The 476,865-nt window shown below is 40.8% G+C and overlaps 2 protein-coding genes across 7 annotated transcripts; one reads left to right on the top strand and one right to left on the bottom strand.

The window, feature by feature from the left end:
* The first annotated feature begins 9,787 nt into the window (after positions 1-9,787).
* On the top strand, positions 9,788-46,156 carry TM2D1 (TM2 domain containing 1). Its single transcript, XM_065409568.1, has 7 exons — positions 9,788-9,945; positions 12,249-12,322; positions 15,415-15,523; positions 20,031-20,122; positions 29,608-29,681; positions 36,207-36,346; positions 44,949-46,156. Exons 1-6 carry the CDS (start codon positions 9,788-9,790, stop codon positions 36,315-36,317), a joined length of 618 nt encoding a protein of 205 aa, XP_065265640.1. The 3' UTR covers positions 36,318-36,346; positions 44,949-46,156.
* A 59,395-nt stretch (positions 46,157-105,551) lies between these two features.
* On the bottom strand, positions 105,552-418,799 carry NFIA (nuclear factor I A). 6 transcript variants are annotated; one of them, XM_065409193.1, is made up of 11 exons: positions 417,141-418,799; positions 405,246-405,777; positions 242,779-242,844; positions 210,144-210,218; positions 198,300-198,417; positions 195,358-195,485; positions 161,580-161,708; positions 147,078-147,256; positions 144,409-144,574; positions 134,393-134,484; positions 105,552-108,037 (listed from the first exon to the last, which is right to left on the bottom strand). In XM_065409193.1, the coding sequence occupies exons 1-11, from the start codon at positions 417,141-417,143 to the stop codon at positions 108,020-108,022; spliced, it is 1,506 nt and encodes a 501-aa protein (XP_065265265.1). In that variant the 5' UTR covers positions 417,144-418,799; the 3' UTR covers positions 105,552-108,019. The 6 variants fall into 6 exon arrangements, with proteins under 6 accessions (XP_065265265.1, XP_065265264.1, XP_065265268.1 ...); XM_065409192.1 differs by lacking the exon at positions 417,141-418,799 and adding an exon at positions 412,085-412,387; XM_065409196.1 differs by lacking the exon at positions 417,141-418,799 and adding an exon at positions 412,085-412,387 and having other exon boundaries at positions 405,390-405,777.
* Between the last annotated feature and the right edge of the window lie 58,066 nt (positions 418,800-476,865).

Here is a 476,865-nt window from a genome sequence, read left to right as displayed (position 1 = left end):
AATAAATATTAGCATTTGCAATATGTTTTGTGAGACAATCAAGTCCTTATGTGCATATCATCACCTTGCATTTATATAGGGCCTGGCATGCTGAGGGCCACCAAAGCAGTTTACCAACTTAAACAGATACATAGTATACGCCTGACTTTCCAAAACCCTATTATCCAAACCTCTGCAGTATCTGAATCCCCAGGGGGGACAAGGAAGGGATATGGCTAATGCAGAGGTTCGGATAATAGAGCAGAAACTCCTGGATGCGGGGGAGGCCACCCTGCTACTGAATGGCTCCTGTGAGAGCACAGAGAGCCCTGTGCAGCCCCGCTGTCACAAGAGCGCGTGAGCAAGGCTGTGACATAAGGTTGCCAACTTTCTAATGGCATAAAATCAAACACCCTTGCGCCGCCCCTTCCCCAAGGCCCCGCTCCTGCCCCACCCCTTCTGAGGCCCCACCCACCTCTCACTCCAGCCCCCTCCCTCTGTCGCTCGCTCTTCCCCCACCCTCACTCACTGGGCTAGGGCAGGGGGTTGGGGAGGAGGGGGCTCCAGCTGGGGGTGGAGGCTCCAGGGTGGGGCCAGAAATGAGGGTGCAGGAGGGGGTGAGAGCTCCGGCTGTGGGTGCAGGCTCTGGGGTGGGGCTGGGGATGAGGGGTGTGGGGTGCAGGAGAGGGCTCAGGGCTAGGGCAGAGGGGTGGGATGCGGGAGGGGGTGTGGGCTCCAGGAGGGAGTTTGGGTGCAGGAGGGGGCTATGGGATGGGCCAGGGGTTGGGATGCAGGAAGGGGTGCGGGCTCCAGGAGGGAGTTTGGGTGCAGGAGGGGGCTATGGGATGGGCCGGGGGTTGGGATGCAGGAAGGGGTGCGGGCTCCAGGAGGGAGTTAGGGTACAGGAGGGGGCTCAGGACTCAGGCAGAGGGTTGGGGTGTGGAAAGGCATGAGGGGTCTGGGAGGGAGTTCCGAGCTGGGGCAGGGAGTTCGGGCTCCAGGTGGTGGCGCTTACCTCAGGCGGCTCCAGACCAGCATGTCCAGTCCCTAGGTGGAGGCATGGCCAGGCAGCTCTGCACAGTGCATGCTGCCCATGCCCCCCACAGCTCCTATTGGTCATGGTTTCCCAGCCAATGGGAGCTGCGGAGCCAGCGCTGGGGGCGGGGACAGTGCATGGAGCTTCCCTGATTGCCCCTCTGCCTAGGAGCTGCTGGGACATGCCAGCCGCTCCTGGGAGCTGCGTGGACCCAGGGCAGGCAGCAAGCCTGCCTTAGCCCTGCTGCGCCACCACCCGGACTTTTAAAGGCCCGGTCAGCTGTGCTGACCGGAGCTGCCAGGATTTCTTTTCGACCAGGTGTTCCAGTCAAAAACTGGATGCCTGGCAATCCTACCGTGAAAGCAGAGCTGCAGAGAACTTCCTGCGCTGCCACTGGGCCAGTGACAGCTGATCCTGCAGGTGCAAGGAAGGCTGCAGTTCTGGTGGGGCGGGGCAGAGCAGAGTCCTGGCCAGGGGCCTCTGCCTCCCCCTACACCTTGCGCCTGCAATAATCAGAGGGCAGGAGCAGTAGCACAGGGCGCCCTTTGCAGCCCAGCTGTCAATCCTACAATCTGATCATGTGGGTGGAACCTTATACCTGTGCCGAGTCCCTCTTGATTATCCAAACTCCCTATTATTCAAATAAAACCTGGATCTCCCATGTTATCTGGATAATCATGAGTATACCGTGTGAGCAATAAACAAGATAAATTCATTAACAACCAGCCCCGCTGAGGAGAGGTTTGTGATGATTTTGGTCAGCCTGGACCGTTAAGGTTTCTGGTGGAATCCATACAGAACTTAGTGGTTTGCATGGCTTCTACCTATAACCAAGCAAAATGTGATGTTTTTAAGACAACGTACAGATTTGGTGGTGGAGGGTGTCACTATAAACCAAAACTCATAGCAAAATTTAGGGACTGCAAATCCATGTGACCCATAACCCAAGAAAGGTTTATGAAAATCCCTCTGGACTGAAATCTCTGAGCACTGCACAGCTTTATTCAGGATACTTTTACTTTTTATGTGAAATACTGCACATCCAAAGGCACAATTGCCGTCTAATTCCACACTGGGCTTTGGTCCTGCATCAACTCAGAAGAAAATACAACAGATTGAAGCTCTAACACCACTTTCTCCTATATTCCAGGCCTGACCTTGCTTAGCTTGATAAACCTCATAAGATACTTTCAAACAGGGCAATTTTACCTGCCCCACACCCAAACACAATTCATAGGAGCTGCAAAACAATCCCATTGTGGAAGTAACTTGAAAACACCTTAAAGACAGCTCAAACACAGGAGCTGTCACATCACAAAATAAATCCAATCTGGCAGGAAACCTGAAGACTCACTAAGGAAGCAGCACATATTCAAGAGAAACCTCATCTAGAGGCTTGTGTTGATATGGTCTTGAAGGTGAATCATGTTTCTGTTGCAGTGGGTAGAAGGACAGTAGTTATGACATGGGGTAAGGATTCAAAAGAGAAGGATTAAAGCAGAAAAAATGGGAGCGTCCTTTTGGCTCCACCAAATATGCAGAAGAGCCCAGGAGAAAAAGAATCAAATGAAAATTTCCACTTACAGCCTTAAACTGTTGACTGGAGTTGCTAAGAGCTATTGCAGAGGCAGCTACACGCCAGTGGCAGTTGAAGCGATCCTCGTGTACAATCTGTCTGTCCCAGTCCTGTTTCCGTCCCATCCCATTCTCCTCACCTCGCTAGTTCTAGTCTCACCTCCTCAGGCTTTTCATCCCTGGCTCCTCACCTATTCTAAGTGCTAGTCATTTTGCCCAACCATTCTCAGTTCTCTCTCTATCCCCTGACTCCTTTTCTCTGGTCTCCTCCTCTTTGCTTCCACCCCAGTTTCCACTGCAACTCCCATGCTCTCTAGCTTCCAATCCTAGACTCTCCTATCAGGCTTCTTGTCCCATTTTACACTGCCCTTCCAACCCATCCAGAGCTGGATTAGCCATCACTGAGCCCTAGGAAACCACAGGGTTGCACCTCTGTTCATGTTGTCCCATGCCGCCCAGGATGATGGTGCAGCCAGGCCAAATCTGAGTGAATGCCATTGCGACCTGATGCACAGGGTCTCAGCACCACTCAGGTTTGGGCCCTCATTTCCCAACAAATTTGGGCCGTAGGCACATGAGTAGTTTGCCTATGCGTTAATCGGGCCCTGGTCTTATCCCCTGCAATCCAGCTCTTGTCTCCTCTGCATTCTAATCAGGAAACTTTTCTTCACATTGCCTGGGCCCAGCAGGTTGCCACTGAGAGCACAGGAGAGGCAGGTTCCCTGCTTTTGGTTCCAGGGCCAGTATGATTTTTCAAAGGTTTATAACTTGACCAAATTTGGGCAGATTTTCATGGGGACAGCAAAAGACACATCCCTGATACATCTGTTTATACACAAACAGTGTAGTTCATGGGTTCTCAAACCTTTCCATGTTTTAAGTTCTCATGAGTACCTCCCCTCTGATTTGCAATTGAGCAACATCTTTGTGGCAACTACAGCAATTACTCATGTAATATTAGGAAAGTATTCAGCATTTTTCAGTGCAATTTAGCAGCTGGAAACAAGGAAGGACAGTATCATGTGACCAGCCAGCTATCTGCAAACCACCAGCAAACATTTCACAGAAGAATGCAAGGAGCCCATGGCATGTGCAATGCACTCAGGTCTGCAGGGTGTGACACTCTAATTTAAATTGGAGTAACATCCAAAGTGTGTTAGGTACTGTCCAAACACAGATGCAGGCCAGGACTACACTTTAAAAAAAAAAGGGGGGAAAAAGCTCACCAGTATAGCGATATGGGCAAATCCTAGTGTGGACACAACTTATATAGGCAAAAAAGTGCTTTTGACAGTATAGCTTATACCAGTTTGGCAAGTGAAATAAGCTACATCAGAAAAAGCACTTTTATGCCTGTATGACTGTAGCTACACTAGGGCCTTTGCCAGTATATAAGTGTCACACACACACACACACACACACACACACAAAGTCACACCCCTAAACAACATTACTATACTAGAAAAAGTTAAGACCTGGCAAAGATAGTGCTCTGTCCGAAAGTGCATAGAATTTTCTGAACAACACTGGAATCCTGCAGAAGGAAAGAAGCTATTTTATACAGCCCTGTGACAGGATAATGTTACCTTACACAGTCCAGGAGCCAACACACCTAATCAGCAAAGAATTATGGCTTTAAAAAACAAGACTTTCATCAGGTTATTGTTTAAGACAAAAAGCATACAATAAACAAAAATATGGACAGTTCCTCCCACAAATGTACGGCTGTATCTTCACAGCCGAAGAGATGTGTGTTTTCCACCAAGACATCTATCTCAATGTAAAGTCCTAGTGGAGTAAAGGCACAGGTAGCTGTTACTTTGACTAGCTACAGTGAGTTAAAAATTACGGTGTCTTGTTTCCACTAGGACTTTACATTGAGCTAGATGTCTTGGTGGAAAAAAACATCTCTCATTTGCATTGGAGATGAAGTCTATGTCTAAAGACACATGGGCCCTGGTTTTCAGAAGTGCTGAGCACCAACTCCAGCCGAATCCATGGGAGCTAGTGGCGCTCAGCACCTCTGAAAAATTATGTGAAAAGAGAATACACGAAAAACTGGAAAGGTGCAGATAATGGTTTTACTTTCTCCTCCCAATCCCCCCACAATAATCAAACTAATTTTCCTCAGATGTAAAAATAAAGAGCCCTTTACATCCTGGCAGCTACATCTACTCACATGCAGCAGGGGCGGAGATTGGGGGGAAAATGATGAAGTTTTGCCCCCCCAAACCAGAGTTGATGTGTGTGTGTGGGGGGGTCACACAGGGTCACGTGCCCCTATATCTCTGCCTTCCATTTAGCACAGAGGTTTTCAAATGAGGGGAGGGGGTGTGTGGAGGAACACTCATGGGGGCTAGGGTGACCAGACAGCAAATGTGAAAAATCGGGACGGGGGTGGGGGGGTAATAGGAGCCTATATAAGCAAAAGACCCAAAAATCGGGACTGTCCCTATAAAATCGGAACATCTGGTCACCCTAATGGGGGCAAGCGGTGTCTCCAGGCAGCTCAGGACAGCCCCTTGGAGGCTGGGCTTGGAGAGGGTGGCCAGGTGTCTGGTTTTTGACCAAAAAGGTGGTCGAAAAGGGAACCTGACAGTGTCCAATCAAATCTACTGACTGAACACCCAAAGTCTGTTTTTTAAATATTATAAAGTTGGCAACCCTATCTCCGAGCCCTGCCATACGGGGCTGGCCTGAGCTGCCTGGCGTCACCACTCCCCACCAAACATTCCTCCATGCCCCATCCCCAGTTTGAAAACCTCTGAGATAAATGGAAGGCAGAAATCTGGGGGTGGCACATGACCCTGTGTGCCACCCATGTGTCATTTCTGCCCCCCCAAACTAAGCCTATGACAGAACCCTCTGATCATTTCCAGAGTGACAGAAGGTGATCAGCTCCCCATTTCTAAACCAAGCAGGTCTTGGACAGAGTAGGGAGTTAAAACCAGAACCAGCTGGCCAAACCCCTTTGGAAAGAGTGGGGCTGCTGTTGAAAAGGGCCTTGAATCTGATTGGGAGTATTTTAAACGCTATGTTGATTGTGGCACTATTAAAAAGTGCCTAGACCGATAGCTCAGCCCCTGGCTCATCAGGGCTTTGCAGAGCCAAAGCCAGTCCTGCCCGAACTTCAGTAGATTTGGGGTGCTTTCGGGTGGGGATCGGTGAAACTCAAACTTTCAGGAAGTTCCTGACCTGCCCAGTCCCAGCCACTGTTCATTCCCCCCTCCCACCGTCGGGAGTGTTAACCAGCGAAGGGGCAGGAAACGGACGGGGGGACATTGTCTGTGGGGAAGCCAAGCTGCCCCCGAGTGTAATACCTGGTCCGCAGAGGCGGGTTGTAAAAGGCCTGGCTGCTCCCGGGTCGCCGTCTGCTCTGCGCTCTCACCTGGGCGGAAGCGAGCGGCTGGATTTTGACCGCACCTCACCGTCACCTGCAACACAGGAAATCAGCCGGGCGGGCGCCGCGTACGCACATACCACAGCGCCGCGGGCGAGCTCCGTGCGGGTCTCAGCGCAGGACAGGGGGACTCGAGGAGAGAGGACTCGGGAGGGGGAAAGGAAGGTAGGGAGAGAAATAGGGAACGCGGGGAGGAACAAGGGGTGGGAGAAGGGAGTGGAGGGAGACAAGAGGGAAAGAAGGACAAGAAAGGCACAAATTATTCCCAAGCAAAGGGGATGATGGGGGATGGAGAAGCTGGGGGGGGGGGAGAGTCAAAGAAATGGGTCCTTTCATTTCCAGCATGTAAACATGGTCTTGAACTCATACCAGGGCTGGCACTACAGCTGAGCGTCCTTTAACTAGGATCTCTCAATACCTGAATACCATATTGGCCCCTGATCCTGCTAACACTTACACACAGGCTTAGCTTTACTACCATGCCTAGCTCCATTGATTACAATGCCACTGCTCGCCATAGCAAAAGTACAAAAGTCAACTCTGGTAATATTTGTTGGTTTCCTTAAAGCCCCAGTGCCTGGATTCAGGTGGTTAGAGAAGAATCTCAGCTTTCATTAAAAAAAAAAAAAAAAAGACAAAAAAAAAAGTAAGTTTCTAGTCCTCGTGGCTGTGGAGGAACGCACCCTTAATAAAATGAACCCAAAGATTTTTTTAAATCTCATGAGTTTTAAAGCCAATCGCGTGATTTCTGGATGTTTGGAGTTGGCAATACCCTGAGCGCATGCAGGACTGGGGCCTTGGATGGAAGCTTTGTATTGTCCTTGAAAACATGATATTTCAGTCTGTCCATGGACAGTCACTCATAGTTGCCATTTGGAATTCAGGGGTTCACTGACTGTAATAGGGTGACCAGATGTCCTGATTTTATAGGGACAGTCCCGATTTTGGGGGCTTTTTCTTATATAGGCACTTTTTACCCCCTACCCCGTCCCGATTTTTTACACTTGCTATCTGGTCACTCTAGATTGTAATAAAAAGGAAAGAGAAAGAGGACACAAAGCCAAGTAAAAAATTCAAAAGACTTTAGGCTGGTGACATGTTTGACAAATAACTTTCTGAGATACCTGTAAACATAGTCCATAAAAATCTGGATGGAAAGAAAATGTAGTTTTAGAAGAGGCTGTTGGAAATGGTCAATCAGATCTTCATAGTGCAACAAATCAGTGGCTAGCTAGGATTTTATGTCTGTCGTTACCTGAAAACTGCAGTTGCCTGGAACTTCACAACAGCAACATAGAACTCGCCTTGTCCTGCTTTAAAGGCACTAGCTCCTACCACTTCAACTAAAGAGGAACGGCCATTAGCCATCAGCAGCATAGGGACTTGGACACACAGTTGAGTCATTCTGATTCTAAACAGAGAGAACAGTGGCACACAAACATACTATATTATTATTATTGTTTGTATTATCTTAATGCCTAGGACTCCCAGTTGTACTGTGTTCCAAAATAAAATAAATCCAAAATCAACTATTTACATTATTTGTGGTTCAAAAATTGATCCCTAGTTCTTTTACATTCATGAAAATTCTCTCGTTAGCAAAGAGGCAAAGACAGGCAGAAACAAGCAAGTATTACCATTCATCTTGGATGGTAAATAATCTCAAAGGGTAAAAATTTGACCCACCAATATAAAACCAATCTGTTTTCAGAGGTGCTGACGGGTAACTGAAGCCTTGACTTGTTTTCTTCAACACTATAATTGATAAACTCTAGATGTATGTGAAATAAACTAAAAAAGAGGACAAGGTAGGTAATATGATGTTTTTATTTGAACAACTACTTTGTAATAATTCTTTGCATTTCTATAGCACCTTTATCCAATTCAGCAGCTGAAAACTGATGCTGCACCAATATGACATAGTTTGAAACAGCAAGACTCTTTGTACAGTAGTGAAGTAGATCGACACTAGGGATTTGGACAGGTGCAGGTACATTGGTGCAAGAATCCCCAGTGTATAGATAAGCTCTGTATTTATTAAAATTTGTGAAGTACTCTGTGATCCTTGGATAGAAAAATGATGGCTAGAGATGACACTGTTGGGATTTGGAATTTGTGGTTTCAGGGAGCCTGATGTCATTTCCACACTACAGTTTTTCTAATGTTAAGAAACTGTTTTTAACACAGGTTTAAATGAGTTTGGTTAAGCACATGTCATTTTGCCATTGGACATAACTGCATTGTAAACCACATTTGGAGTCTGGGTTATTTGTTTAATCTGTATTTGCAGATGTTGATTTTAAATTGTATGGTGTGAAAAACTAGTCTGGACAGGGCCTAGGTATTTACTGATGTTAATGTGTTTGTCATTTATAGTGATCAATAAGAATCATTAGTTTTTTCTTTGACATTTTGAAAAGTAGAACAAATTTGTATACCTTTTTGTATAATACTTGGCTGTAGGAAAAAAATGTTGTACCTTGTGGGTGTGTCAGTTAGAACCAATTATAACCTGCCTGACCTGCCATAGCAGTAAAATGTCTAGCTGCATTTTATTTGTCCTGGTAAAATGGCCATACTGGGTCAAACCAAATGTCCATCTAGTCCAGTATCCTGTCTTCTGACAGTGGCCAATGCCATGTACTCCAGAGGGAATGAACAGAACAGGTAATCATCAAGTGATCCATCCCCTGTCACCCATTCCCAGCTTCTGGCAAAAAGAGGCTAGGGACACCATCCCTGCCCATCCTGGCTAATAGCCATTGATGGACCTATCTTCCATGAACTTATCTAGTTCTTTTTTGAACCCTGTTATAGTCTTGGACATTTTGCTTAAAATTAACCCCCAGTGTCCAGGAACTTCTCTCCCACCAATGAGCAATGTTTGGGTTGGAGGAAAATATGAGGCAGATACACTTTTTGCTCCTCTCCATCCACAATCCCGCCAAAAATTAGAGACTTTTTAAAAAAATGACATTCTAAAAACAAACCTCTACAACAATAATAAATCACATTGGTGGGTTTGTTTTTTGTTTATTTTTTTGGCCTGCCCTCCGGTTGGTTGGTTTTCTTAACTTTCAGGGACTGGCTGCCTCTTCCCCTCTGTATGTGTTTTCCCCCACCCCCACATATTTGTGTCTGAAATGCACATTAAAAGGATGGAGAGAAAAACTCCCTGTTTGTAAGTGAGGGGAACTTCATGTTCTTTCTGCTAGTCCCTGGCCTGTTGTCAGAAGTGGATTCAAACCCACCTCCAGACTGCATCTGGAACACAGCACCTTAGCCAGCCTGACAGCTCATCCCTGTGGGAAGGAGGATGGAATTAATCTCCCTCCTGTTCTCAGCCCCCTTCCTTCTCATTCTGCCTACCTTTGTCCCCAGCCCCTTCTCCCTCTCCAGCCTCTCCTCTCCCTTGTTATTCTTCCTCCAGCCTTCACTCCTCAGCTCACTCGCCTGCCCACCCTTCCATGTTCCCACAATGCAAAGCGCTTCGGACACCGGCAGCCGAGCTTCCTAACCATAGAGAGGAGGGAACGTCTTGAGTGAGGGCAACCCAGCTTCCTATACTTTAATACAATGGGGACGCGGTAGCCATCTTGACTAGGGGCAGCCTGACTTCCACCGGTAGAGGAAGCAGAGGAGGCTCGGCAAAGGGCACGGCTTGCCTTCAGCGCGATTGACACTACATGGCAGCCATCTTTGATGTGGGCAAAGTACCCAGCTGCACACTGAGCCGCCCTTCCCCGCGAGGCCGCCTAGGGCTGAGGCCGCGGCGGCGGCGGCCCGGCTTGGTTTCCATGATGATGGCTGCCTGGCCGAGGCGACGGCTACTGCTGCTGAGGAGGCGTCAAGCGGCAGCCCGCTTGCTGGGCGTCCTGTGGCTGGCGTGTGTCGCCGCGGAGGGCGTTGCCGGCGGGGAGCCCCCACTCAAGTGCGACGAGCTGAGGCTGGGGCAATATCCTGAGTCTGGCTGGGGTTGCGGTGGGGGGCTCGGTTACCATGGTGACGCCTGGTCTGTGTGTGTCTCTCTCTGTGGCTGCTCTCGCCTGTGTCCCAGGGCCAGCCCCTGGTGCTCCTGTCAAAGGGAGTGTGGCGAGGCTTGTTACTACCTCCCCCCCATCCCATGGGATGCGCCCCCCCCCCGGCTCTTCAGGCCACTCTGAGGTAACCGCAGCTGAGATCAGCCTCTGTGAGGGGTGCAAGATCTTTGCTTGGGATGGTTTGGGGGTCTCTTCTTCCAGCCCCCATTAGTAGTGAAATTTCAGAGGCTCTGGATAGTGACAGTAGCTGAGGAGAGTGACTGAGCTGGTTAATAGGGGAAATGAGAGATTCTTTCCTGGGGTTTGTGGTTGGGGGGTTTTTTGGGGGGGGGGGAGAGAGGGGTCTCCCTTTTGTTTTGTTAGTGTTCAAATCACCCAGAGGTGATGGTTCTGCAGGACATAATTCATTTGGGAGGAAAGAGATCAGCCTGTAGTTTTGAATCTGCAGACTGCGGTAGGTAGAAATATGGGGGTGACATATTCCTGTTGGGAAGTTATTGACTGTTTAAAGGGGGGTCACATCTGGCTCCCACCTTCTCCCTCCAATAAGTTAATTGTTGATAGTTTTTGACAATTGCTGACATTAATGGAGATCAAAAGTGGAAGGTAAGCAAGGAAAAGTTGACTTCCCATCCTGCTTTATTTGGCCCTTGGAGTTCAGTCTTCGGTAACATAAGTAGGAAGTTTTACAATTCAGTCCCTGTTCAGGATTAGTCTGGTGCAGATGTGTGACAGTTTATGATTTTCAAATGATTACTTTTCATTCTGTTGGGTGGTGTTGGTAGGTGGAACCTCTTTTTAACCAAATACTTGACAGCGAATCAGTCATCAGTTGATAGACTACTGGTGTGCATTGACACTCATCCTAAAACGCAAGGAAATAAAAGCTGGTTTTGAGGTGCTTGATTTCCCTCTTTTAATAGAGAAGGTTTTTTTACTCTTCTTATAAGAGTTAGCCACTTATATTTTCTTCAGGTGTTATTGGTAACGGCATTCAAACGTGCAGCCTAGGGAAGTGTGTTTCTGTATTACAGTAACTCCTCACTTAAAGTCGTCCCGCTTAACGTTGTTTCATTGTTATGTTGCTGATCAATTAGGGAACATGCTCGTTTAAAGTTGTGCAATGCTCCCTTCTAACATCATTTGGCAGCTGCCTGCTTTGTCCACTGCTTGCAAGAAGAGCAGCCCGTTGCAGCTAGCTGGTGGGTGCTTGTAACCAGGGTCGACCGGCAGCCCCCCTATCAGCTCCCCACTCCCCTAAGTTCCCTGTGCTGTAGCCGCCCAGCAGGCTATCAATTGCAGGCTATCAATTGCTGGCAGTTCAGCCCTCTGCCTTGGAGCTGCTCCCAGAGACTCCTGCTTGCTGTGCAGGGGAGGGGGGGCTAATGTCAGGGTGTCCCCCTCCCCCCTGCTCCTGCACCCCACTTACCCCTTCTCCATATAGAGCAGGGAGGGGACACGGAGGGAGAGAGAGACATAGAGAGCTTGGGGCAGCTGCTGTCTCAACTTCCTGATCCACTTAAAAAGACAATGCACTTAAGAGTGGGTCAGTTTACTTAAAGGGGCAGTGTGCATCTCTCTCTCCTACACACAAGGTGTGTGTCTGTCTCTGTCTGCTATGCTGTCTCCCCTCCCTCGTGTTTGTGCTGCCTTGTGTGAGAGGCTACGTTAACAACGTGTTAACCCTTGAGGGCTCAGCTGAGTGCTAGTTCATCATTTAGTAGCAAGGCATTCCCTGAGAAATATCTCTCCCTCTTCCACCCTCTAACTTCACCACCTCAACCAAGCTTCACAATTATCATAGTTGTGAACAGTATTAAATTGTTTGTTTAAAACGTATACTGTGTGTATATCTATATAATATATAGTTTTTTGTCTGGTGAAAAAAATTTCCCTGGAACCTAACCCCCCCCAATTTACATTAATTCTTATGGGGAAATTGGATTTGCTTAACATCGTTTTGCTTAAAGTCGCATTTTTCAGGAACATAACTACAACGTTAAGCGAGGAGTTACTGTATAGCAAAGCAACAGCTCTGCTATAGTTAAGATTGAGAGTAGCTTACTGTTTATTTTCAGTGCTGTATGAGACTAGGGGAAGGAAAACTGACTGAACTGAGAGCTCTCAAATCCTAGGTGGGTGAAGAGGGTGTAGTACATTGAGTTACAGAACAGTTAAGAGTTTGGTACAAAAAATGGTTTTCCTTAATTATTTGAACATATATTTGTGAAGATCCCAAAATAGACAATAGCACACAAGAACCACTGAATTGTACAAATCACACAGCAAACGGTAAGGCTTTCAGAAGTCTAATATACATTCTGATCAAAGGAATTTATCAAGGAACATGTTCAACTCGTGCCCTTATAGATCTGCAACTTGGTTATTTTGAAATGTAATGCAATATTATTACTGAATTCATTTTGTATGCAGTTCCATTGAAAGTATAGAGAACCTGTATGGGTTTATTTTGTTTTCAGTAGAGCGTTAAATAAAATGCTTAAAACACTGGCAGAAATCAGCAGAGCCAAGTCCAGTAGTTTGTTTAGTGTTTGGGTTGGTTTGGTTTTTTTTGGGGTGTGGGAGTTGGTTGGTTTCTGTAGATCTCTTTGACTTGGGATGTATACTCTCTAGGTTTCTACCTTTCATAAAAATTAAAACAAATGATCCCTCCCCCTTAGATTTAGTATATATTTACTAAAAGAACAAACTTCAAAACAGAACCTCTTTGAAGACCTTCATGTTCTTCAGATATGACTTCTTAAGAGAGCACTCGACTACAGGAGACTTTTGGTGTTATTAAGCTATCTTTTTCTGGAGGTGACATATATGTGTGTTTTGGAGTTAAATTACCTGGTAGTCACCTGAGTGTCACCAGTAAAAATACTTAAATTAGTGTCTCATTTCACTTAGAATAGTGTTCATCTTGTAAGATGTTCTCAGACTGAGTGAAGTAGTGAATTATGTCAGTTATAGACCTGGGCAAATAATGCAAAAAATGTTCTGGGAGCACTCAAATTTAAAACTGAACACACTTTCTATGTTTGTACCCCTCTGGCATTCACTTTCCAGAAATATCTGAATGATAATTTTACTAACTCAGATGGCTACAAAAAGCTAATTTCAAGCTTACACTGTGGAGCATTCACAGATATAGTATTAAATATTGGGGGGGGGGGGAGGATTTCTCATTACAGCAGAGGAACAATTCTTGATCTGAGCCCTGGTATACAGGAAACAAACTGGAAATAAAAAATTCTGCAAACCTGATTATCTTCTCTGCTCTGAGAGGGTCCATGCTCCAAGTGCTCCTTCAAGCCCTGCTCCTGATTATAAGAGTGAACAGAAACAATACTATATGGCTTGAGACCCATCACAACTAACAAGTTATTGAATAATTTACAGCTAATTCAGAGTAAATTTGAACAACAAAGAAACTCCAGGAAGTTGTTGTAAGCTCAGACATTCGGTTAACAGATTAATTTTTTGTATTAATTTTAAATTAATTCACCAAGTAAATTGTTCTTTGTGAATTATTTGCTCAGCTCTAGGCAGTTTTAAGAAAATCCCAGACTATTTATGTGCTCCCTTTTTATTCTAAATGGACCCTGCAACATCTGTTGTCTCTTCCTCCAGAGTGGCATCTCAATAAAAAGTTAAATCCATAAGTGACCATATAATCTAATCACATTGGGGTTGCCAGAAGCTCCAGACCCTATTCTGAAATACCATTTTAGCCCCCACCAATCCTGTGAACACAGATGTTTAACTTCAAGTACATGAGTAATCCCACTGAGTTGCAGGATTGGAGCCTTAGTGATGTCAACATTTTGGATGATAATCTGTGGCTTTTACCATTTGAATAAATTACTGCCTGTTCTTTAAGTAGATCAGAAAACCACCTTCAACCTCTTTGTTTCTTAAACAAAAATACAACTTTGTATCTACCTACCAACCTACGGGACTTATATGGCCCCCATCACTATAGTATCTGAGTGCCTCCCAATCTTTAATGTATTTATCTTCATAACACCCATGTGAGATAGAGTTGTACTGTTATCTCCATTTTACAGATAAGAAATGGAGGCATTGAGAGACTTAAGTGACTTGCCCAAGGTCACACAGGATATTTGTGGCAGGGTAGGAATTGAACCTTGGTTTCCCACAGAGCAATGCCCATTACACATTCATGCAGAACCAGAATGGGTCTAACATAGCATTCAAAAGTCCACCTTTGCCTCAGAATCCACCTACCAGACTTGCCTAATAACGGAGTTTTTAGTCCCAGTCCAATTTCTAGTGGCAATCTCAGAAAAAAGACTACACTATCTTCTTGTCCCGGGGGCTATTGGAACAATAGTGAAGTTTGGAAATTAGTGGAGAAATGTAGGCGATGGCCTGTAGGTTTGTCAGGCTGACATAATTTACAAGTACTGAAAGTCAGAATTAAAATAAAGGAAAAAGACCTGAAATGTTGTCCTGCTTAACACCTGATTTCAGCATTAGAAAATGGCAAGTTGTGAACTCAGGTGGGGTTCTGCAAACTTTAGGAAACATCACTTTTTCTAATTCTTAACCTTAGCAGTTATCACTTAAAATAAGAAAAACAGTATTTCTCTCTAGTTTGATGAGGAGAAACTGGCCAAATAAAATGCACTCAAGCAATTAGAATGCTTTACCATAGAGAGAGAAAACATTTAAGTTGACTGTGCTGGTTTCTGCCATTCCCACAGTAAAATGAAAACTTTAAGGATCTAGAAATTGTAACATTTAGGTGAGTCATCTGATTTGTGTGTTTAATTTCCCCCCCAGGATAAATGTTAAGCAATGCAAGACAGGTTATAGTATCTGTTCAAAAGACCCAGTCATCAGTCACACCAGCAGTGTATTGTATTGGGTATCTGCACTTCCATACGCACCGAGTTCCTAATCTGCTAGGGGGTGCTCCGCCCAGGCCCCGCCCCCACTCCACCCCTTCCCCCAAGACCCCACCCTGTTTCTTCCCACCCCTGCTCCACCCCTTCCCCACCCAGTTCCGCCCCCTTCCCTGAGCACTCTGTGCCCTCGCTCCCCTCCTCTGTGCCTCTGACACCGCGAAACAGCTTATCTGCAGCAGGAAATAGGGAGGGAGAGGGAGGCGCTGATCTGCAGGGCCCGCTGGTGGGCAGGAGGCGCTGGGGGGGGAGGGGTAGGTTCTGGTAGGGGGGCTGCTTTTTCCCGTCGTGCTCCAGCACCGGCGCACCCATGGAGTTGGCGCCTATGTGCACTTCAGTGGACAGGTAGAACTTATCATTTCTTTCACTCTGCGTTTTTGGAATCTCAATGTGTACCGTGGTGCATGGCCTGTTATAGCTCAATTTAAATAATCTACATTGTGTCCTCAGTTCCATGTCGTCCAGCACCAAATATTACTTGTAAGGATCACAGTGGCAATGAAAACAACTTTACTGGAAAGGAAGTTGGATTTTACAAACCTATTGCATGTCGTAATGTGTAAGTCAATTATTGTGCTTTGTTATAAGTTTGCCTCAGTTTTTATGTTACTAATTTTAAATGGTGTAGCATGTGTTGGCAAGAGGGAGGAGGGAAAAGGGAAAGACAGATGAATCTACTTTGTTTCAGTATATTAGATGAGAGAAATTAGTTATTAGAAACATTGCATCGCAAATGTTAAGTTAACTAGCATGGAACTTGAGAGATGTTCTAACAAAGCTGTTATTTTGCTTAAGGCCAAATGTATAATTATTTAAGTAAATCTACCTCTGTGCTAGATTTTTTTTTTCTTTGATATTGCTTCTGAGGGTATCTACACTGCAGTCGCAGGTGTGATTTGCAGATCTGGTAGGCATACCCATGCTAGATTTAAATGATCTAACACTGTAAATAGCAGTGAAGACACAGCAGCATGGGCTTCAGCACAAGCTAGTAATGTAAGTGCGTACCGGAGGGTACCAAGCAGGCTTGTACAGCCCACTCTAAAGTACATGGGACTGTGTCTTTACTGCTGTTTTTAGCATCCCAAATAGATTATAGCTAGTGCAGGCATGCCTACCTGTGATGCAAATCACACCTTTGATTGCAGTGTAGACATAGCGTAAGCCTTTGATTCTGTTAATAGCTACTCTGCTGAACAATTGTCCTGAAACAGAAATGCTTCTTGTCATGGAAAATGTGAACTTTAGGAGGACTGAAACCTTGTTCCAGCAGTCCTAAATACCCATTTTACAGGAACCAATTCTCACCTCTTCTCTTGAGTGACTTGATGTCTACAAACACACATTTTTCATTCTAAAGGGCCTGATAGTCAGATCCGTGAAGATGACTCAACTGACTTAGTTCTACATACAGATTGTGAACCGTGCAGAGTGTTGTCTGGATTCTTTCTAAGCACTGCAATTATTATTTTTACTCTTCAATATTGAACACTAAAGATGACAGTACACTTATCAATGTTCTTTGTTTCTCCTCTTTACTGCAATCCTGGAGGACTTTTCTTTATAAAGTTGGTCTTTTTTGTTGTCCAGCTGCAGAATCTTAGGAAATCGTAGCTCCAGCAATCCTAGCTGAACTTTGCCTACATCACTAGCGGGAAAGCCAGTTCCCGCTAACTTGATATTCTTATTATTCATCAGTTTGCTTATCTCAGCCACCTTCTTGTGAAATGTTAGTGTAGTGTAGCTCAGTCCAGTTCCACCACTAATTTCTCTATACTTATTTTGCTGGACAGTCTAAACTCAACACACCGAAGGCCAACATATTATTTTAGCAAGCCACAGTAAACTGCTAGCTTAGTTAATTGTGACCACCACTTTCTATCAGAATTATTGCTCTCTGCCACATCTGTGATGGAAGCCGGAGAACAAGATGAAATCTAGCCTAATGCAGTAGAATTTTCTCCCCTCCTCCCTAATTGGAATATAAAGCAATTCCTAGGGTGGTTTTCCCCTTGTTAGATTTTTCTGAATTAATATTATTTCCAGTATTGTGCTTGTTAAATTTTTATTGGGTTCACAACTGAGAACTAAAAATTCAAGAAATGAAATTGGAACAGTCCTTCTGTGCTACCTCTCAGTTAGGCACTAAAAGCAGTTTTCTTCCCATGATTACTTAAAAGAATTTCCCTGGCTTCACCATTCCCATGACTATTTATACAGGAAAGCAGCTTTTAGCTGAGTTGTTTAAAACTCTTATAAATTTCAGCTGTGGCTACAGGCAGAGTTTTGCATGCACTCTTGAAAAATGTCACAAAGCATGTAGTGTGCTGTCATTTCTAGGAAGGGTAAATTCCTTAATATTCCCAACTTTCATAGGTGTAACAAGTTGTCAAGTCTATATACAGGTAGTTATAATGAATATCTGCATAGTTAAAACCATTACCAGTCTGTTATTAGGCCATTTTTATCCCTTAAGTCATGGTAACATTATTCTACACAGGTATTCGATATTACAACAGTAAACCTAACCATCACTCCAGGGGCTTTTCTGAGCTTTTTCAGTGCCTCATTTGAGTTTTGTTGGAGAACTTGACTGTCCTCTACTAGAAAGAAGTGAACGGAATTTAAAACAAGAAAATTGTATTCAGAAATAACTTTTTAAAGTGATGGAATTCTCATATTGATATTTATATAACATCTGTCACTTTCAAATTGTGCAAACATCAGTGAGTTCTCTGAAGCAGTTAAGTATTGTTTTACCTTAAAGATGGGATGGTGGAGAACCAGAGGTTGTGCCTTGCTCAAGTCCACAATTTAGGACTTGTCTACACGGTGTTTTAGTCTGCACAAGAGTGATGTAAATTTTAGTCCACACTAGCATGTTGTCCACTAACTGGCCCATGTGACCTTGCTGGAATGCACTAAAAGTTCAATAGGGTCTATTAATCTAGTCCCATTTCAAACAGTACTACATGAATATGCACTAGGGAATGTTTAGTGCATGCCAGCAGGGTTCACACAGGCCAGTTAGTGTATGATATGCTAGAATGGGCTAAAATTTTACACCCCTCTGGTACAGACTAAAGCACCCTGTAGACAAATCTTAAGTAGCAGATCAATTATTAGAACTCAGAGCTAGAGTCTCAACAGTATGTCAGTCCACTAGATAAAGCTATCTCTCTGTGTTGCTGTTGAATAAAGTTGATACAGCTGCTTGGTGTGTGTATGTAAACAGGCATACTTTGAACAAGTGACTTCCATAGTATCTCAAAGAAAAGCTTGTGAACTCTGCATTAGAGTGCTCCACCAAGAAAGATTGGGAGTCTTTCCTTGATTGCTCCCATATGAAAGGGTTGTTTCCAAATCCAGGAGTGCTCTAAATTGGCATGGCATGTTCTTTTCTGCATAATGTATGTAGGCCCTGCACATGCTTAACTTTAGGCACTATGAGTTCTGTTAGAGTCAATGGAATTACTTGGGAAATGGGAAACATGGGCGTAAGTCTTTGGAGAACTGATAAAAGGCACTAGAAGATCAAACCAAATGGTGTGATCTTTAAGAACAGCACTTGCTCATTATGGACGGAAGAGGATAACAGAAGGGAAGTTTTTTGAATGTGAAATAGGAGGGGGATGTGGAAGGAGTAAAGATCTCAGTAGTGGGGTCATTAAAGCCAGATAATAAGCAAAAATGTAAATATTTATTAAAGGCGTTTGCATCCCTTCTTGGCCACTGCCTTTGAGAAAATGAATATTTTTATTCAAGTATGTGTCGAAGACTTTATTTTGGCCACTTTCACTAATTGCTGATACTTAGCCATGCAAGTGTCAGAATAGTGAATTGTTGCATATTTTAAGGTTCTAATGACACTTGGTTCTGTTGCCCCTTTCCAAGGCTGGTTCTTCCCTAACGTGGCAATGGATGGCTCTGGGATTGTTAAGAGGAATAGCATCTCTAGGTTCACTGATTAGCACTAAGCTCACTTCAAAAGTGACTGAAAGCTACCAGTGGGCATGTCCACATCACTACAACAGTTGATACTAGGTAGCACTCTTTTTGGCAATCTCAGAAGAGAGTCCAGGGAGCCTTTCACTTCTGCTTGTGCCATATCTGTGTGAATAACTAAAGGGCTTCCTCCATCTTTAGGGCTGTAATTTTGACATCTTTTGCTAGCAGTACATTTTTGTACAGCGAACTTTTGTTCATTTGTGATAAATTAATCTAAAAATAAATGTATCCTTATCTTAAATACTTCTCCTTTCTTATCTGACCCTTTCCTCATCCGAGGCTGCTCCCACAACTTTCACCAATGGGCCAGTGCTGACTTCTTCCCCAAATCAGATCGATGAATGCCTACCTTAGCTGATACCTCATCTGGCCCAGGACACTTCCTGTCAGGGCCGGCTCCAGGCACCAGCGCAGAAAGCAGGTGCTTGGGGCGGCCCATGGAAGGGGGTGGCACATCCGGGTCTGCGGCGGGTCCCTCAGTCCCTTGGAGGGAAGGACCGGCCGCCGAAGAACGAAGCGGCGTGGTAGAGCAGCCGCCAAAGTGCCGCCGATCGCGGCCTTTTTTTTTTTTTCTTCGCCGCTTGGGGCGGCAAAAAAGCTGGAGCCGGCCCTGCTTCCTGTTTCACTGCTTGGCCCTGGAACTGACCCTACCAGGCGCATTTGGTGCAACTCTGGGGCTGTTCAATCAATTGTGCCCCAGAATGCACAAGTGGATAGGAAAATACTCTAGAAACTTAGGATTGTGTCAACAGCTGGCTCATGTCTTGTTTGCACGAGAATGATCATCCACCTGAAGAAAAAGGATGGAAATTCTGCTGGAGCCAAAGTACACTCTTGAGGTCCATGTTACAGTGGATGTCTACACAGATACTAGTTTTTTAATGTTGAATTATTGAAGACTAAGTTAAAATTGTGTAAGCTAAACAACACAAGTCTTCTCTTTCATAAAAGGAAACTTAATAGGCAATTGACTGTCATTTCTAATTTAATTATTCAGACTATACACAACTTAATATCTTGTTTCAACCACAGTCATCTTTACTTGTGTCTTTTGGCAGAAATGGTTACTCATACAAAGTGGCAGTGGCTCTGTCTTTATTTCTTGGATGGTTGGGAGCAGATAGATTTTATCTTGGGTATCCTGCCTTAGGTGAGTTTTTTTTTTCTTGTTTTGATTTTAAATAATAAAACGTTAATTCTATATGACTGCAGTTTACACGCATACTTATGTCTTAACTACTGACCTCTGATTCTCAGTGTTTTCAAATCCACTAACTAGTGTACTCATCTCACTTTAAAAGCAAAGCCTTTTGCAATGAACCATGTCCATGTTTTAGCTGTTTAGAATGACTCTGTGGCCAAATCCCGACCTGATTTAAGTGGACATAACTCCTCTTGAACTTAGTAGTGACAAAGGGGAGAGTGCTGTAGTTCAGGGGATAGGGCATGTGATTGACAGTCAGCAAGCCTATGTTCTGTTCTCAGCTTTGCTGCCCGTCTATTGTATGAATTTGCGCTAATCACTTAACCTTTCTGAGCCTTATTCCCTCTGTTGTGGAATTGTTTGAGATCTGTTGGTGAGAAAATATATGTTATGGTTAAGCATTAATTATGGGAATTGAGCTTGTTTGCCCCAGGACTGACTTTGGACAATGCTGTTGAGAGAGTCAATGTGGCCTCCGCTCTTTTGTCCTTCATGATGGGGATCCCTGGGTAACAGTCCAAGTGCCTGTAACTAAAAAGGTGATCAGAGTAGTGTAATGATTTTAAGTTGTTTCAGCAAGTAATATTCTCATTACAAAAATGTATACTGAGAAAATTCAGCTGTCAAAACCCAAGAAATATCAGTTATAATAAGAAATGTTCTTCAGTTCTGTGCAGTCACTTAAAAAAAGCAGCTCTGAAAAGTCGCAGTAAACTTTCCAATAATAACCTTAACTGATGCCTTATTTACTTTCACACAGTACAGGTTAACAATTTATATAACTTATAGCACGGTGTAGGAAATCAGTTGTATAAAGGCTATGAATCAGTTATTGGTATTCTAAGTATTACATATTTTATATAGTAGAAGATATACTGTAGGAAGATGTGTGTGACAGAAATGGAGCTGCTCTGTAATTTATGAATATTGTTTATGCTGACCTGGTTGTTGGGATGTTTTCTGTGTGAATATATTGGTTGAGCTCAGTAGGGAGCTAGAAGGAAAACCAGCAGAAAAGAAAAGAATTGTTCAAGATAAGCCACTTTCTCTCAACGCTCAAGGGCTGTTAAGAGACAGTGCTGGATAGGAAAAGGCCTGGGAACCAGAAGATCAAAAGACAGAGTTTAAAAGGAAGACTTTCATGAGGAGGGCAGTAGCTATTGGGGAGCCATTGGGGAGAACAGACTGACACACAGGACCTGCTAAGGAGTTGGAAAAATTTAGGCCATCAGGGGATATTAAGCCTTTGGGTAAGGTAGATGTGTTTGTAGGCTATTTTAAAATGCTTTATTCCTACTATTAAAATAAACAAATATTTTAATTTTAAGTAGGCTTTTTGGTCACTGAATACCACTGGCCACAGAGTCCTGAAAGGAAGAACCGCAGGTGCCAAACCCATTTGGACCTGCTGGGAAAGCATTGTTGATACACAGTTTGGGCCTTGGGCTACAGCACCCTAAGTGTCCAAGAACTGCAGAACTCCACCCTAGGAGACATATAGGCATGGGACCTGTTACCTGTAGGAGTGCACTCAGAGACCAGAAAAGGCAAAAGTGCTGCTAGCCCTGTAACCATAATAATGTCTTATCTAAATACCCATTTTAAATTCAAAACAGAGCTTAGTGTCTGAATAATATAATTAATGTTCTGCAATTAGAATGTGTGTGAAATAGAACTTGATATATATTCTTGTAGTTCAATGTAAGTCTTACTATACATTAGCGATGTGTGTGCTGAAATGAGTTAAATGTCTTTGTGGAACTTGCACAATATAATGCTATATAAGCTATGTCTTGAGGGTCAAAGTTAAGATGGAATATCTGGTGTGAATTTCCCCATGTCTACGTTTAAGAGAATGTATGAATTTCTACAACGTCTTAGCTGATCATTTCCTTAAATCTTACTGAATATGTTGTATTAACCGTTCTGGATATGTAACATTTTAAATTAATAACTGTAGTGATCTTCAATTTCAGGTAATATTTTTCTATTTCAAAATACATTGTCATAATTCTTTTTATTTCTATGAAAATTACTAATATGTAAACTAATGTCTATTTGATTGTTGTGCTTTCCACTAAGATATTTAAATTCCCAACCAAAAAAGTTGCCACCTTTTAGATGAAATTAGTTAAGATACTGATTTTAGAAAATCTATTGTAAGAGTTTCACTCTTGCAGTCATTTCAGGTTATTTTTAAATTGCTTGTTTCTAACTTTTTTGAAGATACTCAAGGTATTTACAGATTGCTTTCCACTGGTTTTGAAAACGAAGTACTAGAAATAACCTATAGATTTCTGGACATGTATCTAAACATGTATAGATAAGTGTGTCATATCTAAATCTGCATGACCAGATCCTAATATATGTACAAAAACAAGTAAACATGAACAGAATATGGGACCTGATCCTGCAGACACTTACCACTCAGAATAGTGCTTACTATTGTTAATTCTGTTTGAAGCTATTGGCTTTAATAGGACTTCCCACAGTGATAAAAATTACCTCAGATAGTGTTTGCCAGATTTATCCACAGGATGAAGAAAATGATGATGGCTTTTTAAGGTACACATAAATCCTATTCTGCTAGAATTACCTTCACTATATTGTAAGAAACTCTCTGTCTAAGCTTCATTAGTTTCTCAGTATGTTACAAACAGTTGCCTTTTTTGTATAGCTCTAGATTGCATGATGTAATGGACTGCTGAAGCTAAGTACACTACGTAGTACTGCTTCAACTGGGATCTTTGAGTTTCTGTCTGCTAAATATGAAGTGATGTTTTTCTAATAATGCTCTCTGTTCTGATGGATAATTCTGTGTTAACCTCTGTGGCCTTTTTTTCTGACATGCAATAATTAGCACATTTTTATTTTGCACATTTATATTTGCATAAAAACATTAGATCTTCTAAGATCCTTTTTTTTTTTTTTTTAGAGGCAATTGATAACTCTAGATGCCCACTTTCTGTAAAACAAATGTTTCAAAATACAAATATTTTCTTATTTTATCAGTTGGACTTAGAATAAGGATGTGCACTACTTTTAATGCAGATGTCTGAAACCTTGGCTTTGAATTCTTATATGTATTACACTTAAATTACCAATCGGATCTGAAATATAGTACACAGATATTAGCCACAATTAAAATATTTGCAAGATAAGCTCTTATAAAGCTTGGAAGCTGTTCCCTCTGAAAGGATGGAGAGGAATGAAGCAAATAGAATACTGGTAACTAATCACACAACTGCTTGTAGAGAATTCTTGTGCTTTGTCAAACAAGATACCTCTTAAATATTAAATTCCTGCAAATTACGTTTAGGAGCTGACCTGCAAAGCAGCAGGTTACCTTAAAAATTAGTTGTTGTTTTTCTTCTTTTACCACAATATATATTGTTGTTGAATTCATATTTTGAAAAAACTGTCATTCATAGACTATCCTTATATGAAGCTGTATAGTGCTTACTACTTTGTAAATGTGTTTATTTGGCACATTGCCTTTAAAGACAAGATACATGCATTTGCTTTGCATGGTTCTTTAAAAGCTGGAGCACACATCGATTTTCCTCACTGACCTTTCTACATACAACAGATACCATTTTTTAACAAGATGGTATAAATCCTGACAATACAAAGGCAGACTATAAACCAGTTTTTCTTGCTTCAAGAAACTGGCAAAATAGGATGTCACAAAATAATAGTCTCCTGTTGTTAGATAAATAGTATGGCAAAGGCTTTCACTCTAAGGTATTTCCTCTTTAATTGAGTGAATTTAATTCTCATGAAGATGGAGAAATAAAGCATTGGCTTTAGCCGGGCATTGTGAAAGCTTCCCCATGCAGCTCTGCTGATGCACCTTTCTTCTGAGCTGTAAGCCCCCTGCTATTTCCATCTTTGTTAGTCTGTTCTCAAGGGGGTCCATGGTGCCATATAGTACCAATTCATGTTTTGTGTTTGTGAGACCACCAAACTCAGTCTCACTTGGGATTTAGATTAGGATTTGAACTTTACTTGTAAACCTCCATATTTCCATTTGGCCATACAAACAAACAAGGCTTCAAGCTAAAATTGCATAAGCCTTCATTCAGAAACTTTATTCTCCCTCTCCCCAAATATGAGAATACTGTAATTCAGTTTTAGATGAGTATCAAAAAATCCAGACCTCTAACTTAACATTTTAGGTCTAAAATAAAGTTTATTTTTTGGCAGTGAATAGCATTGACTACATCATTGTGAAGAGTTAGTACAGAGTACACAACACCCGTACTGTCCAGACTTCTAAACATCTTGCAATCCTGCAACAATCCTCCATTTTTAATGAGCTATCAAAGGTTCTTTGCTCTTACCTCTACAGGGGGGGAAAAATTTCTAATTAACATGTGTTTAATTGCAGTGTAGAGGCTTCGGCTGGAGCCAGGGCTCTGAGGTCCTGCAAGCCTGAGTCATCTGGCGCAGGCCGGCCGTGGGTTTTTAATTGCAGTGTAGACATACCCATTGAAGCCAAAAAGTTGTATGGATAGCAGAAACATCTAACGTTTTGTAAGGAAAGCAGGGTGGATTTGATTTAAATCAGATTGATTTAAATCATGATTTAAAAAGACTTGATTTAATCATGGATTTCTACATAAAAGTGCATTCTTGTTGGTTGTTATAACCTTAATATATATTCTTCAGAACTCAGAGATAGATGTAGGTTTCATTTTTAGAAGGTACACACTATACATTTTTAAAGTGATTTATTTCAAAAACTTTTCAGATTAGTTTTACAGCTATATCAGAAAATGAATGATTGTTTGGTCATTTCTTTTACCAAAGGTAATTGAAGCAGATATTTTGAAGTCATTGGGAGATGAACTATCTCCAATTCAACAGGTTAATCATTAATATTTAGAGGATTTTCTTGCCATGCTGTATTAGGAGGACAACATCACCAGACAGACATTTAAATTGTTTTATTTAACTAAACCAACAATGTTATATATTCTGGATTTTTTTCTTCAACAGCAAACATATAATATTTTAACAAAACAAGCATATGAATTTTTGAATTTAGTTAAACATTCAAGTTTTTTAAAATCAGGTTTGTTTTTGTTAAAATTGTTTTTAACTAAAATAGTTAAATGAAATATTTAAAAAACAAAACAAAAATTAAATCGACTATGTCAGCCAGGTCAACATGAGAAACTTAAAACATTGGCTTCTGCAGCTAACTCCATCGTCTTCACCTTCATTTTCCTGTTTGTTCATAATCTGGAAAAGAAAAACAAGCTTTCCTGCTTTTACAGGTTCCAAACAATTTCTCAGTTTGGAACAAATTAGTCCAAAGGAAGAAAATATTCTTTCTACATGGCAGAAGCTACTGCTGTTAAAAGTGAGATTGTCACTTCAACAGTCTCTGAATCCAAGTGCTTATGTAACTTCCACCAGTTCACCGATGTGACTTCCTTTAAAACAACATCAGCAAACATATATTTCTTGAATGGTTCTTATTCCCAAACTGGGTCTCTTTTACAGCCTGCTGCCATTATAGGTTTTCCCTTCTAGTAAGAGAATGGTATGGAAGATCTCAAATCAATGAAGGCTACACTCAGAAAGACCTCAAAACTTCTGGAATATGCTGCTCAAACAGTTTCACTTTTGTTTCTGCTGCCTGTCCCTCCCTTCTCACATTTATCTCCAGACTTCTTTTCCTTGTCCAGATCTATTCCGCCCCCAACAATCTTCTATTCATTGAACTTTTTGAAACCTTTCACTTTTAGAGAGGTAAGGGATTGACTCTGTGTACACAAATTTGCAGAGGGACAATACGGTTGAGATCTGTTATTTCTCACCTCTATATATTATTTATTTATTTGAAAACATTTTTGCAGTTAACAAGCATGTTTTCTCTGGAGACACAAATCCACAGTTTGAGAACTGCAAAACTAAGCATCTCTGATGTCATCTTCTAGACTGAGCACTGAGTCCCATTGGGTAGATAGAAAGATTAACCTAAATAATCTATACAGAAGCCCCTGGAACCCCATAAAATTGGGTCCCTAATCCATGAACTATTGGAACTCATTTACAAAACTTTTCTTAAACATTACATGAATATATTGTTTCATACTATAGAATTTATAATCCCTATTCCATGATGAGATATCTTTGAGCTATAATGTATCTTTATCTTTTTTTCCTCAAAAAGCATTTTATAAAAAAAAATCTGATTTAAATTTAAAAAATCCGATATTTTTTTTCAAATAATTGATTTTTATCCACCCTGAAGGAAAGTAAACCTTTATGCTTCAGGACTTTAGCCAATCTCTAACCGATTGTGTTAGGAAGAGACTTTCTCTGTAGGGCATCTTGCACCTTTTTCTGAAGCCGTTGGTGTTAGCCACTGTTAGGCTACTGGACTATTCTGATCATGTATGGCAATTCCAGTGTTCTTCAGGTGCTTTGCTTACAAGATGTTCTGAAACTCATAGAGCACTTCCCCCCTCCCCCCCCATATGCTCTTATTTCTTGCAATATGTGGATTAAAAAAATTAATTTATAGCTACAAATAAGTAACACTATTCACTTGTAAAGGAAAGTGTAGTCCTGTTTCAGTCTTAGATTTCTTTTTAGTCTCCAGATAAAATACTTTCTCCTCTTCTACACATTAGTATAATCCATATTAAATCTACACTTGCAATTTGAGAGGTGGGACAACAGGCCCAGCCAGAAACTGCTGCTCAGGCCCCAGTGAGGTTTGCACTTCCGAGCCCTGGTTTACAAGTCCAATGCTCTAACCCCTGAGCTATGGAACCAGGTCCCAGGTGCCCTCAGCACGGGCTGAAGGTTGATTCTAGTCGATGCGTGGCTGGCATTGCATATCTTCCAAGAGCCTTGAGCATCTTACATTATCCAGAAGGGCAATAATCCCCAAAATTTCTCAGGTTCACGAAAATTCAATTACCCTTGTGCTTTATGGTAGTCATTTTTAAAAAATGTAATTCAGGATTTTTAGCTCCAAAGACATCCACCCTAATTTTTCTGATATTTTTTCCTCACTTAGGATGGATTTAACTATAAGATCCCAGGCTTTTTTACTTCAATAATCAAAGGCTCAAACCCTTAAAGCATCAAGACCTATAGCCACGATAGTTGTTCCTGTAGAAAGTCTGAAGTTTGATTAGTGAATGGGTTGTTGCAAAATTCTAATCCTTTACCAAGTGTCATTGTTGATATTCAGAATATGGTTGGGGGATGGGCAGTGGGGTTGCAGCATTTTTTATATAAAATCAATACAGTGGCTTGCTTGTCAACAGTCAGTTTATTTGGGATCATCCATTCCCTGACAGAAGCAGAACTAAAGAGTAAATAGTGCTGAAATATTTTTCAGAAATGTGGTGAAAATTACAAACACTCTTGCAGACATATACTTCCCTCTGCTGTGTTTAGAGGGAGCATTGGTTCATCCAAACTACTGAATACAGATGAAAAAGTTCATTTGTTACATGGAAGACGGGTTTGGACTTCCTCCCCTTAAATTTAAAAAACCCACAATTTTTGTGATATAATGGCCTGTTTTTTCCCCCTCTACTCTTACAATTATTTGGTCACTTCCACTGTTCATTTATTTTTTCTTCCTCCTTTCTGTCTTTGCTTCCTTTCCTGCTTTTCCTCCCCATACTCCCCAAAGCAAAAATTGGGCTCAATAAGTGTTTCTACAACCAATAATGGAGAATGAAAGTGACTAGAATGATAAAATCTTGCAGCTAATTCCATACATAAAGTGCTTACACACTTGGAGCTACTGTCTCTGCTTCTGACACCAGTACAGATGGTGGGGTGAAAGTGGCTTGTTGGGTCCCTAAAATGCCAACTTCCAGTGTGGTTCAGAATATGTATTGAGAGCCTGACAAAAGATGGGAGAGTTATCCATGAATACTTTGGGTGGGGAATGCTCCAGTTGCAGAGATAATAAATTTGGTACTCTAGTATTTACCAGAGAAATTGGCATGCATCATTTTAGTCCTAGCTCAGCACTGTTGTCCCCTGTTGCTGGCATTTGTTTTGCTGGCTGTTGCCCTTATGTTTTTTGACACTACAGCCAATACTGATGGCAAAGCTTAAAATGCTTGGCTGCTGCAAGTCCCAGATACCAACCACTGAGAACAATTTGTTTTAAACATTTATGTATTTATAATTTTGTATATATAACTTGACTTGTGGGCTTCATTGATTGACACCATTTCATATTATAGTGTCATAGCGAAATTATTTTTGGTCCATTGGAAGGCCGTCCTGCTAACAGTTTTTCTTCCTTTGGTCAAGAGTCACATACTCATTATTAGGGCTCCATTTTTCAACTTTGTTAACAATATAGCTATCTCTGTGTATCCTGTATTTCCAGCATGTTGATTTCTGTTGCATCCAAAGTGTGCTGTGCATTTTACACGCAGGTATAAACTTGTATTCCCTGCTAAAGACAGCACAGTTCTCCCCATACAATATCCTACAATTAACTTGACCTAGTTAAAGACAAACATTCCTTTTCACACTTTCTAATCTTGGATAAAATTTTCTGATGAGCCTAAGTGACTTAGGAGACTGACACCTATTTTCAAAAGTAACTTAGCCCCTTAAGCTTCATTGAAAGTCCTTGGGGTTTAAGCTTCTTAAGTCACTTTGATGCTTTTGAAATTTTTACAATGTTCACATACAATGAAATCTGTACAATAAACTATTTAAGGCAGCCTTCTGCTTTTAAAGACAGCCTCTAAGTATCTCCACATTTTATTACAGTTCTGCCTGACCTTTAATGGAAAATCATCTCAATGAAACAATCATTTGTTAGTCACTTACAGACATATTCCACTGCATTTAGAATGAATACATTAAAGTTCCTAGAAAAGTATCTACAGTGTTGGCAACCCCTTAAAGATTAGTATTGTATACACTAGCAATGAGAACAATATTCAAACCCAGCATGTAATGCAGCAGCTGTTTCCAAAGTCTAATTAGTATGTTCTACAACTTGAGACAGTAGAAAGTGTTTCATGTTAAAATAAGTTTTGGAGCTCCAGTGCGCAAAGATTTCTTTGTTTTAAGATTAACTGTGCATCCAGCAAGAGAAAGGAAAAACTCAGTAATTTAAGTTGACAGTAATATGTTCATTCTCTTCCTTTTCTCAGAATTGTGTCTGTTAAAATCATTTTGTATTTAAATCTTTTAAACTAAGCAAGTTTCTTTACAGGTTGGTGCATAACTGTAAAAACAAAGACTTTCTGATAATTAATGAAAATATTCTTGTGTTAATTTCACTCTCATGCTAAAATGTTCTGTGCGGGGGGGGGGGGGGGGAGAGATGGGGGGAAATGCCTACGCACCTGGAAACTGTAAAGTTCCATAAACTTTATAGAGAATTGCATAAGGCTGTAATTAAGTCTTATTTTCCTTTCTAGGTTTGTTAAAGTTCTGCACTGTAGGGTTTTGTGGAATTGGTAGCCTAATTGATTTCATTCTCATTTCAATGCAGGTAAGTTGACACTTTCAAACTAGGATACAAATCAATTTTTTGTTTATTAAAAGTCTGATAAAGTCCAAAAAAGGGGCCAGTCTGTTTTTGGCTTCAAGAGAATTTTCTGACTATCCTACACATTAAAATCCAGGTACTGATTTCTCAGTCATGATGTTGCAGAGGGTGCATCATAGGAAATAGATTTAAATGTATATAGATGAGATCTTAAAATAAATTACCAACTAGATATTTCTTCCAGTCACTGCAGTGCAACCACCTCTAAGTGTAACCTGGAAGCTTTTTCACACACAAAGCAACACTGCATATATGTGATATGGCAGAGTGAAGACTGATGTATCCTATTAAAACTACTTGAGAACTTAAGCAGAATCTAGTTGTCCAGCACTGTAATTTGGCCAGGTCACATGTGGCTTGGAGTGGTAAATACCACAGGATTTAGGATTGTATTTAGGATCCCTGGCTTAACATATCACCAGGAAGATGTGTGTAAATGCATTCAAGAGGGTGCAGGGATAAACTTAATGACCCAGGGTGACATTTTCTAAAGCACTTAAGTGTCACAGTCCACTGAAAGCCAATGGGACCTGTGCTCCACACTCACTTAGGCACTTTTGAAAAAAATCTCCTCCTCTCCTTGACATGCAGAGTTTATCTTATTAAAATTAACCAACCTCTGAAATGGTGACCAGTGGTGCTACAGAAGTCTGGATTATAGTTAGTATTTCTTTGTACAAACACAGCAAATTATTGGAGACCAGGAGAAAGGAGGCAGTGATGATGCCGAATAGTAAACACTAAAAATGTCCCCAGGTGGCTTGTAAAGCTTGTGCATTTATTTCCTAAACTTCAGGAATCCAACCAGATGCTTGCTTTGCAGACCAGAACGTGTTGGGTGTTGTGTACCATTTTAAAAGTTAAAACAAATGGATATATCCAGCACTTCTGTTCGCAAAACAGTATGTGGTAAGCATAGATCTCCACAGTCATGGTCTGGCTTCCCTGCTCCATTTTCATTTCTGCTTTACTTCTTCTGGTTAGTGCTCTGCACATTCCCCAGAGTGGAAAGGGAAATACTGTAGTAACTGGTGTTCTATAAACATCAGAAACACACCTCCCCCCTCAATCAAAAGGTGAGCTTAGGAGCAGTTTGGTCAGTGTTTCTAACACAAGAGGTATTATAGAAGAGTGAGAAAGAAGAAGGCATAACACATGGGTTTTGTGTTTTGCACTGTGGTTCACGTGCATGTGATGTCCAACTTCTATATTTAATATTTTGAAATAAATAAAATTCAATTGCAAGTTTAAATATGAACAGCTGCTGGCCAACCCCATGACTTCAGGGACTGCGGGGTTGAGAGGGAGAAAGTTGATGTTGCTATTTTACCTATATTCGCAAAAAGATGACGTACGTTAATTGAGAAGGGTCTTTTTAGGATTCCTGAAGGTTAAGGCCTTCAACTGGGGGTGATATCTTGTGGCCTCACAAAGCTGCCGGAGTTTCTCTATTCCAGAATGGGTCTATTTAGAAGAAGGGGGGGGGGGGTTGATTTCCAACTATCTTTTCTAAATCAGTCACATCCACAATACTTAAACTCAATTTTTTTGTTCAGTTTTGCTTTTCATACAGTTGGTAGTTTTACCTCAGTATGTGCTTTTTCTCACACTTTCTTGAGGCAAATCATCAGTGTCACAATGATGGAATCATGTACACTGGGGAGAAAGGTGACCAAGAATGTAGTTAACTCTTGATCCTGGCCAAAGAGAATATTGTAACTTCTCTCTCCTGTGCTAAAATATACAGAATATATTGTCAGTCGTAAACTTTCTTTGCATCTTAATAGGAAGGCACAAATCCTCGCACCATCATACAACCTGTTTTGTAAGGCCACTATAAATTGTGGCCACAATAGGCTAAAATAACTTACCTTTATTTGATAGAATATTTATTCCAGTTGACCATAGACCTTTACATACACTTATTTCCCACACTGTTTAATTTCGTCTCCTTCCACCCAAAACGATTCCTACTCCCCCATGGGATAGCAATGTTTTTTATTTGGGCCATCATCTCAAACATTGTGTATGGCCTAATGGGAGAAGAAAGAACAGTGTGTCTGTGGTTCATGCTACTGTATTTGTAAAGAAAATTTATAATAAACTTGCATATTCTTTTCTAATACAGATCTGCAAAGATAAAACCTGCAATGCTGAAGTTATTACCTTAGTAGCTATTGCTAAACTAATTGGACTGAACTAAAGCCCAACTGAGCATTTGCTGTTTAACTTCATCACTGTAGCCACAAAGGCACATGTGCATTCTGTGTCATTTGCATTGTCTTCCGTGTTAAAAATTCTAAATCAGATGGTTGTATATGTACATTAAACCACTGTTCTTTAGCTGCCATATTTGTATGACATTATGACATTCTAGTGTGCTGTCCAGACCAGTGAGGAGCTGTGTCACCAGCTGCCTTGCAACCAGCAGTGCCTCATGATGTTTTGCCGCTGTAGTTCCCAACCTGAGCCCCTCACAAACAGCCAGCAGCAGGCGGAGCACACCCTGAGTGTCTGTGTATAGCTGCAGCCTGCCAGCATACTCCAGTCACACTCTGGTTTCCACCAGCCTTGGTTACCACTTATAGGGCAACCCCAACACACTCCCAGTCCCGAATTTTCCCGCAAAACGCGTATTCTGTACTGTCTAGCCCTCTCCTGGACACTTCAGATATTTTAGGTCCATTGCCCCTCTAAGAGGATCAATATCCAGTAGTTTGCTATTTTAAATGGAGTTACCCATACAGTTCAATTTGAATGCAACACCGGATTAGATTTGATTAAAGAATAAAACAAGTTTATTTGACTACAAAGAGAGAGAGAGAGATTAAGTGAGTACAAGTATAAGGCCTTAAAGTCAGAAATGGTTACAGGAAAAATGAAGATAAAATGTTTTCTAGTGCTAAAACTTAACAAGTTAGACTTGATTCAAGGTAAAATTGTTAACACATGCTCCCAGACCAAATTCTCAGGCCAGGATCTGCTCCCAAAGTCTAAAGACGGTTTCTTTTGTCATCTTAGGCGAAGTAGAGATAAATAGGGAGAGAGAACTTGGGGTGTTTTGGGCCCTGACTTGTATAGGTCAGTCACCCTTTGAAATGCATTTTCCTGAGGATTACCCTAGATAAAGTTCATTCCTGCTGTGAGGATAGAGACAAGGAATCTTTGATGAAAGAGATTTCATGCTGTTGTTTGCTAAGATGCAAATCTGTTTGTTCCTGACCCATTCCTTGCCAAAGAATGGCCACTTGACAGATGATTGGCCATCAGTTTTAATGACACCTGTCAAGAAGTCTCACCTTGTCCTTTGTCTCTGAGATACAGGTTTACCCACTTCCCAGACTTGTCTGGTAAACATCTTCAGTCATGATTTCAGCTTATATTCATAACTTTACATACAATGCTGCTGTAGCCATTTCACCATGATATTATTGACCATTGAGTTATTAGTGATACCTTTGTGACATTACCCAGGGTACAATCTGAACTGATGAACAGCTGTGTCCCCTCAATTCTCCAACCTGGGGTGCCTTATACACTGCTTCGCTGTGAGAGCTACCACTCCTGGTCTGCTCACATACAGCCTCCAGCATGTAAGTTACTCCCAGCTATGGAGTATGAGTGCTATAGCCAGTCGCTCATGAATTACACTACAGAGCAACACCAGCAAATTCCCAGTTCCAGACTTTCTCCCAGAAATGTATGTGTTGTACTGCCCAGCCCTCACCTGGACAATACAAGCTCATATAAACTCCATCATTTTATTAATAGAAAATGATACTCATGAATCTTGTTATCTCAAATGGAGTTTCCGAAACACACTGGTTTAGATAACAGTAAAACAAGCTTAATAACTACAGAAAGAGAGATTTTAAGTGACTACAAGTAATGAGGCATAAAAGTCAGAATTGGTTACAAGAAAATAAAAGTAAAACACAACTAATGGCTAACTTAACAAGTTGAATTCACGGCAAAGCTCTCTCTCACCACAAGTTCCAACAGTCTTACTGGCTGAAACTCTTTCAGTCAGGATCCCTCCCCAGTCCTATGCTGCTTCCTTTGTTCTTCAAGTGCTGTTGATGCCATGGGTAGAGAGAAAGAGAGAGATTACTTTGGACATCTCTCCTTTCTTATAGATCCTTCTCTTTTTTTTGTCATCTCCAGCTAAAGTTCAGGAGACAGAAAGTCTGTGTGAATGGAAACTCCCAGCTGCTCCTTTGTCAAGATGTAGGGGTTTTTTACCCACACCCGCTTTCCTGCCAAAGAAAGGCAACTTAACCAGGCCCATTTGATCTTATTGACACCTGGATGAGGCATTGGCTAGGCTTTTATCTCTGGAGAACCAGATTGTGACAGCTCTCCAGATTTGGAATATGTCTTAGTAACATCATATAGTAGTATCTTATAGCTTTACATACAATGTTGCCACATATATTTTACTAGAACAATAATGAACAGCAAATTATGAGTTTTCAAGTGATACTCCCAAGGCATGCTTTGTACAAGATTTATCATAGTCCTATAAAGGGGGTGAACATAGGAGTACAGACTGTCACAACCATACAAGGCATACTTTGTACAAAGATTATTACTATGGTGTGTAGGGTGTGAATATAGGGGTGCATTCAGTCACAGACATACTAGGGGATGAACCTAGTGTTTCTTCTCCAGTGCTAGTCCAAGCAAAACATGGAGCATGTGTTGCTTATTAGTGTCACCTGGTTGTAAATATTCAGTATGGGTTTTTGGCATGTAGTGCTTTTGCTCGGAAGCAGTTTTTACTTGCCTTTCTCCTTCTTCTCTCAGAACCCCCTCATAATTAGCTGTATGCACAGAGACACCATCAACTTTCCTGAAGAAGGTTAAATTCCTGTGTTTCTGAAGGAGATAAAGTCAATACCTGCTGGTCCATCAAGAAGGCATTAAAGGAGGATTGAAGGGAGCTTGGTTTAGTTCTGCCATCTGAGCTGATTTTTGTGGTGCAGAGAGAGTGGGGGGAAGCTTTGTAACATGTTAAGGGGAAAATGTTGTTGCCTCATTGCCCTGCTTCTCAAAGTCAGTTGAGACATCTCTCAACCTGTAACAACCACTATTCTGTAAAGGATTGCTCAAGAAAGCACCAAGTGGCAGGGGTGAATAGCTTGATACCTAATAATTTTGTCATACAGTACAAGTTGAATTTTACTTAATTGACTCTGAGGCATTCAAGCACCATCAAAATAGTCTAAAAATCTGAAAGACAACAATAATCAAATCAGACACAACAATGTTCCCACAAAGCAGAGAAACCTTCATCAACAAAAGGGATCAGTTGTCCATTGGCGCAAAGAATGAAGGGTGGAGGGAGAGAAGGAGTGCCAAAAAGGTCAAGAATAAAGCAACTGAAGTAACTGGGCTTTGCACCATACTCTGAAAACAGCCAGCAAAAGATTGACATTCTAGGGCCTATTCTGTCTTTATTCAGGTTCTTATGCCATGTCCATCTTCATGGAATTCAAATGTCCTCAATTATACAGAGGTGAAACAATTTGCCTAAGGTTACATGGTGGAAGAGCTACCAAAAGAACCCATTGTCTCATGACTCCCAGCCCTCTGTCCTATTCAGTAGACCATGCTGCCTCCCTATGGGCTATTTTTTCACTTCTGGACATTACGATGTTAAGGGAAGAAGATTCTGGGTTCATTCTCCTCCTTCCTTCTGATACTGTTCATGTTTCAAAAATCAACTCCCATTAGCTACAACTTGCAGCCTTAGCACAAGAGAAGACCAGGAATGGAAAAAAATTCAATTAATAACTTAAAACATGCAAGTGTTTTATAAAAGAATATATGTTATGTTAGTGTTTTTCAGGTTTTTAAAATTATATATGCTCTAAAACTTTACCTTATGCCAGTAGCCTTGCCTCCCATCAGAAATAGGAACAGTTGAGGACAGTTCTTACCCCTCTCCCCCTCACAATTTTCTCTTCTTGTTCTTCATCTCCTTGGGCCCTCTACCTCCATTTATCAATTGCAGAAAAATCCCAGCGAAGCTCTTCTTTGGCCCCATTCCTTACCAGTTTCATATTCCCAAAATAGCTGCCATCATCTCAGTTTCTTTCTCCCATCTATCCTCCCTTATTACGGAAATGGAGACATTTTCTGGGGCTCATCCATCTGTCAGCAAGATCTTCTAAAAGGCAGCCTGCTGTGGCTCAAATCCTGATTGGTTCAGTCTAAGGCCAGAGTCTAGCAGCTCATTCACCACTGTAATTTGGTTGATTAGGAGCTCTAGGGAAGTCTTGCTTCAAAGAGAGTACTCACTAAAATGGTTAAACTGCAGCACAACTTCAAAATGAATCCAGTTTATATTTTGTAATTTGAGCATGATTAATTTTGTGATGGACAAATTAACAATAATTGAGATATTAGCACAAAAAGTGTGTACATTTTAATTAATATTGGAAAATCTTGTTTTCTTTTTTCTAGATCGTTGGACCTTCCGATGGCTCTAGTTACATTATAGATTACTATGGAGCAAGGCTTACCAGGCTGAGTATTACCAATGAGACATTCAGAAAAACACAGACGTATCCTTAAGTCTGGCAGGAAGTGTCGTCTACACACAGGTGCATTTTGATTGATTGGATTCAGTAATCCACTGAAATTCCTGATAACTGATTTATATTAATGACACTTTATTAGAATTATGTAACTGCATATTAAATGTTGTGTATTGAAAAAAGCTGGTAAAGGTATTAGAGAAATGTCATCAAGCACAAGACTTCACATCAGAAGTCTCTTCTGTGTGACTGCTCCATTTCTGTGAACACGTAGCTCATGACTTCTAGGCTGTGCTACTTGTGAGTTATGCAGATATTCATAATTTGCACTGTCAATGTTTTATCTTTCAATGTGAGTTAGTAACAGGCAAAGCATCTGGGGAGAAATTTTGGCACTGTTTAAGTCAGTGGGAGTTTTGGCATTGATTTCAGGAGGCGTAGGATATCATCCCGTGTCTAAAACCTGTGTCACTGTTTCCAGGATTGTAAGGTCTCTGTAACAGTTATGAAATGGACATCTTTATTTTTTTGAAAAGTCAGAAAAAAGACTTAAGAGCCTGATTTTAAAAAGATTGGTCCAAAATCTGAGAGGATTTATATCCTTTGCAATCCTATTACCTTCATGGAAAACCTCTTTAAATTAAAGAACAAATTTCAGTGAGGTTGCCTGATTTGGCTCACAGTTTAATAATGATAATCAGCAGCTGGGGAAGGGATAGAAAAGTGTAATGCCATAAATAGTACACCCTCATTCAACAGGCACAGTAGACATTATGCATCAAAGTTAGAATAGAACCTGTTTATTTTGCCTGTATTATACCTTCAGTCGCAAAAAAAACCCAAACTTGTTGACTTTCATGGTCAGATATCAACTTTATTACTGTTTTAACCATCATCTGTGCGCCATCTTTTTCAAAACAGTTCTTACCAAACATATGTACCTATGTTTTAATGAAACAGAATATGTCAGAAGTACAATTTTTTATACTAGTTAAATAGAAGATGTAATAAAATATAGGTATGTGGATTTATCCCTCTACCCTACACTTCTTTTATTTGGTCCTTGTTGACAAAGGCATCTTGTATTTTAATGAAACATATATCCTGGGCATCTCACAAAATGCTTTGTTACCAAACTTCCGTGTGACATCCAAGATTTACCAAAAATAGGTCATGAAAGATACAGTGAGAAGCTTCAGTGTTGATGTTTGATAGTCAATATCTTCATACTGTTTAATTTAAACATTCCCTTAACCACTTAGTAGATTTGAAACAAGCTTATTACAGAAAAACTGTTTTAATTTGGACCAGAAATCTACATTACATTGTCTTCACCATAACCTCTCACATAACATTTCTGGATTTTTTATTTATATACAACCTTCAAAACTATTTTAATATTTCTTTATCAATGTTTTCTTAAGCGATATATGAATTTTCCAAAGACCACTATTTCATAGAAAATTTGTGTCATTTCAGCTAGTCAGATTCCTTTTAATCTAAATTAAGGATAAGTATAAAAAACACCATACATAAACATAACCTTACTTTTAAGCAATCAGGGTGTTATCAGTATATGCCACATATAAGAAAAGTAAACCATGTATGAATTGGGTTTAAAATTATTTATATTGAGTACATTTAAGAAGTACAGTTCAAGAACACAGTTATTTAGCATGTCCAGACTACTTGCAGCGTTCCATATTATTATCTTTTAAACGATGCTGAGGCTGATTTGTGTGTGAAAACTTAAAGTGGATGAAAATTTGACATCCGTTTATATAAAATCTTTGTACATGTCTTTGTTACACCACTCCCAAGAACAGAAAGTTTAGCAGGGAAGAGCATCTGTCAGTACAGAGGCACGTTGTGTGGAGACTCAGCAAAAACAAATACTATTTTAGGCCTGTCCACCTTGAAAGTGTTTTCATCCTTTATTCCCCCTCATATAACTGCAACAAAACATGGAGTGATTGTTTGTGTCCTTTTCATACTGCTCAGGATTGTACGATTTTGGCACCCATTTCATATTCCCTCTCCTCTATGTAAGAGCCTGTGTATGGTGGTGATGTTACACCCAAGGATGACTAGACAGAAAGGCCTTCGAAGTTCTGGCCAACTTTAATTTCTCTCTTCTCTTCAGATTATTTTCCTCTGACCCTTCTTCTTACTAACTGTGTCCCTCCTCAAAACATGCTGCTTCTATGAAGCCTTTCAGAAGTTGACATTGTCACCGTGCCTCTGTGGGTCACAGCTGAGAATACCAGATTCAAGACAAACTGCTGAGAAATGGGGCAGACCCACCCCAAACTGGTGGTTATTCTTCCATAAGATATACCAAGCCAGTAACAAAAGTAAACTTCTGGTTAACGAGAAGTTAGAAATGCAGTCTCCTTAGGTATCCCAGCCTTTGTTTTACCACCCAGACACTAGACTTAATGGTGAGTGGATATTTAATTTAATCAATTTAATTTAATCAAACAAACGGTTCTTCCAATCCCAAGAGATCAGCCACATAACCAGGTCAATATAAAACTCCGATCTTACCCAATAATCACACTGTTGCTAATCCTTTAGTATCTAATATCTAAAGGCTTATTTATAAGAGAAAAGAAAGATGAGAGAGTTAAAATGGTCAAAGGAATATAAGAACAGCCATACATGGTCAAACTAAAAGTCCATCTAGCCCAGTATCCTGTCTTCCATCAGTGGCCAATGCCAGGTGCTTCAGAGGGAATGAACAGAACAGTTAATCATCAAGTGATCCATCCCGTTGCCCATTCTCAGCTTCTGGCGAACAGAGGCTAGAGACACTATCCCTGCCCATCCTGGCTAATACCCATTGATGGACCAATCCCCCATGAATTTATCTAGTTCTTTTTTGAACCCTGTTATAGTTTTGGCCTTCACAACATCCTCTGGCAGAGTTCCACAGATTGACTGTGCGTTGTGTGAAAAAATACTTCCTTTTGTTTGTTTTAATCCTGCTGCCTATTAATTTCATTTGGTGACCCCTAGTTCTTGTGTTATGAGGAGTAAATACACTTTCTTATTTATTTACTTTCTCCACACCAGTCATGATTGTATAGACCTCTATCATATCCCCCCTTAGTAGTCTCTTTTCCAAGTTGAAAGTCCCAGTCTTATTAATCTCTCCTCATATGGAAGTTGTTCCATACCCCTAATCATTTTTGTTGCCCTGTAATTTTTCCCATTCCAATATATTTTTTAAAGATGGGGCAACCACATCTGCACGCAGTATTCAAGATGTGGATGTACCATGGATTTATATAGAGTCAATGTATTTTCTGGCTTCTTATCAAATACATACAAGCATTGCAGAGTTTTTGTATCAGGTTTGAAGCAATGATGGAATAAACTGCTGGCTTGTAAAGTCTCTGGTAACTTGCAAAAGATTGGAAGCTCCTCAGTCCGTTGATTGGAATGCTCCTTTTAGTGTAAGTCCAGAGATCACAGCAGGAAAGAGGCAAAATGGAGATGCTTCCAGGGTTTTTTATACCTTCTCCCATGTGAAGGAAACTTCTTTGTCCCAAACAAAGCCCTCAGTGCAGTTTGTGGAAAAGTACAGGCACAAGATGGAGTCCAGAGTCACATGAGCTAATCACATGCCCTTGCATGCTTCAATGAGTCATAGAAGCAGCCCCTACCCATATTCTGGCTAAAACGTCCACAGGAAGGCCCACCAAGCATGGATAAGCTTCTTCCATGGCCCATTGTGTTCATTAATGGGCCATCAACTTGAATGGTCCATTCACAATGTACTGGCTAGACTGAATGTAAACTACCTGGTGGGTGTTACCCATGGAGCAAACACGTTTGAAATACTGGTACATAGTCAATATTTATAACTTTAGATACAAAGACATACAAACAAGGATAATCAGATTTGATAGGTTGTAACTTTTCCATTGATACCTTAATATGATATACTTCGTATAAGATTTGTTGCAATTGTATAACAGTGGTAGCAACAATGATATACATGTCATATTTTAATCATACCATGTCACAGACATAACAAGAGTTACATACCTCCTCCAGCTTTTGCCAGCACATCATTTTGTGCTTGAACTATCTTGTGCGGCTCAACACATGCATCCTCATGTGATTAAACTTCAGCTGTGTGGTCAATACTAATAATTGGAGAGGCTTAACTGAGCAGGCACATGATAATGACAAGATCACTAAAGAAGTAATGAGGTCTGCATTTTCATGCTGTAAGAGTCAGACACTGAATGTTTACCATAAGGACTGTAAAAACATCTTTGCAAGATGTAAATCCAGACCACTGAATTCATGACACGTTGTCTGCAGTAGTAGGCATCTAAGTGTTTATCATGATTTTCTGAATTGCTGAATGCTGTGGAATCCTCCCATAAGTCAAGCTGCTCACCCTATTGTTTCTCTAGTTTTGAGTGATCTTACTATTTCAGAACAAGCCTCTCAAAGGATTGGAGCTCTTCCCTCAATAGTTGGTTTGCCTCTCTCTGTAGAGAAAGGCAATAAAATTCCTAATCCTATATCTAGATAGTTATTTTCCTGCCCCAACTCAACCACCAACACCACAGTATCTGACTGCTTCACAGACATGCATGAACTTATCCTCTCAGCAGCCCTGTGAGGTGAAATATTACTGCTGTTTTACAGATGGGGAACTTAGGGGCAGAAAGCAACTACTTTGCTGAAGATGTGGCAGAGCCAGGAATTGAACCCATATCACCTGAATGCCAGTCAGACCACAAGACCATGTATTCTCCATAAACATTGTCATTATTTCATTCTCTTTATCTTAAGGTTTTCTATCTACAGCATGCATCACTGCAGTATTGAAGTGTAGTGTAGTACCTAGTCAAAGGAATCACTTTGGGGCACGTTGCATTGATTTGTACAGTGAGAAGGAAATTAGAGAAGGTGGATGTATATAAAATATATACATTATTTTAAATTTTTATATAAAAATAGGAAATACATTGTGGTGTAGTTGTTTGGTTTTGTGTGAGAGTAGGACATGGCTGCATTAGTTGTGCACGTCAACCTGTATACCTCATCATCATAATATGCACATACCACGTTTTCCAGGAAAACTGTTTTAAAAGCATTTTAAAGAGCAAACTCTCTGACTGCTATTGGACTGCAATGATTTAAACGGCAGGGGAAATAGCTAATGTCTCCTGATGCTGTTTTGTTGACTCTGCTGCTTTTTTCTCTCTCCACTTACTACACAGAGAGATCACTTCTCTGCTTTGACTTCTGTACCCGATCAAACCTTAAAATGCCAGGTTTTATTGTTTCCAAAGGTGTATTGTTGTAGCCTGCCAGTAAAACTGTTCAGAGCTGCAGGAAGATCTTTGTGTTTGACATGTTCTATCAGGGTTTTTGGAAAACATCTGTTGTGACCCCATCAACTATTGTTTCCTTTGTTCCTCAAGAATATATTGGGTTATATTTGCTTACCCAGCTCTGTGTATTCAGTCTTCTCACATGTTCCATCTTTTCATGTTTTTTTAGCTTCATGTAGCCCATTTCTGGATCCACTGCCCTTCCTGTTGCTTCTGCTGCAATTTCTGTCACTATTCTATACACAAAACGATGTTGGGAACATTACAGTTGTGTGCTTAAACACTCAATTGGGGAAATGTCAAAGATAAGCTTGCACAGGCAACCATACGTTTCTGCTGTCTCATAGTCATATATTGTGACTGTAATTAATTACATGATTCAATTATATTTCTCTACTATGCTATAATACAGTTCTTTAACCTTAGATACACGTGTACAGTCTGGTAACTTTGAGTTCTTACACTCTCTTCATTGTTGTAAAGGTCCATCATATATTTATATGCACCTGTGGACTTAGGCTTTTTACACAAGTTCTTTTCTCTCACTAAGGGCATGTATCTTAATCAGCAGTCATGTACTAGATATATTCTTTTCAACAAGCAGTTGCAGGAGGCAGTTAACCACAAAAGTAACATAGGCCCCATTCCATTAAAGCAAGTGCTTAATTTTAAGCATCTGCTTTAGTGTTTTGTTAGATCAGGTTTTAATCAGGAACTGCTGCTGTTCTCCCTGCCCCCACCCCAAAGCCAGTCTTTGTTGCACTGTGATGCTTTCTAGTCCTACCAAACTCTAAGGCCACATCTACGCTACGCATTTTTTAACGAGACAGCTGTGCCATACAGCCGTGCCGCTAAAAGGCATGCAGTGTAGCCGCTGTTTGTCGGCAGGAGTGAGCTCTCTCACCAACAAAAAACTTCCACTCACAATGAGCGGTGGTAGCTTTGTCAGCCGGAGAGCTGATGCAGTGCTTTTTGTTGGCAAAACTTTTGTTGTTTTGGGGAGGTGGGAAGGGGGTTCATTCCCCGGTCAACAAAAGTTTTGTCGTTCAGGTTCCAGTGTAGACAAAGCCTAAGTCAAAGTTGCTGTCTTTCTTTGTAATTTTCTCCAAATGTTTAACCAGATATTAGAAGACCAAAATGATCCATAATATTTCAAGCATGGTTGTATCAGTATTTTTTCCACTTTAAAGCATATTTCCATCTATGTGCTACGTAACACCCTATTCATTCATGCGTCAGCTGCCAAAAATACCTCCTTCCACAGTTTCTGAAGGACTTTGGAGAAGTTGGACTTCTTCAGAACTATATTAATTAGTATTTAGAGATGACCTGGCACCCAGTCGGAGTCCTTTACATGAATGAAGTCAGGAGAACTGGGCTGGATAGATGCAGCGGCGTATTATCGCCTAGGCTGACAAGGCCTACACCTAGGGCGGCAAATTTATAATAGCAGCTTTTTTGTAAGCGCGGCATCAGTGATGCCGTGATTCTACCAATCATAGCGCATATTGAAACCACCAATGACGGTGCGACGCCATTTAGTAAACATACTCACGAGAATCCTAAACGTTAATATTATGACCGGAAGGAAGAAATTAATCGGTTCTCAGTTTTGGATCCATGTGTGGTCCTGTGCTATAAGCGAAATCGCGCTATACAGATGCGCGTTAAAGCGAGGGTCCGCTATACTTGTAATTTTATTTATAATAAAACTTGTAAATGTTCAATTATTTTAATGATATTTAGCTTCATTTTAGTTCAAACGAATTTATAAAAAACCTAAAACAAGTTCATATGAGGCCGGGGGCGGCAATTATTTCAGGGCCTTGGGGCAGCAAAATCATTAATCCACCACTGGATAGATGACTTCAACAAGCCTGGCTGCAGGTTCTAGACCTGAGGAATAAGGTACAGAAGAAGCTTGAGAGCATGATTATTTTTTTTTGCCTCCTGCTTCCTGTAGGTGGAACCAAACCCCATAGCTGAATTCCTAGGTCTGCTGAAGCTGCTCTTTAGTACACAGGCAAAGATTTAGCACTCATGTTCTTTCTCGCACAACAAAGATTAACAGGAGTGTGAATGTGAGGTGAATTTGTGCCAGAACAGGATGCTGTTACCATTGTGTTGTCTCTGTAGACCTCAGGCTGTAACAAAGGAAAGGAAATGGGAAGATAAAAACAAATGCATTCTAAACCTGTTTACACAGTGTGAAAGGAAAACCTGGTTCCACAAATTCCATGAACAAGAAATTAAAATATATTGCACAGCATCTCTCCGTCTTAACAGAAAAAAATAGCATACTCCCAGTTTCTTCTAGGATTTTTTATCTTTAGCCCCTGAGCCTAATTAGATCTTGGACATGCCCAGGCTCTGTTTTGATAGTTCTGCCTCTGTAGGTTTGAACAGTCTGTTCTCAAGTTTGCATCTGCAGTCTGTAAGAAAAGTAGCTAGCAACCTCTGTCGATGCATATGACACAGCGGGTCTGTAGCTGGTATAAGAATTATAAAGATCAGTTTCCATTACTGTAATTACTGTATAAATCCTCTCTTTAAGAGGATTATAACAGGCCTATTTTTTAACCTTGCCTTGAGCTGAAACTTGGACCCAGTTTTGACATGTGGCACATTAAGTTCTTTTTCTGTCTCCTCTTCTCTGCAACAGCTTAAGTCAGTCATTTTTTTCCTGGACTCTGTTCTGAGTTTAGAAGACTTACTTTGGTGGTTGCACCCTGTCACTGTACCTGGTCCTGACCAAAAGGCAAGACCAAGTGGGATCCACATTTTGGTTAAACCTGGAAAGCACCATTTTCCCCTTTGGAAGCTGTAACTTTTTTTCACTTACCCACCTGTGCTCTAAAACAGGTGTGTAAGAAGGCTGTGAGGTGGAAAGTTCCCTATCTTTTTTGGTCATTTGGATCAGTGTAATATAAACAAAGCTCTCAGCCGAATCAGTAGTGTATCCCTTTCAGTTGTACAGGATTGCATGAAACTGGGGTTTGAAGCAGCCCCAGCTCCCTGGCAGGGTAGAGTGCACACATCTAAAAAGGAGGTTGGCAGTGATGTGCTATTACTGAAACATGTAGGTTCGGGAACCATGGCTCTAAAAAGCCCTAGCATGCTTAGGATAGTTGTAGGCCAGGTGGCAGCTGTAACTTGTATTTATCAGACATATTATTTTAACAAGTACCAAAACACACAATGTTCATTTTGCTGTTCAGATTCACAGTGCTTTGGACATATTTTATGGTAAACATCTTGTACCAAAAATTCTTGGGAATGAAATGGTTACTATTTTCTGTTCTCTTTAGAGACCTCTTTCAAACCCCTTGCATTTACTGAGAGGAAGACGTACGGAAAACATGTAATGGGAAGCCACTATCTGCTAAGGACCTGACTGATACCAACGTCTGTGTGACTGACTGTCCCTGCATAGTCTGAAGAGAGCAGGACTACACCACTGTATGGATTGCATTGTCAATAGTGGAAGCCGGGGAAAGAAGGAATCTTTATCTTTCAGGGCTGTCATTTCATGATCTCATCCATTATAGCCCTATCAAGAGGATGATGTGCACCACTTTTCAGTTATTTTGTTAAATAAGCATGAGCAATGAACATCATGCTAACAGACACAATTCCTGGTATCTCAGACAGTATCTTGAATTTAAAAGCGTGTGGTAATGTAAGTGTGTATCTGGGAGGTCTGGGGGCTGGGATGAAAAATGACTGACTTGACATTCGCTGTCTTTCTCCCAGCTCCTTTGCAAAAGTAGGAACAGAATCAGAATAAAAAATGTTTGGTTTACAGCTGTACCAAGTTACAGCACACTCTCTCTCCTCCTTCCCACTTGCATCAAGTACATCCTGTACTTTTGGCAACATGTTGACTGGATATTTAAAAGCTGTGAACTGTTCTGAAAGTTTCACATACAGGGTTATGAGCCATGTGTGTTTGATCAAAATTCAATTACTGCACTGTACCATGCTTGGAAACCTATCATCCCAGGTTATGAAGTATGACGAAATAGGCTAATCTAATTGGTTCAATATGGGAGCAGTATCAACCAAGCTTGTTATGATAAATAGCTTCCTGTGTTAAAGGTTCTCTAGAGCTTAAGTATCTTGGCTCACCTCCTCCCACAAAATAAGAATATTGTTCCCTGAGAACAGTTACATCACTGTCCCTCTTCTACAATCAGAATTAAGGGGTTGTAGAATTTTTCATTTTGCTACTCCTTGAAAAGATAAACAATGGATGGATATCTGCCCCATTTTTCACCTCCCCACTTCTACCTCTTCTCCCCTCAGTGCCCCCTCCCCTCCCAGCCAAGGGTAGATCATCTTGTACTCACCCTGGTTGTTGGATCTGTTTTACTACTGTTTGAGACAATCCCAAAGAGGGCGTTAAACGTGCTGTGGGCTGGAGTTTGGGAGTAGTATGGTTTTGTATTTGGGGGAGTAGAGTTAAATGGTGAAGCATATTAGTATTTCCAAGCATCTAATAAAACTGCCTTGTCACAATGAATTGTATATCTATGGAAATGTTGCTATCCACTTGGAATTTTTATTTTAGTAGTAGTTTAAGTCCATTGTGCAAGTGCTGAAATAAGAGTAGAGATGGGCTAGTGTTCTAAGCCGGGATTTGTGATTGCTAAATGTGTCCCTGAGACAATGAGCTCAGTCCCATGAGAAGGCACTAGCTCCATGGTTTTAGCAGGCCCGTCTTTGGCAATAACTGATTGACTGTGATCCTGATGTCAGAGTAATAGACTATGGGAAGGGATAGAACATGGAAAAATGGATCTTTATGCTCCCTGGCCACATGTGTGTTATCATGCGTCGGGTGACGATTTGAGTGAGGTTACAACTACTTATACTCTCAAATGCCCTTAGGACAAAATGATTGTGTGGTTGCTATTGTAGCTTAGGCAGAATATGGTCCGGATCTTTTTAAACACTTTTAATATTAGTGGGACTACTCCCACGAGTAAAGTTATTCACATGCATAAGTGTTGGTAGGATCAGACCCTATGTGAGTGAGTCTTGGTGTTTTCCCCAGGAGTGCTTAAAACCTGATTAAGTCTGTATGGTGATTAATGTCCACTTACCACCTCTCTCATACCTCATTGCAATTTGCTTTTAAGCCTTGATCTCATTTTAGTTCACCATTTAAATATCGTGCTTAACCTTCTGCTTACAAATGTACATAATGCTAAAGTCTGCATTTCCAGCATGTATGAGATCTACTGTAAATAATGGCATTTAATTATAAAAAGCAACAACTTTAGTCACCACAAGATTGGCTGATGACTAAGTCCAGCAATACAAAATTGGGGAGTGCAGAATTCACCACAACAGACAAATATTCATGTACACATAAGATAATAAATATGCCTTTCCTATGCTCCTTAGCACTTTGAAACCCAGAGTTTGATCAATTCTTTATTTTACAGTGTTTGTTTTCATTATTTTTCTTTAAAAATGCAATTAGTCTAAAAATTAAGATTCAGTACAATTGTCCCCAAATATCTCAGATGAGAGTAATCCATTTTATCTTCATAAAGTTCCCACAAGAAGTGCTCACAGAGACAGTAGCTTTAACTTCAAAAAGTGACTGTAGGCACTTATGCTAATCTCTTTTTTGGCAAATCAGCTTTTTTGTATTGGATCTCGCTTGATTGAATAGCACTGGAGCTGCCAGTGTAAATGCTATTATCAGTGTACAGTAATTAAGGAAATAGTCCTTGTCACTCTAACAGTGTCCAGGCTGTGTCTACTGTAACAAAGTTAATGGTAAAGAAATCTCTTTAAAGAGTAAGTTATTGGAGTGTGGTTACTTTTGACATGCGGTGAAACTATGCAGTGTTGAATTATAGGTTATGAGAAAATGTATAAAATAGGCCAATTGAAACCTAAATGCATGCTGCTGAACTCTAATACATAATTACACAACAAATTAAACAGTTAACCTACTGACTCAGAGCCAGTTGATTGACTCTGAATCCCCATCCCAAAAAAAGAGAGACTCTTCTGTTGTTCAAAAACCTCAAGACCTTTGCAGCACAGGGAAAAGCCTATGTAAATGGTGAACCATGCAGCATAGCAACAGAATCAATACATCTGGGCCCTTTCTAACCAACTTGGGGTGTGAATTTAAGTATAGAGGACTCCAATTAACAGCTTTCCCCCAAATTCCCTCCCACTTAAAACTGCAGGCTATTAGTCTGTGCTTCAGCTGATCACACTTGTGATCGGACATGGAGAGGGGCAGAGTCCCTAAGTAGTGAAGACAAACCATTTAGGACCTCCTAGATTAAAACCAGCAGCTTCAGTTGCACCTGTAAATAAAACTATGGCACAATAGTGTTATTCTCATTGTGAGAAATGCCACTTAGTAAATGGGTAAACTCCATTCTGCACTACCTGAAGTTTCCAAGTGATCAGTAAAGCTCATTGCAGTAAGATACTGTGGAGGTGACAAAGGCATTAATAACTATGACAAGGTCTGCATTTGTGAAGAAAGATTATGATCTCTTGCCAGGTTGAAATACGTGCAGAAAATACGAGGTTTAAGCAGGTTATAACCAGGCAAAGTGTTAATATTAATCAAGAAGTGTGGTGGGAAACATTGTCCAGGGTATAAATACCTGCATTGCAAAAACACCCCCTCACCCCCCCGAGTCCATAGAGTAGAGTAGTTATACAAATTGATATAATAGGAAAGGAGAACAAGTCATAACTATGCACCAGAGTCCAAAGGGTGGCTGCTAATGCAGTACACCAGTACCTGTAAGAAGCAGTAGAGTAGCCAAAGCTCATGTATGTCTTCTTTTTCTCGACCTCGTTTCTGTGTAATAGGTGTGTGGTAATACATTTTTCACATGTTATTAAAAAATGTGACAGCTTTATGTTTGGCTTCATTATCATCTGGAATTTTAACGTTCTCTGCAGTGCTCCATTTTAATGCATTGACATTCTGAAGGCAGGGCATCATAACCTCTCCATTACATATTTGACACAATGAAGCATCTTCTAAATAAAGTATGAGCCATCCAGTGTAGTTTAGGTGGTACTTTTAAAAAACAAAATTGGCAGAAGTGTTTTGTGTGTATTCAGCGCTCGTTTTGTTTGTCTCTGACTAGAAAGAGACTTAGGCCCCAATCCAGCAAATCACATGCAAAAGTTAAGCACATACTTTAGTGATTTCATTGACTTCAATAGACTACTACACTTAAGTGCTTTGCTGGATCACGGCCTGCGTTCTGTTGTATGCTGGTCACTGATGTTCTATGCGTTGTTCCAAAGGATTTTTTTTTAAATGGGCCTATCTTGACATTTACAACTGCATATTGGAATCGGAGGATGGGGGTGCTGGTCAGAATTCAAAAAATTATAGCACACGCAGTGAGTTTTTTAATTCAGGCCTGCCAAATGCAAAGACAGATGCTTTCTCATTCTCTAGCTCCTGGGTACACATTCTACTTTGCTGTTTCAAGGACAAAGGAAATGCTTATCCAATTAGAGGAGGCATGAGATTGTGACATAACAGCTTTTCCTTAAATAAAAGAAGTTGGAAAAAGAATTTTGACACTAAGTCATTAAGTGCTATTAAAATAATGAATACACTGTAAATCTAAGCATACGCATAGGTCATATTACAAGTTGTGCTGCTTTTGTCACTAAAGTTGCGATGAGACTACACATGATTCCAGCTCTATACAAGTAACTTGTCCAAATTGCATTTTAAAGGCCTTACTTTAAAAATGAGATATATATAAAAGTGTAAGCCAATTAAATGCGAAGCCAGACTCTGCAATATTTGTAAATTTGATATCTTTATAAAGTTTACCTTGGATGATGTTAAATGTGATATCTTTATCAGAACTGCTCTGATTCCCCTACAGACTGAGTGTTAATAGAGACAAGCAAGATTCTTTCTTTTCTGACTAGTTCTGTGGAGAGTATCAGCAAGAAGAAATAGTTTGCCCAAAATATTTCTGGTTTTATATCCTATTGGGGTCATGGCTTTATGGTCTATGCTTTTCAAATCTGAGGCGTAGGCACCTTGGAACCACAGGCTCAAATCAGAGTCTTAGAAAAGTAAAGCTAGAAGGGACCTCAAGAGGTTATGTAGTCCATCCCCCCCTTGCTGAGGCATGACTAAATATTCCTGAACCATCCCTGACAGGTGTTTGTCTAACCTGTTCTTAAAAGCCTCCAGTGATCAGGATTCCACAACCTCCCTTGGTAACCTGTTCCAGTACTTAACTATCCTTAACTAGTCAGAAAGATTTTCCTAATATCTAACCTAAATCTCCCTTGCTGCAGATTAGTATGATGGCTTATTGTCCTATCTTCAGTGTGTTAACCAGGAACTCAGATCTTTCCTATGGTTAACTGGATGTGCTCTAGGTTACACACCTCAGAGTCCCCACCCATTAGACTCGTTCCCCCAAACCTCATCTATCAATGGAGAGAAAATTAAGGGCAGGATTAACTATAAAGCAAACTGGTTTATTAAACAGTGACTCAAACAGGAAACAGTGACGTATATGACCCCCAGCATACAGGTACAGGTTGGCACAACAAACTGATATAAAGTAAAGGTCCCAAACCCATAAGGACAAAGGGGAATTTGCTACAGGTAAGGTACAGAGATACACAGCATACTGCACCAGGTTCAGAGGAATGGACCCACGACAGAGGACATCACAGATGGAATACATCAGGACACCAAGCTGAGGACACAGGAGATCAGGATACAGGTAAGATCAATCTTACAGGTAAGATCAATCAGGAACTGATAGCTGGAATGATGGCGTTTGGATCTTCGATGGTTCTACAGAAGACCACAGAAGAAGTCTTGGCTAGGACATGTACTGCGCTGCCACCAGGAAGGACAGCCTCTCCTCTTGGGTGCAACAGTCTTTTATGCTCTCCTGTTACTAGGCAGAACACAGGCCATGTGACCCTTGCTCTTTCCCTCCTTAGAGAGAAAAAGGCACCAGTTGTCTCAAGAAGAAGGTCACCAACATGGTGGACAAACAGCAACTCCTTGCAAACAAAATGGAACTTGTAGTTTTTCCCCTACAAGTGGACCTGGAGGACAGTTGATCCCCATCCTCTTTATAACATCCCTTACCATATTTGAGGACTGTTATCAGGTCTCACCTCAGTTTTCTTTTCTCAAGACTAAACATACCCCATTTTTGTAACCTTTCCTCATAAATGAGGTTTTTCTAATCTTAGGCCATTTTTGTTGCTCTCCTCTGGACTCTCTCCAGCGTGTGCACATCCTTCTTAGAGTGTGGTGCCCAAAATGAGACAATACACCTGCTGAGGCCTCATCAGTGGTGAGTAGAGCGAGACAATTACCTCCCGTGTCTTGCATATGACACTCCTGTTAATACAGCCCAGAATATTAGTCTTTTTTGCAACTGCATTCATTGTTGGCGCCTATTCAATTTATAATCCACTACAACACCTAAATCCTTTTCTGCCTAGCCAGTTATTCCTCATTTTTCTATTTGTATGTTGATTTTTCCTTCCTAAGTGTAGTATACTTTCCACTTATCTTTACTGAATTTCATCTTGTTGATTTCAGACCAACTCTCCAATTTATCAAGGTCTTTTTGAATTCTAACCCTGTCCTCCAAAGTGCTAGCAACCCTTCCCAGTTTGGTCTCATCTACAAATTTTATAAGCCTATGCACCATTCCAATATACAATTCATTAATGAAAATGTTGACTAGTACCAGACTAAGGACAGAGCCCTGCAGGACCCCACTAGATATGTCCTCCCAGTTTGACAGCAAACCATTGATGATTACTCTTTGAGTATGTTTTTTCAGCTAGTTGTGAGCCCACTTTATAGTAATTTCATCTAGATCTCATTAGCTTGTGTATGAGAATATCATGTAGTAAAGTGTCAAAAGTTTTACTCAAGATAAATCACATATACTGCTTCCTGCCTATCCACTAGGCCAGTAACCCTGTCAAAGAAGGAAATTAGGCTGGTTTGGCATGATTTGTTATTGACAACTCCATGCTGACTCTTCTTTATGACCCTATTATCCTATATGTGCTTACAAATTGATGGTATAATAATTTGTTCCAGTATCTTTCCAGGTATCAAAGCTAGTCTGACTGGTTCCAAATGCCCCATGTCCTCTTAGTTCCTCTTTTTGAAGACATACTATGTTTATCCTTCTCCAGTCTTCGGTGACCTCACCTGTCATCCATGAGTTCTTGAAGATAATCACTAATGGTTCCAAGGTTGCGTCAAGTTCTTTAAGTGCCCTGCTGAATTGAATACTTCTAACTTATCTAAATATTTTCTAACCTGTTCTTTCCTATTCTGGCTTGTGTTCCTTCTCCCTTGTTAATATTAATTGTGTTATGCATGCAGTCACAATTAAATCTTTGAGTCAAGAATGAAGCAAAATAGGTATTAAATACCTCCACTTTCTTTGTGTCATGTGTTACTACCTCTTCTTCCCTGCTAAGGAGCAGACTTATTCTTTCCTTAGGGGTCTTTCAGCTGAGCCTGTAAAGAAAAAATCTCCTCTCTGTGTGGACAATAAAGGTTCTGTGGCTGTTTTTTTATTAGAAAAGGATAGTTCTTCCCCTCGGTTGTGCTGTGTAAGTTTAATGCCACAGTTATGAATGAGGCCTCAAAAAATCAGGAGATTGGCTTAAAATTCATGCAGTTTTGAAAAATAAATTTTGAGGTCTTGTTCTTTGCTTCTGGGTTCTGAGCCTTCAGAGTGCACTTGGGTCATGTTTTCAAGCTTTTCTCTGAAAGCATAAGGGCTAAAACTTTACTTGTTCCTTCAAATGAAAGCTGGGAGTCTCACGTAATCACATGAATCCAGAAACTGGAACTTTAAGAAGGACATTGTGTCATGAGACTCAAAATTATGAGGGTTGGTACTACTGCAAGCCTCCCACCAGAAGATTTTTGGAGCACCTGGCACCCAGCAACACCGGGTTGTAGCACCTTTCATAGGAGCCCCTGTTGAGGGCAGCAGTTCTAGACCTGGAGAGTTGTTTTATGGGGCTAGGGATTGACTGGCTGGTTGGGGAGGTGTGGGGAAAGGGAGAGGGAATAAGTGAATAGAGAGTTAGGTGATGAGTTGGCAATTGCCCAGCCCAGTCCCGAGGAACATCAGAGGGCATGGTCCATAGTGGATTAATGGGTTTTTGCTCCTCTAGTAGCCTGATGTGTGCAGAGATGCAACCTGGGCTGGCAACGGAGAGTGGGTATCATGGCCTCCTGCTCCCGACTCCTGCCTGCTGTCGGCCAGTACATGTTGTGGATGTTTTCAAGCTTTGGTCCATTGCCTTTTAATCATTTATTGTGGCTGTATACATGAATCATGCTGCTGTCCTATTCTTTTTTTATTTGTATCAGATAACACTCCCCTGCCCACATGATTTCAACCCTGATACTACACTTCCCCAATTAGCTCTGAATGAAATCCACACCTCTCTGCCTTTCCTGGTCCTCCTCAGCTCGGGGGGAAAGTCTACCCATTGCTGGCTGCTAAATCTTTCCAAGAAAATTGGAGTCCTCTCCAAAAAATTCAAAACTGTGTTCGATGATGCTATGCACTATTGTATGGCAGTGAGCCACAATTTCACAAGCAACCTGCAAACTCTTGCATCATAGGCCAGCAATGCCAGTGACTATCCACTAAGACAATGTTCCTTCCCACAAGAGGTACTGCCATCAATGTGCACGCAATTCACCAGTAACCACTAAGGAATCTGAGCAAGGGTCTGCTACTAAAAAGCAGTGGGTGATGTGGAGTTGCAGACAGGCTGTTAACCAACCACCCTCACCATTCAAATCCTTCCTAAAAATTTACTTCCCTTGTGCTGCCTTCACAAATTGTATTAAGAAAGAAAACAACACTCAAACCCAGAGCTATCCAGGTGTAACTGAGTAAGCAAAGGAAGGATGGTCCAGCAATTCTGGCACTAGCCTAGGACGTGGAAAACTGGCTTCATGTCCCTGCTCTTCTACAGACTTCCTGAGTGACACAGAGCAAGTCACTTAGCTTCTCTGTGCCTCAGTTCCCAGCTGTAAATTGGGAACAAGACTCCTCTGAAGATTAAAGCTTGAGTGTGCTCAGACATTTGAGCGCGTACGATAGATTTAACCACACTATCCTGTTATTGTAACTCTTGCCACCTCCCCCCACCCTTTTGTTTGTTACCTTCTGTTGTCTTAGGGCTACAAGTGAAACTGGAACTCCTTTGAGACAGGGCTGTGCCTGGTACCTTGTGCCTTGGAATATTTGGGGCACTCTAGAAAAAATAAGTCATAGCAAATCATCTTAACTCCTTGACTGAGCAAAGTGAAAGCCCTTTTAGTGTAGGACTTGGAGTTGGAGAATGAAGGCAAGTGAGGACTGCTGTTAATGTTGTTATTGCTTACTTCCTTATATAAATAACTGCCATGTGGATAGATGAGGTGTTGTTCAATCTCCCAATTCTTTGTTCCCCAGAGAATTTTAGTGAGTTATAAATCTCCATAGCTGTTGACACTGAAAAAGCTTTTGGTGGTGGTAGCGGCATATTTCTAGAAGGTAAAGAGGGGTTTGGAATATTTTTCCACGTCTCTGATTAGTTCTTTAACAGTTACCATGGTGCTATTTGCTCCATACACATGCAACAGCTGTACTTTTCATCCTGCCATACAGCAGCTCTGCTCTTTGATGCATAAACCATGCAGCAGACTCATTGGTTCAGGAGGTTAAAAGTTATTAACTGAAAATCAATTGAAATAAAAGAGTCCCATCTGCCACAGAAACACAATTCACTCCCCCCAACAGCCTGCCCCTGCACTGCAGGAAAACAAACTGCAACATTTGGGGAGAGCAGAGATCGCTGCAAAACTGTAACAACAGAGAGCGAGGCCGGATCTAATTAAATATTAAAAGCTTTTGAGACAAAATGTCCAGTGACAAATAGTTCAACATGGAGCAAACACACAGTTCAGTTGTTCACATGACTGTCCTCTGAGATCAGGTTGCTAGGCCTTGCAGTGCAGCAGCTACAGGACAGACTGTACTTCTCAGAAGTATTTTTGTAATAAAAGTTTCTAGCGCTTACACAACCAAACGGACCAAGTGGGTAAGCTTTGGAAGTGAGTATTACTCTTCTTCTGTTAGTTTCTTTCAGGAAAAAAAAATCCCTAGCAATATACAATAAAAGAAAAATAATGAGAAACTAATTAATCATGTTGCCTTTCTATGTTTCAATACAAAAGCCCTTGTTCTCTCTGAAAGCTGTCGGAACAGCATGCACTTACTGCATTACGTAAGAAGTATCCTTGGGGGGGAAATCTGTTATAAAGTAATTTAATTCTGGTTGACTCTCTGGGTAAAAACCTTTATTATCTAGAGAATTATTTAAAATGTGTAACATGGGCAATTTGACAGAGTATTAGATTTATTAAGAACTTTAAAAGTCTTTCCTTAATACACAAACTGTATCCATAGGGCAATTATAAAGGCAGCTTGCAAGTTATTCACAGGCCACTAGATGGCAGCAGATTAACTCTTTGAATGCCAGAACATGCTATATTTACTAAAAAGGACATCCCTTTCTGAGTGGCATAAATAGGTGTTGGACTGTAGACACATTTTATTATTGTATTTATCATTTGTGTTACCAAAGTGTCTAAAAGCCCTAGCCAGGGACCAGTACCCATTGTTTCTACTTATAAAGGGATAGTAATTTGTTTTAGGTGCTTAATCTGAGATACCTTAAAGGGGCCTGATTTTCAAAGGGTGGGTGACTCAAATTGGGCACCCAAAATTGAAGCACCCAAAGAATCACTAGAATCACTTTTGAAAATAATGAGCCAAATATGATTCCCCTTTGCAATTTCTTATACATTACATTATAGTGGATCACAAACTGAATATGAGTCGACAATGTGATGCAACTGCAAAAAAAAAGGCTATCAGCGTGCTGGGGTGTATTAACAGGAATGTCGTAAGTAAGACGTGGGAGGTAAGTGTCCCGCTCTCCTCGACACTAATCAGGCCTTAGCTGGAATACTGTGTCCAATTCTGGGAGCCACACCTTAGGAAAGATGTGGGCAAATTGGAGCGAGTCCAGAGGAGAGCAACAAAAATGCTAAATGTTTACAAAACCTGATCTGTGAGGAAAGGTTAAAAAAAACTGGGCATGCTTAGTTTTGAGAAAAGACAACTAAGGAGAGACCTGATAACTTGTCTTAAAATATGTCAAGGGCTGCTGTAAAGAGGATGGTGATCAATTGTTCTCCATGTCCACTGAAGGTAAGTAATGAGATTAATCAGCTACAAGAGAGATTTAGGGCAAATATTAGGAAAATCTTTCTAACTATAAGGGTAGTGAAGCTCTGGAATAGGCTTCTAAGGGTGGTTGTGGAATCCCCATTGGAGTTTTTAAAAAGGGGTTGGACAAACACCTGTCCAAGCTGGTCTAGGTTTGTTTGATCCTGCCACAGTGCAGGAGGCTGGAATTGATGACTGGTCCCTTCCAGCCCTGCATTTCTATGAGTCTATGAAAATCCCAATCACATTCCATTTCACGGATTAAGAAGTGTTGGATCTTGTCAGGACTTGGAAAGGAGACCTCCAAGAAAACCCTCAGATACTGTAGGAAGTAGAGTTGATGACTCAATAATTAGCAATCTTTCTTTTGAGTCAGAACTGAACCAATCCTTCCACATGGTGTCAGATGTCAAATGCTATCTGGCCCCACTCATATCCAGTCAGGATGTTGCTGCAAAGATAATTTTCCTAGTCTGTGCTTTGACCATGTCACCTTTCTCTTTTCATCCCTCCACTGGCTGTCCTCCCTTCTCTATCGCATCAAATATAAACTGTTTGTATTAATTTTCAAGCCCCTTCATGGCCTGTTGTATCCTATCTATCATCACTCATTCACTAGCAAAATATCAACACCCTCCCTCCCAATGGCCCAGGATGTCAACCTCCATTGCCCACTTGTTACATTTTTAAACAAGCACCTTGCCTTATCTCCCAGGCTGCCCCGCAGGCTTGGGAGGGGGTCCCCCATAAGCATCCACAATCCTACCTCATTATCCTCCCTCAAAACCCTCCTTAAAACTCCCCAGTGCCATGACGTCTACAAAAATTTGACATCCGTTAGGCCACTGGTGCACTGATACCACAGCCTTTCATGATGCCCAATATTTTCTCATTGTTTCCTTGTACTCCCTGTCCATCTGTATCCATCTGTTTTCTCTTCTTGTCTTAGACTTAGATTGTACACTCGTTGGAGAAGGAACCATCTTTTGTTCTGTGTCTCTACAGCACTTAGCACAATGGGGTCCTTAGCGTGACTAAGGCACCAAGGCACTTCGCTAAGACAAATTTAAAAAATAGCAATAATCCTTCACATGAGACATACAACTAGCACCATGAATTTGTGGTAATTAAAAGTGTTAAAATAATTTTTGCAAGAGTAGGTGCAAGGATCTTAGCCCTAATGTCCGGACCAAGTTGCAACACTGCTTTTTATATCCCACCTAAATACATTTCCCTTGTAGTTTCATTTAAATTATTCTTCACTTCTGTGAGATGGCTGCATTTTATTGGCAGGGGAAATTAAACTTGTATATACAGTTTGCAAAGTGTTTTGAGATCCTGCTAGATCAGTATTTCTCAAATGTATTTGACTGCGTCCAACTTCGTTGTATCTGTAGAAGTTTACACCCCACCACCATAAAGTACATATGCTGATAAATGCGGCAGAGGTACTTCACTTGAGTCCGTTTCATCTTCTTTGTTTTCACTTCAGTTCGTTTTGTTGCTGTTGTACGAATGAGCCAATGATCCATTGTAATAAAAGCAAAACTGCAATTGTGGTCAATGCTTACAATTAAATGTGCTCGCTGCATCGTAGCAAACAGATTAACATACAGATGGCAACGACTTTGTATCATGCTAGGCAAGCTTAACAGACATTTGTCAAAATGCACAGCGCCACCAAGAGTCAAAGGCACAGCGCCAACTGAGGACCTGATATGTCTGGAGGAATCAGCTTTGCTAGTTATTCATTGTTATGGGTAAAATGTGCGCAGTACATTTCCCCCCCTAAAGCTTCTCATGGCCCCCCAGAATACATTCTGCACCCCACCTGGTGGCCTGCCTCCCCCACTAGTTTGAGAGCCTCTGTTCTAGATGAGAAGTATGTACAAAGTATTATCAGTATAGTCAGAAGCCATTAGTTGGGTTTCTGAGGGTGTCATTTTCACTCTCTTGATTAGAATCTATACCATTGTTCTAGATTATCTAATCATTTTGAAAATTTAGCTTTTTTGCTTAGTTATTATTATTACTTTTATTTGTACCCTTAGTTCATTGGCTCAGGGCCTCATTGTTCCAGATGATGATTTCGGCAAGTAACATAAAAAGACCATCCCTACCCTAAAGAGCAGGGGCGGGCAAACTTTTTGGCCTGAGGGCCGCATTGGGTTTCTGAAATTGTATGGAGGGCTGGTTAGGGGAGGCTGTGCCTCCCCAAACAATCAGGCGTGGCCCCAGCCCCCACCCCCCACCCCCTATCCGACCCCTCCTGCTTCTTGCCCCTTGACGGCCCCCTGGGACTCCTGTTCCATCCAACCCCTCCCCCCCCCCGTTCCATGACAGCCCCTGGAACCCCTGCCCCGACTGCCCCCCGCCACTCCATCCAACCCCTCCTCTCATTCCTGACTGCCCCCCGGGACCCCTGCCCCATCCAACCCCCCTGTTCCCCACCCTCTGACCACCCCTACCCCTATCCACACCCCCGACCACCCCCCCAAACCCCTCTGCCCCCTTACCGCACCACCCAGAGCACCAGGACAGGCAGCCGTGCCGTCTGGCTGGAGCCAGCCACGCCACCGCGCAGCACAGAGCACCGGGTCAGGCCCCAGCTCTGCAGCTGTGCTGCCCCAGGAGCTCGCAGCCCCGCCACCCAGAGGAGCATTGCGCCGCCGGCGGGGCACGCTGAGGCTGCGGGGGAGGGGAACAGCAGGGGAGGGGCCGGGGGCTAGCCTCCCGGGCCAGGAACTCAGGGGCTGGGCAGGAGGGTCCCGCAGGCCGGATGTGGCCTGAGGGTCATAGTTTGCCCACCTCTGCTATAGAGCTTACAAACATTGCATTATTGTGGAGATATATGTGGAGACCATAATTAAAATATTGTAATCAAAAGAGAAGGTCAACCAATTTAGGCTATTCTGGTCCAAGGTGGGGAGCAATTTCCATAGCCAAAGGACCCTCCTGGAGAACATCTTTTCCTTCCAAACCAAGGGGCTCCAGCACCTCTGCTGATTGCCACTGTAATGGTATAGGCAGTTGTAATGCCTGAGAGACCCTATCTCAGGTATGTCCCAGGCTGCCTGAAGCTGTATAAGTCAAAAACCATCTCCTGAAACACTAGTTGAAAACTCTCAGGGCAGCTAGTGCAATGCGAAGCAGAGGTGGAATGTGAGATACCCTGGTTAACAATATGGTGAGGTTTAACTTGAAACCTTACACTGTTCATCCTATGTGAGGAAAGCAAGGGATAATGTTGGTCTGTAGTGTGGGTAAAGGGGGTTAGAGAGGAGATGGCAAAGGTCAAGGGTCTTATACCAGCTTGAATGTATAAATGCAGTACTGTCATGGTGATAATACTTAGCATTTTCCCTTTTTGAAAGGGCTTTAGAAGCAATAACTTATATTAAACCCTAACAGGCAATTATGGTAATTTCCAAGTGAGGGGAAATTGAGGCAGGGAGGTTAAATGAAATCATCCAAAACCTTAGGAAGAATTACTCTTGGAGCCATAATTAGAACCCAGTATCTTTACTTTATTTTTTAAAACATTGCCACTAAAACAGGGTTCAATGCAGGGCAGATCTGTACAAAGGCACACATTTGAATGATCAGAAATGCAGTCAGTTAGGTTTAATGCTGCCGTGACTTCTCTGGAGTTACACTAAGGATGAATTGAGTCCTGCAAGCAGCAGTGACTTTATATGATAAGTTGTAGTTTTCTAAATCAGAGCCATTTCAGTTTTCCTTAAAGATTTACTAATAAAACCCCCTGGCTTTTTCTTTTGAAGTAGAAGCTTTATTGATACATTTTCAAGAGATGCCCTCATTCTAATTGCACAAAGCCACATGTGCAAACATTTGCTGAATTTTTGCATACGAGCAATCATTTCCTAAAACCAGTCATTTGAGGTAGTACCTCTTCAGGTAGGTGGCCTTTTTGAGCGCCAGGAGCCCTGTTGAGGTAAATGGGGCTACATTTTTGAATAAGTACTACCCAACATGAGGAAGAATTGCAAAATTAAGCCCATAGAAAGATTCCCACTGACTTCAGTGGGCTGTGGCTCCATCTCATAATAATAAGACTATGTTTATATAGCACCTTATAATCAAATCAAGATCTCTCTAATATTATGTATATTTTATTTAGTCAGTTTTAAAAAAAGGTCCCAAATGCTTTTGACAAATTTCCACATCCCATGTGAGCTATGGCCTGTTACATATCTTTCTTCTTATTTTCCCATGTTACTCTTTGCCCTCCTGAACTTTGTGGACCCTCCATTAAAAGTAAGATTGTGAACCGATTAGGGTGGCCAGATTGCAAGAGTAAAATATCAGGACACATGGGGGTGGGGGGACAGCCCCAGGCACACAGCCCCCACCCGAGCCATGGGAGAGTGAGGCGCACAGCCCTAGGAAGCTGCGAGGGGCTCATAATCCCAGTTCCAGCCCCTGCTGCGCTGCTGGCTCAGCCCAGCTGACCGTCACCTCACCTCCCAGCAAGGCCAGTGAGTGTGGCTAGGGGAGGGGGCAGGGCATGGGAGACTGAGTGTCTGGGAGGTCTGTGGTGGGGTGCTGGGCTGTGAGGGGGTTGAGGGGGTTGGGCAGTGGGGTAGGTTTGTGTGTTTTGGGGTGCTAGGTAGTGGGGGGCCTGTTGGGGGGACACTGGGCAGTGGGGGAGATTGTGTGTCAGGGCGCTGGGCAGTAGGGGGTCTGTGTGGGGCACTGTGTAGTTGTGGCAGTGGGACTGTGGGGAAGGGCACTGGGCAGTGGGGGAGATCTGTGTGTATTGGGGCACTAGGGAGTGGGGGGTTCTGTGTGGGGTGCTGGGCAGTTGTAGTGGGGCTGTAGGGGGGGGCGCTGGGCAGCGATAGTGGTGTGCAGGGCAGTGTGCATTTGTGGTTAAAGGGTTGTGAGGGGGTGCTGGGCATAGTGGGTCCGGGGAACGCTGGGCATAGTGGGTCTGGGGGGCACTGCGGGAGGGGGGAGCTTTGTGGCGCCGCATGGGCCCGCCCCCAACAGGAAGGGGCATGCTGGCAGCACAGGGCCAGGCAGACCAGTGTGTATCTGACCATGCCATCCATGCCCCATTGCCCCTAGCTGGCCCCCCGCCAGCTGCTCTCCTCCTCACCTGAGGGCTGGGGCAGGGTGAGGAGGTGCAGGGGCGGGGTCCAGGCAGCGCTTACCTGGCCAGCTCCCAGGAAGTAGCCAGCAGGTCCCTCTGGCTTCTAGGGTCAGGGCAGCCAGGAGGTGTCTCCATGTGCTGCACCTGCCACTAGCGCCAGCTCCGCATCTCCCATTGGCCAGAACCGCGCCAATGGGAGCTGCAGGGGCAGGGCTTGCCGAGTCCCCTGGCCGCCCCTGACTCTAGGAGGTGGGGGTGGGGTCCTGGTAGCGCCTGGGGCAGGGGTGAGGTCCTGGCGGCGCTTACTTGGGGTGGCTCTGGGGAAGCGGCCGGCAGATCCCTCTGGCTCCTAAGGTCGGGGCGGCCAGGGGTCCTACGCGCTGCCTGCATTCACAGGCCCCACCCCCAGAGCTCCCATTGGCTCTGACGGAGCCGGCTCTGGTGGCAGGCGCAGCTTGCGGACTGGAGACCCCCCCGGCCGCCCCGTGCCTAGGGGCCACAGGGTCCTTCTGGCCACTTCCTGGGAGCTGCGTGGGAGCCTGCCAGCTAGGGTGACCAATCCACTCCAGCCCCGCACCAAAATATCGGGACAAATGGCATCCCGACCGTACATCGGTCAGGACGCGGGACAAACAACTCAATATCAGGACAGTCCCAATTTTATCAGGATGTCTGGTCACCCTAGAACCAATGAACTAAATACAATTAGTGTATTCTGATGTTTTGAGGGTCACCATCACCATAGTAACTGACCATTGTCTGTGGCATGCCCATATGAGGCTTGCTGTCTTAAGTCTTGGGTCTCATCTCCCCAAAAATATATATCTTTCATTTATAACAACAGTCATGATTTTGTGAGGGACCAATAGAAAATGCATTGTGGAAGTCAGAAATTAAATTACAAATTCATATTTTATTAAAATGGGCAGTTAAGAAGAGTTCACTCATCCCTTTCGGGGGGAACCAATGACCTGGGTTCATTTGTATTACCTAGAATGGCTATATTTAAATTGCCAAACAAGTCCTCCTATTGGTAAGTAGGATTCCAGCATGAAACCGTAAACAAAGTGAAACCTACTGCACTTTTGTCTTGTCCATAAATATGGAAACAATTACTTTGTTGTAGCAAGGGAAGCTGCATTCCCTCCAAACATCCCTTCAGTTCCAGCCTGGCTCCTAAGGATATATTAAAATGAATTATATAGGTCACTGGGTAAAACAAACAATATTTAGATCTATGCAAATAACAAAAGAAGTACTCTAACAAAATTTATAATACTTCAAGAAAACCTAGCTGTACGCTAGGAAAATGTCATGTGTCCTATAATTCTACCCTTAAGAACCTTGGTATGTTGCATTCAGAACCTCATCGGGGTGTTGTGAGACTTAATTAAGGAATGCAAAGTGCTTTGAGATCTTCTGATGAAAGGGGCTGAGTGCAAATTACTTAGTTATTAGAGATGGGTCAAGCTCATCAAATATCAGGGGTCTTCAGCTATGAGGATTTGATTTCACCCATTATAGCCAGGGGCAGATCTGGATCCAGATTCAGATTCTGATCTCCCCACTCCCCAAGGTGGTTTTGGTTCAGACTCATCTCTAACATTGTTTTACCTCACACCATCCACTAATCTCATGCCAGATCCCGTGCTCCTAAAACATGCCCTGAGATATATCAGTTTAGCACGACCAGGAAAAAATATTTCAAGAGACTCTTATTGAAAACATTCCCTTTGCAGTGGAGTTGGGGAAGAGCCGGTTTGGTGGGGACAAATCACAGCTCTGCCAGTAAAATCAGTCTTTTGATGGTCACTTTAATGTGCAGTCTTAGAGCAAACATAGGCCTTGCTGTGTAATGCGCAAAGCGGCTATGCTGGAACCACGAGGAAGGAAGAAAGAAGGGGCTACACAGGCTGTTCCCTGCCAATTGACATAGGCTACCACGGTCCACACTGCAAAATTAAGCACAGTGATGTCACAAAAGGCAATGGCAGCACAGCTACTGCTCTTGTTCTCTGTCGAAACAAGGGGTGAAAGAGAAAAACTAGGATCCACAGGGTTAGAGGCCAAGACAGTTGTGAATCCCAGACTCCTTCTTTGCCTTTTCAGACCCTACTTCTTGCCCACTCCACACTCTCAATGGTCTTGCACATCCAGGGGCAGTGAATGCACAACCTCCATGACTCTAAAGAAGCTGCAGGGTTTTGGTATTACTTTGTTCCCCTCCAGGCATTCTTATGTAGGAGAGAAGCATAAGGGCATCAATTTGAAAACTGCTAGGGGTTGAGCAGGTAGTGGCAGAACTAGGACTTATTCCATAGCAATGGCTGAAGCTGTACTTGGGATTTGTGCTAAGGCATGAGTGTCACCTTGAACTAACATGATAGTGGAGCTTACCCATCCAGTGGCTGGAGTAACTGGACTTCCTTCTGCCTGGAACATGTAAGGTTAGGTTCACAATCAGATTATGTCAGATGGATCCATCAAATAGCTGGCAGCTCTGCTCCTGTCGTCTATATCTTAGGCATTACCCTCTCAGCCTTGTGAATCATTACATTGGCTCTGTTCCGTTGCAAAGATTATAGTGACCCTTAAGTCTCCAGATCCAGACCTGTGGTTCACAGCATTCTTGTGAAATAGCTAGTTAACAAGAGGGATATTTGAACTCTCAGGAATCTCATCCTCATACAAGGGCTCATTCGCATAGCTCCTCTTCAGGGGGCCTCAACAGGGCCAGTGCTACCATTAAGGCAAACTAGGCAGTTGCCTAGGGCGCCAAGATTTGGGGGCACCAAAAAGCGGTGCCCCCAATTTTTTTTACAGCGTTCCTACGCCCCCTCCCCGAGCACGCGGTCGCCTCTCCACTTCTCCCACCTCCCAGGCTTGCAGCGCCAATCAGCTGTTTGGTGCCACAAGCCTGGGAGGGGAAGAGCATTAGAGCCAGGGCGGCGTGCTCGGGGAGGAGGCGGAGCAGAGGTGAGCTGGGGTGGGGAGCTGCTGCACGGCTCCCCGGGCCGGGGGGGTGGGGAGCTGCCGCACGGCTCCCCGGGCCGGGGGGGTGGGGAGCTGCCGCAGGGGTGCCTCAGGGCGGGGGTGGGGAGCTGCCGCAGGGCTCCCCACCCCAGCTCACCTCTGCTATGCCCCCTCCCCGAGCACGCGGTCGCTGCTCAACTTCTCCCGCCTCCCAGGCTTGCGGCGCCAATCAGCTGTTTGGTGCCGCAAGCCTGGGAGGAGTGGAGAATTAGAGCGGGGGCGGCATGCTCGGGGAGGAGGCGGAGCAGAGGTGAGCTGGGGTGGGGAGCTGCCGCACGGCTCCCCAGGGCAGGAGGGCTGTAGCGGGAGGAGGGGGCCCGGGGGGGGGGGGGCGGGGAGCTGCACGGGCCCTGGGCCTCAACAATCTATAATTTGGGACCTGTCGCTTTTTTTCTCATTCAGGAGAAAGCCTGTAGTTAAAGCTATTGCATGTTCAAACATAAAACTTAATGTTGTTATAAGGCTGATGTTACACTACTACAAGACTAGCTAGCTTATTTGGCCTGATTGGCATGAAAGTACATTAGGGCTGTCATCAAGTTGCTCTTGAACTACTCAACCACACACCTTCCTGACTACAGTCAGTGTGTCCAAGCAAGCTAGGACTTTATTTTGTGACTTGTCCAAGGAAAACCGGTGTCTCTGATTGGGCTAGCCACAAAGAAAATCGGCCTGTCCTCCAGAATATTTTTTGTATTTGATGTCCTGATCCAAGCCCATGTGTACTAACTAAGCATTGCCTTTGACCTCAGACTGAAAATAAGAACTGGCCTAATGCCTAAATTTCACTGTAGACAGCACCAAATGCTGCATGTCGTTCATCTGGCATATTTTAGCTGTAATTGCAACAACAGCCTGAACTACCACACATTTTTATGTGCTGATATTTCATGACATTTTATGTACATAATCTGCATATGTTATTTTTAGAAAACTTGCTTCCTGGGACTGCCTCCCTGTGCTATACATCTTGTTTCCAAGAACCTGTGTTGTAATCAGGATCTTCAGAATTTTTCCTGTCACAATCATTCTTGAAATCATATAAGTCACACACAAAATTGGATCGTTTTCTTTCTTTTAAAGACAGAAAAAAAGTTAAACAGGCCCAATTCTCATTTATCCTAAGGGCCTTTTAAACCGCTCTGGCAGTGTAAAGGAGATTAGAAAATTAGGCCTAAATGTCAACAGTAAATCAATCAGTGTCCCAATGATAAATATACAGAATTTCATTGTGGTCACATGGGAAGAGTTTGGAAACTGGAGATTGTCCATTAAGTCATCCACATCCGACAGTGGAACAAAATGGCTCTTATGTTGTCAGATGGAAAAATATGGAATTGTAATACAGCTATCTTTCTTGGGTACTTATAATAATAATAATAATAATAATTAATGGAGATATCCCATCTCCTAGAACTGGAAGGGACCTTGAAAGGTCATCGAGTCCAGCCCCCTGCCTTCACTAGCAGGACCAAGTACTGATTTTGCCCCAGATCCCCAAGTGGCCCCCTCAAGGATTGAACTCACAACCCTGGGTTTAGCAGGCCAATGCTCAAACCACTGAGCTATCCCTCCCCCCATACTTAGATGGCTTCTATTACTATACTTAGATGGCTTCTATTACTATAGTATCTGAGCACCTTACAATAGTTAATGTATTTATCCTCACAACCCCCAGTGAGGTAGGGAAATGCTACTGTCTACATTTTACAGATGGGGAACTGAGGCACAGAGAAGCTAAGTGGATTTCCCAGGGTCACACAAAAAGTCTGTGGCAGAGCGGGGAATGCAGGTCTCCTGCATCCCAATCTAGTGCCCTAATCACTGGACCATCCTTACTATCCATTTAGCTGCTTTTCAGGAGCTGCAGATTTGTGCTTCTGAATCCCTCACAGAGCGGATGGCAATGTTTACTGATCAGCTTCAAACTTCAGTGCCATGAAGTTGTGACAGTGAATGACAGTACCAGGAAGTGCACCTGAAGAGCCAACCTGGTAAACTCTGGGCAGCCTAAACAATGCCTTTTTGAGCAGCCTACAATGAGCTCTCTGGAAGATGCCCAGTGTATGTGTGTTTGTGATTAAATCCATATGGAGAAAGCAGATATTTATAAACAACATCTAGCTACAATAGCCACAATCATGAACATAAGTTGCATATTAAGGACTTATTTCATTAATACACAATGTCCTCCCTCCCCCACATCAGTCCGTTCAATTACTGTTCCCCGAATCCATCAGTTCATTTCTCCTCACTCAAATCCCTCCATTCAATTCACTCCCTCAAAATCCATCTACTGTCTCCCCTCCTGTTTCTAGTCAATTCCCTTTTCCCCAGCCTCAAATCTGTCCATTCAATTCTTTCCTACTAACTCCATGTCTTATCCACTGGAGGACACTGTTGCTCACTCACCTGGAACTGGGATGGGGCCTTAAGGCTTGATGTTAAATGAAAGCTGAGCTGGACTTGGCTTGTTGGGGGCCACTAGGCTGAAGCCTGACCCAACCCACCTGCAGAGCAGTGTCAGGTAACTTTGTGGGGCTAACCTTCCGCTTATGGCTGGATAGTCAGGCACATTGTGTGGAGCCAGGGGAGTCATTCTGGCCCAACTAATTTGTGGGAGTAGCAAGGAACTGGCTCAACTGATGTACTAATGACTTGCTTCTCTGCCTGCACTCTGCAGCCCACATACCTTCCCTGTGAGGATCCTCAGGTACATCCTACACATACACCAGGACTTTCCACCTGCAACTCAGTGAGGGGCCGATTTTGAAAGCACAATACTGTGCGCACGAAACTCCTAATAACAGTGCAAATCAGGAACGCACAGAACTGTGCCTTTCAAAAAACTGGCCCTGACAGAGTCTGTGTGTATATAGCAAATGTGTGGTACTGGCTTTATCACATTAAGTCACAATATTTACCCATTCCTAGACTGCAATACTGTGGTGACATTAAATTCTTTAAGTGAGATGTTTCCTTTGTAGCACCAATTACTGTGTAACATATTGTGATACGCATATAAAAACATATGCAGCAATTAAAACTAATGTGTATTTTTATCATAATATTTTACATCATTTAAAAATATTAATTTGGTTTTCTGGGCCAGAGTCACTGGTTTAACTGTGTTGCACTGACTGCGGATGGGGCAAAAACTGGCTTTTTGACATTGCTTTTTCCATAGTTCAGTGCGGAGGAACCACTTGTATTGCAATAATATGTTACTTTTTTTTTTAAATCACACCTTTTTAAATGATCACCAGCTGTTTTGGAATCTACAGCAAGTATACAGTAACATACCCAAGAATCACTTCCTCTACCACTGAAAGACAGCCACTTCTGGAATGGAATACGGTAACTCTTGAAAAGTACAGAGCAACAACTAATAAGGAAGTAGGGGGGGAAACCCCAAATCATGGGGCCAGATCCTCAGCTGAAGTAAATCATCTTAACTCCATTGACTTCATTGGAGCTATGCTTATTTATACCAGCTGGAGAACCCCTGCTGTAACCAATTTATATTGCAGTTGGAATTGAGACAGACAGAATGTGAACACCTGGGATGAAGTTTGGCCAAGATGTCAAGGCTAACACGTACCAGGGGTATGGATAGTTAATAAATTTGACCTTTAATTAAAGGGATCTCTACAAACCAGAATTGATCAGGACCTCGGGATTTACGTCTCATCTGAAAGACAGCATCTCATTGCCCTTAAAACCATGCTGAGACATTGGCTCAGTACTAACTCAGAAAAGAGACTGCCCGTGAGTCAATTCCTAATCTCTACTGAACCTGGTTTTCCTTGTAGGTTTCCTCTCCAAGCATAGACAACCATAGTACATCTTAGCTTGTAAGTTCAGATCAAATCATAACCTGACCAAACTGCGCTTCAGAAGTTTAGGGTGAAATCCCAGCTCCATTGAACTCAATGGAGTTTTGCTGTTGACTTCAATAGAGTCAGGATTTCACCACAAAGGTTTGATCCAAAACCTAGTGAATTTTCTCCTAAAATATGGCTTCGGCTCATTCCATAAAACTGGTTCTCACTGACCCTAACAATTGCTAGAAAATCTCTGAATTCTTTAGGTTCCTAAAAATCTTATTGTATATGTCAAATCAGATAGAAAGAGTTTATAAAATACAATAGAATAAGTTATTACACATCTATTCTGTGTTATTTGGACTTCTTTGTCATGAGTGTGTAGATAAGGGCTTGGCAGAAGATGAGTAATATGTTCCACAAACTTTTACCCAACTTGCTGTTGTTATATAATTGTATGGGTTGCATATTTTCCAGCCAGTAAAATTGCTGCCACTATCTCATCCATGACTGTAAAATTTAGCAACAGGTCAGAGATTTAAAAACTAAATAGGGGAACCTCAAGGAGGAGCAGAGAGATTAGTTTACCTCTATATTTGTCACTGGTGTGACTGCTGCTAGAATACCGGGTCCAGTTCTCCTGCCCACAGTTCCAGGATGTTGAGAAATGGAAAAAGGTTCAGAGAAGAGCCATGAGAATGATTAAAGGATTAGAAAGTATGTCTTATAATGGTAGACTCAAAGAGCTCGATCTATTTAGTTAACAAAGAGAAGATAAAGGGGTGACTTGATCACAGTTTATAAGTATCTACATGGGAAATAAATATTTAATAATGGACTCTTCAATCTAGCAGAGAAAGGGATAACATGATCCAATGGCTGAAAGCTGAATCTAGACAAATTCAGACTGGAAATAAGACATAAATTTGTAACAGTGAGAATAACTGATGACTGGAATAATTTACCAAGAGTCGTGATGGATTCTTCCTCAGTGATAATTTTTAAAGGTAGATTGGATGTTTTTCCTAAGAGATCTGCTCTAGGAATTATTTTGGGGACGCTCTGTGGCCTGTGTTATATGGGTCAGACTAGATGATCACAGTGGTCCTTCTGGCCTTGGAATCTATGAATCTTTACTGTGAGAAGTACCTATAAGAACCTTAGGGACCCTTCATTATTCTTTATGCCTAGACACAGATGGGACCACAAGCATTTCTGCAACCTTTGCCTAAATCGCTTGCTCAGTCTCATTCTGGAACATGCTATCAGATGAAATGCAACCTACTGGTATGTTTTCTTCCCATTTAGCTCATACAGCTTGGAGTAGGCCCTTTAGAGAGGCAACGTGTAGGAGTCAATATACTCGACTTTTAGCCAGGAGACCCAAGTTCTATTACTGTCTTTTATTTACTCCCTGTTAGAACTTGAGCAAGACATGTCACCTCTCTGCCTCAGATTCCCCATCTGTAAAATGGGGCTAATAATGCTAGCCCAGCTTTGTAAAGCACTTTGATCTGTACAGAGGAAGTGCTAGGTATTGCTTTTGCACGCTGGTATGTAGCAAAATACAAGGTCAAATATACCTCGTTCTTTCCTGCTTGCCTAAGTGCCAGTGGATATTTGACAATAAATGTGAACATTTCTTTTACATTAAATGTTTCGATCCCTGCAGGTTTGATTAAAAGCTCTTCTAGAGTGCTTACAACCACAAAAAACTCTTTTCAGCATTCTAATGAAGAAATAAAATAAACATTTGGTAACAAATACAGCATATGGTTATTGTTTGCTGCAAGGACAGGGGAAAACATTACTCCATAATGTGGCAAAAGTGCTGCAGCTGTAATATCTCATTACAGTGTTTCACTTTATTTAATAAAATAAAATAGTATTGCTGTACTTAAAATTATTTCCCCCTCCCAAACCTGATATGTGGTTTCAATGCCTCCTGCTGTAATAGCTTTAGATGGTTTGCATGTGATATTAGTTAGCTCTGGAATCTGTTTTCAATTCAGTCGCTTTAGATTGTATTTTTACAGTGATTCATTAGTCACAAAATGTTGACAAGTAGTTGTAAGTGTGCCATCTCTCTCATTGTTTATATGCAAGTGCAGCAACTAAAATGATTTATTTATGTTTTAATTAAAATTTGTGGATAGACCAGTGATTTTTAGCAGTGCCATTTCTAATTTGTGGTCTCAAGAAAAAAATCAATAACCTTATACCATTTATATTTTTATAGTTACCTCAGGCATTTATAATGCAGCCCTGCCATTCACCTGCCTTCTAACTCAGAGAAGAGCTACCCACTCAATATAAATCTTAAAAAAGGCAAAGAGGGTCTATATTTTAGAGCCACTTCCATTTTGTTTAGCTAAGAGAGAGATGTAACGCCTTCAATTCTCATGTCAAGGCACATGTCTAAAATTAATATAGCAAGTAAATTGATGTACTGTAAGTTTTACAACACCTGACTGAATCCGTAACGGATACTTAGAATTTTAATAATTTAAGCACATTGATTTTTTCCCCTTGAAATATGGTGCACCAGGCTGAAAATATAACCCACAGGGTCTTTAGAAATAACATGCAAAAAAGCTAAGTTTTTCCGGGGAAAGAATGTGCTCTATTCATTGCAGGACCGTAAATTGTGATTAAAAAGAGGCTGTGTCAATATGTTTAATTGTATACACAGTGAAGTAACTACTTCATAAAGGTCCCTGTAAAAATCTAGATAAGGCAGAGAAAAAGAAGTGAATGTTCAGCTATTTGGTATTACAAGATATGACACACATACACACACACACACACACACGGTACCTTTGCAATCCTTTATTGCTTTGGAGTTTGAAGTCATCACTTAGAACTATTTGGGAGTATTTTTAATCATTGCTTTTGAGCATTTCAGGAAGCTGAGCTAAATGCATGTATGTTTTCTGGAAAACTGCATGTGACTTTAGCAAAGGATGTCAGAATCTCAGGGGCAGAAAATTAATCGTTTGGATGAGATGTAAAACCAAGGTCCCAATCACTTGCACTCATGAAAGATTCCATGGCACTATTCACAAGGGAGGGATTTTAACACTTGTGTCCTGATTAGATCCTGCAATATTCTGCCTCTCTAACTTCCTTCTATTTGCAACTGGATATGTTATTCCTCCATGCTTTCTCTAGACTAGAGAGTAGTGTTCTTGTGCACATAGCCCGCTCCAGAGGTGCCTGTGTTTCAGACGTGGATGAAGTAGTCCCAATGCATACAGTACTTGCTTATGCCTATAAGAGCATTCTGGGATTCTTTGGAATGAAAGGTGCTGTATAAATGTCAGGCAGTATTTGATCACTGATTTTAGTTTCTCATTGCCTGTGATGGACTGGGAAAGCCACACTGAGCCCTGGAGAGTGACAAATCCAAGTGACTTTCGGGACATGGAGTTGTTGCTGGTAATGGCTCATCACCAGCTGCAATTTAGTCTTCTAGGTATTCTGAGCTTTAGTCAAGTCATATCCACTCTCCTCTTCACAGATATGGTCCCTTCTATTATAAATCATTCACAGTCACTCCGATCCTGCTGTTGGATAATACTCCACCGCACCTGCAGATGTGCAGTATGTACTTGGTTCTTCCATGTCTCCAATGCTCATTATGCCCAAGGCTGAGTCACAAAAAGAAGCTTGTTGGTTAACTTGGTGGTGTCACCTTGAACATATAAGGAGATATGCTTTAAGCAGCATTGCCAACTCCCACAATTTATCCCACGTCTCATGATATTTGATGTTCTGCTTAAATCCCCAGATCATGGAGACAAGTGATCAGGTGAGAAGCTCAGATTTCATTTTTTAGAAAAAGTAAGATTCTAGCCCTCGTGGTTGCAGAGAAAAACATAAAAACATGATCCACCTGCACCCTGAAGGCTCAGAAGCTGGAAGGCAAATAAAAAAGCTCTCCAATTTGTTTAGTTATTTTTTAAAAATCTCGTGATTTTTAAGGCAATTTCATGATTTTGGAGGACCTGCCGCAGGGCTTTTTTAACATTCGGTGTTGGCAATACTGTTTAGCAGGCACAGATATGAGAACATTGTTAACTACATTTTTCTCCTTTTGCTATTTTACATCAAGCATCTCACCTAAACTGATTTCACACCAGTATAATTCCACTGACTTCTGCAACATACTGCTTGGGGTGTCTGACTCTTTCAAAGGCTGGCTTCTCTACGGCCTTGCTGCAAGGCTCTGGCTACGCTGCAATAAAAGACCAGCAGCATGACCGCGGCTGGCCTAGGTCAGCTGACTCAGACTCGCTGGGCTCAGACTGCGGAGCTAAAAAGTGCAGTGTCGACATTTGGGCTTGGGCTGGAGCCGGGGTACAAGACCCTAGTCCTTCTGGGAGGTCAGCCAATCTGGGCTCTGAGACTCGGTGACGCAGATTTTTTATTGCAATGTAGATGTGCCATTTCAGCCTTTGTGAGAGTACAAGCATTTCCTTCTAGGTAGCCAGGAAATAGGCAGGGTGTCTTTCCTCCTCTGTGAGAATTATACCTGATTGACCATGTTGTTTGTACCTAACCCTGGATATGCAGTACCTGATTCCTTCCTGGTCAATGGCCCTATATAGTTAAATTCTTCCCCAGAGGTATTTTCTGTGCAATCCTTTTGATTTCAGTGGGAATGCACAAGGTGTGAGTCAGGGTAGATTCTAGCCCAAATAAAACTGTCACCTGGATTGATGTAAATCCAGAATATACCTCCAATGAAGTTGCTCAGGATTTACTCTGGTGTAGCTGTGTCCAGCATCATGTCACCTCCTTACTGTCATTGCAATTTTCCCAAATCCATATGTTCAAAAATCGTAAGTCAGGCTTCTAAAACAATGAGAGTAGCTTAAAACTCGTGAGATTTTAAAAACAGTACATTTAAGCCCAGATCCTCAATTATATTTAGGGGCCTAACTCCCATTGATTTCAATGAAAGTTAGACACCGAAGGATCTGGACTAGGAGTTCTTTTTATTTTTATTTTGGTGTTGAAGCATTCAGGCTTCATGTTTTCAAGCTTTTCCCCTCAAACAGGATGGCTAGAAAATTACTTTTTTTCAAAAACGACTGCTTAGATTCTCAGGGAACAACTTGATTCCAGCAGCTGGTGATTTTAGAAGAACGCACCAAATATAGTGAGCCTCATGATAAAATCCCCAGAGTTGACAATGCATTGTTCTTCTTGCTCTTGGTGCCTGGGATATTTGTTTACCTTCCATACGCTCATGAGACAGGCTAGTTGAAATAAAGGTTCATCTCACACATAACAAAGCTCTATTTGTATTGTCTAAGATTTATAATCTTGCCATAATAATGCTCTTCTGGCTGAAAAAGCCAAACATTCCATTTTCAATGAGAGTGAGGGGTTGGAATATAATTCCCTGATAAACACTTCTTTTTTTTCTAAAAACCTAACAGCTGGATTTAGTCTTTTACTTAAAATAATTCAGTGTAAATGCATAAGTGCAGTTATACATGTTTACATGTACTTGGCTGTGTTCCCCCTTCCAAGGGAGCTAATAAATTCAGTTAGTCATCCAATCAGAGTATTGTTTCCGTTTTACTCATGGCACAACAATAACTCAGCTTCATGGTTCTTTCACACAAACTGTTCCCACGATGACATGCTGTATACATTTTATAAATGCATAAATTCCAATGAAGGAGACACCCCTACAGTTTAAAATCCGCCTACTGATGGGACTCGCACCGCTCCATTTGGAGACTATACGTCCACAGTTTAATTGATCTCAATAAAGACATTTCCCCCCCTTACATTCAGCCCACATTTTTCTTTTGTGCAGTTTCATCTCATAGTTGTTTCCCCTTGGACAGCCCTACATAATTCCCCTCCTACTTATGGGCATAATTCCCTCATCTCACATGTCCAACTACTATTGATACCTCTGGAAGTTTTCTATAAAGATAAAGGGTAGAATAGGGCCATTATTGCAATGCTTCTGTGCGCTCTCAGGCAGAGAAAGCCTCTTCCCAGCCTTACCACACCACTCATAAGTAGGTAAGAATTCTGATCCCCATTAATGGAGGGAGCAAGTGAGGAAGAAAGACACTGTGAATTAATCAAGGCCATTTAGCAAGTCATTGGGAGGCCAGGATTGGAACCCCAGTGGTCCTGGCACCTAACCTTGTGTTTGTCCAGTAGGCCATACTGCCCCTCACAAAAGTGTCATAGCCCACTGATGTGCAGAGAATTTATGTGCATAAATGCTATTACTATTCACAATGGGGCCCTAATTTTGATTGTGGACTCTGGGAGCTACCACAATATAAATAATAATAATTAGAAAAAGAGTATTTCCAGGCTAAATAAACTTCGCTGTGGGTAATTCAGTTGGCCCACTGAACATTGATTGATGCACTATTTAAATACACTTAAAACCTGTTTTATAATAGGATATCCACATCTCAGGCTTTCTGTGAGTGCGCTGCTCAGGGGTGAAATTCACCCAGCGGGGTATGGGCTGCATGCTTGCCACATAATAACCCTACCAGCCTAATAGTTTGCATTTGCAGTGTAGAGTGACTGCCATCTCTTTCTCAGGGTTTTATACTGCTGCCATACTATCTGAATGCCCTCCATGTAAAATCAGTACCCATAGCACAATCCCCAGTGGACTGCATGGAGTTTCTGGTTCTTTTCAGGATCAAAACTCTGCTTGGACTAGAGTATTTGGTTTTGGCTTTTATTTTCCTTTTACTGTTGTTGTTGGTAGGGTTTAAGTGTAGAAGGGCTGGCAGTGCTGGGAGTGTCATCCTTATGGTAGGAAGGAATCTGAATATTAATGGAAAATATTGGAATTTTTGCCACACCTGTGTGACCTTGGGCAAGTCACTTAGCCGCTCCATTCCTCAGTTCCCCATCTGTAAAATGGGAGTAATAGCACTTCCCTACCTCACAAGGGTGTCGTGAGGATAAACACCTTAAAAGCACTTTGAGATCTATTGATGAAAAGACCATATAAGAAATAGGTATCATTATTTATTATTATTATTTAAATACCCTTCCTTCTCTTTGCCTCACCTTTCCACTCCCTACCTGATGCCTTCTACCCCAAGATGGAGATTTTAAGTTTGGGAACGTGCGGAGGTTTTTAGAATATACTTTTTTGTACTTTGGGAAAATGGAACTACAGAGGTCAGTCTCCCCTTGAGCACCCCACCACATGACACCGCTACTGTTCCATACCACACAGGCTCATCTCAGCCTAGTTTATGGCATGTGAGCACTGGCACACAGTTTTGCAATGAATCCAGAATGAAACCATAAAACCTACTTTGTGTCGCTCTACAGCTAAAAATTTTACTTGTTGTTGGGTAAAACAAAACAAAACAACACAACAACAACAAGATTTTCCAACCACAAAATGTTTCTACCTGTTTATACTATCAACAGTAGCACCTGCTCAGGGGGGCTGGAACAATTTGTATAGTGGGGGTGCTGAGAGGCATTGAACCAAACTGTAAACCTGTACATGATGGAAATCACTTCAAGCCAGGGGGTGCGGCAGCACCCCCAGCACCCCTAGTTCCAGCACCTATGCATCTGCTATGCATTAAGCACTTTCTAAACATTCACGGAGGGGCAATCACTAACCAAAGGCGCTTACCATCGAAGAATAGATGGGCAATAACTCAATTCACTGGAAGAACATAGCAGGAAAGGTTCTTTAAGGGGGACTTCAATGCAGGTAGGGTAAGGGCCTTCTGAATAAACTCAGGAAGGTTCTCCCATATGTTATACCACACCCTGGGGTGGGTTGTTGACAGTAAGGATTGAAGCAGGGACCTTCAGATGTAAAACCATGAGCCTCACCTGCATTAGATAAATGACCCAACTCCAGTAGGCCAGGCAGTAGCAGGCTCATTAACCTCTCCCTGTGACCCAGCCACCATTAGAGGGTAATAGAGCACCACCTTAAGTGGGTGTGGATTATACATACATAGGCAGCTGTGTAGAAGAAAGCACAGAGGTGACTGTGCGCATTAACATTTCCGCTCTGACCTGAAACCATGAGCTTCAGATGGCTTCATTCTGAAAGTTTTGCACAGCTCTACAAAACATCCAGTGCCTAGTAATCAACTCTGTACAACAATCAATTTGGGAAAGCCAAGCTCCTTGGGTCTGGCCCACTTTCTTAATGTGTTCTGCATAGTACAGTGCTCCGTGCTTTACTGCACTATATAAATAATTGCACTAATAATATGTGTCACCATTCCTTATTTATGACTCTAAAAGAACACCAGCAAGTGAAAAAGGCAAGTGGTGGTGGTGGCCAAGTTGGCAAAGCTTTAAGAACATGTCCCCCACGCACATTTCATAATAGTATACTTCACTTCCCAAACAAGAGAACGCACAGTCACTTCCATTTGATGAATATGTAGACTGTCTTGTTGTTCGTGATGTAATTAATTGTTGCCTATAGTCTCAACACTCACTGTGATGGGTTGGATCACAGAAACCCTCTTTGAGACTGCCACCTGATGAGCTGAGACTACCTCTGAGCCTGTTTTCCCTGCCAGTTTGGGACTTCAGCGCCCTGCCTGGTTGTGCCAGACACGCTAGCCTGCTACAAACACAGACCCAGGTCTGAACCACGTCCCCCAAAAGCTGCAGGCTTAACTGAAAACAGCTTAAGAAGTGTTCCTGTCTCCAGCACTCAGATACCTAACTCCCAATGGGGTCCAAACCCCAAATAAATCCGTTTTACCCTGTATAAAGCTTATACAGGGTAAACTCATAAATTGTTCACCCTCTATAACACTGATAGAAAGATATGCACAGCTGTTTGCCCCCCTCCAGCTATTAATACATAGTCTGGGTTAATTAATAAGTAAAAAGTGATTTTATTAAATACAAAAAGTAGGATTTAAGTGGTTCCAAGTAATAACCGACAGAACAAAGTGAATTACCAAGCAAAATAAAATAAAACACACTAGTCTAAGCCTAATACAGTAAAAACTAAATGCAGGTAAATCTCACCCTCAGCAATGTTCCAATAAGCTTCTTTGACAGATTAGCCTCCTTCTAGTCTGGGCCCAATCCTTTCCCCGGTACAGTCTTTGTTCCAGCTCAGGTGGTAGCTAGGGGATTTCTCATGACTGCAGCCCCTTTTGGTCTGTTCCACCTCCTTATGTATCTTTTGCACAAGACGGGAATATTTTGCCCCTCTCTGGATTCCCACCCCTCCTTCTAAATGGAAAAGCACCAGGTTAAAGATGGATTCCAGTTCAGGTGACATGATCACATGTCACTGTAAGACTTCATTACCCTCTTGCCAGCACACAGGTAGACTTAAAGTAAACAGAGCCATCTACAGTCAATTGTCCTAGTTGATGGGAGCCATCAAGATTCCAAACCACCATTAATGGCCCACACTTTGCATAATTACAATAGGCCCTCAGAGTTATATTTCATATTTCTAGTTTCAGATACAAGAGCGATACATTTATACAAATAGATGACCACACTCAGTAGATTATAAGCTTTGTAATACCTTACAAGAGACCTTTTGTAGGAAGCATATTCCAGTACATTATATTCACACTCATTAGCATATTTTCATAAAATCATATAGAGTGCAACGTCACACTCACGTCTTATAAATTAAAATAAATAACTAAAAGAGTAAAATGGTGCCACATCTTTGCAACGTACATGTTAGAAGCCCCACATGTTTCCTGACATCATGGCTCAGGTAAAAATTCCTGATATTACTTATGTAAATATGTATTAATTAAAGCCCCTTAGAAATGCAGAATATTGACCTAACAGGCCATAATGGCTCTTCTGGAGCAATTACAATCTATCAAACAGATATATATTTAGGAAGTTATTTTTTCTGAGTGTGCATTATTGACCTGATCATCAACAGTTTCTTCAGAGCTGTTAATGCCTACTGTGCAAAATCCTTCCTGCTTCCCAGATCACTGACATGATGGATTGAAGTAACTCAGCAGTATCCTTAGATCTATGATAAATTCTTGGCCGTTCTCTACCCTCATGGTAAATTTTCAATGCTGTTTTGTGGTTGATATATTCATCGGGTATGAATCTGTCCATGCATACAGTGTCCACCAAATGGACTGATTCTACGATCCTTACTCAGATCGGGTAGTACTTTAATATACAAGACGACTCATTGGGACAGATCCTCAGCTGAGGCAAATCACCATAGCATCACTGCCTTTAGTGGGGCTATTCATGTTTACACCAGTCATATGACCTCTCTTTCTAGACTGATTTCTGGAAGAGCCCACAGCTGAAGACCAAATTCTGAAGTTTTTAATTGCATCTTGCACAACTATTTGTCTTCACTTAAGTGCCTCCCCTTTCCCTCAGTTACTTTTGATCTCATTCTGCCTGTCTGCTCTTCGGCAGTGTTGCCTAGTGGATAGAACGTTTGGCCGGAACTCAGGAGAATGGCTCTCTCTTGCTGGCTTCCTCTACAGGGTGACATTGGGTAAATCACCTCACCTCTCTATGCGTCAGTTGCCCCCATCTGTAAAATGGGGCTAATGATACCGACCTCCGTTGTCAAGAGTTCTGAGATCTGTGAGTGAAAAGTACTATATAGGAGAGTGAGGGATTATTATATTTCACTTAAAAACACTGCACGTCTCATAATGTCCCCATTTTGGAAGGGATATGAAATCCGTGCTTACTGAGGTTTTTTTTCCTCCTGGGGGGGTCCTTCTCATTTACTACCACTAGGGAACAACATAGAAATCAGTCCAAACTCTATTTGCAGAGCTCCCATTGAAATTAATGGGAATATTGTGTGCCCTTCTGAGGGTGGAATTGGGGCCATATTTTTTAAATACAGTCAGTAACTGCAACATATTTCCCTTTGATTATGAAACCATTATTACCAGAGTATCTTTGGCTGGCCTTTCTTTGGGTCTCTCTGCAAAGGGAAGTCAAACAATTATCTACAGAAATAATAATTCTTCATTCATAGACCACAAAGTGCTGTGCAAAGCTGGCTCAGCATTATTATCCCCATTCTGAAGATGAAGAAACTGAGGCGCAATAGGCTCATGTGGGTTTTTCAAGGTCCATGGCTGAACCAGGAATATAAGCCAGGGGGAAAATCTTTGCCCCATTGAAGTTAATAGCAAAACTCCTCAATAGAGCCGCTCTCCTGATTCCCAGTCTGATGCCCTTGGGACTGGAGTTGTGGTGCTCAACATTTTTCCATATGACCCCATGTCACAACAGAAAAATTTGGGGACCAACCCTCTCCCCTGCAATTCCAACACCCCCTTCCCATCTAGCCATAAATAGAGGGTGGTTGCAACCCCTGTGGCCCTGTTCATGACCCCCAGGTTGAGCTGCACTGTCTCTTCTTCCCTCATAGATGAGTTTGATGCACTGAGGAGAGATGTTTGCTAGAAAGCCATAGGTGAATCATTCAAAAACAAGTTTGGCTAAAAAACCCAGGGACTGACATGTGACTCTTCAACTTCTTGTGGAATTTGGGCTGACTATGTTGTAGCTGTCATAATCCTCACTTTAGACAAATGCAAACACTTCCTATCCCCCGACAAGTGTCAGCTGCATAACAAAACAATGTATTCAAGTAAACTCACGGATTCTTTTTTATATGGGCCTATTTGACAAATATGGATTGGGCTGCTAGAACAAAATTAAAATTAGAGGTGAAACCCTGGCCCTATTGAAGTCAATAGCTAAACTCCCGCTGACTTCAGTGGAGCTGGGGTTTTACTCTAGAAGTCCAAGACTAATGCGAAAGTTGACTATATCTTGGAACTGTGCACAGTTACGCTGATTTCTATAAGAGCTCTGGATATGACTTCAATAACCTTTACAATAAAACAAAGCTCTAACCTAGCAGCTTTCCTTTTGTTTTAGACTCTCAAACATTTCAGTCTTCCTTTCCCCCCCTTTTTTTTTTTGCTGCTGTTGTCAGGTATAATATGACATGTATGTGCCTTTTCCAAGGTTTATTTCATTTTGTCTGTGCTCAGTCACAGATTCTAAAGTATAAAAACCAAGAATACCGGCAGCTCTAAGGAAATACGAGAAGCACTGTCTGGGAATGCAGGAATGTGGGATACATGTTGCAGTGTGTTCTATAACAAGATAATACATGATCTACCATGCAAACGTGATGGCATTGTATACAGAATGAGAAGATTCATACTCAAGTTCAACAGCTGGAAGGGCACTGAGCTATGAATTACAGTATCGCCCCCTCTGCCCTCAACCCAGTAAATGTCTCTTTCCTTCTAAAGTTTCCTTGTCTTAAGGAAAAAATAAATGATTGCAGAGTCAGAGGTTAGCATTGAGTAAGCGAGAGTGGAGCTAGTATTGAAGGACAGAGACACACCATTTTGAAGTTAGAAGGCAAAAGACTACAGAATCCTCCTATTCTGAAATCCCACATACAATGAGATGGGAAAGAATAGAAAATGAAGATCCCAGGATCCCTCATAAGGCCTGAAATACGGTCAGACCAGGACAAGCAAACGATAGCGGAGTTGATGTGGCTGTTATTCATGGTCAATGAATCACAGGGTAACAATCACAACTACAAACTGAAAAAGTCAAGGGCATGGAACTTACTTATGTCCCAGGGCTATAATAATTCGGCCACCCCATTTCAAATTTTACTATTCAATATGTGTTATTTATGCATTCTTCCACGCAGGAACTTTTTTTCATTATATTTTATCATCTTTCCAGAGTACTCATGTTGTGTGTGCAGTTGTGAATATGCACTGTAGCACACACAAGACCAGGCTCAAGAGTACTGGGAAAAAAGCAATACTATATTAATACTATATTTTTCCATGCGCGTGGACATTAATCAACAATCTAATGCTTAGAAAGGGGAAATTACCATTTGTATACAGTCTCTTTAGGGAGATAAGTTACTAACTTTAAAATCTCTGCCACCACTGGACCGTGACCACTGACTTGACTGGGCAAATGCTATGGGGGCCAAAGCAATGGAGATGGGTGCAAATATTAGTGATTCAAAAATTCATATAGAAACCACTCATTGACTTTATAGCGATGTGGGTTTTTAAAATGGGTGAGTGTGGGCATATTTTACTTTGGGGGAAATAGATCTTTTGAGCTTTAATTCACAGCTCTGTAGGTCTCATCTACAGCTGCTTCATACAATGATGCTGTAAGGATAACAGAGATATAGCCAAGTGCAGATATCATCCATTACCCAGCCTACTGTTGTTTCCAGTGTCAGACTTTGGAAATAAAAATAAAAATAATTGTATATCCGCATGTCATGTAGGGTGATGCCTCACTTTTTGACATACTGGATAATGGGCCTCATGGAACGGAAACAGCACTTTGGTTATTGATCTGTGACCTTGTGAACTTTAACTGATATCGGACACTGGCTACAGCCATTTTGGTAAAGTGTGCTGTGGTTAAGAAGTAGGAGCTAAGTAGCTTTTAATAATAAGGTAATTTAACTCGGATTTGCAATTAGATCATCATTTGCAGCTGTTGAGGTGCATTCCATGTCAGTTTGTGAAGCACCTTTTTGCCAAAGTGAGTTTGGGTATAAAACATATTGAAAAAATAAGTCAATACTTTATGGGGACCAAGTAGCTGAGTACTTATAAAATATATATCATGTCACCTCTAGCCTACTCCTTCAAATCCTGCTCATTTCCATAGAGATTAAACATTTTCGGTATATGATGGCTGTTTAGAGTCCTGTGTGAAATGAGCTGATGGGCTCAGTTTAGTTCCTCTTGTCCTCTTCACAGCTGGCGCTAATGGACACTTTCCTTGGCAATGTTAGCAGAAAGGCCAAACAATGAATTGTCATAGAGCGTGAGCTACCTTTCAACCCTTAGCAGTGGTCCCTTCCAGGTAAGGGTTAAAGCTCTATTTTTCACTGGTGGGTGGTGTGGGGAACTTGCATTGCCGCTATCGCCTATGTATCATTTATTCTATGCATTTCCTGAGCATACCCTCATAGAGCAGGAGAGCATCAGATGGCATTCCTTTAATAGACCCCATCTTTATATATCCCTCTTCCATATCTGTGTTAGTCTGCGAATATAATAACAGCAGTTCTAGTTCCAAGGCATTGTATCTATATTAATTAATCCCCACAAGGGCCCTCTTAAAGATAAGTATTATTGTCTCCATGTATAGATGGGGAAACCGAGGAAGACAGACACTATGACTTACCCAAGGCCATACAGCAAGTCACTGGGAAGCCAGGATTGGAACGTCAGTGGTCCAGGCTCCTAATCTTGTGTTCAACCCACTAGACCCTCCCACAGGTGTCTATTAGCCCATTGATGTACAGAGAATTTATGTGCATACATCCTATTACTATGAATGGGAGCTACATGCACATATTCCCCATTAATCAAAGGGGGAGGTTGTAGAGCAGCTCTCTGGATGACTATGGTGTTTCCACATTTTATTGTCTAGGGCACAGCATTTATTTTCTGGTGACTTCATATTCCGACGTGATGAGCCCCATATGTTCAAACCTGTTGGCACTTCCCAACAGGATTAACAAATTACAATAAAATGTGTGACTTTTTCTAACAGAACCTCCGTGTGTAAGGGTAATGCACACCCTTCCCATATCCCATTACACCAGGGTTCATTGGGAGGTCAAAAATAGGGGCAGCAGTGGTCCCCTGTGGGGCTCTGTAACTTTTATAACCACCATAAAAAGGAGTTTTTACACTTTCTTGGGGAAAACTGAGGTATTTTGTAGAGGTTTGACGTAAAGTCAAACAAGATCTCTTGCCAAAAATACTATGGCCTGCCATTCTACCAATCAGCGCATAAACATTCTATGCTGCACTCTGTATTTTCACATAACGGACAGACTATGGTAAACATTGGGATCAAGATACTTATGCACAAAATAACAATTTTGTGGTTTCCAAGAGATGAAAACACTTTGCAAATAAAGCATTTGTCTCCTGAGAATTACACCATCTAATTTAATTTTCTCCTAAATCAAATAGTGTATTAATCCCCAATTGAAAACATGTTTCAGTTGCACAAACAATATTTAAATAATATAATAGAGACATCTTTTATAAATATGTGTAAACAAATTCCACAGAAACTAATGCGGGGGCTATAATTAATAGAAATGCCAAGTGCCAGTTAACCAGAAAAACTCAAACATCATAAATCTGTCTCCAGCTTTCTCACATATACTAATGGATAGATACTCTAAGCCTAAATATTTAACAATCACTAATTCAAATACCTATCCATCCCTATTAAATGTGTCATGTTTTTAAATAAATGCAACATTTAGCTGAATTTCACATAAAACTTGCATATATTTCACCCAATAACAAAAGGCACACTTTTTGAAGAACATCCTTTTAAAGAAATAACGTATTTAGCCAGCTGGGGAATTACACAAATCACCTATCTATTAAAAAGAACACACATTGTTTTTCCCTAATAGTGCTGATGGGCAAAATCTACCACAAACCATTATTTTCTACCGTACAGTATTGTACATCCTGGCTCAAGTTCCTAGAGTTTATCAGGACCAGATTGGCAGCCTAGGCTGCTGAAATCCAACACGATATTGAACGAAACTGTGAATTATTTACATAGAATTCTGTGGCTCTTTGTGCCACCAGACTATATTATGTCTCTCGCTGTAATTTAAGCCCTTTTCTTTTGTGTCTCCTGAGAGAACTGAAGTACATGGAAGATGCTGGTGACTATCAGCCTTCACAGACTAGACCTTCAGTGTTTTGTTACGCATTAGAAGTATTACTATTTGAATTTAACCACTTTAAATAAGTAAAATGTAAGTAACCATTGACAGCTATGATTTACTCTCCCTTCTCAATTATTTGATTTAGAATCTGCATCCATCTGCTGATTTATTAAACTGTGTACAGCGCAAAGGGATAACCAGAATTCTCCTTCTGTGAAGCACGGTAATGGATAGACACTTCTCATGCACTTAGGGAAGTTATAAGCTGACATGCTTATTTAGTACTTTCAACAGAGCTACATTTTTTAAAATGCGCACTAAAATAATCTCAGTTATCAGTTGTCCTTTCACAATTTATAATTTGTTGTTTCCAGGGAAGAGCACAATATTTTCAACTGCTGCCTTTAAAATCCACAGCTAGGACACCAGGTTTTAATGGGGCTGCTACAATATGGCAAATCCTATGCTCCTTTCCACTATACCTGCTGTTTTCTTTACTTTCCCAGCTAGTTGGTTTACTTCACAGGAAAAGGATGAACTTTTTTTTCTGCCACAACGGCTCCTGTTTTTCACTGATCAACAGAAGGAGGCCAAGTACAGTATCTTGAACCTGTCCTTTGGGGGCAGATGGCACAGCCCTTAATTGGCTCCCCTTGCTCTCCTGCCTAGACCTGCTGAGACTGACTCTGGCCACATGGGGGAGGCCACGGGCAGATATTAATACTCCCTGCTGTGAGTAAGTGGACAGGAAAAGGAAGGAGAGTCCAACCTCTTCCTCTTCTTGCTAGCCAGGAACACAGGACGCAGTAAACAACTCAGTCTCCCTCTCTTGAGCAAGTGGGGAGCAGGGGACTCTCTGGTCTGCTCCCGGGGCAGTACAGTCATGCATTGACCCTTACTAAGGGCAGATTGTAAAATGTCAGCCTCTCCCTTTATGATTAGCTGTGAAAGATTTTACAGTGCGTGCCAGAGCTGGCAGTGATGCTCTCTGTCACAGCTGTTTTCATGATACGAGGCAGTTCCAACAGCCTTAACGCCACATTTCTTTTTTCTCTGGTGTAATGGGTTTGGGTCTCACCTTCGGCATTATTTTAAAACGTCAAGGCCCAGTTGAGGAGCCCGTACTCACACCAGGATGAAATTCACTGCTCAGAACAGATCTGAAATGAGACTTAAGTGGGGCTTAGATCCATGTGCTGCCTCTCTGCACTGGTGAAAAGGGTGGTGAACTTCACACGCTGTGGAGTACAGAACCTAGTAGCACTTTAGTGGGGCGAGACTGTGAGACATCCCTGTGTCTAGCAAGGCATTTGGACTCTGCTTATCAATGAGTTTTTAGTTTTTATTTATTACTTATATTATACTAGTGCCTAAATGTCCCACACAAGACTTTACATTTTAAATACCCAAAGTAGACAAAGAGGGGGGAGAAAGGAAGTATTATGATCCCAATTTTATAGACCGAAAACTCAGGCAAAAAGAGATTAAAACCCCAATTCAGCAGACTATTTAGGAATATGCTTAGCTTTAAGCCTAGTGCTTAAGCCCTTCCCTGTCTAGAAAAACATTTCAGCCCATGCTTTACTTTAAGCACATGCTCCCAATGGGACTTACTCAGGAATTCAGCCCATTTCTAATTAGTAAAACCTGAGTAGGCAATATATGCCTTAATCCAGGAGTGGGCAAACTTTTTAGCCTGAGAGCCGCATCGGGTTTCCGAAATTGTATGGAGGGCCGGTTAGGGGAGGCTGTGCCTCCCCAAACAGTCAGGCGTGGCCCAGCCTCCGCCCCCTATCTGACCCCTCCTGCTTCTTGCCCCCTGATGGCCCCCCGGGACTTCTGTCCCATCCAACCCCCCCTGTTCCCTGTCCCCTGACAGCCCCCGGAACCCCGCCCCTGACTGCCCCCCGCCACCCCATCCAACCCCTCCTCTCATTCCTGACTGCCCCCTGGGGACCCCTGCCCCCATTCAACACCCATGTTCCCCGCCCTCTGACCGCTCCGACCCCTATCCACACCCCCGCCCCCTGACCACCACCCTGAACTCCCCTGCCCTCTATCCAACCCCCCCTGCTCCCCGCCCCCTGACTGCGCTGCCTGGAGCACCGCTGGCTGGCGGCACTACAGCCGCACCACCCAGAGCACCAGGACAGGCAGCCATGCCGCCCGGCTGGAGCCAGCCACGCCACCACGCAGCACAGAGCACCGGGTCAGGCCGCGGCTCTGCAGCTGCGCTGCCCCAGGAGCTTGCAGCCCCACCGCCCAGAGCATTGTGCCAGCGGCGGGGCAAGCTGAGGCTGCGGGGGAGGGGGAACAGCATGGGAGGGGCTAGGGGCTAGCCTCCTGGGGCAGGAGCTCGGGCCAGGCAGAAGGGTCCCGCGGGCCGGATGTGACCTGCAGGCCGTAGTTTGCCCACCTCTGCCTTAATCTCTGGTTTCTTTAAATCAAATCTGCATCTGTCAGTTGTGGTCTAAAATTTGACCTTCTGTGAAATGGTTATTACCTGGGGTGGAAAGTCCTCGATCTCCTAAACGTTCATACAGACGAATGGGGAAAAAAGGCACAATTTCATCCTCAGAAATGGGGAAAAACCCTCAAAATAATAACACACTACAACTCAGTTCAGTGCAAGAGCTACTGCTGCTTCTCTGAAGCAGGCAATTATCATGCACTGTTCAGTGCATCTTCCTACCTACATCATCTCAGTGCTGGTGCAGCAAAAGGAGAAGAAAACCAAGCGATATCCATTAGCTTCTGTTACATCAGCAATGCAGCAGACTATAAGGATTGTCAAATGAAAAGAGACACGATGAGCAGGGGGAAAATGCATTGTATTTTCAAGTTCCTATGAGGGTAACAACAAACAGCAGAAAGAAAAAAAATTAAACTCTGTAAAACAAAGTAGTTGACAGCATCCTTTTCATTCTAATAGGGCTGGATAATTCAATCTGTAGACAGGTACTACAGAGTACGAATAACATTTATAGGAACATTTTCCTATTTCTTTGCAGCCTAAGGCAATAAGTTGCCATTCATTTCTTCAGAGATTAATCTTGCTTTGTCAAAAAGATGTAGATTAAGGGGCTTTGTTCATGAATGACTTTATATCCCATGAGAGTGTGATTTTCATGAAAGTTACACAGGAAATTGACTCCCTCAAACCTCACCCGTGGAATGTCTGAGTACTGGTGACTGCAGGTTTATTCATGGGGCACCTCTGACAGCTTACACCTGGCTCTTGGACTTCTGAATAAATATGTATTTTTGCTCTTTGGTTTGTTGACAATATTCACAGTCTAAACGGCAGGAGATGACAAGTATGTCTTGAAGAATCTTGGGAAGCCGTGACACAAGGTCATTTCAAGAGACCTGGGGAAGCTTACGTTCACTGATCTTGTAAGGTGCTGAGTGCTCTTAACACCCTTTGACTTCAAAGAGATTTGGTAGTGCTCGGCCCCTTCACTGGAGGTGCTTAGAACTTTGTAAGATTGGGCCCCAAATGTGCATCTTTTGTCCAGTCACTCCTGTAATTCAAATCTGAACTCCTGTCATCCAGGGATTTTTTTATGATTGGCTGTTGAGCACAAACAAATAAACAATTAATTAATGATTAGTAGAAAACCCCCCAAACGATCACATGACAGATCATACTCTAGAGGCCTGATTCACCACTCTGTTACTCCAATTTTATACCAGTGTAACTCTACTGACATCAACAGCATTATTGCATCATTAAATCAGAGTACTTCTGTAGCCACTCAAGCTGGAAGTCTTCTCTTGAAAATATTATTAAAATTATCTATACAGTGACCTCAGAACAGTCAGACCACTTCAAACTGTGAGCTCATCAGACCCCACCCTCCCCAAGGTAACCAGTCACCCTGAGTCGGTACTTGGATGGAATGCCTCCATGGAACACTTGGGTGCTTTATGTATTGATGTAGTTATTGATGTTAGCAGGATTCAGTAGTGGAGAAATGCCCCAGCAGGGTGCCTTCCCCCAATACAGGCAACCACTTAAAAGCTCATTGTGTGTTATAACAATAGGATGGTAGCCCCAGTGTTTAACCACAATTCTAGAGCTAGTAAAAAAATGGCACAATTTTTTGTGGAAATTTGTCATTTTTGTAACCATCTCTACCAAATCATCACCTAGGTAATGCCATTCTGCCATCCTACATTTCTGCTGTAATTTTCACAGGCTGTGGTACATGTTATTCATGAGGAGTGCTGTTGCTGTGCATTGTTAAACAGGTGCCATATTTCATCCCAAAATTGGCTTCCCTTCAATACAAGGCAAAGCATGTTGGAGTGGGGGGACATGCCCTGGTGACAGAGGATTTTAAAATGCCTGAGAGAAAAATTTATATTATAATCCTTCTTTGTAGACATTGTAAAGCCCCCTTGCATGAAAGGAGCTATAGCAATGCTAGAACATGATCATCATAAACACGTCTAAAAATAAAAGCTCACAACTTGCAAGATACGTGCTACTGGAAAATGGCAACACACCAAATATAACAGCCACCTACATACTTCTATTAAACAGGTGTATCATGAAAAGGAGAGACAGAAGCCACCCCGATAATATTTATTCCACAAGCTTGTTACATTTAAAAAAGAAATCAAGAAAATAAACACTAATAACACGGTAGCACTAATATCTTCAGTCCAAGTACTGTAAATTCATAATCAACTGTGGCTTGATGTTTTGCCATTCCCTTCGGCCATGCAAGAAGTTTATAGCTTCACATAGCCAACTGGCATGGAGGTTACCATGTGGTTCATCTCTATTCACAAAAGTCAAAGCCCAGCCCAGCAGTATGAGCTTTTCCTTGCAAAACCTGTGAATTTTTGTTGCATTAACAGTCAGGCCATGTTTGGAGGTTGAAGGTAAATATGGACTGTTTATGTCTCAATATATCATGAGGCAGCAGAAAGCTGTGAAGGAGAGTAAGAGTTTGGAACAAATGCAAATAGCTAAAAAAAAAAGTATCCAGCATGATTTGATTCACCTAAAGTGTTACCATTTGTTGGGGCTGGTACGTGTTGGGTGCCTTTGGAAAATCCCAGATCCTTGTGTTGCCAGACAAAATATTTTCTGTTTGCAAAGATGATTCATCGGATTGAAAAAAAAAAAAAGGGTTTTTGGATATAACTTAGACCACAGCAGTGAATTGCTTTGGACTCTTGGAGGAAGAACAATAGATGGAAATAAATGCAAGATCAGCAGGGCTGGTGGGAGTGATGAGCCTTTCTTTAGTCACAAGAAAATCAGTCCTCGGTGGTTCTTAATTGCGCTGTCCTAGATTTTTCAGATGTTTGGAAAATTGGAAAATTAAACCAGTTGTACACCTTTTCCCCATGCAATCCTGTCAGGTATTGTTAAAAGCCTACCCACTTAAATGTAAATACACTTTCCATTCTCCCCTGGATAGTGCTTTGTGCTCTGACCACATTGGTAAATTCTGATGTAGATACACATAATATGATGCTCCCTTTCCTTTCATTAACAATATTAACATTTAAAATATCATTGGCATCTGAGTTTGCACCTGTTGAAATGAGCAAGGCAGTTCACACCTCAGAGTGATTGTTTCAGCCTCTCGCCAAACTCAGACAGATATCTCTGCATCACTTACACTCACGTTACGTATGAAAGTTTCCTTTGTCACCCTAACAGCTACACACAGCCTTTTAAAAAAATTAAAGCTGGAATTCTAAAGAACAATGGAAAAGTCTGTCCAAGTCCCATCAGCTAATCCTTCCTGCCTCCGCAAGGTGGTGCGCCTCACACTTTGGGTGAAAACACTAGCGGGTTAGAAGACCTTTTCCAAAACTATCTTACGGGATGCTTATTTATTTCACTGGGTTTCTGGGAGTTCCAAGAATGAGCCTTTCCTTTGCTGGATCACCATTTAACTTCCCTCATTCCCAATACTCTTTTTGCTAACCTCCCTTCTTCCATATCAAGGCAGCCTGCTTTTCACCGGCCAAGATGATGAGGTGTGCAACCTATCCTGGGGCCAACAAGAGATCAGCGGGCAGCTAGGATTGTCGTGGGAAGCAGGTGGCCAGACTTATCCCTCTCACAAACTAGTCTCCTGTGCAGTTTGCCTGAGCTCCATTCAATGTCGGGAAGCAGGAGTGCTCAGTTCACCCTAAGGCCTGCCACAAGATGGGACATTTTTCAACATTAAAATTTAAAAAAGACATTTGCAGTCCCACATCTTTTAAAACATTCAACCCAGCTCCCATAAAGGTGCTCAGAGCGCACCTGCCTCCCATGGAAAACTTTAAGAAGCTTTCTGCTTGGGACCAACTCTCTGTTGTCTCATTTCTTTTAGTGGCATGTTAACAAGGTCTTTGTTTCTCAGCTATAGTTCCTCTTGTATTTTATTTTTCCACAGAAGCTATCGTCCTCTGTTTGTGAGCCTATTGTTCTCTCTGTGGGGCAACTCCAGTCCTCTTGGGCAGAGTCACTGGGTTACGTGTTGAAGAGATCAGAGGGACTGAGGGAGGACAGCGGCAGTGGTGCTCCACAGCCACTACAGTAACCCCAGGGCTGAAGGAGCACCAAGAACCAGTGTCTTCCCTGCCCTTCACCCGGGGATGGCTGGTAACTCTGTATAACTGTGCATCCACTGACCTAGCCACCCAAGATCACCTGCAGTTGTAACGCTGTGCCCATGCCTGGATTGTTGGGCCTGAACCTGGGAGCATCCTTCTTTCAGGCCTTGACAAAAGCAATCTTGCCCCACTCATATCCATTCAGAATGCTGCTGCAAAGATCGGTCTCCTAGCCCATTGCTTTGACCATGTCACCCCTCTCTCTGCAGAATTCCACTGACTCCCCTGTCTCTGTCTGTGTTCACTTCCAACACCCTTCACAGCCTATCCCTGACCCCACCTATCTGCTCTCATTCATTAGCAACCTCTCCTCTTGCCATGATGCCAGCCTCCATTACCCACTTGTTACATTTGCCAACCCCTTTGTGCTTTCCCCCTGTGTCCCCTCACACTTGGAAGGCACTCCCATAAACATCTGCAAAGCTACCTCATTATCCAGCTTTAAATCCCGCCTCACAATTTGCCATGATGGCTACAAAAAAGCTTGACAACAGTTGGGCTGGTAGTGTGCAGAGACCAGGGGCGGCTCTATGTATTTTGCTGCCCCAAGCATGGCAGTCAGGCAGCTTTCGGCGGTGCACCTGCGGGAGGTCCACTGGTAATGCAGATTCGGCGGCATGCCTGCGGGAGGTCCGCCGGTCCCGCGCCTTCGGCGTACCCGCCACTGAATTGCCGCCGAAACCGCGGGACCGGCGGACCTCCCGCAGACATGCCGCCAAAGGCAGCCTGACTGCCGCCCTCACGGCGACCGGCAGGCCGCCCCCCGCGGCTTGCCGCCCCAGGCACGCACTTGGTGCGCTGGTGCCTGGAGACACCACTGGCCGAGACCACTTCTGTTTACTTGTACCCCATCCCCTTCTGTCTGTATTCAGCTGTTGCTTATCTAATAATTAGATTGCAAGATCCTTGGGGGCAGGGACCATGTTTTTGTTCTATGTTTGTACAGCGCCTAGCACAGTGGGGTCCTGGTCCATGACTAGGGGTCCTAGATGCGACAGTAATAATAATCTTAAAGCATGAGCCTTTCCTCCTTGAGCTCAAGGACCAAGCTCTGATGCCATAAACTGTAGCAGGCTCCTCAACCTGTATATGTGGCCAAGACTCCAGTAGAGGGGGACAGAGCACCATAACGAGTGGGTGTTGGTTACATAATGCCAGCATGCAGGCAGCATCCATAGACAAGAATGGTGTATTGTACAAGCATGGCAGATCCCTAGTCCAACTCCAACCCCAAGGGGAAACACGTATGTTCTGTTACACCCAGCTCCCTCTGTGGGTGGTAGGATTTACTTCTACAGCAACTACCTATCCTGTTACAGAGGATGATGACTGCAGGATGGGAATGAGCACCTGGAGAGGATGGGCTCCTGGGAAGCAACAAGCCTGGGTGCATGCAAACATCTTAGCAATAAGGGGAAAGCAAACTTCAGAGAAATTATTTAGGAGAGGCTGTTACCAGAGATATTCTCTCCAAATGCAACTTTTTTCTCACATTTCCACCAGACCACGTCCTCTTTAAGTAAGCCACAGAGTGACGACGACGAGGGCCAACAGTTTCAGGCTTGAAGTTGGGAATCCATTTTAGACACCTCGTTCTCAGCGAGCTGATTTTCAAAGGTGATGACTGCCAGCTGCTGCTGATTTCAGTGGAAGTGCTTCATGCGCCTCTGAAAATCAGCCCTCTTAGTTGCCTAACTAGATGTAGCTGTCCACCCTGAAAATTCCGGCCAGTGTTTAATATTAACAAACAGTGTCCAATATATTCTAACAACTCCTCTACATCTGACACAGGGTTGAGACTGCATGATCAAGATGGGCCTGATCCAAAGCCTACTGAAGTCAGTCAGGCCCATATCGTCAAAGGTATTTAGGCACCTAATGCCCATGGATTTCAATGGGCGATAGGTGCCTGAATACCTTTCAAGATCTAGGCCTCACCGCCTGCCAACTGACTTTGGAATATGCCTGCTTTGAGAAGGAAGACACCTTTCTCTGTTGATGCATTGTTATCCCAAAGTCAGTGCTGCAACCGCCACTATAAGGACTGGCTGTACTTGCAAAAACACACTTCAAAATCAAATTTCCCAGCTAAATGGGAGCAATTTCACACACTGCACGTCCTGGGATGGCCAAAAGGGATTTCACCATCTTTAGCCTTTTTAAAGTAAGCCTGTCTATGGTAACTACTGTGCCTGAGTGGCTGTAACATATTAGGCTCTATAACGCGGTATGAAGAGCTGTGATCCATTCTGTGGTGTAAGGAAGGGGAGACATTGTAAAGGAGCTGGTGCAGGCCTAAAAGTATGGCCGCTTTGAGAACCGTAGCATAGTGTTCCTTCTGAGTTACTTCTCACATAGCCTCATCCGAGGGTGCCCACAGGCCTGAGTTTGAGTTACGATTACATAAATCTCAGTCACAAATGTATTGCCATAATTTATCAGCTCATGTTGCTGAATGGCCAAGTAGTTAATTTTAAAATGAAGTGGTGCTATTTTCATTAATACCCTTGTGCTAACTACCTATCAAAACACTCAGCAGCAATTAATACCGTGTTGCTGAAGCATTGAACCAATAAATATTTCCAGTCATGGCTTGTCTTTGGCGGATCAAAGACATTAGACTAATCCACTGTCTTAATAATGCTTTCCCCTTCTTTATCATCAGAAACATTTACATTTAAGGAAAAGATTAAATAGCTAGATCAGCCCATAACATGAATTTAAAAAGCTGTTGTTTCATGACATATAAGTAATCCCTTGAGGATATCATTGTAATAACAATAAGCCTGAAAGAAGATTGAAAATTTCTGAAGATTATATATCATCAATACAAAAGCAATTTGGCATAGTCTGCATTAGAAAAGAGCCTAGATTGACTAAAATGTTGACATTTGACATAAGTACACCATAGACAACTTTCCGTTTGAAATTTCACTAACCAATAACTCACTAACAAACACAACCTTAAAAAGAACAGGAGTACTTGTGGCACCTTAGAGACACAAGTACTCCTGTTCTTTTTGCGGATACAGACTAACACGGCTGCTACTCTGAAACACAACCTTATTACAGGAGTGATATGTTTCAAGTTTGAATGTAGCCTCCCATTCCTATAGTTTTCAGAATATGCTTCTGTTATCGAAGAGAATCAAACCTGATGGTGTTATGTGAGAAAACACTAAAATGGAAATGGTCTTAGAACATTTCTTTTGTTTACAGCAAATGCACATTAAAACCCAATTTGCACATTGCAAAAACCTATGGCAATTAAAGAGGTTAAAATCTCTTTTTGTTTTAGTAAAGTGCAACCTGGATGAGTTGAATGGGGTTGAACTCAATGAAAAAATATGCTAGGTAAAAATATTCTTAGTACCACTGCCAGTCTTAAATTCTTTGCTAAGTTTATTTTTTTATGACTTCCAAACAAATTTCTGTTTCAGCTACGATCTTTCAAAAACTGTGCTATAATATGCTGCCTTTGTGGAACGCTTGTGTGTGTAATCTATGCAAAGTAAAGTACTGTGTGTGTGTAATCTATGCAAATTAAAGTACTGTGTGTGTGTGTGTGTGTGTGTGTGTGTGTGTGTGTGTGTAAAATCTATGCAAAGTAAAGTACATGTTTCGATGGGATACTGCTCATATAAATCTGCCTGTAAACAGGTTCTATTGTTTCTCTTAGTTTCAGCCAGATGTAGTAGCAGAATGTATTATGGAAATCTCTCCTCCGTGCATAGAAATACAAGAAAATTAGTTCTGGAGCCAAAGCCATGCTTGAATGTGCCGAGGACTGGCAGCTGCTTAGGAGTATTGGGCTATGACAATATTGGCTTAAACATAGCATGTCAGTATTTCAACTTACCATGTGAGCCTGTAATAGAGGTTGCACCACTAAATGGAACAGTAGAATGCTTAATTTTTACAGTCAGTAATATACACTGCTACATATTGTCTTTACCTAAGGCCATTTGTTATTGTGGGTAGTTTACACTTGGCTAATATTTGCTGTTAATCAATGGGACCCCCCATTGTGCTATATGCATTCTGATTCCTTCTAGTGTACCTTTCAATCTGAGTGGAGCCATTTTAGTCAGAATAATAATGTGCACCTTCCATTCAACGATATCAATGTACTTTACAAGCATTAATTTAGCCCCGAAAGTAGACAAATCCTATTATCACCATTCTGAGTAATGAGGAAATTGAGAGTGCAGAGAGGTTAAATGACTTGATCAAGTTCATGTACAGTGGGAGATCTCGGACTCTCCATCCTGTGACTTGTCCACAAGAAATATCTTTGTGCCAAGACTGTTTCTACATATGGGCATTTTCTCCCTACGTTTCCATAGATGTTAAGGCCAGAAGGGACCATTATGTTCACCTAAACTGACCTTCTGAATATCAGAGGCCATAGAACTGTAATTCCTGCATCAAGGCCATAACTTGGCTAAAATTTCCCACTACTGCTTTCACTATTTCAGCTCTACCAGTGGGAGCATGAATGTAAACAGGGCTCCATGTGGCTGTCAGCATTTTAAACACCCTGTCTTCTAACCCTGCTGAGAGTAGGTCCACCGAACATGATGCAGTACCACCGTTCTGCCACCAATGGAGCTACATTTCTTAGTGTAGATAATGCCTACAGCAGAACTGAACTGTCAAGGGAGCATTACTTTACTTTAGGGATCCAGTCATGATCTTTGGCATATTTACTGCATATCTTCCACATAGCTTAATGAGAGCATATCAATTCCTCTCAGCGTGTAAGATGCACAGTGGAGGAATACCAAGAATGTTGGTGCATTTTAACACCATTTCTATGGAAGAGTCCTTTTCCTACTCTCTACACACAAGACGTCAAGAGAAAACCCGAATACATCCCTCATGAGACTTTTAGACCAGAGCCATCAGGGGGCATTTTAATGACCAGATCTTATGTCTGTAAAACACATATAGATTATCTTGTGACTCTGCATTTAGCCATTGCATTGTACACCATGCCCACATTGTGACCTAACTGTAGTGTTCCATGAATGTTTTTCAGTCACATATAGCACTTTGCAAGGTATTTCTATTCAGACTTAGATACTGTTAGGGCTTGCACTACAAGGTGTTGAACAGCCTGACTCTGATCCTGTAAAGCACTTATGCATGTGCTTAAAATTAAGCAAGTGAGTAGGCCCATGAAGTAATTGAGGCTCATGGGAATAGACGCCTATGGTGTGGTCTGCTGTTGGGATGAACAATTGCCCCAATTGATAACAGATTGTGACCCGTATTCTATAGTGTTTGTCTCTTCCCTAGTGAGACTGGAACTGTGTGATTGCATGCGGGTGGAGATGCAAATTCAACAGTGGAGTCTGTTCTGATGAGCACCAAAGCCAACTTGCCACTGGTTGAACTGCTCTGCATAGTAAGCACGTTCCTGGCCTCACTGCAGTTGGCAGCATTGTAGGTGGTAAATGGGATGGGCTTGTGTCTGATCCTCCTCTGGCTGGAGGGTTTGTTGAATTATTTTTGCTCTGTACGAACAAAGGGGATGACTGTAAGCCCTGCCTGCGCTGTACACAGAAGACCAAAACTCAAGAATATTGCCTTTTCCAAGGGGCATATAGCTTGTTCAGGTCAGTGGCTTCCTTGAGGGAGGTATCCAATGCTTCAAAATTTCTTAACAATGAAAAGCATTTGAATAAAATGAGCTCTAGGTATACAAGACACAGCTGAGCATGCTGAGCTCACACAGACCTTGGGTGTAAGCCACCTTTATGTCTTCCCTGATTCTGGGACCAACTAGTGATCTCTTCTTGGCCCCTACTTCATCCTCATTGTCCTTGACCTCTCTGCTGCTTTTGGCACTGCTGATCATCTTGTCCTCCCTGTGCTTTCACAATACCGTCCTCCCCTGGCTTTCTTCCAGCCCCTTTTACTTTTCCTTCAGAGTCTTTTGCCAGATCCTCCACCTCTATCCTGGTATCTGTGTATGACCCTAAGGTGCTTTCCTTTGCCCTATCGTCACACTCATGGTTTCAGCTATGAGCTCTAGCCTGGTGACTCTCAAACGTACCTGGCCACTCTTGACTTGTCTTTTTCCACCCAGCACTGCTCCTCAGACTGGCTGACATCTCTTCACATCTCACCATTGAATTATGTTCAAAATTGTCCAAATGTAATGCCTTATGTCTCCCCCGCCCCCTGATTCGCTGCCATTGTTGCCAACCTCATCTTCCTCTGTATCACACGGGCTTATAATGAGAGCTGGTTAAAATTTTTTTGTTTGATACTTTTTTTTCAATGGAAAAATATGGCCTTTTTTTGTTGTTGTTGTTACTGAAAACGTTTGTAAGTGTAACTGGTCAGGTTGGTGACATCCTTGAAGGCACTACCACTGAATTAAAGAATGAATGATGCATAGGGCTTTCCCCTCCTCCCCCCTCCTTAATTTTCTCTTTTCTTTTGCCATTCTAACTTTTCCAAAACGTCCTCAGCTTTGGCAAAGTTACAGAATTGCAAAGGGAAAAAAAGGGGAAAAAGTGAGAACCCCCCTCCCCCCAAAAACCACCAAACAAAGCAACTCTGGACATTACTTATGTCATTGCTCTTAGTGGGGGGAAAAGGAACTAAAGCAGAGGCAGGGATAACATTACAAATTTGGACTTTCAGAAGTAAAATCATTCCAAGTTGAAAATTTTCAAAAGTTTTTGAAAAAATAGGTAGTAAAAATTTTCAACTCCCCCTCCAAAAAACATTTCCATTTTGAACACTGTGACATGGAAACAATTTCACATTTTTCTACCAGTTCCATCCCATAACCCAGGTTATCGTGGGCTCTCCCTTGCCTCACACATACCAGCCAGGTCCAAATTCTGCCTCTTTTTCCTTTCTATCACAACACCCAGGACTCTCATTCAGGTCCTCATTAGCTTCCATCCTATCTCTCCCACTTCTCACTCCCACTACCCCTACCCCTTTCTTCTCACTACTTCAGTCAATACAAAATGCTACCATTAAGAGCATCTTCCTTGTCTATTGGCTTGACCTTGTCACTTCCCTTTTTCAATCTCCCCTCTTCCACATCAGGTTCAACCATCTTGTCCTTGCCTACAAGGTGCTGCGGAACTCTGAGCTTATTCAATCTCCCCTATTTTCACTCTCCATTCTACTCTGCCAAAAACACTAGCCTTTGCTTGTTGATTTTCTGCATCGCCAACAAACTTCTCAGCACTTGCCTCCATGACATGCTTACATATATGCTGGCCTGCAAGGTCGTTTCCCTCTCCTCATCCCATTTATACCATGACCTAGATATACCATCATTAAAACTTTGTATTAGCAGGAGATGGCCAATCTGGACCATCTGGACAGGACACCATACTTCCCTGATGGTCCTCTTTCCCCTACCGGCCATCTGTGTGTTCAATGTGTGCTTTTTTGGATGTAAGCCCATCAGGACAGGGATCATGTCTTCTTTTGTGTTTGTACAGTCTGGGCATTACCAGAATCAATAATAAATAGTAATACTAACACATGACTCTATAAGAGGTAGGAGAGTCAAGAAAGTGCAGTCAGCTGCGCAAGGCAGCGAGTGAGTAAAGGAGGGCGTGACCAAAAAGGAAAAAAAAAAGAGTTAAAGAGTAACATTAGTGAGAGCACTTTCAGTTGACCAGCGACAGCAGAAACCAAATTTCAAAGGGGTCAGGGATGAATATGGGGTCAAGAGAGACTTTTGCCCTTTGACATTTAGTTAAATTTTGTTTTAATGTTATGTTAATTTTTTATATCTATTCATGTACGTGTGTAAAAATAGTGCTGGAGAAAGTACCGCACTCACATCATGTCAGGTTGAAGCCGTCTGGTTATCTATGGAGCAAATTCTGCAGGGCCCCTGGCAACACAAGGTTCCTTACACTGCCCTGCCAATGTGTCTCAACTCTGACCTGTACTGAGGGACCACGTCCAGGGATCAGATAGTATGTCAGTCTCTGTGGCCCATCACTGGCCTCACTGCTGAAACCGCCAGCAAACATCTCTGTTGTGGCTGGAGCCCTTTTTGATGTGGTTACCCATGCACGGGGAAATTAACTGAGATAGTGAACTCATTTAACCAAACACTACATATCTCTATTTACAGAAACTGAGTAAAGCTGGTATAAAAATAACCAAACATTCTGGATACAAATTGTATTTAAAAAAATCAGGGCCCTTTTTTTTTTTTTTTTGCTATCAAAATTGAATTTTCTACAAGAAATTTTGAATTTTCAACTATGTTTTGTGTGTGGAAAATTCAATGTCTGATAGAAAAACACCCCATCTCTAAAATTTTTACCAGCTCTAAAAACTAGTATGTTTGTGAAGTGATGGATTTATAGAAATACTGAAATGTGGTCATTTGATTAGACCTACTTAGTAAAAATGTTGAAATAGGCAGAAGAGAACACCTACCTGTGTTCCAATTGCTGTAACTGGTCTAACATATTGTAGGGCAGATTTTCTTGACTAGCTAAACCTTCCTAGCTTTTCCTGGGCTGATTCCACTTTATGAAGTAAATATAATTATCTTTTTACTGTTGATGAACTGGATTATTCAATTGCAAATGGCTATCACAGAGATTTCATAGCTTCCAACAGAGAGAGTTGGAGAAGGTCCCAAGTTCACCTTTAATTTAGATGATTTTTCTGGGATTAGTGGAAGAGGAGAATTTGCCCAGTTTGGATCTTTTTGGTGTATTTGTCAAGTTCTCACTCTCCACCCATTTTTTTTAGCCTGAAAGGTAAGTCTAGGTGATGGATTTTTTTCTAATTAAAAAAAAAAAAAAAAGATAGATCGGTTACACGGTCATTCAGGAGGAAAATGGGATGTAAGGAGTTAATTCTATGCAAGTATTACTCAGCTATGTGCAAAAATCGAACAAACTTGAAGGTGGGTGTGAGTTGGAGACAAAAATTTGTTCAAGTATTTTAAACGATAGTTTATATGCAAAATAACACATGACCTTAACTAAAGGTGGAATGGGCCTGATTCTCCTCTTGCACATTGGTTTAATTCTCGTTTAATTTGAATGACTTCAGTGTAACTACTCTTGTCTTATACTGATGTGAGAGAAAAATCAAATCTAAAGGGCCCAAGTCTGCTTATAGGGTATGTCTACACAGCAAACAAAACCCCTCATCTGGCTTGTACTAACTTGGGTTCACAGGGCTTGGGCTGTGGGAGCTGTATCATTGCTGCGTAGACTTTCGGGTTTGGGCTGGAGCCCAGACTCTAGGACCCTACAGGATGGGAAGGTCCCAGTACTCGGGCTCCAGCCCAAGCCCAGAAGTACGGACAGCAGTGAAACAGCCCCCACAGCCCGAGCCCTGAGAGCCCAAGTCTGCTGGCATGGGCCAGCCATGAATTTGTAGTTGCTGTGTAGACATACCCTCAATTACCATGATGTAAACCTGGAATAAATCCATTGACTTTGGCTGAATCCTAGGTAAGCTGGTGGGTCTTTTCTTATTGCAGTAAATCAGTGAAGTAGCTCCAGATTTTGACTGGATGTAATCAAGAGTAGAATTTGGCCCAGTGTTGCCGCACATGAAATGGATACAAGACGAGGGTACTAAGGAACGGTTACATCAAACCTACTCCAGCTACAAATAATAGCCAAAGACTTTCATGTTCCTGTATATATTAAAATATAGACCTTTTATATATATATTTAAGAAAAAAGTACAAGAGCTTTGTGTGTGTAGAAAAACATTTATTAGAAAAAAAATTATTTCCCTCAAAACCATATAGAAGAATTCACATTACACCTGTATGTCTGTGTTGGTTTAGAAAGGTGCAGTGTATTTCAGAGGTAGCATGTATCTCCTATTATTACGATGCCAAACATAAGAGATGTACAACAGGTCTAATCTAGTGGGATACTCAGCACAAACTTTTACCCAGAAGTGTATGAGAAAGTATCTGCTACTCAACTGCAAACAGTTACTTTTGTCAATGGTAAATTAAAAAGATTGTTACATTATTTTAAAAACGGTGTCATATATGGTAGAACACTTATAATTATGAAAAACAGTCTCTCTGATCTATCTCCACATAAGCTTTACATTCATGGGTATCTCATTTATAATGTAACTCCAGATACCTGCATAAAATATCTGTATTTAGCAAAGCACTAAAAATTTAATTCAAATGCTAAGGACCAGAGTGCAAGTTGGTACTTAGTGACCTTAAGTTGCATATCAGTGTACTTAAGGGTGACCTTAAGACGCGCCCGAATGTTTTCAAAATTAATGCATGTTCTCTGTTCATGTCAGCAAGAAGTATCCCCTCTTTTTTGTAGGCTGGCTATATATTTATTTTGAATGCTGTAACCTTCAAATGTTCATTGAAGAGTGATCCATAATGTTTGTAAACAGGACACCCACAGAACTGAGAAAATATAGTTTGTTACATATTTATTTACGAGTCAATTCAACTGAAAGTCCACGAGTGGGGACTAGCTAATGAAGTCGAACCAGATAAAAGGTATGAAGCTGGCCCAAAGAGATCTGTTACATACCTTGATATTAAAGTCATGTTTCAACAGGCAATAATTACCTTGGCCCCATAAATGCACACGGGCACAGCACAAAGTAAATAACAACACCGTTTGTTAGCATTAGCAATTTTTTATTTTCCTTTTTTTGTTGCATAGGAAATGCAGTACTTGCTTCCAGTAATTGTATTGTAATGTGAGAAGGTGGTAGCACTAATGGTTGAATACAAGAGTTAAACTAATCCACACCAGCTCAAAAAACCTGCAGAGATTTAGTTGAATAAGAATGGATGCCCACAGTGATTCTCAACCAATTACAATTCTTTTTCACAGAACACAGTAAAACTAAAATGGTAACTATGAGAGTCAATACAAGTATACGAGAGGTACAAGGGGCTCAACTCAAAACCATGAAGACAACGTGGTATTAACACGGGTACTAAGTGATTTTCCAGTAGATCTTTCACACATCCATTAGAAGTGTTTTGTCCAGCAAACTGAAAATTGAGTGGACAAGGGTCAGAGGAGCTAGGCGAATGCTTAACTGTGGGAAGAAACCCAATACAGGTGCAGAATGGGGATTTCCCATTGATTGTATGTCCACAGCAATTTTGTAAACCTTCCCTGTATGGTATCAGTAACCACTATTTACTCTGCATTTCTACGGAAGTAACAAAACAGTGGTAAAGGATGAGAGTTTAGAGCTGGGAAATTGTCCACCTACCATACAACTCTAAAGCGAACCATTCACCTTATTTGCCTTTCTTCTTTCTAAAAAAAATGACTAATTTGTAGGAAGGAGGAGGAGAGGGGAGATTTGGGTAAAGAACATTGTTTTGTTCACTCATTAGCAAAAGTATAGACTAAGTGGAAAACAGTCTTCCTTAAAATCTGTTGTAAAAAGTACAAAAGTTTCCATTGTATGTGAGTGTTTTCCTTTATGAATGGTCTCTGTGGAAATCAGAGGTAGCACACCTAGCATATTTTGCTATGGAACAGACTAATTCCTTTTGTAATCGAGGAACATCGCACATAATGGCCAGAGTGCAGTATACGGCTGTCCCCTCCTCTACATTCCCCTTTCCTTTTAAAATTCTTGTGTATTTCAGGTGCTGGATATGACAGTCTGTCCCCTGCCCTGGCCCCTTTTTCTGATTGATTCTGCCCCTGTTATGGGGTGTGTAGCCCTCAGGGGGCATAAAAGGCAGGTGGGTGCTTGTGCACAGGGAAAAGGGTCTTGCTGAAGCATATACTTGGAAAGAAAGTGTTCTTAGATTTGGATGAGAAAAGTACACCAAAATCCCGTGTTAATAGCAAATGGTCTTTTATGAATTGGGCCCAAAGTTTGTACAGAGTTTTGTTTGAAGGAAAAATATTGAAACTAAATAGCCACATGAGATTTTTCTTTTTTTTCTTTTCTCTCTCTCTCTCTCTCTCTTTTTTTTTTTAAGGATTTTTCCTTTTATATGAGGAGGTCTGATGTGAAAAAGGGTCAAGCATGGGTACCTGGTTAAACACTGCCCATTAAGAAAGCGCTTTCAACATCAGCTAAGTCTCAGTTATGGGTTTGAGAACTATCCTTTAAATTTAAACTTTATACATATGTTCTCTTGGAATTCTTATGGTAGCTTTTGAGACAAACATCTTACCAGGCACGGATTTCTGGTCTCAATACCCATGCCTGCCCTCTAGGAAAAAGAAAAAAACCCAACACAAGTAATACTGAATTTAAGTAAATGTATACCTCCAAAATACTGAAAACACCCCAAATCAAGAAAAGACAGAATTTGCGTTCTCAGTGAAATATCTTTAAACCTATCTGACAAGAACCAAGTCAGAAAAAAAGACTAACATAACTTTGAGTAATATTCATACAGCTCACTAAGCATTATGGAATAGCATGCATTAATATTGTACGGTTATTTTACATCACCTATATCAGAAGGTTCTGACAGACAGCGAAGGCTACCGGTGTAGAAAAATCTTACTTCAGAAGAGCAATATAATACAGATTTCACAGGCACTACATTTTAATATATCAGGTATTATGCTGGTTTTCTTATAATTCTTTCTGTCCTAAAGCTGGCATTATAACAATGACCAAAAAGGCAAGGATTTAAGTAAACGGAAAATAGATACCAAAGTTGATATATTCTTTTTTTTTTTCAGATAGATTAGTGCATAGTTCTCATGCAGATAAACACTGCTATGCATTTACATTGTTGGAAAGCAGAGTGAATTGAGCCCAAGTTGTCACATTTTTGTAAATCATTTTGCCAGCCTGTAATAGCACCATGTAATGGATTTGCATTAAACATTAAATTGATTTCAGAATTGGTGACACAGTATTCACTACAGTTAAGTGCTATGGAATAGCTTCAATGTTACCTGCTATATATCAAAGCAATTTTCATCCCACTGCTTTTTTATTGGAAAAAATAAAAGGAAAATGTACTCGATACTAATTAGACTATTGCACAGCCTTGGACTTGCTGATGGCATAGCCGGGTTTACTGTCAAACAGTAATACATGCATTGACTTCAAGACAAAATTGGCATTGCAAGACTGATTTGATGAAAATCCTGCCTAGCAGGCAGCGTTCACTTCATGAGACTTTCCTCCAACAGATCTCATGAGATTTGTTTGTTTAGTTTTTAGGTGCCATTGAAGCTCTCCTTACATTATCATGCCGGTTGTGTTTTTAATTTTGTTCGATGGAGGCCTTCTAAAAAAAAAAAAAAAAAAAGATATTTCCAGAGACACAATGCAAAGTACAATATTAACTGACATTCTTTAAAAAAAAAAATCACCACAAGGAAAAAAAAAACTGTTTTAGGCTATGTATCTGGGTTTTTTTGTATTTTTTTGTACAGTAAATATTTTATAACACTGTTACTACAAAGCTGCAAAATATATGGAACAAAAAGAAATAGTGAAAGAAAAACAAAGTTAGAGGGATTTTGCATATTCCTGTGGGCTGACTGAATACTGTGGAGTTGAGGAAAGTTTGTGTTTCCTTTACCCTTCAACCTCAAGAGAGGAGGGATGAGGGGGGAATAAAGAGCGGAGACAAAGTATTCCATGGCTGCCTAACTTTAGCCCGTACGTTTTATGATAAAGGACGAGGAATAAAGAATGGCATTGCTGGGGTGCGCAGCACAACAAAAGCAAGTGCCCTAGTTCAAAAAGAGAGGAATGAACTGGTGGAGTAAATTCATGACAAGCAATTTTTAAATCTTTAAATTTGGGGATGGGGTGGGGGAGGAAGGAGTTGAGTATGGGTCAGTATTTGTGTCTGACAAAATTTCCAGAGACGGGATGGAGAGGGAATAAAAGTTGTTTGCATTATTTTTTAACAAACTAATAAAACAATTTAAAAGGGGAAGGAAATGTAATCGGATTCTGAATTAGGGACCAACCCTGTCCGCCTGAATCTTGCATGTTTTCTTTATTGTAGGCTGCACACCCCGAGCAGCTGTCTTGCTCAGAACTCCAGTCTTTGCTTTACTTTGAGGAATAAAAAACTGTTTGTTCTCCATACCTGAACAGAACTGAACTGCTGTGTTTTCTGCATGGTAATAAGGTGAACAGAAATTTAATTTAGTGTGTTTAATACTTTACAACCACTGTTGATTAACACCCTTGACCGCCTACCTAATGTTTTAAAGCCTTTAAAACATTTTCTTCTGCAATTCTGATCAGAATTCCCTAACTTTAGTGTCATCAAACTTAATGCGACAAAATACCTTCAAAAATACAGCATACCTGTACTGTCCATTTACAATGGTTCTTCAGTAGCCTATACTTCTCAAGCATAGGAATATGCTATACCATTGAGAGAAGAAAAATAACTGTATTTAAATACATACAAAACGGAAACAGGAAAGTTTTAAACTTAAATCCAGTTCCCAAAGGGAAAAAAAAGCAATTCTATGAACGCTGCCTTTATAACGAACAATCAGAAATTCCACTAAGCTAATTTGACAGAAATTTGTCCTCATTTAAACAACATTACAAAAGTCCTGCATTATAAAATAGGGTAGAATAAATCAGTGTAATCAATAAAACTATACAACATACAAATTACATATCTTCTGAGTGGGCAGTTTAATTCTCTCTCTTTGCAGCCATGACTACAACATGCTCACTAAAAACAACTAACTGCCCAAACTATTGCTTAAGTTTGTTTTGTTTAAAAAAGGGTGCAATTTTATTGTATATACAACCAATTTACTGGTAATACCTTGGCTTATAGCAAGGTTCTGACAAAATGTTTGTCTAGGCTTTTTTCCCTTCACTGTGAAGCACTGAAAGCTGCTATTTTTTTAATTTTATTATTATTTTTTTAGTGCACATATGTCTTAATAAAGTAATGCCCAGCTAAGTGCTATAGGGAAGGCAAAGGATGCTGGCTAGAGGATGTGATACCATATACTAACAATCACACAATACAACAGAGCAAAATGACTACTCAACCACTTATCAGACACATATGAAAATCCAAAACATTTTATTTTTTTCCTTAAATAGAGAATAACCAGTAAACAATTTTCAGAACTTGGAAGTTTAAAAACGTGCATATAAAAATGGGCATTATATACTTTTGTTGAATGTGGCTTGATTGCAGTCTGCTAATAAAAATGGGTGTGGGATCTGAAGAAAAAGGAAGTTTTTTTTTTTTTTTTTTTTTTAAGGCTTGCTTGTGAAAGGAACAATTGTAAAACAAAAATTGCTTGAAGCAGGGTTCAGCTTAGTGCTTCACAGTTTGACTGCTTCTCTAAGAAGAGCCCTTCCTGCATGTGCATTCAAAATCACATAAGTACAAAGACAAACACCTAAAACACACTGCGTCAAGTGCAGCACCAACTTTGGTCAAATAAAAAAAAATTAAAAGAAAAATTAATAATTGCTAAGCTTTTCTACATGATATAAGCAGGTATTGCATATTTTCATATATCTGGGAAAAACAAAACAAAAGGAAGACTCCAAATAAAATGTAAAATGCAGCAACATCCAAAAATACTGATAATCTAGCATCTACAGATCTCAGAATAGCACTGCCACTGACCATACAGGACAATAAACACTACTCCTATCTGCGGAACAACTAACATTCTATTTAATTCTAGATGTTGAAACTGACAATGGCTGACATAAAAGTCACATTTACAAAAAGTGTCTCCAAATGCTTGACTAGGGAAAAACCCCTTTCAATATAGGAACATGTGCAACAATTCCACAAATAATCGCTATCCAGGGCAAGGCACATTGATATGGAATTTTTTGTTTTTGTTTTTTTTTTGTTTCGTGCAAATTAAGAAAAAAAAAAACATTGTTTCAGGGAAAAGATGAGGAGCAAAGTGTCTTCCCAAGAATTTCAGTTACTTGATTGTATAGGACAGTAGTAGAAACCCTTCTGAAGGGCCGTACAAACATAGTTTAAAGGCAAGTGCCTGGAATAGGGATTACAATATTGTGTCTTAATGCACTCTACTTTACCCTACATTAACTATATAAAAATTAGTTACTAACACTAGAACATGCAGAGACTTTCTCTGATTAGCTGGACTTGCCAACCAGAACGTATATATATGTATAGTATAGGAAACCTTCTTAAAGTCACATGTGAAGCAAAGGGATGCTCCGCTGTCTGATAGGAAAAATCACTTGCACTCTTTTTTTTTTCTTTTTTTTCCTTTTTTTCTTTTTTTTTTTGTACATAAGATACAGGACGTTTGGGGTCCAAACTTTTTTTTTTTTTTTCAGCAAGTGCCCTTGCTTTGAACTGGCGTAAGTTGTCACATCAGCATTCGTTTCTGTATTGTTTTCTTTGTAGTCCAGAAAAAGTACCAGTTCAGGGACACAAAGGTGTTTTAATTTCTGGACCGTTCTATATGATTCCCAAGGTGTCTGAGAACTGATAAACCCTATATTGCCGGAAAGACGTAAAATTTGTCAGAATTGGCATAATCCATTATAGTGACTTTTAGCTTATAAAATTAACAGATATTATGATTTAATTTTAGTTATGTGCTTTGATAACAGAAAATGATTAATTAGCATTTAATGTAGTTAACATATTGTGGTAAAAGCACCATTAGATTTTTTTTTTAATTTTCCTTCAGTTTTAAAGGGATACAAGTTTAACAATAAAAAACATAAAAAGCAAAAATAGCTCCCCTTTTTCTTGCAAGGCTGTTTTTTACCCCAATACTTTAGAGTCCTGGGGTGGAAGGACTTGGAAAACAAAAATAGAATTTTCAACAATCTCTATCTTACAAAGATATTTAGCTATCCAATGAAATTGCACTTTACTCAATTCAAAATTCGATTGTTTTGATTCCTGTCAGTTTCTGTCAAAACAGACCAACTTCCCCATTTCTGCATGAATTTTTGTGTAATTGTTGAAAATTGTTGAAAAAATGTTATGTAAGTGCAGCATTTCAAACTTTTTTCTTTTTTTTCTTTTTTTTCTTTTTTTAGTGAATAGTAGTAGTTTGTTTTAAATCACTCTGCAACTTGAGTGGAAAAAAACCTGTTGACAATGCTCATATTTTTCATGTTATGTATCTAACTGTATCTGACTGTAAAAAAAAAAAAAACAAAACAAAAAACTGCATTTTTTCCCGATCTGTTACAGAAAAACATGCCCTATGTCTGTCCTGTACGTTTATATATTGCAGAATTCAGCTACTACAAAAGTTACAGTTTAAGTGTGTTTCATGATTTCTCAAGAAGTCTCACACCTGCATGGGAAAAAAAAAATCAGTGAAAATGCTGTAAAACAGTTAGGCTCCATATGGAAAGTGTGTTACAACAGCGAGTCAGTAAGCAGCAGCAGAGGCTAGTTCTACCCAGTGTCACCTAATACTTACACTACCAATGAAACACTTCAAAAATTACAAAGCCCAACCATTTCCAGCACCATATGAGAAATCACAACTGTCCCGAAGGTGTCTAAAAAAAATCTCAAAAAAGTTATGGCCTTTGCCATTGACCATAACATTTGCCATTTCCATGTACTAGTTGTTTGCTGTCGATATCTGTTCATCTCTCCTTCCACTGACGTGAAGTAACTGCACTGTGTTGCTGCTGCTTCCATGTTACAGAGTTGGGAAGGAGTCAGGTGGTCTGTCCGGTGGGAGATGGGAAGCTGTGACTTTTATCCCAGGTACCAGGACTGCAAAACAGAGAGAAAACCTTTCAGCTGATTGTAATTATAGATGTTTTGGAAGGAGCTGCAAATAGCACTGCAATCCTTGAATTTGAAACAGAGGGAAAGAGTTTGAGGACTTGACACACTGAGCTATTTGCACAGATTCGTTACCACTCATTTACACCAGTGTAAGTCAAGAGCAGCTACGCTCAAGTCAATGTAGCTTTATTTTCACTGGGGTAAAATGGGTATAAGTGAGATCAGAACAGGCCTGATGGATTCACACCAGTGTAAAACAGATATGAGTAAGATCAGTATCAGATCCTGGGATTCTAAACTGAATGTGGATTTGAATTTGACTATGATGTACTGCTCTCTAGGGAATTAAAATAACAAGCAGTAACTATAGTTTAAGGTAAAAGAGTATAATGAGAAAGGCTCAGGTATGAGAGACTTGTTGCTGAAACTCATTTTATATAAGCTCCTGTCATATCATATTAGGTGCATAGTTGAACACATACATACTGATGACAAGTTTTACCAACTATTTCCTCCATTTCTTTTCAGCATGTCATGTGATTTATAGTACATCCACCACAATATTATGTATTAATATTTATAGAGGCCCCTAAGGCAAGATCCATGCTGGACTTCAAGATTATATGTTCTTGCCATGGTGGTAGGCTCTACAGAAGCTGATAAAATAAAAAATATGGTATGAGAAATGTTGTCAGGAATCCAGTTCCCAATTCATTTCATTAGCTAACTCTTCCTTCATTCCCCTTTCTGAGCACAGACATACCATCCCCATATCTATTTCAACTATTGCATACAAATTTTGTATTCGTACTCAAACAGGCTGTAATTAAATGAAATAGTTTCCATACGCAAAGCTTATAAACAGAAAAAAATTCTTCCAGGGTTTATGTAGCCACTGCTTATTATTTTATTTTAACAGCAGTGCCAAATCCTGCTCTCCTTATTGATTAAACATTCCCATTGATTTTGATAGGGTTACGCGCACAGATAAGGCAAGCAAGAATTGGCCCCCGGATGGTATCATAACGATCACAATTTTCAAGGTGTTCTGAACTTTACGTGTATGTTTTACAATCATAATACAAATGTTATAGCTTTCAGAATGGTCTGAATGGACAAGGATGAGCTTTGTGAAAGTGCATAGCAGGGAGCAAAAGGGTTAAAATTCAGACTTGGTCATTCAAATAGGTAAAAATCCTTTTATTGCAGAGGTCCAGTTGGCTACCATCATGGTTTGCCTGATCACCTGGATAAACAGCTAAATGATAGTTATATACATTGGGGTAAGATTTACTGGCCTCACAAGTAGACTTTTATTTAAAAAGCAGATTTTTTAAAAATACACTTCCTGTGTTTTCAGACGTGCGTTATTGTTAACTGCTTGCTTTAAAGAACTCAGGAAGGCAAATCGCTCTGGCAAATACACATCAACACCTTCCACTAATTCAAAAAAGTAGTAATTGTGCAATATGTCCAGACCTCTGCTAAACTGGCATCATGATTAGACCTTCTTAGTCTTTGGACATCTCATTTTTAATAGATTGGATTTGGATTATTGGGATGCTAAAGTGGTCTGGAGTTTTAATTACTGAAGTGTAAGGAAACCAGTTTGAAACTCCTAATCTTCCTTCAGTGCAGTTAAATGCAGTATTTCTTTTAATGATTCTTAGTGCACATTTTGGACAGCAGGGGGTGCACTTTTCTATACCACATTTCTCCCTGCTACTCACTGCATTACTAAAATATTCTGCAGTGCTTCTGCACTCCTCTTAAAAAGCAAAAAGTTTCTTCACACATCTTACTATTCAGTGTGTGCCTTGCAGACAAGGTTACCCCAGAGCAGCTCTGTAATCCTTCACTGAAATAGGCTTTATTGATTGCTCTGGTCTATTGTTCCCTTTTCAAGTCCCCCAAGTTCAAGTTCATCCTGGTGTTACATCATGTCTGGTTGCTAGGAGCAACCAGACAGACCCAGACGTGACTATCATTAGCAAGAAACACTCTGCTCTCCTCCCACCAACCTTCCAGTGGCTCTGACGTAGCAGGCCCACTGCAAACACATTGAAGTATTTATTCTGCCTAATTTATGACCTACACAGCAAGAGAGACCCCCACTCCAAAAACTAACACTGTTGTATATTTAATTAATCTGTCTTTCTCTGGCACTTGGGAAAGTTAGACAAAGGTCTAATTATTGTGTTTCACTCCCCACACTTTTCTTTTGGGGCTGAATATTTGCATGGGAAAAGGAACTACAAGACTCAGTTCGGCTTCCCCCGCTCCCCCCCAAAACACCTTTTTTTCCCCTCCACTGCCCTATTGACATTTCATGAAATACTTTAGCTGCTTAAGGGAATTAGAAAAAAAAATCTGATGTGAATGTAACTCCTTCGGAGTTGGTATTCTGTAACACAAATCAACTCATGACATGTTTAAATTTAAATGCTAACCACACACTCTGAGAGTTACTTTAAAGGTTAGTTTTTAATCAATAGAAGTTGCTGACTCTGGAGTTTTTAGCTGCGCAGTGCAGCTCTTGTGCCTTTGTCTAGCGTTAGGCTTTCAAACTTTTTTTTTTTTCTTGAGATGATTTTACCAATGATTTGCAGACACAGAGTGCTATTGTGCTCTTGACTAGCAACATGTCAATAAAGGAGTAGAGTTACCATGCACTGGGGTGTCAATATGACTCCTGCAGACACAGTTCAATCTTAATACCAACGAAAAACTTAATTAACCCTTTCAGAATTGAACTGAAACATATTTTTGTAAACTTGTGTCCAGTGACGTCGTTATCCAAATGACCTTCGCATAAAAGCTGATTTTAAGAGTAAGAAATTCAAATGACAAACATCTGCATGGCACTGGGTATTTTTGCAACTATTCTTTGATGAAATATTTTATATGCTGAGACAGCAGAATAGCAAGATTGAAACAGTGCATTTTCTCATCAGATCCCGCACTGCTCTCAAGATACCATTTTGATTTATACACATTCCTAATTATCCTGTTTTTTCTAGACAATTTTTTAATATTAAGAACCCATGTGCCCCAAACCTTACATATGAGTTTAAATCTTCTTGGATTATATTTGAAGAGTTTGATTATCCTTTTGACTCACCTAGGAAACTTCCACTGCAAAGGAGGAGCAGACCTCAACATATAAAATGAAAAATGTGTATGAAGCACATAACAGAATATGCAGCTCTAAAATCTGTGATTTGCAGAGTTCTTTGAATGATTAAATGGCATAGTGAAACAAGCAAACCCAAATCTATACGTATGGTATTTTTTGCTATTGCTCCCCAACATAATTTAAGCTTGACTATGCTTTCTAGCTACCACCTACATTTTATCCTTCTTTCATGTCCTGCAATCTAACCCACTGCATCCAGCTGGGGAACAAAAGTATTTCTTTTCTTAATTTTACATCTCCATTTAAATTGCATGCAATATCACAACCCAATGCAGGATGAAGTTATCTTTGTGCATTTTACCAGAAAAGCAAACATTTAGCTTTGACCCATATTTTTTTTTTAAACCATACTGCAGTGGGGAGTTTAGAGTTAAATGAATCCACTGGACCAAAAGGTCCTAGCTAAGTAAAATTACTGCTATATAGTCAACAGTATTACTACAGTTCTGTATTGACCTACAGAGTATCTCACTGTCCTATTCTAGTGTTCAAGGTGAAACATCAAAAAGAATTCTGCAGTCCAGTACAAGATCTTAGCTTTCCTTTCTCCAGTCAAATGAAGAAGTAATCTCATCAGGTTGAAAAGTGCTGACTAAGGATTTAATAAAGTGCCTGCAGATGTGTGTCATCTCTAAGGTATTCAACTCATGTAATGCAAAACAGTTCCACACCGAATGTGCGTATAAAATTCCATTTAACCATTGCGGAGCTCTATTTTACTGTTCTCAGAGGAGTATTATCACACTTTCCCCCCCTAATTTACAGCACCATGAAAGTTGAAGCTTTACACTGCCAGTATCTTAGAATCCTCACACTAGTAAGGTTTTATGAACCATAAACAATATCTACTTGACTGAATCCTAAACAGGAAAACTGAAATGGCAATTATGTTTCTTTCATAGTGCCAGTCTATTTGTTTTTTATGCTATTCTGAAGATAGCACAGGCACAGACACAAAACCTTAAGCAACGTTTGGCACTTGTGTCCTTTGTACTGGAAAGAACAACTAGGAAACACACACTGGAAACTGGCATATTTACAAGAGAAAAGCAGACAGCCCTTCACTGATTTCACTAACACTTTTGCCTGGGTCAGAAATACAGAATCAGGCCCAAAGTTTATTAAAATCTCCCCAAAACAGCCTTCCTGTGTGATTTATTTTATCTTGGCTCTGAAACATAATCATAAGCATTTTCTGCATGTTTTAAAACAAAACAAAACAAACAAAAACTTGTTAGAATTACTTCTACCTGAACATTTCCTGAAATAACAATGAGGCCGCTCACTTAAAGCAAAAAGTGGAGGTTGTAAAGCAGCAGTATCTGTTTTTCAAATTAAAAAGTTAAACAAAAGTCCTTGAGGGCAAAGTTTAACACTGCGGAAGGAGGTGGTTAATGTGGAATCCAGAACTGGGTGTGACAGTTGGCTTACTTCTCTAGGCTATGTAGGTTATTTGAGGACATTCACACATTTAAATCTCTCACTAACTCCACACACAGGAGTTTTTTCTTCGCATAATCCATTTACGTTTAAGGCTTTGTCCACACTAGACCCATTTTTAAAAATTCCCACTGGTGCTGCTCCACTGGTGGTAGCGACAGTTGAGTGTCGGTGTAAGCGAGCATCAATATTTTAACTAACGTGATGTCATTCCTGCTGTTGCTACCACTGGAAGAGCTCTGCTGGTGGGAGTGTGTGAGGGGAAAAAAGTCTAGCCCTGATATAGCCTAAATGAAAACAATAGCCATATAACTTGTCCCCCAAATGGGGAAGCTGTTTGGGTAGCAGTACTGAATCTTAGCCACAAATGTTAAACAGCAGGGCCGCCCAGAGGGGGGGCGGGGCAAGTGGGGCAATTTGCCCCAGGCCCCGCAGGGGCCCCCACGAGAGTATAGTATTCTATAATATTGCAACTTTTTTTTATGTAAGGGGCCCCCAAAATTTCTTTGCCCCAGGCCCCCTGAATCCTCTGGGTGGCCCTGGTTAAACAGTTGTGAAAATTCATCACAGTGCACTAGTTCTAGTGATTTTCTGGCATTGACTTAAAGCTCCCAGTAACACGTTCATTTACAGTAGGACATTTCAAACGAACAGGGCCAAAATCAGACGTTTTATGAAACTTCAAAGGTGAACAACATTCCACGTAAGCAGCTGAAACTCTATTGAAGTTAATGGTGATGCGCCTGCTTTTTACCAGGCCTGGGTTTGGCCCGCTGGTTTCAATAGGGTTTCACCAGGCAGAAGGAGACCCACTGTGTCTACACTGACAGGTGAATATTAAAGACATTCTGAGGTCATTCTGAGGTCCATGGCAGTTATTTTTCTTAGTGCTGGGATTAATTATTCAGTGATTAAATTTTCCAAAACAAAATACCGAAAGGGACAGAAACAGCAAGTTGGTCATCCCCAAAGGGAAATAAAACAGAGTGAATCTTCTGGTTGTCCAAAGTCTAAGTACAGTATAGGCCACCCGCCAGTATGAGCATGTTTGCACAGCCTCAAAAAGATAAAAATCCTCCCTGGAGGGGCATAAGTCTCTAGGCGAGGTGTACAGTAGCTCTGTATCCAATAACTTTTGTGAGAATGCCAATTGTGGCAAACTGTATTGAATTATGTGCAATAATTTTGTAATATGGACTTCTGGCTGCTGACTACTAAAAATGCATAGGAGTCCATACCACTACTATCTTGGGACTAACCAACTTACTTCAGTTAAGAGTTCTTCTTGGTTCAAACCTCAGGTTGGAAATAACTAGTGCTTTTACCCCTTAAAGTCACCCTAGCCCCTCCAAAACCTTTTACAAACATACTAATGCAGTAACTGTTGCTGTTGTTCCAGACATCTGAACATTTCAGTGAGTGTCCCAGCTGGCCCCAGATGTTTCTTAAGCATAAAGTAATGTTCTGAGCTGTAGACCCCCTGCCTTCAGAACCTGAAGAACAGAGGATTAAAGGTTGACTGAACTGTGACATTCACATTTAGTCTGAATATAATACAGTAAAACTTATCAATGGCAAACGTTTGAAATGTAATCCAGCCAGCAGACCAGGCACTCTGAATATGATGTATAAATTATGTATGGTAACTTAAGATCTAAATTAGATCTACGAGAAGAAAACTTTCCCCATTCCCTGACTCTAACTAAAAGAAAGTGATCGCACAATAAATCCATTTGTATTTTATTTTAATTTTATGTTTGCTTTTCAAGGCAAGGGCTGTTTTATTTTATTTTGGTAACATTTTGTGAAAGAGAGAGGTTTGAATTTTTTACCTCATTTCTAAAAAGTTAAGAGAATGAGCCCTTTTGTTTATTACTAAGTTGACTTTGAAATAGGCAAAGTAGGTCTTCTAAACTTCACGGCAAACAGTGAAAGCTGGCCATGGCTAAACCGCAAACCAGTTTATATGGGGGGTAAAAAGGAAGAAGAAGAAGGAGAAGAAGAAAAAAGTAGTCAAGCAAATGAGAGAGAAAGAGAGAGAGAAAGAAACAATCCCATTTTGGTTTTTGTTAGCGGGCGGCTAACTACATAGATCAGAGACTTTTCAAAAAATAAAAACCCCCACTGTACACAAAGCACAGGAAAATGTAAGGAAAAAAGGACAAAACTAAAAGCAGCTTAGAATGTGTTAACTCTGCCATTCTGTCAGCTTAAAGAGTATTTTATGCTTGATCAACAGCTCTCTTTTATTATGCTTTTCTTTCATTCATTCAAGACATCAAAGAATTGAACCACCAGTGTACCTGATCTGCTAGAAGAACTTGTAAGGGTGTTCTAAAGAAACGGGGGTAGTGGGAGCCAGACACCCCTGCGGACAAGGCAGTTCAAAGAGAATATTCCAACAATGATTACATTTTGTAAATCTTTTTACGAAAGACAGCTTACTTCCTGCTTTTTCATGAAAAATAGGTTCTATCCATTAAAGTGAGCCCACAGTATGAAAATTACTTGAGATCTGAGGTACAGCAAGGGGATTAAGGCGAGCTGAGATCTTTCAGAGACTTCCAATGGGTTCTCTAATATTTTTTGCTACCATAAAGTTTTCTGATTGGAATACAAACAGTCTTGCTGGTGGCGGCAGTGCAGCTAAGACATTTGAACAAACTTTCAACACATTATAAAAAATGATTTTGTAGTATTCCAAACAGTCCAGGCTAAAGTCATCTCAAATCTGCCAGACATCCCTAATCTAAAATACAGCACACAAAGCCAAGCCAGCTGTTTACTTTTCAAAGGCCGTGGTGGTTTCTGCATTGATAAACCTCAGACACATGGAAGGGGATTCTAGCCAGGCCACACCGCACTGCCCTGTCATCTTTACATACAGTCATAGAACAAAAAAGGTTATTAAAGCAAACACTGAAGTATCTTGCACCAAAAGACCCTCTATGTGGATATTTCCTGCATTATTGCCAAAAAGAAGCAGTTTTTTCATCCATCCAATTCAAACTTTCATTAAAAACACTGATTTGACGACTAAAAATGGTTTGGTTGTACTCAGAGATGACCACAGCATGACCCACCAGACAAATATAGCCTGCAAGGTTCTACAAAGTGGCCTGCAGCTGCCCTCATCTTTAATATAATTTGGCCCATTAATAATAGTTCAAGTAAACAACACTCCACTTGAACTGAACAGAAACACTGCATGCTGGGTCCTGTAGATGGTGTCAACTGCACCTTTGTGTTAAACATGCCAGCAACCCTGGACTCCCTGAGTTACACTTATCTTCTGTTGCAAGGAAAACCAAGAATCCAAAACACTAATTTTAGCAAAGAAGTGAATACATAATTAAAAAAACATTTTGGATTAAAATGTAAATGTTTTTTTAAATTCTATCAGCTTTACCAGTTATCTATAAATTTCCACAAGGCTTATTCTACCACAGGTACAGTTGCAATTTATGAAAGGAGAATAGTAGTTTAACATTTATTTAATTAAATCCTACCTATTTCCTTCCCCTTTTGCTATAAAGCATATATCTAGATTTAGATCTACCCATATTCATATAGAACAAACTCACAAAGGAGCGCTATATATATATTGTGATTACGAAAAACAATATGATGTGATTTTATAACATTTCAATAGGAACAATTCCTGGTTCTAAGACCATTATGAGCTTATCAGCTTCTTAATCAAAATATCTTTGATTTTCCCCCTTAAAATTACTAAACACCCTCTTACACATTATACTAGGGATGTTCTGTAATCTTCTTCCAATTTGATGCAACAGGAATATATTTCCAAGTCACTTTGCACTCTACCCAAAATTAAATATGCAGGAAAGTTTGGGATAGAAATCTATTTCTCACTGGCCCCTCTCTCCCCTTCCCCAGGGCTGGTACCATACTAGCAGCAACATGGTTTCCTGTTATACAGAGCAATGCTTTCTGTCCACTTCTACGGGAACACATTTGCAAGTTCAAGTTCAGGTTTAAACTAAATAAAACGCTTCTCAGGAGTCTGTAGCCAGCCCTCATTTACATGTGATCTCTCTGAACCTCTCCTGCGTTAGCTCGCTCTGTTTCCAGGGCCCACCGAAGGAATGTTTTACAGTTAGAGCCTGCAGTGCTTTCTCAGGCATTTTAGACCCAGAGGCCCAAGTTTCAAGCTGCAGTATTAAAAGTTTCCACAGAACTGCTGCAGAGAGAGGGAAGGAGGGAGGGAAAGAAGGAGAACAATATCTTCTTAATTATCTCTAGATAGATCTACAGTTAAAGTGTTACTTTTTAAAGGGACATAATTTATTCTAGAGGTACAGTATTGTAACAGCCAGCATGGACTTTCACCACACTGTAACCCTCTCTGTTCTTCATTGTACTCCCTGCTCTTCTTGTTTTTTTGCAAAATTCTTTGTTACCAAGCCCCCTATACTGTACTCACAGTTTTATTCAATTTAAGCCAGCCCCTGCCATCCTGAGACACGCAAAGCTCCCATTGAAATCTGAGGAGTTTTGCCTATATCAGGACTACAGGAACAAAGTCCTTAAAATCCAAGATTTATCTAAACTTCTTTACTTTCATTGCTTTAGACAATTAGAGGAAAACACACACAAAAACCCAGTCAGGGCCTCCCAAGTTATATTTGTGGCTTGGCAGCTTAGAAACACACACACACACACACACACACACACACACACACACACACACACACACACACCCCGCCTCTGCGACTCTCACTCCTTAGTTCAGTGCCAACTGGGAGCAATGATGGAGAATGAGATTATATTACTGAGCCAGGGAGAATGTGCACAGTCCGGAGGTGGGGTGCGGAGGGAGAGACAGAGGTGTTTGAGGGGGCTGGCTCTCTGTCTGCCTGCAAGTTGCTACAAAGACTCAGCCTTTTGGCTCTGACAGTACTTAGGAGAAAGGCTAGTTATTGCCAATCTTCTCGAGAACAGGGAGAGTGTCATGTAAGAAACAATCCAAGAGCTGTATCTGAGGGGGGAAAAAAACATGTACTGTAAACTGGAAGGGAGGGTAAACCCCCTGCATCCGTATTAAAACCAGCACACAACTCAAACCCCTCTGAAAACCCTCTCTGGGACTGAATGTTCCAGGTGTGTGTGTGTGGTGTGCGTGTGATGAGAGGACAGGTCGGGGGTGTTTATGTCTGATGATTGGACTCCATAATTTTAGAATATTTTTATATTGCAGTAGCATCCCAAGACGCTGATCAGGATCAGGGCCGGCTCCAGGCACCAGCGCAGCAAGCAGGTGCTTGGGGTGGCCAACGGAGAGGGGCGGCACGTCTGGCTCTTCGGCGGCGGGTCCCTCAGTCCCTCTAGGAGGGAAGGACCTGCCGCCGAATTGCTGCCAAAGAATGAAGCGGCGGTAGCTCCGGTCGAGCCTTTTTTTTTTTGCCGCTTGGGGCGTCAAAAACGCTGGAGCCGGCCCTGATCAGGATCAGGGCCTCGTTGTGCGAGGTGCTGTACAAACACATAGAAAGACATGGCATGTGCCCTGAGGAGCTTACAATCTCATGGTTATATCACCTAGCTATGTGCACAACCAGAATGTTAAAAAAGTATTGGGGTATTTTTTGCCCTGGATCTAGGAATTACTGATTTCTTGCAGGCATCACAGCAGATGTGGGTCATGAGGAGGGATTTGAAGGAGGACAGGGCTTGCAGACTACTTTAAAGAAGGAGCTCCATGTGTAAGAGTAACACAGATGAGAGCACAAAGATGGTTGTAGGAAAAGCAAACAAATGAGCAGTCATGGTTGGCATCGCTGAGAGCAAAGGAGGCATGAACGTCACAATAAGAGACAAAGCAGATAAACACGGAAGAAGAGAGTTGTGAAGGGTTTTGAAAATAAGGATACGAAGTTTGAACTTGATGCAGTAGGAAAAAGGAAACTAGTGGATGGACTCAAAGAGGGGTGGCTGTGACAGGCAGGTCAGACAATCTTAGCTGTTTCATTTTATAAGGACTGGCAGAAGGACAATATGGGTATCAGGGCATCCAGGGGAAGGAGGTTAAGTAATCAAGACATGAGATAACCACTGTAGAAGTGTGTACAGAAAGAAAAGGTCGGGTATTAGAAATGTTAATGAGAGAAAAGCACTAGGATTTTGAGATGATGTGGGTGTACTGGGCAAGGGAGAGGGAGGAGACAAAGATGACCATAAAGCAATAGGCCTGAGCAACAGAGAGGATGGTGACGTTGTCAATAGTAATAAAGAATATTTAGTCTTCTCCAGACTAAACAAACCCAATTTTTTCAGTCTTTCCTCATAGGTCATGTTTTCTAGATCTTTAATCATTTTTGTTGCTTTACTCTGGACTCTCTCCAATTTGTCCACATCTGTCCTGAAATGTGGTGCCCAGAACTGGACACAATACTTCAGCTGAAGCCTTATCAGTGCGAAGTAGAGCAGAAGAATTACTTCTCATGTCTTGCTTACAACACTCCTGATAGTACAGCCCAGAATGATGTTTGCTTTTTTTTGCAATAGTGTTACACTGTTGACTCATACTTAGCTTGTTAGTCATTATAACCCCCAGATCTCTTTCCACAGCACTCCTTCCTAGGCAGTCATTTCCCATTTTGTATGTGTGCAACTGATTGTTCCTTCCTAAATGGAGTACTTTGCATTTGTTCTTATTGAATTTCATCCTATTTACTTCAGACCATTTCTCCAGTCCAGATCATTTTGAATTTTAACCCTATCCTCCAAAGCACTTGCAACCCCTCCCAGCTTGGTATTGTCCGCAAACTTTGTAAGTGTACTCTATGCCATTATCTAAATCATTGATGACGATATTGAACAGAACCAGCCCCAAAACCAATCTCTGAAGGACCCCACTTGATATGCCCTTCCAGCTTGACTGTGAACCATTGATAACTATTCTTGGGGAACAGTTTTCAAACTATTTATGCACCTACCTTATAGTAGCTCCATCAGGGCTATATTTACCTAGTTTTTTTTTATGAGGTTATGTAAAATAGTATCAAAAGCCTTACTAAAGTCAAGATATACCCCATCTACTGCTTCCCCTCATCCACAAGGCTTGTTACCCTGTCAAAGAAAATTATTAGGCTGTTTTGACATGATTTGTTCTTGACAAATCCATGTTGACTATTATTTATCACCTTATCTTCTAGTTGTTTTCACACTGCTTGATTATTTGCTCCATTATCTTTCCAGATACAGAAGTTAAGCTGACTGGTTTGTAATTCCCCGAGTTGTCCTTATTTCCTTTTTTATAGATTGGCACTATATTTGCCCTCTTTCGGTCCTCTGGAATCTCTCCTGCCGTCCATGAGTTTTCAAAGATAATCGCTAATGGCTCAGATATCTCCTCAGTAAGCTCCTTGAGTATTCTAGGATGCATTTCATCAGGCCCTGCCAACTAAAAGACATCTAACTTATCTAAGTAATTTTTAACTTGTTCTTTCCAAATTTTAGCCTTAGATCCTACCTCATTTTCACTGGTGTTCACTATGTTAGATATCTGATTGCTACTAACCTTTTTGGTGAAAATTGTAACAAAAAATTCATTTAACACTTCTGACATGCCCACATTTTCTGTTATTGTCTTTCCCCCTCATTGAGCAGTGGGCCTACCCTGTCCTTGGTCTTCCTTTTGCTTCTAATGTATTTGTAGAATGTTTTCTTGTTACCCTTTATGTCTCAAGTTAGTTTCATCTCATTTTGTGCCGTGGCCTTTCTAATTTTGTCCCTACATGCTTATGGTTTGTTTATATTCATCCTTCATAATTTGACCTAGTTTCCACTTTTTGTAGGATTCTTTTTTGAGTTTCAAATTTATAATGTTACTGTATTATAAAAGTGTATCAAATGAGGTTTTATGAAAGCCTAGGACACACCGGTGATTAATATCATTGTGAAATATATGTATTGACACTATATAAGGAATTATGAATAGTCATTGATACTGTGTTTTACAGACTGTGACCGAACAAAGGGAGAATTAGATTTTACCCAGGCAGGAGGGAAGATAGCTCTCCACCTGTCTCCAATGAAATTACACAAGGTATGACCCAAAACAATAGAAGTCCCATTTACATAGAAATCAGGCGGGGACTGGGAAGACCACAGGGAGGGAAGAACAGCATAAGGTCATCCTGCCTTTTGAAGTAAGGCCATCGTTGGGGTTCATCACTAAACAGACACAAGGCAACAGAGCTCTTGCAAGCTGAGAAAGATGGGTCCTTCAACCAAGGGAGGGACTGAAGTCTCCGGGGATTGAATATAGGTGAGAAATCTTCTTAGGCAAAGATCTTTCACCTTAGGAAGACAAGGGAACCCAGCACTTTTTACTTCTGTGGAAGGTCCTGACTGAGGGAAGATCAGACATGGCAGTAAGAAGGAAGATTGGCAAAAAAAACCATTTTGAACAAAGCCTGTTATCTTGCTAGATTAAGTTTTAGACTTTTAAATGCATATTTTTACTTTTATTTGCTTGTAACCACCTTGATTTTTATTTCTTTTACTTGGCATCACTTCGCCTATTTCTTACTGTTAATAAATTTGTTTTATTTTTACTATAAACCAACTCAGTGCCATGCTTGCAGGGAAGGGTGTACTTATCACAATTAAGTTAATAAGCTGTAATGTGTTTGGGTCTCTTTAACGGCACAAACAAACGTTATTATTTCTCTGAGTGGTCCAGGAGAGGGATGGACACTTCAGGAAAGACTTTTGGGGGAGTTTCGGGACAGGGGTGTGTTGGAGTCACCCTGCAAGTAGTAACCAAGACTGGTGGAAGCCAGAAGGCTGCCACTGTGCTATAGGAAGGCTGCTGGAGTCAAAGCTGCTGATCCAGGAATGTAGGGCTCCCAGGCACTCAGGGTCTGACATGAATGCTTATCTGCTGGCGGTCGCTGTCCAGGCTGAGCCACCACAGCAGAGCATTTAAGGCACCCAGGGTTTCAGGGCAGACAGTGACACAACCCCTCACTGGTCTGGATTCCATCCCAGAACTCGACAACTGTATCCTGCTAAACTGAACAAACTACTCTGAGAAAAGTTCAAGGCCATGCACAATACCTAGGTTTAATTCCTGAGATCAGTGTTTTGCTCCCTGGGTCTGCTGAAACAGCAATGGCAACATGCTCAGCCTTAGAGGATGGACCAAGGAACATCTCATATTACACTGCAGAGACCATCTGGCCCAGCTAGACATGGCCAAATAAAGTCCAATGCAGCTCTCATTGGCCAACAAAGGTTACAATGATACAGGATCTTGGTGACTGAGATGAGGAAAAGAAACTATATTGAGGACTAAGGAGTAGGGAGTCTTCTATTAAAGAATATGAAAGATGTTCAGTACATCACCAGTCTTTGAATGAAGAAATACTGTATTAGATATGGCTGACTAACGGGGTTAGAGTTTTGGCCCATGATAAGTGATTTTCAAACATATTATGATGTGCCAATAAAACTGGTGGTAGATTTCAAGTCATTAAAAGTCAAAATATGAGAGTTTCCTGATTCATTATCATAGTTTCATAATATTTGTGTATATAGCAGGGGAAATGGATTAATACTAATTATTAAGTTTAGTAATAACTAACTAAACTATCTCAATTTACTTAATACTGTCAGAGGAAATAGACAAAATTACCACTGTAAATGCTGAACTTTAAATCAAAGGTTCCGCTTCGCTGTTTTATGAATCACTGTATGTGCTGCTCTACAATGAAAAGACACTTTTTAACAGTAGCACCCTTGTACTCAATAACCAAGCTCCTCAGTTGTATTTGGAATCTTAGCTCCTTATTTTAAATATTTACTGCATTTACTCCTTACAGTTCTGAAAAAGTCAACAGTGCTGTGGGACAATGAACTGGATCCTAGTCTGGCTCATGCAATATCAACACAATTGTTAATATAGTTCCAACTGGAGACAATGGCATTACACCGGTGGCCCAAAGTGCAGAACTTTAAGGTAGTGGAGCTGAGAAAATTTGGTCTGCAGAAGCTTTATTTTTTTGGAGGAACCAGAAAGAACAGAGCTTGATTTACAGACCCCAGGTTGAACTTACAAGTCTGGTAAGTTAGAATAAAACATCTCTGTACTTATAAACTGAATAAATGTTCTCTGGGATCACTCAGGGATAATAAATATGGAGCCACATGATGCAATTTTTACAGAGACACTTTTCACAGTAAAGCTGCACCCTCAGTCTTTTCCTGCAAAGAAAATGGGAATTTTAACCTTTGTCTTAACTTCTCTGTGAAAGACGAAAGTTATCCAGTCTGCGTCACACAATTATTCATAAGCAGAATATAATCATAGATTTAAATAAAAAATCAAGGAATATTGTATAGCAGTTACCTAAACTAACTCCTACAGATGCATCTATTCCAGCTCCCACTACCATTGACTTCAATGAAGGAACGACGGCCTGATATCTTAGATTTATACAGCAACCTTTAACCCAAAAGACCACAAAGTGCTTTATATAAATTTTAAAAAACCATAGGCCAAATTAGCATGCAAATAAAGACAAAAAAATATTGTGCGTGCAAACTGGATACATGAGCACCTAACTCTATGCACTGCCTCTTATGTATGACATTCCTCTCTTCTGTCTTATTACAATGTTGTAGCTAAATTGAAGTACAGAATAATATACGTAAATTTGTATACAGGGGCTGCATTTCACTGACGGATGAAGTGATTTCCATTTATTATATGTAATGAACATGTGCTCTTAAAACATTTGGTCACATCCATTAGCATGTGCAAACAGTGGTATTTGTACACAGTGTCAAAGCTTGTTCATGAAAAGGAATATACCTGAAGATTTTGCATTTATAGTTTTACATGGATTGTGGAAATTTGGATATTAATAATATTCATATTACATATTATAAAGTTAAGGCTACAAAATGTTTTTGGTTATAGCGCCTTTATTTCTCATGATCAGAATTTTTCCCCAAATTCACCTTTTTGGGGGTAAATTTTTAAACTGTCCAAGAGTTGTCTCTGCACAATAGGGAATTTTGGGGGAAAGTTTGAGGAAAATCCTTTCAGCTGATTCTGAGTTAGGCGAGAGTGAAATAAAGGCATTTTTGTTATTTCAAAACAAATTAACTACACTTTTTTTTTAACTGTCTACATCAAAACCAGCTGAAGTTTGAAAGCTGAAACTTAACAAAGTTTGAGTAGTCCACCCCAAGTATCACCTAGTTGTGAGTTAACTAGTTGATTTAACCTAGTTATGACTATTTGAAAAATGCATGCTGAATATGTGCATTACAAAATGTCTAAGTTTGCAGGCATCACTTTCAGACATGAACACAGAACATGCATGAAACACGTTTAGTGGTCCCAGCTACTGCCTCTTCCTCCTCCTTTACCCTCTTTACATTAACTTGGAATAATCTGGCTCTCTTGTCAGTAAAGTACAGGGGTTTGGGGGATGAGAAATTTACTGCCTTACCAAGGTGCCTCTTCTCTGGCTTATGTTTATAAAATATATACTAACGTATTGTTTTGGTCCATTCCTGTAGAATGCTATCTTGGTTGTTAAGGGCAGAGAATCTACCTGTAGAGGTGTCTACCTCAGTTCTTGGCCTCTCTGTTGAGACCACTAACAAAAGATGTCAGTTGCAGTAGTGATGGTTTTTGTGACGTTAACACATCTCCATTGAGAACTAGGCAGAGACCATGGCCTTTAATTTTTGAACTTTACTGTATTGAATAGTGTGGTCCTAATCCTTGACTGTAGAATATTTAGTGAGGAGTCGCTAATATATATATACAGCAGATGGCAAAAATGTTAATGCTCCAGTAAAAGGAAAAGCCATGTAAGTGTTGACCTTTTCCATCCAGGTCATACGTGACACCTATTTGGTTTTGTCAGATTGTGTGGAATTTATAGAGCACATATAGGTATCAAATGTGAAAGCTGAACTACCATAAAATGTCTTTCAAAGGCAGTCATTTCCAAAACCCCTTGTAAAAAATCAGTAGGTGTCTTTTTAATGACATTATATGCACACGTTCTGTATATAGATTTTAAAGGCCTCCATTAGCCCTCTTTGTAAATCCCAATCACTTATTAAACAGCAGATCTTAAACCACTGCAAAATGTATTTTACAGAAATCAGGCTAGGCATATAAATTGTTACCATTACATAGTTACAGTGACTTCTTGCCAAGGTTTTAGAATATTCTGAAGATCTCCTCACTTCTTTTTTCTCTTGTGTACTCCTCTCTGCCTGACTCCCAAATCAACAATATTGATAGCATATTGTCAATCAGGGAAATGTGATTTAGTAGTACCCTAAAGTAGTCATGAAATAAGAGAAGGAAGAGAAAACTTGCTCAAGTCCACACCACTGGTGTGAGATCAGTGTTTTCCATAATATGCTTGCCGTCATGTAGCACCCTAACTGTCACAATTAATAATGTAGGAGCTGATTAACTTAAGTAAAGTGCTCTCTGCTAGGTAAACACATAAAGATCTATAGGGCAAAAAAAAGGAAAGAAACAACAAAACATTTTTTTTAATGTGGACACGTTCTTGCTTTCTATTCTGCTCTTGTAACAATTACTGTACTAGCCACTCTGACAGAGTCAATAAATCGATGTGGGACCTGATGCAGCAGTCAGGCAGACTAATCCAATGCACCGTTATCTGCAATGGAGGCTGGGGGCAGGGGGTGGGCAGGAAATCAGCTAAGACAAATAAAAGCAGTAAGAGGGACATAACTGGAGTCTCACCTTATGATTGTATGTTTGATGTGTGTGTGTGTGTGTGTCTGTCTGAAAAAATTTGCAACTTTGCAAGTGGAAAGAGTGTGAGCAGCACGCACTGTATTACCAAAGTCCCTGTAGTATTTCAGTCAGTCACAGGAATCTGCAATTCAATGAGGATCACCACCCCATTAAAGTTAACCGTGTCAGCTGTGTATCTGATTAAACAAACAGTCACAAAGTGTGTTCTGAGGCATGGAACTTCTTTTGCACCAATTACTTTAAATTCTTTTGGATCATCTAACTGATCTGATGGCAATCCTCCCTACCCATCCTCCTCCTCAAAAAACAAATGAACAAATCAACCCCCCCACCACCCAAACGTTATTAGTTTTAAAAGTTGTTCTAGAAACCTGGGAGGCCTTCTCTATGCATTCTATGCCTAGTTCATATAGCATGCAACTATGAACACAGGAATTGTCATGCCCCATCAGACTAATGCTCTGTCTGACTCAGTATTATGTCTCTAACATTGGCTGGTATCTTATGCTTGCTCAGAGGAAGATGCAAGAATTCCCATAAAAGAGAATCATGTAATGACTCCTCCATATGGGGAAGGTTTTTTTCCAATTCCAGGCAATTTAAATCCATTTTAAATGGTTGGCTATTAAATCCATTTTACAGAGAGAAATGAGAGATATTTTTAGAGGACATTTCCTGCTGAAGATAAGACAGAAAACTGTGCTGGCTCTTTGCAGAGGTTCTTAGAGGAGAACGCAAGCCATTGTTACTGTGAAGGCTCTTCAATGAAAATGCACAGAATTGTTGCCTTTTAGAGTAATTGTTTAACTAAAGAAAGTTTGCACAGCTTGTAGAGAATTATTCAGTAAGAAATTACATCTCCCCGTCTCATTCATCATATGTCTATATTTCCCCGCTCTCACCACCCCACACACTTACTCCCCTTCCTTTTCCCCTGCTGTGGAGCATAAGTCACACCCATAAAAGCCAAAAGAAAGGGGTGCTTTCCAAACAAGCTTCCTGTTTGTTATAAATGGGGAGAAGGGGCGAGGTGGGGGGGGGGAGTATCGAGTTGAATGGCTTGGTTCGGGAAATCTGTCTATGTCGGTCATAAATAATCATCCATAATGTTCATGGACACCGGAAGTGGAGTGCAGAGTACTGGACGCTGAAAGGGGTCAGCCTGGCATTCAAGGAGGAGGAAGAGGAGAAGGCTTGGGAGTTTACCCAATCATTTCTGGACTGGTTTGGCTCATACCTACTTTGAGGACAGGGCCACATGATGGCACTGACACATCTTTCAGAAATCTCTATCCTTTTGGGGTAACAAGTGCTTCCCTCTCTAGAGAGATACCCTTCTGATCCTGTAGAGTGAAATGCCAATCCGTGCCTCTATGCAATTACATGGGTTTTGTGTGCTGAACTGACCAGGGAGGGTGCTGAAGGTGACGAAATTCACCCCCTATTCTGAGGCCACTTTTGCATCCCCCCTGGATAAAGTGTTTGGGGCTAGCACAGCTGCTGTGAAGGCTTGCACACACACTACACTGGGGGCTTGTGGCCACACAGCATTTGTGTAATCGCAGACAGCAGCCACACTGAGACCACTACTGCAGCATCCATACACATCACCCTTCCAGCCTTTGCAGGAGGAAGATCAGCTTGCCATGGAGGGATTTTTACTGGCCACAATGAAAAGGACCCCTCCAGCCCAAGCAGTAATGGAGCACCTCTAATAAAGGAGAGCTCATGATTATGAAACAGCCTCTTCACATGGTCAGCAGTTCCCTGTCATAGCTTGTTCTCTCTTTCACTGGCTGGGCCTCATGGGAGTTCCAACAGAGCTATACCAGGAGTCCAGTGCTTGGGTCCACAACAGGGTATTGGGGCCCAACTTGCTTAAAAGCGATCTATGGTGTATGTCTCTACACCCAGAGCTTCAGGAATGGTAGGTGAGCCTCACTCCCTGTCGCTGGTGTGGGGGAAGCTCCCAGATCATTGGTTTGGAAGAAGAGCGGGCTCTGGAGAGGAGCTTTCAAACAAGGGAATGTGTTTATGAGACCTGGATGTTTTAAAATTCTATTCTGTAACCAGAGGTGGCTCCACCCTTTCATTCAAATTCTCACTCAGTGCAACTTCCACATTCCCTGCAATGGGCAGCATTTAGGAAATGGCACTGTGGGGCAATGCAGCCCCTACTGAAAGGAGAAGGTGTCCCCCCACTGTGGAATCAGGAAGCAGCCTCTATAATCAAGGAACTTTGTAGCCAACACTTTGTGGGCCAGCAGCTATAGAAGTTGCTTTGTGGTGTACGCAGCTCTCAGTGGGCTGACTGGTGTAGACAGTTTCATAAAATTAGGCTTCTCTCATCTCTCTCTGTGCGTCAACACAAGACCTACTTTCAGGCTGAAGGACAAGACTAACTTGGATATGAGTAGAGTCACCAGATATATAGGAGTGACGGGCAAACAAATCTGTGAATGCTACAATGCTGTCCAAGCAGGGTAGGCTTGAATTCGTGATGGTTCAGTTCAGGACCTAGAAAACTAAAAACTGACATTTTTCCTATTGCCTTTCATATCCTCTGAGTACCTCTTGCAATGTAAAATTCACAAGCTGCTGCTAAACTTTTTATGAACACAAACTGCTCTGTTAAGCAAAACCCTGGCGCAGCTGGTAGCACTTTGCAGTAATACGGTGGAATCCTGAGCTGGGGAGTCACCTTAAACTCCCTACTGCGAGGCCCAGCAGAAGCTGCGCACATTACTGAGGTAATGCACAGCCCCAGGGAATGGGGGAGAGGTGTGATGAGGGAAAGCTTGTATCGCTCATTAGAGCCCAAGAGGGTTGCTAATAAGCTTCATCAGCATCAGCCATAGATAAGACTAGTAGTTGTACTCTCCCTTTCTGTAAGGGCACATGAGTGAGGCTGAAGTAGGAATTAGGTAAGTAGCAAAATGGCTACTCCCCACAACATAAGTTACATGTTTTACTTATTAAGAGAAACATTTTTGCAATGTAAAGGTAGCCATCTTACAGCAAAAAAACTTCAGGACCAGACTCCAAAGAGAAACTGCTGAGCTCCAGTTCATTTGCAAATTTGACACCATCAGATCAGGATTAAACAAAGACTGTGAATGGCTATCCAACTACAGAAGCAGTTTCTCCTCCCTTGGTGTTCACACCTCAACTGCTAGCAGAGCACCTCACCCTCCCTGACTGAACTAACCTAGTTATCTCCATTCTGATTTATACCTGCCTCTGGAGATTTCCATTACTTGCATCTGAAGAAGTGAGGTTCTTACCCACGAAAGCTTATGCTCCCAATACTTCTGTTAGTCTTAAAGGTGCCACAAGACCCTCTGTTGATTTTTGCAATGATTTCTTTTTCCATATCCTGCCAATGGAAATTGGATACAAAACAGCCAGGTGGCATCAGCTGCAGGAATAACAGTTCTCTAGAAACTGCACTAGCTTTCTATACCTCTGGGTCCATTTCACGGTGTTGACTTCGTTCTATAAAGTTCCATACAGTTAGGTCCTAGTTACCTGAAAGGCTGCCTTTCTGCTCCCAATGAGCTGCCAGGCAGCTGTGTGACATTCCCTAGAATTAAATGACTGAATGTTATCACTGGAGAACCATCTACTCTAGAATTTCTTCTCTCGCTTGTCTGACAGAGTTCAACCTACAGGGCACAGTAAAAGGCACATCTCTTTTCTCAGGCCTTTGCTTGAAGATGGTGCCAGTGAAAAATTACAGGGAGGTTGTTTTTTTTGGGGGGGGGGGGGAGGAAGAGGAGAGGGAAAAAGTCTTTCCTTTGTTTCTTAACAAGAAGAAAGCTATCATGCACTATGTTGTTAGATCTGCATATGCACTTGAGTTAGAAGATAGGCAATGTTATATAAAGATAAAATAAAGTTTTCTTAAAACAAAGAATACAAAGGTATTCCCAACTAGCATAGAAGAAACTGAGAATAATAGAAGACCTAAAGAAGCTATATGTCCTAGTAATATAGCACATATATACAACCCCTTCCCTGGGGGGGACAGACCCCACCCTTAATTATCTGTAGGGAAGGGTAGCCCTCTTATAGAATTTTCTTCCCAGCATGCCTTTCTAGCCCTTTAAATCTGGCAATATCAAGCAGCTCCAGCCTTAAAGTTGCCATTTTGTAAGTGTTTTATCTCTCTGCTTAGTAAGTATTCGTCTATGTTTTTTCTATCTTATTGCTGAGGAAAGGGTGCAACTTTCTTCTTTCGATAGCTTTTATTTCCATATGCCCCCTGCATTGCAGCAGTGGGTAAAAATGTGTTTTCTGCTACCATGACTATTATGCATATTCAATAGGCAAGATTTTGCTCTTGGTTACACCAGTTTAAATCCAAGGCAACTTCACTGTAGCTAATGGAGTTACTCTAGACTCATATCAGCAGAAGTGAGAGCAGAAACTTGGTTAATGTTTGTAGTATGATTCTACTTTGGGAATTAGATGGTGCAGTCAGAGAAAAAGGAACAGATTTACCTTGATTCTATCCTCGAAGTAGTGTCCTCTTGAGTCAGTATCTGCTCATATGTTAACAAAGATCTGGAAGCTAACTAAGATGAATCAAATGTAAAATAGAGCATGGGGATATCAGGCAGTGACTTTAAATTTAACTGGCGTCTTTCTTTGAAGTATTTTCTTCAGAGGAAATTTGGTGGCATTCTCTTTCCATTAAACCAGCAAAGAAGCAGGGCATTTGAAATTCTGTCTTCTCAAAAGCTCCTTGACCAACTATGGCCAGTTGTCTGTTGTGTGAAGAACACTACTGTGTTTGCTGTACCAGGGCTCTTTACCAGTGTTTAAGCTGCAAGATTTATGCACTGCTACACTTAGCTAGAGGTTAAATGGACTAGAGGTGGTGTGGATCAGGAATTGATTCTGCCAACTGAAATGCAACTTCTAATGAGCTGTGGTGTGTGTGAGGTGGTTGAAAAAACTTTGCCTGGTAATCAAAGTTTGGTGGGCAAGGAGCTGTAGGAAACTGAATTTATATGGCTCCCAACCCATCAGAATGGAAAACAACTTATATTTTTTTCAGCCAGCCTTACAGATTGACAAACACTGGTTAAAAAATAATCTGCCTGAGTCCACATATTGGTCCCAAAAAAACAAGCTGCTAGGTTAGACTGATTATGCTGACCACATGCTCTTTGCTTCATTATTTTCTGCAGCAAGAAAGAGAGACATTATTTGTTTTATAGAGTGTAGTAGCTTCCAGAAGGTTAGCCCCTGATTAATATGATGGTACTTTCCATTTCCTCTGCCACTTTTTTCTTTTTACAAGACTATGCCAACACAAGAAATGTATCTGTTACTTAGTCATGCGGTATCCGGACCAGCTTGCTTTTGAAATAGTAGACTGTGTATCCCAGGCATACTGTATTTCTGATTTGCATATGGCAAAGGCAGCTAAGCTGAAGACCTTGTATTGCTTACAAGTCAGACAGCTAAAGTAAATGATTTATCAAGCGAAGGTTACAACACCTGTGCCTTTTTGTCATCAAATAAGGCCCAGGCCAACTGAAGTGATTCTTCTAATAGCCCAAATAGTAATTCAGTTTTAAATAGCCCTAAAAATGGGACCATACTGAGGTGAGCTGCTGGTGCAGAACAGTGATAGATGGGGGAAGTGGAGGGAGTGTATCTAGATTTGCACAATTGCTTGAACTGCTATAAAAACCTCTCCTTTTGAAACTTTAGTCTTCTCTGGGCTTCTACATGAACACTTACTAAACCAGTTATTTGTCTGGTTTTTCTGCCCCAGATCTGTCCTGGTGCAGTAGGTATATCTACAACAAACTATGATGATGAAATATTCACTTTTCTATTTAAAATGTCTTCCTTAATGACTCACATTTAAGGACTTTTGGAATTAATTAGAACCGAGTGTTAACAGAAATGTCCATTGCTGATTTTCGTAATGGCCACTAAAAAGACATGTTCCTACCTTCTATTGTTTAAGAACAGGAAAAATAATTCCTGCGCCAGGCCAACAATGTTGTTGTTGTTAGTTTGTCCACTATCTTATTTCACTGCTGTATGAGCCCCTTGCACATCCAGGTATGTGAAATGTACGTTCTACTAAATAGCACTTGCACATCACTGTGGACATGTTCAATTCTGTAGCAACTTTGAGATTGATGACTATGGGTATGCAGTCTATGACACAGTTTAACAGCTGCAAAATGGGAAGAAAATATGGTGCTTTTGAAAAGTTGTCTCTAAAATTTTGTCATTTCTCAAAGTTTCTATCTGGATCGGAACTTCCACGAAGGTCAGGAGTGTTCAAATCCAGGCTTTTGGTTTGGGCCCAGCTCTAGAATGGAGATGAACTATTAGAGTTACGTTAGGAGAAAATGGAGTTTCTAGAGTTCTGCTGAAGCAAAAGTAACATTAAAGTTACTAGCTTGACGCTCAGAAGTATTGAGTGTTCACCTCTCCCACTGAACTCTTCGAGTTGTGAGTGTTGGCATCTCTCAACATCAGGACATACAATTATTAACCTGACTACTGAATGCACTGTAAAATTCCTGATGGGAAATAGCAACACTTTCAATATATTAGTGTTCCATTTGTTTTTATTTTTATATTTTAAAAATATCCTAAGGGACGGCTCTAATGTCCTGCAAAAATTTCATTATAACAGTGGATTTGTTTTGACAAGAAGAGTGTTAACTAAGTCCCTAATCATTAACTTCTCGGTATTTTCACCCCACTTCTCTGATTTAAAACATGGTTTACTTCAGAACTGCTATATTAATAATTTCAATTCGCAGTGGGTTTTTATGGCACACTATAAATCCAGTATCACAGTGGGTAATAATGGTTATTCTAATGTACCCTGAAGTACAGTAGCACAGAGGATGCAGCTGTAGTAAGAGAGACTGGCAGTCCCCTTATCTATAGCAGCATGTTTTGCCTTAATTTGGAGTTATGCAGGGGTATTGTCATTTGCTATCCAGTATTATATAGAAGCACATACAATAGGGCCAGAACACTTTCCAATGGCCTAAATCATAACTTGCAGGGTTCAAAATTCACAGTCGTCAAATGCAAAAAACCCTAGTTTAAAAATGCAAAGAAGTTTCATATCTTACAGATTCAGATTTTGTTTTATTCCACTATGTAACAAGCTGCCAATCAGTATTGTCAGTCTTTTAGAAAAGCTATTGCAGCATTCTCCAAAGAGTTTCAAGTTTCTTGGACTCTGAAGAAAAAAGCCAAATGCTTGAAGACTTTAACAGCTCACCTTAAAATTTTTGTATTTCCTTATTTCAGTGTATTTCTGTTTATTATGATCCTTTCCAAAACCACAAGAGAAATTCTATGACTTAAATGTAAAGGCACATGAAAACTTGCCTTCTATATCGATTAAACAGGAGGTACTAAAAGGGAGGCCCAACAACTGAAAACTGGGACATAGGCTTCCCTTTACTAATGAACTAAAGAAATCAGAACTTGAAGAGTTAACCCCCCCTCTCAGCTGCTAGTGTACTTTCTGTGACCCTGTTTAATGCAGGAAGAGTTTGAGATTCAATGTAGTTTAACCTGTGCTGTCGACACAGCTATAAACTAAAGCCCCTAACAAATGGTACAAAAGGAACAGATAGCAAGCAAACATTGTGCTCACAGGCATCTGGTCACAGCCCTATAAATGGACAATTTTCAGTAATAAGTTACACAGTCATATTACACTGATAGGGTAGGTGTTGATCACATCACAATGTGGATTCTGTCTTCATGCATGTCCTGAAATTGTAGCATGTGACATCTATGTAGCTATATCCTTATTATACACATCTAAGATCTGTTTCAAATTGTACAGAAGGGGATAAAAAGTAAAACTTCACCCCAGCTAAATTATTATTTTTAAATAATCACAGCCATATTAAATCATCACAAACATATTAAAAATACTTCTTAATCTTAACCTTTAAAAGCATTGTAATGTAATCAGGCAATCATTTCAAACTACAAGCCGTACTTCTCCTAGAACTTTAGTTCCTCTCATTTTTATACCGCTCCATGATAATGTGATATTAAGCACAGCTTTAATTTTTTTTCAACATCTGGCTAAAATTAACCACTAAAAAAACTGCCAAAAACTATTTTCTTAATCAATACTAAGAATTTGATACAGCTCGGAAAAAGCGCATTTAAACCCTGTCCTTCTCCTGAAGAAATAAAAACATTTGCTTGAGCTTCTGACTCAACTATAGCAAATCTCTGAATAGTCACCCCAACATCACTGCAGTGAAATATGGTGTTGGCTGCAAACAAGATGCTAGAGCTTTAAATTGTTGGTTCTTTGGTTTAACTTGCATTTTGACATCTGAAGCCAAATTTTCAAAGGCCCTCCCTTAACTAGGCCTTCATAGTAGTTGTGAGCACATTGGTTTCCATATCTCCTGGGCCCCGCACCAAAAAAAAATCACCTGCATGCTCAAAATCTTGCATACAAATGGCAAATTAGGAACTGGCTCCTGTTCCCATTGAAATGACTTCAGTGGTGCAGGATTGGGCTGAAGTCCATGATTACCTGATTGGCCCAGCTGGGCTTTTGCATGTGCATGTGCAAATAGATGCACGTGCAAATATGTCAGATGCAATAAAGGAATTTGAAAATTTGGTCCTAGAGGAAAAATTGCACACTAGAAGCCAATGCCTTGGAAAGCAAGAGCGTTTGGAGGAATAATGGAAGAATTATTACCATATAAGCCAATAAAACACAACAGACAAACACAAATTGTGAGTGACATTTCACTGTTGTTACTGAGACCATGTGGGTGAATTGACAGTGGTGAAGAAATGTGGCCCACTTTGTAAGGAGACATTAAAATACACAGAAGAATAACAAGCTGCCCTGCATACAGAGAAGTTGAAAGCTGCCCACCTGTGTCTGTTGAGGGATATTTACAAAGCTTGGATCCCGAGGTCCAACACTGACGAATCGGTTTGCGGGGGAGGTGCTGGGTGTCGAGTAGGCTGTGAAGGGAAGGGACACGTGCGTTGAGGAAGCAGCACTAGATCACACACAAACAACACCAAAACACACTGTCTCAGAGCCACCTAAGCAGATGTTTAACACAGAAATGTGCAAACGTTTTAGAGAGCAAGAGTTTGATTGTAGACACTGGAAAGGTTTGCTTTAATGATGAATATATAGGCATGTACATAACTGGACTAAATGAAAGTCATTCCTTTCAACATACTCAAATAAGATGATGTAATGCATCCAGAAGAAGATGTGCTCAGTTCATCTGAACCGTTTTTGTCTTTGAGAGGGGCAGGCCTCTCGGTACAAGGCTGTACAACATATACCATAGATCCTGATCCTGCAGCTTTGTTCCCAGGTATCTTCACTCACATGAGTAATTCACATTGATCTCAATAAAGCTATTGATTTGAGTGAAGTTACTCATGTGTATGTTACCAAGATTGGGCCCTTATTTCATACCAGTATAGCACACTACGGGTCTGTCGCATCTTACGCGCATTTAACATGCGCGATTTCAACTTTACGCGGTCATCAAAAACAAAAAAAAAGAAAAAACAAAAAAAGAGAAAAATAACAATTTTAATACTATACCTGTAGTGCGGGCGATTTCGCCCGCCATTGAACTCAATGGGATTTTGGCTATACGCGGTTTTCGCTTTACGTGCTAACTGCGGAACGGAACCCCCGCGTAAGATGAGACAGACCTGTATACAGTTAAAGCCCTAATTTTCCCATTGCTGGAGTCTACACGCTCTTAAGTACTCATGTGATCTGTTTGACAAACTAAGATTCCCTTGGTAAAAAAATAATGGGTTGCAGTTTGGTTGGGGTAGTAAGTGCAATCAGTCTCAAGGCTGAAACTCTTTAAAAATTGGAATGGCTCCCATAAAATGTAAAGCTATTAAGAGCAATACAAGCCAAGAACCCAGATTACTTCCAAACTTGAAGTACTTTAATGATTTTATTGTTGCTCTACATCTCTCCATTGCAACTGTCCAGAACTCAGGGCAAATCCAACTTCAATAAACTTTCAGTATGCTAAGTGTTCTGCTGGTTTGACAACTGCACACACCGTCTTCTTTTCTCAGTTTTCTGTGTTTGCAGATCTAAATATGTACCTTAATAGTTATATATGTTTAAGGGCCAAGGAATGCACTGTGCTGAATAAAATCCATAACATGTGAAACAATCTAATTGGCAATCTAACTCCCTGATGAAGTGGTAAAAATGGCTGTAAAATAAAGGAAATCCCTTGCCAAATTCCAGTGAAGCTAAGTTTTAAGGTTACATCTCATATTGAGGAAAAATAAGGATAATTAAATATAAATAAAGATACTGAGTTGTCAGTAAAGGTGAAATGCTACTGCCTTTTTTATAAAAGCCAAGTGTTTGGTGAAAGATAGACCTTTGGTTTGGAGACTACAATATATGGCATCCTACTTGTAAAGTCATGTCTGGCTACAAGGATCAGATGTCAATAGAACGATCTTTGAGGATATGTTATCAAAGTGATGCTATTACTAACGCATGCTTGAGGAGATCTTAAATATGGATTAGGTCCCCACCCTGTGAGAAACTGAACAATTTCAATTCCCACTCCAGTGGAATTTTAAGGTGCTCAGCACTTTTCAGAATGGTTGCTATGTTGAGTTTCTCCTCATTCCAAAACTACTGTAAAAGCTTTGCTAATATTCACACAAAACATGGTTGCCTTTCCATAATTTTCAGCAAAGATTTAATAGGAACTTAGCGCACTGTAGTGAGTTTCCGTATTTTTAAGATTATTTTTACAAGGTACTCCCTCCTGGCATGTTACCAAGTATTTCTGAGTAATTACAACTAAACTACAAATGCAGAAATAAATGAACAAAATAGAATTTCTGATGCATACTCCTTACTTTTTCATGTGTGTTCACTTGGTAATTAAAAAAAAAGCCAGTAATTCACAACGTGTGCCTGTCAATAGCGTCAGCTATAGAGGTTCTTCTGAATGAGGCAATTTTTTTAGAAATCTATAAATTATCTTTGCTTTAACTTGCATAGCCTCTCTCCTTGTGATTTAACTGTAAGAGGCATCTAACCCAGTAGTTCTCAACCAGGTACGTGTACCCCTGGGGGTACACAGAGGTCTTCCAGGGGGTACATCAACACATCTACATGTTTGCCTAGTTTTACAATGGGCTACATAAAAAGCACTAGTAAAGTCAGTACAAACTAAAATTTCATACAGACAATGGCTTATTTATACTGCTCTATATACTATACGTTGAAATGTAACTACAATTTTTATATTCCAATTGATTTATTTTATAATTGTATGGTAAAAATAAGAAAGTCAGCAATTTTTCAGTAGCGTGCTGTGACACTTGTATTTTGATGTCTGATTTTGTAAGCAAGTAGTTTAAGTGAGGTGAAACTTGGGGTACACAAGACAAATCAGACTCCTGAAAGGGATACCGTAGTCTGGAAAGGTTGATCTAACCAACCTTACAATCCTACACATAACAAGAATGAAGATTCTTCCTGCAGCAGCAAGAGTTGTCTTAGAGCTCAAAACTGGGCACTTGCTATCTGGCTCTTCAGAGCTTCTTCATGAGGCAAAACGTACTCACTGCAACCTTCATGTGAGTGGGTCTTTGTCCAGCTAGCTGGAAGAAAAGGGGCACTGCCTCTTTAAAGGCTTCCTTACAGCAGGTCGGGGGAAGGAGAGAACTTAACAGGGATGCATAGGAAGGATGGGAAGTAGCTGGGGCCAGATCAGGAGGTCACTGCCAGGCCCTTCCTAATGACTGGAAGAGTATTTATACCCCATGCAGGCCTGGAAAGGCCCTCTTTACCAGGATTGGGCTGGCAGCACCCATCTTGGCAAAAGGATTGGGTTTCCTTTTGACCCACAGTGGGTATTATGTTAGTTGCCCTTTTCCTGTGGGGCTGGGAAGGAATTTTCACCCCACCACCTAGGTGGGGTGGATTTTTTTTGCTTTCCCTACAGCTGGACTGGGACCTGGTGGGGTGGAGTGTGGGAGGGATTAGGTTATAATGCTGCAAATTAAGTAACACTCCTGGCACATGTCCAGTGAAGGTACTTGGTATGGACGGGATATGGTTTTTGGATACAATGGACTGGAAAAGGATTTGAAGGAAAGCACTCCTTAAGGGATCTGAGTAAGCGGGTTTTGGGACTCCTACATCTTGTACAGCAGGGAGACAACCCCCTCCTTTTCGTAGCCCCCTTTAAGGGAGCTGAGGAAGTGGGGTTTAGGGCTCCTACATCTGGAACAGTGGAGAACTGACACCCCCCCCCCCCCTGCGCTGTACAATTTGTTGCAAGGTGCTCCCAGACATTTTAAGTGAATAAAGTTGCAGCCTAATTAAACTACATCCATGGCCTCCTGTCTTTCTTCCAGCATGGATGGACAATGAGCAAATGGACCAATTGATTCTTTGGAGCAGGTGCCTCCAGGGAAACAAAGTTCATGGGTGAAGGGAAGAAACTCAGATTTACCTTCCATTTTTCAGCCATTGCATATCACTACATTGTTTTACTGTGGCAGAGCTCCACTGCAGAAAGACTTGTGTCTGCATTGTAATTCTCATGGTTTCAGACATTGATGAACACAAGGTAAAGATTTAAGAGTGAGATGGGCATATAGCACAAGAAAAAAAAAATCTGCTGCACTTCAGTAAACGACAGTGATGACTAGAGTGAATTCTGGCTTCAGGATTGCATGGCAGGCCATAGTACTATGTAGCATTATTTCCATTCCAAATAATGACTTAAGGCGAAGGAATGCAAGATTTTGTGATGGCTATAAAGTTAACGTCTGTAATGTTACAAATGCACTTGCTAAAAATTTAGACCAGTGGGTAGCTACTGTGCACTTTATATAATGACCAATAAAGCTCCAAATTCTCACATTACTTGACTTACAAAAGTGTTCTAAAAGTTACTATATGTTTAGGTACTGACAACCTCACATATATGCTTACTATATTTCACAGTATAGTATATATGCTAGCAGTGTTAGCCTTATCATGCTTTCCATATAATTCCCTATCTTAATTATTTTTTGTCAGTTCAAAGACCTTTCATGCCAAGGGATTCTAAGGCACTTCATAAACTATATGCTGTATGCAGGAGTCACTTCAGCTGACCACCTCCGGGGTGTAGCCCCTGCAACTACTTTTAACCCACTTCCTAAAAATGCTTAGATTTCAAGTTGGTGTCTCCTTAAGAGCAAACAGCCACAGTAAAAAAGTTTACAGCTGAAGAATACTGAAACTACAGGGAGCATCTATGCGGTGAGAAAGTAATTCCTTAAGATAGAATTTCACCAGGACACTGGAGCTAACGTCCATACTCTGGTGTGAAGTACCATAGGACTTTTGAGGACCACAAATGGTCAACCTCCATTTTGTGTCTCACATAAAAAGCTGAATATTCAACAGCAGCAATCCCTATTACCATGCTGGAACACAGGGAAGGATATCGGGTACAAAAGTGCCAGCTACTGCCTCCCTGAACCACTTCCTACGATATTCTGGCTTTTCCTTAGAAATTGCCCATCCAAGTACAGTGTAGAGTTCTTCCTGCTTGATGCAGGAGGTTGGGTTGAGATATTCCTGGAGGTCCTATCATTTGGCACTTTTACTCTCCTCTTTTTAGGATAGGAACTAGGAAATCCCACCAGTTAAAGCTATATCAAATTATGTGTTTTAAGTAGCTTCCTTTATAGTGGGATTTTCATACTTCATTTTACAGAGGGGCAACCTGAGGCACAGAAAGGTAACAAGAATAGAATCTTAGTCTTCTGATGATCCCGTGCTTTAACCATAAGATCATCCTTTCCTCCCTTCTCGGCTCTTTGGGCTACATCCTGAACTAATGTATATCTACAAACTTCCTCTGGAAGTGAATGGATCTATGCCAGTTTACACCAGCTGAAACTCTGGCCCTTTGTGTTTGAACAAGAACATTTTCATGCCTTGCCCGGCCTTTCTTTATCTGGAATCTGCTGTGGGGAATTTGCGACACCATAGTCTGTAGCCATGGAAATGAGCGTGATGCCACAAATTTGCTATGATGCTTCACTTTAGGAACAAGCAAGAGCGAAAGCACTGGCAGGGAAAGAACATTTGCTCACACAAGCCTCTGATATTTAGCCAAAATGGGAAGAAACAGCATGAAAGACCAGAGAAAACAACCAACAATGTTATGAGTGTGATGTATTATAAAGCAGCACTTTCCTACGGCAGAAACCTTTTACCTATACTTTGCTGAAAGAAGTGTTGTTACGTGCAAGAGTGTGCAGTCTACCTTTTGGTTGTGAATTAACAAGGATGACTGCCTGCTGGCAAAGCAGAATTCCAGTCAGTGCTAGTCTAATACACTGTGAAGTTTCTCCTTTACAGGCCAGGAAGAAAAATGGGCACACGTGCCTGATATGAATAGCTACACCATTTTATAAGATATCTACTGCTAAAGTTTAAGACCATTGCACCCCTCTGGGGAGACAGACCTGACGCCATGTATAAGAACATGCACACATACAATACTTTGCATTGCAGTAGCACTCTCCATCGGACACTGCAACACTTACACAGTCAGCAATGTTGGTAAGTGGTCATCGTGATCATCCTCCTTTCTGGGAAGGTACAGCACGGAGAGCTGAATGGGCTTGCTCAAGCAGCACACCGCAAACGTGCGGCAGAGTAAGAACTAGAACCCAAACTTCCTGATGGTCAGTCCTGTGCTTTAGCTACAAGATTACTCTTCTCCTCCTGCTACAATCACCATTTAACGTGAAAGCTTCTTTGTACAAAGGCACAAAAGCAATAATTCTCTTGCCCTACAAGTGGAACAGAAAAGGTTCTTCTCCCGGGGCTCAGTTATGGAGCATTAGGAAATAACTTTCACTAAAACAGTTGTGTTTTTTAAAAATAATGGGGTAACAAGATGGAAAAAACCTTAGACCCTGTGTGGGAATGAAGATTTCTGCTGAGTCACCCTGGGCTCAGATACTAATACCCTTGGGAATTATTGCTCAGTCAGTTGGCCCTACTGCCCTATTAACCTCCAATCAGTACATAACGGAGGTGGTGTTTCTTTGGGCCACAGCAGGTCAATTCCAGGAACAGTCAGGCTTTGTAAAGCAGCTTAGGGTGATGGTTGTGTTGTGTTGGTTTTGAGTTACCCATAAAACCAAATCCCCAGAAGGGGGAAAGATTGGATGCTAACTAAGGGTCTGTGTGTTATGTTAAGGATAAGTTATTCTGCAGAAAAACCTGTGCTTGGAGGAAAAACTTACTCCAGAAATCCTATGAGCTCCCCTCTCCCCTGCATCTCCTCACTGACAGAGATACACCTCTTGCAAATGTGGTAGGACCTACAACTGGAAATTCTGAGCCCATGTCTTTGCATCTCAGACCACAGCACAAGAGGCAAATACCTCAGTAAATAAAATAAATAGGATATCTCCATATATTATATTTATCTCCTAGAACTGGAAGGGACCTTGAAAGGTCATCAAGTCCAGCCCCCTGCCTTCACTAGCAGGACCAAGTACTAATTTTGCCCCAGATCCCTAAGCGGCCCCCTCGAGGATTGAACTCACAACCCTGGATTTAGCAGGCCAATGCTCAAAACCACTGAGCTATCCCGCCATAGGGTTTTCCTTCCTTAAGCAGTGTGATATGGACGTGCGTTCCACAGAAAGTTAATCCCACTGTTGGAGAGTTTTACTGCTGCTCTGAGAATCGTTAACCACCATGACGTTGTGTTGTGCTCTTAAGCTCTACTTCCCAGGAGAGCATGACATATTGAGCAGCTGCTCCTGGCCTCTTCACCCCCCCGGAGGGCCATATTCCAATGTCTAGTAGAGCCTCAAAATGCATGCTTCTGTAGAGGGCTTTCTACCAGATCAAAGGAGGGAAACAGCATGAAACAAATTCCAATCCCCTTCACCTATTTCCCTGGGGCCTTTATTCCCCTCCACACAGCAAAGGAGAGTCTGGCCAAATGCTAATATCACTCCTGTATAAGCACTTCCTCTTCTGTTCAGTAAATGACTTCCCTCATTATAATGCCATGGAGCGGAGACAGCCGTAAAAAAGGGATGCTTCCTGCACTGGTGCCTTGGAACTGTGTAACCATGGAAAACATCTTTTCATGTAGTTCTGGTGACTCTGTACTGACTATTCGTACTCTAATAAACCAACAACCCCTCCCCCACAATAGCAAAACACTTCTCAGCAAGGGCTTCTTTCTATGGTACATTACGTATTCTGAGCTCAAGATACTGCTTAAGGACACAGATACCAGTGCACTTTGACAGTTTTTACACTTAGTTAAGGACCCCAATAAGCAACAAAGTCCACAGTATAATGGGAGCAAGGAACAGAGTAGGATCCAGGAAATTGACTCTGAGTTGCAATGATGGACATTTTCTGATGTATGTCAGCAAAACTCTGTAGCTATAATCTGGAGAGAGCTGCTACCTGTCCTCCATTTTGAAGGACAGTTCTAAATTTGCAGAACGTTATGTGACAAGATTGTCCAGCAAGACAAACATATGGAGAGTGGCCCAGTGTATGTGTGTATTCTTGGCTACTATTCTGTGGAAAGCAATGACAATCAGAGGGTTGCTATGGATTAGAACAGTACCATTTGAACTCTCCTGAGACTGTTAAAAATGGGTGTTCCCTCGTGGAAAAGTCCTGGCAGTTTATTTTACTATACATGCTTCAACAGGCTCAGATATGTATGTGATATATTTTTCTTTGGAAATCATTCCTATGGTCCACATTTCCATAAAATGTGGACTGAAATTGTATTACACACATCTTTAAAACTCAATTCACTGTTCTATTTAACATTCATGACTCTTATCAAATGGAAGGTGCATGCTTGAAAATGTACAGAAGTGGATGTTTAGATATCAGATTGACTAATTACCAACGGTAATTATTTTTCCTAATCTTTTGTTTAAATACCATTAACTAGCTGCTTTTGAGAAAACCTGGATTATCTTGACAGCTCCTGGTTGAACATTCCTTGCCACACGGGGCCAGATTGCCTGGTAGTGTAAATCAGTGTAGCTCCACTGATATCAGTGTAGGTATGTCAATTTACATCAGCTGAGAATCTGGCCAAATACACGGTTATTGTTTATAGAATCCAAGGATCACATAAAATAAACATTAAGGTAACTGTTAAAATGGTTTTGGATATTTTTTCTTTTAAATACCACAAATTGCCCATAACTTATGAGCTATAATTATAAATGATGGCATGTATAGTATACTGACTTCATATTTTCCAACTCTAAAGACAGGGAAATACTGAGTTATTTCAAATACCACTCACCAGTGAGTAAATGTTAACCTTTTAGTGGCCCACTACTGACTCTTATTAAAGAGCCAGAAAGCATTAAGTGAACTGATACCTGACATCAAAAGTGCTAAGACAAACAGGTTCATGATATAAAAAGTGTTGGTCAGAAATGGCTAGAAAATTGGGGGGGGGGGGGGGGGAGAATTTCATTCTGACAGACATTTTCTGAGCAGTACTAGCAACCATGATCTTTCAACCTTTCTAAGTTATGGGTCGGTTTTAGCTTAAATCTGTGTCTTAAATCCCACCTTCCTATCCTTTCTGTCACAATTATAATTCCCAAGCAAGCCAAAGTATCCTCAGCCTGAAACGCAAACAATCCTGTCCAGTTAAAGAATGTCATGAAAACACAACAAATGTCAGGACTGTGCAATGCCCCATGGAACCCACCATGTCACAGCCACAGTACTGGCCTCTGAGGTGTGAATCACCTGAGTTGTGCCTGAAGCTTTAAGAACTTGGGCTTTATATTTGTTGAATAATACATGCCTCCTTGGACATCAAGCAGTGGCCACACGCAGCATTTAAACAATATAGATTTGAAAGCATACACAGGGATTTGCTCTTTAGAGTACATTGATTTTTGGGCACTCTCCATCTAATCTATCTAATGTGCTTCCTCAGTGGCCATCTCTGAAATTGTAAACTCTCAAGGAGGCATTTGAAATAAAAATGTTTATCACTCCAATAATGGCTTATTCTTGGACTTCATCTTGGATTCATTTAATTGGGGAACAAGTCCCCCTGCCATTAAAGTACTGAAAACTTCCCCTTTGTTTTTAAATGACAATTTGAGCATCGTTTCATTAAACCATTCGCAATTAACTCCCTGCACGCCCAAAGCGTTTAAAGCTTCAAACCCAGCTGACGCACATTTGCTTCCTAGCAGAGTGAATCCAAAATGGTGGCTCCAATGTGCATGCAGGAATTTGTATATTTGACTTGTGGCTACACAAAATACATGAGGGCTGTGTGGGTGGGGAAGAGAGCATTAATGCTCTCCCCCTCAGTAGAAGAAATACCACAAGCTAACTGCTCCAAATGCAGGGCCTGCCAGGGAGCTGGTCATAAGGGTAATGAGTCTGGGTTCATCTAGAAAGACTTATTCCCAAAGAAACTCTAAAAGGAGTGAGCTCCAGGGAGTCTGACAGTCTGGCCTGGTCTGGACAAGAAGCAAGACCCTCTGTGTGGGTTTGCCCCTGAGTTCAATGTAGAGCCGTCTAGGGTTGGTCGTGGGACACAAGTGGAAGGCCAGCAGCATAGCTTCTTCATGAAACTACAGAGCATCTTGAATATCCCAGCTCCACCCCCACACATTAGCTGCTGGCCATGAGTTTTCCGGTGTGTAACTATGTTCAATGCCAGCAGTATTTTGTTGTCAATCTTATGCAATTGACAACTGTGAAATTAACTTGGAGAGCACAGTCCACTCCTCCTGGTTGGTGAACAGAAGCTACATGGTAGTTGCAACAGTGTGAACCTTATTGAACTCTCTCTCCCTTGTTGCAGCCATACTTACTTGGTGAAGTAGGAGAGGCGGCACCTCCTTCTGTCGACGTGGTTGGAGGTTTTGTGTCTGGCACGGGCAGAGGCACAGGCCTAGCCATTGGTGGCGGCGGCGGTGGTGGCAACATTGGGGTAGGAAGGAATGGATTGTGCACCTTGCCTTGGCTGCTGCCATTGGGCTGCCAAAAACAAAAGACAAAATTAGCTATTAGCAGCCTCCAGCAACAGGAGAGGCCAATTTAAAATTTGGGGTGACAAATGCTTCATTTCTCATTGCTAAGTAAACAGGTTGGAATGAAAAATTGCCATCTTCTGTTCTTCATTTACTTCACTGGGCTTTGTACCGCAACCCATCTCAAAATCTTGCAATAACTGTAAAAGACCTTTAAACCCATCTTTCATTTTTAAGCAAGAAATTTAGTGGGCCAAACTGTTTCTCCAAAGTTAGCAACTGGTCAGAATCACCCCGGACCAAATTATACTCTTGCACGGTGTAACCACTAAGTTACCTACAGTACAAGTTTAGGCAGAATTTTGTCTCCCATTACACTTGCTACATTCATGCCTCTACTGTTCCCTTAGGATATCTGTGCCTGGGACGTAAGTTTAAATTTCTTAAGAAACTCATTAGTAGGAAAAGAGATAATTTTGGGGTGGTTTAAAAGTCAAGCAGCTATCTTATTTCATGGAAAAAATAAGTTAATGTATTTTAAGCAACTTGCACTCCTATATTCCCATAAAATTACCAATAGCACAGCTCCCATTTCAGCTGCCATTAGGTATCTGCTTAGAAACAATTGAGCTTACATCTGCTTTATTTTCAATATTAAAAAAGTACAAGTATTTTGTTCGGGATGTACATAATCAGAGGCAAGATGGTTCTGCATACTCAGCTATGCTATTTCAAGTGATTACTAGGAAAACTCCTGTCCATTAGTAAATAAGCTTTCAGCATCACAAAAACAAGGACTGGATATGGAAAATTTCAATCTTAATGTAAAACTAGACTATTGAGAACCATACCAATTGATGGCAGTACCATTATAAAGAAAACAGTAGGACAGTCTGTGAATCAGGTATTCTGTTTTAGTGACAGAAATGACAAGATCAGTTTTGACAGTACTCCACAAATTGATCCTAACTGCAGTTCTTCTGGCACTGAATGTCCAATTTTCCATTGATAAAAGCTCAGTTTTAAATACAGATACATATTCTGAATACTGCTGAAGAAAAACTGTACTTAAATCTCTGCTTAGGTTTCCACTAACAGGAATTATTTAGGACTAAGGGCCCAATCCTACAGCCATTTACAGGTCTGATTCTCATTTATGCTAAAGCCACTTTAACGGCCGTGGCAACGTAAACGGGCCTGAATGTGGGTGCAACTGTAATTTCCACTGACAGTGATGTAAAAGGGCCCTAGTGTAAATAAGAATTAGGCTTGTATATGTATGTAACTTCACATGCGTGAGTAGTACTGTGGCCTTCAAGGAGTACAGTTACTCATGTTTGTTTGGTTGAGGCCTTACTCAAAAGTAACTTTTCAGAGATATTTTTCAACATACAGCACCTTTAATAAACTAATATATTCAGTAACACTTCTCAAATACTTTCTTGTCTTACAAGTAGGCCAATTTCCTACCAAGTCGACCTTTGCTGTATCTTCATTGTGAATGTGCTAACAGTTCATAATGCAGATGGTTTGGGCTAAACTAAGCAAATGAATACTCAGGGAAAACACTCTGTTGATTTGTTGTCTAGACATAAATGTAACTGCTAACATATTGCAGACATTATTCAAAGCCAGTATTGGCTGGGATATGTAGAATCGGGTATTTTGGTAGGAAAAAAGTATTGAAGACAACATAGCTTATTAAATAAAATTAATGCTAAGAATTACATTAATTCTGCAGGTTTAGTAACACTTTCAATGTTATGTATATAAGAAAAGTAATAACAATTTTGCCAATTATTATTCTGCTGGTGGGACACAATTACATGCATTTTATTTCATGAAATGTTCACAGCATTATTGTAGATACGATGTAAATAAAGTTTCATTTCTGTATTTGACTGGAATGTTGTTTCAATAAAGTGAAGAGGATGATTCACTTTAGTTGATTAAAAAAATGAAAATGCTTATTTGAAGCATTGGAACACTGCTTAATTCTTCACAGAGATAAGGGGAAAAGATAACCGCATACAGAAATAACAAACTATAATAAACTGTACTTTTAACATCTTGGGTTCAAGTACTGGTCAACTTGATCTAAAGTGCTGTATGACAGTATTTTTTTTTTAAAATGAACTTAGCTGATCTGAAACATCTGTTTCTCACCCTCCCTTTTCTTGCTCTTCCCCCCAGCGCCAAAGGAATAATTAATAAAAATTATTTGGCCTTTGTATTTTGTTAAACCCAGTGGAACTAGGGTTCAAACGTCTGAAGCTGAAGCATGGGTACAGGGATCCCAGAAGGTCATTGAACCACCAGCCCTTTCTGACTATTAAAGTACATTAATTACACCACAGTGTATGTTTGTTTTCCTGTAGTTAATGCTTCTTTTTTTCTTGTAGCAACTCTTTAAGGTGCTACGTTCACATGTGTGACACACTGTTAAGATAATTCCATAGTTATGTGACATAGGACAAACACTTCTGAAGAAATAAAAATGGCTTCCTTACATTTAGGAACCCCACCTGTCCAGCCTGCTGACCAGCATCCGGGCAGACAAGTTGGACAAACTCTTTCAGAGTCTCCTGAGGATGATAGCGGATTGCTGGGTGTGAGAAGTATGGCCCAGGCTGCTGAATAATGGGTGATGTTGGAAAATGAAGAGTCGATGGTGTTGCATGCGGACTTGCTAAAGGAAAGAAAACAAAGAAGTTATATGGAGCAGATTTTTGCATTAGATAACAGTTCAAATCTATGCAGTTGAATTATTTTATAGCTCTACTTTGTCTTTTTTTAAAATGTACACTATTATTTATACAGTTGATGTTCACAATTGCTATATCAGACCACACTGCATCCTACAGTCACTTCAGAGACAATGTGAGGGCAAATGGAGCCAAATATTTTAAAACAACTTTCTGTGTTTTTAGTGCACATTTATAAAGGAACCAGCGGTCCTTGATAAAAGTGACAACTATTCATTACCTTAAGAGCCTTTCTAATGAATTGAGCAATAAAAACTGTATTTGGGAGATGAGAGTTGATTTAATTGACATTTCATATAACTGGTTTGTACATATGGATCTATTTTTATTTTTTACTATAAATGATGCTCTTGTACCTCGTATAATGATGCTCTTGTACCTCGCCATTTTTTCCACACCAGTTTGGAAACATTTTTAAGTAACACATTTTTATGTGATGCTCACCTAAAAAGGGGCAAGCTCATTTTGCAAATGACGTTCACAGCTCCCTTGTACAACTTTGAAATCAAATCTCAAACCAGCCCCTAAGCCACAATCAGGAATGATGTTTAAGGGAAGGTAAATTGGTGAACGTACACGCCAAGGAGCCACACGAGAAAAAGGTAGCAAGAAAAGCTACTAACAAGAACAGTCAGGGTGTAAATTAAAGGAGCCCCTTTTGCAAATTTTGCTTTCAGTTTAATCCATGCAACAGGATTGTAGAGGTGTAACTGAGGACAGAAATATACCTCCTCTCCCCCATATTATGGGATACCTTTACCCAGACCCTTGCTATGCAAAATAGATGCTCCTATGCTCATATCCACTTCCTCCCACTCATCATTGTGTAACTAAAACCACCATGTTACAGCACCTTGAGTTTTGCTCCTTTTCTCTAGAATGAGATTTTATCCTCTCTGCATAGAAACCTGTTGGCTTTGTTGGGTATAAGCTTTTCTCTCATACTCAGATTTATTTCTCACCAAAAACTAGTAATTATATCATTATAACTCCCTCACACACCAGTCCTAGTAAACTTCTATGGCCTTCTGTGCCCATGTACCTCATTTGTAAACCATGAAGAACTGATTTGATAAAAGCCTTGGGAAGCATTAAGTATCTAGCTGAAATTCTTGCACTGGACTTGGAGTATGTTTAATACATGGGAATAACCAAAGCACAGGCTCACTTAACAGTATATGGGAAAGGTTGAAGGGATGCAGAAGAATAAGCCTAAATCAAATAGGGCAGAAATAAACACTCGTTTCTCAATGATTGTTATAAAAGGACCTTAACAAAACAAAAGCTAATTTCTCTCCCTTCATGCGTTGGTAGTTTGATTGCATGTTACTTTTCTTTATTATTAAATCTTTACTGCTCATAAAAGTTCGTACAATCTTGGAGGCTTCAGCTGTTATCACTTACTGCTTGGGATTAGGAATAAAAGGTCCACAACAGGTTTGTTTTTGCAGCATCCTACTGGACTATATAGTGTTTCTCAAAGGGTGGGATGTGGGTCTCAATGAAGTATTAGGAAGGGTTAGTTTATCAGAGCAAGGATCTAAACTAATTATAAAGGTGATGTGCCAAGTACTTCTGTTTTGGATGTGTTAAAGTTTGAGAACTACTGGACCAGAAAGGACCCAGGAATTAGAACCCAGTCCTGCAGAGCCTGAGGTGGCTGATATTCCCACAGTGCTACTAGGTGGTCATGCAGATGCATGGCCAGGGAGCATTGTGGAGAGTAGGTGCTGCAGGAAGTACTGCCCACGAGACCCAGAATGACAGTACCCGCCCTCTAATTGGCCAAGTGCCCCTATTTAATCCCAGGAAGTTCATAGACTTTAATCACAGACTTTAAGGTCAGAAGGGACCATTATGATCATCTAGTCTGACCTCCACACAGGTCTTGGCCTGCTGCCGATTTTGACCCTGCCTCCTGTCTCTCAATTCTAACCTGGTACTATCTATCTCTGGTCTCCGACCCCAGCCTGACTCTGACCTGACTCTTGCTTGCGGAACTTGGCCTTGCTCCAGTCTGGCAATTCCTGTCCCTGGGCAGGGGCGGCTCCAGGCACCAGCGCACCAAGTGCGTGCCTGGGGCGGCAAGCCGCGGGGGGCGGCCTGTTGGTCGCTGTGAGGGCGGCAGTCAGGCTGCCTTTGGTGGCATGCCTGCAGGAGGTCCGCCGGTCCCGCGGCTTTGGCAGCAATTCGGTGGTGGGTACCCCAAAGGCGCGGGACCGGCAGACCTCCCGCAGGCATGCCGCCAAATCCACGTGACCAGCGGACCTCCCGCAGGCATGCCACCGAATCCGCGTGACCAGCAGACCTCCCGCAGGCATGCCGCCGAATCCGTGTGACCAGCGGACCTCCCGCAGGCATGCCACCGAAGGCTGCCTCACTGCCGTGCTTGGGGCAGCAAAATACATAGAGCCGCCCCTGTCCCTGGGGGCCAGACCTCAGCCCAGCTGTGACCTCTAGGCAATACCACCTAGGCCCCGACCCCTTACAAGACTACTGCTCTAATCCTCTATGGTTGTTCCTATACTCAGACTAATTCATGGGGGGCAAAAACAGGGTCTATAATGGATATGCCAAGAGACCTACCTCAGTAAGGAAGCCATTATTATGGAATTCTGTGTGGTTGAATGTGTAAATCCTCGTGCACATTTTCAATCAATCAGAGGACATGAAGTAAAACAGACATGGACTGTTCAAATTCAAGCAGATTTTCCCCCTCCTTTGCTCTCTTAAGATATTTCAGAAAAGTCCATACTTTTCTCATTTCTAGTTATCCTCACTATTCCAGCTGACTCTTTATAAATTCATTTAGCACAATTTCTCCCTCCCCACCCTGCATTTTTCATTAAACAAAATTTTAGACAAGTGATATGTACTCAGCTCTGCAACCTTGATGTTAGTTAACTGCCTTTTCCCTTTTCATTGAGCCATTGCAGATTTACACAGGTTGGACAGAGACTTAGATTCTTTTCATTTTAGTTGTTACTTTTGGCAACGTCTCTTTAGACTGATTCCCAATTCTGTGGGAGGATCCCAAGAAAAGCTGTCAGTAGAGCTGTGCAAATAGTAAAAACTAATCTCCTCTCAGGTGTAGCATGCTCTTAGCCAATATTATATAAAATATTCCTTCCCCCAGACACATAAAACATCACAGCTTAGTCTAGATTTTGCAAAAATTTACCATCTCAGCTATTAAGCAGTAATAACCCAGTTGCAAAAACTGAACTTCTTAACTAGTATGTCTATTATATATATGTATATTACTATTGTGCACTGTTAAAAGAAAATGACACTCATTTGTCCACGCAGCAACAAGAAACCAGCTAATAAACTGCACATGAAGTGAGAGGCTGCATACAAAGACTCAGGAATTTGTATTCCCAAGTAAGACTTTTAACAGGCCAAAGATGTATGAAAACTCTCCACCAAACTCAGTGTATTGTATCAGTTGACAGATTCCAGTAGATACACCCAGCATTATCTAATAGCTAGAGTACAGGCCTGGGAATCGGGAGACCAGGTTTCCAGTCCCGCCTCTGAAAAACACTCACAGTGTGACCTTGGGCAAGCCATTTCAGCCAAGATTTTCAAAAGTGTCCATTAAGGTGGTAAAAAACCGGGCCTGGAGTGTCTGAAGTTAGTCACTCGTAATTAGTGGACACATCTGAAAATGCTGGCCTTAAATTCTCTCTGCCTCAGTTTCCCCATCTGCAAAAGGGGCTACTACTACTTACTAACGTCACAGAGGGTACAGTGAAGTTTAATCAGTGGTTGTTTGTGATCTGAAATCCTTAAATGGAAGACAACACAGAAGTACTTTTATTTTATGTATTTATTATTCAGAAGCCCTAAACTGCTTATTCATGCTTCTCCTTTAAACCTGAGAAATTCATATTTTATTATGGACTTTACCTATTCAACTATACAAAAAATAAAAAAGAACACTGGTTTGAAAGTCAGGGCTTCATTTCTACCTGCAGTAGGAATGCAGAGGTAGGACTCTTCAGTGTTAATAAATCTTTTGTCTGACTGTGGGGGAATAATCCTCCTATCTCAAGGCAAGCGTAAATATTTCAAAGCACACATGACTCTAATTCCATTGAAGCTCAACTGAATCATCCCAGTCTTTTTATTGAAGAAAATGAGATGATAATGTATGGTGGCCTGCAACAGATATACCAGTATTTTAAAACTACTACGGCTGGGCCAAGTAATTATGTGCTACAGCTGTTGCATGCTATGCTAGCTTTTTTAGTGTTTTATGGGTTCTTAGTGCTATGCAGCATAAAAGTTAGAGGATTTTTTTCAGAACGCTGAATTCAAATGTCTGATTATGAAGGCCAGTCTTGTCTGACTTCTCCCTCCTTGATTTGTAGTAGCCAATAACAAACTAAATTACGAATAAAACAAGTCAGACTCATTGATTAGATTAGCATTTCACATGTGTCGGGCAAATGAATAAAAGATTAAGTTGTAAATTGTATTCAGTTATATGATCAGATAATAAAGAATCGGTTAATTTGAAGCAGGATATAGTTTTATTTGGGCATACAGGGCCAGACTGGGGTCCTTTCTCACACTGGTGGGCACTTACTGCAGTAGTCCTAATGTAGTCAATGGGACTCCTCTGGTAATTGCTTGCCAGAGTGCAAAAGGACTTCATAATCTGACTGTTAGCAATTACATCGATTCCTCCCACCTCTCCCCTCAAGGAATGAATGGTTCCCAACATATGGGACACAGACATACTGATCCACTTATATTTTCCCCTACCATTCATCCTGACTTCTCACCAACCATCCTTCCAGCCAAGATGAATGGATGAAATGTCCTTCATAATGCTGCTCCTTAAGTCTCCAACAGGGTCACTGTTTGACATGCAACATCCCTCATCTCCTACCCAGCAAATGATTTTTACCCCTCTCCCCAGCTTCCAATCCAAGGAAGCAACAGACTGGGTACTCAAACCCAGTTCTTACGGATGGCAATACAAAGCACAAAACCCTAGACCATCCGACTAGACAGATGGAGTATTGGTTTCACTGGGGCACAATCCTAAGATAGCTATTGTATAAAGTGATAATTAAGTTTACTACTAGCTCATTAAACATTGATCATTCTTCCTAGAAATAGTAACAATATAATCATAATGAAAGAAGAAGTATTTTGTATCAGCTTGTTTTTGACTTTATTACAATTAAGAAAGTATTTTTAAAAAGTCATTTATCTAGAAATGTTATATTGCGGTTTGTTCTCTGAGACATTTCCTTTCAGGCTTTTAAGATGCCTTAACTCCCTGCATGCTGTGAGCCTTCTCACAACATTAAATTGGTGCAAGTGCCAGTTCAAATTATGCAAGATGTATCCCACCCTTTGTACCCCGAAGGTACTTATTCTCAAAATTGACCATATTAGAGTACTAATTGGCTAAGCCACCATGCTGGCTGATGTGAAATGCTTTCAAACACCATGAAACAGCTGTGTTTATCGGAAATATGAAGAGTGACTTTTTAATAAGGAAAGCTGGCAATAATCCAGATTTGTTGAAAAGAACTTGCACTTCTGTGGATAATACAATACAAGAGGTAAAGAAGAGAAGATTAAAACAATAACTTTACAAAGCATGGATTTTTTGTGAGGAAAGCTCTTACCCAAAACAAGAAAATAAATTGAGAAACTTGGGCTGGAATTTTTAAAGGCACCTAAGGGAATTCATGAAGTCCCACTGAATGTCAATGGGAATTGCTTGCCTAACATCCTTTGAAGATCTCAACTTTTCTTACTACCTTTTGGAAATGGTCTTGGGTGGCCAAACGCAGGCTGCTGACTTTTTCAATGTGGCTTGGGGTTTCCCTCACCTAGGGTGAGCAGATGTCCTGATTTTTTAGGGACAGTCCTGATTTTTGGGTCTTTTTCTTATATAGGCTCCTATTACCCCCACCCCCGTCCCGATTTTTCACACTTGCTGTCTGGTCACCCTACCCTCACCTTTAATACAGAGATACTGACCACAGAAATTACAGGTCTGTGCATACAGGCTATTCACTGAACCAGGTGGAAAGCCACTCAAATCATGATGGAATATAGTACATTGCTGGGATCTGTCCTCCCCGTGGGTGGAATTCACCCCTATGCAGGCCAGCACAAGACCTACGCACTGCTGAAGTCCCACATCATTCTGCAAAATGGAGCTTAAGTGGAGGAATCCAATGGGCTCTTGGTGAGCTGTCGATCTGGCCTGAGGATGAGTAAAATCGGGTAATCCTTACAACAGACACTGCAAGCCCAATCTTGTTCTCAATGAAGCCATTGGGAGTTTTGCCTTCAGTCAGAACAGGAGCAGATCCTTAACTGATACTCATAAGAATGGCTGGGAGTTGTGTGTCACTGATATTTTACCCTTGCATTCAAGTAGGTAATTTTTAAGTGTACCTTCAAAATACAACAAAATAGAGTTCACCCAACATACTTAGGCTGCAAGATCTTTGGGGCAGGGACGGATGATAGTACAAATAATGATGCAAATGATACACAATCACCCAAGCCTGATGGATGGAGGGTCTGATCCTGCTCCCATGGACATCAATAAGAGCAAGACTGGACACATAAGGGCTTATTTTCAGAGATGTTGAGTGCTTCCATTTCTATTACTGAAGTCACATGGAGTTTTGGGCATTCAGCACTTTTGAAAACCAGACCCATAATATCCTCAGTTCTGGGCTGGGTCCTGGTCCCTTTATGCTGGTCCTGCATAATAAAGTTTTGGAAACCATGTGGAACTTCCACTGGGAAATATTCATGGTGTAAGTAAGATTTCCCAGTGGCACAGTACAGGCAGAAGGGCCTTATGCCAATGCCCCCTGAGGGCCACAGCTTAGGGTGTGTGCCTGGGGATTGCCTATGGGTGGGGCTGAAATATCCTGGGCTCTGGCTATTCTGAGCTGCTATATTTAAAGTCCTTAGTGACAAACTGGCCCCTAGCAAAGCCAGAAAGCAGGGCTAGACTGAAGTCCAGAATTGGGGCCAAGAATTAAGCTCTTGAAAACATAGTGACATTCTTCTACATATGCTAGATAAGAAATACTGAAGGAATAGTTAAAAAGGTATAAAAACTGAAGAATGCCTCTACTTTCTAAACAAAACAAACTGTAGGCCTTAGCCAAAGGTCTCGTCAATGGCCAAAAACTACCATGTAGTCTACTAGTGGGGTTTCCTACTTCAAAATCAAGCATTGGCAACTTTTGCATTTTTTTTATAATCAAGATGTGTTTTCATATACAAAAGGAAAAACTACCATTGGGGAAAGGTATAATGGTTATTTCATAATGAAATGCAGTTACTAAGTTTACAAAAGAAATGTAAATTCTCTTTTCAAAAAAACCCTACAACCTTTATGTGTGTGATGATATAATTCTGCTTTGATACTAAAAAGGGCATGGTAATGGAATCTGTGACTTTGGAGTGATATATTGCTGTTAAGTTAATAGGACTCCACGTTCCCATTTCTAATATCAGTGTTTTTTCCCCTCTTTCATTCTGTAGATGGTAAGCTGATACTACATAAACATTGTTAAAGCTATAGTTCCACGCTACAGTAATTCACTTAACTTTAACATGATTTATGGTTCTGTCAATAGGGGAGGTTGAAAATCCTAAGCTCTGATGCTTAAACATGGGTTCCATATTTAAAGTAATAATGTGCTTTTTGTGTGTGTCTGAGGTTACAGAATTTAGCATAAAGCAGAGATAAAAATATTACAGTTCAATGCACTGTTAAAAGCACAGAGTGTAACTTCATGGATACATCAAAGAAAGCAATGAACCCGAATATATAATCAGTGAGAGAGCAGGTAAAATACTTAGGTCCTTCAGCACTATATTTTTATATTATTTTTTAGATTTGCATGAAATCTTATAAGTATTTTTACACCCTCTCCCCTTTTTTAAATACTTTTGCTCAGTTAGATCAGCTCTCTTTGTCAGGATGAGTTTAAATCTAGGTCCACTTTGTTAATCACTCCCCATTATTCTCTCTGGCACTTCCCCCAAGGCATTTTGCCTCTTTAAGAGATTAAGCGACCAAGTCATCTTGTTGCTCTAACATGTCCTCACTGGAACAATGTATTAACACAATTCCTCTGCAAAAGAGCCCTCTTTAGAAGTTTGCTGCAGGGATGACAAATTAACCCAGCATGGTGTCCCACACATCTATCTCAGTACAAATTATTAGTGTAATAGAGCTTTTAGTTATGCATTTATCTGGTAATTATTGAATGGTTACACAAAACGAAGCTGAGCAATCATGGCCCTTTATGAGGCAATCTCAGTGGGTGGTCTTACAGTTAATTTAGGATAGTAGTCCTCTAAGCAGTTCACTCACACACAAATTAGCTAAACAGCCTGTTCCTTTAAATATTTCCTATGTCACAGGGTAACGCTTTACAATACAATAAAGGTAGAGTTTTAATTACACGGTTCCTGACTTTTGTTTAGTTGGAGTTTTAACCATTAGCAAGCCTCTCCCGTTTCAGCTGGGATGTTAGAGAAAGCAGTATTTGGGTGGTGAATGTAATCATTACTAAATCCTGCCTTTGAAGTTCTCTGTTAGGAAGCTGCTTTTCCTCTACCTTCCATATTATCTGAAGTAGGGCCAAACTCAAACACTTGACACATATGGTTGGCTACACACAGGTATAACCCCATCTTTATTTTTAAATTGCCTCGGCAAGTTGGTATGTTGGTTAAGTGTCACTGTGTTAGCTAATCTGTGCTGGGCGTTCAGACTCTGCAAAATGTGTATGATTTTTTCACATTATGGCACAGTTGTTTGACTTGTCTTTAACGTCTTACAGATCAACTATTGAAGTGTCTAGCTTTGGTATGTTTGTAGTTTCACCCAGGGTTCTAGGAAAGGGTTGGGCGATATATGAGTCAGCAGTGTGCCCTTGTTGCCAAGAAGGCTAACAGCATATTCGGCTGTATTAGTAGGAGCATTGCCAGCAGATCGAGGGAAGTGATTATTCCCCCCTATTCGGCACTGGTGAGGCCACATCTGGAGTATTGTGTTCAGTTTGGGGGCCCCCCACTACAGAAAGGATGTGGACAAATTGGAGAGAGTCCAGCGGAGGGCAACAAAAATGATCAGGGGGCTGGGGCACATGACTTATGAGGAGAGGCTGAGGGAACTGGGATTGTTTAGTCTGCAGAAGAGAAGAGTGAGGGGGGATTTGATAGCAGCCTTCAACTACCTGAAGGGGGGTTCCAAAGAGGATGGAGCTCGGCTGTTCTCAATGGTGGCAGATGACAGAATAAGGAGCAATGGTCTCAAGTTGCAGTGGGGGAGGTCTAGGTTGGATATTAGGAAACACTATTTCACTAGGAGAGTGGTGAAGCACTGGAATGGGTTACCTAGGGAGGTGGTGGAATCTCTCCATCCTTAGAGGTTTTTAAGGCCCGGCTTGACAAAGCCCTGGCTGGGATGATATAGTTGGTATTGGTCCTGCTTTGAGCAGGGGGTTGGACTAGATGACCTCCTGAGGTCTCTTCCAACCCTGATATTCTATGATTCTATGATATAGCATACAATAACCAGCACTCTGAGGGAACCTCTAGGGGCAACTGGAGATATTCCTTTCTGGAATATATTATTTCACAATGGTATATGTCACTGTATAGCCCACTCCATTAAAGTCAGTCAGTACAAATTCACTAAGTGATTTGCTGCATGTTAGTTAAATGGGCAACCAACAGGCACACTTTTGAAGCACAATGACACACTTTGGTGACCATCCAAGGCTCAGTGGAAATACTGTACTATGTGGGAAAACCACATTAAGACAAAATTAGGCACTCCCCTAGTGCTTTTTTTCCTGCATGCCTCTCTTCTGCCCACATATCCATTGCTTTGGGTTCCTCACTTTCTGCCACATCCCCTGTTCTTTGTATTTGTGTGCCTCCTTCGTTTCTCTCCCTAATATATCTTTTTTTTCTTTCTTTCTGTCTGTCTGCCTGCCGGCCTGCAGGATCTACACAGTCATAGTGTGAGAAGTGATGTACATGTCAAGATGGGCTGTTGTATGAACCTCTCTAGGATTGCATGATCATGGTTAGTTTAACTTTGTAGCCAGCTCCAGGTGGTAAAGTCACTAAAGTGTAGGCAGCTTTTCGGGCATTAGTACATTGCTACTATGTAAATATTGCCTATTATTTCAGTATTTTGCTGTCTGGTAAAGATTGCAAGCAGCCTGATGGCTGGGAAACAGGTTGGCTTTGCAATGCATAATCACTTTGTTGGAACACACTGACCACCAAAAATGTTACCCTCACGTAATGAGAGTATATTACTTAAGAAATAAAAATCTTGTTGCTTGAATTTTTAAGAATTTGCAATTTATTTTAAAGCTGATAGTCATGTCAAAACTTAAAACTAAGGCTCTGGTAATGCTGCCAACTGCCAGACATAATACTTAGTTTGAGACCTATGTATCCTGCTTGAGAAGATCAAGGTTCATGGAGTTATGCCAAGAAAAACTGCCCTCGTTAAGTGAGGATCTATGAATCACTTTGGTAGCTTACCACTAAAGAAACCTGGAACTTGCCACCATCTGTTGGCTGTAGGGAACAGAAGAGACAGTCACTAAAGAACTAAGATCCTTGGGTCAGGACTCACTGCACAATCTGATCCTCTGGCCAGCCCCAGATTCTGTCAGCTGGCCACTGCATAGGTGAGTTAAGAGCTGGCACCAGCACAGAGGAGAAGCTGCCACACACGGCCCTCCATAGCACAGCACAGCTGCTTGCTTCAGTCCATTCCATGGGGTTTTCTAACTGTTTCATTCAGTGGAACACTTCATAACAGACACATCCACTTTTGGACCAGCTTCCTAACACTGACCCCCACAATGGCTCTGTTCTCACAATGTGTCATTCTGCAGACTGCTAGGAAAGGCTCTGTGCATCTTTAGTCATTTGCAATCTAGAATAGGGTTCCAAGGCATGGTTGGAAGGCTGTGAAAGCTGCAAGTGTGTGATGGAGAACTTAAAACAATGGACTGCCAACACCATATCCCTTAAACATTCTACACACATTTCTTTGCTCTCCATTTTGCACAGTGTGTGCAAATAATTTGTATTAGTAGGAATGTGAAATGTTTGCGGTGCACACACTCCCCCCTCAAAAGGAAAATAGATCCTTTTGTAATTGTTTGGCTGACTCAGGGGTTTATTCTGATTGTGACCTACTTATATACAACTTCTTTCTCATTGATTTTTCTCGGCAGCATGGAGACTGTTTAGTGCACTGTATTCACCCCAAAGAAGACCCAAAATATTGTACATGAATGACCGCTGGCCACTGACACATGATATAAGCGAACTCATGGAGCTTTCTCACCATACAAGGTGAACAGACAGTGTACACTACATTTTACTTGGCATGTTGCCACTAAATTGTGCAACCTCCAATAACTAGTAATATATAATAATTGTTTGGAGAATATATCAATTCATATAATGAGGTTATTGCTCCTTAAGTGTCATCATCTTATGCTTGAAAAGCTTCTCTCCTTCCTCTTCTGCTGCTGATTCTAATGTACACTTTGGGGGATTGAACAAAGGTCACAGTCTGGATTTGCAGATGGTAATATAGTAATCCACCTCAGAACAGAATAATTGTTGGAGAAGAGGAATAAAGACAGCCAGTGATCAGTGGAAATAGAGTCCTGGAGAGGAGCCATCTATCCAATAAAGATTCCAGTTTGGAACAAGACCCTTCTGGGTGATACTCTTAAAAGGACCTCAAAGGACATCAGATATTAACAGAGAGTGGGATTTCCTTGAAAATCCACAAAAAATATGTTAGTGAGTGAGCCTCAAGTGGAACAAGATCTCACTGACTGATGCTGAAAAAAGCAGATTTTTATTTAATACATTAGGAACTATGATACTCTTCTATAGAGTTAGTGCACACATTTTCTTCCAGCATTTAAAAATAAAATTGTGAAAGAGAATCATTATAATTTGATCTTCCAAATCCTGTGCACCCTTGTGAACAGTCTCCTCACGCAACTGGCAGATTTCCCCAACTGCACACCAAATTTCTCAGTAGATAATGTATATAAATTTGAACAAGACTTGTATAGTGACATATTTTTGTTTAAACCACATAAAAATGCAAAATACACAGAGTCTAAGGGCACAAATGGGTGCATATTGTAGCGGGGTGGTCACCCACTCCTGCCCTGAAGGGCTTGAAATCAGCCCTGGGACAGGGCTGAGGCTGGGTGAGGGCTGCTGCTAGGGAGAGCAGCAAGCCTCGGCTGATTGGGGAAACCTTATAAAGGCCAGGGAAGCCAGGAGCTGTAGGACTCTCCCTCTAGCTCTTGAGGGAGAAGGGCCTGGCTGCCTGGGAGCTGACAACGGTACCTAGAGTGGAGCAGGGCTGGGGAAAGGCTAGAGGAGCTGGGGAGCTCCAGGCTGGAGAACCCCCAGGCTGCAGGCCTTGATAAAGGCCAGAACAGGTACTGCGACTACAGAGGGGTAGCCTGGGGTAGGCAAAGGCAGCAGGTCCAAACCCCCCTTTGCCAGTGATGAATGGCATCTGCAGTCCACCCCAGTGAGCGGGGGCTAGATCGTGACTGGCAGTAGCCATATACTGAGGCGAGGCGGAGATAGGGGGCTCCCTGGGGAGGGGAGACCCAGATCTGCGGGGGTACTGCCAGGGGGCAGCACCCAACGTAAAGGGGCACCGGGGTCCGGGAGGGACATGGGGGCCAGCAGCAAGTGGGACATCGGCCAGCAGAGGGCACTCCGGAGCTGGAAAAGCGAATTCCCTGGACAACCAGCAGGAGGCGCCGTGCCAGTGAGTCACTGCTCCGCTACAGTCTGGTATATCTTAAATTAAATAAACTGGGGGTAAGGTAAAATCTAACTAAATACTGAATAGGATTTGTTAACCAACTAGTCAATAGTACAGAACTAAAGGGCAGAAAGTTTAAGAGTATTACAAGGTAGGAATTTAGTGTCAGCTGATGTGCAGCACACTATGTTGTTAATGTAACTTTCATTTAATTCATGCCTTCTTATTATCACCAATTATCAAAGTTTTTTGAAGATATTACATGTTTGCTTGGTAGCTTAGTTCTCACAGGAAAATAATAATTCTTATATGATTAACAGCCAACAGCTTGACTCCACTGATTAATCCAGTATGTTTTAAATTTCTAAAACTATACAGAAACCTTAAGCCTGATTCTAAACTGATACCAATTACACTGGTGAAATTCCACAGACTTATGCACCATCCCCTTACAGTATACAGACAATAGAATTATTCCTGGTTACACTGATGTAAGTAATGACAATAAACCCAATAAAGACCTCTTATAAAAAGGAAAGTACAAAATGTGGACTTTCTTTCATCCAGGTATGAGTTGCTAGTAAGTCTTCCACACCTCACCAATTGAACAATAATTATTCTGAATAAAGCAAAACCCATGGCAGAAAGAATTGTTATAATTATTTCATTCACGTTTTTATATACAGAAAATTTGCTAAACGATTCTTTCATTTGTGGACAGCACTGTGCACGAATGTGCTCTCTTTCTAATGTGAACTGTGTATCATATTTATTTTTTCTAGGTTAATGTGGATATATCTTTCTAACAAATGTATAAGTACATGGAGACCCGGAGGACATCTGTTTTATTTGAAAAGCCAGTCAGAAAATATTGTGAAGAAAACCAGCCAAAGTATTGTAGGAACCAATCTACAACTTCAAAGGAGTCCACTAATGAGGGCAGTTCTCCAGCACACTAATGCCAACAGCTTGAATACAAAATGACACGGAATGAAAACCGAGGATGTCGAAAGGAGATTAGCACAGTTTAGATGTTGAATGAGGAGTCCCCATCTTTAGCAGATAAATGAACCTATCGTATATATTGACATGGAAAATAAAAACACACAGCAAGTAACCCGTTCTGTAATTTTTCTGATGAAAAATAATGACTTCTCCCCACAAAAAACTTTGGAAAATGTTGAATTGTTACCAGAAACTCTAACAAACAGAACCCAGTAAACAAACACAGTTCTCAATAACTGAAACCTTCAGGCTACCGGCTTTGAAATAGCAAAACCTCTTATCGTGTGTGTCACAGGCTGATGGTGACTTTCAGTAGAAAATAATGCTGATTCAGGGTGTGGAGGCTAAAGTTTAAGCTGATTTGGGGCTCTTGGGTAAGGCCTCACCTCTGGGTCCTGTAATGACAGGTCGATGATGCTGTGTGAATGCCGTTCCAAGGGAGGAGGTCTGCGAAGGCGAGGGACTGCTGAAACCAGACTTCTCTGACTTCTTTAATGTGGTTGGCGATGGCATTCCTGGCAAGAATGATTGATAAGTGCAATTTAATAATGCTAGGTCATGGAACGACAGCCTATGCATTGTGAAAGTGGGTGCAGAAGCAGCTAAATAAACTTAAAGGACAAATAAAATTGAATACAACAAGCTGAAAGTTCACTTTTATTTATGATCTTTTTGGGGCAGGAGTGACCCTGGTTTGCTCTGAGTAATAAGTACTAAAATGCAGCCATATTTGTCTTTTAAATCTGAAGTACAGAGAAGATGCAGCTGTTTTGTTATTATTAATTATTATTATTTATTATTAAATCCTAGCTATGCTTTATTTTTAGAAACCTGCAATAGTTACAGCACTTGGATTTTAACATGTTTTTAAATAGTTAACGCTGCTAGCTAGTCTGTCCTTAACTCACACTATTTTATTGGATTATTGCACATGGATATTTTAAGTGTGTTGCAAGATCAATACACAAGGAGAGAAAGAAGGAATCTCACTCCAAACTCTGAATTTCCTTATCCTTCCTTAGATTAGTTAAGACTTGGCTATTTTAAAAGCATTTATTTGTGTGGTTATCTTTGCTTTATTTTTATTTTTTTTAAATGTGTGTGTATATATTAAAGTCATTTTTAAAGAAATATACATTTCTATCGACATTATATTGACTTTCAGACTTAGTGCAGTGTTAATATGACAATTTGGATTTATTCTTCCATGTGAGCCATTTTTGTTGATATCATATCAACTCTGTGGGTTGTTCAGCTCTGATGCAATATCAAAAATATTAGTAGAATGGATGTTTAGCAGTGGACTCACTAAAATCTGGGATATTATATATATATATATATATATATATATATATATATATATATATATATATATATATATATATATAAAATACTGCATATATATATATATATATAGTACGTGTGTGTATGGGTCAGTATCTATATTACTACAGACATAGATATACACACATTCAGATTGTCCACACTGTTTTTATAGTTCATTTTCAGTGTATCTATCTATTGACAGATATGCAGAAAAAAATAATGTCAAGTTCTTTGGGCTACAGCTGAAATAGCACAAAAGAAAAATGATTGTTCTTAATAATGGTAGCTTTATAGTCCCCAAGACATTAATTTACAACACAAGGCAGTGTGCTTGTGCATTGCAGGACTGGAGTCTTAATGGTCCCAATTAAGTTTTGCAGCTCACATATCAGTAAGTTAACTAAAGTGGGGGAGTAGGTGAAGTCCCATTTTGAAGCAACTAGTGTTTATCTAGAGACTGTTTTCTATCAAGTGTTTCCCTGGTGGTGGCTGTTTCTTCACAACAGGAAAAAGTTAACAACTAAATTTTATTTTAAAACACAAGTTTAGAATAGATGGACTGTGGCACAATGCAACAAAAATGGGATAAACTCTTTTCTCATGATTTTCTCTAATCATGATAAAGTCTTTTTGATGGAGGAGGGGCATGTGAAGGTGGGCTGAACTGTGATGTGTTTGAATGAAGTATTAACAATCTTTCAGATGCAATCTGTCCCAACGTAGCCTGCTAATCCACTGGTCAGATGGCAAGGAGAATGAATGTACATTGTGATGTCACAAAAAGGATGGAGCTTAATTAGGGTATGCTAAAAATTATGGCAGATGCCATCTGGGCATGTTCGGAAGTGATGTTTCAATCACTTTATTTTTTAATGTTTCCCTCCACAGCAAGCAAAGACTCTATTCCTCAATAAAAACAATGGCCATGTCATAGTCCAAGTAACAGTTTCAAGTATTTTTGCGGTATCTATGTGTGTGTCCGTCCATGTGCATCACATTTGCACACAGTATAAACATGTGTGCTCACTCAGTATACAGTGGGCCAGACTGCCCTTGAGATGTGCAAGAGGGAAGCGGGTGTGTAATGAGCCATCCTCTCCACAGTGGCTAGGGGCAGTCACAGTACTTATGCTAACGGGAGCACAGGAACAGCTCCCTTTGGGAAACTATTAAATCCAATCTGGGATTCCCTAAAGGGGACAGGACCATGACATCTCCTCTGCACTTGTCCACAGAACTGGCTGGGTGCACCGGGGGAGCAAGCTGCATTACCTTACGGGAGGATGCAGCTCATGTACTTCCTTTGCATGTTGGGGAGCTGAAGGGTGGTACTGAATACAGAGAAAGGGCTGAAATTCATCCTTAATCCATAGTACAATATTGCTGTTTAATTCAAAAACATAAGGGAAACAAGCCCTATTCATGCTCAGAAATTTTCAAGGTAAGGTAAGTTTAACTATTAAATGTTTATGTCCACATTAAGAGCACATCCTGTGTCTGCCTGCATGGGCGTACAAGGCCCCAGATGCAGTGGAAATGCTAAATTTCCTCTGTGTAGTGAGGGCCAGGAACTGCAGAGGCCCTCAGTGGCAGATCTCTGCACTAGAATTCAGAGGAGGGAATGAGTGTGTTAGGGTTGTGGCAAGAACATGAGCAGTGGGACTGCACACAGAGCAGTTCTTCTGGACCATAAACCCATGTTCATGTAGGAGCAGTGTTCCTTGTATCTTCTACTTTTCCTCTAGCAATGTGGTTATGAGGAAGACACTAAAACATTTTAGACAGCCCATAAACTTTCTTCTGCTCTAGTGCTATAAAACTGCTTAATTGATTTAAGCCAACTTTTGTTTAAAACAAAAATCTCTTCTGGGCTGAGAACATATGCACCAACCCAAAGCAAATTCACATGACTGAGTTATAAACACCTAAAGCTGAGGATTTAGAATGAAAAGGCCAAATGATCTTGAACTATGGCAGAGCTGAGTGGCGTCATTATCATATGGGAAAGGTTTTTATAAGATCAAAACAGCTGTAACGTACAAACAGAGCTTCTACTATAAATTTAGTTATGAAATAACCAATGGATAGAAAAACAAATGTTGATGCTGGAATCATAATTAATTAATTATTATCATAATAATCATCATTTTAATTTATCATTGTTAAATGGTTTGGTTTTGAAACAACAGACAGTATTGAATTTTTGATCTTGTTTTACTTTTGATGCTAAATTATTAGTTTATTATAAGGGATTGTATCCATCAGATCTCAAGGAAAAAACAGCTGCTTCACAGTTCATTGGAATATGCAAACAAGATTTTAATTATTTAACTTAAACTTAACTAAGAACAGAGCAGGGGATGACCTGCCAGCTCACTTCTGAGCATATTTTGTCCTTTAAGATGGAAGGGGGACAGCAGTAAGTTAGGCAGTGCAAAGCAATTAGCATCATTCACATTTTATGGTGAGCTAGCATGGTGCTCTAGCAGCAAAATTCAAACTTTCTATGAATGGGTTAATATAAGGAGAAATACAGTTTGCATGCGAGAAAAAGGTTTCCAAGAACAAGCCAAAATATGTCCCATTCTTCTAAATTTATCACAGCCACGTGACATCATCCCTGAGACTGCCAGAAATGATATATATATATATATATTTTGCAATTTAAAAAAAACCCTCTCACTTAGCACCATATGTTTGGTTGATGTGCCTGATATATCCTGCATATTCTTTAGTCCATCCATTTCATATATTCTTATTTTATTCTTTCACTAAGTCATATTTTTCAGTCCTGGTCAATTCTACTTTAGCTTCTTTCAGGAAAGCAAAAGCACATGGGACTGAAGTTTAATCATCCAGAAAAAAATGGCCCAGGTACTGCAACTCTTACTCAGTCCCACTGACTTCAACTGGTGGTGTGGGTTCTTCACACCTCTAAAAATCAGGCCACTTATTTAATAGTACTTCCCTAACTCACAGGGATGCTGTGAAGATAATTAGATTAAAGACTGAGGTGTTTAATCATGCCATCTTTCAACCTAAGATAGATAGATGACTAAACATGGATTGAGATGCCCAACTTTTGGTACCCACATTTGAGAACCATGGCCTGTTTTAAATTTCTTCCACTATATTCCTGATAGCATGGTGGTTTCAGCACACTAAGGACTAGACTTCCACATCAGGCGCAGCTCTGAATAAGGGGTGGTGGAAAAGTCATACCATGCCAGGCGGTATTGTGATGAGGAGTGACAATTAGTTCCTCTTTCCTGTATGCCCGAGGGCAGCAGCAAATTATAATGTCCCCCAAACCAGCTCAGCTGTGCTGGCCGGCCAGTGAATAGGGAGGGGAGCCAAGCTCCACCCATTCCTTGACCCTTCCTACCCACATGCTGTGAGGAAGACGTAAACAAGCACTGCCTGAGCCCAGGTCTGGGTAGCCCACATGGGGTCTAAAGGTGGTTCTTACTCCCCCCATAGCCATGAAGTCCAAATCACTGATGAGCCCTACATTTCTTGTTCAGAGTCATAGATTTCATAAAGACTGCGTCTGATTCTCCCTGACTGATATGAGTGTAATTGAGAAGAGAAATGGGCCAACAGCATTTAAATTTTTTTGACAATTTTAACTGCAGAATAAATGGAAAAGCTAACTGCTAAATAAATAAAGGAAAATTGAGGGATTTTGTACTATAAAACACAGGTGGAAATCTAAGTGGATACCTCAACTTACTGTACTTTTATTCTTGTGATTATATATATAAAAAGCCAAACATATGGGGCCTCACCCTGCGCCCATTTATTAAAGGTTTGTCACTCTCTTCAATGGGAGCAAGAGCAGGCCCATAATGGTGCTAAATGGAACAAGATGTGGTTTTTTGAAAGCGAATATTAATTTTTCATTGGTTTTTCAGTTAAAAAGATGTTTAAGAACAGTACACAATAAACAGAAAATTCAGACAACAGAAATCTTGAAACTGTCCGCAGCAATATTTCCTCCAAAGAATTTGTTTTCATTTTCAAAATTAAAGCGTTCTGAATTTTCATTAATTTGGCGATTCCTAAACACAAAGCTATTTTGTTCATTCCAGATCATGCATCACACCCTTCTGCTCAATGCACAAACGCAAGCGTAAATGGAACCCTGGTCCTTCAGTGCTTCTGGTTACTGGAGCCATTGAATTGATGATGAAGTCCCGCAGTAAGACCTTCCAAAACTCTGCACTTCGCAAACCTCCAACCCAAATGTAATCAATGAATGTACAGGAATATTTCACGTTCACCATCTTCTAAGGATCACTGGAGCATTGCGATATTTTTAATTCCTGTACCTCCTGATATTTGCCAGTACAAAAAGTGCACCAAAGGCTTCCTAAAGTACATCCAAAGAGTCTTAAAATTTCCATGTAAGAGATTGATGTTTATTAAATGAATTAGAGAAGGATGTATAAGAATTCAGTCAACAAAAACCATTCCCACAGTAAATAGATACCTAATAGCCTACTTTCCACACACTCTATGGGGTCATTCTCCTCTCACTTACACTGGTATAAATCAGGAGTAACTACAGTGAAGTGAATGGAGTTACATTAGTGTAAGAGGAGACTGATGCCCTCTCTCTTTCTATTAGATAGATATCTAATGTGACACACATCTAATTTCACTTTAGTATTGTCTTTAGCCAGTACCTTCCTGATAATACACCACCACCATAACATATAATCTAAATCATAACACACAACTCAATAGCAAGTCAGTCATATTTGTGTTAACTAATTTCCATCTACCAAAACACTCCCACTGGAATGTCCTACGAAAAGATAAGTGTGCAATAGAGCCTTGAGCTTTAATAACACCTTGAGGTACTATAAAGAGGAATATGGGAGCTCAAATATTAATGGGGAGTGGACAAAACAAAACATTTGTTTCAAAATAAAAGGTGAGGCATGAAGGCAAGATGGCTGTTGAATGAAAGCTTGTTAGTATCTGATATGTTGGAGGAATCATGCAAGGACTGTTCATTCTATCGTGAAAATGACCCCAGCAATGCCACTGAGATCAGTCAGAATTCTACAGAAGTGTTGGTCATGTAAATTGGTACGGGGAACCTTCAACTTGTCCTCCTGAGTTTCCTGTAATTTTGATGACCATGGTAATGTCAGTCATATTTGTTAAACAAATTTTAGCAGTCATCAGCTGACACTTGATCACATTAAGTGCCGTACGTCAGTTTACTTTAGCTGTAACTCCAGTATGCACACAGTACAAGATAGGTGGAAGTTTGCTCCTTTTCTAACAAGTGTACTTTCTATTTTCAATTGTCTGAATTTCTACTTGTATGTTTGGGATGCATCTTCTCCTGCGCTCCCCACAATCACTGCTCAATTCCTACCAATGAGTGTCACATTTCATAAAACAAAATCCAGCTCAATGAACAAAGATAAATAAAATGAAAGATCCGCATTCTGCCATTTATCAGTTTAGACTACTCTATATGAAAATCAGTTGAGACCCAATATCAGTTTCTTCTGGAGAGATCTATCTATCTATCTATCTATGCACTCATCAGCATAGTACCAGAATGGCTTCCAAATATTTAAGATAATGAAACAATAGAGACATACTAACTCTTCAAAGACATAACAACTTCAATATTCCAAATATAGCAGTAAAACCTTTGTGCCAGTAATTGTTCCAAAGAATTGTTAAAAAGAGATTGATTAAAAATAAGGACTAGGATTTTCAAAAGAGCCTAAGGGAGTTAGATGCCCAACTCACACTGAAATTCAATAGGATTCAGAAACTAAAGTCCTTTAGTCCCTTTGAAAATCTTAGCCAACGATAGTAATGAAAATCAAGACAAGATTCTTGTCCCACTAAAGATAATGAGGATAAAAATTTCTGCTGGTGTGAAATAATGCCGTTCCATTTACAATAGAGCGGCATCAGGTCATACCAGCAGAAAAGTTGGCCCAGAGAGTTATGCAATTTGCAGTAGGAGCCTTACCATCAGTTTTTAAGCAGACAAGTACCCACTAAAATCAATGAGGGGCTTTGCCTAAAAATCTGTGGTACAACAAGGCTTACAGAAAGAAGAACAGGAACCTATTTGTTTGTGTGGACACATGTGTAACATCATCTGGATTGATTTACATCTGATATGCAAAGCTATCTTCCAACTATGTTATTGAAGTGATCAGCGAGGTCACTAATAAGATATACTTCACATACTATCAATTACTTTATAAAATAATTTCATGAGATTTTATATTTGAAAATTATTAGAAGTTTAATGTATAGCATGAAAAATTAAAAATTTCAACTAAATGTTAGATTCAATGTTAGCTTCAATGTCCTTTTCTATTGTACAGAAAAAAATATAAGAATCAAAAATGTCTTTTTAGATATCTAGCCGTTGAAATTCAAAATTAACGTTGTTCTGCGGCAATGTTTTATGAGAGTTTTTCAATATATTTGGTAGATTAGATATAGAAGTAGGCACAAATTGCAGCCATCCGTATGAGAATATACCTTTATGTGAGTGCTTTAAAGATGGAACATCAATGGCTGTAAGGCAAAAAAGTGCCATTGTAAATTCAAATGGCATTTACAAAGCCTTCTAAAAAATCTTTGCATATGATCATAGCTGAGGTATGATATTTTTGCAAGTAAAAGACCAATAGATTTATGGTTCAGCTATATCTTCCCCAGATGCATATGGATGCTACATTTCACGTGATACTAAAGGGAGTTTTAGTAACCAAAAACAATATGGAACAGAAAATCTGAATCTATTTTCTCAAACACCATTTGTTCCATATTTGTTGACTCTAATAGATCAAATCCATCCGTGGTCATATATTATAATGATGTCTACTAACCTCACAAACTATGAGATGGATAAGGGTAAAATATGCAGATTATTTAGACCTATGACCTTACCTATTACACGATAATGTTTTTAATTGACTTTTACAATGACAAGAATAAATTCAATGTTAACATTACTTTTGAAGCCTCCAATTCCATATACAACCATTTAACATATTGTTCAATTAATAAATAGACTGTACTTAAACAGGATTAAATGTAAATCATAGCTATTTTAAAAGTCTTATTAAAACAGAGATATACTGTCAGGTCACATGATTTCTGCACAATGTGGGGGTGAAGAGTTTATTCACTATTTTAAAGAAAGAAGTTACAGCAATTTGAACATGTGCAGTATATCAAATTGTGAAAATGGATTTACGGTCATACAGGTCAAGAGTGCACCCAGGAAACTGTTATGTATTGGTATTCAGTGGTACTTGCAAAGTGTGAAATAGATCGCACCTTAATAGTTTATCTTAAAAGTCAGAGGATGGCAACAGCCATCTTCAGCTACATAATAAAGAAGAAATTTGTTGCTGACTGACAGCTGGTGTGTTCTTTTATTTGAGAGACTAAGTTCCAAACTATACACTGGTGCTCCTGTGATGGGAAGGACAATTTCATCATGATGCTGGCATCGTAGATAGAGCCACAGGAAGATTTGGCAGTTTATAATGAGGAAAAAACAAGCACACTACATTTTTTAAGTCCCCATTTCTCTGATGCAGAAGATTCTGCTAGGTGAAATAAAACAAATTTTTCTCTGTTTGCAAAGCCTCCAAAACGCTGGAGAGGGAGAGAGGCGCTCCCTGGAAGGATACAAAAGTTTCCATGTAGAGGAGGTAGGAGTACAGAGGGTTTAATAAAAGAAGAAGCTGCACATTGTAAGGAGAGGGGAGTGCAAGGGAACCCAAGGTTTATGGCAGTGGAATGGGTCCTGAGAGAGAAGAGGCATTTTTGACAGTGAGTGCTTTTGAGTATCACTGAAGAGAACGGTTTATGTGAAAGAAATTCCCACAATAGCAGCATACACAGATCATAGCAAAGAGAATGCAGAACATTTATGATAAATATTTTGAACTTAGTAGAAGACAGCAGCATACCCTGAGCATGATAGGAGTTTTCTCTTTCATCCTATGATGAAGTCTGCTGGAGCCAGACAGTAGGAATAAAATCGTATACAATGGTTGTGTAAGCACGCCCACTGCATTTTTCTCTGAAGCTACTGTGATTCCCAAGAGATTCCAGTTTCATAAGGGAAATTAAAAAGAGATGGGATGGGGAAAAATAGTTTTTAAATTTATTGCAGCCTCCAAGATACTAGGTGAAGTCCTGGCCCTGCTGAAGACAGTGGGAGTTTTGTCACTGACGTCAATACGAACAGGATTTCATGCACCCTTAATGATTTGATGAGCTCTGGTCTATGTAGTGAGACAATATAAGAAACACTTATTACAATATCTCAGCCTGGTCTCACATAACAAATGACAGCGGCAACGGCGGTTTCTCTGGAAAGCACTATAAGAGAATCACGAGGGCTGAATGCATCCACAAAAGTGCACAAGTTACCACCTAAAATTCAAAGCGAACTGCCAGGTACTTGGGGATGTTCCCAATAGGCAAGATAGGCTATGCAAAAGTCACTGGAATTTTGCTCCACTCTGGATCACAGCATTTTGCCCTGCAACTGTTACATTTTATTTGCGAATCTGTTTAAACTTCACATGTAACAGGAAATACCCTTTTTCCCCCTGTCCAGGTATTGCCAACAACTTCCTTTCATCTATTCTCCTGACGTGAATAAATCCCATTACCGTGGTAAGGGCCTGAATGAACAGGGGTGGAGTGAGGGAAAGTTTCTGGGTTCCTTAAGAGAAAACTTGTGTAAAGCTGTAGAACCACAAAATGTTGGCTGCTGGTCAGGCTTCCACATCACAGAAGATGGATGCATTTAGGCTCCATCAAGCTGTAGCATAGAAGGCTGCAAAACAGCCCATATAGTGAGAGAAGGAGCTCTTTACAGTAACTTTTTTAAGTAGTTTATGTAGGACCATTAGTAGGATGCATCTTGCCATTTGACCAAGTTGTTGCCAGGTTTGGCATGGGACAGATTTATTTTTATTGTTAGACACTGTGGCAGATAGGAATATGAAGCCCCAGAAAACTGCTCCTGAGGAGCTGCAAAATATGCCTATGCTGTTTTGGAGGGATTCTGTTTTATGGTCTTTATTTGAATATGCAGACTTGGGAACAGCCTTAGATTGGTTGACTTTGCCACTTTTTGGAGTTATTCCCCAAGATGTTTCCGTTAACCACATCAGAAAGAAGGTTTGACATCTTGGTGCTGGCAGGTCTGATGCCCCTGCCACTAAATGCAAATGTATTTTGCATTAGTGCTCAACACTGAAATATCCTGACTCTTGATGCCAGGGGGTTAATAGCTTTGAAACACAATGACTTTATGTACAAAAGAGCATTCTGCACCTTTTCCTGCATAAAGGAGGTGTCATCTGTGCTGAAGTGGTCTAAATTTATACACAGGTTGGGATTTTTTTTTTGTTTTTAACAGGAATCTGGCTTCAGATGTCACAACGTAGTACAAGGCAGACAACACATTTGATAAGAATAAAAGATAAACTGACTCCAGAAGCCAGTGACAGTCAATGGGAGGCTTTAGAGCACTCTTTGGAGATCTGCATGCAACTATTACAGCATCCAAGGGTTTAGTGATTCTGCTTTTTCTGCCTAGAGTAAGCAGAGTTCAAACACAGAGGCATTCCCTGTGTTATGAGAGTAGGAGGGGGGAGTGCTGAGCAAACAGATCAGAGCTACTCCCTACCTGTCCATCCAAGTAGCTAGGAAGGAATTGGGGATAGAGGCAAGAGGGAAAGAAAGGAGAAACACCTACTTCCTCCTCTCAGCATCCTGGGATAGGGAAAGCAGGAAAATTAGACTAGCACGCACAAAGACCCACAACAGTATTGCAGTTAGGGTTCCTGAAATTCTTTTGTGATGTTGCATCAATAATCCATGACAGCAATAGGTGGGCACTACACAAACACGGTGACGCAGTGTCAGAATGTCACACTGATTATTTTGTGCCTTGCTGCGATTTCCATTCGTGATTTGGCTCTCCAGATCTTTGTGATTCAATGCAAACACACAGGATGTTTCCTCATTAATATTAGTGGAAGTTATACACACAAATCCCATATGTACCAATGGCAGAAGACTCCTTAAACTTCATGCTTACATATTTTAATGTTCTTTTAAAGTTGGAATTTCTAATTTAAGTTGTTTTAAAATTTGTAATCAAGTCTGTGCTAGATGATCAATTTTACTTCATGTACAAAAAAAGAATAATCAGACATATGTTCTTGTATCATCTTGTAGTTTATTGATGGCATACTGTCTTTACAATTGTCAAAATGTACAACTGACATATTAAGGAGCCCCTGTAACTTCATTTAAAGCAAAAATTTAAAGAGCAATTGAGTTTTACAGAGGAGTGCAGAAATATAATTTTAAGCCTCTTAAAATGGTCTGAACTGTGAAATCAAGTAATGAACACTAGAAAATGTTCTGTCAGCTGGAATCAAAGCTGAGACCAGTCAGCATTTTCTCTCTAAACCTTATTATGGCAAAGCATTTGATTTTTCATCTCTGTACTCTGTTCATCCCAACAAATAAACCGGCTTGACCTCCACCTGTTACTTAGCGAAGTCTTGCTGTCATCTTTGACTAAACCCTATTCTTTCCCATCAAAGCCTTCTGAGCCACTGAGAAGGTGGGAAGATACAGCTGTGCACTGATCCAAGTTGATACCAGTTCATAACAAGACGGCATTTCACAGCAGAAGTTACAAGCAATGGGGGGAGGAGGGGAATGTAGTGCCAACAAATTCTGGAAGGTGGCAACATTTTTCATCATTTTAACTTTGAGAGTTTTCATAGAAAGAGGCTCTCTTTTGTGTGATGTTATGAGCTACAATTCAAGGCAAGAAACTTTTTGTTTATTCCACAACAATGAAACTATTGTAGTGCCATATATAAAGAGTCGAAGATACATCAACCTGTCAGACAGAACACAGTAAAGGCTTCTTTGATATTCCTTAGGCTGAATATGTTAAATAGTTCAATAGCTCAAATATGTGTAGCTTTCTAGGCCTAGAAACAACTAATGGTTATATAATGTAACATTTGCTAATAAGAATATATATGTAGGCTCATCAAACAGCAAGAGACGTAATCAGGGAAAACTATGCAGTTGTAGTCGTCATTTCTTCACAAAATAGCGTAAGAAGCTATCTAACACAATGACATATCAGAAAAAGCCATCTTGGATAAAGTTGGACTTTTCGTGATGATTAATGCTACATTCAACAAAGGAGACAGTGTCTGTCTAATTACGTTAAATACTTATCTTCTAGGGATTAGCAGGGTGTTTCTGCTCAATGTCACTCTTCATGACAATGTAATGATAGATCCGTTTACTTACAAGCGCAATTAGTAAAAATTGTACTGTTTTCTTAACTGCCCTCATATCATGAAAATGTTTGATTAACACACTGTAGCTTATCTAATACTCTAAGCAACATATTCTGCATATTTTTCTATCTCTCTGTTAAAAGAGCTAGATTACAGCTTTTAAAATTTTCACTCCACTCACACACATTCTAACTTGGCACAAATAAATAAAAATGTCATCCTGTGGTGCTTCCTTTTCACTTCAGCACAGCTTTTGGAACTTTTAATACCTAACAGAACCATTCAGGTTTTTTACTGAAAACTATACACAGCCATCTCCCAAGTCTTTCAAATACAGAGAATCATGTTATCGACTCTTGAAACTCATGCTACTATACCAACATACAAGGAACCCCAAACTTCTAGAAGAATGTAAATAGTGAGAAAGGTTTATATAGTGAACAATATAACCTTACAAACAAGAAAGAGCCATGATGTAACATTCTACCAATATATAATAGCTACCTGGTATTTACTAAACTATGGTCTCAGCATTCTTTGGAACACAGATTGAAATGAATGGACAAGAAAATTAAGTCAGCAATATAAGGTACAGATCATTTTAAAAACAGGACACTATAACCTATAACTGTATATGTGTCAAAGCACCTCAAATCTTTAAATATGATCACATCAAAAGAATGGTTCCTGAGTTTAGTTCCCCTGAATTTTCTTATGCCTATGTAGAAATGTGTACACTGGGGCATTAGTTCATTTAGAAATAAGGAGTTAACTGTAGACGCCATTTTGTTACAGCCCCTTACTTCCTCACAAAATGGCAGCAAGCATGTACTAAATACTGACTCGCATCAGACAACCCAATATAGCATACAGTAGAAGTAAACAATACTTTTTTCTAATCAATTATAAGTGACTGTTGTCTGCTCTAGTGAGGGAATGACAGTGCAGCACACTGCCACATTTGGCACTCCAGATTAGTAATGGATTTAGGATTCCTAGAGCTATGAGAGCATGTAGTATGCCTGCAATTGTCTAGATACAAGTTTGACACACACTATCCTTCTATCAATGTCATTTTCCTCAGTAGCCAGCAGATTATCAACAGCTTTGTGATATTCCAGGTGTCAAAGAAGAATTAAAACTGGAACAATTGTACAAACAAAAGGACAAAAGATGGAATGCATGTTTGTGAGCTCTGCATATCAATTTAATATGTGCAGCTGACAATGATGCAAATGTCCTCAAGAGAGGCAGTAAGATCTGTGCCCAAACATATACACCACAGTTAAAAAGATGGCAGAAAACAGAAGCAGTAGGATTCCCAGTCTAGGACACATGCTGAGTGTAGCAGACACAGCAGCCCAATGAAATGATCCACTAGTTGGGGAGAATTTTGGAAGCACCTGAGACAGGGTAAGGCCCCAAACAAGCCAGATGGTACTTTTAGCTGGCAGCAGAAAGTAGGAAACAGCCAAAACCATTACAGCATTTCCCCAAGAGTCTGGCAAATCAATTCTTAACCATTTTAAAGTGATGCGATCAATCTAAAAAGCATGTCTGGTTTTTTTTAACCTACTAGTTTTTACAAGTAATACACCCAAGATTACAGCAGCTGAAAGAGACGAGAGAAAAAATATTTTCTCAGTCTTTTCAGGTTATTTACTTTGTGCATTAAAACAGCACTTTGTATACAGTTAATGTCACTGTTTAGCCTGTAGAGTCAGTGCTACTTTTGGTTCATGTGCGACTTTCACATAGCAACAGAGAGAAAAACACTTTGAAAGTAGGAAAGTGATACTGTAAAATCACAACTGTTGGCAGAGGGACTCAGTGGCATGTGCAGTACTTAAGACTACTTTAAACTCCTAACTCCCCCTCACTCCCCCCAATTATGAGATTTCAAGATGATGGGTTTCTTTTCACAGGCCATGAAATTTATTTAAAACTTTGCGTAAAGTTCACTGCTCGGTTGAGAACTTGCACAAGAAGTTTCCGCTGGAATTTTTGAAAAATATTTTTTTTTAATTCTCAAAATACCATACAAGCAGGGTGGCAGAACCCAGGACTCTGCACAAAGAAGCAGGATGCTTCCAATGAGTCATCTTGATGGCCAATGTCTGAACTCTGTATTGAGATTCAGAAGTACTTTCACTAAGTCCAATTAGTTCTCAATCTAAAAGGCTGTGGTGTGTCTCTGAAGAAGGGAGAACTAAGGATAGAGACAGAGAAAGCATGGAGTGGCCAACTACCACCACAAACCTACCACATGCACATCTAGGAACAGCCATGTTTAGGTGAAAGCTTAGGATGATGTTTGTATTGTGTTTGTTGTTCTTTAAGTTAACAATTAAGGCAAGACCCAGGATAGGGTTAAATTTGGACTACATCTAAAATACTTCTCTTCTGTTCAGAGCAGGATAATGCATTAATGATACAACTACAATCTGCTATAGACAAATGTGCACTTAGAACAGGATGTTTTATATGGAGTATAAATAAAAGGTAATCTATACATATATAATTTTTCAAAATGTCCATTGGTTGCAAGAGCTCCTTACTTTTAAAATAAAATATCATTCCTCCCCAGATTGCTCTTCACCTGCAACCCTTACTCACATGACTAGTCCCACTGACTTCAGTGGTGCTATTCTTGTGAGTAAGGATTTCAGGTCCAGTCTGATTTGGGTGGGTTTCCAATGTTCTGGTATGTGGGTGCAGTAACTGAATACTGTGTGCATGTATCTGAGGGAAGAAAATACGCTTTTAATTTGTTAAATAATTACAGTTTCTGAGCAAGGGCCTCCGATGGCATGTTTTTTGGTGTGTCACACTAAAAATATGGCAAGTGGTTTGGTGTAACAGAATAAGAGAAGTACTATTACTTCTACGACCTCCTATTACTAGGAGGTCCCGGATGACTGGAAAAAGGCTAATGTAGTGCCCATCTTTAAAAAAGGGAAGAAGGAGGATCCGGGGAACTACAGGCCAGTCAGCCTCACCTCAGTCCCTGGAAAAATCATGGAGCAGGTCCTCAAGGAATCAATTATGAAACACTTAGAGGAGAGGAAAGTGATCAGGAACAGACAGCATGGATTCACCAAGGGGAAGTCGTGCCTGACTAACCTAATTGCCTTCTATGATGAGATAACTGGCTCTGTGGATGAAGGGAAAGCAGTGGATGTGTTATTCCTTGACTTTAGCAAAGCTTTTGATACGGTCTCCCACAGTATTCTTGCCGCCAAGTTAAAGAAGTATGGGCTGAATGAATGGACTGTAAGGTGGATAGAAAGCTGGCTAGATCGTCAGGCTCAACGGGTAGTGATCAATGGCTCCATGTCTAGTTGGCAGCCGGTATCAAGCGGAGTGCCCCAAGGGTCGGTCCTGGGGCCGGTTTTGTTTAATATCTTTATTAATGATCTGGAGGATGGTGTGGACTGCACTCTCAGCAAGTTTGCAGATGACACTAAACTGGGAGGCATGGTAGATACACGGGAGGGTAGGGATCGGATACAGAGGGACCTAGACAAATTAGAGGATTGGGCCAAAAAAAACCTGATGAGGTTCAACAAGGACAAGTGCAGAGTCCTGCACTTCGGACGGAAGAATCCTATGCACTGCTACAGACTAGGGACCGAATGGCTAGGTAGCAGTTCTGCAGAAAAGGACCTAGGGGTCACAGTGGACGAGAAGCTGGATATGAGTCAACAGTGTGCTCTTGTTGACAAGAAGGCTAACGGCATTTTGGACTGTATAAGTAGGGGCATTGCCAGCAGATCGAGGAACGTGATCGTTCCCCTTTATTCGACATTGGTGAGGCCTCATCTGGAGTACTGTGTCCAGTTTTGGGCCCCACACTACAAGAAGGATGTGGAAAAATTGGAAAGAGTCCAGCGGAGGGCAACAAAAATGATTAGAGGTCTGGAGCACATGACTTATGAGGAGAGGCTGAGGGAACTGGGATTGTTTAGTCTCCAGAAGAGAAGAATGAGGGGGGATTTGATAGCTGCTTTCAACTACCTGAAGGGGGGTTCCAAAGAGGATGGAGCTCGGCTGTTCTCAGTGGTGGCAGATGACAGAACAAGGAGCAATGGTCTCAAGTCGCAGTGGGGGAGGTCTAGGCTGGATATTAGGAAACACTATTTCACTAGGAGGGTGGTGAAGCACTGGAATGCGTTACCTAGGGAGGTGGTGGAATCTCCTTCCTTGGAGGTTTTTAAGGCCCAGCTTGACAAAGCCCTGGCTGGGATGATTTAGTTGGGAGTTGGTCCTGCTTTGAGCAGGGGGTTGGACTAGATGACCTCCTGAGGTCCCTTCCAACCCTGATATTCTATGATTCTACTATTTTCATTATATATAAAAAAGGCGTGATTTCCAGAGCTGCTGAGCACCTATAACTCCTGCTGAAGTCAATAGAAGCTGTGGGTACACTGAATCTTCTCTGTATTATTGTATGACAGAGGTACCACTGTGATTGCAATAACATTCCAGCAGCTATGTGCTGCAGATCGGTGTCGAACACACCCATGTTGTATTGTGAGTTTGCATGGCGCTACAGGACAAAAGAAAATGAACAGTGTTTAAAGGCTAAATGCTGCCTCCCCTGCTCTTGTGACAGAAAGTCCTAAATACAGGGGAATGGCTGAAGAGGGACACTTGGCATTCCAGGGCTTGCACGGGTGCCCAGGCTTAAACCCCCAGGTAGGGGTGCAATTGTGCCTAGCTGCTACTACAGCCCGTATAATAGTAGTAGGCAGCTGTAGTAGTACTCCACACTAAGCTGCCAGGTTGATAGGGAGGATTCATTCCTTTCCTATTGCTCTTAGATCACCATGGCCAAAGCCCATCAACCAGGTGGGCTGGGCAGCATTTAGGGCTATGGGTAGATGTGTATATGAAGATTTGGGTGTATGTGGATGAAATGTATGGGTTGTAAATGCAGTGAGAGCTGAGGAAAAGAAAAAGGGCAACAGGCACCTGGACTGATTAATTCAAAAGGTCAGGGTTCGTTTCGTACATAAACAGCATAGGAGGAATCAATAGAGAGCTCAGAGAAGAAAAAAAGGGAGATGCTTCCTCTTCCCATTCTGGTATCCTTCCCTCTCTGTTCCCCCCAACCCCTTTGCACATTTTTATTTTGAAAACATGTTCACTTTAAAACAAGGCTTGTTTTTCCCCCTTTTAAAAAAAAGATGAAAGTCTATGTATGGGATACAGTAGCTGCACTGTGTGCCATGCCATATAGTGATGGTTGTCCTGGTAATGGTAATAAACAGTGCACAGAGCAGAACTTCTGCAAAAAAAGAAAGGGTGTGTGTTACACCTCTCCAACTCTTCCCTGCCCCACACAATATTTACACAGCTGCGTTTTGTAAAATGTGTCATTTTTCTCTTTTTTGGGGGGGGGGGGTAATCTATTTACCCAAGATAGCCCTACATCTGTTTTGTGGTGAGCTTCTTTCACAAAGTTTCACAGATGCCTTCACTGATGCAAAGGGAGGTCAAGAAACCTACCCAAGGATCCACAGTCATTTGTTCTAACCACTAGGCTACCCTGTGTTTCCCTCCCCCACCTCTGTAAATAAGAATATTCAGATCATTTGAGCTCTGCTCTGTTTTTTAGGTAGCTTCTCTGTTTGGACTTGTGTATCCCTAGGGAACAAACTGTGTGAATATTTTCGTTATCTATTCTATAAAATGCAGCAGCGCACAAAAAACTGAAGCAGCATGCACTACGTGTTGGCAACTAAGCTAACTAAGATTTGCCATCTGCTCCAAAATACACCTAGTTCAGTTCTCACAATCCTTCCATCCTAGTAACTGCATGAGCAAGTGACTAATACTTCCCCATGCCCTGACGGGACACGATACCTGAACTCTTTTGGACCAGCATTCCATAGTAGAATGCTCTCTACCAAAAAACACTCCCTCTGTCTCCTACCTATTCAGACCCAAAGACTGTTAGTAAAAAGCAACCCAGCTGTCAAGACTACGCAATCGGTCACATTCTGCACAAGCTGTAGTTTTCAAATGGTCTTCAAGGGCAGATGCATTGCAGCGGTCCAATTTGGAGTTCACAAAGCAGCAACATCAATGACAAGTTCTGAATCAGCAAGAAATGGCCACAAATGTTCAGCTAAATTCAGAGGGAAGAGGGTTCTTTTGCCTAGCGGTGATGCCTTTTCATGCCCCTTTCTCAACAGCCTCCTGTTCTGATAATAAGGAGTCTTGTGGGCTGTAAACCATCCACACAGTAATGGAATTGCAGCCCAAACCATTCACTGTCTCCCCAACATCTGTTAAACAGAAGGGGGTGGCAGAATAAAACTCAGCCCTTAAAGAAATCTAAAGCCTAATTGGGTCCACAGACTGCTGAGGATGGATTTATGACACATAGGTCCTGCACCAAGATGGCAGCAAAGGTGAGTCTTGTTTTCATCCTGGAGGAGGTAATGATTTAACCCTGATTAAGGTATAATTTTCCACGAACCCATCTGAAAACAAGACTCAGAATATGCCACTTGCGTGTAGAGCCAGAAGGCATCTCAGATGGTCCTATGGCTGTCATGGTGCCCATGAGATCTATTGTCCACATGGATGATGAGGTCACCCAGCACAATATGTCTGAATGACCCAAACACCAGGCCAGTCAGGAGCTCAGTTTACATTGGAAATCTGAGGTGCAACCCCCTTACCAGAATCCTTCCCACTGTAATCTTACCCTGGGATTTATACACAGGTTGGCCATTCTCCAATGAACCCATGTTTGAAATGAAGCACCCCATCCATTTTGGAATCCGATGTAAAAAGCAGAGCTACAGCACTTCACTGATGGACCTTTCTTGGCTCATGCTGAACTGAGTCCCTCTCTGAAGTGACTTAACAAAGGGCGGCTAAGCGCTACGAGATCTATAGATGGACATTTCCATATAAGAGCAGTATTATTAAAACTGACCAGGCCATATTTAGACTGAATATCACCTGACACAGGTTGACAACACTCCTTGGGGAGATATGGAAACCCAATAATTTACGACTCTTAAATATAAACTCAGGAATTCATTAAAAATATTACTGTACTGCAAAGAGATGGACTGGATGATCCAACAGGTTTTTCCATCTCTAACTGCCATGATTCTGGAGAGATAATTCCAACGGACTGGAAAGTGGCCATAGGATAATGGTCTCTTGCTACATACATTTCAGGAGAAAAGCTGAGACATTGATCCAGTGATAATTCACTGTCACAACTACTGTTTATAATAGCAAACAAGTTAAACATTTTACCTGATGAATGTTACTGAAAAATATTGATGCTCAAAGCATCAATATTTCCATGCTGCATTTTTACTGGCTTACATTTAGTTCTGGATCTTTTGTTGGCCTCAGCCAATCAGACTCTAAGTTATCCATAAAAGAGCAGATGTGGAAAGGTTGTATTTTTTTTTAACTTGTGTCAGGTAGTAACTCGGTAGTCATGCAGAAGTTTCATTCTGATTGCCTGGCACAGAAACACATACACTTATCTGATAAAAGATCTATAAAGTGCTAACACAATCCTGTATCATGTAGCACCTGTGAGTAATAGATTGTGATATAAAAGACTTGATGCTAAGTGCTCCTACAAACACATTAAACTTATAGCAGCAGGAACTGTAGACTGCTGATATGGTATTTCAGAAAAAAAGTTGATAAGTAGTATTGCTCTTAGAAGTAAAGAAAAATCTTACATTCTTGAAAGCCGTTGGGCAGCTTGTATTGGGATACTGTTATGCAAACTGCAAGGATAAGGAGGCATTCGGATCCAAACGATATGAAAGCAAAAACCATTTAGGAAAGAAAAATTATTTACCTCACGGAAACTGGAGTTCTTCATTATGTTCATATGTATTGCACTCTTGGTATGCACGTGCCCCATGCATTCAAGATTGGGATCTTTTGGCCAGTGGTGTGCATTGGGGCCATGCATGCACCGTGAATGTCATCATATTCTGTACCATGGGCATAAACGGCAGTGTGGGTCCAACAGCCATTCAGTTCCTTCGCCACTGTAAAATCCAGATGTTATAGGACTCCATAGTAGAGGGGAAGGAGGGCAGGTCATAGAATATATATGGACAACACATCTTGAAGAATTCCAGTTAAAGTAAAGTAAGTAACTTTTCTTTCATCTTTGAGTACTTATTCATATTCTACTCTTAGTTATTTACAAGCGGTGACCTGATGTGGGTAGAGGCGGCCCAGAGGCAGACCCCCCTATTACATGGGTTCATCAAGTCTGTTCCAATGTTGGACTCTCAGGCCATCAAGTCTTTGCGGTTGCGCAGGAACAGACCAAGGGGCGAACGATCGCTACGTCCGACTGTCTGGCTAAGCGTCGAAGAAGAAGAAGACCTGATGTGAAGGTGTCTACTGCAACACAGATTGCAGCACAGCTCTGAAAAAAGAGGCTTCATACCTCGATGCTTCCATGAGGGAATAATGCTTAGTAAAAATTTTTTAAAAGCATGTCTGAGATGGAATCTGCAGAAGCTGCCTGAGCCCTAGTGGAATGAGCCCTAAACCGAGCTGGGGGATCTAAACTAGTTAAAACATCCTGATACTCACTTGGATAGTCTCTGTGCTGATATCGCTTGACCTTTCATTTTGTCAGCAAATGCTACAAATGGCCTTGAGAAAACTCTGGAGGGTTTGATCCTTTTAAAATAAAAGGATCAGGCTCTGAGAACATGTAAAGAGTGCTTAACGTGGCTTAAGGAAAAATACTGGTAAATGAATCATTTGGTTGAAGTGGAAATCCATGAGTACCTTAGGCAAGAGCGTGAGATGGAATGAGTAATACTTTATCCTTATAGAATACTATATAGGGAGGGTCTGCCATGAGAGCTTGCATTTCCCCAATTCTTCTGGCAGATGTGACTGCCATTAAAAGGATGTTTTCCTTTCCGTTGTGATTGCCATTAAAAGTAGAAGATAGGCACAACAGGGAACAGATTGCCAGTGGTTCCAATGGGGGGCCCATTAAACTTGCCAGGAGCACATTAAGAAGAGGAGTTTCTTTGACTGATGGAAAAATGTGCATAAGGCCCCTAAGAAATGTAACTACAGTCAGGGAGAAATGTGTAGCTTCGAATGGGGATGGAGTTGGGAGTGTGATATGCAGATATGTCTGCCGGGTGTTCTTTACTAGGCATAATTAGAACTCTTTAGAGCGCACAAATAATCCAAATTAGCAGGGATCTGGGAGTCACTATGTTGTAATTGTTGTTGCTCACACCAAATCCCAAATGTCTTCCACTTAGCAGCCCAAGTTAGCCTGGTGGAATTCTTCTACTTTGAATGAAAATGATCTGGATATCTGAGGAACATGATCTTTCTGGGTCTGACATCTAATAGTTCAAGCTGCCAGGTAGAGGGAGACTGAATTCGTATGTAAAATATTCCTACTGTCCTGAGATATTAAGTCCGGTAGAAGAAGCAAGGGTTTTGGTGGACAAACTGATAGGAGCAGCTGATCTGGGTACCAAAATTACCTTAGCCAGGCAGGTGCTATCATGATGACTGTGAATGTCCTGTCTGAACTTTCTGAGCACACTGGAAGTCACAGGGATTGGAGGGTAAGCACATCTCATCCCTGGGGACCACTGAGTGAGGAATGCATCCGACAATGATCATGGGCTTACACCTCCTTTTTTAAAGTAGAATTTGAGAAATGCCTTGGGTTTGCAAATATTGATGGACGATCCTATTTGAGGAAGATGCATCTGACAACATAATTCTTGATCATACTCACGGTATGACAAAAATTGTCTGATCAGAGGGTCCGCTAGAGCCATCCGCTGACCTGGGAGATGTAGTTCTATGGGAAATACGTGATCCCGAACGAACCAGTTTCATCACTGAACTGCTTCCCAACATAAAGGAGACAATTGGGCTCCTCCCCTGCCTACTTGTAAAAAACATGACCACTGTCAGTCATAATTTGAATTGTCAGTCCTTGAATCATTGGTAGGAAAGCAACACAGGCTATGAGTCTAAAACTTTAGGTACTTTCTGTGTGCCCGCTGTATGGAGATGTGGAAGCTGGCATCTTGCAGACTGAGAGTCACAAAACAGTCCTATAGATCTAGTGATGGAATTATAGAAGCTACAGTTACCATTCTGAAGTGGAAGTAGAAGAAGGTATTGAGACCTTCTGTGATTTTAGGAAGTAATCAGAATAAAAACTCTTCCCCCTAAACTGCAGAAAAACTTCTTCTCTTGTGTTGAGAGACAGAAGTTACTCCACCTCCTGAGGAAACAGTCTCTCATCAGAGGGGTCCCTGAAAAGTGGGAAGTAGGGATAGTAGCACAGAACTGCAGAGAATATCTGACTGAGACTATCTCTGAAACCTAGGGGTTGGATGTTCTTAGGTTCCATGACTCCTGGAAAAAATGAAGGCGATTCCCAAATGGCAGGGAGAACGCACTGTATATGGAGCAATTCTCAACCATTTTGATGTAGCTGTAGTGTGGGAGGAGAATGTTGCAGAGGCTGAAGCACACAGCCTCCTTCTTGGAGGCACTGAGGCTCTCTGGTGGTAAAAGGAACTTGATGACAGTCTGTCTGCTGGGTTCTTCTCTTTCCTTTTAGGAGCTGGTGCATAAACTCCAAGGGTTTCAATGGTGTCATGATGGACTGTTATATGGAAAAGGGCCTGGGGGTGAGGAAGAAAGGTACCAGGACATATGCCTACTTTGATACCCACTAGGCAAGTATGAAGTCCTCGATTCATTTCTGACTAATAAGAGTGGAATATATGTGGATGAGCACTTGAAGAAGAACTAATGTGATCTAGCATGGGCATTGTCATTTATTATGGGCTTATGTAGTGGTTTAATTCCATGAGGTATTATAACTGTACAATACATATTTCACTCATGCAATAAAAACATTATGCTTTAATACTGTGTTGGTGCTGCTTTGCACTGAATGAATTCCAATGCAATTTGGACTGCAATCCAATCGCTTGCTCTTTCTCACATTTGAGGCCTTTGCACAGAGTCCCTGGTGGCAGAAAAACCACTAGGGGAGAGAAGGAGAATGGGCTGCAGTGACACAAAACAGCACAAACATCCTTTCAACAGGAGGGAAGTAGAACGCAGGGTCAGCATGTGCTGTTTGAAGAGAGATTTCATGTTGATCCAGTGCATCCCCTGTGGAACTTAAAACTGCATTCTCCCCATCAGAACCCCAAAAGATTTCAGGCAGTGCAAACATTCTGACTCCCTTGGAGTCAATGCCCTTGGTGGGAAAACAAGGACCAGACTGACACAGGAAGGTGCAGATTGCTCTTCCCCGTGCTGGCAAGGTTGATTATTAGAATACTGTGAGGATTACACTTTAATCAGCATTCCCACCCCCAGTCTATAAATACAAGAAACTTGACTGAGAAATCTGAAACTGAAATTGCTAATATACAGTAAAGAACACCACAGAAATGCCTGATAAGGTACAGTGGATGTCACATCTGTATTGCATTAGAGAACGCACTAGAAAAATGCACAAGTGGAATACAGTTGTATGTGTTTCAGTCTTACAGGCAGGGCCGGCGCAACCCATTAGGCGTCCTAGGCGGTCGCCTAGGGCGCTACAATTTGGGGGGCGGCAACCGTGGCGGTATTTCGGCGGCGGGACCTTCCGCCGCCTCTGTGGGGGGCGGCATTTCGGGGCGGGACCTTCCGCTGCCTAGGGACAGGTGAGCAAAGCCCACAGGTAAGTGGGGAACATGGAGACTTGGGAGATGGGTCGGAAACAAGAGGGAGTGTGGGCTACATTGGCAGAGAGAAAGGAGGGTCAGGACAAAACTGGGAGGCAAGATCAAATCAGTATCTTAGATGCCTATATACAAATGTGAGAAGTATGGGTAATAAGCAGGAAGAACTGCTAATAAAGTGCTAATAAATAAACACAACTATGACATTGTTGGCATCACTGAAACTTGGTGGGATAATACACATGATTGGAATGTTGGTGTGGATGGATACAGCTTGCTCAGGAAGGATAGACAGGGGGAAAAGGGAGGAGGTGTTGCCTTATATATTAAAAATGTACACACTTGGACTGAGGTGGAGATGGACATATGAGATGGAAGTGTTGAGAGTCTCTGGGTTAGGCTAAAACGGGTAAAAAAACAAGGGTGATGTCATGCTAGGAATCTACTACAGGCCACCTAACCAGGTGGAAGAGGTGGATGAGGCTTTTTTTAAACAACTAACAAAATCATCCAAAGCCCAAGATTTGGTGGTGATGGGGGACTTCAACTATCCAAATATATGTTGGGAAAATAACACAGCGGGGCACAGACTATCCAACAAATTCTTGGACTGCATTGCAGACAACTTTTTATTTCAGAAGGTTGAAAAAGCTACTTGGGGGAAGCTGTTCTAGACTTGATTTTAACAAATAGGGAGGAACTCGTTGAGAATTTGAAAGTAGAAGGCAGCTTGGGTGAAAGTGGTCATGAAATCATAGAGTTTGCAATTCTAAGGAAGGGTAGAAGGGAGAACAGCAAAATAGAGACAATGGATTTCAGGAAGGCGGATTTTGGTAAGCTCAACGAGCTGATAGGTAAGGTCCCATGGGAATCAAGACTGAGGGGAAAAACAACTGAGGAGAGTTGGCAGTTTTTCAAAGGGACACTATTAAGGGCCCAAAAGCAAGCTATTCCGCTGGGTAGGAAAGATAGAAAATGTGGCAAAAGACCGCCTTGGCTTACCCACAAGATCTTGCATGATCTAAAAAATAAAAAGGAGTCACATAAAAAATGGAAACTAGGACGGATTACAAAGGATGAATATAGGCAAACAACACAGGAATGCAGGGGCAAGATTAGAAAGGCAAAGGCACAAAATGAGCTCAAACTAGCTACGGGAATAAAGGGAAACAAGAAGACTTTTTTATCAATACATTAGAAGCAAGAGGAAGACCAAAGACAGGGTAGGCCCACTGCTCAGTGAAGAGGGAGAAACAGTAACAGGAAACTTGGAAATGGCAGAGATGCTTAATGACTTCTTTGTTTCGGTCTTCACCGAGAAGTCTGAAGGAATGCCTAACATAGTGAATGCTAATGGAAAGGGGGTAGGTTTAGCAGATAAAATAAAAAAAGAACAAGTTAAAAATCACTTAGAAAAGTTAGATGCCTGCAAGTCACCAGGGCCTGATGGAATGCATCCTAGAATACTCAAGGAGCTAATAGAGGAGGTATCTGAGCCTCTAGCTATTATCTTTGGAAAATCATGGGAGACGGGAGAGATCCCAGAAGACTGGAAAAGGGCAAATATAGTGCCCATCTATAAAAAGGGAAATAAAAACAACCCAGGAAACTACAGACCAGTTAGTTTAACTTCTGTGCCAGGGAAGATAATGGAGCAAGTAATTAAGGAAATCACCTGCAAACACTTGGAAGGTGGTAAGGTGATAGGGAATAGCCAGCATGGATTTGTAAAGAACAAATCATGTCAAACCAATCTGCTAGCTTTTTTTGATAGGATAATGAGTCTTGTGGATAAGGGAGAAGCTGTGGATGTGGTATACCTAGACTTTAGTAAGGCATTTGACACGGTCTCGCATGATATTCTTATCAATAAACTAGGCAAATACAATTTAGATGGGGCTACTATAAGGTGGGTGCATAACTGGCTGGATAACCATACTCAGAGAGTTGTTATTAATGGTTCCCAATCCTGCTGGAAAGGTATAACAAGTGGGGTTCCGCAGGGGTCTGTTTTGGGACCAGTTCTGTTCAATATCTTCATTAACGACTTAGATATTGGCATAGAAAGTACGCTTATTAAGTTTGCGGATGATACCAAACTGGGAGGGATTGCAACTGCTTTGGAGGACAGGGTCATAATTCAAAATGATCTGGACAAATTGGAGAAATGGTCTGAGGTAAACAGGATGAAGTTTAACAAAGACAAATGCAAAGTGCTCCACTTAGGAAGGAAAAATCAGTTTCACACATACAGAATGGGAAGAGACTGTCTAGGAAGGAGTACAGCAGCAAGGGATCTAGGGGTTATAGTGGAGCACAAGCTAAATATGAGTCAACAGTGTGATGCTGTTGCAAAAAAAGCAAACGTGATTCTGGGATGTATTAACAGGTGTGTTGTGAGCAAGACACGAGAAGTCATTCTTCCGCTCTACTCTGCGCTGGTTAGGCCTCAACTGGAGTATTGTGTCCAGTTCTGGGCACCGCATTTCAAGAAAGATGTGGAGAAATTGGAGAGGGTCCAGAGAAGAGCAACAAGAATGATTAAAGGTCTTGAGAACATGACCTATGAAGGAAGGCTGAAAGAATTGGGTTTGTTTAGTTTGGAAAAGAGAAGACTGAGAGGGGACATGATAGCAGTTTTCAGGTATCTAAAAGGGTGTCATAAGGAGGAGGGAGAAAACTTGTTCACCTTACCCTCTAAGGATAGAACAAGAAGCAATGGGCTTAAACTGCAGCAAGGGAGGTCTAGGTTGGACATTAGGAAAAAGTTCCTAACTGTCAGGGTGGTTAAACACTGGAATAAATTGCCTAGGGAGGTTGTGGAATCTCCATCTCTGGAGATATTTAAAAGTAGGTTAGATAAATGTCTATCAGGGATGGTCTAGACAGTATTTGGTCCTGCCATGCGGGCAGGGGACTGGACTCGATGACCTCTCAAGGTCCCTTCCAGTCCTAGAATCTATGAATCTATGAAAAAGCTGGCGGCGCTCCTGCTTACAGGGTGCATTTTGATCAGGATGGAACCAAAAACAGAAGCTGTAAGCATTTACTAGGAATTATGCCTTTAAACCAGTTTACAAAATACAGCTGAAACAGAACTGAACAAAAGCCAACGCCTGTACCCAAGTCCAAAGCCAGTTTGCTATTCCCTGGTTTTCTTACCTAACATCATCTTTATCTTCTCTCTTGCCTTTCTTCTCAGTTAACAAGAGTTATGTACTGAAAGTGCTGAGATAAAGTAACGGTAAGGAGAATACTGCAAAAGGTATTTGAAAACCAGAAGTAATTTACTACATGTCTGCTTTGTTTTACTTCCCAAGCCTTCCTGTTGTGAAAGGAAATTCATCTTTTCTGGCAGACTCCAGTCTTTTTAGGCCTCAGAGCTCCCCAGAAGCATTCAAGTGCAGGCAAATGGATGTGAGACTCGACGCGTACACTACAAGGAACATGGAATTAATGTTGGTTTTTGCTTTGGCTGTCATGTCTGAAGCATAAATAAAGCACCATACACTTGTTTGTGAAAAGTACCCCAGATGCAATACACAGAGTGCTCTGTGCTCTGGACCTTTCCTTGGGTTCACGCAGACCAGAATGCAGTGGAAATGCCGTGCTGCCAAGGCGTGGTGGGTGCAGACCCTGTGTCCAGAGCTCCACACACAACTTACTTGTCAAGGAGCTGAGACCCAGCGCAGCCCTTTAAAGCAGGAGTGCAGGGGAGGGATTGTAGATGGGCAATACATGTGGCTGGTGGGTTGCACAGAGCATAGATGAAGTCATCCAAAGCCTTTGGAAAGCAGGGGGTACTATCCCTCCTCATAGTCTGGAGTAGCAGTCTCAGAGTAGCTTTGTGCTGTTTTCTGCAAGGTGGGAGCAAGGCTGTTCTGATCTCCAGCCATTTTTCAGGCACCCCTTGAGTCCACAGATCAATGGACCCACTCACAGGTCCAACCACAGAAAAACAAGTCAGAAGGGACCACAAACAGCACCAACATAAAAAGAGCAAATGGGGAGAGAGGCAGGATAGCCAGCCATGGCTAGCCCTAGGCAAACTTCTGTCCCCAGCATGCACTGCTTTCAGAAACGTTCTTAATTTAGTTATTTATTGCATCCTTTTCAATCTTCCCTTTCCAAGTAAAAACTTTTAACCATTTACTTTCTCACCCTTGTATTTGTTCTTTTCTTTCTCTGGTCACTACACTATTTTTCCTTTCTTCTCATACATATCTCATTATTTTTGCCTCTGTCTTTTTTCACTATCATGTTTTCTATACGATGTAATAATTGTTCTCTCCTTTCCCCCTCCATCTTTCTTTTTCCACATTGTGTTCTCTTCCTCCTTCCAAGTTTCAATCCTCTTGCTATCATTTCTTTCCTCTCTCGTGACCCCCATTCCAAATCTCTGTGAAATCTCTCATTCTTCATCTTCTGCCTCCCCTGCCAAAAACTCTTTCTCTCCATGCACCAGATCACACACACATACACACACTCTCTCTCTCTCTTTCATGCTTTGCATCCCCCAAATCTCTCTCATGCACATGCTGCTCCCTTCTCCTCAAAACTAATCAAATGCCCAAACACATGCAGATTCCCCCAGAATCTGCACATACATGCAGGCTCCTTCTACTCCTAGATACAGGATAAGAAGCTGTGCCTAGATGGGTCTCCTTGTTCAGTCTGGGGCTGTATTACCTTTTATGTGGGTCCTCTGGGGAACTGGGTGTGGCCGGTGGTGGCTGCTGTCTTCAACACCTGTCTTTTCCCCAAAGGCACATTCAGGGAGATAGTCCCACACAGCTATCCAACCTTCCCCTTTCCTCAAGGGAAGTAATCAACATGTTCCCATGTTGATCATGGACCGATCATCCAATAGGACATGTTTTGATGGGATGTAAGAAAATCTTGCTGAACAAATCATTCCTATGCTACTGTCTGGCAACACATGCTAAACTCTCAACAGTGACCAGCCTGAGTTAATAGTATCAGAAATATTCACAGTAGCAACGGGCTCTGTTGTAAACAGGGCCGGCTCTAGGCACCAGCAAAACAAGCTGGTGCTTGGGATGGCATATTTTTAGGGGCGGCATGGCCGGCGCCAGAATGCCGCCCCTAAAAATGTGCCCCGGCCGCCCTAGCTCGCCTCCGCTGCTGCTGCCTGGGAGGGAGGGGGAGATCCCGAGCGGCCGTTTCGCGCGCCGCTGCTCCCCCTCCCTCCCAGGCTTGAGAGCCTGGGAGGGAGGGGGAGAAGCGGCGCCCGCGCTGCGGCCACTCAGAGTCTCCCCCTCCCTCCCAGGCTCTCAAACCTGGGAGGGAGGGGGAGATCCCGAGCGGCCGAGGCACGCGCCGCTGCTCCCCCACCCTCCCAGACTTGAGAGCCTGGGAGGGAGGGGGAGATCCCGAGCGGCCGTTTCGCGTGCCGCTGCTCCCCCTCCCTCCCAGACTTGAGAGCCTGGGAGGGAGGGAGGGGGAGAAGCGGTGCCCGCGCCGCGGCCACTCGGAGTCTCCCCTCCCTCCCAGGCTCTCAAACCTGGGAGGGAGGGGGAGATCCCGAGCGGCCGTTTCGCGCGCCGCTACTCCCCCTCCCTCCCAGACTTGAGAGCCTGGGAGGGAGGGGGAGAAGCGGCGCCCGCGCCGCAGCCACTCGGAGTCTCCCCCTCCCTCCCAGGCTCTCAAACCTGGGAGGGAGGGGGAGATCCCGAGCGGCCGCGGCGCGCGAAACACGTGTTTCGCGCGCCGCTGCTCCCCCTCCCTCCCTCCTTCCTAGGCTTGAGAGCCTGGGGGGAGGAGGCAGGGCTGGGGATTTGGGGAAGGGGCGGAGTTGAGGCGGGGCCGGGGGTGGGGTAATTAAAAAACGGGGGGGGGGGGGGCGGGGCGGCCAAAATTGTTTTTGCTTTGGGCGGCAAAAATCCTAGAGCCAGCCCTGGTTGTAAACATATTTTACCATTGTATACAGTATAATTGCTCTGGGCTTTGATGGGCTACATCAACTATTAAGATGATTTCAGTGTTTAAGCTCCCTTTGCAGATGTCAATCAGATGAATTAAACATTAAAACCCAAAGTGATTATTATATGTTAAAAATGTAGAATTTTTTAATGTCATTTGTGGGATTAAATAAACAGTAAGGGTCTTACTTGGACAATATAGAGAGCAGAAAGGATGTAACTGAAACAGGGCAAGGCAACAATGAAACAGGGCAAGGTTACTATTCTTTCAGGAGCAATACTCTGGCAATATACAAAGTAATAAGGGATGTTGATCCCATTTCTATATTTTTCAGTGGGCCAATACATTTTCTAGGCAGTTGCCCTGTTGGAGACTCATAAAGCATTCTGTAGTGGTTGAGACGAAAGCATCCATGTCAAACATGAAGGACCAAATGTTGATTTCAGAGCCACATGTGACTTACTATATATTATATATTAAAACAAAATATGATGTAAACTGTTGCTTTCTGTTATACAGAGCTCTGATGGTGACTCTTGTTCGGCTGGCAGACCACTCTTTTGATGCGTTTGTAGGACATGATTATAGGTTTTTGTCCTCCACTATTGAAGAGGTGGCCCCTAAGTGCTCTCTTTGCTGGCTTCGTTCTCAGAGGTCAGCCTGGTTTATAGATGGTCTGAAACAAATGAAGCGAGAGGGAGATGGCTAGAGAACCAGTGGTGGAAATCTTGTGCTGAGGCTGACCAGCTGTAGCGTAAATATTTCTTTTTAACTCCTATGCTATTGCTGCGCAGGAGGCAAAGTGACAATTATTTTTCTCCTCCACAGCATCCGCAACATCTCAGACAGCAGATTTGATCTGGGTGACAGAGAGTCTGGTACATCTGGATAGTTTCAGCTCGATAGCTGGTCTGAGTCCCTCCTGTTGTGAAGAAATTGTTTGCTATTCTGCAGACAAGACTGATCAGATTAGGGATGGGCTGTTTGCTTCTGTGGTGATTGAGCCTGGTCTTGAGGGAACAAAGGCCTTCTCTTCTCTGCTGGAGTTTCAGCCAGTGATACTCCCTGAGGTACTGGAAGTGTTGGGAGACCTTTGTCCTGCAACCTGTCCTTTGGATTCACATCCTTCTTTGCTGGGGAAGGCCAGTAGGGAAGTGCTGGTCTCCTTATTTGTGGACACTGTCAGCACCTCTTTTAGAGGGGGCAGGCTGCCTATTGTTTTGGAGGAAACAGGAGTGCAGCCTTTGCTCAAGAAGTCATCACGGGGTGCTGACAATCTTGCTAATTATCAACAAGTATCACATCTTCCCTTTCTAGGTAGGATTGTGGGAAGGTTGTGACAAGACAATTATCACCGTGTCTAGATGCCTGTGATCTCCTTGACCCTTGTCAATCTGGGTACTGACCTGGCTATGACACGAAGATTGCCCTGGTGCATTGGTCAGTGGTCGCCTCCTGGCAATGGATGAAAACCAGGATTCCATGCTGGTATTACTAGATCTATCAGCTGCCTTTAATATGCTTGATCACGAAATGCTGCTGACTTGCCTGAGAACCTGTTGGGAATGGACCAGGCCACTTTTCAGTGTTTTGTTCTCTTTTCTCAGCAGGTAGCTGTGGACAATTGCTCCTCTTCCTGTGGAGCTCTGTGGGGTGCTGCAGGGTGGCATTCTGTCATCTCTCTTGTTCAACAGGCATAAAAGGCCATTAGGAACATTTGTAAGGGGGCATGGGGTCAGTGTTTTCAGCATGCTGGTAACTCCCAACTGTATGTCACTATCTTCTCTCATTTGGAACTATGCTGTTCAGCACCTCAACCACAGTTTGAAAGCAAGCTGGCTGGAGCTCAGACCAGATCATACTGAGGTGATGAAGGTGGGTTGGGGGATGTTGCAGGAGAACAGGGAGGAGGTAATATCAACCCCTTCCATTGAAGGAGTATGTCTGCCATTAGTTGATAGTACAGTATTCACAATTTAGGAGTGAGTCTACAGCCCATGCTGCTGTTTGACGATCATATTACAGCAGTGACCCGGTTTGCGTCTAGCTAGGAGGTTGCAGTCCTTTCAGACACAGACCTTGCCACTGTTTCTGTGCTTTCTGTCACCTCAAGATCAGACTTTGCCAATGCACTCTACATGGGGCTACACCTTAAAACTATTTGGAGACTGAAGCTGGTGCAGAATGCAGTGGCTTGCTTACTGAACAGGACATTTCACTGGGGGCACATGACCAGAGTGATCCAGGATCTGTGCTGGCTGCCCTTGTGTCTCTGGGTGGATTTTGACCCTCTGTTGGTTATGACGTATAAAACCCTACATGGCTTGGAGCTGGCCTACCTGAGGGACTGCCTTTCTCTCCATGCTATACTGCCACAGCTGTGGTCAGCAGGAGCACTTAGACTGGATCCAGCTCATTATAAAAGAGAGGGGGGCTGTTGGCAGGATGTTCAGTCAGCTCTGAGACTCTGAAACTTGCTCCCTCGCCGGTCTGAAATAGCTAAATTTGGTGGCTTTCCAGGCATGCTGCAAAAGACATCTGTTTGATGTGCTTCTGGAGAAGGCTATGGATATGCTTCAGAGATGATGAAGGTAGTAGGTGGCTGGCTGGCCAGCCAAGTTCCTGCAGAACTGATTTTAATGGTGCTGAGGTATAATATAATTGTACAGCTGTATCATTAATTATATTAGGGTGCCTAGACCATTGGTTAGACATCTTTATTATTTTAAATCTAAGTAAAATTATATTAAAATGTATAAAACACAAAGGTCTAATCCCTTAGGACCATATATTGATGACCTGGTAAAATGTTGGAAGGTGAAAGATGAAAAACACTTTGTTGATATTCAATAAATTAGTATTAATAATAATTAGCAATAAAATCCCTATCTAGAACAGAGATCTGTGGCATTATTTTGCCTACTAACTGCCATCATGCCAGGAAAATGTTTTCATTACTATTGAGTACCCAGATGATACCAAGCTAGGTGATCAAGAGACATTAAGTAAATAACACAAGCCAAGGAAAATTCATCAGGAAAAGGCATGGCTTCCCCCTTAAAGTTCTTAACTCCAACATCCAATGATATGTACACCTCTACCCCGATATAACGCAACCCAATATAACACAAATTTGGATATAACGCGGTAAAGCAGCGCTCCAGGGGGGCGGGGCTGCGCGCTCCGGCGGATCAAAGCAAGTTTGATATAACGCGGTTTCACCTATAACGCAGTAAGATTTTTTGGCTCCCAAGGACAGTGTTATATCAGGGTAGAGGTGTATTTCAGCATAGAGTCTCCTATCAAACTTCACACCATTATGGATGAATACAACAGCAACTCATACTGAGTCTCTTAAAAACCCATTGCAGAGTAAACAAATGTTATATAACCCTTCAAAAGTCTTTCCATCTGATAGAGGTATGGCATTTTACAACAGAATGAAATGTGCTCCACAGCTGGGACAGGTGCTGTGTTTTGCCAAGCTGTTATCAGTGATATTCCATGATTGGATATGGACAATTTGACAGAGAAGGAGAGCATATCTTTTGCTGCCTTATTCAAATACTTCAGATGCTTGGCCCAAATACAAAAGTGACACACTACGAAAACATTTGCAGCTGCAGGAGCAATCAAACTATTGCAATATTTTCATTAGACTGACCATTTCAGCACAAATCATAGGGGTTTTATTTATAGCCTTTCTATACGATATTCTCTTATGATAACGAAACTGAAAAACTGGAGAAAATTTCCTATGACTCCTGAAAGCCGTGGCTTACCTGGCTCCACTTCATGCCATCCACTTGACTGACTGCCACTTCCTGGAGAGCGTCCTTGGCTTGTATAAAATGGCTCTTCACCAGGACTGTCCATTTCATCCTCCACAGATTTGAGGCGTTTTGTAGAGCTGAAACAGCAAAACATACAATACTGTATATGCTGAAAGGATACAAAGATATTTCTCTATTGGTATATTTCTCGGTAGCATGGGAAGAGACCAACTGGGTTAAGTTTAGTGACATTGACGGCATTGACTCGGGAGAGATTCTTGTTCTCTTCACTCTTCCCCCCAAAGCTGAATCAATGTTCCTCAGTCCTGATCTACTTTTTTCAGACTTGAGGCTGTCTTATGCCTTTCTGAACTGTGCCAAGCTACATGCTGATTTTGTGACACAGAACAACCTCCAATAAAGACTAAGCTGAGATCACCAAACTCATTCCAAACTGGAACCAAAGCTATTTTAAAAGAAGATTTTCACAGGTGTAAGGCTAGGACCTTATGTAAAGCATGCTGAAGTCAACAGAAAGACTCCCATTGACTTCAATGGGTTTTGTACCATTAACTTACTGTGTCACCAGCTATCAAATAGTTAATATTGAACAGATATGGTACTGACAGGTAGACCCTCATTTAAACTACCTTGTCTTCTCCTTATCTTATTGTGAATTCCATATACCCCCTTTGTATGCATTTTTTTTATATTTCCAATGCTTTCTTTTCCTAAAGAAAAATTCAATGGCAGCAATCCCAGCTTTATGGCAACCCTAAAATAATAAACACACGAGTGATGGCAAAAGATGGGAAAGATATTTCAGTTTTACATTGTCACAGGTTATTTTAAACAAGTATAAAAATTTTACCCTGTACCTAATTTGTTCAATGCCTGATGTAGGACATAGTCTCTGGATGCCGCCACACATTTAAAAAAAAGAACAAAAAGCTTGCTGACTAATGTCAACATTGAAAGACTCCCACACAATGCTCACCATATACAATACCTCCTCCAAAATCCAACCTGGGCAAAAGGCTGAGAGAAGGGAAAACCTTACACTGTGCTCTGAAGGTCAACTGACTCAAAGTGTGGCAGAGCGGTGGGGGAATGAATTTCAGTGCCAAGGGCCTACAATCTTGGCTAAGTTTGGAATAATGAGATGTACAGAATGCTCTAGGATATTATTGTCAATTTGTCCTAACACATTTTTCCAGATCTTATGTCTATTGCCAACTCTTTATTCTGTGAGGTCAATTCCACCAGCAGTGTGTAAGGGATTCAAGAAAAGCCCTACCTACCTAAATGTTCCATAGAGTAAACAAGAATAGACTCCTTTGTGTATCAGGGATGTACTGGATGGATATAAAACATTCCATTGGCATAATTCCCATTGAGCTAAATCTTCCAGCCTTTACTCAGGCAAGACTCACTTTACTTTCTGCCTGAGTAAGAGCTGCAGGATTTGGGAGTTCTGTATGCAAAGCTGAAGGGAGACAATGTTTTATGGTATGTATGGAATGCAGGTTCTGCCATAACTTATTTTAAAGAATCAGTATATGTCGGTAGGGGAAATTCTATGTGTACAATACAATTACTGCCTGATAGTGCCGCTGAGTCTGTGTATTTAAGGAATATTTTTTTTCTAACTGGGAACAACCTAATGAGAGAAAAACAAACATATTACCAAGTTATTAACTACTGGTGATGTTTATAATTAGCTCCTTATCAGTGCTAGCTATTTGCAGAAGAATAGAAGAGTGACAACTGAGCTTTTAAGTAACACTAATAACCTGCCTTTTTCACTCCTGGAGTCACAACAAAACTCTTGCTGGGAGTAATTCTAATGATGAGCACTGCACATACAGTATGCCAAACACATGTGAAAAAACTAACAGCACAAACTTTTAAATTGATTACTGCCACATGTAATGAGAACTGTATTTGCTAAGCTTCAGAATGCTGACTGAGCTCATGTGTACAGAATGTTCTTTCAATCACTGTGAACTATAAGCTAAAAGTTATTGCTAGGAGACTCTACATACTTTTGTAGAAAATAAAAACAGCTACAGTGAAAAGATATGTTGTTTTTTTTATGGTGTGCTTGCTTTTTGCAAAGCTGGTGGCGCTGCAGACTGAGATCAGAACCTAAAAGAACTCCAGGCTGAAGTTAGAATTTCTTGTCATGTCTTCGAAATAACTGATCATTTTGGCTGGCGGACAAACAAAAATCAATCTGGTTCCTTAATAGTGTTCAAGATGGCAATGGTGACTAGGCTTATTTATAAATTCAATCTCATGGATGGTTAAAGTAAAAAGACAGTAAAAAATATCCTTGTCTGCATCTAAGATATGCAATCGGACTTGATAGTAGCCTCCGTCAGAAATTCAGTTGCTTCATTAAATCACAAAATTCTTAAAGCCACACCAAAATACAAATGGATTAAAAGCCAAATCTTCAACACTGTTAGTTTCACAGTTAACACTTTTATGTATACACAATACATGTAAGTTTTATCTGAAGTCTGGTGTCCAGTCTCTTTTCCTTCAATGCAATGCAAGCTATGATACCTACAAGAAATATCTCCATGAAAAATACTCAGTGACCTTATCATAGGAGGACATTATGTTTCATTATGATCCTGATTCTCCTTATACCAGTGTGACTCCACTGATTTCAATGGAATTACCCCTGATTCTAAACAATGTACGTGAGAAAAGAATCAGGACTTGTGTGTGTCTCTGCAGCTTTTTTCAAAGCTGGACTTTAAGTATAGAGCTTTAATATAGATTGAGATAGACACTCAAATTTGTGATTCTGAAAAGACACACCATCCCGTCCCCACCAGAACACATCAAACAATGTAAATACTAAACAATAACTTCCATATGAGCATTAATCGTAATCTGGGTTTCACAAGTAACCCAATAGCATACACATATCAAATTACCTGGTAGAGGATGTGCTAGGTAAAGACCTCCTCATTGCTCCTGGGCTCATGCTATAGTATGAAGAACTTTCCAAATCTGAGAGGGAGAAATTTGGGCCTGTTCCTGCAGCTATTGGTGCTAGGGAAACAAAAGAAATTCAAGTCAGTAAGTCATGTAAATAAGGACTCGATTATGTGAATTGACACTGTAATCAGGAACATTTTACCACTATACGATTCCCTCTGGGGCAGGGAGTGTCTTTTTTGGTCTGTTTGTACAATGCTTAGCACAATGAAGTCCAGGTCCCCACCTAGGGCTCCTAGGTACTACGATAATACAAATAAATAATAATAATAATGATGATATGATATAATAAAGATGTTCTTATTTTCTTTTCAGGTCAGTCTTTTCTGTACCGTCAATTCTAATCATTTGCACCAAGAATCTTGGATTCCTTTAAGAAACTGCTGCCATATTGTAATCTTCTTAATAACATCTCTTGAAACTTCCTTCCTTAATAGGCACAGCCTGAGTAGTGGACGTGTTGCACCATCCCGTGTATGCCTGGCCCAGTCTGTGAGCTCCGGTAGACAGGGAAGGGGCACTGGTGCCACCTCTTCCCAAGACCTTTGGGAATGCTGTGTGCACCCAGATGTACATAGAGGCTACAGTCTCTATACCCCTGGAGCATAGCAGCTATGACTGTCCAAAGCCCCTGCGGGAAGTATGCAAGGGGCAGAGACTCCTTGTGTTCCTCTCTGCCTCTGTGCACCTGTGCGGGAGCCAGAGACAATTTGCCTCATTATATTATTATCCAACAACTGTTTTCTATTGTTCGTTATTCCCACCAGCATGCATGGTTTTCTGTAAGGACTACCACTGCTATGACTCACCTGACTCTAATAACTTGCCTAGAGTACTGGTTTTACACTAAGGTATTATGAGAGTTCCTTTTCCAAAAGTTTACAGGCATAGATAGGACTGTGAACTCCCATGCGTTGAGCAATATGGAACAAATGAGAATGTTGTAACCGAATATAAAACTGAGCCGGCAAGGTCTTCCTCAATGAAATCAACTGCATGTGATATGATACCATTCCCACTGTCACCATTCCAGTGCCCTGACCTTTATAGGACATTCTGCTTTATGGACCATGATTGATTGTCTGTCCCATTCCACAATCTGATGAAAATTACCCCGTTGCCCAAGATATATCTGTTTGGCACAGGATATATTATGTGAAAACTCTGATTCACAGGGATTTTCCTGGTGCCACACAATGATACTGAGCCAAATTTACTCTTGTGTCAGTTGGAACAACTGTACTGAAATCAATAGACCTGTGCTTGCTCCTACCGGGGAGGAATTGAGCCCAACTGAAATATTTCACTCTGGTGGGCATCAGTGAGGAAATCAAGATTGGATGGTTCAGGTATCTTGCACCAGTAACCTAGCATACCAAGGGTGAAATATGGGCCCAAATGAAGCCACTGGGAGTTCTGCCTTTGCTTTCAACAGAGTCAGGATTTCACCCCAAGTCTTAGGGAACAAGCACTGCTGGATTTGACAGATGAAGAATATGGCTTTGCAGCTGCCTCATACTCCTCACAGTTAAACTGGCAATCTAGGGCAAAGATCTTTTAAGAAAGTCGATCAACGTTGAGACAGACTGGGAATGGCATGGACAGCAAGCCACAGATTTTAAAAGGATGGGGTGGAAAGCACACAATGCTATTAAAACTTAAGAAAATCTGGAATGATCATTAAAAGGGATTAATTTGGGAAGTAATTTATGGCAAGAACACCAAACTCCTTTGTTGTCTTCCTTTAACTAAAATATGTTTCCTGTGCACTGGTTGTATGAGAGGGCAGGGTTTTTTTTTAAGAAAAATTAAATATAGTAAAACGAACTCATTTTATTAAATTGTGCTTTCTGCTAGAGTTTCCTGACAGCAGCTACAAGAGGCTGTAAAACTGACAAATTTGCATGGAAAAAGAAACCAGTGTAAGTAATTTGTGTAAAAGGTAACATGGGCATGGACTGCTATAATTCAGACACCCTGCAGATAGCAGACTGCTGCAGTGTGAGCAGTTATGGGTTAGAAAAATGACCACACTGCAGTCAGTCTGACGTGAATGGAAATCAATCATAAAGGTACTCTCTGCAGCATCTACTCCACAGTTTTCAGTAACTCCTTTGGCAAGCAGATTTGTGCTTTGTAAACCCCTTTGTTGATCAATTCCCCTGCACCCCAGACCTAACAAAGCCTAACTTAGAAGTTAATAGTAATATTTTCCAAACAGGCACATAAAAAGGCAGGCACTAAATTAAAGCACCATTTCTTTCCAAGGGGCAATGAATTTCCCAGCTATTGTAAGTTTTACTAAGCAGTTTTATTTCAGATACAGATGGAGGAAAATTTTGTGCTCATAAACTGACTCCACTCCCGTTCATCACCCCCCAAAATCTAGGGAATTACTGGCCAAATTTGCCTTATGTGAAACTAAAATATACTTCCACTTCTCAACATGGTGCACATAGCTTGAAAAGCTGTGGAGTGGGATGGGGTAAAGCTAGTAACATAAAAACTAACCACAAGATAGAAAGGGTTAAATAGGTAACCTCTAGCTTCCTCCATATTTAACAATAATGGAGTTTTCCTGCCAGGTCCTTGGACACCCTGCAGTACTCAAGGAGTTGAGCTGAGAGGATGCAGGATGAAGGATAAAAAGACAAGATCCATTCCTCTTAAACACTAAAATGGTCAAAGGACAGAACATTTATTAAAGCAGTTGAGTATTAAAAGCATTTAAAGGGTTCATGGCAGTTGCTTATTTAAAAGGCCTATGGCGGTTCTAACAATGACATTCATACTAGAGACAGACCAAGGTCACTAAACTTAGTAATGCTATAGGGGTAAACTTTCCATAAAGGGGAACTGTTCTGGAATCATATTCTGTGTATTAGGAAGTTATCTTTCAATAAAGGGTATCTATGTTTTCTTTTCCCAGTTAGTTTGCTCTTCAAACAACATTTTACTGTAGACGAAGTGAGGAAAATGTCAGTGTATAGACCCCATCCAGAGGCTGGCAGGGAAGGGGTTAACTCTCTTTCTCTGGGTAGGGGGAATCGGTCTCTTCCTCTCTGGAAAATGGTTGAAGCGACTCATGTTTTATATCACAGTTATAGACTTGGCTGACTCGAGTCACACTTCATAACACTTTACATTGGACTTTGGCTGAGGGAACCTGGTTGTGTTCTATCTGGACCTTATATTTACTTTTCTGTTTTGCAACACAACATGTTGCAAAGGTGCATAAACTTCATCTAGCCTAGCCATGCAAAACCTTACCTGCTCCAAATGGCCCCTCACGCTGCCTGAATAGACTATCCCTCTTCTATTAGCACTGAATTCTGATGGAAAGACAGAGTCACACTTCTGTCTGTCTGTAGGATTCCCCATCAACACTCCAGCACCAGAGAGCAAACAGAAGGATTAAAGTGATCTAAATTGTGGCACAACTTTGGCTAAATTGAGTTTCCTCATTTTAGCATATGATCATCCAACATGTGATCACCCTCCTCGCCTGCACCCAATGTCCCAAGAACATGCTTTGGCATTGTCCAGAGCATTAGCATAGGTGTGGAGATAAGTCTGTTCTATAATACAAAGCCAGCCCTTTATTACACCGAAGCATACATAAATTGAAGGTTAAGATTATACCAGCCACACTGAAAATATGCTGCTTTCTCCGCCTAAGAGATGCTCCTCAGAAAAATGACACCAAAATAGCTCAAGAACACATCCCAAGCAGGAGATATAGGTTGAAAATTTCAACTGAGCTTCAACACAATACACACCCCACCCACATGGCTGCATCAAGATGTCATTTGACACAGAGCCCTGACCCCGATCAGGGAGGAGTAAAATGGTTTATTGGATAGAAATCTGGCCTTTCATTTAAAACTTCGTTTGATTGATGTGTGCGGCACCTGTAAGTGAACTAACTGATGCAGCCTCAGCTGATTTCAGCTGACAGGGTGGTCTCCATCACAAAACTCCTACGCACACAGGATACATTTCAATTACTCTGAAGGGGCAGAATGAGAGAGTTTGCCTGAAAGACTGGACCAACCCTCATCGTAGGCCGATCATTCCATGTTAAACTGGGGAGGTGAGCAAGGAGCTGCTTCTCTTTGACCACCTGCAGGGTAGCTCCGCTCTGGATAAAGGGCACCTCTGAGGAAAACTCCCACTGATGCCAGGTTATTAGACCCGAAATGTCAAGAAAAATAAGAGAAAAATTAGCAAAAAACCCTGTGACTTAATTCAATTTGAATATTTATTTTGGAAATTTACTGAACTAGAGTACAGGAAACCCACTAAATAAAACCAGCCAAGCTGGCATTTGTCTTCCTTAAAAAATGGCACTGTCTTTTAGTTGTTAAGATATATTTAATTTCTCTTTTTTCATTTTTTGTTTATTTGTTTTTACAAAGATATTTGGGTAAAACTAGGATCAGGACACGTCTAACTGCAGCAAAGTGACAATGTACATAAGGCTAAACGTATTATAAGAAACATGATGTTTGACTAATACACTTTTTCATATACTGTGGCTTAACAACCAGAGGAAAACAAACTATCTTTCTGACTCAGCGAGGAAAGGGTCGCTCGAATTTGTTGCATAACCTTTGTCTCCTATGTACTGTATTGTTAGTTTCAAAGAGGTTTTGCCGAATACAACTGATATGAAATGTGTGATGTTCATTTTAAAATTACTAGTACAGCTTGCTATTGACCATCTAATTATGCTGAGTTCCATTTATAAACATAGCTAACCACTAAGTTTATGGAGACTTTTTGTGCTGCTTTAATAGGATATTGATCGAGAGCAAGGTTTGAGTGGACTGCCATTGAATTGTGTAATGGCATACAAAAAGCAAGGTCACGGCAACTGTTCATTCTATGCCTGCAGTCTATTTTTTATTATAAACTTTTTTTTCTCTCCCTCTTATATACCCAAGCCCAAATGCTATGTTTGGAATAGCAGTCAGTCCTTGGCTAAGGAATACAGAGTTATCTTTTAAATGTTAATTTTCATGCTGCTGACTTCTAACTATCTCAGCTACAGTATTGCTTAGTATAGCAGAAAACATACAGGCTATATAAAAGCCTTAGTAAGTATGCTCTGCACTAGGGTCCTTCCCACTCTCCTCCAGACTGCAGAAAAGCAGTGGAGCCACTCTGTAGTTTCAGAGCTGCAGCAGCACCAACTCCTGCTTTTTTGCAAGGCGACTGAGTGTAGGGCAATCTCCAGAATATCCCGCTGGATCTGAAGGCCCCGCTACCTCAAAACCATTTTGTGGCGGCACGAAAGAAGCTCTGTGTCATACAGAGAAAGTAGACCCCTCTGGTGGGCTGTGGACTACAGCTATTGATACTCACTCTACCTTCGGGGGAATTACACTGCGGGTTGGCCCTCTACCTCCAGAGGTGGGTGCAACAGGACTTCCCCTATAATTTGTTTACATTATACCTCTTCTTTTGAGTGGATAAGGACTGCTTGATAAAAGCAGACTGGAAAGCTATATTCATTCGGTTAGACCCATCTGTTCCCTGCCCCACCCCCTGCCCGCTCAGAGTAGTGGCAATGAATTTAATTTCTCCTTCACATTCCTCCCACAGTAACTACAGTGTCAGTTCTATATCTTTCAACCGAGATGATTCTGCTTCAGTACTTCTAATCATCTGAGTCGGAATGTTACAAACAGCTTTATTCAGCCTCTCGGGTGAGCGTGAGGAGTCACACACACAAACAGTATACACAAGAGATTATTTTCCTTTTATTGCCTTAAACAGCAATGATTATTTCATACAGTTACAGAATTATTGCACATTTCAAACACTAGGCTGCCACTTCATGCTAATCTGAGACCTCTTACATTCTGTTCCAGTTTCCCATTGCTAGAGCCCCCAAAATTCTATGCCACAGCAGCACCCATCTATGCAGCAAGAGTAAGGAGAATTCTGCAGCTGGTTTCAATAGATACCGAAGCACTGCTACAGGAACCCCGAATCACAAAGAATGACTGCTTGAAAGTCTCACACTTTGAGTATCCACTCCTAAACTGCATTATTCCAGGATCCCTGCCTTTTCAAAATTCCATGACCATAAAATCATTCACAGCCTGTGGAATTTATTTAATCCTTTCATGGGATCTAAAGTGTCTAACACAGAAGAGAGAGAGAGAGAGAGAGTGTGTGTGGTTTAACTGGCATATTAAAAGGGTTAAAAATCATCCCACTAACTCCATGAAAAACTGAACTAGCATTTTACAACTTTAAGTGTGGCATTCTCAATCCAGTGAGCAGGCAGGGTGCTTCGTTCATCAGAATCCGGGAATTATATAATTTCAACCAACAATGCAGTGCGAAACATGCGTAAATTTGATCTGCTTTTAGGGACTGCTCATTAAGCCCCAAATCCTTCCTTCACAGCTCAGCCTGTATATTTCAGCTGTCTGTGGGGGATATCCACACAGGAAGGAATCCAGATCAGGAGCATATGCAGGTTACTCAAATCTAATGGCTGCACTAGCCTCCTCTCCATGCACCTTCCCTGGCCCCAAGCTCCCAGCCTGTCAATGTCTCCCATTCGCACTTCCAGGGTCCTGCTGAACAGGGAAATCCCGTGGAGCAGGACTTTGTGCCAAATGGGGTGAACAAATTCTGCTCTGCCTCCCACATCTTGCCTCCTGCCTCCCCTTTCACAGCAGGCACATTCTACTGCCCTGGGGACCTCTGCACACATGAGCTGGGGACAGAATTTAGGTCCAAATCCTCAAAGGTATTTAGGAGCCTAGCTTCTATGGATTTCAATGGAAGTTAGACACCTACACACCTCTGAGGACCTCCTCATAAAGGATGGTTGGAGGTGAGGGGTTTGTTTCGCTTGTGCAACAGCTGGCTGTTCAATCAAAAAATCCTGCGTATTGTCTGGGATCTACAGGAGCTTAGGGCCCCCTGTGGCTCTCACCAGCAACATAGGAGTCAACAGAGGTGCACTAGAGCCACACTTGTATGGCTTCCCTTCATCACTGTCCCTAGGATATTCTTTAAGGGGAGTTTCCCCAGTGCTGAAGGGGCCAAGGGATGGTTAAATATAGCCTCAGGATTGAGGAACAATAACGTGCATCTGCTCTGACACTCCTGCCTTTAACCCTCAGCCCAATCCTTCCCAGTCATGGATGAACTTCTCTATGGAGAAGTCCCAGCAGAGTCTGGGGTATGTGGGTCAATGCTGATTTTCCCCAACCACAATACAGGAATATTGGGGATCTGATCTGGCCTACTCACATTGAACTATGAGTGGAGAACGGCCTCATACCTAGTTTTAGCATACACAGAGTCACAGAAATGTAGGGCTGGAAGGGACCTCGAGAGGTCATGTAGTCCAGCCCCCTGCACTGAGGCTAGATCATCCCTGACAGGTGTTTGTCTAACCTGTTCTGAAAAACCTCCAATGATGGGGGATTCCATGTTTAGTTTCTTAAAATTGGCAACATCTTTGTAGTAGCCTTTTTCATGCCCCTAAACTTCCAGCCTGCCAGTGCCTCCCAATCTCACCTCCTATGCCCAAGCACCCCTGCTTTCTTTCTCATGGTTTGTTTTTCCTATTTACCCAGCCTCTGGAAGATTGAGCAGCAGGCTAGTGAGTCAGTGGTAAAGCCCATTGCTGTGGAACAGAAGAAAGCTACAGGTGTGCCTGTCACCAAGAGGGTCTATAATTCTTGTTCAGTGGCTCAGATAGCTCAGTGGTTTGAGCATTGGCCTGCTAAACCTAGAGTTGTGAGTTCAATCCTTGAGGGGGCCACTTAGGGATCGGGGGCAAAATCAGTACTTGGTCCTGGCAGGGGGCTGGACTCGATGACCTTTCAGGGTCCCTTCCAGTTCTATGAGATAGGTATATCTCCATATATTATTAAATAAATACTATGATGACTAGGACCTATACAAATGATAGATAGATTAAAGATATCAGTGGTTCTCAAACTTTTGTATTGGCGACCCCTTTCACACAGCAAACCTCTGAGTGCAACTCCCCTTATAAACACTTTTTTATATTTAACACTATTATAAATGCTGGAGGCGACGTGGAGTTTGGGAGTGGAGGCTGCAGCTCACGACTCCCTAAAAAATCACAACCCCCAGTTTGAGAACCCATGGATTAGAAAAAGGTATAATGTTAATACCAAATATTTGTTCCCAGGAAGCTGACTTTTTGCTTAGCTTTTTCACCCCCCTACCCAGACTTGTATGGCTGATATAACAGCATTTTATTTGAGTCTCTCTGTCACACTGACCTCTGACAACCTTATTCAATAAATATGGCATATTATTATTACCCAACAATACCTAATGAGGAAATGCTGGAAACACTTTGTGCCTCATGTTAATTTTAGATGACAGAAGCTAACAGACAACTACTTAAAACTCAGGGAAACCATGTGTTTCTATTATCAAATTTTAAAAAATCATGAAAACTACAGGCCATACAGAGCTACAGTTGACGCAGACGCCAAAATCTGCTTCTTCTTACTTAGGTGTAAATCTAGAATAACCCCATTGACCTCAGTCCAATTATGCTGATGTAACAAAAAGCAAAATTTGGTCTTTCCGTCTCAGCATGAGAATTCCTGTAGCATACACACTGCACAGCAAGAGGGTCGGTGACAGAGAAGCAGTCTGTCCTTGAAAATTCACACACATTTAAACACATTTAGAAAATTAATATTATTGAAATGTTTTTTAAGCAAACATTGCTTTGATTTAGAGCTGTATACAAAATGTGGGCAGAACTGCTGCACTGCATCATTCATCCCCAAAACAGCATTCGCCACAACAGGGATTCGGGCCCAGAATCACACAACTTTCTTCCAAGAACATGCTCCTGGATCTCTCTGCAGCCTCATGATCATATGTGGAATATGACCTTTTGTGAAGCTGTCATAGCGCATGCTCAGGAAATCAAAGAAGGGCCTCACCACAGAGGATGAGCATATGGGCTGCTTCCCCAAGCAGGGTGGCGTTTAAAGTTGCGGTGGCTTTTTAGAGAAATAAATATATAGACTGGATTGAGTGTATCTTGATAATTCAAGCTGCCAAGTTCTAATAAAAAAATCCTGGTGAATCTGGATTAGTGCTCTGCAGGGGTTGAGCTCTCCAGTGCCAAAGCAATCTGTGGACTAGTCTGGAGTAAAGCCACAAGTCTATTTAAACAGCCCAGCCAGGTTTATTCTGAATAGCGCAATATATCAAGCAACCTTACATGTCAGTTTAGGCACAACTCATAGCAGTTAATCATGGATCCTTTATGCTAAATCATTCCTGAATGTTGGCATGCAAATTCACACTGACATCAATGGGATTTTGTTGGTAGAATCCACACTAGACATATCCTACTGTGTGGGCTTGTCAGATCTCATAAACGAAACACGGTCAGGCCCGGTCAGCATGTGTATGGGGCACCTCCACAGAAAACCCAAGGTGCTACCAGAAGTAGTGTTGCTAAGCCAGCAGTTGGTATTCTTTCTTCTCAGTCAGTACTGAAGGGAGATCCTAGTAAGTGCTGGGGCACTGTTTTTCGCGGAGGTGCTATCTTGCAGACAGGATATAAAACTGAGGTCCTGATTGCATAGGGTCCTTAAAGAAACCATAGCACTTTTTGCATGAGCAAGGAGTGCAAGCCCTTGTGTCCTGGATAAAGAACAGTTGGAAATTTTATTTTACCTCCCAAAATTTCCTTGGTAACTCCAATGGATGCAATGGTATATTTTCTACCCTACCCTCCTGTATGTTTCCAAGCAATTTTTAAAGGCTGCTGTGTACATTCCAGCGACAGGGAGCACGAGCCTCATAAATACAATTCATAATATGTTTGTAAAATTTGTTAGACACTGGGATCTTTGGTAAAAGATTTGTTGTTGTTGTTGTTGTTGTGATAAAATGTAATGGAAGATTAATAAGCATGAAATATGCTGGCTCATAAACTCAGTCCCAAACTCTCTGCTATGGAGATCGGAAGTCAGGAGTGGTGAACCTAGTTACTTTCTAACAACTGCATCTTGCAAACACCAGGGTTGAGAGAAACCAGAGACAGCTATGATGACTAGTGCTCCTCCAGTGAAGATAAGATTATTTTAATGTGGGATGTCTTAGAGGGAGAAAGGGTGGATTCCCTTAGGACTTCAAGAGCCTTTACCCTTTGCACCAAATTAAAACATCATAAAATGGAGCTATTCACATACAGGAGGAGATAACTTAGCTATTCCCAACACTGTTTATGTTAAACATCAATTTAGTGCACTACAATAAAATAATGAAGCCAGGATTTTAAAAAACTGGTGCCAAACATTAGGCTCCCAAGTCCATATTTGGGCACCTAAATAAAGTGGACTGGTTTTCAAACATACTGTGCACCCAGAACTTCCTCTGGCTTCACATGTCTTTGAAACAGCCTTTCCACAGGTCATCTGGGAAGGAGAGCGAGGAGAATTGCTTGGCTAAGGTCAGGGTACCCTTTTCTTTCTCACTCTCCCATGCATACCTCTCTGATGCCTACACAGCTCCTCCCCAACCCCCACTTCTAGTTTTTCAATAGGAAGCCAATTTAGTGCTCTGACTAGTGCTCTGATGTGTGTGTGTGGGGGGAGGGAGATAAAGTAGGAAAACAGGGTGACCTTTCCTACAGAAACCCCATGGTTTGATTCAAAAACGTGGGTTCTCTCCTAAGGCTGTCCCTGCCAGGCAGGGCCCCTGGAAGGCCAAAAGTTGGACTTGCAGTGCATATAAACAAACTTTTAAACTTTCATGCTGAGAACCTGCATGCCATGTTTTATTTCTGAGCATATTAAAGCAGATAAGCTGCAAGGTTTATATTGTAAACACAGTACAATTGTTAACTACTGCAGTACTAACTGGTGCTACTGTAATGTTGCAACATAGTTTGGCCCTAGCTACAGAAATCCACAGCACCCTAGCAACGAGGGGCTGGTCTAGCTGTAATCGAAACAGAGGCACAGCTTCGAGAGGGGCTGTCCATGCTCTCTCCTTGGACTGTCTGGGTTATGTCATAGAAAAATACAATCAATGCACCTTTGATCAATGGAACGGGGTGGTGACAGGTACTCTTAATTCACTGTTGTTAGTGAGTATTGACAAGCTGGTAATGATCATGCTGCAGCGTGTCACTCATGCTGTGGGTATTAGCATTCTTTAAAGGTCAAAAAACAAATCCTTTTAAAAGGCAGAATTCCATACAATGGAGGTAGAATGCAGGCCTCACAAAGTTAAAGCTGTACGGGTCTGAGTAAGTGAGCCTCTTAGGGCTAACACCGGTATAGCTGTCCACATTATTTGCAAGTTCACCAATCTAAGGGTGTTAAAACAGCAGCCACTTCTATGCATACACATACATGTATATACAAAACTGGTGTATACGTAATACCTGGCTCATGGGCACAGATGATGTCATTTTAAAAGGTCTGGTTAAAATTCATCCCTTAAGCTTTGAACCTACAAACTGATCCACATGGGCACCTACACAGAGTCTTAATATCTTCAATAGGGTGCCACATTGGTGTAAGGATCCAGCGGTTTGCAAAATCAGGAACTTATCATTTATTTTTAAAATATTCTATTATTTAACTTTCCCACTTAATTTAAAATGTGGAACACAGTTAATCATGTGTGGAGTGCAGGTAGAAGAGGGGACAGTCAGTTTCTGGGGTGGGGGGGGGGAAATGGGAGGAAATGAGCGTTATAATAAACACAGGAAACAACAACAAAAGGATACTTACTCTGTGAGACTCTGACTAGCTCAGTCACACTGAAAACACCTGATGTGACAAAACTGTCCTGGAAGCCCAAATGTCCTACAAAACAAATAGAATGAAAGAATTTTGATGAGCATTAAGCATTTAATGACAGTATTCTCAAATACTTTAGTTTCATTTAGATCTCAAATGTGACACCAAATTTCCCACTTAGCACTAATTATTATTTATGGAGGTGGGTAACTAGTCATACAGCTATGTAGGCTATTTTGTGGTTTGTATCTGGAGGTTAAGAAAGCTAACGTGACACATCAGTAGGGAGTTTTCTAGATGTTAAAGCATCTCAACAGGAAATCTGAAACAAAAGAGGACTATTTTAATATACGGTTACCTTAGATGACCCCTAACGACTTAACAACTGAAATTAAAATACTGTACCTAGGAATCAGACAGGACAGCTAAATTCTATAATCGTTTTAAACATTATTCTCTAAAGAAACATCTGATCAGGATTATCTACCATTCATTCAAACAAAACAAGATTTAAAGATGTACTCTTCATTTTCTGAGGTTACACTAGGGAAATCTTAAAATAGCAGCTGTTTAAAAAAAAAAAACCCAAACCTTTAAAATAAATGCCTTTCCCATAAAAAAGAAAAATTCTAGTATTTAAAACAAGCTTTGCAAAAGACAAAATAAATCTCTGCATAAGAAAAGCATTAACTTTAAGCCTTGGAATTTCTTTGAGACAGGGTGTATGTTTCCCTGCCTGTTTCATTTGTGTAAGAGATGACTCTACATTTTATATCAAAATGTTGTTACACTTCACATAATGGTATTTTCCTATTTCTCTGAAAACATGTCTATCACCAAATGTTAATTCAATTTCACGGGCATAATCAATTACAAAGCAAGCAGCTTTCAAACTCAAAACTAAGTGCAAGTAAGTGTACATAGCTGGATTTACAGTTCATACAGTACATATCAGGACTTCAATTAGAGGTCTGGAGCTAGCAGGCCAGCCTGACCTCTTGCTTTTGAAATCAGGGTCAAAAGAGAAATCTCAGGATAAAGGGATTATTAAAAGAACTGTAAAGTCGTACTTGTCCACAGGATAAGTGGCATACCTTTTAAGGTTGTCCTACTTAAAGTCACTGATTCCAATGCACGCACACACATATTATTGAATGTATTATAGGGGCACCATCTGCCCTACATAGTTAACTGTCTGTCAGATACAGTGTTATATTATTATATTCAGTACAGTATACTATACACTACTGAAATTATAATTTGGTGTCAATAGGTCCCTCTATGTGTGTGTTTGTACTACATATGCACACAAATATATTCACAAATCTGTCACGATCCAATAGTTTACAGCTAAATTACTCAAATGTACTTGATGTTAAAACTTAACCCAAATAAATCTCTCATTCTACTAGCATGAATTTTTACTATGTTTTTGAGGGGGGAAAAACTTTGAATATTTTAAGTGCATAAAATGCCAACGTAGAAATTGAGTGTTTTTTCCATTTTCTCAACTCAAAAGTAGATTTCAGAAATTTTAGGTGATTGTGCCTGGCCCAGTTTGCATTTTTCAATAATAAAGTTCATGATTGCATCATTTTTCTTTTTAAAAGTGGGTAATTAGTCAAATTGAATATGTTCATTGGCAATTTCCTGAGTATTTTTAATATGGGAATCTACTTTTCATATACTGCAGCAGATTTGTTTATTGGATTAAAAGATCTATGAATTAAAAATAATTCTCGTAGGTCTTCACTTCAATGGAACAACTCAGACGCCTAAAGTTAAGCACATGCTTAAGTGCTTTACTGGATAAGGGCCAGAACGCTCAGTACATGGCACCATCAAGCACCATCATGGCACCTACCCTTGGTAGGTCTGATAACAATAGACTATACTGGTTCTGCCTGTTGTGTCCACTGGCACCTTTGTTTGCCTGACAGGCTGTAACAAAGGAGATCCTATTGCAATAATGTTGAGGGTGTGATTTCAAATACACGAAAGCAAGAACATTCACAGTGAAGGTAAAACATTGGGCTCATTCTCAAAGTGTTAGTGTTAGTGTGTGTGTGTGTGTGTGTTTTAGAGGGTTGTAGTTGCGATTGAACAATAGTGCAAAGCATGACAAGATTTTCAGTCTTAATTAGTGAAAATAAACATTTATTGGCTGAGATTTTTTAACTGAATTATACATTCATAAATGATTAGGAAATCGGGCCCTTACTCACACCATTCACATCCTGACTCATATGAGCTGTCCTCTTGAATAGGCCCTGATCCTTCAATCTGATCCATGCATGCACAGATACGTGGTGCCCCATTGAGTTTAGTGGACTCCGTGTAGGCCTAAAGTTCTGCCTACATGATTCAGATTGCAGAACTAGAGCTTAGGTTTGTAGCCTTTGCTGAGGAATCTTTCTAAAATTGAAAGTGGAAAAAATGAAGGGAACCCACCAAACAAATGACAAAGGAATGGCCAGGACACAGCATAATTAACAAGAAAAGCTGTAAAAATGTAATTTTTTTGTGCCTGCTAAAAAAGGCCAAAATGGAAAAATGTCTTTCAGAGAAACTGTATCAATTTGGCTGTTCCACTTAATTGTGAATGAGAAAAAAAACATTAGGTAAAGTTGTTAAGTAATTCCAAAAGCAGATGTTAGCATTAAAAAATCCTTAATTGAAAAGAGGATTAAACATCCTAAAGTCTGCAAGATTTACTTCTAATACAGCACTTTTCTGAAATATATGCAAAATTATACTTTTGTTAAATACCCCTAAGATAGGAAGTTGAAATTGCTGTTCATGAACTGGTTATCTCTCCAGTTTTGTACCTCAATCATATTTGGGTAGTAAAGCTGGTGTTTAAAATGAGAATTAGATGATCCTTATTGAACTCATCAAAAACTATTCATTCCCTGAAGTTCTATGCATAAACTAGGGCACTTGGACACCTAAGATAGGCCCTGATTCAGCAAAGCACTAGGGCATAAGCTTAATTTAATGCTTTGCCAAAGAGGGATGGGCTTACTCACACGCTTAAACTTAAACAGGTGCTTAAGTGCTTTCCTGAATCAAGGCTTTATGTCCAAAGAAACTCCCACTAAAATAAGTGGGAGTCTTTCCGTTGATTTCAATAGGAGTTGGATCTGGACATGAAAGAATAAGCCCTGGGTTTCAGTACTTCGCTGTAAGTCATATTTATGGGGATGATAATTTTTTTTCTGGAGGAAGTAAGAAAATAATAAAGTTAGCTGAATAAGATATATAGTAATACTAATCAGTAAATAGTACCTTAGTACCTAGTACACTCTTGGTATTATACAAATAATATGCATATATAACACCACCACCACAGTAAAAGTAATTCACTTTAGCTTGATGGTGACAGTGTAATTATGTAAAATGTGATCCTATAAATTACATTTTCTTCATTTTGGGATCAAACGTTACCCCAATAATGAAGGAGCAAAAACAAGTCTACGTTTAAGGAACCTAATTCTGATGTTGCACTGTGTGATGGGGCGTCTGCCCCACACACGATTGAAAGGGGTTAAGGTGGCCAGGCAGGCTAATTAACTCCACCAGGTGCACCTGGAGGAGGAGCCAGGGAGCACACCACTAATTAGAAGTAGGCTCAGCGAGGCAGGAACAGGCAGGGCCATTATAATGCCCTGGAGCTGTTAGCAGCAAGGAGGCTGCATGAAGGCAGGGAAGCAGGCTGCAGTTACTCCCTGGGAGCCTGGCCAGCCCAGAGAGGGGAGAAGCCCAGGAAAACAGCAACAAGGGGTCAGATTGTGTAGAGACCATGGCTGCTTGTTATAGGGTCCCTGAGCTGGAACCCAGTGTAGAGAGCAGGTTTGGGTTCCCCTACCAGCCAATGGGGAGTGGCAAGGGCATTGGAGATGCCAGCCATCCAGCGGGTCTGGAAGGACTTTGAATTCTCAAGAAGGGGAGGACCTTAGTGACCTGGCCAGAGGGCCAAGCCATGAAGAGGAGATGGCAGATCTGAGAGTGAGCAGGGCCACACGTCGAGACAGGATGGGGCAAGACACCACCGGAGGGAGAGCACAAGCCTGGCGGAGCTAATTCCCAGGACGGCCAGCAGGAGGCACTGCTAGCGATGAGTGAACCCTGTGACACACCAGTTATGTGCAAGTCAATTTCCACAGACCTTAACAGAGTTTCTCCTGTTTTACACTAGTGAATGTGAGATCAGAATTAGGCCTCAAGGTCTCATTCCATTTGCTCTGTGTTATTAAGTGAATTCATATAAAGACTGAGTCAATGGAGGCCTTGTGTGTACAAAAGCCAACTAAATTGCCTCCGAATATTTAGTGTCCATGGAGAGTCACCTTTGTATTCGTAATTAATGCCCAGGAAGGGAGTCTCAGATGTAGGAAGATTACAGATCAAGCACTTGCATTGAAGTTTGAGAAAATCACAACTGAAGCATTTACTTTTATCTGGAAAGCCTGTATACAGTAAGCGCATCAAGTCACGGTTCCTTAATTACATATCAAAAAATGTTTTCATTGTACCAATGTACAAAGTGTTACTGTTGTTTTAAAAGTTTTCCTTATATTATTAATTATTATTATTATTTATTAAATAATTATATCGTGCATAAGTGTATGTGGTACTTTGCAAACAAAGCATGTTCTCTGTAATTTGAACAATAATATACTGTGAAAGAGTAAATCTTTTGAAGAGGAAAAAGTCCAAATTCAGTTATTTCATTTGCACTGGACAGTCTGACGATGTATTATAGTATTAAGCTTGGAGAAACAGCTTTCTGGGAAACTTTGATTCACTTTCAGTATTTTGAAATTACGAGACAAGCTCCTATACTCGGACTGAAACAATTTATAAACCCCTATTCATGTCAAGGATCTTACTGTACATAACCATCTTAAAACCTTAAAATAGTAATAATCAATTAGGACTTCAAGCCTATTATCTTAACCAAATGCCTGATTAAAAAGAAAAGCCCTCTCCACTCAAAGTGCAATTTGATTCCTCTTGGTTCTATCCTCCACCTAGATAATCCTCTGTTTCACAAAGTGTTGAGTAACTAATTAATATTGCTTAGAATATACACGTCAGTACACCAATGCAAGGAGCCTCGGTAACAAAATGGAGGAACTGGAACTACCGGTGCAGGAAGTGAAACCAGATATCCTAGGGATAACAAAAACATGGTGGAATAGTGGTCATGACTGGAGTACAGGTATTGAAGGTTATGTGCTGTTCAGGAAAGACGGAAATAAAGGTAAAGGTGATACAGTAGCATTGTATATTAATGATGAGGTAGTAGACTGTAAAGAAATTAGAAGTGATGGAATGGATAAAACAGAATCTATATGGGTCAAAATCACTTTGGGGGAAGAAAGCTAGCACTGGTTCCACTGGGACTGTCCCTGGGTTATGCTACAGACCCCCAGGATCTGATGGATATGGATAGACATCTCTTTAATATTTTAATGAATTGAATACTACTGGGAATTGTGTGATTATGAGATACTTTAATTTCCCATATATAGATTGGAGAACAAGTGCTACTTACAATAGTTGGCCCCAGATATTCCTGGATGTGATAGCTGACAGATTTCTTCACCAAATAATCACCGAACCAACAAGAGATGATGCAATTTTAGATTGACTATTGGTGAGTAATGAAGACCTCATAGAAGTAGTTGTAGAAGACAACCTTGATTCGAGTGATCATGAGGGAATTCAGTATAAACTAAATGGAAGGATAAACAAAAATAGGTCTGCAACTAGGATCCTTGATTTCAAAAGGGCAAACTTAAAAAAATTAAGGGAATTAGTTAGGGAAGTGCACTGGAGTGAAGAATGCAAGGATCTGAATTTGGAGGAGATTTGAAATTACTTTAAGTCAAAGTTGCAGACACCATCTGAAGCCTGCATTCCAAACCAGGGGGGGAAATTTCAAGGAAGGATTGCAGACCAAACTGGATGGGCAAGCATCTAGGTTATTAAGAGAAAGCAGAAAGCCTACAAGATATGGAAGATGGGATGGATCGGCTACGTCTTCGAAGTCAGAAGGGTAGGGAAAAAATGAGAACTGACAAAAGCCAAGCAGAATTAAGCCTCGCAAAGGAAATTAAAACCAGTAGCAAAAGATTCTATAGCCATATAATTTTTTTTAAAAACAAGGAAATAAAAAGTGGGACTACTAAGCACTGAATATGCAGTGGAGATGGCCCAACAACTAAATGAATACATTGCCTCAGTTTTTAAAAAGGGTAATGAGGAGCTTAGGGGCAGTGTTAGGGTGGCTAATGAAAATGAGGATATGGAAGTAGAAATTACCATATCTGAGGTGGAAGTCAAACTCAAAACAGCTTAATGGGACCAAGTCGGAGGGCCTGGAATATCTCCAGCCAAGAATATTAAAGGAACTGGCACATGAAATTGCAAACCCAATTTTTAATGAATCTGTAAACTCGAGGGTCGTGCCCTATGGCTGGAGAATTGCTGATATAGCACTTATTTTTAAGAAAGGGGAAATAAGTGATCCAGGAAATTACAGGCCCATTAGTTTGACCTCCATTGTATGCAAGGTCTTGGAACAAATTTTGAAAGAGAAAGTAGTTAAGGACATAGAGCAGGGGTGGCCGAGCCGCATGCAGCTCTTTTACAGTTAAAGTGCAGCTCACGGACTGCCCCCCATTCTCCACCTACCAGACTGGGGTGCGGGGGAGCTCAGGGATTGTGTCCTGTAGCAGGGTAGTGGGGCTAGAGGCTTCAGCCCCACGGGAGGCCCCTGCCAGGGCTCGGGGGTTTCATCAGGAATGGGGCTGAAGCCGTAAGCCCTGGCAGCCATACCCAGCTCTCAAACTTCTAAGAATTATTGTATGCACCTGCGGCTCAGAGGTCAGTAAGTTTGGCCACCCCTGACATGGAGGTAAACAGTAAACTGGGATAAAATACAACATGATTTTACAAAAGGTAAATTGTGCCAGACTAACCTGATCTCTTTCTTTGAGCAGATAATTGATTTTTTTTTAATGCAATAGATCTAATCTACCTGGATAAGGCATTTGATACAGTTCCACATGGAAAATTATTAGTTAAATTGGCGAAGATGGGGATTAATGTGAAAACTGAAAGATGGATAAAGAACTGATTAAAGAGGACACTACAACAGATCATACTGAAAGGTGAAATGTCAGGCTGGAAGGAGTTTACTAGTGGAATTCCTCAGGGATCAGTCTTGGGACCAATCTTATTTATCATTTTCATTAATGACCTTGGCACAAAAGGTGGGAGTATGCCAATAAAATTTTGAGGTGACACAAAGTTGGGAGGTATTGCCACTTCTGAGGAGGACCGGAATATCATAAAAGATCTGGACAACTTGAAATCTGGAATAACAGAAATGGGATGAAATTTAATAGTGCAAAATACAAGGTCATAAATTTAGGGACTAACAATAATTTTTTCCCCTATATGCTGAGGACGTATCAGATGGAAGTGACAGGAGAAGAAAGACCTGGGTGTATTGGTTGATCACAGGCTGATTATGAGCCGCCAATGTGATGTGGCTGTGAAAAAAGCTAATGCACTCCTAGGATTTATCAGGTGAGATATTTCCAGTAGAGATAGGGAAGTGTTATTACCATTATAAAAGGCACTGGTGAGCCCTCATCTGGAATTCTGTGTGTAATTCTGGTCTCTCCTGTTTAAGAAAGATGACTTCAAACTGGAACTCTGATTTCAAAATGGCAAACTTAAAAAATTTAAGGGAATTAGTTAGGACTAGAGGGGACGGTTTTATGAGATTGCCTGCAATGGCATGTGGCCCATCTGGGACTGCCAGTAGTAAATATCCCCAACGACCAGAGGTGGAACTATAGACAGGGAGGTCTCTGAGTTACTACAGAGAATTCTTCCCCACGTGTCTGGCTGGTGGCTGGTGGGTTGACATGCTCAGGGTCCAACTGATCACCATACTTGGGGTCGGGAAGGAATTTCCACCCAGGTCAGATTGGCAGAGACTCAAGTTTTTTCACCTTCCTCTGCAGTGTGGGGCACAGGTCCCTTGCAGGTTTAAACTGGAGTAAATGGTGGATTCTGTGTAACTTGACATCTTTAAATCATGATTTGAGGACTTCAGTAACTCAGCCAGAGGTTAGAGGTGGGTGGGTGAGGTTCTGTGGCCTGCTATGTACAGACTAGATGACCACAATGATCCCTTATGGCCTTAAAGTCTATGAGTTTATGAATCAGTATCACCAACCACTGACACCTTGAGAGACAAAATAATTGAGAACTCTCCTCACCAGACTGCTCAGTGGATTAACTTTTATCTAACTGTATTGTGGTGTCAGGATAGGTGTGGTAGAACTTAGGCTTGATCCTCAGTCATGTTCTTTCCCCCAGCAAAAGCAAACAAATAAAAGAAAGGATAGAACATATGCAGGGCCGGCTCTGGCTTTTTTGCCGCCCTAGGCAAAAAAGCCACACACACCCCCCACCGCCCCCCCGGTGCGGCAGGGAAGGGCGCCGAGCCCGGCCGTGGGCCCGCAATCCCTGACCGGCCGGAGCGCCGGGGGGAGGGCGGCGAGCCTGCCGCGGCTCCGCTCTCCCCGGCGGCCAGAGCGCCGGGAGCAGGGCGGAGAGCCTGGCCGGGGCTCTCCGCTTTCCCCGGCGGCCAGAGCGCCGGGGGGAGGGCGGCGAGCCCGGCCGGGGCTCTCCGCTCTCCCCGGTGGCCATAGCGCCGGGGGGAGGGCGGCGAGCCCGGCCGGGGCCCTCCGCTCTCTCCGACCGGCCGGAGCGCCGGGGGGAGGGCGGCGAGCCCAGTCGCAGCCCCGCTCTCGGGCCGGAGCGCCCCGCCGCGCCGCCCCCCTCCAGGCGCCGCCCCAAGCACATGCTTGGTGGGCTGGTGTTTGGAGCCGGCCCTGAACATATGTGCATCACGTGATATCTTCATATAAGGTGTTTATACTCTGCAAGTCTTGTGTAGACTACACATCCCAGCAAGCAATTCTCCATCGTCACCTGAATACCCTTTACAATCAAGATGGACCACTGCATTCTGGGACCTGTAGTCTATATGGACCACAGTACTCTATTAAAACTAAAGGTGACTATGATCTATTTTATTTTTTAACTCTGTAGTGTGCACTGGGCCACTGCATGCAACTCTGGTTAACGCTAACCCAAGGGATCCATTTTATTTTTCTTCATACAAAATATGTTCTGTAAACCCATAAATTATAAGCTTTAAAAGATGGGCTCAATTAAATCTTTAAAATAAGTGACTTTTTAAAAAAGAGTTCAAACTAGAAATTAACCATTATTTTAATTCTGATACAGAAATCTCATTTCCCCCCTTTTTCTACTTGCACCCTTCCTGCCCCAGCCTTGTTTTGGCTACAGTTACTTCTAGCTTAATTTTATTGTCATAGCAATAATTAACCATGGTTATTTTATTACACAGTCAAATGACATATTTCCTTACAAAATAAATGCTAGGCCACAAGTCCCATATATCATTATTCTTTGAAGCTTGCCTGCTCAGCTTTAGCACAGAGTTTTTAAGAAGCACCAGAAAATTCTTTGTGGAATGTAACAGAATGAATTAGACCGTCCAGGGCATGTCGTGTTAGTACAATAGAGGAACACTTTTAAGACTTTAAAGTCATGTAATACAATTCTAGGCTGGATCTTTCTTGTTGAAAAAAGTAGAATGGGAGTGATTGAAAGAGAAAAGGGCCAATATTTGACAACAGAAATCAGCATAACCTTTTAACAGCAGCAGTCATGGATGACTGCCCTTTGACCCGGAGAGATTATGTGGGATTTCAATGACAACAGCTGGAAGTGAGCATGTGTGAATAGAGAACACAGATCTGAGGCCTAATACAAAAGACTGCACAATCCCTGCCCAGATCAGAGTGTTGATTAGAAATTGTTTCCTGGTCCTGGCTTAATAGAGTGTGATAATGAAAGTTTTGTTAACCCTTCACACCATGCAAAATCATTGATGAATTGTGGGGGGGTTTGAACTCCAAAATTCCTGAACTGAACGGAAGAGAACAGTATGGTTCCAGAAAACTTCTTGATATTGTGGGCCAAGCTGCAACACCCATAGGCAAACTGAATAGGAACTTCGTCTGAGCGGAGTCCCACTGGTTTAATGGGATTGAGGGCTTGATCCAGCATCCACTGATGTCAGTGGAAGGATTCTCATGATGTTAATGGACCCTACACGTGACACAAGGTCCTATCCAATGTAAGGGTATGAGAATTGAGTAATAATGGGGTTTCCTCACTGAGGCCTGTGAATTCAGCAACTCTGGTTGCAGCCAGTTTCATAATCCATAAGAGGTACAGGGGAGTTCATGGTGCTTGTAGTCTCTAGGAGCTCCAGTCACAGATCGAGACTTCTGGTGCTAGGCACTGTACAAATACAGAACAAAAAGACAGTCCCTGCCCCAAACAGCTTACAGTCTCCCTGTAGAATGTGCTTAGCATTTCACAGGACTGGGCCCAATGAAAGACCCGCAAGTCCACGTTGAAGAACCTGTGAAGCCCTGCACCATGGAAACCAGACAGTCTGTCCTGGTGTTTTGTTGCCTAAAATTACTACAGAGGTTGTAAACACTTTTTCTCTACCTATTTAACAGAGACCTTTTAAAAATATATAAATTTTTTGCAATAATGAAAACTATTAAGAAAAATCACAATTTCAGTAAACAAATTCTCAGCAGTTACTACTGTCTAGGGCCCTACATCTCGGAAAACAACAGATGTCTTAAATTAGCATATTTATCTGTTTCAGGTCTTCAATCCAAAAAGGAAATGTTAAAAAAAAAGAGGAAATGTCATAAATAGTCATATTCATTTGGCAGCTTATGAGATAATATGCTCCTCAAACCCTTTCAAAGTAAATGAGATGAAATCTACATAAGGATAATCATTTTGGAATATTTATGGCACCTGACAATAAAGAGAGTAATAAAAAGAAAAGCCTTTCCCATGCAAATAATAATAGTAAGAAGTTATTTATCTTCCTTTCTTATCTAGGTTGGTTACAACAATTGTGATCTCCTAGGTCTCTGCAGCGATATTACATATTCAGCTTTATCGTCCTGAGACTGGCTCAGTGACTGAGTGAACACAGAAAGGAACTATGAGGTAATCCTGGGCAGACTGATGGATACTGCTTTCCTAATGTAGTTGGCGATGCCATGTGATGCTACAGACTACCCAGTAGGCTTGGCACAGGTAAAATGGTACCTGTGTGCTGGTGGGGGAAATGAAAGAGGAGGGGTACTGTCATGTTCAGGCTGATTTCCCTGGCATGAAGAAATATGGCAAGGGGACTTTAAACCCATAGTCTCAAAAGAAGCTGCCGTTCTCTTTCAAGATGGGAAATGTCACTTAGTCTGTAACTCATGATATCATGTTTCATGTCAATTGATCATATTTTGGTTTTATGTTTATATTCCAGATGCGGTTTGAAAACACTGGTTTCCACAAGGAACACCAGATCCTGCCAATTATTACTCATGTGAGTATTCCTTACTCACCATGGGCCCAATCTTGTTCTTACTAAAGTCAATGAGAATTTTGCCATTGACATCCACAGGTGCAGGGTTGGGCCCTCATGGTGTCCTACTGACTTCAGTGTAACTACTCACTTCCATGAAATAAGAGTTTGCAGGATAAGGATCTGGGAATGTAGGCCATAAGAATAATAGAAGGCCAAATTCTGGTTATATTTAAACTGATGTTAATTCAGAGTAACTCCACTGATTTCATTATACCAACTCAGATCAGAATTGGACCTATATTATCATTTGCATCAATATTACTGGGGGATATGCTGTAGGCATTGGGTGTACAAGACCAACATGCAAATAAACTGGAAGTTATTTAAAAATGGTTTGGAACATTTACATATTCAAAATAATCAAGAAGTGAAATAGGCACATTTGTTTCAACTCCTTGTTTATAGCACTGCAGCCCCTCCCTCCTTTAAATCTTCCTCTAACCATAGTGATGTTTATTGAATACCTGTCATTTCTCCAGCAGCATGTGCCAACAGCAGCTCACCAGTGCCAGGCTGCATGAAAACCCTTCTGTTTCCTATTCTCCAAGGGGCTCCGTTAGATCAACTACTCACCATACCCAATACACTGAAACCCATAAATTTGCAAATACTGCAGTCAAAATTCTTAACAGAAAACTGCACCCATTTTGCCCAGCTTTGCATACTGAAAAATCGCATGGTGAGAACCATGTGTAAACCGTCAATTTGATCTGAAATTAAAATTTTTGATTAACACGAGCATTTCTGAGCCTCCTGCTGGCAGCAGCCCTATTGCTGAAAAGTGACATGATTTGTGACAGACATGCTGTACAGAAGCCCCATGCCAGCGATTGTTAAACCCATTTTCATTCTGCTTTAATACTGGTATGGCACTCAGGAAAAGAATATAAATATTCAGGGGGAAATGGGACGGTTGTTAAATGCTAACGCTCTTTTTCTGGGCGGCAAAGCAGTATTAAAGCAGCATGGAAAATGGCATGGGGCTCCTATAAGCCACGAGTCCTGTCTCTTTTCAGCAATAGGGCCCATCAGCAAGAGGCTAAGAAAAGTCCATATTAAGTACAAAACCTAACTCTCCTTGACATTTCATTTCAGTGGGAGATGCTTTTTGCTAATAAATGCTGATGGGCTATACACAGAGAAATGGGTGTAGCTTCATCCTAATCCCACTGGCAACTCCAGCCTCAAAACCATGATCTCTCGTGCCATAGGTATGATATTGTAGCTTCCATACTGGCCTATGCTATTTTCTCCTGTTTAGCTTGTTCCCCGATGATACAAATGTTTGACAGATTAATACTTAATTGTAAAGGATGGAAAGCAGAAGAAACTTTTGTGATTTTTAAGATTTTTAAGCCCTGGATTTTTATCCCGGGGGGAGGGATAGCTCAATGGTTTGAGCATTGGCCTGCTAAACCCAGGGTTGTGAGTTCAGTCCTTGAGGGGGCCACCAAGGGATCTGGGGCAAAATCAGTACTTGGTCCTGCTAGTGAAGGCAGGGGGCTGGACTCAATGACCTTTCAAGGTCCCTTCCAGTTCTAGGAGATAGGATTCTGATTCTTGTAACCACTGCAAATTGGTGAGGAAGATTTTCCTGAGTGTAACAATCTGTAAATCCCTTTTGTGTTGACCTTTTTTTCAGGTCTGTGAAATTCTCATATAAAAGACAAAAGTACATCGGGGATTTTTGCAGATGTATGGCAGTGTTGCTACCGCTAGTGTCTGACTCATCTGTGATACCTGCATATTTCTCAGGGTGGAGGATTTTTTTCCAGCAATGTAGCGTTCTGAAGAAGTTTATCGCTAAGCAAGTGTCAATACGATTCATTTTTGAGCAAAAAAACAGCGTTGACAATTTCTACCCTCATTTCTCAACTCCAAACAGTGTCTCACATCGAACGCTCAGCTTCACTAGACTGTTTATTCCAGGTAAACACAGAGCAAATTCTACTTGGTAAAGTAACACAACTATTAGAAACGTCTTGTAATTATTAAAAATAACAAACACTTTGACTGATGAATGAAATACTGGGATATTTCAGAAGTCCTGGGGAAAAGTTCCGGGGGCACTAGAAAACCATGGATGAAACCCTGACTCCATTTAAGACAACGGCAAAGCTCAGGATTTCACCCCATATGAAAAACCAGCACAGTAAAGTCTTGATGAAACCATCATGTATGGTCTCTATAGACATCTAGGTTCTTTTAAATAAATCCTGTTTCTAAATATCTAGGTTACTATGTTGCCTAAATATACAAATAAACCCAGGAATAGTGTAATTATTTTAGGACCTATAAAAAACACCAAGTTTTATACTCCCTCTGCTGGTGGTAGCTAACTATATTCCCATAGTTTATATCATCATAAACAATATGCTGCAGAGCTATATTGACACAACTGATAAGGCTTGGAGTTGGGTTAAGGGAGTTTGAGGCACTGAGATCAGAAAAAATTAAGAAAAAATGAAAGCTGGCCCAAGATTTTTTTAAATTAACAGTGAAGGAAACGAATAACCCATTTGTTTATAGGTGGCAGAATTTTATTAGATAAATACAATGCAAGTGAGCAATCACCATACTTCAGGTGAAGCCAGGGAAGGAAACTCCTTCTGCTCCCAATTAGTTTTATAATATTGGTACATACCCTTGGGTCTCCATGAACTATTCCCTCTCCCCTTCCCTGCCTTAAACCTGTCTCCCTCACCACTACTACAGTGAAATAAATGCTACTGTGAAACCACGATAATAGATGTTTTAGAAATTCCTGCAGTAGATTCAATAAAATTAAAAAGGACCTCTGGAAGATGGGCATTTGAAATGGAAACTAGGTCACATGGTCAGCCAGCCCCACGTCTCCCATGGGCTTTTCCACTTTATTCAACATGATTATTTATGTGTTATGTGCTGACATGGTGCTCCACAATGTACAAAAGTGTCAAAACATTCACTGATGATAAAATCTATGTGAAATATAGTGCTGAATTTACCTGCAGTCATCACCAGTCCAGTCTTCAGAGTTGCCTTTCCAAAAGGCTAACATTACTGTCATACTCTCTACACTGACGATAATTATTTGCTATACTATGAGAAGGGTGTCCTAAGGAACAATAGATTGCCTGTAGTAAACCACTTACACCAGGATAATATACTCATCTTCCTTGGAATAGAATAAAAGCCTTTCCAGTATAAGAATGACACACTCAACATTAAGGCTTAGTTCTACCCCTAAATCCTTACCAACTACCCCAAAATATAGGAACTTAATAAAATAAAAAAACAAAAACCCTTCCCCAAGCCAAGTTCTGACCCTGGAAAAGGAGACGTGCCAGAGATTCCATGAATTCCACTATGGACTTTGCTATTGATATTGATTTTACATGGAAGGCAGATAGTATGGTGCTGGGTAGCAATATAAAACAGCCAGACCTCTATAAGCAAACAAAAAGGGACTTCATTCACAAGGCTCTTTACATTTACCCCAGTGAGTTCAGTTTAAAACAGAATCTCTCCATTAAACTTTATAATGCAAAAATATCAGAATTTTTCTGGTCTTCCTTTGCCTGCATTATTGGAACCCAGAAATAAAAGGGAAAAATAATGATTGGTGAATTTTGGAAGATTTGGAATTAAATTCTGAATGGATGAGATCCCAGCATTGCAGATTCTTATCTCAACTGTAACTGGAAAAACGGAACCTCTTAGGTCTGCAACACTGGACAAGATATCTCATGAGAATGGGCTCTCTCAAACTATTTTGGACCCGAGACACAAAAAAGAATTAAAAAAATTAACTGACTTTTTGTTAAATTTTCAATACTGGATTGGTTTGGGTACAGTTTTGGATTTTTGGCCAAGAGTCATTTGAGGCGTAAAGGAGAAAGTTCTTATTGTATCCAAGCCAGCTTGCCCATCCCTAGAAAAACATTCTTCCAAAAAATATGAGGATATGAATGGTTCTTTTTCTTGGAAGCTAAATTATCTAAAATGAAGATTCTTCCTATATGAGAGAAGGGAAAAATGGAATAGGAGAAAGAACAAGGCAGATTTTCTGCCCTCTTTCCCATCCCAAAACAATTCATTCATCCAAGTCACACCTCTCCTAGCAAGTAAATGCATAGCTTTTTCCTTTCAGGATAGGCCACTTAACTTTAAATCCTATTTTAAGCACAAGAGAGTGGATGGGAGAGAGCTTGCCCTGGCTGTAGGGACTTAGAAGCCAATGTTAGGGACTATCATTTAATATATACCCTTGCTTAGGAGAGAATTTGTCTTTCCTCCACGCACCTTGTCACTCACATCATTCCTAGAGAGCTGATCGATATTCTTATATTAATACCTGGCTGGTTCTTTATTTGAAACTTTAAAGGTTGTAAAAGCCAAATACTGCCGGATTATCCTTGGGTTCCTGTTCTTCATCCGGTTCAGTCATGGGGTGGGATAATGATCTGTCACTGAGGTAAAATCATTACCCAGAAAATAATGCCGCAATGTTTCTGCTGCCCATTTCACAGGAAGATATTCTTTCTCAACGATGCTGTGTCTCCGTTCTTGTGGGAACGGTTTATGGATTGCATCATAATGGTAATAATAATAACTTACATTTATATAGTGTATGGGATATTCTACATTTCTGCCTCCTGTCAAAGGACTGGTCCCAGTCCCACGTCAAATGCATCACTCAGCACCATGACAGGCAAAGAGAAGTCTGGACTCTAATATAGAGCCTGGACAGAGGTATGCTATACATCCTTAATGTCAGAAGCAGGTGACCAAGTGACCTCATTTTTCCTAGTCTTTTCATGAGATTAGTTAAGGGGCCCTGCAATCTCAGAGAAATGGGGAATGAATCTCTGATGATAATCTGCCAGCAATAAGGAGCGCACCTCTTTTCTGGTCCTAGGGATGGAAGCTGCCTGACTTCTTCTGCCTTGTTGACTTCCCGATGGATTAATCAATTCCCCGGGTCTCGCTATTGGCTAGTGCACAGTTACCACAGTTAACTCTGCCTTGGCAATCTCAGAAGCCCGTGTGCAGATGTTCCCCCAACTGGCACTGTTCACACCATCCTGTTGTCTGAATAAACAGCACTATAGGCTATATACTTCTGAACCTTGTGGTGTTCCCTTGTATCCCAATAGCCTCGCTACCTCACTCCCTTTCCATACATTCACATTGCCACTGCAAAACCATGTTCTCCTGCCGCTTTCATGCAATTATTTTTAAGAGTAAGGAACAAAAGAAGAGAAATATCAAGAACCTGTGATTTTGGGCTAAATTCTCTATGGGTGTAACTGCTATCAACTGTTCACAATAAAAATATCCCTCTCTCCTTGGCTTCAGCGGAGTAATGCAAGGAAATAATTTGGCCCATTGATTCCAAATGGATGGTGTTGACACTCACCCACAAGCCCCTTTGCAGGAACAGGAAGCCCATATGCAGGGAAAACTACACATAGGCACAGGCTGTAATTCTAAATGCCCACAGTAAATTTTTTTAGAGAGTGGTGTGGTTTTCTCAGCCCCTACACCTCCTCTGCCTGACTGAAGGCTGGTTCTACAAGCACCTTGCTGACTATGCAGGGCAGAGGGCTGACAGGCAGAGTCCTAGGTGATCTAATGAGACACTGCACCATGAAAGTGTAATTTCTCCCAGAGAGAGGCAGAAGGGAGGCCTGGGGCTAGGGCTGACTGGGGGTGAGGTGGGCAACATGACTGCAGGGGTGTTGCAAGGTGAGAGTGCCAGTGAGCTCAGTGGGAAAGAATGGAGTAGCTGAAAGGTCGGGCTGCTGACCATGTGTTTGTAAAGAGTAGAGAGACAGAGGGAAAAATCTTTTGATTCCACTCAGCAGTCCTCTTTCCTATCCCATGCCTCCTTTCGCTGGTGACAGGAGCATGGGCTAGAATCCCCACACCGCAGCATGTCTTTAGCAGAACACCTGTTTCCGGGAGAGGTGTGTCTGTGTGTGCATATAAGTGGGAGCACACAATGACCGGAGAAAGAGTGAGTCTCTCATTTGAAAATTAAAATATTACTTGGATCCTATGAAAATGGAATACAGAGGTGCTGTATATGAAAAATTGTAATCACATAATCACCTGTTTACTAACAAGTACATCAGCGATTAAAGATTTACCCTAGCAAGTCACAGTGGGAAACTTTTCTCCTTTCAAATTTAATCTCTCCTGGTTTTGTTCTTCCACAGAAATATACCAGTTATCCAATCCGTGTTTCCGATCCACTTCTGTGATTCCTTACTACACTGCCTGGAGGTGATAGTGTGAATTCTCTCAAGAATGCTAAGGCATTTTATAAATCATTTGGCATCAGCAGGATGGGGAGGAGGAAGGGGAATGGGGTAGCATAGTTTACAGCACATACTCAGCAGTAACTCCCAACTGTCAAACTTCCACATTTTTTCAGGTGCTACAGTGGTTAAAAAAATTTAAGACACAAGAAGTGAAACATACACAGTAAGTAGCACATTTAATCAACCAGCACCTGTCGACCACCACTGAGCAAAAATTTGTCAGGAGACTATCACAACTCACAAAACGTTATAGGACTGAAAACATTGCATTGAAAAAAGAGAGAAAGTGAATAGCACCAATTGCTGTAAACAACTTGTAGTGCCATTTTCAAGTTAGGTAAAAATGGCACAATAAAGAAATTGTGTTTACAAATGTGACGATCACCTAAACCTAACCTCACTGCCCTCCATTGGCTGTTACTTTGTTCCTGGGAAAATATTTGTGAACCATTGCAAATAAAAGTCTCTCTCTTTTTCTAAGAAATGGATCTGGTATTTTTCTATTTCAGTTACATTACAGTCAGGCTTCAGAGAGGACTTTCCTCCTAGATCTGCAGGAAGCAATCACCCTAAACTTTCTCCATGTTACTTGCCTACCATCTTCCATGTTAAGATTTCATTTCCAGAAGCTGGACTGGGGGTTAAGTTGTCTTCCTTGGAAAAGATCCAACACTAATGTCTGCCTTCAGTAAAAAGGAATAAAGTTTATGGCCCCATTTTCAAAAAAACCCTCTGAAGTTGCACTTAAGTAGTTGCAGCCACAGTTTTTCACACTCAAGTTTTTGCTTGTGCAAAAACTCAGACTTGCAGGCTCAGACTCTGTTTGTGCCCTACCTGATTAATCCATGCTAATGCAGTTTGTGCAATCAAATCCAATATTTTGAATGTGCAAAAATTTGGGCACAAAATTTGGGTCTCCTTTGAAAATTCATCTTTTCTTTCCTACTGGGCAATACAATACAATCACACAGTCATGGTACATGAGCCAATCTTTACAATATGTTATCAAAATAATTGAATAAAAGCAGATTCCACTTATAAAAGCAGGTTTAATCCATTCTCTTACTTCACCACATACCCAAACCATCTGGATATGTGAGATAATGACTTACATTTATATAGTGAATACATTGATTTAGGGTCCAATAGAATAACTCCCGTTTACATTACTGGAGTTGGAGCAGACCCTTAGCATGTGAGTGATCATGGCTCCCTTTAGCGGCTGGCCCAGCAGCCACAACAGCTTGCTATTTACAGCTAATCAATTATCCTTTAGCTCAAGTGGTAGAAGTCTGTATTTTTGATGTTGAAGATTCCAGGTTTGATTTCCTAATAAGGATCATGGAGTATGTAGGGGGGAAAAGGTACAGTTCATTACAAAGTAACAGCCCTGGAGGGACTTGAATTTCTGAGGACGTCAGATGGCAAGAACAAGCTTGTTTTAACAGAGGGAATGCATTCCCTAGTGGCTGCCTGACAGACTGACAGCCTGCTACTCTCAGCTAAATGAATTCTCCTCTAGCCTTAGTGTTATGGGCCTCTGTTTGTCAAGCTGAAGGCCCCATGTTCAATCTCCCAACTATCAACCCTGGCATCTGTACGTTTGAGGCCTTGGTCTGTTATGGACAGCTCCTCTCTTCCAGAAGGATGCCGCACTTTATTAAATGATTTACAAACAGAGTCTCGGATATGCACTTTTTACATCCACTGACTTCAGGGTATATATGAGGACATTATTTGTCCCATAATGTGTTTCATATGTGTATAATAGAGGCATTGGGAGTTATGTGCACATATCTGGGAGCAGAATTCTAGTCTGACATCCACAGGGTGGATCTTGCTTCTGGTATTCTGATCTTTGAGTGTAGAAACTCCCATTGACCTCAACAATAGATGTGCATTGCTGTAAGGAGGAATAGTATCGGTCAAGCTTTGCTGTATGTGTCTAAAAGCAGGGTATAGCCATGCATGGCAGCCATTCAATAGTGCATGATAACAGTATAGATCAGTTTGGGACAGGATGAAAATACCCAGAGTTCAGAGCCCCAGAAGAACAGACGATGACTCACAGAAGATTGGAAGGGAGAACAAAAGACAGAAAGAACAGGGAGGAAGGCTGGAAAAATCACACAAACACCAGGAAGAGGCAGGTCTACATGATAGGTGACTCCCTACTAAGAAGAACAAACAGGCCTGCCACCTGAGCTGATCCGGAGAATAGAAAGGTGTCCTGTCTTCCAGGAGCTAAGATACAGGATGTAGACCTTTGGCTGAAGAGTATCCTAATGGAAACACGAAAGAATCCATTGATTATCCTTCATGTGGGAACAAATGATACTGCTAGATTCTCTCTGGAACACATCAAGGGAGACTATGCCAGGCAGGGGAAGACACTTAAAGAAATGGAGGTTCAGGTGAGCTTCAGTGCGATTCTACCTGTCCCTGAGGAGAATGAGACAAGATTATGATGATGAACAGATGGCTCAGGCAGTCGTGCTATAAGGAAGGCTTTGGGATGTTCAACCACTGGGAGGCATTCTTGGACAGACGACTGTTCTCATGGGATGGACTCCACTTGAGTAGGGAAGAAAATAGACTTCTGGGATGGAGGTTGGCAGAACTGATTAAAAGAGCTTTAAACTAGGAACCTGGGTGAGACGGTTGGAAGATGCTCATGTAATCTCCATGCTTAATTCTGATATTAACCAGGAAGAAAATGAGGAAAGAGAGAATACAACAATGGAGAAAGGCACAGCAGTGGGTAGCAGAATAAGAGGAAAGATAGTGCCAATTCTAATGAAGCTAACAGACAGCTAGGCAATACTGGAAATAGAATGACCGTACCTAATCGGGTGAGGAATCTGGGCAAAGCCAAGCAGAAACAACTAACATGTTAGTACAACAATGCAAGGACCTTGGTTAACAATGTGGAGGAACTAGAATTACTGGTGCAGGAAGTGAAACCAGATATTATAGGGATAATGGAAAGAATGGTGGAATAGTAGTCATGACTGGAGTACAGGTATTGAAGGGTATGTACTACTCAGGAAAGACAGAAATAAAGGTAAAGGTGGTTGAATAGCATTGTACATTAATGATGAGGCAGACTGTAAAGAAATTAGAAGTGATGGAATGGATAAAACAGAGTCTGTTTGGGTCAAACTCACTTTGGGAAAGAAAGTAACCAGAGGTTCCACTGGGATAGTCCCTGGGTTATGCTACAGATCCCCAGGATCCGATATGGATATGGACAGACACCTCTTTAACGTTTTTAATGAAATAAATATTTCCGGGAATTGTGTGATTATGGGAGACTTTAATTTCCTAGATATAGATTGAAAGACAAATGCTACTAATAATGGTAGGGCCCAGATTTTCCTGGATGTGATGGCTGATGGATTTCTTCACGAAACATTTGCCAAACCAACCAGAGGTGATGCCATTTTAGATTTGGTATTGGTGAGTAGTGAGGACCTCATTAAAGAACTGGATGTAGGCAACAAGTTTGGTTCGAGTGATCATGAGCTACTTCAGTATAAACTAAACAGAAGGATAAACAAAAATAGATATGCAACTAAGGGCCTTGATTTCAAAATGGCAAACTTAAAAAATGTAAGGGAATTAGTTAGGACTGGACTGAAAAACTCAAGGATCTGAATGCGGAGGAGGCTTGGAATTACTTTAAGTCAAAGTTGTAGAAAACATCTGAAGTCTGCATCCCAAGCAAGGGGAAAAATCTGTAGGGAAGGGTTGTAGACCAAACTTGGATGAGCAAGCATCTGAAACAGGTTATTAAGAGAAAGCAGAAAGCCTACAAGGGATGGAAGAATCAGCAAGGAAAGCTACATCTTGGAGATCAGAAAGTGTGGGGGGGAAAAGTGAGAAATGCCAAAAGCCAAGCAGAGTTGGACCTAGCAAAGAAAATTAAAACCAATAGTAAATGGTTCTATAGCCATATAAACAAAAAGAAAACAAGGAAAGAAGAAGTGGTACTGTTAAACACTGAGTACAGGGTGGAAATTAAAGATAATCTGGGCATGGCCCAACACCTAAACAAGTATTTTGCATCAATTTTTGATAAGGGCAATGAGGAGCTTAGGGGTAGTGGTAGGGTGGCTAATGGAAATGAGGATATTGAAGTAGAAATGACTGTATCTGAGGTGGAAGTCAAACTCTAACAGCTCAATGGGAAAAATCAGGGGAGCCGGATAATCTCCATCCAAGAATATTAAAGGAACTAGCACATGAAATTGCAAACCCAATAGCATGGATTTTTAATGAATCCATAAATTTGGGGGTCATACCCCATGACTGGAGAATTGCGACTATAGTACATATTTTTAAGAAAGGAAAAATAAGTGATCTGGGAAACTACAGGCTCATTAGTTTGACCTCAATTGTATGCAAGGTACATGGTGGATTCTCTGTAACTTAAAGTCTATAAATCATGAACTGAGGTCTTCAGTAACTCAGCCAGATGTTATGAGTCTATTACAGGAGTAGGTAGGTGAGGTTCTGTGTCTTGCATTGTTCAGGAGATCAGACTAGATAGTCATGATGGTCCCTTCTGGCCTTAAAGCCAATGAGAATGTGAGGAACACGTTATTCTATTCAAATTGTAATTAGCAAAACATCATATATTCTTATTTACATAAGAATTGGAGTCTACAAAAGAACTAGGCTGAGTGTGAAGAGATGAATCTAAGGCTAGGTCTACACTGCAGCGGGGGTCCGACCTAAGATACGCAACTTCAGCTACGTGAATACCATAGCTGAAGTTGCGTATTTTAGGTCGGCTTACCTAGCGGTGAGGACGCGGGAAAGTCGACCGCTGCCGCGCTGCCGCCGACTCCGCTGCCGCCTCCTGCCGAGGTGGATTTCCGGAGTCGACGGCAGAGCGATCAGGGATCGATTTTACCGCGTCTTCACTAGACGCGGTAAGTCGATCCCCGATAAACCGATTGCTACCCGCCGGATCGGCGGGTAGTGAAGACAAAGTCTAAAGGAAGAGATAATTTCCAAAGCCCTCCAACTATAAGTGGATAACCTATGCACTTTTTAAAGGTGGTTGTGACCCACTAAGCAGTTCCAGTGGATGACCAGAAGCACAAGCATTAACAGTAATGTAGCTCCTTAACATAGGGTGTACTGCAAAGGACGAGTCAGATAATAGCACGTTGCAATGTTTAAATCAAAGCTGCGGCTCTGATTTTTCATGGCAAACCATCCTGCACCTTCCCAGTGCCCCAGGAACAGACTAAATGATTATTCATATACTCAGCTTAGAAAATAAAGGACCTTTAGGAACCACTGGCTTAAGTACAGTAATGTAAGACTTGGATCAGTGGCTTCCTTTATGACAAGGTTGCTCACATGACAATCACCCTCTTAGCACTTCTGAAGTCAATCACAAGGCTTTTTATAAGAGGAAGTGTAAAAAAGGATGATAGGGAAGAAAGCAGTATAAACATTTACACACACCTCTGTTAGTGGAATCCGGCTAAATGAATGTCAATTAATGAATACTTCTGATAAATGACTGATTTCAGAGTCTGCTTTTATCTACAGATCCTGTATTTATAGTTTAAGCCTTTTAAATTAATACATGAAAAAGGAATTAAACTGCTAATTATCATATTTCATTGCGGTTCATAACACTTTCATCAGACCTGTTAAATGAAGGAGTCAGTTCAATGGAGGAAGCTAAACTACACAAATTTATGTCAAGGGTATATCAGGCTGACAGGTTGGTAGCACAACTCAGGAGATTTGTGAGGAGTAAAAAGTTCACATTTTGGGCCAAACGGCTCTGGCTTGCAGGGTTTATTTATTTTTGTTATTGTATAAATATAAAGTAATTTTGCAGCAACCAAAACTTGCTCTTTGTCTTAAGTTACAGGCATATGGAAATTCTAACACCCAAAGACAAGCTGGAGGGGTTTTTCTTTTTGTGGGTTTTCCCCCTTGTTTTCAAACATTCTAGCCTTTCCCCTTAATAAGCCCTCCTCTTCACTTGGCAGAAAGTTTATATGAAAGCCAGAACCACAAATTAAACCCTCTTCCTAGTTGCCCGGCTTCTTGGTGGGCTAGTGTGGTATCCTAGAGCATCACTCAGCTTGTGGTCTGCCCAAGTTATGGCTGTTACATTGATTAAATAAAACTCTCAGCTGTGAATTGAATAACAAGCGTTTCATGAAAATTTTGTGTGTTCCGCATACAAGTTTTTTAGTGGTGAAAACTGGGAAATTTTCACAGCTCTAGCTTAGTTCTGAGGCCATTGAGTACTGGGAGCACTAAGGGGCGAGAATAGGCTGGGGTTAGAGTGGAAATACCTCTTATAGATGAGCTACAACAAAGCGGAAGAGCTGAAAGTCCTGGTACTTCTCCCTGTATGCATGTGGCTGGGGAGGAAACAGAGAACGAGTGGAGACTTGGCTTTGCTCTGACTCTCTGGTCAGCAGAGTTGGGCTGGTGAGGAAGTGAGGGGGCTATGGTCCAGCAGCAGATCTCACACACTCTGGGAACAAGTTGGGGAGCAAGGAAGGAATCCTGACACTTTGAGGCAAGATTCCTTGTCAGGAGGTGCTTCTGGGGCATCACGCCTACAAGCTGCCCTCTACCCAGGGCGAGTGCTATCTTAATGCTATCTGGGTCTGTATAATACATGCAGAACGGTATGGAAAACAGAAACTGAATATAAACAAGTTTTGAAATGAGTTAGAGTAATTGCAACTTTATTTATACACCTTGTCCAATGGAAAGGTTCACCACCTTTTTGCTGTACACACATATGGTGAAATAAAAACATGCAGTCCAGCCACATTTTCATTGCTCCTTTTCTTTGCAGCATTGAGACAAAGTGTAATGAACGTTTCATGTCTTTCAAGCACTGCTTTGTTATGCTATAAGCATTCATTTCATGCTTTGAATATTTCCTGTCAGACTTTCCTCGGATGATTTGGGGGGTGCGGGGTGGGGGGTTGGTCAGAATGCTTTGGTTGTGAAGGTTAATGGTTATAAGCAGTGAAAACTGAAGTCGTCTGTCAATCCTCAAGTCTTAAATACTGCAGGTCACTGATGAGGCAAGATTCCCTACTTGGCCCCTGTAGTGGCTTCAGAACTGATCCTTACTGACTATCCCATATCATGTTGGTTGACTGTCAACATTCTTCAAAGCTGCCAAAACAGGGTGTCTTCGATAGAGTGCCAGCTAATGATAAGTAGGCTAAATTGTGAGCAGAGAGTGTACCCATTAACACTGGAAATTAAAAAAGCTGTGCAATAAAATCTGGACCACAAACTCATTTGACTTTGGACACGAATCTCACTGAAAATATGGCAATACAGAAGACAGACAAGTGCTTTCTTTACTAGACTGTTTAGATACTTTTTGTATAAGGGCCATGAAACCGGCTGGGAAATGGAGTTAGATGCATCAAGAGTTTTGGTTCTAGAGTGTTACAATTAAAATTCTATTCATTTTGTTTTGTGTTAGAAATGAGAATCTGGGCTGCAATCTACTTGAAATGAAACAGGATGAAAAAATGCAGAAAAAACACAGCACACTTTTATAAATTTTGTGGCCAAGTATGCTCACATATGTTTCTTTGGAACCATATGAAACATGGACTCTAAGGCTCACTACAGACAACTGATTCCATCGTTCCCATAAATAAATAATAGTGTAAACTGTAATGGACATAAAATAGAATTTGCCTCAAATCAAACTTTCATTAGCTAATGTCTACTTCTAGACTGAAATGTCCTACCATAGTCACTTTGTAGAAAGGCACACTGAACGACTGCACCAAATCTCCACTTTACAGAACAAATTCTGCCATAACTTTACAACCTGGCTTAAAGTCACCTGTGTAACCTCACTGAAGCCAATGGGATTTTAAGGGGTGTGAGTCTGTGGACAATTTGGCCCAGAGTCTACACGCAGGTCTGTTCAAACAAGGTGAAATTATCACTGATCTTCTACATTACCCCCAAGCTAGCAAATTCATTGTTGCAAGTGCTAAGCTTCTTTTGAAGTACTTATTGATGAGAAGTTAATTTCAGTTTGATCTCTGAGTTTGGGATGATTTCTCAAATGCTACTTTATAGCAAGAGAAAAGCAGCTTTCCATATTCATACAAATCCAACCCAAATGAGTCTCTAAACAACAACAACAACAACAAAGCTGGTTCTATTGTATCATGCCAAATGCAACTATCACTGAAAGAAAAACTTTCTCTGCGGCCTCTGCAGGTTATCCTGGAAATGAGGTGCTTTAAGAATGTTAGTAGGCTGACATGAAGCACTTTTTAACTGTATTAGTTTTCATTTCAACATGTGTTCAACTGAATTAGAGTAAAGTGGTATGAGACTGGGTTCAACATGTAAATGCCATAAGAGTGGCTCTTTGATTTCATCAGTGTCTCTTTGGGATATTGATCTGTGTTCCACGACACAAAAAGGAAAAAAAGATGATAAACGTGCACAGCAATGAAATTACTGCAGATTTCATGAGAGGGGAGAAAAAGAGATGAAATACTGGAACAAGTATATCAAGAGACAGAGCTTTTAGGAACACTTTTACCTCACTCAGTTAAAAAGAACAAAAAATTTTTCTTCCGTGTATTATACTGTAGCTAGAGTAAGGTCCTTCTAACAACATAACAGGTAAAAATGGAAGATGTTAGGTAACATTTTCAAGAGTGCCTAAGTGATGTAGGAGCCTATTAGGAGCCTCAGAATCTATCTCATTGAATGTCAATTACACTTAGGCTCCTAAGTGCTTATGTCACTTTTAACAATGGGACTTAGGCCAGGTCTACACTACAGACCTATATCAGTATAACTACATTGCTCAGGGGTGTGAAAAATCCACACCCATGAGCGACACAATTATACTGACATAAATTCCCCCCCACCCCCATGGAGGGAGCGCTATGTTGTTGGGAGAGCATCTCCTGCCAGCATATCTACCGCCTTTCGGGGAGGTGAATTAACTACACTGATGGGAGAAGCTCTCCCCCCATTGGCGTAGAAGCGACTTCACTAAAGCACTACGGCGGCTGTAGTGCTGTACATGAAGACAAGCCCTTCGGTTCCTAAGGCACTTTTGAAAATTTTACCCATCCAGATAAACTAGAGAGTAACAAACTCCAGATTCTTCTTGTACTCCCTGAATTCAGTACACTTTGGGTTCAGCTGTGCGCTTGCTGAGGCAAACTGCTCATGCAGACCCTTTGAATGGTATAATGTAGGGGTAGGCAACCTATGGCACACGTGCCAAAGGCGGCATGCGAGCTGATTTTCAGTGGCACTCACACTGCCCGGATCCTGGCCACTGGTCCGGGGGGCTCTACATTTTAATTTAATTTTAAATGAAGCTTCTTAAACATTTTAAAAACCTTATTTACTTTACATACAACAATAGTTTAGTTATATATTATAGACTTATAGAAAGAGATCTTCTAAAAATGTTAAAATGTATTACTGGCACGTGAAACCTTAAATTAGAGTGAATAAATGAAGACTCAGCACCCCACTTCTGAAAGGCTGCCGACCCCTGGTATAATGCCTCCAGGACCATGCAGGAAGCACTGTGAGGTGCTTCTTCCTATACCTGCTCTATGGATGCCAGTGAACCCTGGCTGCTGCATACAGAGACCCTTCCCTCACCCAGTCATGGACCTTCCACATAGCACTGCACTCTCTTGCACCTACAGACATATTATGTCTGTCCTGAGCAGCCTTGCTCAGGGAAAGGGGAAGGGAGTGCAGAGAGTTCCCTACATCCATCCCATCCCCACTTCAACCACGCACATTATGAGGGGCCACAATTTGTTCCATTGTGGTTTTAAGCACTGAAAAGTTGGTACATGGTATTTTTTTAAAAACGCGTTTCTTTCATGTTTAATACCCAAGACCAGCGCTACTTAAATGGCAATGTTTACAAGTTCAATCTAATTACTGCAGGGTTGAAAAACATGTTCGGTGAGTTGCTTCACATCATTGTTTGGTCTTTTTTAATGCAATGAAGAACAAGGTGCCTTTCATTACCTGTGGTGATATGAAGATACTTGCAGCTCAAAGCAGGAAGAATGTATTAGAATGAAAACATTTGATTTGGGCATTAAATATTTTATTTGTTAGATAAAAATCTCCCCTCTACGGATTTTGTATGAGCAATGTATTCGGCATATGTTGGTAATCAGATGCCAGATTTTTTTTTTCTTTTCTTCTTTTTGTTTTTGTTTTTTTTTAAAGGCACGGCCAAATAAAAGTCAGAAGAAAGCTAAAAATTAACAAATGAAAAGGAGAGTTAATGATCTGCTAATGGACAGCAATAGGCTCCGTCTCTAGCCAGGGTCGGTTGAGAAGGAACTGAGGATGGTTAGCCCACGTGTGCTGGCTAGCCTCGTGGCCAAGCACAAGGACAGTGACAGTGCATGTTGTGGACCCAATAGACACTGCTACCAACGTTCTCCAATCAGCAGCGCAGGGATGCACACACATCTACAGTGGAACACCCACAGGGACACTACTCGAAGAATAAACTGTTTTCCTCTTTAACAAGTCCAGTCTCTTCATGAGTACCTTGCTGCTGAGAGCTATTCCAACCTCCTTTTCCAAAGGCAGTTGAAGGACATGGTCAGAAGAAGTCAATCCACTGTTTGAGTTTTCTACTGGACAGACTCTACATCCATCGCTTTTTCTTATTCATGTGTGGAGAGTCTGTCTAATGTTGGAGAGACCTCTTTCTGCTCCAACTAGTCAGGCTGTGATGTATGCCTGGATGAAGATATCAACCAGCTCTGAATACAAACAGGAGGGAGCCAAGGACTAAATTTGGTATTGGGAGACTCATGATGTTTTTTTCTGCTCTCCTTCATATACTTTGCCTTTTACCCATCTGAAGATGAGACACACGATTTTCCCTTCTCTCCATTTTAAGCTCTCAATTTCCTTCTTTATCTGGTTAGGATTTAATCTGGGGATTTCCAGTGAAGACCAGGAAGAGGGTCCTGTGATGGCTACAATACACTTGTTCATCTCTTTGCTGGATCTCTTGAAAAAAATTTCTTTCTTTGGGATTCTGTTAGTTGTAGCAGGGCTAATAGGGTAAGCAGTTGCCTGAAGCTGTGTCTTAGCAAAGGCGAAAGAAAAGAAATGAGTGGCAGGGGCTGTTTTGGGAGCAGTTGGCACCAAATATTTTTCTGTCTGCTGGCTCTGTCTGAGTGATAGCAACCATGAAACCCACTGGAGAAAATGGATGGCTCTAAATACAAGAGTAATTATTTGCATTAGCTTTAGTTTAGTGAAACTTAAATGGATGAATCTTCCTAAAGCAACCTACAGAATTTTAAACAATGAATTAAAACTTACTGTAGAAGACCTTGTTTTTCAGGGCTATATAGCTGACCCTTTTGAACCTACATTACTCAAGCTATGCAAAATATATATGTATAATAAATAACTTTAGAATTTATGGAGTGGAACAGAAAGGATATTAACAGGCAAGCAGAGGGGCTGTGCAACCCTCAGAAGGCTTTTAAAGATTTATTTTTTTAAATGAAGGAATGTGTGCATGTGAGGGGTAGTACTCTTAATTGATACGCTTGTAGACTCCTTACAGAAATCCATGCAATATGATCCAAAATCTGTCCTCAATCTGGTTGCTCTGCTGTTGACTTCAGTGGGAGCAGAATTATCCCACTGCTATTTTCTTTGATTTTTACGACATTTCCCTCTCTGTGGGCACAATCCAACTGCCACTAAAATTAGTGGTGAGACTCCCCTTGACTCCAGAGGTATTTGGATCGGGGTCTATGGTAGTGGTCTACGGCAAGTGTGGAACAACACAGTGAATATGATTTCTGTATGCACTTTTGTGTGTGCAGTTTTTCATTTTCTAAAGCCTGCAGTTTGGCTTTCATCCTGGCGTTCAGCAGATCAGAACTGCAGGGCTATGTTGATCGCCATGCTGGGTCAGGTACACTGCAAGCTGTGGACTGTGTGTGCACTGAGAATGAACTCAACATCAACCTGGAGGGATCAGGCCTTTTAGACCCAACTGCATGTGTTAGTTTAGGGATTCTCCCACACAGATACTGCAAACTGCAACTAATCAGATACAAGGATTCTGTTATAGTGGGGAAAAATACCCATTACTAAAACTGAGAGTAAGAATAATTTTCCCGATTATTTTTTAAGGAAAAAAGTAGTACTATTGACAAGTCACCAGTGACATTCCAATAATTCATTAAAGTTTGATTTACAAGAAGCATTAAGGCTCCAGAACTGACATATTTAGTGTTACTGGGGTTTGACACATTTTATATTATTCACTGTCATGCTGCTTTTTGGGTGGCAGTTGTGAAATGTGCTTCCTTAAGACTGAGCACTGCACAGTAAGGAGAACAGTTGTTGAGAAGCTGCAAAAGAATATCAAGCAGACACAAATAATAACAACAGAACACCAGAGTCAGAAGGATTCGGGGTGCCTAGCAAAGTCTAAATTAAAATGTGACCTAATAAACAGAGGCAACATATTAAAAAAAAAATTCAGAACTGGCAGAACAGATTTCACAGTTTAGCCAATTCATCTCCAAACCTGGCAATCCTTTTGCAATAAATTATAATTGTTGTAAAACAGCACTGATAAGAGAAGCTAGACACCGTCATTCAATAGTCAGAAAAATGTTTTCAGACATTGTGGCTAGAGATGAGCAGAATAAAGGCCCTCAAATCTGAAACCTTTCAAATTTCAGAGGGAGAGAAATAGTGATCCAGCATGCTAGACATCTCACCACATCACCTGACACCATGAGATTTTTAGAGTGTGATGCTGAAATTTCCTGAGAAAAGCTCTTAAGATTTTGATATTATTGAATATAAACACTAGCTCTATTCTGCCTTGAACCCTAAACTCTAACTCTGAACTCTAATCCAAATGGAATCCAGATCTGAGCACCACCATTTTTGTCTCATCCCTATTTGTGACTTGTTTATTTACTAGTCAAGTATTCAATATAAACATTCAAAACATACAAGGAAACAGTGACGTACGATAAAGAAGAGAGGCAGCAATAAAAGCACACCAAATCAAAAATCAATCTGGTGGATTTGTTAAAGGGATATGAGAATTCTCTCTTGTTTATATAGAAATCCTATATGAGAGAGATTTTTAATGCTCCCATAAGTGTGAAAGGGGCTTTAGATTGTAAGCCCTACAGGGCAGACATTACAAGCCTCTTTTCTGTGTTTAGATAGCATCCAGCACAATGGGGCCCCACTCTCAACTGGGGCCTCTCGATGCTACTACAATATGTACACTTACTACTAATAATTATAAGTACAATTTTTAAAAACATCAGAAAAAAATTCAGAATAACCAGGGACTGTCTCCGTTTCAATTATCTCCAATGTTGGATGTCGTCATTTTTTGATTCCAAGCACTAATGAAAATAATTATCTGTAGTAACAGAAGGTACAGAATTTCAATTGCCAAAGGGGCCATAAGAGATGTTGGGCTGGTTTTTTTTTGTTTTTTTGGGGAGGGGGGAAGGGAAGAGAAGGGTATTGTTTTTACCTCAAGCTCTTCCCTTTGTATCTTCATCTATCTTTTCACATACAATCCCCTAGCTCAATTACTGACAGCAAATGCTTCTCTGGGCCCTTTTACAATGGAAGCCAGCTGTGATGGCCCTTCCATGGGTTCAATTCCACACAGCCATTACTTCTACTTAGAAACTGTCCCACCTCAGAAAATACTAGTACCTGCTCACAGTAGTGACCTTATGGCTTAGCCTTTCTCAATGGGACTTCTGTGCCTACGACTCCCTATTAAAACAATGCAGCAGTCTCACTGCAGTATTCTTAAAATTCACAGCCATGGAGCTGCTTTCTAATAAGGTCGAATAGCTGTCTTCAGAAACAAGCTTTAGAAATAAAAGTAGAAAAAGAAGCAGCAAATTAAGATTTGAGTTCTACTGCATCTCTTCTCTCCATGTAATACTACCACCTTCTCAGAAGCATGCCAATGAAAATATAGACAACTCTGAAAAAACTTTTATCACTCAAGAAGTGGTTAATAGTTTGAGTGGCTGCTTCATAGATTTCCAGTCCTGCTTCGAGAGCTTCAGGAGAACTGCCTGTCAGTTTTATTGTGTGTACTTTTTAGGGGCAGAGAGAAGTGGTTGCAGAAAAATTATAATACTTCAAAGCGACTGTTTTGTTTTGCAGGACGATTTGAAATCCCACAATCTAAAATGATGAGCTGGACAGACACTGTGAGTCAGGTACTTCAGAGTGTTCCATTATCATGAAAACATCAATAAACAAAACGACGTTAAAAGCACACAGATAAAAATGAAAGTAATGTTGTAGGCACCCCCGAGAGGGTCATGACTCATGACCCATGGATTGAAAGCCTCTGCTATAGTGAAATGAACCCCAGTGCTGCATGCAGCAGGCTCTATTACAGCATCCCCCAAATTAAAACAATTTTTAACGGAATAAAGATCTCCCTCCAGGATTGTAGAGACAAATGCTACTCTAATTTTGTGAAACCATGGCATTTAACTATGAAGAAGATGCACCATTCATTTGCAGAGATCTCCAGTCAATTGTTCAAAGACTGAGTCTTTTTATACTAGATATATGCACTTATTACTTGAAAATGAAAATCCTTGTAAACATGGACTATTGTAATATTCCAAAGTAGCAGCAGGTAAGAACTTACCATTTTCTGGCTGGTCCTTAATATCAGCTTCACTTGGCTGGCTGGGACTTTCAGATTGACTTGAATCTGAAAAACATAAAATACAGCCAAAAATTACAGGGTCTGCTGTGGAAAGTAGATCACAGGCGCCAGACTTCCTTAAAAGGTTGAAAGTACAAGCTAAGGACAGGAATGTTGCACTAGGACATGACAATGCTAGGAGGCCAGTACCCTGGTCATATTTATGCTAGGAAGAAACTGTATCTTGTTTACATCATTGCATGGGGTGTTCAGTCTGTGCATTAGCATAAATTAGGCTTAGAGAAATCTTCTCTTTAGAGGAAGCCTGATTTAAACTGCTTTTCTACATTTTTTTATAATGCAGTTTGTATGTTGCATACAAACCTGAGACTTAATCCAAAGTCAAAACATATTTTTAAACGGGCATATAGCAGTAACTAACTATAAAAGTAATGCTAACTAACATGTTCTGATTACTGTCTATATGTTACAGCAACAGAAATTCACAATACAGATAGAAGACCTGATTCTCATCATGCTTTCCCTGCGGGTACAGTGGTGTAGCACACTGAAATAAATGGCATTACTCCTCATTTACATGGTGTAAAGCGAGTTCAGATGCTGAACCAACGGCTTCAGGACATGCACCAATAATGAATTCTACAGGTTCCCAGTTAGAAGTCTCCAACTAACCTACTAATATATTTGCCTGAAACAATAAAACGACCCATAAGATCATATCTGTTGATGTAGGTTTGTTAATCTACATTCACTTTCTTTTGTACTAAAAAAGGTGCTTTTAGTTAAAAAATAAGGATTTTTAAGAGAAGCTTTGGGTAAACAAGATTTTTGTTTCATAATTATTTTTAACTGTCTGCTCTTCAAATTGGAAAAAATGCTTTATATGTGTAAAAAAATATTTTCTAAAGAAAAACTCAACCTCTTAACTAGGTTTTCTTAAGACTAACAGAAACATTACAGAGTTAAAAGAAATCACACTTTATCAGTTTTGGGTAAAAGAACAATTTGGGATAAATTTAAACTTTTTAAAAAGCTTTAACTCAAAACACACTTAAGAAATGAAACCATTTGTTACTGTATTAAAAAAAAATCTACATTTGTGGTAAACCTATTTCCTCACGTCACCTTGACTGTGCAAGGTTTAGAATTAGCTGTCTGAAATTGGACTACATTTCAGTAAGAAGTCAATGCAAGATCAAAAGGTCATGACACTTAACTGTGATTAAATTGAAAATCTTACTTCTATTGCAATAGAGTGATAACACCACCCTTTCTATTTCTTTGAGGTATTAATAGCACTGAAAGAAGCAGCACTACTAGAGACCTTGGGTCAAGCAATGCTAATTTATTGCTTTAAAAAGGCCCCTTGCTTTTAAGCAAATGAAGCTTTTAATTACCACTGAGTACTATAAAGAAAATGCCTATTTTAAATATTTTTTCAAAATTTACCTGCTACTGTATCCATTAACTATTGTGAAAAAGCTTAAAGGACAATTCCGTATAAATTAAACACTAAATCTAATAAAAGGTGCACACAACGTTATATTAGAAACTTTATGAAAATTAACATTAAAAATGTTTAGTAAAGAAAGCTCCAGGGTAGATATCTGTAGTTAAAATCAACGTGAAGTTCAGCTAAAAAAACTGACAATGTGCTATCCCACAACATTATTATCTACCTCTAAGAACTATCTTCTCCTCCAGCTTCTAAATGTATTATTTTAATCATTTCCTAAAGGAAGCTTGGCAAAGATTTTAAATTTAAACTTTGTCGCTAACATTTTATTTTAAATATCAACTTTGTGGGTTAGCATTATCTCTAAACTCAGATCCTGGATAGCAGATAGTCCATATAAGCCTATCCTCAGCGTTGCCATATTCTGGACACCATATTTTGACAGAAGTTTTATGTTTTTGGTACCACAAAGGTTAAAAATTCAGTCAGCATTCAAGGACTAATTCAACATATTTCATTGCATAGGACATGCATTATGTTTCTTTTTTCCCCACCAAGTCATTGTTCAATCACTGTTTGACCGTTACAACTAAAATAATGTTAAAATATAGTAAAAATATTTATTTTTTAAAACAGACAGTGAAGAAATATGGAAATAAGATGAATAACTAAAAAAATATTTTAAAAGTAATTTAGACGGCAGCGGGGATGGCCGATCACTGGTACATGCAAGGATGCCAAGCTACGAGCTGGCACACTTCTGATACCTAGTGTGGCACCTTCGCTCTTCATCGATGCTCCATATCCTGTATTCGGCACAGAAACTTAGACTTTCTCTCTGGATGCTGAGATACAAAGAATGCATTTTTGTATATGTTTAGCGCCGCGCTCCAGACACCAGAATTAGTGGCAAGACAGACAGTGAGCCCAGAACGTTTGTTAGCATATTGAGACTTGACTTTTTTTTTTTTTCACATCTAGCTACAAATCCTATTTTTCTGCAACCCTCTCCTCATGTAAAAAATACCCCCAAAAACTATAGTGTTTGCAAACGGGCAAAGGAAAATAAAATGCAGTAAAATGTGTTTTAAAAAATACGATGATACAGATCATCTAAGGCTCCCAAAAATACTAACTGGGCAAAAGTCTGCTCAGAATTGTCATGCAAGGTACCGTCTCATGGAAACCCCTGATAAGAACACTGAAGAAGGCACTTAGCCAAAATGTTTCTATGCAGAATTTTGTTTCCCTGGTTTTATTCAGATGCTGCAGATGATCTGGCACATATAAATGTGCCACCACACAATTAAAGGATTGGCAAAATTCAGTGCCATTGTATTTTATAACCCTGTCGAGGACTACATAGTTTTTGTTCACAGCCCACCTCACTTTTTCCTGAGTTGGCAATAGCTTGCACAATTTTTCATTTTGATTAAGGAAACTTTAAAACCCCAGCTTTCTGAATGTTTCATGTTTTGTGGGTTCTGATATTGTGGGTGGGATGTCAGTCCTACTGAGTCCGTTAGCCAAACAGGTGACTAGAGAAATAAATTATTTTTTGTCCATACATAATAGATATAAATGAAAGACTGTTTTCTAAGTATTTGCATGAAATCAATAAAATCACTTATTATAAAGCAGTTTAACAATGCATTTGATATTCTCTTCTCTATGTATTTGATAGCTGCTTCACACAATACACTATATACACTTTATGCCTATTTTCTTTAGCAGCGACATTGCCAGCTAAATTCTACCACCTGCAATAATTAGAGCCAGTAAAAAACATACAAAACAAAATATACAGTAGATGGGAGCCCCTCTTGAATCCAGGGCCCCCTGCGGCAACGAGTTTCATTGGTGCCTGAAGCTAGGGCTGGTAGGAAGCCAAAGAATCTGTATATTACAATAAAGTGCATGTTATTAAGGGGTGTATTTAAATGATTTCAGATGGAGTTGGAAACATTATAGTGAGGAAGCACTATTAGGGATTGCTGATTTTTTTTAAAATCCAGGAGTTTAGTTTTATGTTTAAGGAAGCTTAACCTTGAATAGCGCAGCATTTTTTACTTTAAAAAAAGCCCACCGATAGAATTTTAACTCTAAAGTAGCAAGAGTTAGCATGCATGAGAGTACACTTGGTTTACTGGACTATCGGGGCTCAGATGGGGCTGATATCAATAATCATTATAAGGAAATAGAATAAAAGGAATTTTGAAGCTATATTATTCTGTATCTCCTGGAGCCAACTATTAGTGGGGGTGAAAAAAAACAAAATGGGCCAGATTTTCTGAAGCAGCCTCTGATATTGTGGATCAGGCCCTTAAAAACATGCTATCCCAATGCAACAGTGGGCGTTATATGGAAGAGCTGAGTCTTGAACTTGAACTTGACCTCAAATTGTGGACAGGCACGGTCCTTTAGCTCAAGCAGGAGAGATTTGTGCTTTCTGACGCTGATGGTCCTGGGTTTCATTCCCACTGTAAATTGTGGTGCCTTGTATGTGTGTGACCACAGATTCACTACACTGTAGAAAAAGGGCTCATGGTGATGTGTGCCGTTGAATAGACATGATCCATTGTTTGGCAACGATAAAAAGGAAAGATGAAAGGTTCAGTGAAAACTCTGGGTTCTAGGTGGTAGCAACATCAACAGACTAACACCGCGGTCCTTACTTGTAGACAAAGAAGAAACAGACCTGAAACAGAGGCACAGAGATATCCTACTTCCTCACAGAAAATGACCATAGTTTTACCAACTGCTTATGCAGTTTGATAATCAAAATACACTTATCCACTTACCACTACTACACTACTTATAATTATGCTACCTTGAGAGGCAAGACATTTTCTTGGAGAGGTACTGTATGGTAAACAGAAAATCCCCTCTAACATTTTCATTCAGGACATGCAATGTTCTTCCTCTCAGCGTTTCCTGTTTGAATCTAGGCCGAAGTGACCTTAAGCGACCTATCTTGGCTATCTGGTGTTCTATGTTAAATGAATTAGTGGGTGTCAGATTAATTCCTACCAAACCAGTGTCCCCATCATAACTGAACCCTTGTTATTGGTTTCATCAAAGAAGCCAGTGTGTGAATGGGCATGGAAATGTATCTATCCTCTAACTGGGAGAGGTGGTCCCTTCAGGATAGAGGAAAAGCATGTTGGTGGGGATCAATGAGGAAGACTGTATTAACACAGCCCATGCTGACCCTGTTCTGTGGATAAGTAAATAGAGAGCTCCTTTCTTCAGTACTGTCAGTCCACATCTTTCAAAAGCACTAGAAAAGTGCACAAGTAAAATTTTGCATTCATGTCATGTTTTATTGGGAAAATATTGTATAATGGTCTGACATTTTATTCAAGTTTCAGAGTCCTATTTGTAATAAAATATTTATACATCTGGGTTGTGTTCGTGCAATACATTTTTCATCTATAATTTGGGGTACAGATTCCACCAAAGATTTATATATATAAAAAATCTAAATCATATCCCTTTATACAGAAACCTGTATGCTGAGTTTAAGGGACGAGTGATTTACAAGCAGAAACCAGCACAGGTATTGAGACTTTTTATACTTACTTTTACTAAATTTACTACAATTGTTATTTATAGATAGATTTGGAAGGATTAGATATTTCAGCAAATATCGATAAATGTAAATTTCACCTAACACACACAAACTGACGAAAAAATATTTCCACCAATAATATTTAAAATTTGCAGATAAGCAAAGTAAGAAAAATGCTGCTTGAGAATTCATTAGAGTTTCATTTCAGAATATTTATTTTGTATATTTTGACATGTGGTGTTGACAATTTGTGTTTTAACAGTTTATAAGGCTTTCGTTTTTGAATCTAAATGTCTACCGTCATCAAATAGTTATTTTCTGACCCCTCTATTGTTTGACAACCTCGCAGCACAGTGAAAATTGGATAAATAAAAATTGAGAAAAAAAGCTTAAAACCCATTATTTTGTGCAACTGTGAAAATTTAAATTGATAAATATTTTTAAAATGCTTAAAAATAAAAATTGATCCATTGAAATTATAAAAAAATAAAAATCAAATTCTGCCACGCCTATTTATAGTTATAGGGGTGTGTACTATTATTTATTTATTTTAAATAAGACACTGATCTACATTTAAATTCTAGCCATCACCTTCAAGTCAACTATTTTATAAGGTGTTCCAAGTGCCCATGTGTCATTATCATACATGTCTGCCTCACACATGTATATATCCATACCAGCCGTCTAGTTCTTATTTTATGCACCCCATATACAGTATGTTACATCCTTTCAACTCATGAAGAGGGGTTCTGCGGTGGTAAAATCACAGCCATGCCAGTCTGGTTTTTATAAGGAGAGGACTCTTAATTCCTGTACACTGGGAAAGAGATTATCTTTGATAATGGAAATGTAAATCAAAGCTTGCTGTTGTTTATTCCAGACAGACATTTGTGTGTTAAGTCTGTTTATCAGGCAACACTTTGTCTAAGCCAGGAAGTAGTCAGCCTTTGTAACAAGATGTATGCAAATGATTTTCCCATGAGCCCTTGCCACAAAACTTTTGTGGCAAAAAACTCCTTATTACTTCACCAGTAAGACGTTACTAAGCTACCCTGTAAGTAGACTAGCGACAAAACAGCTAGCTAGACTATGCTGATGAGTTTGAATGAGACCAAAACATGTGCCCACAGTCTGTTGCTCTTTATTCTAAGCAGACTTTGTGTATTACATCTGTTTATCAAGCAACACTTTGTCTGAATAATCAGGCTTTGTAACAAGGTAGATGGAAGCAGAGATCCCAGAAACTCCAGAGCTAACTTGTCTGAGGCAAAAACTCCTCATTACTTCCTTAGTCATAAGAAATGGGAGCAGCGTGTATAACTTGACTATAATGATAATAGTACTCCAAAGCTGTATCAAAATAGTTTTCATTTTAAATCAACTTTGTTTGTTTTCACGAGTCCATCCATGAATGATTTACTGGTATCATGCGATAGCCCTAGAATGTGGGAAATCTGTGTATTCCCGTATTTGCTGCTTGATATTACAAACAAGCATTTGATTCACGTCTAACTGTTTGTTTTTAAAACAGTTTACAGCCTTTGATTCCTGCTTATTGATTTATTTCTGGAACATTTTCTATGTATTTCTTTGCAGCAGCAAACATTAATTTTGACTTAATTCAAATTGTCATCAAAGGATTCCTTAAGGAATCCCATAGCACACATTTTATTTGTTATAATAAGATATTCTTAAAGTAAACAACATGCAACTGTTTTTTTTTAATTCCAAGAGACACAAAAATCTGTTACCCGAACCCAAAGGATTCAAATTTGTTCAGCCCTTTTTCCTAGACAAAATAAACACTTTAGGACTTTACTTGTTTGTATTCTCCTCAGTGGTGCTGTATGCATCAGCAGCTAAAAACAAAGAAACTTTTAGCTGCTCAGACAAAATGCAGAAGCTCCCCAAACAACGAAGCGGGGCTGGGGGTGGGGAAGCATTCAGAAAGTCTGACAGTCCATTCAATATAGGGATGATGGCCATAATGCACCCAGGGTCCCCTTGCTAATTAAATATGCATTGGCACAGTTTTGATCGATGCAAGCCATGGATCAGATGACACACCTGCAAAATCTTGAGCCCAGTGCTCCCAGGAAAGGGAAAATACAGCCTGTCTCCTTATCTTTGTTTTCAAAGGCTCTCAATTTCTGTGCTTAGATATCTAATTTAATTCTCTCACCCCTCAGCAAACTGGATTAGGAAAGTCAATACTGCCTTTGTGCATCGACAGGAACACACAGCTTTCCTTTTATTCAATTTAGCCATGACCTTTAGACAAAGATAATGACAACTGTCTAAAAGTAAGGTAAGGCCTTAAAAAGGCCATACAGAGGGGGGCCCTTTGCTTTTTGTCATTCCACAGCTCTGGAACTCCCCGTCAGTCCTGGAGCAAGCTGGAAACAATTTTTTGCAAATGTCAGCTACTAACCGGTCCTTAAAAACCAAGTGGGGCTCGTACTCCATCCAGGAAACCATTTGGTTGGCGTCCCACATCAGTGTCAGGACAGACACTCACCAGTCATTTGCCAAGAGGCAGAAATTACCCTGAAGTAAATAATCACCCCAATAATACATTGAGCTGCTGTATGAAGAAGGAAGCGATGGTACTATTTATTCAATAGAGTTTAGGGAAAAAAGTGAAATGGAATAATCAAGTAAATTCCATGGGTAACAAATAAATTTCTGGCTATGATATTTGGAAGATAATTTGGAATTTTAGACCTAACAGTATATTGTGGAGAGAGTTGTACATATCTACCAAAAACGTGCCTTGAAGTGCTAGAGATCTGAGAAGAACCTGTCCATATATCTTCATAAGCCTGATCCAAAGTCAGTAGATCCCACTGATTTCACTGGTTTTGGATCAGGCCCTCTATTACTTGTGAGACTGTCTTTTTAACCTGGACCCCTGTCTACAAGAACTGGACTGAGACCACAAATTCATTTTGCATAGGCCTCCAAAAAGCCATCAGCTTGTAATTAATTTTGATAACTACTGACATGGGTCATATTTTAATTGATGATTTAGAGGTGAAAAAATCCATATTCCCTAAGTAATCCAGCCCGACAAGAAAAATGAGCTTTTATGATGTAAAATATTTAATTTTGCAGTATTTTTCAGCTGCACTTAAAAATATACTTGGCATTTCCTAGGTATGGACCATTATTTGTCTTATATACCTTTTTTACATAGGTTTGGAGAAAGATATTTGTAATGGGGAAAAAATCTGGGCAAAGTTGGATTTCTGAGCCTCTACAATCTTGGGAAATAAAAAAATCAGAATAAATAAGAGCCAGGATAAACCACTGGGAAATATAAATTAACCTATTTGTCATCATCATGAACCCCAAAATAAAAAATCTAATTTGAGCCTTAATCCTTGGATTCCTTTCTACAAAATTTGCCTACGTCCCTCACAAACTGATTTACACTATTCATTTCTATGACTTTAAAGTGATTTAAATTTATTGGATCATTTCAGTTTTTTAGAGCGCGTCCATTTGGATCTATATGGGTTTCTAGACAGATGCAGTGCTCACTTATTTAAAATTAATTGCAGTACAATAATTTTAAATTGCTTCACACTGTACTAATCTCTAGTGCTCTGAAATATTTGAACCACTCTATTTAGAAGCCATCAACGTTCTGAATATGCGCACCAATGAAGAGTTTAAAACACTGAAGGGCTTCATTGATGATCCTAAAGTGTCAGTGAGCAGGGTTCGGGCACGCTCAGTATATAGGTATTTAAAACTATAGAGTAATTCTACAGCATTTGTCTGAACTTCAATCTGTAATTAATTAAAGCTCATCTGAGCTATAACATTTCAAAATATGTGAACTGATAAAAATGTATAAAACTAGAAAAACACCATTATAAATAATGACACACTGAAACTATTACTATTAATAATAAAATAATGTGCACTCATATAACACATTTCATCTGAGGAATTCAAAGCATTTTATTAGGATTAAGTTAAACCTCACAATACCTCTGTAAGGAAGATGAATATTATACCCATTTTATAGATGAATGACCTGAGGCATGGAGAGATTAAGTGATTTATCTCCAGAGCTACAGTGTCTAAAAGATGGGAATAGAAGGCAAGAGGCCTGGCCCATAATCTCTTGCTCTGAACACCAGATATCGTTCCCTCTTATACATAGGCACCATAACTACGGTGTTGTCATGGTTAAACTAGAAAACTTCCAACTGTACTGCATGGAAAAAGTGTGGTTTAAAAGCCTGGTACTAATGTCAGTCAGACTGAATCCTTTTAGTCTCCCTTAGGGCATGTCTACACTGCAATAAAACACCCACAAGTGGCCCATGTGAGCTGACTCAGGCTCATGGGATTCGGGCTGCAGGGCTATAAAAATACAATGTAGACGTTCAGGCTCGGGCCCGAAACCAGGTTCTGGGACCCTCCCCTCTCATGGGGTCCCAGAGTCTGGGCTCCAGTGAGAGCCTGAACGTCTGCAATGCAATTTTATAGCCCTGCAGCCCGAGCCTGCTGACATGGGCCAGCTAGGGGTGTTTTATTGCAGTGCAAACATACCCCTAGGATCCCTGTTGTCTGCCATCTTTTCATTCATTTTTTGGAGGCAACTTCAAATCACTTCCACAAGAATCTTTGAACTGAAGCACCTTCCATATCGGTACCTAATTAAATTATTAATTGTAATAGTACATTTCTTTGCACTGTATTATATTATAGCGAAGACAATGTTTTCCCATGATGGCTTGGAGCAGATCTTGTAGGTTTGGTACAACTCTCTGGGCCTACACAGGTTTTACACCAGTGTAAACCGCACTGACTTCAATGGAGTCTACCCCAGTGTATCTGAGAGGAGAACTGTGTCCACCATTTTCAGTATATACGGAGACTCCACTGGGCTGCAACACATTCACACACATCAATCTCTCCCCACCCTCACACCTCCTTTTGCTATATATTTATTGTGACAGACCCACCCCTAAGGGATCCAAGCATGTGGCGTTTGCTAGGCTATTCATTCTGGTGCCCGTTCTCATCCCTTATCCTCCCCCAACCATGTAATCACTTGCAACGAGGCACATTTCCTCTAGCCAAGATGCACAGCATTACAAGGTCATCTCAAGGTTGCTCTCTGGATTGCCCTAAAGGGGTGGCAGTAAGAGCACTGCAGTTCTGCCCTCTATTTATAAAACAAACAAAAGCATGTACCGACCCCGGAGTTAGAATCTTTAGGCGACTTCCAAAAGTTGGTCTTTTTTCCACTCACAGCTGCTGTTGCTAGGCTTGCCAACCCTCCAGGATTGTCCTGGAGTCTCCAGGAATTAAAGATTAATTTTTAATTAAAGATTATGTCATGTGAAGAAACCTCCAGGAATATGTCCAACCAAAATTGGCAAACCTAGCTGTGGCACCAATACCAGTCCAGCTGTTTCCCGGCACCAGCAACATAATGTATTTTTCAATCTAGGCATTTTGCTAAACTCATTCTTTTCCTAGACTTCACCCAAGACTTGACTGCTCTACACAAAAGCAAGCAAACGAATAAAAAAAACCAACTACAGGAGAAAAGTTTTCAAAGAATATTCAAATAAAAACCTATATACTAACATTTACAAAAGGAGGAATCTGCTGGGGAATGGGCCCATTTGATATACTAAGGATTAGTATTTCAAACAAAGAAGAATAATGTCACAAATAAAAATAGGTGAGATTAGTTAAGAATAAAAAGAAAGGTGAAATAAATTGATATTTCCAGACGTTTTGGTCAATATCAGCTCAATACTGAGTTACAGTCAGCACCAATGTGAGCAAAGTTTAAGCCTAATTTTTTATTATGGATTCATAGTGGAAACTTAGTTTTCACAGCTCTCTTTTAATGGGGTGTACCTGACACCTTGCCTCTTAGCTCTCATCTCAACTCCTTTTAAGTACATATTTGGTTGTAGTGCCAATTTCCCCCCCCCGGTGGATGTCTTTTCCTTGTTCTTTGCACTTGAGGAGTTCAACGTGGCATCTGAAAAATTTCCATTTCAGATTTTCGTTAGCCTCATGTGAACTACGCCTCTTGAGAAAATACGGAAATGTATGTAACTGAAAAACCTGCTTGCCACTTCTAAGCTCTCCTTCTTGCCAGACACCAGCTCTGCACCCCAAAGCCCGTCTTCCTCTCTTCTAACCTGCCTGCTTTTTGCAAATAATTTCAGAAATACTGCAGTCAGTCTGAAGCAATCTCCCAAAGTTAGGAGATTCGGTCTACAGAGAATACCCACCAATCGCTGCTTTGCAGATACGTTCCTGCTCCCACAATATTGGAGATTGCAGCTTAAAAGAAAACTAAATTACCATAAAAATCAGGATGTGTTTTGCTGCATCAGTATCATGTTGGCATCGACAAGACAGATTCAGTCAGAAGAGAAAGAGGCTTTTTGTTAGGCAGTCTAGCTGTACTGCGCTTCTGCAGAGTATATAAGCCACACAGGCAGAAGACAAAGTTAAAACTAATAGAGAAGTGATATCCTGCAGAGTCTATACAGAACCATTGTGCCAAATTACACCAAAATCCAACGTCTGAGGGCTATAAGCAAGGAAAGAATGAAGCAATATTTAAAATGAACATCTTGGGGAACAACAGATCCTTGGAGATATGTGGAATACTAGGGTGCGCTATGGGGAAAAAAATAAAGACAGGGAACTGAAAAAACACAGCATGAAAAAAAAGAGTAAGCTTAAAGTGTTCACTCTGAAAATATTAATTACAATTCATTTTAACTTGCTTCCATTGCTGAGAAACTAAAATTTGAGGAGGGAAAAAAAGAAAAGCCCAAACTCCTAAAACAGAGCACTGGACCGAGTAGACAAAATTTCAATCAAACTTTTAAAGATGCAGGTTTGGTCTGTTGAACAGACAGCTTGACTTGATTACAATTTTAAGTTTCAGTTTCTATTTCTGTTTTTAGATTAAAAGAATCATAGTGTCAGAAATTTAAATATCGAATAGCAAAATCTCTTGTAGGTTTAGAAAGCATTCAGAAAAGCTGTCAAAAGAAAACGCTATTCTGTTGCCACCATCTGCTTTCTGGCACACTGAGGAAACTTTATTAACAGCAACATTTTCTTGCGTTAGACTATTCACTAATCAGTTTTGTTGTAAAATACAAAAAACAAAAAATTACCCTTTGTTTAGAAGGCAAATACCCACTTTTTTGGGCCTGGCTATACCTTATGCTGTGTCTGATAACATTTTCACATTAAGTTAAGGTTACCTTGCGTTTTTTCTCCCAAACTCATATCTTTAGTGTATTCAGAGCCGGCAAAAACTTTGCCTTGCTGAGACTAAAGAAAAAAACATCAAACATATGAAGTGTTAAAAATCGCTGAATAACTCAAAGGGAAAAAGATAATTTTGAAGGCGTTTTGGCTGAAATCTATTTGCCTTTGAATTGCACGAGTGTTTTAAAATGTTAAACACACTGCAGAGTGACTAATGAATGTAAAAGAATGATAAAGAGTATGGCTCCAGTTATCAGTGGTATGCCTAAAACAAAATAATTTTGACCATTCTGTCATGCAAATATTGACTAAAATGTCATAAATAATGTCTGCGACAAAGATGATGGGAATCCTACAAGGGAGTATTTTGTGCAGCAGTACTTAATGTGCTACAGCATATGCCTCTTAGCATATATTACAGAGGTCGGGAACCTTCAGTTCGGGTAGTCGATAAATTAGCTAAGAGCAGCTAAAACTTCCCAGAGAAAATATCGTACAAATGCTTTTGGAAAATTAAATCCTTGACAAATTTAAAGTTGCAGTGTTAGTTTGGAAACATCTTTGAAGTCGTATTTGTAGGCTGGCTAGTCATGAAAAATCCAAAGCCTTCTCCAAAGAAACGAAGACAAACCATATAAAGTGTAAATGATCCATTGGTCTATGATAAATACCTTCCTGGGCTATTGGTAACAACATTTTCATATAGATTCACCTATTTTGGTGTCTTTACCACAGTGCAGTTAAAATAAACTAATCACAACAGAACACTTCCATCATTGTTCGTTGTATGAACTAAAATATTAAAAGGACTTGGTCAAATATTTCTTAGTACCAATTTGGCCTCCGCTCCATATGTGTAAAAGCCCAGTAACTTCTGAAGGCAGAAATATAATTAAAGGCAGAATCATGTCAGAATAATCATATAATACACATCTTTATGGAAAGCAGTGCAGGGCTGGGCTACTTTCAAAATCTTAATATTTATGCCATTTTAATATTTTTGTTTACAATAACATAAAAATATCTGGTCCCTGTTATGGATTCAATGCTTGCAAAATGTTTGCAATACTAACTTTTTAAAAGTTACATGCCCATAAAAAAAGGTCTGAAACTGGTAAACTATATTAGGTGCAATCCTGCTTATACAGCAATAAATCAATTTTTTTTGAAAATCTCTGAAATACCAAACTAAGGCATGCGGTTCAGACTACAGAGGTGTGAATAGCTCTGCGCACCAAAGTGCTGCACTGTAACTTCCCTACATGGATCCTGTGGGAGCAAACTAAAAAGTTCCTTGTTCTCACTATAGTCCTGTTTGAAAAGGACTATGTTAACGCAAAGTAGGAACCTTTTAGTTTATGCCCACAGCGTCCACACGGGGGAGTTACAGAGTAGCACTTTGGTGCACACCCCTGTTCATACCCTTGTAATCCCAATTGCAGGGTAGTGTAGACAAGCCCTAAGGCCCAGATGAAACCTTGTGCCCGAGGTTTCAAAATTTTAATTTCTGAGCAAATTTTCACAAAGAGATGACAAATAATTATATTTTATATTTCTAATATGCCTTTCATGCAACATCAAAGAACTTTACCAACATGAATTCGCAAAATACTTCAGTGAGGTAGAAATTCTCTGAAATCTATTTAATCTCTCTCTAATCTGATCTATCACATTTGTAAAATATCTGTCACTATGCAATCTAATTATAGTGAAACTCGGTAGGTTATGTGACTTGACCAAGGCCACTCACCAGATTTGTGGCAGAATTGATAATTGTGCTTGGGAGTCAAGAAACCCAATCCCCTCTTCTCACCGCTAGACAAGTTGCTCCCTAACAATAAACTTATAAATATGGGTTTATATACTAAAAAGACCAGCAAACCCTTTAACATCATGAGATTTGTACAGTAAGGTGGTGCTAAGATGTTGTGGGACTTACAGAGATATCTGGGAACAGAGATAAGATACAACAGCTGATCACTGTGATGGAAAGTACTCAGACACTACAGTGATGGTCACAGGATGGATAGATAGATCAATAGATAGATTGATAGATCGATCTGTGTGTGAGTGTGTGAAATAAAACATTTCTATATGAGCTGAGTACTCTTCATTTTTAAAATTTCTTATGACGTTTTAATAAAACTTCATTAACATAGATTAAAAGGCTGAACACACATAGACACAGACACACAGACACAAGTCAAAGAGGAAAAAGTAGTAATAGAGTTGCTGTGTCAACTTTTTTTCCTGTAGAGGCAGAAATAGTGTGGAGGAGTTTCTTGCAGGAACTCGAAAAGTACAAGTTTCTACTGGTTATGGCTATGGGTCAATCACAAAAGGACTGGAAGGACTGAGGATGAAGAATCTATTGGTTTTCAACATTAAGTTCTCAAAGCATGTTAATACATTATAGACTAGTATGCACCACAATTCACTCTTTGGACCAAGGTTGGACTGATTTCAATGGAATAACACTAGGGATGAATTTAGCCCAGTATTTGCATAAAATTCCTTTTCTTATCACTCTTGCAATCAAGTCCTACATATATATTTTTCGGTGCTGTTCTGCTTTATCTACTGGAAGAAATGTCATCTTTATTTCTACATCCTGCTTTCTTTTTCATTTTAAAAAGGTATATACTGTAGGAGTGTGCACAGTACACATATTTTTGATAAAGCTAAACCTTGTTTTGAGATGTGTACTTTATAATCCTTTGTAGTTTTGCACCAGACAAACTATTGGACAGTGAAGAAAAACATTTTAGTTCCCCTGAAAGTTTAACTGTTCCTTTTCAAACAATACAAAGCACAAGATTTGGGACATATTGCTGACACAGCAACATCACTGACTCAAAGAAACTGTGGGAAATGTCAAATTTATGGTCCTATGGGTGACTGGCGGAAGGTCCCCCCTCCTACCTTCAGCAAGCCTCTGTCAAAAACAGAGCCTCTAGAAACTTTTTGGCTACATCCCAGGGAAACAGAAGGAAGCTGTATCCCACACTTCCCTTGGGACCTAATGAAATATACAGCCTCTGGGCTTCTTTCAATTTGGTCTTTCAGATTGCTAAACCAGTGAAAGAAGGATCCTAGTTGTCACAAACCTCACATGTTTGGGGTCACCTGCTGCTCAGGGGTTCTCATGCCAGTTGTTGACATAATAAGAACCCCTTATACTTTAATTAGAATTCACAGTGTGCAAACTCTGCAATCTGCTTTAAGGCAGACTGTCTTTTAAATCAACACTAAATTATACTACTGTTCGAGCAGAAATGGGATGGAAAATGTGTCCAGCTGATGGAATAATTGTATTCAAATATTTGTAATCCTGGGGAAAAGTAAGCAATATCTACTGAAAAGTGCCACTGCATTGTCTATAACTCTTCAGAAACCGAAGCTAAATTAGATCCACTTATCTGGTATTCAAACATTCATATAGACAATGCAAGCTAGACATTTTCATGTGATGGGATCCTACAATCTGTAACGCTCACAAGTAACAACTTTATGATCAGCTGGGGTTTCTCCCTCAGTCTGAAGTGAGATAAGATCTATGAATGAAGCTGAGATTTTCAAAGGAGCCTATGGGAGACAGGTGCCCGTGTCCCACTGAATTTTAATTTTAATAAGACTTGAGCATCTAACTCCCTTGGGCTTTTTGAAAATCCTACCTCAAATAAACAACATGAACACAGATTGGATTTAATCTAGAACTGGTAACTTATTCCTGTATAAAAATACATGGAATCTATTTTAAAATATCATTTTATTAGCTTGAGAAAGAGACCAGGTCCCTTCAGTTTCCCTGGCAGCTATCTCTATCCTAACAGTTATTCTTAATAAAGAGACAAGGTGGGTGAGGTAATATCTTTTATTGGACTGACTTCGGTTGGTGAGAGAGACAAGCTTTCAAGCCAGACAGAAAGAGACAAGCTTTCGAGTTTGTCTCTCTCACCAACAGAAGCTGGTCCAATAATAGATATCATCTCCCTCACCTTGCCTCTCTAATATCCTGGGACCTACACAGCTACATCTACACTACATTCTTAATAAAGACATGGTAAAACAACTGAACCTAAATAAACTGTAATATCTAGGGGAGGAGTAAAGCAGTTTTCTTCTTACATATGAGAAATTAGGATAATCTATTTTAGAATTAACCCATCTAAAAACATTCCCAGCTCATTGTATTATTTAAACTGTCTTGGTCCATAAAATATCCCATGGGAGGGGACAAAATCTGCTGGGAACTCGGCAAACAGAACTTCGGCATCCTCTCTCCAAAAGGCGTCTGATCTCAGGAAAGGGGCAGCAGGTGTGGGTTAGAAACCTCATTGACTTCAGATCCATGTGTGTGGATCCAAAAATACCCCTGCAGGGAGCGGGACTCTCTATGGTACCTCTCCTCCTCTGACAGCATAGCTTCTAATGGCCGTGTCTCCTACTCCTCTCTCAAGGACACAAGGAGAAGGTAATGTAGCAGCATTAAGAGCCTGACCCAAAACCCACTTAAATCAATAAGGGTTCATCCACATGGTAAGCACTAGTTACTCTGCACTAACTCCTCGTGTGGACACTCTTACTGTGCACTGAGTGCCTTTGTTTGCATTAGCTTAATACATTTTGGAAGTGTCCAAAGCTAAACTGCCTCAGGATACTCTAAGTGCGCAGTAAGGGAGTTAGTGCAGAGTAACTAGTGTGCTTTAAATTCACATCCAAGCCTACTGCACACAACTCTGCCATGTAGACAAGCTCAAAGAGTCTTTCCATTGACTTAAGAAGTGGATCAGGACCCAAATGCTGAATTGACTTCCACTAGAAAATCTGCTGGGTCTCCAGCATGGTCCACTGGCTCCCCCCTGGCATGTCCCCTCCCAAGCAGCACTGCCATGACCTCCCCAGTATACCCACTGTGCCCTCCTTCACTTCTCCTGGTTCCTGCTAGGTTTAACTCTCCATCACCCCAACCATCATGCCTGAGTTATTCAGTGGCCTCAGATAAACTTGCAACATTTTACAATTAGCATTAGACTGTGCAGCAATTCAATGAAAATCTATAAAACAAATGTACAGGGTGCAGTCATATGTATTATATATACACTTAGAACTGGATTTACAATTTAACCGACCTCTGTTGCACTGATATTTTAGAACCCAAAAAAATGTGTGTTATTTCAACCTAGTACCCCCTACAATGTATTGTATCCTTGATATCTTACTATAGAAAAAATAGTTGCCGTTCATTTTTATATTCTAGCGCATGGAAAGATAGTATTAGACGGTATGAGCACAAAGAAAACTGCAATGCATGAAACATAAGTTATAGTTGTACCAAATGTTACAGATCAAACTATTTTAAACCATCTATGGCCAAAGTCTGGTCCCACTGAAGATGATGGCAAGATTCCCATCAATTTCAGAAGGACCAGGATTGGCCTTTACTTAATGAATTATAGCCATAGATTGTAAAGTCCCTTATTCATTGTATTATCATTTCCAATAGTACCTACAGGCCCCAGTCATGATCAGGACTCTACTGTGTTATGTGCTATACAGACTCACCACAAAAAACAGTCCCAGCACCGAAGAGTTTATTATAACTTGCAGCCCCCGTCCTGCAAAGACTTACGCATGTTCCTAACTTTTCAAAGTGTGAGCAGAACCGCTGGCTGTAAACAGACTACTCACAGTATGGAAAGTTAATCTCATGTTCCTCTTTAATGATGCTTCTCAAGTTTAGTTCATGTGATGCTCTCAGACAACCACAGAGCTCCAGTAGTAAGACTGGTTGCAATCTCAGACAAATGTATGTGAAATTTTGGGATTTTTTTTGTTTTGTTTTGCAGTTGGTGTCCCTCACATTTATGTCATCATTTGTTTTTTTTCCCCTCAGAATGCTGGTGCTTGGCTTGCCTGGTAACTCAGTGAGGATCTAATCATATTTGTATTTACATATTATTTTTCTTTCTTCCCCCTCCAACTAGGTTGGCACCAATGGGAGCTTTTCCAATGGGAGAAATTAATGTGTCGTGATACTGCAGCACAATGTGATTACATTTTATGGGACCCAAGAGTTGTTTATTTTGCTGCAAATTATTAAAGCCCCCTAATGACACCACAGATTTATGGGACACAGGACCCCCGTCAAACATGGGGAAATTATGTGGGGGGGAAATGGGACAGGTGGCAACATACTTACATATAGTGTATGAAAGCACAAACCTAAAAAAGCAGCTGAAGAGCAAGGAAATATATCTAAAAAGCTACACAAAGTGTGGCGTGATTGATTAAACTATGCACTACAGACAACAGACAACCACTGCCAGCTAAATGGCACAGGTGCAACCTTGGGAATAGAACCTACTGCCTCTGGTTCCAAACAACACCAGCCTAGATCACAGGAGTTAATAAAGAATGTCCTCGTGAAAGTTGTCCCAGCAGCAGCCTAACTCTAGTAGCCACCTGGTCTGGATAGGCAGTGAGAATGTATCTCAGTAGTACAAAGGCAAAGAACTTGGCTAATATTAGCTTATATGCCCCCTGAGCATGCCCAGAAATGATTCTTCAATCGTGGTATAATCTTATTTTCTATTTTTCCTCCCAAACTTATAAAGACACTGTGCCTCACAAAGGACTATTCTTTTTAAAAGTTTTGAATTTCAGCTTCTTTTGCTGTAGTCCTTTACAAAAGTGTGGTTAGAATTTTTTTGACAAGAGAAAAGTGTATTTTTTCTGCTATAAAATTACTAAAAACATATGGTTAAAGGAATATTGCTCAAACTTTTCACAATGGTGTACTTTCCAGCAAAGACCAGGCAGAGAAAATTGCACACTTGAAATATGATGATGGTAAAAGAAGGGGTTATAATGTAAACTATTTTGCAAACTTAACTATATCTGTCACTATAGTAAACATAAAGAAACACACACGATTACATGTATATTAAATCAAACTCTCTCTCTCTCTGTGTGGGTGCACACAATGTTTGGTTAAACCCATTTCATGTTCAAAAGAAAATTAAACCAAAGAATAAGTTATTAAAAAGAGCCTTTGAAGCAAAAAGCAATGATGTGTGAAAGACAGAACCAGAAGAGTTTATTTAAACACAGAGCAGAGAAAACAGGGAAAACAGAAATTAGGAAATCAGAAGAACAGTCATGAAGGCACCCAGCAGCCTTTTCCTGGTACTAGAAATTCTTGTATCTATGAATATTTTATCCAGATTCAACTACCTTTTTTAAGTTCTTCCTATCAAAATCCCAGACTCCTTCTTCAATAAATTCAAAAAAGTCATTACAAAATTTATCGGTGCTGGTGGAAGATATAAAATTAGTTGCATGTGGCTATAACAAACAAAGAATCAGAAAACCTTGTACCCTTCCATTTTTATTTATTTATTTTTATCTGTTTAGCAGCACAATTTCAATCTGCACGTGACCCACAGCAATATTTGAGGGAGATGGAACAATCTGATTTCTCTCTGATGAATCACAAGGTTTTTTTATTTACCACTCAAAAATATACATCAGACTCTGCTCTTAAAAGTCACATCTTTCCCTTAATGTACCAATCTAGAAAAATACAGCCAGAGTTTTAAAATATTTTGTATTTCTTTCTCCTCTGACACCTATCCATAGCACCTCATTTTTTGAACTTGCTAAGAAATCAGAGATTTTTCAAACTGGTTCAAATGAGGATTTTCTCCATTTATCCAATATCTAATAAGTCAACCCTAACACTGGAAAACATTGTTTAAAAATATAAAACTAGATTCACCGTTTACATTCTAGCAAAGCAGCTGTGAACCTTGCTTAATCCGGCAAAGCAGCCATGTGCACCAGTGACTCTGGCCCAACATTTTAACCAATTTTCTCTGTTCCAACGCATTTAGATGATGAAAATTCTCCCTATGATTAATCAGTCCCCCATACAGACTCAGACTCTTATTCTAAAATTTTCAAGACACCAAAAACAACTACTAAACTTTATGAATAACTCATCTCTACCATTACTTCATCTAAACGCCTAATCCTGGTAGAGTATTATTCCTATTTATAAACCAGGTATCTTTTGGCCTAAATTAGCAAACACATTTAAGATCTCTGTTTCACCACCCATCTGTCAGATACTGAGGGTAAATAAAATGGGGAGATTGATTCATCCTACGTGTTGGAGAAATTGTAATCTTATATGTTTACTTGATCATTTTTGATGCGTCTGTCCCAAAATTGAAACCTCATGGTGGGATAGAATCACACACTGTGGAAATTATGTCTGAATCAAATGTATTTACCCCTAATTCTTGGGTGTAGACTCCAAGTCTAAGGATGAAGTTTAAACTGGTGTGCAGGGCTCTTACTGGACAACTTATTGATCAGAGGGATACATTGAGGACAGGCCAGAGAAAGGACAATGGATCCCCCCATTACACAGATCCAGTGGCCCTCTGTTATCTATATATATAACTGTATATTGGCCCAGGTAGGAGACTGATGCTGAAGGAGAATAGCAGATTGCAGTGGAACAACTCAGTTAGTAAGGGTTAAACTTATAACTCACAACTGGCAAATCCACAATAAATTAAGAGAGTCTTACTCTCTTCCAATGGGCCAAATCCTGAATTCCTCACTTGTTTTTTCCTCAATCCTTACTCAGGGACACCCATTTTATTCTATTACAACCCACTGTGTACACCTGAGCTCAGGGAATGAGCGCGCGGAGTGGGTGGAAAGTAGTGGATGTATGACGATGCAGGTGCACTAGTCGCACGCCCTAACATAAGGTGGCATAATCCAAGCAGAAGCTATTCACACACCTGAGGCTGCAGGATTCCTAGCCAATTATTCCTTTTCCACCAAATCTTACGTGACCACCCCACTGACAGGTTCAGTTATTATTCCAATTATTATTATTTATTATTATTTGCATTGTGTTAGCACCAAGGAGTCCCAGTCCCGGGACAGGACCCAACTGTGCTGTATAAACACAAAACTAAAAGACGATCCCTGCCCCAAAGATATTACAATTTAGTAGTCATGCCTGGACAGGAACGGTGTCTTATTCCCTGACCACATATAAATCTCCAATGCTCGAGATTGAACTCATAAATGAAAATGGAAAAATATAAAATGGCTCAATTTATTTCCATTCAATGGCATGAAGGAAAGAATGAATATATATATATATAAAATCAGCCCAAAACATAAATGTTAATGAATGTATAAACCACTGAAAAATAGGATTTAGAATGGAAATACCAGCTCACCTTTAACTACAGTTTTCAGAGTAGCAGCCGTGTTAGTCTGTATCCGCAAAAATAACAGGAGTACTTGTGGCACCTTAGAGACTAACAAATTTATTAGAGCATAAGCTTTCGTGGGCTACAACCCACTTCTTCGGATGCATATAGAGTGAACCATATATTGAGGAGATATATATACACACACATACAGAGAGCATGAACAGGTGGGAGTTGGCTCTCAGAGTTGGTAAGACAACTCCCACCTGTTCATGCTCTCTGTATGTGTGTGTATATATATCTCCTCAATATATGGTTCACTCTATATGCATCCGAAGAAGTGGGTTGTAGCCCACGAAAGCTTATGCTCTAATAAATTTGTTAGTCTCTAAGGTGCCACAAGTACTCCTGTTATTTTAACTACAGTGTCAATCCTGCAACACTTTGATAAGGCATGTAATTTATTAACCCCCTTTTAGACATGGACAATGGAGGAGGCTTCAGTGACATTTCTGAAGAGTGCCCAGCACTAAAGCTGAAAATAAAGAGCTATAAGGGAGTTATCTGTAGATAAGTGTATATTTACTCTGTACAGATGGGAGTGAAATCTCACAGTGAATTCAATGGTAGCAGGATTGAACCCTTATTGCTTTTTACGGACAGACTCCAATTGATTCCAATGCACTTTGGAGCAAGTTTGCAGTACCTGTGGCATTCACTAAACAGCAGAAAATCTAACCATGACATCTCAAAGTATAATTCTGTTTCCTATGCTTCTGGGGCAAAATTCTCCTTTCAGACCTGAATGGTGGATTGGGACCCAGCTATCCTTCTCCCCCTATATGCATGGGACTCCCAAAAGAGTTCCAGACACGTAGGGAGAGAACAGTTGAGTTGAGATCTGCTGTGAAGACTGGAGAGTAGAAATCTGCCCAGGGAGAATAACTTCTTTAAAGAGCACAGAAAACAATATATCCTGTGAACACTGGCATGCTTTAGCACACACACACACACAGACTGGCAGACAAAGGATCAGCTTTTACAAATATTTTCTAATTAATCAGACCCGGGATCTTGAAGATGGAATTTTCTTTCCCCTCTTTTTACAGTTAATTTCTTTATCTATTATGCACTTGAGGAGACTCCATTGTACAATTATTTTATTATTTGTTATACAGAAAAATATATTTGTGAATGGCTCTATTATTTGGGGAATCGGCCTTCTGGTGCACAGAAAGTTTCCTTTCTAAACAGGCATTCATTCATTCTGCTGTACCATTGTACATTTTATGGCTTGGCATACAGAAAAAAATTCTTTTCTTTTTATTTCCTTCAGTGGTTCTATTATTTTAATAGTTTTTAAAGTAGCTTCCATTTTATTTATACTACATCAATTGCAATGTATCCACAATAAATCCAGACATGTTCCAAAATAGACCTCTCATTAAATATTTTATATAAAAATCTTTTCAGATTTGGAACAATCCCCCAAAATATTTTTCACATCTCTTTCTACTTAAATAAATAATTGATTGAAATCATGAACATGAACTGCATACTGTGCTTATAAGGTTGAATTAATAAAGAATTGAACTTTATATAAGCCTCTGCCACAGTACCTGACTTCGGTGAAGAGTTTCAAGTGCAAATAATCAGACGTTACTGCATATCGGGGAATTCGCCATCAGTCATTAATACCTTCACTTTACTTCTATAAGGTAAGCAATGTATTTTTCACAAGATGATATAGCTTCAGTACTATAATCATGCTTTAAAAGTTTTTACTCATCTGAAAGTTTTTTTCCTGTTCTATTAGTACTGTTGGGTATAAATACAGAAATTCTCTCTCAACTAGTAAAAATTTTCAGACCATTAGAAATATTTTCAGTGTGACCACTGTGCATAACAGAGGATATCATGTTGTGTTAAAATTCTCTGTCTCTAACTTGAGAATTATTAGTACAATACCTAGTAGGTAGTTTAAATCAGTATAACTGTGCAAATATATAAATATATAGGACATTTTTAATTCTTCCATAGCTGAAATCTTTCTGGACATTGCTAACAAATCCAGATGCAAAAGCAGTAAAAGAAAGGGCCTAAATTTAACTTTATGGTAAATCCGGAGTTTACCATTTGGTTATATTGGTTTCTTTGTGTGAACCCTTTGAACTGCATCCGGTGACTTTAGGTACCAGAGTAGGTGGAAACTTTTGTACAATGTTACTTAAATTCAAGTCGCAAGATTCTGTACTATGGGCCAGATCTTCAGCTAGTATAAACTGGTGTAGCTCCATCAAAAGTCAATGGAGCTATGCTGATTTTCACCGACAAAGAATCTGATTCTATATTGATACAGGCGTCTTTTAAGTACAGCAGGTGTTGTTACTTCTACCAACAGTGATACAAGCAATAGCACTGAGGTATTCTAGGTACATTTATGGGTGAAGCTGTCCATGAAACTGAATTCAGTCATAATGGCTTAGATTTTGAGTAAAGCTGAGCATTTACCTCATTGGAGAACTTAATTTTTTTTCTTAAGAAAAAGGCATGAAGCTCAATAAAAGAAAACTACAGCTGCTGGAAATTCTCACAAGAATTATGTTAAAAGCAAGAATTTGCTTAAATGTACAGAAAGATAGCAAACCTATCCCAGATATGAAATAGAGAATTACGCATATAATGTGCTCTTCACATTCAAATTCTGACATAGGAATATGAAGTAGGCACTAGAACAGTATAACAACATTTAAATAATCTGAAAGGAGTAATACTGAGGTTCTCAAACTTTTCACGGTGTAAAGCGTATTTCAATACAGAGATTGTACTGTGGACCAATCTGCCTGTATTTTAATTTTCATAGGCCGCTATTCTTCCCCTTTGCAATCCTCCAACATCTCTGTGGAAACTGCAAATTAACATGGGAAATTAATGTTTACAGTGTTGTGCTGTAGTTGTGTTGGCCCCCGGATATTAGAGAGACAAGGTGGGTGAGGTAGTATTTTTTAATAGACCAATTGCTGTTGGTGAGAGAGACAAGCTTTCGAGTTTATACTGAACCCTTTTTAAGGTCTGGGAAAGGTACTCAGAAGTGTTACACATAAATACAAGGTGGAAAAGACTTTTAGCATAAGTAATTAACACATATTTTAACGCATATTTTAAGAGACCACTGAAGGTGAAGTGGCCAAGGGCTTATTTAATATCTTTTAATGCTACTACCAGGTGACTAATCTGTCAACTGCTAGTCTAATTTAAATTTACAAAAATAAGAAAATTCCTTTTTTGAAATTAAAATTTCATTTTGAAACCTACAAAGCCAAATTAATTCCTCAGGAAACTCCAACAAAGTCACTGAAGTTACACCAGGGAGCCATTTAACCCCTAGTCTCCAAATTATGGATGATTTTATCAGCTGTTCTCAGACTGTGGGCCGTGAGTACCCAGCTTGAATGTCCACCAGTAGCTGACAATGACAAAATGGTAGGACGAAGAATGTGCTCCTGAGCAGAAACAGGTTACCTGCATGGGCTGCTGCGATGTGAAATTGACTAGGACTATATGATTTTTTATCAGTTTCACTCCTACAAGACACTTCAGGACAAGACAGGGCCAACAAAGAAAATAACAGAACACCACTAGCTGTCACCTTCAGCCCCCAACTAAAACCTCTCCAGCGCATCATCAGAGATCTACAACCTATCCTGAAAGATGATCCTTTACTCTCACAGATCTTGGGAGACAGACCTGTCCTCGCTTACAGACAACCCCCCAACCTAAGGCAAATACTCACCAGCAGCCACACATCACTGAACAAAAACACTGACCCAGGAACCTATCCTTGTAACAAAGCCCGATGCCAACTCTGTCCACATATCTATTCAAGTGACATCATCATAGGGCCTAATCACATCAGCCATACCATCAGGGGCTCGTTCACCTGCACATTTACCAATGTGATATATGCCATCATGTGCCAGCAATGCCCCTCTGCCATGTACATTGGCCAAACCGGACAGTCTCTACGCAAAAGAATTAATGGACACAAATCTGACATCAGGAATCATAATACTCAAAAACCAGTGGGAGAACACTTTAACCTGTCTGGCCATTCTATGACAGACCTGCGGGTGGCTATCTTACAACAGAAAAACTTCAAAAACAGACTCCAAGGAGAGACTGCTGAGCTGGAATTGATATGCAAACTAGACACAATCAACACAGGATTAAATAAAGACTGGGAATGGCTGAGCCATTACAAACATTGAATCTATCTCCCCTTGTAAGTATTTTCACACTTGCTTCTTATCAAACTGTCTGTACTGAGCCATCTAGATTATCACTTCAAAAGTTTTTTTTCTCTTACTTAATTGGCCTCTCAGAGTTGGTAAGACAACTCCCACCTGTTCATGTTCTCTGTATGGGTGTGTATATATATCTCCTCAATATATGTTTCACTCTATATGCATCCGAAGAAGTGGGTTGTAGCCCACGAAAGCTTATGCTCTAATAAATTTGTTAGTCTCTAAGGTGCCACAAGTACTCCTGTTCTTTTTGCGGATACAGACTAACACGGCTGCTACTCTGAAACTTCAGGTAAAGTGCTTCATTGCAGGAGTGACTCTGTGCCTGGTAAAAGGACAATCAGAAAGATGATAAGCAGGAAAGCTTAGCAAGAGAGGACAAAAATTATGGACAAACACAAAAAAGAGGAATATAGAGGGGCAAATGGACACACAAAGAAATAAAAGGGTGCCAACTGGCAGAGAAAAGGGGGGGGGAGCAAGACACTGGGAAAAAAGACAAGAGGGAGGGAAAAGAGGTAAGCATGCAGGGTTAAATTCATCCCTGTGCCAAGCTAACACAACACAAGGCTTATGCACCACTTAAGTCCCAGTGAACTCCTATAAGCCTATGCTGTTTTATTCTTTCTGTGTGAAACTCACCCCTGTGCAGAGCACAGGCTTCAATGAAACTCCACTGATACATAGGCCTTGTGCTGATTCTCTGCACAGGGAACAATTTCACCCCAAAAGAGCAAAACAGCATAACAAGTAGAGGCTGACACAGAAAGAAGAAATGAGGAAAGACAACTGATCTCCCAAAGTATTTCCCCCTATCTGACATCCCCCGTCATTATTCCAAAGTTTGCATTGGCTCACAACATTTTTATTTTCTTAAATTTGTATTTTTACATGTGTATTTAATTACTCATTTGGGACAATTTTGTTTGATAGTGAGCCCTGAGAACTGGTTCTGGTTCTCAGGTGAGTCCTGACCAGAAATGTCTTGAGAATCACAGAGCAACATGGGGGATATTAAGAGTCCTTCAGGAGCATGTGACATGTATGTGTTGCAATATGTAGTATTTTAGGGTGGAGTTTTGGGGAGTTGGGTGCTAACTCCCTTAGACTCCTTTAAAAATACCAGCATTAGTAAGTCAGTACTAAGCTGTCTAACTGCCTAGATCACATAGCATGAGTGTTTTGCTGATAAGGAAGGGAGAATCCATTTGAATAGCTAATGCTACAGTTATTTTTTGGGTACCAGACACATTTTTTCACTCTAATTTTTCTTAACTGTTTATAGAAATTGCCTCATTACTTTCCTTATTGATACCAAAACACTGCAGTAATAAGAAAACCACAGATACTGTAATAAGTCATCTACCCACATGTCTCATCTCATCCAACATCACCCTCTAGTAGTTACACACTTTACCTCCAGGATATCTGGGCCATCTCTACTTCTAGCATTTTATCTAGAATGAGGCAGAAACATCTCTCCTTCTATAGCCAGGAGGAGGAAGTTCTTGTGGTTAAAGCAAAGGCCAGTGAGTCAGATGAGTGGGTTCTGTTCCCAGCCCTGCTGCAGATTTACTACATGAATCTGGCCAAACCACTTCACCTCTCCGTGTCTCAGTTTTCACATTCGCAGAAGCGGTGTCAGGAGGCTTAACTAATTCTTGCTTGCAGAGCGCGTTGAGGTATTTGGGTGGGAGGTACAAAGTGTTGTTATAACTCCTGTGCATTTGGGAACACAGAAAGCTTTGTCACTCCGTTGCCGAGAGAATGATTCCCTGCTTCTGGGGGCAGGAGAAAGTCGTAAATAAGCTGAGCAACAGGCCAAAAAATGAGAGTAAACTCAACAGGAACAACTCATCCCTAATGCGACTAGTACGATGATTAAAAGAATGCACTATCACAGTGCCATTGAGAAGTGAACACTGGGAAACTTCTGAATTCCCCTGACCTTACTCCACCTTACTGAGCTGCACTATATTAGCTAGAGCCGTCCTTTTATTTATAATTCATAGATGTATAATTAAATCTTGCACATTCATTTAAGAAAGCACAGTAGCTAAACCACTAACCCTTAAGCATCGTCTAGCAGTGGCATTGGGGGAGTTAGCCACACTCTCTCACCTATGCTGGCAAACACATTACTCTGGCTGTGAAGAAAACCACAATGTGGGAAGGAAAGCCTACAAAAGAATGAAAACAGAAAGTGTCTAAGGCCTTGGCAGAAGGACACTAAATAAAATAGAGAGTGGTGACTCATTTTGGCAGTGAATCTACCTCAACCCCTTCAAAGGCTTTGGCAAGAGTCCTCGGAGGAGACCCCAGGCTTTTGCCAAGCCACAAAACACCACAATTATTATCACAGCAGTCATCAACAAAACAGATTTTGTAAACTGACTTGTTGGCACATAGATTAAAGAAGCTATAAAAAGGAGGAACAGCTGTTTGGGTTGCCCTATGCAGAAAGTTACTATATAAAAAGTAATTTTATACATATCATATAGACGTACGCGTGCGCGCACACACATACAGAGTGTGTACATGTAGAATATACAAACAAGTATCACCAGTTCAAATTACAAAAAAGCAAAACAGACTCACTTTACAAAGCATAATATTAATTAGTGCCAAAAGTTTCTGAAGGATTTCATTCCATGACAGATAAATTGACAGGTTTGTAAACTAAGGGCCTGATTCCCCTCTCACTAATACCAGTTTTACAACACTGTAATTTTGTTGGCTACAATGAAGTTATTCCCCACGTACAACATGGTGAGATCAGAATCTAGAACTAAGAATGGCTATTTTAAGCCATGCACAATGGACCGAATTCTTCCCTCATTTACATTTGTGTAAATCATTGGTGAAAAAATGATATTAAGTGAGAAGAGAATCAGGCCCAATGGTCATTTAATGTAAATAATGACACATAGGAAGGAGTACCTGGAAAATCCTCCAATGGCCTATACATTCATAATATTGAAATGTAATGGTTAACTTGTTAGGTATTTCCTTAATATAGGTAGGCTTGAAAAGGTGATATAAAAAAACAAAAATTTAGCAACGGAAATTTAAAAACAAGCTCATCGCCAGTTATGCTTATCTAAAATGTAAACACAAATTCAACAAACATACAGCAGAATAAACCCCAAAGTTGGTCAACAAAAAGATGATGCACAGTTTTATACTAGCGTGTACATAGCTTTTAAATGTCTCATTACTTGTCTTCTAATTTAAAGCAGCTGAAGTACTGTTCTTTAAATTTATACTTTTCTATTAGATTTCAGGGGGAATGGAAAGAGGGATAAGAGAGAGTGTTTTAATCTTGCTTTAATAAACTCTTCAGTAAAGATTGTGATATTCACTTATAGAATTCGATTGTGATTTGTTTTTTTACGTTAGCAGGGAAGATACAAAATGTTGTTCCTGAATTTGTATCACTCCACATTTTTGACAGTGTATAACATTAGAACAGACTGAAAACATGTATGAAATAATGTGTTATATAACTCAGAAAATTCACCTCCGCAACTAACTTCTATGTGCTCTTGTTGCTATCTGTTGGTCTTTTAGAGGCCAAATATCTTAATGTGCATTGATGTTTTACACTGAAGGATTCAGAGTTCAAATTCCATCATTGTCAATAACACTTGGTTCCCCAGATGTACCGTTTGGACTTCGGGTAGTGATTGCTTTCAGAAAGAGAGCATAAATTTGAACTGAAGGTTGTTTACAAACCCCAGGAAAATGTAAAAATACAAGGCTTTGGGAAACGTCCTGGCCTTAAACACCCCAGTACAAACAGTTATAGCTGAAGGAACATTTCCAGCTCTATCAGTTCCCTCACCCAACTGGATCAGCCATAGAGCAAAATGCATTTCAGGTGCTTTACAGTTTCTATAGGAGAAATGACATGGCCTATTGACTTGTAGGTCAGTGCTGGCAGAGAATAGACAGTTACAGTGATGAGGTAGTGGAGCTTATCAAAAAGTGCTAATTATTTTACTAGTTTAATACCTTCTAGATAGCTGATGCAAGGACTTGTTGCATCAGCAATGGAGGATGATGCTTGCCTCTCAGGGTTTTTTATTAACTTTGTTTTCTTAATAGATGAAAATGTGCGGCGGTAACCCTGGTTGTTGAGAAGGGGGAAGCTATTTAGGAGGGAAGGGTAACTAAGGGATATAGGATCAGCCGGAATCTGTAAACAGAGAGCTTACAAATACAGTCCTTCTGAATACAGGTATTTTATAGAAGGAAACACTGCACTGGCAACCTATGATTTTAAGTTAAAACCGTTGCAGCTGTATAAATAAATAATGATAATCTATGACTTTTCAAAATGACACGTCCTTCAATTTTTTTTTATATTTATAAGTACAATTCAAACATTCCAAACTAGTGTTGTATTTACAGCTTGTATGCGCAGGCAAGCCCTTAGCCCAGAATTCATGGGATTTAAATAAAATCCAGATTTTCAATTTTTTTAGATCATAATATTTTGCCTTATTATCTTATTCTTTTTTTTACAGCTATTTTAGGGCCATATAATGTATAACACAGCCATAAAATTAACTCACATGCCAGCAGAAGTAGTAAGTTTCACCTATCCAAGTATTCAAAAACCATCCAAGCACACACTGTCTCCTGTGTAGCCTGGAGATCCCTGTTGAGTCGATGCCAAGTCCCTGAAAAGTTGGACACTACATCCGGTATTTACACTAAGCTAAAATTCTAATCAGCACTAACAGCAGTGTGTTTTAATTCACCCTTATGATTTTATTTCAATCTGCTAAGAAGCACAACTGCCAGAAAGCAACTGCTATAAACTTAAGTAAACAAATGCAAAAATAAAATAAATCTTAAACCTGTTGTATAAAGTTTGCACCACTTTAGACACATTACAAAAGAACATAGTCTGAAGTGTCAGTTAAAGCTGCTCTCTTCAGAGTTCTTTTAAAGTACTGTACTTTCTATTTCGTATTTTCAACATGTTTGGTGCATTTTAGCCAAGGAAGGAAAACTCTTATGTTATTTTACACTGGCTATTTCACCCACGTCCTCCCCTAAATAGCTTTCTGCCAAGTACTGTGAAACAAGAACACAGTGACTACTTGAATCTTTGGATGACACTATAAATCGTAGTGCCAAAGGGGCTGGAGCCAAGTCCTGCATCTTCCTCATTTTGGGGGGGAAAGAAATCGACAGGAAAATTCTGAGAAGTTGGTCACCATTTTGGACCTGTTCTGTGTGTTCAGACCTTGGCAGCCATCTTACAGCTTGGCAACCATTTTGAGAATTTGTCTGGCAAGCTCTCAGAACTCGCTGACACTGTTTAAACAGAATGCTGGTTAAATATAGCCCAAATTAAACAATACAATGTGATACCAGGTAAAATCACCCTTAATAAATCCATCCGACAAAACAGTTTACTAGTAGATCTTTAAATAGTGAGTGACATTCTGATTTCCTTAGCAGAGAACACATTCCACTAAGGAAGTTCAGACTGCATGCTCCTTAACCCTTTAACAGGCTTTTCACTCAAAAACAAAGGCTCCAAGAGCAATTAGGAAACTAAACCTACAGGACACAAAAAACAGAACCACGCTGACTATCCAAGAACTAATATATAGTACAGTAGGCAATGCTGTTATTGTGGCTGTACAATAATATGGGACAGATCAAGAATTACAAAATACAGAATACATTCTCCCTTTTGTTAATGTTTAATGAGGCTATGGAAACTCTAGCTGGAATCAAAGTACAGGATCCTTCTTTTTTTGGATTAAAAAAAATCCATCTACAGAAAAATAAAGATTTGCAACAAGTCTATATAAAATACCTACAAGTAATCAAACAGCTTTATATGAAATAAACTACTTTCAAGGAGCAACAGTTTCTGTTTTCTTGTGAACTTTTTCATGTGCTTCTCTCCTGGAAAAAAATTGTTTGAAGTGGAAATGTATATTCAAGCAGCTGGTTATTTTGAAATAGGCATACTTTATTAACAGATTCTAATTTTGGTGAGACAAGGTGGGTGAGGTAACATCTTTCATTTTGGTGTCTAATTTTGGTGTCATGTGTAAATAAAGACCTTTCTTCTTCTCACACCCCACAAAATCAGTGTGTTTTCAGACCAATTACCTCTCTCTTCGGCAGCGCCAAAATCTGCTCTGTGCCCATGTGAGGAAAGGCACAGTTGTTACCACACACTTTAGCCCAGAATTAGGAAAATAATTTAACAGATAGATGCTTAAGTCAAGAGCAGAATAGATTACCCCACAGGGATTCATGTTAGTATTGCTAGTGGGGAAGGGAGGGATAGAGCAAGGAATTTTCACTGCAATTCTCTCTATGTTTTAAACAATCCTCTTATTGAACAAGTTCATTTTTCATATTTAATGTACTGTAAATACATTTAATAACTTCATGAGGAATTTGCAATGAGTGTTTTTACAGAACAAACAATACGAACTCCAGGACTGTTTTACACAAGTATAGTCTGCATGAGCTCTAACTCCGTAAGCCTATTTGAATAAAACTTAAAAGATAAGACACAGGTAAAATCCAACACTTGGAAAACTGAATGCGTGAAAAGGCAAATATTTGAAGATACTAAACAGTATCCATGTATTAAAATGACATTTTGGGGAAGTATTCAATATCGAAAGACAAATGCCCATTGGAAATGCTTACCACACACATTACAGTCTGCTTCTTATCTTGAAATAATTTACAGTGGCATAGAAAAGATCAAGTTTACGCTCTATTAATATAAACTTTAAAGTTTAAGGGTTTTTTAACTTGAAGTCTGAATTAAATAGTAACTGGAATTTTTATCCTCACTCTTTTTCTTGCCCTTTTGAAATTTTAATTTAAGGGGGGAAAAGTTTAAAAAGCCAATTAATTAAATATAATTGTATAGCAAATGAAATAAATTAATTAAACCATAATTGAAATGACAACATTAAATATTAAAATATGCTGAAATGGATCAGAATAAAGTCTTGACACTGCTGGATATTTTTTATATTGAAGGACAGTATCTGCAGTTGCATGACGTCAGTTGTGCTAGAATAGTTTGGAATGCATTGATAAATTGCTCCATCGATTCTGTTCTGCTTCACTTACCATAATTATAGCACAGTAATGGATGACATGAGTGATATATTTTTTCTTTAAAGGCAAAGCCAAGAGTTTGCCTGTTTCTTTATGAGATTAGACCAAATCCTTTCAATTAATATAGCATGATTGATATCTAAAAGTGTACTGGGGTAAGATACTTGCTTCAAATGCACGTATTTAAAGATTATTGGCTAAATATTGAAATACAATTCAAACAGAATTTTCAAGGCTTTAAATAACAGTGTCATTTTGGTACTGTGAAAGATGTTGTATCGTCACAATTTTCTAAGATCTTCCATTTTAAGTCTTCCATTCTCTCTTCCATCTAAGACCTAATTCTGCAATTATTATTCAAGCAAAAGTCCCACCAAAGTCAAGGGGACTACTCACTTGAATGAGGGTTTACAAGATCATGTACTCCCATGGAAGTCACTGGCAAAACTACTACTGACTTCAGTAGGAGAAGGACTGGGAGGCCTAAATAATACTTTCTAAATATTTAAAGGCCATGTTATGCCCTTAGCTATTCAGGTGCAACTCCCATTGAAATCAATTCATGAGCTGTATGCATGGATCTGAGGAAAGAATTTGCTTCTGACAACGACTTTCGAGTCCAATCCTGCAAACCATTATTCATTGGATTACAGCAACGAGTAAACAGTTGGCAGGAATGCGTCCTTCATTTTGCACAGCATAAGAACATAGCAACTATCATGCTGGATCAAACTAGTGACCTATCTAGATCAGAATCCTGTCTCCAAAACTGGCCAGCACCAAAGGAAGCACCAGAGGAAGCTGCAAGAACCTGAAAGTGACCAGATGAGTGGTTAGCTACATACCCCTCCCCCATGAAGGTCTCATCCTAATCAGTAATAGTTCAAGATTAGTTTAGCCCTGAAATATGAAGTTTTCTCTCCCTTCCAGTACTTTTTTATTTGCATTAACAACTATAACTCTAGATATCCTTGTTATCTACATAAACATCCAACCTCTTTGAATCTTACGGATTCTTTCATACAAACTGTATTTTAACATGCTTTAGGGAGATATTGAATGTGGTTACTTAGTTATGTTATAAAAATAGCAGAAGGAGAGAGAAATTAATAGGTAAAAGCAAGAGAGAAAATACATGTTTGCAGATTAAATGAGATGAGAATAGATGAGGCAGAAAGATACAGGACTACTATTCCAGAAGGCAAAGCCATATGAAGGAACTACAAAGGAGAAGACTCTTGCACCAATAATAGTCAGATTGTGTGAATGGACATAGAAAAGATTTGCATACTGTAGTACCTCTGTCAACTCAAATTGTCCTTAAACTTGTTAGAGAGACAATGAGGGTGAGGTAATATCTTTTATTGGACCCGCTTCTGTCCAGAGTTCTTCTTCAGGTCAGCCCAGATCTGAAGAAAAGCTCTGTGTAAGCTTGAAAGCTTGTCTCTCTCACCAACAGAAGTTGGTCCAATAAAAGATATTACCTCACCTACCTTCTCTCTCTAATATCCTGGGACCAACATGGCTACACCAACTTAAGCTTGTTAGACACATACTTAATAAAAAAAGAAAATGTATGTTATATGTCTACACACAAGTAACAAAAATTCTATCACATACTTATTAGTTTAGCTACTCCTGACACACTTCTAGTGATGGAAAGAAACAATAATGTTTTCCTGAATGGATTATTTAATTAATAAGACTATTGTTCTACATACATAACTATATTCTAAATATCTTTTACAAGGAAATTAGGAAAATAAATGTTTTGTGAAGTCTCACACTGGCTAGTTCACACAAACTTTGGAATGTTTATTGAAAACCGAATTCTATTGGATTTAACACTCTCAAGTGCATTTTTTTCAATGTAGGTTTTAAAAAAGAATATGATCCATTTCTGAAAAACTTTTCACCCACAAAAAAACTGTAAATGGTGTAAAAATGATCTATACTTATAACTGCTGAACTCCTTTTCTTCTCATATTACAAAGGCTGTCACTGGAAATAAAATGTAACTTGGGACAATTGTGGCAGCTATCAAACCTCCTTTGACACCTTATAATGTCTGAAACCCAGACACCCAAGGTTTACATCAGAAAAAACTCCATTATGTAGTGAACAACTCAAAACCTACTATCGACCACATTATTGATTTTTAGTGGGGAAACCAAGAAGGGAAAAGCACCAGAAAAGATAGGATTTCTTTTTCCCCCTCATCTCTAACTTAGTGGCTGCCAAACTCAGGTCTTCTCAGGCTTAAGCCATCAGACATTTGTGTTGCAGCTAGCCAGGATGTCTGCCTAAGATAATTCAAGCTGAAGGCAGACAATCTGCAGTGGGAGCTGATTAGCCACTGACTTCCAACGTGACCTGTCTCAGTCCCAAAAGAAGCTTCTTGACAGTAAGATATGGAGGCTACACAACAGCTGAAAAAAATATGGTTATCTTTTCAGATGGTATTTGAGGCCATCTGACTTTCATACTTCAGCAATTAAGACTGTCTTTTTCCAACTGGCAAGTTCTAACCCTAGCCTTCAGAAATATTTCAGCATGTATTGCAATAACATGTTTAAAATAGATTATTTTTAAAAAACATTAATATAGCTAATATGAAACAGTTGAAGATTTAAACTTACCCTAATAACACAAAGTATGCAAACAGACTCAATTATTTAAAAAGGCCAAACACTTTTTCATCCCCATTTCTTCATCAATAAAGTAAATTCACCCCATTGTCAATCCAAGCAACCCCTCTGACGTTACTCCTGATTTACACCAGCGTAACCAATGGCAGCTTTGGCCAAATACTTTATGTGAAAACTGGAAAAGTAAAACCTTTAAGCTTGATTTTGTCCCTTCATAATTTAAGAACAAATATCTTAAGGTTTGCTGAGGCTTATTATACTCAGATCCTATGTAGCACACTGGGTATTTAATTTGGAAATTGTATGGCCCCCATTCAAAATCCAGGAAGGCTTCTGAGCCCCATGCATTTGACTGCTGAATCTCAGCCTCAGGGAAACACTTATTTTTCCACTTATAAAGAGTATGGTCAGGGTGTAAATCCTAATGCATATTTTACACTGGAAGTCATAATGTTAGCAAAGCACTTTAATAAACCTCAAAAGGTCTTGTGTAAAAATGTGAGAAGTTTGTTGTCAAAAATCAGAAGGGTCCTCTCCTGTTAAAAATGTGAATACACTGAATTACTGGTGCAGGGACCATAATTTGCTATATTCAATCCGCAATGTTAATGGATTGTGAGCTCAAATCTATTTTATGTATTTCATGCATGTATTCCAGTGTCTTTTGTGTCTCGAATGGTTGGATCCAATCTAATGGGTGTTTTAACTTTCTTTTGTATATATATATTACATTTTTTACAACTTTTCATTTTACACTCACTTTACAGCTGTATTTTCTTGTTAACATAGAGCAGGGGTCGGCAATGTTTGGCACGCGGCTCGCCAGGGTAAGCACCCTAGCGGGCCGGGCCCGTTTATTTACCTGCTGACGTGGCAGGTTCGGCCGATCGCGGCCCCCACTCGCCAATGGGGGCAGCGGGAAGCCGCGGCCAGCACATCCCTCGCCCGCGCTGCTTCCCGCCGCCCCCATTGGCCCGGGACGGCGAACCGCGGCAACTGGGGGCCGCGATCGGCCGAACCTGCCATGTCAGCAGGTAAATAAATGGGCCCGGCCCGCTAGGGTGCTTACCCTGGCGAGCCACGTGCCAAACGTTGCCGACCCCTGACATAGAGCTATATTCACTCCCAGGTTCCTGAAGATAGAAAATGAGAGTATGTCTACACTGGCAAGTTTCTGCACCACAAGTTATACCACTTTTATTAAACCGCTGGAATTAAACCGTTGTTGCGTGTCCACACTGTGCTCATGACACTGGAGTGCATCCACATTAGCAACTCTTGCAACGGCAAAGACAGCAGTGCATTGTGGTAGCTCTCCCACTGTGCAACTGGCCGCAGGGTGCTTTGGGAAGGGTTTGCAATGCCTCATGGGGCAGGCACAGCGTCACATGATGCAGGATTCCCAATGCCATTGTTCCATGGGCACCCTACTACATTGCCAGCTGCTTTTCAACTGAAGGGGGGGGGGGGAGTGTGTGACAGGGAATGTGTGTGTGTATGCAGGGGGAGACAGTGTGTTTTGGGGGACAGAGAGTGTCAGCATGCTGTCTTGTAAGTGCAGACAGTGGCAGGAAGCAACCAGTCCTGAGGCAGGGGGAGGTGGAAACCCCAACATCAGCCCCCACCTCCTTCCCTGGGCTCTCTGCACAGCAATCTCTCTCTCTCTCTCTCTCTCTCACACACACACACACACACACACACACACACGCTCACACACACACACACACACACACACCTGCCTCTTTGTTCAACAGCACCATCATTCCACGTTAATGGTTTGCTTTGTGTCCTGGAGCAGATCAGCACAGCTCGCAAGGACTGTCAGAAACGGTGCTTTGAAAGGGGAGGGGCACGTCTCCAGGGCAGCTGAGTTCAAAACAATGAGCAGAGCGGTCACTTGAGGCATTATGGGACAGCTCTGGAGGCCAATTAAAGCGCAGAAAGCAATCAAGTGTCTACTCTGGCAATAGAGCGCTGGAGCCTCTGCGCCAATAGCCTTACAACTCTCGTCGAGGTGGGGTTTTTTTGCAGCGCTGCAACTGAGGAGTTCCCGCGCACACAGTGGCTTGGCAGTGTGTACACGGCTGCAGTTTGAGCGCAAAAAGCTGCTTTACTGCACAGAAACTTGCTAGTGTAGACAAGCCCTGAGTTGCCAACCTCCAGCAGCAGAAATTCTGTCCCAAAGGGGAGCTGCCATACTGCAAGACACCCACAATTCTCACTCTAATAGAGGATACCAAGTTGATGAGTGCATCTCAGAAAGTGGGTGGCAGGGACGGCATCCATGAGGTGAGCATCTTTCACTGAAACACTGGATATTCCCAAGAAGTGCAATAGGGAAAACAATGCTTGCTCTCTTCAGGGAATGAATTGATCCTGGGGAATAGCTGCCTCTGGTGATACAAGAGAGTCAGATTGCACTCCACTTCACCAATGAATCAAGCCCTAGGTCTTTACTGAGATTTTTAACAACAAATACAATATACAACCATATATTTTTTAAACGAGATGACATCATTACATAAACACTGCACACTGGAGTGGGTATTTTAGTATATGATGGGACAGCAGGTGCAAGCACATAAATCTGAGGGCCAGGGTCAGTGCTTAAGCACAGATTACTTCTAAGCTTCACTTACATGTTCTATTTTGGCCCAACAAATTACAGTGTACTTTTGGAAAAGAGAATGGACTCCGTTCACTCCTGCTGGCACAGAAGGGGAGCAAGATGTGACTTCCTGAGCCAGCCGGGGCCACTGCACAAGGAGGGAAATTCAGTCCCAGGTGGAGACAGGCACTCCACCCTCCCTTAGGGGTTCCACTGGGGCAATTAAGTTGCAGTTGAAGCTTCATAGAAGTCCCGCTGATAGAGGCTGCCCTGGGGACACACACTGACTCATTCAGTCTCCTGGGTCCTTGGCCATGCACCCTACCCACCCAATGCTGGACTATTTCATGGCCTTCCAGAGAAGGGGGAGGTCCAACCACCTTGTACCACAACAGCTTTGTCCTGAACCATGCTCTACGTGGGTTTCTGCTGGAATAACCAGGGCGAAATATCCTTTTAATACAGTAGATTGCGTACAGTAGATTGCTGTAGCAAGATCCAACTCTCTTTCCATTCTCTCACCTCCCCCAGTGTGACGATTTGTTTACTGAGGAATCCTAACTGTGTGCAGTAAGAGAGAAATGACCAAATTATGTCAAAAATCTACCCTCATGGTCCAAAATATCCCAGTGCCAAACTATAGTCCAACCGCTTAGATTCAAGAGACGAAAATATGTAGGGCTAAATTTTCACAGGGGCCTCAACCTAGCAAGTAAAACTACTTGTACGTTCGCATTTTCAAATCTTTTGCATGGACAAAAGCTGCACGTGCAATTTTAGAAGCCACTTTCTAATATCTGGCCCATAAAATACTAACAAAACCATAACGCTAATATAGACTAATAGAAGGGCCCACTGTGATCATAGACTCATAGACTATGAGCCTGACCTTCTGTATAACACAGGCCATAGGATTTCCCAGAATTAATTAACAAAGTCTTGTTTGTAAAATCAGAATGATGTTATTAACAAGTTAACATAATGTCGTTACTGTAGGAATGAGATTTTACCTTAATATACAGAACGGATTATGGTTAGGAACATGAAAACACTACGATATGGGTTTAATTGTAATCCTATTCAGATGTTAATTACCTTGTAATTATTATATAGGCAACATACGGTATTTAAAATATTTCTGTTAAAGATCACAAAATCATTTTACTGACAGACAGACAGACACTCAGTAAAATTTGGAAGTTATATCTGTACTCAGTAGACATTGAAAATTGTATTAAATTATCATCTAGGAAAACATAATGGTGTTAATGCCCAATAAATATGTATATTCTTATTATCTTTGTTTGCCATTGGCAAAAGAAGATAAAATAACTTTTTTATGCAGTGGAATCGTATTGTTCATAATTAAAAAAGACAATGGGATTATACCAGTCGGACAGCATCACAGTTGACCATAATTCAGAGATAACAATTAACCAGGTTATCTGAAAATATCTGAAAAGGAGGCATTTAGGGCTTGATGCAAAGCCCACTGAAGTCAATGGAAAGATTCTCATGCTTTCATTGAACAGAAAATAACTTAACATGGTCAAAATCATAAGCATATGTTAATATTTTCCTTTTGGGAAATGGACATGTAACACAAGAAGCATTCCTTATATACCAGGGGATTCCAGACTATTTTCCTCAAAGGGCAGAAGATAAAGTTTGTCATGAAACCACCTGTCAGAATACAGACGTTCCCCGACTTACGCAAGCGTTCCGTTCCGGAATGCCGTGCGTAACTCAAATTTTGTGTACGTCGGAAACATATACCCAACCATTACGCAAAAAACAAAAACAAAAAAACAAAAACAACTATTTCTAGCTTACGGAACTTTTTCCGTAAGTGCAGATTTGCGTAAATCGGGTTCGTGTAACCTGGTGGGTGTCTGTATTCATCAAAGGAGGAGCATGAACATATTTACTTCCTTCTCTTCATCGTGGGTTGATGGACACTTGGATGGAAAACTGGAGAGAACCAAGTCTAAAGAAGGGCCCCCTTTAAGACTATGCCATGTGATAACACCAGCAAGACTTTCCTACATAGGCAGACATTAATGATCTTTTTGTCATGTAGAAGTCTGTGGTGTTAAAAATATCATTATAATACCACTTTAAGCTGAAGCTTTTTATTTCTTGAAATGATATACTCCCACCATGAACCATACCCAGAGTGGGACTTGCATGTTTGAACAACATACTGGTGCCACTGATAACTAATCCAACAGACAGCTGTATGTTCATATCTCAAAGACTGACCAATATTCCTCTGAAAGAACTAACCACTGCTTAGAAAGGGTGTCTCTTACTGTAAAAAAATTACCCTATAGTTTATGATTAGCACTTCTAGTATGTCAGTTATCAGGTTTTGTTAAGACTAACGAGAACTTGAAAACTCAGTATATTATCAAGAAATTCATTGTTTTCCTGGGTAACTTCACTAATCATTGTATAAAAACATAACTAAAAGCAGCCATGTGTGTAAAGTGACTTGAAGCTAGAAATTACTTAAATATCACGAGTCTGATATTGTCCGTCAACACTGTGGGCATAATTCATCTGTGGTTTGCCAAGGCAAAAGCAAAGTGCTCCACACATCACCTAAGGCCTGTACAGGAACTGTGTTGAAGGGTGACAGTCACCTAGTGGCCACAGAATGGGGGGTTGGAGTTCTCCAGTTGACTTCAATAGGCTTTGGATCAGGCACACACAGCCTTGAAGATGGAGTGTATTTTACCCAGAAAAAACACATTACTGAAGATAAGGGTGAGAGGTATTTTACGTAATACATCTATATGTATAGTTGGCTTGTAAACTAAGGGTACTGCGCAAATATCTAATATGGAAAGATTAGAACAGTGAATACAGTGAATGTGGGGGTTGAAATTTGGATATATATTAAGAAATCTTTTGTGTGTGACAATGTCTATGTTAGTAATAACAGCTTGGAAAGATTAATTTCATACCAAACGGGGCTTTGATCCTGCAAACACATACAGCCATAAGTACTTCTATGCGCAGTAGTGGTCCCAGCTACCCATGTGTAAGTGTTTGCAGGATTGGACGCAGGCCCTGATTCAGCAAAGCACTTAAGCTCCAGTTTACATGCTTTACTGAAACAAGGCCCTAATATTTAAAAGCCTGAGAGTGCATTCTGCTGAGCACCTTCCACTCCCATCACCATCAGGAGGTACTCAGCACTTTTTAGTACTGAAGCCTATTAGTATGAGTCAAATTATATTTGTCTTAATGTTCCAATAATGTATTCAATATATTTTTCCATCTATTAATTAAACAATTATTCACAAATGCATTTTTAATTATTCAACCAGCTCTATGGAGTTCAAATAATTTATTCATTTTTTCAATCATGAATCAATTATTTGTCAAATATTTTTAATTATTTGGGCAGCTCTAGAAATTATATAGTTTGTTAATTATAGTTAGGTTGTTATATAGGTTAGAAATAACTTTGATTGGGTCGTTATACTGACGGTCATAGAATTTTAATTGGCATTGATATAGTCCTATGTGAAAGTGACTGAAAGCTAATACAGAAAATATTGCCTTCCCAGAACAAAATTTTTAGTTTTTGTATTACATGAAACTATTTGATTAGCACTTTTGACACATTTTCACATTCGGCATTAAATTAATATTCATTTCTGTTTGCACTAGCTGTCCTGCTTTATTTTTTCTTTTCCATAGTTTTCATTTTTAATTCCTTCATTTATCTTGGAATATTATTTAATTTAACACATTTATAAAAGTCAGAAAGAGCCACACTGAAGACCAAGTCTCAAGGCAACACATTCAAAAGGAGCCACCATTAAATAATAATTGTTGAGACTAATCCTATATTAGTGTTTTTAATAACATCCCTGCTCTTACTTAGGATGGTATCATAACAATTATAGTTATAACACTGACTCCTATTTTGAACATAAACACCACACACACTCTTCTAGAGCCAGATCCTCAGCTGACATAAACCAGCCTAGCTCTACTCAGTGGAGCCATGCCAATTTACACCAGCTCAGAGCTGATCAAGGCCTCAATCCTGGATTGAGCTCGACATGGGCATACCCCTAAGCTCATACAGAGATCAGTTCTGGATCGGAGCCCAAGTAATGCATGATCCAGGTGATTTGGGATTTCGTCATTTCTTAAACCTCAGTGCCCAATAACTACAGCAAAGGTGCTGCAGTAAAGTTCACTCATTCAAGCAAAGCACAAAACCTCTTGTTAAAAATATCATAGGAGCTGCTGAGTCTATGCTCAGTGACACTGGTATCACACCAGCCAGTGGATCTACTCCTGAATTACTCCAGCATAAACAAAGTCAGAATCAGGTCCACTGTCCGCTTTATGCAAAGACAGATTGTACCATATGTTTGGCGCTCAGCTAACCAGCCTCCTTTCAGAGATTCCCTGAAGTAACAATCTGAATTTCACACCTGTTTATCAAGACTACGCCCCTTAATCGACTCTTCTGTTTATCTGTCCTGACTAGTATATATGGTAGCAGTGAAGGGGAAATTACCTCTCCCCACACACAAGGGAAGAGTTGAAGTTTTGAACCACTGTGATGTAGCACATCAACCAGATATGATTAACTGTTCCATGTCAGTTCATGTCACAATGCTCTGAGGATGTGTTGTGGTGGGGTGAAATTCAACACAACAGGACACATCCTCAGTGCACAGTTGCCTGGACTGAAACAGTCATGCCTGAAGGCAGTTCACTTCCCACTGATCTACTGTTGTATGCTGTAAAATACTGGAAACATAACTGAAGGGAGGATCAAAAAAAGAAAAGGGTAACACTATTCATTAGGAGAATTCCTATGATGTTAATCTGAAGTGAGTCAGTTATTAAATGGGATGTCTAAAATCTAGTGTCAAAACTTCTGGGTTGAAATCCTGGCCCCCTGGAGTTCAACAGTGCAGGATTCATCCCCCTTTACTATGTGATTTTCACCTAGAATCAGAAATGTTTTCCGAGAGGGGCCATACTCTTAGGTCCCTCCCTCTTTACAGCTTGCAGTGTGTTTCACATGCTAGTACAAGCAGGCTCTGAGCACATCTTTGTCTGTTTTGCCTTTCAGAGGCAACTTTTGCTTTCTTCCTGTATGGGCTAAATTTTCAAGGCTGCCTCAATTTGGCCTCTTAAAGTGGCAATGTCAACATGAGTTTTTTAATTGTTAATAACTGAAGAGTTAAATCAATTTTCTGATGAACAGTATGTTCTGACTTTTTTTTAAACAAAAGAAAAAATAAGGGTTTCTCTGCTCCTCAGTTTATATTAGTAAGGGTCTAAAGCACACCACCACCCAACCTGTTGGGTGGTCCCAACTCTACTCCCCAGTCCCTCTCTTTTTGTGCACACTCCTACCAACTGTAGCTGTAACTGGTAAAAATCCTTGCCGAGCGTATGCCAGGGTGTACACCATCAACATCACCGTGAAACCGACTGATGCACAAGTGCACAAAATAAACAATTTGCAAACCCAGGAAAAATTTTCTTCAGCCTCTTTCTGTTCTTGTCTTAGAGGTCACTTATAGGTACAGAACTTTCAGGGCTGTTATTCCAAGCTGACAGTGTCTGTTTAAAGTCTTTACAAAGTGGAGTGAAGGGGGCACTGGATCCAGACTTACATCTATGCTCTCACCAGGAGACCCCATATGGGGAAGGCGAAGGAGCAAGCGCTACAAGACTGGAACAGAAGTTGCTGAGGAGCTGCATAGGACCTGCTGGATATGGAGAGGTGAGTGGACCGGAATCCACCTGCAAGGTGGGAGGGTCCCAGAGCTCAGGCTCCACCCTGAGTCAAGAAGTTTACACAGCAATGAAACAGCCCCGCAGCCCGAGTCCTGTGAGCCCGAGTCGGCTAGCACAGGCCAGCAGTGGGTGTTTCTTTGCTTTGTATTCACACCCATAGTTCCCCTGACAAAGACTGGAAATAGGAATGCATATCATCCTTAAAGAGGGGAGTCTGAGGTCACTTTGTGACTGTATCTGTCATCAAACAAAGGAAATCCATTCCTTTTGTTTGTACTTGTGACCAGCACACCAGAACTTTTTTTGGGGAAGGGCAGGGAAGGGAGTAAAAAAGGAGAGTGGATTCAATTTTTCAACCAAAGCCATGTGAATGAGTGCTTTATTATCACCTGTAAGAAAGATTTCAGGGCCCATTTCCCCCCGAGACAAGTGTGGAACATTAACACTACTGGGAGTCCCATGTGTGCGTGAAGAGGGAAACTGAGCCTATGTTCTTCCTAATATACAGATGGGAGTGCAGCTGACATGTAACAGACCCCTCCCTTTTGTAAATATGGATGGATGAGGGAGGGGGAATTTGGTCAGAAAAAGGGGAAAGCATAGGCAGAAATGACAGCAGAATGAAGAATCTGTTCCGTTCAGGATAGTATTGTATATTGCACCACTTTGGCATGGCCATATTCTTCTCAGTCCTTTTAAATAGAAAATCTTCAGTGTGGGCTAGTCAAACTAGTGTTTAGATATTTAACATCTTAAATATTATTCAGAGGGTATTATGATTCCTGTTTAAACAACTTCATTATGGGCAACCTTTAAAACTTCACTGCTTTGAGATCCTTGAATGAAAGAATTGTTATTTATTACCAAACTTTTTATCTGAAAATAAAATCAGGTTCAAATAAATAAAATGAAGGAATAATATGGTAACAACATAGAGAGGATAGACAGACAGATAAATAGATTATCTCTCTCTCATACACACACATCACAGAAAAATATTAGATAATAAACACTGATTGATAGAAGAACCATATGATTCAGGCAAGGTATTAGAGTGGTGCCTTAAACCTATTATTAAGATTAAATGTCACAGGAAGATCACTGTAGACCGATACAATGTGGCTCACTGACTAAACAAATACTGTAGTAAAAAATGTGGTGTATATATTTATCTGGGCATAGATGTAAGCAAATATACATTAGCACATCAGGCACAGAAGGGATCAATGAATATTTAAAGGCAAAACTTGTGAATTGTAAGTGTACCCTAAATACCTATATGGTATCAGCCCTTTTAAACCTTTAGTTTAATCACCTGTCTCCATTTCTGCTCTTGCTTTCTCCATCCTAGCCACAGTTACCTACGCTGACAACCACACCAGGCCAGGGTAGCAAAGATGGGGTTGGCTTCAGCTGCATCTCACCTGACAGACTGTAAAACCCAATGGGACACTTTCCCTATCACTGTATGTCTGTCTTTGTGCATTTGCAACAATGTCTTTCTCTACTAATAAACCATAAATCTGCAACATGTATCTTACAAGGAGAAGACAAATACGAGTCCCAAAAATCTGTATCAGCCTCCAAGGTTTTAATTTTCACCAAAAATTACAATGCCACCCGCTCACCCCAAAAGCAATGTGACTCAACCCCTTTAGGGAGGAAGAGTGGGTCACTCAGCTCAACAGTAAGATTTGGTGGATTACACAGCAGAGCAGATGGGCTCCATGTGATCTCAGCCAGTTTTCATCAGGATGTTGGGAACAAAGCAAGGGTACAAGTGTTAGAGGGGACTAGAATAGCTTCTTGCGGCAATGACAGCAGTGTGCAGTAGAACAGTGAAAAAGTTTCATCCTGAAACCCTGATACATGTACAGTTGCCTAGTTTGAGTTTAGCTACAGCTTCATTAAAGGCCTGATTTTTAAAGGGGCCTTAATCTCGGCTCCTTATCGAACCTACAGTTTTATGCAAATAAGCATCAGTTCCATTTTTCCACTGGCAGATGATCTGTGGTGCAATCAGGTAGCTAGATGTCTACCCTGCTCTCATTTACTTCCACAAATAAAATATTTGCATGTATCTCTCTAAACTGAAACAGATATGTAACACATAGGCTTGATCGCACCCCCAACCCTCAAAATATAATAACAATTATAAATGCATTTATTAAAAGCTATACAGAGAAGGAAAGTCTCCATGCTAACCTGTCAGAGCTGCTTTTTATTCAAGTAAAGGACAATTAATCTGTGGTGCATGCCTATCACCTCAGATAGGACTCATTTAAAATTTTGCTGTCACTTACACTAAAACTTCCCATGCTGTGTTTACCGAGCTGAACATAATCATTTTTCTACATTAGTTTCAAAATTTAGAATAGCTTCACTATATCTAATATCTACTAGATGTTACAATATTGCCACAGATACTGCACTCGTTTCAGGCTTTGTCCATGACACAGAATTTAACTAAAGGTTAATAGAATACTGAAGTACTTTTGGCTGCAAGTGAAATTTAATGAATAAACATTTAAATAAATTACCTCATATAATGCAACCATGTGCTATTAATGCCTGAGTTACAATAAATGCTTCAGTTCTTTCAAAATTCGTGAAAATATTCAGTAAAGAAAGTTACTGTGGCAAACTATGTTAAACATAATCTTGATAAACTATACTTATAAAACAGTGTTTCTACAGACTTGGGAATAAAACTGTGGCTTGTCAGTCAGAGTGTCTGTCTATGGCATATGGGTAAAGGTTTCAGTCTGCTATCTCCAGACTCATCTTATGGCCCTGGTTCAACACTATTAAACTGCTCTCTAGACAAAAGAAGAGCTCATTCAAAATGGGTGCTGTGAGCTGTCTGGTAAGTGTACCTGTACAGCCTGTCCGGATGCACATAAACTACTGGCATGGGAGAAATGGAATGCACTTTGGAGATCTTTAGAGTTTCATAAGAGCGGAAAAAGCAGCAGTCTGAAGGTTAAAGCTGGCTAGTCAGAATGGCATAGTTGGCTGCATATATAGCCAGGTGGCCTGGGCATATTGGCAAACAACTGGCAATCTGCCCAATACATATGGCTTAGATTGCTTTGCTCTTCCCATGAAGCCTTCATAAACTCTTGAGCAAGCATTCCTTTTAGAGTAAAGTGCATCCAAGTGTTAAATGCAATTTCCCCCCAAATTCAACCAACTTCACCTTTTTTTATTTTAAAGAAAGAAATGTTAAAATAAACCATTTCTCTTTTTTAAAATTTATTTTTAAATAAATTTTTCCTTCCAGGGCTTTTTCCTTCTTGAGTTGATCTGCCCTTACTTTTTAAACTCCTGAAAGTACCAAACATGCTAGCTTTTATTCACATACAAAACTAAAACCACTTCCAGGGAAAAACACACATCACAATATGCAAGAAGTAACCACAGCACAATTCCTATTTACATAAAGGATCCAGGCATTTGAGATGCATATTAACAAGTGTCTTCTGCCACTACCATCACCTATGAGCTAAGCTTAGGCAAATGTCCAGCCTTCATTCCAGCTTTCCTAGTTAGTGTAGTTTTAAGCAGACACTTGGCTTTACTGACTATAATTTTATTTTTGAATATTCCCTTCACTTACAATTTAAAAAAGAATTTCTATTGGAAATGAGAGTTCAAAAACTTCACTTGAGTGATCCATTAACACGAAAGCACTTGGTATGCATTACAACGCAAATATCTGTTTAATCATTGGTGTTGAAGCACAGGTGCCCATACTATTCATGATGTAAATACTTCATTAAACATTCACAACAGCTTTGGGGAAAGCCCTAAAGTACATGCTTAATTCTAGCATGTGCTTACGTCTCATAGGTCAATGAGCAAAAGTCCACAGCAAAGGTAAATTCCAGTCAAACTGAAGTCAATGGGACTTAAACATATATTTAAAGTTAGGTATATGCTCAAGTGCTTTGCTGAACTTGGGTCTCAAATAGTAAAAAAACAAGTTGGACATGAAGAACACCCTCCTCGGTTATAAAAAAACATGAATTCTGACTATAGCTTGCTTGCCCATTTTCTATTAAAAATGCTTTTTGTGTCAAAAATAGGACACTGGAATATCTGAACAGTGATCTAATCTAAATCACAAAATTAATTTTACTTTGATGGACTTTAACCAGGGTTGCTCAGAATTAAAATACTGTTCTAAAAAGGGAGCAAGCGTAACTCAGTTACATCCGGTTGATTGGATTGTTTGGGTTTTTTTTTTAAGGAGGTCCTTGCCATCTTGAAAAATCTTACCCTAATCTAATCTCTCTGTGGTACATTTTTCTATAGCGTCCATCACTGTAATATCTAAAATGATATTTTAATGTTTTCATTCAACAGGATGTCTTAATAAGAAGCCTTTGAAAGGCAAATGTGTGGTCTAATAGTGTTAGCATGGTCTAGTGATCTGAGCCTTATGCTATTAATCTGTGAGAGAATGGATGATGATTTTATAGCTAAAGCATTGGAATAGGACTCGGGAGATTTGGGTTTTAAATCCACAATTTGACACAGACTTTGTGTGTGACCTTGGGTAAATCACTTAACATCTCTGTGCCTTAGTTCTGTAATATGGGGCTAATAATACTTCCTGTCTCCTATTCTTTGACTGTCTTGTCTGTTTAGATTATAAAATCTTCAGGGCAGGAAATGTCTCTTACTGTGTATTTTTACAGTGCCAAGGCACAATGCAGCCCTCATCTCAGCCAGGGCCCCTAAGAGCTACCATAATATCGATAATGTATATTGATAGAACCTCTCTGCCTCAGTTTCCCTAACTGTGATGTGGCGATAGTTGCCTGTTACACATGTATGTTGTGAAGATTAATTAATTACTTAGTGTTTGTAAAACAACCTGGAAAAGTACTATATAAATGCCAAGTTTTATTATTATGATCATTAGCAGTCAAGAGTAAGAATTAGGGGGAGAAAAATGACTTTCCCAAAAAGTGCATGCTGCGGGACAGAATGAGATGACCTTGGTGCCATCCTTTCCTTCATCTTCCTCATTGGCAAGGAGAATCACTTAGCGTTTTATTAGAACATCCCTACGCCAAGTTGGATAAGCTCCAGACAACTCTGTCCTCCTCCAAGGGCAACATTTGAAGTACTCTCAGCAAACTAGGATGGCCTATGGATGAAGGAAGGAGGTGGGACAAGCAGATCAATGATTGCTGTTTGTAAATGCACTATTAGACAAGTCTTTTGGCAGATGGAAAATTAAGAACTTTATTTGGTAGAGTGGATTGCAGATTATGGAGAATCAAGTGAAGGCCAAATTCTGTGTCTTGGATTTCTCTGCTGAGAAGCAAGGTGCATATACCACTGTATTTTGAAATAAAGCCTTGGCAAGAGTCCTCAATATTAATATAGAGGACAAATCCTTTTCTCTTTATGTATCTTTATGATACAGGTAAAAAGGAACAGTGGTATGGATGAACCTGGAGGTACTCTGATGTGCTTTCAGCTAATACAAAATAGATATGGGCCCAAACCAAACCCCAAATCAAATCACATCCAACCTTTGAGAATATTAAAAATCTGAATTCAGATCTGATTGGAATTTGCAAACAATCCCTGGACCAGATCCTCACTGAAGTCAATGGAGCTACACCAATTTACATCTTAAGGATCCAGCTGTCTATCTTTAGAGTGGGTCAAATCAAACTCCTCCTCACAGCACTGAGTTTTGAGTTTTTTGAGATCTGGATCTACATCTGAATTTTGCACCTTGAACCCAGGTGAGAGAGAGAGAGAGAGAGAGAGAGAGACTGCTGAGTGTTGCAAGGAAAAATCCAAAGATTCTCTTGATTCTCTAAGAAGGGAATAGAATTACCTGTTCCTAGCAGTTGACAGGTTTCAAAGTGGGTAGCCGTGTTAGTCTGTATCAGCAAAAACAACAAGGAGTCCTTGCGGCACCTTAGAGACTAACACATTTATTTGGGCATAAGCTTTCGTGGGCTAAAACCCACTTCATCAGATGCATGGAGTGGAAAATACAGTAGGCAGGTATAAATACTCAGCACATGAAAAGTTGGGAGTTACCTTATTAAGTGTGTGTGGGTCAACTCCCATCTTTTCATGTGCTGTGTATTTATACCTGCCTACTGTATTTTCCACTCTATGCATCTGATGAAGTGGGTTTTAGCCCACGAAAGCTTATGCCCAAATAAAATTGTTAGTCTCTAAGGTGCCACAAGGACTCCTTGTTGTTTTTGCTGTTCCTAGATGTAAACACTAGTGGTCTGGTGAAACTCAGTGATTTAGCCTGACTTTTGTTTTCGTTTGGGGATTTGTTTAAACTGAAAACTCAATGTGAAATTCAAGGTGTACAAGCCACACAAATCAAAATGAAAGAAAAGGTTTGAATGAGACAGTGCAAATCAAAATCACAGAGCTGCACAGAGTTTAGGTCTTTTGCTAAAGAAAACGGATATAGCCAGGTTATACCCTACCAAACTGAGACTCAGATAACTGACACCCAATATATTCTGAGACAATATGCGGAAATTTTCCTAGAGAAAAGACTGGTTGTCACTAAGAGGACCCAGGTAGTGAAGCTTCAAATGAGCCATTCTTGTTAGTAACTGTGAAAATGTCTTGAAAACAGTCTCTCAATTAATGTACTCCTTCTGTGGCTAAATTGCCTGTTCACCCCGAACTCCCAGTGAACTCAAAGGAAGCTGACGGCACCCAGGCCCTGGAAGCAGCCACTCAGCTTCTAACAGCAGCTCAATCTGTGTCTATTTAATGTTGTTGGCAGATCAGTCAGATAGTTGTATCAATGTTCATTTCTGAATTGTATTAGAGCAGCTGTTTCCATTAGAATGTAGTGTGAATAACAAACTTCACCCTTCACTAGAGTTGCAAGTGTATGCCTTGGAATGTGGAACATTTTTGCTGTTAACCATCACCCTCTGTCTTCTTTTCCCTTTGGACTCTACAAGCTCCCTGCTTGGGCCCCAATGCTGCAAACACTACACACATGCTTAGCTTTACTACCATGACCAGGGCTACTCAAGGTAGTAAAGTTAAGCGTGTCCATGTTTGCAGGATTGGGGCCTTGGAGACCATGGTGAATTGCACTTCATCCTTTTTTTAACAACACTCCTGGTGTTCAACTTCTCCACGGACTGTGAGCCAGAAGAGTTAAACCAATTTATACCAGCTGAGGACCTAGCCCTGTGTTTTTAAAATCTTTTACTATATATAGAACTTTGTAAAAAAAATTAATAATAAAAAAGATATTTTTAAAATGTTCTAAAATAAACAAAATCTAGTTCAGTAAATACACAGATTTAAAACATATGGATCCAAATGATTGTTACTGTAAACACACAACACAATTTTTTACAGAATGCTTAGAACTAAAACTTTTTTAAAGATATATTTTTATTTAAATTTTGAAGTTATTTATTATAAATATTTTTCTCAAGGAAAAAACCACACGTTTGTATAGCCGTTAGAAGTATGTTTCATTTTATCCTTTGTGTAAAAGTGCACATGAAAAGTGTATTTACAAAGGAAATACCAGGCCTGGAATTATTTACGTCATCACAGAGATGATAATAAATTAATGCACGGTTGTGTGTGTATACACTTCATATGCACAAAATAAAGGGCCAGTTCCTCCATCTCTTACTCACACAAGCTGTCATATTGGATTCCCACTGGCATTTCTCATAGGAGTAATTAAGGAGAGCAGGATTTGGCCAAATGTTCTCACATCACAGCGTTGTTTGCTAAAATTGGGCTTTTTCCTAAAAACCAAATGAAAAAAGCCTTTAAACACATTTATTTAAAACCATTACCTAAAGGCAATGGAAATTGCAAGTTCTCAATTCCTACCAAGGTTGGGCCTTAAATGTTTTAGGCGCTGCTCCAGCACGTACTGAAATCAATGGAAGTTTGACCATTGACTGTTAAAAGCAGAATCTGGCCCTCGGAGCTCATCTACCTTTTCCTCTGAAATGAAGCAGTGTTCAGGAGGCCAAGGCTCCAGGCTTTTGGTAACATTCCCAAACATATGGGAAAGTATGGCTTTATAAAGCTGCATTTAACAGATGTTTAAAGAAAGACAACTAACAGATCCAAAATGTACTAATGAGGAAAAAAGACAATGTACATAAATTCAACTGCATGACTCTTTATAGCACTATCGATGCCCTGGAGACAAAATGCAAATTAGTCCACTTATTTGCAATATGACACTCTCAATTTTATATTTAATATTTTAGGTCATTACTAAAACTGATTTTCTTTTGAGATTATTTCTTCTGGCACCTAAATGGAAGAAGATTTACGCAGTATGGAGCACATTATACTTTGTCAGCTCATAGAGTAATAAAAAAGAAAATCATGACTATCAATTACAGCTGAAAAAAAGTAACTGGAACAAACAAAACGGAACTGATTTTTGATACAAGTGTCCCAGAAATAATCTTTTTTTGTGAATTTTAAAACTTTTTAGTATAAAATGTTTAGTATAGATGGTTTTTTGGAGCCCAAAGACAAACTGTTCAGGTTAGCAAATCAACAATGTCTGCTCATTTTGTCCCAATCTTTTCAGCTTAAATATCCACAATGTGCCATTATTACTGAATCATTATCTGCCTTTAGCTCTGACAACAGCATCATACGGGCTATGAAAGGCTCCTTTCTTCTCATGATTAGTCTGTAAAACATTTCCTCATCTTACAGTGCTTTTCAGCTTCCCAGAATGCATTGCTCAATTACAGTGCTGAAATTAACTGTATGCCACTCTTATTTATTGATAAAAGAATAATCAAGTGCTCCAGCACATTGCTTACTTTGGCCACAATTTTTATATCAAGTTTCAAGTAATGCATTTTTTAACTCTTTAAAGTCTTTTATAAACTGGTAACATTTACTGGGGCCCCATGTCAATATTTTGTTGCTGTCTGCCTCAATATACCATAAAATATCATCATTTTTCTCTATGTAACCTTGTTGTAAACCAGCTCCGTGATATTTGACGCTTTTAAATGAGTCTCAGAAAGGAAGGATTTCATTTGCTTTATATATAATCAGGGCCAACAGGGATCTACAGAAATCAAGTGCCGATAACTGTTATTCACTGAAAAAAACACATATGCCTAACTTTTTTTTCCCACTTGTCTTTTGAAAGGTTATAAATCCCATACACATTTTGACAAATATAAATGGTTATACTAAATAAAGGTATTTCAATAAATATTTTAATTAGATTATTTTAGCTTCGTAAGTACAATTAGAATGTTCTTTTTACACTTACAAATGAGACCTATACTTAGTGGCTGTAGCATTTAGCGCAAAACACCCAATATGAGTTTATGGTATTTATATGGAGAATATTTTGAAATCAGGATATGAAATGTTTTAATAGGTGAAACAACCACAGAAAAAATGTTTTAAAAACGATGGGCCTGCTTCTATGGAAGTTGATGGTAAATTTCCCGTGGACTTCAATGAAAACAGAATCAGGCCCTGAGCTTATTTCTCAGTTTTACTGAAAGAAAAAGAAATTTCTACCCGAACATTTAATTGTTCCATATGCTTAGTCGAACAGAAGAATGAAAGTAAATACACTTTTTAAACCTCAAAGATACTTGTTAATCCATGCATACATTAATCATTTATACCACATGATTATTGTTCAGTATTTGGGTAATAACAAATGGAAGGGTGTGGGGGTTATTGTTGGTTTCAGCAAACCACATTCTATTCAGGCAAAGCCAACTATTAAAGAAAGGCCTAACTTGCCAAACCAAGATAAATACATGCCATTATTATGATTACATAAAAGCCACTGCTCTCAGCATTACAATTTCTCTTATAATTGGCACTATTATAATTAAATGAATGCATATGTTTACAGTTCTTCTTTGAATGGTAAAGTGATTTAGCAATGATGGTGTCTCTAATTTCTTTTAACTGTACTGGCAGACAATCAGTGGTCTAAATACCACATTGCCACAATAAATTAGTTAAGCATCTAGTAAAGTCTCCATTGCTATTGAGTTTAAATGTATTATAATAAAATAGCTAGTAACCACTTAATATGTACAGGTAGGAAAATATACAGTTATTCATATTATATAAGCAAATCAACTGCAAAAGGCTTTGCTGTAAAATACATATATTTAAAAATATTAAAATGTGAGTAGTCAAAGGTACACAAGTCCTGATTAGTGTTGCAACTTTGGTCAAATGTATAAGAGCATTGTTCCCAGGGAGGATTGCATAATTTTGCATGAAACTAGGGTGACCAGATGTCCCGATTTTATAGGGACTGTCCCGATTTTTTGGTCTTTTTCTTATATAGGTTCCTATTACCCCCTCACCCCCGTCCTGATTTTTCACACTTGCTGTCTGGTCACCCTACATGAAACAGTCTAATTCAATGCAGTATTTGTAAACTCTCAGGTTTCAGAGTAGCAGCCGTGTTAGTCTGTATCCTCAAAAATGCATCCGAAGAAGTGGGTTGTAGCCCACGAAAGCTTATGCTCTAATAAATTTGTTAGTCTCTAAGGTGCCACAAGTACTCCTGTTATTTTTGTAAACTCTCAGTGTACACAAAAAGGTGTGACATAGGATATGTATGTGGCCTAAGTATTCCAAGCATTCGCCTGTACTGACAGCCTATACATTATAGTAAACTTGGGCTAGGAAAGTGAACAATAAGCTTTTTTGGATAATGAATTTCTGTTTCTATCTACTTTGGCTTCTGTATTCACCAGAATATCCAAGAACCTGGTTATAAAAGTGAGAGTGAACAAGGAGTCAAATTGTTTTAAAGCACCTTGCGCTAGCAACACATATCATTCATGGCAAATGAGAGGACAAGTGCTTCTGAAACTCTGTTATTATGATTAGACTCTCACAGTTGGAAACTTGAAACAGTTCTGTCATTTTCTAACTCCTACAAAGTATTGCTGGGATTTCCTTGTGCTTTGTGAAGTAGCTTACCTGGAGTGGTGTATAGAAGCCCTGTAATTAAATTTCTCTCAGTAGGTTGACCAAACAGACCATAAATACACTGGACAATTTGAATTCAATCACGACTGTTTCCTGATAGTTCTCTAATTCTTGACACTCAAGCTGGCATAAGAACAACACATTTAAGAACCCACAGATGTGCTGGTTTTGGTTCAAGATTTTGATTTTGACACAAAAGTTCTGTGAAAAATCTAAATGTGCAGAACCAGGACAAGAGATGATTGAAGGAAAAGATGAATGCAATTACAGACTAGTTGAGATGTGTGTTGCAAGCAAGATGGAGGATTTTTCATGGTTGCATACCAGCATATGGACAAACAGATATGGGGAACAAAAAAATGCTAGTTTTCCTATAAAATCAAAGGGACCATATCACTGTAGCCTATGTAAAATGTACTGAGATTTCTGACCATTAAGTGTAGACCACCTCTCAGGGGTTCTTTGTGGAAGGTTAGGGTTTTTTTTATTCTCTCTCCTAAGCTTGGTCAGTAATTCTATTAAGAAAAATAAGACAATCGATTTATAAGGTTTGGGTTTAATAAATAAAACATTGAAAATATTTGGGTAGACCTTGACTCAGATTATTTTTTTACCAGATGTTTTATAAGGTATATGTTGCCTGTATTGTTATTCTGGCTGTTGCCATGTAAGTGGCAACATTTTCAGGTCCAGATTTTTCCAGCTGTAGTAGTGATACAGTGAGGGATACAAGTCTGGACCCTGTCGGCACTGTGCCCAAATTACTCTCTCCCATAAAAAAACACCCTACCATAAAGCCAATGAGTAAGAAGGTGGAGCTAATCCTTCTGGCAAAGGAAGAATCTACAGGCTTTTAAAAATGGATATGGTCATTTCGCTATATTGTGTTTTATGAACGACATATTAACCATGCTACCAATTAGTTCACCCTTAGAAACATCTAATTTGTACAGATCTCCTGTCTTTCCTACACTTGAACTGACCTTTTCATACTTTTTTTTGCCATGATGATAAAACACATCTATAAGCTATGAAAGAGGGTAGCACTGAACATCTATTCAAATGTTGTAAATTTAAAAATAGACAAAAATCTAAACTACCTGCTCAACCACATTTAGAAAAATGTGGACAATAAGCACACAACCCTGACTGGACACACAGGACCAGAGCCCCAGCAGATGTAACCCTCAGCTTAGCTCCATTCACTTCAGTGGACTACATCATTTTACAACAGCTGTGGATCCGGGTTAGACTATGTACACAGTATTAGCCCAGTGGAGGTCAATGCTCCAGTTTGTAGCTTGATCCTGCAAGGTGCTGAGTGACTTCAGTTCCTATTGACTTCAGCACTTGGCAGGAGGCACTCAGTAGCATGCAGGATCAGGCTCTTTCTGATTTGCCCAATAAGGTATATAGGCTGATATTTCTACCTGTTCCTAAATGGTCTGTGTTTTCTTCAGGTACCAGAATGGGAAAGTTAGTTCTAAGAAAAATAATAACCTATTTGGCCATAAGATCCCATGACTATGGCTCACAGGAATTAAAGATGTAGGCAGCTACAACAGCAGACTGGGCAGGCACAGAAGTAGAGCTCTTACAAAGCATATGGAGGTAGAATTACAGGGTCAGATTTTCAAAAGCACCGTCCAAAACAGATTCTACAATATTTTGCATTTAAAATTTGATATATGCAAAAATTTGGCTAAAGACAAATCTATATGCAAAAGCTTAGATGCATGCACAATTTTAGAGGCTGGGTGGAGTTTACTTTGAAAATGTGTCCAGCAAAAGTTTAAGGTGTTTGCTTGATTATTAACATCTTCTCCTCTTATACCAGTCAGTTACAAGTTATGAAATCACTAGGTATTTTTGGTGGCCTCTCAATCATGTCAAAGATCATAAGACAAGCAGATGGTGTACATCTGGGCTTACCCAGCAGCAAGGAGGCACAGGTAGATAATAAAGATTGAAATAAATATACATCATTCATTTAGGACCTGTGGAACTGGATTATTCCCATTGTTCTATTTACTTCTCTGAACCAGAATGATCTAGCCAGGAAAACAAAAGGAGCTATGTGTCATCACAGGAAACTGGGCTGAGAAGCCTTGCAACATCTCGTGCACAAAGCTAACTTACTCCAATCCACTTTGCTGCCTAGGTTGATTCAGTGAGGAGTCGAGAACCAAGACGTTAATGAACCTTTTTTGCAGGAAGGCAGTCATGAGGCACTTTCCTGGGATTTCAGTGGGAAACAGGACAAGCGGCCAGGTTCTCAGAGGGCGTAAATCAGTGTAACTCTATTCACTTACATGGAGCTGCATCAATTTACATCAGCTGAGCACCTGCCCCAACCTCTTTAACAACATTTAGATTTGTAAACATTTAGATTTTGTATAAACAAAAAATTATGGGCCAAATTCTGCCTTCAAATACAGGCCTACAACTCTCACTGGCTTCAAGAGCTGTTCTGCACACTTATGTAAGAGCAAAAGCTAGCCCTCGGTTTGGACTTTCAAAAAACCATTGAAGTGTTTATCACTGTTAGGTTGGTTTTTGTTTGCTTGTTTTTTGTAGTAGTGTCACAAACTGGTAGGAGATTAGAAATATCAATAGCAAGTACTTTCTGCTAGCTTGCTATGAAAATGGAGGGGCTTGACTATACTGGATGAAATTCTGTTGATTTATTATTAATGCATATTTTAATTATGTTAGACAAGAAACGGGTCTAACTTTAACCTTTCTTTTAGTAGAAGAAGATCATCCTGGGACAAAGCAAGGGTCAGCTCCTGCTCCCGCTGCTGTCTACAGGGATTGTGACATTGACTTCAATGGCAGGAGAACTGAGCTCTGAGCTAACATTGATAATACTGCACAAGCAGTGATTGCATGGAAACTTTCTCCATTTAAATTTTCCATGGATGGTAGCTGTGCTATGAATTCTTTTAAGTGCTATGTGCTATGAACATTTTCACATTTCCTTGTAAGATATTTAGGTTCTGTCACAAAAAAATTGAAAAGACACAAATATTCTCACAAATATTCTTTCATCAATACATATTATAACACTTTAAAAATATTGTGTGAAAAGGGTTTTCACAGAGTTAAGAAACTGAAGAATTCCTCGATTCACAAGTACAGGTACTTTAGTGAAAATGCCAGTTCCTGTGAACCGAGGATGCCAGACATGTTGTAGTATTGCCTAGTGTTAACCAAAAATATTTGCTAGATCTTTTACAGGCATTGGAAAGCATTATGTTATTATTAATTATTATTATTATTGTTTATTATTGAAGTTGTTATTATAAGCTCTAAGATTAAGCCAGTTTTGCAGTTAGTAATATCTTTAGGTAATAAATAAAAGAGCCCACACCACATTTACTACACAATACCAAATATCTAGGTGCCACATAGTGTAATCTTTCTTTCTTTCTTTCTGAAATGCCAAAATATCAGAGTGTTGATGACAGAGAAGAAATGTGAGTACTGTAATCATAAAAATTTTAACCCTTACCTTTCATCATCTAACAGTCATTTAATCTCAGGTCCCCCGTTTTCCTTCTACAAATATCTCCTCTACATACCAAGGTGATGAACACAGTATAAATTCCTGAATAGACTGATAAGATTTAATAAGATAGATACTTTTGTTCTACTATACTTCCAATGATAGGATTATGCTACTTAAATAACCAGATCTGTGAAAAGAACAGAAAACTCAAGACCTTTACATATGCTTTCCAAAACCATGAATGTTTTAACAAATTTTACTTCACGTGAAAAATAAAATAACAAAAGGCTATATACACATCTGCTTTATCAGTACATTAAAAAAAAACACTCGTAGTATGTATGCTTTCATTTTTTTTACAATTATGGGTTACTTCCTCCCCAGTATTTTACTACTATATTTTTATAGGCCACATTCAGCTACCCACTGAGTTAATACCTTACTCTGGAAACAGTTTTATTCATTTTAATGGGACTACTTGCAGCGTAAGGTACTATTCAGGGGGCCAGATCCTGAGTTGTGTAAATTGGCATAATTCCTTTGCAGCTACACTGACTTACGCAGTTTGGGATCTGGCCTAATTAGGGTACGGGTGGTAGAACTGAAGTGTTTGGCAACAACCCTTTTCTGGGTGTAAATAATAATAATGCTGCGAGTGAAAGTAAATCTTTACACATCCTGTCACTACTACACGCTAGGTAAGACCTGCATGAAGATTCTGGGGGTTTCAAAAAACTTCACTGTACAATAGGAATGGCCAAACTTTGCTCCCATTGATATCAACAGGAGTTTTACTATTGACATCATTTAGAGCCAGTGCAATCTCTACATGCAATTACTTAATTTAAGAGGGACAGGTGTACACTAGAAACGGCTTGCTAGTATAGCTATATCAGTACAGCTATATCAGCAAACCCTCTTTGCATAGATGAGGCTTATACCAGCAAACATGTGCTTATACCAGTTCCCTGAGTGAAATAAACTTTACCAGCAAAAGCTCTTTCAAGCTGGTATAACTTAGTCTGCACTAGGGCTTTTGCCAGTACAGAAATGTTGCAAAAAAAAAAAATCACACCCCCTAACCAAATTGCTTTACCTCCAAAGGTTTCTTGTGTAGACCTTGCCTCAGCTGAAGTGCTAATCTACAAGATGCTGCTTTTTTTACTTTTTCTTTGGAGTTATATTATTTTTTCTTCACTTGTTAATTATAAACTCTACTTCAAAATGTTACACTTTCATAACTACAGTAAACTGAAGTCAATTGGAAAACCTTAGTTTTAATCTGATCTTTAAAGTCCAGTGTGAGATCACTTTTAAAAGATAACTCCACATAATTATTATTATAATCTCAGGGATATCCAGAGCTCAGCTCCCTATAGTCAATAACTAGTGAAACTGTGGCTTAATACAATTTTCAATTTTCCCCAAAGCAACATACAATCTTTTCAGATCAATTTGTAGATTACTACCCCCTAGAGCAAGATTACAATGTAAACAAACATTTTTTCATATCACATTAACTCACTTAATTTGCACACAGATAAAAGGACTTATATTTTTATTTAATTTTACCAATGTAGGGCCAGATCCCCAGCAGTTGTTAATTTACTCCAACTGAGGATCAGGCCTGAAATCTTTACAGTCTTCTCATAAAAAAAGAAACCAAAAAAACTACAACAAAACAGTCCTACTGTCATCTGCTGATATGATAGTGGAAGTTATTTATCCATCTAAGGCCCCGATTCTTAGCTGCACTGCAGCTGTTTTATGCCTCGTCAGAGTTAAGCAGCCTTAACCTGGCAGATCCCAGGAAAGGGGAATCCCTGCATGGCATAGAGCCATTACTTCTCCTCCTGGCTGACAGATGGTGGGCATGGCCAAGGGAAAGGTCCCAGTGCCCTGGCAAATCTAGGCTGCCAGAACAGTCCTTTGGAAACATTGGCAGCCAAAGGAGATTAGAACAGTCTCTTACAAACTCATCCCTATTTTTGAGAAACCTCTTTAAGGTCTGGCCAATCCAGCGGGAACTCTTCTGGGCCCTGATCCATTTATATTCCCATACTCTGGTATTTCACTGGTCAGAGATTCCCCAGAATGGCAGCGCTTGCCAGACCACACGAGATTTGAAAGAACCTTCACAGGGGGTCCAGCAGAGTGGCTGACACAATTACTAGACCTTAAATCAGGATCTTCAACATGAAACAGGGCTTGGAGAAAATGGGAGGCAGGGAGGAACAGGATGAAACCAGAGACTGAATGAGAAGGATGGTATTGAAGACCCCTTATCCAAGCCTTTAAAAAGGCTGGGTTTTGATTCACAGAAGGGCAGTCTTACTAAGAGTGAGAATGTGTTCATTCATTGCTAGGAACAGCAACATATATGAGGCCAATCACTGCTTGCCTTACTCATGAGTGCAGCCCCATTTACGTCACTGGGCAACATTTAGACCAAGGCCCCTTTTCACCACTCTTAACAGTGTAAAGGGCCCTAAAAGCAGGCATATATTCCAGATGCACCTACTTTAAGGTCTCTTCACACAGCAAGAGCTGTGTAAAAGGGACTTAGTGTAAATGAGAATCCAGGCCACCAATGCCATTAGAAGCATAAATAAAATGAGCTAATTTAATGATGCTCCTATGATACAAAAAAATTCTAGCACCATGAATGAGATAGGACATTACTGTAATTTTAAAAAAAGTGTTGAATAAACAGATTTCCCAGCCCTACACTTTTAAATATATAATTTGTAGAATATTGCTATTTTTTCTGGGAAAAATAGCCTTTTTATTATTGAGTGTTTATAACCAAACATTTTTGTGACAGAAGAGGGAGAAAGAATGGGACCTTTGAAAATACATGGGAACCATGAATACAAAGGATAGCAAGTCAGTGCCACAAAAATTTAATTTAACTGAAGAAGGATTCATAAAAGTATCATCAGGGAAACACCTAAAGAGCCCTTCTGTGGACTGAATAGGGAGTTTATATACATGTGTTTCCTTAGACTCCTTGCATACGACAGTACTTTGAACTATGCCGTAGGTGTGAAATAGGAACATAAATTTGTTTATAACAAAATTATGGGACAGCCTGCACTGTATCCTGTTTTAAAAGTACACTTGGTATTCAAGGACCTTTCAGGAAGAAAATATTCATCAGTCAACTGAAGCACATCATTTTAAATCATGAATATCTCAGTAACCAGCGAATAGCCCCAAAGTGTTATGTGGCTACAAGTCACTAGCTATTAGATCAACAGTTAAATACAGTCAGGTGGGTAGTGACCATCTGATGACTGTTCAGTGGCCAAAGTGAAATGAATTTGATGTTTGCAGTCTAGTGCCCAGTAGAGAGGTTTCACAACAACAACAACAACAAAACCCCTACCTTCATGAACAGCACTAACTTACACCTTTGGTGGCAATTTCAGTAAAGACCAAGCAATGAATGAGCATGAAGACTCATATACACAATGGGCACGACATGAGGCCCCTCCAATGCAAGTGTGAGGCATGTTTGGAGGTCTCTATATGGATACTTTTAGGATACATCCATTTTTAGTCTTAATAAATCATGTTGGTTACCCTTCAAATACATATTAATATGCTGTAGTTTGTTATAAGAGCCTCTTTCACTGTTTGCTACTGTGGAGTGGACATCTGATAACATGAGGAGACAAATCTCTCAACATCAACACACTGAGATGAGCTGATGCTTGGAAATAAAAAGCAAATTGCTTGCTCATGTGATTGGCAGATTGTTTCATCAGCACAATTTTAGGTGCTTCCAGGAAATCTTGATGTTGTTTCATCTCCATTTCACCCATCACAAAATTTGCTAAAATTCAGATTAAGCGACATGCCAGGATTGCATGGAAGATCAATTTTTGTTGTTTACATAGTTTATACACAAATGTGTACTATTTATGATTTGCAGAACAATTTTTATAAATGACTTGACAGCACTTACAATGAACTTTATTGTTATGTAGCCAAAAATTAAACTATTTTTCTTATTTCCCCCCCAAATTTTAGTATGTTCTCTGGATTGTGCAAGTTGATTTACCATGTTAATTTTATGCCTATGCAAATACTGGATTTCCAGTTTTTGAATATTCATATGATAAAGTTATACAGCATATTTTTCTTAAATGTTAACATTACCAAAAAGTCACCATTATGGCTAATTAATAAACTTCAAATTGATTATTTAATGAATATTTTTATCTTAACCATTTTTAAAACCTAGGCACACGACAGATCCTAAGGCCCTAATTCACCACTGAATTACTACAGTGTTATGCCACTTTAACTCCAGAGTTACACTGGTTTAAAACTGGAGTAGCAGAAGTGGTGAATCAGGCCCTAACACAAAAAATACAGTTCACGCATTTTATTGTATTATTTATTTTTTCCCCCACTGAGCTAGCTATATTGTTTTATCCATTTGCGTGACAGGATACCTAGGAAACAGCTGAAAGAATTATTTGCAATGAATCTAAAACACACTGGATTAGAAATATGCAGACACAAAACATTTTGTTAAGCAAATAACAGAGTAGCTATCCCTTAGTCAGTGTTCAGAAACTTAACCCCTTCATGTTAATCTACTGTGCATCTAATAATTCACTGAATCAAACATTATGTATTCTGACCAATTCTTAATTTGCAGCCTTTATCTTGTGTGACCTCAAATCCACTTTGTCAGTGTTCTACCCCCCTCCCTCATTCTGTCTCTATTTAATTGCATTTGTTATTACTACAAAAAATCAAAAAAGAGAACGAAATCACAAACATGCACTTGAAACCCACAAAACCCAGGAAATTCAGAGTTGAGGCAGAAGCTCTGTACAAAATGCAATCCTTGTGCTGATGCACACACGGGGTATCAAAATAGCGTGCTCTCACATATCACACTGTTTATGCTGCAAATAAGCACTGCAGAGTGAGCTACAGGCTGTCTTAGCCTTCACTTTGAATTTCTAAGCATTCATGAGTTTAAATAAAACAATGGACATTATTTATATATGTTTTTGTGGCTTATTATTAATAAGTGAGGTACAAAACTGATGTCTTGGCTGTCTTATTAGTTACTCCTTTTCAGCTGAAATTGCCATTTGCAGCCACTCAACATTTACTGTTTCTGAGAAGCTTTTCTGTCCAACCAACTACAATCTGCAATATGTGAGACACAGCCAATAAAAATTCAATGTGCAAACAGAAAGGGTCCAATACAGTAAAGTGGGAATTTCAAAATCACCTAGGGGAATTTAGTGCCTAGCACAAAATGAAAATCAATGGGACCTGTACACCTAAGTCCCTCAGGTGATTTTTTTTTTTTAAATCCTACCCTAAATGCTTTTAGGAAAGGAATAAACAACATCCATTGTCTTTCTCCTTGTCTGCCATGCCAAATGACCTCTCATAAATCCTTGCTGGCTGTTTCTAATCATATTGTGCTTCTCTAAGTGCAATCCTGCATTATTATTATTATTATTATTAATTATCATTATTACATTGTATTTGGTAATGCCAAGAATGTACAAACACAAAAGAAAGCACTGCTCCGGTTGTAGCTCTCTTACTACATATGGCCTTCATCACTATAGCATATGAGCACCACACAATAATTCATTAATTTATCCTCACAACATTCCTCTGAGAAAGGGTAGGGTTACTATTTCCATTTTGTAGGTGGGGAATTAAGGGATTTGCCTGAAGTCACGCAGGGAGTCTATAGCAGAGCTGGAAAGTGAACCCAGATCTCCCCAGTCCAGTGCCTTAACAACAGTGAGATGGAGGATTGAGGAACAACAAGCAATGACGGTGATAAGGTGGTGACTGGCCTCATCCACTTAATAAGAATAGGTGGGTAGAAGAGTGGGCAGATGTATACATAGATAGACGGATAGATGGATAATCCCAAATTCCCCTACAACCATGCTGCTGAAGTTACTTGTAGGCATCCAGTAGAGGTTGGTCATTGTGAGGAATGTGAATAAGCAGAAGGTGAGGGGCCTTGCACACCAGCTCAAGAAGAATGATTCATACATGGGGTGGCATTGGAGAAGGCACGACACTTACTAGAGGTGTGGACATACAGTGAGCTGAGGCTGGCATCACATACTAGTTTCTAATAAAAATTCCCCCACGACTGATATTTAGTTAAGTATCTTTTACCCTTTGCCATTTCCCTAATGATTCCAATTTCTCTTCTTTTCAATAATGATCCATATATCCAAGTACAGAATGTGACCTGTCATCGAAAGACATTTAAAAATATTTCTTAAGACTTTACTTACTCTGTGACAGGAAACAAAATGAAGCTGTGAGGGGCTTAATTTAGGTTTCCCCAACTGAAGATAAATTGAAAGAGACTAGGCTACATTGGTATGGATATGTCCAGCAGAGACCTGATAGTTACATTGGTAGGGTGGCCCTTGCAATGATGGTGGATGGAAAACAACCAAGGGATAGGACACAGACTCAGTACACAGAGCAGATATCAGACGACCTTAGAGAGACCAACTTGCATAACAGCCAGTCATGAGTTTTGGGAGAAACTGCTGACCCCAAATAGGGAAGTGACAACAATGAAGAAGAAGAAGAAAAAGAGTTTACTAGTTTCTATATATCATTATCTCCATTTTACAGATGAGAAAACTGAGACACAGGCAGGTCCCCTGGACCACACAGTAAGACAGAGGTAGAACTGGGATAAGATCTCATTAAAGCTCATTCCTCCAACAAATAGTGCTTCAACATCAAACACTGCAAAAGGCATTTAAATGTTATATTTTTAATATATGTGCAAGATCAGAATAGACTTTAGAAGCATAAGAAAAGTCATACTTAGGACTCTTAATTTCCCCTCATTGTTATTAATAGCTATACTACATGAAAGTCAGCACTACATTAGGCGACATCATTGGTCACCAATGACAAGGTTTTTAATATTGTAGGACAGTCAATACACATTAAAAAAAAACCAATGGGCCAGACTGTCAAATGGTGTGTATTACTGAAGTCAATGGAGCTATACCTATTTACACCTGCTGTGGATCTGACCCCTATACTATAATACATATATATGTAAAACAAAGAATGGTTATACAGTAATCACTGCTAAATAAATAGCATCTCTCTACTGTACGTTGGCACAGTATACACAAGAAGTCAGTTACTGAATCAGAATTAAGAGCATGTCTTTTGGCACTGCCTCGAAAAACTGACTATCCATAAAAATTGATCCAAATTATCTCCTTCCCTGTGCAGATGCTTGAATACAGTATATCAGAGAGGCTGTGATAGTTTTTTGTTTTTTTTTAAAGCAAAGTTCAGATGGTGTTTTTCCTTTCACATTTCAAGGAACTTGATCAGCTCTACAGACTGACTGGAGCAGTGTGAAAGCACAGGGGAAAAACAGAAGTTTTGTGCACTGGTTGCTCTACAAATAATAAGAAGAAATACTTCTTGCATAATTTGCCTAGCTATATAAAGAAATTGGCTATTGCAACTAAAAGGCAAACTTCGTTTTCCTACTTATGCTGGTCTGAAGTCCTGCTTCCACTGGAAGTATCATCCTGTGGGTTTGCTGGAATGCCACGTACACCAGTCCCTTCTACTTGTCTGGTTAACATACCCTGGGTAGCACGAGCTTGGAAGCAAGTGCTCCCAGGCTCCAAGCACTAGACCTGATAGGCTCAGCACCTGCTGGGTGCCAACAAGCACTCTACCAACTGTCTCCAACGGCCACACTCCTCCAAGGGCCACCAGGCACTCTGCTCTGCTCCATCCTCACCCACTACCCTCCCAATGGCACAGGACTCATCCCTTCCTCCTGACCTCTCTCTCCAAAGCAAGTTCACACCGAGCAGGTTCATCACACTGCCCCCTGCTGACCTATGATGGCTCAGCAGATTCATCACACAAGCCAGCCCTCTGCTTTGCTGGCAAACAGTCTGGGTTCCCCTTGGAGACAGCACCAGAACAGTTTCTGAAACAACCAGAAAAGTGTATTCAGAGCCATAAAGCAAGTTCAGGTGCCAAGGGAAACCCATTTTCCCTGTGCCTACAGCCTCTGGGCCAGTTACTCTCGTACTCCATATGCTCTCCTTAGTAGACTGAGAACACAAAAACGTAGTCCAAATGGCAGAGTGAAGGGGTGGAATTTTCTGTGGCTCTCACAGATCCTTCCAAGACCTGCATGTCCTTAGGCTCATATCAGCTTAAAAGAAGTCAGGGCTAGTTAACAAACTAACCTTTCACTTCTGTCGTATTTATTTGCAACCTACCTTGCTTTTCTCAAAGAGGCAGGAATTTAGATGATATGTAGGACCACACAGGTAAGGAGAAGAAGCTGGAAAAATCTTCGTTCCCCAGCATCTTAGTCTCAAAATGATCATTTGGAGTGTCTAATAATGTGTGATCTTAACAGCCTACTTGAAACCTTAAGTGTGACACATTCATGTCTTGGAGGATTTAGACATCCTCCCTTGGGTGGGAACCTGCAGAAAACCTTCTCAATACAAAACCCCTGTGTCAGATACCCAATGAAGTCTAGCTGTTGGGGTGAGGAGCCTAGCATGGTAGTTTGCTTGGACTGGGGAAGAGGTGCACCATAAAAGCTATTGAAAACATTGTAAATTGTGTTGCATCAGCTCATGTATGGAGAGCAATGTCAGGTCTTCTGCAACTGATGGAGAACATTTAGAAGGAAGTGAAAAAACAAAAAAAGAGTAAGTCCCTAAATGCGAGGCTGTCTAGGTTGTGTCCCATTAGAAGAGCGTTCTCTCTCCTTCCAAGCCTCAGACAGCCTGGACAGGACACTTTCTATCAGACAAGTTAAGACAAAAGGCTCTCACAAGCAATTTTGAAAAGTGTTTTTATTTCCTGATCCAGAACATAGAACTACTTCTCAGAGTCAACTGAAACAAAGAACTTCTTTCTGCAGTGTCATTAGGGACAAGAAGTCCCACTCAGGCTCAGCATTGAAGTGATGAGCTTGGTGGAAAGAAAGAGTTATGCCTTCAGTTGTATTGAGCTACCAGTAGCATGTTTCCACAGTAGGAGTAGGATCAGTACTGAAGAGGCCTCTGCCATGCAATGGGCTGAGAATGGTTTATTATGTGGAGAGCAGAATAGATGTGGTTAAAAATTTAATCAGGATGACATGTGTTGTTGACATATGGCAACGCATTGCCATCTGGATTCAGAAACAGACCTGGGTTCTCAGCTGTTGCTGGACAAGGCCAAGAATGTAGCTGAGGTGCTAGGTCAGGCTGGCTGGGAAGAGTTCTGCCAAGAATGCTCCTTGACATAGTCTTGCCTTCATTAAAGCAGCCTGCCTGGCTGCCCTTTCAGGTGAAGGAGTGTTAAGGTCTACGAAAGGTACAAGAAAGAGTGATAGGGAAGGTCAAAAAGGAGATAAGCTAAAAGCAACAACTATATTCCACACTTCAGTCCTTACAAATAATACACAATTACTCACATCGTAACCACTCATTTTGTGGTCTTGTACAGCAAGAAATGACTTTGGCTCTTGGCGTGAGTGCTGCAGTTTTGTGAGAGTACTTTTGCCTGCCTCATAATCATCAGGCAAACACAACCCCCTGCCCCCCCACCCCACAAAAAAACCCTAAACAAAAGAAAGAAAGAAAGAAAGAAAGAAAGAAAGAATGCCCCGACTAACCACCCAAGGCTCAATGTTAACCATGTCACTGCCACTGCAAGTTAAACATGTATTTTACTCCACCCTTAGCCGAAATTAAAGGAAGAAAAAAGAAAGAAAAGGAAATGTAAACCACACTTCTGTAGTTCAGATTAACAGATCAAGTTACCAACACACCAAAAATGAATGAAAAAGAAAATTCCAAAACAATTCTGTAAGGCTTAAAAAGTCAAAGCAGGTAACATTTTATCCTACTAGAATTCCTCCAGGATTAAATGTTAGCTAGATTGGCCTTCCAGGCACAATAAGGTGTTTTATTCATTCTGTTTCTTTATTCATTTTACCCATCCTTAATCTACCCATTTATCCTATCTATTTGCATTATGCTCCCATCAACTGGTATGTCTCTGTTTGCTTTCAAACAAATCCACTGCCCATGGCTAAAACTACAGCACAAGAGAGACACTCAACAAACAACTGCACTATGAATTATTCCCTGGATTCTTGTTTGATATAGGGCCCAATCCTGAAAGATCTTAGTCCCTACAACTCCCATTGATCTGAATGCAAGTTTCAAGTCTCGGTAACGCACGAGATTTGGTTCAATATGTGTGAAGTTTCATTACCCTAACAAAAGGCCAGATTCTGATACTCTGACTCACGCAGAGTAGCATCTTATTTCATAAGCAGTTGCAGTGGGTGAAATGCTGGCTCTCTTGAAGTCAGTAGCAAAACTCCCATTGACTTCAATGGGTCAGGATTTCACCCTGTGACTTCAATGGGGCTACTCATATAAGTCCTCACTGCATGAGTAAAGCTTGCATAACTAGCCCTAGATAAAGCATAATAATGGGTCAAATTCTGCAATGCTTACTTGTCTTACTATGGCAGATTCCAAGTACTCAAATGAAGGTTCTGTCTGAGTAAAGTGCAAATAAGGACTGGAAAATTTGACCCATTAGAAATAAAAATTATTTTGCACCATTATAAACCCCCAAAAGGAAGATGAATGCTCCCATTATCTCCATCTAATTTTTGTAATGTTTTAAAACTCTACATTCAGTTCACAAAGATGAATTTAAGACAGCCATCACCAAGGTGGAAACTCAAAGACCAGCAATGCAATTAACAGCTGATGTATTTGAATACTCTTTCTCTTTCATAACAGGGATGTCTCTACTTTTAAGTTATGTTAAATAACTTATTATATAGGATACGCTTTGTGTATTGCTTTCTATTATTAATATAAATATGAATGGATTTACATCACATTTTATTCTACTTCAAGTTCATTTTTGGAAAGCCACAAAACAAGTTGGAGATTAACATCAGTCATCCCAGACTTCAGACAACACTACTGCAAGCTGGGAAGTATAGATATTACAATTTATGTTCACCAGTTGCAAAACTATTAGCTAGTTTGGACTGCAAATACATATTTTGTGCATAAGCATCCTAAAACCCCATAGTATAAAGTATTGTCTGTTAATATTAAATTTGCAGTGTCTCTTGTAGATATTAATTTAAATGAAATAGTTAGCCCCAGTGCCGAGAAAACTGGATATTAAAATAAGCATTTTATTCCTCACTCTACATAAAGAAGATAATTATTTCCTTGAAAAATGTCACCCTGATATGTTTAGGAAATATGTTAATACAATTTGAAATTAAACTACATTCTCTGGCATGGTATTATAAGTACTCCTGGGGGACTTCTGCGCCATTGCGCAGGCGTAGAATTCATGTTGTCCATAGATTTCTTTGCTTCCTCACAGAAAAATGATTTCTGAGGGGAAGCAAAGGGAAGCTGCAAAAGCAGTCACTAACTGCTCCCCGGCAGCCCGGAGCAGACTGTATAGACATAAATCTGTGTAGGGGGAAAGAGGGCTGGGCATGCGTATGTGGGAAGACGTTAGACACCACCAGGGGGTAGGGCTGGGCATGCAAGCAAGAGAACGAGAGAGACTGTGTCACTCTGCTCGCTATTGTGGCATGCCCAGCATGGAGGGGCAGGGCTTTGGGCTATTTGGAGGTAGGCATGAGACAGTCTGTCCCCACAGGTAGAGCATAATGTAGCAGCCTGCCTGCTTAGTTGTTCCCATTGTTAGTGAATTGTTCCCATTCTCACTGAATTCCCCCAGCAGCATAAAACAGGTGTAAAAGTTTTAAGGTTCCTTTACACTGCCAGAGTGGATAGGAGCGATATTGTAAATGACAGCATGGCCTTATAAATGCTTATGGTGCTTTAGTGAGTAGAACTGGTCTACATTTTTTAACTGAAATTTTTTTCTATCAAAATGTGCTCCATGAACTGTTTACTACTGACCTTTCTGGACATGGTTAGTAGCCAATATAAATTGTGAGTTTGATACCCCAGCCCTTACTTGCTCGTCAGTTGCCTATGATGTAATACTGAGCATATTGCTGCATATATTTGTTGACTAATAACTAGAAATAAAGGATCAAACCTGATACATTACTATTAGACAAAGACGATTTGGGGATTTCCTCCAATGCTTCCCATTCCCATTCTCCACCCACTGTATTGTAGTTTCAACAAATTATCAAAATAACTGAAACTGGCATGATTATATTGTGTTATTTTGACAAATAAAATATGCAGAATTTTGCAGAATTTTTAATTTTTGGCCCAGAATTTTTCAATTTTTGGTGCAGATTTTTTTTTTTTTGCACAGAATTCCCCCAGGGGTATATATTGTCATGAATGCATTTTCAAAGAAAAGCCAGCATTAATCAGTGAGTCCAACATATAGTTATTATTATTATTATTTATATTGCAGTAGTACCCACAGGGTACTACATGTAGTTCACACAAACAGAAAGTTAGTCCCTGTCCCAAAGAGTTTACAGTCTAAGGCTTCACTTCTGTAAGGATTTAGGCATACACTTAACTTTGTGCACTGTAAGTAGTCCTGTAGACTTCACTGAAATGGGACTCCTCACAATGTGTAAAGTTAAGCACATGCACAAGCCTTTGCAGGATCAGAGCCCTATAAGATCCACTAGTCCATCCCGTCGCACCAATGTACAGCCCCATTAACTCTGAGTGTAAAAACAAATGAAACTTTTGCACATGATGAAAGAAGTTTAGGTGAGTTGGAATAGAGCTAATTTAAAATACTTGTCTTTGGGTAAAGTGAGAATACACCTGCAGTTTTGCTCAAAAGTGGGGGAAGTGGAAGAGAGGGTGATTTATTTGAGATTTAGAAAAAAGCTTTTGTTTTTATTTTAAAGCTCACAAATTTATATTAACACATTTCTATCATATTGGGTTGTTGACAAAAATAAAAAAAATTGTCTTAAAACATAACAACTTAGATGTATTATTTTTTCTCTGGGGAGCTTCTACCAAAGGTATCATATAGCCCATAAATATCACTTGCCAAGGCATAACTACATCACCTTTCTCCCCAGATGTCCATACCTCTACTTATCCACTTTCCTCTTTCTTAACCTTCTATCCATCTTTTATCGTCTCCTCTGGTTTTTCTCGTCTCTCGCTGTTTCTCTCACTGTCCTACTACAGCTATTACTTAACCTTCAGGTACCCACTTAAGCAACCCTCCAAATAGCAATAATGGTCACATAGAGTCAATAGCGTGGTATGTAATCACCTTGCCTACTGTGTTAATGTCAGTTATCTTTTGCTTATGTACATGACATTCTTTATCCTTCCACTACTTTCAGAGTGAATTACTGTTTGTTTGGCTTCGGCTATTGTAACTGCACCTGGGCTCATTTTCAATTCTTAAAATAAAGTAAAAATAAAAAGAGCCAGAACATGTTAACATATAAAAAAACAGATGAGTAACACAACAACAAAGCTGACTCTCCTCTCACATCTGTGTGAACCAGAGGTAGTGCCACTGAAGTCAGCGGTGTTACGCTGGTGTAAAACTTATGTAAATCAGGCCCAATGATCCATACACTACAGTAGGATGGCTTCAGTCCACTCCTTCTAATTGTCTTTACCCAGTTCATAGACTGTGAATATCACCCTTGTTGGAGTGGTTCATGGTGGGCTCCCTTCCTATGATTTACTGTTTTTTCTCATAGCTTAATTTTCTTTTAAAGTATGTTGAATGCTGTGGGCCAGATCCTTGGTTACATCTGAGGAGCACACAAAGCATGGTGGGAGGGATGTGTTGCAAAAGCTGACACAAAGCTTACCTTTGTGCTCACTGAACCTTAGGCTAGCTATGTGCCAAGCCAGTCACACAGGGTAAGTCAGGTTGCCTGGTGTAAGGCAGATCTAATTTACACCAGCTGCCAATGGCCTCACAGTCATGAAACAGCAGCCAGGGATAGTGTGGCTTAGGAAATTCCCTGCCACATCTTCAACACCGATAGCAATGAATACAGTGGCGTAGGACCCTCTGTGCCATCGGAGAATCCCCCTGAAGTGGAGTGATCTTCCCAGGGTCAGATACACTGGATCTACAGCTAGATTCCACCACAAGTACAACACAAAGCAGCCACACCACACCCCATAATTTTGAATTGGTTTCATACTCAATGATTTAAATGTTAAAATTAGTTCGCTCCCCCATAACATTTTTAAAGGTTTCTGTAATGAGTGGAGAACAGTTTGTTGCAACTGTAAGTATTATAACAGTGAGCTGAAATACTAAGAGCACACCTTATTCTGAAACTCCCCTTACTCTTTCTGACACACATATATAAACATATATATTTAACATTGTATCATTCCCTTGTCTGGTCTTGAAAAACTGGCAGAAGCCTTGACTTTTTTTATGTAGTTTTAGACCATTAAAACTACAAAACCTCAATTAAATAAACTGCTAGAAGATTTTTGTTGTTGGCCCCAGAAAGATATAAAACTTCTACTGGGAAAAAAATCCGGTTTTCACATAGAAAGCCCAGGCTCTAATTAATATTATGGTTAAGGTTACTGCACACCAGGATGGATGTAATCCTCAAATCATTATTTTTTATTTATTATTTATTTAGCAATATTCTATTCTGTATTTGAGAAGGCACAACAATTCAAAATTAAATACTGTAACAGTTCTCAAATAAGGTTTATTTTTCCCCAGGCAATGGACACTTTGACCAGCTTGTTTGTTCTTGATTTATTTTAGTCTGTAAGCTCTTTGGAGCAGGGACAATAGAAAGATATAGTAAGTAATATAACAGGGCTTTCACCCTGATTGCAGCCTGTGGGTGCTAAATGGATTGCTAATGTAAACAAACAAGCAGCAAAATTCCTTAACAAAATAATAATAAAAAATAATGTCTTTTTTATAAGGCAAAAAAGAACACAAAACCATTTGTTTTCCTTGCAGGCCACCACTGAGATGTAACCACAACAGTATGTATGAAATTATGCTATTTCTCCTCTTTAGAGAGATCACCTGATGCCACCCCAAGAATGTCTCTGTTTTAGAGCTTGGTGCTTTGATACCTCAGCAATACCTGCCTTGGAAATACATGGAATCGATGAGAAAGAGATACATCTAGAGAGAGCAATTAGAAGATAAAAATCAGCCCATGCTACAAAGGACCCTGATCAGTTTGGATAGTGTGGTGGAAATCAGGCTGCCTTCATCCTTTTATGAGTGAGTAGGGGAATCAGGATAGAAAAGGCTGCTGTCCACAGGTCTATGGAGAAACATGCGGTGGGGGGGAAGGATGTTTTCCAACCAAGTGCAAACCCTTTCATCATCCAACGTTCTCCACTGCATCAAAGTTAACGGGTAGGCATTACCTCTTGTACAGCCCATTTTCCTCTTCGCTTATGGTCACAACTTACTGTCCATTCTGAGTCAGTACTAGAAAATGGCCCAGTAGGATAGCAGGTGCTGTGCTGCTGGGAGGTTCTGCAAAACCAGGAGGGTCCTGACCAACTGCTGGCATTAAAAATCCCATGTAATTTTTGGTAAGAGTAACCGTGCTAACAATAGTGGTCTGGCCAAATTCCGACTCATGCAATTACAATCTGCAGACCTACAGTCCCCTTGAAGTTTCCATTGGATGTGTTAGTTTTCACTTCCTATTGTGTTGTTATGTGCTGTTAAAGGGCTGCCATGTTCAACCCCAGAGACATCTGCATTTCGCTGATGAACGCAGTGATTCCTTAAACACCACTTATATCCTCAAAGGAGTGTTTTGAAGATTAATTAATTAATTATTGATTGTAAAGTACTTTGAGATTTGATGATGAAAGTTGCTACTGAAGCGCAAAATTAATAACTATAGTTAAAGCTACTTATTTTAAGAGGAAAACCTGATTATTGGGCATATTAAAGTATAATACTTCTAAACATATGCACATTTTACTTAACATCAAATTAAGTGACACAACATGATAGAAAGGGTTCTCCAAAAATATTTTCTGTGCTAAATGTATTCACTCCAATAACCCTTATTTAACAGAATACAAATCTGGGCATTGCACTTAACTTGGTCGGATGGGGTTTTTTTTAAGTGCCCAAAGGTAAATGAAAAAAACAGGTGAGATGTTTAATGCTTCAATACAGGTCAGAGCTCTAGAGCAGGGCACAGAGGGTTAAAACAACACTGAGCACTACGGAACATGTTTGAGGGAAGTCTCACAAAAGTAATTTTAACTCTTTCTCTCTCACCCCCTACTTCCCTTCCCCTTTATGTTCTTAATCGTACGTGAGCCTCAATTTTTTACATCACACTTATATTTAACTCCTTGTTCCACTGAAGCAGTATTTTAAATGTGCTAGTTCGGAGCTTCTGCTGTAGAAAAAAAAATAAAAAGTCTTGGTGTTCAGTCCCTCTGAGCTCTTGCTCACTTTGAGCGCTGTTCCTATTACACAATAATGTGTTATTTTGTTGAATTTTGGCATCAATCTAGCTTGTCTGGTCTGGAGCCAAAAAATTAGAGTGTGTCAGTCCACCAGTTCATCCGCAGAGAAGCTCTCTTCTCGCCCAGCGAGTGTTCTGTACTCTTGGATCGAGGCCAAGAAGGGAAATCCATTTTACATAAAGAATGCACACAGCTCAAGTGCTCAGAGACTTTTTACCTACTAAAATAACTTCATGGACAAATGCCAGTCTGCTAGACACATTCAGCAAAGAACATTTGGCATCAAAAACAAGGTAAAGTAATCTGTAGAGGTAACAAAGTTTTTAGGAACAAGGAAATGGCTGTAAGTGCATTCGTGGCATATCACATGATTTGGCACAGCCTGTACGATTGGCCGGAATTGCAGTAAATACAGCCGCCATGTAAGGAGCTGAAAGCTTCGCCCTTTGCTGAATTCTTAAAATGGCGGACTTGCAGCGCACCAAGAGAAGCAAGCTGAGACCCAGCCTCAGTTCTTCCCCCCCCCCCCCGCTGAAGTTTTTATAAACCTTACAGATTTGAGTAGAAACAGATTTCTCACAACTTGCTCTGCGTCTCAATTTCACAGTTCAGCATACACTCAGGCACTGTCAAAAGCTTGACAACGTTCCAGGGAAAATATTAACTGTAAACTTTCCAAGAGGAATTAAAGGAACAGAACTAACATCAGGCTGTCCCCTTTTAGAAATACATTTCAGCCAATGTTTTTAAACGTTTTAAAAGTTTATGCCACAGCATATACAGTTAAAGCTGAAAGGACCCAAAATGTGGTCCCACTTCACCATGTCACAAATGTAATTAAAAAGGACACACATCCTCTTTGGCTAAAAAGCACACAGATCTGTCACTCGTTCTCCCAGGCCTGACCAGTTGAACACTGCATGCTCTGATGTATAAATATTTGCCTCTGGCTAAAGTTCAAGCAGCCCTGTGTGGCTGCCAGACACAACAGAAAACCAACATCCAAGTGAAAGTGTTTACTGCAGCATTGGCCAAAGAAGCAATTGCCAGCAAACAATCAAGTCTGATTGGCCCAGTCCTGCAAGCGCTTATCATAAAGTACCTGGCCAGCTGCCACTGTGGTGCTCCCACCCTTTTATTAATGGTTAATGTATTTAACACACAGTTTTGCCACAGTTAATACTTTTATAACCAATTCTGACCCATTTATCCTGTTAGTCCTGGAAAGTTGAATGTGCCAAACTGAACATCCAGAGCCTTCCACATACCTTCGGAAATTAACCCTTTGTTAAATCTATAATACACAACTGGAAATTTAACCACCCAGAAATCTGTATTCTTTCTGCCAAACTCTGTTTCTGCAATTAAACTGTTAACTTGGATTTTAAAAGAAAGAACCCTGAAGCGGCTATTTACTGAGAGAGCCAGTTGCCTCTAAGCACTGGTAAGACACAATAGAAAAGCAGGCATACATGGGTCTGTTTCTCAGAAACAAAATTTAATACGTTTGAAAATATTCTCCACTCATTGATGATGTAACACTGTAATAAACAATACAAAATTAAACATTTCTCTCCTACCCCCCGACCCCAAAATAGAACATTATGGAAGTTTGTGCCATTCTAGGGCAACTAAAACCTCACAAGAGGTGGAAATAATGCAACCCAAGAATCAGCAGGTTGAGCTATTCAGATAACGACCAAGAGAAGGCAAGAAAAAAAACAAAATAGAAAACAAATCTTGTATAAACTCTGTATTGCTAAGCTGCTGGAGTCATGCTGTGGAACAAGTTAATACTGAACACATGACTATAGACAGGACGAACAAAATTGACAGGAGCTTTCCAGTTAAAATCAGTGGAACCCTACAGGAGGCCTAACTGCGATTGAGATTGTTATCATCGTTGTCGTCCTCGAAAATAGCTTCCCAAAACACCAATAATCACAGTGTTAAAATGTACTAAATGAATATGCAGGGGCCGTGCATATCTGACTTTGTGTTCATATTGTAATGGAAATACGTTCTACTATAACTGAATAAAAAAACTATATTTTGGAAAAATGTGTCTCATTTTCAAAAGAAAGAAAGAAAGAAAGACCTTCAGTATTATGACACAATAATTTAACTAAAGTATAAAGATATTGTTCTACAGATAGTTACTTCCAATGCTCTCAGTAAAATACATATTAAAGTAATTGAAATGTTTGCAATTTGTTTTACACCATACACATCATAGTAGATTTTATGTAGCAAGTTACATAACTTGTTATAGCTCTAACCTTGAAAAATCTTTAATCTTCTATTCCTTTCTTAGTCTAGGTTTAACAGTTGCAAATTCAAATTCACTGTAAAACCACACAAATAATCTATCATCTAATCCCATTTTCTACTCTGTTTCCTTAATATGAGTCTTAACAACTCTGCTTGCCCTGTCCAATCTCACTCTAAACCACAAATGGTCTGTGATGTCACTAGTGTCTATCTACTTTAGCCCTAAGAAGCCCAGCACTAATAGTATCAAGACTGGCTTCCAGGAGGCCCAAGTGAATCATGTGAAAGAGGATCACAGAGGAATGTTCTGTTCCCACTGCCAACAAGACAGAATTAACTCTGAGATGCTTCCTTCTGTTGCCCTGTTTGTCAGAAAGGTCAAGATGATTAGCTCTTGTATACTCAGTACCAACCATCAAAACAAAATACCCTGATCTATTTTAAACTGACCGGAATATATACAGGAAGGATAATTTCAGGTGAAGCAAATTGTCACCTTTAATTTAATTTAAGTCCACTGCACAAGAGCACGTTAACTTTTTTTTTTCAAGAAATAATATACAATTTTTTAAAGCAAAATTATCTTCTACTAGCTATTAACAAAAAAAAAAGCATATGTACAAAAGAAAGATATCCTGACTTTAAGTCATTGTGCATTACACTGGCCAGTTTCATTCATTGTTTCTGAGAACTGCATTTTTATCTAGCAGATCTATGTGGAAATAAATACATTGTTTATCACATTGAAAAAAAAATTATTGGTCAATTTGAAGTCCTAAGATCAGAAACTAGATACACTGACATAATTAAAACTGTCCAAGGTGGTTTGAAAAGGTAGTTGTCTGTATTAGCAAAAGAAAGGGTACTTCCCAGTTCTTTATTGAGTATACATTTAAGAATTATCATAACAACATATTCAGTATGTTATCAAAAGGTTACAAAATGTTATACCCAGTCATATGTACCTAAAGGGTACTTTAAGATGTTCAAACAGTAATAAAACAAAACTAACAACATAAACATTCCATCCAATTTGTAGCTTTTTGATTGGGCATCAATGCAAATATAGATTGAAGTAATCAAAATGCTAGAAATATAAATATTCCATTTAAAGCCACTGAATCCACCACTTTACTAGGAAAGGCTTAGCTATGTTATTTGCAATTCCCTCATTGCACAACAATGTACATTACTGTCTGTAAGCTCTAATTTGGCATGGCGCATCATTAATGACCTGAATGGTGGCTGTTTCACACATACATATTTAATTACAACAGCTGAACAAATTACATATTTATGCTTTATAAAGAGGATTGCCAGTCTAATTCATTTGCTATGCATGCAGGTACAGGGCTCCATCTGCAACAGCATCTGCACAACAAGAGCTAACAATTATCCATTGTACAGTGAGTGAGTGTATCTGGTGAAACCTGTAAGAGATGCAATCATATTAACCACTTCACTGCCTACAAACCATTATTTTCTCTATGGACCACTATATTTTAAATAATTTATTATTAACAATAATAATACTTTGAATTTCAACAGTATCCCTCATCCAAAGACCGAAAGTACGTTACATACAATAATGAATTAAGCCTTACACAGCCCCTTGAAATGTGCAGTTATTATCCCAACTTTATAGGTGGGGAAACTGAGGCACACAGAACTAAAAGGCCAGATTGTCAGATGGTGTAATAAGTGTTCCTCCACTAACTTCAATGGCGCTACACTGATTTACACCAGCTTCTTATCTGTCTCTAAGTGACTTGCCAAAGATAAGACAAGTCAATGAAAAAAGGAAATACAGACAGATCTCCATAATCCCAATCTTGTGAGTTAAACCTCAGTAAAGCCCACTGAAAGAAGTGGTTCAGGACTATTTAGAAAAACTGGACAAGCACAAGTCCATGGGGCCGGATGCGCTGCATCCGAGGGTGCTAAAGGAGTTGGCGGATGTGATTGCAGAGCCATTGGCCATTATCTTTGAAAACTCATGGCGATCGGGGAAGGTCCCGGATGACTGGAAAAAGGCTAATGTAGTGCCCATCTTTAAAAAAGGGAAGAAGGAGGATCCGGGGAACTACAGGCCAGTCAGCCTCACCTCAGTCCCTGGAAAAATCATGGAGCAGGTCCTCAAGGAATCAATTCTGAAGCACTTAGAGGAGAGGAAAGTGATCAGGAACAGACAGCATGGATTCACCAAGGGCAAGTCATGCCTGACTAACCTAATTGCCTTCTATGAGGAGATAACTGACTCTGTGGATGAGGGGAAAGCAGTGGATGTGTTATTCCTTGACTTTAGCAAAGCTTTTGATACAGTCTCCCACAGTATTCTTGCCAGCAAGTTAAAGAAGTATGGGCTGGATGAATGGACTATAAGGTGGATAGAAAGCTGGCTAGATCATTGGGCTCAACGGGTAGTGATCAACGGCTCCATGTCTAGTTGGCAGCCGGTTTCAAGTGGAGTGCCCCAGGGGTCGGTCCTGGGGCCGGTTTTGTTCAATATCTTCATTAATGATCTGGAGGATGGCGTGGACTGCACTCTCAGCAAGTTTGCAGATGACACTAAACTGGGAGGAGTGGTAGATACACTGGAGGGTAGGGATAGGATACAGAGGGACCTAGACAAATTAAAGGATTGGGCCAAAAGAAACCTGATGAGGTTCAACAAGGACAAGTGCAGAGTCCTGCACTTAGGACAGAAGAATACCATGCACTGTTACAGACTAGGGACCGAATGGCTACGAAGCAGTTCTGCAGAAAAGGACCTAGGGGTTACAGTGGACGAGAAGCTGGATATGAGTCAACAGTGTGCCCTTGTTGCCAAGAAGGCTAACGGCATTTGGGGCTGTATAAGTAGGGGCATTGCCAGCAGATCGAGGGACGTGATCATTCCCCTCTATTTGACATTGGTGAGGCCTCATCTGGAGTACTGTGTCCAGTTTTGGGCCCCACACTACAAGAAGGATGTGGAAAAATTGGAAAGAGTCCAGCGGAGGGCAACAAAAATGATTAGGGGGCTGGAACACATGACTTATGAGGAGAGGCTGAGGGAACTGGGATTGTTTAGTCTGCAGAAGAGAAGAATGAGGGGGGATTTGATAGCTGCTTTCAACTACCTGAAAGGGGGTTCCAAAGAGGATGGATCTAGACTGTTCTCAGTGGTACCTGATGACAGAACAAGGAGTAATGGTCTCAAGTTGCAGTGGGGGAGGTTTAGGTTGGATATTAGGAAAAACTTTTTCACTAGGAGGGTGGTGAAGCACTGGAATGGGTTACCTAGGGAGGTGGTGGAATTTCCTTCCTTAGAGGTTTTTAAGGTCAGACTTGACAAAGCCCTGGCTGGGATGATTTAGTTGGGAATTGGTCCTGATTTGAGCAGGGGGTTGGACTAGATGACCTCCTGAGGTCCCTTCCAACCCTGATATTCTATGATTCTATGAATTCAAAGGAAAGACTCCCAATCATTTCACTGGGCCTCAAGTTATGTGCCACAACCTCAAGTCCTTATTCAGGCAAAACTCTAATTGAATTATTTAACAAGCTTTCCAAAATACTAACAATTACTTCTAAAAACTCATGGAGAATTGGAGAGGTATCAGAATTACTGAGATAAGTAAATGTCGTACCAATATTTCAAAAAGGGAGGAATAATAATCCTAGCAATTACAGTCCAAACAAATATTCATAGGTTAAAAAACAGAGCAAAATCACAGAACATCTGGAAGATAACTGAACTACCCGGATGATCAATAAGTAGCATGGTTTTAAGGAACAATTTTTGACACAGTAGTTAACTTTGGTGGTTTTTTTTTGGTAAGGTTGCAAAATTAATAGAATAACAAAGTGCAGTTGAGGTTACATATTTGGATTTTGATAAAGCACTTAGTACAAGGTCTCATAAAATCTTATGCACATAATTTGTTTCATATTGGTGTGGATATGAATCTTGTCATTGGGACAAAGCTCATTACAACATGTGAAAATGATACATAGCAATATGTTGAGTTGGGTGGACATGTGGAGAACCTCAGGGAGAAGAGGTAAGAGGTGGTGAGTCCCATCTTATTTAGCATGTGCATTAATGATATAAAAGAAGAATAAACAGTACATGAATGAAACTCACAAATGATGCTAAAAAGGAAATCTTGGATGGACTCCCAGGACACCAAGGAAACAAGAGAAAAAGGCAAGAAGGGTTAGAAATATGGGTGGGAAATAACATGGGCAGAAAATGATGTTCATCTCAGAAAAATACTTATGGAGGAAAACAATGAGAAACACAAATATTCCGTGGGAGGGAGAACCTAGAAAGCAATAATCTCAAAATAGACCTAGGGATGATTGAAGAAAGAATATTATACACAACTTCGTAATGCAGTATGGCAGCACCAGCAAAGGCCAATGCAATTTTAGGCTGCATATGCAAAGTCATCACAACATGGAACGCACAGGTAACAGTCCTATGACTCTAATCCACCTAACAGGAATTCTAAAAAGAGCAAGAAAAACCATTAGTGGACTGGAGGGATTGATTACATTATGAAAAATGCAAAGCATTAGAATGTACAACTTGATTTTACGATAGGTGAGAGAGGACATCAAAACACAGTACAAATAATTGAGAGTGTCAATGTCAGGGAGGGTGATACAAGAGGATATAACTAGGAATAAAGGGATAAAATTAAGAATGGGAAAAAACATGCTGGAAATTAGGAAAAACTTCCTGGCAGTGAGCTCTATTAGGTTATGGAACAGTCTCACAAGGGATGTGGTAGAAGCCTCATTACTTGGGACATTTAAAACTAGACTGGATAGTCAATGTACTGTGGAGAACAATTGCCCACTAGCAGGACAACATGACCTAACAGGACTTTTCCATCTCTAAATTCTATAGCTTTGTGGGAATATTTAACAGCTCTAGAACTTTCATATAGTCAAGTTAATAAATCTAATGAGCATCCTAAGAATAGTATTAGGGAATATCATTTCAACTTCAGTATCTGAAAAAGGAAGCAGTGGGAGCAAACTAATCAATCGAGAAGTTTCCCATTATCATTTAAAAGCTATATTTAGAAATAAATGGGTTTAAACAGGCTACTTGGCTAGAGGCAGCTGTAGGTCAACATGCTACATCAGGTACTGTAACTTGTCTTAAGTGCATGCATACTCATTAATTAAGAGGAAATATGAAAGTATCCCTCAGGCCTCTGCTGTAACTGCCAATCTGTTCAGTGAAGTGCAGGCACCCTCCTTGGAGCTCTGGTGCTACTGTGGCTTTGAAGCCCTCACTGGGGTGTACATTATGCACTACAGAATAACAGATCAATGGTCCTCCTTGGCTCTCCTCAAGCAATAAAGCAAAAATATGGGGCAGAAGCACAATATAAAAAAAGTCCTTCTCTAGTGCAATGAAATGGTGGGTTGGCCATTCCATATCACTACTTCCTGCAAAGGGAGAAATGGTGCCTCCCTAGCCCATAGGATGGCCTGGTATACCTGAAAACTGCTGTCAGTAAATGACAATGGGAAACTACATAGAATATGTAGTCCCCAGTCTCATACAGGGGTAGACTCTTCACATGTCTTGCAGACACGTGAACTCTCCCAGCAGAAGTAGATTCCATGAAGTGTGAGGTTAGCCACAAAGATGTTCAAAGATTTAAATTGCTCAACAAGCTTTTTTTTTTTAAAGGAAACCTACTTTATGGAAATGGGCTTGACAATATTTATTTACATTAATTATATTTTCTTATGCTCAGGCTGCTATCTACCTCTAATTAAACAAGAAAAATTAGGAGAGTGATCAAACCAATTTCTTCAATCCAGGTTAACATTACACAAGATCAACTAATGAACCTACAAGTCCTGCCATAGTACCTCAAGTGACCTTGTAAACTTTGAAAGCTGGTCAACAATCCTCTTACTCCTCGGAAATGCTATCCGTAGTTTTAGAGCAATGCTAGATAAGGATGCTAGCAAGAATCTACCTATCCTCATCTGCCTATATTCCCCTCTCACATTCTCTGATATAAGAAGTCTCGAAAAACTCACAACTGACAGTTGAACCCATGTATAAAAACAGAATATCTCAAAAGAAGGTTGGTTGCTACTTGGATTAGGAAGGAAACCTTACAAAGCTGTCAAAGATGGTCTAGTACTAAGTTAATGCGATTTCACTTCAACAGGGAAAAAATCTGATATTGCAGCAGTCTTCAGTCCAGCAAGATAGCTGTTCCTCAGGCTGGCCTTTAATACTGCAGGCAAAAAAGCGTCCAGAACTAAGTGCACCTATATTTTTGTTCCCACAATTAACTAATTACCTGAACGCTTCTAAAAACAGAGGAGAAAAAACCTGCAGGCTCCATCAGAACTGTGCAATCAGAACCAGAAGCCCGGTCCAGGAGGCTGTTTTTAAAAAGTAGGCCTTTATATATATATACAATATAGGATGGAAGTGCTTAGGATTCTGTATTTACAGTTTCTAAAAGGCCCATCTGTTTGTCCTGGAGTCATTTGACCAGGCATTCTATTTACAGACATAATTCAACCTTTATAATGTATTTTCTGTTTTTCACTTCTTACTGGTGGTTTCTGTTTTGCTTTAATTGGTAGAAATATTTGCATAAAAATAAGACATCAGTTCCTCAGCTGGTGTAAATCTGAATAATTCCATCAAAATCAGTGCAGCTATGATGATTTTCACCAACTCAGGGGCTGGTCCACGGGGGTTTAACTTTAAGAGCCCATTTGCTCAGCCAGTTTTTTACCCACTTGAAGCCATAATCCCCTATATGCAACATCACAATTAGTTACTGCAGAGATAATTGTGATGTCAGAAACAGGATTATAACTTCAAGTGATTAAAAAAGCAGCAGGAGTAGATGGGCTCCTGGGGAACAAATATCTAAAGTTTTGGACTATTGTCCCTCATGGTAAAAAAGAGGGAAAAGCAAAAAAATATAAAATCAAGGAGAATATTTCCCAAATATGTTTTATTCAGCATTTTCCACGAGGCATTTACAGTTCTTTAAATAGCCATTTTCAAAGTCCACTGTTTGACACCCCCTCCCCAACCTTTTGGAATGGGACAGTATATCATTAGGTAGTCACACTCCTAAATGAAGATCTACAATGGTGTTTTTTACATCACAGATGACTGTTGTGCTTTACATTGCTACTGAACTGGTAATAAATTTCCCACATACAAAGGCTTGATTTAAAAGCCAACAATGTGTAATGTTTTTGATGAATCATCTAAACAAGCTCGCCAGCAATTCTAGGGATGTCGAGAAAGAAAGGAAGTCAAGAGGATTAAATACCCTTCCACTCCCCCACCTTATAAGCAGGTCCATATTAATCGATGGACTATGATGAGTTTCCAACATTCGCCAAGCCAAATGAGTTGACAAATGAACCAGTCCTCTAGGACTTCAGGTTTCCCTTGCATTTTGAAAAATTATGGTGTACATTTGTGCATGCTACTCCAACCAAGTTTCTGAAAGTGGAGAGTCTAGATACACAGGGTCAAAACTAGTGCTGTCTTATCTGTTGACAACTATATCACACAGTTCCCTAAATTCCTGAGTGGAACACAAATGAATCACAGATATAGCCAGTTGCTGGTGTACTGCATTGACCCCACTGCACCTGAAATCAAGTCTGCTCTAAAAAAGCTCACCAGCAATTCCAGGGGTCGAGTCTGAGAAAGAAAGGAAGTCAAGAGGATTAAATTCCCTTCCACTCCTCACCCTATAAACATAACTCACATCCATGATATAGAAAGCAACAAACATAAGGAATATAAAGAGAGAGCTATTAGGTTATACATATTGTGATTAGCAGCAATATTTTACCAATGTAATGGGAAATCTTAGACTGATTTAGAGGCATCATACTTAACATGCAGCTCCTTGCTAAACATCTCAGGGAAGGTATCAGCAGCAAGAAAGCATCTTAGCAACTATTTTGCTTTGTTCTGAAACCAATATGGCTGAAGTTTTAAATATTGCATACTTAAATAATGGATTTTAAAAATATATTAGCCTTAAAACAATCCACCACCAGCAGCATGTATCTGGCCCATCTAAAACACACTTCTCTATAGCAAGGATATATATGTGGCTTGGTTGCTTTTTGACTTGAGAAACAAGTTGATGGCACAGCATTATTTCTAATAACTTCTAACGGCTCCTTCCTTTTTAGAAAGCAGAAATTCATTGCCAACACATGGCTCCCATTCACAAGAATATTTATGGTGCTGATAATTGAATTCCAGTCACGTGACTCGACAAGGCTAACTTTTTTTTTAAAGATCAACTGTAATTTCTAGACATCTATAAATTTCTTCACTCTCTCCTTAGAGAGGAAGCTCCCTGGAGCTCTGCGGATTCCCTCAATTTTATTTATCACCCCTCTCGTCTAAGCTATGAATGTCATAATTCTTCCTCTCGTAAAGAGCTGGACGCAGTTTCAATCAAAAACATTCCTTGCATCAATCAGAAGTCACTAAAGAGCAGCTAGAGTAACACAGGACACTCCCCACCATCACCACGGACTTCGGGGACTGAGCACACTTTCTCCATAGCATTTACAACCTACTGACTTAAGCATGAGACTGAAGTCAGGACTCTTTAACTTGTACCCTTCATCACAAGGGTTGCAATCTGACTGTCAGCTGTAGCTGCTTTTTGACCACTGTTGCCCCTCCACCTCTGTGATTCAGTAGGGAGACTTCCTTAGCCTTCTGAAGCAGACAAAGAAACACTTTCCTAAATGATGTTCCTTTTAACAATCTGAATTCAGTGGAGGAACAAAAAGTCTAAAGGCCTAAAGCAGAGCACACATTGGTGTATAATCTGTGGCAGCTCCACAAACTTCAGTGCAGTTACTCCAGTGTAAAATCAGTGAGTGTGATCAGAATCAGGCTCTCAGTATGTGAGACAATCCTGCTAGCATTAGCAATGCCATTTATTACTTGCTCCAGTTCACAAATAATGTAAAAGCAATACAACTGGTTCAACCTATTATTCAAAGTTTCCTTACATTTCTGATTCAACAGGTAAACAAAGCTACCATTAGTCCAAGACCAGCACAGTAGTAGATCAATGTTTCTTACCAAGCACAAAAATGCCTATTTTCCTGGCTCTTTAATGGCCTTTTCAAATAAATGGGTTCTGACTGTAAAAAAGCCATAACCTTTTAAAAGGGCTGTCAAATAATTTTTAAGTATATTTTACTGTTTTTGCTCTGCTTTGTTTGTGATAATTTATTAAAAACTTAAAATATTTTTTCAAACCATTTTTATGCTGAGCAATTTGGCAAATGAAGACTATTTTTCTGTGCTTTGAACAGACCTGGAATTAATATGACTATTTTTGGTTCAACCAAATCGACTTTTATAGCACTTTATTGCCTCTAAATATCTTTTTGTACTCCACCACAGATTGTTGTTCTTTAATGTTTCTTCATTAAAAGAAACTACCATTTTTCTCAGCCTATCTGATTCCCAAAGCCAAAAAATATTTATGATCAGCATGAATAAACTGAAACATATATTCAGACATAGATAAAAAACTGGCATCTTTAATATCAGTGGCAGTCGTCTTACTAAAAAGTCATCGTATATAGCAGTGTGAGAACCCCATACTAAATACCTGGGATGAAATCCTGGTCCTATTGAATGGGAATACTTTAAAACTGAATTAACTGGGATTGTGGAGATGTAGGTTCTATTCTTCGCTATGCCACTGCCTGGCTGTGAGACCCTCAGCAAGTCAATTTCACTGATCTGTGCCCCATTTTCTCCATCTATAAAATAGGGACAATGATACTTACCCACTTTTGCAAAGCTTTTCGGCATCTCTAGACAAAAAGTGTTAAATATTGAGCAGCATTTTAAAAGTATAAAGTGTAATATAAGTGATAAGTATCAATCATAAAAAGTACTATAATATTTATACATTTAACATTTGCATAAATGTCACACAACTTTTTACTTTAGGAGCTTTTAGACTGCTGCTGTGAGCAAAATGACTGGTGTTTTAACTAGTTCTTCAGTCCCAGACAAGCAGCACAAATTCGTGTGGTTTTTATAGGTCCTACAAAAATAGTTGTTTAAAAAAAACATTTATTGGAAATACAGTAGTAGATGGCCAAGTGCCCTCTTCCATCATTGCTGTCAGATCAGCTTTCCTCAGAGGAGCCATGCATGCCTCTCCCGTGTAAATTGGGTCTCCCCATTTGTCCATTTCAATGGCTCTATGACAATTTACACAGTCTGAGGAGCTGGCCCCAGAAGTTTGTTTTTACTTCTTCTTCTTGGGTTTCTTTCTTTTTTGACTCAACTTTTCTTTCTCCCACCAAACAATGTGATAAGTAAAGCCTTGTTTTTCAGATAAATAGAGAACTCTCCACAAGCACATTAGCCAAGTCCTGCTGCAAAAGGAAAACATTGATAAGTGGGTACAAAGAAAGATTCTCGACTACCGGCCACAATTAAACTTCTTTTTAGATGAATCATTACAGTCGAGTGCCCACACAATGAAAATATTGTCATGGCAGATACCACCAGGCCTTTGATTTTTAGCGGCCTGAGGTAAGCCTGGTTATTCCAGACCCTTCAAATCTTCCTGAGAAATGTCTGCGGTGCCCAGACTTGAGGCAACAGCTTCTATTTAAATGGCAGCCTCAAAGAAACTTAATGAGCGAGAGTTTTTCACAATACTGTGAGTGCCTTTCTAAGACCAGCCTGCAGGTTTTGCAGTTGCCTGAGGCCAGCTCCAACTGTATCTTTGCTGAAGCTTAGCTCCTACTGTCCAACAAAAAAGCTGGATGAGTTTTGTGTTTGATTCTATTAGCTGCTGCAACACAGTTGGAATAATTTACTTTTGTGTATTTAAACTTGTGTGTATGTGCTCATAACACAAAAACCAGGGGCCACCAAATGAAATAGGCGGCAGGTTTAAAACAAACAAAAGGAAGTATTTTTTCACACAACCCACGGTCAACCCATGGAACTCCTTGCCAGAGGATGTTGTGAAGGCCAAGACTATAACAGGGTTCAAAAAAGTACTAGATAAATTCATGGAGGATAGGTCCATCAATGGCTATTAGCCAGGATGGGCAGGGATGGTGTCCCTAGCCTCTGTTTGCCAGAAGCTGGGAATGGGCAACAAGGAATGGATCACTTGATGATTACCTGTTCTGTTCATTCCCTCTGGGGCACCTGGCACTGGCCACTGTCAGAAGACAGGATACTGGGCTAGATGAACCTTTGGTCTGACCCAGTGTGAAATTAGTGATAGCGAGAGATGCCAGATTGATCTACAGAACAAATAAAGCCTGGGGCAGGTGCAGTACAAATTTCCCCACACTGCTCCATCAATGTGCCTTAACCCTGACCTGGAAGAGCAATCTGTAGGGGCGAGGAAGGAGTTCAAAGGCCATGCTCATTTAGGGTTCAATTCACCCTTGTGCAGGAGGTCAGAACAAGGCCTGCGCACCACCTGAATCACACTTAGACCCAGTTTCTTCCTCGGTCCTTTATCTCTCTGCCGACATTGTCAACCAGGCTGCCAGTCATTGCCAATTGTGATAGTTTTTCTGTGACATGTCCTCTACATCAAGATCATTTTACGATGGGCATCACAGAGCCATCAGATGTCACAAGGCCAGGTCCTTAGCTGGTGTAAATCAGCATTACTCCATTGACACTGAGATTAGAAAGTGTGTGCTTTGTTCCAGAATTGGAACTTTGTACAAACAAAGAATAGTTTTAGGCTCATCCAAAAGAACTCCTATAACACACTAATAACCTGGACTAGATTTGAAACAGAGGTCTAGAGGTGAAAAGAATCTAGAGTTTATCACCAATCACAGGATTCACTCCCTTAAATCAACCCTTTCTTTACTTTTCTTTTTATAAAAATGGCATTGTACCAAGTTATATTTCATAATAAAAATTAAACTTCACCATTAAAAAATACAACAGCACCCAAGAAGCCTAAAATTAAAATATCTTTCCTTACAAAGTTATTTTCTTAGAGGTGTGGAAAGTGATTTTATTGTTGTGGATTTATTCAAGAGCTGAAGATATTCTTTATTTTTGTGCTGGTTTGTTATGGTGCATAACCTATAGTACTACAGAGATATTCACACGCAAGCCACTGATATAATATATTGGGTCAATAACTAGTAACAATCCATAATAATATGTAACAATGCACAATACAGATCCATTAAAAGGAAGTCATCTGCACAATAAATTGTGCATTATAGAGATCAACCATTGTACAGATCAGTGAATCAAAGTATTATACAAAACCTAGAGACAGAAAAGAACATATTTGATCATCCAGTCCAGCTCTCTGCCAATGCAGAACGATCCCTACGGAACATTTTCTAGTGCTTTCTCCATTCTATTTTTAAATGTCTCAGGCTAAGGGGCTTGCAACATTTCTTTTGGGAGAATATTCCACTAATACATCTCACTGACCGTACATTTTTATCTGTACCCCCACATACCATCCTATACAATTCTCTGCCCTCTTCTTGGTATTGACACCCTTCACTTATCTGTAGACTACAGTCAGATCTTCTTTGGTCTTCTTTAGCTCACTTAAACATATTTTGCATTTTTAAGGTCACACTGTGATATCCCTACAATAATAGCACATTACTTTCACAGCCCCATTGACTTCAAGGGGAGTATCTGTGGAGTAAGGAGATACTCAGTGTGAGTAAGGGGATCACAATCTGGCCCTTAATCATCACTCATAAATCATATAACTAGCTCCCCGTTCCCCCAGTTTCTGCAGTTCTTGTCAACATCTTTCCGAAGTGCCCAGAACTGAATTCCTCGGGCAGTTACAACTGAGCCAAACAGAGGGAGTTTACAACTATCTTGACCCATGATGTGGTGCCTCAGAGTAAATGAACAGACTAAAATGACTTCATCACAACTTTTGGCAACGTGACTCCTTTAAGATTCTGCTCTTCCCAAGGGTGTTCTCCATACCCCTTATTAGAACCCTGAGAAGGCAGTGTGACAAGCGATTTCAAGGAAGGGTAATGGTCAAGTCAGCTAATTATGGAGAAGGGATTTTCATAATTTAACAAAAGCCAATCTTCAAGGAGATGAAAAACGGAGAGGAAACAAACATGCCTGACCCCTAAATATGGAGCAGTAGAACAGAACAGCATTTAACGGTTTGTAAATATAAACATAGGGCTATAGATCTGTTGCTTATTTCTACCATAATCCCTTTTCAAACTCATTCTCCTAATGTGTATGAGAAGTATTAATTTTTAAATCTATGTAAGTTCTTGGAGACAATGCAGACTGACTTAATTATAATCAATAAAATTTACAGACAGTGATGCAACCCAGCAGAAATGCACCTACCAAAAAGTACAGCACAAGATTACTCTACAGTTTCTCTGCTGCACTACAGTAATATGACCTTAATAAATATTTTATGATAGACAATGAATAACCAACTATCAAAATGGCAAGTTTTAATAGCTAGGAAATAATAACTGAGCGAGTTTACTGAAGAAAACAGATGTATTCATAATAAGTAACTTTAAAATTTACTGTTTTGGGTGCAGTCTAGTCATCTACGAAAACTGTGCTGTGAGGAAGACAAGGACTGCTCTAACTTCTGGCATGTCCAACCTATCACATTGTACATTGCACTGTGTGATATAATGATTTTACTGGTGTACGCCAAAAGACAAATAATGGTCTTACTTTGGAAGCAATCTACCCAAATTCACCGCTGTTTCTCTTTTACGTCTCACAAAAATGTGCATAAAATGAAGATGGTTATATTTCCCTACTGCGTTCACCTACGAGGCAATAGCACTCCTGTGGCTGGCTATGCAAATCCTCTGCAAGTGTAAATCCATACACGGACTCGTTCGATGACCAGTGCATCTTTTTACCAATACAACTGTAAGCTGGTAGAGACCTAGCAGAGACTGAAACTCTCAGTCTCCAATGTGCCAGAGTACACAGCATTTAGCAGAATTATAGAGCCAAATTCTCCTCTCATGTACACTGATGAAGCCTCGTTGCCTTTGATGTGGTCACATGGTATAACAGAGAACACAGTTTGGTCCACACTTTATCAGATGATCATTAGCATTTCTATGTACCTTGGTGGTACAATCTAGTTAATTTTACTATTTCCATTTGGAGAAGCTCCCCTTTGTCACTGGTAGATACAAAAGTCAAAGGGATATGAACAGAACAACCTACTCTGTTTATCTTAGATACTTATATGGCCCCTCTTACTATAAGAGTATAGGAGCACAAAACAATCTTTTGTAGGAAAGCACAATTATTTTCATTTTACAGATAGAGAACTGAGGCATGGAGAGACTAAGTGATTTGCCCATGGTTACACAGGATATCTGTGGCAGAGGAATAATTAACATGGGTCTCCTACAGCCCACAGTAGGGTCCTAAACACCAGACTATCCTTCCCCTCTCTTAAGTCACACAGGAAGTCTGTGGCAGCACAAGGAATTGAATTCAGGTCTCAGAAATTCCAAACTAGCACCCTAACCATTATAGAATATCAGGGTTGGAAGGGACCTCAGGAGGTCATTTAGTCTAACCCCCTGCTCAAAGCAGGACCAATCCGCAGACAGATTTTTACCCCAGTTCCCTAAATGGCCCCCTCAAGGGTTGAACTCACAACCCTGGGTTTAAGCAGGCCAATGCTCAAACCACTGAGCTATCCCTCCCCCTCTGCCTCTTTTACTCAGTCTCGCTTCTCCATGCTGGTCCCATTCTCCCCTCTTAAGGCAGGTCTGCACTTCCGCTTAAGTCGACCTAACTAACGTTGCCCAGGAGTGTGAAAAACACGCTCTCCCGACAACACAGCTTCCGCCTCTCGCGGAGGTGGAGTAATTATGCTGATGGGAGAGTGCTCTCCCATTGGCATAGAACGTCTTCACCAGACGCGCTACAGTCACACAGCTGCATCAGTGCTGCTACGCTGATGCAGCGCTTCTAGTGTAGATCTGCCCTTAGTGAGTGCACACTAATTTGCTTAGAAAAAGCATTATCTACAACCGATACTAACAACCTGAGAGGAGATGTGAGAAGGCTGACTTATTTTTGTGTGATAATATTTAGCACTCATAGAGCAGTCAATATCTTCAGAGTCCTGTAAAATGATTCCCTAATTAATCTTCACAGCACCTCTGTATGAGGATTATTACAGATGGGGACATTGAGAGACAGAGAGTCAGCTGGCTTGCCCATTTTTGTGGCCCAAAGCCCAGGCTACTTCTTTATAACTGTGTTTTAAACTGTTCTGTATGAATAGATATTACTTTCTGTCTGTGACTGATGGTTTGCTGTTGACAGTATGAGTTTGATATCCATAAATATAAATGCTGAATAAGTATTAAGTAAAGAAAAGAAGATACCTTCTTTTGTAAATATTTTTCAGCTGGCATAGTAAATTACATTGATGCAGAAATCACTCATTTCCAAAGCTCCACACATTATCAACGTATATTATTCAATTTGAGGTTTTAATTTATAACATACTCCTGGTAATGTACTCCCAATATATTCCTCACTTCCCTTTCCTGGGAATGACAAAGGATGAAAGATCTTTACCGTATAAATATTTCATATTAAACCCTGGACTCTGTTGTATTTCTTCTATTGCCATTTTCCATATGCAAGCACTAGACACTGCCCCCCGAAAATTGCTGAGCTATGCATGAATGAGAGAGCATGTATGTGCGCAACCCTGGGGCACCAATAACCACCACTCAGCTGCCACAGACAAGAGAGATAGGGACCGTAATGGGGGTCCCTAACTTTAAAAATAAATTCAGGTCTTGACAGCAGAGACAAGGGTACTGGTGGGATTTCAGGCCGGGGACATGTCCTCTCCTCCCTCCCAATAACCATGGTGGGATTCTTTGCCCCAATGCACTCCAAGTCCTCTACCTGGTCATCTGGGAGGGCTGGATAACTAGCAGTCAGCCTGTGGGACCTGACCCTTGCCCCATATCTGTGCATGATTAGTGCCTCTCTGATACGTTCCCTCCGGCACTGGTTAGAGGCAAGATTGAGGACTCCACCCAAAAACGAGACAGATGTTAGAGGGGCTACATGGCTGCTCCTCACATCTATTTAGGCTTATGAGCCTGCTGGGTTGGGTTGGTTTTGCAACTCCATCCAGCTCACGTGTCAGATGCACAAGGACCTGGAATTTGGTCCTGGGTCTGAACTAGCTGGACTGTGTATGTGTGAGTGTGTGCGCACACAAGTACATTGGGGAGAGGAGAGTTAAAATATTCCTTTGCATTTACTCCTCCATCCAATGATCTCGAAGGATTTTATTAATACTAGTGTAAGCCTCATAGCACCCTGTGAGGTTAGGAAGTTCCTTTTTACAGACAGGAAACCTGAGGCAGAAGGAGAGTTATTGCATAACTTGCCCTAGGTCCCATGGAAAGGCCCTGGCAGACTTGGGAACAAACCGCACATCTCCTGACTTCTAATCCTGTGCATTAACCACAAGACTATCCTCCCTCCTAATCCAGAAAGAGAATTATTTTCCAAATTGTTAAGTAGTGAGAGCCAAACCAGAAACTAACATTGAAGTCATCTTGCCTAAGCATCTGAGACAGGATTTAGCTACCATTTTTTTATATTAAAAGACAAAGATCTATCTAACCAACAGGTACTTTGTATCTTCCCTGTTTATCAATATTCTCCCTCATTACTAGTTACTAGTCATCTCCCTTTCTATGGCCTAGGAACATAGTTATTTCATTACTGGATTTAAAACAGTTATATGTTACCCTTCACATATACAGAGGAAATAAACTGGACTGACTAAATTACCTTTATTATCAGTGTTGGTAATTTCACTGCAGCCATTTTCTTGACTGATGTATAGAACCCTATAAAATGAATCCACTGAGAAGAAGATGGAAAAAAACAAGACAGTGATCAATGGATTCAATTAGTTACAGTATAATTCTACCAAGATGAAAACTATCAAGATACAATGCAACTTCTCGGGTGCAGCTAAAAGAAGTTAACAGTCTACCATTAGTTTTCCATTCTGCAACTACTAAACTAAGTGATGTAAAGAAGGAATGAGTACCAAAAGTACTCAGGAAAATATCAACAAGAAGTGGAGGCTGTTCTGCAGTGGAGGTATTTAAATAGTGTTTTAATAAACTAGAAATGCATTATGGCTGTATTTCTTCACATGCAGAAAACGTTATAACAAAAGAGCAATTTTTCTAATGACAACAAAAGGAAACCTTCCTAACAGCACATCCAAGCAAGAATTAACAATGCTGTCTGGAACTACAGTTTCATTTTTAATAGCTTCTTAAACATTTTACACTCCACTCTGTTTTCAGAGTCTTTGATGCAGAGCACCAAGAAAGCTGAATGCAGATGCATTTAATGAGCAGGTCATCTGAATTATGTTTTGACTCAGAGGAGCTCTAACTTCTCTTTCTCTGTGCAAGGTGACATCCTCCAGTCAGAGAGGGTCACAGAATACAGACATGGAATGGCAGCTGATGGCATTTGTGGCAACCAAGCTGGCCAGGAGGCCATGGCTGGGGGAAGCGGTGTCTCAGAGGACCATGTAGCCTGAGCTTACTTAATCACATTATTAAGATACTAATCAACAATAGCACTTAGCACATGGAAATAGCCAGTTTACAATATCTAAAGAGAGCAATCTGTATATTAAGACCAGGACATTACACTACAAGGAAATATGTAAATGTCATCATCTTAAAAGATAAAGGCACGCACAGAGTGGGGTTTTTTTTAGTTAAAGGAAATGAGATGAATGAATAAAGCTGATCAAATGATTAATAGAATCCATGAGCTTAATCAAATTATTTCCAAAGAAGAAAAGGCTGCTCTGTTAAGAGCTAGTTGTCTCCATTTCATTAAGAACAATGATATTCTAACAGACCAAGATTTACCCAGTACATTATTCAGAGCAGACATATTTTTATGTTTCCTGTCCCTGCAGCAAGACGAACAAAGTTGTTGGCGGTCTGCAGCACTAAAACCTTAGAAGTGGATGAAAACAACTTATAAGCAACAGATTCTATTGCGACAATTGAGAGAAACCCCAAAACACAATGAAATGCAAACGTATGCTTGTTTCAAGATGTCTAAACTCCAACCACACTGTCATTCCACAAGGGGAAAAAAATCTTATAAAAAGTTTTCACACCCTGTTGGGTTAAGAGACAGTGGGTATTAATCCTATGGCTGCCATGCCAAGCTTCCTTTTTGTGGTCAGTGGAGAAGCTGTGTGGTTGGTCTCAAGCAGTCCAAAGTCTTTTTTTTCCCCTGTGTTAAAACAAGAGAAAGTGGGTCGGTAACAAAGTTAAGGAGAAACCACAGCCAGCCCTCTCTGCTGTTGCTTTCCCCCTAAATGTGGCCTACAGCTATTCTGCTTTCCAAAAAAAGGTTTAATCTAAACCATACACGGTGCTGCAAGCTGCCACGTTTCCAAACTCCACATTCCTTTCTAATCTGTGCACTTCAGAACTGACATATTCTGTTTGCAATGGTACCCAGACTAAATGCAATGAATAAATTATTGCTAACCAACTATTACTTGATTTGATAATAACAGATCTTTTTTCCCCCCCTCTCATCCTGGGGCTAATGTAGTTTGCTGAAATTTTATATCGCTTTTAAGGAACCAGATTCATTTTTTTAATATCACAATCTGTTTTGAGAGATTTTTCACAAAGCAAGCAGTGCTTTTCCAGGACCTGGGGACAGAACCTCAGCGAGTGTAAATTGACAAAGCTCCACTGACTGCAATAGAATGATGCTGACTTACACCAGCTGAGAATCTGGCCCGTCAGCTCCATTTCCACAAGCCCACATGCCACAGCAGTCCTTGTTTTTCATTCATTATGCACCCATAAAATGTGCAGCGCAGAAGAGCACTTATTTATTTGAAGTTAAGCAAGATCCTTTGGGGCAGATCCTGCTCCCTTCTCCATGAGTGTGGAGAGTTCCATGGCAGCAGAACCAGTGAGGTTATCCAGTGGTGGGCAACCTGCAGCCCGCGGGCCGCATGTGGCCCATCAGGGTAATCTGATTGTGGGCCACGAGACATTTTGCTGATGTTGACCGTCTGCAGGCACGGACCCCACATCTCCCAGTGGCCGCAGTTCGCCATTCCCGGTTAATGGGAGCGGCAGGAAACAGCGGCCAGCACGTCCCTGCGGCCTGCCACTTCCCGCAGCTCCCATTGGCCGGGAACGGCAAACCACGGCCACTGGGAGCTGTGGGGGGCCGTTCCTGCAGATGGTCAACGTCAGCAAAATGTCTCACGGCACGCCATCAGATTACCCTGATGGGCCGCATGTGGCCCACGGGCCGCAGATTGCCCACCACTGGACTATGGAAGAGAAGGGTGAGCTCTGGAAGAGGTGTGCACCCCCTCACGGTATGGAGCTGAGTTACACAGGAGCAGCTTGTGGATCCACAGCTATGCAGGTTCTCTAGCCTTCCCACAGAAAGAGTCTGCACACGAAGGAATATTAGGCTGCAGTGGCCCTTCAAGAGTAACATCCAGACCTCTCATGCATTTCCACAGTGCCTGTCTCAGAGACATGGGGCAAGCACTTGGGGCAGTTGTGGCCCACAGTGCCTAAAATCTGCTGGTATATGTTGTCTGGGGGATGTGTTAATTTCTGCACCAACAATTTATTTGAATTTGATGCAGCTAGACTATATATAAATGTAAGACCATCTTTTTGTTCTGTGTTTGTACAGCGCCTAGTACAATGGGGTCTCGGTGCATGATTAGGGCTCCTATGCACTACAGCAGGGATCAGCAACCTTTGGCACGCAGTGCGCCAGGGTAAGTATGTTTTCTGTCTAACCTAAAACCAACATACAACTACTGCTGTTACCTCGCAAACATTACAACATCATGAGTCAGGCCTCCAAAATCACCATGAGAGCTAAAATCTAACTATTAAGGAAAAAGAAAGAGCTGAGATTCTCACATGATCACTCGATTCCTGGAGCTGGGACTTTAAGAGAAACACTAAATCAGGGGTTCTCAAAATGGGCGTCGGGACCCCTCAGGGGGTCGCGCGGTTACTACATGGGGGGTCGCGAGCTGTCAGCCTCCACCCCAAACCCGCTTTGCCTCCAGCATTTATAATGATGTTAAATATATAAACAAGTGTTTTTAATTTATAAGGGGGGGTCACACTCAGAGGCTTCCTATGTGAAAGGGGTCACCAGTACAATAGTTTGAGCACCACTGCACTAAATGTTGTGAGATTCACAATAAAATGGCAAGAGTTGACAACAGTCTGTAATGTCAGAAGTAAGTATGGCTGTATTTAAACACAGAGGGCCAGATCATTAGCTACTGTAAATTGGTATCGCTCCTCTGAAGTCATAGGCTCCTCTTCTGGCCAGAAGAGTTGTGTGTATGTTCATATAATTCAGTAGACAAGACACCAGATGAAGTTTTCTAGCATCAGCTCAGTGACTTGCATGGACATGGAAAGAACTTACAAATGAGGTCCAGTGCCATGATAAAGTAATATTTTTAGGGTTGGGATTTTCAAAAGAATGAAAGGGAATTAGATGCCCAATGCCCACTAAATTTCAATGCGTGGGGTGCCTGACTTCCTTTCAAAATCCCAGCCTACTTTAACAACTTTGATAGAGTCCTTTTAAAAAACTGGTATAGTATAAAAATTGGTACTGAATAAAATAACATATGGATGCAATACGTGCCTTAGTAAGTCAGTGAAATATTCATATTTCAATAAAGTCTAAACCTGAGTTATTATTTATTATTATTGTTCTTGTTCCTGCTTTTGCTGCCAGGAAGTCCAATAAGGCCTGAAGGATGAGCAAATGTCCATCATCTTCAGTTGTCCAATTAGTAACCCCTTGTGACAGGGTATACCAGGCGCTCTGAGGCCCCCCCACACCCTTAGGGTTTCCAACCCTCCAGGATTGCCCTGGAGTCTCCAGGAATTAAAGATTAATCTTTAATTAAATAGTATGTCATGTGATGAAACCTCCAACCAAAATTGGCAATGCTACACACCCCGCCCCAGAAAAAAGGGCAGTAGAAGTGAGTCCACCAAGCTGCCTAGCGCGGCTGCGGGGAAGCAACCAATCATCGATGCTGCAGGGACCAGCCAATCAGAGTGTTTCAGGCCCATATAAAAGGAGCTGCAGTACCAGAGCAGAGTCAGTTGCTGCCTGGAGCTAGAGAGGTGAGGATGGTGCTCCTGACTGACTGCTGGGAGTCAGACAGAGCAGTTACTAGCATGGACTGGGGGAGCGAGGAAGGTGCTCCTAGCTGGCTGCTGTGACTCAGACAGAAGAGTTATTGGCAGGGGCTGTGGGGAAGTGGCCCAGAGAAACACTAGCAATTAGTTAGAGGGATACGGAATATGACTGCTATTTATAGGGTCCCTGGGTTGGGACCTGGAGTAGTGAGCGGGCCCTGGTTCTCCCCACTGGCCACAGGCAGAATGGCCTAACCCCAGAGAGGAGAGTTTAATTAGGTCCTGAGGAAAGGAGTTAAAACAGACCCAGACAACGGGCTGAATACTGAACTTTGATACATCCCCAGAAGGGAACTGAACTGATAGTGACTCAGCTGTAGAGCTGGGATCAGCAAGCCCCAGACAGGGCGAAGAGTCTCCAGGGAGGAAACCCTGGGGGCACTGCTCCATTCCAGAGAGGGAAAGATACTAGAACAAGCCCAGCGAGAGCTGCAGGCTGACCCCAACGAGGGTCCCGCGATGGCTCTGTTGGAGGGACTGGGTAAAGGACTGAGCCCAGGGAGGGCTACACATAAAGCCATGACCAACTGAGGGCACTGTGATAAGCCTCATTGGTCAGATAGAGGACTGAGCCCAGGGAGGGCTGCAGGAAGATGTTACCAGGACTGTATCCTCCAGAAAGGATTTGTTTGTTTCTCATATGGACTGTGTGTGACTCGTCTGGAGGGCTGAGTCGCTAAAGACCTACTGGAATCAGAGAGATAGTGCAGGCACATGCACTCGGTCAGCAGGCGGCGCTCGCAAGAGGCAAGTGAGCCCCACCCCATTACACCCACCTAATAGGATAATGTAGCCAAAAAATGGAAAGGTAGCACAGCATCTAGCCACGTTACGTTTCATTTATTTTTGCATTTTAGCGAGTTGTCCCAAGAGAATTAATGTTTTTAAATGGCTGCATCTTTTTAGGGCAACTGGCTGTCCTTTACTACAATATCAAGGACATGTGCATGTGCATTTCTGGAGATGGACCAAGTTGCCTTAGCAATCTGCGAGGTGTATGTATGGCAACTTTAAATGTTAAGGACTTTAAACATATTTTTAGAGTGAAATTCCCTTTGTTTCGCTCAAAGGAAACTCTAAACTACACAAGAATGATGAGGAAAAGGGTTTCTCCCTTCAATGCAGCCGTAATTGTCATTAACATGAATGGGAATTAATGCATATGGATCACTGAGAGAAAAAACGGTTACTTACCTTCTGTAACTGTTGTTCTTCGAGATGTGTTGTTCACGTCCATTACACATTAGGTGTGTGCGCGCCGCGTGCACGAACGTCGGAAACTTTTCCCTCAGCGGCTCCCGTCGGGCCTGCAGGGTCTCCCCTCCCGCCAGAGCGGCGCCCCGCTCTAGCGTATATATATCCCTGCCGGCCCGACCCTCCCTCGGTTCCTTCTTGCCGGTGACTCCGACAGAGGGGAAGGAGGGTGGGAAGTGTAATGGACGTGAACAACACATCTCCAAGAACAACAGTTACAGAAGGTAAGTAACCGTTTTTTCTTCTTCGAGTGATTGTTCACGTCCATTACACATTAGGTGACTCACAAGCTTACCGTTGGAGGAGGGTAGGAGTCAAGGAATAACTGATTGAAGCACAGCCCTGCCGACAACCGCATCCTCTCTGGTCTGATGATGGATCGCGTAGTGGGCTGTGAACGTATGCACCGACGACCAGGTGGCTGCTTTGCAGATTTCCTGGAGCGGAACCTGTGCCAAGAAGGCCGCCGAGGACGCTTGGGCCCTAGTAGAGTGAGCCCTGATCTCCGGGGCTGGTACGTTGGCGAGCTCGTAGCACGTGCATATGCAAAGCACAATCCATGCCGACAAGCGTTGCGTCGAAATAGGTTGGCCTCTCATTCGCTCCGCAACGGCAATAAACAGCTGAGTCGATTTGCGGAATGGCCTGGTGCGGTCTAGATAAAACGCCAAGGCCCGACGGACATCCAGGGTATGCAGGCTGTGGTGGCTTGGGTCCGTATGGGGCTTGGGGAAGAACACCGGTAAACAAATGTCCTGCCCCATATGAAAGTGCGTGACCACTTTTGGAAGGAATTTAGGGTGCGGCCTCAGTTGCACCTTATCCTTATAAAAAACTGTATAAGGAGGCTCCGAAGTGAGGGCTCTCAATTCCGATACCCTCCTAGCCGATGTGATGGCCACGAGAAACGCTACCTTCCATGAGAGGTGCAGGAGGGAGCAAGAGGCTAGGGGTTCAAAAGGCGGCCCCATGAGCTTAGTGAGGACCAGGTTGAGGTTCCACGCAGGGACCGGTGGGCGCGAGTAGGGAAACACCCTCTCCAACCCCTTGAGGAATCGGACTACTGTGGGGTTGGAGAACACCGAAACCCCCAACTCCCAAGGGTGGAACGCCGATATGGCAGCCAGATGCACCTTAATTGAGGCGGGGGGCGAGCCGTTGATGCTTGAGGTGTAGCAAGTAGTCTAGAATTGATGGGATTGAGGCCTGCAGAGGCCGGATGTGGTGAGGCTCACACCAGTGGGAGAACCGTTTCCATTTGGCAAAGTAGGTCGCTCTTGTGGAGGGCTTTCTACTACCAAGGAGGACTTGCTGGACCTCATGAGAGCACCCGTGCTCCATATCATTTAGCCAGAGAGAAACCACGCCGTGAGATATAGCGACGGTAGGTTCGGGTGGAGTAGGCGACCTCGGTCTTGCGTGATGAGGTCGTGATGGAGGGGGAGGGTTATCGGAGTGGTCACGGACAGTTCCAACAGGGACGTGAACCAGTGCTGACGTGGCCACGCCGGGGCGATGAGGATGACTGTCTCCTTGTCCCTGCGGGTTTTGAGGAGGACCCTGTGGATGAGCGGGAATGGGGGGAAGGCATACCTCAGGCTCCCGCCCCACGGGATTACAAAGGCATCTGCCAATGAGACCGGACTGCGGTTCTGGAATGAACAAAACTGGGGGCATTGGCTGTTGTCCTCGGTGGCGAAGAGATCCACTGGGGGAAACCCCCACCTCCGGAAGATTGAACGCAGGACGTCCTGCCTCAACGTCCACTCGTGCATGAGATAGGACCGGCTGAGGCGGTCCGCTAACCCGTTTTGGACCCCCGGGAGATAAGTCGCTAGTAGGTGGACTGAATGGGCTATGCAGAAGTCCCAGAGGCGGAGTGCCTCGTGACAGAGGGGAGAGGACCGGGACCCGCCCTGCTTGTTTATGTAGAACATGGCGGTAGTGTTGTCCGTCAGAACCGACACGCTGTGGCCTCTTATGGTAGCATGAAAGGTCTGGCAGGCGAGGCGAACCGCCCTTAGCTCCTTCAGGTTGATATGAAGCAACTTTTCTTCCCTGGACCACAAGCACTGAGTGCGCAGGTCCCCCAGTTGCGCCCCCCAACCCAGGTCCGACGCATCTGTTACTAACGTCAGAACGGGCTGCGGGGCGGCAAAAGGGACCCCCGCGCAAACCTGCTGCCGATCGAGCCACCAACGGAGGGCGTTCGACACCCGAGCCGGGATCGTAACGACCAGGTCTAAGGGGTCTCTGTTGGGGCGATATGCTTGGGCCAGCCACAACTGCAGCGGCCTGAGTCTGAGGTGTGTGTGTCCGACTACGTGGGTGCAGGCCGCCATGTGCCCCAAGAGTTGTAAGCAACATCTGGCCGTGGTCGTGGGGAATTGCTGGATGGAGCTCACGGCCTTCTGAATGGCCAGGAATGGGAAGACTCGCCCGTGCCGCCACTGAGTCCAGGACTGCCCCTATGAAGTCCAGCCTCTGCGTGGGGACCAGTGATGACTTGGGTACATTGACCAGTAGACCGAGTTCGTGGAACACCTGTAGCGTCAATGTCACATGGGAGCGAACCTCGGCCTCCGACCGGCCCGCTAGGAGCCAGTCGTCCAAGTATGGGTAGACGCGCATCCTTCTTTTTCGAAGAAAGGCTGCTACCACGGACATGCATTTCGTGAATACGCGCGGGGCTGTTGCCAGGCCGAAGGGCAAAACTGTAAATTGGAAATGGCGCTGGTTGATAGTGAAGCGCAGGAACCGCCGGTGGGCCGGGCGGATAGCGATGTGAAAGTAGGCATCTTTCATATCGAGGGCAGCGTACCAATCCCCCGGATCCAGGGATGGAATGATGGTACCAAGGGAGACCATACGGAAACGTGGTTTGAGCAAGTACTTGTTTAGCTTGCGTAGGTCCAGGATAGGACAGAGGCCCCCTTTCGCTTTGGGAATGAGGAAGTATCTTGAATAGAACCCTTTCCCCTTGAGGTCCAGAGGAACCTCTTCCACCGCTCCTACTGCGAGGAGGGTCTGTACCTCCTGCAAGAGGAGTTGCTCGTGAGAGGGGTCCCTGAAGAGGGACGGGGGTGGGGGGTGGAAGGGAGGGGGCGAGGAGAACTGAAGGGTGTAGCCTGCCTCCACCGTGCTTAGGACCCAGCGGTCCGATGTTATACGTGACCAAGCACGGTAAAAATGGGACAGGCGGTCCCTGAAACACAGGGGGGGATCCGGAATAGAGGTTGGTACACTGTCCTCGATCGCAGCTTCAAAACCCTTGTTTGTTTCCCGGCTGCGGTTTGTTTTGGCCCTGATTTTGGCCTTGGTTAGGCGTGTTGTTGCGTCTACGCCTGTTGTCCCTGCCCCTCCTGCGGTACGGTTCCTGTCTAGGACGAGGGTGGTACTGCCTCTGCGGAGGTTGGGGCTTGAAGGGCTTCCTCTGCGTCACTGGGGTGTGCATCCCCAACGACTTGAGGGTAGCTCGAGAGTCCTTGAGGCTATGTAGTCTGGCGTCCGTTTGGTCCGAAAACAAGCCTGAACCCTCGAACGGAAGGTCTTGGAGGGTGTTTTGCACCTCTGGGGGAAGGCCGGAAGCCTGCAGCCATGCCGAGCGTCTCATTACCACTCCTGACGCGATTGTCCTAGCGGCTGCGTCAGCGGAGTCAAGTGAGGCCTGTAAGGAGGTTTTGGCTACCGCCTTCCCTTCATCTACTATGGCAGCAAACTCGGGTTGCAAGCCCTGAGGCAAGGCTTCCTTGAACTTGGACACCGATGCCCAGGAGTTGAAATTGTGCCTGTTCAGGATCGCTTGTTGGTTCGCGATCCGCAGCTGGAGGCCTCCGGACAAGTAGACCTTTCTCCCAAATAAGTCCAAGCATTTTGCCTCCTTGGCCTTGGGGGCCGGGGCCTGTTGGCCATGTCGCTCCCGTTCGTTGACCGCAGAGACGACCAGCGAACATGGGGTTGGATGGGAGAATAGGAAATCAAACCCCTTGGATGGGGCGAAGTATTTCCTCTCTACGCCCTTTGTGGTAGGCGCCGTGGAGGCTGGTGTTTGCCATACAGTCTTATAATTAGATTGGACCGTTTTTATGAGCGGGAGCGCAATCCTGGAGGGGCCCTCCGGGCTTAGAATGTCGACCATAGGGTCTTCCTGCTCGACAGTTTCCTCTGCCTGCAACCCCAAATTGAGGGCTACTCGGCGGAGCAGGTCCTGGTGTGCCCGATGGTCAATCGGGGGAGGACCGGACACTGTTGTGCCCGCCACGGCTTCGTCTGGTGAGGAGGAGGAGGTCATGGCCTTTTGTGCATCCTCTTCCTCCTGCAACTCCTCATCAGCAGGGTGCTCCTCCGGAGTGCGTTCCCTGACGTGGGCCTGGGACGGTGCCGGGCTCGGTGCCGAGTCAGCCCTTTCCCTTTCTGGCGGCCTGGAGACCGTGGCCTCTTTGCGGGAGGGTGGGCGCCACCGTGGGGAGCGGGACCGGTGTCCTGAGGGGCCCGATCTCGAGGTCCTGGACGGGGGGCCTTGTTAGTGGTAGGCCCAAGGGGTCCAGAATGGCCATTGCCCTGGGTGGCCCCACTATGGTTGCCAAGAGGCTTCGTGCTCCCTACTGGCCTGCGCTCTGTGGGCATATTTGCTGGAATGGCCCGAGTCCACCTCCGAAACTATGGACGGTGATCTAGAGGGCCACGGCGGTGCCGTGGGGCAGTGCCGGTCCGGGGTCGGAGAGCGGTGCCTTCGTGACCGGGACCGGGAGTAGCGCCGTGCTGACCTGGACCTGGATCGGTACCGGAGGCCCCGAGACCGGGAACGGCTGCTGGGGGGACGGTCTCAGGGATCGCGCAACCGAAACGTCCCGGTGCCTGCTCGAGCAGGGCTGCTGGGCCAGTGTCTCGCGCCTGTTGGGGCCCGACGGTTGTGCGGCCCGCTGCGCGGAGGGAAGCCGGGAGTCCACCGAGGCGGAGCTCGACCGGGATCGGCGCCGCGAACGGTGCCGAGATGGCGACCGTGATGGGCGCATCATCGCCGGCTTGCCTTTGGATGGCAGTCTCGGCGGAATGTCCTTAGCGCGGAGGGTGCCTTCAGCGGACAATTCAATGAGGTCCTTTGCTGCCTCAAATGTGTCCGGGGTGGAGGGCTGTTCCAACAGATCCTCCAGCCCTTCCTCCTCACTCGACGCACCTATCCCGGGGCTCGACGGGCCTTTCGGCGCCGGAGCCACTGGCACCGGGATCTGTGCTGGGACCGCAATGGCCTTAGTAGCACTTGCGGTCTTCGCGGGTGCTACCCTCTTGTGTGGGGAGCGTCCTCGGGCCTTGGGTTGGCCCTTCGACTTAGCCGGCGAAGAGGACCGGTGCCGGAGGTGTTCCCTCCAAGTCGGTGCCGCAGGCTTAGGTTGCCCCACCGGCGTCGGATCACAAACCGATGCCGGGGCACTCCGCACCGAGGTTGACGGTGCCGTTGAAGTGGAGGGCTGTAACGCCGACTCCATGAGCAGCTGCTTAAGGCGAAAGTCTCTCTCTTTCTTAGTCCTGGGCTTGAAAGCCTTACAGATCTTGCAGCGCTCCTTTTGGTGTGCTTCCCCCAGGCAACGGAGACACGAGTCGTGTGGATCGCTCAATGGCATAGGCTTGCGGCACGTGGCACATGCCTTGAAGCCTTGGGCGTCCGGCATGCCCCGCCGCCCAGGGCCGGTGCCGGGGTTGGCCAAACACCTAACACAAAGAAGTTTAAGTCTTTGTAAAGAACTGATAACTGCTAGCTTAACACTAACTACTAACGACCTGATAACTGTAACACTAATTACTATGCTAAGGGACACTCTCAGATTAGAGACAGAGTTGTTCCAACGTCGACACGGACGGTAAGAAGGAACTGAGGGAGGGTCGGGCCGGCAGGGATATATATACGCTAGAGCGAGGCGCCGCTCTGGCGGGAGGGGAGACCCTGCAGGCCCGACGGGAGCCGCTGAGGGAAAAGTTTCCGACGTTCGTGCACGCGGCGCGCGCACACCTAATGTGTAATGGACGTGAACAATCACTCGAAGAAGAATAATAAATCCCTAAGTGTGTAACTTAACCCTATAAAAAAGCAAGGCAATTCAGAGAAAAGGCTAAAACTAATCATATGGAGTTACTCTGGATTTAGACAGGGGTAACAGAGCTGAATCAGCCCATTGTGTTTAATTCCTCCTGTATAGATGGGGCAAAATTCTGATGTTTGAACAGATTCACTGAGGGGCAAAAAGAGACAGGGGGCCTTTTCTCTGCTCCCCAGAATAGGGGCAGGGCAGGTCAGAGGCCAAGTGCTCCCTGGAGTATTAAGCAGAGGGATCCAGCTATTGCACCCAGCAGTGAACCCTGTAGGAGCCCATACTGCTCCTTTGTGGAGCGGCCATAAGTAATGTAGCAGGAAAATACTTCACTCTGCTGTGTGCAGGCAGGATTGCCCAGGGACACTCCATTGGACTGTATGGAAGATCATCCATTGCACTGTATAAAGATCCTTGCAATATATAGCCCAGAGTATACAGACTTTGCAGCAATGATATGGAAATGATATGTATTGAAAGTGTCTATGAAAAATAAATACAATGTGCAAAAGTATAATAACTCAACCATTTTAAAGCTGGATGCAGTAAGCAGCAGAACGGCTTAGTTTATATTTGTGAATTTAAAATGCTAATTTCACTGTAATAATAAGCTGCTTCTTTAAGAAATAAAAAAGCTTCAGAAACACAAATGAGCACGTGTGTTGCCATAACTAAAAGGTGACCAATCCGTATTTTTAAAATACAATTTGGTAGTAGGAAAAATTGGTTCCATGCTGGGACTCTTTATGTCAAGTCTTAACCAGAGCAAAATTTTATGGCCGAGTTATAAACTCCTGAAAATAAGGGCTTATAATAGAAATGCTGACAGACCCTTAATTATAGCAGCACTGGTGGGCACTGCTGTAATAAAGCCCACATATTTTCCCTTTGATCAGTATTTACAGGATGCATTGGAAATCATCTGATTTACAAGTGCATGCACATTCAACTAGGTGGAGTTTTATACATTAAAAAAAACCCAACAACAACAAAAAGGAGGTACAAAGTACACCGTTAAAAAGCCAGGGGATTTACCTCCCGGTGTTCAAGCAGCATACCAACCAGAAGCTCCAGGCATTGACTAATGTTTTTACTCTTCCAGTTTGTATAAAAGGTTGAAGTTCAGTCTGGTGAAGTGCAGCATTCCACAAGACCTGCTGCCTCTTTAGGCAGGCGATTAATCACATGATCGATAGACCATATGATTAGGCACTAATAGCTGATAGGAGGAGAGAATAAACAACCATAAATTCGCTTTGTACTGAGTAATCCAAGTGTAAGAGAGGTCAGATAATGGCCACATAAGGTCATGTTGCCTAAGGAGCCCATATGGGAAAGATGGAAGATACATACATTTTTAAATATGTTCAATTATTATAGTATTGCTGAGCAGGGCTATTCTGGCCAATGCACCTCTATTATTTTGGCATTATTAGGGCATATGGACAGCTTCAGTGCTCCAAATTAGTCATTATATTAAAAAATGAGAGCCCCTCCCACACACACAAAACTTTATTATGGCAATAATTTTGTTCGAAACACTACCCTTGGTATAATTTAGCAATTCACAGGGTGATTCAGTTGATCATCCTGTAAAAGGGTTCTTTAACAGAAATTAAATGAACATGGAAGCATCCAGAGTTTGGTTTGTTGTTGTTATTGTTGTGTTTTTTCTCTGTAGTCAAAGCACTAGGTGGACTGTTTAATTTCTCCTTTGCACATTACAGCTGGGAGTTCTGCTGCTCTTATGAACTCACACTATCAAGACTGGATGCTCAGCATAAAAGCTTGGTTTCAAAGGGTCATAAATCTCTGCCTCCTCCCCACCCCCGCCTTCATTCCCTTTCTTCTTTCTTTTCTAAGGCTCTTCCCTTCCCCACACACAGCCTTCTCTGTCATAAAAAATGGTCTCTTCAGGACTCAGATTCAAGCCAGGCTTCTGGCCTTTATTTTACAGTAAACATATCCTTTGTCTCTGTCAACAAACTCTAGAAGAAACAAGAGTGGCTGGTTAAGGGGGGGAGCTTCATCCACCCCACACAAAAGCAAGGAGTTTACAAAAACTCTCTGTCAATTATTGGAATTAGGCACAATAAGTTACTTCCTATCATTTAAATAAAAACCTTACTGGTAAAAAAGTCACTGAATGCTACCTTGGTAAGAGATGGCCAACTGTTGGGCATCCTTCGTTGCCCACTGGCAGACTTTGTAAATCACTTTTATCTGACAAATTGTAAGTGGGACAACCACCATCCCTTATCTCTTTTGCTACTTCTGAAAAGCATTTGCCCCCCTTCTCAATGACATGACATTCTTGGGATGCAATCTTCTTTTGTTACTTCCCAGCGTTAATGATGGGTAAGAGCGATCATGCCTAGCCAAGCTCTTCTGTCTGTTGTAATTTATCTGGATTCATACATAGAATGTTTAAATCAGGTCAGTGTGTCTTAAACTACTACATGAAGATGCTGTTCAACTCAGTCTGAAAATGAAGCTCTGCTTCAGATACCGTGTAAGCTCTTGACTTTCAAAGAGACTGTGGATTGCACAATGTAGAGCAATTCAAAATCACTGGATTGCAGGAAGAACTGTACATGCCCTTGAGATCGTGAGTGACCAGGAGTCTGACAATGTGTGGTGTAGTCCTATGTAAAATTACTGTCGTTTTCCTAATTTATTTTTATTTTAAGACACATTTCAAACACCTCACTGGGCCCCTCACCAGTCTTCAGCTGGAACCCACCTGATACTGGAGTTCTGAACCATGCAGTCTTGGGGCTGGGTGAGGAAATAGTTCCTCCAGTTCTACTATGCACCATAGTTTAATGTCCTGTGACCTCTTCTCTTTTGCGAGAATCACTTCTACCTTTCCAAATAGGAATGCCAGCTTTTCATCTTGAAGGCCCCACATGCATACTAAATACAAAATGGAAGGGCCCATCAATAATCTGGAGCCATCCAATTTTTGAATGGCTTAATACCGAACACAGATGAAACCTAAGTGATTAGATCTTAAGCTTTTTGGCACAGGGATGATATATTTTTATTTATTCTGTAGAGCACCAAACACATTTTTGGGAGCAACACTGATAATAATAGCTAATAATAATAATTAATCATTAATATTTTGCTTTGAGCTAATAAGAACAATATTTTCTTTGTTTAAATATTTTCATTATAAAAAACTCTCTTTATGACACAATAATCTCTCTTCCTCCAGCCATGGGATACCAACATGTAAGTGTTCTATGCAGAGAACTCTCACTGACCAAGCACTATCTTGTTCAGCATGTGAGAGCATAGCCTCAGGTGCTATGACTGAACAGAAGACTTCCTTCTAAGAAATAGCTAAAGGTTTGAAATAAACAATTCATTTCCCTCATGTACTTCTTCATCTTAGCATTATTTGTACAATCATCTGCTATTTTTGCTGTGAAGTCTAAATCTACATTGCCATTTCCTTGAAAAGAACATTTTATAGCCATCACTTATTCTTACAAAATATTATCAGATCTAATTACATTTCAGTCCACTACTGCAATATCTAACTTACCCAGCACTGAGTTGCTTGCCATTTACTTGAAAACAATTTAAGCATTAAAAGTTGCTACCTATGCTGAATTCATTCTGAACCATTTCATTTTCATCATAAACAAGAGCAAAGAATTAACTATGGTGATTAACAAAGAGTATGTGAAAAAAAAAAAAGAGAATCTATATGACTGGATCTAATTTTATCTCACTACAACTAATTTATCCATTCAGTTGCTGTTAAAAACTCATTTTGAAGTAAGTGATGGAATTTACGTGTGTACATAGCCCCAGCCCGTTATTCCCCTTCCCCCCGTATTTAGAAGGGAAGGGAGTAGTTATTGTGCCATGTGAAATCTCAGATGCTCTTCAAGGATGCTGACATTTATTTAATTAATTTCCCTCCCCAACTTACACAATGGCCCTGTATTCAAAACCATGCATGAATAATTCAGATTTGAAAACCGCATTATTACAAAAGATGTCAAGTTCACACACTGTCAGCACTAATAAACTCCACAACCTGCTAAACCTGAGACACTGTCCCCCTTCCTCATCTCTCAGGTCACCCCCCAAAGAAAGCCTTGGGCAAAACCAGCTAGACCTGCTATGTGCCCTGAGTGCCAGCAAATTCAGCCTCTTGGGGGACCAACAAGGGAGTATGTTCCAGAGTTAAGGACCATCCTCTGAGAATGCAGGCTCCTACTACAAAGGAGGTATGCAGGACCCCCATTTTGTTGGGCTTTATAGACCAAAACCAGCACTTTATTATTATTTATTGTTACTGCGGAAGAACACCAAAGGACTGGGAAGATCATTGTGCTGGGTGCTGTACAAACACACAGGAAGTCATGCCCCTTCCCTGAGCAGTTTACAATCTAATTTAAGACACAGTACAAGTGAATGAGAAAAACAGTCAGAAGATGAGGTAATGGTAATAAAATCATATTGTTACATAAATAGTTACTGCAAATCTTGATCTTTCTCTCCCTCTTTGTATATAATCAAAATCAGCTGCCCCTCTTTGCCATACAATCTAGCCATCACTGGTAGGCTAATTTCTTGCAGGCTGTACAAGGGAAGTGGGTTTTGAGTAGACCTGCAGGAGGTGGGGAAAATGGCTTTAAGGACTGTACCAGAAATGAAGTGGAAGCCTGTGCACTTTGTGGCACACAGATGGAATATGCTCCATACAAGAAGTAGGTGGGCAACCACATCCCTCACTAGCTGAAGTTTCCAAGTGGTCTTCAGGTACATACCCAAACAGGGGTTTCACTGATATGCCAGAGCAGCCTTATAAGCAAGATTTCAATAAGAATGTAACAAGACCAGTTATACCTAGTTTGGTGTCCTTTCATCTGATGATGATCACATGTTTCCTGCTGTGGAGGTGGAATTCATGAAAATAATCACATAGAAAACACTAGAGAACAAAACCTGACCTGGCAAGGTGCTAAATGCTCCCTGCAAGGCTCTTACCACTCTTAGTTCACGCTGCAGCTAATGAGTAAACTGCGCTGAGCACCTTGCAGGATTGAACCCTATACATATTTGAGACAGTGATTTTCCCAAACTGTTATCTGATGTCCCCTGCAGGACCCAGCAAAAGATCATCCACCCTAGGTACCACTGTGAATGAGAAAGCAAAGAGCAGAGGAAAATCATTACATATGGTACAACTATTTATAAGGGGTGTGTGGAAAGCATCATTAATACTCAGGAACTTGTATTCCACTCGCATACCTGAGACATGCATTAATGGCCCAAAGCAGACTCTAAAATGGCCTCATCCTAAAGAATTACAACACCTGAAAGTATTTGGTTCGCTCACATTTAATATAAATGAAATGATTATTTCAAACCGAAGATAACACAAAGCAGAATCCTTGGGCAAAATTCTCCCCAGAGATACTCATACGCAACTTCCACTGAAGTCAACGGGAGTCACACCCACACATTAAGCCTCCAGCCTCTTTTACTTTGTACAAGATTTTTAAAGCCTTTACAATATTGTAACAGGGTTAAATCCAAAATCACATTCTACAGAGGAAAAGAGGGAGGAATGAAGCAAGGAGATACTGATGTAGCTACAGGAGATTTTGGGAGGCTTAATTAATGTTTTCCAAGCACTTTGAGATCTTCAGGTGAAAGGCATTACAAACTTGCAGAGTATTATTAATGACCTGTCCTTGACATATGATCTATCAAAGAGTACGAGAAGTTACCAAACAGGTATATAAACCACAGGTGTCCAAGTAATACGTTTACCACACTGGGTCAGGAGGTAATCCTCTCTGGTTGGTTATGGAGCCCCACTCAACATGGATGAAATTTGTCCCTGTAAGAGTCAGCATAAGGCTTTTGCAACAAGTCCCACTCAAAACAAGGCTTAAGTGGGACTGACATTCTGCACCAGCTGAAGACAGATGAAGTATTTGGAGAGAGTATTGGTAACTGAGCTATTTGACAGAGGTCAGGGCTTTTGTGCTGGCCTAATACTGGACCTAATTAACACAGTTGTTGGACACAGTCAACCTTCCCGACACATTTAAGAGCATTGTGTAATCAAGAATGCTGGGTTGTACTAGTTGGGTCCTTTAAGTCTTGGGAATGAGTGGAAGGTCTTGTGTTCTCAGTGTGGTGATAGCATATAAACTAGTCACAGAGAGAAAGAGGAAGTCTTCCCACAATGTGAACAAGTAAATGGTGTGCAATGTCAGGATTTCCATTATGATGCATCTGGGATCCTCAGAGGGTCGACTCATGATTTCAGATCGTCAATACCCAGCTCCGTGTTTTAAGTTTTCACCATCCAACGCTCTCATTCTCCTCTACACACAGATGTTCTGGGGGCACACTGCCAAAGGAAATGGGGGGAGGGGGAGGCGAAAGCCAGGCTGTTGTCAAGGATGAACTTCAGAGTTGGCATATGAGATCAGAGGCAGCTGCCCTCATGGATGCATATGGTTAAATCACTTGTGCCTGAGGGCAGGCTGGATGGTAGGCAGCCAATCAGCTTAGAATGGGCAAAGATAATTAAATCATCTTATTGCTGGGCAAGCCACATTCAGAAGCTACTTGGGCTGCATGTGACCCCTTGCTGTGGCCACGCATGAGCTAAGTCTTGCCTAGATGCTAGTACACCATTAAGACAAATTGTACGGCTGAAGATCAGACTAGAGCATTGCCAGTGCCCTTGTCTGGAAGCTCTACTGTAGAATGAAGGGCACCTGTGGGAACTAAAGCGTGGAACAGTGCATTTAAGGTGCAGTGTGCCAGTATTTGTCGCCAGAACACGCTCTTCATTTCATCTCTTGAAGAAAACAACCCCCAAAAAACTATCGTTTACTACATTTCACCGACCTCCAATATGGCTAGAACTTCGGAACACTCCTCCTCAAGCTAAGTTTGTCTCACTGAAAATATGCTTCTTGTTAAAGAAACTACTTAAAATGTAAAATCTAAAATTAAGCAAAAATAGCAGACAGTATGTTCAACTTTAAAATTTGCCTGTACTCAGCCAAGTATACCATAAACAGAAGGCAGAACTGAATATTTTTAACTTAACAGCCCTTGGGTGATTAAAATTTGGGGCCAAAATAAACAATCTTTCTCTTCTCCTTGCAACAAAATATCTGACAAGGGTTTGGAGTCCCTTTTCATTTTTAAACTCGCATTTTAATTATTACTTGTTTGTTTTAGAATAGTGCCCAGAGGTCCCAAGCAGATTAGGACTCCATTGTGCTCAACATTATCTAAACACATAGGAAGACACAGCCCCTTGCCCTGAGTGGGTGTAAGAAACAAAAGAAGGGAAAGGGAGAAAAAGCACAAAGGTAACAGTGAAAGGAGTATGTGGTTATAGGGTAGCTATGTGAATAATTTGATGGTTTAAAATCTTATTTTTTAAATGTAAGTATACAGTAGATATTAATGAGGTCAGTAAACCCTGCTGGCCACCTGCCTAGCCATTTATGGAGACAATTAACAATAGGCATTGCTGTAGAAATGGGCATTAGGTAGCAGGAAGTATTTGAAAGCGGACAAGGTAGTGGCTTTACAGATTAGCTCAGGGAAGATGGTGCGTGGAAGAAGGCAGTAAGATGCTTGCAGGAGAAGGGGACAAAGAGGCAATAAAGGCTGGGGGTGGAATAGTGGGGGAAGGAGAAGGGACACAATAGAATACAAATGCAGATAAGTAGAAAAGGGCTAAGTTGTGAATGGTTGTTAAAAGCACAGAATGACAGCTGTATCGGACGCTGCGGAGAAGGGGGAGTCAGTGGAAGGACTCAGGGAAGGGATGATGTGGTCAGAACCCAGTCCAGGAAGATGATCTTAGTAGCAGTGTTTTGAGTCAACCTGAAAGGAAGGAGCGTGTCATCGAGAAGGTCAGAGGGGAGGAGGACGCAGACTAGTGAGTTTACAGCATTTTATCAGCAGGGACTAGAGAAAAATGTGGAATACCAAAAAAGTTATGGAGAAAAAAGAGACAACATTAAGGAATAGTTTGGATATGTGGGGTTAGAGAGAGGCAGGAGTCAAAAATAACATCTGGTTATAAAAATGAGCAACTGAAAGAATAGTGGAGTTATCAATGGTGACAGAGAAGAAGCGGGGAGGAGACAATATGCTCCGTTTTGGCCATGTTAAACTTACGCTGATGGCATGACATCTAGGAGCAGATGTCATAGAGAGAGGCTGAGATATGATCACCTAGAGAAAGGGTACAGAGAAAGAGGAGTAGAGCGCCCAGGACAGAGTCACTGTTAATTAAAATGTGATGCAAAAGGCATATACATATGATCCCCAGCAGCGAAACCTATAGCAAAGGCCACTTCCAACAGTGAACAACTTCTTTATTTATATAGGATCTGATCCAACTTCCAATGAAAAGACTTCAGCAGGAGCTGGATCAGTGCCTAAAATGTACTTTACAGGCACAGAATAAGGCAGTCTCCTGTCCCACGGAGCTTACAGTCAAGGGGGTCAATCCTGCAAGCATTTGCACATGTGAATAACTTTATTCCTGGGAGTTGAATGGACAACATGGATGAAGGAGATGGAAAGGGAACAAATGGGATTTGAAGGTGGGTAAGCAACCATATAAAAGTATCTCCTATAAGATTTCCAGCACAATTTCTTTGATCTTTCATTAAAGTCCACTTATATGAGGAAACTGACATTGTTGGTCACTTAAGATCAGTTTCACTGTATAAAGAATAACCATTACTGCAAGCCCAGTAAAGACTATTTACCCAACCCTCCCCCCCTCATTTCTGCCCTACCATGCTTTTTAACTCTGGTCACCTTTCGTCAACTATGTTCAAGAGGACACAAGGCTGTTCTCATTATTTTAGCATCAGCTAGGTGGAATCGTTCATAATTTGCAGGCACTGAGGAGATTATCAGTTATTATATTTCAGTTTAGCATGTTTCCATACACTCTGTGTCAGCAGAAAGCATTTCTTACTATGGAAAGACAGTTGTATGTACAACAAACAAATAGCCTTTGACATGCCGGTTAATTACATCAGTTAGCTACTATTGCACATGCATGAATGCCGTGCTAATGAAAACACTTTGGCATGCAAAATGGAATAGATCAAGAAGTCGAGATGCCCAATCCTGCAACTATTCCACTTACACAGTCCCCATTAAATCTAGCGGCAGACTATAGTTTTTCCCACATGGAGTCCAACTGAATTAAATGGGATACCATGGAGTAGGAACTGCACTTGCCGACATCATCATTTGTAGGATCAAGCCCTACATAATGTTAGCTATCAGTTTTAGTCTTGGGATAGTTCCATCTCAATGTAGAGGGGGATTATACATTAGAAGCCTAATCCTGCACCCTGAAGTCAATGGGAGCTTTGCTGTTAACTTTAGTGGGTAAAGGATCAAGTCCCCCCTATTCAGCAAGGCACTTAAATACATGTTTAACTTTAAGCACTTGCTTAAAGCATGTGATTTAAGGTAAGTGTGTGCTTAGTATTCTGCTGAATCACTCCCTACCTCTTTGTCCACACTAAGAAGTTACTTACCAATTTTTCAGCACTCCACCCAACCAGATGCAAGGGAGGCTGTGCTTCATGGAGGCTACCTAGACCTCTGGTCTTGTTCCAACCGTTCCTTCAGCCACCCCTACTGATTCCCCATGTGCTCCCTTTCAGGAGCCCCCAAAGTGCTGGGTTCCATCCCTGAGTGGACCTACTGCAACAATTCCGCAGATGTGGGAGCTCAACCTGCTCCATAATTAATACATGAAGCCCCTCATGCATCAAGAAGATGTGACCACCCCACACCTCAACCCCTTGGGCACATACTCAGGACAAGTCACTAGGGAAGGGCCCTACATCATGCACTGTATGCCCTGATAGATCTTTTCCATCTCTAACTTTTATGATTCTATACATCTTTAAAAGCGCTGATTCTCCAGTGCACCATATGTAGTTACTTATACCTGCACAAAGTGTGTGCAAAATGCCACCATTCTTTTCTGGTAGTGTTTGAAGCCCACTTTCCACGTGCTTTGCCGTGTAATTGGCTTCGCACAAAGTACAAGGAAACAGAGAATGGTGCCCTTTATTTTTTATCTCATAAACTTAAATTCTCTTCTTTCAGCTACCTGTCCTCATTATTCCCTCCAAGCTCTTAAAACACTCCATGACTATCTATAAAGAAAGAGAAGAAAAAATTACCTCCAAAGACCATTTTCATTGCCAGTCAATAGCAGCACACGGCGCTAACCACAGCCTTAATGCACTGACAGTTAAACTGCTTTTACACGTCTATTTTCCACAAAGCTTTCACACAGTAATCCATTTAGTCATATTTTGACCAATAAAATATATGAATAGCTAATCTAGTGGCTAACTTTAAAATGATGAGATCTTGCCTTGTAATTACTTCCTCGGCCAAATAGCAAATTCCTATCAAATTCTAATCTTTCTATGGCTGCTGGAAAAATTTGTCTCCAACCATATAATTACCACCAACTCGCTTGTTCCTTTGTATAACTGAGAAGGTGCCTTAACCCTAGTTTAGCATAAAGACTAAAATAATGCCAGACATTTGCTTAAAGAAAAGCTCCACCTATTTTGTTCAGCCCAGAAACCTTGAAGTTCAAAAGGTAAGGAGCACTTTTCTTTTTTAACATGAATAAAAACTGTGTTGGAAAATAAAGGTTTTTAATTCAAATGGGCCTTTCTCAGCTTGCAGTAGGTGGAAGGCCTCTTGTTAAATCAATTACATCATCTTTTACCCAGGCAGCATGGGATCATCATGAAAGACTGTGAGCAAGTGTGTGTTTGGCTTTGGCACCAGTTTAGCAATCATAAAAAGAACTGTAATGTTTACAAATTAAGGGCATGATTGTGCTTGAAGGCTCAGTTCTGCTTGGGGCGGGAAAGTGGAAACACCAAGACACATTCTCTCTAGGAGAGCACAATGCCAGACCTCCTACAAGGAGCAGCCCCTATCTCTGCTTCTACTAAGTTCCTGCAGAAGTCGCAGCATCCAGCAGATGGCAGGAACTCCACTCCTACCCCTCCTTCACAGTACTATTACCCACCCACATCATCCCACAGAGGTTACTGTGGGGAGGCCTTAACCATTTGCTCCTACAGTCGCTTCCTACCTCCTGGAGCCTGAGTAATAGTACACAACTTTGGGATGCAACCATGGACTCACCCCATTTCCCATTACATGGCAGTGTAATGAAGGCATTCAGTTGCAAAAGGAGATTCAGCAGGGTCTATGGGGTCCTGATTGATCTCATCAGACTGCTTTCTGCTGTTTTCACACAGGATATTCTCTCCCTTGTGCTGATTGGTTGTTCTCTTCAAATCCCTCCCTTCTTTCATCATTCCGAATAGCTAATCTCCTCCTAACTAAACCTCAACTTCAGGATTTAAATAATCCCCTAATCACCACCACCTCCCAAAAGTCATGGTACTCACATTGCTGTCTGCTCATTCTGCATGTGCGCTACGCATCTTCCCCTTATCCTTTCTTGACTATTTATATTGTAAGATCTTTGGGGCGGGGACTGTCTATGTTTGCACAGCACCTACCACAATGGGGCCCCGTTCTCAGTTGTCCCCTAGGCACTACAACAATAAACATGATAAATGATAATAATAATGAACTACACATAGGCCAGTGGGTCCTTAAATTGTAAACTTGTTGGGGCAGAGACAGTCTTCAATTCTGTGTTCCTACAGTGTCCTGAATAAATCCAGGAAAACAGATGTCTTCCTATCCACCAAGATCTTGACAATGTCCTCCCGTCCCTGCAACGTCTTAAGTCCCACAATCCTTTCTGGTAACATTCGTTTAGCCTCGTGCAATCAGGCTACGATCAGAAGCAGGCTTGGAAAGCAGATTGGGCTAAACAAGGCTTAAAAAATAAGCATCTAGTGCTGGATCCCACACAGAAGGTTCCCGGGTTTGACCTTCCACGGCCATCTCGGTCAACTCTGAACCGAATTCGAACCAACCCTGGTAGATGCAGATATCTAATGCACAAATAGAAAATCAAGGGCCCCCAGTGTGCAAATGTGGTTCCCACAACAGACCTTCGAACAGATCACTACCTACTGCCCAATTTATAAATATGAAGGAGGCATTACTGCAATAAATTCTTCTACTCCTGATGTAGCCATCTAGCTCAATCAACTTCAGGTGAAATTGAAGTTGCTGCTCTACACCAGCCATACGAAAGAAGAAGAAGGGGACTCTAGGCGCTACTGTAATAAATACATAATCATAGTAATAAATAATCCCAGAGACAATTTTTAAGGACTCTTTCTTAGCAGAAAGACAAAGTGGTAGCTGCCTGCCACTTTTTTGGGGGGGGGGGGTGAGAGGTATGGGAGAGGGGCTAGGCATAAGCAAAGACAAATGTCAAAACCAATAAAAAATATAAAATTTTCCCTTAGTTCCACTTAAAATCCTCTTCACTGAATGAGACCCTAGAAACAAATGCAACTCTGCAATGTCCTGTATGTAATTATAATTTACTGATTAACTGCTAGCCAGCAGCATCTATCACAACTGGGATCAAATTTCACTGTTTCCATTGTTTCTATCTCTGGATAAGCAATAAGACACTCCCAACACTAACAAATCATTTATTTACTTTAAACAGCCTTGGAGTTTACAATTTAGAGGCAGCCAAGATTCCACCACATAGACCTACAGAGGGAAGCTGGAGTCCCTGAAAAATCTGTCGGGTTGAGCTAGAACACAGCCAGAGGCAAACACAATAAAAAAACAGTATAAAAAGCAGTGGATTATATCCCTTCAGCAATCCTAAAAAAAAAAAAAAAAAGAGAGAGAGAGAGAGAAAGTATAAACCACAGATTATGTCTGTTGGCTGTTTCATTGATAAGCTGTTATAAGCACAATGCTGATGAGTATAAGGGACATCCTCTGGGTTGGGTGGCTGCTTGACCGGATTTTGTCGGCATGTGGCTGATTTCCTAACACGCTGCCAAACCAGTGGCATCATTCACTGTTAGGGCTTTTCCCTTCATCTCTTCTCCTCTCCACTTGGCTGTCCAAGGCAGTCAATATTTCACTGAACCTACATGAGTCAGCATTAACTGAAGGAAAGTACTGAAGAGAGAAGAAAAATGCCATCACTTAAACTTTCCCTTACAAGTATTTCAGGGTCATCTTATAATGTGTGTGTGCAAGTCTCAGAGTGGGGGTGGGATCCACAGTACCTCTTTTCTTTTCTAGACCAACATAATATGATTATTTTTTTAATCGCTCCTGAAATCCATCGAGCTTCTGTGTTTGGCTCCTGGTGTTAATTTACTTCTCACTAAAAGTCTTACTGCACCCCTTTATGCTCTCCAGACTCTTTATTAACCCTACTGTTGATTGCATTCCCAGGGCATCTACTGGGTTGCGTATAATTTGTCTAATTAAATGTTAAGAAGAGACGTTTGGTGGAGCACCATTTCATCATTTCCCCTCTACTTCATGCTGTGGACTTTAATGAGGACCTAAAACACCATCTTAACTTGGCTTTAGTTTCAGCCCAGATGAGCTTTGCTTGTTAAGACAGTCTTCACTTGTCAGGAAAAATAGCTTTATTAAGGTCATGGAATGCAGAGGGTTTGATTAAAGCTAATCAAGAAAGAAAGCCAGACTGGAGCACTGTGAATCAAGCTTTAGTACAACATGTTTAACATAACTTAACCTAGGCTATCTGTTAAACGCAGATATAAATAAGATCAAGTTACCAAAAAGAATGCATGGACAACACAGGCATATACAGTAACTTGTATACTGCAATGTATCCCTTTAATTCAACTCAAGCCACACTTTATATAAACAAGCAAACTTTTCAGTCCTTGTATGATTATTTCTTTTAGCTAGCATTTTAAACTTTGGAAGATAAGATGTGCCTTGAGTTTGTTCAGACCAGCCTGTCTGTATGTCTGGAAATATGTAAGTGGTAATCACTGTTACAGAATGCACATATTATTGATTTGTTAATATGAAGGGCTGTTTAAATCTAAATAAAAATAGATTACTATGTGTATCACCTTTCTGACTGATTTGATATGAAGTGGGTGGTATTCACACCACTTCACAATGCCCTTCTGACTTTTTTTTTAATACAGTTTTAGAAAGGTGAGGGAAGATTTACAAAAAGCGTAGCAACATTTTTAAATCTGAGGACATTTCTCAACAAACAGGAAATAATCACTCTGTCTCCTTATCATTTTTATCTGTTGCATTTACTTTGGGTACAAGCACCACGGTAACTGAGGATTCAGGGCCAATTTTTCCCTCAGACATCTCATATAAATATAAAGTAATATAGTGTTTCTTTCTTTCAGTCTCTATTCTGCCTACTATTTCCTATTTACATACTGTTTTGTCCAAACAAAAATACAGATTTCAGTGTATGCCATTGCTAGAAATGAAAAGCCCATTAAGTTAATATTATAATGGTAGAGTTATAATATATCTGTGCAGCACATGTAGTTTTATCATTTTGTGATGTCAAGAAATATGAATAATGTTATTTGATTGGATCATTTGGAAAAGCTGGGGAAAATATAAACAACAGCTGCATGTCTAGAAGGCTGCCCTGTAGGGCCCCGATTCAGCAGTCTACCTCTAGCCAGCAAAGCACTTCCACGTGTGCTTAAATCCCAATGACTTGTGTGCATGTGATTAAGTACTTTGCAAAACAGAGATGTATTTAAGCACATGCTTAGATGCTTAACTGAACTAGGACCTAAAGGCCTGAGCCTGTGGGAGTTGGGGGCACTCAGCAACTTGCAAGATTGAACCCTTGAGCAAGGATGGGGAAGGGAAGGAGGCCACTGGAGCACTAAGTCTGCACTGCTGTGCCAGTGCAATCCTCTGGATGAATGGACGTTAGCAGTGGCTGACTCAGCTGGAGGTGGGTCTTCAGCAGCCGAAAGATGGCTTTGCTATTTTTTACTAATTGAACTGGAGGTAATGGAACACAGGAGCTATAGGGAAACGAGAGAGTTATACACGCTGAGGTTTAAACAATCTGGTTTCAGCTGTGAGACCAGACTAGCTCTAACATAAAAAGCCAGGATCCTTTTCTTCACTATGGTTTCCTGTGTTAATTGTTTAATATAAAATTGTATAAATGAACTCTGTTAACTTTTTAATTACTACTTGTAAGTCAAAGGGTCACTCTAAACGAAATGTCGGCAGCCTTTTTAAGTACACAGGCAATAAACAGCAAGGTAACAGTTTTCAAAAGCACATGAGAATTTAAAAGGGTTTTAAGAGAGAGAGAGAGAGAGAGAGAGAGAGAGAGAGAGAAGAAACCCAGCATTATGGACAAGGCTTTTTAAGGATAATTTTCTCCAAAGAAGTTCAGGAACTCCAAACATATACAGGGATATCCTGCTCAGGACGGGGCTTAAAAAAAAAAAATCAAACACAGCCTAAACAAAAAAATGCAACTGCTCCCCAGCTCCAGCTCTGCTGCTCAATGAAAGATAGACAGGAAATTAACAGCAGTGGCAAGGAGGTTCCTGCCAAGAGTGAATTCTGAAACAAAAGACCCTCTATTGTGTAAAAGAATCTGACATCTATACCCTTAGCTATATTCTAAACTCCTGGAGCCCTTTTATAAGATCTATGAATTGTTAGATCTTTCCACATTTAAAATGCCCTATTTCCCACCCCCTGCAAAAAAGAAACTGATCTGCAATTAGATCAGTTTTAACAACAGCAACATTATACTGTTAAATCTCTTACTGCTCCCATTTTATCACTCTATTGGCCTGTCTACACGGTGGGGTAATGTGCTCTACAAGAGTGTGATTTCTAAAGCACACTAATGTTTTGCACATTAATTGGCCCATGTAGACCCCGCTGTTGTGCTTGAACGTAGCGCTGTTCGAAACACTACTATGTTAAAGCGCACTAGGGAGCCTTTAGTGCACAACAGCAGGGTCTACCATGGACCAATTAATGCACAACACATTAGTGTGCTTTAGAAAACATACATCCCTGAAGAATGCATTACTCCTCTGTGTAGACAAGTCCTAAGTTACTAGCCCTGCCTTTAGTGAAGTAAACGGGATTTTTGCCTTCACTTCAATGAATGCAGGAACAGGAACAGACCAAACAAATGGTTTAGGGTACCCAGTCTTATTCATTACCAGCTTGGTTTTACCCAGAAACCATCCGTTAAAAAATGGATATTTGTGTGTTTTACATAATACACTGTAATTATCATGGTACTAAGACTACCCATCAGTGTCAATTAATTATATTTAACAAGGAAGGAATACAGAGTTACAGTCCCACACAAAATTATGTTCTTCAGCTATTTAAATAAGTGCAAGTAAAGAGAGGGAAAAGAACCAGTCGCTAAAGTATCAGCTGTGTAAGTTTGTTGGGAACATTCCAAAACCCTACATCTGCTTGGCAACAGCTCAGAAAGAGATATAGTTACTCTTTTAACAGTAACAGAGCTTTCCCAGGGTACAATATATGAAAAACAGCTTACTCTATAGCAGAGAAGGGCCAAGCAGATCTGCACAAATATATACTATTCCCTCGCTCCGCAATAAAAATCACTGTCACGTCACCGGACTCAGTTCGACAGCCATGCAGCAGCATCGCATCACGCACTTAAACACACACGCGATCCACCTACGATTTTTTGCAACATAAACAGCTTGAGGATTTGGAGATAAAATATTGAAGTTTGTGGTTCCAGAGTGGAGGGGGACATGAGGTTGATGTAACACTGTGTACTAAAGAAAGGTGTCAGCTATGTTTAAAATGGAGTTCTGGTATAAACATTAGGAGGCCTCGTCTCCCTTCTGCGCACATGCATGGTTCCTATTTGCCATTGGCGGGAGATAAACGTAAATATCACCAGCAGAATAGAACCCCTGGGCCTGATACTAATCTACACAAAGGCCCCTCTACATCATTCTGTCAGTGTGAAAGTGACTTAAAGTGGGTAAAATTATTTAAGGCACCTTTACACTTCCAGAGAGGCGTAAAGGGTCATAGCGTAACTGAGAACTAGGTCCTCTAAATTCTGTCGGGGGAAATACAACATCTCTCCATCAATGAACAAAGTAATTACCATATTTATTCACCACAAACAACAGATCTAAAGACACTGTTTTTAATTATACCATTAATTGATCTTTTTTTCCGGCTGCTAATTATAGAGATAACATCAGGGTTACTTTACGAGCATTAGAAGACTTTTGCTTGCGTGGATATACTTCTGCTGTGGAAAACAGAGGGATTTAGCAGAGAGAGCAATCACTTTAGGAAAAGAAATGGTTTTACCACAGTTGGGTGCATTTTTATATTTTAATTAATCTTGTTTTAGTAAAAAAAAAAGAACCTTCGTTTGATCTATTTTGTGATTAGAGTTTAGGGCTGGAGTTAGAAAAATTCAGTGCCACTGTCGGGTAAGGGAGCAAGTGAAAAAGAAATAAAAACAACAACATGAAGCTTACAGAACTTTAAGAGAAAATTAATTCATGCTTGGCACTCTACTTAAAGCATGTGATAAAGAGATCTGCAAGATGTCTTTCCATCACAGGTAGGGCTGTAAAGCTAGTCCACATAAAAGGGTTTGCATTTTTTTAGCACAGTGGTTTTCAACCTTTTTTCATTTGGAGACCCCTTAAAATTTTCAAATGGAGGTATGGACCCCTTTGGAAATTTTAGACAGTGGTCTGCAGATCATAGGTTGAAAACCACTGTCTTAGCAGAAACAAACCCTTTTAAAGGCCAATCCTACTGTCTTTACACAGGGAAAACTCCTGTTGGCTTCAACTGGAGCTTTGTAAATCAAGGAATGTATGACTAGGCATTTAAATAATACACAAGGAACTAAGGGGCCAGTTCCCCAGCTGGTGTAAATCAACACAAGCCTAGATGTCGTTTTACAACTAGGTAAAAGTTCTTGTAGCTGCAGGATACTCTGTTGGCATTGCCTAGTGTGACCCATTTCTCAAATGATTACAGCTTGAGTCAGAAACCTGTTAAGACCCAATTAACAAAAAGGTTATGCATCAGTGATGCATGTTTTGTCCGGAACTTTAATTCCACCGGTTCTCCAAGTAAATTCTCTCTCTTTATTTTCTAGTCATTAAGTCTCCTCCCTTGGGTGCCAGTGGTAGCTTTTCTATTGTGTTCTGAAACAAAAAGTCAAAAGTAAAAGGGTGTTGTTACTTGTTGCTACTTCATGATGGGGAGAAGAAGAACAACTCCCCCCAAAAACCCTTGCTGCTTTTGAAATACAGAACAAGTATCAACTAGGGAAGCATTTGGGAACCCTGATTGAGGAGGGTGAGCTGGTTGGTTTCTGGGAGGCTGCTCTGCTGTAGCAGCCATGTTCTTACCAGTGCAAGGGATACTTATGCAGTCAAGCCTCTGCTGATAATAGGAGGCAGTGAGTATGACTTTATTTGGCAGATGGGTGCTGCTATTGGAGCTTATGCAGTGGTGGGCTTTTGGCTGCCCAAGTGGGTAGCCTGTTGTTTATTGTTTATGGATTTGTCAGTTTTAATTCTTGTGACACGCCCAGATGCTCTAGCATCCGGCGCCATAAGTGTTGAGGAGATAAATAAATAATAAAATCCATTTTTAAAAAGGCTGCTGCCTTTAAAAAGATATCGAGAAAGAGAGAGAGAGAGAAACCTCAATTGTGCAAAAATAAATTCAAACATTTGACAGTAAATCAGTACCTATCAATAGATACATATTTCGTGGTTACAAGGAGCACCCTCACTATTTCCTTCAGACATTGTACCTACTTACCTACTTCACAGAGGTACTTAAGACTGTTGCTGTATCCTGTGCTATGATAGATCAGAAGTGTTTCACTGTTCCATAACGATACTGGAGTGTCCTCTCCTTCCCTAAAGATAGGCTCAACAATGTCCTCTGTGAACTGTGAAGATGCGGACCCAACATACTCAACTCCTGCACAAAGTCCAAGTAAATAGGCCTTGCACAGGGGAGCTACATGGGTTGGGGGAACTGAATGGGGCCATGGGGTGTAGCACATTTGTCCATCCAGGCCATGGCACCTATATGGGATTAGTGTTCAGTGGAGCTAACCAGTTTGTATATCATGGCCATACTGTAGCCATTCCCCCATATACCATCTCCATGCATGCTCCTGAAAAGTGGACCATCTTTTTCTGATTCGACTCTCTGTAGACTGCCCCACCTCCCAGCGCTGTAGAGCTAAACCAGTTTCACATCTGTGAAGGGTGGAGAAGGATTTCACCCCAATAGGAATTAATTTATGATGTGGACATTTGAGGCCACATTATGCCCCAGAGACACATTTCACAGTTCCTGCTTACGTCCATAGGAACTGGCCATGCATATTTGGTGGCAGTTTTTGGTTCCTTTCCTTTCTCTTTTCACTCTGAGTCTTTTAAGGTTATTGAATTCTGCTCTTTAACAAGGTTATGTGTACATCAAACACTGAAGATGTTCACCAGGCATAGACATTTAGCAATTCCTTTCACTTGGTTATGTACTTTTCATTTTCGTTATACTGTTGCAACTGTAATCTTCTTTTCCTATCCACTGCATAGTCCACTGCTTACTGAATCCATTCCTTATTATGTGTAATGCTTCCCTAGGTCATTCCACTGTATTTCAGAAAGTTTTCCACAGCCCCCTAAGTGTTTCCACATAACACTATATTCTACAGGTAACTTGAGTTAAGGCCATTCCTTAAGCAAAACTCCCTGTAAAATTTTCCACTATCTCAGCAGTACTCTATGTGCTGTCATTAAAGCAAAACCCATATACGTATATCTGAGCAGGATTCATGAGGATGTCAGATTGTTTGGCAAGTCCCGATTATGTTTTATATTTTGTTAAATTTCTTCACACAGGTCTTTTGCCTGCCCATTTACCATAGTGTTTTTACAACCAGAAATATACTTTTATGAAAAATAAACAGTGACAGTTTACAGTACACCACAGGACAGGAGTAGTGTGTATAACTCCATTCTTGTTCATGCTGTCTTCTTACTTTGTTTTGGAATAGTAGCTGTTGAGTTTTGCCATTGATTTCAGTGAGAGCAAGAGTAAACCCTAAATTACAAACATCTGGTCAATGTACCAGCAATGAAAAAAATTTCAGTCCTGGTATCAGCAAAATGGTGATGATGCTTCATGCTCCTATGAAAAACTGTTTGAGTGCCTCAGCCCTGCATACATACTATTGCACAATTACACAGAGGGTCTTTATAAATGTGAGTATTCAATCTACACCCCAAATTCCAGACAAAACTGCAGAACACGCAGGGAGGAATTTCTTTTAATCTCTAAATATGACTGTATCATTAAAAGCTATATGAATGGCATGCAAATTTGTGCTCCAATAATTGTGTAGTGCTGATGGAGAATATTTCAGGCAGAGCTAGAATGTGTATTTTTGAAGTGACAGAACATTTTTGAGAGGGGGGGGAAACTTGTATTTATAAAAAGAGTACCATTATTACAGTGAATATAGAACATCTGGTTGGATTATCCTTTCTCAGAGAGAGGATCAAAGATGGCACCACAGACAAATTATGTCACAACTATTCTGGTTTCAAAGAAATTCCTTTAAAAAGACTGTATAGATTCAAATATGGCAACTGTTGGTCCTTCCGGCTTTGGAACACTACAGGCAATCACACAAAAGCCAAATACTGAACTGTAGTATTTTCCGTAGCACACCCAATTGGCTGAAAGGGCTGTTTTGCCAGTGGTTTAATTAATAAACTATTTTATGATTGGTTAACTTTTTACCTTTTGCACTTCTATCTAGGAATAATGGTCAACTTTACACTAAACTGACATTGTTAGCCATTCCATTAGCTAGAATAAATAGCAAACTTTTAAAATAAAGAAGCTCACATGCACATTTTTGTTTAATATTTATTTTAGAACTACAGAATTTTAAAAGTATCTATTACTACCAGACTTATCTTTCAGATTCCCCTCTTCCATAAAAAAGCAAAATAGTTTCCCCTGCCCATTATCAAATTGCTTTTTAAAAAGCTGTTAAATGCTCTGCTCTGATTCAAAGGTTTTACACATCCAAATGCACCCCTAAACAGTTTTAATTCTCTTATTTCCCTGATCTATATTCCTGCTTTCCAGATGGACCATCCGCTTTACACCAATGCTAGCAACAGCTTGTGCATTGTTTGTTTAAAACAAAGATGATGGATTAAATATCATATGCAATGTGAGCAAAGAGGTTAAGGATAATACTCTTCAACTGAAATGCACTGCTAAGCAAGTCTGAGACGTGTATGTAGTTTAAAAAGTTGAAAAAATACAAATAAAGATGGAATTCTAGAATTCACAGTCATTAGGGAAAGCATTTATTTATCTGCCATGAGAATCCTCTCCATCTAGAAAGAGTTAAAATTGTGCAAAGATATGATCATTCTCCAAATTATACAGACTAACTAACAATTATGTCATTTCACTCAAACATTCATTCACCCATCATGTGCCCAGATTAAACAGTAACACTTTGTTTTAAACATTCTGCTGAAATTAGCAAACCAGCATTTCCTTCACCTATATTTAAGCATTCGGCGCTGCTGAATGTAGCCTCATTTGAACTCAAATGAGTTCAACCAAGAGTTTGCCACTTTTATATAAATCAGAATCAAATGAACAGATATCACGAATTTCCTTTTTGTACAGTGCTTATTTTTGCATGGTTATTAGACTTTGGCTGGCATTGTCTATGTACAGAGATATTTACAGAGGTATTTAGATTCTGGGATTTTAAAGCAACAAATTATGAATTAGAGGGGAGGGACAGAGAGAGATGGAATTTATCTTATATGCTTGCTTATTTATACTAGGAAAAAATGACAAAAAGGCTATTTTGAAGACAACATATAAAAAGAATCATGTATAAAATAAAGCAGTAATGTGGTCACACTAATTTGGAGATATAATACCATTTAATGAGATCCTCATCATGAATAGCAGAATACAAATTTTGGGCTACTAACCAGTTAGTAGTTGTCTTCTTTAAAAACAGCAACCAGGGACAGTGGCTGCCTTCTTTCTTTTTTTTAATACTACATGCCCCTTGGAAGCAGAATATCAACCTATCAGAGAGACACAACTGAAACAAAAAATATAAGCTCAGACGTGCAGCGTGCATTGGCATAAACAAATTCTGCTGTTACTGTGCAGATTTTCCAGCACACACAGCAATGGGCACGGAACACGTAAGATTAGAATTTGGGCCACTGAGATGCATCACAACCAGATAAGGTGGAGAAGTTTCATGATGCCCATGTCTGGCATCAGTGTTAAAATCTGTAGTGCTAACAACACCTCCAAGACGCCGCCAGTTTGCTGCCATCCATTTCATGTGACAGGATAGAATATAAGGCAGATTGTGTATCTAATGAGCTACACATACTGTAGATCCAAGGCAAACTCTGGAATACATGTGGAGTTGTCTAAAACTCTAAAATATGGCCCTTCTGGTGTCTTGACTGCCAAAACCACAATTAATTCAATCTTACTGCCACTAATCTCCTTGTATATTACATATGGTTGACATTCTTCTTTAACTCTAGTATTTTTTGCATATGTGTGTACAAAAGTGGAGTGAGAGAGCACATGAACAGGCAGACAAACAAATAATAAGCTATAATACAAAATGTCCCCATTAGTCACTAGAAAACCCACAACATTTAATAGAAGCAAGTATAGTGTAGATAAACATTAGGACCCATGAACAGACAATAGCAGAACCTTGTCTATTCTGCATGCAGCATATTACATGCACTGTTATGTAAGAATGAACCAGATGGGCCTTTCTAATGCTATTTTCATACATTAAACTTAAAATTTAAAAAGCAAGACTTAATTTTAATTGATTCCTTTGTTCATTTGGCAGAGAAGTTCCTTTGCCATACTTTACACTTTCATTCTAGATATTTTAACTTCTGTTGTATTTTTAGTAATTTTCCATTCATATAAGAACATAGGAACCAAAGAACGGCCATACTGGGTCAGACCAATGGTCCATATAGCCCAGTATCCTGTCTTCCGACATTGCCAGATGCTTCAGAGGGGATGAACAGAACCAGGCAATTTATCGAGTAATCCATCACATCATCCAGTCCCTGCATCAGGCAGTCAGCGATGCCCAGAGCAGGGGGTTCCATCCCAGACCATCTTGGCTAATAGACATTGATGGAACCATCCTCCATGAACTTATCTAATTCTTTTTGAACCTAGTTATACTTTTGGCCTTCACAACATCCTCTGGCAACAAGTTCCACAGGTTGACTGTGCGTCATCTGACGAAGCACTTCATTATATTTGTTTTAAATCTGCTGCCTGTTAATTTCATTGGGTGACCCTGCTTCTTGTGTTATGTGAAGGGGTCAATAACTCTTTCTTATTCACTGTCTCCACACCATTCAGGATTTTACAGACATCTATCATATTCCCCCTTAGCTGTCTCCTTCCTAAGCTAAACAGTCCGAGTCTTTTTACTCTCTCCTCATATAGAAGCTGTATCGTATTTCTAGTCCCCCCCCCCCTTTTTTTCCCCCCTTCTCTGTACTTTTCCCAATTCTAATATATCTTTTTTGCGTCAGGGCGACTGTAACTGCATGCAGTATTCAAGGCATGGATGTACTATAGATTTATATAGTGGCATTATGATATTTTCTGTCTTGCTATCTATTCTTTTCCTAATGATTCCCCACATTCTGTTTAGCTTTTTCGACTGCCGCTGCACACTGAGCAGATGTTTTCAGAGAACTATCCACAATGACTCCAAAATCTCTTTCTTGAGTGATAACAGCTAATTTAGACCCCATCATTATGTACGTAGAGATGGGAATATGTTTTCCAATGTGCATTACTTTGCATTTATCAACATTGAAGTTCATCTGCCATTATGTTGCCCAGTCACCCAGTTTTGTGAGGTCCTGTCCAGGCTTCTCCCCAGCTCCAAAGCATGTGCTGCCATGCCCAGTCTTTTGCAAGGAGTTTTATTTCCTTAACAGAGCTTAGTCAACAAATGGAACAACAGTCTTAAATCCTTCCTTGGCCTCAGGCTTCAGGGCCAATCCTCCCACGGATCTCCGGCACTGCTGCTCCTGGCAGTTTCCCAATCTCTGTCAGATCTGTTCCCTCCTTAAAGCAACATCCCCAGGGTTGCTTCCCTGAGCCCCTGAGCCCTTGCTCCACAGGCACTAGTTCCACTCTGGTGTGGCTTTCCCTCCCCAGGGCACAGCCTCTCTCAGTCCACCCCCCAGCTGCCCATTAGCAGCCCTTAATAGGCCCAGGTGCAGCCCAGCCCTCTTTAATTGGCTGGACTATGATCATCTGCTCTGGTCCAGGGGAGCTGGGCTTAGTCTTGTATCATCTGAAAACTTTTCCATCTCACTGTTAACCCCTTTTCTCAGATCATTTATGAATATGTTGAACAGCACTAGTCCCAGTACAAAACCTTGGGGGACCCTCTGTCCTCTGTGAAAATTGCCATTCATTCATACCCTTGTTTCCTATCTTTTAACCAGTTACTGATCCATGAGAGGACCTTCCCTCTTATCCCAGGACTGCTTACTTTGCTTAAGAACTTTTGGCAAGGGATCTCGTCAAAGGCATTCTGAAAATCAAAGTACACTATACCCATTGGATCACCCTTGTCCACAAACTCCTTTACACCTTCAAAGAATTCTAATAGATTGGTGAGGCATGATTTCTCTTTACAAAAACCATGTTGACACTTCCCCCAACATATCATGTTCATCCATGTGTCTGATAATTCTGTTCTTTACTATAGTTTCAACCAATTTGCGTGGTACTGAAGTTGGGGCTTACCGGCCTGCAATTGACAGGATCACCTCCAGAACCTTTTTTTAAAATGGGCATTACATTTGCTATCCACCCGTCATCGTTACAGAGGCTGATTTAAGCAATAGGGTTACATACCACAGTTAGCAGTTCTTGTTTATTCTGCTCTATATATTATACACTGAAATGTAAGTACAATATTTATATTCCAATTTATTTATTTTATAATTATATGGTAAAAATAAGAAAGTAAGCAATTTTTCAGTAATAGTGTGCTGTGACACTTTTGTATTTTTATGTCTGATTTTGTAAGCAAGTAGTTTTAAAGTGAGGTGAAAGTTGGCAGCACACAGAAAAAATCAGACTCCTGAAAGGGGTAGAGTAGTCTGGAAAGGTTGAGAGCCACTGATTTATGATACACCTCACTTTATGACACACAAATTGTTTGTAAATGTAAATACAGCCACACACATTGGATATGCTGCTTGTGAATTCACCATTTCCTGTTAATAACAGTTAATAATTAAAACTGGCTCCAGATTAGAAGGCATCTTTTAATTTTTTTTAACTTTTCAGTAAATCAAAGGGGGGGAAAACCTCAAGAAACATCTTAAAATTTGCAACTGGATATTTGTTTGATGTTATTTTATTGGTAGTTCCATTTTCTTCCCTTAAACTTTTTCATTCTTCAATTCCAGCTATTCTTAATTTAGTATTTGTTTTGTATAAAGACCTACATCAGCTCAAACACTATCTATACCAAATTCACTCTACTTCTTTCTTAGTGCCATCTCATCACCACCAGTGATGTGGTGGAGTTGTGCATGTGGCTCAATATAGCTGTTAACAGCCATAAGGAAACTCAGAAAATGGAATGGATTACAGACCTAGATATGTAGTAAAACAGCATGAAGTCAAAGATTAAGTTCCCAATCCAGCTCCACTTGAAGTCATCAGGATCGTTTCCCTACATACACTTACTCCCATTGCTGTGATTAGCTATTACATCCCTTCTGGGAACTGTCTCATCCCGTTCTCATTTCCATCCAATGCCTAAGTTTTAAATATCAAAAATAAAAATCTCAAGAGGACTCCAACAGGTTAAAATTCATATTTTAAAAAAGCACTGTTCCCCAATCTGTGTTATTCTTAATACTGTATGGCCAGATAATATCCCCACCCCACCCTGACTGGTGCTGCCCCCAAGGCAGGTCACTGCCTAGTAGGCAGGACAGAGCCCTTAGTTATTTTTATTTATTTATTTTAAATCGGACATTGAGATCATATACAGGGCACTATTAGTGGTTATCTGCTACACACTGAGGATAGGATTTCCAAAATAATGCTGAGTAATGGCCCAACTTTTCTCCCACTGAAGTCACTGGGAGTTTTAACATTGACTTCAGTGCGATCACAGTTAGGCTAATACTGAGCACTTTGGAAAACCCAACCTTTAAAGGCTAACATTTTTTTAATTGGATGTTAGGTTTGGTTTGGAATTAGGAGATTGCAAACAGAAGTATCCAAACCAAAGAACTTGGTCTTTATTACTACTTTTTAAACCTCTTATAGCTCAAAAACAGCCAGAGTTGTTGAAAACTAAAATTGCTAATAAAAAGTTGTTCCGTGGGATGACTTTCTGTGCATGTTCCAGTGTAGGGTAAAATCTTACAGCATTTCTGTAACCCTATAAAGTTGGGGGTTAATAACAATGACATGAGACCCTCTCCCCTAAAACCGTAGCACTACTATAACATTTAAAAGACTTCCTTCCTAAAAGGACATGTCATCGGCAAATGGCACAAGAAATCTCTTATTTACTTGCAAGTCCATTCAGAAGGCTATCGGTGCTAATAAGTACAGTTCTGTTTATCACTGAAAACTGCTACCTTAATGGGAAAGCTTAATGAGAACAAGGGTAGTGTTGCTCCAAATGCGTAAAGCTCTTTCTGAATGGCTGGACTGCTGAGGACCGACTGTCAGATTATTTTCTTTCATTTTTGAAAACGCTATATAGTTTTATAGTTTCTTAAACGTGATAAATGCTTTGCATCTCAAATGAGGAAGTTCACAGCATTCACATTGGTAAGTATGTTCTTCTTCCAGCTATGTTTAGAAGGCCTCCCTTGCCTCATTTTTATTATTATTATTATTAAACATATAAATATAAATATATAAATTAATAATTTATATTACAGCAGCACTCAGAGGCCCTGTTGCACTAGGCACTGTACATATATAGTCTGTGTCCCAAACTACCTGCAGTCTAAGTAGACAAAACAGACAAAGGGTGGGAGAAATAAAATAACATTATCCCCATTTTACAGATGGAGAACTGCAGCACAAAGTTAGTTATATGACTTGTCCAAGGTCACACAGGAAGTCTGTGGCAAAACTGGGACCTGAATGCAGACCTCTTGAGTCCCAGTTCAGTGTTTTAACCACTAGACCACCCTCTCTATCGGACACCTCTTTCAAGATTCTTTTAAGTTTTCTGGGTAGTCATATCCATACACTTATTTTCAACCAAACTGGTTGCAGCAAGTTGCAGGATCTGTTGGTTAGATCTTGGTTTGTTTTTTTTCTCTCTAGAAATAAATGTATTTGGAAAGAGAAGGAACAAAGCGTGAAGCTGCTAAATGCACTAAAAAGTTAAAAACACTGTTTTACAAAGATAGTCATAAAGTTATATGTGGTCAAAGCCGTCTTGCTTTGCTAAAAGGTAGGGAGGAAGGAAAAATAACCACAGTTCTAAGGCATCACAACTTATCTGACAGAACTACAGTATATCTACTGTGGTTTTGTGGCCATGATAAGTCCACTACTTTATAATGGAGGGTCAGAACCTACAGCTTCTGTGGTTTCAATGATAGCTGAGGGACCTCAGCACGTCACAGGATGGGGCCCATCTGCAAAGTTGTTAATTAAAGGGAAAATGTATTTTTAAAAAAAAGATGACTGATGCAACTTCTTGGTGATCTCATCTTTACTGACCAACACCCACAATGGATAAAAAAAACAGACATGTCATGAAAGGCCAAAGTCAAAAAAACAAGAAATATCCCATGGTTTATTTTTATACTTTTTAAAGACTACATTATAATGACTTTTCTCATATTTGGTTGCACCTTGCTCTGCAGACAGCCCCGTGGATTCCAATGGGACTTTATACGGGGTAAGGGAATAACACTGTCCCTTAACTTTCATAAACTTAAACCATTGTTAAAAAAACAAACTCAACCTTTACAACTAATTAAATATCAGCAAGAGTTATTTCAGATATACTAATTATTTAAATTAATGAATGCTATTCAATCTACGCCAAATAAAAATAAGGAATGTAATGTAATGCCAATTCTTCTAATTAATATGATCATAGCTTAGGTTTCTTTACAGTTTCCCTTAATGAAGGACAAACAGAAGTTTCTCCCCGCTAAACACTTTCCAGCTTCACTGTACTTTCTAGTGCTTTCCCTTGTAGTCTACATCATTCATTCTGCTGAGCAACTATATTCACTTCTGTTACACAGCTATTAATTATCTAGCCTAGTGGCAAGGTGACTGTGCTTTGCCCTGCCAACCAGCGGAACAGATCTGAAAGTTTAGGAGTGTTAAAAGATTTAGGGCCCAGATAAGAGCTAGGTATACATGTGCAACTCCCACTAGCCTCAGCAGGAATGAATGTGGAATAAAACTAAAGGAACTAAATATCACACACTCATGTTTCAGATTAATGAATCCATTTAGCCAAAGGCAACAAAGAGTCCTGTGGCACCTTATAGACTAACAGACGTATTGGAGCACAAGGTGGGTATTCACCTACGAAAGCTTATGCTCCAATATGTCTGTTAGTCTATAAGGTGCCACAGGACTCTTTGTTGCTTTTTACAGATCGAGACTAACATGGCTACCCCTCTGATACTATTTAGCCAAAGGAGTCAGCTACCAAATTTTGTTTCCCCAGTCTTATCCAGAGTGTCTATATGTGGTAGTTACTTATGGAGTCCCACCTGTATCAATGGGGGAATATATACGTCCTCACTCATTTCTGAACGAGAAGGGCAGGGATAATTTAGCATATCTGATATCCCAAGCATGACTCAGTTATAGCGGCGAATAAGTGGGTAACAGACTGGAATAAAAGCTTAAACATTTCACTTAATCTGAGAGCAACGATGCCTGTATAAATGCGTCTTCTTGGGATGGCCAAGGAGTAGACAGTAAGTGGAGTGTCCTAGCATGTGGGGATCAGAGCTCAAGACTCAAACCTTGTCCTTCACTCAGGGGCTGAGAACACAGTAAAGGCAGAGCGGGGTGGGCAAAGGAGTCCCTTGCTTTGCTGTCTAACCCATACAACTGGATCAGAAGTAGTGCTGACAGGCTCTTGCCGAGGCAGGGGAGTATAAACAAAAGAAGGGGGCAAATCCAATGGGTCCAAAGGTCCTCTGGAAAGGAGAAAAAAAAAGATGTGCTATCCTCTCCTTGTCACATTAGGAGATAGTTATCCTTAATGTCATTGACCTGCAAGCCTAGGAAGTGATGGTCAAAAATGTAGGAACTTGGGTACTTGCTGACAAGCAGCATTTGAAATGTAATAGGATAGAAGTGAGCAGTGACTTTTGTGGGAGATAAATCTGCCCACAGCATCCACCTATCAATGCCCTTTCTATCTTGATGCTTTATGCAGCTTCTTCTTTCAAGTGCCTCTAAGGAAGGCTCTAGATAAAGGAGCATAGTGCTCTGCCCTCAAAATGCTTTTCCACATGGAACTATGGAGAACTGGTTGAAAGCCCAATACCTAAAGTTAAATCTGCACATTTCTGGAACAGATGCCACAGTGACCAACTAACTTACACACTTGTATTCATTCCCTTTAAGCACTTTTCTCTTAAAGGCATGAAGGCATCTGGGTCTATTCGGCCATCAACATGCAGGGATTAATGTACATTACTCCTATTAGCTTTAATGGTAGTTAGGCACATACAGTAATTTCCCCTATGCTTCAAGAAGAAAATAGACCCTTATGGATGAAAAAGTTTGCTATTACGAATCCCTAATACAATGGAAACATTCTGTCTCTTTTAATTGCAATTTACTTCTAAGTGAAACTGCTCTGGGTGTGGGAAACCAGGATGCAGTCCAATTCAATTATGCAATCCTTGCCACCTGGTAAGCCTTATTTTGTAAAGAGTACCGTACTAGCACTGGCAGACTCATTCATGTTCAGAATGTAGGCTTTCTCTATTGATAATTATTGTTTAATGAAAAAGAAGGAAGGGTATAAGTCAGCTACTCAATTATAATGCAATCTATGCAAGAGAATATGAAAATCTTATATATGATACAAGACCCATATTTAGTACAGCTATTTTATTATTATTGATTCATTATGGTCTCTAGCTTACAGAGCTTTCCAACACAGAATTAAACTTAGAGTTTAAAACAAGTACAATATGTGATTTTATTCTGTCTTCCAGGCTGATGCAACTGATCAACATCCTCACTCTCTTACAAACACAAGCAATAATTTACATCTGGGGTTGGTCCACTGATTGGATGGGATGTTAAATCACTTTGATGCATAAAGATTTTCATTGGGAGAAACGCACATTCACTTTGACTTAACTAATGAAGCTCTAACAACATAATAGAGCATATGAAAATTTGTAGGTAGCACTGCTGATTGGTACCACTTTCATTAATGATTAGAAACACCTACAGCTGTCATCTTATCAAAACTGCATGCCATCACTAGTAAATAAGATTCCAGAATAAGTTATCTGGTCCTGGAGACTAATTAACTTTATCTGATTCCAAAGACACCCAGACTTCACTTCTCTCTGTTTCAATTTAAGAACAAACCACTTGAACATTTACTATAAATCTGAGATTATTCAAATCAGTCTTTACATGTGTGCAGATGCTAACAAAAGGTGTAATATACAGGTTAATGATGGCATAGGTCACACATATGCTACTTTCTGATGCAGAATAATCCGTTAATACTTTAGTTTCATAATATTCCAAAACTCTGTCACCACCCTGATCTTTGTTTTGGTGAGTAAAATAGCAATAATCTCAATCACCTTAATGCTGACATCTAGCCATTCTTTCCACAATTACCCTACCTAGCCATACACCCAGGGTCTAACAATGGATAAAACCACCATAATATTTATACAAATTGTAATCATTATTTTTCATAGAATCATAGAAGATTAGGGTTGGAAGGGACCTCCGGAGGTCTATTTTTCATAGAATCATAGAAGATTAGGGTTGGAAGGGACCCCTGCTCAAAGCAGGACCAACCCCAACTAAATCATCCCAGCCAGGGCTTTGTCATATATTAGCTATATAAAGATCCTGTAACTTGTCAGTGAACTTGCCTTAACGTAACCAAGGAAACAAGTACCTGAGGGAAAGACTCAGACTAACTCAGTCGCTTTGGTTCAAGCCCTAACAATTCCCCTGAATTATGCCAGGTAATAACCAAAAGTCATATGTGCAGCTGCAACGGTGGTAGTCAACTCCTTCCTGATCATGTCATTGGACAAGGTCTTTCTAACAGGCACCATCAATATTTAGTTATAAGCCTAAAAGACCTTGAAGCCAAAGTCCTGAAATAGGGAAGGTCAATTGTATTTCCACTGAATATAGAGTTAAAACTTTATTTGCAGCAATTTTTGTTTGTACTTCTTCAGGTAACATATTTGGTGCTATTAAATATAGTACAGCTAAATACACTGACATGTTATTCCAAACCGGCAAATGGTAAAGAACTATTTAACTTCTGAAAGCCAGATGCATTCCTTAGTTTTCCCTGAGTTTATTAGGCTACAGCATCAGACCAAATGTTTACTGTGACCTTGGAAAGTCTGAAAACACTTGGAGTATCAAAAGAGGACCAGTCAACTCTGCTGTATGCGTACTACTTAAAGTGAGTGCTGAGAAAGGATAAAATGTCTCTCGTCAGTGCAATTTCAGTGCTACACTTTAGCCTCTTTACATTACTTTGCAAGCCCTCTTTTTTAGAAAACAGAGCTTTCAAACGTATTAGATATGATCCTCCTCTTCCAACAATTTTATTCCAGTAGAATGACTCTAGATTTGCAAAGGTGTAAGAGAAGAATCAGCCCCACCAATCAGATAAGTTTTACTAACTGTGGGAAATGATGCTGAATCACTCTTTGACAGTTTTATGTATCTCTGATTCCAAGAACAGGATGTTTTGAAATGTTATATCCCATAAATAAAAGGGGCACATCCTATTACAAAAATATAACGTATTAATTGATAGTATAACTTCAATTTCTATTATAGCGGAGAGACATATGAACCTGCCAATTTTTACTGCAAAGTGAAAACTCATTTCTCTATTTTGGACAAATAGGGTTAAGCTTCTTAAGTAATTCTTTGTTGTTTTGACTTCAACAATTTATGCAAATGAGATGTTAATTAGGGTAATTGTAACTTAAATTATGCTTGTGTAAACCTCGCCATTGGTAGGAAAGTGTGGGAATCCAGACAACTGGTATTTAAAGCAGCTGTACTAACTCACTTCTGAAAGCAAAGCATACCAAGATCACTTTCATGTCTTTACAATTTGTTTTTATGAGGTGATAACATTTTTACAAATACCATCATTTTTGCTTTTTTATATTGTAAGTGACAGTCTGACATTTTACAACTGGCTTATTGAAAACAAGAATTGAGCACTCTAGCTGTAACGGACATTAACTGCTGAATAGAGATTCAGATGCTAATGAGGTGAGAGGGGCTCCAGAAAGTTTTGATAAATGCTACACACACTCTAACTAGCAGTGAATGTGGGTTGACAAAGAACATCTACACCAGGGTTCAATAAAATGTAACCCTTTAAATTAATCATACTGGCAGTATTTAATAGAATGCACAACAATCTCCTTTCTGATGGCGATAAAGCTGAAGAAATGCAAAGTTTCAACAAATGAATGTTCCCACATTTCCCTCTTCACACTGCTACCTTAATTTGAACTTGCACCACTGTTAAAAAAGGGTAGTTACTGTAAATAACAAAGTAGGAAGTTTAATTGTATCTTTGAAAGCACTTTTTTCACACTTATTTGTCTAGATTCTACTGAGCAAACACTCCTGAGCCCAAAACTTTATCATCAAAAAGCATAACCAATCATGCCAAAAGGAAAGTCTAAGAATACACAGTATGCAGCAAGAGGACCTTCAATCAACAATTTTCTGCTAGGCCTTTTTTCAACCATACTTGGTTATTTCCCCCCCTATAGGTTTTACTGAACTTTAAAAATAGCTTGAAGGAAAATACAACATGATTCTAAATCAAAATCCTACCATGGACTAAAACCTGCACTCCTCACTCAGGCAAAAGCCCCATCAACTTCACTGAAATGTTGTCAAGGTAAAGACTGCAGGTTTGGGCTTTACACTCCCAGACTTCAGAGTATAGCGATGTAAAAAGTTTCATGTAGGTTAACTTGCTGATTTATTTTTACTCTCCCAAGTTGTAGTATCTAACATTCACAACTCAATCAGATTGATTACTACACATTAGCTTGTAGGATTCCAGGGGGTAAGACGGTTCAAATGATCATCACATTTCTGAAACCAGTGCAATACACCAACGTGTTATTCCTTCTTAAAGTGACAATCCCTAATATCCTTTTTGGTTTTAGCCAATTTTAATCTTGGCAGGAAGTGTAAATCTGTGCACTCAGCAGCATTACAGGCTTGCTGGCTGTCAAAATTTTGTCCCAGCCAATGCTTGAGTGGTATTCTTGTCATTTCACCGAGGTAAGAAACTTCTCAGGCTGACATATAAAGTCTCCTAAAATAGTGAGTTATGCTGAAATGTAGACAAACATACCCTACTAAATGAATTTCAAATACTTTTTAAAACACACATAACTATACAGTCTTATTCTATAATAATGACTGAGTTGTTAAATAAAACAGAACTAATGCAGCTCAAGCAATTTTATAGATCAATTTAGATATCGGGATAAATAAAACATGTATCTCTGAATGAACACGGAAAAGAATTCCATGTACAGTATCTCTCTTACTGTTTCTATACCTTGTAAGTAAGCACTTTCAAATTGAAGTCACTGCTACCATTCACTCCTCTAAGACTGATTATTTAAACTGATATCTTTACCCTTCTATAGGCATCAGTTATTATTCAACTTTTTGTGTGTACAGTAATTCTAACTCTCAAAAAATGAACAAATCGAGAAATGTAGGCTGAGGTTTAAAAATGGCCATTTAGCCAAATTGCATACCTGTGCTGTGTCAGCTATATAGTAGATTCATCTCATTCCATTGGTCTAATGGATGGCAATTGAATTTAATTAGCAAAACTACTCTGACTTAGTCTCATACTGTGCTGAATGTAATGAAATCTTTCTCCTTTTCCCCCCTTAAATAAAGAATGTCCTTAACTCCACTCCACTGTTAGAATATTAAAAGCTATATACGTTACACTTAAGGACAGAGTACTACCATTCCCTTTCACAAGACTTAAATTTAGTTATTGTATTACACCACATAAAATAATATAAAAGATACTTTGGTAGTTACACACAGTATAGATTCAATTACCACGATGTCACCATTAAAAGCACTTTTATAGTATGAATAAAATGCAAATCCTCTTTATGGATCAATACCAGAAGCATAATTCTAGACTTCATCCTGAGTAGGAAGTTAGCCTTAATAAATCATCTTCATATATTTAAAAAGGTACAAAAGATATTTCTTTGGAAGTATTTCTTTAAAACATACATTACACTCAGGCTGCCATATTTCTCCTGTGCTAATTCTTTTTATCTATACAGGCCCAGTCCTTCCAATGTTGCCTGGGCAAGGCTCCCTCTGAAGATGATGGGAGCCTGGCAAACTAAAAGACTGCAAGACTGGGGCCTATATATTTAAATACACTTTTAAGATGAGAATTAAGAACAAGAAAATGAGCCAAGGCAATGTTAAGCTGCACAATTCTGTGCATGCAACTCTGCCTTTATTTATCTAAATCTTGTGAATCTGACAAAAAGAAGTTTCCAGTAACTAAATAATCTCACCAAAATAAAATTTAGAGGAAAAAAAATTCTTCCTAATAGATTTTGAGAGAATATTACCACTAGGTCTAACTTTTGCCTGGCCGGGCACAGTGAGAGAAGGTCCTATGATTGATTATTGTGGTATCTCTGTATCTTTGACTTTGAACCATAACCTTTTTTAACGCACAGTGACAGTTGGGACCTACCATTTGCCATCTGTAGAGATGGAGGGGGAGAAAAGGACTTAGCTTACATTAATCAACCAATTAAGAACAGACTTAAACAAAACACTAAAGCATAATAAAAACCTGACTGCTTAATAGCCTTCTACTTTTAATAGTTGCCTTCCTGCCGTCTGCTTCACAAGAGTAGCACTGTTCTATTTGAGCCTTAAAATACTTGGGGGGAATGGAACAGAGGACAGCAACTTGTGCACTTTAAGGGCCCGATTCTGTAAGCCATTTAGCAATCTGAAGTGAAGATGAGGGACCTCAGTATCTCGCAGATTCAGGCTCTCTGTGGAAAACAGCTGTAAATCATACTGATATAATAGGAGACCTGCCTCTTACCTCAATTACAATCATTACAGAATTTTGCTTATACATAAAATTAGTAACTAATCAAAAGATACAAATCACTGCTTCAATAAGAATTAATGTTTTCTTTCCAAGCTCTCAACACTATCTAGGCATGTAATATATTTTGTCTCCACATTCTTCATCACACACAGAAGCACAACAGTACACACCAAACATGAGACGGATCACTGAGGGCCTAATTCTGCTCTCAGCTACACTGACATAGGTAGAGTAAATCAGTCAAGCCCAAGGTATTTGGAGCCAAATTCTGCTCCGAGTCACAACGATTTCAATCTGGGGTAAATCCAGACCTCAAGAATTTACACCAGTGTAACTGAGAGCAGAATTAGGCCTCAAATGCTTAGACTCGGGTAAGTGGAGACTTGAGCAATACTGAGGTAGTATGCTCTGTGTTAAAGGTGGAGGGTGACCCAACCTTCTCAATAGCAAACTTAGGGCAGGTCTACACTTAAAATGCTGCAGCGGCACAGCTGTAGCACTTCAGTGAAGACACTACTACGCCGACAGGAGAGCATAGTTAATCCATCTCCATGAGAGGCAGTAGCTATGTCAATGGGACACGCCCTCCCGTCAACACAGCGCTGTCTACACCAGGGGTTAGGTCAAGTATAACTGCATCGCTCAGGGCTGTGGATTTTTCACACCTCTGAATGACGTAGTTATAGCGGTGTAAGTTTATAGTGTAGACCTGGCCTTAAACCAATGGGAGAGGAGAGACAGAGGGAACATCAGAGACAAAAATAATACAGGGTGATCTAATCCGGACTTGCAAGGTGTTTAGCTTTGATTTATATTTGGAAATAAGGATCAGCTAACATGTGGAACTCTTCATATTCACAGGGAAACATTTGGTGATGGAGAGATTAGTGAAGTGTCCTTATCCAGATCTAATACTAGATAATAAAAAATAGAGAGACAGAGAGACAGATTCTTTTGTTCCGAGACATTTTCAAGGCCAGGCACAAAGCTGACTGCTACAACGAGAAATATCTATAATCAATGAAAACCTAGCTCTCTCCACTGTCTCTCTAGTACCAATCAAAGCAACTTTTAGTCACTGGAGCTTTAGGACTTCTGTACTCAGTGGAATGGTACTACAGGGAAGCTGATTAATAACAAAATATTGATAAAAAATAAAATGTTTATATAAGAATGAATCATCTATGAACCAAATTATTTTATATGTACCCAAATAATCCCCTTTAGCACATAATAAATTGTAAATAAAACTGGCTATTTTCTTTGTGGGAGGTAAAATACACTTATGGGATATCTGTAAAAAACCCAAATGACTCAAATTCTGCTCATTAAAAAAATATACCATGCTCCTAAAATAAGTGCTTTTTTGTAATTATAATAACTGAAATTTGGAACAAACTTGCACGACTTGGCCGACATGATCTCTCTCTCACACACACTGTTTATAGTTCCTTTTTTATTACTTTGTGTCTTTTTTAAAAAACAATTACATCTTACTTTTGGGAAATTATTGCACTGAAATCCAGGGTAATTTATCAAGCTGCCACACATTTTCCCCTTTCAAACCTTTCCTCCCTTTTAACATTCCAAGAAAATGCAGAGGGAAATTTGCTTGGTCACAAGAAGGATCTTTTTGTGAACTTGATAAAACTTTACCAAGTCTGATTTCACAATTTCTTTATGAAACCATGGTGATCCCATATCAGGATAGTTAAGAATTACAAAAATAACAATAAACTAAGAGTTTTAGAAGGTTTATTAATCATCAAGGTTCAGGGCATGAGGCAACCTCTAACTAATGGAGTGGGGAATTTTTTTCCTTTATATTCCTCTGAATGAAAAATTTTAATTAATAAAAGCTAAATCGGGGGGGGGGAGGGGTTGCCACTGTCTTTAATGAAGTCAGGATTTCACCAAAAGGGACTGAAATATGTTGTCTACAGGAAAGAAGGCCTTGAGTTCAGATGGGGTCTATCTCTCCTTGAAAGGCTCAGAGAGTCCTGTGGCACCTTTAAGACTAACAGATGTATTGGAGCATAAGCTTTCGTGGGTGAATGCCCACTTCGTCAGACGCGTCTTTTTTAAAAAATTGTCCAACATGGCACAGGCAAGAACTGAGCTAAGTTCGACATCCAATTCTATCAATGCACCCCTACTTTTTACATCTTTTGCTCCTCTTGAGCAGAGGCTGAATCAATCGTACCAAATTACACCACTCTGTGCATGTGACAGTTGTGTGCTGTAGACCCCACTAGAGACCAGGATAACACCATGAGACTCAAGGTTGGATTTAAACCCAGATCCTCAGAGGGGAAAGCCTAGATTTAAAAAAAATATTTTATTCAATAAGCAGGGGCAGGGCTTTTTCGAGAGCCTACATACTTACAAAGAACCCAGTCCTTCTCTCACTGAAGTTCTGCTGTTTACTTCAGTGGGAGCAGGTTGGGCACCAAATAAATAGACATAGCAAGTGAACAGCTGGTAAAACATGAAATAAATGAAAAATTCTTCACTTAGTAAAATGTTGACTTATACAAGGGCTACATACCTTTTTTAAATTATCATATAAATATTTAGGGCCCAATCTTGCCTTCTTTCCACATGGAAAACTCCCATGAGATGCATGGGCCCCTCCTAAATTCTTTATCAGGACATAGGAATTGCCAGACTGGATCAGACAAATGGTTCATCTAGTCTAGCATCTTGTCTCTGACTGTGGCCAGTATCAGATGCTTCAGAGGAAGCAGAGGATGGTCCAGTGCAGGGATCGGCAACCTTTGGCACGCGGCCCACCAGGGTAAGGACCCTGGTGGGCCGGGCCGGTTTGTTTACCTGCTGTGTCCACAGGTTCGGCCGATCGCGGCTCCCACTGGCCACGGTTCACCATCCCAGGCCAATGGGGGCGGCGGGAAGCGGCGCGGGCCGAGGGATGTGCTGGCCGCCGCTTCCCGCCACCCCCATTGGCCTGGAGTGGCGAACCGCGGCCAGTGGGAGCTGCGATCGGGCGACCCTGCGGACACGGCAGGTAAACAAACCAGCCCGGCCCACCAGGGTGCTTACCCTGGCGGGCCGCATGCCAAAAATTGCCAATCCCTGGTCCAGTGGTTAAGGTAGTAGCCCAGGACCATACAAGTACTTTCGATATATATAACTGTCCCAGTTTTGTGTATAAGAACATGAAGAATGACCATATTGGGTCAGACCAATGGTCCTTTTAACCCAGTATCCTGTCTGCCGACAGTGGCCAGTGACAGCTGCTTCAGAGGGAGTGAAACGGAACTGGACAATTTATTGAGTGATCCATCCCCTTTCGTCCAGTCCCAGCTTCTAGAACTATTTTGCATTTTTTCCTTGTTCCCTGTCCCATTGTCATGTGCAGCCTAAGGTGACTCTAAAACAATTCCTCTTTATCCCGCCTGTCAAGTCCGCATTTTGAACGTGGCTGTAAGTGCTGCAGGACCATTTATACTTCATTTGTCCTACCTGCAGAGGTGCAATTAGGATCTATATCAGTAATGAATCGGACACTCGAGCCAGCATAACTGAAATTCAGCATCTCGCTCCAAACTCACATTTTTAATCCCTATCTGTGACTTGAACTCATAGTACCAGAGAACAGAAAGTCAAAGCACTAAAGCTGATGCATTAGTATATTGAACTGGCTTGCTGGCAAGCAGCACAATTTAGGATGGATTCCAATTTAAAACACAAGCAATCAATTCCCAGGTGCTAGGCAGGGAGTCAGAGATGGGGGTATTCTAAAGCAACTCACTCCCAAGCAAAGCGAGAGGAAACAGAAGAGGAATAGAATGACATCATTGAGCTCACAGTGTGGCTGGACAGTAAGTTTGTTTGTGGAAAAGCACAGTATTACTGGAGTCTATTTATTATTAAGGCAAGTGCTTTCATCTATTGATGGTATTTAGAAACAGTGAGCAGAAACACTAAGTAATGGATGAACAAGGGGAACTGAATAAGGACAAAAGATGTAATGATGTCAGTTGGGAACTAGATGAGATGCTTGGGAAAACATCATCCTGCCTAAAGTTAAAAATGTTAAGGGTCGTATTCAGCAGGACCCTTGAGTCAAGGTTTTCAGAACCTGGGCGGTTTTCTCTACTTTATGATACTGTGGCATATTGTGCCCTAAGCTCCATTGGCCATTGCTGGGGAAAGACCCTGATAACACACCTGGTGACGTTCTGCTGAGCAAGGAAGGGCTGGATTTGGAGGGAGCTGCACTTCCTGTGTGGCAGAGCCCAGACCCACATACGCTTCCTGCGGAACTGCATATATGGATGTTTGCAGATGAGTCTAAAAGATCTGCCCCTGCGTGGCTTTTCCAGTCCTTCCATCCCCATCTGTAGAGGAGGCATGTTAGGACTCCATGGAGCACCTCTGTAGGATACCTGCCCTGTGGATCTCCCTAGATCCTCAGGCTGGGTGCCAGGGACTGGATTTACCACCAGGTACACAATCATTACGTGTTTTTAAATTAATGTAAAATGTCAAATGCTTTGCCCGTCTCAGTGGAGTTTTTTGAAATGATGACACCCCACAAGCTGAATCCAGTTTACTCTGTCGTTTCCACTTCTTGCAAAACAAAGAAATCTGTTTTAGATTTCATGAAATTCGACGTGTTACCGTGACTAACTCGGATCCAATTTCATTTGGAGTACTGCAAAGTCTTTATGACAATCGCATGCCACTGGAAATATAGCAAAAAACGTGTGCTTAATTACCTTCTTTAATAATTCCATGACATATAATTTATTAAACAATGTCTTTAATTGTAATCAAAATCAGAACTACAAATATGCAAAGACAGTTGCACTTTCTGGCTAAATAGGAGGCAGAGAGTGAGCAGTAATGATGCACCAACCACCTCTACCCAAAAATACACTGCTTAGTAAGATCACCAATTTAATGATTTTTGTATTTCATTTATCAGCCATGTAGTCGTCATTCTCCTCCCTATCACCATCTGTACACACTTTCCCAATAGACCATCACAGCTGTCCTGTTTCTCACACACAGTACCTTTTATATTCTTCCCAACTGTTTTTAATAATTGTTCTGTGCATAGCACTGTACTTCCTTTGTTTTCTTTTTTTTTTTTTAATACAAAAAAGAGATATAATCCAAACAGGTCATCACAGCAAACAGCATTTGGTAAAGGCAGACAATTAAAATGTTAAATGACTCAATGTTCATTGATCTCTCTTAAAGTTGGACTGGCCCTAGAGTATAGCCTAATGTAGGGCTAGTATTAAGAAAATAGTTCCTTAAAAAGCTGAAAAGTTAAAAGGTGGGTAACTAAAAATATATACTAAAGTATGTAATGATGATGGATTTGTGAGACAGCTCTGCCTCATCCCTCTTTAGGAAATTATTGTTACTAATAATAAATCTTGCTTTACACTTTTAAAGTGGCATCTCAAAACACAATTACTGTGTCGGAAGGTATTACTGAACCCATTTCACAGAGGTGCAAACAGAGACACAGAAAAATCTAGTGATCAGCCTCCCGACTTCCACTCCCTTGCTTTGACAGCTAAACTACCTTGACCGCTAATAATAGCTACATCAAATGGATGTAGCTAATATTAGCTAAACAACTGCTTAACAACCAGTGGGGTCACTGGACAATTGAGATGCTAAAGAAGCACACAAGGACGATAAAGTCATTGCAGAGAAACTAAATGAATTATTTGCATCAGTCTTCACTGTAGAGGATGTGAGGGAAATTCCCAAACCTGAGCCGTTCTTTTTAGGTGACAAATCTGAGGAACTGTCCCAGACTGAGGTGTCATTAGAGGAGGTTTTGGAACAAATTGATAAACTAAACAATAATAAGTCGCCAGGCCCAGATGGTATTCACCCAAGAGTTCTGAAGGAACTCAAATGTGAAATTGCAGAACTACTAACTGCAGTTTGTAACCTATCATTTAAATCAGCTTCTGTACCAAATGACTGGAGGATAGCTAATGTGACGCCAATTTTTTAAAAGGGCTCCAGAAGTGATCCCGGCAATTCCAGGCCGGTAAACCTGACTTCAGTACCGGGCAAACTGGTTGAAACTATAGTAAAGAATAAAATTGTCAGACACATAGATGAACATAATTTGTTGTGGAAGAGTCAACATGGTGTTTGTAGAGCGAAATCATGACTCAGTAATCTACTAGAATTCTTTGAGGGGGGTCAACAACCATGTGGACATGGGGGATCCAGTGGATATAGTGTATTTAGATTTTCAGAAAGCCTTTGACAAAGTCCCTCACCAAAGGCTCTGTGCTTTCATGGGATGAGAGGGAAGGTCCTCTCATGGATTGGTAATTGGTTAAAAGATAGGAAACAAAGGGTAGGAATAAATGGTCAGTTTTCAGAATGGAGAGAGGTAAATAGTCAGGGGTCTGTACTGGGACCAGTCTTATTCAACATATTCATAAATGATCTGGAAAAATAGTGAGATGGCAAAATTTGCAGTTGATACAAAACTACTCAAGATAGTTAAGTCCCAAGCAGACTGCGAAGAGCTACAAAAGGATCTCACAAAACTGGGTGACTGGCCAACAAAATGGCAGATGAAATTCAATATGGATAAATGCAAAGTAATGCACATTGGAAAACATAATCCCAACTATACATATAAAATGATGGGGCCTAAATTAGCTGTTACCACTCAATCTTGGAGTCATTGTGTATAGTTCTCTGAAAACATCCACTCAATGTGCAGAAGCTGTCAAAAAAGCAAACAGAATGTTGGGAATCATTAAGAAAGGGATAGATAATAAGACAGAAAATATCATATTGCCTCTATATAAATCCATGGTATGCCCACATCTTGAATACTGTGTGCAGATGTGGTCACCCCATCTCTAAAAGATATATTGGAACTGGAAAAGGTTCAGAAAGGGGCAACAGAAATTATTAGGGGTATAGAACAACTTTTGTATGAGGAGAGATTAATAAGACTGGGAGTTTTGAGCTTGGGAAAGAGATGGCTAAGGTGGGACATGAGAGAGGTCTATAAAATCATGACTGGTGTGGAGAAAGTAAATAAGGAAGTGCTATTTACTCCTTCTCATAACACAAAAACTAGGGGTCACCAAATGAAATTAATAGGCAGCAGGTTTAAAACAAATAAAAGAAAGTATTTTTTCATACAACACACAGTCAACCTGTAGAACTCCTTGCCAGGCGATGTTGTGAAGGTCAAGATTATAACAGGGTTCAAAAAAGAACTAGATCAGTTCATGGAGGATAGGTCCATCAATGGCTATTAGCCAGAATGGGAAGGGTTGGTGTCCCTAGCCTCTGTTTGCCAGAAGCTGGGAATGGGCGACAGGGGATGGATCACTTGATGATTACCTGTTCTGTTTATTCCCTCTGGGGCACCTGGCATTTGCCACTGTCAGAAGACAGGATACTGGGCTAGATCGACCTTTGGTCTGACCCAGTATAGCATTCTTATGTTCTTAAGCATGGCCTTTCATCCCGAAGGATCCAAGAATATTTCACAGACTAGACACATATGGCATTCCTGAAATGCAACCATAAAACAAACAGTACACAGCACCTGAATGATGGAGGAATTTGGTCCCAGGACCCTGGAACAAATGTTTACTCTTGCAAAAGGCTCGGTGGTATTTTTATGTCCATGCAGAATCATTATACAGTCTCTCTTTCCTTATTTTTGTTATCATGAGAATCATTACAAAATAACAACCCAGCTGAGTTGGGGAGGAGGTGTAAAAAGACCCACATAAAATAAAATTCATGGAACTCAATATAAGTAATTAAGGAGGAAGAAGGGCTGAGCTGGTTCTTCTGGGATTCGAACTAGTGATTCCATGGAGTCTTGGGGTATGTCTATGCTGCAATTAGATACCTGCAGCTGGCCTGTGGCAGCTGACTCCAGCTTGGGCTAAGGGGCTGTTTAACTGTGGTGTAGACATTTGAGCTTGGGCTGCAGCCCAAGCTCTGGGACCCCTCCCACCTTGCAGGGTTCTAGACACCAAGCTCCAGCCCAAGTGCCTATACCTCAATTAAACAACTCCTTAGCCTGAGCCCCACAAGCCCAAGTCAGCTGGCACAGGCCAGCCATGGGTGTCTAATTGCAGTGTAGACATACCCTGAGTGATTCAGACCTGAAGTCTGGCCCACTAAAATGGCCCTATTAGTAAAAGAAAGAACATTTATCTTTAAATAGGGAAGAAAAAAAAGAAAAAAACCTTCAGCAGTGGTTAAGCCAAGAAACAGCTATGATAGAAAACCTTCAGGAAAAAGAGGAAACAGAACTCTTCTGAAGAGCCACAGGAATCCAGCTACTGCAACATCTATTCAGTGGAACAATCTATTATGAACCTGCCATTGGAGATGTTGCACAAGAATCAAACTTGCAACTTCTGGTAAATGAGATGAAACGGAATGTTCAGGTTATTAAAAAAAATAACTGAGGATGACTAAAAGTGGACACAAAAAATGTTCATGTTCCAACAGAGATTAGCAATATGGAGCTAAGCAGTATGGACAATAAAGGAATAAGTATTACAGATGACAGATCTGCGATCAGACTCTGGCAAATAGCAGAACTGAGTTCCAAAGTGAACTGTCTCACAGAAAACTTAAGATGCTGGTCCTGAGATTTACAGGATTGTTCAAAAAAAGATTACTCTGAATTTTACCTTGCACTGGGTAAGTTTTTCCATATAGATTCTGTCCAGAGCATGCCCCAGCATATTGAGAAGGGGATGTGCATATATCATCCAACACCTTGCACACATGTGCCAGGCATCAGCAGTGAAGAATCCTTATTCAGAGCCCAGTCTGCATACAGAGTGATCTCTGTGCCCCTGAAGGACTGCAATGGGACAGCACGGACATTGATGTAGGCCCACATGTTCTGGGTTTGAACAGGTATGGGGACCAATGCCTCAGGGTCAGGATTTAGGCACAATGGTGAGGCAATGCAGGGGAGCTTGCACTGTTACTGCCCTTGCTGTTTCTATTCTATGGAAAGAGGGTTTCAATCTCCAGGGCTGTCCATTTCACAGCACAAAAATTCACTTTTTAAATAAGAGGATAAAAACATATATTTAAAATAATTATTCCACTCTTGTAAATAAATACTGAGATTGTGATCTGTAACATTTGAGCAGAATAGCTTTAGAGCTTAAAATGGGTTCTGAGCATATTATTTTGTCCAAGTATCACACTTACATATCCTTTGCCATGTCGCAGAGAATGTACATCCTGAGGACACTCTTCTCAGACTGCAGTGAAAATCTCTAGAACAGCATCTGTCTCTATAACATGCATATTAATAAATGAGCCATAGAATCGAGGCACCAACAAGCACTGGAGTTAGCTAAAGTATCAGTTGATATCAGTGATCCATCTCCAAAGAATAGTGACATTTTGACCATGAAAATACCACCTCCTACCTAGCCAGCCCTGTGGTCTTTCCAACTTACCTTACTTTTCAAAAGACATTTTTATCTGCAAGTATAAATTATCAGCAGCTGAAAAAAATTAAAAAACTTGATATAAACACTATGGAGCAGATTCTCAGCTGGTGTAAATCAGCACAGGTTCACTGAGGTCGGCAGGTCCACTCTAATGTACAACAGTAGAGGATCTGACCTTCTAAATGGTCAGCAGAAATTAAAACGAACCCCTCTACATTTGTACCAGCCACTCACAATACCTTAAAATAAAGTAACGTAGGAACTGACTTTCCAGCAAAGCAATTAATGAAAGTAGGTTTGCCAGATATTTTTTATGAAGTCATTGTAACATCAAGTCCTCATCACTGCACAAACTTTCCCCAACAGGTATTACAACAACAGCAATACTTTCTTATAAGTTACTTGAACCTACTTTGCTTAAATAGTAAAATCTACCACTTAAGAACAACAATCCAACTGAATTAAATTGAAATTTCACCCTGTGTAGTACCAGACAGGGATTTTGCTATAGCTCTTCCATTCCAAACTAAAATTCTCTTGTCTACTGCTTTAGGCAAAAAGAGAACACCAAAATCCAGCAATCCTCTTTGGGATGAAATGTGACAGACATCATATTTCTGTCCTAAAACTTCTCTTAGATTTTTGCCTTGACAATAACATATCAAGATTAGACTTTGCTTTTGATGCCTCTGCAGAGGTTCATCAGGTTTCCTTCAATGGTATCGAGTATATTTTCTAATCTGTACATTGGCCTTAAGCAGAAATATTCAAGTGGAAGTTTGACTAGTTGTAATTTCAGTTACAAAGCTTAGATCTGTAGTTCATAGCGATTGTATTCAACTGAAAAAAAAAAAAAAGGCAAGCTACATGTATAAAGCTGTCTCAATATTTCATGCTGCACTTAGTTTTTCATCGGGATCATCCTGCATTTTCTCCTTGCAGGCCCATACCACGCTGTACACAGTGCCTGCACTCCACAAACCTGAGCATGTCAGCCTTCCATTCATGGAACTCCTCACTATCGGGAGTATCTCTATTGGCTTCACTGGCCTTTGGATCAGGCCCTAAGAGTTCCCTTTGGGAGTTCCGTGCTTAGAGGGCTTGCCCACATGAGACGGCAAATTCCCAAATTTGCAAATGCACTCTGCACCAAGGAGTAATCTGTGCCGGGGCACTTTTCCCAATGTGATTTTATGCATCTAGTGCTTGAGTTAAGGGATACAATAGGGGAGGTCAATGGTTATGATTAGAGAAGACACATAGGGTCACAAAAAATGGGTGCATAGCAGACATATTATCAAATAATAGTTAGTCCTTGCTTAGATACAAATGTGACAGGCACATTATTAATATGATTGATGGATAGATGGAACCAAAGAACAAGAGTAATAGTAGCTACATCTCTATGGCCATAGCAAGTAACAGCTATAGCAGAGTCAAGGGGTCTTGCTAATATCACACATGATTACAAGGCATACAGTGTCAGTTTTATAGCTCATACAATGGTGTACCACTGACCATATTCATTCTTTTGCCTGTCTTAAGTCTCAACATGCCCAACTAAAAGAACCATGAGTAATAAAATAATAATACCTATCTCTTATATACAACTTTTCACAAATAGATCTCAAGTAGGTCCAATATATGCTTTCCACATGTACCACTCAGGCTCTGATCCTTACATGCAACACTGGCCCCTCATCTTGCAACTATTTTAATGGTTTAGGAATAACTAAACACCATGGAGTTGGTGCTACTGTCAATGCATGAAGCTCCCAATAGCTTCAATGAGAGTTTTGAGAAGGAATGAACTAAAGGACTGGGTCCAACATGTGTATTTATACAATTGCCATCAAAAATGGCACTGAATAAAACAACTGACCTAACTTGTGTCTATTCCATTTTATTTTGCCTCTTCATAGTTCAACTGGAGGATACTGTTGGGCTGTTTTCCTATATGTCAAAACATGCCTCTGTGGTATTTTTAACCAGCGCTACCCAAGTTACTATGCCATCAGCCACCAAATAACCCTTCATCATAATCGACTCACCTGTTTGAATAATCCTACTTTTTAAATCCACCAGTCAAATGACAATTTTGTGACTCACTATAGATACATCTCATCCAATAACGGGATCATGCTGAACCATCCAGTGATGTTCTGGCACACATGCAATAAAAACCATGGCAACAAAGACGAGAGCTTGCCAATGGCAGCTGCTGCACGCACACACAAAATTAAACTATATTCTTCTGAAAAGGGATATTATTATGGCATTTGTTTCCCTCCGCCCACCACCCCCAGATCACAAAATAAAGGAGAAAATATCCAATATATACTAAACACTGAAAGAGAGAGAAAGATTTCAGTGGAATTGTGATGGAGTGTAAAGGTTCATGATAGAAAATCCAACTGGAGGGGTGTGGTTGGCTGTAAACATCAGCCTTGAACATTTTGTTCGCCTTAAGCAAGTAACAGTTAATGTGTGAGTAAAACTGGGGGGGGGGGGAATTATCATCAGAAATGGACAAACGAGCATATTTTGACAAACGCTGGTCAATTTTCACAACAGTTTTGCAAGTCTGATTTTCAGTCTAAAGTACAAACGCACATGCCTGCATCTTGTCTTGTATATTATCGGCTGACAATTATCTTCACTTTCCTTCTCTTGTGAGGCACTATCTGATCCCTTGCATGCAGTTATGTAACTCGCAAGTTATCAGTCTCCTCACTTGTGAAGATAAATGTTGTATCAGACCTCTGACATCATGTGTTCGCCAAGCAATTATTTTTGATATCGTAAGAGTTATACAGGGTGCACAATAAAATTAAAAAGTAGAAAGCAAGGTTAATAAGATTATCGTGTCAGTATAATAGGTAATGAGTTTTGCAGTATATCCTCATATCTGCCCTCTGAAAACATAATTAAATGACCGAGATTTATATTTTAAAGGAATGCAGACATACTGTCTATATCATCCTGACCAAATATGCTAATTGCTTTCCACTCCAAAATCACACAGTTGTGTGGAGCTTTTCAGTCCCGGAGTGTGAAGAACTAAATTCAAATCTAGGTTTTGAGTGACAGACATTTTTCACTAAAGCCATGAAAACTTCAGAATAGCTCAGAATTAAATCTAGCCTGATCTCAATTTTACTCAGCTCGTATCACTACCATATAAAGGCTTTATGAAGAAAGAGCACTCTCCCTGAGCCCAAGGCAGTGCCCAACTGGCCATTTTAAAACCTGCCATGGCACCTGATTGGTCAACCAGAATGGGATGGATATAGGGATGGAGGTTATTTAGAAACTGGAGAGCATGCTCCAGTCGCTTCAGATGGGGAATTTTTTCCCTTCACCCTCCCAATGCATGAATCAGTTGCAGCTTATTGCCATGGTTGGATGTGCATTTGCCTCTGTGTTTATTTTAGCTCTCCTTAGAATTGCACCAGATTTTACTGTCTCCCACGTACGAGATTAGGAAGGAATTTTCCCTCTTTGGTAAATTGACCTAAATCAGGGTTTTCACCTTTCCATGGGATTCTTCCCTTCCCTCTTTTCTGGTATATGATCAGAGCTAAACTTCATCCCCAAGGTCTGGTTAGGCAGTGCCCTCAGCAGTCCACATCAGGAGAGCTTTTGCAACACCCAACACTAACGGTTATAGGATAAACTGTTGCAATTACAAGATCCCTGGTGATGTGTAACATGTTTCTTGGCCCCAAAGGAGCTCATAGACAACAGCAGTATGGGGACAAGCCTCACATTGAAATACAAGTATGGTGTGGCTGGTTCTTTTCATGAGTCTAGAACTATGAGTGGCGCCTGATATAGTTCTGTACTGAGTCCCAATGGTTTGGTTGTCACAATGGCCCAAATGAGTTTAGATATTTACCTGGCAGGTTTAATTAACATTTCAATAAAGTTGCAGCCACAGGCCTTTACAAGGCTTTACTAGGGCTTCAACTGGAGGCATATGATGGCACTTGACAGCATCCATTCTTAGTAAAGGATCACAATCATTTTTTTCCTCAAATTTTAAGGATTCAAAAAGGTTTCTAAATATAGGGCTCAAAGGGCCAAATATGAAGGAGCAACCCATTTGCACAGGCAAAACCCAAGTTTATACACACAAAACACAGCTCAAAGCAGTTTACACGGCACCATTCTCCATTTTGCACATGCACTCATGGGTTTAGTAAACACAAAATGGATGCACATATATATTTTATGGAGGATAGCTATAAATTTGACCCAAAGAAAAGTAATTTGCTTTAAAATAGCTAAATCCTGCCATTAGAGATATATGCATTACTCTCAATGAGTTACATGAATGCATCTACAGACAGAATTGAGCTCAAATAGCCAAATTCGTTGACTTACGTCAACAAAGTTACACAGTTATTAAATACTGCCCAAAGCATATAAATACATTTTTTATTTTTATTTACACCAGTGGAGACTCCATTGCACTCTTGCTAGTGATGGGAGAATATGATCCACTGAATAGAATAATATAGTAAACACTAGAGCTGGTCAGAAAACTCTCCGACTCCTGGCAGAACCAATCAGAATTAACTTACTTGGGCAAAACTCCCACTGAAATCAATGGCAGCTGCAGGCGCTCAGCACTTTTGCAAATCAAGTCACTTAATTAGGTGTCCTCAGTATGAATTTGGGCGCTTAACCTTCAGCACCTCAGGTTTGAACATTTGGAAAACTTGTCTGGAGAATCTGGATCAAGCCAGCCAAAGCTTCAGATGGTAATCTTTTGCAGGCAGGAACCTCATCTACCTCTATGTTTGCACGGTGCCTAATACAACAGTGCTCTGGAACTGATCATGGATTCAGGGTGCTACCATAATACAAATAATTAACTGATAATCAAACAAATTAAATGAATCAAAGGGTATCTTTGTATCTACCTGGGATTAAAACTATCCCGTTTATTTCACAAAGAACTCCATCTGCTTCAAGCTCTCTCTGTGATAAGTCACAGAGTCAACCATGGTGACTGCTATGGCAATGATTAAACAAGTAGCCCTGAATTTTCAATTTGCATATTTAATCTGTAATTACAATCCTCCAATTAATTTTAAATAATCCAGAATGGGTGCTATAGCCACAGCTGTGGCTAGCGAAGCTACGTGAGCTGGAACCCGCTTGATACAGAACCCGCCAGCAGGGAGTTCTCCAGAACGGATACTTTGGTCTGGAATTTATTCCCACCTACCCAGCTCTAAACAGCCCCAAACTGTTGATGCTTAGGACGTGCTGTGAAGAACATCTCTTTGCTAGAGCTCTGGGGAGGGTTGAGGGTGAGGGAGTTGATGGAGTTGGGTTTATTTTGCTGCTTTGAATTACTAGCTGGTTATGTTAATTTAATTTGGTTGTGTGTGTGGTTTCAGTACACTGCTGGGTGGTTATTCTTGAAAGGAATGTTCTTTTCAATAATTGTTTGAACGCACAGAGCCATGGACAGGCGTCCTCTCCTTTACATTGAAATTTAAAAAAACCAAATAGTCATAATAATAAATATCGGCATTTGTGAAGAATCAGAATTTCCACTGCTTCTCTGCAGGCCTTGAAAGGCTGACATGGTGTTTTGGGTCCTCTAGAATCTGCTTTGAGGCCTCAACCAAATGAAACATTCAGCCCTGCTGTGTACAGCAGTGACCACAACAAAGATTGTGGTTTCTCCCACACTCGCCTTAAATAGATTTAAATTAATGCTATTCATCATTGGGTGGAAAAGAAGGGAAATATAAAAATGCAGTAACTGTAGACAAGTCAAAACCCAGCCAGCAGCATTGGGTAACTTTCTTACCAACACACAAACCTCAGTTATAAATGCACTGACCTCCATTCAAAGACTTCTCCTAATTTTTCACCCACACTATCTACTGTCTCACTCCAGATCACTTCTGCTTGTAGAATAACATATGTAAGTAATATTATTACAATACTGACTTCAAAAATCACCTGGAAAATATTCTAGCCACATTAAAAGCATATTTAGCCACTGTTTGTTTGGTTGTTGGTGGTGAAAGTAGAAAGCTAAACCACACGAGTGAACTGCCAATGGTTCGTGATATAGCAAACAGTCACAAGTTTCGCTATAGCTAGGGTTAGAATTAACACAGCCACTTACCATCTCAGTTACAACAGCAGGGAGAAAGCAGTTGTCCCAACCTAAATCCTGCTTCTGTCAACTACTGTTTGCTCCTGCAAGGAGCAGAGACTGATTATTCCACTTTCCAAAAGAGAATTTTTTGATGGGCAAAGATATATTTCTACACCATAGACTGTGTTTGTGTGTGTGTGTGTGTGTGTGTGTGTGTGTGTGTGTGTGTGTGTGTGTGTGTGTGTGTGTGGGCGCGCGCTATATATAAAACGATGGATGTCCAGAGATTTTAGTCTTTGTATTCCAAATCCAGTTGTGAGTACTTATGTTTTCTGCAGGCTTCTTTTCTTAATGGGAGCCTTTTATGGGCTTGAAATAATACAAGATCTGATCTTCTTTGATGGTGGAAATACGCTGAGAGCACTACATCTCATATTACTTTTAACCCATAAATGTTTCTCTATGGCAAGAAGACCCATGAAAAACAAACATATAAATATTGAGATGTTAAGAGATTTTCTGAATATTGATGTAGCCAGGTTCCTTTGGATCTGCACACACAGACCAGTAATGAAGTAATGCATGTGTGTCATTAACATCCAGCCTCACGTGTGAAACGTTTAAGATTGCTTTTGACATACGCTGGACTTCAACAGTCATGTATTAGAAGTCAATTTCCAACAGTCTCATAGTGAGGATATGCTTAAAATATCTCCAGATATACATATAAATTGCAGAGAGCATTACACATTTACTTAATGACAGATATGATGATATTTTGAAATGTGGCCCTTTTTTAAATCATTAAACACTATTCTAATGAGCATTTGGGATGAATCTTGGGAGGAAAAAAAAACCCTACTGATCTTACACCTGCTCTTTAGCAGTGGGAAGCGGGTTCTCAATCTGTTAACACGACCATCTGGCCAATCTGCATATCGTGGCTATCTGTATGATGGAATGGCAATAACATAGCCAAAATAAAAACAAAATGCATCAAAAACTAACAGTGGACTCTGTCTTTTGATTTAAATTAAATAATAAATGCTGTCTCAGAGAAAACCAAGAAAGTAACCTAAGTAATTAAAAATGAGCTTTCACTACAACAAAGTTAAGGTAACAATATGGTGTATGTAATGTGGTAATCGGTAACACTTTACACAATAAAACACTAGACTTTTGCAGAGCACATATCAGGGGTTCAGGACGCTGCGACAGCTCTTTTTATGATGTACAGTACTGTTAGAACACCTTTCACATTACAGATACATACTGAACTACTGAAGCTATTAACAGGATTAATGCAGTAACAATCAATAACAATTGCACTAAAAGATGATGGCGCAAAGTGTTATGTACCTTTCTGACTTGGAACTAAAAGATACTTACACTGATATTCTGAATATATGCAAGTATGTTTCCTGTATGTGCATTATTTCAATTGATACTCCTTTATTATAGCCTAAGCATAAATATTAAAATGCCACCAATTACAACATAAAATGTGTTTTTTTTAAGTTTAAAGTCATGTGTACATAGTATTATTGTACATAGTAAATTATCCACAGAAGGTATTTCAATGTGAAGTAAACTTTCACAGTTACACAGATACATTAGACGTCTTATTTCCACCTTGGCTTCATTTTTTACTATTATTAAAATTAGAAAAATGGCTTTATTTAAATTTAAAAAATCCCAGATTTATTAAAATTAAGCATTTTTCAATGTCCGTTTTAAAGATTAAAAGATTCTGAGTGGCAAATTTCTAGCTAGCTTTAATGCTTGCCTAGAGTGGATAATGTCTGTCAAAAAATCAAGTATTGTGTTGTTGTCACTTTGTGGCCTATAGATTACAACCCAGCTTTGTCCACTCAAGAAGTCTGTAAAAAAAATGACCTCTCAGAAAATTTAACTACTTCAGCTGCGAATCTTTTCTACAATCTGATCACATTAGCAGAAGTAACTCTGAAGCAGTAAAAAAATCAAGAAAGTTCTTGGTTGAGTGCTTACTAATGAACAAAGGTTAACTTTATCTAAAAGGTCAAATGCCTGGTGGCTAAGGTTATGACCTTAACAACTTAAATTGTGACCTTGCCACGTGCCTGGTTTATTGTAGACTCTGATACAGATCATCTGGTAAAGAACTGGTCATAAATTAGCTTTACTGTTACACTCCCACAAAGAAAACGGTTTGCCACAGTGGTTTCCAAGTTGTCATTTGATACATGTGCAGAATAAATGAAAAATTAAAAAGCCAACCCAAGTTAAGGGTATGAGAATACTTTTCTTAAACAGGTTACAAACTGCAAATTGGAACTGATGCTCTATAGTTCAATACATTTTTGGTCACCTTCTAATTCAGAAAACACCGACATTCCTCATTTTCTTACAAAAATGGCATGCAGCTTGTGTATTCACATACTTGAGTTTTCTTGTTCTTTATATAGTAGTTCTTAAAAGAGAATAATTCATTTCTGTAGCTGAATCTGCTTTGTCAGAAGCATTATTTAAATCTGGGCACATGTATTCTCTTATAGATGACAGTGTCCAACTAAAGAGAAAGCCTGGACTCAAAGCAATAATTATTGTACACGTTTAGATGGAAAGGAACATCTCACTGTTGAAATCATCTAGAACAAGGCATAGTGGAACAGAATTAATTTATTAAATAAATAAACAAATAAATATTAAAAAGAAGCAAGCACTATGGGTGAAAAGGCCACAATAGTTTTGGCACGTATCTTAAAGCACGTTTCAAAGTCTGTGCCTCCTGCCAATACTGGCAACTTCTCAAAACTTTTAAGGAGGTAAAAACATTGTTTAGTGTTTACAAATCTTCTGCACTATAGCAGATGCCTGTCAAATCAGCTATATGTAAGTTGACCAACCTACCTAATATTTGTGTTGGCAACTTCCTCGGCATAAATAACAGGTCTGTAAATCTCTGAAATCAAGTCTGAAATATTCTGAGACAAAGGACGCTTACTATTTTCTTTTGTCATTTTCCCGTTGCGCACACAGCATTAGCTGCCATTACTGCGGTTCTGTGAGAACCAATCACCGTTGACTTGGCCAGTGTTCAGGTGTAACAAAGAATTCTGGGATACATCAGAGGAAAACAAAAAAACCAAAAGGTAGCCTTATCCATGTTGCTTTCATTACGTCTTTTTAAGGCAAATACTACACTGCATGCATCCTAAATATCATTTTAAAACCATTTTGTCCCACTTTATGATTAGATTTGCTAACATCCTAGCACAAACTACTGCAATAACAGTGTAATGCAATATATACAATCAGTAAGCAACAGGTAAAATATTAAATTGTATAGTTAGAGTGAGAGGTTTACAGTTTAAAAGAGGCTATAAATGTAAATAAAGATTAAGTTTAATGTTTAAGTTCCTGTGGCAAAGGTTTAGTCCAAAGAACAGTAAATGCAACTGCGGTCTGTTTGTTACCACTGTCATATTGATAAGATGGTATGCTGCTAATCAAAATATTATTAGACTCTTTAAATATCTAATGTGTGACTGCCATAACAGAAAAAACTATCACTTTAGGCCTCCTTATATTACATATGTACTTAATTTAGCTGCTTGTCTCTCTCTGTCTCTCAACCATATTTTATCTAGACATATACAAAATGACGGACAAAAACGATAATGTGTATTCAAGTTTTTAAGGTAGGAGGTCACTGGTTTTTGCTGACAATTCAAAGTCCTTTTCAGAAGCCTGCATTTAATTCATGAAACATAACACTAACTAAACAACACTAGTGCTAAATGTAAGTCTACATGAATTGGTCATTCCCATTTCACCATACCATGTAGTAAATAAACCACTCTTCCTGTAATATTTGCCTACATTTTCTTCCCCAGCAATGTGAAGTGTGATTGATCAAATCACATCTAATTACAAAGTTTCACAGCTTAACTATGTAAAATATCACAATGCTAGCCAAAGGTTCCTTCTAACCTTAGTGTATATCTGTTAGTCTTTAAGGTGCCACCAGACTCCTTGTTGTTTTTATATCAATAAAGTTACTGAAGTGATACTATGTATCGCAACGAATATTGATTTATTGCAGGCAACTTTTGGATAGTCTGCACTTTATGTATCACCCCAAAAGAATGCTAGATAATAGATGTATTCTCTTCTTTTAGCAAGATTTATATTATTATTATTGTTATTATATTTATTAAGTTTCTATTGATAAGAGTCCACTGACGTCTCTTTGTTTCCCCCCATTTTCAACTCCCTCCAACCCCCGGCTTAAATTACTACTGTGAATGAAATCCAGCAAAACTAGTACGTATATATGAAAAGTCAACAAGCTCCAAAAACTTGGGCCTAACATTTCATACACAGCAACTTGTTCAGAAACAAAATGATTGAAAAGAAATGCTACTGCAGGTAGCCTCTGAATATACTAATATTCACAGGCAGGGTGTGGTTTGCATTGGAGTCACAGACAAGATTGCGAATTTCATGAAGTGTAAAAGTATTTCCGCTCTCCTGAATGCAAAATTGTCAAACAAGCCATCAGTTCTATTCTAAGTGTATTCATTTATTGTGTGCTAGTTACATTTTTAACACTGACCTTACTTTCCCCATTTGATACCAAAGGCCTTTATTTTAGCCACAATTCACACTGCACTGTTATATTTACATATTTGTATGATTTCTTTGCTTTTCTCTCTGGGACCAATCCTGCAAGGTGCTCAGCACCTTCAACTATCACCCACGTCAATACGAGCTGAAGGCACTCACTGGGTCTTGCATTGGGCCTTACCACCTTGGGCTTTTGACACTTCTATTTCCCTGAATTTATTCTTTACACAACACAACACACATACAAAGCCAGTTTAAAAAAAGGTTCAGCTACCTTCTTTCTCTTACCAATATTAAAATAGGGTCCATTTTAAACAGGCCTCTACATAGTTCTAAAAGACAGCCTTTAACATTTCCTGTGCTAATATTAATGTCGGCCACTTCTGAAAGCAGTTTAGATGTGCCAAAGATTTGATTGCTGTTAGTATTGGAAAACCAACATATCTTGACACTATTACTTCTTAAAGGCAACAGAAATTGTGAGAACACCTGTCCATTCGCAACCAGAGTATATTGGTGTAGATTCTCTTACTTGTCAGGCCTGGAACTGGCGTTAAAACCATGCTGCCAACCACATTTACATGGCACATATTCTCCCAAGTTCAAACACTGACTCATACGGTCTCTGACTGGTCATAACACTCAACTCAGATGGTACAGCAGAGGACTGTAGATATACAGAAAGTTGGACAACTTTGCATAAATGCACTTACCTGCTGCGTGCACAAAGTATGCCAAATATAAATCAAGTTCCTTAACAGAAACTCCTATATGATGTGGCTGTACGCACAGCCCTGGGTTAGAGCACTGTGGGGACTTTACAAGGCGTTCGCCATCAGTACTTTCGAGCGGAATACCTTTAAATAAAATCACCATAACAAGGTCCAACCTCCAGACCTTATCTGCCTGGCGTAGGCAGTCAATTCTTCTCATCTTGCCCTTCTGGTCTGGATTGGAAAGAACACAACATGGAGGCTTTTTTCCTGTGACTGTGAGAACAAAATCCTCTCGGTACTCAGGCCTGATATCTTTCCGTAGCTTTGCCAGAAGTCTGGATGCCCATTTTTGTTTGACCTCAGGTTTTTCGCTCAGCAATTCGTCCTTCACTGCTCTCTCTTCCTCTTTTGACATACGTTTTTCATGTTTTTTGAAGTATTTTCGTTTTCGGGCTTGCAGGTTGAACCACGTGTATGCAAATGCTCGGACGTGAGGCAGAAGTGCTTCAATGAATGGATGAAATTCATCCTGGAAAAATGATAAAGAATTATACTGATGTCATGAAAACACAAACAAATCAGTCACAAAGTTCAAAACATCTCTTTAAAATACTATTTTAACATGAGAAATTAATATCCGCTAGATGTGAGAATTAAGTAATGACAATGTGTATATACTATGCAGTGCAGAAAACACAAGCACCTTTGTAATCTCACACACATATTAACACATATATTGTATATATGTATACAGACGCCCCCTGGGTTACGCAAATCCGCACTTACGGAAAAAGTTCCATAAGCTAGAAATAGGAGGGTTTGGGGGGTTTTTTTTGCATAATGGTCAGGAATACATTTCCGACTTACGCAAAATTTGAGTTACACAAGGCGTTCCGCAACAGAACGCTTACGTAAGTCGGGGAGCATCTGTATACACAGTCACACACATACTATATCTACAGATATACATATCTATATATAAACCCTTTCTCAATATTATATCAGCCTAAAGAATATGACACCACTATCACAGAGGGTAGAGAACAACTAAAATACACATAAGTATGAGGAAGATTCTGTAACTATTAGACTCAGTCCTAAAACTTAATATTAAAAAATAAAATAAAATAAAAGTTTAAAAATACACGAGTGTAGTGACCTTAATCCATTTTCAAAGAATGCATATCTTACTTTGCTCTCTCCCTGACCCCACTGCTTGTGGTGTAGCCAGCATATGCCCGCCAATTTGGCAAATTCTAAACATTTGGATGCCAATCAATGTTTGTATGGGGAAGTCTGAAATACAGCAAAACTTTCCCTAAGACATATTTGGAAATGGCAATCTGCAGTGTAATAAAATTTCAGTATAAGTGATTTTATAATACAATACAAGGTGCTTCTAATCTCTGTCTACTGTACCACTAGAAACAGTAAATAATGTAACCAGTTTGCAAATTTCTCCAGCATGCCTAACAGTAAACAGTATTAAAAACTTAAACTCTACCCTTATAATTTAAAAAAACAACTGTTTGGTTTATATGTAGCCTACCAAAAATAATAAATGTGATATTATGCCATGGATACAAGACAAGTTCTGACGGCCTTCTATTTAAAAAAAAAAAAAAAGAGAGGGAAGCTTCTATGTAAATATTAAGGCACAAAATCTTAGCATTGCCACAGTGATCCAAACTCAAAAAATTATTTATTTTTGTTAATATATTTTAAAAGAATTTACCACATTTATAATACTTTTCTCCACCTGAAAACATCACTTGCCTTCAGTAATAATATTTTAAGTTCACTCATCTTACTTGAGACAGAAATAATCAGTATTAAAAAGTTTCCTGAACTTGAATAAATATGTTGCAAGAAAGATCCATATATTCAACTTTTTAAATAAATAAATATACCTAAAAAGTACTACATAAATCAGACAGGGAGATCAAAACATGTTATAATTCATTATATTCTGCTTGTTATGTTTCTCTACGTAATACTGTTACAGAATGTTACACTATCTATAGAAAAGCATGTACACTTTAAGGACCCAGTTCTGCAAACGTGTATGCAAGGGTCTAATTTCACTCATGAGGTCGATAGGACAGTTCCCATGAATGAAGTTACTCCCATTTGCAGGATTGGGCCCTGCGGGGCAAAAAAAAAAACCCACCATGAAACTGCACAAAGCTTCCTACAGCATGTTAAACTCTAATTTATGTCCATTCTTACAAGGTAACAGGGTTGTTGTTTTTTTCAGTTTAACTGAATTTCTTCTTTTATATTCACATGTAGAGTATGTCACGTATCAAAATCATTTCATAACCTTAAAAATAACATTGTTAAAATATACTTATTCTACAGCTCCAATGGCTTTGTTTTTTAAATAGACTTTGCTGCTCAAACAAATATAGGCAAAACCGAGAAATCAGTGATAGGAACATTCTATTAGCAAAATCCTGTTACAATTCAAGACCTTGTGTTAGCTTTCTAAATGGCTTAATTGCATGTATTCTCTGTGGTTCCTAAAATGTAAATATTAAAATTGATAAACAGCATTAGATCATTTATATCAGAAAAAAATGGAGATTGTTAGAAACTACAGAAAATTAAAGAGAGATATTTCAATGCAGCACGACAGTGCAGGAGTCATTACAAATATGAATGATTACTAAAATATCATATGTAAAAATACAATAACTTTGGTGCGTGACACTTCTCCTCTTCCCCCCGTTGGAGAAGATCCTGGTTTCAAATTTCAATAAAGTAAAAAAAAAAATTGCTGCTAGCTTTCGGCCAGTAGATTCAAAAAGTAAGAGAAGGCAGCAAACATAACACGTGTAGCTGCACTTTCACAAATGAAAAATAGCTTTAGAAGAAAAAACGGTAAAAGCTGCAGTTCACCAGAAGCTATTAAAAATAATAAAAACACACTTCTGATCCTTAAATGTTCTCCCCCGCCCCCCCTTTTAGAAGAGCCAATAGTGCGAAAAGGCCTTCTGCAAAGTCAAAGTTTATCTGCTAAGGTATACACACAATTCGCTGAAAAGACCTACATTGAAATGGAGGATTGTTTTAAGCATTAATAAATTCTAAATACATCTTGGTTTATCCAGAAATATTTAACTTTCTGCTTTCAAAAGTACTTCTTATTGACTGATCCCATATGCTCATGACTTTTTTGGACCTAGGCTGGATACTATCTAAAATACAGTTCCTTTAATCTGTCTTAAAGATGAGCTACAGAGAACCTGAAAGGGGGGCGGGGAGAAAGGAACAGGACAGGGATGACTTTAAAAAAGCTCAGAACCATTATATGGCCTAAAGACCAGGATATAATTTTAAGCAGTAATTAGTCTGTATTAAACTGCTACATGCTACACCACATATATATATACACATAACATAATCACATAAACAGTCTAATGTGATTTTTCAAAATGAGGTACTAAACAAAAAGGTTAATTCAAGAACAGAAGACTGACAGACTAACTCATCCAGTATTTCGAACTGTCTTCATAAACATATTGCCCTGTAAAATCAACCTACCTAAATCTCAGTGACATGGTATTAGCAAAATATGAACAGGGATAAAGGAATCCACTACTAATCCAACCAAATTTGATCTTTTATTCTACATAACAAAGTTATTTGTTTCAATGTTATAATACCAAACAACTTTCTGAAATGTAGCAATGCAAGAGCAAGTATTCATACATGTGCAGGTCGGATCACGTGATCACGGCAAAATATAAAAATTTAAAGAAAATAAGATTATTTTTGCCTTTTCTCAGGTTAAGTTAAAAAATATTTCAAAAGTTTAGTTTAAAGGCACTGTTATCTCCTTTAACAATTAAAGATTATTCTAAAAAATAAAAGGCACCACTAATGTGTTTAATACATTTTTTTTAAAGACAGTGATAAACAGTAAGCTTTATCATAAAACTTTCTCACAGTTTGTCAATATAGTGCTTCAAAGCACATTCTGCATCTAAAAGCTGGGCCTTAGAACTATATGTATATAAAAATTCTCACATACTCTTAAAAAAACCTGTAAAATCTACTAACAAAAATGCCTTAAAATCCAGATCAGAGTTAAAAAAATAACGTAATGCTTTAGAGTAATTGTTTTCCACAATATATTTACGTGGATGTGTTTGAAAATAAGTCAGATATAGCAAGGGTAAAATCTCTAAAACCCATGTTCCTAGAAATGTTTGTCCATAAATCTATAAAGAGAGGTACATGTGTGCCCAAAATATTTTCTGGATATGCAGCAGGGAAGTGAAACAAATGCTGTGTATATTTTCCTTATAGATCATTCAAATCTTTATGTCAGGTACATAGTCATGTCATTTCAGTTGCGTTTCTTGGACTAATGTGCTTTATGACCATTTTTTTTAAATCCACTTTCTAATGTTTTCACCTCTAAAACTCTAATGTTTCACCAAAACTTTAAAAAGCATTTATTTCAAAACTTGTATAAATAAAAGGCATATGTTAATTCTGACATTAAATATATAAAACTACTTACGCCCTTATTAATGATTTCGCGTATGTTTTCTACGTAAAATGATAGAACCACATAACTGTTCCGTTCTCAATGTGGAGTTTTAAAAGAGGGCTTTTGAATCCCTAAACTACTTTTCCAAATGTGCAACAAGAATGCAAGAATTCTGGAACAGAATGATACAATATTCAGCATTTTAAAATATCCCACATTTGTCTTAAGTCTTCTTCTTAATGTCCCACTGGGCCTACTAAAACAGGATTACATGTGTGCAGTTTGAAAGGATAATAGTATATGGCTTCTTCTATGAAAGTTATGTTATCACCAATCATCCAGAACGTGAAACAACAGACAGTAGGTATTTCCAGTTGCATTAATAAACTGGCATAAATTTGATCAGAAAGGTACAGAGTTTGAAACACCACCCCCACCCCCCGCATTTCACTGCAACTCACAAGCCCATTCACTATATCTATAATCAACTGTAAGATTACTACCATGGTAAAGTTCCAACCTATAGTCACTTTGGATACTATAACCACAAATTCACTGATTTATGGAAGGAAAAAATAAAACTTTTAAAGCTATTCAGGCTACTTCTAAGAGCTATCCATTCCTATGATTAGAGTCAGTCATTCTCCAGCAATGACTCTCTCTCTCTCTCTCTCTCTCTCTCTATATATATATATAAACATAAAATAATAGGAATAATGCTCTCATATAGGAGGAAATAATCTCTGGTGTGAGTCCTCCACAAAGTATTTCCTAGTTCAAACGATTATCTCCTGCTAATTGAAGGTGTACAATTTAATGTCTGCAATAACCTGGATTAAAAGGGACGGAAGAAGGTACTTAATTGGAACTAAATAGAAACTATCATCCTTATGAATAATAGTCAGACTAGAAGGCATCTAAATCCCAGACAGGATTACAGAGCTATATGGAGGGGAGGGGACGCTTTGGCGAGAACAAAAATCACATCTCAGTTCAGCTTCATGCCTTTTAATAGTGAAAATAAATATGAAAAATGCCAGCACCGGATCTGAAGCAGCAAAAGCGCAATCCTTTGCCTGAGGAGGTATAGAGGGAGGGAGAGGAGGCTGGGAAGAAAAGTTGCCCGAAGTCCTGAGCAGTTAAGTGTAGCTGGAGCAGCAGGAGCTAGAGCAGCAGCTGTGAAAGGAAGAGACCGTCCGGAATGGAGGGCAAGTCTAGGGCTGGGCGTCAGCACACAAGCTTAAACTCCAGAGATCCAGGGCAATGCAATGGGGAGGGAGGGAGTATGTAGAGGGGAAAGGCATTTGCAATAATAATGTTAAAAAATAACACAGAGGCAACTTTGCTGCCCTAAGGGCTCCAGCAACTTTGTGAAAAACACTGACTGAACTTGCAATCCAAACTTCCCCCACTTCCCAAACATCCAGGCAAATGTGACACCCGGGAAAGTGACAACGCGCGTCAAAGCAGTACATTTCCAGGGAGCAAGACAGAGCTAGACGTTCTTGACCATCAGAGGCTGCATCTACAGATCTGTGCATGAGGTGCAACGTATAGAGCTATAGATCTCTGCACGGCTGCAGTGTACTTACAGAGATATAGATCTGTGCACGAGAGTACAATGTATGTACAGCTGTAGATCTATGCAGGAGTGCAGTGCGTGCAGCTATACGTCTCTGCATGGGTGCAATGTGTATTTTATATATGTAGGGCTATAGATCAGGGCAATGTAGATAGCTGCAGATCTATGCGTAGGTGCAATATATATATATATATATAGCTATAGGTCCAGGCATGGGTAATGTACAGAGAGACTCATAGGCAAACCTTAACCGCATCTACGAACCATACCCTTACAAACAAAAGTGTGGACTTTAGGGAGGGAAATCAATGCAGACTATGCAATACCTTACGTCTTAAAATAGAAAATGCAGCAGCTTTTAATGCTACATTAAAAAAAATAACCCTAAGCACATCTATGTTTTCATGCATTACTCGCATCGGAAGCACAAACAGGGAGTATCGATTGCAGATGACCAAGCATGTCATGGGCTGCAACCCTGCTAAACACGTGCAGGTCGTCCCCCCCAAAATTGCATATGAGCAGAAAACCCCCACCACCAATATTAATTAAACCATTAATAAGTAGGCGCCATTAGCCATGTGCCTACACAAATGGCCGTGCAAGAAGAGGAATGCAACCTAATGGAAACAAAAAAGTTACTTTCTTAAAGCTGTATTTCTCCCCCCGCCGTACCATCCTTCCCCCCAGCGCATATACACACACGCACCACCCAGCAAAACCAGCCCCAAATGCATCCAAACAGCTGCTTACCTGGGTGAGACAGAGAGGAGAATACATGACTGCTGTGGGGGGTTTTGTGGTTTGGAGGTGTGTGTGTGAGAGAGAGTGAGAGAGAGAGAGAGAAAGGGAGAGAGAGAGGAAAAGAGAGAGAGAGGGAGAGAGAAAGAGGGGGGGAGAACCTAGCCTGCTTCTTGCTTTCACATTTCCAACTCTGCTAAACTGCAGCGAGCGCTGAGCAGCTCCATGAGCTGAACTTTAACCCCGCCTAGACTTTCCCTACACTACACACTATACATGTCTACTGTACCCAGGCGTTAAAGGCATAGCACACACTTCCCCCCCACCCCCAGCTTCCAGCAGCGCGCCCAGGCTCCAGGCTCCCCGGGAACCTGCCCGCGCGCCTCCGGCTCCGCTCTGCACCGCACCAAGAGCAGCAGCAGCTCGCTCGCTGCCTTGCCCGGGGGAGGGAGGGGAGGGGAGAGGGGCTGCAGTGCTGGGCTCGGCCAGCCCTCCCTATCCCCGATCCCCGCTCTCAGTGCATTACTGGGTAACGCAGTCAGGAGCAGTTACAGGCAGGACTCACGGGCGGCTATAGGCTACAGGATGTGCTTCAGCAAACAAAACTACTTTTCCACAGTGCTATCCCCCCACCCCACCCCCACCGCCTCCCTTACTCCGTGCATCGCCTAAGGAACTTCACCGATACAGGCTACCGATTGTATAGCCTCTACATTGCGTCTGTAGCTCCACAGATGCAAAAGTCTGGGAACGTTTGGGGGGCAGCTGCTCGCCTTGCAGACGCTCCTCTGAAGAGTGGGATATATTTAATTACGCATTGTAAACTCCAAACTTCTTTTTTTTTTTTTTGCAGGCATCGTGTTCATTAGCGGAGGTCTTGAAGATTTTTTTTTTACACGTGGAATTTTCACAGATTTTTTTTTCCCTGGACTGTTGAGACTAAAGAATTATAACCCTGGCGTGGGTACAGTCCACTAGGTTTTGGGTGGGTTTTTTTTTTTTTTTTAAGATCTACACACCTTAATACGGATCAGGACCATAAATATTTTACCAACTGGAATGTCTTTTAAAGTTAAGTCCCTTGTGTGTGTGGGGGGGGGGAATAAATTTGTTCAAAACTTTCCAAATATCTCTAATACTTGGCATGTGATTGTCATTTTAAATAAATCACTGTATGGTAAGGGATGCTTATTTTACTAAAAATGCACAACCTGTGCTCTGCATTTACTCTGCTCCCCCCTTCCCAAGTAAAAGTAAAGCACTTAAAATAGAACCGAGCCTCCAACCACTTATTTAGGCTATAACGTACTGTTTTGGCACAAGGAAGGGTTTGGTTTTTTGGGTTTGGAAAGGTTCCAGTCAGCTAGCTTTTCTCTTTTATTGAGTCTTATATTTTCTCTCCGGTCTAACATCAATATATCTCCTGGATGGAGTACTCCCTTCTCCTCTTCCTCTTCCCAATGAGCTGCATGCAGCTTGCAGACACTTACATATCCACAACCATTCATAACACCACCCCCCACCCCCAAGGAAAGGAGACGCCACAAGACACATCGAATGCAGCGTGCAGAGCTTCTCATGTGCATGGGAGATGTAGGTACTGTATTTCAAACTGTAAAGCCTTTTCACAACAAGTTCAGGAGTGTTAATCCCTGTGCCCATTGCTGTTAAAAGAAAAGGCTCTGTCAGAAAACCTGGTGTAAGAAAAGTAACAAAAATCCTCTCTCTCCAACTGGAGACTTTTTCATTTCTGTTTCCTCGCTAGTACGTCACTACATTTGCTGACTGAAAAGAGATTCTTGGTATTTACCAGGGCGATGTTTGATGGAAGTTCTCCACAAGCCTTTCTTTAACTGGGGATGTCCTGGACTAACTGAAAAATGAGCTGTTTTCACTCAGTGCTTTCCTTTGATAAAAAAGTGGTCTGTATCTGTTAGTCAAATAATGACAAGAAACACTTTCAGCTAAATATTTGCTGCTATATATCACTTCATTGCTCTTCAGGTTTCCTCGACAGAAGTTTCTGGCTGACAGCAAGACATGTACCTGAGGCACAGCGAGCAGATATTGACCAAAGCATGCCTTAAAAAGAAAAAGAAAGAAAAAACTTCTTCTATAACTTATTACAACTTTCTTTTGTTGCTATAATGTTTACATTTGCCTCTATTTAGAGCCCTGCGGCAAAAAGGAGGATACTTTTTAGTGATACACAGTAAGATCTAGTTATAAAAAAAAACCAGTTTAAAGAATAAAGTGAGTCACTGGGGGTTAGTTTCCATTCTGGGGCCCGATCCTGCATTCCCTGTCCGACCCAAATACAAGCTAACATGAAGTTCAATGAGCTCCGAGATAATGAACTCCACAGGCATCCTAGGTGCGCGAGGAATGCGGGATCGGGCCCCTAGCAGTCCTTTCGGTGCAGCAGGCAGCCCTGCTCCACGATTTCCAGCTTTTAGTGGTTAGCAATATTATCTTAAGTAACTTTTGGCGCCCTTCGTAAGACTTTTGGACGTGGGACGATTGTTTGCGCCCTCTAGGCAGAGGCTGCATCCAAGTTCAGCACCAAACCCCTTCACATCCGCTTTCTCGAATCCAGCACACATTGTGCACGCTTAAACTCTAGGATCATGAGCCTACAGAAAAGGTAGGAGAGAGGGGAGCTTTGCACAGCGCTGGTCCCAACTGGCTCAGAACCTCCTTTCGCCCAGTGAAAGTTCCAAGAGGAACGTTCAAACAAAGCAACTGGGGGAGGTGGGGGTTTCCGAGAGAAATCACCGTCGGATGGCATATAAAGCTATTAAAAGGCACGCAGGAGTGGGGGCGGGGAAGCATAGTTAAAGCAAATTCCTTAATAAGCGAGGCACTAAAGCAAACCCGGAGATCAGCCGCTAGGAAGGAGACATTGGAAATGGGGGACTTCGGTCATTTATTTTGAAAGTGCTATAGGCTGCCTTGCGATGGGATGTCTGCTTAAAGAGAGAGAGAGAGAGAGAGACTTCTACCATGATCCCTGCTATCCATATTCTTTCTGGCACTTTGCCCGGCACTGCATTTACAATGTTTTATTTGCAGAAACTTTACCTTGCCAGCGTTAGTGAAATCCTCTTAGATATATAAATTACGTCAGTGAGAGTTCACTTATACGTACATCTGAACTCTCTTCTATTTCGGAGGTACTTAAAAGTGAGGCCGTATTAGTATGATTTAGACTTGGGCGCCCAATGCGCACTGAAGTCAGAACTCGGCTAATACTGAGCATCCACACTCGCCCCCTCCCCCCTCCTGTATACACTTTCTGTACTTGTTAAAGCAACAATTTCTTTGCCAGTTACCTCGAAGGGGAGGGTTTTTTTTCTTTCTTTCCAGCTTTGTTGCACTTTGGTTACTATGAGCCGCTTTCTGGGAATAAAACACTTGCTAGTAACTCACGATCACGGACCCTTGAAAGACAGTCTGTACACAACTAAGTGCAATGTGTGAATTTTGTGACTCCAAAATCTGCCTTAAGTAGCACACGGGAAGACGTAGGGGTCAACTCCTGAGGAGCTATTTCCAAAGAGCTAAAAGAACCCATCCTATTTCTAGTTAACTTTCAAAGTACCTACATCGCTCAAGGGAAAGAGGAGTCGGATATTTTAAGTCAGCGCCTGCCAGCTACAGTCTCCAAGACAAGCTGTTGGAATAGATTTCCACTGGACTTGTGTCAGGGACTTATATCCAGGGGACTACGGGCCCGACTCCAAGTTAGTGTCTTACTGATCTACACTCGCACCTTCTGCACAGGGAAGACTAGTAACAGGAAGAAACGTACAGATTCACCAGTCCCGGGTTACTTACATTCCTGCTGGTAGCTTTAACTCCGTCTCCCCCCACTCCACACCCACCCAGACATCCACGCGCGCGAACACACCCCAACTTTATAAAACATCTGCCAGTCGCCTGTGAACAAATCCAACACAGACCTCCTGCACCTCCGTACACACTATTCACCATTCAGTAACTAATGGGTTAAGAAAACCATAAACAACCATACAAAGGATTAACACGCGAGGGGAAGGCGCACGGCTAGTCTTCCAAAGCGCTTTCTAAATCTTCCTAAAGTTTGGGCCCGTTTAACAGTTAATGTGCAAAGACATCTGCAGTCAGCTAAACATTCTAGTGCAATCACCTAATATCCATTGTACACACATATAGAGTGACAAAAGTAACACACAACGCATCTGAGGGGGGCCCTTCTTGACTTCCCATGAGCAATACTGGCAGCTTTTTCTTTCACAAAAATGCCAACGGGAAGGGGGAGGGGTGGTCTAATCACCCTGGCATTCCTTTAATCTATTTTAAAGTGCAAAAGGCAAAGCAAAGCACATACAATTTGTTTTAAAATTACCCTAACTCAGCATTTTGCCAAACTAGCAGAAACACTTTTGTGTGTGTGTGTGTGTGTGCTTTGCTAAATCCGGAAGTTTGCAGCAGGTTTGACAGCTTGAAACTACACTGGCCCCTGCTGAGCTCAAAGAACTTTGAGGGGGGAGAAGGCCAACCCACTCTCAGCTTCCCTCCCATTTGGGATATTCGAACGTTGCAACTGCCAACCTGCTCTCTCATTGGACAGCCCTCTAGTCCATCATGGAGCTTTGCAACATTGATTAGAGAAGGCGTATGTCAATTACACGCAAAGTCTAGACACTTCCTTTTGTGCTGGGTTGGCTGCCGATGCCAGACGTCTTTTTACAGACCCGAGCACGTACATTTTTTTTTTCTTTTTGGAACCGAGCAAGCGCTAGGAGGGGGAAAAAATCTGTCAAGCTCAGCGGTTTTCTGAAATTCCTGGGGAAAAAAAAAAAGGAAACTCTAGTGCATATATATACACACACAAAACAAAACCCAACCACACAGCTGCTATCTCCTGCACACATAACACAGAAATACATTCAGCTACACATGATTTTTGTAGCAAATCACTGACAATTAATGTATCGGCAATAGAATAGCTATTAAGTATCACGTTACATACAGTATCTTTGTTTATAAAAACATGGAAATAGAAAGTTTAAGATGCACCACGTACCATTGCAATGTATAAAGAGTACGTGAGAAACTTTACAAGGCTGAGACGATTGGCTTCATAGGTTGACACTTTTTTTCAATTTTTTTTTTTAATATCTAAAATAAACTTGGAACCGTTGAAAACCCGGAAGAGAATAAAAGCTGTAGCCAATTGCAGGCTGCTGGTTAGGTTTCTTTCTTTTTTAAAAAACTTTACTCCCAAATCAGAAGGATTTGCAATGCAATCTGTCTCTCTCTCACTCTCTCTCCTCTTTTTTGAAAGCCATCCAAGCCGGGCTGGCTGGGTTCTCCGAGTCTCTCTCCCTGGCTTTGCCTTGTGTGCTTTGGATTGTGTTAGACTTTGCAGAAGTTGAGATCGATTCGGCAGTCTCTCTCTCTCCCTCCCCCCACCCCTCCCCGTGTTTATTTCCGCATTCGCTGCAATTTGCATAGGAACCACGGACGCACAAGGAGGAGGCTGATGCACGCACGGGGCCCACCCTTGGCCAATGGCAGCTCCTGGATCTCCCATCAACGCGAGCTCCAGGATTCAGCTCGAGCTGCGGCCGGGGCCGGGACAGAGGTCCACCTACAGTAGGCCCCAGCCCAGCAGCGGCAGGCGGGAGGAAGAGGAGTAGGGTATGTCTGTACGCAATGCAAGTCTTTTCTGCAGGCGGACATTGGGTCTAAGGAGATGGTTTGCTGCATGCTGTCGTGCGGCTGTCCGCCTTGCAACTGAGCCTCTTCTTTTAAAAGCAAACAAACCCTACCGCTATTTGCAAGTTACTGAATTAGTTCAAGAAGACTGTCCGGGAGGTCGGCAGAGCCATTTGCACTGGGTGGGGGAAAGTTCTTCTCTGAAATGTATTAAATCTGCTGAGTTCAGAAATCAAATGCAACAAAACAAAAGGATCCTGCATGATTCTAATTCGAACTGTGCCTGCCCTCCGAACTATTGGAAAATCTGAAGGTGGGGGTGGATTATCATTACAGCCATCGAATTCCTGGCTACAACATATTCAACTTCTGCAGCACCCCAAAAATAGTCCTGGTGTCATACTTGCAAGACGTTGTGTCTGTTAACTAGCTTTGGACATTTTTGCAGGATAACCCTGATATCTACAACTCCTAAAATACAATCTGCTAAACTTAATTTAAAAAAAATCTCCAAAGAGGGCGTGAGAAATAGAAAGCCACCAGTCAATTGTGTGTAGCTCTGAATCATAGAACCACAGGGTTAGTAGGGACCGCAAAGGTCATCTAGCCTAACCCCCAACTATCCTTGATGATGGAGGCTTGTGTAATTAACAGCAGACAGCAAAAGCATTGCATCATGTATTGGAAGCTTGAGATCTCTTGATATTGCAACATTAAAAAAAAGCAGTTGATAATTTCTGGAACTTTATAATTATTTTAATAGTACAGTGTGGCCCTTTAGCTGAGTAAGGACTGCTGGGGTATCATGATTACCCCCAAATATTTAATACTATTAAGTGGACGAGATTAGAACTTTAAAGATCTACCAGACTATAGTGTTAACTAAAATTGGTGAATAAAGATGGTAGCTACTGGTTAGCATAAACTTCTGTTATTTAGTGAGGGGCTTTTTTTAGATGGTTCCTATTAGCAAATCATCAAATGATGAAATATTGTCTGCAGATTAAATTAAACCATCTATGTTTTACCCTTGTCCGCTTGAGAGTGTTGATAAAAAAAAACATGGCAAAGGATTGTCTGCTATGTTATCAAGAGTTATCTAAGAATACTCGCAATGCATTTCAAGTGGCTAAAGAAGGGTGCAGTGCCACTCAGGTTTGGCCTGTCTGCCCCAAAGGAGCTGGTGGAAGCATGGGCCAAACCCTTGCTATGACTCCATGCACCAGGCTGCAACTTGCTTTGTGGCCCTTTGAAACGGGGGGGGGGGGCACACTGCTGCCTCCCTAGTGGCCCTGAATGTTAGAAATGTTCTGCTTCAGCTGGGATGGGGGCAAAGCGAGACTATCCCCCCTGAAACCGGGATTGTTGGAACATCTGTAGATGGGCAGGTGTGCAATAATGACATTGGAGGTAGAACATGTTGGGTTTTTGGAAAGGAGGTGGGTCACATAAGGGGGAATTTAGAAAACAATTAGGTTTTTATACAGCATGGCAATATTAACATAAAACTGATCATTAGAGGCCTGATCCTCCAAAGTGCTGACTACCTTTTTCAAGGTTCTGAGCATGCTCAACTGCCATGGACCCCAACCTTCCTAGGTGCTGACCACCATCTGAGAAGCCCTGGACACTATTGACTCCAACTCACACCAAAGTCAATGGGAACTGAGGGCGGTCAGCTCCTCTGAGAGTCAGGACTTCAGGGCCCGTTTGCAAGCCCACTGAAGTCAATAGAAAGCCTCCAATTGGCTTAAGATCAGTTCCTTAGAGACTTACCATGCACTATATAGAGCTAAATCCTCAGAACTTACTCTACAGCCCATAATTTGATATGTACCATCAGGCATTTCTTATTCCAATAAAAAGATTGTGTGTGGTGGGGGGAAGCTGTTAGATATTGACTGGGTTGGCATTACCCCTTCCCCCAGTTCTATCATTTATTGCGCAAAAGATACTTCAAAAAAGGCTGACAATACCCATTTACTATGATACTTTCTTGGTGAGTTCATTTCTATTCTTTGAGAAGAAGCTGAAAATAAGATTACAGTTTGTGAGCTCATTGGGGCACCGTAGGCCCTGATCCCCAATCTGGGGATCTAGACACTGCTATAATATAAATTATAAAAAAAATGAATGAAAGTGGTATATAACCCTTAAACAGTAAAATAAGCCTGCAGAGACAGTAAACTGACAGGCTCAACTGTTTTAGATTAAATGAACACACACATAGGTTTGATGGAAATCTGATGCCAAAATACTAATTTAAAATTACTTAATTCCTGTGAATAATAAATTTTCATATATGCAGCTTTCTATCTGTCTTGGATACTTACATAGCGCCATCATCCTAGTACTGCATAATCTTTAATGTATTCATCCTCATCACAACCCTGGAAGGTGAGGAAGTGCTATTATCTCAATTTTATAGATGGGGAACTAAAACTAAGATCCTCAAAGGTATTTTAGGTTCCTACAGCCCCCTGAAGTCAAGTGACTTGTCCAAAGTCAGAGGGAAGTCTGTGGTAGAGCAGGGAATTGAACACAGGTCTCAGAAGGCCTAGGCTGGTGTTCTAACCATTGGTCCCTTCTGCCATGCTAAAGCTTTCCATTTTACATTTTCACTAATCCAATCTTTGTTCTTCAACATATTGGGGGGGGGGGGGGAGTCCATTTTGCTCCTGGTTCTAGCTGATCACTGAAAAATTCTGCAGAATTTTCCAAATGAGGGTATACTTTTATGTATTGCAAGTTATACAGAAATAGCAACTTACAAACAGATGGGTTCAAACTAATGACAGGAATAAAACAGAAATCAGAGACAGAGATCCAGAATAATCATTATTTTCTTTCCTCATCTGATTGTAGTTTTTACAATTTAATAAATAGATTTTCAGATTAAATAGTACTTTGAAAACAGGATTCATTTTGAAAACTACAACCTACAAAGTTCATAGTGAAAATAGTTTTGATTTAATAAGTTAAAGATGCGTTATTGACAGAAAATTATTATTATTTTATTTGTATTGCAGTAGCACCTAGTCAGAGCTCAGTACCATGAGTTAGGCACTGTACAAATGCGTACTAAAAAGACAGACCCTGCCCCGTTTGGTGCAAACCATCATCATGCTTGTTAAACTACTAGGCCACAAACATGGAAGAACATAAGTGTAAAGTAATATACAGAAACATTTTTTATACAGTCTTCTTTATCTAAAACCGACAGACACCTTTCTCAAGGGCAATAAATGACTCTGCAGTGGTACTGAGTGATTACAGTCTCCAGTACTGATGCAGCTTTCTTTCCAAATCACAGTTCAGCATAAATAATGTGTCACATAATTTTGGACCTAATCCTGAACTCTTTGGTAGTAATTTTGCTTGAGTAAGGAGTGTAGGATCAGTCAAATTTTGAAAATTCTGTTATAATATGAGATACCTACTATATATTTTTATACATGCACATTTTTGTGTTTATGACAATATACTTCCCAAACTTAGTCAGTTTGTTTACTTTTGGTACTATTTTGCTACCACGTGAAAACAGCCCATTGAGTACAGTGATTTGTCTTGTGTTCACTTACTACATACTGAATCTGAAATTTAATAGTTGAGGTGAAAATATGGCTTGGAAGATGTTAATTGAATTTAATAGAATAAGATTAACACTCAGCAACTGCAGTATACTTTATAGAAAAGTTATGACTCAGAGAAAATGGGGGAGTATAATGAAAGACTACTCACGACTTTTATTTATACCACACTTGGAATGCTTTCCTCTATTGTCCTATGTTGAACTTTTTTTCTCTGTGAGCAATAAAGTTTAAAATTAAGACGAAACATAATATTTCTCAAACTGCAATAATTAGTGATCTGTTTAAGTACTATGTTTGTTCCTTGTATTTTTCTTTATTAGAAATAAGTCTGTAAAATACGAGCATCCTACTTTTCAGGCAAAATCTCTCCTAACTTTGTGCATGGGGACGGTGATTGGGCATGAAGAATCTCAGCATGCTAATATCTGACTTTTCAGTATTATTGCTTCTGGTACTGTGTATGTTGAATGATGTCTGTCTGCAAATCACTCCAAGAACTAGAGAATGTATGAGGCCTTTATTTATCAAAAGAGTATAATCCATCATATGAGGTAAGTGTCCAAATAAGGGGTAAGAATGTGTGCCAGTGGAAAGCTGATCACTTTCCTAAGATGTAAAGAGAACTTAAAAATATAAGAGAACAAAAGTTTTGTCAATATTTATCTGCATTTTTGTATATCATCAAAATACTCCTACAAGCCCAAATTAAATCTCCCCTAAATGTGAAAATATTATACGCAAGTTGTAGAATTCACTCTAGGGAAGACAGAAACTTTTCTATGTATTGAGTTTTACAAAATCCACTTTTTATTTTTAAACATTTTAACCAAAGAAGCACTAGTGATTAAAATGTTAATACTAATCTTCAGTTTTTATTATTAAATTCCAGTGTTTACTTGTTGCTTTTTGTGCGCATAGTGCTTCTGTCAGCATGTGCTCGAGTTGAAGCATTTTCTAGGTTTTCTAAATAAGTAAATTATATGATCAAGTTTAACTAATTTTTTTTGCCTCCTGCTCCGCTGTTCAGAAAGTCTAAAGGTTTTGTATAACATCTAATAAATTCATTAGCTTCAGCATCAGAACATTTTTCAAGTCTTCATTACTGTAATTCTGAGACCTGCTGCATTATAAGTATTGGCAATCTAGATCCCTAGTTATGGGCAACATGGGGTCAGGTAGGATCTTTCTGCACAGGTTGCTTTATTTTGCAGAATATAATATTTCTTCTGAAAAAAGTAAGTTTGTGGTTGTAGAGCTGTTGTAATCAATGACCTACTTACCTTCTGGAAACAGACTAAAATAGCACTAGAAAAGGAGAGAATTTCTTCTATTCATCTTAAAGGGGTGTTAACTTCCATATCAAATTGGGACAATTGCAGTGCTGACACTATTAGCAACTAGACACAATACAAACACACGGAAATGTGATTATAAAGGGACTAATGAATCCTGGTTTTGTTCATTTGGTTTTTGTTCTGTTTTTACTCCTGTATACACACACACACATCACAACAGGGGACTCAGTTATTCTGTGTAAATGCAGTGAACTCATATTTTTTTTAAATGTAGCTTTTTCTAAAGTTCTGTTCTCATTTTATGAAACAGGTGTATTGTTACAATTGCAGTTTAGCCAGTTTGCATAAATCAAATATAATATAATTTTCCATTTAGAACATGGAAAAGCTCTGCCTGCAGATTTTTTCCCCTTGGCAGGAAATAAGCATTTCCCTACAGATGTATTTTTTTAATCCTCTTCAGATTTGGATTGTCCCTAACTGTAGAAACTCTAGTAGCCATACACAGTATGTATAGAAACAGAGCTGCTCATTTGCAATTTGTTCTGCACTTAAACTCTCTTAATGCCACAAATAAACTTTGGGAAAGTTATATCACAGTAAACAGTGAGGTGTGGTTTAAAATTATATGTGCTACTGTATTATTAGGTCTCACCGACATTGCAATTATCATTTGAAGCTGGGAATACCATATTAGCTGTTTAGTCAGATACAGAAATAAAGGCATGTATAAACATTCTGACATTTTTATGAATGGAAAATATTTTTCGAGATTTCCCCCCCCACACACACACTTTCTTGTTTGTCCTGTATACACCAGACCTGTCTTCCAGAATCCTTGTGTATGTCACTTTAATATTTAGACACAATCAATAACATAACAACGGAACATGATTCATTGTTACCCCGTTCCACCGCCCCAGACAAATCATATACTTCTTTTATTAGCTAGTCAATCCTCAATCTTAAGAAAAGTAAAAATCCAGAACCATTTGCTTTTATTTGCACATACAGAAGGTAAACTCTAGGACTGCAGTATCCGCTCTAACATCTGCATTGCTGGAAGTAACATCAACGTAAAACTGACATTGACCATGGTACTAGAGACTGTACAAATAACAATTTTTATTCGACAATTGATTTCGCAGCAGGGATGGTTTTAACTCCTCCGAGTAAAGGCACAAAGCCAGAATAAAAATGATCACTACCAAAAAAAAAAAAAAACCAAAAAAAAAACACACCAACGTTGTATATCCCCCCCCCTCCCCCCCTCTCTTGTACACTCATGAATCGGTGAAGGAGGGGAAAAATAAATGGTGTTAAAAAAAAAAAACATAGTCTCATAAGCTGCCAAATCTGCCTTCCCAATTATTCATGAAGTCAATGGTAGCCATTTTCATTTAAGGTACAGAAAAAGGAAGAGGGGGGAAAAAAGGTCATGAGAAAAACCCCAAAACACAAAATGAGCCGTAGGTAGAGAACCGAATCCACATTCGTCCAGTGGTTATCTACAGTCAATTCATTTCGAATGGCTGTGCTGCACCGAGCTTGCAAGGGGGGGGGGGGGGAAATAATCAATCCGTGCTGTGCCCGGTCCTCCACCAGCCGCTGCTGCTGTTGATGCAGAGGTTAGCAGCTGCATCGTGGTGGTGTTGTGATGATTTTTTTTTTTTTTTTTTGCCGCAGTCTACGTCCATCGTATAAACCAACACGCATTGAGATGAATAATGGAAGTACAGTACTGAAGACAGCCAAGCTGATTTATCACAGCGAATCATTCACTGTTCCAGCCCCAGCTCTCAATTATGCCACTTTAAATCACGCACACACACAGAGAGAGAGAGAGATAAGCTATTTGTGGCCAGATCTGAGCCAAACACAGTGAGACAGAAAGAAAAAAAAAATCCGGATTGTTGAACAGAGGGAAGTGGGAAATAAAAGACAAAAAAGGATCTTTCCCCCCAGCGTGGACAAGCGCTCTGTAATGCAGCTTGGAAGAAAATAAAGTCTGAACAAAACTAGACGGTGAGACAAGCACGTAGGAGAGGGTGAAACTGACGTTAACGCAGACTCTATGGGAATCTGGTCACTGGGAAGCAAAACACTCTCTCCTTTGCTCGCTCTCACACAATTTTTAAAAGAAACGCACTAGAACTGAGTTGCGACGAAACTTGGCTTTAAAAATATTCACACGCTGGACACGCCGCAGTAGAGGTTTCTTTGGAGAACGTATGGTGGGGAAGAGAGACCAGGGAGGCATCTGCACGTAAGAGAGGCGAAAGGCAGCCTTGCTTTATAATCTCGTATGCCAAGAATTAATTGCTAAACTTTCTTTAAAGGGTCTTGGGTTGTGGTCAAAATGCACTAGGAGGCTCCCGAAAGACCTATATGTATATATCTATAGTATCTTTCAGGGGACACACACACACTCACCCTCTCTGTATATATGTATTATGGCTCCCAACCAATTCTACGGTAGAGACGGATACTTGTCAAATGTATATATTTTTAGTCGGCATTCATAGATGCATTTAAAATAGAGCGAGGTGCCTCTATTAAGAGCTGTTGAGTCTTTCTGCAAATCCTGCCAGCATGGTTTTGCACAACATTTATATTATGTCTGTTACTATTCTTGTTTTATTAACTGGCTGTAAATCCCTGCAATTAACACAAAGCCCTTCAGGTAACGTCCAGACGGTGAATGAAAATCGATCAAAGCAAGGACATTCGTAATCAGCGCTTCCGTCTTGTCACCTGCCCTCTGGTGACGAGGTATTACAGTGATCGGAGTCGGTGTGAAACGGAACACAGCACAGGTGCTACACTCCTATCAACGTACGGCTGGTGAGTTACCTAAGGACTGAGTGGAAGCCTGAACACAGAATGTTTTCACATGTTCAAGCTAGGCATTTAGCACAACTAATGCAGTTTTGCATGTGCATTCTAGATGCATTTTTTAATGGTAGCGAAAGACAATCTGAAAAGTGTTTGTAGCATTGCTATAATCCGTATAGACAATAAATCGTAACATTTCCTTCCAAGGTCTACTAGGTCCATTCTTACTATTGTGACCCATGTCGGTGGATTATTGATGTGAACAGAGTGCCATTTTGTTCTCTTATGTCAATCGAAGTTAGAAATATATACACACACATTATGGGTGGGAGTTTCAAAAGTGGCTTTAGAGCCACAGGTTTAATTGAAAGTCAATGATACTTGTTTTCCTAAGTCACCCGGACACTTTTGAAACTCCCTGTATGATAAGATAAACACACACACACACACACACATTATACTTTATAATGTCTACAAACAACTGATACGTATAACATACCTGTGTTAAAATGGGGATTTATATATAAACACCCAAAGGGACTAGCACACTAGTGGGATGCAAACATTTTCTCTTACTCAAAGCTTTTAGTGAGAGAGAAGAGGGAACAAGTGCCCCATCACAAATCAAATCTTCAGATTTATTTTTCACTCCTTACAATTAAAAAAAAAATTAATATAGATTTAGGCTCCAAACTTTGTACACTAAGCGAATTTTGGCATTGTGTTCTAACATACCGTGACTCTAAAGATTACAGACATATCGTCGCTGTAACATTAAACCTCTATGTAAACTGTTACCTCTGGCCTTCAGTTGGGAAAATGGTACAACTTCATAGAGAAAAATGTAGAGTTAAAAAAATTAAGTAAGAAGGTAAAAGAAAGCTACATTACTAGTCCAGTATTTAGAACAGTGTATGTAATAAAGCTTTGGGGGTTTTTTTCTTTGTAGAAATACCCCTCTCTCCAAGATTTAAGTATTTCACACTACAGTTGCAAAGGCCGGTGCTGAAGTCCCCCAGGTTCATGAGCCTCAGCTGGTAGGGTTAGTACCCTTCATCCACCTGATAATATAATATATATATAAATATAAACCTGAAGGTAAAGATAAAGTTTACAATCATGCCAAAAAAAAAAAAATCCCACCAAGTCTGTAGGAAATTTTCAACTGCTGCAAGCACTATTGAAATTAAACCACATCACAGCATCAGTGTAATTAGCACAAATCAAAGCTGAGACTGTTTTTTAGAGGATGTGAGGCTGCAAGTAATGTAAGTCAGTTAGAAAAGAGATGAGAGAATATATATCAATACTACCGAGAAAAAAATCATGTATGCTCCCCCCCTTAAATGAGAGGGCGAGAAAGATTAACAGGAGTCGGGGTTGACGCCAAATCAGCACAAGACTCAGAGTGGGGGGAGCATCCGTTGACTAGATGGGTCATAAAAGAAACCTCTGCCCACAGCCCAACCCACGGAGAAGAGACAGTTTCGCCATTTGGCTTTTGAATTTGGTTGAAGGGTGAGGGTTATGAGGCCTAGAGCTAGAACTTCTGTTCTCTCCACTGACTTACCTGGCTCAAGACACAAGGCACCTCGGAGAACTTAAAATAATAAGATCAACACAGTAAGGCAAACTTGCCAGGGGGCTTAGGCGAGCTTGTCCGTCCACAGAAGCGGTTAGGTGCCCAGGGTAGGTTGAGGAGGGTCCAGAGTGATTTTGCTCTCCCCCAGGAGCGCAGACAAGCAACAGTGAATACAGAGGAGGCCTGCCCATTGCCTGACTCCTGCTCGTGGTGCTCTTTTGGGAGACAAAGCTGACACTTCCCCTAAGAATAATCTCTCCTAGGACGTCCTATATCCAGCCTAGCCCCTACAAGAACCCAGGGACCGTTTCCAATCCCCACTAGAAACCAGTTCAGCTCCTGCTGCCCGGAAAACCCAGGTTAGCTGAGCAGCCAGAGTTGGAGGGCAAAGCCCTTTGCCGCACACTCATGGCCATAACCAGCGTCCAGGGGGTTTCCAATGTATCCTGTAAACCCTTCAGGAGTCAGACCCCCTCCCCCCAACTGGGGCAAGGACTGCGGGCACTTTTAGACAGCTCCCTCTAGCCCAGGGCGCTTCTCCCCCAGCGGGGAGGTTGCACCCTGCACTCCTTGCGAGCCCTGGAGTGAGATCTACCCTGACGCTAACAGGCGTCTATAGCCCCGCCAGGGCCCGATCCCGCCGCCATTAAAGCCTTCGGGGAGAGCAGGATGGGGCCCGGGAGGAATCCTCCCTGGAAACAGGAGGGAGGGGGCGCGGCGGGGGGAGGACGGAAGATTTCGATCCGTTTTCACGTCCAGCAAAGACGGCAAGTCACGGGCCCTCGCTGCATGGAGCCGGCCGGCCAAGCGGAGCAGCAAGGGACGAGTCAGTTCCCAGCTGTGCCAGAGCAGAGCGCTGATGACAGTGGCTGTGGGCAGTTGGGGTGTTGCAAGGCACACACGAGACACGGCCCAGCAGCACCCTGGACCCTACAGGGCGCCACGCTCCCGAGCAAGGGCAGCAGAACCTGCCTCCCTCCCCCAATCCTGGGTGTGCTCCAGTGGGGGAGGGGGGAGAGCCACCAAGAGACTCCGGTTCACCCTGGCTATCTGACTTGAGGCTGGACAGATGTGCATGACACACACACACGTTTCAAGTCAACAATTTAAGCATAAACAACCCCCCAAACCGTTTATTTGGAGTCGTACAACAGCGCTGAAGTCACTTGTACCCTTGGGCCAAAGGAGCAATTTATGAGCAATTATCAGTTCACTGCCTGGGGCTCCGATTAGTAACTTTATGGCGTCTGTTATCTTTATGGCCGGGTTGGAACTTCAGCCTATAAACAGAGCCGCGGCGATCAGCACATCCAGGGTATTCACCCCCTTCCCTTCCGCCCAGCCCCCTCTCCAGCCTGGCACGTGTCAGACACACCTCCGGGGCGCCCAGCACCGGCTGCACCTATCCTGGCCATTGCTTTGTCTTACGGGTCATTACAAAAAAAGTCGAGCAGATTTCATCATATAAAGTTATTCAAGCTACGCAGCTCGGAGGCGTGCTCCTAAAACGCCCCTTGACTTCATTCAAGGCAGGATCGGGCCTCGTTGCCTTTGCAGAGATTAGAGACCTCCTCCATAAACTTCCTTTGGCTGGCATCAGTGTAGGATGGGGCCTAACTGCCTGTGTCGCTGGTGATACCGAATCGATCCTAGTTCATCCCTATCTGCATGTTACCACATGTGACAAACTGGTCTCTGAAAAGCCACAGCCAATCATTTCATTTTAGATGATTTTATTCAAAGGTCCCTTTTTTTTTTTACAGTCGCCTGTTAGTTCTCGGTCACTAATCCTTTCTAGGAAATACTGAGACACGCTTTGATTTCATTGCTAGGCCACAGAGTTGCTAGATAGTTTTACTTTCCCCTGTTATGAAATGTGTGTGTTCATGGATCATTAGTTCCATGCCAGAGTGACTTGCAACTACACCCGCATTGTGAATGTTAGAAGTTCACCTTCTGTATTTTGGCACAAAATACTCACAATATCCGACAGCAGGTCTATTATGAGAGAGTCACTCCCTGTCTTTTGGCTGGTGAAATTAAAGTAACCTAGTTTTTTTGTTTGTTTTTGTTTTGTTTTGTTTTTTAAGTGCAAACTACTACCCCGCACCACTCCGGAGGGACTGGAAAAGTGCTGCATACTGACTCCTTATCACAATGCACAGGGCCTGATCCTGAAGCCAAACTTCAGAGAAGTCAAAGGGAGTTTTACCGAAGTAGACAGCAAGATGAGGTCTGTAATTTGCATGTAATGACTAAAATGATACAGGAGGACTTACTTCAAATTAAAGACATGGGTTTTTATAAATTACTGTCTAATTCGATTTAAACAGTGGGATCATAGGAAAGAACTAAGGTTCAGCCCCTTAGCCCCCAAACTTCCATTAGGCCGCAGAACAAAACAAAGTTGAACTGCAGTGCGACTGGCTTTCTTTAAAAAGTTAACAGTGAATTAAAAGACAGCTGGTGTTCACTGTTCCAATATTTTTAACGTGCTCTTACGAGGTTTGGCAGAGTTTAGTCCAGTACTTTTAATAACGTTGCCTTTAATTGTTTAAATACCACGTGTAAAATATATTCAACCGACATCATGTAATTATAACCATAAAATAATAATACACATTGCAGGCTGTGCTCTATTGGGGAGATTGAAAGATAAATAGCTTTTGATGATAAGGATATTTTGCTAATATAACGTAACAAGGTTATGTGATTAATGTTTTAAGCAGTGTAACCAAATACATTTTTTTTCCATTTGTTGGTCTCCACACCTAATCACTACTCAATTACGTATTGCCATTTCACGTTATCTCCTAGCAAAACAAACCAATCAACAAACCCTATTCTACTATTTTTAAATCAAGGAGGATTTACGCACTGCCTAACACCATGTACTCATAATGTGGCAATAATTTAGGCAACAGATTAAGGAAGATATACAAACAAACTAGTAATATATTAGCTAGAGAAAATAGAAAAATGCTATGTCTAAAAGTGTAAAACGTGGTGCAATCATGCACAGATCCAATTGAATATAGATTTTACCTGGTTATATATTATATATATAATTTCTGGAACCTGTCTACTTTCATAGGAGATTTGTCTTTATGCAGACCAAACTGCCATCTGAACTTTCACTGACTTCACTGGGAGCAGTCCCTCTCATTCAGTCATCGTAGCAAAGAACAGAAGTAAAAGGCCCGATCGAGCTCCCATTTAAGCTAATGGCCACAATCCCCGTTGCTTTCAGTCGACCGCTAGTCGGTCGGCACGTCAGTGGAGCTCCATGTGAACGGGGTTGTATCTTTGCTAGACTCTTTTCCCAAAGACAATCGGGGGACAGAGACTTCAGCAGTAGCGCACACGGCTCTGGGCGGCGTAAATAACCGAAAAACCAAAGTAAAGGCACGCAGGAAAACCACCTCTGCGGTTCCCCAGCGCTGGTGGCGAATGGTCTTTGCGTCGAGCCTGGCAGTTCCCCACAGCTCGACTGATCTGCAAAGGGGTCCCTGACCACCTGCTTGCCTTTGCAAGAGGCACCGCTGCTAACAAATTGTCTTATTAAACATACTGAGAACAGCTTCATTCTGAGCTGGAAGGAGCGATCCGTAGAGCGACTTGGTAAAACTCCCGCTGGCCGCAGACTTTCAAAGGGAGCGAGCCAGCGGAGAACAGTTTGGACGCTCCAGATTTCTTTTTGGTACTGGGGAGATGCACGGGGTTTGGAACCGACTCATGCTGTAACAGGTGCCATGGGAGACGCAGACATCCCACACTGTCCATTCATCTGCCCCATTCCCCCCTCTCCCTTTTCGTATATCTTGGTGCCCGCTACCCTCATTCCCAAAAAGAAAAGTTGTAAACGTTATATCCAGGCCCCATACACTGTTCACTTCATCTGGGCAATATCACATGCCCCTCTCCCCAGCTCCACACAGGAAATCTGGCTGGGGGAGTTAGCTTGCAGGCTAATGTGTCTTTAGCAAGGAGGGGGTGACTTCAGTTAATATGGCTTGAAGTTAAAACTTTCTCCCTTAGTACAACCCCCCCCCCCTTAGACCCCAAAGGCTGGGATTTTTCTATCTATTTCCCAAAATCAAGAGTGGTAACTAAAGTATTTCTGTATTATTCGGAGTAGTTAGCTTGTGTGCAAGGCATTTGAATGTGCTCCCCTGAGTCATCCCTTGACATGCAGTGAGACGGTCTGCGCGCCACCTAGAGGCAATCCCGGGGTATCACCCCGGGAAAGTCTGCAAAGCTCCTTTCATAAGGCCTATGCCTCAACAAATGGGACGTGCTGCAGCTGTGGCTCTTCCTCACAACGTGTTTCCATGGAACACCTCCTCCCCCACCCCCGCAACTCCACTGCAGCATAATCTTAAAGATTTTCACCTGCATATACAAACACCAAGTGGAAAAATATGTTTGATCCCAAGGAGCGGAGCCTACCAGGCTTCTGTTTCATTCACATAAACATTGCACAGGGGAAGGGGCCAGGTCCAAGAGGCAAAATGTCCATGTAACACTACCTGGTACTTTGCGGAATGATGAATGTGTATTTTGGCTCCAGTATGTAGGCAAGTCCCGCTTTGCACAGTCATAAGGAAAGGGCCCAACAGAATAAAGTGGTTGAAAGAGAGGATCCAGAAGAAAAATCACCACAAACTTGCAGCTGAAACCAGACAACATCCCTGCCCAAAGCCACTGGGGGCAGGGATGGCTCAGTGGTTTGAGCATTGGCCTGCTAAACCCAGGCTTCTGAATTCAATCCTTGAGGGGGCCACTTAGGGATCTGGGGCAAAATCAGTACTTGGTCCTGCTAGTGAAGGCAGGGGGCTGGACTCAATGACCTTTCAAGGTCCCTTCCAGTTCTAGGAGATGGGATATCTCCATTAAAGTCCCAGTTTCATCACCCCCTAGTGGTGAATTTAGGAACAGCAGCCTCACAGCCGCAGGGGAGCTTGCGGTCTGAGCGCGTTGTGACTGTAGTTGTTGCTAGGCTCAACAATGAAGGGTTTGATCGAATTATAACCAAAGCACTGATTATAGGTCAGGTATCTTTATTCAAGTGATTTTTTATGATCTTCAAACCCAGGTGACAATAAAACACACCTATTACATCTCCTCTGCTTTAAGGAAACCACACAACCTGAACTTTTATGTATGGAATATATATGGAATGAAAATAAAATTATACAATGCTCCAGTCCTTCAAAGTATTATCATTTTTTTCACCATTCAGACAACCACACCAATATGCATTATTATGTATTTGTACCTGCATATATTCCCTTTGCATTGTTGTAATCTTACAGAAGTGCAACTTAACAACAAATGCTTCAAATTGTCTAAACAAGACCTCTTATTTTGTGTACAGTTCTGAGCTTACTTTGTGCGCATAGGTCTGTGTGCACTATCAGTGACCCATGCAAATGAGAAATTTACACATGCGACTACGCATACAGATAACAATGCCCATTTATCAATTAATGATCTCGTCATTATTTGTATTACTGTAGCGCTAGGCACCCTAATCATGGACCAAGACCCCATTGTGCTAGATAGTTTACAAACACAAAGAGATGGTCTCTGCCCCAAAGAGCTTGCAACCTAAGTATGCATTTAGAGGGACTGTCAGTCAAAATTAAAGACAGGCTTGAGACGCTTTTGAAAATGTAGCCCTTACATTGGAGTAGATCTGAATAATCTGTACAGTGGTGGCCAGTATTTGGTGTACAAAACACTCCTTGCTGATTCCTAAAATTTTTAGTCACCTGTACCAGTTTACCAGACGAAGACTCCTGGCTGTTCCAGCAACTTTCTTGCCCTCTCCTTTGCTGCAGCAGGAAATCTCCCACATCTATGACCCTCTAAAGGCCCAGTCCTGAAAACTTTACTCATACGAATCCACCCTCATACAAATAATCCCACTGCCTTCAATGGGATTATCTGAATCAGAAAGATCTGCAGTCTCAGGCCCTTCAATGGAGCTAATCTAACCCACCATGGAGCCAGGGTTTCTCCAAAAGGTATTCTGCTGCTCAGGGCCGGCCCTAAGCCAAATGGCACCGCAGGCAAGGAGCATCTTCAGTGCCCACCTCCATTTGTTAAACTTCTGAATACCTCATAGCACCCCAAGGCTGGCACCCCAGGTAGTCGCCTGCCCCTAAATCCGGTCCTGCTGCTGCTCCAAAGCACCAGGCTGGGATGCAGAGTAGCCTAAAATCTGCTGTAAATTAGAGCATGCAAAGGTAATTGACAGGCAGGCAGCAGGGGAGCACAGGGGATCAGCCCAAAGTGTGGGCCCAGAATTTATCATTAAAGTAGGGAGGAGATTGCAGTGGGGAATGCTTAACCAGAATCAATGGCAAAAGCCCGGTGTAACTGTATTGATATATGCACCAGCCCTTGAGAATAAGTGTTCTAGGATGTCTGGCAGGACACAGTAATTTTGCCCTGTAGTCACAGTTTTAGACAGCTCCTCTACAAATATAAACCCTTATGAGAACACAACAGTATTCTACAGTAATGGCTTTAAACATTACAGTTCACAATAGTGCTAAGGCAGTTTTTTTGACTGTTGTCTTACAAGCTTAGAGTACTGGGGTATATGAGTATGGATTTATATAAAATAAGGGAAGGTCATTGCATGGGTTTATGTAATGCATGTAAGGAAAGGAGACGACTCTCCACTCTCAAAAATAAAAGGACAACTATAAGCCAAAAGAATACAACCAAGATGAAGTTCTCTAGTCCAATATGTAGATGCAGCATCTTTTCCACACATTTACCATTGCTTTGTTAAGCTTTGGTGTGTTGATAATATGTTACTAGAGCCCAATTTTAATTATTCTAATTACTTGCTTGTTGGAAAGGGGAATGATCCTGGTGGGATTACATCCTGCTCTGTCGGCTTCATCTTAACTTTTGCAAACATGGATATTTACACAATTCAAAAGGATTTGGAGAGGAGGGGGAGGGAGAGAAAAAAAGTAACATTCTCCTGGGAAAATAAATGACACATTTCTCACTACTAGCAACCCAACTTTTCCAAGGAAACCAGCAGCCCTCCTCATTCATCAGTGTCACTTTTCAATGGCTGCTCTGTTCGCAATGGATTTGTAATGATCAGAAAAATTCCAGTGACCTTCAATTAACGCTTCAGTCCTTCCCAAGACTGGTTTATGTTTATTTAAAGGAAGAGATGCTTTTTCTTGCAGAAAACAAGAATATTTGTAAAGAAGAAATAAATTATTAATAAAATGAAGGGTAAGTGGGTGGTTGGATGTTAGAGGACATACTGATCTAGGAAGATAGATCTTCAGCTGGTATAAATTGGTGTAGCACCATTGACTTCACACATCAATTTACATCAGGTGAGGATTTGGTCCAGCAAACTTAACATATGAGTCCTATCCTGCTACACTTGCTCACCTTAGTCGTCCTTACTTATCTGAATAGCTTCACTGAAGTCAATGGGGCTACTTGTGTGAGAGTAAAAGTTTCAGAACCAAGCTCCCTGTCTGGATTTTCATTGTTAATCTGTTTTGTTCTGGGGATCAAACATATTGCACATTTCTGAATGTTAATTTTCCCTTACTTTATATTTATCACCTGTTTATTTTCATCAGTGGGCACTGTGGCTGAGTATTTGGCTCCACTTCGAAAAACATTTCCAGTTATTTTCCAGATGGATATCATTACACATGCATGAATGTGGGAAATACTCTTATATTTCTCTAAGCATTTTTATATTTCTCATATAACAATATATACATTGTTATATGAGAAAAGTGTTTATATATTATGTAATAATCTCTGACTAACGGTAAAATGAACCACAGACCCGTCAACACTGATTTTCTAGAAGAGGCAAGTTCTGCACCTTAGTGTGTGTGCACAGATTTGTGTAATATTTTTGTTAGGTCTTCTGGGATCATTTCCCTCAGCCCTGTAGAAAAAATCTTTTCATGCAAAATCTCAGACATTCTGATCTGAAGGAACACTTTAAATCTATTCCATACAAATATTTAATGTCAGCTTCATTGAGTGACTTATCCCTTAGGAGAAAAAATTTCCCACCCCAAACTAATATAATAATAATAATTAATAACTCTATGGACTCTGCAGTCCACTTTTCTTTTACCCATGTAATAAAATGGGACACTAGAGGGCGTCCTTTTAATGTAATTCAATAATGAAGTTCCGACTTGTGCAAACAGACACAGAGAGCACAATTCTCATGCTGGGAATTTCAGGGGCTGTAATTGGAAGCATACCTTGCTGAGATGACTTTTTCCAGCCCCTTGGATCTAAATTATTATTCATTGCTCCAAGCAATTAAAAGTATCCAGAACATAAGATGAGAAGCAATACTAAAAAAAATGCATGCGAGATTTGATTTGCTAGAAGATTGACCACATTTCACAGCATGTCTGTGAACTATACACGTGTGTGATACTAAATACCTTTCACAAAAGGAGGACTTTCTGAAACTGGGGTAGCAGGAACTAAGCAATGAGACTGTCTGAATTACACTTTAGAATATAAGATCTACAAAGTATAGTGGAGAGTTGGCAGTGATGGTAGTGGGAGAAGCCAGGGAAATTCCCTCCCCTGAAAATCCGTTCCCTGCCTCTGAACACTCAAACCATCCCATCCATGTAATTTCCCCCTCCTCATCTACATACATTTTTCGTGCCTGGTATTTACAGATGAATGATAGTATTGTAATACTATAAGGATCAGTGCCCTGATTCATAAAGGTACTTCTGCATATGAAGAGTCCCTTGTGTATGGGGCCCCCAAGATTCTATTCTGGTCTTTGCTATAGATTTCTTCTGTGCTCAAAAAAGTCACTTAACCTTTCAGTTCCTCAGTTTACCTCAAAGAGGTGATGGGGGGATTAATTTGTTAATGATTATGAAGTACTCTGAGCCCCATATATGTAGAAATAGCATGTATTATCATAACTCGATATAATGGTCTGTTAATATTTATGATTTGTATTGTGGTGGTGCCAGGAGGCCAGGATGCCATTGAGCTAGGCACTGTCCAGACATACCCAAAGAGATAGATTGTAAGCTCTATGGAGAAGGGACTAAGTTTAGGATGAGAGCCAACAGGTGGATATGGCAAAGACAGATAAACAGGAGTGGGGAGAAACACAAGGTGACAACGAGGCAGTTATGTACGCAGCAATAGGTAGCAGTCACTGCACACCAGCTGGCTAACCATTGTCAAGGGTTTCACAGGTATCACACCATAGGTGGGTTTCAAGGCATCCTATCAGTTTGCTCTCAATGTAAATTGCTCTGTTATTTCCCTTGATCCACAGCTTTGCGAGATTTGCCACTCTCTTAGGAGTTTCACAAATAAATCACGGAGGGTTAAATTCTGTTCACTAGGATGCGAGCAGACATTTCTCACTCACTTCAATGAGACATTCATGTTGGTACCTGGAGGCAGAATTTGACCCTATGGTATAGAAGGAAAGAACATAAATTTAGTGGCTCCCTTTCTGAAAACTGATGTTCCTTAACATTTTGCAATAACATGTCTTTGGTCTTTGCTAAATTGCAAACGTGTAATTAATTTCCCAGCACTTGTGCAGAATACTTTAAAATGGAAAAATGAAAGTCTTCTATTAAAATGAAGCTTGATAGTATGCACCTGCCACTAATGTACTGTACACTGTGTCTTCCACTCATTATAGTGATGATTTGGGTTGAGATCAAGAGTCATATAGTGAAAATCACTTCAATACATGCCTGCTCATATGCATAAACTCCTGTGTACCAGATGGCAAAATATAATGACATCTTAAACAGCTAATTGCATAAACCTTGTAATGCAGATAATTGCTGAACCAAAGTACGAGTTAATAATTTCCCACTGTATTGCCTGGCTTGAGATTAATCCTCAAGGAAAGTTGTGACAATTCTAACACACTAAAGTTCACCAAGCAGTAATTAAAACTAGCACTTAAATCATTTGACTTTCAAACCCTTAATTATGATGCAGTAGAATCACTTTGTAGAAATCCAACATTTATGGATAGTTACATGATAGCTGATATTTCATGTTCCCTTTTGTGATGCATCTTATGTGGCTAGTCATGTTATTCTCCAGAAGAATATAGTAGTAATAATTTTGGCACTAATGGTCATTTAGAAACTTTGGTTAAACCAATGGCCAACAACAGAGGATATCATATCTAATAATGTAATTACACTTTTTACAGTGTACGTATGGTCAATTTGGCTAGTGGTCAATTAGTCACTTGATGATATCTAATTGTGATGGCTGCCATTGCGGCTGACCCCAGGAATTGAACTTAAACATGACTTTCTATAGCTTGAGCTAAAGAGCCTTAAGGTAGAACTATTAATGGACTTAAAGCCCCTGTTGACCAGACACATAGAAAAACATCAACCCTAGGCAAAATAATGGGAAAGCTGATATAGTTATTCAGTGGATAAAGAAAGAATATAATTAACGTCAGTCAACATGGTTTTATGGAAAATAGAACTTGTCAAACAAACCTGATTTCACTCTGATGTGATTACAGGCTTGGTTGACAAAGGTATAAAGGTAGATGAATATACTTAAGACTTTTGTACAGCATTTCACTTAGTATCACATGACATTCTGATTTAAAAAAACGAGCACTATACAATACCAATAGTGCACACGTTAAGTAGATTCATAACTGGCTAACTGACAGATCTCAAAGAATAGTTATCAATGGGAGCTTTTTTCAAAAAGGGGTGTTTCTAGTGGGGCTCAACATGGATCGGTACTAGGATCAATGCTATTCAACATTTTTATCAATAGTCTGGAGGTAAATATAAAATCATGCTGATCAAATTTGTAGATGACACAAACATTGACGGAACGGTAAATGATATGACTGCCCTGGCCCCATCATTAAATGATCTAGATCTCTTGATAAGCTGGGTCCATTCAAACAAAATGCATCTTAATCAGGGCCGTCTCCAAGCACCAGACGAGAAAGCACGTGCCTGGGGCGGCACATTGTAAGGGGCAGCATTCCGGCCAATCTTGGGGCAGCCAGCCCAGCCCTGCAGGAGCACGGACCCCGGCCTGGGGGGGGGGGGGCAGGAACTAGCGATCCCCGCCGCTCATCATGCCGCCGGGCTCCCAGGGACGCGCCACTCCCCGCCGCCTGCACCGGCCTCTGCCTCCCGCGCCGCTCTGAGCCCGGCCCGGCCGAGCCACCTTTAAAGGAGCGGCTGAGCCAGCACTTCCTGCAGCCCCCGGGCACCGGAAAGAGGGAGGGTTCTGCGGCAGCCCGGCGGGCAATGGAGGCAGGGAGGGAGGGTTCTGCAGCGGCCCGGCGGGCAGCAGTGGCAGGGAGGGAGGGTTCCGAGGCGGCCTGGCGGGCAGCGGAGGGGCGGGCCCCACTGATCCCAGCGCCGTTTGCACTGTGCTGAGCCCCGCTGCAATGCCGGCCCAGCGCAGAGGTCGCAGACCCCAGCCAGCGCTGCCTGTGTCGGCCCCATCAGAGCCTGCCCGGCCAGGAGAGGCATCCCAAGGCCGGAGGGGGGAGCCCTTCTCACCCAGCTGTGAGCGGCCTGCAGCACCTGGCTGCCCACGGGCGGAGGGAGCGGGTGGGTGCCGCCCTTCACCCCCCTGCAAGCCGCCTTGACCACCCTCCACGCGCTCCCTACAGCTGCCGTTTTTTTTTTTTTTTTTTTGGCAGTCCGGCCGCCTTTTTTTTTTTTTTTTTTTTTTGCCTGGGGCGGCAAAAAAGCTAGAGCTGGCCCTGATCTTAATACTGCCAAATGCAAAGGTAACAAGCAGTGCAGGCCAGACCTCCAGAATGGGGAACTGTATTCTGGAAAGCAGTGATGCTAAAAAATATTTAGGGGGTCACAGTGAACAAGCAACTGAACATGAGCTCCCAGCATGATGCTGTGGCAAAAAGGACTAATGTGATTCAGTAGTGAACAGGATTAGGGAGGCAGTGTTGGTGAGACTGATAATGGAATATTGTGTCACGTTCCAGTGTCTACATTTTAAAAAATGATGTTGAAAAATTGGAGAAAAGAGCCACCAAGGTGATTTGAGGGCTGGAGAAAATGCCTTACAGTGAGAGGCTTAAAGAGTCTGATCTGGTTAGCTTATAAAAAGAAGACTGAGGGCTTGTCTACATTACCCGCAGGATCGACAGGCAGCGATCGAGCCAGTGGGGGTCAATTTATCATGTCTAGTCTAGAAGTGATAAATCAACTGCTGAGCGCTCTCCTGTCGACTCCGGTACTCCACCGGAGTGAGAGGCACAGGAGGAGTTGATGGGGAAGCGTCAGCTGTCGATTCACTGCAGTGAAGACACCGCGGTGAGTAGAACTAAGTATATCGACTTCAGCTATGTTATTAACGTAGCTGAAGATGCATAACTTAAATCGATCCCCCTCCGCCCCCAGTGTAGACCAGGCCTGAGAGTTGATTTGATTACAGTGTATGAATACCTAACCTGGGAGAAAATAGCAGATACTAAAGAGCTCTTTAATCTAGCAGAGAAACAAAACATAATAAGAACCCAATGGCTGGAAGCTGAAGCTGGACTAACTAAAATAGAAATTAGGCACAATGTTTTTAAACACTGAAGGTGATTAACCACTGGAATAAACTACCCAATGGCAGTGGTGGATTCTCCATCTCTTATGTTCAGATAACTTTCTGGAATATATGTTTTAGCCAAACACAAATTATACTGGGTGAAATGTGATATGCCAGACTAGATGATTGAAAGGTCCCTTCTGGCATGAAACACACATTCACATGTGAGTCACATGAACATGTGGGACTAGATGGTGATTTGGAATCTACATCCATGCAGAGGAATAAGAGGGAGTAAGCACCACTCTGGCAGCCCAGCATGAGCTACCTGCATGCTGGCTCCAGGCACTCAGGAGGAAGCAGGTGCTGCTAGAAATGTACTTAAAAAAAACAAAACAAAAAACGAAACCGGTCATTCTGCACAAAAATGAAAGCTGAGAAACTTGTCATGCAGGCCACATAAAGCCATCCAATGAGCCAGACCCACCCCACAGACAGAGTATCTGCCACCTCCATATTGGGCTGTTGTTTCTCTGGCAAGTAGCAGTGGATGTCCTCAGCTTTGCATGCCTGCTTCCCAGTGGAGGAGAAATCAGTGTCACACAGTCTGGGTACATTCTCCCTGTCTCTTGTTTTATTTACACAGATTCACCAGGCCTAGAACAGAGGGTGGTCACAAACAGCACGCAGGGCAATCCCAGGCTTTGGGAATCTCAGCCCAACCCCAACGCTCAGTTCCCAGGGAGCAACTATGCCTCCAGAATTAACTCTAATCAGAGATCAAGTAGAGAGCAAACTTTCCTGCTGCTCCCACTAACCAGAACCTTGCATAAGCACAATATATAGATTGTCTTCCCAAGACTAAAAACTTGCTCAGATGCTAAGAAAAAGAACTTGGCATGTGTAACACTACCACCTGATGATGTCTGCCATAAAAATTCAATATAATCCCAGATGAAGAGTGTCATCTACTATATATCTAGCATCACTTCATAAGGGGCCGCAGTGTTCTTTGGGGATCTTCCATCCAAGTTCTGACCAAGCATCCCTGCTTATTAAATCTGATGAACTCATAGCCCGAAGTGGGAGGGCTGAGGGCTAAACTCAAAATATCTGACAACAAGCGTAGATGTGATTTTCAAGATTACTTATTTTATGGTCTGTGTTCTGCAGGAGGTTAGATTAGAAGTTCAGCATGGTCCCATCTTGCCTTAAAATCTGTAAATTTATTAACTCATGAAATTTATCTCCCAGGTACGTGGTTGTGTTGTTTTTTAAAGTTTACAAGTAGATACAACACTAACAGAGTTCTGTCTTTATTAAACAAGTGTTTGAGAACCACAGGTCAGAAAAGTGAATCAAACTGTACAAATAACAAATACATCTAGCATTCTATCAGGGCTAATCAATTTCAACAGCTGTGCATTGGTGAAAACTTGACATTTCCTTGTGAATCAGACTTCTGATTATTTTCTGAGACAGTATCTTATCCAGCATAACCTGGAGTTTATGGCTCAGATTCTGGCCTCTATCTGTACTGAGTTCAACACAGTCTGGGAGGGGGCAAAGTTAGATTAGCCCCTTCTCCTCAGATTGTGAGGCTAATAAGTCTCCAGGCAGGTTCTCGGTGACTGTGTGACAGGACTGTTATTTACGGTACATTATATACGATGTAAAGTATTTTGCGGTTGTCATGCAGGAAAATGGAGAGTTCTTGTAGAAGAAATTAGCGAGGGGAAACAGCAAATGAAAAGTTTCCTTCCACAGCAACAAACATTTTATTTAGATTTGTAATATAGACACAAACACATATGAGATGCAGGCATTTCGTTGATCTGGTAGAAGTAAGCACAGAGCATCTCTGGCAATATTAATCCACGCAGTTGCATTATACTAAATACGAGTTATACATACTGGGAATTTATATTAAATAAAGATGGGCCAACCCAACAAGGACCTTGAGGCAGCAAAGCAACTAAGTACCTGCTTAATGTTAAGCAGGTGAGTAGCCAGTCCCACTAAAGCCAGTGGGACGACCGACCTGCTTCAAATTAAGCATGTGCTAGAGAGACTTGTTGGATCACGGCCTAATTTGGGAAAGTTCTTTTTGAATTTTTAAAAAATGATAACCCCAAGGTGAAGTGATATGATGAGTTATTTGAACTAGAGGAGAGAATTAGTGTCTTCTCCTTTTCTTTGAAAAGAAAGTGGACTGACGTAGGCAGGTGACCTTCCGGAAGTGGAAATCTAGAAGAGAAAACAAGAATATACTATAAGACCTACCCTCTTCTGTTTGCAACATTCTCTTTTGCTTAAGAATTCTGGCTACTTACCATAATATCAGTGACACACTAAAGGTGTAGGACATCACTTTTTCACTGATAGGTTTTGACAAACTAGAATGAGGAAACATTACCCAAAGATCTATGCATTTTGTACTTTTATATGAATTTTCTTTTAAATCAGAAGACTGTATCCCACTTCTGTTTTCCAAGAAGTGTTCAGTAACCATCTAATAATACTAATCCTTATAAATATCCACCAAATGAGAACAACGGTCTAAATTCTCCTACCTGGCTTCGGCTGTATGGACTTTCTCAATGGAGGAATCAAAGTTTTGTCATCTTCTCCCCTCTTCTCCCTGGAGAGGTTTTCGGGTTGAAGAGTCAGACACAAGATTTTAGAGGTATAGAAATACTCTTCCCAAGGCTGCAGCGTTCTGAAGTGTCCTTGCATCAGAGAACATCAGAAATAAACAGGCAGATCAGACAGATTCTGGGAAGAGATTTGACCTCCAAATTTTGTTGTCTGTTGGCGGTGGGGATTGTCCTGTAGTACTATGTAACTTGGGCAACAGAAGTGACACCAAGGGCTAGATCCTCAGCTGGTGTAAATCAGTGTAGCTCCATTGATTTATACCAGCTGAAGACCTGGCTTTTGGCATTGCTTTCTTTTCCCAAGTTACCTTTGTTCTCTGAGATTCCAAGACACTTACACATCAAAACAGCAGCTCTCAAACTGTACTTCTCACTTAATTATATGTAGATACAGGCTATAACATTAGTTATAACAATATATAATCATTCATTTCTTCACACGCACTTCTAGCCAACAGGGACACAGCAGCTCCTAAAGACTTTGGTTTAGCCTATATGCCTATGCTACCAAATAATTAAATCCTTGGTTATTAGTCTAAAATACCATACTGTACAAAGCACAACTCACAAAATAAGAACTCTCACTATTATTCACATGAACTCTTTTGCCTTGGGTTGTTCCAGAAGAAATTGGTGCTAAGGGTCTGGAGAGGACCAAGGGGAGCCAGAAGCCAATGTTGAGGCACAGGATATACATGAATTTCCAAGTTCTGCTGATTCAGGTGGCTGAATTCCCTGATGGGGTGGTAGAACCAGGAATAGAAACCAGGGGTTCCTGGTTCCAAATAGGCTGCTTGATCTAACCACTGGTTACACGTAACGGATGTGAATGAACTATCCATTCACCCACCCACCCACATTCTTAGTATTAGCACTCATCACCATACTAAATAATCTCCCAACAACGACAACATCTCTCTCTTCCTTCTCTGCCACTAGGAGGCTGGTTTAGGAGTGGGGGTCTTAACATAAATGAATACAAAAATCTGAGAGTGAGGGTATTGCTCTCGGAAAGTTTGAGCAAGGGGGTGGGTTTGGCATTTAGATTTCAACGCGGTGAGGCAGGTGGTTATTCTTATTCTATCCGGCAGTGAGTTCCACAGTCTTGGTGCGTCTCTTTCATGGTCATGAGCCTACCCCATTGGTTAACTGTTTCATTGCTGTGGAATGTAACTGGTGGAAGATCCTGGGTCACAGAGACAGAGTGTCTCTCTCAGGTAGCTAAGTCTAATTACATGTAGTGCTTCGATAACCAGACAGAGACGTTGAACTGGACCCTGCGTTCACTGGGGGCCACCATAAAGAGCAGCCTATCAGGATAATGTGTTCCTAGAGATTGTTGTTGCCAAGTAGATGTGCCAAGTCTGAAGAAGCTGGAAGTTTCTCAGGTCATGGGAAAGCTTCCTGGTTTTTAGCAAGTTTGTGGAGATTATACGGCTGCTGCTGACAACTGGGTAACTTCAAGAGCATCACCACCATCTGACAGGCAGATGCACTTATTTCATGTATAGTCCAGCATCCCTGTACCTGTGGAGAAATACCTATCAAACCCCATCTTCAGTCATGTCTGCACCTGGGTCTGTCACATCAGGTCATGTCTGGGTGTGTCACCAAGCTCTTTTTGCTGTGTCCCCTACATCTGTTTAAAATACAGAATAATTCTTCTCAACAACAAGAAGAAACTAAACAATGATTATCTTGGACCCTTCCAGCTGCCATAATTTTTCCTCTCCTGTCTCAAGCAGGCCAAACAGGCTCCTAGAACATGGCTCCTGTTTAGGTATTGACACTAGCTAAGATTTTCAGATGCGACTAGTGATGTGGGAGGTCTCACATTTGGGGTGCTCATCATGAGAATGGTGCCTGAGTGCAGAGGGTGAGTACTGAGCCTCCTTTAAAGTGCTTCACATTGGGCACCCAAAATCATGAGTCGCTTCTCAAAACTTTAGCCACTATTCATATTTTAAATAATGTTATTTCCCCCTAATTGCTTATGGAAAGGGTAGAATTCCAACTGGGAGCGAGGAACCGATTCTGAAGTGTCATTTTCCCTTCACACTGGATTGACCGTGGTGTTCAAAGGCCAAGGTTTATCCACAACGTTCGTTAAGATTCCTTTCCCCACTGGATTATTTTGTCTTGACAATTGAAGCAGCCTTTGTATGGTCACACTCTATTTTATGCAATTCCCATAGGGACTATTCATCTCTCCTTGCGTGCAAGTAGCCCCCATTAACGTCAGTGGGAGTTAACACCTGAGCACGGACATGAGAATAGACCCCTTGCTGTGCACTTGAGTAGATGTTTTTGATGTGGATCCAGAGCATTTGCGGCAAACGTTGTTATTAGAAATCACTGAACTTAATGTGGCCACCTAACATAGTTTTCCCCCCACCTTCCTTTTTATTCCTTCATACTTGGGTTGCAAAGGGTAGTTTTAAGTAGTGAGGTAAATGCAGCATAAATACAAGCAGATTCAGGAATCGTTTCTCAGTAAGGGGTGGTTTAATTATGTGTAGTCTCCTCTGTCTGCCATGCAACATTATGCACTGGAGCCTCTTCACAGGAGGAAGGATGGTCTTGTGGTTATGGCACTGGATTTGGACTCAGCAGCCCTGGGGTCTGTTTCTGGCTCCGTCACAGACTTCCTGGGCTACTTTGGACAAGTCATTTAAGCAGAGATTTTCGAAGGGATTTTGATGCCCAGTTCCAATGAAAGTAAATTTAAAGCCTAGATAAGGTTGAAAATCTCAGTTTTAATTTCTCTGTGACTCAGCTCCCCATCTGTGAAATGGAGATCATAATGTTTCCCTACCTCAGCAGAGTGTTGTGTGGATAAATACTTGGGAAGTGCTATGAGTTTATGGTCATATAAGTAGATAGATCCATAACACAAGTCTTTATTTTCTGCATAAGCTTAATGTATGTGGACGGTTATCTAATAGATATTTGTGTGCATACAAGTCAATAATGTAGTGAAGAGCAAACATCCTTCATGAAGTTGAAATCCAGAATCTATTCAGTAAAATAACATCCTAAATTATCTCATTTAATCTGTATTTCCATTCTATTGCTGTTGGGGGACAGAGAAACATTAGATCACAACACTTCACTATCTGATAACCATGTACAATGAGTTGCTGATCTCAGTTCAGTTCTTAGTGAACAAGCATCCACATCTGAAAGAACTTGCCAAACAGGACCTCACATAATTTCTTTTATGTCTTCAACAAACACAAGGGTTCTCAAACTTCATCGCACTGGGACCCACTTCTGATAACGAAAATTAGTACACGACCCCAGGAGCGGGGACTGAAACCTGAGCTCACCCAAGCCCCGCCATTCCGGGTGGGAGGGCCAAAGTCTGAGCCCCACTGCCCCGGGTGGGCAGGCCAACCTCAAAGCCTAAGGGCTTCAGCCACAGGCAGGGGGCCTGTAACCTGACCCCTCTCCCCCCCCGGGGTGGTGGGGCTCAGGCTTCAGCTTTGGCCCTGGGCCCCAGCAAGTCTAAGCCAGTCTAAGCGACCCCATTAAAACGTCCCGACCCAGAGTTTGAGAACCGGTGAATGTACAGATTTTGTACTCATTGAACAATTCCCAGAGTATTTTTTTAATGTACCATCAGGGGAGAAATTCATTGATCTATAGTTTTGGGTGTATTGGGACCATATGCAAAAGTAAATCAAGAGATCAGCAGGCAACACTCTATTTTGCAGTACCCATCCTTCCAGACTCTAATCCACTACATTTAAATCTGCACTTTCCATCGAACTCCAAGATACCAAACCTGATGTTGATTACATCAGCAGGGTGAACACACAGGTTGACTCATGGAATTTCAAGATAAAAGACCATGTCTACTAGTTTTTCAGCCACTTACGCCCTGATCCTGTAAGCTGCTTGTGTGGGCAGAACCTTGTACCCAGGCAGAACCCTAACCAAGTCAAGGGGGCTTTCAATGGGGACAGTGGTCTACATACATGGAGCAGCTGGCGGGATCAGACTGCCTTACAGAAGCGCATATAGATAGATAGATAGATAGATAGCATCACATGACACTATTAGCATTATTTAACCTTAGAAAGCACTGGTAAAACAATTTCATTAATTAAAACATCAGTGCCCTTGGTGCTTGTCTACACCGTGTTTTGATTTTAATTCATGGAGCCTCACACTGGTGCCAAATAAAAATGCTTCAGTGGAACTTTCCACAGATTAAGCTGCTTTTATACAAAGTTTTATACTGACATTACAACACATTTTATTAAAATGCAGAACAATTTCAGGTTGGATGTCATGTGGCTGTATGTAAGCATAAACTTAGCTGAGTCTGCAGATGCAACCATGCAGGTGTTTCTGTAATTTTGATTCAGTTGGGAAAATTGTCAATGTTCAGTGGCCCTCAAAATCGTACATCCATCTGTGGTTCAGTTCATTGCAACAGGAGTTTCATAAGCACTTCACTAGGGATGGGTACTGAATTCCCAAGTAAAACATTTGTGAATTGGGTCCGTCCGACACTAGAATCAGGTAAATTCTGGGAGTAATGCAAGCATCAAGTATTTCAACTCAAGTCTATATTCACTAACTCTCATATCTAAAGCTAGAGATAGGATAAAAGAGGAATCATTTATCTGAACATCCCTTCTCTCCACAAAAGCAAACACTGAGATTTCTTATAAAATGGGATGTCTAAACCATTCCTGATTTGGAATTTCCAAATACTAAACTAACCTGAGTTTGCTCACCTCCCTGTGAAACAGAGATGGGCCCCAGCACAAACCTGCATTTGAACACTTTCAAATTCAGAACCAAATTTTGCAGCTTGAGCCTATTATTAATTAATAAAATAGAACTATTATTATTTTTGTGTATTTACTTATTTTTACAGCCACCAAAAGTATGCTAGTTAGTTTACTGGACAAGTGGAAAGACAAGACATCTGCCCCAAAGAGCTTACATGCTTCGATGGAAGTCCGTAGGATTGCTCATATAATTAAAGCTGTGCATGTACTTTTGTGCTTTGCTAGACTGAAATATATTTTTAAGGCAGGACAATCCAAACGGGAGTAATAAACTGTAGACAGACAATGGGGAGGGCAAGGAAGTGGTTACAGCAGTTTCAGCAATGGTTACAATGGTTTCACCTTCTAAAACTATATGTTCATTGCTCAGCTGCTTCAATGAGATATAATTACGCCTGCAAATTGGAAAGTTCCACAGAAGTAGCTCAGTGTTAGCGATTCAGGGACTGCGCTGGTGCACTGCTGCGTACATTCTATTACCTCACTGCATAGATCATTCTAATCTGAGAACATCTAGATCTTACCTACGATGTGACGCAGGATGACATAACTTTTGGAAGAGCACAGACTTTGCGTCATTGAAACTCAGTGAAGTAATCTAGCTAATGTTCAAGTTTTGTCTACAAAATTTCCACAGAGATAACATGATTTGGGAGGAAAAAAAGGAAACAAAATCACAGTCTTATTTCCTTTGTTACCTTGAGGATCGTCATGTTTACACATTTTGAAAGAATTAGCGAAGTAATTCGTGGAACGTTTCTATGTTATGTTATTTTAGAAAATAAATGACCTAACTGGAATTTTATCCCTTAAAATATCATGTAGAAACAAGAAAAATCTGTCCCTGGTTAATGAAATAGTATAATTGAAATAACAGACATTTGCATCTAATGTAAATGCAAGACAAATTTCCTAGTGAATTCACTTAAAAGGAGTTTTGGATACCTGTAAGTAATTACACTATCACATTCTCCAACTGATTTAATTCAGGCTAAGTAGCAACTACTGTATGTCCAAAAGATAATGAATTAAAGCAATGCTTTGGCATATCCCCTTTCTGAAATGTTAGCAGCCTCTCAAGTGGCTTGAAAAATAGGCTTCAATAAAAGGACAGGAAAATATATGCAATTAAATTCAATCAATAAAGCTGTCCTTGACCAACATCCAAATTTTAAAAACAACTCCAACTGAATTATGAGAAACCCTTTTCTGATTTTAACTGGATGAGTTTCATTATGCATGCACCAAAATTGTGTCTCATTTTTAAAACAAGTTTGGAGAAACAAAAAGCAACTAACTTCTCCTTCTTCCCCACCACAACCCTCCCCCAAATCTAGATTTTTTCCACTTGCAAAAAACATAGTGAGTGCTGGGGAACTGAAAAGACTGTTGCACTGGTGTGGAGGCATCTCACTCTCATATATATATATATATATATATATATATATATATATATATATATATATATATATATATATATATATATATATACATATACATATACATATACATATACATATACACACACACACACACTAAATGGAAGTAATTTACTGTCTGTGAAAGGTGTCACATAATGTAGAGGAAGGATGATCCAATGGTTTGAGCACTATCTTAGGATTTGGGAGATGTGGGTTCAAGTTCCTGCTCCACTACTATCTTCCTGTGTGACCTTGGCTAAGTCATTTAGCTTCTCTGTGCTTCAATTCCCTTCTGTAAAATGGGGATAATAGCACTTCCCTACCTCACAAGGGTGTTGCGAGAATAAATACGTTACAAAGACTTTGAGGTCCTACAGTGATGATACATAGAAATGCTTTGGTGGACAGAAGTCCTCCAGAGAAAACATGTAACATTGCAGATTCTTCAAGCTTTGAGGGACTAACCTTAAAAATAACGGGGTATGCAAATCCTTGACTTCTTCGCTGAAAACACCAGGAAGGTGTTCCCAAATTTAGGGCTAGATTGTGATGGCATAACCTGCCTTGAGGAGACCAGGGAGGGACCCATGACTCTAAGAGTCACAGTTTGTTCCTTGCTTTCATCTTACTTCAAGGGCCAGTGCACCAGTAGCAGAATATGTCCCCCTCTCTTCTGGCTCATCTACACGGGCTAGTGAGCTGGAGGTGGACCAGGATTGCTCGTTCCCACCCTTGCCTGCCCACCTGTGCGGGAGGGAGAGTCTGTGTCCACGGAAGTGACTCTCTTCCACCCCTATGTTGTGACCTGCAGTCTCCCCATATGGGAGAATTCAGGGGGCACCTTGTGCCCTCTTGGCCTCTGCTGCTGTGTAGAGGGGTAAGTGACAATCTTGTCCTTACTCCTTATCCAAAATTATTCAACAAATAATTTCTGTGAACAGAGCTTGGTCTGTTTTGACTAGACACATAAGTCACATGTGGGGCCACTAGGGTTACCATTCGTCCGGATTCCCCCGGACATGTCCGGCTTTTTGAGCTAAAAATAGCGTCCGGGGGAAATTTGTAAATGTCTGGACCCCCCCCCCCCCCCCATGCAGAGCGCGCGTGGCTAACAGGGCAGCCGGCCGGATGGTGCCACTTACATGGGGCTCCAACAGCCAGAGAGAGCCCCTCCTCCGCTTCCCCTGCAGCAGAGATCACTCCCTCCCTCCCTGCATTCGCAGATCGCCTCCGGCAGTCTGGAGCTCCTCCCCCGCTCCTCCTCCCCCGCTGCCCAGCGTGCCAGGACGAGCGGCAGGGTAAGGGGGCCGGGGGGTTGGAGAAGGGGCAGGGAGGTTCTGGAGGGGGCAGTCAAGAGACGGGGGAGGGTCGGGAGTTCAGGGGGGAGTTCTGGGGGGTGTGTGGATAAGGTTTTGGGCAGTCAGGGTACAGGTAGGGGGTAGGGTCCTGGGGGGCAGTTAGTGTGGGGGGGAGTCTTAGGAGGGGGCAGTCAGGGGACAAGGAACAGGGAGGCTCTCTTAATGGCTCTCCATGCGTCTCTGGACCCTCTCAGCTGTCGGGCTTGGACGGAAACATTGCCTGAGGGTAGTGAGAGAATGGGTTATCGGTGAGGTGGGGGTGGGCGTGAGCCCGGTCAATAGGGGCAACCCCTACCAAGATCTGAGCCTTTTCTCACACGCCCCTTAGAGCTCGACATTATGCTGTTTGGGACCCCTCTTTGAGGAAAGCCTCTGGATTGCAAGTCCAACCGCTACCTCCTCGTGGTGAGAGTCGGTAACTGGCTTGGATAGCCAGGCGGATTGCGGAGGACGAACCCACATCCCACATTCAGTGGGGTGTGGGACGGGGTTGGGCAGCCCCATATGGTGCCACATGGATGCCCCCCTGGTAAGGGTAGCCTCCCCCAGGTACGGGTTGACTCCCCCTGGTAAGGGTTAGATTCCCCCTGGTAAGGGTAGTCTCCCCCAGGCACGGGTTAGTTTCCCCCTGGAAAGGGTAAGTTTCCCCCAGGTACGGGTTAGTTTCCCCCTGGAAAGGGTAAATCTTTTAGCTATGGAAAAAAGTAATTTATATTTTTATACCGGATTGGCGCTGGACCGGGTTAATAACGCCCCCGCTGTTGGCTTTGATGCCCCGGCTGACAGTGTTAAATATATTAGGGGTGTGATTAGGGTCGCTGGACCAATGGATAAAATGGTGTGGACTATAATGAAGTCTCATGAGCATGAGAGTGAGAATCAAGTCCTCCCAGTGGAGCATGGAGAGGAGGTAGAGGAGACTGTTTGTGATGATCATGGTGAGGAGATTTTATCTATCTTACCGATGGTTTTTACAAGGGACACTTTTAATGATTTAACTATGGAAAGTTTTAATCCAGATTTTAAGTATTTAAGTACATTTGATGATCCATATGTTAGCGAATCGGGATATCTTAATGCTCATTTAGTTAATGGGTCTAGTTTATTAAATAGTTTTAGACCAAGTACTGATTTTAATAGGGATCGTAATAAGGATCTTAACAGTACTGGTAGTAATATAAATATATTAGAAAGTAGTTCGTGGAAGGATGGGGTTTTTTATTTAGAGTATCCCGTTGATAGTTTTAATTGTCCAATATGTCCCCAGATATTACCAACATTTGGTAAATGGGCCAAACACATTAATGTGGTTCATAAAAGTAAAGCCATACGAGTTGTATGTAGTAAATGTGGAAAATCTTCTCAATATCATAATATAGCTTGCCACTACCCCAAGTGCATACCCAAGAAGGCGGATACCCCAATGAAGAGCCATACGTGCTCGGTCTGTGGGCTTGGTTTTCATACTAGATCTGGATTGAGCCAACACTGTAGACATAGACACCCTGCTGTGAGGAATGAGCAAAGAAAAGAAGATATGGCTGCTAAAAGTAAGATCAAAGAGGGATCGATTAGATCTCGTATATGGACCAAAGATGAGGTTGCGCAGCTTATACAGTTGGAAAGGAAATATATTGGGAAAAGGAATATAAATAAATGTATTGAGAGCGAGATGAGGACCAAAACGAATAAACAAATATCAGATAAAAGACGAGAATTAGCAAAGAAGAAGTTAGTGGTAACAGGAGATAGGGAGGAAGTGACTGAGGTAGAGGACATTAGAGTAAATATATTAGAAATTCCACCCCCAAGAGAGAGGATTTTCCCACTAAAAGGACATCCAGAAGTGGATTTAGTGGAGAAAATATGTAAACGGGGAAAACAAAGTAGGGAGGGAAGAGAAATAATAAATAGTTTAGGGGAAATTGAAGGATTATTAAAGGAGGATTTAACAAAAGCTCTCGGATGGGCAATGTTGGAAAAATTATGTTATTCATTAGTAGAGGGAAAGGACCCTAGAAATGAAAGTCAAATAGAGTTGAGGAATAAAGGAAAAGGGAAGATGAGAAAGGAGGGGAGAAGGAAGCAATTTAATGCAATTAGGAGATATGCTACAAAGAAAGCTAAGTATAAATTCTATCAACAATTATTTGATAAGGATAGAAGAAGATTGACTCGCATTATAATGGGAGAGCCAGATAAGGCTAAGTGTGCTATCCCTATGAAAGAAATTGAGGAATACTATGTGAATATTTTGGGAACAATTGGACATGGTAATATGATAGGGTGGCCATCATCCACAGAGAATGCGGATAATGATATATTAATGAGTCCGATCTCTGTGGATGAGATTAGAATAGCTTTAAGAGAAATAAGAAAAGATAGTGCTCCTGGCCCAGATAAAGTAAAAGTGAGCAATTTGTGGGATATTTTTAATTTAGACTCCTTAATACTTACAAAAATTTTTAATATATGGTTTCTAAATAGACAGGTACCAGATGAATTTAAGAAAAATAGAACGATTTTAATACCAAAGACACAAGATGAGGAGGAAATGAAGAAGTTAACATCTTGGAGACCATTGACAATTGGGTCAGTTTGGATTAGAATCTATACCAAAATATTAGCAAAAAGACTGGTGGAAACAGTTAAGATATGTAGTAGACAAAAAGGGTTTATATCCGCCCCTGGGTGTGAGGAAAATATTGCTATATTAGATAATTTGATTAAAGGGGCTAAACGAAATGGGAATGAAATTGCAATAGTGTTCGTAGATCTGGCTAAAGCTTTTGATTCTGTGGGACACGGACATATAATAGCCGGGTTGAGAAGATTTGGTATAGATGAACATTTTATAGATATTATTAGGGACCTTTATGATAATTGCACAACTAGGGTATGGGTGGGTGATGAAGTTACTGAGTCTATTTTAATTAGGAGGGGGGTCAAGCAGGGTGATCCGTTGTCCCCAATTTTGTTTAATATTGCTATGGATCCCCTTTTAACTAGATTAGAAGTAGAAGGAAGTGGTTTTTATGTTAAGGGCAATGGTGTCACGTCATTGGCTTTTGCCGATGATGTGGCAATTTTAAGTAGCTCATATAAAGGAATGATTAAAAATTTGGGTATCTTAGAGGAGTTTTGTAAAAATACTAATCTCTCTGTTAATGTGAAGAAAACGAAAGGCTTTCATATTTTAACTAAACATAAAACCTATGTAGTTAATCCTAAGGATAATTGGCAGATAGGGTCAGAGGAGATTGAATATGTTCAACCAGGGGATTTTGAAAAATATTTAGGAGCTAGAATAGATCCCTGGATAGGTGTAGGGGGACCGGTACTTAAAGAAAAATTGAAAGATTGGAGTGAGAATTTAATTAAGGCCCCATTAAAACTGGCCCAAAAATATTAATTTTACAGACATATATTTTACCGAAGCTATTTTATAATCTTCTTTTAATAGAACCCCCTTTTAATCTTTTAGACGAGCTTGATGTGTTAGTTAGAAAAATAGTTAAAGAGATTTTACATTTACCTCAGTGTACCACAGATGGGATATTTTATTCTAGAGGTAGGGATGGTGGTTTAGCTCTCACTAAATTTAGTGTGCAAATCCCAAATATGTTAATTCGTAAATGGAGGAGACATATTGTCTCGAGAGATGATTGGATGGACCTATCTTATCTATATGCAGGAGAAAATCTTGTGGATAAAATATTGTCATTTAGTGCAGTAACATCTCATCCCAAGAAATGGAGGGAAGAGGAATTTTTAAGATGGTCGGAACTGAGATGTCAGGGAATAGGGATAAAATATTTTAAAAATGATTTAATTAGTAATTCGATTTTTAGAAATTCTAGTAAAGTTAAATCGTCAGCGTATATCGCAGCATTGCAGCTTAGGGCAAATATTTATCCTACTAGGGAGACATTAGCAAGAGGAAGAGGAGGTGTGAATGCTCTTTGTAGATGGTGCGGTAAAGTGCGGGAGACTGTTCCCCATATCTCAGGACAATGTTATAAGACTAAGAATGCTAGGATAAAAAGGCATAATAGAGTAGTGTCTGCAGTTGTAGATAAGGTTGGTAAATTAGGGTGGAAGGCAATGATAGAGCCCCATTTGAGAAATAGTAAGGGTGAGTTAAGAAAGCCGGATATTATATTTATAAAAGGAGATACAGCAGTGGTGGTTGATGTTACAGTGCGATGGGAGGATAATGCTGGAAGTTTGGAACAAGCCCACAGTGAGAAGGTGGCTTATTATCTTGAGTTAGAGGAAGAAATTAAAAACTTAACGGGAGGTAAAAATATTCACTTCTTTAAGTATATGTAGACTTGTTTTATATTCCACTATTGGTATGATGGCTATATTCAGTGACAGGTAAAGATCCCGGAGTTTCCATTCCGTGTATCTTGCCAAAACTAAATTTTAGCTATTTTGGTTTCCATGCTCTAAATTTTCAAATTTTTAATATTGTTTAGAACATTAATTTATTTAGTGTTATTTAATATCTGTCCTTCAATAGAATGGTTTTAATTATATAATAAATACTTATTAATGGATTAAATTCCAATTTAAATTATTAGTTTATTTAATTACTGGATGTGGATGCGGACTGGCCGCGTATAATAACCAGGAAAGGGCAGGTAGTCACGCCTGTACATAAATAGGGGGTGGGGTTCTGGAGGGCAGTTAGGAGCAGGGGTCCCAGGAGGGGGCAGTCAGGGGACAAGGAGCGGGGGGGGGGTTGGGAGTTCTGGGGGCGGGGCTGTCAGGGGGCAGGAGTGGGGAGAGGGATCGGAGCAGTCAGGGGACAGGGAGCAGAGGGGTTTAGATGGGTCGGGAGTTCTGGGGGGGGCTGTCAGGGGGTGGGGAGTGGTTGGATGGGGCGTGGGAGTCCCAGGGGTCTGTCTGGGGGTGGGGGGGTGGATAAGGGTTGGGGCAGTCAGGGTACAGGTAGGGTCCTAGGGGGCCAGTTAGGATGGGGGGAGGGTCTCAGGAGGGGGCAGTCAGGGGACAAGAGGCAGGGAGGCTTAGGTAGGGGGTGGAGTCCTGGGGGGCAGTTAGGGGCAGGGGTCCCAGGAGGGGGCAGTCAGGGGACAAGGAGCGGGGGGAGGGTTGGGGGTTCTGAGGGGGGCGGAAAGTGGGAGGGAGTGGAAGGGGCGGGGCTAGGGCAGGACAGGGGCGGGGCTCCTCCCATCCTCTTTTTTGCTTGCTGAAATATGGTAACCCTAGGGGCCACGGGACTCTAGGTCATGTGCCCTGAGTCAGGGTGTTGGTGATGTAGAAGCTACTACTGTGGACCTATACCACCAGAGGATTCCACTACCCAGACAGCTCCCTCTAAAGCCAGATAAGATGACTTTAAAACTACTTTGTACTGCCAGAGTGGCACAAACCAGCCTTAATGAACTAGACTCAACTCTCTGTGTGGACCGGATTCATATTATTATTTGTCTTGCAGTAGTGCCTAGGAGCCCTATCACAGACCAGGACCCCATTGTGTTAGGTGCTGTACAAACACAGAACACGACGACAGGCCCCTGCTCCACGGAGCTTACAATCTAAAGTACCTCTCATATAGACCCTAATCCTGCAGTGAGAGCCACCCACACAGATCACTGAAGTCAGGCTCCTTGCTGGTTTGGGGCAGTGGGGACGTGTGTGGGGGCATGTTGGGTCACATCCCCCTCTCCCCCAAGTTGCTGCTTGGCTTGTACTGAGCATGCTCACACAGGCTGAGCATGCTCAGTAACGCATGCTGAAGCGGCTGCCTTCACTCTGTCCCCCCCAGTATCGGCAGGTGTGGGTCATCTCTGGTGTGGGAGTTTGTCCACACAGATGCAGTTGCAGGATTGGGGCCTTAGGTCTTTTAAATTTTGTAAGGTGCTCAGATCTGGAAATAGATTTTGCTGAAAGGCTGGCTTGAAACCAGGAAGGTTGTCATTAGGAGCTTGTTACAAAAATGAGTAAACTCTTTAATCTCACAGTAGAACATCAAAACTCACTGGTTTCATGACAGAACTTTGAGTTTTATCTGAAGTTTGAATTTTTGGGGTTAAATTGAACCTGAAACTCAAAGTGAAGCTAGACTGCTCACAAAACTGTGTGATCTTGATACAGCTGTAGCAATTTCACTGAATTAGGCAAAGGCACTGAATTAGTTACTTACCATGCATTGCAGGACAGTTCTGGGAACCACCATCATTAGCACAGCACTGGGAGTTCTGGGCAGAGATCTTGGGACGTATAAGCACCCCAAATGTGAAAGAGAATCATGTTGCAAAATTTAAGCACAGAGTAAGACAAATGCAAATAAAGAATTAGATGTAGAACCTACTGGAGCCAAGGGGAAAACTTGCATTGACTTTGATGGGAACAGGATCGAATCCAAAATGTGAAGACTGAGCGACAGTATCTGAATCAGATTGGATGAAATTTCCTATGGGTCAGAAGGCTGACCTGCCTAGCAGGATTATTTCCCTCTCCCCCTGCATATTTCTGAAAACCAAGTAACTGCTTAGTGACAACAGAACCACCAGCTTGTACAACCTCGAGCTCTGCACATACAGAACACGACGCCCAAGCTTCTTTTATTCCCTTAGCAACAAAAGTTGGCACCTGTGGTTGTTTGTTTTCAACGACTGACACCATGAGTTTGAACTTACATCTGTTTTGCTGAGTTATGGTAAAACAATCTTAGTAACTGCAAAAATGCCGGCCAGATCATTTCCAGCTTGCACTGCTTCTTATTTCATTTCACATTCCACTCTGAAAATGAGAGAAACGGTGCACTGGAAGCACATGACAAGTCTGCTACAGGCTTGGGCTCGACAGCTTGACCTATTCCCCGCTATAAAACTTGCTTATATAAAAGTTTTCCTAATGTCTTTTATAGTTCATCTGTGAAGGATTGTCCACCTGGTGCCTTATCACAGGCTCTGGAATGAGGCCAGGAGATGGCAACAATATGAACTGCTACAGGGGATAACAAGGACTCTGTTATGACTGGGAACGTTTGCAGTACTATAAATAACTCTATCAATATTGTGATAATGGCACTTTAAAGAGGTCTATTTTACAAGTGTTGAATGTAAGAGAGACGGCAGCTGTGCTCATTAATTCTGAAGTATGCTCCTCTCCATGTACAATTTGCAGGTGTAACAATAGGAGTGTTGACTCAATGGAGGTCTAGATAATGTTTAGATTAAAATAAATAATAAAAAAAAAAGGGTCACAGTAGCATGATTACTTCCTAACAGGTCTTTATTATGTTTGGCAGAAGGAAAGCAAATGATAGTTTAATTGAAAACAACATAAAGTAAAATAGAACTTTGTTACAGAATTTAGCTCTTCATAAATAGCTTCCCCTCCCCCAAAGGGCAAGTACCATAATTGACAGCAGTAGATCTTTTGATAATTAATTGCAGTAAATTATCACTTGGCACAAAAAAGGCATAATTCTAATCAATTTGCAACCTTTCCAGCATAACACTGAATTGAAAATGGCACTGCTGTAATTTTTTTCAAGCTAATATGAACTGAAGAACAAACTACAATGTGCTGCTTTCATATATTTTCTATGTTCATAGTCAAACTCAGATCATTGTGTTATTTCTCTGTGTCATACGGATGACCCATTTGGGCAAAAGATTCCTTTTTAGCTTGAATTAATCTTCAGGAGAATGTGATCGTATAAATAATTGCAGAGCTCCATGCAAAACAGCTTTTGTCAGAGCTGTTCTAGAATAGTAATGCCATGATTCAGAGATATGATTAGAGAAGAGGAGTGGGAATCTGGACTCCTGGATTCTAATTCCCGGCTTTTCCATTGACTAAGCTTGAAGTGTAATCCACAGTCCCTTTTTATTCACTGTTTAATCCAGACCAGGATTTAGGGAGAGCCTATGTCAGGGGTGGGCAATAATTTTTGCAGGGGGGCTACTCCACGAATTTTGCTAAGTCGTCACTGGCCACACATTTCTACTATATTAACGGAGGAGGTGCGGGGTCTGGGAGGGAGTTTGGTGCAGGAGGGGGCTCCAGGCTGGGGCAGGGGATTGGGGGGCAGGGTCTGGGAGGGAGTTTGGGTGCAGGAGGGGATTCTGACCTGGGGCAGGAGGTTGGGGTGCAGGAGGGGGTGCAAGATGCAGGCTCTGGCCAGGAGGCACTTACCACAGGGGCGCACAGAGATGTGCCAGGGGCACACAGAGACATGCCTGTAGCAGCCAGCTGCTTCCGGGAGCAGCGTGGGGCTACGGCAGGCGGGCAGCCTGCCTGAGCGCCCCGCTGCGTTGCAGGACTTTTAGCAGCCCAGACTCGGAGATCGCGAGGGGGCAGAGGAGGCTGGACAGAATTGTTAGTCATGGTGGGCTGGACAGAAATGTTATACGGGCCGGATCCGGCCTGCGGGCCATATTTTGCCCACCCCTGGCCTATGTGGTGATACTGGATAGGCCAGGCTGTGCTTAGTTACAACTAGAGAGATTTAGGTCCTTCTGGGTAGGTCTACACTGCAGTGTAAATCCCAGGTTTGAACTCAGGTTTAAAACCCCCCTTCCATCTACACACTAATTGTGTTAACCTGGGTATGGGGGGTCTGAGCCTTAGTCTAGCCAGGACCCAGGGTTCAAACCCTATTGGTTTGTACTGTAGATGCAGCCTCACTGGACTCATGCTCTCGGAGACTGCCAAAAGTCAATCACAACACTACGGGCCAACTTTCTTTGTCCTCTTTGGTGGATAATCAAAATAATCAAGGTCAAATTTGGTGGATAATCAAGTTTTCCCACACCGCACCACAAACAGAGCTAGAGCGGCCACATTTCAAGGGGGCACTAGGAAGTCTGTGATTTGGTTGGTTGTACTCAGGTCTGCGTACTGCAGTGTGGTTGCTGGAGACTCACGTTAGATAATTCTTTACTGAAAGTTGACAATCAGTGTAGACGCTCAAGTCTTAGGTTCTCAAACCCAGGGCCCACTGACTGGAGTTCCACTAACCCTAGGCTTACATTGCACCGTAGACATACCCGCAGCCTCAGTAAAGCACCTTGTTGACTTATTACAAATGAGTCCTGTTCTCACTCTACCACCGGGGATACTACAAAGCCCTCCCTCCATTCCCCCACAGCAATTGCAGATAAAAGCTACATGACAAGTTTCATGGAGGCAGAGCGTCTGAACTCCACGGCATAGCCAGCAAGTCAGAGAACAGCATGGACATGCTGAGCCACATCATCATTTGGGGGGCTGCAGCAGGCCACATAACTTCTTCTGTCCGGCTGTATGCTTGCCTGTGGGTAAGGAGGCCCTCCACCCCATCAAACAGCATACATAGATTCCATCGCAAAGCCCTCTTACCAGTGTTTTGTTCGTGATATCGAGATTGAGGCCCTACTGTGTGACCTTGCTGAAGTTGCTTAAGCACACTGGGCCTTAGTTTTTCCTTCTGTTCATGGGAGATAATATTTACCTACTGCACATCTGTGCTGCGAGAATAAACTGACGTTTGAAAAGTGCTTTGAGATCCTTGAATATGAGTTACTAAATAAGTGTTATTATGCATTACATCAGACCAGCTGTCAAAAATGAGAAGTCTGTACTGAAATTGAGCTGAACAATTCTTCAGATCTGTGACCTCAGTTACATCCGTTTCTTTCTCCTTTGCTGATTACTGTTAGCCTTGATAATAATGATCTCAAAGACGATATTAGCAGCCTAACCTACACTATGATTTAATCTTGATTGCAACAGATCAAGGTTTGATTTAATTGCTCCACGATTAATTAGAAATAGAAACAAGGCATAAAAAAAACCCTATTTCCACTCTAAATCAAGAAACTGTTTACATTCAATTGGTGCTCATGTTAGAACAAATCATTAAGCTATAAAAGATTACATCTGGGCTAGAATTAAAGTCAAGCCGATTCATTAACCCAAATGGTGGCCTAGAGATTACTGACACGGTATTGCTGCTCTGGTGATCAAAGGATCAAGGGAGACATGACCAGATGACCCTAATTGAAACAATCTCCACTGAATTTTGTAAATGGATGAACTTGAAAGGACTAAGAAGATATTCACTAACTTCTGTCAACACAGAAAATAAGTTGGTTCTAGTAGCTTTACTGTATAAATACCATAATGCAAAGTGGGGTGGGGGTGGGGGGTGGGGAAGGATAATAGCTTTAAGCAGAACAAGAATTTTATTTTTTTATTAAATCACACAAGATTCTTATCCAAATTGTTCATAGCTGTCTGTTATAGTTGTTGAAATGTGGAATTTACAGCCGAAAACTTCATCATTATTGCCCTGCCAATGACCTTGTCTCACCTGACCTGTAGGGAGTATCTTCTCTTGGGATTATTCAATAAATCTGTCCACATGCAAGGCCTGTCCCTAGAAAAACTTGCCAGTTGGGTTGAATTAGATATGATAGTTTTATTACGTGAGCTACTGTTCACCAGGGATTGAGCAGAACTCACCAAACGTATTTCACTCAAGACTTCAAGATGAACTTGAACCTTGTTCCCAGCGGTGAAAGGCCAGATTTGTAATTCACTACACCTTCCAGGTTATTGGCCTTAAATGATGCATAAAGGAGAGATGCAGATGCCTAGTTCAGATACTATTAAGCTCCATGAGTTTTGTTTGTGTTTCAAATTTTAACGAAGAGCAATAGGCTTAAGAATTAGAAGAGAACTGAGGCATGACTTCTTTTGAAAGGCTGGTATAGACATTAGTATAATTCTGTATATTCCTTTGTGGAAAATTAGGAGTAACTGAACACAAGAACTTCCTGAAGACAGGGACTATAATTCTTGTTATGAAAGGGGAGGAATTGGATACAGATAACTAGTGATGGACAAACTTCAAAAGGATCCGGGCTTGTGCTTGGTTCGGATAAGCATCCACAAGCTTTGATGCATATCCAAAGCTTATCTGGACCTCCTGGGTCTGTAAATATTGGGATGGAAATCTTGCAAGAACAGGCTGTCTCAAGAGATTATTCCTTCTAGTATTTTGGGCAAGTGTTTTCCAGTCATGCTGTAAATACAACAAAAATTAATAATGATGATAAATAATAGTTAGCACTTAAATGGTTACCGTTTGTAGACCTGAAGCACTAAGAAACGAAGAATTGCCCCTCTTGGAATGTTTTGCGTTTGCATCTCCAGGTCCAGCCAGAGCCAAAAGGGCAAATGAAAATAACTGGGGAGAAAAAGTAACCTACACTTTTTTGAACCTCTAATAATGGTATGGTCAGTTTGACTTGGGGCAGCTTGAATTTTATCAGAACTGGTGCAATCATTTCTAAAAGTAATATACTGTAAAAAAAAATACTGTACAGGTTGAAGGTAAACAAGAACCAGTTCCACACAAAAATAATGTTTTCTTAACAGAATGTGTGTGGGGGAGGGGGAGGGGGGGAGAGCTTCACCTCTGTGCTAATTGTGACAGTGTACCCCATAAGGCTTTATGGGGAGGGGGTGCTTATAAATGTATGTATGACATAACTGGAATATGTTTTGTGCTGCCTGTGCCAGGTAACATATCTCCGTAAAGGTTATGGTCTACTATATCTATTCATCCTATTTGTACATATATATATCATTTTCTACTTGAGGTTAAGAATATGGGCTGTATGCTTGCTTGGTTTCTAAGTAAGCTTTGGGAGGCATTTGGTCAGCTTCTTTAGGAAGGAATTCACCAGGTTAAGTACCTGATCAGGAAACACTTGGGGAACAATGCATCTTGGAATGCTCCAATCCACATAAGAAGTCTTCCTGGAGACATGCAAGATACCATGTGGACAATGGCTTCAGCCTGTAAAGACTGAGTCATGCAGGGACATGTGACTTGCCCAGGTGACTCCAGAACTCAATCTTGGAGCTGGACTTTGCATAGGAGGGAGGAGGGGGGTCTCCTCCCACAAGAGAGAGTCTATTTAAACCTGGGGGAGACCCCTCCATCTGGTCTTCAGCTGGCTAAAGAAGGAACCTCTCCACCCCCCTGAGGATACTTGAAGGAGACTAAAACAAAAGACAGTAACTACAGGGGGTGTGAGTGATTGCTGGACCCAGGCTAAAAGGAGATTAGCCTGTAAAAGGGAGTGCTCTGGAACTGGTGAGGAAATCATCTGTATTTAGTTTGATTAGACATAGATTTGCGCATTTTATTTTACTTTGCTTGGTGACTTACTTTGTTCTGTCTGTTACTACTTTGAACCTCTTAAATTCTACTGTCTGTATTTAATAAAATCACTTTTTATTTAGTAATTTACTCAGAGTGTGTATTAATACCTGGGGGAGCAAACAACTGTGCATATCTCTCTATCAGTGTTATAGAGGGCGAACAATTTATGAGTTTGCCCTGCATAAGCTTTATGCAGGGTAAAACGGATTTATCTGGGTTTAGACCCCATTGGGAGTTGGGCATCTGAGTGCTAAAGACAAGCACACTTCTATGAGCTGTTTTCAGATAAACTTGCAGCTTTGGGACAAGTGATTCAGAACCTCTGTCTGTGCTGAAGTGGACTGGAGTGTCTAATTCAGCAAGACAGGGTGCTGGAGTCCTGAGCTGGCAGGGAAAACAGAAGCAGGAGTAGTCTTGGCACATCGGGTGGCAGCTCCCAAGGGGGTTTCTGTGATCCAACCCATCACACTAATAGCAATGGAATTATAGCAATACAAGCTTGGAATAACAGAGGTGAATTCGGGCCAGAATTTATATTGATTTACATTTTTTTCCAAACCAAACACACGTTTGGGAAGATTAATTTTTATTTTGCAAAAGTAACTTGTAGTTCTTCAAAGATACCAAGTAGATAAGGGCAGTGCAGTGGATTGTATCTGCTAAAACCATTTGACATGGTTCTATAGTGGAGATTGTTGGCTTATTATAAACTGTAGTGGTACACAGAAAAACAGCTTGAATGATAGAGACCTGGTTTGTGGGATTGGCAATGGGGTACAGAATCTCTCTTCTAGGACATAGGATGTTGTTCAGTGGCCTTTGTGAGATGAACTAGTGGACTCAGTCCAGCTTCCATTTGGAAATGTGACCCGGCCACAAAATTGAGATCCAAGTCCAGATCTGATCTTCCTTAAAGTTTGGAGTCATCTCTATTTATCACAGACAAACAGCCCCAACACACTCCACACGGTATCAGTTGGCCTCCTCAAACAGCAGAGCAACCATGGATTGAACAGGCTTGAAATCTACATGAACCTCTTGTCTCTCCATGTCAGTACTGGGGCACATTGCCAGGTCAGCCCTGGGCAACTTGCATGTTGCTGTCACTTGCACATGGGGCAAAAGAGCACAAGAAGTCTTCACCAACTTTTGCCTCTTGGAGGAAAAGGCAAGAGCCAGCACAGTGTGTGCACTCAGGGGAGCAGAATTACTATACCTGGGGAGGAAGGTGCGTGGGGGGGGGGTGTAGTGGAGAAAACAGGGAAATGGCCCTGCCCTCCTCTCACAGTGGCTGATGACCTGGTCCAGCTCTCAATGAAGTCAGTGGGAATGTTCCAATTGACTTCAATGGGAGTTGGCTTGGACTCCTGTGGAGCTGGCTAGGCGCAGAGAAGGGAACAGGCTGTGCTATCCTAAGGAATGTTGCAAATTGCTTGCTCTCCGGGCATCCCAGAAGCTGAGGAAGGGGCTTTGCCCGCAATATGCACAATCTTGACCCTTCCTAGTAAGAAACACCTAGACTGACATACTAAGAAATAAAATCAACAATCTTGCTGTGCTCGCATGGAACGTCAAGTATATGAACACATACAAACACAGCCAACACATGAACCAAAAATCCCTAGTCATATTCAGGAAGCAACAAATCAGGTCTCACTCCATTTAAATCATCATTGGCCATGTCCTCCTTTCTCTTTTTAGCTGCTCAGTAAGACACATTTTGGCATCTTTGTATTCAGAGAGGATATTCATTTTTTTAAATCTTCGATAGTGCACATGAAAAAGAACTGACACATTAATATCCAGGGAAGTAAATTTGGATAAAAAAAATCACGTTGCTTTTTTTCCATCTTGCTTGTTCCTCCTTAGCCAGGTCACAAAAAGTATGTATATTAATTTCCAGAGATTCAGAGCACTGTCCTGTTTCCAAACTGTCTGTGTAATTCTTTCCTTACCAATAACAGATGTAAAGATTGTGATAAAAATTCTATATATAGCAGCAGAATTAAGCAAAGACATTAACAACACTGTAAACACAGCATTTTATACATATCTACCATATTTATACATACTTTGCAGTTCTCTAAGCATTTTGACAGTATTCTACAGATTGACATGCTGAGACACAGACACCCTCAAGCCAACACTTTCAATAAACATAGACAGGGAAAAACAGGTATTTGAGCATCCAGTCAGGGGCTCAGGTAAAGCTGGGTGTTCAGGGATTTTTCAGAGCTGGCACTTGGCTGAACCCAAGTTGTCAGAATGGCCAGTGGTTTTTGTACTTCAAGGGTGCATGTTGGGAGTGAGTTTAGGGGATTGAAACCCAAACTACAATTTCAGAAGCACCTACAGGCACTCCAGGGCTGGTCCAGCTGCTCAAAAGTTAGCTGTATCAGAGGCACTGCCAGGCCAGGAGGCACGAATTAAGGTGCTCATAATAGCAAGCACTTGCTGGGTACTCTTCAGTTTTTGCATCATTAAAGTAGCCAGCACAAGGAGGAAGGCCCATCCCAATCCTCCTGCCCACATACATATGCACACAAGAGGCAGAATCAGGGAGAGAGAAAGAGAAAGGCAGATGCATGTGCAAAATGTGCTGAGGGTTTATCGAATGTGTATGGCGGGGGGGGGGGGGGGGAGAGTCTAAGTCAGAAATAGAGAGCGGCTAGGAAAGGTGGGGAGGCGGCAGTAGAAAGGATTGGGGAGAGGCTGTTGGGAAGGGCAGCAATGGGGAAAGGTTATAATATAACTCCTGGACATATTAGGTCTGTTATCATGATGCTGATCAAGGAGCGAAGGTGCCAGGCAAGGGAGGCTGAGGCTTGGAAGAGGAGTAAGCTCTGTTGACCGTAGGTGGTGATGGGATTCCCAGCTGTGATGTGTACTCAGAGTGATTCCTACTAGAGTCTTCTCTGAGAGAGTGTGGATGTAAGTAGCAAGAAACTCGGTTTTCAGTCAGCCAATCATTGGTAACCATTTCTCTAACCTAACCAATGTAATCCATTTATCATCTCAGGGTTAGGCTACTGCAATGTGCTGTGCCTCGAGCTAAACTTTGAAAGGCACCCAGAAACTTCAGCCAGCATGCAATGCATCCAACCCACCTACTTTGTAGGGCAGTCAATCTATAGCACATTATACCTTTGCTCCATACTCTATTCCAATTGTGTGGGTGTCAAGGCTTCATAGCTGCCCATATGCTGCACCCCATGACCACTGAAAACCTCATGCCTGCAACAGGAGGAAAACCCAGATCCTGCTGCGCCAAAAGCAAAGGCCTCTGTCAGCTGAGATAAAGGAGGGTCTCCATTACCTTTTGCCAACGTAGGGCCTATGACACAACTGAGGAGGTTCGACTACATCCAGGAGAGAACAGCGGCATGCATATGAACTAGCCAGCTCATTGAAATGTCTTTCTAGCAAAGTGTGGTCCTCTTTCTAAAAAGCAATTCATCTCAGGAACATTGAGAAAGAAAACGTTTGTTCATACAAGTCAGTCGGTCATTATATGCCTTTTAGTTTTACATGTAATACGCTACACACTTCATGGTGTCATGTGCATCTGAGAAATGAGGTGTTAACTAAAAATGGTATTACTTTATGACCTTTCATTAGATTTAGATGGAGAGCAGGAGCATGTTCTTGTGGCTAAAGAAGAAAAAATGAGAGTCACAAGATCTGTATTCTGTTCCTGCCTCCGTCACAGACTCACTATATGACCTTGAGCAAGTCACTTAGTCTCTCTGTATCTGTTTCCCTAACTGTAAAATGGGGATGATAATACTCACTTTACCTTACAGGGGTATTTAAAGGGTATTTTGAGGATTAACTGTTGTCTGTGAAACCCTTTGAGATCCTGGGATGGATGACATTGTGTCAGTGTAAAGTGACATCTTAAAATGAATTTAAGATTTGCAGTTACATAGACTGTATACCAGACAGAGTAGCATCTATTGCCCACAGTACTTTACAGTGCTGAATGGAAATAGGCAACTTTAAAGTTATTTGCAAAAATTAACAGCATAATCTGTCTCTGGGGTCAGCTGTTCCTACATTCCTGACCCTGTATGTCCTAGCGCAGCTATGATGCAGAGCCCCTAATAAGTATGCAATCCTGCGTAAGTCTAAACTGAGCTTCCACTACCTATTCCACTGCCACTAGGAACATTCTCTTTATTCCTGAAGTTGCAGCTGTCCCAGAAGAGAAGAAAAACGGAGCCTGTTTTTCCTGCGCAGCTTGAGTCAGACACACAAGGTTGCTGCAGGAAAAGCATTCAACTAAGAAAGGGAGTCGGGTTTTTACATGGGTTGTGTTCAAGTACTCTGGTCAATTGCCTGTCTCTTCCAGCAGATGATGCTATAGTGTGATTGTTTTGAGCAGCCTTAAAGAAAGAATGAGATATATGGGGAAATCTAATTAAATAACTCACTAGATCGTTTTCCTCCTAGTGCAGTAAGAGAGAGAGATGTAATAAATACACTGAAAAAAATTGAGGCCCAATCCTGCGTCTGTTGAAGTCAACAGCAGTTTTGACACTGACTTTAAAACTAGCAGGGTCAGTCCCTTTGATTATTTCAAGAAACACACATTGTTTCAAACAAGCTGGCGTGCTTACCTTAATGTACTTGAGTGTTTTCACAACAGTTAGTTCAGAAATGCATCCTCAGCTTCGGAATAGCTTGCCACGCTATTCTCCTGAATTTACTGTCATCCAACAAACTCTGCCTAAATCAGAATGACTTGCTGACATTTTGTTAAGTCTGACCCTCAGTGCTACAACTCCGTAGCTTTGCCGACATTTAATAACTGACAGGTCACTAGCACACTATTGGTGTGACTAGATCTCAGAGCACAAATCACTTAGAATGATATATTCCACACCAATTGCATTTACTGTCTAGGTACTTTTTAAATGTACATGGCACCTAACAGTAGCAACAAAAGAAAACATTTTGTTGAGAGATGTTCCCAGCATTTGGGGGAATATTCACATTTAGCTAAAGATTTGGGTCAATAATTGAAATGTGTTCTGAGCTGTGAAGTCTGCACCCTGAATTGAACTTCCCCAGAGGCTGGGAGAGTGGGGTAGAGTTTGGAGTCTGTTTAATTGTATCTGTGTGTTTTTGTAGGCTTAAAACACAGCCATTAAAAGATTCCCTCTGAAATGAAGTTTTCAGTTCAAGGTCTCAGGCTGGGCGAACATGTTTATTATCATTATAAATACTAAATAATCTCGGTATATTTTTAGTGAGAAAAATACACGAGTGTTCTTCAAGTTTTTTTTTTGTTTTTTTTTTAAATTTCTCTAGCTAAAAAAGGGTTTGGGATCTTTTAAAAACAAGCTAGTAGACCGTTTATCCACAACATTTACTAGGCTTTGGGATCTATATTATATAAACATACAAATGCACACTTTTGATTTTAAACATCTAAGTCCTTAGTAATTGAAAACTGTTGCATATGTGGGTACATACACATCCTAGGGCTATGTCTACACTACAGAGGTACAGCTACAGTGCTGCAGCTGTGTCGCTGTAGCACCATAGTGTAGACGTGCTACAGCGATGGAAGGGGTTTTTCCATCATGGTGGTTAATCCACCCCTCCCAGAGGCGGTAGCTAAGTTGGCAGACGAATTCTACACCAGGCCTTAGGTCGGCTTAACTCAGGGTGTGTGAATCATACCCCTGAGGGATGTAGCGAGGTCAACCTAAGTTTTAGGTGTAGACCAGGCCTAAGACACACTAAGAATGGTCCCTGCCCCAAAGAGCAAGGCAGGACAAAAAGGTGGAATGGGAAAAGAGGCACAGTGAAGTTAAGCAAGTTGCCCAAGATCACACAGCAGTTCTGCGACAGAGCCAGAACTAGAAGCCAGATCTCCAAATTCCCAGTCCTGTGCCATGTCCACTGGACCACACTGCCTCTGTGTGAATACACAGGTCTGTTTTAACATATATTGGTGCTGTATGATATAGAAGTTCCATTTATAAGTGTCTCTACAGAGACATTACACACCATGTCATCAATCCAACAATAAGGTTTCCATGCTCCTGGCTGACACTTTCCACTATGTCAGAGATATGTGCAGTCTGGGACACTTGGAGGATGCACTGAGGAGCACCACACCTCTTTGCTCTTCCAGGCACTTCAGAAACACTCTCAGTGCATCAGGTGGTGCATTAAAACCAAACTGCCTGGAAGCAAATTTTGGAAGCCCTTTTACTCTTTCAAACTACAGAGTTGTTTTTTTTAAAAAGAGATACTGCAAATGCTACATTAAACCAACGCTGCTGTTCTTTTGACAACAACAAACAAAGCCAAAGAAATTCAGAGTCAAGATGACCACCCTGTCCTCTCTGCCTAAGCACTGCAAAGGTTGTCAAGTAAGTAGACAATGTTTTGCACCACATGCTCTACAAGGAGACTGACCTACTCAGTTAAGGGTGGAGTAACAGCCCAAACTCTGAACCTCACTCAATTTAAATCAGAAGCAAAACTTCATTCGAATGTTGTTTTTAGGAATTCATGTTCACGACGGTCCAAATTCCGCTCTGACTTGCACCATATGCAGCTCCACTGAAGTCAAGGGATGTACAGAGGCTGCAAGTCAGGACAGAATCTGGCTCTTCAAATACCATCCCTGTAGGCAGAGCTGTTCACTATTTTTTGAAGGGCATTCAAAAAAGGTGGGCCCCCCTACACAACTTTGAAGGACATTCTTCCCAACCGTGTCCACTTCTCTTTCACCCATCCAAAATGAGGCCCATTAGACGAGGAAGCCAAAAATAACATACAGAACACATTTATTCCAATACATACGACCACTCATCCCTTTAAATCCAACCTCTTTCTTCCTTTTCTTTCCCCCAAATCCATCCATTCTCTTCAATCTCCATCCCACTAAATCCTTCCAGCCAAACCCTTGGTGGCTCTTCCCAGCACAGACTGAGCAGCAGTTGCTCAGCTCCTTTCAGGTGGGCTCTTCTTCACAGTGCAACTTAAAGAGCAGCTACCTCTTCCCTCTTGAAGTTTGTCCTGGGGTGGCTCATGTTCTGATGCAGAATCCTCCCTACAGGTGGTGACCTATGTGTCCCCTTTGTGCTGCCCGACTGCCCAAGCAGAGCAGACGTGGAATTTACACTCTGGCTGATAGGACTGATTAGAACTTAGCAACTAGTTTTTGCTTCACTGGAAGCTAGAGACTCTGAATGAACAAGACCCATGTATGATGAACTGATATTCCATGGTGGCATGTCAGTCAATATTCTCTCCCTGAAGTACAAAAGAGACAGTTTTTTTGTATGGTGAACGTTTCTTTTGGTCTGTTTATTTTCACATAGTTCAATATAGCATATCACAGAAAAGTAGATCAAATATCCCAGTCAGGTTCTGAACTATGTGGCTTGGGTCCATTTCTAAAAAAAACATGAATGGCGAGAACTCCTTAAAAAGCCACGGCAAGCTGAAAAAAACCTGTTTCAAAGAGCTTTGCTCTGACAAAAATGCACATCAGATTTGAGGGAGGGAATCCTCCTACCCAACATGCACACCTGGGCTAGCCTGTGACTAGCTATTACTGGGTACAGAGTGGAGCTGAGGAAATAACTGATTTTTCAGTTCACTGGCAGTTCTGGGGGAAGGAAGAATTTGGTTCAACCTGAAGTGAAAATCGCAAAACATTTCAGCAAATTGAAAAAAAAACCCAACACATTTTTTTTTCAGGTCAAGCAAAACCAGGCAATAGGGTATTCTGGGGTGCGTCTCGCTCAATCTCACCTGTCCACTTTGTATAAAATACTGGAATAGTCAGTGGGCCAGTGAGTGAGTGAGAGTTACTATAGCCTAGTGGCTAGGGCATGGAGATGGGAGACCCAAGTTCAAGTCCCTGCTCCAGTGGCTATTTTTTGTATACACAGTGGAATAGCTTCAACAGGAGAGACTGAGAAATTGAACCAAGGTTCCCTACATTGCAGGTGACTGTCCTAACCACTGGGTTAAAGAGTATAAAGGAGATGACTCTTCCTCCAGTTTGTTTTGTGAATGGTGCTTAATTCTCCTTGTGAATCAAGCCTGAAAAATGATGATGATGTTTTTTTTTTTTTGGCCAAAACTATCTGGTGAATGTGTGTCAAATTCCCTTGTAGTTCTGGGTCAACTGAAACTGCATTTTTTGGCAAATAAACCATTCATCCAAAAAATTTCGCCCTGGTCTAGTACACAGTGGAAGAGTAGGTGTTGTTCACTGTTCACCTACCACCAGGGTTTGCAGCATGAGTAAAATGACTAGGAATTGGCTTTTGACCCTGAGTTTGAAGGAGGGAAATTAGTAATATCATTGCTGTACAGAACATGAAAACGTAACATGATCTTCAAAACTCACTGGATACATTTTGCTTAAATAGTATTGAAAGGAAGTGAAAGGAATTCAAACAAACAAACAAACACAGCACCTCAAACCAAGCAAACTCGGGAAGCCAAAGACAGGGGATAAGAGTTGGAACAAATGGCGCATCAGATTAACTGGGCATTGGGAGGAAAAAAGAGAGAAGGAACCAGGAGATGAAGCAAAGGGACATTTGCCCCTGCCGGTCAGATACAGAAAGCAGAGTTAGATGAAAAATGGGAAATTATTTGGTGAAAATTTGTTTTTAAAAAGTCTTGATTTGATTGAAAAAAAAAAATATATGTTTTTTGACCAGCTCTAACTGAAAAGACATTGAAGCAGCATGGTTTCACCAAGCCCAGGACTTCATGAAATGGAGTCTAAAGCAGTGTTTAATCAGAAAACGTATTGGTTCTGCACACATGGACCTTCTCAGGTACCATCATATCCCACATGTCTGTGACCATTAATATGGGAAGGACCACTTGTTTCCACTTAGGAAGTTGGGAGGCTCTCTGCAGCCAGTATCAAGTGAGAGTTTGGTTCATTCTTAATAGATAACCACTTCATGCACATCGTATCAGTGTCATTTCAATATTCAAGGAGTGTTCTTTTGTTATATTTGTACAGTGCCTACCACAATGGGACTCCGATCTCAGATTAGGCCTGTAGGTGCTACATCAATAATAAATAAAATATCTTCTGGATGGCAGAGAGTCTTAAACTAAGATAAGAAAATAATAAAATAAATTTAAAAATACATACTTAATGTTTTTCATTCATAAATCTCAAAGTGCATGTTAAAGGACATAAATCCCTGTGAATTAAATCTCTTTAAATTAACCCAGACTATTTGTGTGTTTGAAGGAGTGCGTTTACATTTGAAACAAGAGCACCATTTCACTTCTTCTCATCTCCCATTGTGCTGATTTACAGCTGAGTATTTCTGCAGCTAACTCTTATTTGTAGAAGTCAGCATTTGTTGTGGTTTTGCAATGCAAAAATTCTTTTAATTCCCTAACACTAGAACAATATTCCATTGAATTCCTCTGGTTTGTAGGACTAGTTGCACAGATGTCCTCTTTTCCCAAGCCAGATGCACAGAAGGCTGCTTCCAGCTTAGCCCAAACTGGAACATGTTGACAGAATAACATAACTGAGACCAGACATATTGCATTTTACACTAGAGGTCACACAAAAAGCACAGGCTGCATATAGCATGAGCTGTTTTACATAAACATACATTTAGTGCATGGATTACCAAAATAATGTTTGGGGAGAACACCAGTTAGAAAGATATAACAACCATTCAACAAATTATTCCAGAGCTTGTATGCGCTCATTAGAATGAGTGTGAGCTGTTACACTTTAAAAGGTGGGAAAAAGAAAAGTCCCAGGAAAACATATTTGGTGCACAATATTTCATAAAGGTGGGAATAATTTTGTAGGTGTAACTAAAAAGATTTTCTGACACCTTTCTTTCACAGCTCAATGATTTTAATTCAGCAATATTCTTACCTAACCAACACCTTTCACCAGCAACAAGCTGAGAGGAATAATAAGAAAAATAAGAAATCAGATCAAAAACAGTGGCAACTTGGTCTGTAGGAACAAAATTGGTTTCCAAAGGATCAAATTCTGCCCTCTGTTACATCTACACAATCCCATGACCTCCCTCAAGGGGGCTGAGTCAATGTAACTGGTGGCAGAATTTGGCTCTGGTGTTTAACTGAGGAAGAACATGAGAGAAGCTCTTGAGAAATCAGAGGTTAAAGATTTGGAAGAGATTCCTCAAGAAAACTAAACACCACTTTTAAAATATGAACTGAAGATGGACCAAGGAAGTGGTGCTGGGATCTGGATCCAGATTAGGTTTAGGCTACGGGTTAGACGTCAAGGTCAAATCAGGACTAGGGTTCATGTTCAATGAAGCCAAAATCTCAAGAGTGTCTCTTTGACAGACAGCTTTGCCTAAAGCAGCAGAAATCTCGCATGGTATCTACTATGTTGAGATCAACTGTTCTTGTGAGATTTCAGCTGCGTCTGGAACAGGAGTGGAAAATAAGTTCTTTCAAATTTTGGATCTGATCTAGTGACTTACAGCAGGCTCTTCACACAAGTCATTTAACCTCTTTGTGTCTCTGTTTCCTGACCCATGGTACTTATAGGGACCTTATCTGAGCACCTCACAATCTAATGCGTTTATCCTTCCAGCACCCTTGTGATCCTGATTTTACAGATGGGGAACTGAGGCACAGATGGGCTCAGTGACTTGTCCAAGGTCACACTGGAAGTCTGTGATGTAGTAGGGAAATGAAACCACGTCTCTGAAGTCCTAAGTTAATTTCCTAACTTCCTCTCTAAAATATCAGAATTAACACTAACTTCACAGGGAAGTTTTGAGGCTTAATCAATCAATGCTCTTTGACTGAAAGATAAGTGTAAACTATTACTGTGAACAATTATATAATAGCAAACTTAATATATACACACTGGAGAGGAAGAATGTAATTAAGGAACTAGATCCCCTTTCAAGCTACCAAATACACAGCATGAGAGTCATTTATTTTCAGAACAAAAGTGTCTTTATGGTATACTTTAAATGATTCAGCATATGATCATAACTGCCTCACTATATGCTACATATATTTCAAAATGGCTACACTTTTCTATTCATACATAAAAATGCAGTAAGTTAAGAGACTGGAAAAATAAAAATGCTTTCAAAAAAGGTCTGTTTTGCCATGCACTAAATACAATCTTCTTTGGCTTTTGCATAACTTTGGAATTATTTTTTTTCATGGACACAATCAGTCTGTGTAGAATTCTCTTATCTCTTACACTCTAATTACAGTATGACCAAGATTTATGAGTTGATAACTGTGTGAATGTTAGACCACAAAGTATCATTTTTGTTCTCTCCCAACCTTAACTGTGACCTTTGGGATTACAGACGTAGTGAAATGTGTGAGTTTTGTACAGTCAAACAGAGTAATGCAATCCTACAGCACTGATAAAGCAAAGCCTCAAATTTCTGTGACAGAGAGTACATTAAAGCGGCACACAAAAGAGTTGCAAAGAGGTTGGGTGCAGCAGTATGGGTTCATTTTGCAAACTTTTAAAAATATGCCCCAGTTTCCGTTAGACAACTTCAATGTATCCAAAGCAAAGTATTGAGCCCAAAGCGATGACAAATGAGCATACTTTTGAGTTTATCAGATTAGTTTGACAGACCATTTTCTCAGCACTTTTTTTGAGAAGTCATAATTCAAAACAGAACTTTAGAACTTTGGATTAGGAGTATTTTGAAGCAAAATGTGTATCTACATATTTGCATGAGTGCATATTTTATTGTCTATCATGACTACAATATTATATAGAACAGACACAGATAGCATGGTCCTCTCTGGATAGGGTGCTGGATGGGTTCTTTTCCTGACTTTGCCGCTGACCTACTCTGACACTGTGGGCAAGTCACTTCACCTCCCAGTACCTCAGTTTCCCTCCCCACTCTTTCTCTGTCATGTCTATTTGAGTGTAAACTCTCTGCAGCATGGAGTGTCTCTTAATATATATATTTCTACAGTGATTACCCCCAATGGGGCCCTGATTTCAGTTAGGGCATTTAGGTGCTACTATAAAATATGTAATAAAATAATGAAGACTAATAATAGGAATAGAGTTAGGACAACACTGATCATTTCTAAATGCCCCTCCCATAATTCACATTAGATAGTTAGGTGGGTGGGTGGATGATGTATATTATAGGTCAGATTTTCAAAAGCACTTCAAACATTCAAATGCAGGTTCCTTTGCTGAGAAGTGTGCCAGCTCATAGGAAAATCAGCATGCCAATGGAGCCCTGCATGATACCATGGGCACATTTTGAAATAAAAGCAATAGCCCTGATTCACTATTGTGTTACTCCAGTTTTACACCAGCGCAACCATATTGACTTAATTTGTACTCTCTTGGAAGGAGATGTTCGCGTCCCCTTTTCTAAGTCAATGGAGCTATACCAGTGGCGATTTAGGCTCAAAGCTCCTAAAGCAGTTGCCTGGATTTCCTCCTCTCATGTAGGCAATTAAAGATGGCAGCCAAATCCTCTATCCCAGGATCTTCCACACTTTTAAAGTGACAGCACAGTCTAACACATTTTGCACATTCACACCAAGAGGATAATACTGCTGAAAGGGAAAAATCTTTTCTGCCCTCAGGTTGACTGCAACTATGATTCCACCTTTGGAAAAAGGGCGGGAGCGTCTCTTTCAAAGAGCACATAGCAGGAAAGTGGAGGTTCACAGAAGGAGTGTGGTGCAGCGGTAGAACAAGAGATTGAAAATCAGAACTCTTGAGTTTTTTTCTGGTTCAGCTATTGACTGAGCTTGGGAAGTCAATTAACTTTTCTGTGCCCGAGTTTATCCATCAGTAAAACGGATATAATACCCATTTAGCATATGTCATGAGAATGTCCAGAGGCTGGCTGACTGAATACTGATGAAGAATATTGAGATGAAAGGTACTGTACATAAATGACATATTAAGATCTGAGGTTTTAATTCAGGCCTATTTTTAATACTATATCAGTATTTACCTACGTATAGCTACTATATATCCGAAGTATTATTTTGAAGGGCTTAATAGCCCAGAAGACTGGTAATGGGATATAGGGTCTTTCATTACTAAGAGGCCAGTTCAAATACGGCCAAGGTTGTTAGTGGCAAAGTTTTTCCAACCTGATGGCTGCTCAGTGTCCTATGTGGAATGTGTTTGGTGGCCTCCGTACAGTGCTTACTGTCCACATCCCACAAGACACAACAATGGGCATATCTGTCAGTCATGTGGCCATGAAGACCTGCAATTGTAATGGTTTTACAAGCAAGGTGGAGTTCCAGGGGAAGACCAGTGCCTAATCTACTGAACCTTCCTGCATGCACAGTAATTCCTTTCAAAGGAATTCTTCTTTAGAATGAAGTGGGATCTGGTTTTGTTAAAGGTAGCAGTTGCTTAAAAAAGTTAGTCCTCAAAGCTTCTTTTGGGTGTCCAGACAGTTATTAAAATGTGATTTTAAAAATGATTGGGGCCAAATTCTTCCCAAAACAGCATATGAGTAATTCCCATCAAAATCATTCCTTGCAGGGGACAGAATAGAGCCCCATATGTATAATACTTGGCTCATGACAAAATCCAGATCCTAACCAGGATCTCTAGATGCTACTTTGATATAAACAACCATCACCAACATCTCCTTGATCAACAAGGGAGGGAATCAGCAAGGAAGAGGGAGAAGAAATAAATGAAAAAGTTATTTTTCCTATTAAAGGACATTTTATTATAACTATTTTTGAAAATGCTTCAAGGAAATCAATGCATTAAGTATACATAACATGAGAAGGAAATAGCAGTTGTTATATGCATGCATATATGTTGTACAACACTCACAGAATAATGGTTTAGGTTACATGCACCTTGTTGAGCTAATTAGAGTTTAGGAAGCTATTGAGAAGGGAAATTATCTTGACATTTGCAATTTATCTGTGAAGCAGAGCCAGAAACTGAAGTTTCTAAAAATGAGGTTTTTTTGCCCTCATTATGGTATAAAACAGAATAAAATGCAAAACAGGAAATCAGAACACACATGGAAAATAAGTAAACTAAAAATACCATATTTAAAAATTATTTTGTAAACCATTATTCAGAAGCAAGAGCACAATCGTACAACACATGATATGTCATGCATCTGCATGTGTTTCAAACCATAATTATAAAAGGTCAAATGTCTCTATACTGAGTTCATTATTGCAGAATCCAACATAAGACTAAGCCATACAGTATGTATTTTTCATTGCACAGCTTTAAACTGGGTACACCGAAGACCACACTCAATAAACCATGTTAGTTGTGTGGGTGCATATGTAAGTTCTGGCCTAGGTTACACTACATTGGCTCAATGGAGCTAGGATTCCCTGCAAAATACCAATTTTGTTTCTCACAAGGTTCTCAAGTTCAAGTCCCTGTACTGTTATGCTTAATATATGATTGACTGTAACCCTTTCAAGATGTTCTAAGGTCTCCCATGTCTGATCACCTCTTCGGTAATTTAGTTTCCCCATGGCTGTTGCCTTGGATGCTATTTTGTCCTTGTCTTGAGTCCTGGCTTATTCCTCTATTCTCAGTAACCCTGTTTCCATAGCATTAATTTTTGCATCTAAATTGGCTTTCACATTTAAGGATTTTATCTCATTTTCAAAGGCAGCCAGCACACCTTGCATTCCATCTGTACTACTGATGAATTTTTCTAAGGGGACGTGGAGATTATTATCATCAATTATTTGCACTGTGGAAGCATTTAGAAGCCCCAATCACAGACCAGATCC

This window comes from Emys orbicularis, chromosome 8, assembly GCF_028017835.1.
Source record: "Emys orbicularis isolate rEmyOrb1 chromosome 8, rEmyOrb1.hap1, whole genome shotgun sequence".
Classification (NCBI taxonomy): Eukaryota; Metazoa; Chordata; order Testudines; family Emydidae; genus Emys; species Emys orbicularis.
This window is presented reverse-complemented; position numbering and strand designations above follow the sequence as displayed.

Coding starts and splice junctions, on each gene's coding strand:
- TM2D1 (XM_065409568.1), top strand. CDS start 9,788: ATGATGATGGCTGCCTGGCCGAGGCGACGGCTACTGCTGCTGAGGAGG. Junction 9,946..12,248: donor GACGAGCTGAGGCTGGGGCA/ATATCCTGAGTC, acceptor AATTATTTGAAC/ATATATTTGTGAAGATCCCA. Junction 20,123..29,607: donor TCTTGGGTATCCTGCCTTAG/GTGAGTTTTTTT, acceptor TTTCCTTTCTAG/GTTTGTTAAAGTTCTGCACT.
- NFIA (XM_065409192.1), bottom strand. CDS start 412,111: ATGTATTCTCCTCTCTGTCTCACCCAG. Junction 210,219..242,778: donor TAAGGACCAGCCAGAAAATG/GTAAGTTCTTAC, acceptor TTTGTTTTGTAG/GACATTTGGGCTTCCAGGAC. Junction 161,709..195,357: donor ATGGCATGAAGTGGAGCCAG/GTAAGCCACGGC, acceptor CATTCTTGCCAG/GAATGCCATCGCCAACCACA.